The sequence below is a fragment of the Syngnathus scovelli genome, chromosome 17, assembly GCF_024217435.2.
Source record: "Syngnathus scovelli strain Florida chromosome 17, RoL_Ssco_1.2, whole genome shotgun sequence".
Classification (NCBI taxonomy): Eukaryota; Metazoa; Chordata; class Actinopteri; order Syngnathiformes; family Syngnathidae; genus Syngnathus; species Syngnathus scovelli.
This window is the reverse complement of record NC_090863.1, coordinates 11,765,314-12,230,896: the sequence shown is the minus strand read 5'-3', so window position 1 is coordinate 12,230,896 and position 465,583 is coordinate 11,765,314. Positions and strand designations below refer to the sequence as shown.

At 42.6% G+C, this 465,583-nt stretch overlaps 39 protein-coding genes and 5 long non-coding RNA genes across 131 annotated transcripts; 19 read left to right on the top strand and 25 right to left on the bottom strand.

The window, feature by feature from the left end:
* Nucleotides 1-2,113: 2,113 nt before the first annotated feature.
* Nucleotides 2,114-4,443, bottom strand: si:ch211-106k21.5 (leucine-rich repeat-containing protein 38). 2 transcript variants are annotated; one of them, XM_049747454.2, is made up of 3 exons: nucleotides 4,256-4,443; nucleotides 3,857-3,934; nucleotides 2,114-3,456 (listed from the first exon to the last, which is right to left on the bottom strand). In XM_049747454.2, exon 3 carries the CDS (start codon nucleotides 3,334-3,336, stop codon nucleotides 2,263-2,265), a length of 1,074 nt encoding a protein of 357 aa, XP_049603411.1. In that variant the 5' UTR covers nucleotides 3,337-3,456; nucleotides 3,857-3,934; nucleotides 4,256-4,443; the 3' UTR covers nucleotides 2,114-2,262. The 2 variants fall into 2 exon arrangements, with proteins under 2 accessions (XP_049603411.1, XP_049603413.1); XM_049747456.2 differs by having other exon boundaries at nucleotides 3,862-3,934.
* A 290-nt stretch (nucleotides 4,444-4,733) lies between these two features.
* Nucleotides 4,734-9,804, top strand: rab31 (RAB31, member RAS oncogene family). The gene is made up of 7 exons (XM_049747488.1): nucleotides 4,734-4,951; nucleotides 5,632-5,711; nucleotides 5,901-5,982; nucleotides 6,468-6,539; nucleotides 6,677-6,783; nucleotides 6,957-7,066; nucleotides 7,253-9,804. The coding sequence occupies exons 1-7, from the start codon at nucleotides 4,916-4,918 to the stop codon at nucleotides 7,348-7,350; spliced, it is 585 nt and encodes a 194-aa protein (XP_049603445.1). The 5' UTR covers nucleotides 4,734-4,915; the 3' UTR covers nucleotides 7,351-9,804.
* Nucleotides 9,805-10,706: 902 nt separating this feature from the next.
* Nucleotides 10,707-35,978, top strand: LOC125985027 (vesicle-associated membrane protein-associated protein A). Of its 17 annotated transcripts, none has more exons than XR_007487190.2 (11): nucleotides 10,707-10,899; nucleotides 15,280-15,432; nucleotides 15,828-15,931; nucleotides 16,072-16,152; nucleotides 16,420-16,635; nucleotides 17,105-17,694; nucleotides 18,152-18,226; nucleotides 28,266-28,487; nucleotides 28,746-28,802; nucleotides 29,302-29,544; nucleotides 35,720-35,978. XR_007487190.2 is itself a non-coding variant. In XM_049747469.2 (6 exons), exons 1-6 carry the CDS (start codon nucleotides 10,842-10,844, stop codon nucleotides 17,237-17,239), a joined length of 747 nt encoding a protein of 248 aa, XP_049603426.1. In that variant the 5' UTR covers nucleotides 10,707-10,841; the 3' UTR covers nucleotides 17,240-17,905. The 17 variants fall into 17 exon arrangements, 1 of the variants encoding a protein (XP_049603426.1); XR_011085637.1 differs by lacking the exon at nucleotides 35,720-35,978 and adding an exon at nucleotides 26,346-28,186 and having other exon boundaries at nucleotides 29,302-30,251; XR_007487191.2 differs by lacking the exon at nucleotides 35,720-35,978 and adding an exon at nucleotides 18,306-18,385 and having other exon boundaries at nucleotides 29,302-30,251.
* On the bottom strand, nucleotides 18,845-25,616 carry LOC125985006 (protein APCDD1). The gene is made up of 5 exons (XM_049747431.2): nucleotides 25,280-25,616; nucleotides 22,679-22,856; nucleotides 22,090-22,615; nucleotides 20,676-20,997; nucleotides 18,845-20,408 (listed from the first exon to the last, which is right to left on the bottom strand). The coding sequence occupies exons 1-5, from the start codon at nucleotides 25,317-25,319 to the stop codon at nucleotides 19,966-19,968; spliced, it is 1,509 nt and encodes a 502-aa protein (XP_049603388.1). The 5' UTR covers nucleotides 25,320-25,616; the 3' UTR covers nucleotides 18,845-19,965.
* Nucleotides 35,979-43,958: 7,980 nt separating the features above from the next.
* Nucleotides 43,959-49,174, bottom strand: LOC125985014 (zinc finger and BTB domain-containing protein 14). Its single transcript, XM_049747445.1, has 2 exons — nucleotides 49,027-49,174; nucleotides 43,959-47,714 (listed from the first exon to the last, which is right to left on the bottom strand). Exon 2 carries the CDS (start codon nucleotides 47,693-47,695, stop codon nucleotides 46,517-46,519), a length of 1,179 nt encoding a protein of 392 aa, XP_049603402.1. The 5' UTR covers nucleotides 47,696-47,714; nucleotides 49,027-49,174; the 3' UTR covers nucleotides 43,959-46,516.
* A 542-nt stretch (nucleotides 49,175-49,716) lies between these two features.
* epb41l3b (erythrocyte membrane protein band 4.1-like 3b) lies at nucleotides 49,717-70,619 on the bottom strand. Of its 17 annotated transcripts, none has more exons than XM_049747383.2 (26): nucleotides 70,472-70,619; nucleotides 66,295-66,479; nucleotides 64,778-64,936; nucleotides 63,764-63,868; nucleotides 63,645-63,687; nucleotides 63,424-63,499; nucleotides 63,126-63,344; nucleotides 62,503-62,590; nucleotides 60,944-60,988; nucleotides 60,476-60,628; nucleotides 60,303-60,400; nucleotides 59,980-60,155; nucleotides 59,683-59,870; nucleotides 58,766-59,359; nucleotides 57,472-57,525; nucleotides 56,898-56,933; nucleotides 55,847-56,038; nucleotides 55,497-55,553; nucleotides 54,683-55,174; nucleotides 53,689-53,730; nucleotides 53,321-53,389; nucleotides 53,109-53,186; nucleotides 52,918-53,016; nucleotides 52,738-52,818; nucleotides 52,373-52,488; nucleotides 49,717-50,463 (listed from the first exon to the last, which is right to left on the bottom strand). In XM_049747383.2, the coding sequence occupies exons 2-25, from the start codon at nucleotides 66,466-66,468 to the stop codon at nucleotides 52,378-52,380; spliced, it is 3,429 nt and encodes a 1,142-aa protein (XP_049603340.1). In that variant the 5' UTR covers nucleotides 66,469-66,479; nucleotides 70,472-70,619; the 3' UTR covers nucleotides 49,717-50,463; nucleotides 52,373-52,377. The 17 variants fall into 17 exon arrangements, with proteins under 17 accessions (XP_049603340.1, XP_049603344.1, XP_049603342.1 ...); XM_049747387.2 differs by having other exon boundaries at nucleotides 64,778-64,921; XM_049747385.2 differs by having other exon boundaries at nucleotides 70,370-70,609.
* Nucleotides 70,620-75,921: 5,302 nt separating this feature from the next.
* On the bottom strand, nucleotides 75,922-81,593 carry LOC125985010 (transmembrane protein 200C). The gene is made up of 2 exons (XM_049747440.2): nucleotides 81,451-81,593; nucleotides 75,922-78,573 (listed from the first exon to the last, which is right to left on the bottom strand). Exon 2 carries the CDS (start codon nucleotides 78,538-78,540, stop codon nucleotides 77,167-77,169), a length of 1,374 nt encoding a protein of 457 aa, XP_049603397.1. The 5' UTR covers nucleotides 78,541-78,573; nucleotides 81,451-81,593; the 3' UTR covers nucleotides 75,922-77,166.
* A 6,564-nt stretch (nucleotides 81,594-88,157) lies between these two features.
* LOC125984994 (receptor-type tyrosine-protein phosphatase mu) lies at nucleotides 88,158-178,998 on the bottom strand. Of its 9 annotated transcripts, none has more exons than XM_049747369.2 (35): nucleotides 178,669-178,998; nucleotides 157,982-158,104; nucleotides 149,838-150,112; nucleotides 146,828-146,906; nucleotides 144,924-145,039; nucleotides 143,676-143,850; nucleotides 139,274-139,567; nucleotides 130,439-130,747; nucleotides 129,757-129,866; nucleotides 127,299-127,500; nucleotides 126,861-126,963; nucleotides 121,199-121,472; nucleotides 120,027-120,063; nucleotides 119,398-119,472; nucleotides 118,111-118,246; nucleotides 116,709-116,738; nucleotides 111,635-111,885; nucleotides 110,405-110,485; nucleotides 110,290-110,316; nucleotides 108,433-108,444; nucleotides 107,042-107,232; nucleotides 105,019-105,106; nucleotides 104,283-104,359; nucleotides 100,922-100,958; nucleotides 97,358-97,455; nucleotides 95,592-95,708; nucleotides 95,228-95,382; nucleotides 95,021-95,156; nucleotides 93,006-93,155; nucleotides 92,720-92,893; nucleotides 92,241-92,372; nucleotides 90,913-91,038; nucleotides 89,431-89,594; nucleotides 89,017-89,152; nucleotides 88,158-88,787 (listed from the first exon to the last, which is right to left on the bottom strand). In XM_049747369.2, exons 1-35 carry the CDS (start codon nucleotides 178,739-178,741, stop codon nucleotides 88,734-88,736), a joined length of 4,617 nt encoding a protein of 1,538 aa, XP_049603326.1. In that variant the 5' UTR covers nucleotides 178,742-178,998; the 3' UTR covers nucleotides 88,158-88,733. The 9 variants fall into 9 exon arrangements, with proteins under 9 accessions (XP_049603326.1, XP_049603328.1, XP_049603327.1 ...); XM_049747371.2 differs by having other exon boundaries at nucleotides 93,006-93,149; XM_049747370.2 differs by having other exon boundaries at nucleotides 107,042-107,229.
* A 1,777-nt stretch (nucleotides 178,999-180,775) lies between these two features.
* Nucleotides 180,776-182,562, bottom strand: LOC125985021 (leucine-rich repeat-containing protein 30-like). Of its 2 annotated transcripts, XM_049747459.2 has the most exons (2): nucleotides 181,518-182,562; nucleotides 180,776-181,463 (listed from the first exon to the last, which is right to left on the bottom strand). In XM_049747459.2, the coding sequence occupies exons 1-2, from the start codon at nucleotides 182,407-182,409 to the stop codon at nucleotides 181,303-181,305; spliced, it is 1,053 nt and encodes a 350-aa protein (XP_049603416.1). In that variant the 5' UTR covers nucleotides 182,410-182,562; the 3' UTR covers nucleotides 180,776-181,302. The 2 variants fall into 2 exon arrangements, with proteins under 2 accessions (XP_049603416.1, XP_049603417.1); XM_049747460.2 differs by having other exon boundaries at nucleotides 181,321-182,561.
* A 6,035-nt stretch (nucleotides 182,563-188,597) lies between these two features.
* rheb (Ras homolog, mTORC1 binding) lies at nucleotides 188,598-194,769 on the top strand. Its single transcript, XM_049747487.2, has 9 exons — nucleotides 188,598-188,802; nucleotides 189,445-189,516; nucleotides 191,472-191,539; nucleotides 191,623-191,705; nucleotides 191,770-191,826; nucleotides 191,905-191,952; nucleotides 192,027-192,108; nucleotides 192,264-192,352; nucleotides 194,531-194,769. Exons 1-9 carry the CDS (start codon nucleotides 188,751-188,753, stop codon nucleotides 194,568-194,570), a joined length of 591 nt encoding a protein of 196 aa, XP_049603444.1. The 5' UTR covers nucleotides 188,598-188,750; the 3' UTR covers nucleotides 194,571-194,769.
* A 912-nt stretch (nucleotides 194,770-195,681) lies between these two features.
* Nucleotides 195,682-201,554, bottom strand: LOC125985041 (uncharacterized). 2 transcript variants are annotated; one of them, XR_007487203.2, is made up of 7 exons: nucleotides 201,394-201,554; nucleotides 201,241-201,314; nucleotides 201,121-201,156; nucleotides 200,886-200,993; nucleotides 200,013-200,602; nucleotides 199,319-199,406; nucleotides 198,188-198,202 (listed from the first exon to the last, which is right to left on the bottom strand). It is a non-coding gene; the product is annotated as an uncharacterized lncRNA (long non-coding RNA). The 2 variants fall into 2 exon arrangements; XR_007487204.2 differs by lacking the exons at nucleotides 198,188-198,202; nucleotides 199,319-199,406; nucleotides 200,013-200,602 and adding an exon at nucleotides 195,682-195,803 and having other exon boundaries at nucleotides 201,394-201,545.
* Nucleotides 196,452-197,296, bottom strand: LOC137839623 (uncharacterized). Its single transcript, XR_011085638.1, has 2 exons — nucleotides 196,606-197,296; nucleotides 196,452-196,526 (listed from the first exon to the last, which is right to left on the bottom strand). It is a non-coding gene; the product is annotated as an uncharacterized lncRNA (long non-coding RNA).
* Nucleotides 197,580-198,582, top strand: LOC125985042 (uncharacterized). The gene is made up of 5 exons (XR_007487205.2): nucleotides 197,580-197,642; nucleotides 197,722-197,795; nucleotides 197,880-197,915; nucleotides 198,047-198,181; nucleotides 198,461-198,582. It is a non-coding gene; the product is annotated as an uncharacterized lncRNA (long non-coding RNA).
* A 1,577-nt stretch (nucleotides 201,555-203,131) lies between the features above and the next one.
* LOC137839624 (uncharacterized) lies at nucleotides 203,132-204,127 on the bottom strand. Its single transcript, XR_011085639.1, has 4 exons — nucleotides 203,974-204,127; nucleotides 203,823-203,876; nucleotides 203,629-203,745; nucleotides 203,132-203,506 (listed from the first exon to the last, which is right to left on the bottom strand). It is a non-coding gene; the product is annotated as an uncharacterized lncRNA (long non-coding RNA).
* A 307-nt stretch (nucleotides 204,128-204,434) lies between these two features.
* Nucleotides 204,435-207,303, bottom strand: LOC137839622 (CD59 glycoprotein-like). 2 transcript variants are annotated; one of them, XM_068648676.1, is made up of 5 exons: nucleotides 207,161-207,303; nucleotides 205,195-205,488; nucleotides 204,962-205,028; nucleotides 204,646-204,768; nucleotides 204,435-204,562 (listed from the first exon to the last, which is right to left on the bottom strand). In XM_068648676.1, exons 3-5 carry the CDS (start codon nucleotides 205,008-205,010, stop codon nucleotides 204,450-204,452), a joined length of 285 nt encoding a protein of 94 aa, XP_068504777.1. In that variant the 5' UTR covers nucleotides 205,011-205,028; nucleotides 205,195-205,488; nucleotides 207,161-207,303; the 3' UTR covers nucleotides 204,435-204,449. The 2 variants fall into 2 exon arrangements, with proteins under 2 accessions (XP_068504777.1, XP_068504778.1); XM_068648677.1 differs by having other exon boundaries at nucleotides 205,195-205,434; nucleotides 207,161-207,294.
* pter (phosphotriesterase related) lies at nucleotides 207,173-210,367 on the top strand. Its single transcript, XM_049747461.2, has 5 exons — nucleotides 207,173-207,282; nucleotides 207,702-208,147; nucleotides 208,528-208,793; nucleotides 209,397-209,537; nucleotides 209,672-210,367. The coding sequence occupies exons 2-5, from the start codon at nucleotides 207,716-207,718 to the stop codon at nucleotides 209,880-209,882; spliced, it is 1,050 nt and encodes a 349-aa protein (XP_049603418.1). The 5' UTR covers nucleotides 207,173-207,282; nucleotides 207,702-207,715; the 3' UTR covers nucleotides 209,883-210,367.
* A 1,295-nt stretch (nucleotides 210,368-211,662) lies between these two features.
* Nucleotides 211,663-218,258, bottom strand: LOC125985023 (complement C1q-like protein 3). Its single transcript, XM_049747462.2, has 4 exons — nucleotides 216,450-218,258; nucleotides 216,220-216,353; nucleotides 213,295-215,310; nucleotides 211,663-212,435 (listed from the first exon to the last, which is right to left on the bottom strand). Exons 3-4 carry the CDS (start codon nucleotides 213,904-213,906, stop codon nucleotides 212,256-212,258), a joined length of 792 nt encoding a protein of 263 aa, XP_049603419.1. The 5' UTR covers nucleotides 213,907-215,310; nucleotides 216,220-216,353; nucleotides 216,450-218,258; the 3' UTR covers nucleotides 211,663-212,255.
* A 2,984-nt stretch (nucleotides 218,259-221,242) lies between these two features.
* On the bottom strand, nucleotides 221,243-231,012 carry LOC125985005 (alanine aminotransferase 2-like). The gene is made up of 11 exons (XM_049747430.1): nucleotides 230,402-231,012; nucleotides 228,177-228,266; nucleotides 227,711-227,819; nucleotides 227,215-227,348; nucleotides 226,692-226,935; nucleotides 226,229-226,308; nucleotides 225,958-226,094; nucleotides 225,619-225,793; nucleotides 225,389-225,544; nucleotides 224,107-224,219; nucleotides 221,243-222,248 (listed from the first exon to the last, which is right to left on the bottom strand). The coding sequence occupies exons 1-11, from the start codon at nucleotides 230,729-230,731 to the stop codon at nucleotides 222,158-222,160; spliced, it is 1,659 nt and encodes a 552-aa protein (XP_049603387.1). The 5' UTR covers nucleotides 230,732-231,012; the 3' UTR covers nucleotides 221,243-222,157.
* A 505-nt stretch (nucleotides 231,013-231,517) lies between these two features.
* fuz (fuzzy planar cell polarity protein) lies at nucleotides 231,518-233,850 on the bottom strand. Its single transcript, XM_049747441.1, has one exon. It carries the CDS (start codon nucleotides 233,359-233,361, stop codon nucleotides 232,045-232,047), a length of 1,317 nt encoding a protein of 438 aa, XP_049603398.1. The 5' UTR covers nucleotides 233,362-233,850; the 3' UTR covers nucleotides 231,518-232,044.
* Nucleotides 233,851-234,725: 875 nt separating this feature from the next.
* On the bottom strand, nucleotides 234,726-235,832 carry LOC125985040 (guanine nucleotide-binding protein G(I)/G(S)/G(O) subunit gamma-5). Its single transcript, XM_049747497.2, has 3 exons — nucleotides 235,656-235,832; nucleotides 235,107-235,250; nucleotides 234,726-235,029 (listed from the first exon to the last, which is right to left on the bottom strand). Exons 1-2 carry the CDS (start codon nucleotides 235,734-235,736, stop codon nucleotides 235,125-235,127), a joined length of 207 nt encoding a protein of 68 aa, XP_049603454.1. The 5' UTR covers nucleotides 235,737-235,832; the 3' UTR covers nucleotides 234,726-235,029; nucleotides 235,107-235,124.
* A 444-nt stretch (nucleotides 235,833-236,276) lies between these two features.
* Nucleotides 236,277-241,181, bottom strand: ssx2ipa (synovial sarcoma, X breakpoint 2 interacting protein a). Of its 7 annotated transcripts, XM_049747423.2 has the most exons (15): nucleotides 240,978-241,177; nucleotides 240,630-240,702; nucleotides 239,855-239,995; nucleotides 239,549-239,763; nucleotides 239,244-239,450; nucleotides 239,047-239,157; nucleotides 238,848-238,983; nucleotides 238,456-238,531; nucleotides 238,214-238,394; nucleotides 237,746-237,893; nucleotides 237,517-237,644; nucleotides 237,250-237,423; nucleotides 237,067-237,184; nucleotides 236,814-236,973; nucleotides 236,277-236,694 (listed from the first exon to the last, which is right to left on the bottom strand). In XM_049747423.2, exons 3-15 carry the CDS (start codon nucleotides 239,895-239,897, stop codon nucleotides 236,550-236,552), a joined length of 1,842 nt encoding a protein of 613 aa, XP_049603380.1. In that variant the 5' UTR covers nucleotides 239,898-239,995; nucleotides 240,630-240,702; nucleotides 240,978-241,177; the 3' UTR covers nucleotides 236,277-236,549. The 7 variants fall into 7 exon arrangements, 6 of the variants coding, with proteins under 6 accessions (XP_049603380.1, XP_049603378.1, XP_049603383.1 ...); XM_049747421.2 differs by lacking the exon at nucleotides 240,630-240,702 and having other exon boundaries at nucleotides 239,855-240,041; XM_049747426.2 differs by lacking the exon at nucleotides 240,630-240,702 and having other exon boundaries at nucleotides 239,855-240,014.
* A 419-nt stretch (nucleotides 241,182-241,600) lies between these two features.
* LOC125985018 (chemokine XC receptor 1-like) lies at nucleotides 241,601-243,793 on the bottom strand. 2 transcript variants are annotated; one of them, XM_049747452.2, is made up of 2 exons: nucleotides 243,661-243,793; nucleotides 241,601-243,341 (listed from the first exon to the last, which is right to left on the bottom strand). In XM_049747452.2, exon 2 carries the CDS (start codon nucleotides 243,337-243,339, stop codon nucleotides 242,236-242,238), a length of 1,104 nt encoding a protein of 367 aa, XP_049603409.1. In that variant the 5' UTR covers nucleotides 243,340-243,341; nucleotides 243,661-243,793; the 3' UTR covers nucleotides 241,601-242,235. The 2 variants fall into 2 exon arrangements, with proteins under 2 accessions (XP_049603409.1, XP_049603410.1); XM_049747453.2 differs by having other exon boundaries at nucleotides 241,601-243,423; nucleotides 243,661-243,715.
* Nucleotides 243,794-244,170: 377 nt separating this feature from the next.
* On the top strand, nucleotides 244,171-257,580 carry LOC125984995 (FYVE and coiled-coil domain-containing protein 1). Of its 5 annotated transcripts, XR_011085636.1 has the most exons (19): nucleotides 244,171-244,263; nucleotides 244,689-244,764; nucleotides 245,120-245,226; nucleotides 245,300-245,425; nucleotides 245,816-245,922; nucleotides 246,118-246,261; nucleotides 246,354-248,868; nucleotides 248,950-249,042; nucleotides 249,160-249,278; nucleotides 249,456-249,623; nucleotides 249,726-249,866; nucleotides 250,007-250,215; nucleotides 250,314-250,449; nucleotides 250,651-250,758; nucleotides 250,983-251,193; nucleotides 251,273-251,382; nucleotides 251,486-251,551; nucleotides 256,643-256,767; nucleotides 256,870-257,580. XR_011085636.1 is itself a non-coding variant. In XM_049747382.2 (18 exons), exons 2-18 carry the CDS (start codon nucleotides 244,701-244,703, stop codon nucleotides 251,541-251,543), a joined length of 4,347 nt encoding a protein of 1,448 aa, XP_049603339.1. In that variant the 5' UTR covers nucleotides 244,171-244,263; nucleotides 244,689-244,700; the 3' UTR covers nucleotides 251,544-253,397. The 5 variants fall into 5 exon arrangements, 4 of the variants coding, with proteins under 4 accessions (XP_049603339.1, XP_049603336.1, XP_049603337.1 ...); XM_049747382.2 differs by lacking the exons at nucleotides 256,643-256,767; nucleotides 256,870-257,580 and having other exon boundaries at nucleotides 246,354-246,432; nucleotides 246,502-248,868; nucleotides 251,486-253,397; XM_049747379.2 differs by lacking the exons at nucleotides 256,643-256,767; nucleotides 256,870-257,580 and having other exon boundaries at nucleotides 251,486-253,397.
* A 1,086-nt stretch (nucleotides 257,581-258,666) lies between these two features.
* Nucleotides 258,667-274,231, top strand: LOC125985007 (pituitary adenylate cyclase-activating polypeptide type I receptor). 3 transcript variants are annotated; one of them, XM_049747434.2, is made up of 16 exons: nucleotides 258,667-260,331; nucleotides 260,859-260,958; nucleotides 261,835-261,991; nucleotides 264,037-264,186; nucleotides 266,271-266,367; nucleotides 267,314-267,424; nucleotides 267,500-267,600; nucleotides 267,680-267,777; nucleotides 268,138-268,270; nucleotides 268,976-269,129; nucleotides 269,697-269,757; nucleotides 269,878-269,947; nucleotides 270,054-270,145; nucleotides 271,572-271,701; nucleotides 271,797-271,838; nucleotides 272,194-274,231. In XM_049747434.2, exons 4-16 carry the CDS (start codon nucleotides 264,136-264,138, stop codon nucleotides 272,395-272,397), a joined length of 1,344 nt encoding a protein of 447 aa, XP_049603391.1. In that variant the 5' UTR covers nucleotides 258,667-260,331; nucleotides 260,859-260,958; nucleotides 261,835-261,991; nucleotides 264,037-264,135; the 3' UTR covers nucleotides 272,398-274,231. The 3 variants fall into 3 exon arrangements, with proteins under 3 accessions (XP_049603391.1, XP_049603389.1, XP_049603390.1); XM_049747432.2 differs by lacking the exons at nucleotides 258,667-260,331; nucleotides 260,859-260,958; nucleotides 261,835-261,991 and adding exons at nucleotides 262,218-263,093; nucleotides 270,498-270,581 and having other exon boundaries at nucleotides 272,181-274,231; XM_049747433.2 differs by lacking the exons at nucleotides 258,667-260,331; nucleotides 260,859-260,958; nucleotides 261,835-261,991 and adding exons at nucleotides 263,136-263,240; nucleotides 270,498-270,581 and having other exon boundaries at nucleotides 272,181-274,231.
* A 598-nt stretch (nucleotides 274,232-274,829) lies between these two features.
* On the bottom strand, nucleotides 274,830-285,305 carry LOC125985009 (vasoactive intestinal polypeptide receptor 1-like). The gene is made up of 13 exons (XM_068648674.1): nucleotides 284,893-285,305; nucleotides 283,758-283,866; nucleotides 281,039-281,146; nucleotides 280,867-280,967; nucleotides 280,700-280,797; nucleotides 280,484-280,616; nucleotides 280,257-280,410; nucleotides 279,688-279,748; nucleotides 279,535-279,604; nucleotides 279,382-279,476; nucleotides 277,129-277,258; nucleotides 276,934-276,975; nucleotides 274,830-276,777 (listed from the first exon to the last, which is right to left on the bottom strand). The coding sequence occupies exons 1-13, from the start codon at nucleotides 284,965-284,967 to the stop codon at nucleotides 276,625-276,627; spliced, it is 1,329 nt and encodes a 442-aa protein (XP_068504775.1). The 5' UTR covers nucleotides 284,968-285,305; the 3' UTR covers nucleotides 274,830-276,624.
* cfap300 (cilia and flagella associated protein 300) lies at nucleotides 278,270-289,253 on the top strand. 3 transcript variants are annotated; one of them, XM_049747467.2, is made up of 9 exons: nucleotides 278,270-278,488; nucleotides 279,703-279,757; nucleotides 287,396-287,507; nucleotides 287,621-287,702; nucleotides 288,126-288,189; nucleotides 288,247-288,404; nucleotides 288,473-288,645; nucleotides 288,775-288,841; nucleotides 288,923-289,253. In XM_049747467.2, exons 2-9 carry the CDS (start codon nucleotides 279,727-279,729, stop codon nucleotides 289,052-289,054), a joined length of 819 nt encoding a protein of 272 aa, XP_049603424.1. In that variant the 5' UTR covers nucleotides 278,270-278,488; nucleotides 279,703-279,726; the 3' UTR covers nucleotides 289,055-289,253. The 3 variants fall into 3 exon arrangements, with proteins under 3 accessions (XP_049603424.1, XP_049603423.1, XP_068504776.1); XM_049747466.2 differs by having other exon boundaries at nucleotides 278,270-278,556; XM_068648675.1 differs by lacking the exons at nucleotides 278,270-278,488; nucleotides 279,703-279,757 and adding an exon at nucleotides 285,276-285,658 and having other exon boundaries at nucleotides 287,233-287,507.
* Nucleotides 289,254-289,713: 460 nt separating this feature from the next.
* On the top strand, nucleotides 289,714-294,568 carry LOC125985013 (elongation factor 1-delta). 2 transcript variants are annotated; one of them, XM_049747443.1, is made up of 9 exons: nucleotides 289,714-289,821; nucleotides 291,353-291,790; nucleotides 292,452-292,572; nucleotides 293,135-293,191; nucleotides 293,582-293,660; nucleotides 293,724-293,818; nucleotides 293,879-294,067; nucleotides 294,215-294,409; nucleotides 294,493-294,568. In XM_049747443.1, exons 2-9 carry the CDS (start codon nucleotides 291,357-291,359, stop codon nucleotides 294,529-294,531), a joined length of 1,209 nt encoding a protein of 402 aa, XP_049603400.1. In that variant the 5' UTR covers nucleotides 289,714-289,821; nucleotides 291,353-291,356; the 3' UTR covers nucleotides 294,532-294,568. The 2 variants fall into 2 exon arrangements, with proteins under 2 accessions (XP_049603400.1, XP_049603401.1); XM_049747444.1 differs by lacking the exon at nucleotides 293,135-293,191.
* A 494-nt stretch (nucleotides 294,569-295,062) lies between these two features.
* LOC125985017 (E3 ubiquitin-protein ligase TRIM65) lies at nucleotides 295,063-296,948 on the bottom strand. The gene is made up of 6 exons (XM_049747451.2): nucleotides 296,552-296,948; nucleotides 296,086-296,241; nucleotides 295,868-295,954; nucleotides 295,552-295,785; nucleotides 295,322-295,481; nucleotides 295,063-295,246 (listed from the first exon to the last, which is right to left on the bottom strand). Exons 1-6 carry the CDS (start codon nucleotides 296,900-296,902, stop codon nucleotides 295,116-295,118), a joined length of 1,119 nt encoding a protein of 372 aa, XP_049603408.1. The 5' UTR covers nucleotides 296,903-296,948; the 3' UTR covers nucleotides 295,063-295,115.
* A 248-nt stretch (nucleotides 296,949-297,196) lies between these two features.
* Nucleotides 297,197-300,235, bottom strand: LOC125985008 (E3 ubiquitin-protein ligase TRIM47). Of its 2 annotated transcripts, XM_049747435.2 has the most exons (7): nucleotides 299,493-300,235; nucleotides 299,247-299,342; nucleotides 298,799-299,032; nucleotides 298,503-298,665; nucleotides 298,304-298,426; nucleotides 298,026-298,124; nucleotides 297,197-297,726 (listed from the first exon to the last, which is right to left on the bottom strand). In XM_049747435.2, exons 1-7 carry the CDS (start codon nucleotides 300,099-300,101, stop codon nucleotides 297,659-297,661), a joined length of 1,392 nt encoding a protein of 463 aa, XP_049603392.1. In that variant the 5' UTR covers nucleotides 300,102-300,235; the 3' UTR covers nucleotides 297,197-297,658. The 2 variants fall into 2 exon arrangements, with proteins under 2 accessions (XP_049603392.1, XP_049603393.1); XM_049747436.2 differs by lacking the exon at nucleotides 299,247-299,342.
* A 295-nt stretch (nucleotides 300,236-300,530) lies between these two features.
* bcl10 (BCL10 immune signaling adaptor) lies at nucleotides 300,531-302,580 on the bottom strand. Its single transcript, XM_049747468.2, has 3 exons — nucleotides 302,284-302,580; nucleotides 301,592-301,880; nucleotides 300,531-301,192 (listed from the first exon to the last, which is right to left on the bottom strand). Exons 1-3 carry the CDS (start codon nucleotides 302,332-302,334, stop codon nucleotides 300,774-300,776), a joined length of 759 nt encoding a protein of 252 aa, XP_049603425.1. The 5' UTR covers nucleotides 302,335-302,580; the 3' UTR covers nucleotides 300,531-300,773.
* ift22 (intraflagellar transport 22 homolog (Chlamydomonas)) lies at nucleotides 301,708-337,522 on the top strand. Of its 6 annotated transcripts, none has more exons than XM_049747483.1 (7): nucleotides 302,155-302,314; nucleotides 302,984-303,071; nucleotides 308,650-308,732; nucleotides 308,856-308,942; nucleotides 309,014-309,216; nucleotides 309,291-309,465; nucleotides 337,382-337,522. In XM_049747483.1, exons 2-6 carry the CDS (start codon nucleotides 302,985-302,987, stop codon nucleotides 309,437-309,439), a joined length of 609 nt encoding a protein of 202 aa, XP_049603440.1. In that variant the 5' UTR covers nucleotides 302,155-302,314; nucleotide 302,984; the 3' UTR covers nucleotides 309,440-309,465; nucleotides 337,382-337,522. The 6 variants fall into 6 exon arrangements, with proteins under 6 accessions (XP_049603438.1, XP_049603440.1, XP_049603441.1 ...); XM_049747484.2 differs by lacking the exon at nucleotides 337,382-337,522 and adding an exon at nucleotides 333,483-333,598; XM_049747480.2 differs by lacking the exon at nucleotides 337,382-337,522 and adding an exon at nucleotides 330,748-332,011.
* LOC125984999 (outer dense fiber protein 2) lies at nucleotides 302,945-319,764 on the bottom strand. Of its 6 annotated transcripts, none has more exons than XM_049747407.2 (17): nucleotides 319,351-319,758; nucleotides 307,574-307,742; nucleotides 307,334-307,454; nucleotides 307,123-307,254; nucleotides 306,977-307,051; nucleotides 306,716-306,787; nucleotides 306,506-306,622; nucleotides 306,246-306,431; nucleotides 306,069-306,178; nucleotides 305,419-305,953; nucleotides 305,160-305,255; nucleotides 304,934-305,038; nucleotides 304,637-304,774; nucleotides 304,383-304,471; nucleotides 304,109-304,322; nucleotides 303,765-303,857; nucleotides 302,945-303,683 (listed from the first exon to the last, which is right to left on the bottom strand). In XM_049747407.2, exons 1-17 carry the CDS (start codon nucleotides 319,439-319,441, stop codon nucleotides 303,516-303,518), a joined length of 2,511 nt encoding a protein of 836 aa, XP_049603364.1. In that variant the 5' UTR covers nucleotides 319,442-319,758; the 3' UTR covers nucleotides 302,945-303,515. The 6 variants fall into 6 exon arrangements, with proteins under 6 accessions (XP_049603364.1, XP_049603365.1, XP_049603366.1 ...); XM_049747408.1 differs by lacking the exon at nucleotides 319,351-319,758 and adding an exon at nucleotides 307,999-308,129; XM_049747409.1 differs by lacking the exon at nucleotides 319,351-319,758 and adding an exon at nucleotides 307,915-308,006.
* On the bottom strand, nucleotides 332,010-339,841 carry kiss1ra (KISS1 receptor a). 2 transcript variants are annotated; one of them, XM_049747448.2, is made up of 6 exons: nucleotides 339,253-339,841; nucleotides 337,373-337,497; nucleotides 333,928-334,063; nucleotides 333,597-333,835; nucleotides 333,450-333,491; nucleotides 332,010-333,371 (listed from the first exon to the last, which is right to left on the bottom strand). In XM_049747448.2, the coding sequence occupies exons 1-6, from the start codon at nucleotides 339,542-339,544 to the stop codon at nucleotides 333,108-333,110; spliced, it is 1,098 nt and encodes a 365-aa protein (XP_049603405.1). In that variant the 5' UTR covers nucleotides 339,545-339,841; the 3' UTR covers nucleotides 332,010-333,107. The 2 variants fall into 2 exon arrangements, with proteins under 2 accessions (XP_049603405.1, XP_049603404.1); XM_049747447.2 differs by having other exon boundaries at nucleotides 332,010-333,491; nucleotides 339,253-339,839.
* Nucleotides 339,842-339,855: 14 nt separating this feature from the next.
* On the top strand, nucleotides 339,856-343,918 carry LOC137839638 (uncharacterized). The gene is made up of 2 exons (XR_011085668.1): nucleotides 339,856-340,667; nucleotides 342,860-343,918. It is a non-coding gene; the product is annotated as an uncharacterized lncRNA (long non-coding RNA).
* Nucleotides 343,919-344,382: 464 nt separating this feature from the next.
* atp6v0b (ATPase H+ transporting V0 subunit b) lies at nucleotides 344,383-347,668 on the top strand. The gene is made up of 8 exons (XM_049747477.2): nucleotides 344,383-344,652; nucleotides 345,263-345,311; nucleotides 345,444-345,527; nucleotides 345,716-345,793; nucleotides 346,015-346,084; nucleotides 346,167-346,218; nucleotides 346,376-346,566; nucleotides 346,752-347,668. The coding sequence occupies exons 1-8, from the start codon at nucleotides 344,568-344,570 to the stop codon at nucleotides 346,776-346,778; spliced, it is 636 nt and encodes a 211-aa protein (XP_049603434.1). The 5' UTR covers nucleotides 344,383-344,567; the 3' UTR covers nucleotides 346,779-347,668.
* A 1,118-nt stretch (nucleotides 347,669-348,786) lies between these two features.
* Nucleotides 348,787-389,143, top strand: b4galt2 (UDP-Gal:betaGlcNAc beta 1,4- galactosyltransferase, polypeptide 2). Of its 2 annotated transcripts, none has more exons than XM_049747449.2 (8): nucleotides 348,787-349,188; nucleotides 355,961-356,737; nucleotides 371,838-371,956; nucleotides 372,163-372,279; nucleotides 381,177-381,364; nucleotides 381,451-381,573; nucleotides 383,221-383,325; nucleotides 386,241-389,143. In XM_049747449.2, exons 2-8 carry the CDS (start codon nucleotides 356,404-356,406, stop codon nucleotides 386,389-386,391), a joined length of 1,137 nt encoding a protein of 378 aa, XP_049603406.1. In that variant the 5' UTR covers nucleotides 348,787-349,188; nucleotides 355,961-356,403; the 3' UTR covers nucleotides 386,392-389,143. The 2 variants fall into 2 exon arrangements, with proteins under 2 accessions (XP_049603406.1, XP_049603407.1); XM_049747450.2 differs by lacking the exon at nucleotides 348,787-349,188 and adding an exon at nucleotides 349,365-349,641.
* Nucleotides 389,144-389,771: 628 nt separating this feature from the next.
* On the bottom strand, nucleotides 389,772-392,097 carry zgc:113531 (uncharacterized protein LOC541359 homolog). The gene is made up of 3 exons (XM_049747471.2): nucleotides 391,699-392,097; nucleotides 390,845-390,974; nucleotides 389,772-390,538 (listed from the first exon to the last, which is right to left on the bottom strand). Exons 1-3 carry the CDS (start codon nucleotides 392,095-392,097, stop codon nucleotides 390,351-390,353), a joined length of 717 nt encoding a protein of 238 aa, XP_049603428.1. The 3' UTR covers nucleotides 389,772-390,350.
* Nucleotides 392,098-392,435: 338 nt separating this feature from the next.
* ccdc24 (coiled-coil domain containing 24) lies at nucleotides 392,436-402,572 on the top strand. Of its 2 annotated transcripts, none has more exons than XM_049747458.2 (9): nucleotides 392,436-392,573; nucleotides 392,963-393,130; nucleotides 396,120-396,283; nucleotides 398,883-398,975; nucleotides 399,053-399,151; nucleotides 400,638-400,692; nucleotides 401,159-401,222; nucleotides 401,348-401,444; nucleotides 401,786-402,572. In XM_049747458.2, the coding sequence occupies exons 2-9, from the start codon at nucleotides 392,981-392,983 to the stop codon at nucleotides 402,057-402,059; spliced, it is 996 nt and encodes a 331-aa protein (XP_049603415.1). In that variant the 5' UTR covers nucleotides 392,436-392,573; nucleotides 392,963-392,980; the 3' UTR covers nucleotides 402,060-402,572. The 2 variants fall into 2 exon arrangements, with proteins under 2 accessions (XP_049603415.1, XP_049603414.1); XM_049747457.2 differs by having other exon boundaries at nucleotides 401,714-402,572.
* A 219-nt stretch (nucleotides 402,573-402,791) lies between these two features.
* On the top strand, nucleotides 402,792-404,445 carry LOC125985034 (protein THEM6). The gene is made up of 3 exons (XM_049747486.1): nucleotides 402,792-402,941; nucleotides 403,502-404,004; nucleotides 404,070-404,445. Exons 2-3 carry the CDS (start codon nucleotides 403,504-403,506, stop codon nucleotides 404,175-404,177), a joined length of 609 nt encoding a protein of 202 aa, XP_049603443.1. The 5' UTR covers nucleotides 402,792-402,941; nucleotides 403,502-403,503; the 3' UTR covers nucleotides 404,178-404,445.
* Nucleotides 404,446-404,703: 258 nt separating this feature from the next.
* Nucleotides 404,704-409,170, top strand: LOC125985029 (protein THEM6). 2 transcript variants are annotated; one of them, XM_049747472.2, is made up of 3 exons: nucleotides 404,704-404,859; nucleotides 406,873-407,377; nucleotides 407,523-409,170. In XM_049747472.2, exons 1-3 carry the CDS (start codon nucleotides 404,813-404,815, stop codon nucleotides 407,631-407,633), a joined length of 663 nt encoding a protein of 220 aa, XP_049603429.1. In that variant the 5' UTR covers nucleotides 404,704-404,812; the 3' UTR covers nucleotides 407,634-409,170. The 2 variants fall into 2 exon arrangements, with proteins under 2 accessions (XP_049603429.1, XP_049603431.1); XM_049747474.2 differs by lacking the exon at nucleotides 404,704-404,859 and adding an exon at nucleotides 405,156-405,384.
* Nucleotides 409,171-409,966: 796 nt separating this feature from the next.
* On the top strand, nucleotides 409,967-413,441 carry mcoln3a (mucolipin TRP cation channel 3a). The gene is made up of 12 exons (XM_049747428.2): nucleotides 409,967-410,194; nucleotides 410,263-410,430; nucleotides 410,496-410,649; nucleotides 411,122-411,203; nucleotides 411,274-411,370; nucleotides 411,439-411,538; nucleotides 411,616-411,728; nucleotides 411,976-412,125; nucleotides 412,372-412,473; nucleotides 412,589-412,711; nucleotides 412,777-412,983; nucleotides 413,127-413,441. The coding sequence occupies exons 1-12, from the start codon at nucleotides 409,967-409,969 to the stop codon at nucleotides 413,280-413,282; spliced, it is 1,680 nt and encodes a 559-aa protein (XP_049603385.1). The 3' UTR covers nucleotides 413,283-413,441.
* A 739-nt stretch (nucleotides 413,442-414,180) lies between these two features.
* On the top strand, nucleotides 414,181-434,056 carry LOC125985038 (guanine nucleotide-binding protein G(I)/G(S)/G(O) subunit gamma-12). 6 transcript variants are annotated; one of them, XM_049747491.2, is made up of 4 exons: nucleotides 414,181-414,338; nucleotides 414,436-414,534; nucleotides 432,137-432,244; nucleotides 432,368-434,056. In XM_049747491.2, exons 3-4 carry the CDS (start codon nucleotides 432,152-432,154, stop codon nucleotides 432,491-432,493), a joined length of 219 nt encoding a protein of 72 aa, XP_049603448.1. In that variant the 5' UTR covers nucleotides 414,181-414,338; nucleotides 414,436-414,534; nucleotides 432,137-432,151; the 3' UTR covers nucleotides 432,494-434,056. The 6 variants fall into 6 exon arrangements, with proteins under 6 accessions (XP_049603448.1, XP_049603447.1, XP_049603450.1 ...); XM_049747490.2 differs by having other exon boundaries at nucleotides 414,187-414,338; nucleotides 414,417-414,534; XM_049747493.1 differs by having other exon boundaries at nucleotides 414,201-414,347; nucleotides 414,417-414,534.
* Nucleotides 434,057-443,930: 9,874 nt separating this feature from the next.
* Nucleotides 443,931-451,050, bottom strand: LOC125984470 (growth arrest and DNA damage-inducible protein GADD45 alpha). 5 transcript variants are annotated; one of them, XM_049746342.1, is made up of 7 exons: nucleotides 450,914-451,050; nucleotides 448,577-448,740; nucleotides 448,400-448,499; nucleotides 447,480-447,571; nucleotides 446,163-446,264; nucleotides 445,821-446,049; nucleotides 443,931-444,716 (listed from the first exon to the last, which is right to left on the bottom strand). In XM_049746342.1, exons 5-7 carry the CDS (start codon nucleotides 446,261-446,263, stop codon nucleotides 444,603-444,605), a joined length of 444 nt encoding a protein of 147 aa, XP_049602299.1. In that variant the 5' UTR covers nucleotide 446,264; nucleotides 447,480-447,571; nucleotides 448,400-448,499; nucleotides 448,577-448,740; nucleotides 450,914-451,050; the 3' UTR covers nucleotides 443,931-444,602. The 5 variants fall into 5 exon arrangements, with proteins under 5 accessions (XP_049602299.1, XP_049602300.1, XP_049602298.1 ...); XM_049746343.1 differs by lacking the exon at nucleotides 448,400-448,499; XM_049746341.2 differs by lacking the exons at nucleotides 448,400-448,499; nucleotides 448,577-448,740; nucleotides 450,914-451,050 and adding an exon at nucleotides 447,882-448,100.
* On the top strand, nucleotides 449,673-454,073 carry LOC125984468 (sodium- and chloride-dependent GABA transporter 2-like). 4 transcript variants are annotated; one of them, XM_068648615.1, is made up of 14 exons: nucleotides 449,673-449,890; nucleotides 450,699-450,894; nucleotides 450,958-451,287; nucleotides 451,401-451,482; nucleotides 451,556-451,688; nucleotides 451,766-451,900; nucleotides 452,114-452,217; nucleotides 452,293-452,417; nucleotides 452,544-452,656; nucleotides 452,796-452,933; nucleotides 453,040-453,142; nucleotides 453,226-453,326; nucleotides 453,601-453,771; nucleotides 453,864-454,073. In XM_068648615.1, the coding sequence occupies exons 2-14, from the start codon at nucleotides 450,711-450,713 to the stop codon at nucleotides 453,945-453,947; spliced, it is 1,803 nt and encodes a 600-aa protein (XP_068504716.1). In that variant the 5' UTR covers nucleotides 449,673-449,890; nucleotides 450,699-450,710; the 3' UTR covers nucleotides 453,948-454,073. The 4 variants fall into 4 exon arrangements, with proteins under 4 accessions (XP_068504716.1, XP_068504715.1, XP_049602293.1 ...); XM_068648614.1 differs by having other exon boundaries at nucleotides 450,694-450,894; XM_049746336.1 differs by lacking the exon at nucleotides 449,673-449,890 and having other exon boundaries at nucleotides 450,246-450,894; nucleotides 450,958-451,092; nucleotides 451,147-451,287.
* Nucleotides 454,074-465,583: the final 11,510 nt, after the last annotated feature.

Sequence of the window (465,583 nt, the reverse complement as noted above, 5' to 3'; positions counted from 1 at the left end):
GGAGGCTTGAGAAGGAGGCTCGAGGATGCGGCCGAATGGCAAGTGCAACAATCTTATTTCTGAACTTTTGTGCGCTCTTATCTGACTGACTGACAACATTGCTTAGTTCCTGGCCAACATTCCTCGGCAAAGGTGAAAGGCAGCGGACATGTCACAACCGCCTTCTCGCTCTTTCTTTCCCATGACGAAGCGAGATTGAACGCTGAGATGGGAGCCACAAGTTGAATTCCATTGTGCTCCAACATAGAGTAAAAAAAAAATGTTTTCTACGTTTGTCCTTCTCCGGCCCGGTCATATGTGAAATTCTTCCGTATCACAATCACCATGAAAGGAATTGGAGCGTTGTCGAGTGAAGCGTGCAAGTGATCTTCTTCTGGAGATTGTTATCTCCTTGTTTACACTTGTGAAGCACATTGCAGAGGATTCCAATTCTCCTTTCAAGGCGAATTGAAAGGTGAAAATATTTGAGCCTTCGTTCACGTCGCTCTCTCTCTCTCTCTGACAGCGGGCGGCACATTTCATTCCAGAATGCCTTCATGGTCTTACGATTTCATTGAACCCACATTCCGATTCATCTTGGGTGGAATGAAGCAAAGCAGGCCCAGAACAAAAGCAAGACCAAACTTTGTGACACTAGAGGTACCACTCTTTACCCCTGAATGGCCTCATTGTCTTAAGATGTCATTGTTCTCGTACAGGTTCGAGAGAGACTGCCGGGAATGCCATCGCTTCGATGACAGCCTCAAACACAGGAGTTGTTTTGGACACAACAGCACATGGTTGGCCAAAGGTGGGTTGGGGCACTTCTGAATAACACTGCTGCCTTCTGTATGTTGCCATGGATTTGAAACTACACAGATGAGCCTCCAGTCCATTGCTACAATCGTCTTTAATACCACAAAAAGAAGGCTTTCATGAATCTCATCTGATTTGGGTGAGGTTAGTGACGAAAATAAATCGTTAACCCCAGCTAAAGCTGGTAAACGTCTCCCCCTGCTGTTGTCTTACTGTAACTGCATGTATGTTGGTAGCAAGCCATTATGGGAATAGTGGGATTTGTTGTAATGTCGGACTCCGTGGGCAAAATGTTCTAAATTAGGTGGCCAACCACTGGACAATCCTAAAAGGAGAAGAAAATGTTGCAAACTCAGTAATGAAACAATTTAAAGTGCAGTGAGGAGTGTTCAGAAGATTGGCTGCTTTTTAAATTAGTCAAATGCATGTTTTATTTTTTACATATTTTTAAATGTCATCGTGTTGTTAACACCAATGCAATCTATAAGGAATGCTGTTTGCGCTGATTGAAGCTCATCCCCATTTTGCTGTCAATACAGGTAAGTTGGAGTTAATTGAATTGCTCGATCAGCTTCTTGAAGCTGCACAAGAAGTCATGTTCATAAAAGACTGAGTAAGTCCGCTATTGATGGCTTGCATTAAAACACCCCACCGTAAAATCAATGTGGGTAGACCCATAAAAGGTCTCAGGAACCCGTTGTGGTTTCGACAAACTTTGATGACAAAGTTTGCTGACTCGCCACACTAGCCCTCATCGTGAGTTTCACTTTGCAAGATGAAATTTGATCGCAATATCTATCAGGACTTGAGTCACAAAAAAGTCTCAACAAATCCGCCCCCCCCCAAAAAAAACCAGGACATTTGCGCCTCCTACTGGTATAGATAAATAAATGCAATACATGTATATGTATGTATTCGAAGATATTTGCGCCGATGACTCCGCCACCGTTTGAGAAGCACACAAACGTTCCAGTTTTGCTTGTTTCGGAACGGTTTTCATCTAAGAAGTGTCAGCCATCCTTCAAGCTGCACAACCAGAAATGTGAGGGCAAGTTCACAAAGCACGAACCGCCACGGCGAGTTCTGGCATGACTTGGATCAACAAGGAATTCAACTCAATTATATGAGCAGGATTGTTCATAGGTATGATACCATACCGTCGCTATTCGAGTGCAGTGGCAAGATGTAATCGGTGAGTTGCGTTAGTTATGGGACAATAAATTAATAAAATAAAATAAAAGGACTGGGGGCAGTCCTAGGTAAGCGGCGCATTTGCAGAAGCAGAACCCAAAGTGCAGGGGAAAAATGACAGATCCAGTAAGGCCAATAAAAACATTTTTAATTGTCGATGCGCTGGAAATTAAAGCCCTCTACATGTGAATGACATAAAAAAAAAAAAAAAAACATTGTTTGCCATGTGCAACGAAAACATCCTAACACATCAAGCAAACGAAGCATCCTAAAAGCTTAACCCTCGTGGTCTGAGTTGTCCAGATGGATTTCAGGAACCAGGCTGTAGTATTCCGTGGACTGAGTCATGTATGCTTTCTCACGATCGTTTGAGTCTTTCAAAACTTCAGTCACACTAACGGCATCCAGCTCGGACTTGCTAGGCCTTCTTTCCTCGGACCCTGAAGGGAGCGACTCCACGGACCCCAGTGCGACTTCGTTGTCTTTGTTGGTGCTTCCCTGCACCTTCAAATTCGGGACTCCTTCTTCGACGCTATTCGCCGACTTCTGCTGTGGCTCGCGGTCCACATTAGACCCAGTGCCTCTTTTGCTGGGGGTCCGTTTCTTAGTGAGACCGAACGCAGGAACCTCCTTTCTGCTCCTCCCGCAGCACCAGCACACCAGTAGGAGGGCGAGGATGAAAAGCGGGAGTGCGAGGAAGAGCACGGTGTGGCTGGCCGGCCGGCACGCGTCACTCAGCTTGGCCGAGTCCGCCGCCCGGCCCGCTAGGGTCCGGGGCGCAGCGCATGTCAGATTCCTCGCTAGCTCCTCGGCCACCAGGATTTCCAGGAAGGAGCAGGAACACTCCCAGGGATTCCCGTCTAGCTCCAGGGTCCTGAGGATGGGCCTCTGGAGCACGGATGCCGGCAGGGAGCGTAGACGGTTCTCCTGCAGGTCTAACCGTAACAGGTTATCCGAGTCCTGCAGGAATCCCTCGGGGAGCTCCTCCAGAGCGTTCTGGCTCAGGTCCAGCACCTCCAGGTGGGGCTGTCCCGCTAGGAAGTAACTGGGTAAAGCTGCAATTCCATTCTGCGCTAAGTAGACCTTCTGCAGTAGGGACACCCCCATGGTTGGTACCTCCAGGGAGGTGATGTTACATCTGGAGAGATCCAGAATACGAAGGCCAGAGTGGTTGGTCAGATGAGACCAGGGAACAAGGCCCAACGTGGAACCCGAGTAGTTGAGGCAGCAGACCCCGACAGGCACCTGGGAGGGGAACGCTGGCAAAATGGTGGCCGGTGGGCACAAGCAGCCGCTGGAGAGTGCCGCCATCAGCAAGGGCAAGACGAAGGTGCTCCACCCACCAAGCATCTCTCACAAGGCGGAGGTGGGCTCGTGATGTGCCAGACTTCTCAGAGGATGGCAGGTTGCTATGGAAGCGTCAGGCGTTGGCATGGCCTCATCGCTAAGGCTCGAGAACGTCACATTGGGCTACGGAGGAGAAGCAGATGTGGAGGTTTATTCAGAATTACCTGTAGTCTCCGCTGGGATACACTTTACCCAAATCTTATTCAAATTGGAACAATTTGTCTTGTAAACTAGAACTCTTTGCAGACAAACAAATTTTACCCATTACATTTTTCTCTATCTCTTTAATATCTTTGTCATTTAAACATACTTTGTATCTATTTTTTAAAACACGTTACGGTCTTTTTTTTTTCTGGATTCGGTTCTCACAGTCTCATTGTTTTAAGAGAATTAAAAGACCACAGTTTGAGGAAATACGGTATTCCTTTGTAGGGAGTAAGGGACTTCCTGCCACATGCGGAATGAACGTTCTTCTATTCCGCGGATGATTTTGAATGATTTGAATCTGGAAAAGCAAGATGACCTCACTCCCAAACAATGGCACATCCTCTCCCTTTTCCTGAAAACAACGGCACTGTACTCCTCCCGAACTGGAACACATCTAAAAAAAAAAAAGTGTTTTATGACATTATTAAGCATGTATGCGAGTCAGGATGAAGAATCCAAGCGTTTAAAACACGTTATTTTCCCTGATTAGCGTTGCTTAGTCAGTAAAAATTTTGTTTTTATGACATGATTAAACATGCATGTTATTATATATATTATGAGCATTTCTGGGCTTATTTTATTTTAACGGGCCACATCAAATGCTTTCTGTGGTCCTCGTGCTTTACGTTGCACACCCTAATTTTTAAAGACACAGTAAGGCAGATTTGAATGCGCTGTACACATGTGCCAGATCAGACATTAGAGTGAAACTTACCTGAGGCGGCCATGCAGGGAGAAGACAACAGCCGATTCTTGGGATTTAGATTTCCATATAGTGGGAATTACCAAAGAAATTCCGAGAAGAACCAAGCTCCCCTTTTGACTGAGAGTGGAACCTCACCTCCTTCTACTTTTTCCTCCTTTTTCTCCTCCTCTTTGTACGGAAGGGGATTAGGGCCACAATTAAAAAAAAAAATAATCAGCATCCTGTCACCGCCCCTTTTTCTTCACTGGTCCTAATACACTTCCGTAAGAATCCTATTCAAGAAGTTAGCAAAATTAAAGCTTTCTGATTCCAAATATATACACATTTTGCGAGACAACAAACACTAGAATAGTTTTGTATATATTTTTGCAATTAAAAACATGTTCTTCTCACTTTAAACATTCTTCATTGTGCACATTTCTTTGTCAATTTGCTTCTTATTTTGGAATCCGTCATAGGATGTGCATCTCATTTTGGTGCGGGATGTTCTTGCTGATGGTCAGCAAGTCAGACAGACAGACAGACAGACAGTCCGGGGCTTGGCATTTTTCTCTTCACATTCTGTTGGGGGCTGCGGTTGAAAAAAAAGAAAAAGTTGCAACCATGACGAGACAAAGACAGTGAGTGAATATTGACGTAGAATGAATTAAGTCACTTAGGCGACCCATCATGGCGATAAGGGAGCTCAAAGTTTGTCTTTTAGGGGTAAGTGGCACGTTCTTTTTTCTCCCCTCCATTTTGGGGAAACTCCTTTGATGCACAATACCGTACTTTTTTTGTTTTTGTTTTAAGGTAGACATGACCGCGTCCTAACCAGCGATCTGCAAAATCGACTTTTCTGTACGAAACATCTGAAACAGTAACCTGTTGATGGCTATTTGAAGTTGACCCAAAAACAAAACCTCATCAGCTGACAATTTGGAAACATTTTTGGAGCGTCCTGACGTTTTGTGACGTCATTGCCGCCGACTTGACATTTGACTTTTTTGGGTCATTTTATGAGATTAACGTCCGGACAAAAATATAATTTTATACATTCAATTATCTTATCTAAGTTCATAGATGATCATTTATGCGCACAAAACGTATGTGTAATTTTTGGAACATTTTTCTTAGGAATATTTACAGTGTTGTAGAATTTTTGCATTTTGTATAAAACGTTATCATGCATTTTTCAATTTAATAGAAAATCTCAAATAGAAAATATGTTATGATTTTTTGAATAGTAGAGTCATTTTTAGAAATACATTATCTCAAATAAAAAGGATACATAATGGTGCTCTTTGGTTATGCAGTTCTCGTTATCGTACATGATTGTGGTCTCAGAGATTTTTCTGAATGACTCATTGTCTTGGCTGACTTTGTGTGTGCTTATGTGTGTGTAGGACACCGGTGTGGGAAAATCCAGCATTGTGTGTCGCTTCGTCCAGGATCACTTTGACCACAACATTAGCCCCACGATAGGGTGAGCATAGACCACAGCCAGTGTAATACCATTGAAATTCATTTTTCTTGTTGGAAATAGTAGAAGTAATCCATTCCAAAGTCAAGGTGTTACCATCATTAATCCTTTTTTAAACTGTACAGGTTTAACATATTCAGCCATCATACATGTGATAAGACATTATGGTGTCGCATGCATGTCACTCCCTAGAGCCTCGTTCCTGACCAAGACAGTGCCATCCGGAAGCGAGCTGCATAAATTTCTGATTTGGGACACGGCGGGACAGGAGCGGGTGACATACTCTTTTTTTTTTTTTTTCCCCCCCCTTTCCTTTTCTGGTTGTTATATACATACTTTGATTTCTCCCGCATGCCCCATCATGTATCGTGTTCTCTTGTGACCGTCTTGCTGTCGGCCGTGAAACGTCATCATCTGCCTTAGCGTTTAAGATCACGAGGACATTGCTAGCCCGGCGTCACATTCATTTGACCACAGGGAAAATAATGAACACATTGAACATTTGCTCATGGTGGAGGTTAGCGACCAAGCCCAGTCAGCTAATACGTAACTGATGCCCCTTCAGGTTCCGCCACGCAGATGGTAGAGCTTGTAGTAACCCTCTAAATCGCGATTAACTATTTGTGCTGACAGTAATGAATAACATCAAAATGGTATTGAATGATGACTCCTTGTAAAAACGTCATAATTATGCTGACTGTGAAAAGTTATGGAGCATTTAAGTCAAGTTAATTTCAGGCTTTTTTTCCCCCTTTGTAGTTCCACTCATTAGCACCGATGTACTACAGAGGATCGGCCGCTGCTGTCATCGTCTATGATATCACTAAACTGGTAAGATCCTGGTTGCGGCTTACCTTTTGGCATCAGTATTAGGCTTGTGCGTGAGCCCATCACTGCTCTATGTAACTGCAACACAGAGTGGAAGGAAGGAAGTTGACCTGGTTATTTTCTGCCAACTCTGCTTGCAGGACTCTTTCCAGACATTAAAGAAGTGGGTGAAGGAGCTGAAGGAACATGGGCCCGAGGACATTGTTGTCGCTATTGCAGGGAACAAGAACGATTTAGGAGATATCAGGTCGGCTACTCGTGGTTGTTGTACTAATTGTAGTACCTCGACGGAGTGATGTGAGATGAGTGTTTTGAGTTATGAGTGAATGATCTTAACTCATAAATCAAGGCACCACTGTTTGTCCAAAAAAAAAAAAAAAAAAAAAAAGATCCTCACCTATTTTATATCTGACATTGTAGGGAAGTCCCAATGAAGGAGGCCAAAGAGTTTGCTGAATCCATCGCCGCCATCTTCATCGAGACCAGCGCCAGGAATGCCGTAAACGTGGAGGAACTCTTCCAGAAGATCAGTAGGTTCCATGCCACTTCATCCCCTAAACCGATTTGAATGGGAAAACACGTTTAAACACACACCCTTATTGTGTACCCAGCAATATGTGTCGTGTCACTGATTTATTATAAACCATTATTTCATTAAAACGATGAAGGATTTGCTGCGCTTCCAAATACAGCATTTTGACACCTTTTTATTTCAGGCAAACAGATCCCGCCGCTAGAAAACCTCGACGTGGAAAGCACAGAGTCGTTCAAACTGACCCGACAGCCTGCTCCGTCCACCAGGAGGTGCTGCTAGAACATCTACAGACTGTCAAGGTCACAGCCGCCATGCAAAACATCTCATGCTTAGTTTCACATGTATTACAAGGTATTGGGGCCACTATGAAAAGAAAAAAAAAAAAAAAAGAAGCACTTTCATATTCTGGATTTTTTCTCAAAAATAGTGATAATGTAAAAAAGAAAAAGTTGAATAAAAAAGGTGTCGTTTTACAAGAATACGTCTTACAAGAATAAGGCAACTTCATAATTTTACGATTTTTGTTTTACAGGACGGAAGTTGTAATATTACATGGAATGTATTATTGTACAAGACTAAAGTTGTAAAATGAGGGACTTTACAATATATTCTGAAATAAGATTTGTGATATTTTGCAAAAAATCATAAGAATTACATTCCAATACTATAATATGAGAAAATTCTATATTTACGAGAACAAAGAATTCTATGAGAAATAGGTTGTGACTTTTCCAGAGTGAATGGTGTTATCAGAAGACACTAAAGTTGTAACATTACAATTTAAAACGTTGCAATATACGAACGACATTAGAATGTAGTGAACTGAACATTAGTTGCATTTCCTCTATCCACTTTAACAATCATCAAAAAACTGGACAATGTTGCAACTTTTTTCATACCATTAGACCTGTACTATAATTATTTTTGCAATTCATCTTCCTTTTTAGTTTGGCCTTAATACTCAAATGTGGCATAACCTCAGCTATCTAACAAAAGAATAACTTCACTTTTTTTTGCCCTCTTGTGCTGCATTGCAAAGCATTTCCATCCCATTAGCTCTCATTAGCCTCAATGCACTGTGGCTCTTCAGTGGCGCATCAACATACAATTTTCATGCACATGCACTTGTGTAGCACACGCACACATACACACGCACACACAAATACTTATGCACTTGTATAAGAGAAAACCGTAATAGTTGCATGATTAGTACGGCGCTCCCTGCTGGAATATTATGACCGTCCCCTTTGCTACAGTTGTTAACATGCTGAATGAACTACAGATGAACACATCGTGTCAAGTGCATTTAGTCTTTGTATGAAGAGACTTGCCTCAGAAGCAGTGATCGGTTTTATCAACATTTTTACCTTTTGTACAAGTGTAAAAACAAGTTAAAAACTGTTTAATAAAACGGAAATGAAGTCAAAGCAAACGCTCATTAACTGAGTTCATCTTTTAGATGCTCACTGAGCTGAAGTGTTGTGGAATATCCGCTGTTTACTGTTCTGTCCTTTCATTACAGGGAATACAACACATGTTTTCCATGTATTATTTTTTGTATTTCTACCCCAGAAGGGGCATTTTTTAATATTACCTTTTTAAAAAAAGACTAATGAGCATGTAAGAAAGTCTTTAAATACAATGAACTAACAAATAAACAATATAATTTTAAAGAGGAAATTAGTTTTTTTTTATCACAATATGTTCTATGCATCCTCATTCGTCTAAACCCGGGATTCAGATTAATTTTGCATTAATTAATCATAAAAATCCACCCATTTTTAGCCATCTCAGAGGGCTGCCATTCTGCCTTGAACCGCCACCTGCTGTTGACTGACAATAACATCACAGTGCCTGAGGGCTCAGGAAGGACTTTTTCTGGGTTTGCCAAGATGATCCCTTAGACCAGTGGTCACCAACCTTTTTTGTGCCACGGACCGGTTACGTGTCAGAAATATTTTCGCGGACCGGCCTTACATTTATAATAAATATATAAACTCACCATTACACTGAATTAGTGGGAGCACCCGAAGTGGTTAAGGTTTGTCCTTTAAGACAGGACGCTTGGTCTCCATGTGCCGAAGCAGTTTTGAAGGCTTCATTGCCTCGTTAGCTAGCCTGTCGCCACATATTATGCAGAGTGGGCTTGGCGCGTCAGAGTCACCTGTAGCGATAAATCCATATTTTAAGTCGGACTCCAGAAATTTTCTTTTAAATGCAGCTTTCCTTTTCTTGGAGGTCGTAGCCTCTTCTTCTTCCGTCTCCTCATTGGGCTTTTTTCCCTTTCCGAAGAAGCTATCCAAACATCTGTTTCCTGCTCATATTTGCTTGCTGAACCGTCGGATGTAATTGGGAGAGAATCGCCAATTTTTTTTATATTTTGTGGATTTTTCTGCTTAATGCAAATGCAATATCAAATCCAAATTCAGTGTTTATGCTCGTAGGGGCACATAGAACATACTGTAAAGATTTTTGACTTGAGTTTCTCTTTGAAGTGTGTTTTTAAATACGTTTGTATCATCACTTTATCTCATCCATGCTGGACTTATTGTTAGTATGCAATGAGCGATCTTGCGAAACATACTGCATGTCAAATTAGTTGATATTCCCAAAAGTGCCTCTATGCATGAAAGCTGATTTATCAAATGACGTAGAGCTTCCTTGAAGGTGCTCTAACTTGTTTTTATGCATCTAATCAGTGTACTGTAATAAAATTGTAATTATTTACTGTTATTGTCTCTTACCCTTTTATTTGATCATGGTTTGTTCATTTGCTAACAGGATTACATTCAGTTTACTTACTCATTTCCATGGAGTTGGGGCCAAGGGAGGACACTTTGGTGCAGAGCCATCTTGAAAATTTGTAGTATTTTAGTCATTTTTGAATGCAAACAGATAAAGTTGTCATTTTGTAAGAAAAGTTTTGATTTTATGAGAATGTCTTAGTTTGTTGAGAATAAATGTTCAGTTATATGAAAAAAAGTGGCAATTCTTTTTTTTTTTTTTATTTCTCAGTAATCATGTTAGTAGTCTTACATCATTTATTGCATTGTCCTTGTATTATTTGTCTTAAATGAGACAATTGGCCAGAATCATGACTGTATGATTTTTTTCTTATTTCAATTGTTTAAGGTTGAAAGCTGCGAATTGGTAACTCCGTGGGAGGTGTTTGCTGCAGAGTTAGTGAAAAGTTTTAAAGTGGATATTTTGTTTGAAATTCTAGTCTATGTGATTACGTAGTCTAAATTTAAGACAACAATTTGGTCAAATTTAAACAAATTCTAAATATGCATGAGTTTCAAATGATTTTGCCTCATGAACATTTTAAACAGGAGTTATAAAAGTTGGTAAAAGGAGGAATTATAGTTTCAAGTTTCATGATATTTTTAATTCAGTTTAACAGTGCAGGCGGGCCTTAAATAATTCATTGTGAGACCGAAGGTGCGGGCTGTGCGAAATCTGACCAGGGGCCGGATTTGTCCCGCGGGCTGGAATTCAAAATTGTGGGGGCGGGAACATCAGTAAGAGTCGCATACAATACGTAAACACGCACATACGTCAGCACCGTGTGCTGTGCGTGCGCGCTCGTGAATTAGTGGCCACATGCTCGCGCACTTCAGTGGTGAGAGAGCTCGAGAGAGAGAGAGAGAGAGAGAGAGAGAGAGAGAGAGAGAGAGAGAGAGAGAGAGAGAGAGAGTGAGTAGCGTAGCAGAGACTCATTAGTCAGTAGTGACCAGTTCCCCTACACAGGTACCCTTCCTCTAGCTAAAATGTCCAAGTTGGACCAGGTCCTCGTTCTCGAGCCCCCTTCCGACCTCAGATTTAAAGGTAAGGTACCCCGCAGTGTGCCTGTTGCGCGACAAACGTTCCAGTTTCTCGTGACGGTGTGTTGCCGGGGCTCCAAATGTATTTTTACACTCACTTCAGCGGCTTGTCGTAGGCTGCGAGCTAGCCAACGTTCAGCGCCATTTTAAGTTAGCCGCGGATCGGACGGGCCGCCGCTATCTCCTCGCGCTCCGGTGACGCGGGCGAGCCGGGCCTGGAGGCCACGCTGGCGGCCGAAGGTGGGGGAAATATGCAGGGGCAGGCTTACGTCGCTGGAAGTGAACGTGTACGCAATGTTAGCATCGCCAAACACATTTAATTGAAGTCTGAATGATCCTGTCAATGAAATGACTGCGATAGGAATTCTACACGTTTATGGCAAGCTAGTTCAATGACTGTCAGTTGGAAAAAGAAACTTGGCTAATGATCTAGATGCAGCTCACTTTGGTGAAATAGTGCAAAGCTTTAGGGTTGTGTGAGGAAACATTGGCTGCAAGGCAATGCTGTGTTAGCTTCACCTGGCTAGCCTTCTGTGATGTGTCATTTAATCGTTGGCTATAGGCAGTCTAGCTCAAGTGTTAGCATGTCTCAAACGACCGACCCCCTTTTAAACTTTACCAACGAACTACCTCCCCTAAACTCATTTTGAAATATTTGTTGATTTCAAACTGCTGCTTTTTATATAGATGGATGTGTACTAGTGATGAGCTTTTCAGGGAATAAATTCATTGCATAGAATTCTATGCAATTAATTTATTCAAGAGTTCTAAATAACTGGAGTTTTTTGTGTAAAAAAATGTAGGCTTTTGGGGAAACTTTTTTATTTATCGCTTAGAGAAAATAAAATATCCCCTGCCTAAAAAAAACTCTTAAACAGTAGTTAAATATTGCAATATGCAATAATGGAATATTTATAACAAGAGGAGTGTGGGCAATAGAATTGATTGCCTAATACTTCATACTTGCGTACCTATAATACTTTAATACTATAATACTCATATGAATGGTAATTGCAGCAGTATATAAATAACATTGTATGTTTATCCTTCCATTCATCCATCCATCATTTTCTGAACTGCCAATCCTCACTTTATGCCTAAAATACAATATATGCAAAATCAGACAAAGCCTGACAAATGCACAAGAAGAATGTCTCATCTTTATACTGGCCAAAACAATATAATGTAAAGGGTTTTTTTTGGTGTGTGTCTTCTTGTGCATTGCCATTGTTTTGGAAAGGCACTTAAAAGTGACTCAAGCTACCCCCCTCCCAATGTTTGGTGCCCTTGAATTGAACCATAAATTAATACTTAATGCCATCAGGCATCCATTTTCTCCAGTCAGACTTAAGAAACAAACCAAATAGACGTAATGAATCCAATTATCAGATGTTGCCGTTGAACCCATTGGATTTATTGAGGCGAAAACAGGGTACTTACTTTTGAACATCTCAACGTAGCATTGAAAAGCGGACTTTTTTATAATGTTAAAGGAACATGTCTGCCCTCATCTGGGATTCCTCTAGTTGGATAGAAAGGGGCAGACCTCTTTCGTGTTCTTTTTTTTTCTCAGCTATTTTTAGACCACAACCAGGCCCGTGGGACCCAAACTTGGCTGGCATGCAACAAGATGAGCCAAGGTGTCAGCCCGGGCTTAGGTAATAGATGGAGCCAGTGTGGGTGGACCGCGTGTGTATTTCTGTTGGAGTCATTTCCATGTTGCCTTGAGTTATGCTCATCGTGCATCTTTTAGTTTTTTTAATGGACTGCTTTGTATTATTCCTTTTCCACTGTACGCTACCTGCTGCTGACCCATGACTCACGGTATGGCTGTCACTAACAGTTTTGTTTTATTTTTTTAAATATTCGATCAGGCCCAGACAATAACAACCTTTTAATCCATAAAGGATGGAGTGTCAGTCAAGGAAGATGCAGGTTGCTACAGAGTGAGAAAATAGGCCAGAATAAAGACAAAAAATAGGGATACGGTATATTGGAAGGCAGGGCTCAGTCCCATTCTTTTAAATGTAACTGAATGGCCCATATGTAAACTGGTAGGATATGTTTTTACCACAAGCGTCGTCATTATTGGATCCACAGGTAGATATGAAATTATTATTTTGGTTAAGTATCGTTGTAAAACAGAATAAAGGTGTACTGTATGTACTGTATTTCTGGTGCTTGGCAGCACTTGGAGGAAAGATGGGAAATGGTGTTATTTACAGGCAGCATAGCAGGGGACATTGAAAAACAGTCAAGCACAAGACATCTGAAAACATCATGCTCTAAAAATTTTAAATGGATGTAATGTGTGGAAATGAGTCAACCATTAAAAAACCCCTTAGCCTTTTTTGTGCTAATTGGTTTAGATGTTTTTTTTTTGTTTTGTTAAACTGTTGGTCGCCAGCTTTCGTGTGTGCGTAATCGGGAGCGGGTGATTCGTATCACGGGCAATGATCACCACGCATCCACAAATTTCTCGGATTATTTTGGCGCACACATTGTCCTCAACAGACTGTCATTGACAAAGTCGAACAGGTTTGCAAAAATTTCCTGGTGACGTACCTGAGTGCACGCGTGTGGAACAACACTGCCGTGCTTGTGTTCTGCAAGCGGGTCATGCCTGCCGTCTTATCTTTCTCAGCAGCGGGTGTGAATGTAGCCTTTTGTCAACACTGGCCAAGCTTAATGCACAGCCTTTAATACCTCACGACCTGCCATGCACAAACACAAATTTCACATTTTCCTAGCCTGAGCTTCACCTATGCTGCAAGACATTAGCATCAGCTATGCTACAAGACAATAGCATCCGCTATGGTACATGACATTAGCAGCAGCTATGCTACAAGACATTACCTTGAGTATTAGCAACTCTAGCACACGTTAAAAATCAGCTGTGCTACTTATTGGATGTTAGACTTTTCATTCTTTAGGAGCAAAGCACGTAAATTAAGATTCTCTATGAAAGTGTGCCTGTATGGCTCCATATCCATGCAAGGATCAATACTTGGTCTTGGTCATCTTGTGACTGAGCTCGCTTCCCATTAGAGTTCTAACTCTGTCAACTGCATTTAGCGTTAATGAGTTATGAAAAACAGCTAGACAAAAATAGTTATGGCTCGGGCTCAATCAACTAAACTCAATCAGCACAGTTCTCTTTGGAGTGGGCAAAGAGAGCCGTCTCATGACGCTTCTGCTTTCCAACTTGAAATGTTATTTCATCAAAAATGCTTTGTAGGATTATGATATTGGCTAATGAAATGAAAGAAAAACACTTGGGGGCTGGCTGGGTTGGGCATCACAAGTTGTTTATTAAGCGCACTTGCTTTGAATTTATTCCAGGGATCTCGTAGTATGGTGGTTCCCAAACTGATTTTTTGTCTTATGTACATATGTAGATTCCTGTTGTCATACCGCAGGCACCACCTCACTCATCTGTGGAAGTTTCTCAAAAAGAACAACAGATTATCAAATGAAATGCATTTTTGTCTTCCGAATTGGAGTATTTAATTCTCAGACATTGTCTTCATTTGAACTCAAATTTAACAATGATAAATAGTTGCCTTGAAAATAAATACCCTTCTTTTTTGGCACCATATTGCCTTTAAGTACCGTATTTTTCGGACTAAAAGTCGCTCCGGAATATAGATCGCATTAGCCATAAAATGCACAGTAACGTGAAAAAAAAAAAAACATAAGTTGCTCCGAAGTACAAGTCGCATTTTGGGGGAAATGTATTCGACAAAATCGAACACCAAGAACAGACATGAACGAGCAACAACAGGCTAAACATATAAGTCGCTCTGGAGTATAAGTCGCAAGTCAAATGGATGAGCCTGCCACATCATTTTTTCACTTTGATTTTTGGGGTGTCTATATACTGAAAACCTTTATTTCCATCAAAAGATGTGGCATCCTTTTGTTCCTGAGACATTAAACTGTCCATATCAGTATAGATATCCAACTTTTTTTTTTTTTCCACCATTAAAATCTGATGTGTTTTCAAAGTGTTCCTTTAATTTTTTTAACCAGTGTACTTGATTACATTTACCTTCTAGAAGTATCTGCGGGCGAGTGGTTGTGTACATGCAGCGCTCAAATTCCTAAGTGAATGTTTTTGCTCTAAGCTGCCTTAACTCCACTTTGCTGCTGTTACGTAAAACATACAACTTTATTTTTGTCCTTTTTTTCCGTTTAACTGACCCCACACCTGGAGCATCTATTTTCTTTTTCTGTATACCTCCATGGAGACCATATCCTGTTAACTGAGTGCCGCAACAAATGTCTACGCAATAAACATAGACAGGCACCAAAAATGGTTCCATTCAGTGTAAATATTAGTAGTAACACTAACTCCACCGTTTGTCTATTTGTCTTCCACTAGGTCCATTCACAGATGTCGTCACGACCAACCTCAAGCTGAAGAACCCCTCAGACAAAAGAGTGTGTTTCAAAGTCAAGACGACGGCGCCGCGCCGGTATTGTGTACGGCCCAACAGCGGCGTCATCGAAGCGGGAGCCGCCGTCAACATCTCTGGTCAGTGAAGTTTGCGTCTTTCCACCAACTGCGACAGTTTTTTAATGAAACTTTTAAGGATGGCACAAAACTAAATCTTAAATTAAAAACTAAATCATAATATGCCCCCTTTAATATAATCTTCCCCAATAGACAAGTTCACCCTAATTCAGGGATGAGAATTTTCCGCAGATCCGTGGATTTCTGTGTTTTTTTCCGGCGAAAGTATTTTCGTGAATCGTGTAAATCCGTTGAGAAAATATTTTTTTATATATGGGGGGGGCCTCGGCGACTCTCGCGGGCATTCCCCCGCACAGCGTATACCACCCCCCCCCCCCCCCCCCCCGCCACTTTTCCGTGCTTTTTCACATTTGCCATTCTCATCCCTGCTAATTGTGTTATCGTTTCCTTTTCAGTTATGCTACAGCCCTTTGACTATGACCCCAATGAGAAGAGCAAACATAAATTCATGGTGCAGACAATCTTCGCCCCACCCAATGTCTCTGACATGGACTCTTTGGTGAGGAGCAAGCATGGGTTCTGGCATAATCGTGTGCTCTCGAGTAAATGTGCCGAAATGTTTTGTGATATTTGCTAGAGCTGCAGGGTGACAATAACTAACATCTCCCACTTTGCGCTCTTTCTCTCGGCCGCTGCCAGTGGAAAGACGCAAAACCCGATGACCTCATGGATTCCAAGTTAAGATGCGTCTTTGAGCTGCCTTCTGAAAACGATAAGATGGTAAGAAACCGGCGCTGACGCTAATTAATTATGCCCCAAGTCTCATTTTACCAGGGGACCATATGCACATCAACGCAAGGTTAACTCCCAAATCCAAAAATCAATATAGCAAACAAAATGATTTTTTTCTGAAAGGTTTCTTTTGAAAGAATGAACTCTTCTATGGTATTTGAATTGATTGAATGTGGCTGTCTTTGATATAAACATAACCTCAACCTCGTAGTAGTTGGACAAGTATCCACTCAGGGTTTCCTTCCCTACTTTCAGAATGACGTGGACGTGAGCAAATCTGCCCCGGTGATGAACTCTGCCAAGGCTGAGCCGCCCTCAGCCGCGACAGCAACACCAGCACCCGCCGCCACCAACACGGCCACTGCCTCTGCTTCCTCATTGGATGACAGCGAGATGAAGAAGTTGCTGGAGAAGTGTAAGCGGTTGCAGGCGGAGATGAGCAAAATAGCTGAGGAGAACCGACACTTAAAGGTGAGACACACTGTTAAATAAGTGGAAGGCAATTGTCATTTGTGCAAAACATGGCCAAAGATATCGTTCTGATTTATGTACAATGTATTGCTAAGGCCGTCACGGATCTACTGTATATACCAAACTGTGATCCAAAATTCTTTATCCTTTCAAACTCATCTTAAGTTACGCTTCAAAATAAGCAACTGATTTGATTAGGAAAAAATTGCACGATGAAAACTGAAATCAGATTTTTTTGTGCCAAAAGAAACCGGCAACATTGTGCTAAGACTTTATAGTCGGAGCACGAGTTGACACTTTATCCTTTCAAACTCATCTTAAGTTACGCTTAAAAATAAACCACCGATTTGATTAAGAAAAATTGCATGATGAAAGCTGAAATCGGATTTGTCTTGTGCCAAAAGAAAGCGGCGACATTGCGTTAAGACTTTACAGTCGGAGCACGAGTTGACATCAGTGCGTTTTGCAGGACGACGGCGCGCGCATGAGGAAGGTGGCACGCTCGGATCATACAACCTCCAACTCGGCCGCTTCTCTGCCCTCTCTCCTGGTGGTTATCGCGGCCATCTTCATCGGCTTCTTCCTAGGGAAGTTCATCTTGTAGACTCGTGGGTCGGCGGTGGCGTCTCCGCCCCTCTTTCCCTCAAATCAAGTGTTTGTCTTGACATCCGCCATATCACTGCTAGCGTGAGCTTCCAGGCCAACACGCGTGTATGACAAAGGCGCTGCCTTTTCTTTCTTGTTTCTTTTTTAACTTTCACACACGGTTAAATGCGCACACGCATTCGGAAAGCAAAGGCAAAGACAAAGGGATTGTGTTCTTTTTTTCTCCCCCTTAGAAGGTTTCAGGTCATGTGACGGAAAGGTAACTGTCAGTCCACAAGGAAGTGAATCATAACCACCTCTCTCTCTCTCTCTCTCTCTTGCTTGTAATCGGTGTGGACTCAATTGTTTTAATGAAATTCTTTTTAAACAAAGATGAAGAACTTCCATCACCATCACTGGATCACTACTTTCTCTTCTACTTCTTGGAATGTTCGCGTCCAGTTGGGGATCAAGGTGCCTCCTCCTCCTCCTCCTCCTTGTACATTTGTCTATTCTTTACCCACCAATGCAGACTTTATATTGTTATTATTAATTATTATACAAATCTTCTATTCCCATCTGAGGTAAGCATTGACTGAAATGGGTCTCCATTCTTAAATTCTGTCCCATTATAATAAACATTGAAAATAAAATGGAGGACAAAAAACCCCCCCGATGCTTTCCATATGGAGTCTATTCCTTTTTGTTTTTAACCATAATTATTAAAAATACGTAATAACATGATACAATAGTTAATGCGGTAACTCGTTAAAAGTCAAAACTGACCAATTCTGGCGTTAAGGTGGAATTTATAGGAAAACACCTCACTACATCATGAGCGATACAATTACTGACCTCAGTGATAGGTTTTAATCCGGTAGATTAGAGGTTGCTAACCACTTTTTTTTTTATTGACAATCAATTAATTTAGGTCAAGAAGCTCATCCCGGTCACGTAACATGTTTCCCCAGTCGAGCCCAAAAAGCTACGGAGCAGATATTTAATGGTGAGTTTTATTTTTATGTGGTTTTTATTATAAATGTATTATTTATTTATAGTGTGCTCTGCTATTGGCTGGCAAACAGTTCAGGGTGGCCCCTGCCTACTGGCCGATGACAATTGGGACAGGCTTCCGCATGCCCGCGACCCCCGTGGGGACAAATCGGTACAGAAAATGGATGGGTATTTACGTATTTATATAAAGACCGGTCCGTGAAAATATTGTCTGACATGTAACCGGTCCGTGGCGCAAAAAAGGTTGGGAACCGCTGCGGTAGATGGCGATACTAACACTTATTTTGGATTACGTGCACATTTTAATTCCAGCAGTATCTATAAAACGCCACTAGATGACAGTATTGTCTCAGATGTCTGCAGAGGGTGTGTGGTTTTACTTTTTAGTTTATATCTAGTGGTTCATTTAACTCTACACTTGAATTAGTTTGTTTGTTTTCAACCGAGGAAAAGAGGGATCACATTTATGCGGAAAATGAAACATTTTGAGGTCTTACACCTTAAAGATGCCACCAATGTTGATCTAATGCCGCCTAGTGGACATTTACTATAAGTGCATTATTAATACAAACGTACTTTTAGTACACATTAGCAAATAATTTTGTATGCATAATTATTGTGCTGCTTTATTATACAGAGCAGTTAGACACTTTCCCACGTTCTAACAACCAAATAACCTTTTTTGGTTACCAACACTCGTTCCTCCTTGAGGTCACATGCACCTGGTGACATCACAAAAAAGCCTAAGAAAAAGCAATACAAACTTAATGCATCACCTTCAACATTCACAAAATATCCTCAGGGTTTGGACTCGAGTTTTGTGTGACTTCTGGCGTGTCAAGCTGCGATGTTTGCCGCCATCTGTTGGACAAAATATTCCTAACACGCAGGACATTCAGTTAAAATTCGGAGAACAACATAATGTAGAGTGCGCAACGCCCCCCCCCCCCCTTTCTCCTTAATTGTAAAGCCAAGTACACACATGAAATCAAGCTGTTTGTTGAAATTTTCAGCTTGCGAACGTCACATGACTAAACCCAAAAACAGGTCAGCTGTGATTGATCGTTACCTGAAAATGAAATGAAAATCCCATTTAATGGATAATGGTTGAATGACTCCATTAATCAAAAACACACCATCTCATTACATTATTTCCATGACCCTGCTGTCTTGATAAGATACATATTACAGTAAGTGCAATTGTAGTCATGTTTTTATGACTCCACATTGAAACGTGACTTTAGTCTTTCTTTACAATACCAAAAAAGCATCTTTATGGAGAGTGAAACCAAGGGTGGGCAACGTCGCACGTGAGCGCTGATTGGCCCACTCAAGCTAAACCACTGGCGGTCTGTGGACTGTGTGGTATTTTGCCACAATGATTGGGAAATTTATATTCCCGTTCAGGCATGTATATATGCACACTCTTAAGTAGAGTATATGACCGCTCCCTCATAGAAAAATGGCTTCCTGCCCCTTATCTAAACAACTATGGGGGATGTACATATCACATCATGTATACATCAGAGTCCATCTTTGGCTCTTTCCGCCTAAAGTGCAGTTTTTTGTAGGGACAAGTCTATGGTTCCTGGCTCTTCTCTTCCTTCAGCCAACAATGCACGCTCCCTTGGAAGCCATTTTGGCCCATTCGGCACAATCTACTTGATTGTACCACTTTGAGGTTCAATAATGACCTCCTTAGGCGACTTATTGCTTTTCTCTATTGTGGACCTAAAGCGACAATGCTTTGACAATGATCGCAACAAACGCTGTCACCACACTGGCCCGTTTATGGCCCTCGCCGCCATTTCTGAGCCGCAGGGGTGTGTCGTTTCCGTCAAGGTCGCGTCTGGGCGCCTGGCTGCTGGCGGCGCAGCGCACAAGGGGAAGCTGGTAGGATGTCGCCCGCTTGCCCGGGTGGTCCGGGCTGGAGCCGTCGCTGGGCCGCTGGCCGTTGAAGAGCAGGTAGCGTCCGTTGGCGTCACGCTCCATGCGGAACAACTCGTACTCTGTGTGGGGAAGGCGGATGCCCAGGGCCACGCAGCCGTTGGTGGCGGTCACGTCCTGCTCCACGCCCAGCTGCCACGACCGCTCGGCACCGCACTCGTTGCCGCTGAACACGTTGAGAAGCGATGTGGTGGCGAAGTCCATGGGCGTCACTCTCATGTGATTCACTGCAGGGAGGATATGGCAAGATAACGTTATGGCTACCATTTTCCAAGACTAGACATACATGTCTACCACGTTCGGGGAGAACTATATCTGGATAAGACTCCAAGAAGGTTAATTTGAGTGGTTTGTGGCAAATTGATTTTGAGGCTTTTGAAAAAGCCAAAGAATCTATATGGGATTGTGATTGTGAGTTTGATATGTTTCGGAGTTCTTGTATTCTTCCATTATTGTTCTTGTGTTTTTCGAGCGCATGAGGCAAAATGCGTCACCTTTGAAGACAAAGTCGGTGCCACCCATGACGCGCGTGGAGTGCAGGCCACGGGAGTAGCGTCCCCGGGCGTAGATGGTGAAGGTGGGGTGCTTGCACACGGGATCGGAGAAGTGGTAGTAGTAGCCTTCCCACGTGTGGTTGTTGTCGTGGAACAGGAAGTGGCGGGTGAGGAAGAGCACCTCCGGGCGCACTTCACACCGCTGGCTCACCCACTGGCCGTACAAACCCACCGCCAGGTCAGCACGAGGCGGCAGGATGGGCGGATGAAACTCGTCCGAGCGGTAGATGATGCGGCAGGCGATGCAACCGTGTGCGTGGTTCTGAAATGACAACGAGCAAACTTGCAGCCACCACTTTCTGTTGGCCTAAAAAGCACGATTGAAGAGGGTGTAACAATCACTTTTGTACTCTTCTTTTAACCTTACTCAGTGTAAAATTGTCTGCGTGTAAATTTTTTTTGCATTGTCATTTTTTTCATCAAGTAAAATAATATTAATTCCCATTTTACGAAAACATTCCAAATTGTATTGTTTCTTTTTGGGGAGGTTGTTACGGATGAATGGCTTTGCATTCTTTTCAACAAATGGAGATGATTTGCCTGATTTATTAGGTGTATTTTTCCAGGCAACATATTTGTATCACTTGGAGGGTGTGTGTTTTGTCAGATGTTGAATAACAAAGTATTGAGGGTAAAAAAAAAAAAAAAAGAAAAGATAGCTCCCTAAGGAGGACGAAATCAAGATTTGTTGTTCTTGAAAACAAGTAACAATGTTGTTGCAATTTAAACAACCACAAAGTATTTCACATTTGTCCAAGAGAACAAAGCAACCATTCCAGCATCGTTTTGTGGTTGAGCTCCAAACGAGCAAATAAAGTGGCAGCGAGGCCACAGTGGATCACACTTTGGCAGCACTCTGTCTCTGGGGGGGATTCCTGCCATATTTGAGGGGGAGAAATCACTGTCAAGTGAACTTCTCGTATGGCGAACGACAAATTCCAGCCTTCGCAAAGCCTGAAGAACATGCTTTGAAGACTGTTTACAAGCAGACAAGCTTCGAGCAGACAAGCTTCAAGCAGCGCACAAATATGTGTAGAAAACTTGAAGTTCACCCAAACATTAAGAAAAAATTATGCATAAAAGCACAAAAATGTATTACGATAAAAACATAGACAGCGAAATCACCGAAAAACGGATAAAACATACAAAAATGAAGTCCAACCAATTTTTGGGTGAAAAAAAATATAGTAATATAATATGATATAATAAAGGAAACTAAAAGCTCTTAAAGGAAGTCACTGAAAATAGTTGATCAAACATGAAAAAAAAAAAAAATCCACAACAGTCTTTAAGAAAAGAAGAAGCCGACATCAAAACAAAAACTAAATCACTGTGCGACGTGAACGGAACTGACCTTGACGTTCTGCAGGGGCGTCTGGTAGCTGGAGGGCTTGTAATACAGCCTCTGCATGGGGTCTGTGTGGACGTCCCCTAAGAAGAGCTCCTCCACCAAGTGGTCCGGGTTGTGGTGCGTGTACTGTTTCTCCACCCGCAGCAGCTGCAGCTCATGCATGGCAAAGTTGAGCTCCCTGGAGCAGTTATAACCGCCCTCCTCGCTCCACAGCTCGTAGGGCACGTTGGGTTCCCAGGCTCCCCTCACGGCTCCCTTGCAGCTCTGGTTCAGCCTCTGGCTCAGCTCCTCGGCCACTCCGGCCCCATGGCAAGTGATCTGGACCCGGTGGAGGTAGTACTCTGCCTCGGTGCCGCCCCGTATGATCCAAGAGGCCTGGCGCAGGCGCAGGCGTCCCCGCACCAGCAGGGTGTAGGTGGGCTTGGTGCAGTGATTGTCTTCATAGTAGAACTGGTGCGCCTCGAAGGTGTTGTTGTCGTAGAAGCGGTAGAAGCGTGTCAGGAACTCCGGACCTGGTCGCACCTCACAGCTGAAAGGGACCAAGCGTTAGCCCAATAACCGGGAGACCGTGGAAGAGCTGAGGGGGACTGACCTGGTGGACACCCAGTGACCCTCCACGTTTGGGGGCATCTGCACGGTGATGCGGGCCCCGTCGTGAAGGTGCTTCAACATGTGGTGGCACATGTGGGAGTCCTTGACCAAGCGGCCATAGGTTTTCTCCAAGGAGAGGTGACGTGACTGCTCCTCCACGGAGAAACATGCTGACAAACCTGCAAAACGTATAAATAGCTCAATTAGAGATTTAAGGTTGGAGATTAGTCTTTGGATCAGGTTATGGCATCTCCAATTTCCAACTTCCAAGTCATAGAGGTCTTTACGGATTAAGCTTGAGCTTTGGGAGTGATGCGCTAGTTGTAGGTTTTGGGGTCGTTTCGGTATTCAAGGTTTCAAAAGGGATAAGATAAGAATCAAAGTAGACAGTATCAGCAGAATCAACAACATTTTGAGACATTACTGAGAAATCTTAAAAGAGGTTTATATTCTCTCCAAGCATCTATGAATCAAGTCTCAAATGGACAAATGGAAAGAAATAAAGATGATGGATGACTTCTGTTCCACTCAAGTGAACTGGAATCAAAGCTTCTGTAGGCTTTTTTTCTTTTTATCGAGTATAACCTAAACTAAAAGCCGTTTAAGAGTATAACCGAAATTAAAAGCCATTTAAGGTTTGCCAGGCAACTGTTTAGGGCACAAATTGGATCACGATTTACAGTAGTTAGCTTTGTTAGCCGTAACAACGACTCTTAGATGGCGTTAGATGTTCGTTCACGTGCTCGAAAAAAACCTCATTCAATAGGCGTAAATGATTAAAAGTAGGTGGCTTGAATATTTCTGAGGTCAGAGCAGTCACCAACATCCCAGCATAGACGACAAAAGGTCGAGTCGGCTCTGAGCTCTCCAAATGTAAAAATCAAAGCGCCCACAAGACTCCCACAGCTCAGAAAGCACACACAACATTGCCAGCTGGCTCGAAACCGCCGACTGGTGAGGTAACGTCAGCGCGGACCCCGACAAGCACAGACGCTGCAAACCAGACAAAGACAATTCCCTCTTGTACACCTCCAAATATGTGATTGGTTTCATATGAAAAAATACTACAATAGAATCTAGAATATCTGCATGACAGTGCTAGCAAGGATAATGCTAACCAGTGTAGACTAGCTTTGGAAAAAAATAGAAGTATGATTATTTTTCCTTGAAACAAATGCGTTTTTCAGGAAAAAATATTTTTTATTGCAAAATTTTATTATTTTTTTAATCAATTTTTTTAATTGTGTTCTCATAAAATAACACTTTTTCTCAAGGATATGAATTTACGTTTGTAAGATTGTGACTTTATTTTTGAAAAGATACAACTTTAACCCGTTGTTTTTAGAAAAAAAAAACATTTTTCTAAAAAAAAAAACCATTCCAAAGAACATTTATGACTGTTTTCTGTTTCAAATGTACCCCATATACTGTCCAAAGACTTCTGGAATATCCTCTCTTGTAAAATCCTGCCTTTTCCCCTTATCCCATCAAATTAGCACATCAAAAAGATGAGTGGGACTATTAAAAATATATTTTTTTAATGCTCTAAGCCAATACAAATCCTATTTTCAGAGCAGATCAGAGTTTGTTTAGTACCCAATTTTCATCACAAGATGTCCTTAAAGGCATCTGCAGTGCTGAGCATCATAGCATCAGATTTGGCCACTTTATCCCGTAAAACTCTGAAAGCGAACAGCTACTATTTCCTCACATTATCGACTCATCTCATTGGCCGCTCGTCCGTCATCGAGTCAAGTACAAGCAGAAGACGCTCACTTCTTCAAGTCTCTCCCCCACAACAAAGTCTTCATTTATCTTGAAGTGGAAAAGTCCCACAATGCATGGCAGCTCACGTTCAGATGGCCCCCGGGCACATTTTTTTTTTATTGACTTCAAACGTCCCACATCACTCACCCCCCACCTACCCACCAGCTCTCAATGAAATGAACTTGTGTGAGGTCGGCATACCAACAGGTGCTTGCTTCTTTCAAAACAAACTCCGAAGGGCCTGCCGTACAAGACACTGATCATATTTTTGATTTAAAATCATCAATGATTTAACAGAAAGTACAATGAGCACAACCAACAGTACTAATCTTCTCATTTCTCAAAAGTGATTACAATTTGAAATGATCCCTTCAACATTCTCTGCACAGGCCCGCCGGCTGCTCATGTGCCCCTCAGCGTGACCTTGTGCTTGTGAGCACCTGGTTGCTGACCCCTCATCAAATATGACACGTTTATTTTGTTGGGATTACAAAAAAAAAAGACAAAAATAATAACTTCTATTACTTTAATAGACATTTTCTATGCCCTCAAAATAGCCCACACCTCCTTGAAAAAAATCCAACTTTATCCTCTTAAACTCATGCCTTTTTTAATTGAAACAAATATTTTCGCAATACTGATTCATTTAAATCTTGGAATTTATATCCTTTAAAAAGATCAACTGAAAACACATCCATTTGTAGTTAATTTTGCATGTAAAACAAAGTACGTCATTATAGAGCTGAGTTGTAATTTCAAGTTGTGGCTTAAAATTCCTTAGGAATGCGCGTACACACCACTCTTCTATATACAAATATGCTTGAAGTTGCTTTACCTAAACAGGAGGAAATTATCAGAAGTAAAGCCAGGTCCATTGCAGTTGCAGAAACTTCAACTTGTCACACACTAGACTGCTTTCTGCTTTTTCACAAGCTCCGCCTGCCTGCTTGCTTGCTGCTTTATCAGGTGAAAAATAGAAAAAATTCAAATCACATGATGGTTCCAAGTATGAGCAAGATGGTGGTGCTGGATTTCTTCATGGATGTTAATTTTTTGACAGAAAAAAAAAAAAAATTCTCAAGTGCAGCTTGGCTGGCTGCGTTGAGCGGCTTGCTGAGCTGCGCAAACTCTTCGCTGTTGGCTTGTGAGAGTAAGAGAGAGAGCTGAGCTGAGCTCAGCTGCAGCCTGGCTGCATTTCTCATGGGCGTGGAAAGCCTTGTGGGCGTTTCCTCCACGTGAAAAATGTCATCTTGGATGCTAGCAACAACTCATGAGGGTGAACCCTACTTTGCAATTCACCTGCCGTCACCCATTGTGAGATGAGCTCTTGGGGCTCCCATTTTCAAATATTTGTGTCCGCACGTTATGTTCTTGAAAAATATTCAAATTGGTTCTTAGAATTACCTATCATAATTATAGTAATAATATTTTATTATCGCAACAGTTGCCATGATTTCAAAATAACTATATATATTTTTTTCTGTTGTCGTAGTGCTCCTCAGCTGTAAAAATCTGTCTTAAATTCAGTCACATAAAATTATTTCTAAAAAAAAACGTTCATAGCTTTTTCCTAGCAAAATGACTTTTTAATTGATTCTGGTATGATATGTGTGTGTGTATATATCCAAGTTAAAATGGCAACTATTTTCTTTTTTGTGGGAATTTCCGGCTCCCTTTTGTCTTCTCATCTTCTCACCTAAATCTCCTTAGTAGCAGACACCAAGCTGTTTTCCATCATTGCTTCCGTGTTCCCAATAAGGATTTCAAGAAAATACACCCCCCCCCCCCCCCCCCCAAGATAATCTGCTAATCTTTCCTAATAAGAACTCAGCATTATCTCAGTGCTTAAAGCTCTACACAGCGACCCCATCCTCCTCCCCTCCTTCTTCCTCCTCTTTCAGGTCCCCGGAAAAACTGGGATGCAGGCAAACACCCTGATGGGATTTGCAAGGAGGCCGGAAGGGGCATTCATGACGCCACCAGAGTGGGAGTCTTGTTCTTGTGTGTTGACCCTTGCAAAGTCTCAGCATCACTGCACCCTCTTTGTGCGGCAGCACAAAAAAAAAGCTTCATCTTGCTATCAAGTCACCTCGAAAGCACAGGAAATGTGTTTTTCGTCTCCAAAAGTGTCATGATACTCACTTCTCCCATCAAATAGTTGATGTTTTTGTAAAACATACACACATGACCAAAATATTTAGTACACTTGTGCACCAAAGACAAAGTTTCCTTCTCGGACTATTGAGAAACATCTTCATTGAGTGTAATGAGTTAAAAAAAAAAAAAAAACATCAAAGAGATTTCTTTAATGAACACAAATATCTGTTTAAAACAAAAAATCTGAAAACAAACAAACATCCTTTGGAATGTTCAGTGCAAGCAACATAGTTTTGCCAATTTTGTGTGTGTTTCTGATTAATGCTATGTTGCTTTGCTGTGCGCAAGTTGTCTGTTTTGTGTTTGCTTCTGGTGACGGCTCCCCGAGGACTTTTGTGTCATCAACGAAAGACTGGCCCAATAAGGAGGGAGTGGCCCGGCGGCAAGCTCAGCAAAAAATTCCCACACGGTCAGGAAGAATAAACGAGTTCTTTCAAGTGGTTATTGCGAAAGGCCCATCAGACCCAAAATGCCAGCATGGATCTTGAAAACAAAACATTTCCTTCAAATTCCAGCGCATTAGAAACAATGCAAATAGAAATGCTCTGCCCTGACCCTCGTGAGGACAAAGTGGTTCCAATGATGGATGGATGGATGAAACTGGTTTGAACAGTCGTCATTGTACAAGCGACACAAACTGCTGGCAATGCTTCAAATAGCCATGCAAGTGTAAGAAGAAGTTCATCTGTAAAACAAAAACAAAAAAAGAAGTCGAGCTCAATTTTGATAGCCAATGGTGATAGTTAACGAGGGAAGCGCATTATTTCCCATTTTGTTGAAAAAACCCCCAAATATTTTATTCATGCGAAATAATTTTTTGAGAAACATTACCCAAGTGTTTTTCATGGCAAGAAAAAAACAAATCACTCACTAGACTAATGATGTCGATTTGGTACACCACTTGACCCTCATTTTGTCCGACACGACATCCAGATTAATTCCTTCTTCCTGCGAAAGAAAAGCAACTCAGTAAGCCAAAGCGTGAGAGTCAAAAGGCACGGCCATCTTTCCAAGTTCAGCATGGCCGCCATCTGCTGAGGCTAAATGAGATCCAGATAGGACGAGAGAGAGAGAGAGAGAGACGGATGGCGTAGCTGAGGCCAAAACGTTTCATGGGGTAAACATATGTCCCATGTGCAATGTGGGCTCCTCTTATTTGCCAAATGAAACAGCCAGCGTGCTGTCACATGATGAATTGGCCCTGATTTAAGTGCACGAGTGGGCGGGAATGAAAATGCATGAAGATGACACTCAAGACACTTTTTTGGAGGAGCTCAGAGCAAGACCATTTCAAGATTTGAAAACAAATAGTGTGAACTCTAAAATCTAAAATCTGTGAAATTAGCATACTTTTTTCCATAGACATCTAAACATATTTAGTCTTCAATAAAGCTAATAAACATCAAAGGCAAATTTGTTTTCAAGTCTTCAATGATGCTAAGATGCCACCCCCCGCCCGTCCACACATACACAGACACACACAAACATCAAATACAGTTTCGCCTTTGATGGTTACAAAATGCACATTTAGCTTCTCAAAGACAATTTCGATCCTACCATAAAGCTAACTTGGAGTCATTTTGCGGTAAGTGTGCGTGAAATAAGCTGCAGACGACAATACGATCAAAGTCACGAGCAGCCGCTTTCTATCGTTTTTTTTTTAGCTGCAGCTCAAACGTTCAAAGTGGTCAAGGACATGCAGTCGAAGATGTCAAGTCCTTCACATTCATAGAAATCCATGACGCAGCGCAACTCTGAGGCATCTAAAAGAGGCCTGGACCGGACTGCGGCGACTGTCGGGATTCTTGTGGCTTGCGCCGCCTCGGCTTCTTCCGTGCCGGGCCGCTGCAGCTTGGCGAACATGCAAGCTGATGCCTATACTAAAGGTTAATATAGAATAAAATGTAGTCTTCATTGGAGCTAGCAAATGTTTTTGGAAACATCAAAGACAGCTTTGAGTCATCAACCATCTTGTTTCATCAGAAAACAGGGTGTGTTTGAAAAAAAAAAAAAAAAACAGCATGTCTTGCAAAACGTTGATTCTATCATTAGGAGAAACGTTTCTTGGCAGCTAGCTTTTTGGACGAAACATCCCACATAGGATTCATCTGTTTCTAATATCTGTTGGGCGTTTTTTTCTTTAGGTTTTTGTGGCTCCCAACGTGTCCAGGCACAACACAAAGATCAGTGCTGAGCAGCAGGTACACTCACGCTTCTTCTTATTCTCTCTTCTTTTTTTTTTTTTTTTTTTTTAACTTGATGGACAGCTAAATTACTCAAGGTCACATTTCAAAACATACCAGCACGCCCCTAAAAACATTTGATCTTCTCTCTGCCTCTCTTGATGTTTGTGTGCGTCTTTTTCTTGACTCCCACAACGCATTCATTACGAAGGCTTTCATTTCATTGTCACTACAGTAGTGTGTATAAAAATGGACGGCTTTGAAATAAATATGCATGGAACCATTTCGTTTCCCAAAATATAACAATTTAAAGTCTCAAATGATTATTTTCAAAGACTACTTATTCTTAAATGAAGCGAGCTTGCTTTTTCATAAATACCAAAAGCAAATTGGTATTTTAATTATGTTCAAATTGTCACCCTAAGCCACTCTATGCCATGGGCAAACATGAGCCATCCTTTCTTCCAGAGTTTCCACCAATGCAGACACATTACTGGTGTGCATGTGTGTGTGTGAGGGGGGGCACCAGAATTTGTCCCAGATTTTTCCCTCCTCTTCTATTTCTCCATCGTCGTCGTCTTCTGCAGCCTCTCTGACAGCCAGCTTTGATGTGGCCTTTTCACTGTTGCGACCGCAGACGCAAGAGGAACCAGATGAGCTCCAGGCTGCTTTGTGCCTTGTGGAAAAGAAAGAACAAGTCCATAAAAAGAGAAAGAAAAAGAGGGCAAGGAATTAGGCGACAAACGTGTTTTCGAAGCAGGTAAACAAATCATCAAGGAGCACGGAAGGGTCACTGGAGGGAAATCCGTCTTAAGAAAATGCAAAACAGATGCGTTGTTGATGTTCTTCTTACCATCAACACTCCCAAACAGAAAAATGCATTTCATCACACAATTCTCACCATTTCGACGTTGGAAACTTTGTGTGTCTTTGATATTCACAAAAATGCATATAGTGCATTTATTAAAGACTAAATTGACCTTCATGTTTATGAAAGTTTCTGTTCTCAAAGAGCATTGAAGACTAAATTGTCTTTTATGTAAACACATACATGCTAGTCATGCTAGTAATGTGCGCACGTGGTCTTTAACTACGTTTCCCAGCAAGTTTTGCGACAACAGCACTTGTCTGGACTCATTCCTTTCATTCCCCGCCCTGCTTAACCACAGCAGGCTGTAAAAATGTTTTTTATGAATTTATATATATATATATATATATATATATATATATATATATATATATATATATATATAAATATGAAAAAAGCTTTTGTGCTATTTTGGTTGCGCTCGCAGCGACAGCATGTTTTATTGCCCTGCTGCTAATTACACCCATTGTACACAATGGAAGCAACAATAGAAAAGTCATTACGGTAAACAACTATTTAAAACTTGTTCTTTTCATGTCTTTTTTGTTGTTGTCTACATTTGGACCCTTTTAACATCTAAAAATAAAAATATGACTACAGTACTAGAATTTTTTTCCCCCACATCCTGGTTGACCACTGGCACACTAACGCAACACACATTTGCTGAGAGAGCAGGTTGGCACAATGCTTCTCTGTCTGACCACTAACATTTCCAACCTCACATGTGCATCAAGAAGTGAAAATCAACCAATTTGAAATTCAGGTTCTCCTGGACTCATTCCAATTAAAAAAAAAAAAAAAAGACGCATATTGCTTGCTCCGCGGAAACCCCGAAATAAGAACCTAATATTGTGTTATGGTTTTCTTTACCAAAAGTATATCGTAAATAGCGTTACAAATCACTGTAACTCACTCGCAATAGCAAGTTAGCTGTCACAACAAGAATAACAATAGAATAATAATTTGGATTTGAGTGCAAAAAAAATGTTTTACTTCACATCTCGGGGGAAAAAAACGTAGCAACCTGAACATAAGACTGCACACACAGGAAGATGGTGTATTTAGAATTAAATGCCCCACACAACACAAACATGATGGTGGGAGTGGTGTTGGGGGGGGCGGGCTTCTTCTCAGAGGGTCCCTGGCTGTAGAGTGGTGTCATTGTTGATGACAAGGATCCGTGAAGCTTCCTGTCTGTGATCTAGGTTGTCGTGGCGACAGCGGGCCTCAGTCAAATAGATTTTCTTTGATCCTAAGGACGGAAAGGCAAAAGAGGAATCCTTCAATTGGCAGCAATGGTCCACATCAAATGGACCGCTGGCATGACGCTGTGGACGAGTCTGGAAAAGTCTTAAAGCAGCACTTTGGATCCACTTACACCACCATACTTTTTACTGGACTACATCAGCGCACATAAAAAAAGGGAGGAAAGCTTAAATGTTTCCTCCAGACTAGGTGGGGGGCCAGAAAACAATACAATGTTAGTCGATCATATCAATGGAAACGATATTTTTACAACACGGGAAATTTTTCTCTAGAGCACACACGCAATGGATGACTGACTTCCCAATTTAGTGTCTTTGTTGTCTTCATACGTAGATCCTTCAGTGGCACATGTTGGAATGTGAATGATCTCTGCAGCACATCCGCCTCTGGAAGCTATTTGAACAAGTTTGGGACCACAAGACAAAGAACAAAAGGATTAGCTGGAAGCCAATCAAATTCATGGACGTTCAAGTGTTAATGTGCTGCAGCTTTCGTTCGTGATGGGAGCAAGAAAAGATGACCAAAGTGTGGGACACACATGCACGCAAAATGTTCATGTCACGCATGCATGTGTGCATATAGATACCGTCTCAATATCAATTATCACGCAATGACTGTATCTTGATAGGGGAAGTGATAGCATCGATATTAGGGAAATACTGTGAAGATAAAAATAATTAAAAAAACTATATACAGTTGGAAATTAGCATGCTAATGTTAACATTCGTGCTGATTTTCTCCCATTGTGTTTGTTTGGAACATTAAAAGAAAAAAAAGTAAAAAAATACAGAAAATGATAACTCAATAGAACATAAATAAAAGAAAAAATGATATTGCATTATAATTTTCCCTTTATAGTAAATTCATATTTGTTCAAAAGGGAGTAGAAGGAAGCCTAAGCTTATCTGACTCTACCCCTTGTAACTACATATGTTTCTCTTATGTTATTGTGTATCGTGATACTGGCAAGTGTATTGGAAAAATATCTTTATTAATATTCACACTATTGAAGTCAGATCAACATTGAAGGATCAACATTTTCACTTTGTGTCCAACCAGATGATGTTTTTCTTGTGACACATTGATATGCAGAAGGTCAGTCAGGGGTCAAATGTGACTGCTTCCCCAACACTTCATCAACTTTCCAAACATGTCTGCGCCTCCCTGTCCTGGCGTGGCCCTTCTCGCCCATCTGGCGGAAGGAGCGTGTCCAAGTCGTCATCAGACACTTGTCTCATCCTCTCATAGCTCTTGCGCTCCCGAGCTCATTTATAAGGCGCTGACACGCACGCACACGCGCGCGCGCGCGCGCGCACACGCGTTGGGGTCTTTTGTCTTTTGTTTACTCGTCCGACCGTCTTTCTCTCTAAGTGTGTGTGTGTGTGTGTGTGTACTATCTTAGTTTGGAATCGGAGCAACAAATGCACATACGAAGCACATTAATTTGTGGCGAGGAATGACGACAAGTTACAAAACTTTCCCATAGGAAAAAAATGGAAAAGCTGTTCATCTCTTCCAGAATGAAAATCTTTCTAAATCTCGTTTACAGTGTACAAATGTAAAAAATATACAAGTTAATCACCGTGAAGCAAATTAGGCGTGTACTCACCCTTTGATTGCTGGTGGTTAGGGTGCTTTTTTTTTCTGTTTTGTTTGTGGTTACAAATACACAGATATTCAAAAGTATTATAATTAGGGACTATCGTAACTATTAGGGAAAAGTATTTATTTAAAATATCTAACTAGACAAAACATTAAATGGAAAATACACAGATTTTTAAACAATATTGAAAACAAATACAAAGATAAACCAAAATGTTTGAAAACTGTATGTAGTATATGTATACACTTTGTGTTATGTTAATAAAGGAAAAATAGACAAAAACAAAGTATGAAATAAAAAGCTAGAAAAGATGTCAGCTCGTTGGCCTCTGTGGTGACTTTATTTTTTTTCTCTGACCTCCATCCGCCTGCTCGCATGACGGATGGCGAACGCTTAAAGATGTTTGCGTTCAGCCGTCGTGCAACACTTAGGCACATGTTTAAATAACGTGTGTGTGTGAGTTTGTGTGTGGAGAAGGCCACTCAGGGTCAGGGACTTTTTAGGCCCGTTTTCTTTGAGGTCCATCACAATGTTTTCAGATGGTGAATTATTGGCCAAGTCTTCATTTGTTGACTCAGCTCTGCGCCTGCAAGACAATCAACAGGGCATTTGTACAAAACGTTTATACTACACGAGACCTGACAAATAATTTTTTTATTATATATATATATATATATATATATATATATATATATATATATATATATATATATATATATATATATAACATTTTTTTATTATATATATATAATATGTATGATTATTATATTATATAATATACATAAAAGAACGAATCTTTTCAGTGAACGAGAGTGAACGAATCACTTCCTAAAGTGATTCGTTCCTTTTTCAGTTCATATGACTTCAACCAGTAGATGTCGGTAATACCCATTAAAGCTGATGCCACCTTGCCATAAAACAAAACGAAGAAGAAAATGACGTCACTTCCCGTTCACGAACGAGCCGTGTATTGCATTTCCCGTTCGCCAACTGAACGGAGCTGTAAGTGAACGAGTCAGTGAGTGGGTAAGTGATTTGCATTTCCAGTTGATCGCGTAGTAAACGGATCAGTGAGGGAACGAATCGTGACTTTCCCGTTCGCGAACGAGTTCATGGGTGAACTGCCTTCCTTCCCGTGCATCAACGGATCAGTCAGTGAATGTGTTGCGTCTCCTGGCGTGAACTATGTAAGCCACAATGTAGAGTTACGATTTGCTTTGCCAAGGAAAGAAAGAACCACTCACTGAAACACCACTTTTATGCGCGTTTTCTCCAAGCTAACGGCTAACGGCTTTATTGCATGAAGCGATGCGCCGTTATGCAACAATGGGGAGATAGATGATGCTTCTCTTTGGGTAATCTTGATTTTATAACACTTATAGTTTTTAGATAACGTGTATGCATATATACGCCTAAATATATTTATCCAATATATCTATATGTGCTCGTGTTCACTGAGACTTGGTTGACTGTCCACATTGTCACATGACTGCACTGCAACTTAGAGCAGCAACCGCGTGCTGAAATATGCCGACGACACGACTCTGGTGGGTCTCATCACCGAGGGCGACGAGACTCAATACAGGTCGGAGGTCGACCTTCTGGCCACGTGGTGCAGAACGTCAACAAGACCAAGGAGATTGTTGTTGACTTCCGGAAGGGTCGCACCCAACACCTGCCACTGACCATCGACGGTGCTGTGGTGGAGAGAGTGAGCAGCACCAGATTCCTGGGGGTGCATATCAGTGAGGACCTCTCCTGGACCACCAACACTGCATCACTGGCGAAGAAAGCTCAGCGCCGCCTGTACTTCCTGCGGATACTCAGGCGAGCAAGTGCTCCTCCGGCCATCATGACCTCATTCTACCGTGGCGCCATTGAGAGCGTCCTCTCTAGTTGTATCGCTGTGTGGGGTGGTAGCTGCACTGAATACAACATGAAGGCCCTGCAGCGCATAGTGACCACAGCTGGTAAGATTATTGGTGCTTCACTCCCCTCCCTGAAGAACATTTACACCTCCAATCTCACCCGCAAGGCGACCACGATTGGGTGTGATGTGAGTCACCCCGCTCACTCTTTGTTTGGTCTTCTGCCCTCTGGGAAGAGGTACAGGGGCCTGTGCTCCCGCACCACCAGACTCACCAACAGCTTCATACTCCAGGCTGTTAGGATCCTGAACTCTCTCCCCCCTCCTGCGTAACGTCCTGTACTTTTGCGCTATATTCTGACTGTCTCCTGTATGCACACTCGCTCCATTTTTGGTCCTCTTATTTATTATGTTGTTTGTTTATTTATTATTTATTCATCGCTCTTATTTATTCATTGTTTGTGCCTTCTTGTTTTTACTTTTTGTGTTGTTTACTTGTATGTATATTGTGTACTATGTCTTATCACCGTGGGATAGCGGGAAACGTAATTTCGATCTCTGTATGTCTTGGCATGTGAAGAAATTGACAATAAAGCAGACTTTGACTTTGACTACTGTAATTTCACATTAGATTGCTGGTTTGAAATTTACTTTTACCATTAAAACCTCGAGGGGCCGCGTTCCAACATGTTTTCCAAGTGACCCTCGTTAAGCGCACCTGCGTGAAAAGTTTTTGGCCACTTTCACGTTCAAAAGGAGCTAAAACTTTTCACGCACCTGCACTTAACGAGGGAATCACACGGACACTCCATTAGGTACACCACCATTTTCAAGTGTACCTAATAACAGGCCGCTTTATTAGGGAAATGTCATGGTCAAAGGTCAGGTATCAAGCTCTAGTCCTCGGGGCCGCGTTCCAACATGTTTTCCAAGTGACCTTCGTTAAGCGCAACTGCGTGAAAAGTTTTAGCCACTTTCACGTTCAAAAGAAGCTAAAACTTTTCACGCACCTGCACTTAACGAGGGAGTCACACGGACACTCCATTGGGTACACCGCCATTTTCAAGTGTACCTAATAACAGGCCACTTTATTAGGGAAATATCGTGGTCAAAGGTCAGGTATCAAGCTCTTGTCCTCAGGGCCGCATTCCAACATGTTTTCCAAGATGTATATTATATATTATATATATATATATATATATATATATATATATATACATATATACACATACATGTATACATACATGTGCGTATGTATATGTGTGTGTGTATGTGTGAGAGAGAGGGGGATGAATGTAATTAAAGTTGTGTGTGTGTTTTTTTTTAATTAGATGCTGTTCTTTTCTGGGAAGTCTGTGGCAGAGCTGGGTGGAGCCTCAGTGGAGACAGGAGGCTTGCGGTTGGGCCAAGGGAACCACGCCGGCCCCCGTAATGGAAACCGTGTGTGCGCATGCCTGACACACGCACACACACGCACACACACACGCACACATACACGCACTCAGGTTATACCACACTAAGCAGAAAGATGAGAACACGTCCGAAACTCAACGAGGGACATAAGTTCACATAAACGAGTTATGTCCATCATCATTCTCCTGCATTTTTCCTCCACAGCCACAAAACCTGCGCATTTATGGTAAGTGGCTTTTGAGAAAGTATACTGCTGCCATCTAGAGGCAAAGGTCGGAAGCGCATTTGATTTTGCTCGTACAAGAGAAAAACAATCTGAAACTATCCATCCACCCTGAACTGGTTGCCAGCCAATCGCAGGGCACACAGAGACGAACAACTATTCGCACTCACACTTAGGGACAATTTGGAGTGCTCAATCGGCCTACCAAGCAGAAAGGAGAAAACCCACGCAAAACCCGGGGAGAGCATGCAATCTCCACACAGGAAGGGACGGAGGTGGAATCGAACCCACAGCCTTCTAACTGTGAGGCGGTTGTGCTAACCAGTTCCTCACCGACCTCAGAACACATCAATATGAAAATATAAAACATGCAACTAAAAAAATAAAAGTAATGGAGGTGAACTGTAAATAAATAGTTTATCCAAAATAACTACTACAAAGCAAGTAAAACTATCCCCATAATGCACCCCCCACACACACGATCCACACAGTCCGCCTCCCTAACCGGCAACAAAGCGCACATTCGCATGCGCGTCCACACACACGTCTCATTAAACGCAGGGGTGTCCAAGTCCAGTCCTCGAGGGCCGCATTCCTCCATGTTTTCCAAGTTTCCCTCGTTAAACACACCTGATTCAATGATCAGGCTCCTGCAGAACGTGAGGATGAACTGATCATTTGAATCAGGTGTGTTTAACGAGGGAAACTCGGAAAACATGGAGGAATGCGGCCCTCGAGGACTGGACTTGGACACCCCTGCCTTACACCGAGTGCCAAAAGTCCCAATGATCGTGAGCAGCAGGGGGGGCCCCATTTCAACCCCTTACACTGAGTGCCAAGCAGGGAAGAAATGGGTACCATTGTTATAGTCACTGGTATGACTCGGCAGGGGTTTGAACCCACAACCTCCCAATCTCAGGGCGGACACTCTCCTCTCAGGCCACTGAGCTGGTAAACACTTGTATCGTAAGTGTCATTTTAAATTGTACTTTGCTAGGTGTTCGTGTACACGTGATGACATCTGGAGCTGCTCCATAAAACCATACATCTTCCATGCACTGAGAGCAAGGCTTCCATAGGGTAGTGGTTAGCGCTCTGGGCTGTCACCCCAGCGACCCAGGTTCGAATCTCAGTGGGACCCAAAACATTTTACCATAGAAAATTTGCAACACAGTTTCCCGTGTCACCATAAAACCATACATGTCGCATGCACTGAGAGCAAGGCTTCCATAGGGTAGTGGTTAGCGCTCTGGGCTGTCACCCCAGCGACCCAGGTTCGAATCTCAGTGGGACCCAAAACATTTTACCATAGAAAATTTGCAACACAGTTTCCCGTGTAACCATAAAACCATACATGTCGCATGCACTGAGAGCAAGGCTTCCATAGGGTAGTGGTTAGCGCTCTGGGCTGTCACCCCAGCGACCCAGGTTCGAATCTCAGTGGGACCCAAAACATTTTACCATAGAAAATTTGCAACACAGTTTCCCGTGTAACCATAAAACCATACATGTCGCATGCACTGAGAGCAAGGCTTCCATAGGGTAGTGGTTAGCGCTCTGGGCTCTGACCCCAGTGACCCAGGTTCGAATCTCAGTGGGACCCCAAAAATTTTATCATAGAAAATTTGCAACACAGTTGCTCGTCTAACCATAAAACCATACATGTCGCATGCACTGAGAGCAAGGCTTCCATAGGATAGTGGTTAGCGCTCTGGGCTGTCACCCCAGCTACCCAGGTTCGAATCTCAGTGGGACCCAAAAAATTTTACCACAGAAAATTTGCAACACAGTTGCTCGTGTAACCATAAAACCATACATGTCGCATGCACTGAGAGCAAGGCTTCCATAGGGTAGTGGTTAGCGCTCTGGGCTGTCACCCCAGCGACCCAGGTTCGAATCTCAGTGGGACCCAAAACATTTTATCATAGAAAATTTGCAACACAGTTTCTCGTGTAACCATAAAACCATACATGTCAAATACACTGAGAGCAAGGCTTCCATAGGGTAGTGGTTAGCGCTCTGGGCTGTCACCCCAGCGACCCAGGTTCGAATCTCAGTGGGACCCAAAAAATTTTATCATAGAAAATTTGCAACACAGTTGCTCTTGTAACCATAAAACCATACATGTCGCATGCACTGAGAGCAAGGCTTCCATAGGGTAGTGGTTAGTGCTCTGGGCTTTCACCTCAGCGACCCAGGTTCGAATCTCAGTGGGACCCAAAAAATTAGGGTTAGGGGTAGGGTGAGAGGTAGGGGTAGGGTTAGAGATAGGGGTAGGGTTAGAGGTTGGGGTTAGAGGTGGGGTTAGGGTTAGAGGTGGGGGTAGAGGTGGGGTTGGGGTTAGGGGTAGGGTTAGAGGTAGGGTTAGGGTTAGAGATAGGGTTAGGGTTAGAGGTAGGGTTAGGGTTAGGGCTAGAGGTAGGGTTACAGCTAGGGTTACAGGTAGGTTAGGGTTAGGGTTAGAGGTGGGGTTAGGGTTAGGGTTAGAGGTGGGGTAAGGGTTAGAGGTGGGGTTAGAGGTGGGGTTAGGGTTAGAGGTGGGGTTAGGGCTAGAGGTGGGGTTAGGGTTAGGGTTAGAGGTGGGGTTAGAGGTGGGGTTAGGGTTAGGGTTAGAGGTGGGGTTAGGGTTAGAGGTGGGGTTAGGGTTAGAGGTGGGGTTAGGGTTAGGGCTAGAGGTAGGGTTACAGGTAGGGTTACAGGTAGGTTAGGGTTAGAGGTGGGGTTAGGGTTAGAGGTGGGGTTAGGGTTGGGGTTAGGGTTAGAGGTGGGGTTAGGGTTAGGGTTAGAGGTGGGGTTAGGGTTAGGGTTAGGGTTAGAGGTGGGGTTAGGGTTAGGGTTAGAGGTGGGGTTAGGGTTAGGGGTAGGGTTAGAGGTGGGGTTAGGGGTAGGGTTAGGGGTGGGGTTAGGGTTAGAGGTGGGGTTAGGGGTAGGGTTAGGGTTAGAGGTGGGGTTAGGGGTAGGGTTAGGGTTAGGGTTAGAGGTGGGGTTAGGGTTAGGGTTAGGGTTAGAGGTGGGGTTAGGGTTAGGGTTAGAGGTGGGGTTAGGGTTAGGGTTAGGGTTGGAGGTGGGGTTGGAGGTGGGGTTAGGGGTAGGGTTAGGGTTAGAGGTGGGGTTAGAGGTGGGGTTAGAGGTAGAGGTGGGGTTAGAGGTAGAGGTGGGGTTAGAGGTGGGGTTAGAGGTAGGGTTAGAGGTGGGGTTAGAGTTGGGGTTAGAGGTGGGGTTAGGGGTAGGGTTAGAGGTGGGGTTAGAGGTGGGGTTAGAGGTCGGGTTAGAGGTGGGGTTAGATGTGGAGGTGGGGTTAGAGGTAGGGTTAGAGGTAGGGTTAGAGGTAGGGTTAGGGTTAGGGTTTTTACCATGTATGGTAGTTTTTTAAAAAAAAAAAAAAAAAAAAAAAAAAAAAAAAAACGGTAGTTTAACTACCGTGTATGGTAGTTTAACTACCGTGTATGGTAGTTTTTTTTTTTTTTTTTTTTTTTTTTTTTTAAAAAACGGTAGTTTAACTACCGTGTATGGTAGTTTAACTACCGTGTATGGTAGTTTTTTTTTTTTTTTTTAAAAACGGTAGTTTAACTACCATGTATGGTAGTTTAACTACCGTGTATGGTAGTTTTTTTTTTTTTTTTTTGTTTTTTTTTTAAAAAAACGGTAGTTTAACTACCATGTACGGTAGTTTAACTACCGTTTAAAAAAAAAACAAAAAACGGTAGTTTAACTACCATACACGGTAGTTTAACTACCATGTACGGTAGTTTAACTACCGTTTTTAAAAAAAACAAAAAAACAAAAAAAAAAAAAAAAAACGGTAGTTTAACTACCATACACGGTAGTTTAACTACCATGTACGGTAGTTTAACTACCGTTTTTAAAAAAAAAAAAAAAAAAAAAAAACGGTAGTTTAACTACCATACACGGTAGTTTAACTACCATGTACGGTAGTTTAACTACCATGTACGGTAGTTTAACTACCGTTTTTAAAAAAAAAAAAAAAAAAAAAAAAAAAAACGGTAGTTTAACTACCATACACGGTAGTTTAACTACCATGTACGGTAGTTTAACTACCGTTTTAAAAAAAAAAAAAAAAAAACGGTAGTTTAACTACCATACACGGTAGTTTAACTACCATGTACGGTAGTTTAACTACCGTTTTTAAAAAAAAAAAAACAAAAAAAAAAAAAAACGGTAGTTTAACTACCATACACGGTAGTTTAACTACCATACATGGTAGTTTAACTACCGTTTTAAAAAAAAAAAAAAAAAAAAAAAAAAAAAAAAACGGTAGTTTAACTACCATACACGGTAGTTTAACTACCATGTATGGTAGTTAAACTACCGTGTATGGTAGTTAAACTACCGTTTTTTTTTTTTTAAAAAAAACAAAAAAACAAACTACCATACACGGTAGTTAAACTACCATACATGGTAGTTAAACTACCGTTTTTTTTTTTTTTTTTTTTTTTTTGTTTTGTTTTTTTTTTTTTTTTCCAAAAAAAACCACAAACTACCATACACGGTAGTTAAACTACCGTTTTTTTTTTTTTTATAAAAAAAAAACTACCATACACGGTAGTTAAACTACCATACACGGTAGTTAAACTACCGTTTAAAAAAAAAAAAAAAAAAAAAAAAAAAAAAAAAACTACCATACACGGTAGTTAAACTACCGTTTTTTTTTTTTTTTTAAAAACTACCATACATGGTAAAAACCCTAACCCTAACCCTACCTCTAACCCCCACCTCCACATCTAACCCCACCTCTAACCCCACCTCTAACCCCACCTCTAACCCTACCTCTAACCCCACCTCTACCTCTAACCCCACCTCTACCTCTAACCCCACCTCTAACCCCACCTCTAACCCTAACCCTACCCCTAACCCCACCTCCAACCCCACCTCCAACCCCACCTCCAACCCTACCCCTAACCCTACCCCTAACCCTACCCCTAACCCCACCTCTACCTCTAACCCCACCTCTAACCCCACCTCTAACCCTAACCCTAACCCTACCCCTAACCCCACCTCTAACCCTAACCCTAACCCTAACCCCACCTCTAACCCTAACCCTAACCCTACCCCTAACCCCACCTCTAACCCTAACCCTACCCCTAACCCCACCTCTAACCCTAACCCCACCCCTAACCCTACCCCTAACCCCACCTCTAACCCTACCCCTAACCCTAACCCCACCTCTAACCCTAACCCTAACCCTAACCCCACCTCTAACCCTAACCCTAACCCCACCTCTAACCCTAACCCTAACCCCACCTCTAACCCTAACCCCACCTCTAACCCCAACCCTAACCCCACCTCTAACCCTAACCCTAACCTACCTGTAACCCTACCTCTAGCCCTAACCCTAACCCCACCTCTAACCCTAACCCTAACCCCACCTCTAACCCCAACCCCAACCCCACCTCTAACCCCAACCCTAACCCTAACCCTAACAACACCTCTAACCCTAACCCTAACCCCACCTCTAACCTACCTGTAACCCTACCTGTAACCCTACCTCTAACCCTAACCCTAACCCCACCTCTAACCCTAACCCTAACCCCACCTCTAACCCTAACCCCACCTCTAACCCCAACCCTAACCCCAACCCCACCTCTACCTCTAACCTTACCCCTACCTCTAACCCCACCTCTAACCCTAACCCCACCTCTAACCCTAACCCCAACCTCTAACCCTACCCCTAACCCTAATTTTTTGGGTCCCACTGAGATTCGAACCTGGGTCGCTGAGCTGAAAGCCCAGAGCACTAACCACTACCCTATGGAAGCCTTGCTCTCAGTGCATGCGACATGTATGGTTTTATGGTTACACGAGCAACTGTGTTGCAAATTTTCTATGATAAAAATTTTTGGGTCCCACTGAGATTCGAACCTGGGTCGCTGGGGTGACAGCCCAGAGCGCTAACCACTACCCTATGGAAGCCTTGCTCTCAGTGCATGCGACATGTATGGTTTTATGGTGACACGGGAAACTGTGTTGCAAATTTTCTATGGTAAAATGTTTTGGGTCCCACTGAGATTCGAACCTGAGTCGCTGGGGTGACAGCCCAGAGCGCTAACCACTACCCTATGGAAGCCTTGCTCTCAGTGCATGCGACATGTATGGTTTTATGGTTAGACGAGCAACTGTGTTGCAAATTTTCTATGATAAAATTTTTTGGGTCCCACTGAGATTCGAACCTGGGTCGCTGGGGTGAGAGCCCAGAGCGCTAACCACTACCCTATGGAAGCCTTGCTCTCAGTGCATGCGACATGTATGGTTTTATGGTGACACGGGAAACTGTGTTGCAAATTTTCTATGGTAAAATGTTTTGGGTCCCACTGAGATTCGAACCTGGGTCGCTGGGGTGACAGCTCAGAGCACTAACCACTACCCTATGGAAGCCTTGCTCTCAGTGCATGCGACATGTATGGTTTTATGGTGACACGGGAAACTGTGTTGCAAATTTTCTATGGTAAAATGTTTTGGGTCCCACTGAGATTCGAACCTGGGTCGCTGGGGTGACAGCTCAGAGCACTAACCACTACCCTATGGAAGCCTTGCTCTCAGTGCATGCGACATGTATGGTTTTATGGTGACACGGGAAACTGTGTTGCAAATTTTCTATGGTAAAATGTTTTGGGTCCCACTGAGATTCGAACCTGGGTCGCTGGGGTGACAGCCCAGAGCGCTAACCACTACCCTATGGAAGCCTTGCTCTCAGTGCATGCGACATGTATGGTTTTATGGTGACACGGGAAACTGTGTTGCAAATTTTCTATGGTAAAATGTTTTGGGTCCCACTGAGATTCGAACCTGGGTCGCTGGGGTGACAGCCCAGAGCGCTAACCACTACCCTATGGAAGCCTTGCTCTCAGTGCATGCGACATGTATGGTTTTATGGTTAGACGAGCAACTGTGTTGCAAATTTTCTATGATAAAATTTTTTGGGTCCCACTGAGATTCGAACCTGGGTCGCTGGGGTGAGAGCCCAGAGCGCTAACCACTACCCTATGGAAGCCTTGCTCTCAGTGCATGCGACATGTATGGTTTTATGGTGACACGGGAAACTGTGTTGCAAATTTTCTATGGTAAAATGTTTTGGGTCCCACTGAGATTCGAACCTGGGTCGCTGGGGTGACAGCCCAGAGCGCTAACCACTACCCTATGGAAGCCTTGCTCTCAGTGCATGGAAGATGTATGGTTTTATGGAGCAGCTCCAGATGTCATCACGTGTACACGAACACCTAGCAAAGTACAATTTAAAATGACACTTACGATACAAGTGTTTACCAGCTCAGTGGCCTGAGAGGAGAGTGTCCGCCCTGAGATTGGGAGGTTGTGGGTTCAAACCCCTGCCGAGTCATACCAGTGACTATAACAATGGTACCCATTTCTTCCCTGCTTGGCACTCAGTGTAAGGGGTTGAAATGGGGCCCCCCCCTGCTGCTCACGATCATTGGGACTTTTGAGCACAGCGGCGCGTGCGTATGCTTTAATGATTAAAGCATCGTCAACAGTCACACAGTTCAGGCACGTAACCTCGCTCTCATTACGCATGCATGCGCACGTCCGCATACATGCGCGCGCATACATCCGTGCATCACGCGAAGCTTGTTCAGTAGTCTTTGAGAACACGCACCCAGTTGTGACGTCATTTCCGCCTACGACTGACAGGACGACGATGGTAGCAATAAGGCAACGTTGGAAAGGCTCAAAACCAAGCCGTAAATGTACACTGCTGTCCTCCCCAAACCTCCCGTGAGTCAAAGAGACGATGGGCTCCATCTAGCGTCGCCACGAAACAACAGGGCTTCCGTGTTTGACTCCCAAAGTGCGTGACCGGTTCCCACGCCACGCCACGGAGCACGAGCTCGTCCTCGTGATACGTCAAGTTTCTTCCACAAACGGCAGCAGAGCCAGAAAGTGGACCAAAATAAGTCTCATTTCTGAAAACAAAAACAAGCTACAGCTTTTATTTTTAAATGACAAATATATCACATTCAGGAGACAGTGACAGTTGATATGTTTTACTTCCAAATAAAAACAAATGACAAGTAATATTTAGATGAGTGTTGCAGTAGGTCATTAAATATACAAAAATATACTTGCATCCTGTGGGTGGAGTTTCACCTGTCAGTTATATAAAACCATATTAGACTATAGTAAAGCTTTGGTGAAGTGTGATTCTTTTCACTCCCTGATTATCTTTATTTTACTGGAAAACATTAAACCAAATAAAAAAGTTGAGTGCATTATTAAATATGAAGGCGTATAAGAGCCACACTGAAAATGATGAGAAACAGAAAGCCATGTGACGAGCACTAAATAGCATTTTGAGAAAGACACAATTACAAGCAGTTCGGATAATGAATGGATTGATAGGCAAGTTTTTTTCCCCAAGAAAAAGTCTGATGTGAATACTAGAAAAAAAGTAATTGCAATGCTACAAGAGTAAAGTGAAATTTTTATTCCAAGAAAAAAAATATTTTACAAGAATATAGTCTTACTTTTTTTTTTTTAAGGGAAGTATTACTACAAGAATTAAGTCGTCGTCTTTTTGCAGCCAGTTGTAATGTTTGGATTTCTGATCATTCATATTCAAGAATAAAGTGGTATTTTTTTAACAATAATATAAACGCAGTTCTGTATGGTTAGTAGAACAGAACAATTATTGGAGAAAAAAGTAAAATCACATTACCATTGCGACTTTATTCTGGTAGTAGTATCGCTTGCTTTGCCATTAGATGACATTCAGTTTGCCTTTTGTGTGTGGCCTTAAACGTTTAAATTAAAAGGTGAGCTCCGAGCAGCAACAAAAACAAACCAGTAAACACATACAAAATGGTGTTTTATTGTCAAAGCGTCGGAGTGGGACAATGTCATTAATATTTATATTTGTATATATGTATGTGCATAATTCCTTGTTGTGAACTCTAAATTGTGCCACAAGCTAATTAGGGTAAGTAAGCTACAGTATATACAGACGTTCATCACCAACCATTGACGCGTGTGTTACTGTATGACAGTAAATTCGTCAACGGCGACCCAACACTTTGGTATAATCGCCAAGTGACAAACGCAGGAAGAGGTCGCCTTGCTCTATCGTACAGTGCGACCAATCAATACTAACTAAACACATCCGTTTAAAAACAAACACCCACATGAATATACGCAACTCAAGTTAAAGGGGACATATCATTTCAGTTTCAAACATTGTCTATTTTCACCCAAGAATGTCAAGAGACCTGGGAACAGTTTGAACCACCCCGGTTATGTTGTGGGTCAACCTGACCTGGTAGATGATCTGGAGGGGGGAGAAAAAAAAATGGCAAAAATTAAAATACATCAACAAATAAAAGAGGAATAAATTCACTCGCCTGATCTTGATTTTGCCCTTATTTACATTGCGTTATATTCTCTGAGCGTAGAAATCTAGATTCGTTTTAGAACGACAAAGCTGCTATTTTTTCTCTCCAAATCATCCCCCCAAAAAAGTAATTTGCATTGTGTCATCAGACCCATTCGACAATCTCAAAAAGAAATATTAAAACATAAAAAGACAAGCTCATTCGGCTGGCAAATATTCTTAAAAAAAAAAGGGGGGGGGGGGGGAAATTCATTAAAAAAAAAAAAAAATCACCTGTTGCTTTTTTCTCTATAGAAAAAAATGAATAAAAAGTAACAAATTCATCACTGTTATTTTATGAGAACTAAACAGATAGGTCCTGGTTACTTTCTAGAAAAAACAAGGATTTATTCTGCTTGTTTGTTTTCATTAAAAAACAAAAATTTAACTGTTATATTTCTTGATAGTTCAGTTACAGATGATTGGAGGGAATAGAAAATGACAAAAAGTTATCGTTTCAGAATTTATACATACATATACTGTGGGTATAAAGAGTATAGCCCCCTATTCAAGTGTCAGGTTTTTGTGATTACAGGTATTAAAGAATGAGAAAGCATTTGAAAAGTTCCACAATTAATGTGACTTCAGTGCTATCCACAGCCAAAGTCCAGCTGTTCAAGAAGACTTTTCCCGACATTTTGTGTGTCATATCTGACTGACTGCATGTTGAAGAAATTGTAGGTTAAGTTTTGTCATGTATTGTACCATGGTCTCAAGTAAACCTGACAATTGAACAGGGGTATGTGCGTGATATTCTTCTTTTTGATGATGAAACGCAGAGCAGCTCGTGTTGCTTATACTTCTGTGGATTATCACAAGAAATGAGGGTTAAATTCTTAGGGGCGAAAAAAAGGCATAATACGTCTCCTTTAAGCTCATCTTGGTCATGGATGTGCATCATACGTAAAACAAAGAAAGGTAATGATGAGACCATAATTCTAACGATGCTTTGTGAAGAAAACTAAACATTGATTTTTACACGTGGAAACCCCAAAACATTGTTGAAGAACAAGTAGTAGTAGTAGTAGTCTTTTGAGAATGCCACTCGTGGCCTTTTTTTTTTTTGTTGCTGTTTTTTTTCCCCACACAGCCATCTCAACAATCAGAGTTGTGCGAGTGCGCCGCGGCAGCGGCCGCTGCCTCCAGCTTCCAGTCCCGCTGATCGTCGGCGGCGTGCTGCGAGGCGCCGGGCGACAGCGCCATCTGGCGTCGGGGGTTGCCGCTGTGCATGGTGTTCCAGTGGCGCTTGAGGTCCGACGCCTTGATGAAGGCCTTGTCGCACGAGCCGCAGTTGAACGGCCGCTCGCCACGGTGTTGCCGCTCGTGGTCCTTCAGGTGCGACTTGTGCTTGAAGGCCTTCTCGCACAGCTGGCAGGCGAACGGCCGCTCGTTGCTGTGCACGCGCTCGTGCCGCTTGAGGTCGGGCCCGCGGATGAAGGCCTTGCCGCACACCACGCAGCGGTGCGGCTTGAAGCCCGAGTGGATCTTCAGGTGCTCCTTGAGGTGGGCGGCTGTGGTGAAGGCCTTGGGGCAGTGCTCGCAGCCGTATGGCCGGTTTGCAGTGAGAAGCCGCTCCTTCTTGGCGCTGTGCTCCAGCGGCTTGGCCCCGGCGCCGGGCAGCGAGCCGTGGTCACGGTGGCCGTACAGCAGGTACTCCAGCTTCATGTCGCCGGAGGACGACGAGCCCCAGCCATGCGTGTGCGGGTCCTTGCTCAAGGCTGTGTTGTAGCCGTGCGGCTGGGGTACGTGCGAGGCTCCCGCGCCGCCCATGCCATCCATGCCCGTGTCGTAGAAGCTGTTTTTGCGCACCTCTTCCATGGCCAGCTCCTTGAGGATGGCGTCCTGCGCACGCAAGCCGTGGTCGCCGGGCGGCGCCTGGTTCTCGCGCGTCTTCATGTTGGTCAGCTCACGCTTCTGTGAGCACAAGTTGTCCAAAAAATTGATGCCCAGGATCTGACCTGACGACATCATCATGTTGATATCCTTCTTGCGTACGGCCAGTCGCGCCGTGTACATGTAGTTGAGCACCTCCTCGAAGATGTCCGAGCGGATGAAGTCCAGCTCTACGATGGAGTTGTCCTCGTCTGTCTGCTTCTTGAACAGCTTCTTGAAGTAGTTGCTGCAGGCCGCCAAGACGCAGCGGTGAGCCCGGAACTCGATATTCTCCACCACCACCACCACGTCGCAGTGCTCACCTTCCATGCGCTGCTGGTTGAGCATCTTCAGGAAAGTCGCCTTGTGGTCGTAGTCGATGTAGCGCAACAATTCAGACATGGTGTCGAATGGGAGCAACCTGGAAAGGAGTAGGGGCTTGCTGAGCCAACTCACGTAGAGCAAAAATCACACACAGTTCTGCTGCTAAACGTCGCTAATTCACTTTTCTTTAACACCGTACTATTCACTTACTCACTCCTATGCACTTTTGAACCATTTATGGAACACTCAGAGAACAGTAAAACACAAACACAACAAGCACATTCACGCAGAAGCTGCTACCAGCCACAGCTCTCACCAAGACACTCACACAGGCCACGCCTCTTCCAGGCATATCCATTTACAGCCACTACAGTTTCAATCAATACAGTAAGACTCAACACTAACAAGTATTTTGTTTTTGTAATATACTTTTCACGATTGCTGTGATTAACCTACTTCAATGAAGTATCAGCACCTGACCTGCCGCAATTTAACTCAAGAGTAGCTCTTCCCCTGGGAGCACCACACTATCAAATCCTACCTGAAATCACAATCTATCAATTCTGGCATCTCAAATGACTGATTCAATTAAGGTGAATTTTTACTTTAGGGTGCAGCATAAACGCTTAAAATGAACAGCTTTATGCTTGTGGTGTTTTAATAGAGTCGCCTACCTGGTGACTCCATTTCCTGCTTCCTATCCACCGTCCCTTCGCTGCACACGTCCAAACAATCTCAATATCCTCAACTTTGCGTTGAAACCTTCCAGACTGATTATACTCAAGTTTAGCATTTGAAACTCTGCCACCTCCAGCTTTGTCTCCTGGTCACCATATCTCGAAAGCACTCTTGAAACATTTCTCTTCACTTGAAACGGAGCTACCTGACATTTTACCCTACCGCGCCCGTACTCGTTTTCGCCTCCCGTCCACCCTCCCCATTGCTCTGAACAGTTGAACCCAAGTAGTTCACCTCCTGCATATACTCCCCGTATAATGATAAACACCGGCCTCCTCTACAATCGCATACACGCTCAAACAAAACTAAACTAGCTAAATCCACCAAGCAGGGAAACAAACAAAACCCGAAAAAAACTAAGTAAACGGCGATGGGCACGAGCCACGAACGAAAACGCACTTGAATTGAAATTTCGTAGTGCGTTTAAAGCTTCGACGGTGTGTTCAAGGCTCGCGTGACAAGCCTGCGAGAGAGGGGATATTTCACATTTCACTGCGCCCAGCCATTTTGACCAAGCACAAGCTCCGCTGGCATGTTGTTCACAGAGGAAGGGGGGGGGGGGGGTGGAGGGGCGCGAAACGAGCGCGGAAACACCGAGGAGGTCGTACTCGACACACAAACATTCTTTCTATTCCACAAGCACTTGAGAATGAAACGAAAAAGGTTCCTACCCGAAGCCCGTTTGCGATTGCCCGTGTTGTCACGCAAGGCGAGTCGACGACGAATCCACACTGACTGCTGCTGTCGTTTTTCCTCTTCCTTCTCTTTCTTGTTGTGACTGCCGCGCCGCGCAGGAAATGGCGCAGTACTCCTGCGCCACCAAGCGCACTGGAGACGCTACTGCAGCCAAAGATCGTCTCGGCCATGCCCGAAAACTCACTACGGCTTTATGACAGATAGACGGACGGATCGATAGGGTTTCATTTGATTTATATGGAAATAACAATTAGACATATTTCATGTCATTTACAGATTTAAACAATGTTTTTACTAAGACCTTTCCCAATTTGTGACTCTCAAATCATCTAAAACAGTCCCAGGTCAAATTTTATTGCCAGTCCTAAAAATAAAACAAAATAACAGGAACATTCTGATCATTATAAATTGATTTCAGTCACAAAAATACACTTATGTGTTAGCAAATTGCGAAAGCCTTCACGATATAGTCCAAAGTGCCCCCCACACCCCCATAGCACTTTCTTTGTTGGACTATTCTTTTACGTAAAAGATCATTTGAAACGCTTGGACTATATTAAAGGCTCTCCATGGTTGTCCTAAGGCGGTAGGCTAAATTTCAGAGTCTACGTATCATAGGTTGCTGACCCCAGTATGATTCCCAAAAATGATGCACATTGCAGTCGTTTTTATTGTGATGTGTCAACGTTTTATTAACCAGAGAAGCAAACTGCAATTCAAAACAGACCCACATCTGTCACTTTTCCCAAACATCGGGAGTTAAACGTACTTGGCGATGGAGACGGGTGGTGCTATGAGGGGCTGGCGTACAGCGGACACATTCAAAGCCTGAACAGGCACATTCAAATGATTTCCTTGGCGTCTTGCTGATGAAAAGCCTCGTCATAGCGTCGATGCAAACGCACACAAAAAACACTGAAATGATTGTTAAAAAAATGTAGTTCAAGTAAAAACAAAACAAAAAAATCAACAATGAGAGATGAACGAACATGGCCAAGTGTTTGTATTAAGTGGCATACTTGACGTGAAATCCATCTATAGGAAGGTTAAAGAGTGCACGCGCTAAACGTCTACGCAACTTGTTTGGAGTGATGGCTTTTCATAAATAAAAACAAAAAGCTGGCTACAACACTTACTTTCATAAAAACGCTTTTAGGTCATAAGGCAGTGAAAGCAACTTGCTTTAACTATTATTACTTTTTTTAACATCGTACAGTTTTTTCCGGGATAATCTCGCTTGGATGTGTGATGACGATAACAATAATGCCATATTGCATCCTTTGCTGCATGCGTTCCTTTCTTCTGCAGGTTGGATGGTTGCGACTAGCGGCCAAGCTGGAGTATGAGGAAGGGAGAGGAAGAGTTTCAGGTCCCGCCGTCGACAGTGGAATTCTGGGGTGTCGTGGTTATTCCTGGAATAGTGGGGGGGGGGGGGGGGGGAAAGAACACAGGTCAGTGCATGAATGTCAGCACTGAGACTCAAATTGAGGTCCCGAATGGTGCCAATAATGTTGAGAATCTTTCCCTTTTGCACAAAGTGTCCGCAAAATGGCCGCAGCAGAGACGAAGTGACATGACATCCAGCAACAGTATCGTTAGATGACGCCACATGCCAGAACGTCCTTACAGCTCTTGATGCCGCAATTTTGCAGGGTCTCCGCATGAAAGCGGCTACAGATATTTCGTTCCATCCACACCAGGTTGGAACCAGCACAAAATGGACACAATACAGCAGAACCTCCAAAGTCAAACGCCATTAAGGTCGTAGCATTAGGAACTTTTAATCCGTTATACAATCTGTTATTGTGTTTAGGTTTGGACAGTGCTTTCTGCTAATTTTGTGCTAAGTTAGGAAATGAAATGTGTGCGGCACATTTAAGCTGGTTTTTGATCTAGCCTTAACATCCAATCCATCCAATTTTCCCATTGAGTGGATTTGTTTCAGTGTCTTTAATCGACCTTAAGACGTTCCACTGTACGAGGTTCTAGCGGTGTTAGCATCGCAGGTATGTCAAGTATGGATTAAAAAAAATAAATAAAAGCAGATCTATTTGGCATAGATAGCACAGGTGTCTGGGGCGAGGCCGGCCGGCAATGCTGGCATCAAACAAATTTTACATTTAAGAGAGCACAAGCCAAGGCAAGTGTTCGCATTTGTTAAAAACAAGGTGAAAAGAAAAATCTCTCAATGTGAGGTTTGAATTTCACGCTGACAACAACTTTGGTCATTGTGTGGTCGCCCCAGCACCGCGTGTGCATCAATACTCTGCAAGGGAAACATTCAATATTTGGTTAGTAGTTCTACTTAGAAATAAACTTGGACTAATACACCAAGCAGCCAAGACAAAAGGCAAACATTCCCAAGTGTTGAGTCACACAAGCACAAGCACAAGCACCCACACGCACGCACGCACGTACGCACACAGGCTCATCCCAAACCTGCAACAATTTGGGGATTGTTGCTGTGATCATGGAGAAGGGGTCAAAAAGAACCCGAATTGGGTCAAACAGGGATTGACCCAACATTTTAGGTTAGTCTTTTAAAAGTCACATGAATGCGCCAATCACCCCCACAAACAATGTCTTATTTGTTTTTCTTTGACAAATGAAACCAAGTTGTCAAGCCATCTTATGTCAACTGCATTCACATGCACATTCACACTCAAGAGTGTTTGTAAATGAAGACAATTGAGGGGCAGGGGGGGGGGGGGGGGTCCCTAAAAGCAAACAATTAAAGGCTAAGCTAAATTTGATGTTTGACTGACTTTTGTTGCACATGAGTTACTGAGCCAGCTTTCCGCCAACTGAGGCACACCCGTGTACGCTTCAGATCAGATTTCGCTGAATGTTGGCATGTTTGCACGAGCCGGTCGAGCAGGTATTTTATCTCTCAAGAGACTGCTGGTGCTGAAGCCAAACAGTCTATGTCAATAGATCCGTATTTGATCAACTTCCTACAGGTCATACATAGTATGTACAAAAAAGTCATTTGGACTAGTTGCCTAAATTGTTGCTAAAGTGGGTTTGTGGTGTGGTGTGTAGGGTTTGAATAATGTCCAACAGGGGGAGCATTTCCACCACGAGATTGCATGAGCATGACAGCGATATTAGCGGAAAGGGATTGGAGGGCTTGTCGTTACAAGTTGAGAGCGTGATATCCCCTGTGTACGTGCGCTCAGGCTGACCTTATTCTATCCCAGCACGACAACAAAACGCATTTGCATAGAAGTATATTCAAAAAAAGAGAGAAGAGGGCCACTGTTGGATGATTGGAAGCGGGCATGCCAGAAGCGGGGAGCAGGACTGGACTGGCTGGCTTACCTGGGTCAGTCCTCCCCCTCCTCTGGCGTGATCTCTGTTTCTTTATGTACCACTACTTTGGTCACTGACATGTCAGGATGCTGCTCTTTGGCCTCCTTTATGGCCTGAGCCAGAGCCTACATGTGCACAGGTGCAGCGCCAGAAGGGGGTCACCAAGACGGGAGGCAGAGAATGGGAGGGGGAGGGGGGAGGGATAGGGAGTCACTGTTATCCAGATTTTCAAATCAAAAGCAAACAATTCCATTCATTTTGAGGCTGTATGCTTTGCCCCTTTGATTGTAAGTGGCTCAGTTGGGCACCTGAGAAGGATCGAAGACGTTTTAATTCAAAATCCAAAGAAAAATGAGCGCTTCAAAGGAAAATACCTCATCGTGGTCAATTTCGGAGTCTCCCGTGATGACAATCCTTTTCTCGATTCTCGTCTCTGAAATGCCTCCTTTCACAGTCTGACAGATTAGATAGAAGAAAAAATGGTTTCACAAAAAGCCCATTTCACAGAAGTGAGTCAGTTTGTTCCATGCCGAGTGTCAACGATGAACTCTGACCTTGGTGATGTGTGTGGTGGTGGTGGTGCTGGTGGTTTCCGAGGTGATGGTTTGGGCGCTCAGCAACACGCCGTGGTCTGTGTCGCCGTTCATGTCGTTCTGTTGACAAAGTGCGGGACAGATTTAGAGACTCGACCCGGGCCAAGTTTGAAGGCGGCATTTGATGACACAAGTTTGCTATTGGCACGCACCTCAGCAGACTCGTATGTGATAGTCTTGGTCTCTGTATGAACCACGGGCATCTCTTTGGCGCAGACCGCGTCCGCACGCTGCCGGACAATACAATAAAGAAAAACATCACCATCTGAAATGGCGCCGACTTTCTACTACTGCATTCATCTTAGTCTGGATTTATTCGGATTTAGCTAAATCGTATTTAGCTGCCTTTGGTGTGGATACTCACTGTATGGTCTTCCGGCGCTGCCTCCATCTCCGTGGCAAGAAGTTTCTTCTGCTCCACGTCAGCTGATGCCTGTGAATGAAAATGATTGCGTCACAAAGGAAATGAGTGACACATTAGGAACACATTGAAATATGGATGAATAAATATGACATAACGTGAAAAAAAAAATTGGTTTTAAGTCAAGTTGTATTTAATAGAAAGACATTTTTTAGAAAGAAAAAAAATAAGAAAAAATATGAATTGTATCATCATTTCTATTTCCATCACACATCACCTGTGGGAGATGAGGCATTTGCACTACAACACCTTGGGCAAAACAAACACATCAACAAAAGTCAGCTTGTGACCGACCAGCAAAGTGTGGTCACCTTTTCAGGAGTCACAGAAGGAGAAATCCATCCGAGAGTCGACTGGCAAGGACAAGACGGAGGATTCGAGGAAAGGAAGAGACAGACAGGACAGTGAGACGGGTAATCAGAGCAAAAGGGGAGCGAGAGAGAGAGAGAGAGAGAGAAAGAAAGGAGGGGAAATATCTGGTGGATTGTATGGAATACCGGAACTAAGCTTTGGTTGCTCTGTTGTTGCTTAGCAGGTAGAGCCATACAATGTTTTCAGTGGGAGGGGGACTTGGATGAGGTGGGGAGAAAAGACGCAGCGGTGGCTGCGGGCCAGGTGGCGCCATCGAGTAAAATGTTGCAGCACAGCGAAAGCTCGTCTTACTTGAGTGCCCAGCTGTTTCTTTTCCTTTATCCGTTGTGAGAGTAGCTGCTAAGTAATGCAAATCAAGGTGGTTTAACTTTCAAGCTAAAAAAAAAAAGGTATAATTATGATGAAAAAAATCCTGATTTATGTGGTAAAAGTTGCAATATACCAAAGGTATTTTTAGGATTTTGGAACACATCCTTGCCACATCCGTGTCAATAGTTTTGACACGAGTGTTTCAAATAAAAAGGTGCAAATTTGTAAAGTATGTGACAAAAAGTCTTTTATGAACAAGATTTTAATTTCACCACAGGAAAATAAACTCTATTTCCTAGAAGAAAAATGATTTCTTACTGAAATTATGACAATGAAATGCAGCGTGGTAAAAGTGTTCCCCATCCACTTGCTTTCCTCATCAGCTATGGGAGCAGCTGGTAAGCAAGGCAAGTGCAGGCGTTTTTAGCCATTAGCCCAAAATAAACACGAGCGGTCCAAAAACAAGCAAAAAAAAAAAAAAAAGCGGCGGCGTGAAGGTAAACTGGCTGTTAAGGGACAGCATAGCGAGTTAGCCATGCACAGCACCGGATGACACTCTTATTGTTAGGCTGCTGTCAGGGAGGGGGGGGGGGGTTAATGAGGGAATACTTTTTATACAGTTACCACTGCTAAGGGCGCGGCCTCCGAGAGCGTAATCTGAGCCACGTCGGGCTTTGACTGCTCAAAGGTCTTGGGCATCTCCTCCGTCAGCACTCTGAAGACCTCAGACTCCTCGGCTCTTGCCACCTCCGACACCCACGAGGCCATGGCCTTCTTGGGCGAGCCTTTGACTGGAGACGCTTCCTCCACCAGCGCCTCCATCTTACTCAAGAGGAGCTTTCCCACATCGTCTTTCCCTTCCGCTTCCACCTCGGCCTCCTTCAAGATGATGAGCATGCCTCTTTTGTCGGTGATAGCTTGGGACACTTCCTCTCTGACGGAACCCGGGCTCAGCCTATCCACAGACTTTTCGGACAACTGGTCGTGGGAGTCGGGGGTTTTCTCCTCGGCTGCAAAAACGTCATCGTCCATAGTGGCCGACGGGCTAATCCCCTGCGGGGGTGCTCCGTCTGCTAGGGAACTATCCGCAGTGCATTTCAGCAGATATTCTGCCGCCTGGGGAGACACTTGTCTTATTGGAAATGGTATTCGCAAGATAAACAAGACTTTTAAAGACCCACTTGGATCATATTGCATCAAGGAACAAGGATCAGAGTACATTTACTTTTGTCTGATTTAAAGCCTCTCTCTCCTAGCATGTTGAGTTTTCATTACCCAGCATGCGGTGACGCTATTAAGTTCACAAGAAAATGAAGCAACGAACAAAGCCAAAGAGAAGGAAGGACAGTGGCAGCTATGCAGAAACACAATGCAAAAATACACACATGTGCAAACGGAACCATGAAAAGAAAAAAAAAAGACCAGGGGAAAACCTCACCTCGGTCACTTTAGGTTCTGCCTTTGTCTCATCTCCGGCGGGCTTTTCATCTTCTTCCTGCAGAGGGAAGAAAAAAAGTGAGACACAAATAAACACAGCTTAAAAATTCATCTGGTATCAGTGATCAGGAAGTAGCCCAGAAATAGTGTCGCAGTGACCGCAAGAAGAAATCAATGCCAACCATGGAGAAATGATGTGATCAAGCTGCTAACGGCAAAAGACTCGTTGGATATAATGTGCAGCACTCAAATTCTTTCCCATCATCATATTCTCATGTGCACCCACATAAAATGTAATGCTCCAGTCTTATTGCTACTTTAAACACACGTCATCAATCAACCCGTGCTTACATCCTGCTGTTCCTCTTCCAGAGGTTCTATCATTGGCGGCTCGTCAGATCTGGGCGAGCGCGCCGGGGACGAGGAGAGCCTCCGCTCCCATTCAGTGAGGCCTGGGACGCTGGCGTCCGTCTCCAGGAAGGACCGCTTCAGCTCGCTGATGTTGGTCTGGTGCTTGACCATCTCAGCGGGGGGCTCTGTGTCCTATAGCGAGTGGCCAGGTGACCATAATAAGAGGGTTGAAGGCTGGGACGCTTTGCCATGCTTCAAGTATGCAAAGTCATCTTGCAAATGTAAAACATGAACAAAAATAGGGATGGAAATATACCCCTCCCCAAAAATAAAAGGGAACTTATTGTTTACATGCTTCGTAGGCGTCTCATGAGATGCAGTCAAGCCTCTGAGGTCGAATATAATTAGTAGCAACTGTCATACAAGTCTTAGAGACAAAAGTCAACCATCTAATCAATTTCGGGCATTTCAACCTCTGACCTTTAATGAGGGGGAGAAAAAAAATCACAACTCATTTCAAAATCGCACGTCTTCATCTTAGAGCTTTCGATGTTGCGTGAGTTCAAAAAACGACCTGATGCAATAATTAAGACATGCGGTGAGTTACAAAGCACCGGCACAAAACTCCCAAATCCTGTTAGTCCTTTTTAAGACAGATGAAGTTTCATCTCTGAATACTCAGAGAAGCAACTCGAGCTGCTCCAAGAAACCCGACACACTGGACACACCAATGCTCTATCAGTACTGTTAGGATTATTTCGATTTTCTTACCAACCTCCAGCATCAGATTACTGTGCTTGACAAAAACGTTTTCCCCTTTTACTCGTCTTATGACGCTACGCTGCAGGGGAGAAACAAACAGGGGCGGGTTCAGATGCTGGGAGCTTCAACAAAGCAATCGAGGACGGAAAAGCCCGGCTTCCATTTTCCCAACAAGAAGCGTCAACTAGGCTGACTTGGACGGAAGAAGACAAAATGGTGGTAGGGGAAAAAAAATAACTAAATCAGGCTTGGACACTGGCAGCAGGCAGTGAAGCGTGACGCGACGTACCTGAGTGGGCATTTCAGAGTCGTCGTCCGCATCCGACTGACAGCGAGTGAAGAAATAGTGACACGAGTAAAAAAGAGGTGAAGTGGTGGTGACAAGAAGGGGGGGGGGGGGGGGTGAAAGGCCAGCGGAGAAATGTGGCATGTGGAAATAGGTAGCAAGAAGGGTGGTAGATAAAGGGAAGATCAGTCACGCTTTATGTAGAAGAAAAAAACGAAACAAAAAAGTGCCAATTGCCAAGGTACCTTGTGTAGTGAAGTCATCAGGCCACACCGGAGAAGAAATTAGTTTCTGATTCTGGCTAGTTCTCATCAAGTTTTTTTTCTAGTAAGATGGATACCACGTTTTTTTTCACATAGTGGCACAACTGATAAGTAAAATGTACTGCATTTTTATCTTTTTCTCCTTTCAGTGTGGCCCTTTGCACTTGTGTGTTCCGACTCATACTTAGTACAACAAAGGTTTCACGTGCACAAATTGACATCAATGTAAAGTAAATAAAACGCGACATTACATCTCAGCACATGGCAGATTCATGCTTCAAAACGGCACCGTGCCTCCCCCACGACGTACAAACCTCCGTGGCAGTAATATCCCCGTCGAAGGCAAAGTCAGTTTGTTCGCTGTCGGTCTGCTTTGCCAAAGCCGCGGAAAGCATTCCGAGCGGCAAAAAAAAGGAATACAAACAGAACAACACCCCAACATTGTAAAAATGCAGTGAAACAACACACGGCTTCAGGATTTCAGCCTTGAGATAACGACAGATGGAAACAAAATGGAAATGCACGGGTTGATTTTTCGAGTCGAGACGAACGCTCCAGAGAAGGTTCGCAAAACAACAGAGAAAGAAAATGAAAAGAAGAGCAAATTACAACTGCACAAATAGCAAGCAAAACAGACTCAGAGGAAGCTCAAACCTTCAGTCAGTCCACTTTGCTGGCTGAATTTCGAAGGCTCTCATCCATCCCCATGCACATTTGACACATCTCTGCATTACATCACGCAGATCATGTGAGATCCAAGACCTTTGCTCATATCTTGGCACTGCCTACTTACACTGGAAGGGGATTAGCATTTCAATGCGGAGCAATGCAGAGAGTTGAGAATCATGGAAGCGTTCTCATGCGGTCTGGACTGAAAGGAGTCATGGATAAAAGAATAATGACACCGAGACGGGTTAGGCACAAAGCTGTGTGTTTAAATGGGATTCAGCCAGGGATTAGTAAGTAAACACTCAAAGGGGACATATTATGGGGGAAAAGTGACTTGTGGCATACAAATCGTTGAGTCTCTGGAGTGCCTGCTCATCCGAGTATGAAATTATATAATCCAATATTTTAGACACGAGGGCTCAAGACAAAAGGCGAGCTGATTGAAGTTTTAGCGCAGATTAGCATGCTAGCGGATTCCATTGTAAATGGAGGAGTTTTGCTGGATTTTTTTTTTTCTTTTGAGCTGCCATCTTTCCGCAAATAGTGGCCACTTGCTTCAGTGTCACTATGGTCGTCATGGTAACAAATGACTCACTGATTTGTCAAGACTACATTGAGCTAAACAAAAACAGTGTGCGACAATTCTTGATTATTTTGACAATCAGATATTAATTACAACTCTTGAAATACTTTTTTTTTTCCAAATGTGAAAACGCATAATATGTCTCCTTTAGCGAGAGTGTCTACTATCTTTCTTATCAAGCCAATCAAATGTGAAATGGTGACTTCTCTGGGTGATGATGATGATGATGAGTGAGTGTGAGGTTCTGAAAGTAGGACAGACACTGGGACAAGACGAGTCTCCAGGTCGGCTCTGGACTGGCGAAACAGCAGAGCGCCTTACGGGACGGGCGTTAAAGGGGTTCAACTCTTACACACCTCCTCTTCCTCTGAACTGTCATAGTCATGGTAGCCCTGGGCTATGCAGGCGGTCAGCGAGGCTGCCTTGGGCTCCAGGTAGCAGAGGCACAGCGCCAGGGGGAAGGAGAGGGTGAGGGCGTAGGGCACGGAGAAGGAGGTGGACAGCAGAAAGAAGAAGATGAAGAGGAAGCAGGGGATGAGCGACGGCGACTTGATGGGCACAAAGTTCTGAGCGCACTCAGGCAGGAAGCGCATCTCCGACAGGTCGGGGAAGCTGAGGTAGCCGTCCTCGTCCAGGACGGCCGACAGGTCGGGCAGGTGCAGGGAGAAGGAGAAGAGCGTGCCGCCGCCGCCGCGCGCACCGCCGCTTTGCTCCAGCCGCCGCTTGCGGGCCGACAGCAGCAGCGCCCGCTCCGCCAGCAGGGCCGCTTGGCGATCCGAGCGGGCCTGCTGGCGGCGGCGGCCGGCACCGTCCTTGACCGGGCTCACAGAGGAGGCCCGTTTGCGCGCGTTTTCCCTGCGCCGCCGCCGCACTTTTGTCGATGACACGGGGGATGAAGGGAGTGAGAGCTCAGAGCCGAGGGCGCTGGCGGTGAAGGCACAGGGGGAGCGCTAATGGAGGGACGGACGGACGGACGGACGGACGGGATGCGTGCATGTGCAAAGTGTATGAATGCCGATGGGGAAAGGAGGCCAATACGCATGGGCACACATGAGAAAAAGTGTGGGGTTAAAAGGAAGGACAGGAGGAAAAAGCAAATTAGTCAAGCACAAAGAAGATGAAAAGCAAAGTCTAAACTAGAAGCAAGTGATTCTTTTTCATCAGCCATAAGGAAATTCAAAAACTAAAACCGATTTCAAAGTTGTAGAATATAAAACGAGCGCAGTCTCCAAAAAGGTATTTGTCTTCGGGCACCTGCTTAACGGTCGTTTACCTTTGCTTCTTGTCTGACCGCCGTCGGGGTGCCGGCGTCGGCGGTCGTGTCGGCGCGGGCATCCTCCCGCTCTGCCTTCTCTTCCTCCGCCTTCTTTTCGGTGGTCACCGTGGTGATAATGTCCCCCCTGGCGTTGGCGGCGCTGTCGCTGTCCCTCATCAGAGTCTCGTGGTTCTCTGTGATGGGCGCTGGAAAACGCAGAAAGGCCGATGAGATCTGCGCGGGAGCCGGCGCTCGTTTCTGGACATTGAACAATGCGGGGGGGGGGGGGGGGGGGGGGGGGGGGGGGGACCTTACCTCCGTCCAAGCTCTGTGACATGTTGTAACGTTTGCTGGCGGAGCGCTCGAAGAAGGGGGCCGGTCGAATGATCTGCGAGCTGGCCCTGCGAGTTTGCGCCTGTGTCCTGCCACTATAGCGGAACTTGGAGCCCAGGGTGAGGAACTTCTTTGGGGGGGCCTCGGGGGACACAAGCCTGTCAAATGTGACACGTGTGCATGTTACATGTTAATTGTTTTGTTTTACCTCCTATACATGGATACAATCATTTTGGACACCTGTCCATTAAACGTACATGAACCAAAAATGGAAATCAATCCATGACTTCTCTTGCAAGTCTCACCTGAAGAAGGTGTGATGTTCAACGCAGACCTTCCACAGCCGCTTGGCAGCACGGTGGTTGGGAAGCTTGAAGCCGATGGTGCTTTCAAACTGCTCAAACTTGAGACCCAAAACGAATGATCAGATCGGCTAAAACAAGCGCAAAGTTTCTTCTTAACAAAATTAGACGTTCACCTCGCCGGGCCGGATTTTGATGTAGAAGTTGTTCCTCTTGTAGGAGATCTTGAGGATTTTGGGCCAGGCAAAGCGGTTGATGCGCAGCCTGTCCCTGTAGATGAGGAGACCACTGGCACACACTCCTAACATGATCTCCACACCCTCCGAGTCCTGGGAACAAACACACCGGGGGATGATCAAGTGACCCCGATACAGCACCGTTTATAGGACAGCACTGACTGTTATCGGGATGAAGCAGGCAGGTGGCGAGTGGAATCAAGCAAATGGTCCTGCTACCTCAAAATAGGACTGGAGGGGTGCCTTAAGCAAGAATGGCGGGTGACATTATGCTCTCAGGTGGAAGCCATTTTGCTAGGGGGAGAGCCCATCCAAAGCGGGAAGTCTTACTGGGATATTGAAAAGTGTGTTCAACCACATGCACATGTGGAACGCGCACGCACACACACACAATAAGCAGCCGCTTACCTCACCCGGCGCACGAGCCAAGCCTTGATAGAGACGCCCTACCAACTTTGCGTTCGGTGAGAGAAGAGACAAAACAGGGAGGCCGGTCTGATATGCTGGATAACGTTTTAGCATTTATCAACAGGAGAATGAATACTGGACTGGACTTTGAGCAATGACGCTCGCTCAGTCTTATCGAGCCAACGTTATCTCCTACCATCATCTGATAACACTACGCGAATGCAATAACTTTTTCCAATGTTTGTTCTTGACGGGTGATAACAGATTCATGGCTGATTGACATCTTAAAGATGCCAACTCGGCCTCTGGCAAGCCAAAGGAGATGTGGTGAAATGATGAGTCAGCAGTGCAGCGATGGCGGTGGTGGTGGTGGTGGTGCAAGTGAGGCATCGCAGTGGCAGCCATGACTGCTAATAGTGTGCGTCAAATGGATTTGTTTCAAGTTGCTTTTAATTAATCATTCACTCAAGACAGATAAAGACTTTCCTCAAATCAACGACTCATCAGAACAATGAAGGATCAAACTCTAACGTAAGTTAGGGAGTGAGCGTTGTCACAATTAGCCAGTAGCTGTAATTGACCCCACCCGCCAAAAAAAGGTTTCCAATTTCCCGTAGATGCGACAAGCTGGGACTAAAGGAGCATTTTTAGCTCTAACCCTAGCCCTAACCCTAGCTTTGAAAGCCTAGTTACAAACCCTAATCTTAGAAACCCTAAAAGGAGTCTTGCTATGGCTAATTAAGGTTTCAAACCAAGGTTAGGGTTTCGAACTAGGTTTTAAAGCTAGGGTTAGAGTTTCCAACAAGGGTTTCTAAGATTAGGGTTTGTAACTAGGCTTTCAAAGCTAGGGTTAGGGCTTGGGTTAGAGCTAGGGTTAGAGCTAGGGTTAGGGTTAGAGCTAGGGTTAGGGTTAGAGATAGAACTAGGGTTAGGGTTTCCAAGGAATCTTGCTATCGCTAATTAAGGTTTCAAACTAGGGTTAGGGTTTCCGACTAGGGTTTTAAACCAAGGTTAGGGTTTCGAACTAGGTTTTAAAGCTAGGGTTAGGGTTTCCAACGAGGGTTTCCAACTACTTTTAGGGTTTCTAAGATTAAGGTTTGTAACTAGGCTTTCAAAGCTAGGGTTAGGGTTAGTGTTAGAGCTAGGGTTAGGGTTAGAGCTAGAGCTAGGGTTAGGGTTTCCAAGGAGTCTTGCTATCGCTAATTAAGGTTTCAAACTAGGGTTAGGGTGTCCGACTAGGGTTTTAAACCAAGGTTAGGGTTTTGAACTAGGTTTTAAAGCTAGGGTTAGGGTTTCCAACGAGGGTTTCCAACTACTTTTAGGGTTTCTAAGATTAAGGTTTGTAAGTAGGCTTTCAAAGCTAGGGTTAGGGTTAGGTTTATAAGGTTATCTCGCTACACATTCCCCAAAGGGTTAGGGTTTTGTTGTGTCACTTCAACATAGTTCCTTGGCCCCAATATGCCACAAGCCTTAGGCAAAGCTCACGCTTTCTATCAGACTAGGCCTATGTGCACAATGACAAAGCAAGCAGAAGAATAGAATTGAAGCCTTCTTCTCACCTTGGCATGGTGGAGATCCACACCGTACATGGACAGCTTCTTTGCATTTTCCAGGAAATGCATTTCCGCTTCAGCCGGAGTCATCCCCCTGATTGAACGACACCAACAAACAAACAGGTACATTGAAGAAAAGGACTGCGGAAAGCAGAGAACACTGGAGAATTCAATCAATTTCAACAGAAAGCAAACGAGAATTCAGTTGCATGGCATAAAATCCAAAGCGAATCAATTTCCTCTTGTTGCGTTTGTGGATGTTTTCAGCTGAATGTCCACCAAGCAGCTGTGAGCGCATTCCATTTTTAGCAACAACGGCCTTTAGCCTCGTACCGACTGCTACTGTGCTGCGTCCCTGCGCCCTCAACCGCATCAAATCACTCCCAAATCGTTGCGATGCAGAGAGAACATGACGCTCAGACGCACAACAGATGGCCCCCACCCTCCATTTGTGGAAAGTCACAAATCCAATTTCTGGGAACATGTGTTGCCTTCCAGAGCAGCATCACAAAAGATGCTAACAAATACAACATCACTTAAAATGTTCCTTTACTGGGTTAAAAAAACGGTGGAGTCTCTGAAGATGTGCGATTAGTCATTTAAGTGGGCACTACTTGAGTGTCACCTACTTATAAGTCTTGTGGAGCTCCATGACTTTCTCCTCCAGCTCTTTGGTCTGGTTGGGTGCGAAGCGTAGCTCGCTGATGTAGTCGCTGCCCAGCTCCTCGGGATCGTAGTCGCCCAGCTCCGACTGTACAGTGTACGAGCCCAGAACGGTGTGGGTGGCGAAGGAACAGGGGAGGCGACCAGAAACCACGTCATCTCTGAGCTGCAGGCACAGGTAGTACCTAAAAGAGTGGGGAGAAAACCATTAGAAAAACTTAAGCTGTCAAAGAAAACACCAAAAAAAAAAACAAGCCAACAGACCTTGTGATATCCTCGGTCAGTTGGGAGGGGTCTGGAGGGTAGAACTTCACATTAAAAGCAAAGTTCCAGGGACCAGCTGAGAAGAAGAAAGAAGTTTGGATAGATTTTATCAAGCAGTTTTTAGTTTTGCTCTGCTTGCCCCCAGGATAGGAACATGAGCAGTCTTCTTATTATTTGCAGTGTAGCCATTAGAAAAACATCTTAAGTCAAAAGACACATACTCCTGATCTGCTTTTTCAGGTCCTTAGTAGGATCCAGCCAATTCTGTCAAGACAAGAGAAAAAAAATCGTCATCTTTTTGTAAGCAAACCAACACATGGTCTTGACATTGTCACAATACCTTCTGTTGCTCCACATCTCTGTAAGTAATCCCAAAGTAGTCCTTCTCTAACAGATTGAGGTGATCGCAGACTTTGTCAAAGAGAACTTGACCTTTGACCCGCTTCTGTGAGGAGTCAACAAACATGTAGCTGACTGATCAGTATACAGTGTTTAATATTCCAATGCCATCAACCAGGACAATTTATGCGAGTTAAATGAGTGGAAAAAAAAAGGGGGGGGGGGGGTCACACGCCTATTATAGTTGTCAGTTGAGCTATTAGCTTAGCAGGACTCGCACTTGTAACCACATTGAGTGCATAGCTCTCCTGAGAACTGTGCAGCGTTCCTGTGTGATTATGCAAGAGCCACAAGGACAATTGGTAGGAGACTTAATCCCGCCAGGATGTCTCTGAGGGTATTAGCGGAGTCTTGTCAGACTAATGCAGCGTGCTGTTGGTGCTGTGACAGCAGCTCAACACTTTTAACCCTAATTGCACCGGCATGGCCTTCACACACACACAAACAAGAGGGCTTTTCAAGCTCTAGTTCGATTCATATTTTCCTGGCCACTACAAGATTTTAAGTAATTCTGGAATAATCTTACCGTCATGTTAATACGGCCATATCATGGAAAAATATCTTGTGTGAAATGAAACAAATCTTGTGACAATGCATCTAGGAGCATGCCGTTTTGCACTTCATCCCACCTGTTACGTAACCAGACAAAGTGAATTATAATGCTTAATCATTTGTGGTTTTAAAGTAATGATGTCACCAACATATTGCAACAAAAACATATTATTTAGAAGAATACATAACAATGTCATGAGATGGCAGTAAGTAACTGTGCAGCAGGTTTACAATTTTCATCTGTACAACGTAATAAAATGATCAAGGTTACAAGATGGTGGATCATGTCTGTGAATATGTCCTGGTGATGGCAAGCAAGTTTGGAAAGCATTTAACCATGTTTAGGGTAGGTAAGATAAGCTACTCCTATTCACTTTGCATTGGAGACAAAGCTCTCACTCACCTCCACAGTCAGGGTGTAGTCAGAACCATCCAATAGTGTCACTTTGCATTGCATGATCTTCACCTTCTTCATTCCTTTTAAAGGAGACCTGGACAGACGACTGGTGGATGACTGGCGGGACTCTTGGTCTTCCTCTGGCGTATCCTGATGACAGAGTATCTGATGAACATTAATTACATTACCTTTACAGTACACACACCAAAATCTAATGTCTACCAAATTAACAAACTGTGGATAATACTTGTTTTTTTTTAACGTGCACAGAGGGAAAAAAAATGTGTGCGTGAACATAATATCCAAATGCGTGTTATTCAAGAAATTACGGTATGCATTTGGCTGGATGAATGATCTATAAAAAAAATATTTGGAGACCACAGAGACCATGCAGCTTCCCCTTCCCTAACACTTCATGGAGACATGTTAAACAAAAGCACCAGTTCTGTCACATGTCTGCAAGACAAAAATAGAACCACCGCTTCTCCAAATGAGTTCCTGTCCCTACTGGATAATCAAACATTATTCACAGACGGTTTCAATTACAGGCAGGGGTCGCAACGTCTGGCTCCATTACAGAAAACGACCAAGGCCCAAACAGTAAGTATAACTAAAAAGATAAAAAACTTGTTGAAGTTTATGTAACCATTATGAGCTTACTATGATTCATATTCAAAGCATGAAAAGAACCCTTCCGTAATTTTGTCCTGGCAGCAAAAGCCACATTCTAGCTTGGGTCAGTGATTTTGCACGCAAACACATAGCAGTTCCACTTTTTTTGCATCCAGCTCTTAAAATTGGGACACTGGCCAAAAGATCTCAAGCGGTCATCACTCTTGCATTTTGGCTCAAACTTCAGCCAAGTTATGACGCACGCAAAAAAATGGACAGCTGCATCCTCATACCAAACGCCGTTACCAAGAGTGTGCATTTCAGTTTGGCAGAAGATTTGTTTTGGGATTGCCGATAAAATGAAAGCTTCAAACCAGCTGCGTTGTGTGAACGAAAAAATAAATAAATGCAGATGATGACCACACATTTGCAGCTCGTAAAGACTGAATAAATGCAGTCTGCCGTAAGAAAGCGTGCCAAGAGGTGGAAATTCTACAGAAGCTTTAATATACATTTTATTTTTATTTTTGATGAGTTGTGCAATGTCATGTCTGTTGCAGGATTTGAGTTCTCCTTATAGAAAAACAAATTGAATTGTTCTGTACTCGAATATTTGGGTTGCTAGGTAGAATTACTTTATGGAGGCACGTGGGTGTGTTGGGAATCCGAACGACCATGGAATGTATAGCAGGTGGTTTGACGATAAGGAGGCGCCACTAGAGAAGTCCAAACTCTGTTAAAAAGTGAATGCTATGACTAAAAAGTCCAAGTCATCATTTTACCAGTGGAATGTGAACTCGTCCCCTCTTTGTCATGTGTTCCTTTGCTGCAGGCTCAGAATGATCACTTTTCCACACAAAGGCACAATTGTCTCAGGCTGAGCTCGATATGATACAAGTGGACAAGCTGACCTGTTCTTTCCTGGCCGGCGTGCTGTGCCCCACGGCGGCGGGAAGCTGCTCCAGCTGGTTCTGAGGTGAGGCGGGTTCAGCAGCTTTTGGGTTCTCCTTGGGAGCCGCTACGCTCTCCTCCTGCTGCTGCTGCTGCTGCTTGGCCTCAGAGTCTGCGCCTGATTCGGTTGTCATGGTAAATTACGCTGGAGCGGAAGAAGGGGAGGGATGAGTCAGCTTAAGGAGTGCCGTACACAGCTCGGTAAACCTAACAGACATTCACCAGAGTGAGATAAGCAAACATTTTAAAGTAAGGCTGAATCGTTGATATAAACAACCCAACAGTTATGGGTTTGATTTTAATGTATTATTTCTGCTCGTGTTGCCTGTATTGACTAAAAACATTTTGTGGATTTCACAAAGCTAATTGCATTGAAGGGGAACAAAGTGAAAGAAAACCAAGGCCACGCTACATCCTGCAGATTCTAATCTCAGCTAATGAGAGAAAACGTACGACGGTGTGTTTTGCAGCTCGACAGATAGTATTTGGTGCTCAGGGGGGTGGGCCCCACTGGTCTGAACTACCCGGAGGCTGTACTTGAGAGATCAGAGGGCATGTGTGCAAGATTTGTGAGTGTCTGCTACTGTGGGGTTGCTAGCGGTGAACGATTGCCATTCTGCAGCCGCCCTTCTCCTCCTCCCTTCGCCTCTATTTATAGGGCTCTGTTTACCCGGCCGGGGTAGCGAGGATGTCGGGGACACCGCGGTGATCAACAAAGGCAGCACTGTGGTCTGAGGTGTTCCCCCAAAAGATGCTTTGCACCAAAGATTAAACTGAAAGGATAAAGATACTACAAACAAAGTAGAACTAAAAGCAGCCCATTACTACTTTTGTATGCTAACGACACCACCGTATGTTTTAATGCTACAGGCATGAGACCTTCACATTTCAGGCTTCTATCACATGTAACACGATTACAATAAGAATGGGATACCACACTCTTATGAATATATGCTACATCAAAAAAATCATTGTTCAAAGAATAATGAAGAGGCCAAACACATGTCAACAGTAGCTAGCGACACTGGCCAGGCAGACTCTAATCTTCCAAAACTTCCAGAATATAAACGACAGTCAACACAAGGTTAAAAAAAAAAATCGACCTGAGGTGTTGAAATGAATGGCGCTGATTTAAAAGCGGCTGTAAATTCCACCTCAGGCATTGGTAGCAATTCTGAAATTGCTTTTTGGCTGAGTGGAGATAACTTTGGTCACTCCGAACGTGCTGATCAGGTTGCTTTTAAACACCCGCATGATGTAACTTTGCAAAAAGTCAGTAACGGAATATGATTGACAAGCTTTTGCAGCAGGAAGTGATCAAGTCGCACGATCCAAAAGGAGGCGCAGTTAACCTTTGCCTCCTATGGGCATCTCGGCATGATGAGGAAGAATACATTCAGTCACGCAACAACAAAGCACACAAGTGGTCTTGTGCGTGGACTGCCACGGGCATTATGCATGAAAGAAAGATGCATTCACTACCCACGACTCATTTCATGATGGTATAAAAAGAGCGAGGCGATCCAAGTCAATAACGACAAAAGTCACTGGAGTCTAAGCTTGGACAAGGCACTTACAGAAATTGCTTGATTCAACAGCCAAAAGTGCGTTGAACTCAAGGCTCAGCCTTTATCGCATTTAGAATTCCAGCATGTTCAGACTCCGTCATCAATGTTATCAACAAATACTGGAAGTAACACTTGTACGGCAAATGTTCCTCTTAAGAGTATGTTTTGTGCCATAAAATAAGCGATGGTTGATTTCCTTTGATCGCCAACCCTAATTAAAATGACAGTGAATGGGGTATATTACATCGATGTCACTGAGCGCCTGCCTCAGTGCTGACTGGATGGCTGGTAATCTCATTCTGAAAGGTTCATTTGAGATCATCACGCATATATGCAGAGGATGAGCAGCGGCCATCTGCGCCGGGTGCCATTAGCCGGACTGCAACACAGCTGGGCTGCTCGCACCCCACTCCCCGACCCGCTTACGCTAGCAAGCACCCCTGGAGGCGTGCTGAATTTACATCGCCGGCGTTTTTCTGACACGTCACGCCGGCGATGGGAAGCCGGCCCCTCCCGACACGGGCTGCTGACAGCTGCCGCACACAATCCCAGCCGCTGTAACGGAAAACCATGTTGCTGGGTCTGGACGTTTGGATTAAGAGCTTCCAGATCCCTAAAGTGCTTTTAAGTGGCCTGAATTGCAGACAGAAGGAGGGCTGCACTATTGATTTGTTTGGTCCAAAACAACCTGTTTTCTCATCTGTAATCATGTGATTAGCTTCATTTATATGCATTTGTTGTCTTTTTACACTGAATTTAAGGTATTCAACTATTCTTGATCTTGAATTGTGACTCAAATGAATGATAATCATTCTCTCAGGAAATAATGGGATTAAAAAAAAAAAAAATGTTGCCATGCTTGACCTTGATTGACTGCAGAAGTACAAAATGACCACAAGGATAACAATTAGGATTAGACATGCGTACTGGCAGGCAAATTCAAAAGTTTGGAGGCATTTTGTTTTTAATTGTACAACCTTGGGGGCATAAACTGATTGCGCTACTTTTCCAAGTGGACATGTGGAAAACATTCCCTGGCTACGCTTTCACATTTCACTGCTGAGTGCGATGTGTCGTACCGGCCTTAACCATTCCAGATATCCAAACAACCAGGGATCTGTTTTCATCTTCAGGGTCTTCTGCCAGGAGACTCAGTCTGGCTGCTCTCAATCCAAGCGAGAGCCATATTTCACGTATGGAAAGTACAAGGTCATCCAACAGGCCGTAACCCCCTCCCCCCCCCCCCTTTTTTTTGCAAGCACACTCAACAAAATTCCATAAAAAATTCAGCCAAGTCAGCAAAAGGATTCTTGCGGCTGTTTCGCCAACCTTCCGTTGGTCTTATTTTTGTGACACCTAAACTATAAAATGGAAACTACAAGGTGACCCACTATGAACATACACACAATGCAAGCTAACTTTGGTCACAGCATCACAGCACGTCTCCACCTGCTGATCTGATCTGGATTGTTTCTCCACCAAGGCGGTTTTGTTAGGTCAGCTATGCAACATTATTACTATTGTATGCTTGAAAATCCCTCGTAACGCCGCTGTGACAATCATCTCTTTACCAGTCCACAGCAGAAAGTATCAACAAAAGTAACTCAACACTTAAATCAAAGAGCATTGAAAAGTGGGACCGACCAGTCTTTACAATGAAAACAAAAACTAAAGCATTCAGTGCTAAATTCAACTGCTTGGTGAAAAAGCTTGTTTACTGTGCCTTGCGATGAATCTGTTTCTTAAAAATGTAAGAAGAGCCAAAGTGTTTCCTGGGGGGGGGGGGGGGGGGATGAAACATGAGTTACACACAATAAAAACCCAGAGTGATGGCTCATTTTTCTAAAAACTCTGACATCCACTCCAAAATCTGAGGATGTGAGGAGTTAATATCAGGCCAAATTTGAGCACACCATTGCTATTCCTGGAAAGTTGACACAAAATGGGAATAGCTACACAGACATGCAGTTATTAAGCAGATGAATGGACAACAAGGCCCATAATGTTGAACAACAGCATAGTGTGCGTCTCAACAGGCAGGCAGGCAGCCGATGGAGATCAGCAACTGGAGGGATGCGAAGATGCTTCCCAAGCAGCCACACCGAGTGAGTGTCACCCTGACCACGCCTACCCGCAGTGCAGATCATAAACTGCTCCACAATGTGTGCCTTCCTGGCCGACGATAACCTAACAAATTCCAACCTCCCTCGCGACAGCTCTGCGCCGAGCCACAACCGGAGGCGTCATTTTGAATCAAAGTTTGCACTCGAGAGTTGTTTTCGTTTCACTTTTTTCCCCCCTTTTGCCTCGAGGCTGATACATCAAACAAGCTAGCTCACCTTTTAAATTGTAGCCTAGTAGCTTTAGCCTCACGTCAACTTTAGCCTCTCGGGCTAACGTTTAGGTAGCACAGATGAGTTATTTGAACGTAGCTATCCCAATAGAAACATCACTATGTGTCACCTACGCACGTTCCCAATCCTGAAAGAGGCGCCTCTGACGTGATGATGATCTCCCCTCCTATTTACCGTGACGTTACATACAAAGGTGACAAAACTGTTTTCATTACCAGAACCAAAGACGTTGCTCGCTGGGCTGTTTACGCGGGTTGCATGCGTCGTGCGTGGGCTCGTGTTGCCTGACAGCACCGTCGCTCTACCGCCGTTCGTTCTCCCTCCCTCCGTCCGCCCTCTGCCCTCCCTCCCTCCGCGCCGTCCGTGCCGACGAGTGAGGAATTGTGGGAAACCGAGGCGCGTGTACGCAGACACTGGTGTTGCGTGCGCGTGCACGCATGTACGGGGCAATTAATATTTTTTTTATACGAAATGATGCAGCACGGTGACGTCATCAAGTCCCCTTCTACCAACTGTGCGTTGAGTGGGTGCACCAAAATAGGAATATGAATTAATCATGTTGTCATTTTCATACTTAAGAATATTTGATATCACGTTCCATTATTTAATCCAGACTGTCCTCCAATAATCTACATTAGTCCCTGTAGTATTTGTTGCGTTCATTTTTTCTTCAACTTGGTTAATTAAACGTATTTCATCAATTCTTTTATTCATTCATTTCACCAAATAATTTGTAACGGGATCAGCTGTAAGAAAAAGCCTAAGATAATGGATGGATTAATGGATAAACTAATTATATTTATATCATAAATAAAAAGGATGTTAAATATGATAATACTATTTAGCCACAAGATTATGACCAATGCAGGCGAAATATGGCGAGCAGGCTACAAATGACCAACTCTGCTCTTTTAATTTGGTCTTCAGAGGAGTTACCAAGCGTCCCTGTCATATTTATCACAATTATTTAATACAATTTGGGATAAGATCTGCACACAATGATAACATACTGCAGTTTTGCTTCCATCTGTGTGGTGTGTCAGGTGTCATGAAAGGGTTTCACTTCATTTTAACTCCTTTGTAAATGTTACACTGGAGGACGTCAAAGCAGCGCGACAAATAATGCAGTGTACACAAACAGCCTACTGCTGGCCGTTACACATGCTCTTTGGCAATTTTTTTAATGAGGTTATTCCCTCTGGGTGTTTTTGTGCCTTTTTACCTCCTGCCTCACAGAGGAAACCTGACCCAAATAGGTCAAACGTTTGACTTTTATTTCATTTAAGTGCTGACATGCTGCATGCCAGCGTATACCCATGTCAGACACATTATTGCTCAAGTTTAGCTAACAAATCCCATGAACGGTGACAAAATGTTGGCCGGTGTGCTCTAAATAGGTGATTCCTAAAGTAGCCACCGAGCTAATTGTAGCACGCATCATAAAGCAAACTCGTTAAAATCCGCAGAGAGTGAGGCCTGCCTCTGGCTTGACAATGGAGGTAACAAAATATTCCTATACTCCCACAAAGCAATAACAAAGGATCGTTTTTCACGCTGACATTGTGCACAAGTACTACAATGTCACTGTCCTCACTATAACGCAATGCCGCCATTAACCATAAACATTCTTAACTGCTTTGACTTGGCAGGCAACATCATGCACTGCTCGGCTGACTGGTTCAAGGAAGAACTCCACATGGAAGTTGTACAGGCGCCGAGTGGAACTCATTTTCAGCCCAAATGAAAACATACAATTTTACCTTTGCTAGTGAATCTAAAATAGCTTTCCATTCTCTCTAATAATGATCATATTGTCAGCAAGCTCTTATTTACAAGACACCATTTCATCGTGCCTTGTTGAAGTTACAACTGCACTGGCCCCCACTGAAATATGTTTGGACCCTCCAGGGGCTAGGCCAGATAATTGCCTTTTGAGTATTTTCTGATTTTCCTGAAAATTGTTTTCCACATGTCAACCCATCCTCCGTAGCAAATGGATAATGAATCCAAAATGCCATTAAAATGGTCCCTTCACTCAAAAATACACATCATCAAACGTCAGCCGCACGTAATGACGAAATTCTTGGAAATGCAAATGATAAGCCAACACTTGCAATAAAGTATCCGTTGTGTGTATGTGCTCTGTGACTTCTTACGTGGGAAAGTGTGTACGTGTGCAGATCAATGCCTCTTCACATGTGCTGGCTCAGCACAATGACATGGGACATGTGATGCGTGGACTCTCCTTGCTTATGTGGCTGCTTAAGTCTTCACTTTTTTATGCTGCATACACACACTACTTCCCTATTCCTCTTCCTGCGTTGCTTTTCAGCAGCCAACCTTGACCTCGTTTAACCCTGAACCAGTCTCCTGAACATCATCATGCCGAACAACCAATGACAAAAACCTTTGTCATTTTGCACAATTGTACACCCCCTTGTCAGCATCTCCATACGACTAATCACCCGGCCTGGTACGTAACATGTTGTTCGGTACCACTTATTTTTCAGATCGATACTATAAGTACTCAACTGAGTATTCACTGATACCACTTGAACAGAACAACTCTGTGCCAAACAACATCCACAACTGCAGTGTACTTATTTGTAACATCCAAGGTCAGCCTTCTCCTTGTTGTACACTGTAGCATTTATTCATTGAGTGTCATTGAGCTTGGCGTCTACAGCTTGAACTGGATGAACTCCAAACAAGTTGGCTCTCAGCCTTCCTGTTTGTATTCCGCCTCCAATTAGTCAAAGCTACCGCCCCCTGCTGTCCAGCTCTATTTAGTAGCTGGGTCAGCGAGCACACAAATGGCAACATTAAAACGCAATTTGGATGTGACAAAGTGGGCCAAAGGTTTTGCAGCATCCCCTTTTTTTTTGGGAACAGCATGTGAACACACAGTCAGCAGAAGGAAAGTGTGTCTTATCATGAGTTGTAAAAAAAAGTGTTGGCAACCTTTAGAGTGTGACGCATTAATGATTGTGACTGTCAAGGAAGCAGTTTTGCAGGAAATTGTGATGCTGAAAAACTGCTGCAGTACATGGAATGACTTGAGCTTCAATCGGGGTTGCAAAGACTTTTTAGAGCACTTCAATTTTGTCAACATCAAAGACAATTTTGTGATCATCAAAAAACGTTTTTGAGTCTTACCCAACAAATATTTAGTAAAGGACATACTAAAAATAAACTCGCACTGTCAAGGTCCGTGAGTGGCCGGCTCTTCTGTGTCGGCGGCGTCAAGTGATCAGATGGTGAGGTAACACCTTTCGCAAATGACTTATCTCACCACTTAACAGGATTGAGTCATAAGCGTTACTCCCGCAGGCCCTGAAAGCACCGCGCACACTTGTTTGACTTTGGTTTTCTTCCTATTCACATTTCCAATATGGCAAGCTAGTGACAAGGTCATACTTTCTCTTCTAAAACCATATTTTCATATCATCGCTTCATTCGTTTCGAAACATCCATTCGATATCCTCCATTTTGTGTGCTGTGCGACATCGCCTCCTTTTCTTTCCCCTTCTTCTCCACCACAATGGCAGACGTATTGATGTCGACCTGACATGACAGCGGTATTGATCGGCGTTCCCGAGATGAACGGCGAGAGATGGGCCGATAGCCTCCAATGCCGACAACGTCGCAGGAGAGTAAAAGTTTGTAAATGCACGGCAGTTGAAAATGTTTCAGAATGCCGCACTGCAGGCCCGAAAAGGAACCTGGGATTTCCACCGTAATTACTAGCTTCTCCCTGTGTCCCCAGTAGACTCCTTGGAAAAAAAAAAAAAGGGAGGGGTGGGGGGTGGGGGGGCTTAACTCCACTTTTGCTTGCATCGCCTTTATTTTTAATACTCAGACATTTCTTTTAAGAGACTTAAAGAGGAACAAGCTTGACAGACCACAGGCACGACTACTATAACTCTCACGGACTTTAGCCCGCTTTTATCTCTCTGGCCCTGTACATTCACCTTCATCATTTACTTCACTCATAAACCAGCAGAAGGTCCAAATGTCCATGGACACATGACCCGGCAATAAAAAGAATATGTAGTCAGTCAGTAACTTTTGATTCATTCACAGTTTCTATGGTAGTAAGCGGAAAGGCATATGCTGAGCAAACATCCCATTTCCACGGGAAACATCTGATTACGTGTGTCAGTGTGTGTGTTTGTGAGGAAAAAAAAAAGACCACTCAGTCAACGTAATAAAAAAACACATTAGCCACTAAGAACGCCAATGGAACCAGTGTTTGTTTTACAATAAATGTTCCTAAGTCAATGTGACCTGCCACATGTTTTAATGTCAGTAATGAAAAGTTTTATCTTTCATCTTACATTGTAAAAAAATTTTTTCAAACCATTAGAATGGGTCCAACGTGACTCCATGCATGTTTTATCTTAATTTTTTTTTATTTGTTTGTTGTTGTTTTTTTAAAATAAAAAAATTAAAAAAAAATAAAAGTTAAAAGAAAAATTATAATACAAAGGACATTTTCTTAAAAAAAAAATAAAAACAACCCTACTTTTTTTCTTTTACATCTACATATGGCGCATAGGCTGCAGGTCATTCACCCTTGTGCTGCAACCCAACGATTGGCATTTGTGACATTTTCTGTTTCTATATATTTTTATCCACTTGTTGACATGGGGTGACACATGCCTATACACTTGATTCTATTTTGCTCTTGTGAAAGTGAGGACTCACCATTTCACATTCCAGGAGGGCAGAAAGGGTGGGCCGGTGAGAGGGGGGTCGTCGGTCACATTTTGCAGGAGAAGGCCCGGCAACAGAAGCACACATAAAAATAAAATCTAAGTCAGATTGTGTATTCATGCCCCCAGTAGGGGTAGGTATAAAAACAGCCTGATACATAATGGTACATGATTTCTCATACAATTGAAGATATATTTTGTACCTGACTCTTCCAAAATCACTCCCAGGCTGAGTTGGAGTCTCCTGGCAGAAGAAAGGAGCAGGCACCTGTAAAGTCAGCTGTATTCACTTTACGGCCAGGAGGAACCAACCCGGCCTTAACCCCTCCCCTCTCCAAAGCCCGCCCCCTGCAGTGCTCCAAAACGGACACTCTCGCCCCCACTTTCTCGCCCTCTCACAACAACCGCTCGACTACGGGCTTCTTGAAGAAGTGCTGCAACCTTTGGCCACTAGAGGGCAATCAGGCCGCAAATGAAATATTCATCCATCCATTTTCTGAACCGCTTATAGTCTCACTATGCGCCATTGAACAGGAACATAGATCTACTGCACTGCGATATATCCATTTCCTCTTCTATAGTTATTACACCCATGAGACAACCCTTATCATAATTAATGTTGAAATATCAGTGTCATACACATTAATTGTCCTTAAAAGATTAGATTTTATTATTAAAAAGTATTAATATCATTGTAACTGACTGTAAAGTTATGCAACACGCTAACGAGTACACACTTGTCGTGGCAATTGGCATTGCTGTGCATTCTTTGTGTAACTATTGTGAAATGCCCAGAAAACGTCATCATAGTGTGTCACCACTTGGCAAGAAGCAGACTAATCATCTCGCTTGCTAAAACAAGCTTAATTTCACCGTTAATGTCACCGTTAGCTCCTGGTCTATAAAAAAAAATAGATTAAATATACAAAAACAACTCAAGACTCTCAAACTTGTTTTGTTATCTTTTAATGGTTTTCCATGATGCAAGTGAAACTATTTGGCGCAAACAATCTACTTTGCATTCGCTTGTGCACAACAGGACGCCTACAGTGTTCGGGAAAGCAGGGCTGAAGGTGGTGGGTCAGCGGGGATTGTAGTAGAAGTTCAAAAGTTTATCCACCATGTAGTAAGTATAGTGTGCAGAGAAAACGTCATCCCCTCATGGAGGTCCACGTCGGCTCCTAAATCAAACGTCTACCTGAGTTTCTTCATGACAAGTGTAGACTTTTAAAGTTTGATGCTACAGGTGCTTCAGTTTCCTTCCGGTCAGATCTACACTTCTAACAAGCTACCGTTTTTACCCACCTCAACCACTATACCAAAATAGAAGCTAAATTCCAATCCTGCTTTTCTTTTACAAATCCGTTCAACAATCATTAGTATTGCTCTTGCTACATTGAAAAAATAGAAAACTCACATCTGAACGGTTGAGCTGTGTTGTGTGCGGAAAAGGAGGCTCCTTGCCCTTTGAGTCTTCATGGCCATGTCGTATCTCGCTTCCGGAACATATGAAGCAAAGACAGACTGTAGCCCCTTTCACATTAGCCATCCATGCAGGCATTTTATCACTGTCCTGCGTGTAAGGTACAGATGTGGGATGTCCACCAGTGAATTTGCTATTTTAGGACCTGGTCTCAGGGATGAGTGCAAAGCTGGGACCGTGACTTTGTGTCAAAAACTGCCCATCTACGGCTTTTGATGTAGTATCCCACGGTTGGGGCGGTGTGAAAGTGGCTTATGAGTTTTAAGGGCTGAGAACACAAGTGGTTCTCAAGGACCACTATCCTACATGTTTTAGATGTTCCGCTTCTCTATTGCATCTGTGTCAAACGATCGATCAGGAGCCTGATATCAATCCTGATCATTTGACTCAGGTGTGGTGTTGTAGGAGAAACATCTAAATCATGAAGGATAGTGGCCCTCGAGGACCAGAGTTCAACTCTGGCTTAGAATTAGCTCGCATCAGAGGTATAAAGCCACTTGTGTATAAGGATCAATACCCGAGACCCACTGGCAACGCTCCTTTTGCGTTGAAAGCAGTTCTACCCGTCTGATGCTGACCGTAATCTGGATGTGTGAACCTACGGTGGCTATGTGGATATGATAATATCCCACCGTCTGAAAGCCAGAGTCATAAATGCCGAGTGGTGGTTAACAGTGTGAAAGGGGCTTGTAAGAGTTTCCCAAGATTCCCTCTAGGATTCTGCAGAAGTGCTTTGTGTCGCCTGTCCCTTGTCTCCCTGAGCGTCCTCCTCCACGGTTGTCGCCGTATCCGTGGCTGCTACTTCCTGCTTGCCGTCGCCCCCTAAAGAAGTGTCCGGCGCGTCGAAGGATTCGCTCCCGAGGTCGCTGAGTTTAATGTAGCCCTTACTGTTGGAGCGCTCCAGACGAGGGCAGCTGAAGCGCCTGCCCCGCTCGCTCTGGTGGCACACGCTCACCGACAGGCTGCAACGGCGCGCTGACCTCGGCGGGTCCGTTAGCGAGTTGAGGGACAGGCGTGACCCCATCGCCTTGACAACCGGGGAGGGCGGGAACAACTGGGGCGGCTCAGCGGCAGGTACGTCCTCGGGCAAAGGACTCGTCTTTTCTTCATCGCCCTGTGCCTCCTCGTGGTCATTCCCCATCTCAATGACCACGTCTTCCTCCGCCTCGTAGTTGTTGAGCTTGATGACCGGGAGGGTGAAGGCATTTACCGAGGAGGCCACAATGGAGGTGGGGTCCCACTGGCGGGGTTGGGGGGCCTCTTCGCTGCCGTTGCTGTAGTCCTTGTAGATGCTGTACACCGTGTCCGTGAAAGTCTGGACGTCCCTGGACCAGCTACGCGACGGACGCCGGAATACCTCGTCGCTGCCCAATGCGGCGGAGGAAGGCCAGGAACTGCGGCCTGCATGGTGGCCCCCCGATGGACCCTCTGCGCTCTTGGACTGGGTGTAGTTTACCAAACCATTGAGAGGTGAGTACTCCTTGGAACGGACACTATGCAGGTCTATAACCGTGGAGTATATGTCTCTCAGGTTGATGATTTTGGTTTTCTTGTCGCGGTTCTCGTGAAGGACGGCATTGGCGCAGATGAAGAGGAAAATTCCGATGCCCATCACCAACGGTCCGAAGACTTTGAGGTTGTCGGAGTACAGGTAGTTGTCGAGGAAGTCACACAGGAAGCCGCAGTGGTTGGGAGATGGAGCCAAGTCGCTGCCGTTGGAATGGCTCTGGTTCAGCGGGTTGAGGTTGGGGGGAGCTGGGCTCTCGTTGGAGGACGCGTTGGGGCTTTGTGAGTAACTCATTGTGCCGTAGTGTACCCCCGTCCGTCCGTGCTCGTGGTATTGCTGCTGATTCTGGCTGGGCCAGTACCCTAGTACGGCCATGGAGATGCCCACCGTGAGGACCATCAGCCCGACAGCCGCAACCAGGCCAGCGGGTGAGCAGAGGTTGAGCTTGCCCTTCACTACCACCACGTCATTTTTCTTCTTCTTCTTTGATTTCCGCTTCTTCTTGTTTTCAGCGCGATTCTTGGAGCGCAGGGAGTCCTGGCGCCGGTTCATGCGCAGCAGTCCGCCCGTGGCGATCATGGCAGCGCTCGGGGAGCGGGCTTGTCACTCAACCTAGAGGGGAAAGCACAAGAGGGAGAACATGAGGGTCCACGCTGAGCAGATGGCAGACGCTGTCTGGATGGATTAGATGTGTAATCCCGAGTTTTAGCACAGCGGATGGATGGATGGATGGATGGATGGATGGATGGATGGATGGATGGATGGATGGATGGATGGATGGATGGATGGATGGATGGATGGATGGATGGATGGATGGATGGATGGATGGATGGATGGATGGATGGATGGATGGATGGATGGATGGATGGATGGATGGATGGATGGATGGATGGATGGATGGATGGATGGATGGATGGATGGATGGATGGATGGATGGATGGATGGATGGATGGATGGATGGATGGATGGATGGATGGATGGATGGATGGATGGATGGATGGATGGATGGATGGATGGATGGATGGATGGATTTGCAACCGAGGTTCCACCACCAGATCACTGCTACAGTAACAAAATGATTTCCAAACTCTTTTTTAAAGAGTTATTTCCAACATTTTACTGCTAAAACTATTTTTTGTTCACTACAAATAATGATAGTTAAAAGCTGTTCCAGTAGAAGGCAGAAGGTACAATTGATTCAATCTCGTTTCAACCAACAGTATTGACCGTAAGAGCTAATTCTCCAACAACCATTGACAAAAAGTCAACAAGTACAGCCTTAGGGAATATTTTAAAAGCGTACATCTCGTAAAAATAGAAACGCAACCGATTATTTTTACTTTCAGTGGGCGAGTCAATCCAGTCGAATTTGACCCACAGGCGGAAAAATGGACAACTTCAGCTGTATTAGTCATCAATGTGATGCCACTGGATCTATAGAGCAAAAAGTGGGAACAAGGAGTGCTGGCTGCCTGACTGCTGTTAGACGTTGCTTTGTATGTTTATCTAAGTCTCCGAGCAGGGCCTCAGCAGCAGCAGCAGCAGCGAGAGGATGTGATGTGTCCAGACAGGAGGCCAGCGGGCGTGTTGAGCCCACCTACGTCCTCTCTCCCACCCACACTCCTTCCTGCTCTCTGAGCGAATCCATCTCAGCACCAGCGTGTCTTGAGATGACACACACACGCACATATATGCACGCTAGTAGGACACTTCATTAGGTACACGCCACAAGGATGACAATGCTAATATGTGAGGCCCATTTCGTATTCCAGGTACACATCACAACCTGATGCAATGTAAATCGATATGATTTTAAAATTGTCATAATGCTCATTTTTGTCATATAAGTGTTTATTCGAGGCTTACTGAGCGTGCTCACGAAAGGTTTCATTGTGACATCCTGGAAAGTAGGCACTCATGCACAATCTAATATTCATATATAACCCTGGAATAGAATTTTGAGAAGAATATGGAATATGGCCACGGCTGTGAAAGTGATTGTAAATTCTTTTTGCTTGCACAGTAGAGTATATAAAGCCATAAATATTCTTTTTATTGGAAACTGTAATGGCCTTGTGGTGCACCACGCAAACATAATTCAATTCAATTCTGTTCGATTGTATTCACATCTCAAGGCACTTTACATATGAAACGGGTCGAGAAGTACGCTCGTCAGATAGACTGCACCTCGGGAGCAAGAATTATGGAGGCAACGATAAACAATCCCTCTCAAGGAAAGGAAAGTTAGTGTATGCCAGCCATTTCGAAAAAACAATCAAAACACTCAAAAATGACTTCTAATGTGGGGCTGTGCTGAAAACAGCTGGCACTGGAGTTATGCAATGCATATATGAATACAAAGTGTGCTGCAACACATGTCGACAGACATTTGACAATATCATAAGGTTCCACTGCCTAATTGCATTAAAAATAAAAACGTTATGTAACATTGGAAAAAATTTTGTGGTTTTTGGTTGAGGGAGGCTGGAACTGATTAATGGCATCCCATTCATCTAAATGCGGAAAGATAATTTGGATTTCTATGGTGCCAGAATTTTTCAAAATATGGTTGTTGTTTTTTTTTTTACCAATCCCTGCTTCCATACTGTGCCCGCTTGCAATTTCCCCACTCTCTCGATTGCATCATTCCCAGCGAACACACATGGGCACACGCATACATAAAACAGAAGCTCCGTGACACGTGTCGATCAAAATCTAATTTGCAAAGGCAAATTATTCACATTCGACCTCATTAACTTGAGCAGGCGTACCTAATGAAGTGTCTCATGCACACATGTAGGAGTGCAATTACTAGATATCAGCCTTATCGGGTAATTACACCAGAATAATTAATCTGAAGGTGAGCAGGCTACTATCTAGGACCTAGATTCTAGGTACCTGAAATATGCATTGGTGCATCTTATTCTCGATTTTTTTTTTTTTTATTCTCATCAAAGCGTGTGGGTGGAGATTTTTGCGATGGGGGGAGTTAACCGAAGGGGGTTCTTGGGTGGGTGTGGACTGTTTGGTTCGGTTCGGGTCGACATGTTGGAGATGATGACGAAAGGGAGGATGAAAAGGAGGCGTTTGGAGGGCTTTATTTACGCGCAATGTTGCACGACTAATGTTCTGTTGACGTGACAGCACATCTGTTTCCCCTCTGTATGTGCACGCGTGAGAGTGCGCGCGTGCGTGTGGCAGAAAATGTCCAGAACCGACATAAGAAGCTTCAAACACGGCCGAATTCGGGCGCACAAGACGCCCCCCAAAAAATACACGTGCACGAATTTGCTTCACGAACACACATACACACGCGAAATATCCAAGCGCGTAAGAACCATAAAACGAAAAGTTCTGCTGCATTTCTCGGAACCGTGGTGCGTTCACGGTCTTCCATAAACGCGGCACAAACAATTCAATCCAACAGGATGTTCTTTTAAAACGTAGCTTATTTGGGGGATATTAGAGATGGCTGTAAATCAGGCTTACCTGCTTAGAAATTAGGAGCATCCTCAAAGGGAGGCATCGTCGTCGATGTGCGCCACTTTGGTGGCAGAGCTGCAAGGGAGGGAGAGAACGAGAGAGAGACAGAGAGAGAGAGAGAGAGAGAGAGAGAGAGAGAGAGAGAGAGAGAGAGAGAGAGAGAGAGAGAGAGAGAGAGAGAGAGAGAGAGAGAGAGAGAGAGAGAGAGAGAGAGAGAGAGAGAGAGAGAGAGAGAGAGAGAGAGAGAGAGAGAGAGCTCCGTGCTCGCCTCAATGGATGCGCCTCAAGCTCAAAGGCAAAAGCTTGGAAGCAAGGAAAGGCAGGCGAGGGGCGGGCCAAGCTGAAGAGGAGAAGAGGAGCTGCTCTACATGATGCCCATTTGTCATCTTTGACTTTTATGTATGTTGGCAATAATCCATTGCTACACACTTAAATCTAATGCAGAACAGCATCACGGTGTTTATGGTTGTAGTCTTTTAGGTTGCTGTGTGTTACACGACTGCAATGCATCACACTGGGAGTCAAATGAGTTGCATTTAATTTGACTTCTCAAGGGAATTCATTTGGTTATTTTTTTTTATCTAAAGTTATGGTATATGGATTATTTAAAATCGTTTTAATTATTTATTATTAGTTTTGATTGATCAAATTGTACTGTTGTATTATACTATAACATTGATAGTGTTTTAAAATGTGATTATCATTATTTACGTACTCACGTAGCATTTAATTTGTATGTTCATTATTATCATTCAGTTATTAGTTCCTATATAGTACAGTATATATATGTATATATACATACATATATAGACATACACATTTCTTTATTTTAGAATTAAAAATGTAGTGGCCAGAATGCTCTGAACAGTTTAAAGTGGTCCTAAGCTTTGCCAGCCACTATGGAGCATTAAAAGGATATAAATGATACTGACAGTCAGCAGTATTCAACACTAGGGAAGAATTATGGGGAGATGACTGACAGTTTCTAGCATCTACGTCACTACAGGGCAAAAAAAATCCATTCTCCGCACAATGCAACCAAGCAGCCAATCAAGTATCCACAGGGCATCACTGATGTCAAACGTACCATTTAACAGTTCAGAGGAGAGGGTAGTTCCGTGACTGACTGGTTGTGATTCGTCACGGTTATTGATTTTCTTGTCCACTTTTATAGTGAGAGCAGGCCGGGTTAAAGGTGATAAGCCAGCTTCTAAGATCTGGCGTGGAGTCTGGAAGGGGAGGCATCCGCTTGTTAGAACTCGCCTCAACTGTTGAAACAAGTTGCGTTCTGGTCTTTGCATGTCTAGGTACAAAAGTCTGCAGCAAGGGTCCTTACAAAAACAAGAACATTTGAGAGCATGACCTAAACTCCTTACATTGGTTCGGTTGGGACAGATCAGTGGCATTTCCATTCATTTGGATGGGATAAGACGATTTGACCTACCGAATGTAGAACTATCATATCAAGTATCATAACGAGACGTGTCTTCTCGCTGCTTTTTCCTTCTTTCTACCGCTAACCCAATTACCGCCCCGCTCCATTTCCAGCCGTGCCCGCCTGCTGTCAGAGATGCATGGCTGCCCCCGACCAAACCACCCATATGTCCATCTGTCTCCATGGCCCGCATTGCTCCACCGGTCCCACCGCGCCGCACATCTCATTAAGCCGGACGGAGCCCGCAAGAACTTCAGGTGTTTGATTTACGAGCGGGTAACACAGTGAGCGCCGATTGCGCATTGCGATGAAGGTCAACTCTATTGAAGTGCTTTGTTGAAGGTACTTGTAGACATTTACGGTCCCCTTATGGGATTTGTTGACACATTCAGGAATGCGTCACACTGGGAAATAATCACTGGCAGGCTGGCATTGACTTATTGGACTGCTGCTGGAGCGGATGAAACAAACCCGCAATGTGAGACTTGTGTGACACAATTAAAAATTCAAAGGCTTTACTTTACTTAAAACTCCGGAGAAGCAGCATCATTGATTTTTAATAGGGCATTCCAGAAGTCGGCAGACTGAGTTTATAATTTGAAGTTGGGGATGGCGATTGAGCCAGAGAGCACATTCAACTTTTGCGAGAATTTTCTATAACAGCTGCGTTCGCTTGCACTAATTAGAATCTTCATCAGCTCATGAGTTTAGCGGCCATGTTTTGTTTTGTTTTCTTTGAGTGCAGCGAGGCCGCAGTTATGTAATCAGGGGATTATTCTCGCTTTGCCGCCAAGATGGTGGTGGAAAAAAATAAAGTCTTCTTTCATCTCACCATATAGGTCATCACTTCGGGGACAAACAACAAACATCAAAAAAGGACTGTTTTACATGTGGGCAGCATGGTAGAGTTATTTTTTCTCAGGATAAATTTGCTTTCTTTTGAGAATATTTGTAACAAAATCAGATTTTAGTAAGTCGAATGAATCATTTTAATTAAGAAGTTTTTCAAGAAAAAAAAAGTTCAATTGATCAAATTCTATGAGGGAATTTCTTTGTTCATATTCTTGGTAAATTGAAAAAAAATACACACGCATATTCGGTTCAATGTTGTTCACATTGCTTTTTTACCCTGTGTGTACACTGTGAATGACCGGTGACCAATCCAGGGTGTGTTCCTCAAATATTGCGTGCTTTCCTTCCCCTTTCCTTTGCCTTGGAAGAGGAGATGGCTGCTGGGTTACCACGGCAACCATTTCACGACACACAGCAAAACACCTCAAAACACCAATCCTTTTCCTTCAAGCCTTGGGGCAAAAGTGACAACTAATGGGTGTGATATTTATATTCCTCCTCAACATGCACATTGTAAGCAGAGGGTAGGCCGTGTGGAGGGGTTCGTTGCCGTGGCGACAGCAACGGCAATGTCACCTGTGCAGATTAACCTGCTGCTCACTATGACCTTTGGCAACCTTGCACCTGTGTTGCTTTTGAATTGAAGCAGATGGTATTAAACCGTATTTAATGTAACTGTTTCATATCACATTGAGCCATATCAGATGTCAAACAGTCGCTAAATCAAAGTTGTGTATATAGACTCAATGGGCTAAAATTTAAATCAAACTGCGATGCATGGTATAACATTTTAGCCAACATCATTCTTTTGAGACGACTGATCTTTTCACGTGCTAATGACTTCATCAACATGAAAGCACACCGCCGTTATTAACCTTCACGACCGGAAGGACAGTCTAAAATTACGAAAAGATGTAGCTGGAGATAGCCTTTATCAGTGTTTGAAGAGCTGTACGCATGGTAATACTGTCCAGAGACTCCAGCAGCACACGGCAGCAGAAGGCAGTGATGTAATGCCGCACTTGAGCACATCCGCCACAATGGCAGCACGTAATGCCTATTGACTATCTGTCATCTACGCACCTTCACAGGGTCACGGAAGGGATGACACTTTTGCTGGCACACAAGACAAGACAAGACACACGCAGACATCGGACCGCATAATAACAAACAGGACTATGGAAGCCACTTGATATTCTCCCTTTTCCACATGGCAGGAGAAAGAAAAACAGTACGGTGGGAGGGGCAAAACAACATCGACCAAGGAAGGTGAACGATGGTTGGCTGAGGTCCAAATGCCGATTCATCACCTTTCCTTTCAAGCGGGCGGTGCGTGGCTAGCGAGAAACTGAGCTATGGACTGCGTCGCCTCGGGTGCACCAGAGACAACAGCATTGTTTCTCTCAACTTTAATGAGAGCAATGCATCCTAAATGTTCTGGGAGCATTAAGTGGCCTCAAAAACACTCTGTTTGCAACATGGTCTTTTTGGTCGTTCCAGCTTGTTTGCCCACAAAGGGTGTGTTGTAAATGACCATTGCCCACAGCGTGACACATGGGCTACATTGTGGTCATCTACAAGTGCAAAGAACATTGATCAGCACTTTCAGAAACCATTTGTGCAAAAAAAAAAAATAGGCCGTCATAAGAAAAAAAATATAAATGTGTTCAATTTCCATAGAACTGAATGTAGTGGTAATATAAAAAAATACATACACAATTACATAGAACTGAATCGAATGGTAATATTCTAGGTCAGTGATCGTCAACTCGCGGCCTGCGGGCTGAATATGGCCAACCAAACTGTCCAATCTGGCCTGCAACAGAATTCCATAATCATGAGGATTAAAGAGGAAAATATCAATTTAACGAAAAGCCTGACTCATAAAGGCTAGAAAATGCCTTCAGTCTTGGAATTGATTCGAAAAAACATAGAAAGACTGCAAGGATAAGCTCCAGCATGCACTCGCGACCTCACTCCCGTTCAGCTTCCTCCCCTTTGAACGCTCGTCGGCTCGATACGAGGCCGTATGCCCGATAAAGAAAAAGAGTCCTCATTGCCTGCCGCGCCAGATCTATCGGTAAAAATGCTCGCATGTTACCATGGCAACAGATGAAAACGTACGGTACTCGGCGAATGAGTGGGGCACCGCCAGTTCACTCATCAGGAAAAGCTCGGTGGGGCTGCCATGGCAACAGACTGATCACATGGAAGGGAGGAAGAGGAGGCTGGCGACCACGGTAATGTGGAGGGCGGGGCAGGAAGTGACATGCTTGAAAAGGACTTGACCCCTGTTGTACTACCGCCACGGACAAAGTGATGGGCAGAAATGCGCAAATAGGATTTCTGTAAGTGGTGACATCTTTTGTTGCTAGGCAGAATTTTCAGTTTAAAAAGAAAATAGAATATAAAAAAAATAGAAAAAATAGAATATAACTAGTCGCACTCACAAAAAAAAACATAACTAAAACCAAAAACAATCAACAATTACATATATATATATATATATATATGCAAATGTTATAAAACAAATGAAATAATAAATATAAAACAATAAATACATAAAGTATATCTAATAATATAAATAACATCAAATAAACACCAGGTTAAAAGCATAATAAATATGAAAATGCCATCCGGAAATTGCATTGGCTGACCTTTCATAAAAATCTGACAAAAATAATAAAATAATAAAACATTATTATTGTCATTATTTGTTTTAAATGTCTTTGTAGAAAGACCCCCTTCCAAATAAACACTTCACCTCAAACAAACACCAAGTGCTCTCCACATGTCAGTAAATCAACACACATCACGTTCAATCTTGCCTTCCCTGTCCATGGGGCAAAAGAATTGATTTTCCAGAGATGTGAGCACTTGATGTGCTTATTGTACATCTGCACTGCATGATTGATCCCGCTCCTGGCTGGCAAGCGCTCGATGACGAGACTGCCGAGCAAAACTGATGCCACGGAATTATTGGAAGGCGGCGATGAGCACCTGCGCCCGCTTTCTGCCAAAAAGAGTGGCCGGGTCTTTGGGGAATCAGGTAACGCTATTTGTAGGTTAGACTAGACCATGTGACCAGTCCAAATGGGGCAAATTGCATCAACTGTGACCATGCGCACTAAAAAGAAATAGAATGACTGGAAATAATCCACCATCAAAAACACGTTACATACAATTACTGGAATGTGATCATTTCCTTACAGCTCACTCATGCTTGCAAGCTGTCAACATGCAAAAAAAAAAACAACAAAAAAACAAAATAGTAGTATATATATCATGCCAACTTGCATACTTAAAATAATTAGAAGTAAAAAAAAAAAAGCTTACAAAGTACACAATGCAGATGTCATACATATCATTGTGATAAATGCAATGGCTGTCTTACACAATAAAAACAGAATGAGACATACTCCAGAGAACAATACTAAAAAAAATCTTCAGCAAGGTTATTACATGTGTGGCTCCTTTCATGATAACTGCCAACTTGCACAGTAAAAATAAACATAGCTAGAAATTAACTTTCCTCTTTTATGGTTATCATCACAGATTCTATCTTATCAATTAATCAAATGATCTGATAAAAATGGATTTGCATTCGTAAAAAACAGTACCACTTGTGTGATGTAGGCATTCGCCAAGCTCATGATCTGGTGACTTTGAGTGTGTATGGCTTTAACTGTATGTGTTCGTCGTGTAAACATTGAAAAGTAGGCCGCCAATGAAAAATGAAAAGACATTCACACTGCAGCAGCACCGCGCAGCCTTAAATATACTGAGGTGACAATTGCGAGAAGTTTCAAGTTGGTGCAACAAAGTCAAACAAGTCGTAAAGAAACAATATAAAATGGTCGCTCATCATCATCAGCAGCAGCAGGCAGGCAGGCAGAGAAACCGCAACCTATTTGCTAACTTGATTAAGCATTCTTTCAATAAACCCGGAGTAACAATGTAATTTAGCGTTGTACTGCCCTCTTGTGGTGGAAAGTCTCACAACAGTGAGACATACTCCAGGTTCTGTAGGCCAAGACCGTCACGATCTCATCCACACCATTAGGTACACACTTGCATAATCTAAAACCAATGCAAGAGATGTTGAAAGGCAAACAACTGCAAAAACGTACTGTTTTTCTATTGTTTTTTGCATGAAAAGGATACATTTAAATCACAGAAACTAGATCATGGGCGGCTCAGTGGAGCGCTGGTTAGCACGTCCACCTCACAGTTAGGAGGGTGCGGGTTCGAGTCCGCCCCACCCTCCCTGTGTGGAGTTTGGACGTCCTCCCTGCGCCTGTGTGGGTTTTCTCCCACAAACTAGATCAAATTTGTGTGTCTGCAGTTCCACAACAATCCAACAGATGTCCTCATAACGCCTTTTTTCACACGCACGCACGCAGAAAGACACACATGACACGCTTCGTACTGTATTACATTTATAGAACAGTTTTTCTCTTTACAAGCCGTCATACAGGAGGACCAAAGGAACACACACACAATACGGTCCATAAACCCAAAACTATATTAACATATGATTGTCACTCACTTACTGCCAGTCACAAATAAAGTCGAGAAATAATAAATAATCTACAGAAATCTGTACAATATGCACACAGAGATGAGAGTAGCTTTGGGTCCCCCGTACAAGGAAAAGAAGTGAACGTACACGAGTCGCGACTTCACAGCAACATTCAGCCACTTTTTTGTTTCTTATTTTGACATTTTTATGAATTCATCACCAGCGCAGCTTAAAAAAGAAAGAAAGAAAAAAAAAACAATGACAAAAGAAGTAGAAGAAGAAAAGGAGGCCATTTCATTATGTACACACAGAACAACACGTTCCCATTCCATAAATGTTTGATGCTCGTTGTCCAGTCAGGATCAAAACAACAAGCGCGAGTCATTGAGTAAAATAGTGTGTTTGTGTCGGCTCACTGCCGAACAATACACTTGGCACGTCGGACACGTCGTCAAAGTCTTTGGAGTCATACTCTCCGAGTTAGCCGGAATTCAAATATTCCAGAGCCACTTCGTAGCAGAACTTGTACTGCTCCTGTAACGGGGTGGGTTTGGGGTGTCAGATGAGGGGGCGGGGCTGGGTTATGTTGAACTTCAGAGTGCAAGTATTTAAAATCAATCATTGTATAAAATGAAATATGAGAATGGCTTTAAAGTTACATTAAGCACTGCAGCTGATGAAATAATGTTGGTCACTCAAAATCAAGAAGGTTCTTGCTGCTATTGCTCTTAATTTGTAGGTGTAGCGTTGAAGACAGGCTTACCAGCAGGTCCACCATGTTGGGCTTGTTGTTCCTTAGCGTCTTGACGGCGTGAAAGACATCGACTGCATGCTGGTGCTGCAGCATCTCACACACTATGCTGATGGCGCAGAAGGTCCCGCTTCGCCCGCCGCCATTCCTGAAATACAATTGATCAGTTCCGAGTTTCTTAAAAAGATGGAATGTTGCATTATTTTATTATTCATAAGTACAATTATTACATTTTAACGTTATATAAAACATTCATAGATGTGTGTATTTAGATTTTATTTTATTAGAAAATCTCCTGGACATTTTAAAATAGTAAAAAAAATGGGATATTTTGCTTGCAGTTCTATTTCTTGGGTCGAGAAAATGACTGGTGCAGTAAACACATAAGGCCACTAGATGATAGTGTTTGTTAGTTGGTGAACTTACAAACAGTGGACCACAGTGCGTCCCTCGCCGCCGTCGTATTCATCCTGCCACTTGTCCACCTGCCGGATGAGCTTAAGGAAGGAGCGCTTGGACATGGGCGTGTCTCGATACATGGGCCAGCCCAGGAACTGGAACTGCTGCACCATGCGGTAGCCGTCCTGAGGCTGACCAAACCAAACATCACAAATGTTAACGACCACATGGCAGGTGTGAGTGTGAGACTCGTATCGCTCTCAGTGCATTCTTAATATGGATTCCTGATATGGATTCCAATAGCTCTGGTCTCTCGGTCCCCTCTCTCGCTAGGGGCCCGAGGTGATTAACGAGGTAGCCTGTCTGCACGTGTGTGAGATGCAAAAGCTAAGCGCGTCGTCCCTCCTGGGAAACCAACGTTGATGGATGAGCATGGTTACCGTGGGAGACGCAGAGTTAAGCAATCAGCAAAGATCAAGATGCTCTAAATCGCACCCAGACACATCGATCGATATCTGCTGTCAGCGATCATGCGTGATTATATGGGCTTGGATACAGCACGCACGCACGCATAAAATCTTTGGTGTCATCAAAACCTCTAAACGGCACGCTGATCTTGTTTGAAATCACACTTTTGGGTAGTGAATAAACATGGAAAAAAGACTATGAAAGTATATGGGGTATTTTGTTATTCACTATATATAAACAAAAATTGATTGATAAACAATCAACTAGAATAGCGATTAAACTCAGATAACAAAATGAAGCATATGAAAAGAAAGGAAGTTATGCTTTTCAAGAAAAAATTATGGATTCAAGACATTTGTTAAAGGAAAAAAAAAACAAGAAACAAAATGTATTGCGTTGAAAATTGAAAAAAAAAGTAAATTTATTTAATAGAAAAAAATATTTTTTAAAGAATTTCCTTTCAGATTTAGATGTAATTTTTTAGGATGAAAAAGACATTCACTAAAGTGTAAAAAGAAGTTAGCAAATATTTTGGTAATTTAATTGGTCATTTTGAAAATTTAGTTATATTAACGACTTAAAGTTCCCATCAATTCATTATGTACACTTGCACAATCGACCCAAATAAGGACTGAACACTGAAAAGAAAAAAAAAAAACACCAAAATGAAAACGTAAAAAAACATTTGTATTTAACATATCCATTTTAATTGTTTTATAATTATTCATGTTTCAAATGAGTATTTTTCCACGCTGGCAAAACGCCAAGTTTTAAAAACAACTTTCCTCAACAATGTTGATTGCACTCCTTTGGGGTTAAAGAAAATAAAAGTACGTGAGAGCTAGCGTAGCGGCATTCTCGCTAAAGAACAGAAGGCCTCGGCCTCAGCACAGCTTGAACGGACAAATGGCGGCGACTGAGTGGGACGTGTGAGGTGCGCAGGCAGAATAACTTGGCGCAAGAAGAAAACAAGTTAGAGAGAAAGTCACTAAAAACAGAAAAGGAGAGAAGACAAGCAAAGCATTTTATGGGTGCGCTCACCCGTGCTGCATTGTAGATGCGGAATATTCTGCTGATGATGTCCTCCTCCAGGTCGGCGGACACAAATTCCACCTGGATGGGGCCGTGGCGGTGGACGCCGTTTTCGGGCCAATACTGCGGGCACAACTATAAAAAAAAAAATACCACACAATTGAGTACTTTTAGGCTTTTTTTAAAAAAAAATTATAGACAACATATGTCTTTCCAAAGGAAATTATAATTCAAGAAAAAGTTGTACTACATTGGTATTTAAATTGCTAAATAATGCATATACTCATTCTACTTCACGGATTTTCATTTTTCGCGGGTGGTTCTGGAATGCATCTCCTACGAAAAACGAGGGATCACTGTGCGTTAAAAAAGGTCACACACTTGAGAGGTAAAGTTATAAAAGTCGACATTTTCAAGATGGTGGGGAAAAAAAATAGATTCAAAGAAAAAGCACATTTTTCAAATGGGGACAGCATATTTTTGCAAAGAACATTTTGGACTTCACTTCTGCTTTAAAAAAAAAAAACTCAAATGAAGGCATCAGCCATATTTGCAAGTTTAAAAAAAAGCTTGCCTCTGTTGCCTTTCCCTCTTCTCATTTCCCTAGAGAGGAATGAGTGTGTATGTTGTGTGTGTGTGTGTGTATCCCACTTGTGGGTCACGCCACACTGAGAAATGCTTGGTCACACGACGGCAAACAAGCGAAAACAAGCCCACTTGAGAAGAGTTGAGAATGCACACTCACAAGCATGACTACAGTACAACGTGTGTGTGTGTGTGTGTGCGCTGATGTGTGACAAGCACAAATATAGATGCTGATGCCGAACACGGTACGTTCCCTTGCCGCCATCGACAGTTGCACTTCCTGCCTTCCCACGTTGGTGTGCTACAGTGAGAATATTGAATGAAAGACGCTCGCTCTCCTTCCTTCACCCGGGGAGGGAGGAAGAGTGGGAGGAACGAGGGCTTTGATGGGCGGGTGTTATGACAGAGCCTCGGGCTGAGAAAGGTGGAGAGCGACCGAAGCTGCTCACTCAGCTCATTGACAACACGCGCACACGCCCAAACGGATTTTTTTACCCACACTGCATTGCTACACAACACACCGCGGCCTCCGCTGGGATTTTGAAACTTTTCTATGGATTTTGGCCTTTTCCAGTTTTAAGTTCAATTTTATTTCTTACATTGTTTTAACAACATTCCATCCATCCATCCATCCATCCATCCATCCATCCATCCATCCATCCATCCATCCATCCATCCATCCATCCATCCATCCATCCATCCATCCATCCATCCATCCATCCATCCATCCATCCATCCATCCATCCGCATACCTGGGCAGGGTCGACATCGTTGAGCATGACGATAGAGGTGCAGTGGTAGTCCAGCACCAGCCTCCAGAAATCCTTGACCGTGTTGGGAAGAGGATGCTGTGTCACGATGAAAGCCGACGGCTGCTTGTAGCTCTGTCGGGACGGACAGCAACAGGCATGTTTGGACAAAGTCGGGAGTGCACAAGCATTAGCACGTCGTGTAGAAACGCCATAACATGGAGGAGATTTGTTGTTTCTCCAAAGGCTGACAGGACGACCATCTGGCAGTCATAACTGACACGCCAGATGGTTGCTTTGACTGAAGACACAGGAAAGCGACACAAACCTCTTTCAAGGCCATGACTGTTTACAAACTCTTCTTTGCCATTGGTTGCTAGCTCATACGAAACAATTTGGGGGCCAACCCGGTTTACAAAAACTTTACACTCCTTTAGAATTGTAACACACACAGGTCAGTTCCAATAAAAGTCGTCTCTTACATCCATGAGAGCAGCGTTGATGTAGTTGGAACTCTCGCCGTCGATGGTGATGAGGAAGGGCAGGCAGCGGTCGGGCGGGAGCACATCCATGCAGCGGTTCTTTTCATGGTTCCTAGGCAGCAACGCAATGCTGCAGTCCTCCACCCTCAGCGTGGGTGTCACCATGTTCAGAGTCTGAACCAATGAAAAAAGCCCAGCAAGCCTGTTTTATCCTGACAAGCCAACAGTGTCCATGATGTACTATTTTTATTTTTATTTTTTTACTGCCGTCATTGGGAAGGCCTACCCGAAACTCCTCCTTGATGGGGCTGGAGTTGGTCTGCGGGTCGAGGCGGTTCATGTCGTAGTACACGGAGCGGAACTGTCCGGCGGGGATGGTGGTGTCGCCGCACAGGCACGCTTCCAAGATGGCGTCGTGGATGAAGACATACTGCTCCTGCGAGACAGGGCATCCTCATTGCGAATCCGTCAGGGAATAACGTACAGGACAGTCGACCCCAAATCTCACCAGCGCCATAATTAACGGGAAAAATGGCGCAACGATGTCCCTATCGAAACCTTTCCGTGAACCGCCGTCCCCTCTGCGCCTCCCCAGGCTGTTTACTCTGACTAATGTTTGTCTTTGATTTCGTTTTTAAAGGTCACATGACATATTTTGCGGCGTTTGGTTATCACTGCAGGAACTGTACTACCTCCAATACTTTGACCTTTTAAGAACCCTCTCTGACCCAAATTCACACTGACAACCCCTGGCCCTTGCCAGTTTACATTTTGAGCGCTTTTATTATTGTTTTGTTCAAAGCAACGCACCGCTTTTGATAACTCCTCATCCGTTGAAGAACAAAAAAATGTGGAAAAAACCAAAGCCTGCTTGAAAATAGTAAAGCAGATTTTTGATACCGTGCAAATTTATAGGTGTACCTAATGAAGTGGCCAGTCACCATAAGGCGCAAAATATGCAAAAGGAAGCAGGAATTCCTCCGCCTCGTGCATCAATCAGTCAAGCCACTGTCACAGTGACAGCGCTTGAGGCTTGATGGAAATCTTTTCTGAAGTGACATTTTCAGCCGACACCAGCTTGTAGTCTGCCCCGTAAACTCCACACGCACGCACGCACAAGGTCGTCGATGGGAGGCCTGCACAAGCGAACACGTGTCGACCTTTTGATCACAACGTCGGTGTGACGCTCAAGCCGCAATCCGCCGAGCGGCACGTAGCAATAAACTAGCGCCAGCCAATCGCGGTGGAGCAGGCAGGTGAGCGAGAAACACCTGCAAGGCCAAGAAAAGAAAAGAAAAAAAAAAGCTCTTTGGGTATACTTTGAAGGTCACTGAACTTAAGATGTGAGTCACCAATAATAATTGGAAACATACTGTGCTATACACAAAATCAAGTAAATCCCAAAAAGTCAATTATTTTGTTTTCAGTGTATTATGGTTTTAAATGTATTAATCAGAAAATAATAAATACCGTACTTTTTGGACTATAAGTCGCGTTTTTTTCATAGTTTGGGTGGGGGGGCGATTTATACTGAGGAGCAACTTATATGTGAATTTTTTCACAAATTTTCAAAATTCCCCCCCCCAAAAAAAGAAAAGAAAAGTGAAACTGCGATAACCGAACCGCGATGTAGCAAGGGATTACTGTAATTTGAATTTGAAGTGACGTCAGCAGCGCGGCGCGGCGGTTGTTTACATAAAGGACAAAGATTCGAACATCATTAGCGGCTTTGTTTGTAAGTGACACGGCGGACGAAGAGTTTGAAGGATTTAATGATTTGGGGTGACACAGAAGGTTTGAAAAACTATTATGGCTTTTACGCACGGAGTTCGTAAACAAAAAAAAAAAGCCCACCTGCGTGGTGGGGGCACTCTGAAGGTCATTGAAGTTGAAGAAAGAGTGAGTCAGGGTGAGCAGCGCTCGGGCAGCAGCGGCACTGAAACGTTTTGCCATTAAGCCCAACGACGCTTGCCGATTTAAAAGGGAATTACGAGCAAACGATGCGTTCAAGTGGCACCAGATGGCTGCCGTTCAGGAAGGTTCTTTGCCCGCTTATAAGCCTCGAAAGCTCTTTTATGACGGGGGGACATGCCAAGCCAGCGAGCGAGCGGCGCAATAAAGCGTTTTTGTGAGGTGCGCTCAGGTGAAAGTGGGAAGGAAGTGTCACCTACATTTGCATGAATAAAAAAAAAACTGATGATGTCAGGAATCCATCAAGCCTGATACGAGACACTGCTATTTGTCTTTTGAGGAAAATGGAGATGATGGAAAAAGCTTTCTATAGTCCCGGAGGCGGCCTACCTCAGTCTGGACCATATTGACCCGGCGAGATCGCAGCTCTCGAACACAGTTGTAGATGTCCACCACACCTTCGCGTTCAGCCATGTCCAGCATGATGTCGATGACGATGAAGCAGCCCGTCCGACCGGCGCCGGCGCTGAGCAGAAGCAAAGATCATGTTTTTAAAATATAGACTTAAATGTTACGCTGTGAGCTTGCTGGGCGTACCTGCAGTGCACCACCATGGGCCCTGCATTGCTCAAGGTCTTGGACTTGACGCGGCGGATGAAGCCCAGCAGCCCCGTGGAATGGTAGGGCACGCCGTGATCCGGCCAGCCCGTGAAGTGGAACTGACGGATCTCCCGTATCTCGTGAGCGCCTCGCTGAGGGGATGGTGACGCGCAGACGGGTCAAATAAAGAAACCCAGACAAACGCGGTGAAGCAGCATCACTATTTCCAATGACACAATCATTGTTGAAATGCACGAGCTGACTTTTTTTATTTCGACTGTGGATTATTTTTTGCTGTTCTGTCCATTTCTATCGAGTAAGGCGGCGGCACTCGTGAATCGTCGTCAGGATGCGAGCGTACCTTCTCCACGGCAAAAGTGCGGATGACGTACTCGGAGAGAAGTTCGGTCTCGATGAGCGTCACCTTGATATCTCTGTAGATCTCTGTGTCGTCCGGCCAGTATTTACAACACTTCACCTAAAAAAAAGACAAAGGCGCCATAAATCGTATCTGATGAGTGCAGTAAAGTTGGACTTGTAAAAAGGGTAATTGGCACGACACGCCGCCCGCCGCCTGACGTCTCGGTTCTTTGGGCACGTCGGAATGAGCCGGGCGGCCTCTTGTAAAAGCCCCATCAGCAAAGGGGCGAGGCCGGGCTCCATTGGCACGTTATTGCTTTCCATCCGGCAGTGCGTCGGCCGTGTGAAAATGAGTTAAATGGTAGAGAACTTGAGCGGCCGGGGAGAAAGAACATGAAAAAATGCATGAGGGGAGGGAGGTGGCGGCGGCGGCGGCGGCCCAATAATGATGTGAAATAATAAACCCTGGGCTGTTAAGAACAGATTTCCCTACAGGAATCTAAAACACTCCAGTGGAAATATTACTGGTATTAGCCATAATAAGAGTGCAGAATTACCCACCCTCCTCCTACTCTTCTTCAATTAAACTGTTGCTAGTCAGGGAGATGGAGTGATGACGAAGAACCACGTTCACCGGTCCTCTGAGGAGCTCATGAACTGGTTAGCAGTGAAATGAGAATTTCAGAACACGCACGCACGCGGGGGCTGACTCACCCCAGGACGACGACCACTTCCAGCCATTGGGATGTCGGAATGACCCGCTCCACTCGGGCACAATTGGCCTCATTAAGGGCTTCGTCTTTTACCCAGACTGGATTATTTCCACTCATTATGTTCGTTTGGATCGTGCAAGGTGGCGGTTGTTAATGAGGAACAAGAGGAAAGAAGGCATACTCATGCCATTTACAATGATGTGATTGGCATGTTTTGGATTTTATTTGATGCATTTATTTTTTCCGCTGTGTATCATTTACAAGTGAGAATAACGGAGCACATTTTGCTTGCTAACTTGACAAGGAATGATAATAGTAATCCTGCATGTGTGCCAATGCAAGTAGATTTTCTTTTTCTCGTAAATGTCTTCAAGGCGGACAGATTATTTCCTATGGGTAAAAACTGCGGGAAGCCAAGTGAATTTGCTCAAATGAAAATCTGACTATCTCATACATCAAGGTGCACTACGACCCGCCTCCTTTTGGCCGTGGAGTGTGTGCGTCAGGGTTTCCCAAAATTCATCAGCGAGCAGATGGCCCGCCGCGCTACGCTTGAGCGACTTTACGAGCGAGCTCGACTGTGCGGCGGCCATTGGCCGGGGATCATATAGCAGACGCTCACGGGACCCCCACGGGGGCGCAGAGGACGCCGCCTGCCGCTGCTAAGCAGGTGTGCAGAAGGTGAGGGGTGGGGCTCGGCGGGCGTGGAAGCGGCCTAATGAGGTACCAGGAGAGCGGCGGGTGAGCGCCGTGAATCATTGAGCAGCTCTGCTACGCTGCAAAATCAGCAGAATGTGAAAAAGGTGCGCTTGTTTCTCAGCACCTTTCAGCCACCGGGGTGCTTAAATTAACTGCTTGGTGCCGCTCTTGAACGCTGCTCAGCGAGCCAAGTGCAACACATTAAGGCTGCGGGAGATAATAACAGGTCGTGCAATATTTAAAGAATATCAACGGTTCTAGTGACTCAATGAGAACCCTCCTCGCTGCCTTCATTTCGTCCAACCTCACAAGAAGCCCAGGAGGGGGTCGGAATGGTAGCATGCATGCCACTCACCCGGCCTACTTCCACAAGGTTGGTCACCATGACGATGGCCGCCGTGTTTTCTTGCCACACCATCCGCCAGAAGTCCAAAACCGTCTCCTGCATGGGGCCTGCAGATGCAGAAGAAATTGAATTGTTTTTAAACTTTAGCTGCAATATGCATAGTTGACCAGTAGAGGGCACTAGCAGCCATTCAACGCATGAAGCGAAGCAAAGTTTCATTCATTCATTCATTCTGCAGATAGCTAATTTTCTCCTTTTCTAATGATTGATTATGGCAGTCCTAGTAAAGATTTTCAGATGGCTGTCATCATCTATAAAAGCTGACTTATTATTTTTGTGGTTTTTTTTTTCAAAATGAGACATTTGCGAACATTTGCTTTCATTTTGTAAAATGATTCACTTTTTTGGGCAATTTTTTTACACACCAAACCAGGAAATGGATTATAGTTAATCTATCAATTCACATCATCAATTGCTGAGTGGGGAGTTCACTAGAATTATTTAGGTTAATTAGAATGATGAATATTATTTAATCATGCATGCGAGTTTGAAATTATTACAAATTAATTAGGATATGCAAATCAAGTCAGCACCCAAGCCCCCAATCAACAGCAATTACCTGGAGAAATTTGTAATATTATGCAGACGAGCAAAGTTGACTATTGAAATGAACTCCTTGTTTTACTTGTAGACAGCGCGCACATAATTACATGTGATGAGAACCAGGTCAAAAACAAACATGGGAAAATTGTGAAACACTATTTAAATGCACATCCAACATCAATGATGACGGTGAGTATTTGAGGGTTTTTTTTTACGCTCCACATTCAAAGCATGCAGCAAAAATTTTAAGTCTTGTTTCGACGTAAGATTGCTCAGAAGACGTTTCAGGTCTTCATCTCCTTTGATCTGTTTTACGTGTTGTTTTTCTTGTACTTGATTGTAACACTGCAATCTGTCACATTTATGTTTTTTTTTTTTTTTTTTTTTACTGCTGCCAGCTTGTGCGTTGGAAAACAAAATCTAACAGTTTTATTTTAAAAAGACAAGCAAGAAGTGACCTTGTGTTCCCTCTGTATATATAATTTTTTAATCGACAAATGTAAAATAACCACCTGTGCTAGTCATTTTTCAAAATAACAAAAGAAGAATTTCGGACTATCCGTAGCGTCGAGCCCGACCACCTCCCACGCTTGTCGTCCCCGTGGGAGCCAGCGAGGAGGAAAGAGGAGTTTGGGTGACGAAGAAGCGGGACAGCTGGTGTGTAGGTAGCTCATGAGCACACGGCATTATTATTATCATTGAGGGAAAAAAAGAATTAAAACGTTGTTCGGTGGGAGTCTGATGCCAAGTTGCATCCTGGAGGATTATTTATTTATTGTTCCATATGTGTGCGGGGATTGGTAGAGGAAGATTGTAACAGCAACAACTCGACTGGGAATTTATTTGAGCATTAAGAGATGAATGAAGTTACTCTTTTGAACTCTGTTGCTAACCAAAACAGCACGACGTAAACAGACCCTCAGGTGAAATGCATGTTATAAAAAGGCCACTGGTACTCAAGATCAGCTTTTTAGTAGAAAACAATATCAACGTGTGGCCAACATTTGATGACTGTTTTTTATTTCTGGTGAATTCTTTAGCACGAGCTTACACGAGCACATTAACGCGGCTAATGAGACTCATGTGCCTATTTCGCTCTTTCTAAGTGGAGAACCTTGCCGAGGGGCCGCTCGCTCACATTCTGAGATTGAGGAAGAAGCGGAAGCGTTTGAACATTCACCCGCTTGGGGAATGCCAAGGTGAGAGCGGCACTTTTTTTCTTTGTCTGCAAAGTTTGAAGCATGATTTTGGCGGCGCAGCATTTCGAAAGGAGGTTTGAGGTGGATGGGAATCCGAGTTGCCAAGATTCAAAATAAATTGACGGTTGCGGGAAATTTTATAATATTTTTGCGATGAACAACAGAAAGAAAAGGAAAAAAAAACAGGTGTTGGTGTGCTGCTTGAAATGATCTGCGCCTCATAAAAACGGAGCAAGGTGAGACGTTTACTGCGGCGAGTAAATGAGCCGCAGTGCGAATACATCAAAATGGGTAATGAGGGCTTTTGAATGGAGTGACAGCTGTTGCACCTTTCGTTGCCGTCGTCACCTCGGCGGAGCCGAGGGACTCGTGGGGAGCTCCGAAAACTAACGAGTGACGCCATATTCGGCTTTGAGCTTCGTCACCGCGTGTCACCGGATCGGCCGAGTGGCCAGCTGCGAATCTGGGAGGGTCGACGTTTTGCTTCAGGCTTCTTATCATTAACAAAATAATTCCTAAAAAATATATTGTTCTCTTTGTCTTGGAGAACACAGATGTTTACATTTGGATTCATTTGACCAGCTAAATAGTCAGGCCTGAATGGAAAAAAGCTTGACATTGAAAGGAACATGTTCCTTTCAGTCTTTTAGGTCCAAAATAAAACTTCTCGCACATTTAATTTTTACAGAGGCAAACTCACGGGAATGCAATTAAAAATGTCCTCTGCCATGTTATTTTAATTCTTTTGCACCAATCTGTTTACTTTGGGTTTGAATTTGTCAAGCAGGCAAATTTGTCTGCGCTTGAATCAAAAGTGCCTTCTGCCATGTTGTTTTTACTCGAGTCATGATGCTTTCACTTTGGGTATAAAATTCTTTGATGAGACGCCCCTAAATTTTCTGCGACAAAATATCACCTTCCCTTTACTTTCTGTTTGAATTTTTAACAGGCATTTTAGGCAGGTTTTGTGCCATGTTACTTTTTCAGCTCAACATTGGATTTCCACAACAGACAGTTTAGCCACAGCAACACAACATTTCATCCAAACCTCTCGACGATCAAAAATCAAAATATTGATCCTGAGGAGACGGATTAGTCACGTGTGTGTGTGTTTGGCTGGACGATCGGCGTGATGCGAGCATGTTTGGTGAGCAAACAGAGGCTCGGCTTTAATTGAGACGCTGAGGAGTAGCTGCGCCGCGCTAATGAACAGCTAATTATGCAACTCCCACCACCCCCCGAGCAGCTTGTGAATGCATTAAGGACTTCTCTTCACTAAACAACAAATAGTAAAAAAAAAAAAAAAAAAAGAAAGTCTTGGACTTTTCTTTCCTTTAGTTATCATTTTTAAGTATTAAAGAAGTGAGGCAATAAATACACGAGGCAATAAATTGCTAACGATTGAGCATCGGTCAATCGTTAACCTCCAGGGTGGCGATAAGTGTTCGTCGCCTTGCAAATCCACCAGCCAGAGGAACACAGTGACAAAATGTGCCCACAAATGTCAGATAATCCTTTTATTTTTTTTTTATTCATCCGGCAGTCTGATTAATTGCTCCCGCTACACAGATGGAAGAGAGAGAGCATGACGGCGCCTGCCGCGACATCCCTGAGCGCACGCGCACGCACGCACTCACATGTATAGGCGACTTCGGTTTTAGTTTGTTTGAATTTGCAAGGATGCAGCACCAAAATTCACTCTCATTCCATTTACATTATGTTTAATTTTTTTTTCAGCAACATACTAGTCAGGCATGAATCATCTTCTTACCTTGAGTGGCGATGTAATGATTTGGCCTGTGGTAACCCTGAAAAAACAAGAAAGGACAACATATGAGAAATAAACCTAGAATTTTCTTTTTTTTTTAAATCGTGTATTTGTATAGATCTGGACATCTACACACCGATCATATCTGTGTGACGTGCGCACACACACACAAACAAACACCTTTGGAGCGAGGTGCCAAAGTGTTGATAATCCCTGCGATACGACTAACAGCATCCGTCTTCACAACGGGCTTCCAGTCTGCGGGATTACGCTAATCCCTTCAGGTTGCGCTTGCCCAATTCCTTGTCTTCTCCCCGGAGACGCCAGGCGGGAAACAAAACATCAGGAGGACTTAAAGGCTTCCTTCCACCATGATCATCATCATCATCCTCATCATCACCGTCCTCCTTCATATTCAATTGAGCTTGGACTCTGATGAACGCGTGCGGATGCAAAAAAGATGCCTTCCCCGCTCTCCTTCATTTTGAATGACTCCTTTATCTTGTTTGTGCTTTCATGTGACGTCCTGTCAGGCGGCGTTGCCGCATTAGAGGCTTGTCAGGTGAGGAAATGGACGTCGTAGAAGAAAAAGGTCACAACTGGAATAAATCACGTGTCGAAAAAGGGAATAAAACATGCTTCATGGTTGTTTGTGTTTTTTTGGGTAGCTGTGATCATTTACATGTTGTTTTTAGTATTGTCGCACGTTCTTGCCAGTTATTAGCGCGGCCTGTCTGAAACGTTCAGCAAGCAGGAGTGTCCACCCGCAGGCCTTTATTTGTATTTTCTGACTGAATTAGCACACGGCTGCTAATGGGAGCTTCAAAGCAACAACTGTACTAACTGTAACATGCACCCCGCTTTTTTGACAAATAAACGCTGGAGGGAATGGAATAAATAAGGAGTGAAGCTGCAGAGGTTACAAACAACTACATAATGTAAATTCCATAAGGATTGGACGCGTTAACATATTCCTGCCTTTGAATTCAATAATAGCTACTAAAATAAGAATACCAATAATCTCTACAAATTGTACAAATTCAATACAACTACATTTTTTTTTATCTTTACAGAACCAAGGAATTCTTCAGAAAATCCTGATTAATATTCATTACATGTTCCATATGGGATGTGGTGGGAATTATCACAAAAAAACAAAACAAAAAAACATTGGCAAACATCAACTGGGGGAGGGGGGCAAGCATATTCAGGGGGACAGGGCACTCACATGGCCCCCCCACTAGCTCCGCCAGTGCACAAATCCCCTGCAGACTTCCATAAATGCCGTACATGTTTCAAAGGTAACAGTGAACCTACAAAAGTTGCACATGTTAAAATAACGCTCATGTAAAAGTTGCCATGTTAAAACAACTATAAATCCTCCAAAAGCTAAAGAGATTACAATACAACAACCATAAATCCCATAAAAGGTTGCACTACTTAAAACAAGACTGTTGTGAAGGCCCACTAAAGTTGTTTTAGGTAAAATAGGAGTAACTTAAATACCTAAAAATACTTCAGTCAATCCCCCAAAGCTGCATATCCTAAAATAAGGCATGAAATTCACCCCAAAGTTCCACTGGCTAAAATAAGATCATCTTCTATCTTTGCTAATGCTAATAAATAGAGCATTTATTTAAAAATGTGTTTTTACATGACGACATAATATAATAATTACCAATGCTTGATTTATGGTGAGTACTTTTGCATTTGCCACTATGCATGCTAATATGCAATCAGGACGAGGATGCTCTTTCTTAGCCTAACGATTTGACGTGTTTGGGGTTACATTGACTTGCTTATGACCGAGCCTCCGAGAAGACCATCATCATTATCATCTGGCGGATTCCACGCAATAATGAAAGCAGCAGGGATGTTGCCCGCACAGGCTTTTTATTGGCGCGTTCTGATGAGTTAAAGAGTGAAAAAACAAATAAAAAAACAACAAAAAACATCATTAGCCGTCTGTCTGCACACTCTTAAATATGCACGTGTTCTCAACATTTAGTATGTGGCTTTGTATGGTGCAAAATAATGGACCATAAAACCAATAGCAGCCAAAGGTAAATAATTGAAGGTGCACCTTGCATTATGAATTATGCGGGGAGAGCGCAACAAGAGATTACAAATGAGTGCATCGGGCAGGTACATCACCAGGCTATTAGCGGCTCATCTTTCTAAGGGCGGCGTTCGCGTTAAATCAGACTATGTAAGCCAGTTAGGCTGCTTCGCAACACGCTTCGTGTGTCTTTTTAACGACTTTAAAAAGGCGTGCCGGAACACTCGAGTCCATGTAAGCGCTGAAATACGCATGTTGCTTCGCACGCAGGGGATGGAACGGACAGACCGGAAGATGGGGAGGAAAACAAATGGAAATATCTTGAAAAAAAGAAAAAAAAAAGTAACAAAAATACAGTCAAACAAGGGTTTTCGAAAAAAATCTCGAATTTTTTGTTCAAATTCCGATTTGTTCGAGAACCGGGACGTTCGAAAACCGAGGTTTGACTGTATTGAAAATCCAAATAGCAATATAAACCCAAATTCAATTCAAAACATTAATAAATAATTAAAGCACATAAAACCCTCTTGGCAATATGAAAGCAATTATGAATAAATAGAAATATTCAAAAGCTAAAAACCAAGGCAGAAAATCTAAAAAAAGATATATAAATAATATTATATATAAAATAACAATTAAGTATAGTAAAAGTATAGTTTGAAAAAGTATTTTGTGACAGCTTTTTATGCTCTATTGGCCCTCAAGGCAGGGGTAACTCTCATATTGGACTGGATAAGAAAAGAATTATACAACAAAATACATCTTCAAAAATGTATTAAAAAACACCCCAAAAATAAAAAAAATAATACCTCCGCTAACATCACAAGGAGGATTGGTCGCCACGGCAACCACACCATAACCATCAAGTGTGTGATGATAACCATACATTGGCAATAGGAAGTGGTCCCTCTCCTGGCTGTTTTAGTCAATATTTTGGATCATTTGCACCACAATGATCCCTGTGTTGCTGTCAAAGCCTTGGTGGAGGTCTTTTCACCTATTTAGTATCAAGCTCTTTTGCTATTATGTGTTTGCTTTTCTTCCTCTCCTTATAAGTGCTGTCATCCTCTGATCGTTATTGCTCTTAATTTAAGCACACACTGATACAGTAGCTCGCTCCCGTGCGTGTGCGTGTGCGTGCGCGTGGGTGCAAGAGCAATCATGCTCCCTCAGGGCCCCCTGCGACGACGGCACCGACACCCTCTCTGCCACCCCCCAGAGAGAAAGCGCAGTGACCTTTTTGCGTGAGCGGTGCTGGCTGGTGTGTGTGTGTGCGTGTGTGTGTGTGCGCGTGTGTGTACTTACATCAACGTAATTTGCATTAATGTAATCAGAGCTCTGTTCGCCCTCCAGGGCCTGCAACCTGACACGCGAGTGATCATCTGGAAAAAGAGGCAGAGAGGAAGAAGAAAGCAGCATGGAATTAATGACATTAACCAGGCCACAACATGGTGAGGGGGAGGAGGAGGAGGAAGAAGCAACTGTCACTCTTGAAGGCTTCAAAAGCATGGTGGCCACCAGACGCTTTATCCTCACAGGGTAGGTAGGCGGAGGACACCCTGAACTGGTCGCCAGCCAATCGCCAGGCACGCATAGATGAGCAACCATTCACCCCTATGGACAATTTGTGGCAGCCAATGTTTTTGAACCCACAACTCCCCTTTTGATATTATTTATATATTTATCTTATTATTTTTAATATTTCTTCTCACATTCTAAGAATAACTATATTTAAATTTATATGTAACAGTCTGTGTTTGTCGATATGTTGTCTGCTTCCAAAGCTGTAGCAATGGAAGGAGAGCACATGTTACATCTTGATTAATAACGCCCATCCCTTTTTGTTGTAGGAATATCTTCAAAATTCAACAAGGATTGTAGGCGAAGCAACGGCGGAAAGATAAATATGTAACCACGGAGCAGAAAGGTCAACGCTGCTTCGGCTGCGCTGATAATAAAACTCTCTTGTTTCCTATCTCGTATTGCAAAGCCAGTTGCAATAAATCAGCAGCCGGGGGGGGGGGAATTGTGGGGTACGCACATGCAATGATGTTCCCGTATCGGTTCTTCATGCGGTTCTCGTCTTTCTTCGCCGAGTCCCAGGGAGCAGACTGTCCCTCGAAGAAGCGCTGTGAACAAAAGACACACCAGCGGGAGGTGAAACATGGCGGCATTGGGAAGCCCTTGAATGCAAAAGACAAAGAGGTAAAGTGCTTAACATCATCATGGGCGAGACCATCATTCAGTGGAAGCTGTTAGCCATACACTCTTAAAACTGCTGCGTCAAAAACAACCCAATTTGGATTAAAAATCCGACCCACCCTGAACCCATTTTTTTGTAGGAAAAACACAAAAACCAAAATTGGGTCAAATTGAGTACTTGCGTCCGTCATGTTTTTAACCCAGCAATTTTGAACAAGATGCCATGGCAGCCATTTTGAACAAATCTAAATCGGAAGACAAGTGCAAGATGACACATTGTGAAGCTTTTTTTTTTTTTTTTGCGAGGGCGGAGCAAAGGGTTAAAGTTCCTTTCAAAAGCTTGACACAGGTGCGGTTTACACGACAGGTGTGACACATTCCATCCATCAAAGTGCGTGCGAGGGGGTGACGGTGAGGTGGGTCACTTGGTTCGGTAAATGCCCTTTTAGTTGTGGATGTGCAAACATTTGTCATTTACTGTACATGATTTGAAAACAACAACAACGGTAGTCTTACCTCGTTTATCTGATCCAAAGTTAAGGTACAAGAAAGAGCATGGGTCGGAGAGAGATATAGTACAACGGTAAGTCAACAGCACCACACGCTCCACTTCACTCATCAGTAAAGGAGAAGAAAAAGGGCATTAACCTGAGGACACGGTGATGTCATGGCAGGAACACAACATGCAAGCATGGGTGGGAAAGTGCTTGGGTGGGGGGCAAGTCATTTTGGTGGCACCATGAAACTAAAACACAGCCAGATTGCACCCGGATGAACATGAGGGATCCAGTTTTTAATGCAAAGGCAAAACAAATATCAAAATATTTTCAAAATACCATTTATTGAAATCAGTTGCATTGGAGATGGTTTTATTTTCTTGCTTAAAGTTTTGGGGGGTGTTTAATTTATTGGTATCGTATTTAAATTACGATTGTTTTTGTCAGCACAATAGTATCAATAATAGATAATAAAATACTATTTTTTTGTTTATCTTTTACTGCCTAAATGTCCAAGAGTCTACGAAGTACGACAAATTAAAATAGAGCAATTTTTTGTTTGCTGGCGAAGGTGGCGGCTTTAAAGTTTTACATGGGCCTTGCAAGGTGCGGTGGTTTAAAGGAGAGATTGATGTTGTTTTCGGGAGAGATTTGACACAAGGCAGGTAAGGCGAGAGTTCCAGGGGAAATGGGAAGAAGGCAGCATTTGACACAAAAGTGCATAACCAGCGCTAACAGTGAGAAAACACAAACAACAAAAGACAGTGTAAACACACTGAGACAGGAGAAACATTAACAATTTATCTTGGAAAAAAGTAGGCTGAACACACAACACAGAGAGGCATAGCAAAGCATCACCACATGTCCAGACCCACACAAGTCTTTTCAAATAACATCTTTTTGACCCACATTGTATTTTAAATCCTTGTAAAAAAAATAATAATAATAATAATTAAATGCTCTTTTTTTAAATCTGAAAAAATATCCTTGATTTTTCTCTCAGAATTTTTTTAAAATATTTTTTGTCTTGGTTGCTAAAGAATTTTCTTAAACTATTTTATTTAATATTATTATGTATTGACTTTTCTGAGGATTGCCTTCACCCTCCCCCTTTTTATTTTATTTGAATTTTTTACCTTACTTTTTTCGTGATTCTAATTGGTCCATTATTGTTCAGTGTCTTCTTTCCAAATTTGATTGGTTTGGCTCTGTTGGGCTGTATAGTGAGTGAGTTTCTACCTTTAGTACTCAAAGCACTTCACACTGAGCGACTGGGGGTTCAGTGTTGTGTTTAAAACTGCTTTTAAAAATCTCAGTGCACATGTGGACATGCGGGCCGGCTTTGGGGACACCCCGTCCACCTACCTCGTACTCCTCCTTGAAGCCGTAACCCTCGGCGCACTTCATCTGCGTGATGTGCTGCAGCAAGTCGGCAACGCGGATGGCCGGGTGCAGCTGGCCACTCTGGTACGGCACGTCCACGGCTTCTCGCTTCCTCAGCGAGTGCGACTGCACCAGGCTGCTGGTGTCGCTGCCCATGTTCTGGCTCTCGTCTGCTTCGCAAAGCACAGGGACAAGGCCCGCAAGTCAGCGCCGGTGCGGTAAAAAAGCAAAGTAGCGCGAGTCGGTGACACCATGCTTAAAAGCGGTAAATGCTACGTTGTGGCGTTCTGGGATGCCGCAGATGGCCGCTTATCTCATTTACTGCTCAGCATTATGTCACCAGCCTCCAGATTGACAAACAACTCTCCCCAAACTATTAATCTGCTTGTAATGGATGGTAACAACAACACGACGCCTTTGAGTAAGAGGATGAGTCATGTGGTGGGAAGGTTCATATCCATCTGTCCCAGAACACACTTTACTAAACCTACAGTCGAGCAATCTGAGGTCGCACTCGCAATTTTGGCTTGAGGTAGAATCATATTTGGAGTGTGTGTTTGTTTAGCTGACCATCAAAACCATTACAAATCAAACCCATGCATGTATTTGGGATTTTTTCGAATCAAATTGATGCACGTGACATTTCATATGATTTCCGACTAAATTGCCCTGAGATTATTTCCTGACACTGTGGATGTGAGAAAAAAAAAATCCTCTATACCGGCTAACTCGGTTTTACACTTGTAGAATTGGTTCCTCCAATTTAAAGGGGGAGGTTTTGGATTTGTGAGGCCTGATGTCATGTACATTTAGGAGGAATTCATATCAAAATGTCATCATTTTTCTATGAATTCCTATGAAATGTATCTGACGGACACTACTGTAGTTTTGTGTAGAAAAAGAAATTTGTCTCGGCTCATCTTTTTAACCACAAAGAACCAGTCAGTGGCAGATGTGAGGCACAGATGTAGTTGGCGGGAAGGAAGGAGGAGGTGGTGGTGCACCCAGAAACAAGGAAGAAGGGGATGTGGCGAAGTGGTAGTGGGGCGGAGGATTTTTTGTGGAAAAGCATCACACAAACACAGCGGCGATTCCATCCTAGCTGACCTGAACTTTAGATCAATTAAAAAAAGAAAAAAGAAAGTGGCCCAGAGGGAGGTGGAGACGAAGATGATGCTCAGCTCATGCTATGCTAATGTTGCTAATGGAGGCATTGGGATGGAGCGGGACTTTGGGGCGGGGGGTGAAATGCTAACACTGGTTCATGCAAGTGATGTCACAAAACGTCGGAAGCGCTCGCTCGCTGTCCGATAGAACAACGGCCCCGTTCCCTCGACCCCGGCCCACCCGTGAGCCCACCTGGGAGAACTTACCATTAATGGGCACTTTTTAGATAGCAGATACATAAGAGGTGATGGATGTGGAAAAGAAAGAGAGGAGGAGAGAGGACGGAGAAGAAAGAGAGTGAAAGACAGAGAGAAAGAAGGGGTAAGCAACAATACAGCATGAGAATCTGGTACAGTGTTTGAGTGCTACGTTATACGCGGGCCAGCTTCGGCCCAGTCAGGGTGGGAGGGGCGGTGACAAGGGGGGGTGGGGTGGGGGGGGTGGATGACGCATGGTGGGGCAATTAGCATGACAAAAGTAAAAAGAATCAAACAAGGAAGTCTTGGATTCAAAGGAGGAAAAAGATCATGGCAGAATTTGGATCGTTAGCATTGTGAAATGGTGTCACGGAAATTTAGTAGGAATTCATACAAGAATGGATGGTATTTTGGAGTTTGATAAAAAAAAAAAAAAAATACACACATAGATTATCTGTTACCCTTACCCGCTTTGAAAATTGTTTGGGGTGGCAATTTTTTTTTTTTTCTTAGCTAAGCATATCAGCCATATTTGGGGCATAATGGCATAATTTGGATTGTTGGAATTGTGAATAGTGGCATCATAAACATTTCCTATGAATTCACGAAAATACCTGTATCAATTTTGAAATGATGGCGAAATATTTTTGACATATAGGCCATATTTGTCAATGACGTTTAGCTTGCGCTAAAGGGAAAGGATAACGTGGCTGGCCATGAATTAAAAAATGAAGGGTGTGATGTGGATTGTTGGAATTGTACATTGCGGCATTACATGAATTCATATTAAAAGTGTGACATTTTAGGTTTAAATGAAAATAAATTGTCAGTAGAGTAAATAAACCTTTTATAATGACAGTTTGAAGGCAGAAACAGGATATTTCTATTTCCTGCTGACATGACTTTTCTTCATTATTTTGACGAGTGCCACTGCTGCAACCCGTGCCAATCGCCCACGTCCCGCTTCATTAAAAACTAACAGCGGCATATGGCGGTGATGAAAGCCGCCCCTTTAAATTACGCGCACTGTTAAACTCCGCTTCTCTTTCTTCTGTAGAACTCAAAGTGCTGCGCGACGCCCCCAATTTGTCGTCGTGTGATGCGTTACGGGGGCCGCGTCCTTTTATCATTCCATTTCATCGGCAAGCGAGAAGCAAAACACAAACAAGTAGGCCGCCGACGGCGAGGGGACGACGACATTAAAAAGAATAATAGAAGAGCTCGTTGTGTTGCGGGGGGCGAGGGGAGGGAGCTAAATGAAGAAGAGGGAGGGGAAGACATGGATGTTTTTGGAAAGGTGGTAGGACTTGTTTCCACCTCCCAAGCTGCATTTACGTGCGTGTAAAAATGCTAAAATGTAGTGCCCGCCCGCCCGCCCGCCCTCCTCCAACCCCGTCTCACACACCCACTCCACGCACACGCAGTCTGTCCATGCAAACACGTATGTGACATCACACGTGGATGGGATGGAGCAAAGCCAGCACCCCACCACCACCGGAGAGATCTTCATTTGAGCGGGAAGGTGGGCATGAGGATGAACAGGTGGAGGAGGGGGCAGGGGGGGCGAGCAGGCAGGTATGAAAAAGGGGAGGAAGTCAAAGAAATAAAGAAAAAGCCAAACAAAGCTGAAACCATGGTGGGAAGGGGTTGGGCGAAGAGGAGAATCTGTGCTTTTCAGTCCTAAAATGTGTAATTGCAGGTGTGACAAGAAAGAAACAAGACTCACAGCTAATAGGCTAACTGCTTATGTCAAGGTGTTGCGCAACATCTCGCCCCAACAATGGCGAGATGTTGTCTCGCTTCTTGGTTGTGACACCTTAAAGTGGTCCTCAATAAAAAGAATGAAAGAAAGAAAGAAATTCTCACCTAAGATGGCGGTTGGCACAAAGGGATCTGAGGGCAAAAGTTGGAGGAGGAAACAAAAAGTGAATACAAATACAGAAGAAATACAGCAGCTTTAGCTTAAGCGACCTTAAATTACCTGGGTAGAAGGCGCTGGTCGGGATGGAGGCGCTGAGCGTGTTGGCTTTGGGTAGCGTGAAAGAGGAAGGCGACGACCCACCTACAAAAAAAAAACACGCTGAGATTGAGTAGGAATCATGTCTTTTATGATCATGTTTATTTCTATGATTTTGATATTGCTGACTGCCATCATGCTTCATCACTGTGTATGTTTGTAGCACACCACTGTCGTTCTGTCACATTGTCACCTTGTGCTTCTTATTCAGACTTTTGTGCGCGCATCCCACTTGAAAACATCCAAGAAGCTAGTTAACCTCCGCAGTCAAGGTTTACTTGCTAAATTCAAGACGCGAGCTCAGAGGCTACAGTAACCGTCAAATGAACATGTGGATTTAAAAGGGTCAGTATGGTGGAGATTAAGTACAAAATAAAGTGGACGGCGGATAAAACTACATTCTAGAGTCAATACGCTCAATGTCAAGACTCGCAAACTCTGTTATTACGAGTCCAATGTCTAATCTATCACGTCTTAATCCCGAGCGGCACTGTCACTTAAGGTCGCCGGCAGCTACGCCAATCATAAATCAGCCGTTTAAATCTTAAAAGCTCGCAGACAACAGATCTGGAGTCCACGCCGACAGACAGTTAATCAAGGTCAGCGCATCATTGGGGCTTCAGCACGGCAGGGGTGTGTGTGTATGCGGCTGATTGTGTGTCCACGTGGTGGGCGCTGTATGTTTAATCTGACGCTCGGGAGGCGGGATTACAGCGAGTCGAGGCCCCGGGCGCAGATTTAGCTCAGCTGCCCATCAACGGAGGATTAAATGGACCCTGCGAGGGGTCAAAATGAAGAGGTCATCATACCATACCGCATTGTGTCGTGTGCGTCTGTGCCGCTAAATCATATTGTAATCATATCTGAGAGGAGCATTTTGACAACCTGTTGACTAGATTTGCACAGTATATGCAGTGAATGTTAAACATCTAGCTAACCTTTAGTGAATGGACTCGATCGACCATATGCGATAACGCTTGTTGATCATGTCTCGGTGCCAAAATGGCTTCACAAGCACCAACGGCCATCGGAATAATAGATGCTATGCTAATTCACGCCACACTAGCTAGCTTGGCGCGGCTAAACAGTGCCCTCTTGGCAGTAGAGTGCTAAATTTTAATGTTGAGATTTTGCAGAATTCGACAATGAAAAATCACAGAAGACCACAGAAGACCTTTTTTCCTAGTATCTTACCTCGGCCATTGAGGGTGAGCGCGCACTCACTGCGAGCGTTGAGGGTGAGCGCGCACTCGCTGCGCGCGTTGACGGTGGTAAGTGCGCACTCGCTACGCGTATTGAGCGTATGGCTGTGCGTGTCCATGAAGGAGAGCGCCTCGTCGCAGTTGGTGCCCTGCTCTGTGTAGCTCTTGTCCATGGAGTTGACCATCACCGTCATCTCCTGGCGCGTGCTGTTCATGGTCTCTTTGCGTTTCTTGGCCAGTTTCCTTCAGAGGAAGAGGAGAGAACAAATGAGAGTCAAACGATACTCACAATTTTTGTAATTTGGTATAAACGTATTTTTAATTTTCAAGCAATCAGGCGAAACTTCCAAATCTTTAAAGGAGCCCTGGATATGTTTCACGTGACCCTAAAATGTCCACTTCCGACCAAAATGGCAGCTAAATCAAAGTAAATGACTGCTCAGGTTGTGCATAAGTCATTATTCATTAGCAGGCGTGCCACATAGTGAGCTCTGGTTTGTTGTCACATCAATTTTTATTAGGCGTCAAATGACTTTAAAATAAAATGTGAAAATATGGAAGAGGTGGGACTTCCTGACCCAAATCCATCAGAGGCTCTCATGATTAAAAGTCCACCACCTTGGACACAGTAGTGTGAACTCGCAACGTTTTTGTGTTGACCCACTTTGAACTTACAAAAGCACTTTGTGCTCGATTACAACTGCCAAGCATTCATTTTGAAAAATAACCAAGTCTAAATTGTGTAAAATAAAGACAAGTAACTAATTAAAAGGATAAGGAAAAAATGTTTTTAAGACTATAAGGTGCATGGAATGCAGGAGAAAGTGAGCCATTTTCTGTCTGGAAAAACATTTCTTTTCTTGAATACAATTTCTGTTTCTGAACTTAATCAAAGAGTCGATACTCTGACATTTTTGTTGTATTGTGTAAAAAGGGTTGAACACAAGGCAAAGCCGAGTGCACAATGCAAGCAATCTTTTGTCAACAACTCAAGGCAACAACAACTAACTGTAGGCTGTCAAAAGTCAGGCCTTCAAAACTTTACTTGTTGAGTGCAACAACAAAATAAGCCAACCTGTGGTCAAAGAAAGTCAAATTGTCTGATTTGTTTTTATTTTTTATTTGACCAGGATGTTACACCCATGTCATAGAGGGTCCTTCCATATTTATATTTCCATAAATGTATTTTTAATGCAAAAAGGCTACGTTTTAAGTGTTGAAAAAGCAACAAAGGAAAATGTGGATTAAATTGTGCATGTGTCAACCTGTCACTGATAGTTGGATAAAAGCCACAAAAAAAAAACAAAACACAGATTAATAGCTAGAAGATAATCCACAGAGAGAAAGTAGAGTGGAGGGATTCCTTTTTAATCAAAGTGATTTCTTTTGTAGTATTTCTTCTTTTTGATTAGGAATGCTGATTGTTTTTCTCTTTAATTAAGGCCTCATGTTGTTTCATTTGGATTTTTTTGGTATAACTTATCGCAGCACTGGTGAGTGTAAAATCTTAAAAAGTGGAAAGTCATTCGAACGTCAAAATATGGACTTTCTTTCCTCTTTTTGACAGAATAAAAGGGAGATTTCCCAAAGGAGAGGCTCTCTGAAGCAGAGTCTGACCTCAACGACGGAGGAAGAAGAGAATAGAAGAGCGTCCCTGCGGCGATTAATAAAACATTGAGTCAATGCTCCGTTATTCGGCGAAAAGTAGCTGGAATGCCGTCAGAATGATCGCCTCGCCTTGGTGACCCCTCCGCTGTGTTCTCCCGCTGCTTTGTTGCCGCAAATCTCCTCTGTTTGTTCAATTTCCCGGCATATGGCGGCGTACGAGGAAGACCCCCTGCCGTCCGATTGCTCCGAGGGTCTCGGCGTGATGCTAATGGCGCAGCCGTTTTCCTCGGCGAGCAAAAATTGACAAAGATGTGACATTATCACGCCGCCGGTCGCATTTGCTCTTTTTAATCGGCAATTAAGAGAGCAAAGAAAAAGACGAGCTTGTGTGTAAGTGCAACACAGGAGGTGGTGGCGAGAGGCCTCCCTCCTTGCTTTCAAATGTCAATATTCCGTTTATGCCTCCGCCAAAACAAAAAATACAGTAGTGAGCTTGACACGATCAGGATTCTGGTGTAAAAAAAAAAAAAAAATCATAACCGCTAAAGTTTAGTTTCAGCATCTGCTACCAGTTGAAGAGTCACGGGGCGACGCGGCACAGATGAAGGGAAGCTGCTTGCTCGGCAACGCGCTTGATGAAGATGAACGACGGCGCTAATGCTGCGCTAATTTATATGAGGGGGGAATTTAATGATGGATGACTGGATTAACGACTCTTACGCGCCACCAGCGCTAAGTCGGAGAAAAGTGCGCCGTAAAATGTTTGCACGACTTGATAAATGGGACCATTCGTCATGTCACCATAACAACAACAAGAGAGCTCAGCAAAACTTTGTCAATGTGAGTGAATATTACTGCCGTACAGAGAATCCATGAGGTGTTGACCCCCAGTGCAGTATATTCGTGTGTCATATTATTATGTTTTATGTTTATTATTATAGTGCCGTTTTTGTCCATTAAAACAAAAAATGAGGCTGTTGTTTTGAAGCGGCTTGAACAGAATAAGAGTGTTTCTATTCATTTCAATTGGAAAAGATCATTGGAGTTGCAAGTGTTTTTTAGTTAAGTAACCGATTCCGTGTCTCAAAGCAACACTGTAGTAAACAAAAAGATGTCGTACAGTAGGTGACCGAGTTGACTAAACGGATACACACAGTTGGATAAAAGAATACATTAGAGATGTATGAACAAATAATAAGAACCAGTGGAAAGCATAACAACCAAAAAATCCATGCTGAGTCACAGGGTTTTGAAGCTCCGCCTTTAAAGTGTCATTTCCTGCCGTCACCGTTTCTCCGTTGGGTTGTGGGCTGAACTCCTGCAGCTCAGAGCCGCAGACGCTAGCGCTAATGAGGCGCGACTGATGTCGTCGCCCGCGGCGTTTTTTTGCTTTGCCTTCGCAAACACCTCCGTGCACTCTTGTTCTCGTCTATTGTCATCTGTACTTTTTTTTTTACTTCCGCCAAATAAGTTGTGTTTTTGCTCATTTTTTCTTTTGTGCTACTTTCTGTTGTTCAGTTTATTTATTTAGCAGGTGGAATTCATCAATTATATGCTACCTAAATATTTTGGGATTTTTTTTTCAGCCCCTGTGACAAAACCAAAGAACAGCCAACATCGTAAAGTGTTCAAGTGTGGACTCATTTTCTTTCAGTATGCTCTCACAATGCATCACCATTTTGAACATGAAACAACCAAGTTCAGAGAAAATCTATCTTTTTATATACAAATTTAAGCTGACCTGCTTCTCAGAGAAGTCAAAAAGGAACAACAGGAATTAAAAAGAGCTAGAAACATCCCACGCTCAAAATAAAGTAGTCATACAACGCACAGTAGGCGTATTATATTATTGCGCAAAGAAAGAAACAGATAAAGATAAAATCCGCATTCCGTCAGGTGTGTCACACAATTACTGTAATGCCATCGTTGCACAATAGAAAGCAACAGAACGACGGAGCCGGGGGAATTTAATGATAAAAATATCCTTGGGCATCCGTATTTGCAGTCAACAGTTTGATATCATAACATTGTTCATACCAAGAACTAAAGGCTTGGCCTCTAATAAACGGCTCCCCCCCCAACACCCCGCCGGCTGGGCCCCGTCCTCTCACTTCCTCGTCCTGCCCGCTCATCATCATGTAGCGCCGCTAAACCACTGGATCTGCCAAGGCTGCTTGTACCAATTAGCGTGAATCTTGCTGCACGTCTACCGCGCGGTACCTTTAATGACGGAGTTTGTTCACCCGCCTGGAGCGCGCTCGGGTTTCCCACACGCCACGTTTATCGCACCTCCGGTCTCCTGACCCTGTATCATCCGTTCCTGATGACATGATTATGTATGAATGCCATAAAAAGTAAACAAGCGCTAGCTGCTCATGTTAGCATCCCAAAAAGGCGGCTTCACTTCAGCGCAGTTTTAATTTGCTTTTGAAATAATTCATTTTTTTCCCTTAAAAGTCTAAAGGAATCCATACATTCAAATGAGCTTCAGCACGCTTTTCTTGGAAAGCAGTTAGCAAAGCTACTGCTTACTCAAGGGACTTCAGGAGCCCTTGAAGGTCCTCCTGCCACGCCGACATCATGCCAATACCACCGTGCGCTCAGGCCGACCACCTGATTAAAGCTTTTTGACATCGCATTTGATGGCACATGTGAGCGCATGCATAAAAAGCATGCCGAGCGATATTAGTCGGGTGGCTGAAATGCATATTTTGGAGGCGGGCCTTTGATGCGTGCGCAAAAGTATTCGGAGGCTTCATCAATCATACAAGTGACACTCCACAGGGGCCCCTATTGCTAGATTTTATTTATTAGGTATTAAAAGATGGAAAAGATGGCATCCGCAGGAACAGTATGTCCACTCTAAACTTGGTATGATGTTCCAAAAGTGTATAACTCATTTTAAGGAATTAGCCGTTAAAGCGAGACAACTAGCGTTCATGCAGCGCGTTTGGCGTTACATCGTTTCAACTGATTCGCTTCATCAAGGCGGCGGACGTGAGCGACATGCTGAGCGTTACGCGCGGCGGTATTATCTGCAGGTGCATTGTGGGATGTCCTTTGAAGCGAGGCAGGCAGCCTCCGTGCCATTCCTGTGATCAACGCAGATTAGCTACAAAAACGCTACGCTGCACAATGTAAGCCTCTTCGCCATTCACGACCATATTGGATTGTTTTGTGCGCCTTTTCGATATTTAAATAGGGAACTGGAAGAAAAGGGGTACACGTGCAGAAAGCCAAAAGCATGCCGGAGTGGGGGGAAATCAGGTAAGCCAAACAAAAAGCATGAGAAGCGAGATGTGGGAGGATGACATGGGGAATGAGAACAACCGCATGCTAAGTGTGTGAGATGCGCTTAAGCGGCAATCAAAAGTGGCATGGACTGAAATAAGGAGTCTGTGGTGCCTTGGCATGCGTGTGGCTCAGAGAGAATATGGACGCCGGGTTTGGTTACTTACAGGTAGTAAGTGTAGGAGTGATAGGTTCTTCTGCCGAGTGGGGTGGTGGTGGTGGAGGTGGTGGTGGTGACGGTGGTGGTGGTGACGGTGTTGGTGGTGGTAGGTTTTAAGCAGTGGAGGACGAGGAGAGAAAGGGGGAGGACGGGGATGGAATGGAAAGAAAAAGTAAAAATATATTAATGTTTTTGGAAAAAAAAAAAAAGAACAAAATCAGACATGGTGGCAACACGTGGATGCTCGACTTAGGGAGGTGAGCGTGATGGTAGTCACCTTCGTATTTTTATTTCATATCTGACCTTAGAGGCAAGCCAAAATTTTTCTTCACAGTAAAATGTTCTATACGCCTCCACTACCTAGCCTAAACACGGCATTCTGATTAATATCGCACTTGTGGAAGATGATTTAAACAGTATTTTTATTCTTCTCGGGAGCGGCCGTTTTGCTACTCGTTGTGACATCGCAGTGCCCGACAACCAATTACAGCTCATTTGTTTTCATTTAATCAGTCGCAAGCTGAGCCCTTAGACAGCAAAGGAATAGACATTACTTTATTGTGTGCGTGCAAACTCTCGGACGGAAATGTGATGCACGCATTATTAACTATCATAAAAAAAGTTCCACATTTGACCTTTGAGGTCAAATCTTAACGAGGCGCTTGCATGTGACGGCACGCGACTTCCATTGGCCTTCCCGCCACCCCGGATGGCCCGAGTCATTTGCGGGAACTTCTCCCGCCTCGGCTTTGATTGAGCCTAAGTGAAAACAATTACCGCTCGGATGGGGACCCGCACGGAAAAATGAAAACTCTTCATTAGTGGGCGACAAAACACAAATGAATGAGCGGCTTCCATTTTTACCTGTCTTCCGCTGTATTGCAACAGATTTACCTTCAATGATAAGAGGAAAAGAACGTCTAGAAGTGAATTTTCAAAATTAGCCAAGTTGAGGCCATCAGAAAGTTGAATAAAAGTCGATAAACCGATGACCGCTTTTGGATGTATTTTGCCATATTTATCGGACAGAAATAATTTCATCAAGAACACGAAAGAAGCTTCTGCCCTCTGTTATCAACGTGACGGCTCACACTGCAGCAGTATAAACAGTCAGTGTAGAGGGAAGGATGCTCGCTCGATATTTGCAGAGCTTTGCTTCTTATTATCGCAGCCATATGAGCAAGGGGCCTTATGTAAATATACCCTTTAGCAACGCATACGTACACTTTCGCAATATTAGAATTTTTTTCACGGTTTATCTCCCTCGCAGGGCTTCACAAGCTCCCCGTTGAGGGCATTTGTTGGAGTGTGCGGTGGAAAGGGATTAATATTTCCTCAATAGGGCGTGACTGGCTGATTGAATTCATTATTTACGACAAAACTAAGTCACACGAGAAATGACCGCTTACCTTTTTTTCATGAGGAGCACCACACCGAGGAAGATGATGACGAAGAGCAGAATGCCGGCAATGACCCCGGCGATCTTCACCGTGTGATCCGTCTGCTTCTCCGGCTCCACGGCGTCGGGTTTGTGGGTGGCGGCGCCTGTCAAAACAATCATGTTTTTTTTATCACAAAAAAAAAAAATTCCATTAAGAATATAATCCAAGCACTTTTCACATTTTGAGCTGTTCAAACCAAAATGGCAGCTTCAAAACAAACTAGAAGACTTCTTGTGTCATTTCGGACATGAGTACTTGAGACATTTTTTTGTAGGTCTCCTCATGGTAGACATTAAAGCTACGAGAAGAGACCCCCTCCTTGGCGGAGGTAATAAATAAAAAGCAGATCTTGTTAAAATTCCGCCGGCTTCCCACTTGCTGTGCAAGTCGCTCGGGGAATCTCAATCCCGCCGGGGGGTCGAGACGGGAATACAGACGAGCCTCTTCCTCTTTCCTGACGAGCTCAAAGTGCGGATTTGTCACACGTTTGCGGTAAAGGGAAAAGAAAAAAAAAAAAAAACTGATGTGTGGCATCAACTCCATCAGTTCGCAGCTGATTGCCAACATGTCAGTGCAGCCAATGGAATAAAAAAAAAAAAAAAAAGGAAAAAAAATCTTGTTGATAGCAGTCCACCGAAGCGAGAACAATGTGTCAGTGGGATGGATATGCACCTTTTTCCTTGATAGGGAGACAACACAGCGTCACAATTGGCTGACGTGGCAATTCATCATTCTAAATTTATTGACGCTGATGTTCAAGTGGAGGACATTTTGTGTCTTATCGCCTTACAACTTTATTCCTCACTATTGCGTTCGGGCAATATCTCTACCACACCCAGCTGATATGTAGTGCTTTGGTTACTTCAGCCATTTAAAAAAAAAAAAAATCTTTTCTGGTTTTATCTCCCAGTGCTGCCTCCAACATGTTTTGTTTAGTGCGCCTTGGCCGCAAACGTGATTATGCGAGAGTGAACTTATCTTGCTTTGAGCTTGGCGCAGGATGCAGCCAAAGGTTGGGAGGACAATACGGAGTTGCCGACATTTATCTAAAGACGCTAAAGCTTTAATGACGTTTGCGGTTCTTAACATAGCTGCGCTCAGCACGTTGGCGCACACAAATCTCAGGAACGTTCACGTTGACATACGTACGTTTTCTAACGTTTGACATAAACAATACGTTGAGACAGGGGAAATGTTTCATTTTCTCTAAACCGGACAAATATTTTGTAAACTTGAGTTGGCAGCCTTTCTGACCTGTGTGCTGGTGGTCACCGGCCGCTGGGGCGATGCGGAGGTACGGCGTGGTGAGCTGAGTCACCAGAATGGCGGCTGAGCGTGGCAAAGGGTGAGTAGATCCACCACACCATGCAGCAGGTTGAGAAGGCGAGAGACACACATGCACACAAAAAAGACAAACCGCCCTGATTCACAACATTGATGACCAATATGAGGGACCCTGTATGGACAAACGTATCGGGACACCTTTAAAGGTTTCTGGCCTTCTTCCACATCAAAATCATCCAAGCATGCTTAGAACCATTTAAGTCAGATGTGTGTCCCAATATTTTTGTTTATGTAATGTAAGCTTACTGAACCAAGAATGTTACATTTATTTATTTAGTTCAAAATTGATCCTACTGATTTTGCATTATAGCTGACAAAGGTCGATTTTGGATAGCCGGATCGCAAATACATTTGAGATTATTTTAAGCAGTAAAAATAATTAAAATCATTCTCTTCATATTGTAAGTACACATTATGCTACAACCGACTAGCTGAGCGGTTGACTTGACTTGTTCAACAATTCAAGCATCTCTGATAAAATGCGTTCATTTGTTAAAAGACCGACACTCAACCTCAAGCCATCTTGGAATGAGTCCTACCTTTGGTGGCGACTCGGACGCAGTCGATTTTGGTCTCCTGTACAATAAAACAGATGGAGAAAAGAGGATGATTACGATGACAAGTTGTGTATGTGCGTACGTCGGTAGCAATAAAACAGTCTAGAGCCCTGTGACTGCCACAAAGGAACGTTCTTGAAAAAGAAAACCCATGGTGCAGCTGTGCGGCGGGCGGCGATCTCGCCAACAGCGACATGCATCGACAGACCTTGTGTTTAAATTGATAACAAAGAGCGAGTTTCAGCCTCTCTAAAGTTTACAGCGCAGAGAAAGACTTTTCCAAACACTCGAGTGCTGAAAAGAAGAAAAGGACACAGGCAGGGACAAGGAGGCTGTGAGTGACACAAAGGTCATGGATGTTGTGTCCCTGAGCTGGGTCTGCCTGCGAAGGTCGCCCAATGATAAGCCAGACACTCAGCGGCCACTTTAATAGCCAAGAGCAAAACATTCTGCCTTTACAAGCACAATTCAAGCACTTAATTGAGTGGTGCTTCATGGCACGTAGTAGGTGTTTTAAAAATGCATGGGATCTTGTAAAAATAAATGCATATTCATCTCAATAATATAATAATATAATATTTTTGTATAGACACAAAAATCTGTCTTTGTGGGCCAAATATAATAACGCTACGGGCCAAATTTGGCCCACGGGCCAGAGGTTGACTCCCCTGTACTAGAGGTCACTAGGTTTATGATTTTAAGTCCAAATTTCCACTCTCACTTACTAGAGCAAGAAAAGTTTGAGTAGGTGTTCTATTCTGGAGTGCCAACTGGCTAATTGAATTCAGGCCAGGCCTCACACATTATTAGCGCTGCCCCCCTGGAACGGACGTGCCGCCGATGCTCAAGGAGGCCGGCCGGCGCTGGGACATTCTCATTCAGCTCCATCGACTGACGCGCTCTGCAAATTGCTATCGAGCGGCGAGCCAGGAGGGACGGGAGCGCGAGTCACGTAGCATCCACTTGAAGACTAGGGGTCCGCGACCTGTACGATCGGGCAGCGGTCCCGGCACTGAGGTCGCGATGCTTGCCACAATTAATTGCTACCGCAACCGATACGTTAAATGCAAGTCTGGCGTTTGGCAATCAATCACAATCAGTGAGGCTGCAAGCATTTCATATCGTCTGCTTTGTCTCAATCCTTTGCGTCTCACCCCGTTTGCGGTGCTGACGGCCTGGTAGTAGACGCTGTAGCTCTTCTGCGGCAGCAGCGGCGCGTTCCAGTAGCCGCTGTAGGTCTTGTTGTCGCCCACGGTGAAGGGCTGCGGCCCGTGGATGCCGCCGGCGGGAAACTGGGCGGCAAAGTAGTAATGCGAGTTGAGCTGCGTGGCGTTCTGGAAGTGGATGGGCACCGGGTAGCAGCGCAGGATCTCGGCCGTGCCCCGTGCCCGTCTGGGGCGCTCCTCTTCCACCACCACCTGGTACGCGCTGCAAAAAACAATGTGAGCGTCACCTTCTTTCCTGACAGGATTAAATATTTCATCACCTCTCTAGCCACGGCTTGACGGCCTGAGCAAGGGCGCCCGTGATAAAGTGTTGGGTTAAAGAGTGCATGCTGTATGCGCTAAGGCGCACTTCATCATCCCCGCACCAACCGCAGGGAACAATTGATCTTCTGCGGTGCGTCGTGCGCGCGCGACCAACTGAGTGTATCTTAGCTAGCACGTTCTGTTGATTACATTCAAATCGCTCGTAGGAGCCATTTAGCTGTAGAGGTTGAGAGAATTGCATCAGTGGTTCATCGGGATCCGATGACATCCTGTAGAACTTCCAATAGAACTTCAATAGCAGACTCATATTTCCAAATCAATAAATGTTGGACGCTGGCTTTATTTTTTTATTACGAGCATTTTTTTGTTGTTGTTGTTGTTACCATTAAAATATTCCAATGAACTATTTTTGCAATGTTTTGCCTGAACAATAAAAAATAGTGTAGTGGCACATTTGTTCATAAGACTTTCTTTTCTTCACACCACAATGATGTTTTCAATGTGCATGTAACATTTCCACATTCAACATCTCAGTAGCAATGAGTTGGTAGCGCGACTACGCTGCAAACCTCGGCAGCAGCTGTGAGTGCACTCTTTGTCAGTCAGCAGCTCGCTGACCTCCGTCGGGACACGGCACGCATGATAAATCGGCAAGTCGACGAGACCGGCAATTCGACGAGACCGGCAAGTCTCTGCTCCGAGCCCAGTTAGCCGACTCGGTGGACAAAGTGGGCTCTGTCAAACGTACAGAGGGGTCGCAGTGGCGATACACCAGAGCATAAGGGAGGGAGGGAGGGAGGGAGGGAATGCAAAGAGCGCTTCGCATTTCCTCTTCTTCAGTCTTGAGAACATGCAAATAACACCAAGGTGTGAACGCCATTCTTTTAACTTACCAGTTGAATCGTTATGCAATAATAAATATTTGTTAATGAGAAAATTACTGCCTACGTATATAAAAAATATTTTCAAAATATATGTGAATAAAAAACAAATACTTTGGGGGAAATATATATAGAATGCATTAAAATATGTGTAAAACAAGTTTAAATAAAATTACCATATTTATTCTAATGATAGCCCATATTCTAATAATCGCCCAATGTGTGTTAGCGATGACATATATAAAAGACATTGATACCTCTAATTATCGCCCACCGCCCTGTTGGACATAAACCTTCTCTAATTATCGCCCTGGGTGATAATTAGAATACCGTAATTTCTGGACTATAAGCCGCACCGGACTATAAGCCGCACCAGCTAAAATTCAGGGATATTTTAGTTTTTTTCTTACATAAGCCGCACCGGACTATAAGCCGCACGTGCACATGAGTTTTTTACAAAGAAAGACAGTACACAGAAAGCCGTAAAAATCCATAAATACGCCGCGCCGCCATTTAAGCCTCAGGGTTCAAAGTAACCTTCTGAATGAAATGCATTAAAAGTTCACATTCATTACAACTTGTTTTTGGCGAGCAAAATTTCAGAAGAATTGAATTTAAATGCTGATTGATTGGGTTTTAATACAATGCAGATGGTCCAAACAGCGCCACTCTGAGTCACATGGCAGAGTAAGAGAAAGGGTTTAGAGCCCTTTGACGCAGGTAACCTAGTGTGCATTCCTACTAAAGCTCATAATAGTCACAAACAACACAGCCAGAATAAGCAGCAGCCATAGTAGTGTTTTAAAATAGTATTTTTGTTTTTTTTTTCTTCAAGATACCGCACAACAGTGGTCCACAGCCTCTATAAAAGTGATCAAGTCATCACAAAAATCACGAAAAAAATCTTATATAAGCCGCACCTGACTATAAGCCGCAGGGTTCAAAATTTTGGAAAAAAGCCGCGGCTTATAGTCCGGAAATTACGGTAAATACGGTATGTACGGTAAAAACAATTGAAGTATTTTCATATAAGATAAACAAATCAACTAGGAGGAAATATCTACAATGAAACTATATTTAAAAAAATGTTTGGGGTAAATATTGTATGTACAACAAATTTAAAAAATAGCTCAGGTGAAAATGTTAGAATAGCAATAAATCAGTATGTCAGTGGTATATCCAACCCAAACTACGAAAACTACACAAAGTGTTCACAAATCCAAACTTGTACTTTTGCTTGAATGTAAAATCAATACAACATACTAACCGAAGATCTGAATCTTTACTTTCTGTTCCACATATCTTTAGCTTGTGTGTGTGGGGGGGCAACCTCAAAAAATAAAAATGAGGCTCCCGCAAGTGTCTCTCTCTATGTGATATGATGATGCGGCTGCTCCATGCGTTATTTAATGATACAGCACAGGGACGGCTGCTTTTCCTTTCCCGCGGCAAAGTTACGAGCGCCAAAGGCGAGGAGGCTCCCGGGGTTAAGAACTCGTGTCATGTGCAAATCTCGACCTGCTGCTTCGCGTCAGCAGCGGCTGCAGACGCAAACGCTCAATTCAGAAGGCTCACAGATTCCAAGCAATTTTCAGCACTTTGTTTACACGGAGAAGCAAGAAATTCACGAGATGATTTGATGCAAATATTCTGTTCTTGTTTTTCAAAAATAATCACTGCTGTCATATTCATGTGATGGCTTGTCACCGGCTCACAAGGATGACTCACTTGGACGGGCCCAAGGCTGAGGACACAAACACACAGATGTCGAAATACATGAAAACAAACAACATCAAAGCTGCAAGCAGCGACAAACGGCGCTCGCAGCTCTGTTTTTCATGGCGACTTCTCAAAAAGATCAGATTTCAACTCCCACATTTGCTGGTGCATGCCAGAAAACTTTTTTGCAAATGGCTGATTTGCGGTTCAATTTCAAGAATGGGTCCTTGAAACTGTTAATGTGTCATTTGCTGGCGGTGCTTTTTGAAATATGCTTGGACCCCATAGGTACCAGGCCAGATAATTGGCTTTGAGGTTTTTTTTTTTTTTTTTCCCTTATTTTGACCTGGCTCATATAGGGAACATATTTTTCTTCCTCTCATTCTTTTGGTTTTAAAAAAACCAAATGGTGCGGCTACTTTTTTTGGTTTTAACATTCAACTGTTAAAAGTGGCCCAAGTGGTCCCATCACAACCTGTGCCGACACCAATTAGCCCCCTAGCTTCACTGCCCAGCTCGTCTCATAGATTTCTCCTCCGCAGACCAATTATGCCTGATTGACTCGCCATTGAGCGGACAGAGGCCACGGGAGTCAGATTTATTTTTCATGTGGGCTGATAACAGGGGCGCCGGCCTCTCTATCACCATCTTGACACACACTAATGCTAACAGGGGCTGATTTAAAGTGGCCGTAAACCAAACAACTCCAGAACCGTCATCGGTGTAGCTCATGTCGTATTACAAAATGATGAGTTTTGTGCCATGTTTAGTCGCAGCTATTAGCGCACTTCGACAAAGAAAGTTACGTATTTTAAGGGTGGGCCAAGGCCGTGTGCTTCAGTGTTGACAATATTAATCTAAGGAAAAAAAATTCACACCTAAAAACAGTGTTTTTTTTGTTTTGTTTTTATACTGTGCCAAAGCACTTGCCATGCTCCGGTACAGATTATCTGACGCTACAGGGAACAAGAAAGCATCTTATTTGCACAAGCACACTTGGTATTTTAAACGCCTCCGCTGGCTGGAGGCAAAGGTGATGGCGGCAGAAGAGGTCTGATTTAGTGGCAGTAAAGATAAGCGGAGGCATTTCAAATCATTTCTTGCCGCACGAGCTTGTAAACATTTATTTTGATGCGAGGTGGGTGGATTCTGGCCGCTGACGACGAGGGGCAAATGTTACAGCGACATTATTGATAGACAGTCGTTTTAATCCTCTTAAAGGAACACTGTCCCCTCTGGTGAAAAATGTTCTCGGAGATTAGCGGCCCAATCCCAGCGGTCTATGTTTTACATACGATAGCAATTAGCATCTCTTCGGATAATCTCCAGTTTGACTTTAATTCGTATGGATTGGTGGATGCTTGACGGACAGTCGTCGTGCCGTTATCATGTCATCGTCCAGCGGACTTCCTGCGAAGCATTTGAAAATGCCCGCGGCCGCTATTAGTTCCCAAACCAAATCAGCGTGTCACATGATCAAATCAAATATGCTTCTGCTGCTGCTGTACAGTAAACCTCGCAAAAAAAAGTGACCAAATCCCTCTTGCTCATCTTCTCTCATCTGGGCTTTAAAAGTGATTTCCTAAAGTGTTCCATTTCAAAATTGAAGTAAACATCATCTGAATTACAGACATGCAAGGTCGTTTGTATCAATGAGGTCATTTCCCCATTCAAAAATATACCCACACTGAGAAGGGAGGCTAAAAATTCAAAACCTCCTCCTTTAAATCTGGGCATCTAATAAATAATATTTAGGTCAAAGAATATGCTGAGGTCAGCATCACATGAGAAAGAAAGAAAGAAAGAAAGAAAGAAAGAAAGAAAGAAAGAAAGAAAGAAAGAAAGAAAGAAAGAAAGAAAGAAAGAAAGAAAGAAAGAAAGGGAGCAATAAAGTAGGGCTAAAGTAAGTAAAAGTTGGCATCTCCAAAGAATTTGGGGAGGTTGGCGGTAAACAAAAGCAGCAGCCCCGCTGTGCTAATTAATGGCGGCTATGATTCACAACACGCTTCGTCATCGTTTGAGCTTTGTAATTGGCCCGTTGACGAGCGCATCGCCTGGACGGCACCTGCGAGGCGATTAAAAAAACATTTTTCTTGCTGTGAAGACACGTTGGGTTAAACTCGGAAATTGTTACGACTAGGTGGAGACAATGGCAACTTTGAGGCCCTCAAATTTTGTTGCCTGCCCAAGAGGGGATCACGTATGGTCGCCCAAACAAGCTTGCTCAGATTGTTGCCAGTCGAGAAAGGGCAGCCGGGAGCCCCCCCCCCCAAAAAAATCTGGAGATTTTTTTTTTCCTAATGGAAGCTCCAGAGCCGACATTCAAAGTCTTTTCGAATCTTTCAAAATCGTATTATCGCTGCATTAACATAGTATAGTAAACATATAGTGGCTATTAAAAAGAGGATGAAACAGTAACTTGTGCCTTCAGCAAACCAAAACGATGACTTTGCGTAACGCCCAACATAAAGGTGCTAACAATGCCCAGTAAACGCTCGGGGAAAAAACTGGTTCAAACGAGTTGAGGTGCAGGGTGAGACGCCACGCTAACAAAAAAGACAGAGGCGGGACAACCAGGAGCCGACTCGCGCCGACCGCTCCAAAGTATTTTTTTCTCATTTTCAAAGCCAAAATGCTGGAAGCCGTGAGTTCTTTGATCATTTTCCCAGCGTTGCCATACATGCTTGCTACTGTTGGGGTTGCTGTTAGTTAGTGTCTGGGCCTACCTGACTGGTGCGCCCCTGCTCTGAGCGGGCTTCAGCAGGACAGTCACCGTGCTGTCCGTCTGGTTCAACGACGTCTCTTGGTCGTACGCAGGCATGGACGGAGCTGGGGGAGGAAATCAAGATCTTACCATTTGTTTTTGTAAAAAGGTAATTATGCTTTAACAATGTACAGAAAACCCATACCGTGTGCTGAATCAGCATTTATTTATTTATTTTTTTAGCTCTGATGGCCATTCAACATACTCAAAATTGTCTTTATTCAAATGTGCTAACTTCTCCAGAACTGGCTCAGACATTACTGGCAACACGGTTCACAGTATATTAGCACATTAGCATGAGGCAGTAGGGAAATGAAAATTAAAACATCCGTTGACATGACTTGAACAGGGGCTACGAACTCGCTCCATGACTTATTCAACAAGGCCCACAGACACTGACCTGAAATCTTGGTGGTGAACTGGGTTGCCACGGCAGGGCCGTAGCCTTTGGCTGTGCTGGCGCGCAGGGTGAAGGAATACGTGGAGCCCGGGTGGAGCCCCGCGAAGGCGTGGGCGGTCTCATTGCCCGCCTTGGACACTTTGCCGCTCTGGTTGGAGAGGTCCAATTCGGGGTCGAAAGAGCTCACCGCCTTGTAGGAGATCTGTGGAGATGATGAATATTCATTGGGGAGAGTATTGAGTGAGAGCTGCTGCTGCTGCTGCTGCTGCTGCTGCTGCTGCAGGGTATGCGCTTGAATACATTTCCAACCATTTAGCCTGTTTTTGTGAGATTCTTGTCGCTTTTCTAACCAAAAAATACACTCCTTGCTTTTCTAATGCTCAACTGTTCATTTCAGTCTTATTTTGAATTCTGTTTTTGACGGTCAATCAAAAGCTGAAAGGCTTCTAATATGGCACCAAAGTGAAGTGGCATCATGAAGTTTTAGGTTGATGGTTTCTTGCGCCTTTCCCTCGGCCATAACTCACCGCTTTACCCGACTCGTTTATTAAGAGCTTAAGTGGCGAGGTTACAGCCCATTTGTTCACCGCCCCCCCCCCCCACCTCGCACACACCTAAGGACTTGATGATGGCGTACGTATTTATATTTTATGCCTTAGAGATGCTTCATAAATCCCGACAAGCAGCGTGAAGGAGAAAAATGTAAACCAATATTACGCAGAATGGGATTTGGCGACATGTTTTCCATTATTTCTGCTGTCACATTCATTAAAGACGTCGAGAGAGGCGGTGACGGGTAATTTCAAACTGAAACGTTGCGATATGCGCTTGGGCGGCGCAGACAAAAGGACTAAATGAGAGAAGGCTTCCGAGCATTTCCAAACTTGATGGACACAAATTATGTAGTGCTCCAAACTCCCTTTTGTGTCCCTTAATTGGAATGATAATGGAGCTTTTCCTTTTTATGAGCGGCGCGTGTGGTCTTTTCTGGGGACTTGAGTTATTCTGAATGGATATTAGCAAAAGTACTTGCCTTAATGCCTCCCCGCAGAACCAACACAAAGAAAGGCACTGCCACTTCTAGGATGTGACGACACCTACCCGACAATCGGAGCTTTGTCGCCACTCATTTTGGAGGAGCAAATGTACCTTTGACATTAAGTTGCAATTTTACACCGTTTGAACTTAAAAAAAATATATATAGTATGTATGTATATCAACATTTTATGAACAAAATATGCGGATGTGAATTTGAAAACAAAGAAACAAAAACAATCAGCTGGACTGTATTCAATCCAAACTAAAAAAAAATGGATTATCAGATTTTCTGGGGTTATTGAGATGGAATAAATGAAACAAAAAGCTTATTGTTTGTGGGTAGTAGCTGTAAGTGGTGGTTTCTGAGAGCCTGGAGGCGGTTCTGTTCCATAAAGTGGATCTCACATACACACACGCGCACACACACTTCCTTTTTACATGTCGTATGAAATTTTAAAGAAGATAAACAGCCGAGACGTGTCTCTCTTTAAGCCATTAAGCCAACCTGCTGTGTGTGGTGTATTTTCCCTCTCATTTTTTTTATGGACATTGTTTCTGCATTTGCTTGACTAAACAAAGCCCCCCCGCTGCCGCTCAATCCTCGCTCTCGACCAATGAAAGGAGACCCCCGCTAACCCAATCAAAATAACGTAGCGCGCTGAGCAAACAGCGACCAGAGAGGGGAATCAATCTGTGGGAAAGGCGGCGGGATTACTTCCCAAACTGAAGGCAACGTTAAGATCAATGTGTGTGTGTGTGTGTCTGTATTTGCCCTGTGGAGGCGTGTACAAGAGTGGCGAGTGGCCATGAGTCAACATTGACTCGCCGTCACAGCCAAGTCGAGAGAGATTGTTCTTTCAATATAGTTCAAAGGTCAAAAGACAACCTTATACAGTATATATTTCTGACTGTCTTACACTTGTGTGAATTTCTTATTTTCATTACTGGTTCTGTACATGAAAGTCTTATGTTTATCTCATGTTTGTGTTTATGTGTCACGCTTTTTCGTACTTGTCATTGTTTTTATGCGTTAGCTTACAGTGGTGCAACTTTTATGATTTTTTTTTGTTTTGTTTTCACATTTTGCAATCAAGCATGTTTGTTCACATGACCGTGTATTGAGAGTGGTTAGGTTCTATTTGCACTTTTCTGTGATACTGGTAAGAGTGTTGTTCTTATATACTATCTATTTAAATAGGTTAGTTTATTTCCAAGTATTTATTTATTTATTTATTTGGAATTTTCATCTTGTATTTTATTTGTATTCTACAATGATTGACCCATTTGAAAATGAATGAATAAAATAATTTATTCATAGCAATTATTTTGTTTTCCAAAACATGTGTATAATGTATTTGTATAGTATTACATTATTTTATTTGCATGTGTGGGAAAGTGAATCGACATGATTTTTGCATACCTCATACTGCGTGATGACACCATATGTCTGCGCCGGCTCTCGCCACGTGACCACAATCTTCTCCTCGTAGGCGCTGCCCTGGATGGACTCCAGCGGGATGGCGCCGGGCACTGCGGGACACCCCACACGCGGCACAGATTAGCGACACCGATGAATAAAAATCACGCACGTCGCCTTCACTGTGATTTATCCTGCTCCCGACAATCATCCAAAGAGCTTTTCAAGGACGTCCATTACACAAATGGCAGACAGCCAAAGTCAAAGATATTTTAATGTGAATATTTCAAGTCGTTGACAATAACGACACGAATGCCGCATGTCGTACGGTGGAGATGAGTGGCAGGCGGGTGCACATAAATAAAAGACGGGATTTTATCAGGGGTGCGTGACATTGTTGGAGCCACAAATTTTTATCCAATTTTGATTTTCAACTCTTTTGATAGGAAGCGCTGTTTTTATATATTAATGCTAAAGTAGTTGTGCTACTTTTTCTGACCAAAGTTTGGGTTTTAAAAAAAATAATAAAGTAAAACACATAAGCAATTCATTGTAAAATTAGACACAGCAGCGACAAAACAAGCTACCAAGACTTTTTGAGGGAGTTGGATGGTGCATGAAGAACCAGACTTTGGAGGATCTGGTTTCGTCATCAGCACCCAATTCAAAGAGTTGTGGAGCTCACCATCCTCGTCCGTCTGCACTTCCAGCTCGGCGCTCTCCTTGACGCCTTCGGGGTTGCGCAGCACCAGCTTGACGCTGAGATTGGTGAAGGGCGTCAGGTTGTGGATGGTGTGCTGCGGATCACGACCCTGTGCCTCGTAGCACACCTCCTCCCGGGTCTGCTCCTTGCCGCCCACGCGTGAGCGGTACTGCGCCGTCAGGTTGTAACTGTGGCAGCGCGTCACGTTGTAGCCCAGCGGCTCCCAGCGTACCGTCACCTGCTTGGATTGGACGTCCAGCACCTCCAGACGGCGAGGACCGTGCATGGGCTCTGCGGGGACGGGAGGAAAGGAAGAGTGTGAGGCCCCATGCAGACAATCAATTAAGCCTTGTGAAACGCCAGGTGCTACGCATTAGTCGAGGCCAAACAAGGGAAATGGATGCAATGTATGCAGCCGCACGGCCTCCTCTGCTGTTCTTTTCTCTTTTCTCAACATTTGACACCCGGTCAAATTTCATCTGTTTGAAATTGATGCGTTTCCTGTTTCAAAGGCGCAGCGTGATGGGAGGCAAAGGAGCAAAGGCACATCCCAGCGCTGCGTGCATGCTCCAGCAATGGCACCGCCGTACCGGTGCAAAGCCTCTGCAGGGGGCGCGTCATCCCTTCACAGAACGCCATCTTTTCAAATGGCAGGTGGCTATTAACGGTAGAAAAAGAATAGGTCACGCTAACTTGGTGATACATTAACACTAAGGGTGTGCATGGCTTCAGTTTTAAAATAACGATTCAATGCATATCTCAATACATGGGGTGTGAAATGCTTCAAGGACAGTTTGCTAAATTCTGTGGGATTGGGTTAGTTTGACCCAACTTTGGGTTGTTTTCACACAAAAAAACCAAACCCAATTTGTTGGCATACGTAAACACTAGATTGGTATACAAGTAGATCACATTACATTTAAACAGCTGATCGGAGATCTTCAATCCGAATGATATCTATCGGAATGACAAAAAAGTCTAAAGTCGATAATTATTGATGTCATGATACTGAGATTGATATTTTGGCTCTACCCTAGAAGAAAGCAGCAGTCGCCTTCCTCCCTGCTCCATCTGTTGCTATCAATTCCTGTTGATAAGGAATTGGCCTCCGGGGTGAGACATGACTCCCCCCAAGCCATCCTATCACCTGGAACCATTCTTGCTTTTTTTGCCACTGCCTTTTCCGAGGTTTTCCCCCCAATTCCTAATCCCTATTTTGCGGCCATCCTTGCCTTTCCGCCAAGGCGGGCAGCATCGAGGTAATGGGATCAATTTCCATTCCAGGTTAAATTTGCAGCCCATTTCTCTGGAACTTAACACTTTAGCAGCTATTAGGGAGGAGACAGGGGCTTCATTTCGGCTCCCATCCGCCCCCCGGGATACGCAGCCCTCGCGGCAGATCGGGCGGGCGGCCATGTTTAACATTCATGGGAAGCACCGAGGCGGTTGATTGCGTCCCGGAGTCTACACCGAAACATTGTGGGATGCCTAGGGAAGAAACACGGCAACATCTGGAAAGAAAAGTTACGAGGCAGGAGGAAAATCGAGGGTAACGTTCGGCAAACGAGGTCATAACGTTAGCTCGGGAGGCGCTAAAGCTAGAAGAAAGCGAGGCCTCCTGACGGCTGAGCGACAGAAGGAGCAGCTGCGAAGCGGCGGATGTGTTCCCTCCCGAAAGGGAAGATGAAACACCGACGCAAACCACCACCCCGCGGTCGTGGTAGCGGCACAGCGATGGTGGTTCACATTGAGATAGCGTGCTACAAACGTGCCAGTCGGCAAAGTGGAAAACATCTGTCGGGGTGGGGGGTGTTTGAATCGATGATTTTATGCATCGACCTAAAAAATTCTTTGAAACACAAGCAAAAGGCAGTATGGCGAATAGTGTTTTATTTTTATTTTCTATGGAACCAAAACCTAAGCACAACTTTTATGCCATAGTCAGTCAACGGCGTTTTTAACGGTGTTAATTGTACATGGAAAAAGATAAACTTGTGAAATGTATTATGGACAGAAACGTTTTTGTTGGAAATTAAATATGTTGAGTATCCCTATAAATAACATGGTGGAATGGAAGTACGACTTTTTTTTTTTTTTTTATAACTCTGATACTTGCGTACTTGTAAACGTCAAATGTCGCACAAGTTGTACAGACCACGGCTAATAACTCTCTTGACGCCCAAAAGCAAACGTTGGACTCTTGTGATATTTTCTACATCTCTGCCGTTTGTTGACACACGGGCCCATTTGTTGACACACGGGCCCATTTATCAGAGACGTTCCACCTAGATGCAAGTGTGACACCCCGCACAAATCACAGCGCTCGGGCTTGTCGGCTCGAGAGACACACTTTGCCGCTTTTGTCCTTTCATTTTTTTTTTTTTCCTCCTCAAAGCGTTAATTTGATTTGTGTGGCCGGCCACCCTGCAATTCTGCTGGCGTTAAGCACGTCCCTTTTGGACCGCCTGAGTGCAGCCTCCTGATAGTTCCGCAAATAAAGGGGCTTAAAAGTTGCATTTTCTGCTTGGTTCACCCCGATGAGACGCTTGTGAATTGAATCTTTTTCTTTGTTGCGTTTCATCTTTTGCCACTTTTTCACCGCATGGTACACCGATAGTCATTTTTAGAGTAGCCCAGGGGACGATATGATGACACTTTTCCCATTGGTTTTGTCCAATATTTTTGAATTTCTTTCAAATATTTGCTTCCTAATTTTGTTTCATTTTTCATACCATAAAAAAAATATCCAATATTTGATATCATCAAATATTTTTTGCTTCTTTGTTCTAAATGATGTTCTAAGTACAAAGCATGACAAGGCTTATAAATTTGATGACTGTTAAAAAGAAAAAATACAAAATAACGCACACACGCACACATGACAAGATATGCGTGATACAATTTTCCTCCTCTGATGTTTGGCGCTTGTCTACTTAAAGCACTGTCTGCGTAGCATCTGCTTTGGCCTGACTGTTGTACGGAAGAGCAATTAGCTTATCAGATCATCCTCGGGCGCCACAAGCACACAGAGTCTTTATCGGATCCGCATCGATTAAGTGCAGAGACGTTGCCGACTCCCAAACAAGGATGAGAACACTTTGCCGGTGATTAGACATCAACATGGAGTCGAGGCGACGGCTCCGAGGCTGGTCGCTATCTCGTTGCTACAGCAACCTATGTGCGGTTGCGTATACTGTAATATGATACAATACATTGGAGTCTTGATATGTACTACTAGTACTATTAGGTTTAAAATTATATGTATATTTGACATGTATGATATAATCTTTACATCTTAGATGAACAAAATATAGCTATAGTTTATCCCGCTTGTTGCCAAAACTAAATAGTGAGGATCAATACTGATACAATTTGTTAACCAGGAAGGGGAGTGTGCATGTAGCTGGTTCTTAGAGTAGAGAAATTATATTTAATTTGCATCTTGGTCTGTCAGTAGCAGAAAAACATGTCCATGGCCAACATTAAATCTTTGTCTAAGAGGTTTTATTTTTCAGCCCCTCAGGTGAAAAAAAAAGGCTTTGAATATTTGTTTGCTGCCTTCTATTACACTGTGGCGGAGGCAGCTATTGAGGTAATGACACGACTTGAACACTCAGGAAATCATTTTCATATCTCGCAGAAGCGAGACATGATGATAGCTGGCGATAACCGGCAATCAGAGTACCCATCACCTGTCTCGAGTGCTAAAGAAGAGGCTACGCTAGGAAGGCGACGGGGGTGGGGGGGCTTAAAAAGGGAATAAAATGGAAGTGTACATATGACAAAATATTAAGATATTGACCATCTACGATGCAGTATCAACACCAAATTGGCAAATTTTAGACACAAACTTGGACACAGGATCAAAATGCAACAAACGGCCATCATTTTCATGTTGGATTTAGGGCTGGACGATGAATAAAAATTGAATCGGAAATTAATCGGAATTTTTTTGTTATGATGCGGTTCAATGAAAATATTTTGGGTGAATAGTTTTGATGTGGTTGACTGTATTGATACACAACTGCCATTTTGGCACTGTGGGACCAATAAAGACCTTGTATGGCATTGAATTATGTATGACTGCCCCCCCCCCTTCCCCCCAAGGACAAGGTTTGTGTTGGCATCAACGGCAACAAGTGGAAACCTTCAGCCTGACAGACGTGCACGTCTTCTAACAGATGGCCTTTAGGAAGGCAGCACATGTGTTCTTGGTCTGCCTTTACACCCATTAACAAGTCAAAGATAAATACTTGGGAATTCCGTGGGGGGGGGGGGGGCACACCCCACACGCGTATATACAATATCCATATACACACACAGGCGGGGCGGTACACCTTGGGGGCGTGGATAATCACCAGGATTTATTGAATGGTGCTGGCCGCTCCTCACTCTATCAAGTCCTTCTTTATAGCCCTGCTGATAAATGACACTGCCACCCTGACTGAGGTTGGAGGAGGTGGTTGGAGTTTGCTGGTGCGGGGTGGAATTGAAAGTACAAAATGAGGCGCTGGAGCGGCATGAGCTGTCTGATGAGCTTCCCCTCCATCTCCACCCACCACAAAGCTGTGAAGGTGGCGATGGATGGTTGATTGTCTGCCTTCCGAGCAAAAGAAATGGACCTCAATACGAGTCTTGTTTTGTGACCAGTCTTTCGCTTGTCATTATATGTCATCGGCAAAGATAGCTGAGCAAAGCTACAAAGTACATTGTTTGGAGAAGATCATTTTTGGATCGTTTCCCGCAGTCAAGACGAGAACATCTCAGTGGTTGGGAATCAGCACTTTCGAGAATGCTTCAACGACATTTTACAAATTAACCAGCAAAATTCCCAGGCTGTACTCCCTGCGTGGTCATTTTTAAGAGGCTGCAACACTATTTTGGTGTCCGCGCAAAATGAGATTTCGTTTCCTTCTCGCAGGCGCTGAAGGTCACGAGATTATTCATGTTTAGTCGGGACAGATCGGAATGAATGGCCCCAACCTGCGCCGCTCCACTGCCGGGCCGCCAGTCAAACGGCGCAAGATGGATGACGCCGGCTGCAGAGGAAGCGGCTCTTGATCTCGTCCGGCTTCTCTCCGTGACAGGCCCGAGCGGCAGCCTCGGCTCCTAATTGAGTGGTTAGGACTGGCAGGCCCGGCCGGGTGCGATACATCACGGCGCCCCCAGACAGGACGGGACACTTCCTCGCTCTCCCTCTCGCTTGTCTGGGACGCGCTAATGAAAATCTGCGGGGCCGCATCTGTCGCTTTGCAAACTGAGCAATGTTTGCCACGACAAAAAAAAAAAAGAAAAGAGGACGTTCTAATGCCGGGGCGAGGACATTCAGCATTCACTAAGAGACAAAAGCAGAGGCTTGAGAGGTTTCAAATCTAAAGCACCGTAGTTGCCGGCCGCTCACTTTTTCTTCGTTTTCAAGGATTTGCTCGAGCATTTTATTCTTGTTATCCAGCTCGCTTAAGTGCAAAGATTTCACAGCTTGCTAAATGTCTTCATTTTTCAGCATTTGGCAATAGCACTCTCGCTTCCATTTTCCTGCGAAGTTTAACAAGCTCTCTTTCCAAATGATCAGGTGGCGGCCCCGGCAGAGCGCCACCCGGGGTGGTAACTCACACTTTAGGGTAACACTGTCGAGGGGCCGTTGTCGCGCGGAGATAACCACTTCCAGCCCCCCAGCGAACGAAGAGGTGTATTAAACTTTTAACAACACCGTAGTGTTTTGTTGACTCCAAGCAATGGCGAAAGTAAAACCTCATAAATAGTTGTATAATACACAGTGGCGCCTTAAAATACAATAGGTTGTAATATGTAGAGTATAAATAAATAACGCCATAGACGAGCTAACAAATAGCATCTGTTCTGCAGTGTTATAACTCTTTAAGCTAATGCCCATAATTTCCATTGAATTGCATTATTATTAAATAATAATAATAATAAGGAAAATGAGTACGATATAAGGAAGAATAAGGTAAATGAGTTACGCTTAAACTGCACCAACCAAAATGGTTGACAAACACACCCCATGTCTACAATCTGCATGTTCCCGTGTAAAAGTTGAAGATGGACTCCCTCCATCTTCTTGTTGTTGTTTGCCCGGTGAGACAGATCTAATTAACACCGAGAATGAAAAGCCTCCTCGACGCATGGTGTCTGAAAGCATGGGCAGCTACGTATAATGGCGAGTGGTCACGTGACCCAAGCATTGGTGAGATGAGTGAAAAGAGCCTCATAATTAGTTGGCCCTGGCAAGAAAAGAAAAAAAAAAGCAGATCGAGTTCTGCGGGAGGGAGTGGGAGGACTACAATGAAAGATACTTTTTTTCCCCCTATTATCACAGCCAGTTGAAAGTAAAAAGAACTGTGGTCTTATAATGTCAGTTCTTCGAAAAGGCGATTTGCGCGTCACTCAAGGACGCGTCCCCAAACGAGAGTTGGCAGAGCAGACAGTATAGAGTCGGCGTTTTTGTTATTTTCCTCATCTTCAGACACCGACTCGTCTATTGACTTGAATCTGAGCAAGCCAGGCATGCGCATGTGCTACACTTTGTTGGAAATAAAATGTTATCAATTGAGAGGTCAGAAACATTTAGAAGCAGGTCTGAAAGTTTTTTTTTTTTTTTTTTTTAATTGGGAAGTGTAACAACAGTTAAGTTTGGAAAAGCCCTATGGAGCATATGAGAATGCTCACTTCTGACTTCAGTCACTTTCACCAACGACTAGCCTGGCATGCATATTAGAGTTTGTTCACATTAGCTTTTTTTTTTTTTAAAGCATCTTGCTGATAGCCGCATGCTAAAACTCATCACGACGGCTGTTTGTCACCTCCACTCGGGAGCCACCGGAGAAGTCAAGTTGCATTAATTTAGTGGCGCTGCTTGGCGCTCTCTGCTCGTGTTTATAAATTCAAACAGAAGTGCTTCTCAAGGTCTTTAAATGTTTTCCATTCACCGCCTTTAATTATTCATACGCTATCTGCTGTAATTTTTCTCACAGATTTTTTTTTTTGAGCGCCCCTCCCATTCCCTCCATCCTTTTTGCTAAATTATGGATGTCGCGCTCCCCTTGCTCGCTCGGAAGCGCTCATTCAGTCGGCTCGTGTCGCTCATAACATCTCCCCAAACACGCCAGCCGAGACGCGATTTATTCGCCGTTTCCAGCCCCTCCTATAAAAGCTTTATCTCAGATTTAACGCATCTCCTGAGTGGGGCGGCGTTGAGCGCTTCGCAAAGTGCTTCGCTTTGATTTACGCTCTTGACAGGGTTTATTCTTTTTGGTAAATGACAGCACATGAAGAATTACACTGAAAGTGTCATTTGTGATGGGAAAGGAGGACTTGTTGCCATACCAAATTTGTGACTAGAGCCGACAACTAAGTTAGCTTCGGTTATTAGCCACTAACTTTAGCCACGTTAGCATTCAAACTTAAATAATTTCAAGTGAAAAAGAAAAAGTCTAAGTTAAGATGTTGGCAGCTAGGTCAGCATTTGAACTTCAATGATTTCATACGAAAAGTGAAAAAAAAATTGACTGAGTAAAGATGTTGACAGCTACAATACGCTGCTGCATAAGCGTTTGAAAAAAGAATGTTGCGCAAAAACTCTGCACACACGTTTTTGAAGCAAAAATGTCCGGTCAAGTTCATAAATATTGGTACATTGAAACAATTCTCATCTTTTTGGCTCCAAATACCAACGCATACCCGTAGACATACATAAATAACGCTTGTTCTTGGGGAATTTTCACTTCGGTTTTGTTGACGCTCTATTGAGTCCTGAAGCATTTGGCTGAATATGAGGAGATAACATTGCCCAAAACACTTGTGAATTCATCCCGCTGCTTTTGTCAGCAGTCACATCATTAATAAATGCATGGGAAACAGCTCCATTGGCAAACATACATCATGGCACTACCACTAACATCCTTCAGTGATGAGACTCTGCAGTTGCTTCCTGCGCTAGTCACGACCTAGCTAGCCATTTCACTCACAGTCCCCTTCAAGCTGCCTTCCTTCCCGTCCTGCCTATTTAATACCAATTAAACCTCCCTCACATTTGTAAAGGTACTCTTTATTGATTTCGTATGTACCCAACTGTTATTTTTGCCATACAGTTAGCGTCTCTTTGTACTAAGCCTTGTGACCTCATTTGCGGCAGTACACCACATCTACACTGACTCCAAACACCTGCTCAGACTCCACATCTATCATGCCAGCAACTTTGCTCCCATCTGGCTGGGCCGCGCCACGTGGGAGTCGGCCTCATCTGTTTGGTTTTTGGTTTGGCGTGAAAGGCGGGATGGGAGGGAATCTGCTATTTAACTGAGGATCAGTCCTCGCTCAGAGGGAGTGGAGGGTTCACTTTGTGGTCAGTCACATCAAGCTGGTTACTTAGCATGGAACCTTTAACACGGGTTTGCTAGCGCGTTAATCTTGTCTTGTCAGTAGTCGTCTCCAGTTTTGCTTGTACTGTAATCACTATTGTGATTTTAGCTTCTCAAATTAGCTGTTAACTTAATAGCCACCAATAGCTAACTGGCGGTTTTACTAAAATTGTACAAACTCATAAACACAGACCACCAAGTTTGTTTACCTGTATTACGCTAGCTACAAACTAGCTTGCCGATTCCTTGTACAACCTAGCAAGAGACGTCAAAATGAATCACAAATCTTTGACTGAAAGTCGACAAATATGACCAAGTTAGATTCTCATGCTAACCTCTCATAGCTAGCCAGTTCATGTACAACTTAACATGTAACATCAATACAAATCAGGCAGACTAGTGTTATCCCAAATCGACAGTAATTTGAGTGTAAACTCACCGGCGCATCTGGTTCGGGCCCTCAGCGGTGGTCCGGGTGCACCAGTGCCACCTTCCAAAGGCCTGGTGAGAAGAACGCTGATTTCGTATTCAGTGTCGGGGTCCAGGTGTCCAATCTTGTGCGTAGTCTTGTCCACGGGCTGCAGGTCATACATGGTGCCCGACACGGTGCGGTACTCCACCTCTCGGTCCACGATGGGGCCGTCGCCATTGATGGAATTGGCATTGAGCTGTATCCACAGGTATGTGGCACCCACAGCAGTCAGTTGGGGTGGCGCAATGGGCACCGGAGGCTCTGGAGGGGCAAACGTGTTTTAGTTGCAAGCTTGATGACCATCTTCACTTCTGTCACCCTTTTGTGTCAAAAGCATTTCTTACTGTAACACAACTATTTCATACTTGACACTGTAAACATTTTACCATCGGCTCTGATACTACCTTCAAAAGTGAAAATAACATAGGCTGAATAGCTCAGACACAAATTTTAACAAGACTGACTTCTTCTACCTCATTGTGTTGAAAGCAATTGTCACTGAGCAATTTGGTACCTTGGGAGGTCATATCAGAACAAGGGGAGCGGTAGGAGAGTGGAAAACTGGAACAGCCATGGAAAGTTCAACTCCACACATTCACTTCTCAAGCCCTGTTGTGTTGAACACAATTGTCCAATTTAATACTTACCAGACCGTTTTTACGTCTTTGGAGGTAGTATCAAAACAACACAGGCATGACGTAGTTGGCGAATTAGCACTAGCTAGCACTGAGGTATTGTCACGAAATGACGCAACGCACATGGAGGTACCCCACTTTATTGAGCTTTGAGTGAAAGACGTCCCGATAAATGCGACGACTTTGACAGTGACCTTTTCCTTTGTGGCGTTCCCAATAGTTGTCTAATCTGTCTTAAACCTTATGACATCTTTGTCTTAATGAGCCTCCACCAAATGTCAGCACAGGTTCTTTCATCTATTTCTGGCATTTCTATTATATGACCGTGTTCACTAAATTGGCCACAACTTTGAGTTTATTTAACGTTCCCTGTAACTCTAAATCATATTTCATTTTCTATACAACTCTGATTTGCATACTTAAAAATCATCCTTGAGGATAGCCGGTTGTCCCTCATAGGAAGCAGATGGTTAGCTCCCATTGACCTCAAGTCATGGGTTCCTAAACTGGATCTAATCCAAGCTGTCCAACATCACCTCGAGCCAACCAGCTAATCCATCAGGATCTGCGTTTGTTTTGGTGGCTTTTCGGGTCAGATGTCTTTACATGTCTGAGTCTTTTTAAGCCACGCTACCCCTTTCAGCGTCCCAGACAGAGATGACACAGGGCTTCAAATGCATTCCAAAAACAAATGGCAAATCATGAGGTGTCATGTATTGCTTCTTGGGCAGCCTTCCCAGATCTTTAACAGACCCTCCAAAAAAAATAGTCGAAACTAAGGCTGAGCGATTTGGCCTAAACTTGATTGAATTCCAAGATGGTCAAAACACTGGGTATCTTCAGCCTTTGGAAAATATTTTCGGCCATCCTAATAGAGGCGTGCTCGCGCAATGACGAAAGCATGGCGGTGCGTTAAGCCTGGCGTGTTGAAAATGACGGATTAACGGTGTGAAACACTCGAGCGCTGGCACACGTCAGGGGTATTAACGACTTGCTTTTTTTGACCAAGCTTGGAAGCTCGGAGATGGGCGACGGTAGGCGTGCGACTCAAGTGGCCAAACGCGGGGGTCGGCGAGCAGCTGTCGTTGCGATGTTTGACCACACGGCCAAGCGGAATGGCGACAGCTGCGACATCCTCGATAGCAGCATCTGCAGACTAACGGAAGGCTTAGTCTACTATAGATGTGTTGGATGTGTGAAAATAGGAACATATTGTGCTCAAGCTGGACATTTATTGCAACACTCGGAAAATGGTGGAAATATAACATTTTGCATAACACATGAATCCTTGCTTAACATCTTCCTGGAGAAAAATGTTTGTTTTTATATATAAGTGGTGAGCGATCAAATTCACACAATCATTTTCCACAATGATTTCACAAAGTAAGCATGATTTGTGTAACTCTTAAATTCTCGATTAAGAAATATTTTTGTATGAAATCGTGCTGAATCTTACTTTACACAACCCTTTTGTAGAAAATAATGTACTAATTTTCAGTCGGTCCAAGTATAATTTGTGCAACATTTTGGTAAAAAACAACAACCTCCCCCCCAAAAAAAAACCCAACTACAACAGAATAGTCAGAGCAGAACTGCATTCTCATCACTTGTGCACACAATCATACTAAATTCATGAATGTCACCCTGTAACACAAAAATAAAATCTATTTTCGGTGGAACTCTGGTCGCAGTAGTTCCAGTTCATGCAAGTGTCCAAACCCTAACCCCCCCAAAACACACACACACACAAAGCCCTTCAGCCGTCCAAGCGTTGCCACTGTCTTGTTGATTCATGCTAATAATAATAAATCCTGCTTTCATTTGCCGACAGCCTAGTACTCCTCTCTCGTAAAGATGGGGGAGGTCCTCGTTACTCTCCTAACTGGCCTGGAAAGACAATCGATCGCCTCTGGGAAGATGACCAGCGAGCCTGGTTTCGATTTCGATCCCCCCTCCCTCCCCTCTTCTCGGTGGCTATTCTCATTAGTGCCGACACTGGCCAGAATGCTCAGCTGGACCTCGGTGAACCCAAGGAAAAGGCGCCCGGGTCTAGACGGGGGGGAATAATTATTGTCCCTTTCAGAACCGCTACGGGAGAGGTCTATCACCAGAATGAAAAAGGGAGGGGCAGGGGGGTTCGATCCATATGGCGGGGCGCACTTCCACATAAATCTGGCATGAAAATCAGGAGTGATTATCAGGGATAATCAAGCATTCATTCTCCTCCTGTTGACCAAGGCGCTTGGCGCTGTATTGTAATGAGACGGGATGAAAAAAATCCGAGGTCACTCCCATATACATTTAATGGGGGGGGGGGATTTTCAAGTCATGGCTCCGAGGAGTGTGGTGGTGGTGGGGGGCGGAGGTTAAGCGTTTGTTTTATGGCAACGGATGTGGAGATAAGAGGAGATGACACTTTGAAGTGTGAAAACGAGGCTTTTCTTCCTCGCTGAGATTTTAAAGGGAGGATTATTACGGCCAAATATTTACGATGAAGGCATCTCACGCTTAGTGCTGCTTAGAAAAGGCCTGAGTGCAAAAGCTGAATTTCCATTGAGGTAGGTTTAACAATTACCCCAAGGGGCTTCCGTAATATTCAAATCTACACAGTGAACAATGTTTTGTAGCAAATTGCGCTAAAAAGCTCACAAGAGGTTAACATTTTCAAAGTCACTTCTTAACAGGGAAGGCTGATCTGGGTTATTAGACATTATCGCCCACACCCACTCTCTGTTGTGTCCATTCCGGTGTGATTGACACAGCTCGATCTGCAGCAGCAGGATTAAACCTATCAATCACCAAAGGCTCGGAGACAAAAAAAAAAAAAAAAAAAGAAAGAAAGAGACAGGAGGGAGAGAGGAGAAAAAAAAATCAAGGCAGTAAATTCAATTGAGAGCACACGGAGAAGATTGAGGTGAAGAAATATAGGAGGCCATTACTGGACGACTATAGGGGCTGTAAGGAAAGTGAGGCCTTGCAGCGAGAGACGACTCCATAAATTCATATCAAATGACTGCAGGAGTCAAACATCAGTGAGGCTACTGTAAACCCGCCTGCCGCTTGCCTTTGTGATCCTTTAAAGCGCCATTGTGTTCACTCAAGGACAGTCCTCATTTTACAGTGGAAAAGTTCTCTAGATATCAAACCACCTGACCATTACAAAAAAGGGTCAGAGGGGTTCAAAGTTCCCTAAAGAATGTTTACGCAGTTTTCGCTTGCTGTTCATCTCCCAATGACTTTGCATGAAGGTCAGTCCACAATATGCAAAATGATTTTGAAAAAGGAACTTGATTTGGATAGCAATCTCTCTCTTTGGTGTAACGTCAGAGCTCCAATTTAGTGCCAGCATCCCTGGTCCCATAGCAATGACAACCTGCTATTTTTTAAAATTCCACTGAATCCTGAAAAGTGTAACTATTGTAAACGGTCACCCAAATAATTTGCCATAAAAGCATAACATTGATTTGTAATCATACACCGTTAAAAGGTTTGGGGAGAATTCCATATTTTCAAATATCTTTTTTTATCATTATTTGTAACAAATTTATGATTCTCTGACTTTTAGTTTGTTTTATTCTGTGTACACGCTCATAAATCAGAATACTCGTATCCGAATACTAACCAAGTGCTTTACATATGACATAATGGTTCAACCACAACGGGAAATGGTCAAAAATCCGATAATCGCTTTTGTGTAAAATGCACCACCTGAACGATTCGAAACCAACACTCACGCTTAATGGTCAGCTCGCCGTAGTTGGACACGCCGACCCCTTTGTCCGAGTGGACGATGCATCGGTAGCGACCCGAGTCGCCCTTGGTGGTGTTCTCCACATCGAAGGTGCCGATGAACCGGCGGTTGTTCCAAGGTTTAGTGGCCTTCATCGGGGCCTCTCGTCCGCCCATTCCCTGTTTGAACACAAGTGCAAGTTCTTTCACCTTGTACTGTCGAGTTTTTACTTTTATTTGTTTGCCTCACTCCCAATCGTGAGTGATGCATTAATCACAGCAAGAGGTAGCAGCTTGTCCCCAGCTGTCTCCCTGTACAGCAGGCAGATGGAGGGAGGGGGGGGGGGGAGCATTTGTTCATTACAAACATTTCTTCACTGCTGTCATCGGGCCGGGATTTGGCCTCATGTTTGTTTTGCGGCTAATGAGGACGCATTTGTGAAAATGATGGAGTACCTGGCACGGGACCTTTAAGCCCGCTGATCACACAAGTGACGGCGTGCGTTAGCGTCAAAAGGCCGAAAAGGCTCCGGCTGCCAGATGCACTACCTTTGTCGCTTGGATCAAGGTCGACCGCAGACTGCTGCGTGCCGGATATAGAAGGCACTCTCCACAGTGCCGGCCGGCCGGCCGTCCAGCCGGTCTATATGGGTTAAGAGCATACGGCAGTGAGCTGACACCTGTAATCCCCTGTCTGCCAGCCAGCAGGTTACATCCAGGATGCAATGAAGCAATGTGTGAATGTCACGCCTTGAACTTTAGACTTGTCGCTCAGATTTCAAGACTGAAAAAAAAAATGATAAAAAGGAAGGTGGTGTTACAGTGGAAAATTACAGGAACAGAGATAGAGTCAAGCCCAAAATGGAGGAAATGTTAGAATGAATTAAGACCAAGGCAAGAGATCGAATCGAGACCGAAACAGGTTGCGTGACAATGTGAGATTAGGTAAGACCAATGCAACCAAGAAGCACTGAGACAAAGACCGGCATAATATAAGACTAGAAGTAAAGACTAAAAATAGTAAAGTGTCAAATTAAATCAAGACCAAAACATAGCGTGAGATCCAAGTCAAAACCAAGGCCAGAAAAAGACCAAGTAAATGTGAGACCAAGTCAAGACCAAGACCGAGGCAACGTAAGACAAAGTCAAGATGAAGACTGATGCATCATACAGACTCGAGACCAAGAGTCCAAGTTTGAGACTGAGTACAAACCTAGACCGAGACTCTCTTAGAAAATGGAGAAAAGCCTCACCTGAAGCCAGAGGCGGAAATTGTCCCGTTTGCGTCCGTTGACGGTGCAGTGAAAAGATGCCGTCTGTCCCGCGTTGACCTCCACTCCCTTTATCGTCAGAAAGTGTGGCGTGTTCACTACGAACAACAAAAAAGATGTTCAACAGCGTTGAATTTAAAGCGAGATTAAACCATGAAGCTGAATATCTGACGTGTGTGTGTGTGGAGCTTGCGAGGGAAGTTACAACCCCCGTGGCAGAACTCGCTTGTAAACATAAGTGGAGCGAGCGAGGTAGACTTAAATGGATGCCGCGTTTATACTTTACTATGTGCTACCTCATGAAGTCTTTGGGAGGGAGAAGTCGGCTACCTACCTAAATCTCCAGAATGACACGCAAGAGGCTGTTCTGCTGCTAATTGCGCTGTGGCTTGACTTCCCTCGCACACAGATTAACGACCCCAAGTATTTCCACATAGATTGTTAAGGATTAGAGCTACGGGGTTCATGAAGCGGGGTCAAAGTGTTTGCTTTTGTGGTTGGGTTCAGGGGCCAGAGTTGGTGTTTTACGTAAGGGTTTTGGGGTAGAACTAGTTTTTGAGAGTAAGGTTTAGAGATTGTATTTGAAATTTGGAGTTCCTAGTGAAAGACTTCTGGTACTCGGGTTAAGGTTAGGGAATAATCATTATCATTAGAACATAGACGGATATTATGCGGGGAAACAACTTAACAAGTAACTTATGTGGAACATTTTTGATGAGTGCAGGGAAAAATAGGGCAATCTTGCTGGGACGACCTTGATTCGAAACGTAACGGAATCTCTAAAGACCGCGGGAAAAGAAATCTAATTCTACCACTTTCATCGTTAAGAGTTCCACTTGTGCTTTAGAGGTTTTTTTTTTTTCCTTTTTACAACCTCATCCTTCGGCTCTGAAAAGGACAAGTTCTTTTTTTTTCTCAATACGTTTGAACGGCGGGGGAGGTTCATGGCAATAACCTTGTTATTTGAATAATAATTTGAAAATAAATGCTTTGGTGGCGCTACCTATCAGTCAAAGAGAGCTGATTGCCACTGAGAGGAACATTGATTCCAACTCGCGCTTTCTCCCTCACATTCGAGCATTCATCACGTCGCAAAAGGCATCATCGATCGCCCGGGATGCATTCAGATGCAACGCATATCGCTGTGCCGATCGATCGTATTGACACAACAGTTGTAAGAATTGGGCCACTTTCAGATGGTTAGAAGGTCATTAGCATTTAACAATCAGCGTCTTAAATGCAGCAACTGTATGAAGGCCAGAGTGGAGTCCAAATCAATAGATGAAAACTCATACAAACTATTGATTTAAAGATCAGAGTCTGAGAACCTCTTTGTGTATTTGTTAAAGAGGTTAGCGGCTAAGATAGGGAGGTGGGGATGAAAATCTGCGCGCTAACGACGTATTTGTTGAGTGGCTAAAAAGTTTCAGACAGAAGTTTTATTTTCACTTTCCCATCTGGACTCAAAAGCACACCGATAGTACATAGCACAATGCTAACAAGGACTCGCAGTCCCAAAAGCAGCAGCAGCCCAAAATGCGAAGTCCTAAATATGCCGCTACTTGTAGCATACATCCCGCTAAGACTAACAGGAATTTGAACGCCTGAGAGATGAGCGGCTTCGCTGAAGATCCTTAAGGGATGAAAGAATGAAGATGGTATTTGTTTTTCATTCAACTTCTTCATTTTCTCCTCTACAATCTCCCGGGCGAACCGTACGCTCGTAAATCTTAAGGGAGCTACAAGAAGAACGTTTTCCCGCTGTCCTTTGTTTGACGAGTGGGCCTTGAAGAGAACAACAGTGTATATTGGGAAGGGTGTCATGCAAGGGACAATGGCTTCTTGATGATGTTTTATGATGGAGAAGAAGAAAAGGCGGGACTTACTGCACTGATGGCCTTGGACCAGGACGTCTTTGATGGCCAGCATGCCGCGCTGCCCAGAGGTTACGGCTTCGAACACGATCTGGGGGAGCAGACAGACGACTCATAAGGCAGGCCATAAAAAATGAGAAGCCACCCGAGTGCTTCGGAGAGCGAGTGAATTGCATTATTTTTGTAATATGTCCAAGCTGATGTGCAGTGTGACGTGCACGGCTATCAGTTCTATTTCTTTTTGGTATGTAATCCAGTTTCCGTTGGGTTTACTTGTGCAAGGTCGTTCAAGGTGCATTTCCAAAGTTGTGCATATATACAAAATACGTGTTCTGAAAAAATAGGCAAGGCTGTGGATGTTCACTAACTTGATTGACACATGAATGCTTAAATTACACTTTTTTAAAACCAGTGTATTGCTTTAAATTATTTTTATTGGGTTTTATAATGTCTTTATTGAGATTAAAAATATTTTGCAATTTTTCTTTTGAAAATAAACAAAATATGTTGTTGTAACGCGGTCATTTTAGTCGGGAAATCGAATTGAGTTGCAACTGTGATCTCGGAATTAATTCAACTCGTAAATCAGGGACGAGTGGTTTGGGGTTTGGGGAAATTTGTTATGAGGTAGGGTCAAAAGATTTGCTAGCGGTAGTATTATGGCATCTGTCTGATGACTAATTTGCACAGCTGCTATGTCAAGTGTTGATCTTACTGACCAAAATTCCAAATAAAGCATGCAGCAGTCATGTGGAAATCCATGTCATCCCGTTCTATGGAATGAGCTGCTGGGTTAAAATAAAAAAAAATAAAAAGGCCTGTTTGAGGGTGTGTCCCTGCAGAATGTCAGTTATTCACTTGCTGGTCTAAAAAAGGAAACAGAATGTCCGCGCCTTGCCAATCTCGGGGTGGGGCGCACTGACTCCTTTACACATGTCCTGCATTCCATTCGTCTATACAGTCGCAAGAACTGGGCATGTTCCTGCTTTAGGACGCCGCACTGAAATGCTGTCCCAAGGCTTTCACTGAGCATCTCGGATTCCTTTTGCAGCCTCGGCACGCGCTAGCTCATTGTCATTGGGGAGGCCGGATGCCTTCAGATAAGGCTGTCTAATTATTAATTCCGCACCAAATATGAAAGTAAATATCTGGGGCTGCCAATGACGGCCTCATTACAGATTAATTTAAGGAAATTAAAAGGCCGAGCACTTTGCGCGTTGCCATCAGACAAATGAACTGGACCCGGCCGCCTAATTGAAATCCTTTTGTTTGCGCAACAGACATCAGTCAACCCGTCTTAATAGCTGCGATATAATTGATTCCGGCGTCAACGATAGCGCCCGGCATAATTGGGCCTGACCTCGTATTCGCGAGGGGGAATCACCAGCCGCAAACGACGTCGCCGCAAAAAGTTCAACTCCCTCATTTGTCAGAGGGACGGGCAGCACGCCAATGCCGCCGTCACCCCGCACCCCAAGGGATGTTACTAAGTAGTACATTACAGTGGGATTGATTAGCTCAGCCATTGGCCCCGCTGTATTGAAATCAAGAAGGATGAGCACGTGGGTTTTTTTCACAACGCGCGACCAAATTTTTTTGTAATTGCACGAGAATTCAACGTTTTCTGGATGACCTAGCGAATCTCCTTGGCGTGACAGCCTAAGAAGCCTTGCTGGTAATTAAAAAATAATTAAGAATCAGGTGGCTTCCCTTTGACAATTGTGTAGGTTAGCAGGCAATTAAAGATAGCCGTAATTAGCGGCGTGTTGGTAATTATCGACCGTTTCAAACGCTTTCGTGGCTGCGGGTTGGATGGGGATCATTACCCTTGCCGTTCCATCATGCAGCGAGTGCTACGGTACGCACGCTTCGTTTTCCAGTCATAGTTTGTTCTACAAATAGTGGAAAATTGGGTCATATAATTATTGTAATGTGATTGTTCCTTGCCAGTTAATCAAGATAATTGCCACCTTTCACTTTAGAAATATTCACCTAGTGACATTTGTTCCAGAGGAACCTGCTCTCGGTTGTCTTCCCAATAGGTGGTCATCAAAAGCTCTGAGACATTTGTCTATTGTATAGGACTAAGTTTAGCCTTGATTAGCAGTGGCCAAAATGAAGAAGATCCTTGGCCATATGTGTATGTTTTTGCTCTCCTTAGCGACCTTAAAAACGCTCAAAAGCTCTTCATTTTCAAGAGAAATGTAAAATGAATTTGAAATCATTAAAAAAAAAACAATTCTCTAGTAGATGCACAACCCCACAGGTACAGTAACAAAGCATCCGCAGGAACAGGTACACAGTCTTTTGTCGGTAGCGGACGTGGGCCTTCAATAGAGACTTAAATCGAGCTATTAATAAAACCAGCAAGTTACTAAATAATGTAGAAAAGTTTCAATCTGATTGTAATTGCATTAAATTGTCTCATAAGGCTACTGCAGAAGCTCTCAACTGTTGCCTCTCGCTCTCTGGTGTCCGCGCACCTCTCATTAAGTGCCCTCTCCTATCTTGTCTTGGACAGCGAGAAACTCAGCAGTGTCCCTTGTTAACCGAACTATCAGGCTGCCTTTGGTTTCCTCTCTTCACTACCGCCCACCTAGCACATAATGAAATAATTCACCGACGGAGCAGCCGGCCCCACCGTCTGGAGGTTACGGGGTCTCTCTGCATCAATTAACATTTGGTGGGCTCGGGGAACAAGCCTGGCGAAACACTAATAGGAAGGCGAGTGTGAAATCACCCTGCCCCGGCCGTCGCTGATGCGCACCGGTAAGTGAAAATGAGTTTCAGAAATAGGCCTGAGATGGAGGAGCCGGCCAACGGATTACCATGGATACAGAGGTAGCCTCTGAATCAATACGAGGTATTTTCAATGGGACGCTATTGTTTGGGGCTCCTCAAAAGAAGCGCTGTCTGCTGCCTTGGTCTTGTTAAGAGGCTTCAATGACTTTGGAGTCACCACAAAAGCCCTGTCTTTTTACTTATCATATAAGGAAAATAGAGAAGATGGGGATTTCCTTACCTGGTAGAAGTTGGGCCAGTAGGTGCTGACGGCCAGCTCCACCTGACCCCAAGCGCGAGACGCCGGGGCGGACACGTTCCACACGGGCGTGCCCAGAGGGCTGTTGTTCTCTTTGATGTAGACGTTGAGGTGGCCCGGGTGGCTGTTGTCCCGCCCGCCGATGTAGTAGTGGAAGATGACGCAGTGGGTGTCGTTCTCTCGTAACTGGGGGGTCAGCATTGAAGCCTTCTGCCCAGAGAAACGTCCAGAAGTGTTGACCATCATAAAGGCTGCACCTATAATGTAGATAACAAGAGACCCCAATAAATGGAGTTCAAATTTGGTAAAAGATCATATCAACTCATTCACAAATTGGCTTGGTGGGAGTGTGTTCATGGTGAGTCTTTTTTTTTTTGTCATTATTCTGCCCACACACAATCAAAACCTCAAATTCTCTTAATCTGTCTAATGCAAGTACATCAAATTTGGTTGCAATTGGACCAAACCTTTGGGCAGCATTCTTCTGAAGGACCACTGGAAACGTCCGAATGGAAAATGGCTTCTTCAAGCCGAAATGTCAGATTTTGTCTCTTTACGGGCACGGCATCTTGAGACTTTTTATGACTTGCTGCTCAGGGAACCCGGCTTGGAGGGTGGGGGGGGGGAGAAGAACGAAGTTGAGGATTCTGTCAAGTGTGACTCCCTTCTACGCCTCCCCTCAACTCCGGCTTGGTCGTGTAAACATGACAGAATCCCTTCACCCCACCCGCTCGTTATCTCGAGTCAGAGACAGATGGAATCGTCGAGCGTCACAAGCGCGGCACAACAAGACAAGCGGCGCGCGCTCGACTCATTGACTGAACAAATAGGCTATTGTGAGAGAGCGGCGGGCCGAGGGCGCCTGATGCACTCGGCGTTATTCGCCCCCTTTTTAGCGCCGGCGCGTCCAAGCCTGTCGCAAGATGTTGACTTTAACAACCGAGATTCGAAGCGTTCAGCATCGCTTCGGACGACGACGAAAACAAACGTGTCGTCTTGTCAGTTTGCCAGCATAATATTTCTTACTTGTGTTTTATTGGCAACCACACGGGGGGCATTAGTTTAACTTTTAATATCCAACCCAAGCAATAAAAGGGGGGGGGGGGGGGGGGGCACTTATTGATTTCCCATCACTTGCTCCTGCTCTCTCGCTAAAGGGAAACAGTCGCCACGAATATCTTTCATCTTTAGGCTGGCCTGTTCTGTATTCTTATTAATGGTAATAGTCGGAGAGGTCAATATAGCAAGAGATAAGAGCATTTTCTCATTAAGGCACTCACTCAGTTCTTGGAACATATCTGCAGACTTATGTAGCGGCTTTCTGTATTCCGCAATAATTAGGGTTTTAATTTAAAACGATAAGATAATTCTTGATTCGGTAGAAGCACTGCATGTTCGATTTATGTTACAGATGAGCATCAGTTTAAAAATAACACCATCATCTTCAGATCTTAGGTTGAGTCGTGAGCCACTAGTAGGATTTGAAAATCCAGCCCTGGAAGTTGCTTGCTTGGAGTTTAAGAGCCATTCAGGACTGCAGTTTGAGGAATTTGAGGTGGCCGGCCCCTTTTTGTTGAGGGCCATCACATCTCGTGTCGCTATACCGCCCTAGGGTTCTAAGAATAAAATTTAATTACCTTAAAAACTATTCAAGGCAGGTTATTCTCTTCAGCGGATGCTCCATTTTAATGGGAATAAATGAATTGTGCTACTCAAGAACGTACGTTCTGCACCGCTGGGCCATTTCCATGGCAACCGAACAAATGCAGGATGCAGCAGCTCCAGAGATGACCCAGAGCGAGCTAAAAAAATGTTTCCCTTTTATTTTTTTGGGTGTTTGATGAATAAGTTATGCAACAGGTGCAGCACAGCTCAGGAGACACGGAGAAGGTTGGGAACGGCCATCTGGTCGGATCCCGAGGCTAGCTAAGTATTTGGATCCAAATACGGTGACAGCGCTAAGTGCCCCTAATGAGTGAGGCCACCATAATTACGGTTGCCGGTGTGTGGCTCATTGTTGTCATCCGCGTTTTGATTAAAGCCGTATCATTATTTCTGATACAGGAAGGAGAGCCCCAACAAGGGGGCGACTTTGACGCCTTTCAGGTGTCGGCTGACGGCCGATATTGGGTTATTAATACTTAGCCATCTGGCTTGTGGCGAGGTGAGGCATCAACACCTCCAGATGACTTGATGAATTGTGGAGTTGCGGCTCGCGTTGCAATGTCAACGCTGACACTCGATCACAGCAGCAAAGCACTTTTTGGTTGGTAAATAGAGAGGAAAATATCACAGGTGTACACCCCTAGTTTTTAAAAAGGTCCTCTTAATGAATAAATAATATTGGCAGAGAACCAGTTTTTTCTTTATTTTATTTTTTTAGTGAAATATGATTCTTTTATCATAGTTAAAATTATATATTGACCTTCATGTAGCAAAGCGTGCTAATGTCAATATTCAGTTGCATTATAGTTAGAGGATACATTATTTTGATGTTTGTGTAGTCATTTTATATGAAACTAATCAACGAGCATTAAAACGTATCAATCGATTATTGGGCTGAGATTAATCCACAATGAACGCCACGTGAATTTCATAGAACTAAACATTGACTGATGAACTAAATCAAAGACCCCCCCACCCACCATCAAACTTCAAAGCTCCACATTTCTTTTCAGTTTCTCACATTCACATGTGAAGAGTAGCAACATTAACGTCAGGGACACTTCATTTTCTAATCTAATTCATTTTTCATAGCCTCGCTGTGTGTTCTGCACCTCGTGATTGTAATGGAAGGTGAAGGTGGCCTACATTTGTAATAATAAGAAATCTGATGGCCCGAGTACCCGAGTGAGGCAGCCTTGAGAGCGCGCTCCATTTTTAATTGATCTTCAACACGCCACCATTAAAGGCAAAAAAAAAAAAAGAAAAAGTAAAGGAAAAATACACCTGCGGTGCATTAGCACGACATTGAGATCAGTGTCATTATCTTTTGCTCGTGTGCTTTTGCTGGCTAATTAGCCGGTGGTGGTTGTGGCGGGTCCACACAGTATGCATGGTCACAGGGGCGGAAGACGAAAGGGCGAAGGTGCTTGGATGGTAATTAATGGACAGGAAAACGTGTTTGTTTTTTTGGGTTGAATTTTCTTCTGTACGGTTTACTCACCCATTACTTGTTTGCTAATTTACTGCCGCAAATTATTTAATCCAGCACAGTGAAGTCCACATCTCTCCCAAGGCTGAACAAGTCAAATTTGGCACCATCTTGGTGCTAAGGAACTATGTTGAAGTAAGAGGAGGAGCTTCATTTCGTCAGGCCATAGCCCGCTGAATAGAAAAGTAGTGCATAGACACCATCTTGCTAATCCTAAAATTGTACAATTTGGAATGAAAAGAAAATTTGAGGGGCTACACAAGACTACAACCAGCCTTAGAATTCTGTTTTGATTGCACAACTTTTGATGATTCTGACCTTTTTAGAGACCTTCACTATATAGGACTGAACTGTGTTGAATCGCATCACCTAACTATGGCAAGCAGGGGCGAGACAAAAAGATTGTGCATCTTTTTGGCTGTATTGATACCCTTTCCAAAGGCAAACGTTAAAAATGTATAAGGTTTAATCACAATTGACATGTTGGTCAAACAGATGGGACAAATCATTTATTTATGATACAGTATCAATGAGTGTCATTTTATGCCTCATTTTTATTTGATACAGTATTTCCACAAGTACAAACGCTCCTATGCCACAATAAAGATTTTAAAAATGTATTTGCAATGATCAAAGTCTACAGTTAGAAGGTATTTAGTTGAATTTGAAAGCAAATGACGCTCAGAGCAGAAGATATCATTTGCAATAAAGACGTGCACTCATTATTTTTCCGGTGCTCAGGTCCTGAACTCGGAGAAAATCATTATGTGTGCGGCGGCGGGGGATGAGGAGGGCTTGAATGAAAATGAAGGGGCGCTTTTGAAACCCCGAAAGCCTTGCAGCTCTCATTTGCTCATAAAATTCGGAGAGGTCGAGGCGGCAGAAAAGCGCAGTTGCCACTCGGGAAATGTCAATGAAGACGAGGCCGTCTGTCCGTCCTGCGTGCCTGCCATCAAAATGGCCCCGGCTGCTAATATGGCCCAACATGAAAGGTGGCCCCATGAAAAGACGGCGTACGTGCTCACCTCCAAGCGTCAATCAGGACCACCGATCCCGTATGCTTCCTTCATCTATGACATTCCATGCCAGACTTTCACAAACTTGTGCATACAATGAAGTTGGAATATGCAGATAAGTCCTCCACGGTAACATTACAGTGTGCCGTCTTAATCCTGTTTGTCCAAATCCAGTTTGCCGCTGGTCCTTATGCATCCTCAAATATCACCGTGTGCGTCCCCACACGGGAATTAATCCACAAATGTATCAAGATGACATAATTTGACGTTGCGTTTGGTCTTCTAATCGTATAATGGGCTTTCTCCTTAACCTTGCCAACTCTGCGGCGGGACCTCACACAAACTTGTGAATGGCTCTAAAAGCAATTAGTTTATTTTGTGAAACAGAGCGCACCCCCAAGGCCGCGACTTCCCTCCCTCCCTCCCTCCCTCCTCCTCCTCTTCGTCCCACGGCGGCAAATCCCATCTTTAGCTGATGTGATTTGAATTCTGATTCAATTCAGGATGCCCTTCCCGTCGTCCCTCCTTTTGCTCATTCACTTCAAAGTACATCCAAAACAACAACGCACACAACCTGTTGTAAGGGACAGCCTGTTCTATTGAGATTGGTACAAATGGTCAAGTACAAAACGCAAGGATAAGCAGTTCAGCAAATGAATGAATGAATGAATGAATGTGTTTTTGGAATCTATTTTTGGGGTTAAAATACTTTTAAATATTAGAATTGAATATTTTTCTACATTATTTGTTGTTACAAACTATTGATATTCAACTTGGTAGAATTTTTGTAAGTCAATCCAGTTTGACCTACTTATGGTGATGATGTTTTGTTACCATATTTTTAACGTAGTTTTAAAGAAGGCAATTTAGCTAAATACAATAAAAAAGCTTTGACAAATAACCAAATAATAGTGTTTATTTTTCTATTTTCAAATTCATTTACTCTGCTAGTAAACATATTTGCAAAGGGTGTCACCCATGTGGTGTAAATCAAAGTTGCGTCATCCAACCCCTGGCACCAAGGAAATGTGACAAGTGATTCTGTCCCTTTGGTTGTTTGCTTCGACGCGTTCTCCTCCTAATTGCTACATGTGACTGGCAAATGGCCTTGTTTATGCCTCCCTGCAGCTCTGATTACATGCTTGGGCATCTATAGGGTGACTCGGACCAATTCGAAGGCCGTTAATACCACCCCTGTCTTTTATTTTTATTTATTTGGGGAGGACGGACGGGGCTTTTGAAAAGAGACTCCCAGCTGACTCTCCAAAAACTGCAGCCCGCCCAACCCTCCCTTGGGGCTCATTGCAAGGAATCACAGCAAAAAAGGATGGCGGAAGAGTCTCAAACTGAGATTAATTAGGGTTTGTGTATTATGCCGGGCACAACGGAAAGTGCAGCTCCGGCTTAATGACTTCTTGTCTCGCTCTAAATATGTTGCGCGCCGGCCAATTGAACATCCTGGTCAAGTCCTTTGTTGCCTTGTTGGACAGTGACGCCTAAAACAATAGCGCACGACTGGCAGAATGGAGGTTCTTTTTACAGACAACAGTGGAACCTCTCCAAAAGTCCCACAACAAAAACATATATTGTGTGTTTGTGTGTACATATCAAATTTTTTTACATACAAATCAAGAAAATAAAAAACACACAGTACAGTACAGACTAAAATGACGACAAATAATCATGCTCACCAGTTACATATTTGGACCACAACTGAGCACAATACAAAAAAATCGTGAACACTGGAAATAATTTATACACTCACCTTGCATAATAGAACAAAATAGAATCATTGGAAATCATCTACAATCCAAAGTCCACAGCAAAGTGCACGTATGTAAATGAGCTGTTCGGCATGAGGTTAAACTATACTTCAGGTCCATACAACCTCCTCTTTCCTTGTACCAGCCACGTGGGCTCCCTATAGTGATATTTAAAATTATAATAAGTCGATCAATTTTAATTATGTGAGCCTTTCCATCAGTGAGGCGCATGCTGGAATTAATTAGAATGCATTGTAGTCACTCCAAGGCCACGTTTCTGCTTAAAATGCACAGACACCGCCAGACACCTGAGGAATGGCACTAATGGAACGACAAAGTTTTCATGTTCTAACAAAGCCGGTGATGGATGTTGTTTTCCTCGCCAGAGGATGGATTGCGGTGGGCCTCAATTGTGTCGGGCCTACCCTTGGTGACACGGTCAATTAGCAGAGTCCTCGCTAATTTTAACCAGTTTGCCATGTGTGGCCAAATGTTAAGAAGAAATTGCTTTCCACTTTTGATTAATGTCAGGGCACAGGGAGGCTGGGCAAAAGGTCACGGCAGAATTCCGAAGAGGGTGACCTACAGATAAACACCACGCAAGTGTTCTAAATTTAACGATAATTAAAACGCGTCGTGATTAATGCCACTACGCCACTTGCCAGTTAAATACCAACCGTTTGGCAAAATAGGTATAACAGAACTAAAATCATTAAAGGTTGCCAGGTAGACAGGGGGCAGTATCTCAGACTTTATTTTCTGAATCCTCGTTGAGGAAGGATATGCGGTTCATGATCGCGAAGAGTCGCCACTAGAAGAGGCATTACCCCCAGTATGATATCACATTTAAAAAAGCGTCACTCATCGCTCTTCAACAAATTCAAGGTGATGTTAATATTCTGTAATATTACGACGCTGAACATTTCCAATCAGCAGCGAGAGTTATCGTGCCTACAAACAGTGAAATAACTACTGAAGACTCGCTACTGAGGCAGATGCTAGCTAACCATGTTAGCTAACCGGCTAACTAGCTTTGCTGACATCAGTTTGTTTCCGCTCTGACATGACTTCACAAGAGGTAATGAGCACCAAAACAAAAATTTGTGTTCACAATAGTTCTTAATTCCTGAGATAACGACTCAGCAATTGCTCATCAAAATCCCCACATTGCACAATGTACGAGCAATTTGAAATAATCCGCAGTCACATGAACACCTCATGCTTGGTCTAAATTGAAATTCACCACGGCCGATTAAAAAGCCATTCCGTGCAGACTTGCAGCACCGCCCCACCGATTGAGCTTGTCCTTTTTGTTCATTTCCACCACAGCGTAATTAGCATCTTCCTCAGCACTCAACCTGTCATGTCAAATTGTCACCTCCACCTCCTCCATTTTGACCACTCCGAAAGGGATTGGAAAGCCTGAATGCTGGAATTGTTTTACGCTCCGAAGGCGTTGGGGTGGCGTAAAAAGCTATCTCACCTCCGATTACCGCTCCACTCTTCACCCATACTTAGGAATTGCAGCGAAAATGACCTCTCGCAAGAGATTGTTATCCCGACCCATGGCTGTGCATCGACAGGGGGTAATTGAAGGCATCGCCACTTGAAACGTTTTTCAAAGAAGAAAAAAATGCTCATAAATGTGGTGATCTGTCCATCACTGTGCCTTGAGCACTTGCCACATTTGACACAAAACATTTTTAGCAGGAGATTGATATTGAAAATCCATTGTGGACTAGCAATGCAACAACCGAGACTGGAAAAGGTGGATAGCAAACAAAGATATTTTCACTCATGGAAACAACTTCAGTGGGCAATCAAATGCCGGTTCTGAGAATACCATTTTTATTTCCTGTAATATAATAATATAATTTATTTGAACTCGTTGGAGTTTGGAGTTTTTCCTTGCCCTCCTGGGAGTTTAAGATCAGGGATGTTTGAGAATATTTGTCATTTTTCACACGACCTGAGTGTTGTTAGTCACCTAAATGTTGAACAGAGGCTGTGATGTACCCAAGACAAATTCCTTGTTCGGCACGCTCAAACATGGCGAATAAAATTTCTTCAATCTTGAAAATCCATTATACACACCCAATAATAAGTGGCCGGTTCACTTTTTTCGCACAATAAACAGAAATATGAAAACCAAAACAAAACTTCAACTAAAAATATTAGCATTTCTATCCTTACCTGAGGGCATCCATGGGTCAGAGGAAGTCTTCTCTCTAGCATTCACTTGCTCCCAGTCCAGGTCATCGTCTTTGCCTTGGCTGTAGCCACAAGCTGCCAGAGGTTTCACAAAGTTACAGTCACCTGTGACAAAGATAAAGAATTTAAAGTCAAGACAGAAAATAAGTATTTTGGGTCTTTAGTAGGTATTTAGTAGATATTAAAACAATTGACCCTGTCGCCAATTATCCCCAATAACCACGACCCGACTTTTAAAAAATGGGAAAATTAAACTACAGTTAAAAAAAAATAGTCCACAACGAGCTTGCACAATCTTTGCATCAAATGATTCATGCTCTCGATCCTCTCTGTAGTTATTCTTCGTAATCACCATTGGTCAAAAGAGAATAAAAAGTAACAAGGATTCAAAAAATAGTCCACGACATGATGGGTCAATGATTGAAATCATCCACAAAGAGGAAAGTTGCCGTAATTTGGTTCAGGCTTCCTGTATCAACACTATGCCCCTTTTTTAAACTTTTTTTCCCCCTAGCATTATTGCTGTGACGCTATTGTACTTGCATGATCGATTCCTACACACAGTCTTTTATTCCGGGGACCTTGAAGGCCACGTGGAGTACTTGAGCTGTTTTTCCTTTCAGAAATGGGCTTTCAATAGAGGTACAAATCGACCCCCCCTCCAAAAAAAAAAAAAAAAAAAAAAAACATAAGACCACATTAATCCATCCAACTTTCCATGTTCCTGTTCCACTGTTGCTGTGAGACGGCAAGCCAAAACAATATGTCATCTCTTCTGACATTCTGCAGCATAAAGGCTACAAGCTGATGTGCTTTTTTTTTTTCCTTCTCCATGTTTTCCAATTCATCTCAGCGGTGACATTTTCAGTACAACGTGCAAATGAGCGGCGATCACAAGATAATTAATATCCAGCTGTATAGGGCAGCCGCTAATGATTTATTTGCCAACTTGTCTGCTTTGGGCTGGTGCTGGTGGTGGTGGGGTGGGCAGACATACAAAATGCCAAAGTATCAGAGGTAACATGCTGAGGAATGGTCCATGGGATATTTTTTGTGGTCATTAAAGCAAAGGACGTGACTTTATGCAAGCTAACTTTACATGGATATTGTTGGCAACAAAAGCACTCGCTCTCAAATGCAAAATATGTATGAACAAAAAAAAAAAAAAAACATTTTTTTTCTTTCTTTTGGCCGGCAATTATATTTGGATTGGAATTCATCAAATAACTTCATTGTTGCTATGGAAAGATTAGAAGAAATATTAAGTTTTTAAAATGGTGAACAGCAATGACAACAATTCACAATGGACATTATTAATATCTCCACTGCCACTGCAATGGCTTTGAAATGACATTCAAAATGAATAATTTGTACAGAAAAATTCAAAGAATACATGAAAAATTCTGTATCATTAATACCACCATTTGCCATGGAAACATTTTGAGATTCAAGAGAATTTTTACAATTGGCAGATGAGCCACAGAGATCCATAATTATAATGTAATGGGAAACATTCACACATGGACATGATGAATACCTCCTCCATCACCTTCGCAAAATTCCACCAAGAATAAAAGAGCATGTACTTTATACTCAGAGTTTGAAAGAAATACAAATATATGCGTTGCCAAGATGCAAGTCGGCGGGCATTTACATGATTCCTTGGCTGCGGCTTCGCTGCCACTGGCTGGCTTCCATCAATATTTGCACTCAATAGTTCCAAGATCCTTCGCCTCGCCTCCCCGCGTCTCCCGAGGCCGCCTACCGTCCTTTCACAGCACGACCGCGTACAAAAGAGGTGGCTTTTATCGGTTAGGGTTGATATTCAAAATCGATGGCGTCTGCCAGTGGCGAAATGTATTCTGACTCGGCGGGGAAAGGGGAGGAGAAGATGGGGGGGGGCAGGTGGAGAAAAAGTCATCAAAAAGAATAACATTTTTTGCCGGGGTTCATTTGAAATGAACTCTTCGCATTTAATAATGAATCGGTGTCGCTCGCTGTCTTCAGAGTAGACAAAAGAATACACGAATCCAGTTTTCTGGGCTCAAGACAAATTGTTCATTCACAGTATTGGTCGGATAAGATGCTATCTGTTTGTGCCACCGCCATGGCGCTTCCAATTACGCGTGTTAGCATTAAGCTAACAGCCTTTCAAGCAAAGTGTCTGCGGCTGTTAACCACCACTTGTGTTTTACTCACCGCCCACAAAGTAATTTGATCGATTGGGATTTCTTGCATTCAGACATTTGCTCTTAGTTCTCTTAACTAGCTAACAGTTTTGCTAGAGCCTTCATTACAGCTGCTAGAGCTTCCTAAGTGTCTTTTACGTGATCACGCGTGATCTCACGTGATCTCACAAAACCGAAGAGCAGCAGAAGGCTCGACGTTTACATAATCGTTGTGAAATGGTGAAACAGGGAGGTGGCTAAAATTAGTTTCTTCTATCAGAAGAAGCCACATGTACACAAAAACAAAAATCTGGTCAAATATAAAAGCAAATTAGCTGAGCAGCCATTTATGGGAGCGTTTAACACAATTATAAATCATTGGCAATGGCTTCGATTGATACTATTACGGGTCAGTCGCTGGAAAATGACCAGCGCTGCGTCTTTGTGATCCGTTTTTCTGGATCTCGTCACCTAGAAATGACACAAGCTTTCCGGTGGCCCCAATCCATCAGTGGAAAGAGGTGAAGACGCCCCGCATGCAAATGAAGGCATCAATCAATGGCATCAGAATGCCACCTCCCTCGGCGGGTGGTTGATATCATCCGCCCCGTCGCCATCCAGCAAAAGAAAAAAAAACAGCAGGCCCGCTGGATGTGCCACCAAACAATTTATACCCGAGTGCCAACGCACAACAGTCTTTATATTCTCACACCGAGTACATTTCAAAGAAATCTATCCATCTTTTTCCCCGGACGAAGCCAGAGGCCACAATCAATACGTCAACCCCTCCGTGCCGCCGCCAATTTCTTCTAAAGATTTTCACCCGCAAGTCAGACTTAAAAGGCCTTTTGTTCCAGCACCTGTAACAAAAAGTCTACTTTTGGTCTTGAAAGTTTAGCGCTGTACTGCGGCATGCGGCATACCTCGCACACGCCGTCTTGTGACTGAGGGAGGACAAATATAAAAGACATGGAGTACTCAAAAAGACAGTGTAGCTTTGTAGCTCAAAACAAGTCATCTTCAAAAATCAAAATCACCATCTCAAACTTCCAAGCGACAAAAAATTATGACCAAAACATACATTTAATTTTTTTTTTAAACCATTGAGAGGTCACTCCACAGGGTGGAATTCTAGGAAGCGCTAATTAGCATCATATTTGCAATTACTTCAGCAGGATCCTAAGATGAATCAGATAGTAGTCGAGCAAAAAAAAAAAAAAAAAAATCATCCGTCAAAATGTCTGCATATCCGAGTAGAAGGCTGTCTGTCATTGTCAGTGGCTGGGAAGGCTGCGTGTGATGTTTTGCGCGACTGGGAAGTGCATTCATCAAGTTGATCGCAGCCATTTTGACAACGCGGGGCTGGAAGGGCTTTCTTCCCAGTAATGAATTTCTCCGGCGTCTTTTTGAAAGAGACCTCAAAACATCACTTTGTTTCGTAAAACGCCAAGCGACGAGCGTGCCGGGCCGGGCCGCTTAGCTCGGCAGATTACCCGGTGGAAACGTTCAGTGCCGACTTCTTTATTTCCCGGCGAATCGATGCGGCGAACAGCGAGACGTGATTGATAATGATATTGAGATTGATTGTCTAAATCCTCTCCTGCAGTTCAAACTCCCCAAACAGATAATATATATACATGCAATTCAGCGCAGAGATGGCTCTTGGCAGGAGCTGCCAATAGATAAGTGAAATAGGGCCGGAGTGAAAAGGCCTATCAGTGCCTAAGGGGCTTAAGCCGCAGGATTCCACAGCTCTACGCCGGCCGCAATAGAGGGAGATAGTCGACATTGGTTTTAAATTACCTGAGATTGCCTCTCGCTCTTGGTGTTCGGGGGGCCACCAACAGCAGACGAGATGTTTGTTAAAACAAGTGTCGACTCGGAGGTGGATTGAGCCGACGGGCGGATTTCTGCCTTGGCGAGCTGGACGGGGAGGAAGGTCGCTAATGGGGAGAATTGGCGGCAGTCTCGCCGGCAATGATATTTAACACGAAAGACGGAAGCGGTGCTGATCGCGATATTTTTGCTCCCGTGATGCAAGGGCAGGTTTTTGTTTGATAGCTAAAAGCCTCTTCAAAGTATGGCTAAAAAAAATAAAAAATAAATAAAAACCTCTGTCAATAAATCTGGCTTGTTTTGCTTAAAAAAATAAAATCTACATTTGGAAGTAACTCTTAATGTATCATGTCCCACTGTCCACTGAATGCAGGCAAGGAGATGGTTTACACCAAAATTAGCCTCCGGCATGGATTCCCAGCAGCGCTAAGCTCAATACTCGGAGGCCGCAAGTAACCGAAACTTCCTTTCCTTTCACATTTGATGCAGGTGCAGCCAGGCGTCAATCAATGCTGGGAAGAAGAAAAAGAAGGAGGAGAAGAAGAAGATGTAAGACAGGAAGAAAACTGGTTTCTGGTGAATAATAGCTCCCGGACTGGGACGGAAGAAGAAAGAGTTCTGTGCTAAATCCCCCCGCCCGCCCCCCAATAGACAACAACATCCAGACCCGAAAGTCAATGACCCTTCAGTAAGGCGCTTCAATCCTCCCAAGCTCCATTAAATCAACACTTCTTTGAATTCTGCCTGAGCCGGCCTACAAACGGCGGGTGAAATGCTAATGTTGCTATCAGTGGCTTTTCCCTTTTTCTTTTCTTCCCTCTATGTCGTTCTCAGTGCCTAATTTGTCAGACAAGATGGTAACAATAGCGTAAATGAGTCCAGAGGGAGGAGTTCACGCAAAAAGGGAAGAATTATCGCCTTTGATCACGGAATAAATAAGAAGATTCTTTTGTTTTGTGGAACAATCACTTATGTAGCAAAATCGGGAGGGGTTCAAGGTTGAAAGTCAAAGAAGTAGAAACAGTGAGGCTAATTAGAAAACGACAAGAATGGTTGAAACTATTCCTCTGGAGGGGAGAATCTGGGTTATCGTACGATCATGTGAAAATAGCAGAAATACCAACAATCTGCATTTATGCCCTCAGCTATTGCCTTAATTTGACTTGACAACCAACACTGCCCTCGCTAGCTTGTAAATAACTATGCAATCATTATTTATTCACTTTTCATTCCCACACTAACTTAGCTAATTAATTTTACTGTGTATTTCCATTACATATAGATCACAATAGTCCACAATTTCAAATGTCATTAGCAATGCAATAGGATTCTGCTCAGAGGTGCAACAATGAATCGATTAATCGACTACTAAGCGATCGTCAAACTAATCGGTAATTTTTCAGACGAGAGACTTGAATTGAAAATTGTAACCTTGCCTACTGCAAAAAAATCTTAAGTCGTTAGTTTTTGCATCACTTCAATGGTATTAGCATTACTGCTGTTTATTCCATTTTTGACCTATTTATATAGAAACTATTTATTGATACATGTATATTTTTGATGCCGACGTGTCTTGCTGTTCACTTCTATAGATATATTTATTTTTCCTGCTGCTAAAATATATGGGGATTTTTTACTCTTTGATGTCTTTTTGTAAAATCAGAATCCCCCTATTGCAAATAAAGTTTTTTTTCAATTGTATTTGATTGTAATTGGTCCGCAGAGCCAGCACATGCACAGACAGGTGCGAGCTGGAGTCAAAAGGTTGCAAATGACGTAGCCTTGACAGATGCAGCTGAAGAGATTTCAATCCCGGCCGGCAAGAGCACGCTTTCAAAAAGTGCTGTCTTAGGTTTTCACGCCCACTTCAAACATGTCGGGCGCTCTTTGTTTCTTGCTCTAAAGTGCCATAAATCATCTGGAGGCTTCATCTTCCCGGGTTCAACGTTGAAAGCGTGAGGTCTCCTTTCAGATGGACTTGCTCTGCTCACCTCTTGACAACAGCTTCAATCTGGTCCATACGCTTTATCTCTACCTGTTCCCTAACAAAATAGCATAGCGCAATTAAGACCTCTCAGACAGTCGAGTGGCATGAATAAATCACGCCAAAGAATAGAATTGCCAGAATGGCATTAATAGTATTAATTTTTAAATCCAATTATTGTTGAACGGATGCTGACCTATTTTCTAATTCAAATGTCCTTTCAAATTCTTACACATCAAAGAGTAGCTGGATTCACAATGCGCTTTAAAAGTGCCAACAGTATCAGCAAATGACTGGTATTATCACTCTTCACATTTTAGGAACACTTGAAATCATCTGCACATGTCCAAAATGCATTTAGGCAGTGTCTATTAGTGCATCATCTGCACATTTGTTTATTTATAACAGAGTTTAAAAATGGACCCACGCAACATGAAATCGACTGTTGCCCTTGTCAGAATTAGGGTTCAAATTTTACACAAAGACACACAATATTGTGGAGTAACCATGTCGGAGATAAGATAAGCTTATCTTTAATACTTGTCCTGGGGAATCTTGTTAACGACTTGCATAAGGGCCACCACCTGCTACACTGCATGTTTTGCTAAGTGCTGCTGTTTTGGTTAGCAACAGGTACGTACACAACATTGCAGAGAGTCTTCTTTGGTCCAAATCTCTGGATAGCATACAATAGGAGTGATTATTTGTCGAAAATGGCCGGCGACAAACTGGTGGTACTCTCAGGTATATAATGCATTCAAGATGGAACAATTACACCGCGTGAATCCATTGATTGATCACGCTCCCGATCAAAAGTGTCTTCTTGAATTCCTGCTACCAATCTCTACAACGCTCCAAAACTTTTAAATCCAAATTGATCTGTAGTGCTTGTGGGCAGCATTGCGTCTGTCAAATCTAATCCTTCATGTTTGCCGAGAAAATGTGGCTGCAAAGGTCATGCCACTCATAATAATAATCATACATTTGAGGGAATGCAACTCATCCGGTCAGGCGTCACTCCGAGAGCTCCTGCTTGACCGTCTTGGAAGCCAGTAGGGCTTCTATCGGTTTGGCCAGAGGCGGCCAATCAATCATGGAATAAGGGAAAGCTGCCAAAGTGCTCTTTCACACACCCAACAACGTGAGGTGCTGTCATATATCCCAACATCAAGGACATGAATGACGTCGACATGAAACAGTGTTAATACACCAAATTATTCACTCAAAGCACTCTGAATGATTTATGTCTTATTGGACCAAATTTTCAAATTTATCAGTAAGAAAATAATTGTTAAAATGTATTTGTGGCAGCAGTACTGACCCTCATATTCACTTGATACCAGATCACAAAAAAACGCTGACAGGTCATAAAAAAATCCATTCTGATTTTGCATTAACCTTAATCAAATGAAAAAAAATATTCTTAAAAAATCATTATCAATGTAAGCACTAGTATCGGTATTGGTACAATATATCCATTGGACTCTGACACTGTCGTTTTTATTGCCTTTAAATATGAAAGAGTAGCATGGTTATCGATACTGTAGTTTTCACGAATATGAAAATTCTCTCACTCAAGCGAACTCACAGTACATAACATGAACCTCGAGTTCCTTTACTGCCGACATGCACAAACACATTATTTGGGGCGGTCGGACCCGTGGCTAATTACTGTCTGGGAACACGACAGAACCGCTTTGACGGAACAAACTGTGACGACTCGTGACAGCAGCGGAGCCGAAAGAGACGACATGATATCGGCGTGATTCAACACTCCTGACGCAATCATGTCTCTTCTGTAACATGGAAGGAGACACGAAACAAGAACAAGTCTGCAATTTTAATAGTCGTTCTATTATAAGTCGCCCCCCCCACCCAAACGATGAAAAAAAAACGCGACTTATAGTCTGAAAATTACGGTAGATCAAATAATGACAAATACTAGTGATGCTTTCATAAGATCATGATCCAGACTGTTCAAACCAATATTGTCGCACAAAATCAACTCTTTTTGTAAAAAAATAAAAGCTTGCGATTTCTTTATAAATGTCATTCCAGAGTATATTAATTTGTTACCTTTCTTGTGCACTCTTTCTTTTCAGTGAATGACCTTAGAAAAAAAGCTGGGCTGATTTTGTGGAGCTAATAGACAAACAATAGAGCTGAAACAATGACTTTTGTGAATTTAGAACGTTTCACTCTATAATTCATTCCCCTTTCTTTTCCACACTCTGAACGAGACCTTAATGATGTGACCTGAAGTGAGAAGAGGACAATGGCCGTCTGCCGGCTCGCCTTATCTCTTCCTCTGCACAACTGCGGCCGTGCGTGCAATTCGGCCTTTTTGGATGAGAGACATCCTCGGCATTGCCTTCCAAATCAAAGCTTCACAAAAGAAAAGAAGAATAGAAGACAGCACAGTTATCTTGGCCAATCTCTGCTGGGTATTTTTCTCCTCTTTATCCACCTGTCAACCGATTGTGGGGATTTTCCACAGGCTTCCTTGCCTGTCTTTAATTGAATTAGCTTGGGATCTCTTCTTTGACCTTGACAACCTAAAGTTTCTCTGTCTTCTTCTTCGTACGCAAGGTAAAACATCAGACCCAAAGTGTTGCTGTTTATTTTCTTTATCTGCAGTCACATGCTATTTCGGCGCCCATTTTTCTCGGTGGGGGGGGTTTCGCTTTCAACGACATGCGCCGCGAATCGGAGCGACGTGTCGTGTCGTTCCGCTGACAAGTGACGACCGGCGATGCATCCGGGCCGGCTGCCAGCGCGCCGGGGTAGGAAGAGCCGGGGGCAAAGTGGGGGAGGAAGATAGGACGAGGGGGGGGGTCTTCAAGGAGACAGAGGTTTAGCAGTGACTGACTGCCTCCGTCAACAAAGTCTCCTACGTGTCATGTGGAAAGATGTGACAGTCAAGCGACGATTTGTGGCCTAATGCATGTGACGGGCCGCGGTCATGTGAATCATCCGACAACGGCGCTATATCATACCGTCCGTGATATGATTCGAAATATTCCTTGTTGCAAAAATGGAAGACGGCAAAGCTAATCAAAGCTTGTACAAGTAAATTCATTATGCTAAAACAACCATTGGTGCTGTCGAGTCTCACTGACGGTAGCGCTGTATCGTACCGTCAATGATGACATAAAAACACATACCAATAATAAATCCAACATTGATAGTGATCAATTCCAGTGTAAAATATTGCTCAAGTGTCTCCTCTGTACCTTTTATAAGAAGAATATCATTTGGTGGCACAATACAAAGATGACAAAACAACAGCACAGTTAGTCTAAGGGAAAATGTGTGGAAAGTGATGCTATTAATCAATATATTGACCAAAATAAATCAGATTTCTCTCATCATTTGAATAATCCAACAGTATTATGTCTATGATCATAAAAACACAAAGATGCCATATCAAAGGACTAAGGGACGTTGGTCAAAGACACATATTCAAACTTACTAAAACAGACTTGTTAAATAAATTGTAAAGGCATTTGGGCCCACAATTATGTGTGCAAGCATAAAATAACTGCAGAAAAGGATTGTCCCCACTCCCCCGCCCGCTCATTTGATTGGAGTCCCACTCTCGCCTCAAGGTCAACCAGGTAAGCGAAACGTCCCTTTCCCTCGCAAAACACACAGCGGCCATAAATAAACACTAATTGGTAGCTAATTTTCTTAGCTCTTGCCTTGCTTGATTCACCGCCTTCGGGCTCACTAATGAATTATTCATGGCCGTGGCAAAACAGCTTCATGTAGACCCCTACGAGGCAGCGCACATTCATTACGGTATCACGTTGCGCGATTCCAGGCACCGACGGCTGGTATTAGAATAATATGCATATTGGGTCCTCTTCCATTCTTTTTCCCGGAGCGTTTGGCAGGCTGCAATATCGCTTCCGCTGGCAGCCTCAGAGAGGGATGTGGCGGCCCTTGCGGCTGGGCTGACAAAACCCCCTTGTTTGGAGGGAGGGTTGAGAAAGAGGGGAGAGGGGATTAAGTTGATGGTGGTCACGCCGGCGGGGGGGGTGCACGGGGGGTAGTGTGTTCCTAATTTCTGGAGATCCCTGAAGGCACCGCACGGATGTCTGCGGCTGGGTATTGCTGCAGAACCAGCAAGTGAATGGTGTGTGGCCCTAAATGTCACTTGCGAGTAATCTAACGCTGCTAAATGGCAGGTGGCTCGGTGCGAGGTATCGGTCGTCCCGCCGGAGACATCTCGTCCCCGGAGACTACCAATGTCGTATCCTCGGGCGGCGTCGACGTAAGCGTGATGACAACATGGCTGCCGTGAAGTCCCATGAAAAGATATAATGGAAAAAAAAACTGCGAGGGGGGTGTACTCACTTCGCTGAGAGCGTTCATCCTATTCCTCGTTTTCCACAAGAACAGTGAAAGAAAGAATTTGATTCTTGTCAATTTGGAGAACTTTCAGCACGTCGGTTCTTCGTCAGGCAAGAATTTCAGTAATGAGTAGTCCTTCACAAGGCTCTAAACGCTCTTTTGTTCTGTCAATTGCACGCAGTTGACTCCACTGGTTCTGCCCATCACTTGAAACAATCAGATGGCGTCAGTCTGATTGCGAGCGAGGTGCCGAGTGGAATTATTCTCAGTGCAAATTGGACTTCCCAAAGTGCGGCTGGCAATATTAGGCGGCGTTAGCGTCAATGCGGGGGCCGACGGAGCGGAAGCCGGCCCGACGTCGGGCCCCGAAAAGACAGTGAGGTCGACTGATTAGCGGAGGAATTTGTCGCTTGGCTGCCTAGCATGTGCTTGCTGATTTAAGGAGTTTGTGTGTTCAAGGCTGCTGCTCTTAAGTCTTTTGATTGCATTGCACGGAGAAAATTGCCGCCAAGAAACAAGAGTTACTTACATCGGAGATGGCACAAAGCCAATCTCAACATATTACAGAGAATCTTCAAAGATGAAGTCCATTTTTTTTGTCCTGTGTTCTTTCTCCTGATCTAGAAAATGTTTAAAATCCAAATCATGGATTAATCGAAATAAACAATCAACAGGTTAATTGGTGAATTGAACAAATCGTTGACAGATTAAATATGAATTTAAAGTTTAATTTAAAACCTTTTTTAGGAAGCCTAACATAAAACATCTGTACATGAAACGCTAATTTTCATCCTTAATTTGACACTTTTTTCACACCCTGAAACAAAAACCTCATTTGAAATGCAAATCCTGATTTAAATGCATACTTATTTTCAACCTGAAGCCATACTTGAACACCAAGTCCTTTCTTGAGACAGTAAACGGGGTGAAGCATTAATTAAGCGTGTCGCTCGCTCGCTCGCTCGCAGCAGCTGGGCACGCGGCCACGCAGGCTAACGTCCGCAATGTCAACGCATGTCTGTCTCCTGGCTCATTTTTAAGAGACGTTCAGTCCAGCACGCACGAATGACCCACCGAGCTCCTCAGAGTACGAACGTTACAAGGCATGACGGACTCAACCGGAATGCCGAACCTTTATCCTTCATTTGAAACCCAATTTCCAACCCTTCCTTGAAATTCTACTTCAAACTCAAACCAGATCAAATTCTAAAGAGTCTTGAATCCCAAATCCAATTGTGCCACTTGATGCACGTATTATCAAATCCAGCCTGAGAGTTGAGTCCCATTCACATTGAACTTCTGACAACGATTACAAAGCGATCACAGATCCTTTCTGAGATGGGAAAATTACCTATAATGTTGATGACGCCTAAAAAGCATTTGACACATCTTCAGGGAAATTGCCGACGTGCCGTAAATACGGTTAGCGCTTTCCCCGAGAATAGGCAAACACCTCGTTATTTCACTGGCACTCTACGTGCACGAATGCATGCGCCAAATCAAAAAGTCATAATTAATAAGTCTAATCCTAATCCATCTTTTTCTAGACTCAGGTGCCTCGGGACTAGCCGGGCCACCTTTGGGGATTGCATCCAATTAAAAATGTGCCGCTCAACCTCGACCGACCGGGCCCGCCTCCCCGTTTCATCTCGCGGACGAGAAAATCACATATTTTCTTGTTGTCGCCGCTGACTGAGTCTCTAATTACGCACTCGCGCTTAATCTCGTATGGAAATGTCTTGTCTTCTTTCATGTGCGCATGTAGAGCAGGGGAGGATCACACACACGCACGCACACACACTAGGCAACTTGAATCAACTTCACTAACAGGATATTAAGGCCAAATTTTTCGTTAAAGAGGCGCAATGGACAGGAATTAAACACCTTGTAGTCTCAGGATGCGAAAATGTAACGGTCGGCTAGCTGGCGGAATGTTCCAGTGGTTCCAATGCTAAGGTTCAAGGCTGCCTTGGCATTTCCCAAACATCAAAACGCATCAAGATTCTTCGTGTTTTTCTTTCTGTGGCCTTTCCTGTAATTATTGGTCCATAAGATACTGGCATACTGACACATTGTTTGCACCTCAGCGTGTTCGGGCCGCGGCGGTTAGTGACTACATGTCGACTTATTATCCAGGATGTGACAGGAGGCGATGGCGGCGGAGGCCCAGTTGAAACCGAGGGCCCGGCTAATTGGTGCCACCACCACGGCGGTGGAGATTGAGCTCGGCACGAATAAGACTGGCAGTCTGGACTTTGCGCCAGTAAATTAAAGCCCGTCAAGTTCATTTGTGGAAGGCATGGAGGAGGATCATAATCCCGCAAAGGCATCATTTCCACCCTGGTCATGCAAAAGAATGATTTGCAACAAAATTTGCCTTCTCATAATGCTGTAACTTGTGAACTAACTTTCCAATTGTTAGCCAGAGTATTCCCCAGTATTCCTACACCTTCATTTCAAGATGCCCAAGTTTGATTCCTGCTTCGTAGCTTCGACATTTATAAACGTGGGGAAAAAAAATAAGGTTTTGGGGGTACAAATTCAGTCAGAGTCCCCGGCATCTTTGCCTGAATAAACTGGGCTGCCTACCTCCAGCTAGAATCCTATTATGACTAATTCCACATTAAGATCGACTAGGAATGGCAATAGGGAAATCCGTGGTTAGCCCGGGGAATCGCTCAAAGACTTAGAGGAGGAAAGGAAAAGATATATTTACATTTGAGTCAAGCCGAAGCTCCGGCTGCGGGTTAAATAGAGGGAAAAAAAAATATTCATAAGGGACTTCAAAATACTTTAGCTTTCAGAGAGCACACCAAGCAAAATATGATGGTGCTCTCAAAAGACCGCTTTAACGGCCTTTCTTTCAGTTATGATATGTGACGCTGGAGTGTAGCCAAAGTAAACTAATCCTGGAGGCTATGTGTATTAACGTAATACATGTCAAGTAGGAAAAAAAAAATAGTGAGTCAAAACATAAACCATAATCAAAGCATGAAATAAAGAAAAAAATAAAATGTGTACTGTCGTGAGGTAGTAAAAACACAATGATCAAATGGAAAGTAAATATATAAAAGAGAAGTAAACATACTAAATACAAACAATTAAATAGAAAAACTTGGATAAAAGTTTCAATTGAATATGTGAGAAAATTAAATTCAAAAATTCAAAACAGATGAAGTGATGAGAAGGGCATTTAATATGAATGTAGCAAATTTCTAAAAAGTGGTAAGTTTCAATTAAATATGTGAGAAAATTAAATCCAATAATTAAAAGCAGATGAAGTGAAAACAAGGACATTTAATATGAATGTAGTAAATTTCTAAAAAGTGGTAAAAAAATGTTTTTAGATAAAACAAGTGTTTTTAGTAAGCGAAAACAAGGACGTTTAATATGAATGTAGTAAATTTCTAAAAAGTGGTAAAAAAATGTTTTTAGATAAAACAAGTGTTTTTAGTAAGCTTAACAAATATTACACTAAAATGTAAAATATCAAATAGTGAAACAATAAAACTGTTAAACACAATCAGAAAAAAAAGAAAGGAATTAAGATTGCAACGCACGTTGAGTAAAAAAATAAAACAAGTGCAGACTGAAGACAACGCAAATTAACCGTTAAATGGCAACGTACCCAGTGATGTCACCTTTTTGCACCCTCTTTTGTTTTGTTTACGCAGATGCACGTTCAAATGTGTTTCAACTTTTTTTTTTGACCCTCCCCGCTCACGCCGCACGTCACATGACTCCGGCGGCCCTGTAATTTTTCTGCGTGATTACAGGGTGGGAGCACAGCATCGGGCCAAGCCTCATCCTTCCCTCGTTATTGTTTGGCCATGCAGCTGTTGGTCGCCGACGAAGTGAGTGAGACTTGGCGTGCTTGGCGGTGCCTTCCTTGCGTGCTCAGCCAGGCTGACAAAAATTAACTTGACACCGACCAACGAAATACAGATTCAGGGATTAAAATAACTATTCTCAAATGAATGGGACAGCGGGCTAACTTGTAATCGAGAACGCTGTCATTTATTGAGAGTTTCCTGTCCACTTTAGTAGAACAGCTACAGCCCAAGAATAGAGCCTTGAGGCACTCCTAACTGAAATACAACACTTAACAAATTAGTTGTAGACTATGATTGGGAAATGATTGGGTCGCATACACCGTGCTAGCTGCATGACATGCCTGAAGCAATAACAAGGAGTCGGTCCCGCTTTGGCAGATAAAACAGCTTCAACTCTGGTGACATGCTTCAAGATTTGGGGCTCCATCTGTTTTGCCCTTCAGGCTCAACAGCAGCTGCTTTGTGCCAGAGGAGGTTTGGAACCGTGCGGCTATTGAGCCGTTCAAGGCTCGGAGTCTCAAACGGAACACTCGGTGGGTGACACACAACACAAGTTGGTGTACTTGGCAGAAGCAGAAATAGAAATCTCTATTTTGTTGATCTTCTATTGAAGGTTTTGTTATTGTTTGACGATGAATAGAAAATAGTCAGATGACACGTCGGTCGACACAAAGGCGATGATGTTAGGAAAGTGGGGTCGTTGAATTGAAAATCGGCATAATTGTAAAGTTATTCACTCGCATTTTCCAAGGTTGTCTGCGCCTTTTAGTCAAGCAAAGAAACTACAGCAGCAAAGCAGACAAATATCAACGAGTGACCGTCATAAAATGGGTTCTCATTTATCAATTGGACATGACAAGACAAAGAGAAAGAACATTTGGGATGTCAGGCGGCAAAAGTAGCAACATTAATATTTCCGTACCATGATGCTGAAAGGATCAAGCAAAAAGCAGAATCAGCATTTATTTCCTGGTCCAGCTCAGAACTTGCCAGAGAAGGAAACTGCCGCGCCCAAAGTGCCCATTTCGGCTTCGTATTGTGTCTGACATTTGTTTGTGCGTTTTTTTTTTGCTTCTACTGGCCTATTATTTCCTATGTCCTTCTTAAAGGGAGGCAGAACAGTGGCGGAACACAACCACTACTAAAAGCAGAGAGGTTGAGTGGCTCTTTACAGAAAAACTGTCCACAGAAACAGGAAGCAGATTCCCAGCCACGGGAGTAAAATCAGAATTATCGGTCAATTATGCATCATGTGTGCCCTCTCATAGGAATATAGGCTTTTTTTTTTTTTCATTATTCCTCTCCTTTATTCAGAGGCCCCACCGAGGGTCTATTCATCCTGGGAGATGGCTTCATTATTGAGCAGTTAGATGGTCAATAGGTGGAGCGCCGGGCGGCCTTTTTAGCGCAAGGGCAAACGGCCCGGTGCAAATGGCTGACGAGCCAGCGAGACCCTAATGCATTAATGAGCGAGCGTGACGTTCGCTAATGTGACGGCAACAGATTCACGCTGACAGTAATGGAGAATTTTGCCCCTGGTTACACTCATAAGCGCACACACACACACAAAACTAGCCCAGCACCCCCTCTTCCAGCGGATGAAGGGGGCGGAGTTCACCTTGCCTGCCGCCGGAGCCTTGACACATGCTTAATAAATAACAGGAGACAAGGTGGAACAAGCAGTCGCGGCGCACCCCTGCCCGCCCTACATCCATCCCCCTAGTGCCACTACTTGCACTGCGACTAGTTAACAGCAACACTGGCAGATTTTTGCCAAGTCTCCTTCTTCCTTTGAAGCCTTTTCAACATCCTGGAAAAGTCAGTTTCCTCCTTCTCCTGGTCATCATCATTCATAGCATTAATTAGTGTACTTTTACTCAACACCATGTCACCTACGATGCGCACGGGCGCGCTTGGCTGCATCCCAACTTGTTTTTCGCACAACTTCTTTTTTTTTTTTTTCTCCTTACAAGTGTTGACGCAATCGCATAATTGTTCAAGCGTGCCTAGCAGACACACAAACAGTCCCCGCGCCGCTCGCTTCATTAGACGGCCCCTGCGTCGGCCCGCGTACAATTCATTAGTTTCCACCCCCCCCTCCCTCCCTTCCGCACTCCGTAATTAGAGCGCCTCTGTTTGTCCGGCATCCTTCACTCAGTCGCATCATCTCAAGGCCAATTATCATTCCGCGGCAACAGCTCCCTCATAACGCCGCCACCGCCAACGCCGCCTCGAGAGTCGACTTCAAAACTATTATGGCCTCTCAAGAATGTAAATAAAATGGCTGGCAAATCAGCGGCTAATGATCGAATGTGGAGTGGCACCCTCGGGATGCGTGAGATAAGGACTGATGAGTTTGCTTGGAAGAGCTCATGACAGGGCGGCTCTTTTTTTACACCACCACGGCTATTTTTGGATGTTTTTTTGTTTTTTTATGGCGCCCAACTTCACAATCTTAGTGGCTTGTCTTTTCTTTTTAGTGCAATACAGTAGAATCTTTAATGTGATAGTAAAATATGGAATTGAACCCCAAAGACCAAACCTAAAAGGCCTGCTGTGTTGGTTGTCACAGGAAATAAACATGATGTGTACGGTGTGGGACGGGCTTGGGTGGGCCTCGGTTCTCTTAATTGCAAGGTTCTTCACTCCTCAGTGATTCAACGGCGAATGTTCTTACAGCAACAAAATAAAGTGTTTTACTGCTTGGTAGCATCAAAATGATTTTTTCGGCCTAAACGGGCCGCTGTCATGATTGAAACAGAAAAACGTGAAGTGAGCAAAGTTTGGTGTGGGATTATTTTCCACAATGCTGTATTATTTTATTACTTGGTAGAAAAGAAAAAAAAACAGTACCTATAAAGTACAGGTGCAACCAGTTTGCATGCCTAAAGGGGGCGGATGGAAACAGGAAGTAGACAAAAAGAACCAAATTTCAAGGAAGGGATATTTTTGAAGTAATGGATTGGACTTCTTGGTAGCAAAAAGCATTGTTTCCAAATCATCCCACATCAAACTATTTCCAATTTAGTTCCACGCTTGGTTTTCCCTGTTCAGGTGGAAAACTATTTGCGGCAATAATAATTGCATGTTGTGCTTTTTGCTGCTGCTGCTGCTGTGTCACAAAGTACTTTTTCTCAGAAACAGCCTCGCAGAAAAAAAAAAAAAATAATTCCTGTTTTGATCGGTAATTTGAGGCGCCAACGTGCTTGGTCCTTGTATTGTTTCCAAATAAACCAGCATTAAATGTTCCTTTCTTCCTGCTTGGATCACTACAGCAGCCCGATTAGGCGACAAACTGAGTGTGCCCGTACTAATTTCGTGTCACTTTTCTTTTTTCAAGGAATAGCACACCAAAACACAAGTCGAGTTTTAATCCTCTGTTTGGATGATCTCACATTGCACGTAACTCACAGCAGGTTTCTCAACCTGCATTCCCCAAAACTCCAAACTAATTTGCCTCAAATCTGGTTTTTGTATCCCGACCTTCGAGCCAGAACACACTTAGGAATGGTGAATGCGATAACCACCGCCACACGATTACAATCCTGTTTGTCATTCTAGATTGAGGCACCAGACATGAAATAATATGCAAATTCAACTTATTTACATCCTGAGTGTGTTTGTTGGGCTTCTCCACGTGGTTTAAAAAAATAAATAAACATTAGGCTCTCCCGCCAGTCGTCACATCAAAAGACACGTTTAAATAGCAGCACTTAGCATTTGAGAAATGTTTCAAATTTCTCCTCAGGAAAGGAAATCAAACAGTTACAATCAATGTCATTTTTTTCGAGGGTGGTGAGGTGGAGGGAAGGCACACCACGAGCAAAAAAAAAAATAACTGCTTTCCATCGCCTTCATTACCATCAGAATAAAAGCGTCTGAGAAGCAAAGTTAGCAAAGAATGTAGACACCTCGCTGGCTGCTTTGTACAATCATCAATCCTCCAACATGGTTGGGAGGGAGAAAAAAAAAAATCATGCATATTTAAATTAATTCTGTGATGGTGCCTACAAAAGGAAGCTGCCATCCGTCAGGACACCTTGCAGAAAAACTCTATTAAATCCGAGTCAGCTGGGAACCGGGGAGAAAAAAAATGAGTGAAGAACTAAATGATTGCTTCCAATTAAGTTGTTTATCTCACCGAGGAACGTCTGTGCCTGCTTCTCTTTGGTCCGAGCGCGCACGCCAATCAGGCCCGACCGACTGAGTCACTCAAGAATGACGAGCCGTGATCGGCACATGGCTCGTCTCTGGAATAAGGACGGGCAACGCAACAAAACACAAGTCTCTCTGGAATTGAATGTGATGGGTCGCAGGAGATATCATACACGTTATGGAGAGCCAACAACAAAAATGAATTGCTGAAGGAAGTTTTGTGCATGAAAGTTACCCTCCTTAGCAACAGGAAGCAGATCAAACAATTTGAGACGAAAACGAATTGCTGTGGATCTGTTTGAAAAGCAAAGAAGCAAGATTCGGTGTAGGATTATTTGGGACAAATTTAGATATTTACGTAAAAAATGGATTGCACTACTTGGCAACGGAAAGAGAGGACACAGTACAAGCCCAATGAGTTAGCTGTCCAAACAAGCTGCTGTGGACATAAAAACAGGAAGTTAACAGACGATCTAAGTTTGGTGCTGAATTCATTTGGCCCAAAAAATAAATATGCACTCCTCGTCCACTGCAGAGGACACAAAATAAGCTCAACCAGCCTGTCATTTAAACATGCTGCTGTAGAACAGCAAGGAAACCGGAAGTTGGTTTCACAACTTGGCAGCACAGTGGCCACAAGCAGCGGGGTCATTTCCTACCCAATTCACCTTTCAATTAATATTTAATGAATATGCCATAAATATTGAACAAATATTCGACTTTTGCCTCTCACGCCATGACAACAATTTATGAAGGGCATTTGGACACTGGAGTTAGGTTAGCGCTAGCTAGCTGGCACTACAGGATACAAATCAAAATCAATCAATCAATCAATCAAATGAATTAACAGGACCAAAGCAAAACAAAAAAACCTCCTGCACAATATTGCATATACTCGGTGTTGGAATAAGATTACTAGCGGTCTGCCTAAACGGGCAGCAGGAGAGATGTAAACAGGTAGTAACTACAATGAGAACAAAATTAAGTGTGGAATTATTTAGCAAAATGGATTTCACTACTTTGTTTCAGAACGCGGAGTCCACGGTTAGTGCAAGACCAAACAGTCTCCCGCCTAAACAGGCTGCAGTGGCGACTATAGAAGCTTTTTTTTTTTTTTTCTCACAAAAGCCCATCCTAGTAGAGACATCAGAGCAAAAAAAAAAAAAAAAAAAAAAACTTTCAGGAAGGAAAATGCTAGCTGTCTATGGCTGAGGAGGCGATGTGCGGGGCAAAAAAAAAAAAAAAAGAGCAACAAAAGGTTAAATTTGAAGATGATTTCCAGGGGCTGAAACTGCGGAGGGGGGGGGTCCAAGTGGACCAACACTGTGCGTGATCTGATTAGCACATGAGCTGTTAGCACGTCCCCTCCATAGCAAACACTCGAGCCCGCCGTGCGGCTAATCCGTCACCTCACAAGGGAAAGAGTGAAACATTGATTTCTTCCTGGTTTACATATTTACACACACACACACTCCCTCCCTCCCTCACACACGCGTGTGCAATTAGGAGAGCGTTTATCGACAGTTGCAGCACCGTTGGGAGCCCCCGCCAATAAATCTCTGCACCCTCACTAAAGTAGGACAAGATGAGGCACATTTAACTTGTGTGACTGAATAAGCACTACTTTTTAATAATAATAAAAAATATTTGATAATTTAACAAGACTTTGTTCAAAGTTTCCTTCAGATCTGCATTCTCTCCATCTATTGACGCTGTAGGCGTGTGCAATATCGCCCTCAACAGCACCACTGCGGTAGTGCTTCTTTAGTCGGTCAGCCAACTTTTAAATAAGAGCTTTAGAAAAATATATTTGGGAGATGAATCGATTGGATGGGTCATCCATTAGGGTTCATTAGAGGCAAAATGGATGAATGTGCTCATCGGATGTCAATATGAGCCCTTTCAGGACCTTCGGGCATTATTATACTGCGCATTCCCACAACTTTCTCCTCTCCAAATCAATTTTACATGGAAATGATTAGACTGGCATGGTATACAGCATCCAAACATCGTGAGAAACACATTCGTTGCCGTGAAAGCTGACTGTTGCATGAAATCAATCCAAATGTTTTAGCTCGACTTCGGCTTTTACCTTCTTATTTTCGCAGGTGACACGGGGAATCCGTTTGAGGTTAATCACATTAGACAGGGCAACTTATAAAGATAAAGTTAGACGCACACAAACACTGAACTCCCTCAACTTGACCGTCGCCCGGTCACAGGGTCGCACCTGTTCGCAATCATCCACGTATCAAATCAAATTATCCTAATAATTGGGAGGGAAAAAAAAAAAAAAAAAAATCGGTGACAGTGTATGTATCAGGCGCGCTGACTTACCTTTAAAAACTTCTCCCCGGGCGGATAGCAGCAGCGTGAAGGTGGCAAACCACCAACCGACAACTTTATCCATGTCGACCGCTCCGAGGCGACCGCGGGGTTGGCAAAACAAAACAAAACTCTTCGGCGCTTGTCTCGCAACTTGGACGGCTCGAATCCTTAAAAATAAATAATAAGGACAAAAAAAACTCCTTGGTCGTCCCTTTTTATGCTTTGTTTATAGGCGAGCTGTCGAAGCTCCGTTGCTGCTGCTGCTGATCCTTCTCCTTCTCCTCCTCCTTGCTCCTCGTCCACACTCGTAGGAGGACCGTGAGTGAGTCGATTGCACACTTGCGCTTGGATGGAGTGAGTGGCGCCTTAGCGGCTGTTTATGGGCCCCGTGGCCGGGAGAGGGCGTATGTGAGCAGGGTAGACGGAGAAGTCAATCATCCCAAGCAATAATTTAGTTTTGTGGCTAATGAATACAGTTGTCTACTAATATAAGAGTAGATTAATTATCGTTTAAAATGGAAAGTGATGAGTAAAAAAAAATAAATACGTCACGGGGTATGACGTCATAGAAAAGAGCAACAAAAACATGGTCCACCCTGTGACTGCAGATTAATAGAGAACAGCCTGTATTATTTGAGGTTTAAAGTAATAACAGTGAAGAAAACATGAACTTTAAAAGCATAAATGCGCTTATTGACACAGAGGATACTATGTGTCACTAAGCAGGCATGATTTGTAATTGTTATGGCCACCGCCTCTTTGTGCATTGTCATGCCTACAGCCCTCAAAATGACAAGGAATGTACAAAAATACCAACTGGAGCACAAATGTCTGCTTTATGCGCCACACTGGCCAACATCCTGCGCAGCCGAACCGCTGATATTGACATCATACAAATTCATACTCCTTTATCATATTTCTCTCCACCAACAGCGATGCAAAATCCATTAAACAGACATAATGAGATAAATGAGATGGAGTCGTTAAGTGTCAACCTTGTGATGTTTGTCAATAGGTGCTATTGTGAGCTTTCTTCAGTGTCTTGCGGAGCAATGGCACAGTTTCATACTGAGAACAGGAAAGAGACTTGCTTTTTAATTAACCTCCTTGATTGTCAAAGGCTCGGTGAGGCACTGATGAGCTGTCATAACACATCTAATGATATTACAGTTTTTCTTACTCCACCTTTAAATTTGGGCTTGTTGAAGATGATGATAACCATAGAACAGGAAATGAAACCGACCATGACACAAAAATGATTCTTGACTGTTACAACAGCAATATTCATAATTACTCCTCAAAATTGGAGGAAATAACAAACTAAATAATGAGGTAGACAAAATCAGCAATGAGAAGGAGCCAAAGAAAACTAACATTAAATTTAAGCAGGAAGAAAAGGAGACTGATGTGTTGTTGTTGGACTGTAGCAAGTGAAACAATCACGTATTAATATAGTCCGAATTGCCACAGCAGTAGCAATATGAGTAATTTAATTATTTACTTCCAAAATGGTCACTCTTACATATTTTATGGCTTAATAATGATCTAAGTGCTGTTTATATCTCCACTAAAGATGGTGTAGTAATGATGTTTGACTCATCCTTATTTTGGTGGTGATCGTTTTCAGTAGAAGCTGACTATTGGATATGATCTTATGATGATGATGTTTCTTTGCTTTTGTTTTTCTCCATTTATGGGCAAGGAACCATCTACAGTCACTTTGGTGAACATGTTTTCCTACATGGGAAAAAAAAAAAGCGGTTTAGTTTTGCAAAGGCAAAATGGTCATGTTATGTGCTCCAATAAGACTTTGGATTTTTATTAGTATTTATTATTATTTTATTTTTGTTATGGAAATTCAAAATGAATCAGCCCCAGGATGGAGAAATGTGAGACATTGATTAATGTGACCTTTAGCCAAAAGACACATTTGTGGTCATGTGACCAGGACGTGATCTGGCAGCTGCGCTGTACGTGTTTTAAAATCTTGTTCAGCATTGTCTGTGTCAAAGAGGGAAGAGTCTCCTTCTTTGACACATGAAATAACCAGTAGACTCCAGCAGAGGTCACTTTTTTTCTTGGTGTTGAACTGACAATAAAGACCAGAGAATCTTGGAAAGTTTACAGTTGATCGTGTTCTCCAAACTATTACAATGGTGATAAGATATTTACATAAATAAATAAAGCAATAATATTACAAGCAAACATTCAAGTGAATAAAATCAGAACCTCAATGCACACATTTGTTGCAAATAAATAAATAAATAACCAGATGAGTAATTTTTTTTTTATTTTGCTTTAATCCTTCAAACAAAATGGTAAAAAAAACTTAATTCAAATCTCGCAATGTGATGATTAGCCTCCTGTTTTATTTGAGCATTTTACTACTTATTGATAATTAAATTCCCAGCACAAATGTGTCACTGACAATTCCATTAGGAAATCCTTCTCACACTGGAGGTATTTCTTGTCAGCTCCTTGTTGCATAAGTTTTCCCCTTCTGCTCTACTGTTCTTTCCACTGCCTGATCCCCGTGACCTGAATGCAACAAACCATGTGTGCTATCCACCTCTCCACCAACCACTCGCCACTAATCAGCCTCCAAATGCGGACTTGTGAAATTTTGTCGCCTCCTTTTAACCCTTAACTGCGGATTACGCTCACACGCGCGTTCGGCATAGCGCGCGTGTTGGCGGTTTGTAGTTGTTTATTTGCAGCCAACGACACTTTCAATCTATTTGTGTGCCTAAAAAATGCCCTGCGGTGTAATAGTGATTGTGGAATCCATGGTGGGCCGGGTATTTGTTTGAGGCGTCCGCCGTCGGCCAAGTGCCGGTCATCGACGGCGCCTCACGTAGGTTTGAGGTAGTTATACAGGGAGCTGAGTCCTCCTTGCAAAACCTCCTGAATGGGCTTGAGCAGGGGGTTATGTATGATATGGAGCCCCTTGTCCAGAGGATGGCAGGCCAGCCTCCTGAGCCCGATCAGCAGGTACATCTCCACTGGCACGCTCTGCAGTTCGTTGAAGTCTACATTGAGGAGTTCTAAGGACTCCAGGAAGCAGAGTGTCTTGGGCAGGGTGTGGATACTGTTCCCCTCCACGATGAGGATCTTGAGGTTTACCAGGTCCTGGATCTGGTCGGCGATGGTCTCCAGGCGGTTGCAGGCCAGGTGGAGGAAGACCAGGCCCTTCATGCTGTAGACGCAGGTAGGGATGTGGGCGATGCGGTTGTGGCTCAGGTTAAGCTTGGTCAGGTTGCGCATGGTGGCCAAACTGCCGGGCAGGCTGCTAATCTGATTGTTGGCCAGGCTAAGCACTTCCAGGCAGGTGCAGGAGCCCAGCTCCTCGGGCACCTCGCTGAGGCGGTTGCGGCAGGCGAAGAGCACACGCAGCTTCTTCAGCAGGCCGATCTCGGGTGGCAGGCTGCTCAGGTTGTTGCCCCACAGGTTGAGCACCACCAGGTTATCCATCGCACTCAAGGCTGGTGGCAGCGAGCACAGGCAGTTCATGGACAGGTTGAGCTTCTGCAGCTCACGCAGCTCCCACAACTCGGCCGGGGTGTCGTCGAGCCCGCGCATGGCCAGGCTCAGGGTGCTGTAGCCGAAATGCACCGTAGCGTGTCTGCGGATTCTCTCGGCGGCCGAGGAAAGGCTGGTCTGGTCGCTACTGGTGCTCCTCCGGCCTCCTTGGCTCACACTCACCTCGCTTAGCTCCTTGTTGGAGAAGCCGTGAGACTGTTTCCCGCCCATAGCCACAAGACGTCTGCATGAGTCGTTGCTTGGGCCACACCGGTGGTGCTATCGCCGAATCCTTCCTGAGTTAACTGGGCACTGCGGGGGGCTTGCGCGTGGTCTGGTCGTCACAGACACGGTGCTGGTCTTACAGGATTTCATTCCCCAGCTGGCCCTGTCATTTGTCAGGTCCACAGATAGAACCGTGCTCCCCACCCACAGTCGGGGTGGGGGGGGTTCTGTGTCAATGCCATGACCTCATGCTCAGACACAGGGGGCACACACGCCACATGACAATTTACATACTCGTGTTGAACTTGTCACCCCGTCCCTTGAAAACAGAGCTTTTGATTTAAGTCACAACCTGCGACCGGACGTAATGTCTTTTGTCCGCCCTCTCGGATGTTCTCTTAAACCTGACACCAAGGAGGCAGCGGCAAAAGTCACACTTCTCAGAGGCATTAGTGGAGCATGCTGTTTTTAAGCTCAAGCGCAAAAGGACACGGAACATTCCGCTAAGCTTCCTAGAAACGTTGACCGCAGGGCGTTGAGGGCAAGTCTCATGCTCGCAATTTTCACACATTATTGGGGAAAAATTGATTCGCTAAACGCGTCTTCTCCCATTTGTCATTTTTGGCATGCATAGGTGTTACGATATGATTTGCCCCAAAACTTTCAAACCATTATTCATAATTATATTCTTTGGCAAGACTTGACAAAGATGATTCTTCCATCAGGATAAGTCACCCATCACATTCTAGAACTTTTCAATTTGCTCGACATGTCTTGATCCCATTTTCTGGCCAACGTCACAGAACGGGGGCCGCACTTGACATCGGCCTTAGTCATCGTTTCTGCTAGCGTGCGCTAATCAAAAGAACTTGGATGACAGTTAGCAGCCATTTCCAACTCCCGGGTACTTGCCGCATCGACCCGCGGCTACATCAGCACTTATGAGTGACAGCTGGAATATTGACTTTGCTGAATTGTACATTAGAGACGGTTGGAGTTACAGTTGGGCATTTTAAAATAATCGATCGGTCTTTTTTATAATGCCGTGTCGGCGACTACAAACTGACCTTATGCCTTAAAATGTTTGTTGCTATCTATACTATATGTAATGCTTTGACATCCTCGTGTATCAAAATATTAGGTGTGAACACACTCATAGATATTCTGTAAATACCTCTCCGACATTGCCGATCAAAACCGAGGTATCGATGTAGAGACAGAATTTTAGTATCGGATCTCTTTTGTATTGGATTGATTGTCTAGTCTAGTGAGTCTCCAATGGGTGAGGCCATGCGGAGTCATTATAGTGCCACATAACCAGATAAGCCTTCACAGAAGATCATTTTTGTCACCCTTGAGGCTACACAACTGTGCTGGTTCTCATTTAGCCGCTAATGACACGTCATAATAAAAAGGTGTCTCGCAAATGCGCGAGAAATGGTAGATCCCATTTTCCTGTCATTTAAATGTCAAGCTGTTTCCGCACATCTGTTCCTCCGGGGTGTGAGGAAAAAAACATGTCTGGGATAAAAGATGTGTTTTTAATGAAGAGTAATGAAGCCCGTGCTCGCGTTATGGCAACGAGTCGACTTGTGTCATTGCGACATCTTTTCCGGCGTTGATTGAGTGCGCCTGCTAGTCCGACTTCCCGTGCCACCCCCTTTGGGCTAGCAAAGGCTTTTCTGCATATTTGATTGCACGTGATGCGAGCCTCATGTTGCCACCGCAGGGGTGCGTCGGCACACAGCTGAGGTGTCATCTTTCATATAAATAGATGAGCGCATCCTACCATCATGACACATTTGATGCTGAAGAATAAGTCGATTGAATCACAATGGAGTAGTAGCACAAAGGAGGAACTCAAAATCAGGACTCACCAAGTTACTTCTTAGGTGCTGATGTTCATGGATTGAACGTCAGTTCCAAGTCCACATGTGCCTTCCGTTGAAGCCTCGCTGCCACAAAATCTGCCTTGAGGCCTGTTGAAGTGTGAGAGGCTCCTGCCAACACTTCAGCTTTTAGTGTCTTTACATGACTCCCTGAGGGCCACACTGACGAGCGAGCAAGCCCTGTAGGTTGGAACACGAGACAGGTTAGGGGTGGAAAGATGATGCATTTGCATGCCGCAAGCCTCTGTGAGTATCAGGGCAATTAAACAGAGATAGTAGGTAGAAGTGCCCGAGCTGATCATCATCAATTATTCAGCTGGCGCATGTGTGACTATTGACACCGGCGGAGACATCTCCTGCGCTAATGGAGCGTCGCGGAAGCCAAGAACCTGGATGTTGGCAAATTTGAGGACAAAACCTGCAGGTGATGTAAAGCAGCCCGTCATGCTAACTAACCGAGATTGATGCACTGTTGCCTTGATGGAAAAAGGTTCAGGTTCGACTTACTTGACTGGGTTTCCAAATAGGCAAGTTTTTCCGACCGTCCAAAATCAGTATGGTACGGGATTTCCACCGTCTTAAAATGTATAGTGAAATTGGTTGATTAAAGTCTACATTAATTGTTAAAATTTTAATTTGAGATGTTTATTAAAAACCAGTATGGTTTGTTAAATCTTCAAATATAAACAGTGTTTGGTCTTGAAAAAATAAAAAACGGAGGCAATATTACGCTGTGCTTGACTAACTTTGAAGCCAGTTAGGGACAAGAGAGCCGAAACAAATGAGATAAGCATCCTCCATGTTCTTGGAATATTGTTCTGCCACCTTATCAGATAAGTGAAACTCCTGCAGCCTATTTTGTTATCCACTAATCTCGCTTCGGTCTGGCTAGCTATCTGTAGTTAGATATGTGGCCAGATACAAATGGCTAAACAAAGTGGGCCGACGTGATGAATGGACAATAACGACGCCCAGGGGAGCACGGGATCCAGGTTAACTCCAGCGTATCGAGATAACATCTGTAACATGCGCAGGGAAGCTAACTGGGCTCCAAAGTGGTTGAATCAAAGTTTGCTGAGGCAGCAGAAGAAGTGGAAGACAGTGTGGCTTGGATGGCAACAGGCGGGTGATGAAGCACCGTTGAGGAACCTAAATGAGTCCCACAGCCCTCCTGTACTGTTAGCACTACTGTACTGTTAGCATAGCAGTTTATTTTGCATTTGATTTCGCTAATGCTAATTTAATTGGTTGTAAATTGTCTTTGTTTACAAATGTTAGCAAGTTCACTTCAGTCCATTTGATTTTGCCAGTGCTAATTTCATTTGTCATAAATTGTCTTTGTTTATAAAAGTTAGCAAGTTCAGTTCAGTGAAGACTCTCATTAAAACTGTCAGAAAATAAATGCTGAAGATTTCGTGAACAACTTCGTTTCTCCACTAAGCCCTCCTACCATTGCCTGGTTCGAAAACTTTGAGTACATTCCAGTAAATTATCACAAATTTAGTGACTCTGCTACATAGCCGGGCAGCGGGGGTTAGCTGGCCGAGATTTACTAATGAGCTCTGAAGCAGCGGGATGGTACTGGGAGGATTCCTGCTTTGAAAACGGCAGCTGAGGCTCCGCATTAGATGTGCTGAGCCTGTACGTTGACAGTGGTTGGAACGAGGCCTTCAGTTTACGTCAGATGTGCTGGACCAAGCTATATTTCAACGGTCTCATTTCCATCCGTTCCGGTTTCACGGCGGATTATTGTTCTGGCGCGGCCGCTTCGTACAATGAGATGTGACAATGCTCCGTTCTGGAAAATGATGGCACTTGCCAGAGCGTTTCACTGCCATAAATGTTTCTCAACACGTTGATATGGTAATAACTGGACCTCCTACAGTCGCACCTTGTGAGAGAGCCTTTGCAGGCCTGCGTGAGTCCGGACACTAGCCAACTGTTCAAATCCAAACAACCTAAAAAAAATAAAAAATAGAGCTTTATTTAAAAAATAATAATTGTGTGTGTTCAAGGAAAACAGCAGTAGAGATCCTTTTACCAGCAGAGCACCGTGCACATGCTGAGACGTGAGCGCCTTCCTCTGAGTTAAATATGCAATTCTGTTTTCACAAGCGTGGGTCCAGGTGCCCGTCGGTGGCCCCGGTCCAGCTGGAGGATGTGGCCCATTTGCTTCGGCTGGCATGCTGGCTGGCATACTAACGGAGTGTGACAAGGCTCCAACTCCTGTCCACCAGAAAAGCATGACTACAGGATTACGCAAGACTGTCTTCCACTTTTGAGGGGGGATACATTTTAGGGGGGTTATTGGCGTTCTCAAAAATGATTCCAATTGGAACTACTAAAATGTGGAATCACACTACTACAGCGCAATAGTTATTTTGCTGATCTCTGAAAATGGAATGGAAAATGAAGATAGCAAATCATCAAGCGGAATTGCGAACCTCCAAAGAATTTAGTTTTGTCCACATGGAAATTTGCTTATGTTACCTAACAAAATGGAGAACAGCAAAAGGATTAGTTAAGCAAGTGGAGAGTCCGATTGCTTTTGGAGCAAGGTCCGATCTCATTTTTACCACAACAGGACCATGCTGACTTTTGTTTGGTGGTCTTAGATCAGTTTGTTTGGCCTTTAATTGTCTTAATCAGCCCATTCCGATTTAAACTTGTTAAAGGTTTTCAATGCAAAATCATCCTCATTTTCCGGCCATCTGTGTTGCAAAGAGCTTAATGTATTATTTCACCAAGACTAATTTTAAGCCTTTTTATGACAGTGAAACAATCTTGTCATACACCTGTTGCTAGTTCTGGGTAGGGGTATTAATTGTCGGGCCTGTGTCAGCACACGCTAATCCTTGGCCATTATTACCAGCGTGACCTATTTCTGCTCATCATTTTGTGGATGTGTGTGTGTGGGGAATGCGCTGTCGGTGCCCTCCAGCTTTCTCCACACACTCTCCCCTTTTTTTGATAGCCAATGTCATAGAGAACAAATGGCCTGCTGCTGACATGCTGATTTCTTCCCTCGTGTGCTGAGAAGCGTGTGTGCAGGTAAAACACTATGGCTTTAGGCGTTTTGGTAATTGAGTGCTATAGGGGGTCAGGAAAATGACTTTTGTAATTATTGAAAATTAGTATGAAGAACATTGGGTCTGTCTTGCAAGTAAATGTCAAAAGAGCAATGCCATCCTCTCACCACCTTTGCCTGGTATTCCACCATCTGCCCGTCGGGCTTAACCCACTAATTGTGGCCTCACTTCCTCCACCGTTGTCGCATGCCTGCGGCTTGCTTTTCCAAGCCACGGTTATATTAAGAAGCGCGTGTTTTAGTTGAACGGACGTCATGCTATCAGCTGAAATGATCAGTTTGTGTGTAACGGCCGCCTGATTGATGGTGCCTGAGGTTCCTGTGGTCCTGTGTGGAAGAGGCTTTGGCTGAGTTTGACTTCTTATTAGATAGTAACAAGGATGGAAGTAAACAGTAGTTAGGATGTGGGGTTGTCATGGAAATGTAAGAGGGATACAGTTTTTGGAAGAATGACTGGCGCTGAGTGGGTTGTATTTGAGATGTGTGATGCAAAGAGGACATCTACTGGCTATCTTCTGTCATGACAACAAGTGAACTATTTTAAGGGAGGGATGGATGCTCTTTGTAAAGTTGGTGCAAAAAAGCAAATCTATTTAACGAGTATTATAAGTACTACTTTTTAGATAGTACACTACCATGACAAGTGATAATAAAAGTAATCACACAAAATAATCACAAAATCCCTTTACGGATAATATTTCTTTAAAAAAAATCAACTTTACGACTATTCTTATATTAGCGTAAATAATTTAAAAGTATATAAATTTTACTAACCGTAAATGTATTTACTTATTAAGAGTTTGTAATTCAAATAAATATTTCGAATTATTTATATTGACTTTGAATTTGAAAGCTCTAATTGCTGTTGTTAAAAATACGATGATCATAATTGCGTTTTATTGCCAAAAAGAAAATTTCCACCGCCGCTCTACCTCTATTGATGACAGCAAGGGGTATTATAATGTCTACAATACAATACGCATGAATCGTGAATGAAAAAGTAAAACTATGTTAAGACAACGTCGTGACCGCAGAAGCATCCCTGCTTCCTGATCCCTCAAAATGTCACCGCGTCACGATGTCGGCGTCGACCAATTACAACCCCGACCCCAATTCTTATTGTATGACGAACAGCCACGTTGTCCAATCGTACACTTACAATCGCCCTTGGAGCACGCCTTCTTTCTGGATTTGGCCAATTGGGACGGCGCAGTAATTACTAATTCATTACAATACGAAGGGGAGTGACGCAGTTGCTGAAAACCAAAAGCTTCCCGCGTAAGACTTGAAAAAACCTCGAGATTCGGGTGCCATTCCGGTTGGAGGTTGCGGTCGTCCACGAGGACTCGATGCGATAACCAGAGCGAGACATGCCGCAGCCTAAGTCACGAAAGCTCGCCATCCTCGGATACCGATCCGTAGGTGAGAAGCGGTTACACGACGAGACTTGTCGCGGGGTTGTTCCTCCCCGCGAAAAGGATGCATGCTCCGGCCGGTGCTAGGATGTAGCGGGCCCTGGGTACTCACAGCATCCCTCCCTACACCAGGTGAAGGCGTCCCCGGCACCAGGCCTCCGCCTTAAAAGCAAAACGGTCAAGATTTTTGGCATACTTTCGCCGTCAAACGACAAAAGCACACACCCCTCCGGCTTACGCTAATGCGCGACGAGCGGATGGATTCGACGCATGACTGACTGGTCATGTCACTGCGAGCTGGCGCAGTTGAAAAATTAAGGGGAGCGTGATGGATGCTTGACGCTTCCGTTAATAGTGTCTTTTTTTACTTCCATAATCCTGCCATAGACAATGCTACATGAACTCATCAGCAGTGAGAACCAAATGTTCTAAGGGTTAAGCGTTAATGTGTTTATATAACCATAAATTGTGATGCCAATAAACGGGACAGGCGAAAAGTAGGTAAACGCTTGAAAGAATATGTTCTTGGTTACATTTACACTTATTGTTGTTGTATAACACAAGGTAATACATTCCACTCACCGAGGGTGTGAATAATTCTATGACGATGCAAAACCATATCAACCATATGCGTTTTCTTCTTTTACAGGAAAGTCTTCTTTGACCATTCAGTTTGTCGAGGGCCAGTTTGTCGACTCCTATGACCCCACAATAGAAAACAGTAAGTATGTGATAAAGATAATGACAATGTCAATTTTGTGGTCCTAATTACCATCAGAAATGTATTCGTTGTCAATTTGCATAGGGGAACACAAATGCAATTGTTTCTCACAATTTAAAGTAGTTCCCGGACGTCGTAGTACTCTGTGACACGCCTTCATGAAAATACTCCAACGATCCTGAAATACTAAATGCTTTATACCAGGGGTCACCAACCTTTGTTAAACCGAGAGCTACTTCCTGGGTACTCATTAAGGCAAAGAGCTACCAGTCTGACACACACTTCTGAAATAGCCAATTTGCTCAATTTGGCTTTCACTATGTGTTGTTATTGTCATTTCCAGTTCACATGTAAGTGTGATTTTAACAAGAATAGTTAAAATACAGTCAAACCTTGGTTTTTGACCAAATCCGTTCCAGAAGGCGGTTCGAGAAGCGAATCGGTCGAATTCCGAAGTCCTGATGTACTTTCCAAATTTTAAGCGGACCTAAAGTGCGCAGGGAGCTTAATTTGGTCCGATCGCGGAACCGCAGCGCGGCGGGCGCTCACTGTTGCATTGCTTTAAGAGCATCTTTGTGTTTTAGGATGGCTTTACTGCTCCCACTTGCTTTCTTTGGAGGCATGATTAGGGGTTAAGACAATCCTCAAAGTAACGAAAATACAATAACAACGGAGTCAGTCGGCATCCGGGCCGCGCGATCGGGTTTTCTCGGGTCCTCCCGGCTCATCTCGCAAGGTTCGACCTCCGAATTTTTTGTTTGAATTCTGATTTGTTCGAGAACCAGGACGTTCGAAAACCGAGGTTTGACTGTAAAATAAATAGATGCAGCTCACTGACAAGTGCCGCTATTTGAGCTAATTTTAGAACAGTCCTGCGGGCGACTCATGCAGTCCTCACGGGCGACCTGGTGCCCGGGGGCACCGTGTTGGTGACTCCTGCTTTATACACTGATTTGACTCTGGCTGAACTTAGTCCATTTTGGGGAAGTGGTGCGGTCTCACCACGAACCCACTCCAATAGCGTCGCCAAGTAAGACTGTTGTTATCCACATCGACGGAAAAAAAATGCAAAGTGCATGCAAGTTCCCACAAAGCTAGGCATTTTCTTTGTCAAATCAACAGTTCATCACAAGCCGCTGAGTTACAGTTTGAATATTCTCCCTTTCATTTCTGGGTTCTCCACCTTTTAGTCCTAAAAAGTATATTCAATATTATTAATAAAGTATATTTAATGTTACATACTATTTTAGGTCACTATTAGATGATGCACATTCTTTGTTATACCACTAGAGGGAGCGTGCGTACGACTATTCCGCCACACAGAATCACTGCTCTGTATTGTCCATATGGATGAATGCCTTTTTGTCCTGCGATAGGCTGGCAACCAGACCAGGGTGTACCGTCGTGCCTCTTGAATAATGTCAGCTGGGATAAGCCCTAGGATGGAATTGATCAATTTAAAAGGATCAGTGGATGTGGTGAAATCAGCAGACACATCACTGAACACAAATTCGCCTAATACTGCAGTCACTTGAAAATGGTGGCCCTTCACCTAGCTAAAGATTGACGTGGTTATTTGCACTTGATGAATGAACAAGTAGTCTATTTGCATTCCGGCCATTCAGAGTGCAGTTTCCATAATAGGACGATATCGTCAGCAATGTCTGTCAAATCTCCAACAGTCCAGCATATGCTTCAAAGACTCCATTGATTCCACAGCCCAAAGTTTTCCTGAAGGCCTCATCATTTTTTACCAATCCTGGCAAGCACGTGGTATGCCTCTATAAATAACTAGGAAGCAGTTACTGTAAAAGCCAAGTGTCAGCGTTCTCCACAGGCACAATATCGACCCGTCCATGCACCCGGTGAACCCACTCGTGATGGATCCAGTCCAAAGCGGAAGTAAAAATGTTCCACCGTCTCATACGTTTTTCTTTTTCTTCTCCTGCTTGCAGCGTTTACTAAGATGATCACGATAAATGGACAAGAATATCATCTCCAGCTGGTGGACACGGCAGGACAGGTAGTACTCTTTCCATACATGCATCAGAATGCTGAGAAAAATAAATATACACATCTCTTCTATCTATCTATCTATCTATTCAGGATGAATATTCCATCTTCCCTCAGACGTACTCCATAGATATAAATGGCTACATCCTAGTCTATTCTGTGACATCCAATAAAAGGTGTGCTTTTACTTTCGTTAACAGTGGAGAACATGGCGGCAAAATGACCTATTTTTTCTTGCAGCTTTGAAGTGGTCCAAGTGATTCATGAAAAACTGCTGGACATGGTGGGGAAAGTTCAGTGAGTAGCACGTCATCGGCTTGTTCCGGAGCCCAAAACGGTATCAAAACGTGTCACTTTACTTCCCCCGCGCCACAGAGTTCCCATCATGCTCGTTGGAAACAAAAACGATCTGCACATGGAGAGGTACGTCATCAAATGATTTGCCGTGAATGGAAACAGGCGTACCTAATATTGTGGCCCTGATTTTGATGTTCTAGAGTAATCAGCTGCGAAGAGGGGAAAGCATTAGCAGACTCTTGGAACGCTGCCTTCATGGAATCCTCGGCCAAAGATAACCAGGTACCCGGTGGTGACGTGGCTCATTTTTGGAGACCTCGCCAGTTGTTGTAGGAGCTTGGGGATGATGAACAAAAAATATTCCCAAAGATGTTTTATCTCACGGTTGGAAGTATTGTAGTACGGGAGAGACATGGAGTGTGCGGCTGTGTGTGCAGACGGCCGTGGAGGTTTTCCGCCGGATGATCTTGGAGGCAGAGAAAATGGACGGCGGCGCACAGCCTGGCAAGACGTCCTGCTCCATCATGTAGGGTGTCAGCCACAACCGATGTGACTACACATGTATCAGGGATGAGAATTTTCCGTGTTTTTTTTTCCGTCGAAAGTATCATTTTCGTGAATCGTGTAAATCCGTTGAGATTTACATATATGTATCCATATACATATATATGTGTATATATATATATATATATATATATATATATATATATATATATACATACATACATACATACATACATACATACATATATATATACATATAGTATATATATATACATACATACATATATATATACATATAGTATATACTATATATGGGGGCGTTAAGCGGCGGGCCAGCTGGCCGGGCAACGTTAGCCTCGGCGACTCGCGAGCACTCGCCCGGCATCTTTTGGCACATCTCAAGGCAAAATGAGTAAAGCTGTGAGTTCGGAAATTGTCTTGCCTTTGTAAGCGACAACATCCGCCTTATTTTCGGCAGCATTTTGGCGCTACTTTCGTCCCATCATTTCCACTTGTTAACTTAACTTACGTGGAGAACTACTGTTTTTACACCGCCACAATATGAATTTGTGATTGGGTTTTCGTTAATTGTAAACGAGTTATTTAGTAAGATAGGGCCTGCTCAGCAAAAGTTTTCGCCAGCATGAGCATCGTGCCAGGGAAATAGACAAGCCGAACGGGCTTAAGAACTGCTCACAAAGGTACGTTTTTACTTTTACAAGCATGTGGGTTTAGAAAGTAACATGATGTTACATGTAAGCTAATGTTACGCTATTGTCATGATATTGTTAAAGAATAAATCTTCAATAATATATATACACGTGTGTGTGTGTGTGTGTGTGTGTGTATATATATACAGATACACACACACACACCAGTCGGCCCCCAGTTGGTCCCCCAGAGCTCCGGCTACTTTTCAGTGTTTTTTCACATTTGCCATTCTCATCCCTGATATATAGACGCGCACATGCACAGATAAACAAGAATACAGGTGAGGCAACTGCACTGCACTAGGATATCCCGTTTTACTTGAAGGCTAGTTAACGCCACTTCTCCACCGCGCCGGGTCCTGAATATTCTCCATGGCTCCGGAACCCGTTGTTTATCAGTATTGTTATCCATGTTTTTCGCAAGGCAAGGTAAGGCAAGGCAGATTTATTTATATAGCGCATTTCACACACAAGGCAACGCAATGTGCTTTACATAAGAAGGATTAAAAAACAAAGAACATAGAGCATAAAAAAGGGGAAAAAATACAGAATGCTTACAATATCAAGAAAAAGAAAAATATATGTATATACATATATATATATATATATACACATATATACATACATATATATATACTATATACCGTAATTTTCGGACTAAAAGTCGCCCCGGAATATAGGTCGCATTAGCCATAAAATGCACAATGACGTGAAAAAAAAACATATATAAGTCGCTCCGGAGCATAAGTCGCATTTTGGGGGGAAATTTATTCGACGAAATCCAACACCAAGAACAGACATGAACGAGCAACAACAGGCTAAACGATAGGTATGCTAACGTGACAAACACAAACGAAGAGCTGAGAACGGGCCTGATGTAACATTCAGAGTTATCCGTAGAGTGGGACCGGGCGTGCATAAAAGCCATAATCGTTTTTCAAACGTTCTGTGTCACTCCAAATCCTTAAATCCTTCAAACTCTTCGTCCTCCGTGTCCCTTAGAAACAAAGCCGCTAATGATGCCGGTAGTACGTGGGGCCCTTCGTCATCTTCGTCATCCCGTGATCAATCTGTCCTTTTTGTAAACAACCGCCACGTCGCGCTGTTGACGTCACTTGAAATTAAAATTACAGTAATCCCTTGCTACATCGCGGTTCGTTTATCGTGGTTTCACTTTTTTTTTTTTTTTTTGGAAAAGTTTTGAAAAAAAAACACATCTAAGTCGCTCCTTATTATAAGTCGCCCCCTCACCCAAACTATGAAAAGAACTGCGACTTATAGTCTGAAAATTACGGTATATATGTACATATATACATAAATAAATAAAATTAAAAGGGGAGGATTTTAATTTAAGAATACGCTGCAGTAAACAGTAACGTTTTTAGCCCTGATTTAAAGGAGCTAACAGTTTGAGCAGACCTCAGCTCTATGGGAAATTTGTTCCACAGGTGAGGAGCATAATAACTGAATGCTGCTTCTCCTTGCTTAAGGTGTGCTTGTTGTGGAAGCGGGACGAGTGGCGCTCTTTAATTTCATCACAAATCATGGATCAAAACAAGCCTTTTCCCCAACATATGTTCATTTTGTTCGTTTCCATATAGCAGTTAGTGTCAGACAAATAGTAGTAGACAAACATACAGAAAATGTCATCCGTTTTTTAAAGTTGAAAATGTTGTACAAATGTTTTGGATTGTACTCATTAAAACCAAAAGTGGTTATGTTAAAAGCACTTGTCTGCTGTTTCTTTTCCTTTTTTTTTATAGGCTTGAAATCGTTACCTTTTCATTTCCAAAATGGCAGTCAAAGGTTATTTTTTGGGGGTGTTTACAAAAGGGAAATTAGTAATATTTAAATAAATTGAAGTAAAAGGAGCAGAACAGTACGATATGATAATTCTAAAAGAAAATAAGTGTATTTGGTGATGATCAAAATTATAACATAATATCCAAGTAGGCAATAAACACACCAATTTATCTACAAAAAAACAAAACTTAATTAAAAATATTAGAACATAATAAATTGTTCTCTTAAATTATTTTGCTTGTACAAATCATCAGTTAAAATATATCAAAGCAAACATAAATCGTCCACATACACACACAATGACCTAATCTAAAGGCCCAATCAATGTTACCAATAGCCGGCAATCACTCAACAGCAATATACACAAATGTTGCTGACTAGATCGATGCTTGCGTACGTAGAAGCCTAAAACAAATGGCTCATTCACCCAAGGACAAATATAAACAAATGTACCTTACTTTCAATGAGGCGCTTTTACGTCGGTCGTCCAGACAGCAAGGACGGACGGGTGAGTTGTTTTAACATCAGGTATTGATCAGGTGATATCGAGCTGATGCCTGCCATATTTCAAGGTATTGGGTACTCATGAAGGTAGTTGATACCAGCTGCTGATACTTTAGGCAAAAAAATCCTTCTTGTCAGTGGTTTACACTGCGACAGTTTAACATGTCAGCACATCTATAAAAACAGATCCCGCTTTCAAAAATCTCAATCTTAAAACCCAAAGTGACGCCGCTATTGCAGTTCAAAATTGAAATCCCTCGTTGTGATATTTAGTGGATGACAGGTCTTCACACATTCATTCTTGTGTCACACCACCACCGCCAACAAAAATGACTTGCTTGATAACATTTCTTTATTTTTTGTCTTTTTAATGCTTTGCAAACTAACTAAAATACATGGAGGCTCGAGGAATCTTGAAGCATTCAGACTTGATGCACTCCCGCCGCTTTGGCGCACCTGTCGGAGGAAGTAAAATAATTTCAGATTCAAGACTAAACTTCTGATTCTTCTTTCTGGAGATTCGGTTGGAATTCTCTTGAGATTTTGGACTTTTAATTTGAAAGTCATTGTTTTATTGCACGGAAATCCTTCATAATTGTAACATGCGTGGCAAGTGTGAGTTTTTAGCGTAGAATTTGCAAAAACATTGAATGACATTACAGTGAATTTTTGCAAAAACTATTCATTGTATTGTATTTACATTTATTCCGAGTACCAGGCATAAAAGAAGAATACTGACTGAGGTATGGCTGCTTCTTGGGGCTAATCATTTAGCTGTCTGCCCAGGTGTTGGCTGGGGTTCACAAACCAGTTATAAGGTGGCTCAATGATGGGATGTCTTGAATCAGGTGAGCCTGAAAAACGATGAATTAAAAATAAAATCATCATCAAATGAACGCCAGCAACATTGACAAACAATACTGTTGATTTTTTAAAATATATACGTATATACTGTGACAGATAACAGCAAGAACAAATTAATTACCAGGAAGGCCAAACGGCGCCATCTCAATGGCTGCGCCTGAAAACGAATGAATTAATCTCATCATCAAATGAACAGCAGCCACATTGATAAACAATACTGTTGATTTTGAGAGATACTCACTGATTGTGAAGAGCAGGAAAATGCTCAAAACCAAAATCACCAACTTCATTGTGCTGCCGTTCAACACGAGTTGCCTGTGACGGACAACACTTGCTTCACAACAGCACAAATACTTGCAAATATAGCCAAAAAGGAGCCGGCGCGTCGACCTACCTGCTTTACTTGGAGGTTTCGCTTTGCGTGATTCAAAGACATCAATGTGTTGTCGGTCATTTTATTTATAGCAGCTTCTATTGACTTATCATGTTTAAACATTATCGTCAACTTTGTCACATGAGAGATTTTAATTAAAAAAAAGACTTGTGCACATTATCTTTTCAAATATTTTTTCATCTTTTTAGGAAGTATGTAGTGCTACGGCCCACGCCCCAGCAGCACTAATGACAAACTGTGGGAACCTCAAACATTTCTTGCCCATCCCTGACTAAAAAGTTCTTTGAAGTTGTCGTTTTCACGAATAATGAATTTATATTTTTGGAAAATAAAAACACATATTTGATAAGACGCTTGAGGACAAAGGGTGTGTGCCTCTTTCAAGTGGCATTTTAGAAAATTGGAAAGCGGACAATGAATATTTAAACATGATAAGTCAATAAGAGCTGCTATTAAAAAAAATAAGTCTCTTATAACACATCCATATTGGCACAAACTGAGACCAGTCATGTAGACGTACTTTCCTCCGTTTTATTTTTCATAAGTGTGGCTTGAATCTGATGCATGTGTAATCCAAATGTTCTTTATAACGGGTGACATATTCATATATAAGGCGCTCTGCATTATAAGGCGCACTGTGTTTTTTGGAGTACATTGTAATTTTTTTATGTGCGCCTTATAGTGCGGAAAACACTGTCGGTTTGTGGGGTCGCTAGAGAATGTCCATGGCTACCACATTGGGATGCTTGAGGCAGTTGGCAGACTAGAATAAAGATCTGGCAAGAACACACAATGCGGTAACATTTAAAATTTGCTTTTGAATTAAGAATTCTAATTATGTAGAAATAATTATCTGGATGGATGACAAATACATATTTGACCAGACTGTGTGAGGACAAGGGGTGGGGCGCATCGCTCATGTGACAAAATAGACGATAATGTTTAAACATAAGTCAATAAAAGCTGCTATAAATAAAAAAAACGACAACACATTGATGTCTTTGAATTACACAAAGTGAAACCTCCAAGTAAACAAGGTAGGTAGATGCGCCAGCTCATTTTTGGCTATTTTTACAAGTATTTGTGCTGTTGTAAAGCAAGTGTTCTCCATCACAGGTAACTCATGTTGAACGGCGGCACAATGAAGTTTGTGATTTTGGCTTTAAGCATTTTCCTGCTCTTCACAATCAGTGAGTATCTCTCAAAATCAACAGTATTGTTTAACAATGTGGCTGCTGTTCATTTGATGATGATATTAATTCATTCGTTTTCAGGCGCAGCCATTGAGATGGCGGCGGTTGGCCTTCCTGGTAATTAATTTGTTCTTGCTGTTATCTGTCACAGTATATACGTATATATTTTAAAAAATCAACAGTATTGTTTGTCAATGTTGCTGGCGTTCATTTGATGATGAATTTGTTTTTAATTCATTGTTTTTCAGGCTCACCTGACGTAAGGAGCCAACATTTGATCGTTGAGACGGCTTATAGCGGGTTTGTGCGGCCCGACCATCCCGGCATGGGCGCACCCCTCACGCTCAACTAAATGATTAGCTCCAAGAAGCAGCCATACTGCAGTCAGTATTCTTCTTTTATATCTGGTTCTCATAATAAATGTAAATACAACACAATGAATTTTTGGTAAAAATTCACTGTAATGTCATTTAATATTTTTGCAAATTCTTCACTAAAAACTAACACTTGCCACGCATGTTACTCAGATGAAGCATTTTAGTGCAACAAAACAATGACTTTCAAATTAAAAGTCCAAAATCTCAAATGAATTCCAACCAAAACTCCAGAAAGAAGAATCAAAAGTTTAGTCTTGAATCTGAAACTCTTACTTTCTCCGACAGGTGCGCCAAAGCGGCGGGAGTGCATCAAGTCTGAATGCTTCAAGACTCCTCAAGCCTCCATGTATTTTAGTTAGTTTGCAAAGCATCAAAAAGACAAAAAATAAAGAAATGTTATCAAGCAAGTCATTTTTGAAGAGTAAGAGTAAATATATACAACATCCGTCAGGAAATGAGTGGAGCAGGTCTACCAAATTCAGCTTGGACCAGGGTTTATTGGGGGAAAAGGTAGGGGGACCAACCAACAGAACCGGCAAACTAACATAACTTCCTAACAAAACCGACAACTGGACTCACCGACAGATCGGGGAACAGAAACGGAACTGACCGACAAAGACGTGAGACAAAAAGACATCAAACGTGAAGACGTCAACGATCCGACAGGGGAGTGAGGGGCAGACGGGACTTAAATACAGGACAGGTAACAAGAGGCAGGTGACTGTGGTTACATCGATTGAGGTAACATAGGAGGGGAGGGGCAACGATGGTAACAGACATAATAAAGCAACCGGGGCCGAGTCGTGACAACATCCACGCAAGACGTTTATGAACCTTTATTGTAGTTTTATACACTTATTGTTTTTTAAATAATTTTTGTATTTTTAAACACTTTGTAAAATAAAGAATGTTAATGAAAATCAGTTTGACTTTAAAATGTTTACTAAAGTGTTTAAGAATACAAAAAACATTTAAAAGTACAATATATTGTTTAAAAATACAATAAAATGCAATGAAGTTCATAAAAGTCTTTTATGGATATTATAACGAAATATTTTCGCTTCGTCGCGGATTTTCACCTATCGCGGGTGGTCCTGGAACCAATTATCCGCGACAAACGAGGGATTAATGTATATGTATAACCGTGAGTGGTTGCCTGCTGTGGGCGAACAGCGTCGGAGATCCGTCGATCGTCTTCCTCGTGGACCACGCCATTCCATAGAGGTGCAAGCTAGCAAGAAAGCGTAGCATGAGGCGAAGAACATGAACGTTAGCTTGAGCCACCCGACAGCCGCCGCTCGTCTCACGAGCGCAATCGCGTAAATCAGGGCGCCGTCGTAAACTTTGTAGAATACGGTGTCGCAACAATCACAGCAACAAAAAACTGCAATGTTAAAAAAAAAAAAACATACTGGAGTAGAATTTCTTTTTAGCAGTGGATTTAAATATTTATTTGTGTTGTTTATTTATTATTTATTCATCGCTCTTATTTCTTCATTGTTTGTGCCTTCGTTTTATTTTCTTGTGTCGTTTACTTGTATGTACATTGTGAACTATGGAATAGTGGGAACGTAATTTCGATCTCTTTGTGTGTCTTGGCATGTGAGGAAATTGACAATAAAGCGGACTTTGACTTTTGAAATGCTTCCTTACATTTACGCATATGCTATTCAATACCATCTCTCAATAGTCAACTTTGTAACATTATCGCTATTTAATATGGTTTAACTTTTAAAACGTTTGAAATATTTTCTCTTTAAGAAAATATATGATGAATGATAGGGATGGGTGAGTTGTTTAAACATCGGTTATCGAGCAGGTGATAGCGAGCTGATACCTGCCTTATTTCTGTCACGGATCCAAATGGAGCAGGGCGACCAAATGCAGCTTGGACCAGGGTTTATTGGAGAACTCAAAGACGGACTCGGCAAACTGACATGACTTCACCAAATAAGTTGCCTGACTGACCGGGACGTGAGACAAGAAAACAACAGGAAACGGAGACATCAAGACATAATGACGACGACGACGACAAGACAATGAATGTAGTTGATACCAGCTGCTGATACTTTAGGCAAAAAAATCCTTCTTGTCCGTGGTTTACACTGCGACAGTTTAACATGTCAGCACATGTACCTATGAGTCATAAAAAAGGTCCCGCTTTCAAAAATCTCAATCTTGAAACCCAAACTCACGCAAACGTTATCGCAGTTCAAAATTGAAATCTCTCGTCGTGATATTTTGTGGATGACAGGTCTTCACACATTCGTTCTTGTGTCACACCAACACCGCCAACAAAAATGACTTGCTTTATAACATTTCTTTATTTTTTGTCTTTTTGATGCTTTGCAAACTAACTAAAGAACATGGAGGCACCAGTAGTCTTGAAGCATTCAGACTTGATGCACTCCCGCCGCTTTGGCGCACCTGTCGGAGAAAGTAAAAGAGTTTCAGATTCAAGACTAAACTTCCGATTTTTCTTTCTGGAGATTTGGTTGGAATTCACTTGAGATTTTGGACTTTTAATTTGAAAGTTATTGTTTTATTGCATGGAAATGCTTTCTAATTGTAAAATGCGTGGCAAGTGTTAGTTTTTAGCGTAGAATCTTCAAAAATATTAAATGGCATTACAGTGAATTTTTACAAAAAGTATTAATTGGGTTGTATTTACATTTGTTATGAGAACCAGACATAAAAGTAGAATACTGACTGCAGTATGGCTGCTTCTTGGGGCTAATCATTTAGTTGATTATGAGGGCGCCCAAGCGTTCGCTGGTCTGCACAAAAAAAGGGTCCGAGCTCCTCGCGTCAGGTGAGCCTGAAAAACAATGAATTAAAAATAAAATTATCATCAAATGAACGCCAGCAACATTGACAAACAATACCGTTGATTTTTTAAAATATATACGTATATACTGTGACAGATAACAGCAAGAACAAATTACCAGGAGGGCCAACCGCCGCCATCTCAACGGCTGCGCCTGAAAACGAATGAATTAATATCATCATCAAATGAACAGCAGCCACATTGATAAACAATACTGTTGATTTTGAGAGATACTCACTGATTGTGAAGAGCAGGAAAATGCTCAAAGCCAAAATCAAAAACTTCATTGTGCCGCCGTTCAACACGAGTTGCCTGTGACGGACAACACTTGCTTCACAACAGCACAAATACTTGCAAATATAGCCAAAAACGAGCCGGCGCGTCGACCTACCTGCTTTACTTGGAGGTTTCGCTTTGTGTGATTCAAAGACATCAATGTGTTGTCGGTCATTTTATTTATACCAGCTTTTATTGACTTATGTTTAAACATTATAATCTATTTTGTCACATGAGAGATGCACCCCACCTCTTGTCCTCTCACAGTCTGGTCAAATATGTATTTGTCATCCATCCAGATAATTATTACCAAGTAATTAGAATTCTAAATTCAAAAGCAGATTTTAAATGTTACCGCATCGTGTGTTCTTGCCAGATCTTTATTCTAGTCTGCCAACTGCCTCACGCATGCCAACGTGGTAGCCCGGCCAAGGTGGTCATGGACACTCGCTATGTCATGGATCGGAATGGAGAAGGGCGACAAAATGCAGCTTGGATCAGGGTTTATTGGTGAACTCAAAGAAAGACTATCAGAGACTCGACTAGGGACAACACGAACTGAACAAAAAGACAAGATAAAGACAGGAACGACGACGAGAGACGAGACGCGAGACGAGACCAATCCGACGGGTGTGACACGCAGACAGGACTTATATACACGACAGGTAACGAGAGGCAAGTGACTGTGATTAGGACATAGATTGGGAGTAGACACAGGAAGGGAGGGGCGAGCACACAGACACAGACACTCGAGCGACCCCGCAAACCGGGGGTGGCTACAGAGTCAAAAGTACCGTGTTTTCCGCACTATAAGGCGCACGTAAAAAAATTACAATTTACTCAAAAACACACAGTCCGCTTTCCAATTTTCTAAAATGCCACTTGAAAGAGGCACACACCCTTTGTCCTCAAGGAAAAAGACAACTTCAAAGAACTTTTTAGTCAGGGATGGGCAAGAAATGTTTGAGGTTCCCACAGTTTGTCATTAGTGCTGCTGGGGCATGGGCCGTAGCACTACATACTTCCTAAAAAGATAAAAAAATATTTGAAAAGATAATGTGCACAAGTCTTTTTTTTATTAAAATAAGCACATCATTTTTGAAGAGTAAGAGTAAATATATACAACATCTGTCAGAAAATGAGTGGAGCAGGTCTACCAAATTCAGCTTGGACCAGGGTTTATTGGGGGAAAAGGTAGGGGGACAAACCAACAGAACCGGCAAACTAACATAACTTCCTAACAAAACCGACAACAGGACTCACCGACAGATCGGGGAACAGAAACGGAACTGATTGACAAAGACGTGAGACAAAAAGACATCAAACGTGAAGACGTCAACGATCCGACAGGGGAGTGAGGGGCAGACGGGACTTAAATACAGGACAGGTAACAAGAGGCAGGTGACTGTGGTTACATTGATTGAGGTAACACAGGAGGGGAGGGGCGACGCCAACACAAACCATGGTAACATAAAGACACAATACAGCAACCGGGGACAGGTCGTGACATTTGATTTCTCCAATTCGGCATCCTTGAGTTGTTTGGACTGCATAAGTCTCTCCGAATAATAAAGATGGCGGATTGGCGAAACCGTTTGGCCGCACCCATGACCTTATTGGCAGTGCAGACTGTGGTTTAATAGTTAAAAATACGTCATAGAAAATGGATCAAATATAGTAAGAAAGTACAAAATATCCCCCAAACTGATTAGAAAAGTAACTCTGCAGCACTTGGGGGTATTAGAATAAAGTATTTCATAATCCTTGGAGACTCCAGGTGCACAATAAAATGTATATGAACGCTAAAAAAGTTGATTTTGCATAATATGGCATAAGAAATGTTCTCTCTCAAGTATTAGCATGAATTTTATTGTTTGCAGCATTATATATTAACCTCTCACACAGATCAATTCAATAAGTCAGAAAGGCAGTTTTTTATTCATTTGATTTTCAAGGAGTCATTCAGATGATTTTTGAGGATGGGAGTTCAAGCAAAACATGGTTATGCGGATTCTTTCTTTGGTGGTTCCCGTGACCTGATAAAACTAAACTGAGCAAAATATGTAACATTTCAAGAATGAATAGCCTCTGTTGATATGTGGAAAGTGATTCCGCTCGCTACGGGACGGTGTTGCAAAAGTCTGTTGAGCAGCACTCTGTGACAAAGTCAGGATTCCTTCGAAACCACGAGCATCGAATGTTTTCCATGCAATCCTGCAGTGTGGCAACTGACAAAGAAATGAAAACAACAACGAATTAATACCAACTCTGGCACACTCGGAAATTAAAAACAATATATTTGTTATTTTTTGGGCCACAGCTTGGACTGCGTGATATTAATGACACTTACGATCCTTGTATGTGGCGAATCCACAATATCCTTCATCGTCATCACAAAGCTTCTCAGTGACAGAACACGGTTCCCCCGCTGGTCCAGGCTCACAATAATGGCATCTCAGAGCTTCCCCTGACGAAAGAAAGCGCAAATCAACCCTTGGGCATTTTCGAGCTTTTTCTCCAAAAGATGGAGACACACTCACCAACCGTAAAGAGCAAGGCAACGCTTAAAGCCAGGAGTAGAAGCTTCATTGTGTTCTTCTGTGAGAAAGAAAACATCAGATTTGACACAAGTTTCAATACAATCGAATTGAAATAGTTGCCTAACACAATCTTGCAAAAGTAAATTCAAAGGTACCTTTGCCGTCTGTCTCTTTGACTTCTGCCGCAGTCAGTGATACCAGGTGGTTGGCATTTGTTCTTTTAGGCTTGCTCAGCACTCATATTTACATAGATCTTTTTCCAAATATTAGTTTAGATTAATTAGATCATGATGACTTCAAAGGTTAGGTGGGGAAACAAACACATTTTTAAAAAAAACAAGGGCAAAAAATGACATATCCCCTGGAGGAGAGTCCTTTGGGTTAATTGAAAATACAAATAATTATTTTTCTCAGAATTAATTCAAACTCAAGTTCAGCATAATGGAACATTTTGCCAAAAACAACACCCCTTTGATCCATTGAGGAAATCGTCATTGTGGGTCCCGATGATAAAACAAATAATCTATTCCCCCGGAGGAGTTCCTTTGCTGGGAAAGTTCTGGTTCTTCACAGAACTAACCACAGAATCATAATAACAGAACACGTTGCAAAAAAATGACAAATTGCTTGTTTATTCGTCAAATGTGTTGCACAGGTCGCTTTCGCAGCACTTTATCTTGATGAAACTGTTCCTCTGGAGCATCTGGCAGTCAGACAAGGCCATGCACTTCTGGTATTGGCCAACTGGACGAATGAAAAATGGGAGACATTTTTCAAATTTGAATGGAAAACAGGAACTAAGTGCCTAGTGAAAGAATAAATCTCACATGGCGATGTTTGGAACTTGGCGGCGGCGCAGCTATCTTTCTCAGGTTTGCATGCCTCCACTGTGAGCTCGCAGTTCTCGCCGGCTTGTCTTGGCACGCAACGATGGCAGATGAGCGCTTCGCCTGGCAAAAAAAACAAAAAACAAAAAACACAATAATTACTGAAGCATAATGCAACTTTGAAATGAGGGCTAGGGAGGCTAACTTAAAGTGGACATATTGGGCCTAACATGGTACACCAGACGTTCCTCGCAGACCTTCACAATAATAAATAACAATTGACGTTTGTTCAGTGGAGAATGAGTAGCAGTCTCACCTGCGGCTAACAGCAGCATGATGCTTAAAGCTAACGCTAGCGACTTCATGTTAACGTTCAGCGTAGCCTGTAAGACAACAAGATGATGCAAGTTACATATTGACAGCAGGAGACCTTTTCAAATCTCTTCTAGAAAAGGGTTGCTATTTGTAGCGCCCATTTATATATATTAAAAACAAGTCAAATCAAAGTATTTGATGTCAAAAAACAACACGCCTCTAAAGTTTACATACCTCGCAGACTTGTTGGTCTCTGGCGGAAAAAGCAATGCCCTCGCTGACGTGAGGTCTCTTTTTATAGCCGCATGTATTTGCTCGGCCAATCTGTCCGTCCACAGTTGTGTGCACTCCACCAGGGTTCAGGGGTCATTACTGGCGAATTGCCTTTAAGCAAGATGCGTCCGCCCATGTGTACCGGCATACTTGAGCAAATATGCATTTGTCAGACACTCATGACGATATAGTTTGCTCATTCTGTCCAGACACAAAGGACACGCTGATGTTGGTCAAAGTCTCGGCAAGGTTGACCTACAGACAGTTACAAAAGCATTTTTGGTCACATTTGTCACGATAGTGAACACTTCCTGTAGTGTCGAGCAAACATTTGTGCACAATAGAGGCCATTCTAAAGTATTCAGAAAATAAAACCTAAATAGAGCTCAAACAAACGCATCATCATAACCCTTAAAAATAAACAGTTTACAGATTATTTGATTTTGAAAAAGTGCACTTGGACTGCAATGTGCCACTTTGCTGCTATATATAACTGTCCCATTCTCACTGAACTTGGCGGGTAAGCGGTACTTTGGCGCCCTCTACTGGCAATCTACCAATAAGCGCAATAATGAAAAACAAATACAAAATATATGCTTTACATCAGAAGGTGGCGCCAGAGTACTAATAAAACGACAAACCTTACGTAATACACTGAAAAAAGTTTTCGATATTTTGTCAAGTGATTGCATGAAATAAATCCACTTTTAGTAGACTATGCATCTACTTAAAAATGTATTTGGATCCGGACAATTTAGTTTTGTGCAAAATTGTTTTATAAATTCAACACACCATTTTCTAATTGTATGTATCACTGCAACGCCCCAAAATATAGTAAGTTTATGTATATATAAAAATAGGGATGAGTTGAAGAGCAATAATTAGAATTTAATTTTATTCTTAATTTTTGATTAGATACTTTATGTTATACATAAAGATTATTTGCTGGAAGCATTGTTGTTCTAGTGGCTTTTTTCCCCAGATTTTGGTATTAGAAACTGCGAAGCTCCTTTTAACTCATTTGTGATAAAGGGTGATTAAAATACAACTAAATTAAATTCTAAGGTCCAGACAACCAATGCGCAATATGCAATGATGTACTACATGTAAGGTAAACTGTTCTAATATAACCACGAACTGCAGACAATGGTTTCTCCGAGGTAGTTCATTGTGGATATTGTTAGTGGGGGGTTATTCATCCCTCTCGAAGAGACTGTCCCGGCCGGCGGTGATATGTGCCTGATATATGGCGGCCGTGCAGACAGACAAATGAGTGTCACTCTGCTTTTTGTCACTAATGAGGAACCCTGCGGCGACACCATAGTCACAGTGTATGAGTATCATGCTGCTCATCTAACACATGAACTTTGCCTATTCTATTTTTCATTAGTTTAGTGTGTGTGTGTGTGTGGGGCAGCATAAATCTAAAATCATTACCAATCCCACTTTTTATAGTATTATCTATCTACACATGGTGACTAGTTGGAGCTGTGTACGAGGCAGATGGTCTCCAACAGGAGCATTGATCACAGGGCCGACCTATGATCAGTCAGCATTGCACATGCTTGATAGCCAAGCAGATGACCAGACTAAGGGATAACGTGACGTGCCTAATACTGTTTGGTTGCAACAAGAAGGCCAAGAAAATGTCTCTCCATCCAGTCATTTCCAATAAAGCTTAGACTGATTACGGCAGCAGCTCAAAGACAGCATTTAAAGTTAACACATTTCTAATGTTCAAATCCAGCATCAGCATCATTGTCATCATCATTTCCATCATCATCATATACTATCGATAGTCATCACGATCATCATTTTCATCATCGTTATAAAGTGTCATAAGATTTTTTTGCGTAATTCTTCTCGCAAAAATTATGATAGAATACAATAGAATAGAATTCATACTGTACTTATATTGAGCGCTTACTTGTTGACCGTCGTAAAATCTCGCGATGACTCCGCCTCCTTCCGTTCCTCACTCAAGCTGCCGTCGGACCCATTGCAATCTTGCAGGTTGTCTATCCAAGTCGACAGAATTGCAGATTAAAGGTCAGCATTTTTTTCCTCACACCTTAAACACATTTTTATGGAACTTAACGATGCGTTGCAACGCCAGCGCCCCTTTAGTGGTTTTGGCCGATATTATACAACTTGTTAGGGCGCAGCCTCCCTGAAATAGACAAGCAGCAGCCCCGATTTAGATCGTTAAGTCCCCACATCCGGGCAATTGTCATTTCAAAATAATAGCGCCTTACTAATTTTCTAGCTTCCGTTATCAGCTTGTTATTTATTAGTTGTAACAAAGGTGCCTAAGTGAAGTTCGGAGGCAAGTTTAAGTAATTTCATATTCTGGAGTCCAAAGGTTTTCGGTCTGTTGAGCATGTCTGCTCCCCTGTCATTCATCACTTGCATTGTCTGGCACCCTGTCAAACATTAACACAATCTTGTTTTGCATGCACTCCATTCAGTTTGACGAGCTGTCATGGCCGAGCTGAGCGGAAAGGTCCAGACCGTCTTGGGTCTGCTGGACCCAGACCAGTTGGGCCGCACCATGACCCACGAGCACCTGACCATGACCTTTGAGTGCTGCTACGTACCCCCGCCACCAGAGTACCGCCAAACAGCCGAGAACCCCTTCCAGATGCGCCACGGGCACTGGCTGAGGCAGAACCCGTACAGCTGCCACGAGAACCTGCTCCTGTGCCAGGAGACGGAGGCTGTGCGTGATGAGCTGCTGGCCTACAAGAAGGCGGGCGGCGGGAGCGTGGTGGAGAACACCACCACGGGCATTGACCGGGATCTGCCCACCCTCAGGAGGCTGGCCAAGGAAACCGGGGTCAACATCGTGGCGGGGGCCGGCTACTATGTGGACTGCACGCACTCGGACGATACGAGGAAAATGAGTGTGGAGAAGGTGCGCACAAAAAATAGTGGGAAAAAAATGGGTGTAAAAATCCCAAATTTTCATATGTTGTATAGGAACAAAGAGTAAACATCACAAAAACAATACAGAAACATAAAGCAAAATATACAATAATATATGAAAAATAACACAAATAGAGGGAAAAAAATTCTCAAATAATAGGAAAAAATTGACTGAAACAAAGTAAGAAAGTACAAAAAAAGATGCACAAATATTTGACCAAAATACACTTTTCAAACATCCTCATCTTTATCACATTCCTTTTTTCCTCAATCTGTTTATTGTGTCATATGTATTCATTTATAATAACGCTCAATATTTTCCAGAATTGTTTCGTTTGTTTCTGAGGCTAATTGCGCTTTCCTTACCAGCTGACGGACATCATCATAGGCGAGGTCCTCCACGGTGCCGACGGGACGGACATCCGCTGCGGCGTGATCGGTGAGATCGGCACCGGCTGGCCCATCACGGACAGCGAGAGGAAGGTGCTGCGGGCGGCGGCCCATGCCCAAGCCCAGCTCGGCTGCCCGGTCATCATCCATCCCGGCCGCAACGCCGCCGCTCCGACCGAGGTCGTCCGCATTCTTCAGGAAGCAGGGGGCGACATCGGCAAGACGGTCATGTCGCATCTGGACAGGTGAGGAGCATGCTGTAGCTAATAATGTCATACAAGTGATTAAATAATTATTTGGTGAAGCATCATGAGATTATTTTTCACAAGATTATGCCCATTTTCTTTTTTTTAAACTTTTTTTCTCAAAGAGTACATATTGTGGAATTGCATGCAAAATAAATGAGGCGGAACAAAATAGGCTTTTTAACTGTGCAAAAAAAAATTGCAAAATTGTGGAACTTATTATTATTATTAAAGTTTATTTTTAGAAAATATTCAGTTTTATCTGAGTAATTAACATCATCAAAAAAATCTGAAAAAATATACACAATTGTTTCATCTTTTGTCAGAAATATACAATTTAGATTTTGAAAAGACTTTCTCTTTAAATTTGACATTTTTCCCCTCCAAATATATCTTATTCTTTGAAGCAATTTTCAATTGAGAATTGTATTAACACTGCTGGCAATGCATGTAACCCCTCAAGCTAATTCCTCCGCTGCAATTGAGTTTTACAACTTGTACTTTGAACCGACTGTGAAGTTAATCATTCCACAATTCACCTTTGCTACAATGGCTCCAGATTTATTTATGTATTTATTTAATCTCATGTTTATGTCGTTGCAGGACCATCTTCAGCTACTCTGAACTTCTGGATTTCGCCGAGAACGGGAGTTACCTGGAATACGACCTCTTTGGATTGGAGACTCTTAACTACGTCTTCAACCGGGACGTGGACATGCCCAGTGACAGCCAGAGAATCAACGCGTCAGTACACTAGTGAACCTTCGCTTGTTAAAAAAATAACGACAGTATATATTTTACATGATCTGAGACACTCGAGAACTTTAGTGTGTCATTGTTTTTTTCCCCTCCTTTTCTTCTTCTTCCTGCATGTTCAGCTTGGCCTTCCTGGTGAAAGAAGGCTACGAGGACAAGATCGTGATCGCGCACGACATCCACACCAAGGACCGCCTGTGCAAGTACGGCGGCCACGGCTACTCACACATCCTGCTCAACATTGTGCCCAAGATGCTGACGCGGGGCATCTCGCAGACGCAGGTAAACAAGATTCTGGTAGATAACCCCAAACGCTGGCTCACCTTCAAATGAAGAATGGCAAGAAGCAGGCCGGCAGTTTTTTTTTTTTTTTCATTTGTTTAATGAAGCCATAATGATTTTCTTTTTCATCGTGGGATGACGAGCCAACAGTGAGATGTAATGTGACAGTAATGAAATAATTTGGGCCTTCGATCAATCACGGGATGCAATTTTGTCTCTTGTAATGAAGATGATCATGATGAAATTAAGCACTGTAAGTAGCCCACAGTGATTTATTTGCTGGACACATTTGGATTCCAAGAGCATTTTGAGTTGTTGAATAGATTAATCGCACATTATTAACATTTTTAAATCGGAAAAAATAGGCAATTTTCCTGATGTATTTCTTTTTTTAAATACATTGTATCAGTAAAAACATCACAATCATGACATGAAACTTTTTAAATTCTTTTAATTTGTATTCATCCATTATACATATTCTATTTTGATCAAAATAAAATAAAAACATTGACATAGCAATACAAGTATTTAGCAAGTAGTAGTCAGTTCTTGTTTTTTTCGCATTTAGTCTATATTGCTGGGATCCCCGTATCGCCGGAACGATCACTTTTAAGGAAAGCAATAAAAAATAAAATAAAATTGTTTCGCCATTCCCAGAGCATCGTCAAAGAGAGTTAGCCATTTTCAACATGCTGTAAAACAAGTTGTAAAAACAATATACTCACTTGGGACTGTCCAATAGTATTATTTTGCTTAAAAAAAAAAAAAATCTAACCAATTTTGGACATATGGACTTCAGTCTGACACCAGACATTTCTTATATCTTCATTAAACTTCAAGTGGGTATGACAAGTGAACACCTTGAGGCAGACAAGCATGTTTTGCTTATTTGAAGGATTGCTGGCGATACCATACAACCCTTTTCTTAAGTTATTTCCACGCAAGTTTCATTCATATACACTATCACAAAATATGTACAAATTTAGTCCACAGAGACTCACATAAATTTATTTCTTATTGGGATTACATACATCGACTATAATTGGCCGTCAGCTTTCATTCACTAGCAGCCATGTGTAAACTCCAAACAAACCCGTTCCAGTCCATGTCACAAAAGCACACGCGTGTTAGCATAGCTGCCGCTTCCTAACGAGCACGCCGCTCATCAGTATGCCGCGGCCGCCGTCATGTCACGGCAGCGGCAAACGAGTCGGCCCCCTCGACGGCGCGTCTAACGGGAGGGCCCAGATGAAGGACGCGCTCTCCTCTCTCGTCTGGGAACAGGTGGCTTCACAGGGGGACTTCATGCCATGATCAATGGCCGCCGCGGTCGGGGCCAAACTTTTGATGAATCTTGCGGGAGGATTAAAACTGTAAATTATATATAATATTCATATTTGGGAGGGAGGGAGTGGTGTCGGGGAGGGGGTTGACAGCGGGTGGATCGATGGCGTGTCACCGGGGGGGTCAAGGACATGCTGCTGTCATGTGCGCTGACGAACCGTTTGGCCAGCGAGCCGCCTGACCAACTGTCATTTTGGACGAGAAGGACGGCATTTTTATTTCAAGATGGCAGCTTTTCGGAATCATGCGTCACTCCAGATTGCTTCAAAATGCAATCGATTTTCTCCAAATAAAAACACAGATTGAAGATGCAGCTTTGGGGACGTCTCTAAGTCTCTTGTTATTTTTCTGCACTTTGAGATGCCCTAAGATGGTGTCAAAGCCATGTTCAATGAAAATGTTGTGCTTTGGCGCCATCTTGTGGCATCATGCTGTCAAGAAATGTGACATTGAAGGGTGAGGAGGAGCAGACACTCGTAGAAAAATAGTGATTTGGCGCATTTTTAATCAGTTATAGACCTGTTGGCTGGGCTGTCAATTACTTGTTTATGACATTATGCGACTATGAGGGTACAAATGGTGCGCAATGTCGACCCTGAGCATCTTTAAAGCAGTGGAGGAAAAGCACACACTCTATCAGGATAATCGTTCAGATACGTTTGACAACTGAATGAGTTGATCGGAAAACATTGCTCAAAACACTACCAATCCGTTCCATTCACTCGGCTTGCCGAACGAATGAACTATAGTGGGCCTAAAACAGATCCAAGGGGCGCTACTGAGAAAGCATTGTGAAGCGTTGTGTACAATTTTGGTTCAAGACACACATGTATATAGCATGTTATATTTTACGGCAGCAGCTACATTACAACATGGCAGCGCTTCACAGTTCATCCAGCTGGACATCAATCAGGCTACATGTCAACAATTACGTTACAATCTCCCCGGCAGGCTCGTTTGGTGAACAAGGACGATGTGAATCTCTGTCTCTACTAATCCAACAAGTAATGGAGCGTGCGAGGGAGGAAGCAAGCGAGAGAGAGAGAGAGAGAGCGAGTGGACGAGCCCGTGGGTTTGTTTTTAGTCGGCGTACAACATGAAGCCCGAAAAGGTGCTGTACTTGTTGTTGTTGCCGCCGTGCGCCTTGCCACCGTCCAGCTTGATGTAGATCTCGTCGCCGGGCTCCAGGTGCAGCACCACGCTGTTGCTGGCGTAGTCGTAGTTCTGGTCGGCGTCCTGCGCAATGGCACTGGCGCGCACCTGAGACGGGACCAAGTGGATGGATGGATACACGTGGGAGGGACACTTAATTAGGTTCACCTGCATCATCCAGTGATTGCTGAGACAGATGATGATGCTCTATTTAAATAATAATAATAATCACATTTGCATAGTATGTCTCTCAGATGTGTACACATAAAATAAATGCACAATAATATTAACATCATACTTTATAAAATAAAATAAAAATCAACAGTATGTAGTTCATAGTTGTACATAGATCTATTTACTAATAAAAACTACATTTAGATAACTTGGACGAAGTATCTATATATAACATGTGATAAATACATAATGTTACATGCTACTATCAAAACTTGTCCCATATATAGAAAATATGTTTATTAGAGATACATTTTTTTTACTTTTGTTACAGCCGTAAGTGAAATAAATTTAAAAAAAATCATGTTTACTTTGTCCATTACTGATATGAAATTATCACCCATAACTGCTGCGATAAATACTCTTGTGAGATTGTGTAGATACACTTAAGTATCCACTGAGTTGAGGGTATATTTAATACTTTGGTGTCAAATTTATCACTCATCTGAACATAAGAAAGAAAATATTCCAAAAACATTTAACAGTGTGCACATTGGCAACAATTCCATAGGATTCCTATATATTTGCCTATATGTGGTTTTAAGAGTGGTTTATGATTCGATACGGTTGGTGGGCTTGGGGTCAGCCAGTTTGCGGTGTATTTAATCGCTTTAATTACGCAAACGAAGTTAGAGGAGTGTGCGTAATGCGCGTCCGTAAAAACCTTCGCGTAAAAGTGTCCCAACGAGCTCCAAATGCACGTGTCATTTGCAAGCTTGTTGTGATGTGGGCCCACCTGATTATTCTTGCAGAGGTCTGCCCACATGCTGGTTCCGTCGCCACCACGCATCAGCACGTGGTACGTGAAGTAGTAAATCCCCGGTATGGAGCACGTGAACTTGCCGGTAGCCGGATCGTAGTGGTTGCCCAGGTTGGTGACCACGTCGTCGAACTTGAGCACCTCATAGCCCTCGTGTTGCTTCTTGAGTCCTGCATAGAAGGCGATCTTTGGCACCGTGCTGTACGTGGCCGCGCTAATGGCCCCCGTGGGTCCGCTCGCTCCCGATGGACCCGGAGGACCGGGCGCCCCTCGTTCCCCAGGCGGGCCGGCGGGTCCGGGCGGTCCGGGCTCCCCCACGGGGCCCCTCGGACCCATCCTCCCCGCGCGTCCCGGCTCGCCTTGCGGACCCTGAATGAAGGTGGGCAGCGATTGCACCAGGCGGTTGTCTTTGACCGGTTCACTGGCCGCCTTCGCTGGCGCCGTGGTGGTCCCGTGGGGGTCGCACACCATTTGGCAGGCGCCGAGCATCTCGTAGCGGGCTGGGGTTCCGGCGGAGTTGACCATGGCCGGGATGAGCACCACCAGAACCAAAACCAGCGCCACGCCGCACACACCGGTCGCGATCATGTGCGCCCTGCGGAGCGGCTGAGTCCTGCGAGCCTGGTGGTCTTCCAGCCTGCTTGCGGGTGGTACCGGAGCCGGAGGGAGAAGAAGCGCAGACAAGGCGTACTTCGGAAACTTTTACGATTGTCCCTTGGACGCGCGCTGGGGAAGCATCCGCAGCTTTTTACGCGCTTCTGCGGCATCCGTCCGAATGGCGCATCTCCTCCCCTACCTCAGTAAAAACAATAATAATAATAGGTGGGAGGGGGTAAAAAAAAAAAAAAACACAAGAAGAACGTTCTATGAAAGGATTCAATCTACTCAACATATGTTACGGTGCTGGTTTCTACCCACTGTGCACAGAGAGAGAATTCAAATGCTATAGCCTGCTTGCTCTGGTGGGCAAAGGAAGGGGGGCGGGAGGAGGTGATGGATGGGAGCAGAGAATACATGCTTTTCTTCAATCACACCGCGGGAAGTCAACAACAACAACAAAAACATCACCGAGGCGTGATTAGAATGTCCCACAGCGCGCACACGCGCGGACTGTGTAAACACAATTTCCATGAATAAAACACAAAAAGCATCAGAGCAATGGAACTCCTCAGAACATTTGACTCAAATGCGTCTCAAAACAGATTACATTGAAAAAAAGTTCAAGGCAACACAAAATTTGAAGTTGGGTGATTAAAAATAAAGAAAATAATTCAGAAGCACTGGCTTAAAGTAGTAACCCAAAATGATTGAAATAGCTGACCTTAAAGGGACCAACAAAGGAAGTCAATGACATGATGTGATGAAATGTTTTTTTTTTTTTTCTCAGCATGTGAACTATTTACAAGATTGGTCACTAGCAAACTGTTAGCCCAATTAGGAACATTAAAACACACACACACACATAAAAAAAAAAATCTGTGCTGGTCGTTTGGCATCGGGTCACACCTCAGTGACTCCCTGAGTCCAATTTATCATGTGAGGAAAATCTATAGAGTAAGTGAAAAGAAGGAGGGAGTGACTGGGAAGAGGCAGTGAAGGATGACTCTGCACAGACATGCGCATCAAATGAAAGTCAAATCAAAAGTGGGCCGTCACTTGATCAATTATGCCACTCAAATCAGACATTACCGGCTTCCTCCAAGCCAAACTCCAACGTGCGGAAGCAGGACGCTAATCTCATCGACTTTATTCGACGATGTCACATCGATTGCCGAGATTAAAAACAAACGTCTCAATAAAAATTCATCTGAGATTTTTTTTTTTTTTTTTTCTTTTGAGTGATGAAGGGCCAATTCTTGTTGAGGAGGGAAAATAATGATGTGCTGGCGGATGTGCGGGCTGTCACTCACCTCGCTGCCAGGTGAGGAGATAGATGGCCCGCGAACTTTGGAACACTCGTCACCAAATAATCAAGTCTCGAAAATGAAAACCCTGTGAAGTCATACAAAATAGCAACAAGAGGTCAGTTCAGTGAGCATTAAATGGTTAATTTAGATTTTTGTATTAGCCCAGTTGTATATCTAAAAAAGTGCCTGGCAAAACCAAAAAAATAACCCAAAAAACTGTCACTGCTAATAAGGGCCATCTTCAGGGATGGTCAAGTGAAGGCGTTAGATACTTCATGAATAATGTAGCGTAGCTTTTCAAGCAGCACTAATCATTGTTGCATATGATAATGGCAGTGTTTTTTTTTCTTAGCCCTCAGTGGGTTCCTTTCTTTAAATTCTTTTCACTTTTTCGATCCATTTTGTTGGAAGGAAGGGATCAAAAAGTTTATGACCAGCAGAAATCGTTGGCATTTTTCAAGCAAACTCACGTTATTCGTTTTATTTATAGTAGTAGCCGTATCGTTATATATACGTTTTATGTTGTACTTCAAAGCCACTTGTTGTTAGGCAGGATTCATGGGGCTCAACCAAAACTGCCCCTGGCTACATACTATGAAAACTTATATGTCATTATTACGAGTTGTGTTAGGAGTATTGGTTGCAGTAATAATACTAGTAAAAAAAACGTATGATTGGGCTTTTAATTAATTAAATATTCATTGACATGATTTGATTAACAAACAAATTAATTCACCAATAAATGAAAACTTCAATGCAGCGTTGCTAGGCAGAATTTGTGGAATTTATGACCTGCTCAATAAGTCTATATTGATGAGGCGCTGTATACTCACGTGAAGCTACTTTCATAACAATGTTTGTCGATTAGGGTTTGTTGTTGTTATCATCTGAAAATGGCAGTGTTAATCACCTTGGAGAAAAGAACACATTTTCAGTGGGTGAGGGTGGTGAGCGAGAGGGAGAATATAGTACATAAAGGCACAGTGTGACATACTGCCGTGGCTGTGAGTCAGTCCACGGGCACTTGTTAGCCTCTATTCTTTCTCTTTTTATCCCTCCACACAGTTCCAGTGAGTCAGGCAAGCCTCATTGACCACGGCTGTGTCGAAAGCGCACCAGCCACCATTCCTGCACACACACACACACACAAAACATCATTTCAAACAGCAGCTGAGTTAAGGGGGTGTCCATTGTTGACTTTCATGTGCGGCAAAGTGTACTCACCTCGGGCCCAAAAGTCATGAAAGATTCCTCCGGCGGGCCTGACAGCCGCTTTTGACGTTCATTTACAGCCAGTCAAGGCAGCAGTCCCTGGAGGGAGGGGGTGGGGGGGTTGTCTGATGATTCCTGACATCTGGACAAGCAGATGTTCAGAGGACATGAATAAAACATGGAGCACGGATTGTCTAATAGAATGTGTGAGGGTGCGAGAAGTCCACAAGACGGAGATGAGAGAGAGAGATACTGCATGAAATATGGATGCCGTGTATGAAGGCTGGGGGTGGGGGAAATCTCGTTTAGGCAAGGGTCAGAGTATGGTGGATCCTCGAGTGGCTCTTTCATTACTCAGGAGATGTGGACATTTCATAAGGTACACCTGCAAGATTAAATCATATTCCTTTACTAAAGTAGTTATCATATAAAATAAGTGTACCACTGATGTTAGCAGTATGAGTGGTTCAAAATATTAGGAACAGATCTTTTTTTGTGTGATCTACCACATAACATGATCATAGCGAATTGACTTGCACAGATATCAGACACAAACAATTTTTTTTTTTTTTTACAGATAATGTGATCGTTAATGTTTCCTTGAAGGGAAAAAGTTTGCCATTACCGTTCGAAAGTTTGGAGTCAAGTATAATTTAATACTATTTTTTAACAAATAGCACGATAAGGTAACAATAAATCCATCAGAAATACAGCATCAACATTTTCTATAATAAGGACATTTCTAAGAAACCTCAAACTTAAGACTTAAGAGTATACAGCAGCGGATGTAAGAAGTCTACACACCCCTGTTTAAGGGGGCAGGAGATGAATGTAGCCGAGAAACCAAGATTCAAACCCATAACCTTCGAGCCACCAAAAAAACATCCTATCATACACCGTGCAAAATATTTTTTGTATATGTTTTCTTAGATGGATAGCCCAATTTAAGACACACAGTAGCAGAAGGTAACTTTTTCAGGTGTACCTAATGAAGTGGCCTGGAGGGAGTCAAGGTGGGACGTGTTTATTATGTGATACACCTGTGGACATGATGACAGAAGGTGTTGGAGGAGGTGGGAGACAGCAGAAGGTGACACTGTTGCTCTCTAATAAAGATATTATGTAGAAAGAAATTAGTGTGGATAGAAAGCTTTTTATTTCAGACAACTTGTTTACTGTGTAAACTCTGTAAAAGCTGTGAAATAGTCAGTATGGATGTGCAGGGAACGCAGCAGCGGAGGCGTGTTTCATGACGGCATAAGACTCAACAATACCCGTCCGTTCCTATAACTTCTCAAAGAATTTTTCTACATTGAAGCCATTGCTCGGCTAATTTAATTTAGTTTCAAAAATAACATTAGAAATTTAATAAGAGGCAAATCAAACTGTTTGAAAACCAAACACACCAAAAAATGTTGTACTGTTCTTTGGTCACACGCTGGTCTTTCATAATTGTTTGTCCTTTCTTTCTTCACTTTTCTTTCCCTCCCTTGTTCTTTTTGCGTGCGGAAAGGCCAAAGCAAAAGGCTGCACTCGACACCGCCGCTCCGCAGGAGGGAGAACAGATTGCGATATCACGTCGCCCACCCAAAGCTGCTTCTGTGTCCAAGCAATCATGGCAGAGGCGGAGCATATTTAATTATCACTGTTTTTATATATAAAATAATATCAAATATAAAAATATCTATCTATCTATCTATCTATCTATCTATCTATCTATCTATCTATCTATCTATCTATCTATCTATCTATCTATCTATCTATCTATCTATCTATCTATCTATCTATCTATCTATCTATCTATCTATCCTATTCTATTCTTGTCTATTCTAAAATATATAAATAAATAAATAATATCTATCTATCGCTCTCTCGCTCTACCATCTATCCATCTATCTATATATCTATATCTCTCTTTCTATATATATATATCTATATATATATCTATATTAAGATTTTTCCCCGAATAATGCTGATACTATAATACAGTAAACATTGTATGGCTCACGAAGGACAAAGGATTTCTTTCCTTGCTCGACAATGGCACCGATTGCCAGCAACTGGATGCGCTTTCTTTTTTTAGCTTCCAGTTACAAATTGAATTATAAGATCAGGTTTTTTGCTTCTTACAAACCACACACGTCATCTGCCTGGAAGACAGGCTGAATCATGCGATGCGCTCATTCCGACTACGTGAACCTGGCGGCACCGCTCTTATCAATGAGCCTTTGGAGTTACACTCACATATCTTAGGAGATTCCTGCTCATACTGCTCAAGAGCCTGCTGAAATCAAAATGGTCTGCATTCAAGTCCCTCAGCATCAAATCCTTTGGGTCAATGTTGACTGAGTAAATGACATCATGTCCACAAGGCCTATGAGGGATCGCTTGGTGACCATAATCAAAAAAAGTTTGTCACAACCCGTGCCGCACGACATGACCACAAAGGATTATGATAAAACCGAAAACAAGACAGAAGAAAACACAATAAGTCGATTGATTTTCATGGAGATGTCAATCGATGGGTTGTTTGGTTTGACGGCGTCCGAGACCGCGGTGTCACAATCAGGCGCCGTCGAGATTGAGCAGCGTCGAGGGGCTTAGTGGCAAACACAATCGAGGAGTGTAAACATACTGAGAGGGCTTGCGGGGGGGGGGGTTGTAGGGAGCGATCAATGGCCGCAGTCTGGGATTGATTAATTACCCCTGGAAAGAGAGTGAGGGGTGAGGGCACCAGAGAAACCTGATCAGAACAAGATTTATCACCCAATCTGCCGAGCATCCCTCCCTTTTTGCTCCACGATTTGGCTTCTTTCGTTCGTGCCCTTCTCGCCTTAAATTGTCCACGGACCCCCGCCCCTTCTAAATAAAAGTCACGCACGAGCATCTCATTGGACCGCCCTTTCAATCGCTTTTGCCATTCATCCCAAATCAATGGCAAATATTCTCACTCGTTGCCACAAATCTCTTTTGCCACTGGAATGTTGTTTTATTATTATCATTTTTATCAATCAGAATCAGCTTTATTGGCCGAGTTTGTGCATGCCAAACAAGGAATTTGACTCCGGTTGATCTCAGTCTCTGTACAACATTTAAGTGACTAAGATTAAGTTACTAACAACATTTAAGTGGCAAGAACACGTTGTTATTATTACCCAGTGATGAAGAAGCTGTGTCATCGCTTAAATGCTCTTTAATCCTGCTTTTTACGCCTACAGAAACCAACGACTGTAGATACATGTTTGGGATTGCTGAAAATTGTGAGATAAATTTATTAGTTTGGAAAAATAGTTTGTTTACTATCGACACACAGACGGACGCTGATATACTGTTAGCACAGTTTTTCTGTCATTCATTACACCTGCTCTTCCTCAATATATGCATTGAAACGTGTTTGTATTATTTTAAAGTGCGGTTAAATCCTTTCAAAAAATGTAGGAGTGATCGCTGTGGATGAAGAGTTGATGGGAGCGTTTTACCCAAAGTCTCTAGGGAGTAAGGTGAACATTATATAAGTATGAATGACTTGGAGGGGGGGCTTTCCTCCTGGCTCTCTGGGAATCGTTGGCATAGAGACAAGTCCTGCTATAAAGTCCAACTCCACACACACACACACACAATGAAGCAGAAAAAGGAGTGCAGAGAGAATAGAAGAGCAGTCGTTGTCATAGCTGAGACAGCCACATGACAGCGCTGTCCCTCCCCGTGTGTCCCCTTACATCGGCAGGCCCGCTAATGATGACCTTTGGTAACGGCGGGCGAGCCACCCCATTTAATTTGCTATTCTGTTGCGTGTGTGTGTGTGGGGGGGGTGCCGCTGGACCAAATGCTCTGAGGGCCTCCAGGTCAAGAAAAAGGACGGCTGGCCGCAATTAGGATTTCGGGAGCCCTTTGTCAACTTTAATTGAAGTTGACAGACACTATGGATGAGGAAGAACAAGACAGTCCAAAACCCCTTCAAACTGCATGATTCACTCTCTCACTGTCTCCCCGTACGGTCGGTCCATCATGCCATGCACACGGACTGCAGCGCCATCCGTCTTGGGAAAGTGCATTCCGGGCAATAAAATAGATGACGGATTAATTAATAACACGGTAATCGCGCTATATTAATCAAACATACCGGAACATAATTTATCGGCACTTCAGTCTTAAGACTCCTGACAGCCTGACAAAATAGTTGGTCTTGATAAAGTAACACATTCAATTCAAATTTTTCAAGAAATAAATCTAAAGACATTCAACTCAAATTTTTCAAAAAATAAATCTAAAAAAAAACAGGGTACGTAATCCATTAGTTTTCTGCAATCTAAATAATAATAAAAAAAAAATATTTTTACGCTTCTTTTTTATCTAGCCATTAATATTTAGCATTTACAACATATCTTAATAGCAACCGACCAAATTGAGTCTTCTCTTTCCAATTGCTTGAATTGAACTCACATTTGGATCTCCATCCATCCATCCATCGATTTTCAGAACTGCTTATCCTCTCAATGATATTCAAGATAAAAAGTGAGTTATTTTTTAACTTCATAACGACAAAAAGCTCTCCAAATCAGATTCCTGTAGTGCTGATGAATGCCTGCATTAATGACAACTTGTTGCCTTGACTTCATTTCAATTAGCTCCATTCACTCAGCCATCAGTGGGCTGGACGCCGCACTGGACGCTGGACCGCGGTCAATATGAACAATGGATGAAATGACGCCAGACAGTGATTAAGTGTCACCTGGTCTTTGTTCGTCACTTCTGAACAAAACACTAAACACCAACAACAACCAAGGACAACTTACTCAAAGCCATTGGTGACATAATCACTTTTGATTTTATTTATAACGCATGCAGTTAATAATTAGTCAAATAATGATACAAGTACATTTAAAAAAAAAATGTTTTAGTAATTCTCAAAATTCTTTGCAACATAGGCTTCCTCTAGTCTAGTGCATGGGTAGGCAACTCTCGAGCACATTCCCTTTTTTCAAAATAACACAGACAGTTGAGACAGTTAGGGTCTCTGCCTTTTTTTTTTTTTTTTTTTGCACTATTTGGCTTAGCATTGTTAAAGAACACAAAATGGAAACTTTTTTTCCTTTCAGTGGGACTTACTATGGAAACTGAAAGTAAGTCTACCTACCCTCTTTTGGAGCAGCTTTGCATACAATGTAGGGTTGATTAATGCCTTAATAGCTTTTTCCATTTTGTCAGCGCTCAGCATGCTTTCATTATTGTCCACAGCTAGAGGAAAATAAACGTTGTTATATGATTTCTGCATAATATATGTTTAAAAAAAAAAAAAAAGTAAAAGTGTCGCCCCGAGAGCGACATTTATTTTGAGCATGCAGATGCAGCAATGAATACTTCATGGTTTGTTTGTTTTTAAGCAGCGATAATTCATATTTTTTAAAATTTAATTAAAAAAATTAATTTAAAAAAATCCTTGGCACATAGTATTCCTTCCTACTTACCAACCACGTACAATTTTGACGCAAAGTTAGTTTTAAGTGCCCTTATTAGGACGTCTGCATTCTGCAAACTTCCATGAGGAGGAGAGAAGTGCAATACGGGAAGAAAAGAAAAAAAAAAAAAGTCAATGTGAAGGCACTTCAAAAAAAAAAAAAAAAAAGTGGAGGATCGGGATTTTGGCAGTTCTTCAACGTGTGTGTGTGTGTGTGTGTGTGCGCGTGCGTGTGTGAGAGAGAGAGAGAAAGATAGGGGATTTAGGAGTACTGCTTGGTGAACCTTTGGTGGAACTCCTTCACTTTGCTCAAGAGAACCTTCAGCTTGTCGGTGGGAGGCAGGATGGTCATCCTGTATAAGGAGAAAGATTTAAAAGATTTACCACATTTGACATTTTTTTTTCCAAGGAGTTCCATTACAAAAGGCTGGCAGCAACTAAAATAATAAATAAATATTTTCCAATTTTTTTTGGTCGTCACAAATGACTGACCTTGGCAGCGGACTCATTTCACAAATAGCATCCATGTTAAAACTGCTCACTTTTTTTTTTTTGTGATTCTTGTCATATTCTCCTTAAGATAATTAAAATATCAAGCCCACTCCACTCCGAATTGGAGTCCTGAAATTTGTAGTCCAAGACTTACCACATTTGACATTTTTTTTCCAAGGAGTTCCATTACAAAAGGCTGGCAGCAACTAAAATAATAAATAAATATTTTCCAATTTTTTTTTGTCGTCACAAATGACTGACCTTGGCAGCGGACTCATTTCACAAATAGCATCCATGTTAAAACTGCTCACTTTTTTTTTTTTGTGATTCTTGTCATATTCTCCTTAAGATAATTAAAATATCAAGCCCACTCCACTCCGAATTGGAGTCCTGAAATTTGTAGTCCCCCCCCCTTTTAACATCCGTAGGAAGGCTGTCAGAGAACAAGAGGACCAAGTTGTTAAGGCGAGCCATGCATCTTCAGCAGCGGAGCGTGTAAAGATTTCCCCGGACTTTGAAGGATCACCGTTAAGAGAAGTGGTTCGATAGCGACGATAAAGCATAAAGCTTCTCCTCCTAATTTTGCAGCGGCGAATACAAAAACAATTGATCCATCTACTGCAGAGTCAATTAGAAACTCTGGGCTCAAATACATAGAGGAATTAATTAAGCTCCAAAAAGTTCATTCCTGAGGACAGCATAGCGATTTTTAACATCTTAAGTATTTTTTAAAATGTGAGCGACTCCACAAAAAATGGATGTTCGTGCTTCTCTTATTGTGTCCATATCTCATGTTGTTCCAAACAAAAGTAAATATCAAATCATCAAACTAATATCAATAAAGTTAATGCAATGTTGTGAAAAAAATGCTTAATATTTCTTAATTGTAAAATAAAAAAATATAAAAAAAATAGATACCTAACAAAAATGGGGGGGACGTCTTACTCCAACATTTTACAAAATGTATTTGACATTGTCAGGGGAAAAATCATTAAAAGTATAAGTGTGGGGCTGAAATTACAAAATAATCTTAAATTAATACAATAAAAAATGTAGACATCGTGAAAAAATTTCAATTGCTTGAAAATACAAAAAAGTGAAACTGTTAAATTGTTAACAAATGTCAAAAAAAAGCACTGACTACAAACAATGTAATTATAAATGCCTCCTTAAATTAATTTGTAAAACATTCTTTAGAAATAAAAAATACCATGTAAAAATAAAAAATACATATAAAATAATCTCCAAAAATGTTAGTGAAAATGCAAAGAAGAACTACTCGGGGGTAGAATCAGAATCAGAAGATGAAAAAGCAGTTGCTAGGCTATTTGTTAGCGGCATTACGGGAGCAAGCTCCTCTTGCCATTGTTGCGGTGAACGACTCCGGAAACTCGTTATAGAAACAAATTTAACCCAATTAGTTGCTCCTCACTTTGTCGTTTGGTAAAATTGCAAGCCTCGGGTCGTTCTGTCTCAGGTCAAAATGACAGAGGTTATGGCTTAGCCGATCTTTGTGTTGACAACACGCTGAAGGATTGTTTTAGCAAACATTTAGGATTTGTTTAACATTTACCGTTTTTTTGCCTAGACTGGGGAAATTCAAATAAAAACACTCCGCACTACAGGATAATTGCCATCGGACAATCTGGCCTCTGCTGACTTGACGAAAGAATGACAATTACTCCAATTTGGCGTGATTATATGCGTGTGTTTTCTTACCTGAAGTGGTAGGTCCCGTCCTTCTGCCCGAAGCCGCTCCCAGGAACAAGGCAGATGCCCGTCTCCTCCAGCAGCCTCATGCAGTAGAACATGTCGGGTTCTTGGCCTTTTGACTGTGTGATACAAATGGCAAAGAGTTGTCCGTCTGTGTAATTTCAATTTGCAGCCCTTTATTCAAACACGTGACATTATTTCAAATTGACGGTGTATTCATGATGATTGGTTCATAACATGTCAGAAAATTGGGGATCATTTTTTCTAAATTAAAGGAATATGATTGATTTTTAATAACTAGTCTCATCAACACAACAAAAAATTGTGCATTTTTGTGGCGTGGACAGGGGCTTCAGTTTGGGATTGTTTGGCCTTTAGCAGAAATTTGAGTTCTACTGAGAACCACTCTAGCTGCTGTGTTGTGGTACACGTGGTCTTCTTACAATTCCTCCATGTCTTGAATGCACCTTGGTCTGAGAAAAGCGTACAACAATGCTGACTAAACATTTTGTAGTGAAGTGAGCCCAAATGAAAGCAAATGGAATTTTTTTTTTAACCGTCCTGCGAATTAATGAATTAAAACTGGAAAGCTCTTGAGTCTTGTTCGCAATTGTTGCCCAGCCTACATTGGTAGAAGAGCGTACTTTCAAGGGTCACTCGACCGCAGGAGCAACCTTCAGAGACTTCAGACGGCGACTCAATTTGAACAAAAGCAATAGATTCCGCTCGGAGGCGACGCGCAATATACGAGGGGGCTAATGGATTGCGCAAGCCGCTCGCTTTAACTACGTCCCATGGCGTGGCCGCTAGAAAATCCGTTGCTTGCTCCGAGTGCCGACGCCAAGCGATCGCGCCGCTCGGACAGCCGATGACGCCGAGGAAAGTTAACGAGGATCAATCGGCGGGTCAGCTGACCTTTTCAAGCGGGAAGCTAATCAGATTCTCTCTCTTTGCAGACAACCGCGTCGCCTTAAAGAGCTTATTTAACAGAGAGGCATGTTGTGAAAGAGTGCAAGTGTATTAACAGAAACATTAGCTCGCTAATGCTAACATTAGCAGGACGCATTAGGGCTACAAATATCATTTTCGAGGATGGCGGCAGGGTAGTCGTGCGGTCAGCATGTCTCCCACCCAGTTCTCAGGTCCCGCATACATATTTTTGACAGATATCTGACGACCAGCCCGGGAGGGAGTCCGCCTCTCACCAAAATTCAGCTGTAATAGGCTTCAGCTCACCCGAATGACGTCACCATTCTTATGCCCAAATACTTTTAGTTGGGATACATACTGCGGCCTCTTTGACAGCTTTCTCTGGAATGCTGATACGAGGGAAGGAGTACATGGCGCCCTGCACAGGATTGCAGCTGATGCCAGGCACAGTGTTGAGCACCTCCTCTGTCAATCTGGCCTTGTCTGCTAAGGCACTCAAGGTGGCTGTACGTTCCTGAACGATAAGAAAAACAACAAAAGCATTCACTAAAACATGCGTAAAAAAATGTCATGGAGATTTTAATGCACCTTCATGAATTTATCATACGACGGCTCTCCGGGCTGCGGCGGGTTGACCACCAGGTCCATCAGTGCCTGTCCGGGAACGGGCGGGCACAGGCGCACAGACACCAGCTTGGTCAGTTGGGCCTTCACTTCGTCGTCCATGTTGATGATCTCCATGTAGCCGCCACGGAAGCCGCACCTCGGAGGAAAACAGAGGAAATGCAAAATGAGTAGCATTAAGACTGGACGAATCACTCGTCTAGAATCATGACGAAATCTTATTTCAGATTTGCAGTAGGTCTCTGCAGATTTTAAGATGTACGTACATATGCCTGGAATAGGGGCTTAAGAGTTTTCACTTACTCTCCCATGTAACATTTGGAGGTGGAGTGAAAGGAGGCCAGCTCCACCGTGTTGGAGTACTCGGGCCCCATCTCAAAGAGCACCTTCTTGAACGAGTGGAACTGGCACCCGTCGGCATACACGTTATCCTGGTACACCTGGCGAGAAGATAGTGGTATGACGAGAGCATTTAGCCGTGTTTGTTTTGAGGCAGAGAGAGAGAGAGAGAGAGACAGAGAGAGAGAGAGACAGAGAGAGAGACAGAGACAGACGAAGGTTGCAGAGCGGTCACCTCGTCAGCCATGAGGAACAGACGCTCCTTGGCGGCAAATCGGATGACGTCTTCGATGCACTTTCTGTTCTGAACCTGGCCTGTGGGCAGAGAGGGTCGCTGAGCCTGAGCCACAGGGTTGTGTTGCTTTGCAATCCATCTAGGGCCCCTTTCTGGCTGCATCCACGTATGAAAATAGACTTCACTTTGCGCTCGCTAGACTTAAACTGGGCACATAAATAGGGCCCCCAGTATTTTATTGTATTTGGTGTAGCCTCTTTGGTGTACTCCATTTGAAGAGGCCACCATAGAATTCGTAGCAGGATCTGACAAATGCAAAAAAAGTGTTTACTCAGTTGCCATGGCGACAGCTGGTGAGTTCTCAGTAAGGAAAATAAGTACGATTCAGCTGATTGTTTTAGGGTTACCCCACCTCTTCAAAAAGAATGTTTGATGCAAAACATAATACTCAAGGGGTCTTTACCAGTGGGGTTCCCAGGGTTGATGACACACAAGGCTCGGGGGTTGCAGTGGCTCCGTGCCTCGTCCAGAGCCCGCTGCAGCTCGCTGATGTCCATGCTCCAGCACGCCTCCTCGTTGAGGTAGTAGTTGATCTGCACGGCGCCCAGCTCGGCCAGCGCCGCTGAGTAGAGAGGGTACTGCGGGATGGAAATCATGACGCCGGTGCGGGCCGTGCCTTCGCCGCATACCAGTAGTTTGAGCATCGTCTAAAGAAGACAGAAAATAACTAGAGGGGTAAAACAGATACAAATTATGCCGTTAACAAGCAACAACATGGCATCGTTGCAGTTTTTAGTCTTTTAATTGCAAGTCAAAACTTCATTGACTTAGAGAGCAAACCAACAAACTGCAAGCATGATTCATTACTGACATCTGGTGGTCTAAGCATGCTACTACAACAAGGATGAAGGCAAACCAATTAAGTGTGTTACTTCTATAATTGATTGAATTAAGAAAAAATAAAACAAATGAAAAGAAATCTTTACCACGATGCCATCGCTGGCCCCTGTGGTGAGGTAAATGTCGTCCGGGTCGCAGTGCACGCCGCCGTCCCTTTGCTGCACGTACCGGGCCACGTCATGTCGCACAGAGTCGATGCCTTGACTGGCACTGTATGAACCTGAAGAACAAAAAAATAAACGACAAATGAAATTGCAAATTAAATTATTAAAATTAATCACTATAATCTGGTTCTGATCCAAATCAAGATTGTTCAACCTTGGCAGAAGTCTGCCTTCCACTACTGTGCCCATTTAGTTATTCTAACTTGATATATATTTATAGTGAGCTGCGTCAAAAGTTCATCAAATAACCACCATGCCTTAGGTTGCCCACCCCCGCCCCAAAAGTTCCACTACAAGTTTCCATGACAACACAGCACCACAAAGCGACCCCCTGCTCGGATGAGGAACACAGGAGGCGTAAACCGCTGTCATGTGTACAAAGGCTGTTTGAAGAAATACAACATGTGCAGCAACACACCCATACTGTTGCCACCGCAGGACTGAAGGATGCGGCGCGCTCGACTCTTTGCGTCTTCTGGGAACGTGCTGTCGTTGAGCAGTTCGGGGTAGGAGCACAGTGCCAGTACCTTTTCAAAGCACACAGGAACAGGAGCTATTATTTATAATTGATTGCAAACCAATTAAACACACTCATTTAACATTGCACTGCCAACTATGAAGTGCTGCCTCTGACATTAAAAATGATTTTATTGTCTTTATCAAGGTTTGCTTGTTTTTGCAAAAAAGTTGCAAAACATATATGAGAAGAATGAGACTGATTTCAGCAAGACAAGTCATAAGGTGTGTTAAGCTTACTATGTTTCTTGACCTTAGCATGTCACGAGTTTGCTATTAAGACAGCTGTGGACTGTTTTAAAATATGTTAAAAAAAAAAGCATGATACACTCCTTGAAAGTATTTGGGTTAAAAGGGGAGGAGCTAACCTGTCGAAAAAAGGTGATTGGCTGCTGGCCCATGGCGTGTGCATCACCAATGTTAGCTTTGATGACCTCCTGGAAGGGCTTCTTCCTCCCCTGCATGACACAAACACAAAAATCGAGCTTTTATTTTGTGCCTGACTTTTTTTTTTTGGGTTTGGCTGACACTTTGTTGTTAAATTCCAGCGCTTGGACAAAATTAAATGTTAACAGATTTGGACTCATAAAACAATGGCGGCAGGCTGAAAAACACATGCTTGGATTCACTGGCTGTTAGTTTGTCGCTTTGGCTCACATATTGACCTCTTCCTTACGTCTATCGAAAATATCCATAGCGTATTCTCACTGATGTCTCGTGACCCAGAAACACACATTACACAGACATACTTTAACCACCTAAGTGATGGCAGTTTACGACATCCATAAACGTAAAGAGGTCTGTTTTCCGGGGCGTTAATGTGAAGTTTGCGTGGTTGGCTCGAGCAGCCGCGAGCCAGGAGGGAGTTAAAAGCAAATATTAACTGACACGTGTACAAATAAACAAGGAGGACGCACATGAGGAGAAGCAGGGAGGGCAATTTCGCAATCAACATTCCCTTGAAATCAAAACAACCTGTTTGTCCACTTAAACGGAGGAAATAAGAGTCTGTTCAACATGTTATCCTTTATCGCTTTTCAAAGACTTGAGTAGTAATTGAGTGGTTAATTGTTTGAAATGCTCACTTTAAGAGAGTGAGGGAGGAGGAGAGGGTGCGGTTTGGTGATGCAATTTGAATTGGTAATGCAAACATGACTATACGCACTGTATGCGGTTGTTTTGTTTACTTTGCAGCCAAAAGAAGAACAGAAATAAACGGGTTGTACATTGAATGAACTTTTGTTCACAGTACTTTCTATTTGTCAGAAAACCTGTTTAGGCAGGTCACCATGATGTGAGCCTTTGGTTGCTTAAAGCCACTCAACATAAAATCAGCCGAGACTGAGAAGACAATTAAATTGCATGTTTTGTCAGTTTTTTCTTTAAGGAACAAGCAGCCTAAAAACACTCATTTTGATTAAGTCCTTTTTTTAGGCAGCAAACGTGGACTTACAGGTGCAGTTCAATGCAGTCTGCCCACAGTAGGTGGATGCTACATGAGTGAAATAATGTTAGTAAATGTTAAGAAAGGCTTTTTTTTTTTTGGTCTGCATGCCACCATTGTGTCAGAACGCGTGGGAAGACGAACAAGAAAAGCCTTGTGTGTCTGTTGTGCCCCAGTTGATTATCAGCTTGCATGCCCATGAGGACAAAACAGGACAAAAGCAGCAATGTACAAAGTGCATGTACACAGAACCTTTAGTGGGATATATATTCAATTTTGTCTCAATTGCAGGATGGTTGAAATCCGAACAACTAGACCAGGGCTATTTTACTTGTGGTTGATAGTTTGACAGTTTTGCCACTCAGCAAGGACATCTGAGATAAGGTCAGGCAACAGGTGCAATTGTCTACATCGGGGAAAACTGAAACAAAATGTCCGAAGCAGTAGTTAAACAGATTAGATCACTAAAGACTCCTGTTGGGATAAAACCTCAATGATTAACCAACGGATGGACTTTGCCAAGAGGATATGGGCACAAGTGTCCAAGTGATAACCCGGCGAGTCATCATCGGGGGTATTTCTGAAGTGGCAATGACATACGCGAGAAGCTTTTAGCGGGAGAAAGTAAATATACCTTGTCCATTTTCACCCCAGTGATAACGCAAGACTGTCATTGAAATCACTGTTCAAGTGGCAAATGGGTGCTATTCTTCACATGGATGCCAAATTGTTGGAAAAGTTATGTAAGCATCTTTACGCTCCTGAGATACTTTATTAGGTATGTCAGAATAACTAAATAAGAGTCAATGCAAAAATAATTTGGGATGATAATATAGTATATTTTGGGGAAAGCTCGACATGCCCCAAAACTACATTCAAGCTCCCATCAGAGTGTCCTATTTTTGTTGTTTAATAAAACCTTTGTTCCTGGGATTAACCTGCAAAAAAATCTATATTGAAGCCATTTACAAGCAAAACTGCTCCTCAAAGAAAAAGTTATTTCAAGCCATGTAGAATGATGCAAACCACAATAACAGCATGTTTGTGTGTCTCATCATGTGACTGATGAGTGAACATTTGCAAGCAATTAAGGATGCAACGAGTCACAAATGGCTAAAAGTTTATTTTAAGGATGGAAAAGTGACGCACCTCGGAGAGCTCTTTCTCCAGTTCCAGCGCCCGCTGCACGATGGGCCCCCGCACGGCGTACTCCACCATCTTCACGGTGGGGTTCATGGTGTCGATGGTCAGGACCTTGCCCCGCGGCGAGGTACCGTTCTCGGTCACGCTCTCCTTGGGCAGACCGCAACGCGTGGCGCTCAGGCCGGCCATGGCTCTGGCGGACATAAGGGGAGAGGTCAGTGAACGCACCGCGGGTACAAAGCCACAGCTAACGGCTAACGGTTCACCCCGGCTTCGAGGCAAACTGAGTCGGGCAACTTTTCCGGGTGACAGCCTCCCTATCCTCGCCGCTGCCATGTTCCCCTGATAATTTCGAGACGAGTTAAATCGAAAAAAGTTCAACGATAAGCTGAGCAAGTGCAGCCGCCACCTTGAACGAGAGTCCCTATGAACTTTGATCAGGGTGCGAGATCGAACTTCCTCAAAAATAAAATGGTGCTGCAAAAAATATTCCCGAGATCTTCCCAGTCATCCACTAAGTGTGGATTTTTTTTTCTTTTTGGAAAAAGAAAAGGGGGTTGGAAAGAACTCTGCACACATGGCAATGCTTTCAAGACGAGGGTAACCCTCCCCCTTTTTGGGTGTTATCCCTCCCCTCCCCTTCCAACGCACCAAGCTCGGTTCTGCTCAGGGTTTTTTGGACCCTGACGTGGCGACAAGGCTGGATGCAATTCACAGAGATACAGATTGACGGTGAACGCACCACGGAGAAGACAGTTGAGGAGTTTTCCCCCAAATGCATAAATAAGCATCTAGGGATGCTCCTCCTATTTCAGCCTCACCCCCTTTTATTCAAATAAGAGCTGCTTTGGCGTCGGTAATGCATGTTTTGACGTTGTTTTGGCAATAAGTTGTTGATTTTACAACATTTGGGTGAACTCCTTTCTAAAATGGGCCTTGAACTGAATAACCCGTAAGGAAAGTAATCATGTTAATGTGAATGATATTACGTCCATTATAAACTGAATATTTTTTATATTTTCAAGGGAACGAATGATTTTTGATCATACTGTTATTTTATATTATGGTATATAATTCATGTAGACGTATTAATCTAATAAAAAAATAACAGAAAAAACAAAGTTGGGGTAAAATAAATATAATTAAAAAATAAATATTACCAATAACATATATGAATCACTCTTCCGTGGAAATGCTTGTACGCAGCCATATTAATTTTCATTTGGGTATATGTCTGGGCTCTGGCCTTTTTTTTTGTGTCACCAAAAAGAACAAACCATGAGAGTAACTACACATGATTCAATTTCTTATATTAAAAATGCAGAAAAATCCCATAATGAAAAAGAATCAAAGGCTATATTTTAGCTGTGTTTTTATCATAATAGTCTTCACATAGTTTCACATAGCATATAATAGTCATTCATATACAGTAGATCTTTCTACCATACTAAACATACTGTTACGCATGATCATCTTTGCAGGCAGAATAAGTCTTCCCTGTAAATTGATTTAACTGTAGAGGTGACAATCATTCATTGGCCTGTGCCTTTCGGACAAAACTTGCGTCCAAAGGGCGTGCTCGCAAAGCTGATACAGGTTGTTGATTCACAGAATTAATCAGGCTTTGGTGGACGTCAGAAATGAGTTCATTAGAAACTAGTAGCAGCAGTGATACTTGAGAGAGTTTGTGCGGCAATGGTGTTCAGGGCAAATGTCGGCGCCGTTAGCGGTGTTAGAAGAAAGAGTTGGTGCTGCGGTGTCTGCAGCGCAAAACATTTACACTCATCTGTGACCAAATAACACTTCAGTGGCTGGTGAGAGAATCCACGTACAAAGTCCTCTGTGTTCTCCGGGTGGGCGCCCCCCTCCACCTCCTCGGCAGCCTCGGCTTCCTCCTGCTTGAAGTAGCGCGTCGTGCAGAAAATGTAGAAGAGCTTTAGGAGCTCCCAGCAGCGAGCCTCGGAGGGCGAGGGCGGGTCACTTTGGGGGCGGGCGCACGAGGGGCTGGGCGCGCAGGAGATGGAGCGATGGCTCTCGCGGTGGATGAGGAGGAAGGCCAGGACGTCGGGGCGCAAGGTGACAGATGCGGGAAGGCAGTGTTCGCCAACGGCGAGGCAGTTCCTCAGGGTGTCCGTCAGGGGTGACCAGAAGCGGCACACGAGGGTGCTTTCGGCACCCTGCAAGGACGGTGTGGGGCCACACAGCACGCACACGTCGGCCCCTGGGAGCAGCTGAAAGCGAAGGAGACGGTGGGCAACGGTGGGGCTGCCCTGAGGGAGAAACACCGGGTAGTCGCAGGAAGCAGCGCCAGAGTCAGACAGGGACCGCATTAAAGCCAAGAGCAGGACTATTTCCTGAGGGGCCAGGCGCCACCACATCTCTGTGGCGGCGGCGACCCGCCCGTGGATCAGGAGGCAGCCAAACTCGCTGTCGGCGGCTTTGGTGAAGCCCTGCACGGCCTCCTGGAGGAGGGACGGCTGCGGGGGCAGCAGACAGTCGGCACAATGCGTCAGCTGGCCCAGGATGCCAGGGCGCCGCTCCTCCAACAGCTCGTCAATTAGGCTGAAGCAAGAGCGCAGGTCCTTCTTCAGACGCTCCAAGTTCCTGGCGTTGACCAGCTCGTCCTGGCCCAGCACCATTACCATGCAGCTCCATACGTTCTCCAGAAGGCGCTGGAGACGCAGGTGCTCCCCTTTGCTGCTGTCCGCACCCTGACCTGCCTGGTGACTCGCGCTCACAGCTATGAGCATCACGCTGTCCTGAAAGACTCGCCACACGACTCTCCCGCCGCCCTCAGTCTCACAGCTGGACAACACGACCCCTTGTCCACTTCCAAACATATGAACGCCATTGAGGGAACCAATGACTGAGAAGGGGAGCTGCCTGGAGGCCCCCCTTGTGAATAGGGGAACCCCACTGCTGGCTGTGAGGCACACAAGCTGTACGGACCCCTCCTGGAACATCATGCTAGGGCTGGGCGATACTTTTCAATTTATATTAAAAACAGTTATTTATTATAAAATCACACGGGGATGGGTTAAATGCAGAGGACAAATTTCACCACATCTGTGCGTGACGATCATTGGGACTTTAAGTTGAACAAAATGTAAGTGGCAAGAACAGGATATAATTGACTAGTGATGGATATTAAAATAAAAAACAATATTTGTTCTTTATAAACGCAAAATGACCTAAATCAGAATTTTGTGATTTATTATTTTCACTGATAATAACATTTTATTTCAAGGACTTATCGCCCAGCCATTCATCCTGCTTTAGGATAGTCATGTAGCTAGCATGCTAGTTCGCTATTCATCGGCGTATGAGCCGTTAGCATTAAACTAGTTACAGACATCAAACTACGACTATCATGCAGCAAAGGTGAAGGTTTTCTTTTTGCTCTCCACCAGAAGCTTTAAGCCAAGGGGGATGAACATGCTGGGTTAAGGGAAACGGGTTACCGTCGTTTCCACAGCAACGCGGTCCCATGATTCATTTCTTCGACCGGCGTCTGCAAGGAGCGTTTCATTGTGGCCGATTCAAAAGCAGCTTTTAGCGGTACACTCCTTGTCGCGCTGCCGCCTTTAGGTGCACGACAGTCGATAGACAGCACCTCGGTCTCTCGCGTAAACGATCCAGTGTGTATGTTCTTTTTTGTTAGCTTGTTCCTCTTTTTTTTGCGGAGAAATGACACCAGTCTCCTCAGTCTAATTCTTCTTCTACTACTAAATTTGGTTATTAAGGCGGTTAGTGGATGTGTTTGCGCCATCATCTGGCAATAGTGGGAATCAAGTTTAACAGATTTACTGAAACGGAGAATTTAGAAATTGATCACATTCTGTTATGAATATTAATTGAACGATTATTTGGTATACGTCTATAAGGCAATACAGGAACTGAAGGTAAAAGAAGTAGACGTTTCAAGTCATGTGATCCCACCATCATTTAGTTTACTAAATTTATTGCGTTGAAAGGAAATTGTTCCAAAAATTGATTGTAATTTGTGGGGTCCGACCGTGCTTCATATAGATGGAGATGATTATGTACCAACGCACTATAATAAATACACTAATCTAACATGCTACTTTATGAACTAGGAATATTGACAAAATCATTTACCGTTTTTTCTTCATCTACATTCTATTCACTTTGCTGGTACTCTTTACGTGGAAAAGATTTCCAATACGTCCACCATCAATGTTTTTAAAAACACATTTTGGATGACACTGTTGTAAGAGGTAGCAATTATTTTTGTTATACTTCACTTTCTGAGGGCCCAAAATATTAAACCTATATTTTGCTGACTTAATTCCCGCAAGGTCAACACACATTTGGAGTAACAAAGAATGTTTTTATTCATTAAATACAAAAAAGTCCATTGGAGTGAAGACTAAAATAGAATAGAAAAGGCACGATTAAAAATCAACTGTGCCATGAAAAATAAAACTGCTTCCTTTCTTCATCTTCTACTGAGGCTGAAAATAGATGGTTGTCTTCTCTGACATGGTTCTGATGTATAATACACTCAAAAGATCCTCAATCCTTGTCCCCTCCCTTCCCCGTGGCAGTTTTAATGGCTTGGCATGAGGAGCAGTGTTGAGGTCAACATTTCCCTGTAGCATCAAAATGAAGGCCTGCAAGAGAATCCAAAGCAGAGATTAGCGTCAGGATCCAAAAGGAGACTGTGATGCGAGTCAAGGTGCACACTCACCAAATGAGCACGGCAGGTTCACAAGAAAGAGCAGACCTTCTGCGGCCTGAACGGGTTGGTGCTGGACGACACTCCAGTAAGCAAGGGGTCTTGCAAGGCATTCTGCATGCAGAACTGCTGGAGGTCTGCAGCTGCTTGGGACACCTGGGGAGCAAAAAGACAAATACAATAATTCAGTCACTGCTTTGGTTTGTAACATGATAGAAAAGAGTGTTGAATAAATGTAAGTGTACTTTTACAACGAATTAGCTTGAGAATCGCATCTTTTTCAAATCAATTCTCCCAAGTTGCATTCAAAATAAAAATAATGACTACAGACTCAATCAACCGCAAGTGTTGTTGGTTTTTTTTTGTATAGTTAACCAGATATTCTTAAGTGAACATTACAGGAGTCGATGGCAATACTTCCCGTTCTTTGTCAAAGTAACGCCCCAGTCTTGTGTGCCGGTTGACTAATGGCTAACTTATGTCGGGCTAACGCCAAAGCTAGCTGGGCGAATGTAACGGTCGAAACACACGGCCCGCAAAATAATCCCATTTGCTGGTTACCTTCACTCTGGGTATGCTCGCTTCGAAGCGCAGCTGTTGTACGACCTTTTTCATGGTTACGATGTTGTTAGAACTCGACATTGTCGCTATGCTTTTCGGCTAGTTAGAAGGGGGCTGCGAGGTTCCGCTTCTGTTCGGATGGAAGAGACCAACGGAACGATGCTATGACAATTTCCGGTTTCAATTGCTGCTGCAGTGCGCCTTACGGACACTCGGAGGTGCTAGAAACACAAAAGAATGTTAAAGACTTTAAAGCGGGTTCAAAACTTTTACTTGAATAGATAAGATCATTAACCAACGTTTAACATAGTTTACCATTTCAACCACTTTATCACTTGTATCCCTGTGATGAAAAGCGTTACTCTCCACTCTGGATCTTGTAGTTGTCAGTTAAGCAAAGACATTTGATAGTTTTGTTTAAAACGGTTTTACTTTTTTCTTCTCTTGAGCACTCCACTGAAAACTCGTATTTTCTTCAAACCTTCCACAGCTTTGTTTTCGTGGATGAGGTTTGCACACGTGTAGTAAGAAGATGCAATACGTAGTCCATTGGATGCCATCAAATCGATTATAAATTTGGGCATTTCTTGCATGAATTAGGAATAAAAGAATGATAAGTGCTTTAAATCAAATAACTCTTTATTAATCATCTTATATAGATATTACACAAAAATGTACTGAAGAAATCAACTGACTGTCCATCATATTATCTTTGAAAACATTTAAGAGCAATAGGGCTTCGATATAATAAGAAAACCAATCGTGTCAGTACGTGGTAAAATTCTCATCCCCTTTCAGAGCAGACTTTTTTAAAGTGCGTTCTTGTTCATTTGGTCACTGATCGGTATGCATGTATGAAAAAAATATTCAAGAGTTCATCAGCCACATTGGCTCTTAAGTGAGGCTGCTCTGATCAGTCTCGAGAGAGAAGATACTCAAGTCTCCATTGTAGACTCCGTTTTTGGCCATGACACCTTTGTCATCTTCCAACGTGCTGCTGGCCTCTTGCCGGCGTACTCGATTTAAACACCCAGAGGAACTGAAACAATGTCCCAAGAATTAGTACGCGCGGAAATAGTTTTGCATTCCCGTGGGGATCTTCTGGATGTTTCTCTTGGCATAACGCATAATGAGGGCAGATGATAAATGATAGTATACCTAGAGTCTGGGATGAGGTAGAATGCCCGGTTAAGTTCAGCCGTGGATGGCACCATGGTGCTCTGTGCAGGAGCAGGTTTAGCAGTAGAGAACGATGTGTAGTTTAGAGATTTGGAAAGCTGGCTTTTCGCCGAAGATGCCCTCGTCTCTGGCTCGCTTCCTAAAATGCAATAAAATAGAGAGCCAAAAAAAACCCAACTACTTCCTTAGATGTATTATTAGGCATGTCCACAAAATGGAGGAAAATACTTACTGATCGATAAGGCACTATAACCATCAGTTGAGGAGCATCTACTCCGGTTGGCAAAGGGGGTCATGTTTAGAAACTGACTTTTCAGCCATGAGGCACGGTCCTCCTCAAAAGCCTTTTTCTGCAACAACAATTCCAATCTTGAAGTCTTTACTAAAAACTGTGCAAGTGAAGCAATTGGCAAACCTCTCGTCCGAGGCGGATAGCGGCCTCAGTGAAATAGTTTCTCTCCCTCTCAAAATTCCTTTTCTGCTCCTCAAATAGCCTCCATTCTTCTTTGAGCCGCTCCTTCTCTTCCAGAGTGTAGCAGTCACTAAGGAGCTCGGCCGTCTCGTCGTCAAATGACCCGTTCAGTTGTTGCTGCAAAGCGCCCAAGGAGGGAGACACGCCTACATTTTATTACAACCGACAATATCTGTATTTGTGCTACTTCCAATGGGTTATAATGGTGACCTGGAGGAGTTGCTGCTGTGTGTGAATGAACTCTTTGCACTGCTGCACTTCGCGCCTCATCCTCTCCATCTCGTCCTCGTGGGTTTCCCTCGGGATCACCTCCTTATTGGACTCCACCTGATTTTTAACTTTGGATGGGGGTAAAATAGAAATGGAATAAAAATCAAATATTTTGAATTTAGAACAACTTGGATATCAACCAAGTTGAGTTACTTTCAATGTTGCATACCTTGGTGGTCCAATTTCTCCATATGGCTCCTCACTTTCCTCCATTGTTGGCGAATGCTGTTGGTGAGCTCCTCCCTCGCTGGGTCACATGACCGGTCCAGTATTTCCTTACTGGAGTCACCTGTCTTCTCCTCCCCATCAGAATCCAACTGAGACACAGAGGATCAAATAGTTGTGTTGAGTGTTTATTTCTAACAAGTTAATCTTCACAATAAAAATGACAAGGTGAAGCACTAACTGTGTTTTTACAGCTAACAGTTAGCATAGCATCTTCCATTTCTTTATAGTTTGTCGTTCAGGTTGGCCTATGAAACTACGACTTTTATAGGTCAATCTTGGTACTGCAACAGATTTTTTGTTTTAGGGAGGAGACATTTGACAGTGTTGAGTCTAACACTATAAAATTCAGCTAAGAATTTGAAAATTTTACAAGTAGCCTATTTCAGTGACTTTTTTGTGGCACACCTACCGCCTCTTTGCTGTCATCAGTGCCTGCTCCTCTACATGGCGCCTGGCGTGGACTCACTATGTGTACCATTTCTTTTTTCATCTGCTGTAGGACCTTCTTTAGCTCTCCATTCTCCAGCATCAGCGACCGCTGGCTGGCTTCGTAGTCACGCAGCATGGACTTAAACATCTGCCCTTCGTGACTGCACAAGGATACATATTTGTATGTAACAACTTTGTCAAAAAGATGGTTTCTCCCCATACCTGGCTGTGACTTTGGCGGTCTTCCAGTGGCTCCTTTTGCCGTCTGCTCGTCCAATGCAATTCAGCACGTCAATAGCTAATTGTGACAAAAAACATATTTTCCCGTTACAGTTTGAAGCGCTTTTACAACAGCTGTAACAAGCTCCACACAAATTTTCAGGTCGAGCACACAGTTTCCAATTTAGCATCGGCTTATGTGGGACAGCTCAGTGGCCTAGTGGTAGCGTGTCCGCACTGAGACTGGAAGGTTGTGGGTTCAAACCCCGGCCGGGTTATACCAAAGACTATAAAAATGGGACCCATTGCCTCCCTGCTTGTCACTCAGCATTAAGGTTTGGAATTGGGGGGGTTTTCAAACACACAACATATGTGGAATAAAGTAATGTAGTCACCCAATTTTCTATCTCTTCTGTCCACAAGTAGCTGACTGAGACGTTCCTTGAGCTTCGCCGACTCTCTCTCTTTCCTCTTGGCATCGTGGTTGTACTGCGAGGCGCGGCTGGCAACTATACTGTGAAGCTTTTGGACCTGCAGTCACACCATTTGTCAGTATTACAATCTGACCAATAGGAGTGCAGCGGGGTCATCGACCTCATCTTTCTCCGTCTTCAGGCAACTTTGTAGAGTCTTGATTTTGAGTTGAAGCTGCCTTTCGGTTTCATGTAAACCCGATTTCTCCCGAATGGACAGTTCAAGCTGATCCTGGTGGGAAACATGACAATTATAGCGTGACTGACTCAAAGAAGTGAATACGTTTTAAAAAGGCACAAAGGACCAGACACACTTGCCCTAAGTCTTGAATTGCTCATCTGCATGTGATCCAAGGTGCTGGACCTCTTGTAATGCTCTTTCTCAAGCTCCTCCAAAGTGGCCATGGTGCGCCTGTGGATCTGCAGCAGCTCGAAAGCAGCGTTCAAAGCGGGCACTGCGCTGAGGCCTGCGGCTCCTGCTGATCTTAGCTCCATGAATGAGGAGAGACCCAGGGAGGAGAGCTCCTATGTGTTTGTGTGGGAGGGGGGGGGATAGCTCAATTTCTACAGCACACCACTTCCAACTTGAACCAAAACAATTCATACAGCTCTTGTACTCATACCTGATTGATGTAGGAGATACACTGCGGGATGTTGTCATCCGTGCAAAAGACCGTGAGCAGATTGTAGGAGTTCTTAAACGAAAGCTGCAGTGACTCAAGGTTGTTCTGCCTTGACGGGGACATCGTCACATGTGAAATGCTAGAGATCTCATAGGCTCCTGATGAAACAAATCCCAAAATGGCATTAAATCTGGAGTATGACGTGGACTGCTGATCTAAATGGAGAGCATGAATATGGGTCACCCTCCAATTAAAAAAAAAGAAAGAATCAAAGACAATTCAAAGTGCTCAGAAGAGGAAAATTACCCATAGACGCGTCTCCTGTCGCAGTTGTCCACCACTCTCCCATATCACCAACGCATGAGGACACAAGGATGCTAGGTCACAAGTTATCAGCCACAGAGGATTAGCAGTCAGCTGGTGGATCACAAGCTCCCCCTGGATGCTCTGTGTTGGGAGCATGAAGCTGTGAGATGGAGTGGCAAAGGATAATCTGGACAGAACGGTTAGGGTATAGCTCATGCCAGATTAAATGGCAGATGTGCACCAGACAGGGATGATTGGGGTTTTAAAGTAACAAAAAAAGGTACAATTCAGCCCCAAATGGTCATCAGCAATCACCGGGCACATGTAGCATTCCCAATAATGAATCCAACATGAAATATGGAAGGAATCCATCACACCTGGAAAAAAAAACTCATCCAGATCTGCTAACCACTAGCCCACTGTTCTACCAGAGAAAGAAAATATTCAAGCAATACTGTGTTTTTAATACTCTGTCTTCAGTGTCGTAACATTAAAATGTTTTACGTTGAACCAGCCATACACTCCTGTTATACTGCTAAACCTGTGTTCACATGTCCAGCGCGATATGTTGAGGAACAATGGGAAAATTTAATACTACGAATCAAGCGGTTCCCTTCAAAGAAGAAACAAGTGCAAGCAGACCTGTTTTCTCGGCGCAGTGTTGGTTGTGAAAGTTACATATTTAAAGCATTCGAGTGCGAAGAAAAAAAAAACTCTTTAGTTATCTCTGGCAAACAGTCGGGGAACACCCAAACGCAACTCACAGGAGCCTCACCTGGCGAAAACGCTGACGACAGCTAGGCTTCGATTTGAAGAAGATGATCAAAGTTACAGGACACCAAACAACACTGAACGGCATATAAAGAGTGCAAATAATCTGAAATATTTGAATTATGTAACGCAAAGCCAAGGTCTTAAAATCCTGGCATATCTCCATGAGATCATGGGTTCGGTGTGCCAAGCCCAAGGCGAACTACTGAATCGTGAGAAAACGCCCGTCAACGTGAAACCAACCTAAAAAATATGCACAGACCATAACAACATAATTGAAATAAATGAAATAATAAAGACGCAATTATAGTTTTCGTCAATTAGGGGCAAAATGACACACAGACGGACTTACCACTGCAGACATGAAATGGGTCAACAATTGAGACAAAGTACCGGTAAACTCCAAACGAAACAACGACAAAGTCTGAGTCTGTTCTTTAAATTGTCAAAAGACCACCACGAATGTTCTTGATAAATGAGCGAAGTGTGCAAAGGTAAACCGCAGCACATTACATGTTTTTAAGTCTCAAGACCGATTGCCCCGAGCCAAACACTATAATGTTATTGGAGGAGCAGTTGCCAGGCGACCAGTGCGCTATCCGCTCATTGGTTAGGACGATTATGCAAATCAGAAAAGGTATCAGGTGCGATGACACGACGTCATGGAGAAAGTAGCGACACTACGCGTATCGTCCTCAGGTTGGCGTCCTAATTTTTTAGCAAAGATTTATTTTTTTTGTTTAACTTTAATGTGAGAAGACAGGAATACATTGTTCAGTGTGCAAAGATAAAAAGGTTCTAAAGATTATATGTAGAAACAATTAAATTTTAGAATAAGAATATTAAAATAGTAATTCGCTTAATTAATTTTAATAACGTGCGAGTACAGAAATTCATTGTTTATTGTGCAAGGATCCTAAAGGTTCTAAAGATTATATTTAAAAAAACAACAACAAGATATTAGAATGAGTATGTTAAAATAATAATTTGTTTAATTTGAGGGAACCAAACAGTTTTATGCAACCTTAAAATTGCCAGTGTTTAATTGATTCTATTTTATTATTGATTTTATTGATTAGAAATAATTTTTAAAAGCTTCTCCTAACCAAATAGAATGACTTAATTCATGGATAATATGTAACCTGCCTTTTAAGATATACAATCAGTAATCTTTATGGCAGATACATCATTTCCAGTAAACGTAGGCGTTTGTTTCAAGGGCTACACGGTTAAAATTGATACAACAGCGCTCTCTGTTGGCTAATAATAGGTAGTATATTTTTCATGTCTGAAGTTGCTGGTCTCGCCCTCTAGAGAAGGCGTCAGACTTTTTTCTCCACCGGGGTTGAAGGGTTCTTGACCAATACAGATATGCATATTCCATAATTACATCAAGCCATTAAAATACGTTTTGGGAAAAGAAAATACAATTAAAACATTTATATTTTTCTAACAGAATTAAATTAGAAAATTGCCAAAGTGACTTTTCCCCCCTTCAATTTACAATACTGACTTTTTTTGTTGTTGATAAAATCGAACAATTTACAAGCAGTTGGGTTTAAAAGAGGTTTCAGCTAGCTATTTTACATCATACAGAAGAGGTTGCTGAGCTACACACAGAGTTCATCCCCGCTTGACAGAGATGTGATCACCAGACGGCTACGACGCCCGCTTGCGTTGCCTGCGCCGCCACCGTCGCCCTGACGCCAACACCCCATCATCTTCTTCAAGTGGCGTTTAAACTTGGAACCCACTAGCACGTAGAAGATGGGGTTAAGGCAGCAGTGCGAGAAGGCCAACAGTCTGCTGACGTAAAAGCTGAAGTCCAGAAGGTTGTGGCTAGTGCAGCGCCTCGCCAGAGTTTCAGAATCCACAGGCCTCTGGGCCCAAAAATGGAAAGATTTAAGAAAGATTGTGACATTATAGGGAGCCCAGCCCACAAAGAAAAGAAGCATGAGAGTGAAAATCAACTTTAAGGTTTTGTTTTTGCGTCTTCTCGCTGGAGTACGAAGTAGTCTGCATATGATCTGACAGTAGCAGCAGAGAAACACGGCTGAGATGAGGCAAAAAAGAAAGTTCTGCTGGTAGATTCCCCACAAGCTGCTGGTGGATTCTGTATATTCGCAGTAACTCTCACCACTATGCTCCACGATGGTGGTGAGGACAAAGGCCGGGACAGCCACCAGGATGCTGGTGGCCCAGATGAGCATGCACGGCAGCAGGCTCCAGATACCTGCTGCTGACACGAGGCCGGACAGGGGGTTGATAACAGCAGCGTGGCGCTGGGCCGTCATGGCGATGAGGAGCAGGCCGCTGCTGGAAAATCCCACGTTGAACACGTAGCTCACCAACTTGCATGCGGTTTCTCCCAGAGCCCAGCCCCAGGCGTGGTAGTAGGCCCAAAATGGCAGCGCTGTGGCAAATAGGAAGTCAGACACAGCCAGGTTGACGATGAGGGCGTTGGTGAGGGTTTTGACATTCTCGTACTTGAGTACAATTGCCACCACCAGGCCATTACCCAGCAGACCAAAGACTGCCACTAAGGAGAAGAAAAGAGGACTGGAGACCTTGCTAAAATGTGCCAGGGTGCTTGCGTTACACATTTCATCTGGATAGTCCTCATCATAATTATTGTCTTCATCATCATTATATGCCCAGTCAGAGGTTATTGGTGGTCTTGCTGTGATAGTGGTGACTTCTTCAACTGCAGCCATTTCTACCGTGGTGAGAAGATGACATTAAGTTAGGTCCAAAGGTATTTGGACACCGTCTGCATACAACGGATTCTATGGGTACATCTGACAAGAAAGTCATAATGTTAGAAGACAAGTATAATATCAATATACATTAATTCACACAAAATAGTATTAATCTAAATGAGAGAAAGTAGAAAGTCCCATTTAAATAGTCTTCATGTGTTACAAAAAAACCCAAGTATTATCCATTTATCAACAGTATTACCACATTTAAAAAGTGTAAAAACCTTCATGAAACATCCCTCATTAAATGATAAAATAATGTCAATAATATCGTACCTGCACAAATGTACTGCACGCACCGGAGTCTTGGTTATGCTTCCCTAATTTGACCGACAAAACTGTGAATATCAATTTCACATGCTCGACACCCACCTTGGAGTTTCCTCGCTATAGTTAAAAAAAAAAAAAAATCTCTACAATTTTTTAACATAAAATTTGACGCTCCCATAAACAGTATTGTTGTTTCTTGTGCGGGTTAGAAATAAATGTAGAAAAATAAACTGATTTTTTTTCCCGTAATTTTTCTTTATTCCGAGATCGATGAATAATACAATTATAGTTTAATTATTTTGGATCACATTTTTCTGTTCTATTTACCTTAACTCTAAATTTTTACATTTGGGAAAACATGAGTTTTAAGTTTTTATAAAGCCACTTTTAAGTTGTTTTTTTTAATTTCCTAAACATTCCTTTTAGTTGTTTATTTGTCTCTCAACCAAACTTGAGTGTTTTTTTTTTTTTTTTTTTTTAAGAGACCCTCGTTCATCCCGGTTGGTCAGTGTTTCCTGTCAATCATGCAATCATACCCGCCCCCTGTCAGGGGCAGGATTCCGTCTGAAAACAATATTGTGTAGTGGTCACTAGACTATTTCACCTCAAGTAAGTCTGATTTTATCAACGTTTCCGAGCTACGGTATTTTTTCCGCTCTCTTTTACCACCATCTTGACCGCCAGGTTGACTGCTTAAAAAAATTTCAGCACCCGGAAGTGGAGAGTCAATAGCAGGTGGCTGTGCTAAAAATAGCATCGGTACGTCTCCTCCATTGACGCATTGATGTCACGTTTAAAGAGGCTCATAAATGACATAAAAACATCGACGGAACAGCTAAGCTATTGCAAAAGCTGCTGGTTATATGACCTGCGTTGTCTTAATTGCCGCTGCTGACAAGTAAACTACTTAACCCACAGTAGCTGCTCAGTCTGACCAACTTACTTAGTGTCTTTCAGGTTACAAAAAGACAGAGCGTCATGGTGTGTTGTATTGTTTGGAGTAACAACGTTTCTTTGTGAAATGTCTCTTGCAGAACTGGTCCACAATGACCTCCTCAGGCTCATCAGTTGGCCAAAATCAGCTGCATAGGATCATCAGAGATCTCCATGGTAAAAAAGATACACACAATCTGCGCCAGGTTTCTGTTATATTTATTTTTGTGGTTGTAGTCTGCATTCTGCAAAACATTCCTGTGTGGTTAGCACATCTGCCCTGCAGTTGGGCTGGGTTTTGAATCACTGCATGGGAGACCCAAAAGTGCAGAAATGAGATCCTACATTAAAGGGTACCTTTGGTCAACCTGTATAACGCAGGCACTGATTTAGTATAAAGTAAATTTACCTAATCAAAAAAGAAATAACACAACATCTCTTAGGGACAAGAGACAACTGTATTTTTTTTTCTTTTCAGCATTCTTTGTAAGAAACAGAAAACATACATATATCATGCCTTTTTTTTTTTTAGATGCTGTTTTTCAGCTGAGCCAAGAGTACAAAGACCTCGCCGAGCCCGTGACCGACGACAGCACCAACCTGCGCAAGTTTTTCTACAAACTCGAATACCTGCTACAGGTACGATACCAGATCATCTTAATGAATAGTATTGAGAATCGACAGTAGTACAATACAACACTATGATTTTCAGTTTGACCTGAAGGAGAAGACAACCTTTCTTGGCCAGAGAAAAGACTACTGGGATTACTTCTGCGACTGCCTGATTAAGATCAAGGGCGCTAATGATGGCATCCGTTTTGTAAAGTCTATCTCCGAGGTAATCCCGCTCTGCAACACACACATGCGCACACCTGAGACGCTGTATGCCGTGTGCGACGAGCACCAACGCAAATACGCAGAGCGTATTATCATGTAACTAATCCCTCGGTCAGTCACTCTGGACCGCTTCATTTACCTTCTTTCACCCACGACTCATCTTCATTCCTTCCTTTCTTCGCTTGTTCCTTGGAATTCACAGCGGTGAGCAACTCGGTATCTTAAAAATACGGTATTAAAATGATGAAGTGCACTCGGCTAACTTTGTTATATTTATTATTTAGTTTCTTCATTGTGTTTTATTGAAAAAAAATATTTTTGGGGGTCATTTTATTGTCATGTCTAAAGGGAAATAAAAATTTCACACTGCTTTTTATTTTTATGTTCTTAGTTGAAAACCTCATTGGGCAAAGGAAGAGCCTTCATTCGCTACGCGCTGGTTCATCAACGACTTGCCGACACACTCCAGCAGTGTCTCATCAATGAGAAAGTCACAAGGTGAGTAGTGTTTATATTTTTCAAGGAAGCGTGACTTCCTCTTTTTGATTTATGACTTGGTTCTCCTTTCAAGCGAACATACTCGCCCTTACCACCATTACTCACTTCTCACTCTGGAATTAGTGCATTTAATGGGATATTTATTCTAAGCCTGATGAATGTGACTCAAGTTCCCCAACATGTTGTCTTCCTTAGTGACTGGTATTACGCCCGGAGTCCCTTCCTCGACCCAAACCTGACCTCAGACATCATAAACCACCTGTACGAGCTCAACCAGATCCAATTTGACGTTGCAGCTCGGGGTTACGATCTGGACATTGATTGGCCGGCCTTTGCTAGGTAACCGTTGCGCACTTGTACCCCCCCAATTCAACCTTGATAGACAGCCATTTTTAACAGATGATAACTTTCCCCCTTTGGTCTCACGAAAGACGGACGTTAGAGGCCGGCTCATCATCACTCCTGTGGAAACCCCCCAGTCGTTGCTCCAGCGTCAACAGTCTGATCCAGGTAGAAAACGCGATGTATGAAATGCATTATTTATTTGAATATGATATGGAGGACTTCTTCCATCAACAGGAGGTCCCCGTTCCAGATTTGAATCTCCGTGGGGATCTCGCACAAGCAGAAGCATCCCTTCGCAGTGTTGCAGAGAATCTGCGCCTTGAGCTCGACCAATCTGAGGTCAGGCAGCAAGAGCTTCTGAGACAGGTGGAGGAATTAGGCAAAGAGGCGGCCCATCTGAAAGATGTGGTTAAGAACCTTAAGGAGCAGTTGGTAGCAGCTCAGAAAACTACCAGTTTGCTGGATCCTTCCGCTAGCATGGACGTCCGTAACCACTATCAAACATGTTGGGATGAAAAAAACTGTGAACTTCAAGACAGACTTGCAGCCACTGAGAACAAAAATATGGAGCTTCTCTCTAAGTTGGATGAGACTATAAAAGAAAAGGGCAAACAAACATCCAGTTTTTGCGAATCAGCCTGGAAGATCCAAGAACTCCTAGAGAAACTGAAGTCAACAGAGGAGAAGAGGCTGGAGGCCAAGAGGGAGGCTGAGGATCGGGCCAGGTATTGTGATCGTGTGTCTCAGGAGCTGAAATTGAGGGAGGAGGAGTTGAGGACCTGCGCGGAAAAACTGGCTGACGCGAAATCCCGTGGCCAGGACGAGCGAGCCGAGACCCTCAAGCGCTTGGAGGAGCTCCAGGGTGCCGTCGGTCGCATTCAGGGTGCGTTGACGCTGAAAGAGAAGGAGAGCGGCAATTTACGAGCGCAGCTTCAGGGTTTGCAAGCCTCGCTGGAGTGTCGAGAACGCCAAGCGGAGGAATTGAGACGGAGGCTGCAGGAGGAGCGTGACGAGATCGAGCGCAGATGTACCGATAGAGATAGCCAGAATGAAACGCTGGAAGTTCAACTGCTGGACTTACGAAAAACCCTAAAAAGCAGAGAGAGGGAACTTTCTGTTAGCTCCGAGAGAATCAAGTATTTGGAAGAACATCTGGAGAAGGTAAACAAGGAGAAAGAGAGTTTGAGTTTTAGACTCGGGGACATCGATCTGAATGCCAGCGTAGAAACCGGAAAGCTTGATAACTGCAAATCTCAGTTGACTGCGCTACTGCAAGCGGTCAAAAAGAGTGAGGACAGCGTCGTAGAGCTGACTCAGGGAAGGGAAGCTTTGTTAGACCAGCTCGCCGTTCTGAGGGCTTCTGAGAAGCACCTAAAGGGAAGGCTGGAAGCTGCCCATTTATGCACGGAAGACCGCGAGAAGAAGTTTCTGGATGAAAACTGCCATTTGGAGGAGCTTGTCCAGAAGGCTCTTCTTGAGAAACAGCGATTGGAAGCTCAACAGAAGAGTGTGGAACAGGAAAATTTGGACCTCCTTGAAGTTCAGTCCTCATTGAAAAAACAACTCACTGAGGCCCAAGAGGAGGTGGACCTGCTTAACGCTAAAGTGTCCAACCTGGATGAGAACCTCACGGGATCACAAAAGAGCCATGCGGAGCTGCTGATGAAATTCCAGCAAATGGAAGTCAAGCTCAAAGACCAGACAGCTAAATGTGGTCTCCTACAGGAACGTGTTGAGGAACTGGAAAGCAGGGCCTCAGAGCAACATGATGAAAAAGGAGCGGCGGAGAGCAACGAAAAAACACCAAAGCTCCACGAGGAACATTTAACCCCTGATAGCAAAGAGGCTCCGTTCAGGCTGGTGATTGCTGAGGCTCAACTGGAGCTCAACCTTCGGGAGGTGCATCGACTTAGGGAGGAGGTGGTGGAGCTCAGGGCTCAACTCCTGGCTGGGACGGAGGAGAAGATGAAAGCTCAGGCCTTTCAGGAGGTGACCGAAGCGTCCAGAGAGGACCTGCGAGTTTTGGTGGAACAGCTCAAGGGTCAAGTGGAGGAGCTGAACCGGCGACACGTCGATGAGATCCTGCGTTCTCGTGAGCGTGAGGAAGCGCTGATCCGGGAACGAGACTGCGAGGCCCTAGCTCGGGCAGGCCTGGCCGCCGAGGTGACGGCTAACAAGGAGGAGCTGCACACTCTCAAGCAACGCTACGATGCCTTGTGCCTGGAGAACAGTGAGTCCGGGGAGGCCCTGCACCGAGCCAACACCGAAACCGCCGAGCTCGGAGTTCGAGTGTGCACGCTGACGGCCGAGAACGAAGAAGCTCGTCTGCGATTGGAGACCCTCTCCGAGAGGCAGCAAGCGCTGGAGGAGGAGGCCACCAGGATGGATGCTTGCACGGAGCAGCTCCGCCGGGAGAATCAGCAACTCGTCGGCAAGCTCCGTCACCAGGATGACCTTTGGGCCATGACGCAGAAGCTGCAAGAGGAGCTGACCAAAGTCCAAGAGGAGGCAGAGGCGCTGCAGGAGAAGAGCCGCCAAGAGATGGAAGCGCTCCGGCTGGAGCTCAGCAGCCAGGCCATCAGTCACAGCAGTCAACTGCAGGTCAGACTCGCAACGTATATATTTTAAGCTAGTAGCGAGGCTGTTAGCATAACAATAGCAACATGATGTGTTGTCATTCAGAGTGTCAACGAAGAGTTGATGGATGAGAGGTTGCAGATGATGAGCGAGCAGGAGAAAGCAGTCGAAGTAGAAAAGCAACTCAAGCGCTGGAAGGTGAGAGAATATATTGGTCGTGAGAGATATTCAAATAAAAATAGGAGCTGTTCTTCACTGTATTGATACCGTGAATAACATTTTGAAAAAGCGTCAACTTGGTGTGACTATTGCTAGACTGAGGTCCAACGATACCGGCAACACCTCGCCGAGAAAACCATTCAGATGGCCCAGTCGGAAAATCTCCTTCAGCAGAAAGAGGACGAGCTTATCCAACTAAGAAAGAATTTATCAAGGTGACATATTTATTTTTATATATTGAATGCTGTTTGTTTGCAATTAGCGGAGTGTTGTTATTCCGCAACAATTTTCTTTTTTTTAACAATTTAGACATAAAAATAAGAAGAGCAGAGAAGTCGTCCTCTTTTTGTTTTTTGTCTTTGTCACTAATTGCCCCGGTATTTTGCCCAAAGATGCCAGGAGGAGCTTGACATGACTCAGAAGGCCTGTCAGGAGCTGAGGGACACTCTGAGGAAGGTCACGCTGGACAAGCAGAACTTAGATCTGAGGACGGCGGCCGAACTGGACGACCTCTACCGCACCAAGGTCAACCTGGAGGAAAGGCTGGTGGAGCTCATCAGGTACACGGATTTATGTAAATGGAAACTGGATTTTGAAGCCCAAGATTTTTTTTTCTTTAGCTGTTTTAGTTTGTAAATGCTTTTTCCACAATATCTGTACAGGGACAAAGATGCGCTGTGGCAGAAGACGGACGCGCTGGAGTTTGAGCAGAAACTGCGCGACGAGGAAACGGAGCGTGACGTCAACTACTGCTTGGGCTGCCGCACGCCGTTCGGCTGGTTGCTCCGCAAGCACAGCTGCAGGTCGGAGGGACACAACATTACCGGCAGACTCTGCAAACTGTGCATTTGCTGTTTAACTTGCTATTTTCCAGGTTTAACAAAATATCGGAAGAAAATATAAACTGTCGGAGATGCATGTTAAGAAGAACATTCCTCCCTAGATCTTGTGGCCGTCCCTTCTGCCATTATTGCCTGGCCAATGCAGCTAGTTACCAGATGGGCGGTACCAGAGAGCTCTGCTGCCGGGATTGCCGTAACCAGGTCAGTGGAGAGGAAGAGCGCCCCCCACAGGAGGACACCGTTACCAGCACGCCAGGCTCTGCGTTCGGCCGACTGCTGCAGCCTCTGAGAGCCGTGACGAGCCTCTTGGGTATAGGAGGAGTCTGTTTGTCGTCATACATGATGTGGTGTTCAAGTAAGTTGAATGCTGAGTAGGGTGATTTTTTTTTTTTTTTTTTTCCTCCCCAGGAGTGGATGAAGGCGACAATCAGGAGGATGGAATATTTGACATCATCACAGAGGATGAAGTGAGCGGCATCTCCGACGGTGACTCGTTTGTCACCGCCTGCTCTTCTGGACATGGACAGCAGGAGGCAGCACAATTGTACGTACTGTATCGCATTTGGCTTGGCTGTTTACGCCTTCACTTTATGACAAAGAAAAATTCCTTAAGCATGAATACCGCCGTGTAGGTTGCAGTTTAAATGCATTGCAATAGAAATCGCTGTCAAGGAAAAATGGTCATATGCGTAGCCCCAATTATTACAGTTTGTATTCTGCTTTTGTGTTTTCTTGTCTTGTGCAGAAGCTGCAGCAGTGCCAGCACAGGAGACTTGTCGTCGGAGGTCCTCGAGGATCAGCGTGGCGCCATGCAGGATGCAGAGATCTGCCTGCTCAAGTCAGGAGAACTGACGTAAATTGACATCTTTTTCCACAGAGTCCTGTTTACTCGCTGTCATGTGTTTTCTTATGTTTTGGGTCACGATCAATGTCAAAACGGGAAGTGAGAAATGAAGTGAAACGACTCTTGTGCACTGAATACATCGCCTGACATGACAAAAGCGTACAGAGAAGTTTCACTTCACTGTTAAGTAATCCGTTCAGAAAAACAGAAATATAGTTTTCTTCTTGCCTCAGGTTGACGTCTTGCTTCGGATTGGACGACATATCGAGTTTTGGCGACAGCTCGAGGGAGCTCTTCATCAAGTCCAACTGTTACAGCACTGTGCCCATCAGCGCCGGCTGGTCGGGCGCCACCGTCTGCTGGACGTTTACCTCAGAACCCAAAGGCATTTCCTTCAGTGTTGTTTTCCAGGAGAGTGCACACACGACATTGGAGCAGGCCAAGGTGGCACATATACTATATACACACACACACACACACACATGTAATATGTCTCAAAGCTTTAAGTCTTCTCCTTTGTCAGGTCTTGATCCCACTGACTCGCTGCAACTCCCATAAGGAGACAATAAGGGGAGAAATGAAAGTTCGAAAAGCAGGAGAATACATACTCATCTTTGATAACTCCTTTTCGAGGTTAGTCCTCATGCTGGTATCAGCACTTTTTTTTTTTTTTTTTGAAGCTTATAACAAGAAGCATCACATCACGAACCCGGCATGACGTGCTCTTATCTTCCAGGTTCATCTCCAAGCGGGTGATGTATCATCTGGCTGTGGATGCGGGTGGCCTCCCTTGAGAGGGAAAGTAAGTCAATCAAGTGTTGATGCGTCCGTCGGTGACGTCGGGAGTGGAAGGTAACACGAAGCAGTCTGCTTTGACGCACTTTAGAAATGATATGGACGAAGCAAAATCTGCTGATGCAATCAACCGGACACAATAGCCGCAACTGATGACACTGTACAGCTGTATGTTTTTATGGTTAACACGAGCTAATATGATTTGTTGTGATATTAACCAGAGTATGACTTTTTAAGATACCACACGTTTCTCATCTGCTCTTTGTAATGAAATAATAAGCCTTTTTGGGGGAAGTTGCATATCGTCACCATTCTAAATTAATGGCCCAACTGGTTTTTAGTTTTTCAGAAGAAACAGAAAACTGAACCAAATAAAGATTCGATTTTATTTAATAAGAAGTTTATGGGAGTGGTCAAATTGAATTATCTGCTTAATGTAGCCAATTGTAGGTGGTCAGCATCCTTAGGAAATGTTTTTATCAAAAAATAATCATTTTGTCAAAATAGGATGACAATATTGTTTATAGTGGTCGGTTTGAAAAAGACTACTGCTCTCACTTACAACGTTTTCACTCGAGAATCTTCACATTTCAGTGAATGCGACTTATAATTGATTTCTGTTATTGTTCCTTGAAAATAATAAGATGATCCTTCCAGCAAATATATATATATATGTTGTCGAATCAACTTATTCATCACATTGATGAAAAGAAACGTTTCATTCAAATGACCAACAAACGCTATGGTTTTGATGTCACACAATTGTACTTTAAGCCTTTATTTCACTCACGCTGTCCAAATCGTGTTCTTAATATACATTTCTCTTTGGTTGCCTTTTACTACTGTCAAAAGTGATTGGAAGCGGGCGGGACAGCATGATGCAATTATGAGGACATGTGCAAAAGATGATGCAATACCATATATTTGTAACAATGACCAACTATTGGTCTAGTATGCAACTATTACTAGATGATGCCCCGCACTGAAACGCTTCTCAATAGATATTAAAACCCAGTGTAGTTCTGAAGTCTCTGAACTCAGGTGGATCAACAATTAGTTGGCAGGGCAGCAGCACATGCGTCAGCATCCCGGAAAAGGCTTTGGCTGATCCGATCAAGGATGAATCTCACAGGTAGAAGCTGTTCTTAAGAAGATTCCTTCTTATTGTTGATGGCATTGAAGAATGAGACTTAAGACTCCTTTCTTGTCTGACATTCGAGTTGGAGTCACCATTGACAAAATTGCTAAACTTAGGCACTGACACTGAATTTAGCCACTTTTTAACCCAATTTGGGCTTAGTTGCTTTGGTTGGTTGTTCTACTGTGAAGATCCTAGAAACATAGTTTGTATTTGGACTACAATAGCCTCCAAAAAGGTACCCCAGAAAAGTGGTTGGAGGAGGATCCTAAAAACCTACTGCATAATGTGCTTTCAGTAATTGAACAAAAACCTGAATTTACTTTTTATACTGGTTTATATTGCAGGTTTTTTTTTTTACTGACTAAAATAACACAAAGCAAATTAAGAATCTAAATGTCTCATTGTTAAACTTACTGTACTTTGAAATAAAAGTATTTTTTGTACTCTATTCAATACACTATGCTGTATATTGCCAAATATATTGGAGAAATGTGAATTGTAACATTGGAAATATTCTATTGAAATGAATAATGCATTTTTAAAGACGTGGCAGATGACGTGGGCAAATTTTCTTTCTCTTCCTTGTTACCACTTCTTGTTGTGCTACTTTGCAGAGGTCACACGGGACATTTTAATCATTGTTGACTGGATTAAAATGTTTACATACTGAATATTTATTTTAGGATGTATAAATAAAAAACATTTAAGCGTGCTATTCAGGCGTGATTTATGTATCGCGTACATTCCCCACCTTTTATTTCATGAATAATTCACACTTGATACTCAAGTTCAAGCAGTGGAGCGACTGGTTTGCGTATAGTTTGGCTTTTGCTTGCTTTCCCATCCCCTTGTGTGTTTGTATACACTATTTGCGAGGTGTGTTATTCTAGCTAGGTGCCCGTCGGACAGAGGCCGCCGCTGTTCCTCAAGGTTGATGATCTCATTGTAAATCATGTCACAATCGCCCATCCATTTCCAAGCGCGCTCTGTTCTCGCCTTCCCTTTCGTTTCCTGCGACTGCGCACGCGCATGTACATGTGTGTGCGCGCGCTGCATGTTAATTCCGTCTCTCCATCCGCAGATGGGCACATTGGAACGCACACACACATGCTGATAAATGCCTTCGCACACCCACGTTTACATAAAGTACATTTATTTTTATATACTTGAACAGTAAGCCGTGCTGATATTCACACACGCCTGCTCACCAGTTAATGGGAGTCACTTCACCAAAACAGATGGATGAATGCAGGGATGGGTGGATGATGGAGGAATATGTGAATGGGTGAACAAGAGATGGAGGCTGATGGATGGACGGACAGACAACAGAAAAAAAACGTCTCCTATTCAAAATAAACTTGAGTGCCTCATTGCAATAATTATAGCCCTAGCAGAGAAATACAATAATTATAGATAATTATCTTTGATTCATTATGAGTGAAATAAGGAAAAAAATGCATTAAGACAATACTGTAGAAAGCAGAGGACACATCAACATGTGCCTGCTTGTGTGTTAGGTGTGTGTCAGCCCTCCCAAGGCCAAGCGGCCCCCTGTAGTGTTAATGTCAGGTCGTGTCTGTTTGCTGTCAAACAGAATAGCTTCAATCCTATGTACTGCATCCCAACTGGAGACACTCAAGAAGTTCTTTTGTCTTACTTTGTACTCTGTTTCAAATTTTATTATTCCCCCCCCAATTAATGAGTATGTAAAATAAAAAATCCAATCATACCCACCTTTTACTGTCTCAAAGATACAAAGCATTATTACTTATCTTTGAATGTTGAGACCTAAAGAGTATTGTAAAAATACTATGCAACTTATTATTCCTCCTCATTCCCGACAATAGTGCCTGAGGAAGTGTCGTTCCCATAGAGACAAGCAGCCGCGTTTATCCCAATTTGAAACGTACACCTATCCACAAGTGTCACATGACAATGCCATTGCGATGGACCATTATAGTCTTTTATAAGCCCAATTGCGCCAAATGTCTTTATTTAAAATCTCACAATTTAAAGCTGAGAATAGAGCTAGCGAGTGGTGGGGGTCACAGTTCACGACAGCCTGTCTTCTAGCTTGAGGTAAATAGCCAAATGGTGGTTTAATGGCTGCTGTTTCCATGGCGACGTGGCCAGAGCATCGTCGGCCCGCAGCGTCTCCAAAGATCAGGAGTGTTATTTTTAAAGTAACATAAGCCAGACGATGGAGGTTCTCCGCGGGATGTCTGCACTTAGGAGGGCTCAGGGCGAGGCTGATGTGCAGACGCCGAAACATGACTACGAAATGAGATTACCCCAGCGGTTGTATGCGTGTACAGGGCAAGATTCCAGAAATCTACAGTAAACATCTTTACCGATATTGTCTTATTTTGAAAGATAGTCTATTGGTTTTCTGGCTTTATGATCTTGTTCATGTCCGCTGTTAAGATAAAATTCCCAATTTTGAATATAGTTAAACAAATGCGGTACAAAGCTAAGAAGCACATTTTTTTTAAAAACATTTTCAATACTTATGTTATAACTGACATGCAACCTCAATTGATTGACTTGATTGACTGCTTTTAAAGCTAACCCTCTTGACCCGCTTCCCTCGTGAAGGCTTTCTCTCATCTACATTTTTCCAGCATGAGTTTCCATGGCAACTTACTTGCCACTCCGGCATCTCCTTGACTTCAATTAGTGCAGAAAGTCTCTCCCCCCAACATATTCCTTCCTTATGCCCTGTGTTTTTTGTAAAAGGTAGAACTGAGTCATTTCAGGAACTTCCATTTATGGCTCTAATACAGCTTATAACTTTACAACTGTCTAACATAGGGATGCCGTGTTACACGGTTGTGTCAGTATCCTTTTGCTGGGTTCTGTGTAAAAGGTAGAGGTCATTTATTTCAATAGCTTTAAGACTCTTGTATGACAATAAATTCAACACGTTTTATTGGCATTATCAATGATGTGTTTCATGCCTACATTTGCAGCAATATTCCGCCTTACTGGGTTCTGCGTGAAAGGCTGGAGTGAATCTTTCAGATATTTTGCAGGATCTCTCTATGAAAGGAGTGCGATCCTCTGAATATGTGGCATATAAAACATGAATTGTCTGATTTAGCGATCCCGTTTTGCCGTCTGAAAGCACATATGCTCGCGTCGCTAATCTTTGCTAGGTTTTGTGTAAAAACCTACTGCAGTCCCAACTGACTTCCACTTTTGAGGCCTCCCAGCTGGCACAAACTGTCAACTGCATCACTGATTCGTTGCAGGAAAAAATGAGCCAGTCACCCCAGTCCTTGCTCCGTGTCACCAATCAGAAGCATTAGCAGCAAAGTGGCGGGATGTGCCTTTAAAGCGATTTAACCTTGACTATGGCAGCTTATTACGGCTAATTACGGCGAACAGGTGCATCGCTCAGCCAGCATAGTCACGCAGTCACAGATTTCATTTAGAGATGCTGCCCGGGATATTAACCTCGCTAATTGCGACGGGAAACGCTCCCAGCCCGAACCGCCGGGATGGAGCGGCGCCGACCTCAAGGGGGGGAACGCAAACACATACAATTACTTTTCATTGTATTCTAAGGGGAGTTGCAGATTCTGACATTTTCAATGCGGAAGCTTTCGGAAATAGCGTCCACATCTTTCTGTGTGGAGGTTTTCTGCAGGGAATTGTGGCTGTGTGCTTGACAAGCCCACCTCAAAGTTCTGATGTGAAGCTTTGAAATTTTTATTTTTGGGTGGATTTAGTTACCAGTTAACTGTTAAAAATGACATGACCTAATCCAAGTCCCTTCATAGTAATGTAATATGATTATTTTCAATTAATTTTGGATTACAAATTTGCTAATATTTATTTAATATTTAATATAGCTGTACATTCCATTCCAAAAGTATTAGAACGACAAGAATAATTGCATTGTTTTTCAACAAAAATTCAGAATTCCTCCACAATAACCTCCATCATGCTTTACAGATAAGATTGTGTGTTCTGGACGATAAACGGATACATACTTTGTCCAAGCATTGACCTTGCCGGTCCACTTCTTTTGAGGAGCACTGTACAAACAACTCGTTTGTCAAAATCTGGCACACTGACAGGTCTGTAACTTCCTGTTCTTACTCTTTTTCACTTTATATTCATGTTAGTATTCGACTATACTGCAAAATGAGCTGGTGACTAAGTGTTGATCTTTTATTCAGGATCTTTTGTCCTCCTTGCTCCCGCCTCCGCAGCAAGGAACTCTGCGTTTGACAGGGCTACATGTAAACCGCCAGCTGGACTGACAAGCAAGGCAAAGAGACCGAGGTGTGTGTGTGTGTGTTTGTGTGTGTGTGTGTGTGTGTGTGTGTGTGTGCGCGCGACTGACAGCAGCTTCCTCAGCAAATGGTTAAGACAAGACAGGATGGAGCTTTAGTGAGGGAAAGTGCACAAGTCATTGGTGACAAATTCCAGACTCAAAATAACAAGTAAAATGTGCTGAACTTGCGTTTATTTACCCTTGCAAATAAGATAACTGCCGGACCGAAGCCGCGTGCCAAGATTCCACGGCTTGTCCCTTAATCCTTGTCGGAAACATCAACGGTAACGTCGCCTCTTTCACGTAGATGTCTTGCCTTTTGCTGCTCTGACTCCATGTTGCCATGGCGACCTGGTGATGTGGAGTTATGATTGAGTGTGGCTTGAGTGAGCCACATAGCTATGACGTTTGATTGTCACGCTGCGGCGGCGGCGGCGGGCGCATTTACAGGCTCTATTGTTTGCCCCGGCCGGGGATGACAGAATTGCGGCTACGAGGTTAGGTAGACTGCACAGTTCAAAAACAACATCTGGAACTCTTTTGGTACTATTATAACTTTTATAATTAAAAAGTTCAACCTTTGACTCGTCACGCCCGCCCGCCCGCCCGCCTCTATCAAAAGCATGGCTGGTGGGCACAGAAAGCTGATTGCGAACCAAAACCAACATGAAATGAAAATAAAAACAGAATGAGATTTCTCATTCTAAATAAAACAAACTCAAATTAAATAAATAAAAATATTAAAAGCACTTGCATTTGAATAAAATGAAGAAATGTAAAATTTCAAAAAAATGTTTATATTATTAAATATTTTTCTATAATTACTCCTTTCACCAGTGGTATTTTGATTATCACATTAACACATCAACATCTTTGTTTTCCATTGGGACCCTTCTTGCATCTTTTGAGTGCTTTTCAAACATTCAGTGGAATCGTTCAATATTTCATCTGGCCCTGGTTTTCACCCCCCCATTTTATTTTCAGTAAGTCTGTTGGCACCTCGAAGTCACACTTCCTCGTGACTGCATTAGACTTTGCATGACATCATCTGGGCAGTTAGGGCCTCTGAATCGTTACAATGTCTTAAATTCCAAATCTAGAGAATACACTTGTCGATTCCACTTCCCATTGCCCAAAATGCCCGAAGATGGTCGCCGGCTGTTCGTCAGTCCCCCCCCCCCACACACCCCTCCCACCCCGTCCACGGGGCGTGATGATGACGTGTGTCATCCATTACAGAACATTTCTGTTTCTCTGACAACCTGCAATTACATCACAAAGTGGCGGCGGTGGCCTCGCTCTCCGAAGCCAATCATCAGCCTCTTAAAGGCTGACTGAGTCACTGTCTGCTTCACTGGGGAGCTTCATTAAAGATACTTGTCATGACATATGCTACTCGCACATACTCAGAATTACTATACATGTTTTCATCTTAAATAGACTCATTTTGTGGGTGACGTGCTATTTAGTTTATGTTATGGGTGTTAATTGTTTCATATTATTCCAAATACTTTTTTTAGGTTGACTTCCTTTTAAAACATCACCTCGATGAATTTAAAATAAAATTAACATTTGCTTCCAGCTTTAATTATATTATTTACATTTAATGAGGCAGTTTAACAATCATGACAGTTTGTATACTATTTATATTTTCTTCTGTTATATATATATACGTATATTTCATATTTTTGGGTATCTAGGATGTACTCTATTTTGCATAATCCACTTTTAGATACGGCCTGAATAGCATGCATGGTCAATTTGGTATTTTGCGCGTGTACGGTGTCGGGTTCGTTTTGTCTCTAACGCTTTAAACAGCTTGACATGAAATGCGTCAATGTTCGTCATCATGTCACATTTTTTAGGAGCAAGACAGAAGGCGCCATATTGTAAAAATATCTACATTTCTTCCTCCTTTGGTTGATTTCACCATCTGTCTGTGTTAGAAAACATGCCCTCCTGCCTTCTGTGTCGCAGGAAGTGCCGCCGGTGTCTTACTATGCTCCGATTACTGTGCAGCGAGCGGCATGATGGCGGATATTTCTCGTTTAAATTACCTCCCTAATGTTCAGTAAAATGTTTGATGACATCAGCAGGACTCGTTCCAGTCTGTGCAAGGGATCGGCATCCTCCGAGGATTTTTAGAAGGAATTCTGTGCTTTTTTCCTCTGACATCTCTACCACTAAAAAAATGATAGTCATTTCCTATTTTGTGGTCTTTTAACCCTTACTGTATTTCTTGTCAGATTACAACTTTTATCTTAAGGTCTTCCTCTCAACATGAGGTTCTCATTGGAAGACAAGTGGATGTTGAAGAGGGAACTGGTCCCTCACAGGAGTCCCCCATACCCCCTGCTACCCATTCCGCTTCGAGGCCTTGCGGATGAGCAGGTTGTTAGCACAAGACCGCGGGGTGCCTTTCTCTGGCGTTGTCCGGCTGCTGGAAATGGGGAGGGCTGAGTGGACTCGTGGAGAGCCTCATTGAGTTGAGATGCTCTGAAGCACACATCATATTTTATCAATACCGAAGCTACGTGAAGCAAACAACTCCCGACTGCTGACAAAATCAGCGCTGTTCCGCTTATTTACATGAGCAGAAGCTGGAAAATTAGAAGAAGAGTAGAACGCAGACATCGCTAAGAACAGGGATGGTGCCAAAGCAGGATTAGGATCAGCGCCAAATTGTACTTTCATCGATACCCACCAATTAAATTTGTTACAGTGTATAGTATATATAGTACATACAGAAAAAATATATAAATTCTAATAGAAAGAAGTGATCCTTATATCACATGGACAGCAACAGTAAAATGAAAAAGACACAAACACATAAATAAATTAATAAAAAAATTAACAAGTGAGTCACACTTTTGTGCAATTTGCACCCAGCAGGGATTCGCAGTGCTTCCCCTTCTGGAATGTCGTTCATGGACACTGTCTGTCTTGCAGTCTGAGTTTTTGTGGATGTCTGTCCAGTTTTCTGTCTAGATGTCACTGTGCCTGTGTCTCAAGTCGAATGGCTGTCTGCTTGTCTTTCAGTCAAACTCAATTTCTTGCGAGTCTGTCTCTCATCATTTTCTGCTGGCTTGCTCATCTCTCGGTCAACTTGTCTTTCTAGCCCTCTTTGTTTGCATGTCTCGCTGCTCGACCCCCTATCTGCTTCTTCCCCATCTCCCTGCCTGTCTGTCCATTTGTCCGTCCGGCACCCGGCATTAATGCCATCAAGCAGAGAAACGCAGCGCAACATGATGTCAAAGTAGTATTGGAAGACTCCACAGGCGAACGCTGCTGCTGGCACTTTCTCCATGGCAACAAGGCTGATGCTGCTATTACCAGCCTAAACAGACCTACCATTAGCCACTGGGTGAGTGAGTGACTGGCCTCCCCTTCTATTTGCATCCATGTCCTTGAGGCAAGTCGAGTAAAGCCTTCCTGTAAATGAAAGGCTCTTTGCGTCATCCCATCACGCCAATCCTTTTTCATAGCTCCTTGTTTTTAGTTGACTCATTTTTTTCCCCCGGATTGGTACAATTTGAAAAGCCTGTTGTCCCAGAGGTACTTTCTGTGACTTTCCATACTGTCACGATTTCAGGTAAACGTTATGGACCTTGCTTTGTGCGATGGGAACATAAAAGGGAATTTTTGTATGTTCACAGTTAAAGAGTATTGAAATGGATGATTAGCGATGCAGATTAACCCAATTCATGCCACCGCTCAGTTTTTCCATTTGACGTTTTATTTGAGATGGAACCTTGTGTGATGCATAGTTTCTGGCCTGGGTCGCTGTCCGTGGTGCTGAAAGTAGTAGAGCAACAAGGCTGCAGATCACACCATTTATCATTATTATTTTTTGTTGTTGTATGTGTTCTGTGTGTGCGCGTGCACCTGAAGATGAACAGGCGGTTGAAAGCCAGCGCGAAGTGAGTCACGCACCCACTCGGCAGCCTCGTGAATTACGCCCAGCAGGGAGGCCAAGCTGCATCTGGAAAAGGTTAGCTTGGCGCACAACACACACACACTTTATGAATGGTTTCTCTTTTTAGCGCGTGTGCGTGTGTCTTGTACATTAATTGTGTTATTCTGTAACATACAAATTGAACAAATTATTATTATTATAGTAGTAATTATGTATAGTAGTTACAATCTGTCAAATATAGCATGGATTTATGTAAAAATAAGAATTATAAAAGTGTTTAATAACTGCATGATAATAATTATTAACCAGTTTGTAATAGCAGTTATTTTACATTTGTGGATTGTAACAATGGTATGTAAGGAGTTAAAATCAATTTGTAAAGTAATGAGGAATACATTTAAGGGTGCTTTTATTATTTACTTACTTCTACTACAACTACTAATAATATTAACAATAACATATTTATTGTTGTTTATTATTGTGCTGTTATTGTTTCAAGTGTATTTATTATTTGTTATAGCAGTGGTATTGTAAATATAGTACCTTATGTTGCAAAATAGTTTACAATTGTATAATAAATATTATTCTAAAAATGTTTATTAACTAAAGATGTTATTATTATAAATGTCATAAACGTGTGTATTCATTATTTTACATTTGTGGAATGTAAAATGCATAGCACTTAGGTTGTTAAAAGTAATTTCTAAGCTATTGGTAAAGTTGCTTTTTTGAGTAAAAAGCCATGATCATTATTCTTGCTATTGTTAGTCTGCCATTATTGTTTTGTTTTCTTTTTACTTTTTTTTTATAGTCAGCTATTTACTCCCCCACTCATTTCACTGTGCCGCCCGCCTCTCATTTTTGTGACGAGGTGCAAATCCCAAAGGAACTGACACCCCCCCTTCTCCACCCCCTTCTTCCTCCTCTTCATCCTCCTCTTCTTCCTCACAGCGGCAGCAGCAGCAGACACGTCGTGAGGCAGCAGCATTCGAAGAAAGGACGGACTGACAGACGAACAGGACCCTCACTTGTGCATATTTCTGGGAGGCAAAGGAAGAGGACACCCCCCCACCCCCCTGAGAAAGCAAGCATGGCTTCCTATGCGTCGGTAAGTTCCTCTTACACTCCCTGCCCACCCCAACCATTAACGCGCCTTTACGTGCCTTGTCTGCAGAGGGTGTGTGTGTGTGTGTGTGTGTTTTTTTTTGTTGGTTTTTTTTTTGTGTGTGGGGGGGGGGGGGCAACACTGAAGGACTTCCATGAGCTTTTTAAATGGTATTCAATGTGCATCTAAGGATGGATGCACTGTGTGTGTGCGGGTGGGGGTAACAAGGGGGTCGCATTGATGACACATGCATATTGAGTGGATGCACTTGACTACTCGCTGCAGGATTAACACATTCATAAGGAAATGAAATTTGCTCCATGAATTCATTTGAGACAGCAGCCAACAGAATGGGGCTTTTTTTTGACAATTGAGCAATGCGCTCCCTCAGATGCTCTGTATTATACTCTGACTTTGTGTCAATCAATACATACACAAACACACACACACACACACACACACACCTCTTGTCTTCCCCCGCAATTTGGATTTAAAATGTATGAGTCACATGCCCACCCTTATTTGTGATGTCACGTGACACGTTCTCCTCTTCCGACATGCTTCAATCTGCCATGTTGGCTTCCTCATTTCTTTGCAGCATGTCCTCTTCCTCCTCCTCCTCCTCTTCTTTATCATCCTCATCTTTTTTTTCTCCTTCTTCTTTGGTGCCTTTGTGTTTGTGCCACCCTCTCCTTGATCCTTGTGAGTTACGACTCGGTAAAACATGCGAGAGAGATGCTCGGCGGCTAATTGGATTGGCCACGAGAGGCGAAGGAACATGAGGTGGAATTTGCCTGTGCGTGGATGAGTGCGGGGGGGCGGGGGAGAGGAGGTGTGTGCGTGAGCGCACGTGTGTGTGTGTTTGTTTGTGAGCCGACGTGTGTGATTGTTATTGTGTTTTTTAAAATGTGGCACAATGTCTAATTAGTTCCTCTGGGGACATTTTGACTGGTACAAGAACAATGTCCAGATAAACCCATTTGCCCCCATTATTGTGTGCTGGTACATGCTGTATGACTAAATTGGTACTGGGAAGTGTGTGTGTTTTTGTGTGTGTGTGTGTGCTTGCAGGGATTCATTGCTGTTTCGGAAGCTGTGTGAATGAGTAAGTCAAGCGGGGTGGGGGTGGTGCTTCATTTTATGTCGATGTTGTAATTGTTTCCATTGCAAGTCTTCCAAATTTTAGGATTTTTCAAATGATTGTGCATTTATTCTGAGCTGGTGTTTTTTTTTCATCGAAGATGTCTTTTGGGTAAAGATGGTTTTTACATTTTTTAAAGATTGTGATTTTAAAATAAACACAATTCATATCTGCTCAAATTGTTTGTATAAAATGTTGTGTTCAAGGGCAAAAGCTATGTGAGATCTTGTGGAATCTTGTTTTCTTGAAAAATGCAAGACAGCGATGATGCGAAGTACAGTTTCCATGGCAACTGCCATCTGATGAAATAATAAATGTTATAGAACAATTACAAATGGTTGCTGCTTTTGAGCGCCTTTTTCTTTATTCATACAAATTTACCGTACATACCATTTCATAATTTGTTTAATGTAATAAACACCATTTTTCAGAGGAACAGATTTTTAACACGCAATCCTATAAAAAAAGTGACTACTTCTTAATTGATGCGATCCGTTACCTACGGAATGTAACTATTGAGTTACAAAACCTTCAATTAAGTCAAAATGTTAAAAAAAATTAGGGTGTTTCACTGTTACAGAATCCAACAATTTAGTATTTCATTTAATATTTAAACCATATTGTCACAGTCAAGGGATGTTGCAGATCTCATGAAAAACAGCTCTGGTGTCCTAATAATGAAAGTAATACACCATATTAATTGGCAATTCATGTTTGTAGCATTGTCGCTTATAACAACACACTGCATGGTAATAACAACCACACATTTTATTCATCGATGAGTTACAATTAAACTCATATTCTCAATACTATCTCAAGTGTTATTGTCTAATTCGGGGATGCATGCAATCATTTCAAACAAGTGACTATTATTTCTCACGTCCTCTGTGATGTGCTATTATTGCAGGGCCCTTGATGCTGAACTGTGCTACGAGAGGGGGTGGTACATCGTAGCTAACACACACACACGCACACACACGCACACACAGTCAGAAGAAGCCCTTCAATGGAGAAAATGAGAGACTTGGTCCTGACTGTGATCATCCTTCTGCCTTTGGTGAGTATTGTCACTCTGAAACGTTTACAGTGTGTGTGTGTGTGTGTGTGTGCGTGTGTGTACATCATTGTTGCCTTAAAACAGAGGTCATCCCAGATAGTGAGAACCATTTTGGTAACTTAAGTGAGACTTAAAGACTGAGCATGCATGTTCATATTATTTTATTAAATGGTGGTAATAATAATAATATATTCAATTTGTATAGCACTTTTCAAAGACCCAAAGACGCTTACAAGGAAACAAAGATGAAGACTTACAGGGGGGGATAAGGAAGTCGGATAGGTAAGGGGGAGCCAGGTGGTGAAGGGCTTTGAAGGTGAGAAGGTCAATCTTGAAGATGATGCGCTGTTTGATGGGGAGCCAGTGGAGAATGGGAGTGATGTGTTCACAGAACTGGATGTGGGTAAGGAGGGGGGCAGCAGAGTTGTGGACTAGTTGAAGTCTATGGAGTGAGTGAGAAGTGATGCCAGTGAGAAGGGAGTTGCAATAGTCAAGCCGGGATGAGATGAAGGCATGGATGAGGGAGAGAGAGGCCGTGTCGGATTCTGTGCTGGAAGTAGGAGGTCTTGACAACAGAGCTGACATGAGGGTGGAAGGACAGGACAGGGGAGGGTCAAAAATAATGCAGAGGTTGCATGCCAGAGAGGAGGGAGGGAGTCAATGGTAAGTGAGATGGGTCCAGTTTTTTTGAGAGGATAGTGTGATGCCAGTGTGGGTGGAATTTTTGTCTCCAGTGAATTCTCTTTTTTTTTTTTTATCTGTGTTTTCCTAAGTGTATGTAATTAATTCACAGTGGCACCCCGCCACCACAAACCCCACAAGCAACAAAGGTGAAGTGTCCCTCCAGCTGACATCTTTACACACAGCATCCACCGCGCTCTCCGGCTAACCTTGACCTCCCGTTGTCATGTACTTAGTGTGTGTCAAACGGCGCCGCTGTCGCTACTGGGTCAGCGGTGGCCGAGGTGAGGGGCCAGTGGACTGCCGCATCAAATGCCGCTTTTATTACCCGTGCTGCGTCTGGGGCTGCTCGAGTGCCGGCTCGATGTTAACTGGCCTTTGAAAACACAACTATAAGACTGGATATCTGTTTTGGGAGATGACTAACTTAAGAAAAAATATAGTACTTATGTTGCCCTGCAGCACACCTGTGTGTAATATGAATTTGTTTTCATATATATATATATATATATATATATATATTAAAAAAAAATACTGGAAGGCTGCTGTGCTGCTGCCTAGCAACAATCGTTCTACTCCCTCGAAGGCAAAGCCTGTGTCGGTCTGATTATGAAAACAGCGCATCGATAAGCAAAATCATTAAACACAAAACGAGAGAGGCACAACTGTGCTCAGACTAAGTCATTTACATTCTCTCCAAGACAGGGAGGTGCCTGAGGTCAAGTCATATCAAATAGTGATGAGTCAGCCAAAAAGACGTACGTGTGTGTGTGCGTGCGCGTGTGTGTGTGACAGAGCCTGTTGGAGAAGTAAAAGAGACATCATGAGTCTCTTTGCTTTGTGTTGTTTTTGGCAGGTTGGAGTGGAAAGCAAACTGATTGCGCAATTTTTTTTCTGTGTGATGTTCCGTTGAAATGAGCCGTAAAATCTTGGTTTTCTCCTAATGACGGTGCATCACTGCTATGGAATCTGGTGCAATCATTAGGTCCTTTTCTGGATGTCTATTTTCATACGCTCACTTTGTATTATAGCCAGCTAAAGTCCAGTTTTATATTTTAATGTAACCTTGTAGTTTGTTTTGTACACCGTCGTTTAAAGTGTTCCTCTGGGATATTGTCATTCATCGTTTGTGCTTGAGCTACACTTTTTAAGCAATAATTTGGTATTTTTTATTAGTCTGAAAATAATAAAACAAATGTGAGCATAATATATATGTGATGTCATATTTGTGAAAGAAGCAGAACAAGAGAACATCACTTCATTATACTGTACGTTAGCGTTGTTATTGGCGACCAAAAACATAGCAGTATCGCCAAGGTGACTCTTTTTATGCCAGCAGCAAACAACTGAATGGTTTGCCTTCAGCGCATACCGACAATACAACATGATCTCATTTTGTTCAGGTGGCGTCAGAATCGGAGCACTGCATCATTCAGCGAGAGCATGACAAATGCATGGAGAGGATGGAAATGCACGACCCCAACGATGACCTGGACATGGGTGAGATAAGTCACAAATACCTGCACGCTATTGCCATATGATATTACAACAAATAACACAATATGTGATGTTATTTCCATGTATTATATTTATTCTTTGGTTTCCTCCCACATTCCAAAAACATCCAGATTAATTGAACAGTGAAATCATAGACTAGTAAAAAAAAATTCAAATTTTTCAAAAGATAAATGGTAGTTAAAAAAAAAAAAAAAAGTCTCTTTTTTTTTTTAAAGTGAAGACAATTTGCAATTGTAGTATTGACACAAAGTTTGTCTTCACGGGCCAATTATAATTTGGCCCGCATGCCAGAGTTTGACACCCCAGCTCTAAATGAATAGGTGTGAATGGTTGTTTATCTAGCTTGTCTAAAAGACATTGATTTATCATAGTTGCGTTGCAGTAAGTGCGCCACGGCCGTCGCACCTTCACCGGCCGGCCACGATCCAGCTCTTCGTCGGCAACTCCGTGAGCCTCATTTGACTCAGATTTGCCCTTTCAAAGTAATTGGCTTTCTGTCCGGCTCACCACACACAAGCAAAACACATTAAGGGGGAAGAGAAAGGTCTGCAAACACACACTTACACACGTCCACGCGATATACTCAGTGTAGTATGAGAGTGTCATGTGAGAAATGCATGCAAGTCAACGCACATGCATGCATGCACTCTGCATTACTATGAAACTGTTGGAGCGTGAATGATGGAGAACATCTGGGGAGAGGAAATGCTGGAAGGTGCTGAAGAAGAAAGACAATGAAAACAGATGATATCTTGTCGGCGAACTTTTCCAGTCCATCATTTGCTCCCCATTCATTGGTATTGTAAGCCTATAAAATGATGGAGTTATTTAATAATTAATGGAGATAAATAGACTTTTCCATCACAAGGGAGCTGTTCCTCATTGTGTGTGTCACGTTGCCGAGCCTCACACGTATTGGCTCCCGCAGCGTGCCCTTGGATGTGGGACAACCTGACCTGCTGGCAGGCTGCCGACGTGGGCGAGGTGGTGGTGGTCAACTGCCCAGAGTTTTTCCATGACCTGATGGGACCGGAGGACGGTGAGCCAAAACACGCTCCCCGAGATGTCAGATCCCAAGAGGGCTTTTATTCTCACCTGGATGTTTTCCATGTAGAGATGGGGCGGGTCAGTCGCAACTGCACGGAGGACGGCTGGTCGGAACCGTACCCTCACTACCTGGACGTGTGCCTCTTCTACGACAACGCTACTAAACCGGTAAGGTTCTCACATACATGCACTCGAGGTAATGTCAAAGTCTTGATGTCTATTTTTTTCTTTTTTTTTTTTTCCATAGGACATGTACTATGCATCAGTCAAGGCCCTGTACACGGTTGGCTACAGTACGTCCCTGGTGTCTCTCACCACTGCCATGGTCATCCTCTGTAGATTCAGGTGAGCATGAGAATGATAAGAAATATGAATGCCCGACGTATTTGGATTGTTTTTTTTAGGCTGGGGGAAAAAAAATTGTCTGGCCAATTAATCATTTGTCTTTAAAGGTGGTGAAGCAGCATGTGGTTCATTCTCCAGGATTTATTTATTTATTTGTTTATTTATAAATAGATAGATAAATAAATGGGGGCCTGTCTAGTTGAAGATAATGCTATAATTGTCTTGTACTGTATATATGGCAACAGATGGAGGCAGCTTCTGCCATCTTGTGGAAGAGGCTCCCTCCTCTAATTGTTTGACCCGTCACTACGTGTCGCTGCTATAGATAGATGAACATGAGCTATTTCTCTGCCCATTCAGGAAGCTCCACTGCACCAGGAACTTCATCCATATGAACCTTTTTGTGTCGTTCATGCTGAGAGCCATCTCGGTCTTTATCAAAGATGGCGTGCTGTATGCGCAGGAGGACAGCGACCACTGCTTTGTGCACACGGTTAGTCACACATACTGCAGATTGGACGCTTCAAGTGGTACTTTTTGGAGTTGGTTTTTTTTTTTTCTTTAAAGAATTTTTCTGAGATTATTTTTAAATTGAATAAAATAGATGTTTGTTATCATTCGGTTTGTAGTCATTTATTCTTTTGTCACCTCCTGTTCTCAAACTGAATTTTTAAATATTCAATGCCTCTCACTTATTCTTTATCTTGATTAATTAAAAAAAATCAAATTATCATTCTGATTACAAATGCAAAACAAATGCAAAGAATATGCCCGCTCTATGCAGCCATGATGAATGCAGTGTTAATGGCCATGTTGCTGTGAGCCTCAAATTAACATAGCCAGCCGAAATGGCTACTGCGGCAACGGGAGGTGAGCATCCGCTTACCAGAATCGCCTCTGTGGTGCAATGGCTTGACCCTGCTCGGGTCATCCAAGGCGGGAATGAAGATGAATTGCATTGTCAAGCATCATTGAGCCATACAGGACACTCATTGAAATCGAAAAATCACATTATGTTGTTGAATGTGTTTTTGTAATTAGCAATACATTTGAAAATTAAACATCATTATGAACCACACTGATCTGCTGTACATTTTACTGATAGCAGCATTTGAGAATATTCTTTGGTCTTTTTTTTTTTTTTAAAGGAAAGCAGATTGATTGACATCATTCCTGTTGCCTTTGTGTGTTCATGCAGGTGGCGTGCAAAGCGGTGATGGTTTTCTTCCATTACTGCGTCATGTCCAACTACTTCTGGCTTTTCATCGAAGGTCTCTACCTCTTCACTCTGCTGGTGGAGACATTCTTTCCCGAGAGACGATATTTCTACTGGTACACCATCGTCGGATGGGGTAAGTCTTTTCATATCTTTCTTTGAATTGAAATTAAATTAATTTTTATTGGACTGTATTTTACTCATTTTAAACAGTTGCTTTTTTTTTTATTTGAGTACTCCTTATTTTCTAAATTGCTTTTTTTATGCATACTTTAATTACTTATATTGATTAATATTTTGAATATTTTTATCAAAAAACAGTAATTGTTATATAAAACTATTTTATGATTTGTGATTTATATATTTATACATAACACGCTACATTTATTTCAAGATATCCTTTGTAATCAGGGAAAATAGGCTTTATTTAGATGAGAAGTCTTTATAACTCTACTTGAAATCTCAACATTTCGCCCTTCAATTTGGACAAAACGGATCATTTTTTTCCTCTTCTGTTCTAACTGTAATTCACCAACTCTGGCACTAGTTGGCGCCACAACACTGCCTATGAATTATATGAAACGTATGAGGAGAAAAAAAAATACTCATAATAAACTTATAACATGATGGGTGTTGCCACACAGTCATTAATATATAATTTTTTGGGTTCAATTTTTATTATCTTTCACCATATATTGAATAGGAACCCCCACCATTTGTGTGACCGTCTGGGCCGTGCTGAGGCTCCATTTTCACGACACTGGGTAAGTCCAAGCTCTTTGTCCATCATTTTGTCATCCGTACTGCATAAATTGGGCTCATTGTGTAGGCTTTTGTAATATGCAAGTAAAATCAAAGAATTTTTCCTCCTCCTCTTCCTCCAGTTGCTGGGATACAAATGAGCACACTGCTCTCTGGTGGGTGATCAAAGGACCTGTAGTGGCCTCCATCATGGTATGAAATAAGCTATTCATGTTATTGTCTCAAAAAATGTCAGGCCGGCCTGAAGACGTCATGTATAACGAGGCCTTTGCTGTATTTTTCGGTCTTTTTCCCCCAGATCAATTTTGTTCTCTTTGTGGGAATCATCATCATCCTGGTGCAGAAGCTCCAGTCCCCTGACATCGGGGGCAATGAATCCAGCATTTACCTGTAAGTAACCACATTTCATCCATCAAAGGGGGATGCAATTTAGCCTAATAGCATATAGTTGCCTAAATCAGATTTGAGCAATTTTGGAAAATAGGAAATTTCACAACAAACAGCGTACGGTAACCTCGTTCACAATTTCGAGTCTTCAGTGACTTTTGAGGATGCGAGGGGAAGATTTAAAAATTTGAAATGCAAACCATTAGACAAATACATAAATGCATAGCGTGCGTGTGCGTTTGCGTCTGCGTACGTGCGCATGTGTGTGCGCGTGTGTGTGCACGAGTGAGACGATGAGCGTGCCCTTAAAGATGTTGCCTTTGTTGTGCTGTTGTGTTGTCTTTGTGCTGTGTAGCAGCTGTGCTCAGAAATGCTTCAGTGAGCCCTCACAGGCTGTTCAGCATTCGTGCAGGATGTCAGAGTTGTCCACCATCACACTGTAAGTGTGTGTTTGTCAGTGCGTGTGTGTGTGTGTGTGTGACTGTGTGTTTGCATGAAGTACTTCACATAAGCCAAGGGGCTCGTACACGCTCAGGTGCTCGTCTTGGCCTTGACGTTGTGCGCCTTTTACCTTCTTGGGATGTCTTGGCATTTAAATGACGCTTCAACTACAACGTTTTGGACTCACCCAACGTTAAAAAAAAAAAGCGAATCCTGACCTCACAGTTAAAGCGCAAACCACAACAAACACGCTGATGTGCTCTCACGAGATTTGTGTATTTAAAAAAAAAAAAAAAAAAACGAGTGCAGAGGTTTACGAAGACGAATGAATACTCCACTAGTGTAACATCTTTATTTGTCATGGGTAACGTTTAAGAGTCACTTTTGAATATTCTTTACAGTCATGCAGGTGGTAAAAATTGTTGGGCAATTAAAAACAATATGTTTGTTTATTTATTTATTTATTTATTTATTTATTTTCATAACATGCATTTTTTTGCTACATCTAATTTGACCTTTAAATTGTATGTATTTATTTACTTATTTATTTGTTACAGTTCATGAAATTTTAATGGGATTTTTAAAATTGTATATTCTTTTTTTCCATAACAGATTTTTTTATAATCGTCTTCTTAAACGCATTGATTTTTTTTTTTTAAATTCAGAGATTTTTTTCATGACAGTTCGTTTAGAAATTCTTGATATTTTTTTTTGTGCGCTATCTTGCGTTCTAAATTTCCTCAGAACTGCTTTCAATGTGGGTGTGCGTCATTCTATATCGTCCTTTGTGTGTTTGCCATCATACATGTTCTGTGTTATTTGTTGCGTTACGCTGTGCAACAGTTTCAACGTGACCACACCGCAGGCGTTGCAATGCCGATAATGAACTCGGTTCATTATCGTGATTGTAGAAGTGCACGACACGGCACTGAGACGTTTCTAACGTTTTGATCCTTTGCGTGTGTGTGTGCATGTGTGTGTCACGCAGGCGTCTTGCGCGTTCCACTCTCCTGCTCATCCCGCTGTTTGGAATTCACTACACCGTCTTTGCCTTCTCCCCCGAGGACGTCAGTAAGAGGGAGCGTCTGGTCTTCGAGCTAGGCCTCGGATCCTTCCAGGTAAACGTCATGACATCAGTCAAACCAAGTTAGGCATATTTTGTCATTGATGTTGAAACAAAAGAGTTATCCTAAACTTTCTCTCGCTCATTCAGGGCTTTGTGGTCGCCGTCCTCTACTGCTTCCTCAACGGGGAGGTAAGATGTGCTCCCTCCCTTAAATCCTTTCTTTCAAGGATGCAGATCAGATTTCACTTAATCACAGAACTGCTAACTTACCAAGCAGATGTAGAGTCAGTCTTGTAATTGTATTTATTTATTTATTCTATTATTATATTCGAACATCTGTACTTTGCAATTGATTTTTCTGGCAAACCACTAAAATTGGAGAATGAAATGCATTATTTTTCCTCCAATACCCTTCACCTAGCTGTCTTGGTTGGTGCACCCTTTACAGGATAATCAACAGACGGACGGACATTTGACATTGCTAAAAGATGAGTCCATGCCTAAAGTACATGTAAAAATGACGTTGTGAAGTTTCTCCCTGAAGGTGCAGTCAGAGATCAAGAGGAAATGGCGCAGCTGGACGGTGAACCGATACTTTGCTGTGGACCTGAAGCAGCAGAGGCACCCGTCGCTGGCCAGCAGCGGTGTGAACGGCGGGACTCAGCTGTCCATCCTGAGCAAGAGCAGCTCTCAGATCCGCATGTCCAGCCCGCTGGCGGAGAGTGCCAACATCAGCCTGCCTACCTGAACGTTTGACCGCGCCACCTCGCCGTCAGCCGCCGCCATCAGCCGTCTTGAATGAATCCACACCGGGCGGAAGAGACCAAAGTGGCCCATGAGTACTTTTCATTTTTCACTTCCTCTCAATGATGCCCTTGGAATTGAATTCAAAACAATCAAAGGCGACATACGAAATGTTTACTTTCCCCTCCCCCCATTTGTAAAACTATTTTTAAAGTCATTTTAATTGAATTGATCAAATTTGGCTTTCTGTACGGTGATTATCAATGTGCTTCAAAGTGCCAAAAGAAACAAGCTTTGTCTCGCTTGTGACGCTTACCCCAACCCTAAAGCCAAACTTCAACCCTGAGCCAAACCCCAAACATGAACCCTAAACCTTATTCCTAAAATACTTGTTGTTTAAATGTTCAATTCAACTTTTCTACAATCAGCCGCAAGTACTGAGTATGTCAAAAGATTCAAAAATAGACTTCAAAAAATAATTGTGGACTTTGTAAATATTTTTGAGTGTAGACGAGTAGATTTGTCTTATTATTATTGCGTTTGCATAACAAGTATTGTAATGTAATGTAAAAAAAAAAAGAGAAAAAAGGATCTGGAGCCCAAATCTGTAGATCTCATCCCATATTCAAAACAATACTATTGAAGTAGACTTAGTGCCAAAATGACTTTTCTATGAATTATTCGATAGCTACAGTGCAATAGAGCAGTGCCATGATTTTGTATTGACTTAATCTGCAGCTTTACACACGTCGTACAAGGATCTCAAGCTCCTCTTCCATCCCTCGCCCACTGTCGTGTGCGTCTACAAAAAGTGCCTCGTGCCTCACTCATTTTTTATTTATTTAAGAAGGACATTGAAAAAAAGCCATTTTCCTCCATTGAATGTACAGTGTTGTGCTTTTACTCTGCATGTTAGTATGATTTGATTTTTATTATTATTATCATAATTATAAGCAGCGGTTATCTTTTGAAGGTCCACTTTTAACAGTTAACAAATATTAATAACACAATATTTTCATTTAGCCCAATTACAACTCCTACGCACACACGTTTAAACAAATATACATGTTTAATTTTATACTTACTCCTTTTATTACAACACTAATTTCAAAACATAGCCCCGAAAGAAAATAAAGTCAAAAGAATGAATCCGTGCCCAAGCCTGTACAGTTTAAAATAATCTTCTTCTCACCTGTTATAAACAACAACAACAATTTAACCATTGTATAATACAATTTAAAGTAAAATTGCTGTTTATAGACGCCTGACAAACATGTAATGGCATGGTGTTTTTATTACGTAGAGTTATTAATGTAATTAATACATGGATATTTCGATGAGCTAAAGTCTCATGGGATTTGTTGAGATCTCTCATGAGGTGACACGTAATGTTTTCAGTGGTTAGGGTCAAATGTCCGAATTGTACATTGCACATTTTTCATCTTTTCATTTTCATAACAGTATTTCATTTTGAGTGGAAAAAAAAAATACTGCTGCTTACGTGCACTATCACCAGCTGTCACTCTGAGCCTGAATGCAGCTCAGATGGAAACGACCATGTCTCAAAGCTGTTACCTATATGTGTATGCTGTAACAATTCCCATCACCAAGGCGGGGCAGTCATGTTTTTTTTTTATTTTTATTAAACATTTGTATTTGGTAAAAAAAAAAAAAAAACATCAACAAAGAAGTGTACATAGCTAATGCAGGACACGAGTTAGCTATCATCAGCTCAGCTCAACTTTATTTAGCTTGCGAGCAATCGGATTCATCTTCATTTTCACAAACGAGGTTTCAGAATTGTTAGCTAGACGCTAGCTAAGTCCTTGCGAGTTTATTTTTTATAAATAAAAATAGACCTAAATACAAAAGTATTATTCAATTTAAATATTTAAATAATAGTTAATTATATTCAATTTAAATATTTATTAATTAGAAGGTAAAATATTGTAAGACATTGTCTCATCCACCATCATGTAATATTCATGAACATCAACATGAAAATGTAAAAATGGAATTTGAAAATTACCCTCTGAATTGCAGGTATTTCAATTTTCAAATAATAAAATGTGTCACTGTAGTTGACGAAGCAAGGCTAAAGGCTAATTTCATAATATTTTTCTCGAATAAAAATGAGCCAAAGGAGGGCATATCCACTGCTTTTACTCATTTTCGCTATTTACAATGTTTTTGTTATGAACCGTGCAACATTTGTGTAAAAATGGACAAGGGTAGCGCCTACACTTTTCGCATTACCAATTTGTCCTGGTTTTTATTGTATTGCACTGTAAAGACAATGGTGGAACTCCAGGAAGAATAGCGATGGCATCTGCCAAAGCTAATGGAGATCCTAAATGAAATTTCAAGCTATGGGCCTTATGTACAAGGATTTTCAACACAAGAAAACAAAACAACAAAAAAAAATCATGTTAATAGTGTGATTTTGTTACTGTGCCTTCTGTGAGGTCCCAATATTTTTGTTTTTTCTTTTCCAAAAACATACTGTGAACTGCGTGAGGAGTCGAAGCACTTTTTTTTCTTTAGCGTTTAGCTTCACATCACGTGACATTTAACTTCAATACTCCAGCTTCGGCTGACCGCATACGGGCTATTTTCGCTTATATGTATGTGTCAAAGAAAAGAGAGCAAAATGCTACAGTTGGATATTTCAGGGAATTTTCAACTGCTTGAGCGCCAGGTGACAAGCTAGTACTCTGGCTTGTTAGCTTTCCCCTGAAAACAGCTGTCACTAAAACTTTTTACAAGCACCTCCAAAACTACTGAGCTAATTATAGGGTGAATTAGCATAAATAAAACTAGGCTAATCTCAGCCAAGCTAAGATAAAGTAAGAGTTGTCTTGGGTCTTGGCTAGAAAGCAATTGAGAACATTTTTCAATGAATATTAAAAATGTGTAAATTTTTTTCGCGTGTTTGACTAACTTGAGTTTAACTAACTTGTTTATTGCCAATGCATTTTTGAATGTACAGTTGTCGCTCAGCTGCTCTTCTATGATGCCTGCTATGAATCTACATGGTGTTCAATCATATATACAGTATTGTCGATTTTATTTTCAGGTTTTTTTACCTCTCGACTGAGTCCTACAGTGTTGAGACTCCATTTTGATCGCTCGAGTTAGCGAGCGCGTGATAGTAAAATGTGTATGCACGTCTGTGGTAACACACATAAGAAAAGTAAATGTATACTATATATTTAAAAAAAAGGATATTTGGTCATCCAGATTCCTGTAACAATGTGTCGTAAAAAAAAAAAAAAAAGGTGACGTCCGACATCCACATCGTTGTTGTGTACATTTGAATGCTCAATAAAAATGTGCAAAATTGTTGTAGCTCATTGGTAGTTGTTGCTTAAGCAATTTGTTTTTATTCATCTTATATACGTTTTACTTTATATTTCATTTACCGTATTTTTCGGACTATAAATCACGTTTTTTTTTCATAGTTTGGGTGGGGTGGCGATTTATACTGAGGAGCGACTTATATGTGAATTTTTTCACAAATTTTCAAAATTCAAAAAAAAAATGCATTTTTTTCATTTATTACTGTGCTCCCCCCCTTCACATACATGTCCTTCTCTATATCCTCAGCAACAATGGAAATACAATATATTTTGTATAAAATTTCATGTAAAATACAGTGACAATATATCGGTGTGAACTGATTCAAAGTGCCTAGTGATACTGTAAAGTTAAAAGAAACAACAAAATAATTTCCTAACTTGGTTTAAAATGGACTACAAACCCCAATTTTGATGAAGTGAATGTTGACAATATGAAAACAAAGTCAGTTGGGACAAAATATCTTGTATTTATAGTGTATTCAATTGAATAGTTGTAAATGATTGGCAAATCATATTGTATTTTGGTTTTATTTACAATATACACAACTTCATTGCAATTGGGGTTTGTATAATAAGACACTAGAGTATTTATTGTCATCCTAAATGCTCAGTCTAATCACAATCACTTAGTGCAAATTAAATAACATGTTGACAAATAGGTACAACATAGAATGTATACAGTACAAAAAAACATCAAGCCAATTAAATAAAATACAAAAAATTCCGATGAGTTAATCCATTAGGTTAAATTATAGGTCCAACATGAACATAGAAGTTGGTCAAGGCTCAGTGCAGTACAGTCTAGAATCCACATTCCTGTTATGACAACCCAAAATCTGGATTTAAATGTCCCTTCAGGGGTTTGCTTACGGTCATACGGTAGAGATGTTACCAGTGGAAGGGGGCCGCCGAAGCCCGCCGCCGCCCCGCGCTCCGACGCTAACCTGACTGATACTTCGCTTGGCTGATGTTGGCTGACTTTGGTTGTGACATTTCCACAGCCACCTCTGCAGCTCTGCCTGCACCTGGGAAGCAAGGAAGGTTCATGCTGTACTGTATTATGAACCCCAAAAACATGGCATGATTGCCAGGTCAAAGCCTGATGTCCACAAAGAAGCCATTCTGTATTTAAGATGCTCTTTGCAAGGATAATTGACTGCCTTGAAAATGGACTCACTTACCTCTCCATTCATGAAACAGTAAAGCAGAGCCACCACAAAGCCCTGGGGGAAAAAAGATCTGGATCTTTAAAAGGGCATTCGGGTGCACTGGTTTCATGGATAATGAAAATATCGATCCTATAGAGGATATGCACATGACGTCACAGACCGGCTGACGGTTTGTTTGGGTGGCAACAAAACAGGAGCAGGTGGTACCTGGAAGGATCCCAAGCCCAGTTCGATATAGAGCCGGGCCGCCACGCCCGTGTTCTCCGGAAGGAAGGCGAACAGAGTGTAGTGCATCCCGAACAGAGGGATGAGGAAAAGCGTGGATTTAGCCAGCCTTCTGCGGAAGATAAACATCCACATGGGAGATGACAAGACAACACCACAGCATCACCGTCATTAAAGGCGTCCTTTTGTTTGAAATGTCAGGTGAGACCCAAATGCAAATTTCCAATCAGTGGATTAAATGTCACGCTATAAAGCAGCAACTCACTTTTAGTTACTGTAGTTTCCTCAGCAGGACCAGAGAACAGAGGGATTTATTATTATTTTTCTTTATATGTTAGCATATCAACTTCTAGTTTGTTTGCAGTTCTCAGAGAAAGTCGTAACTGATGACAAAGCAAAATTGAAAACCCTTATAAATAGTGCTTTTGCTACCAAGGTTGCTTTCTTGCCATTTGTTGCCATACCACCCGGCTAGCATGTTAGCATTTGATACATTTTGATTATGAATATGACATTCTCTTTACGGATTGATGCCCAAACATGGGAAAGATGTAAAGCTCCTATCAATCGGCCTAAAATGGAGACTCCTATGATTTTCAGTTAGAGTCGCTACTCCTCCACGTTGAGAGGAGCCAGATGAGGTGGCTCGGGCATCTTATCAGGATGCCTCCTGGACGCCTCCCTGGGGAGGTGTTCCGGGCATGTCCCACCGGTAGGAGACCCCGGGACGACCCAGGACGCGCTGGAGAGACTATGTCACTCAGCTGGCCTGGGAACGCCTTGGGATCCCCCGGGATGAGCTGGATGAAGTGGCTGGGGAGAGGGAAGTCTGGGAGTCCCTCCTAAAGCTGCTGCCCCCGCGACCCAACCCCGGGTAAGCGGAAGAGGATGGATGGATGGATGGATGGATGGATGGATGGATGGATGGATGGATGGATGGATGGATGGATGGATGGATGGATGGATGGATGGATGGATGGATGGATGGATGGATGGATGGATGGATGGATGGATGGATTTCTGAGCACTTTGAAATAACAAATGTTTTTGGATATATTGCCTGAATAGCTTAATGACCCTTAAGGAACTGTTTAATGCATGCCTGATGATTTTCTAAATCACTGTTGAGTTGAGCTGCAGGCCACACCCCTCTCTGGGTGAGCTGCCTCAGGTTAGGGTGTGTCTTCCTGCCTGGAGGCAGCTGATTAAGTGCACCAGGTGGAGATGTTGGAAAAATCAGTGTGGTTTGGAGGCACTCACATACAGAACACTTGGAGATAAAACCGGTAGAGGTGCCAGAGGAAGAGCGGCAGGAGGAAAACAACCAAGAACCCGGCCAAAGGTGATCGCCAAGATGGAAAACACACCAAATCGCCCATAATCGATTGTGATTGAACTCAACCAACCTGTGTAAGTCTAGATTTTGTTTTGGTGTCTTAGCCTTTTCCTAAAACTGAAGAAATAAAATGAGTAAATTGGATAACAGGTGATTGGCTATGGCTTTTGCCGTGAGTGGCGGATAGCGCGCTTCCCAGATTGTGAAGCAAATCCAACAATATGTAGATTTATATCCATATAAACTGCATTTTTCAAAACGCCTTTTTAACAAACGTCTCCCATCCTAGTAAGATGGATCTCTCGCAAGCCTAGATATATCCCACCTAATATTTGTATTACAAAGATTTTTCTGGCACCTTCTTTGAACAATCCTGGTGGGGGATCAATCTATTTCTGGCACCGTCTGCTATTTTTAACATCTTAGCATCTGAATTGTTTCAGTTGAGTATTATTCATATAAAAATGTTAGTGTAAAATATACACATCCTGTACTTAACAGTTTGGTTAATTTATTAAAAATAATATAATATGTTGAATGTCTCAGGGGTATGAATATTATAGATACTGCATTAGGGTCAAAAGGCATGTAGCATAACAGTCCCCAAATTTCTCAGCTAAGTCATCTTAATTAGTTCTACTAAATGGTATAAAGGTAAAAATGCATTTGAGCATCATTTTTGAGGTTACAATGTTGGCGGAGGTTTTGCCTGAAGTCAGATATCAAAGACTTGATTTTCAAGTCAAATTCAATCAGTGTAAAGTTGAAAGAGACTTCTGTAGATGCTCGCTCGCTCGCTCGCTCCTCCAGGTTATGACTCCTGCCAGTTTAGAGCCTCCAAGTCAAAAGCAATTTTTTCCACATCAAAGACTTTCAATTTGTCATCGTCTGTGACTCACATAAAATGTCCGGTGTCATTGTTTCCGGACATGGCGGAAGATTTGAGCTTCTGGACCAGGATGCGGATCACGTTGATAAAGATGACAATGTTGACCTGTTGGATATGACGGTTATAAGGCACCTATTTTGGAATATTTAGACGTGCAACTCACCAGCAACGTAGCTGTTATCGGTCCTTTGATAATCCACCAAATGCCAACGTTGTCCGTGTCGTCCCAGCACCTAGCCACATGTGGAATAAATCATGATTTGGTTTCTTTTATTTGTTGTGACGTGACTAAATGTAACAATTTTGTTTATCGTACCCTCTGTCATCATAGAAGAATCTGCTCAGCACCCAAAGGATGAGAATAATGGATGGGAGGCCTGGGACAGGTAGGAAAAAGAATATTGTGATTACCATTGAGCCAAATGACATCATGAATAAAATACATTTTCTTAAAGTATAAATGTAAATAAAATTCAAATTAAATGAAAAATATAAAAGTTAAAAAACATATCCACTGTAAAAACAGTCCACTTTTGAATTTAAAATGTAAAATAAAATAACATGAAAATATACACAAATTTAAATAAAATTCACATCAATTCTTTCCTATTTTTAATGGTAATACCACCACTGAACACTAGATGGCTTTTTCTCACAATGTATAATACAACTGGCACTGTTGAAAAATGGTGGCCCCCCTCCACCATAAGTCTCTAACTTGTTCTGAAAACAATGCTGATACATAGTGATCTGGGTCAATCATTCCCAACTGCGACTTTAATGAAAAAATAGAAGTAGTCCTCCGCTGGTTGCTTCTTCGTCCTTCAGCCCACAAGATAAGGATGGCACCTGACACCTCAATTAACACCAAACAGGCAGACTTACCCCATCCAATCAGGATGTACCACCAGAAGTACTTCCTCTGGGAGACGAAGGTGAGCGCTAGCAGGGTCTGCAGATACATGCCCTCCACCAGCAGCCAGAAGTAATTGGCCAGGATGCTGAACTGGAAGAACGCCACGGCCGATTTGCACCCCGTCTGACGGGAGCAACGGGTTGGTCCCTTTCGTTAAAGTCAACTTCTTCACACGCTTAAGTGGGCGAAGGCTCACCGTGGACATGGAACAGTGGTCCAGCGTCTCGTCAGCGAACAGCACCGTGTCTTTGATGAAGACGGCGCTGGCCCTCAGGACGAACGAGGAGAACAAGTTGACGTGGATGTAGTTCCTGGTACATCGAAACTTCCTGAGAGTTCAATGTGAAGTCATTTTAGGAATGAAGAAAAGTAAAACATGAACCTAAGCTAAATCTTCTATATTTATTTTGACCTGAAAGCAGTGAACACCACTATGGCTGTTATGAGAGAGACGAGCGAGGTGGCGTAGCCCACAGTGTACACCTGTCGAAAGGTGGACAGGTAACTCGTCTGCAACCGGGAAACAAAGAAGCCTCGTTAGTATCTTGTTCCATAATAATGCGCGTGACGACGACCAACCTCTGATTCCGGCCCGTTGTCGTCGCTAAAAGCACAAACTTCCTGGTAGGGCGGATAAATGTCTGACCAGCCTTCTGCTGTACAGTTCCTGTAAACCGACCCTTACCATGGGAGCAAAGACGACAATGAACTCGTAAGGATCCAGTGTGACCTCTGATCATATCCAACTAACCTTGACCCCTGGAGAAATGCTGAAAGATGTCAGAGCACGACACGTTGACCACCTGACCTACATCGGCTCTCAACCAGCAGCCAATCTGGTCCCACTCGGTCTGGCATCCTGGAAACAGTCAAGAAAAGGACATAAATCCATCCAAAACTTTTCCTTCATTTTTCTAACAACTTACTATTTTCTCCTGATATTGCACGAATACTGTACTTCCTCTCTACCAGTCACAAACCTCCAAATATTTTTGTCATTAGTCTTGAGTTCACCAAACAACCTGACACTTTCCATCCGACAATTCTGCTAAAAAGTCTTTCCTTCAGTCTCCTTTTCTACGAGTCATGCTAGTCTCTTGCTTCCTGTCACAAAAGGGGAGGAGGGGGGGGCAACCATTTTTCCACAGACTCTCTTACATAACAGTCATCACCCAGGACGAGGACCGAGGAGACAAGGTGAAGGTAAAAAAGTCGGAGGAACTTAGCTCTTCAACTCCCTCCCAGTCCTGGTGATATGATGACAAAGTGACTAATATAGAACAATTATGGGGGGAGGGGTGGGTCAATCATAATGCTCCTGGCTGAAGCGACAGCAGAATAAATGTCAACTGCAGGAGGAAGTAAATGCTGTAACCAGTCATGCAATAACCTGTCGTGCTCCTTCCTAAAATTGTCCTATATGATTATTTGTGTCCATTGGCATGTAAAGGTGACGTCACCTCAATGAGTGACCTGAAGCGGACGATAGTGCGCACGGAAGCCAGTCGCCTCCGAGCCTTCCTGTCACAAAGAACACATCAGGGATGTGGAAATATTTGAGGTAACATTTGCTGGCTATGTGTGTATGTAAATATGTCATCTCAGTGAGGCCAAATGAATTGAACTGAACACACTAGTCACTTTTTATGATGCACTCTTTTATTGCCCCATCAAGCAGGCAATATATTCAACAGCGTTACAGTTTATTTATTCATAATAATGCTTGGCTTGACTTGAGCTGTGTGCGCTAACATGATGTGGATATTGCTGCAATTTAAGTAGCATATTTATTATAGTTTGTCATTCATTTGTTTTGATATGTATTATATGATGAAATATAATTCAATTAATTTACCAGTTGTATATAATTGCATGTATGTGCTGTATGTATTGTGCGTGGCCAATGGATGATTTTAAAAATATATTTAAGATATTATTACTTTCTATTCGGTTTCTTGTCCATTCTGTGTCTTCCCAATAATTATAAACAAAAAGTTGAGTTGTATTTTCTTACCGCAGCTTAGTGAGTCAGCTGTAAAACTCTTCTTTAGGTGTGTCTCTAACTATATTACACTGCCTCCTAGAGGCCGCAAGGAGCAGCACAGTGTCAGAAATCATGACATACGGTTTAGTTTTTTACATTTACCGTATTTTCCGGACTATAAGGCGCAGAAAATTAATGCGTTTATATTCCAGTGCGCCTTATACATGGTCAAAGTTTTCAAATGGGCCATTTATTGAAGGTGCTCCTTATAGTCCAGTGCGCCTTATAGTCCAGAAAATATGGTAATTGTTATTGATGTATGTTTTTATGAAGTTCAATTTTATCGATTAATATGTATTATTAAAGAAAACACATTCCAAGTGGATTCACTTTACATTATTTCCCATGGGATTGGTTTTAATTAGTGCCACTTAACAGTTTGTTTGACTTTGGATGTTCCAGTGTACTGTTAATGAATTGACCTTTTAAAATCAATAAGGTTGTCGCCTTGACAATTGTTCTGAGCTGCGGTTAACAAAGAAGCTAAAGCAGGTTTTATTAGTGGCTTTCCAATCAAATTGCAGCGCAGTTCATTCGCAAATTGAAGCGCTTTCAGATAGATAGTAGAACAATTCCCATGTGGGATTGACTTTGTGCTGGCTTTGGAAACTCAAAGTCAGACAGATTTTCATTTTTAACCGATAGTAGAAAGAAAGAAAGAAAGAAAGAAAGAAGAAGCGTATGATGTAACATTTGCCCTCATTTATCAATACCCTACATGAATTACGGAAAGATGCACGTGGTTTTACCACGGTCAACATCTTTGTGTTGAGGCGTAATCACATGAGGTGATGGGTAGGAGGATGCACATGTCGCATCACCCCCCCACCCCCCCCCCCCCCCCCCTCCATTTTGAGGCCAACAAATCACAAAAAGAAAAATGAGGAACAAGCCTTTCCTGCCCTTTTGTGTCCGCTTTCAAAGAAATGTTATGACACTTGAATGTCACCTTATTTAGGATTAGCCGCACTCATTTGGAATTGCTTTGGACGCCCAGGGGAGAGCGTGCTGATGACGATGATGACTGTGGATGGCGCCATGGCAGCAGGAAGGCTAAGAGTCAAGCATTTACTTGAAAAAAAAAAAAGAAAACACATGCCTATCTTAAACTTGACAGTGATTCAGCGAAGACTTGAGACAAAATGCTGTGGTCAGATTTTTTTGGGTGACCTGGCTGCCGTGTTTGAAAGATGAAAAAATGATGACCCAAATAACACACGACAGATTTTAGCTGCACTTTTTGAGAACACAAAGGCCAGCGGGATGTCGAATGCCGCATTTAGATCACTTTAGCGTCAAATCGCTCAAGTGCGTTCATTCTGTGAAGAAGTGGAGCTAAAAAGCTTGTTGTGACATCCTGACTGGGAGGGGAAAGTTTTTTTTTTTTTTTTTTTGCATGCAAAGCATCATCAGCAAAGTCACCCACCGCCGCGCGTCGTCTGGTTCTCAACTTCTCTCCTCCTCTCCAGGCTGCAGGTCTCGCCGGCCCTCAGGTGCTGAGCAATGATGGCGCAGTCCGGGTGAATGGCGTCCACCTGAAAACATGACAAAATAGTGCTGCATACTCACACGCATCGCAAATGGCTTCTCTTATGCTCATGGGGGAAAGAATGTGTAAACTGACATCACTCTTCTTTCTTGTTGTGTCGAAAGCAATTGTTACAGTGGCAATATCCCACCTTTGTATACAATGGCGGCGCTAGAGGGTGGGCCGCAAGGGGCACTGGACCCCTTCAGATATGCTTGGACCCCAGGTCTTGACTTTGGGGCTATTTTCCAATTTTTCCAGAATTATTTTCAATATTTCCACCTGTTTCCAATAGAAAACATGTATTGATTCTCTAACAGTGTTTACTAAAGAATTTTGGTTTAAAAAAATAAAAATAAATTGCGGACACCCTGAGATAGCTTCACCCCCCCCATTGTCCTTCCAAGGAAAAACATCCTAGCTCTGACAGTGTCTGTACAAAAGGCACCTTGACTTAAATTGTCCATAATAGGTAATAATAAAATAGTTCCCGTCTGTCCTGACCTTGGCAAACTACAATACATCTCTACTGTGACATCATCTAATTATTTGATTGAAGGATGTCGTGTACCCAGTCACGGCAATGTCCTGCATTTACAGTACTTGAGTCCGTATAAAAGGCACGATCAAAATTCCGGACCTTTTGTTGACAATGACAATTGAGCGTGATCTCGTTCTTTCATTTTGTAGTATTTTACATGATTGTTGTGTGTCCATTCTCAAGTGTATGCAAGGAATGTACATTCTTCTGATGCCACAATTCTGCAGAATCTCTGGAAGGCTCAATAGTTGTCAAGAACCACTACAGTCAACTTCATGACCAAAATTGTCTAGCACTTTAAATATGAATTTAAGTTGTTAAATATGAACACGATTGCAGTCATTATAAAAACTATCCAACGGTTCCCCAGCTGATTTTTGTACATGACTGGATGGAGCACTAATTCAGGCTAATGAGAAAATATCCCGTGCATCTAAGAAATAATAATGAATCAATATTAAATCTACAAATGAGAGATTCAATGGCACTCACCGTGGAGACACAAAGACTAAAGAAAAGCAAGAATCTCTCCTGATGTTTAGAAAATATTTCCTTATTGGGCCTCATTGTGGTGGTGGTGCTGATGATGGCGACAATTCCAGAAGATTTGAGTTCCGTGTGTGTGCAGCCCCGCTATGAAATATGAACTGTGTCAACCTAAAATAGATGACTGCCAGATGCAAACTTGAGTCTCTCCTCTTCACTCTCTCTTTTGCACTAGCAGCCCTCAATCTCTCTCTCTCTCTCTCTCTCTCTCTCTGAGAATCAGGTGGAGGCACATCTCAGGAGAGGCATGCATATAAGACTGCACGGTCCATTTAAAGACACGACGCGCCTTCTCGCCGCTAATGGGAGGCAATCGGTCACGCGTTAATGAATGTCAGCGAGCGGCGGCGGAGGCGTGCACGTCCCGGACAAATGCGTGCGTGCGCATGAGCAAATCGGCTTGATTTGATTGGGCAGACGGCTAACTGAATTACGTTCATTTAAAAAGTCTGTCTCTCTCTATGGAATCCTGCAAATGTTCCGTGATCATTAGGCCATGGCTGTGCGTCACTTGGCTTTATTAGCGTCATTAATTTGTTGATTAGAAAGTTTGTAGTTGAGAGAGGCATGTTAAGTGGATGACCCAGCGAGTTATGTCGACACCCGTCAGTGTGGTCTTACTTCCATCAAATTGAAAAAGTTTCTTGTTCAGGTTGAGGAGGCGTTTAGTTGATTAGGCCACCCACCGAAACATCTATTTGTGTGATGTAATGTAAGTATTGTAAGCCTAAACTACAACTTAAATCCAATAAATATCTTTTTATTTTTTCATTCTAGGGAGGCATTTAGTTGTCTTAAGTGGATGACACACCCAGTGAAAAGCTTCTCAATATCATCACACTGTAAAATCAAGTCTGGCCTTTTCTTTTTTATGCTTTGAACTTGGCCTGTGCTTTGAGAGTCCATAAAATGTCCAATTTCAAATTGTTTTAAATGAGGGAGACGTTGTCTTATGTGGATGAATCACTTAACAGCGTGAGGCGGCAGCGTACAGCAGGTTGCATGCGTGATGATGACGCTAGGTTACAAGAACATGACATTAATTAGCCCTTAGCCGACTCGCCGTAATGACTTACTGACAAACCGAGGTCACCTTGTGATTAGAGAGAGAGTCGCTCAAAACTCCTGACGGTTATTATGTCAATTATTTTCTGCATGGAAGATGAAGTGTGTTGTCAAACCAACACATTTAAAGCAATACGCAGGAGTAAAGCCAGGACTAGCGCGCAACATAATGTGACAGCTAATGATGCATGATTGAAGGCCTCAAGATTTGCAAGAGAGGCACGTAAATGCATCGCTGCTATTGTCGTCGCCCCTCCCAGGCCGATGTAAATAACTTGAAGGGTTTTAAATGTAGAAGAAGCCAAGGCAGTCTGTCATGGCATACGCAATAATAAAAGTGTAGCTCAAATTGTCAAAAAAAAGTTTGGCTTGCACATTAGATACTTTCAATAATGCTGGCTCAGTGACTTGGAAAATGTGCTTCAATTCACGCCAGCCAAGCACAACGTTGTTTAGTGTTTATTACTTCGACCAAGGACGTAGTGGAATGCATCGGTGTAGGTTATTTATTTGGAAGTTTTTTTTTTTTTTAATGTATTCATTTTATTCATCTGTTTCCCTTAAAAATGAGATATAATCAATTATAATCTGAAAGGGTTATGAGTTTACATTTATGATAAATAATTAAATATAATATAAATAAATTCACACAAAAATAAATATTCACAATATTAAATGTACAAAATTGTATCAATATAAACCTATGCAAAATTAAGACAATTTTGATGCCATACTTTTATATTAATTTTTTTTCAATTTCAGGGTTTTGTCCATTTTCTGTAAATCAAGGGAGTCAAACTCATTTTTTTACAAATAACTCGTTTTCAAATCAGACGAGTAAAAACTGGTCAAATATTTAAAAAAAAATTGCAATTCTAGTAATGACACACGAATTTGATGCACAATTTGTCTTCACAGGCCACATAAAATGATGTGGCGGGCCGTATCTGGCCCCCGGGCCTTGAGTTTGAGACTGTGTTTTAAATAGTAAGATGAATTTTTAAAATCTACATAAATATATATTGATGAAGAACAACAAATAACAGAAGCATTTATTAAAAAAAAAAAAAAAATTCTAAACAAAACCCATTGATGTAGTTTCCAGTCCAAATCTGGTCGGAATCTACCTAAAGATGACAACATAAAAATGTTTTTTCATTTCATTTATAAAATAAAAGCATTTGTTATGTCAACTTTACAATGTTGTTTTTGTTTTTTTAGCTACGGTCGATTCTTCTAGAAAAAAAAACAAAAAACTGTGACAATAGACGTCTGCGCGTCCGTTGTCAAGGCAACACCAAGGCTCGTATGAGCACACTTGTCTCTGAAGCCTTCGTTCCTCTCACGTGTTTTTTTTTCTTCACAGCTTCGGTAGCACAACAAGCTATGTCCGGAGATAATAATGACCTTGAACGAACTTTTTCCTTCCGTTCAGTGCCATCCAGGAAGTTTGCGTTCCTGGAGGAAAAGGAGACCGTAGCTCTGTTGATGAAATGGTAAACTCCGAGATAAGCTGTCCAGTGAAAACATTTGTGAATATACTATGTTCTGTCGCCATCTGGCGGTGTCCTAATGTAATTATATATATATATTTTTAAATTATTTTCAGGTCGATGCTCGGGAGACTCTCCGCACAGACGTTCAGCTTTGACCAGAAGTTTCACCTATACGATAGCGACAGGTTTGCTCTGGTATGACGTGACGTCACTCCGGCAAGTCACCTGAGAAAAAAATTATAATTTGGGCCACTTTATTTATCATTATCTTTATAGTTTTATCATAGTTATTGTAGTTTTACGAAATCGTGGAAAGGGGTTTTAATTGTTTATATTGGTATAGGGGTGTGTAGACTTTTTATATCCACAGTAGCCAACTTGTTCATGAGACAGGGCCTCACCAGTACCGTATTGGCCCGAATATAAGACGGTGTTTTTTTGCATTGAAATAAGACTGAGAAAGTGGGGGTCGTCTTATAATCAGGGTTGTCTTATATTCGGGCCAATACGGTAATAGTGCATGCTGTAAGTGTTGATCCATGGGGTGTTTTGAGGAAAATGTTAACGTCTTTATTTGTTGTTGATTATTTATACGTGTCGCCATCACTCTTCATACAGTGCTTCTTCAAAGACGCTAGCGTGCTCTCCAGTGTGAAAATGATGGACGGCTGGCAGCCTTTCGGTATGTCCTGTCACGCCATAGTAGGTCATTCGGGTCTAACTTTCCTTTTCTTCACAGACAGACCAGTAGCATCAGTGGACGTGGAGGTGGTACCATCCACCAAGGTCTCCATGGACCTTTTTGACCCCATCTACACTTGCGGCATCGTGGCATCTTCCGGGCACATCGCTAGATGCTTCCACGAAGTCTACCCGGACTATGACAAACTCCGAGAAGTGAGACTTTCTTTTTGTTTCACCACTTGGTTGGTTTCCCCTCCAAACAAATGTTTGCGTGTGTGCAGATGCTGCAGGATGAAGAGTCAGACAACTACCATATATTGGGGAGCGCCGAGCGAGCGGAATTTCTATTTCGCCTCTTCAAGCACCTTTGTCTCGGTGGAGAGCTGAACCAGTATGAAGACACGATTGAGCCTTACATCAATGTTACCAAAAAAATCTACAAAGAGCTCATCAGGTACAAAAGGTTCAATATGAGTTTTTTTTTTCTCTGTTTCTGGCTCTAAATTTTAGAAAAAAAATACAATTTACTGATAGTTTACCGTGGCAAAGAGATACGAACTATTTTTTATCGTTTTTCTTGCAGTGTTCAAAAGGATCCAGAAACTAAAAGGATTGCCGTAGTCTCCATGGTGCTCAAAGTACATGTCTATGTACGTCTAGCATTTACTTGTTTGGATGTTGATGGAAATGGCCACAAAGTTCGAGTCATCTGCTCTGTCTCCCCACTGTAGGATGAATCGGGCCGGTGTTACCCCGGCAGCCGTGACGAGGAACAGACCTTTGCCTACCTCATTGTTGACCCCTTCAAACGCCACGTGACACTACTCTGCCATTCTTACGGTGTTGGAACCATGTCACTTTAATGCTGTAAATTGAAATACTACATTAATCAATTCAAATGCTGAGTACGCAGCAGCTCTCTCTCTCTCTCTCTCTCTCTCTCTCTCTCTCTCTCTCTCTCTCTCTCTCTCTCTTTATATGCAACAATAGAAAAACCCAACTCTTTCACGTTGTCATCAATAAAGTGTTAAGTAGATAAATAAAGTGCAGTGGTGCATTGTGCATTGTGTGTGATCATCTTGACATAAACATCTAATCAACATAAATCTAATCAACATAAAGCAACATAAATCTAAGAAGGAAAAAAAATCTGCTTTAGATGCGTCCCAGAAATATTACTGTAGTTTTAAAATGCGACAAAAGAGCTAAACAAAGATCGAGTACAGTATGTACTACTTTTTTTCTGGCATGAATCTGATCGCATATAGTTACGTCAAAAGAGGGCGCATACATTGTAAATACCTTTTCGCAAAGCATTATGGGGAAGGTAGTCTTTAGCGAAAGGGATCATACCATAGTTAAGTTTGATCGTAAATAGTAATAAAAATGACATGCGCCTTATATATTCAACAGATGAATATTAATCCGTTTTTAATCATGTAATGAATACATTATGAACATTTAAAGGAGTTATTAATGGATATTTTAGGGAAAACTCCAAAGTGGCCAACCCCCTCCGCGTTGACGAATAAAGACGTCCGCTCCACCGTAACTCTCTTCCGGTCGGATTACCGAAGCAGCACGCGAAGAAACGGCACCGAAGACTTGAAACGTCAAATAAAACAATCAAGTAAGTGGGGATACTTGCCTACACCCTCAAACTTTAACAAACGCATCCGGTTTCAAAAGCGAGCGACTGTGTGGCATTTCCCTTCATGGACACGCCACGTGTTCAGTCGCCGTTCGAGTTTGCAGCTGTCAAAAACTTCAACGGAGTTGTGCCATCTCGAATAACGTCGATAGATATTAACTATCGATATCGGTTACTTCTGGGATATCATCCGCAATTCATGTCTGAAAATGTTAAGGAGAGCATTGAGACCGATTCATCTACTGTTTTTAATACTCCGGGTTTAACTAATAAGTGTCCAATATGAAATGGCGCAAATGTATACATTTAATTATTTGTATTTCACATGTCTGCTGATCTTTCATTTCATCAAAGGTGAGTGCTGTGCCTGTTTTATTTTTTATTTTTTTTTAATTCATTCTCTTATTACATGTTCTGCCTGTTGAAATAATTCAAATGTCAATTGACTTGCATGGAAAGTATCAATTGGTAAAACTGCTTGTAGATGAATCAGCATGTTAAATGTTTTTGCAAGTGCTATAAAAATATGCATTATTTCTGGATGTGAATTTGCACACAATCAAAAATGTTTTATTGGGTTTGTGATGTGTTTTAATCAGCGGGAACACTGAATTCATCACAATGGAATCATGTCTGTTCTGCTTTTTTTAATTTTCTTTTTTTTTTAATTGTGCTTTTCATTGTACCTCTTAATTGAACTGTTGTGGTTAATTATTGTATAATAGTGCTTGTCAAGTTACTCATTGAATCAATCAAAACGAATTATAGTGTAACTTCCAAAGCCCAACACTGTCTGTCGGGAATTAAGTATAGACATTTGTTTTATACAACTCAAGACGTGTTTGAGTTTGGAGGTTTCACTCCAAATACCAATTGTGTGGAGATGAAGAAACACCAAACACACATTAAAAGTGTCATGTGAGATTGATCCATTAGCTTTATTTGGCGTCCTTTAAACTAGTACTATAGCAGCCATTCTGAATTTCGAGCCTGGTTTTGCTGTTCTTCCTAGAATGACAGTAAACACCTTTTGCTCAAAATGAAGCTATTTGATCAATCATCACCCTTCGAGAGCATGTTAAAAACGGTTTTGACATGTACTCGCATGAGGCCATTCAAACCATGCTTGAGCCCATTTATCACCAAAATACTAGGTTGGCTCGTATGAGCGCTATGATTTACATTGCTATGCTCGCAGTTTGCCGCATATTGATTTGCCTCCAATTTTTCATTTGTTTTACGCCTCTTGGCAGTTTCTCATAAAAGCCCCCTTGCATAACAGAGAAACAAAATATCATGAGTCATGCAATGGCTCCTTGTTGCCAGTCGTTCATGATAACAAAATTAAAAATCAACACGAGCATGGTGGTGGACAGAAGGGAGAAGAAGCGGGAGGAGGAATACTCGCCCTGTCCGCCACAGTTTGAATGGCCTGGTATCCAAAAGTTGTTGTGTGAAGTTAGCTGGCACTTGTTGCTTGAAGCACCTTTTTTCCCCCCTCCTCCTTAAGCGGAATGGATCAGTTGAGCTCCGAGCAGGGAGCGGCCCCTAAGCCCGCCGCCACGCCAGAGAGGAGCATCATCAGTGGAGACAACCTCCAGTTCGGCAAGATGCGTCGCCACGCTCGTTTGTCTCAGTCCGAGAACCAGAGCTCGGGCCCCGAGGAAGAGTACTTGGGCTCCTCTGTGGAGGCCGGCGGATCCTACGGACGAAGCCCCGCCGCCCACAAGCTGCAATCGTCCTCTCCGAGGAGCCCCAACACCAGGGGGCACTGGGCCAAGCGCCACCAGCAGGACGGCGCTCAAATCCCAACGGTGAAGTCATCCGGCACCCCCCACCGGCGCTACAGCCGGGGCCGCTACCGCTCGTCGTCCGAGACGGAAAAAGGAGGCCGAGGGAGCAGGGAGCCCAAGTTTCGGAAGAAGGGCTTCTCTGAGAGCGACAACAGGTCGGGACGGGACAAGTGTGACACGGGAGGAATGGTGGAAATGCGATGTGTACTACTCTTTGTCTGCCTTGCTCTGTCTTTTGGCCTCCTTGTTGTCATTCAAAAAAACAACAACGTGTTCAGTGTATCAAAGCAGAAGAGAGGGAGGCGACTTGTTAAATGTGGCTGCCTGTTGATTGTAACTTTCTGGCCTCTTGTGCGGTGATCCTGCTGAGTTGACTGGTCTGCCTCGCTGCCTGAGGAATGTGTTGATTTGACACAAGTGGGCCATTTGTTGCACTGTTGCATGTCATTTGTACAATATGAAACACTTACTCGTATGATATTTAAACGTACCAGTCAAATATGATGGTTCATCCACCAAAATGAATACATAGAATTTCATTCATAAATATCCACCAGGAAGTAGAGCAACTGTCAGTGGCCAGTGAAGCCCCCTTAGACAGAGATTCTGTAAACTGACTGCATGCAAGCTATTTAGGGGGGCATTTATGCTTAGTTTTTTTTTTTCGTGTAATCTAAAGACATTTCTATTTATTGAGTATTATTTTATTCTCCAGGTAATTCTGTGTCATACGAAGCATCTTGCTTTGTCAGTTTTATGGGTGCCAATTATAACAAATGGAAGTTTGAATTTTTTATTTTTCCCCCCCATCTTTAGCGCCAACATGAGTGGACTTCAGTGCCTCACTGCCGAGAAGATCTGGTTCGACAAGCACCGCTACGATGAGGCCGAGAGGATGTTCTACGAGGGTGCCAACGGAGCCGCCCCCAAGCAACAGGTGACTCCCTTTTTAGGGCGGCATGGGGGCATGTTTACCTATTGCAAAAGTGCAGCAGATTATTTTCCTGACACTCTCCTGCTTTGGTGAGTTGTTAGATAACATACCCGATAATCAGCAGGTTCCTGATTACAGTTCTCATGCAGCCATTGTATATAACCTGGAGTCTCCAAAACTCAGCAGTGTAAAAAAAAAAAAAAAAATCTCCTTAAAATGAGCTTGATTTTTAGATTCCTATCAAACGTGAGCGGCATCTTTTAATCCACAGTGAGAGTTTTTGGATCCCTAGCATAAAACCTTTGACCCCGAAAAGTCCAGCTGCACTATCAGTGTCGCTGGCCTCTGTTGGTTTAAGCCTCGGTTACATCATCGCGCCAAGCAGCTGTGTGCGTGTGCACACGTGTGTGCGTGCGCTCAATTTAGAAGCCTTAGCGAACATGCCAGTGAGGTCACGTGGTTTGGCAGCCTTTTGTGGCTCGTGTGATGGCTTCATGTTTTTTTTTTCTGTTTTAATGCAATCTTTTTTGCGTCCTCCCGTTACCCGCGCTTTACAATGCCACAGGTGAAAAGCGCCGTGCAGCAGCACAAAGGGCGACCGCAAAAGCGCCAGCACCGAAACGTAAGTCGCGAGTGTGTGGCAACGCTGCATGGCCTCCATGGATCATTTGATGCTTATGTGCAATCACCAACAGAATATCATCGCACGGCTTCATTTATTTTATTTTTTTTTTTTTTGCATCATGTTCACAATCATATCATGCTAATGTGGCGTGAAATTCATAATTGGTCAATTAATTGCATTGATATGGGTTCTTGTGTGTGTAGAAGAAAGGCTGTCTTCTTTATAACTAGAGAATCGAAAAATATCATCTTTTTGTATCCAATTCTAAATTCACCCAACTATACTAATTGTGTTTTCACCCATTCATAAGAAATTTCTATGAGAACTATCTGAAATATAAAATATAAATATAAAATTTTCATTCTTAAACCCCCCCCCCCCCCACAGTCGTCTTCGCATTCAGGCGAACAGGAGCTGGTTGCCCGCATGAAGAGCCTGGAGGTGGAGAACCACACTTTACACAAAGGTGGGCATGTTGAAGCATTATTTTGCCTGACTGGTGTTTTAACTGGGCTGTCGTTGCTGTTAGTGGTGGGTGATATGAGGGCCGCCCTGCAGAAGCTTGAGGCCAGAGTGGCTCAGCTGGAGAAGATCCCAGCAACCGCCGCCGGCCCCACAGTCAAGGTAGGAGAGCACAATGTCGTCATACCTTCTCCTGTCTCTTAATCCCATTTGCTTTGCCAGGCTGCTCCCGTCAAGCAAGTGGAAGAAAATGGGGACGACGACGACGACGTGGACTTGTTTGGCAGCGACGACGAAGCTGATGAGGAGGCGGCTCGTCTCAAGCAAGAGCGCGTGGCAGCTTACACAGCCAAGAAGGCCAAAAAGCCAACCCTGATCGCAAAGTCGTCCATCTTATTGGATGTCAAGCCTGTAAGTCCCGACTCGATAACGAAAACACTAGGGCCTTGATGTACGGTTGTGCCGCTGTGCTTTGCAAGTTCAGACGTGAGATGAACTCTGTGATCCTCAATTTACATGAAGCAGCGGTTTGGCAGATGAGTTTTTGCGTCTTCCCAGTGGGACGATGAGACTGACATGTCCAAGCTGGAGGAGTGCGTACGCTCGGTTCAGATGGACGGGCTCCTGTGGGGCGCGTCCAAACTGGTGCCAGTGGGCTACGGCATCAAGAAGCTGCAGATCAACTGCGTGGTGGAGGACGACAAAGTAGGCACAGACATCTTGGAAGAGGAGATCACCAAGTTTGAGGACTTTGTGAGTAAACAAAATGGATACTTTTATTTTGTATTTCAAAGCTTTGAGGTAAACTTTGGGTTTTTGTCGCCTCGCTCATGCAGGTGCAAAGCATCGATGTTGCCGCCTTCAATAAGATCTGAGAAAAGTGCTGCTGTTCATTAAAATTTAAAAATACAATTTGTTCTCCAGCTCCTTCATATTAAGGTTCACTGGCAGTGACATTGCTTACACCCACACAGATTCAATATAAAAAAATATTCTTTACAAAGATGCCATCTGTACTATACATGGTCTTTTTTTTTTCTTTTACTTTTCCATAATACTTAAAAATTCAATTTGTGCTGCAGCTTTCAGATTAGGGTTCACTGACAGTGACATTGGTCACACCCGCAGAATGATTCAATATAAAAAATATTCTTTACAATGGCACCAATCTGTACTAAACATGTTTTATTTTTTTTAACCAAAGGCCTTACAAGGCCATGGTGTCGCCATCTCCTGGTCAGTTAATGAAATGCTTAGCCGTTTTTTTTTTTCTATTTATCTCATGCTCCTTATATATATTCTCTTTTTAGAGTAGAAATAAATGGAGGCTATTTCAGCTAACTTTAGGCAAACCAATAGGACAAAAACCTTCATATCTACAGTACAAACAATTTTCTAAAAAGTACTAGTTTTGCACTTTTATTTACATATAATATATTTCAGAGCATAACTGCAATTGTCAGGAATCATTAAAAAAATCAACAGGATTCTTGCTTGCTGCATCCCAAGCCATGTTGTCGGCACGTGGCAACCTTAATTGTACACCTTTAGTCTTTTCATTTGGAATGCTGGTTTCCTTGAGTGAAATCACTGCAAATGGAAAGAGACAAACATCATTGATCATCGATTGCCATAAATTTAGCGTTAACATGTTGCGGCGTTTGCCTTTATCTGAGATTCTGTTGAATTCCCTCTGGAGGTTTTCGTCCAGACCGTCCTTCAGCTCCGCCAGGCCTCCTCGCATGGTTTTGTACATCAAGTATGGCAATGCGTCGGTGTCGGGCATCAGCACCCGTTTGGATTGGAAATGAAGGGATCTGCATTTCTGGAATTAGAAAAAAAATAATAACAAGAGGGCTGGAACCGATGGATTTTACCTGTGTGTTCTGGCGTACATGAAGGAAATGGAGGTGGTCATCGCTGCGGCAGAGCTTCTCCAGCTCAGCCTCGTTCCTCCGGATATCAGCCGTCTCACGCTCCAGCTTCTCCAGCAGCTGCTCTGTCTGCGCCAGGGCCGCCCGTTCGCGCACTCTGATCGCCTCCCTCACGTCACACCGTTGCTTCTCGATAGTGCGGAGCAGTTTGGAGAAGACCCTGTCGTTCTCCTCCTCTGCCGCCTCTGTGGCGTGCTGAGGGTAAAATTACGAATTTGATAAGAAATTACAATTTAAAAAAAAAAGTACATGAATGTATTCATGTACACACACTCACTTTGATGTATCTGACCACATAGCGCAGCTCCTTCTCCACATCCTTGATGTTCTGCGTGCACTTCAAAGATGCTTCTTGGAGTTTTTTCTACAAAAACAGGCAGTTTTGAGTCCTGTGAGTGGTATTGAAAAACTGAACTTCTTGCGCGAGCCACCGCTGACCGGTTGGCTACAATGTGTCATGTATGCACCCCCCTCGGGTGGTGGCCCCAGACATACCTGCTGGGCCAGCCGCTCGTCCACCAGCCGCACGGTGTCATGGTTCTTGTGTTGGCCTTTGAGGCAGCGCGAGCACAATCCCTGATGGTCAGCACGGCAATAGCTTTTCAGCGGCTTTTGATGATGCTGGCACAGCTTCTCTTTGGCAACACTGGACTGTGATGAGAACAGAGAACATAAGATCCTAAATGAATTTCTTTTGTAACTCTAATGTTTTACTGAAAAACACTGTGCTGTGCTGATTCAAAGGCAGCATGCCTAATGTCCTTTACTTAAGACACTTTTAGAGTTTGCGTTCAGAACTGTGTCTTTTGATGAAGTAATAATTAAATAAGACTGAACTAAAACTCAAATAAAATTCAAAATTTAAAGTAAGTAAGTACACCAAGACCCGGAAGAAGTCGGTGGTCAATTGCGCATGCGCATATTAATTCAACGACTCGTTTAGAAGTTCAACGTTATTAACCTTGGGCGTAACCGCAACGCCTTGCCCCCGCCCGCGGAGGCGTTCGTCGGCCGGCTGCTCTTGGGCTCCGCTCTGGAGGAACTTCTCCACCAGCTCTCCCAGGACAGTGTTGCGATTGAGCAGCGGTTTCGGCTTGAACTCCAAGCGACACTGTGGGCAGCTGTACTGGGCCTTCTGCGGCTTGCCTCTGCTCCAGTAGTCCTCGATGCAGCTCAGGCAATAACTGTGGCCGCACGGGATGGTCACTGGATCCCGAAGAACCTCCAGACACACCGAACAACTGAACTGGTCCAGTTCCACGGAGATAGTGGAGGTTGTCGACGCCGTTGTTGCCGATGCACCTGCCGCCATCTTACTCCCGTGAGAGACCTTCGTGGGCGTGGCTTACAGGTATGTTGCTAAATGCACCTGCTGGAGACGGGAGGACGTGACGTCACGAAGCACAATATTTATATTAGGCTTCGGGCTTGCTTTTAACGTGTCTGTGAAAAAAATCAAAGTAAATATTTGTAGAAATGTCTTCTCTTGCATGCTATTTTCAAATGTCCTACTGCTGTTGAAGCAATAGCCACTTAAATAGGTAAGCTGCAAAATTCAATGAGATACTGCACTAGTATTGCGCACAATAGTGATTTTACTATGCAATTGATTTACCGTCATGTGTCCATTTATTTCAACATTGCAAAGTATCCATATTTGATATCATTGTATAAACACAATAAATATATGCGAAAAAGCCCAATACACTGCATCTTTATGTTTGTTGACACTCTGTAAACAGCATTCACAATTCAGTTTTTTTTTTGTAAGCATGACACAAACCAAAATAATATGTCTGTATGAATAATTACAAAAAAAGAAGTCACATTGTCATAAAATGTAAAACCAAATGTAACTAATGATGTGTAAAAACTAACTAAAATCTTACTACGACACTCTGTTCAGTCCTGTAATGAATTTGGCGTTTGAGTTCTGTACTCAACTGAACTGTAGTTCCCAGTTTTTTTTTTTTACCAAAAAATATGGTGAAGCGGTATGTCAAAAGAGGAAAACACTGCAGCTTGATGATCAAGGTTTAAGGTTTTGCGTGATGTCTAAATTCAGGTCTCATTTCTTTCTGGCGTGAGTGCGGCGCTGATGTTGCCTCTGCCTGGAGCCCGTAGACAATTTGGAGCCTGCAAAAAATAACATTTATGAGATGGATGACAAAATATATTCACACATAATGTTCGTTTAACAGAAATTCCTTATATCTATTCCTCCATCTTAAAAAGCTACCTTTGGCGGTTTGTAAAATTGACAAGCTTATTTCAAGCTGGTTGATAGATAAAATAGATGTTAAAATAAATTTAGGAGTGAAACATACAATTTGTAATGGCATCGGTTTTTTGATACATTTTTATTTTTTGCTTTTACGTTTCACCTAAACATGACATATTATGGAGAAAATGCCTTCTATGCAGCAGTTACCAACCAAAAGGCGAGAAGACAAACTTGGGCACAACCAGTCCTGGGCTTAGGAATGGGTTGAGGGGGCTCATATGGCTTTGCTCCAAACCAGGTGACAGGAACCCTACACGCACAAACGCACGTACTTCATGTCCATGTTTTCCATTAGGTTGAAAGAGAATTCCAGAATATAGCTCACGTAACATGATCTTTTTATGTTATGGCTACAAAGCCAGAAAGCTGCCACGTGTCTCAGTATTGTTTTGAAAGGTTTCGCACGAGTGATTATTATAGCCGTCTCACCTGTCTCCTCCATTTGTACAGGGGGGTGAATTTCATCCAAGGTTGCTGTCACATTAGCCGAGGGCCCGGTCAAGTCGATGTGGACGGGCAAATTGGGGGGAGCCGTGATCACCACTTCTCTCACTGATGGAGCACGCATGAAAATTGTTGGTGCGTTCCATGTAATGTCTTTTACTAACGGGGTCAAGCAAAAGCGCACCTTTCTCATAGATGCTGACGAAGCCATCCTGGCAAACCTCTTGCAACAGCGATTTAAAGTCGCACACGGCTTTTGTGGCAGAGTCAAACGTCAAGCCAGGTTCCATGGCGACGGCAGGGATCGGCGACGTCGCGGGCGGCAGTGCTTCCAGCGCCTGACAGCTCTGTCGCAACAAAAGAATCAAGTGGGAAATAAAGTTTGGAGGGAAACCACCTAATTCCTGGACTAAAAGCTCTGACATCATGAAAACTAAAATTGTTTGACCAGCGGTTTGGGGATGTATCATTTTTGCTTACCTGAAGGAAATGCAGGTGGTCGTCGGCGAGGGTCAGTCGGTCCAGATCGGCCTCTCGTTTTTTCTGCTCGGCGATCTGCTTTTGGATCTTCTCCAGAAGCCGCTCGGCCTGACTCACGACCTGCTTCTGCTGGGCCTTGATCAACTCACGCACTTCGAAGCGCTTCAGCTCCATGCTGCGGACAAGGTCGGTGAAGACGACGTCGCTCGTCTCCGTCGCCAGCCGAGCTGAACGCTACGGGGAGGAGGCAGCGAGGTGCCATTTGTGATAGTTGTACTAAGTTCATCTTGTTTTTCCTTTTTAATCACTTCACTAGTTCTTATTATTTTAGGTGCATTACCTGTTTTGGGTAATGCACCTAAAATAATTTGTTTGATATAAAAGAAACCAGTGAAGTGGCCATTTGTGATATTCAATATAAAAATGACGAGTGTGCGTGACTTAGTACATTAAGAGTAAAGATGGCTTGTCTTAGCTCTTGAACTTCCTTCTCTCTTTGCTGAATGCTCTGCTGGGAGCTGAGCTTCATCTCACCCAGCTGTCTCTGTGCATCAGGAGAATTGTACAAAAAGTGTCAAACTTGTTTACTTCATGATATATTAGGAAGACATGTTTTGATCATCATAGGGTTATTTGCATGACCCCCCCGAGCATGCTAAGTTCTACTCTACCCTTTGTCAAAAGGACTAGTTACCTGCTGGACTTGTATTTCCACCTCCACCAGCACGGTGTCGTGTCCCTTGTGTTCATCCGCCAGGCACATGGAGCAGATGCACTGCTTGTCCGTGCGGCAGTAGACCTCCAGCAGCTTATCGTGACGCTGGCACACGCTCTCCTGGAGCCTCTTGGAGGCTGACACCAGCTTGTGCTTCTTAAATACGGCCGAGTCGTGGTGGGGCCGGACGTGCAGCTCGCAGTACGACGCCAGGCACACCAAGCAGGAGTTGACCGCCTTGTTCTTCCTCCCGGGGCACACGTCGCACTCCACGTCGCCGGCCTCCGCCAGGCTTTGTTGTTGTTGCTCCTCTCCGCCTGCCGGGACCTCCTGGAGTCCGCTACGCTGGAATCGGTCCACCACGTCGGCTAGCAAGGTGCTGCGGGCGAGGGCTGGCCTTGGGCTGAAGCTTTGTCGGCACTGGGGGCACATGAACACGCCGAGGTATTCATCCTGGTCCCAGTAGTTGCGGATGCAGTTGGAGCAGTAGCTATGGCCGCACGGGATGGTCACCGGATCTCGCAGGACATCCAGACACACAGAGCAGGTGAACTGATCCTTGTCCAGGACCACCCCTGCCTGGGCCATCGTCCCCCAAAGTGAAGAAGTTGGAAGGGACGAGGACGAAGGACCACAAGACGAAAGACAGCTGCTTTGTTTACAAGAAGTGACGCCAAGGGGCGGGGCTAATTGCCGGAAGTAAACGAGTTTTATTATCAACGCTCGTGAACTTGTAAATTTTGATTAAAAAAAAAAAAAAACCTTCTAATACGCCGTATAATACAAACGAAATGGTTCAATTACGCTGATCATCATCCTTTCCAAAAAGGGGCGGGTCCAACAAGCGGAAGTAGACGGTATATGATTTTTTTTTAAATATACCGTAGATAGCTTGTCATCTTTATATAGCGCTTTCACGATAGCTGTCGTAGCAACAAAACGTATTTTCTTTTAAAATCGGAAGTCGATGTCGTTTATGAATTTCAGCTGAAATTATACCAGAAAAATACATGCAAATTGTAAATTACACCATTTTTATTTTTCTTCAGTGTCAATTCTACACATAAGCATGTTAAAAGAATACAGATCAAAACTGAGCTGTATCTTTGTAATGATAGTTTTTTACATGAGTCATTTTAAAATCAAATTGTACAGGTGCACCTAAATGTTCACATCTAAAATGTTAAAGACTCAAGTGCTTTAGAGCATTTTTAAAAAGCAGCAGGACATGTTCTCTATTACAAACACACTAAACCTATTTTAGTATAAGTTGCTCCGAACTGACGCGGGGGTGAGACAACGCGAGCGGAGAGGTTGGAAGTTGGGGTCCGCTCCGCTGACAGTGGACCCCGGTGACACTGCATCTATGTTAGAGGGTAACCCCGCCGGCTGCTCTTCGTCTTCGTCCTCCTCCTCCTCGGGCAGAGTGGGCGCTCCGGGGTCTCCTGGCCTAGGGAGGCTGGAAGAGGTTGTGGTGGAGGACGAGGCCACGAACGTCAGATCGCCATCATTCGATAGCGACGGCGCACTGGGGCAGACGCCGACTTTTAAAATTGTGGAGCTTTCTTGTCCGTCTGGGAAGCAGAGCAAGGTGGAGTCGTTTGAGAATGTTACGGAGAGCTCCTGGGTGGTACATGGAGGGGTGAGGCCGTTCTTGGATGAGGAACTAGAAGCTGCGGCTGTAGAAGAACAAGAGATAAATACACATGCATCTCAAAAAATGTCCATATTGTAGTCATTTATTTCAAGAATTCAAGGGAGTTTGCGCTCCCTTGTGGACTTGCCATTATAGAAGAGATGCAGGACAAAAGCAAACTTTTGTCATTAGTGTAAAGTAGAGGTGTTTTGTGACGAGGAGCCAGCCGCCAGGTACTATATGATGGGTAAGTAGGATTTTTTTAAATCTCATTTGATAATGTAATATATCCTATCATTGCCAGTTAGAACACACTATTATTGTATTCGCTTTTCAAATGATGCTTGTGGGAGAGTGTTTAATGCTTCTTATTAATTGTACCTCACAATTTGGTAGAGTGGTGTGAAAACCCTACACTGAATGTAAGATGCTGCCTCCAAACCTTTGAGAGACTCCAGCTTCTCATTTTTGGTCTTCTGCACCTCATCTGTGATCTTGTGAATGACAAAGTTTTGTGAGCGCAGCTCCCGGATGGAGTCGACCAGGACGTCGAGGCCACGGGGGTTCTCGCTAAGGATGTCCAGCAGCCAGCCTGTCCTGCTGGTTTGCGTGCTCTTGCTGTTGATTTCCTCTGCGTCGTCACGAGTCAGGATGCGGCGGGAGCGCAAGTAGTCAAGATGGCAACGCGCCCGGATCTTCTCACAGAGGTAGTGCCGCATGCGGATCAGGACCTGGGGGATGGTGTTGGGAGAGCTCATTTGTTAAATATTTGCCTTTGCAAAAATAATAATTGAAAATATATGCTTCATGACGTGAATTATTGGTCTGTATGAGCCTCAAAAGTGTATTCACAAGCCTATTACCTACACCTATAGAATAATAGTGCTGTAAAAATATTTACTTCTTTAACGATAGACTTTAGTACATTCCAACACAGTCAATGTATGTTTAAGACATTAGCATGTTAGCATGTGCCTGGTTTTGGCTGCACAGGTGTCCCTAATGTCAAGACGTTTACGTAATCTAGTTTTATAGGGGTGTTGTGATTTGGTACATTCCGGCTAGTTTCGATAACTTTTGATTTATGATCAACTACGGCGTCCATTCGGAGGGAGAGTGAGGCGGTGAACTCACGTCTTTTTTAATCTCAGCCATCTCATCTTCGGTGAGTTGAGGAACATCCATCCTCGCGACGATTAAAACACTAAATATAATTTTTAAAAATCCAGATGTTGCGGTAAAATGCGAGCGGCCACTACACTAAGTTCGGCTTTGAGTTCTTAACCAAAAGAGTTTACTTTGGAGTTTTTATATCGTGGTTAATCTGGAGAAATCGCTGATATTTTTGTGTTTTAGTACACGAAGATGGGGAGAAACCCGTACTTCCTGATTGGTAAAGTTTACGTCGACTCGGGCCCAGGGCGAACGTCACACGTCACTCAAAAATTTAGATGTTATGTAATGGCCTCTTTTGGCCACAGAATGTCGCTGTTGAGCAAACTGTTCTAAATCCGTTCAGTCCTGGAAATGTTTGCCTTTTTAAAGTTCTGTATAGAATTTATAATTGAAAATCTTAACGTTGGTTGACACATTATCTAATCACCATTAACCAGAACTGGCGTCATACTCAAGATACTTTTGAAATCCAAACTACATGGTTCGTCCTGAATCCTCAGCAGCTGGCTCTGTCATCACCAGTCCATTGCTCAATATTCATTGAAATCAAAAACACAACAAACAAAATTTGTAGTAATAGTACAGAGCACATACAGACAAATCACCATTCACAGGAGTCTTTCATCACCATGCTTGTTTTTTTTTTTTAATGTGATAGGATGTCGGACAACCTCAAGAAACCTTCACTAACCAAACATGTGGAAAACATCCAAAAAGAGAGGACCCCAACACCGAGCTTCAAAATGGTGAGACAGAACTGTGTTACGGTGTATTAAGTTTTTGAGTCAAGTCAAATCAAGTTTATTTATATAGCCCTAAATCACAGGCAAGTCTCAAAGGGCTTCACATGTACAAAATTATTCTCGAACATCCCCTGATCTTAAACTCCCACTTAAATTTACACTTTGCCCGAGATGGGACCAAGTCACACATATGCAAGTTTCAAGTAAGTCCCAAGTCATTTTTTTCTTGGGCAAGTCAAGTCAAGTCACAGATTATGTCAAGTCAATTCCAAGTCAAGTCACCTTATTATTGCAATTTTACCCGCAGAATCTGATCTTAGTAACGTGAAAAGACAAGATATAAGTAACTCAAGTCGACTCGAGTCCAAGTCACAGTGACTCGAGTCCCCATCTCTGCACTTTGCTTCCTCGAAAAGTAATAACAATAAATAGCAGTTGCTGAAAAGGTCATTTCATAAAAGTTGAAGACCAAAAAGTGGATATTTGATCTTCAAATATCATCAAGTAAGAATTTTTGAGAAAGTCCACGTAGTTCTGCATGTTCTTCTTATGGCTCTCGCACTTGTCCAGGCTGAACTGCAGCTCTTTGACACGAGCCTCAAATTTCTTCTCCACCTAAATGGGCACAGACATCTCAGGGTTGAATGTAATTAAGCACATAGGTGGTGTGAGGACGAGACAAAGTCAGGTTCTCACCGTCAACTTGCTCTGACGGAGAAGCCTCAGCTCATTAACGGTGATCTGAAGGGCCTCGTCTTTGGACAAAACTTGCTCTTTGAAATTTTTTACCTAGAAATGTAACGATTATTATTATTCATTGTGACGGTAGGGTAGTGGTGGCCAGTATAATCGCAACTATATTTGTAATAAGTTTCTGGACTGTACCATTTTGGGATAAGGGTTAGGGTTAGAAAAAGACAACAACAAAAATGGATTGGTGTTAGTTAGATAGGTGTTGTTTTTTTTTAGCTGGCTACTTCCTGGTTCAGAGGATGAGGTAACATTCTGGGGTTGTTGGTAGTCTGCTTGCATCCAAGTACCTGTTCTTTGAAATTCAACAAGTCTCCTGAGCATTGTGCCAACTGCTGGTTGATCGCTTGGTATTCGGACATCCGTTGCTCCAGCTGGCGTTCCAGGTCTGTGCACCGGGTGGAGCTTTGCTCAAGCAGCTGGTTGCTGTGGCAAAGAGCCTGCTCTTGAGTCTCCAGCTTCTGCTCCAGCTTCAGCTTTTCTTGGCGCAGCTCCTCCAGCGTCCTAAACGAATATTTAGGAGTCAGGCTTCATGTGCAATTTGGTTTAGTTGAGTTGCCTTACTTTTGTAGGGTGTCCACTTGTTCTTGCAGTTTGGAACTGGACTCTCTCAGCTCCGTCGTGGGTTTCACCAAATTCACTTGAGTCTGCAGCTGTTATTTCAAAAGGTAGATGTTATCAGTTACAAATATGAACTGCATGTTTTCATTTATTAACCGATTTTCTACATTAGACTGATTTTGTCCCTAAAATTGTTTCACGTTCTCTTGCCCCATGGTGATGGGCCCAAGGTGTCCAATTTGTCCCTTCCTTACTACCTCATTCTGCAGATTCTTAATATCCTCTGCCTGTTCTGAGCACTTCCTCTCGGAGGTTTGCAGCTTCATCTCGGTCTCTTTCATCATTTTCGGTAAATGCTGCAGCTCTTCCACGCGAACCTGCAGCTGCTGTCTCACCTGACAGAGGGTCAGACTAAAGTCTCATCAAACCTGATTGATGGGCTCCGCTCTCCATGTCGCTTAAAAATACCATTAATACATTTAAGACATCCAAAAATGGTCGCCAGCCAATCACAGGACATATTTGGTAAACAACAGAAAGCAAAAAAAAAAGACCTCATCAGCTTTTGAGTCTTCTCCATCTTCCATTCTCTGACAATCCTGTGATATGTTTTGAAACTGAAGCCTCGCATTGCTCAACTCTGCTTCAAGTGCTGCAACCTGAAGAAGCACTGAGTTCAAATTATTAAGCCATTTCTTTTCAATCATTATCCTATCTGACGTCAAGCCAGAATTTGATGCGGACCGATCACAGGTCACACACTTTCATTGTCGTACTAACCTGGTTTTGAAACTGTTCAACAATGCGGTCCTTTTCACCCGACATTCTCTTCTCTTGGACCAGGGCTGCCTCACATTCAGCAAGTTGCTCCTCCAACTGGGCAGCCGTGACACACACACACACACAGATTACTTCGATTTTGTGACACTTTTAAAGGTGACACATTGTGGAAAATTGACTTCTAGGAATAGATATAAATCAACGGTGAGCACAAAAGTTTGTCGGTTTGATTTTAGAGGCGTGTCCAACCGAGTTGTACCTTGAGCGTAGCGTAACTGCCGCTGTCGTTCTCCTTTTCCACTTCGCAGCTTTGGAACTGCTGTGCCACACCGTCATGTCTCGCGGGGATATCCACCATCTCCTCCACTCTCTCCCCTTGCGGCTCCTCCCTTTCGGAGCTGCACCCCCTAGCTTTCTCCATTGCCCTCTCCTCTCGTTTTCTTGTCTTTTCCTGCCTCTCCTCACGTTCCTTCTCCCACTCTCTCCTCTTCTTCTCACCCTTCGCCCTTTCCTTCACCCATTCCTTCTCCTGGTCTTCCCACTCCCACCTTTCCTTCTCCGCCCTTTCCCTCACCCCTTCCTTCTCCCGGGTTTCCCACTCCCCCCTCACCTTCTCCCGGTCTTCAAACTCTCTTCTCTCCTTCTCCACCTTTGCCTTCCCCCAGTCCTCCTCCCTATCCTCCTGCTCGTTCCTTTCTTTCATCCTCTCCATAAATTCCTTTTCCCATTCCTTCACCATTGCTGTCTGCCTCTGCATGTCCTTTTGAAGTCTTATTGGGATGCCGGTGACTTGCCTTCAAGGAACAAAGTTAAAGGAGACATATTATCAGTGTTTCTGTCAGCAGAAGTCTAATGTAATGCTTTTTTTATGCAACTTCAAACAAACTGAATAACCAAGTCCAAACTTACTTTTGCAGTAACTCCACGTGAGCAGTTAGTTTGTGCTTGTCCTCGGTCAGCTGCTCTTTCTCCAGCTTCCACGTCTCACTCTTTTCTTGGAGAGTTGACAGCTGGGCGTCCTGCTCCAGGATAAAAAATGTTTACAGTCTGCAACAAGAGAGTCAAGTGTATGGACAGCAGTCTCACCTTCTCCTGCAGCTGACTCAAGCATTTGTCGAGGGTGGCCTCGACGCGCTCGGCTTTCTGCTTGTGCACGCGCGAGGCCTTTTTGAGGGCTTCCTTCTCCTGCGAGGTCTGCTCGGTCAGAGCCGTCAGGGACGCTTTCAGGTCGTCTATCTCTGCCTTGTGTTGAGTCAGGGTTCGCTCAAGTGTCTAGAAAAGGAGCATGTGGTACAACGTGATGACTTTAGGGGCGGGGAGGGGGGAACAGATTGAGGGCTTCTTACCCGCACTTGCACGGTCAGTCGATTGTTTTCCGCCTCCTTGTTGCGAAGCTGCCCCTGTATACGGGCACGAGTGCCTTCTGCATATTTAGCTATGTTAAGAGCACTTTTGATGTTCTCCTGTGGTCATCGGAAATGAGAAGGGATTTAAATAGGGGTATTTTTCCATCAACCTTTGAGCCGAGTAAAAGACACATAGAGTATTACGCTCACCTTTTCCTTTTGCTGAAGAAACATCAGCTCCTCCGCCCTTTTTTCTGTTACACCAAGGTCACCTTTTAGAAGCTGCAGAGGATAAATACAACAGATATGACACACTACCTGGACAAAAGTATTGGGACACAAGGCTATTTCATCTAAATGTAAAGTATATGTGTTCCCTTGGAAGATTTTGGAATGTAAAACTATTTTGAACATCTGCCTCACAGTTTTGAGATTCTGGCTTTACTTGTGTGCTTTCTTCAAATAACACACCTGATTTTCACGTTCAATCTGGAGGATTTTAGTCAGCAAAGCATCAATCTCGGTGCTCGCATCAATGCGATCAGCCTGGTTATACAGAAAAAAAGCATTTGTAAGCTTTCCATGAACAGCTGATCATCAAATGCATAACCACCAACCTCCTCATCCAGAAGCTGGTTCAGTCTTTTTCGCACAACCTGGTTGATTTGACGAAAGTCCTCCAGCTTCTGGAGCAAAAGTCCACTCTGCTTCACCATGCGCTGTTTGTTGACTGCAGTTGGTTGTGAATCCTTTGATAAACCAGAAGCGAAAACATGAGGGATCTGCAGTACTTTGTTTGCTCTGGACACAACGCAAGTCAAAACATACTTTCAGGATGTCTTTGAACGACTCAATCTGCATGGCTGCAGAGATGATGGCAGCTTCGGCATCCATCAGTCTCTTCACGAATGATCCAAATCCTTTGTCATTGTCACCAGTATTACGTGGACTAAATGGAATATGTAGCAAAAGAATAGCCGAGGGTCATTTTTGAGGTCACTTGTGGTTGTCACTCCACAATGACAGACTTCTGAGTACGCATGCTATGTATGTATGCATGTTCCTCACCAGTGGATCTCAACCTGTGGAGTTCTGTTGCCACCAGTGCTCGTCCAGATGGTCTTGGGGGCTTCATGAGAGCTTTCGGGGTCTCCACAAGTCAGTGTCACACTATACCTGGCTGAGGAACTGCAGCCAGGAGGCTGACTCTGCCGTTCATCCTCGGGACACATAATACCTGTCATGGACGCAAGAATAATAAAAAAGACACCGAACATTGTAAACATGCACTGAGTTGAATGAAAGTATTATCGTTTGTGTCGTCAAGGGAGATCAGCGAAGCGTGGTGTAACCCCCTCCCAGCCGCCCCTTTATGACGTTTAAACTTTAAATCAAATTGTGAACCTTACCGTACACAAGTAACCGCGTAAGCGACAGCTTCGCTATAATCAATTGCTAATAAGCAGTATGTTGTTAATAAATACATTACTCACGGATTTGGTTTCGTTTTGTAGGGCGAACAATCCAAAACAACCGCCCACTTCATCAATCTCGGTGATTTGAAGGTGATTGGCTAGTCGAGGGACCGTACCGTTACGTCACGACTTTCCCTCGTCTTCGATTCGTTTCACAGGAGGTAACGTAGGCGGTGCTTCGCCGTCTTTAATTCCCTGCCAACCAATGAGCAGACAGCGACGCAGCCATTGGCTGAAACCATAGAAACTTAACGGAAGTTTACAGTCGCGGGATCGGCTAACAAACAAGCAAAGCTGCAAAAATTAACGAGTATTATTTTTTAATTTTGTTATTTTCTACTAGCTGAACGTTTCAAAATTAACATTGAATCAACCTACAGGCGTATATCACTGACGCAACTGACACTTGCTCAAGAAAACGCGCAGTTGTGGCTTAAATCGCAGTTAGCTTGACGGCTAATGCATCTCGAGCCTTGTCACCGCGATGTTCAAAGCTAAAATACTGCTAATTGGGCCAAATGAGGTAAGTAAATATACACAACGTAGGTGTTAGTTCACATGTGTTCGGTTATAACTGCAGTAAATGACAAATCAATCAACACTACCCACATTTTCTGTAAACATGTAATGGACCTCTCAAAATTTGTAATGCAGCGATTTCCATTTCAGAGTGGCAAAACCGTCCTTGCAAATTTCCTCTCGGACGCAACAGAAAACGTGGGAGGCGAATACAGACCCACTCAAGCAGTAAGGTACGAGCTACATGACAATCCACAAATGTCAACTACTTTCTTGTTTGAGGTACAACTAATTGCATTAATCTATCAATAGTGGTAGTTTTCTGATGTTTTGTATTTATATATGTTTGTCTGCAGGATACTAGAATTTGAATCACAACTGGATGGTTATGGTGACATAAAATCATGCGAGGTTGAGCTCTGGGATTGTTCCGGCGACTTCAAGTATGTTCAATAAACCTTTATATCACTTAATTCCCATCATGAAGATACATTTGATGTTACAACCTTTTCAGATTTGAATCATGCTGGCCTGCGCTTACCAAGGACTGCAGCGGTGTGGTGATCGTTTTTAACCCCGACGTTCCCAGCCACTTGAAAGAAATTGAGACCTGGCACTCCATGTTCATCTCCTCGCAGGGCTTGCAGGACAGCCAGTGTCTGCTCATTGCACATCACAAGCCCGGCAGTGCAATAGAAGAAGGTCGACTGCCTTTAGGTAATCTCTTTCCAAAGCCTTCTATATTTTAAATGAAGTAGGCCTCACAAATGTTTTTGTTTTTCTTAATGCAGCTTCACAGCTGAGCAGACTTCCACTCATTCACTCTGAAATGGAGGAAGAGCCTGAGGACCTGAGGCGAGCTTTCTGCAGATACTTGGGGAAAGTTGTAAATACACTTTCAGAAAGTCGGGAACGGGAGGAGATGTCCATCATCACATAACAACAAAATCTCTTGAAAAATATCAGGTAGTTTACATTTTTATTCCCTTGAACATATCTTGACAAAGTATATACTTTTTTATGTTGTTTAGAACTGGGGTCACCAGCCTTTTTGAAATTAAATTAATATATATAATATCCATTTGCAACACTACAACTCAAGCAAAGTCAAAGGGAAGACAGAATAGTAAGGACAAAAAAAAACTGGAATAGTTCACCTCTATAAATCTATAAAATTGTTTACACTTTCAGTCACTCCTACAACATTCCTCAGAAATCACAATTTCCCTTTACTGGTGAGCTAACTGTTGCCTCTTGGTGACCCTTGGTGCAGAACATTATATCATAAACGTGATTGTAAATAAATATACTATGTAAACTATGCGACATATTTTTGTTATGATTTACGAGTAATCATCCACCATTTACATAATCCGAAGTACATATCCTCATAAGACATCTTCTGAAGCTTTAGCCAAAAATTGATTACTTCGGGCCAAAGCACATTTTCTCACTTGCTGGGGTGATTTTGTGACGGTTCGATGAAACTGCTAGATAGGGCTTTTGAGCATCCTTTAATGTGTTGAATAAATTGGTTTCTCACTTCATAAAGAGAATGCGCTGTGTATATCTAGAGTGCCTTTTACATGTGACATAGATGAGGTGAATGAGTCATTGTTTCAAAAGAGCAGAGTGTGACTAAGATGGCAAATATTAATTTTGTTATGATCTGAATCTATGAGAGTCAGATAACCTCTATTAGATTTTCCCAATGGCACACATACACACTTGATATGATAAAATGGGCCAGCAATCGTTTGGCTTAGTCAAGGAAGCTTAAAGGTCGTCGTCTCTTAACCTCTCCTTGCAATTTCCGAATTGGCTCCAGGCAACTCTTCTATCACTATCATCATCAAAGTAAGACTGTCGGAAACAGACTCGGCGAGCAATATCGCAAATGGATTCAAGCATTGGTGTTTTTTTTTTTTTTTATCCGTATGCATACTGCAAGAGATAATACTAAAGAGGATTGTTGTTTGCATAGCCTCGTATCTCTGAAAATGTGATTAACCAGTGTCTTATCTTTTAATTGTCACTGCATGAATGGATTCTTCATATTGGAGGTCCGACATCAACTGCTTTCCAATACTGCTTTTGTCTACTTAAGTATATTTGGAAGCGCTTGTCCATTTATCATTTGTTTCTTTGCTAACTCCTGCGGTAAGTCTTATATGACTATTTTTCACATTAGCATTGTTTTTTTATTTTCAAACTTTTGTCATTTTTTTTTTTTTAATGGATTTTTTTACCCGCCAAACATAGCAGGTCACCTTCTTGGTCCACTTGAATATTTCACTCCTTTTTTGGCACAGCATGAATCCCAACCGTTTTCGGGCAATTAATATCCAAATTGCCTTCAGATGATTGCTAAGGTCTTGCCATGTACTTTGAGGCTGCTTCCTTACCTCTTTTTCCAGTGATGATCCTCACTCCATGAGGTAGGATTTTGCATTGAGCGCCATTGCGAGAGCAATCAATGGTTATTTTGTGTGTCTTCCACTCTGAAATAATGGCGCTATTAGATGCCAGCTTCTCACCAGGCCTTTTGATGACGGTATTGCACATTCCAGTCTTGCGCCTGTCTATAGTCCGCTGACAACTGTTTGGCAGCTCTTTAGTCTTTCAGATGGTGCTATCAAAACCGGAAGTTATGTTTTAGATATTCCTTGAACAGGTACGATGTGATGAGATTAGCAGTGCTAATAGGCTGATTGTCCACAGCTATGAGTAGGACAAAGGTACCACTCTATTATACGAGTTGTAATTAGACAATTCAGAGATTTCGCTTTTTTCCAAATCATTTTATTGACATGTAAGAAGCAAAAGTTACATTTTTCATGGGATGGCGACGGGCGGCGTATCCGTTGCCATTTCGAGGGGGCCTAACTCCGGTTCCTGCTGAACTGAGCCAGTGCTTGGTGAACATCCAACTGTTATCAGCTCAGTAGGCACAGGAGGTTGAGCCCAGACAACCGCGCACCGCCGCCTGTTCGCCACTAGGGTAGAGCATACGCAAGCAAAACTTGCCACCGTGGCCAGGTTTCCCTGGAAATTGTAACTGGTGGTCATTCCCAAACTGTGCCGTGTCATCGGGTGTGCTGTGGGAAATTTCACTTCACTTGTCCCAAAATAATTTCCCACCTTTGTTCATCTGGCATGCTATAAATGAGTAGTGACAGGCAGCACAACTATTTGCTCTTCCACTCTATGGCAGTTCGAGTAAATTGAAATTTTTTGTTTCTTTTGGCAAATATATTTTTTTTTATTGGTTTTATTGATGGTATTTATTCCTCACGATAGTTCTAATGTGATGAACATGTCATAGCTTTCCATCTATAGAAAAGAACATAAAATGGATTATTTCCTCACGTTTGGCTTGGATTTCCCTCGGTCGTTGGCTGCGAGCTTTTTCCCTGCTCCTTTTATGACAAATACCTTACATTAGAGTATCAGCAGCGTTGCGGTCGAAGTCGTAAAGCCTTACATTCACAGTAAACAAACACACACACACGCACGTCACCTTGGATGCAGCTTCCGTTGTTGACCACCCAGATAGCAATTGCGCTCAAAGTTCACAATTACACTGCTACTTGTTTCCCTCGCCCCCGATGAGACATTTCCTGTATTTCCTTCCGGTGTGTGACTCAGCCATCCCTCCTTCTATGCTCTACCATACTGCGGCTTCTTAAGCCAACATGTCCCAAAGAAGTCCAAACAAAGCCCAAAGGACACTTTTAAAGCAGCCTTAACAGAACTTTTTAAGCCTCACGTCATCTCAACATTTCCACCCAGTTTGACCTGGATAAAACAAGGCCCATCACACACTTTTAAAGCGGTCTTTACGAAACTCGTATGCACTTCAATATACTGAGTTGGCAGTAACAGTCATAGTAAAGAACCAATTGGTACTTTTAGATCATTTTTTTTTTATTAATAAAACTTTTAAAGCCACAGATCCCTTTCAGCATCTTGACAGTTAGCACCAGTTAGCTTTTTAATCTACACCTTTCATTGCTATGACAGAGTTGCCCCCCCCCAGTCGACTGGGCAACGGGTAGCGCCTAACTTCATAATAGTTGATCCCACGTTGACTCTTTGCAGCTGTTACAACAGCGGCGGCGGCGCTTCAAAACGCTGGAAAGGCTCGCGAGAAGCGGAACTTAGCCACTGTGAACACAGGATTTTCTACTGAACTGTTCACGGAGCAAGCTAAGTCCTGCGCCTCGTCCAAACTCTTGAGGCATCCAGATGGTTTGTGCTACAGTGTGGCATATTATTCCTATTCCCAAAAGCCTTCAAATGGAAGATTTTCAACAACAACAACTTTGTCATGGGTTGCCTAAATTATAGGCAGCAGTTTGGGAATGTCACTGTAATGTTGATAAGCGAGCCTCGCGCACGAACGTGATTACAAAAACTCCAAAAGCTGCTAATTCTAATTAAATTATCCCTGACAATTACAATTTAAATTTACAAGGTATTATTACTACACCATTAAATAAACTAATTTTCATCATCTTTCCAAAGTTTGTCCACCCCATGTTAGAGCCAACATTGTCTCTTGTCCATTTTACGAGAATAAACATTTTAAGTACCTAACATTTAATATGTTGTATACCAAAATTCCCCACCTAAATTTTCTGTGTTAAAAAAAAAAAAAAAAGGGAATATGTTTGATACAGTGGAGGTGTACCTAATGTAGTGGCAGCTGAGAGCATTCTGTTCCGGTTGAGATTGCCGCGTGCGTTTTAGTTGTAACCGGTTGGAAATCCCTGGCAATGTGATTTTCATTACATCAAAAAACCAAATCACTCTGCCAGGAATCCCTCCGGCTAAACCGGCCTCCTCCCACAATCCTGCTCGGCAGACAGCAACCTCCAGCCAACATCCGTCCACACCTAAAAGGATAAAAAAAAAAAAAAACAGACCAAAAAAAGATGAGGAGAAAGGACAAAATGAGCACTGGAGTGGCAGATGATCCATCTCCTCACTTGTTCATTACAGCACACACACAGAGCTTTTGAAATGTTGACACTTGGACACACACAAAGCACACCTCTCCACCTGAATAAGCACAACTCTGTCAACATGAACTGTACTGTATGTGAATGGTGGATCCGGTTTGCATACCCCTAGTTTATTCAAATGCGAAACAAAGTTTTTCTTAGCAGCTCCTGCAAAATTAGGTTGGCACTACTCCCCCTCCACTACACATGCCTTAAAAAACCCTCAATGGACTTCTTTTATAGCAGTTTTTTATCGAACTTCATAAGCCACACCCTTTATGACCATTAAAGCGCATCCTCACTTCTGCACACACCCTAAAAACTCCAAACTAAGCCCTATAGATAGCAGTCCATAAAACTTCAAAAGCCACGCACCTGATTCAAGAATAAGACGAAATATCCTACTAATCCTACTAAAGTATGATGAGAGCAGATCCCCGATTGTATCTATTCCCCCCCCCCCTCACATCTGTCCAAGTCATCAGCAGCAACACAGATCACCAAGGGAACATAAAAAAAAAAGTATCTTCATCATATTTTCAGCTAATGATGATAAAATAAAGACGTAAGTATCAAAGTGGCCTTTTTCCCCTCCATCCTGCTTCCAGTTGTCTGCCATTTCCCCACAGTTCTATTGAAGGCTTGAGGCTTAGCTCATTGCTTAATATTTATTGCCCCCCCACCCCCCCCCCCACCCCCCTGCCCCACTTCTCTTTTACAGCCCTCATATGAGCAATTCTCCAAAGCGCTCGGCAGCTGTTTTCTATGAAAACTCCGTGCTGCTGCTGGCGGCAGATAAAGCGATGTAAAGGTAGCAGCGAGCCTCGTTCGACGAGAGCAAAAAAAAATAAAAGCGAGTAATGTTTGCGATGAAAACATAACCTCAAATGAACACTCGTGCAAACAAGATACGGCTTGCAATATTGCGCTCGCTACAAAGCGGGTTTGCTTTCCTGGCCCGTACAGGTCGCGAAACGGAAAAAAAAAAAACAAGTCAAAGAAGTGACTGAAATGAAACTTGTTGTAAACTGCTGCAAGCACATCATAATTGGCTGACATTGTGTTTCTGTATTAATTGCAGAGACTAAAATAGCAAAAGACACAAAAGGCACAGCTGTCAAATTTTAATGATAGTGACAAAAAAACAAAACAAAAAAGACGTGACATTAAACTTTCATCTGGGCTCTAATACTCCTTCATACCGTTTTGGGAAAACCTGCAAAAACGTCACTATAATATCAAATAATGCGTTGGCGGCGTTTTGCGTACACTTTGTTCTCACTAACGTCTCAGTCCTCTGTCGAGTTTATCAGGATCCGCAAGTGGTTGACAACAACAGCCTCAGGCGGGCTTGTCGTTTCGGGGCTCGGCTCCGTCACGGGAACTCAATGATCCTCTGATGACTGCGTTTGCATGTCTCTCACGCTCTCTCTGTCTCTGTGTGGTATTTTTGGACAGTGATGTGCTCTGACGCCGTCCCACTGTACTACATTCACGGGCACGCAGCCATACAGATTGGCCGCACCTAAAGTCAAACGCTGCCTAACAAAATGAAACGAGCATTGATTCTAAACCCGCACCCCTGAGGCTCAATTAATTGTCTTTCAGACATAATCACACGGCAATGGTGGAATAAAGTTGTCACATTTCAAGCAGCATTCAGCATTGCTAACTGCTAGCTTGCGGCTGCCCCCGGGCAACAGCTTTGTAACATTGACACCAGACGCCACTGACCTGGAGGCGCTCCATGCTCCCTGAGCTGCATTTCATTTTCCAATATGAAGACCTTAATTATTTAAGTATTTGCCTTAAGTATCTGTGACCGGTACCGTCAGCCTCTACGAGTACCCTGTATCCTAAAATAAGGCCAGTATAGGCCCGATATGTGGTATCGGTATTTACCCCAAGAATAATCAGGAACCAAACAAGAGGGCTTTGACCTTGGGCCGAAATTATAATAAAGACCGATGACCAGTCCCCTTTTGTATGGCGTTCTGCTTAAACAACACTGAAAACAAAAAAGAAAATACAAGCCCGTAGAACACAAGGGAACTCGATAGCAGCCATTTTTCATTCCAACACCTCCCCATCCTGAGAAGGCCTGGTGCTCACGTTCACGCCCACACCCCCTTCCCCTGACTTGAATAACTGTCACAAGTGCTGGCTTGCTCTTTAAAACAGCAGCAAAAGAAAGAAAATGCTCTTGGGTCACACCCGTCGTGCTACATTGCCCAGCCCTAAACACTTGCGCCAAGTTGGGACTTTTAACAAGCCACCCTCATGACTTCCAAGCAATCCATGCTGCTCATCAGCTCCTCTCCTCCCTCCTTGAAGGGCGACCAGCCAGGGCCTTTCTCTTGTGATTATCCCGTGATTTGAACGGTCGACTCAACACTTTTCTGGCGGCAGGCCAAGAGCCCACAAGATCGGTCTGGGCTTTGCACAGTTCTTATCCTAGGGTGACCTTAGGCTATTTGTAACCTGTCTTGAAAAAAAAGTGGTATTTGATACCGATGCTGTTGTGCTTTTTTTTTTTTTTTTTTTTTTTGCTCCTTACGTTCAAAGATTTGGATGAGCATGCAAGGCTTTCATTCTATCTCGACATATTTTTGCTTCAGGCAAAGACAAAAATGGCAGCAAAGGCACCAATGATGTCATTTGTAATGCTTGTCTGTCTCCATATTTGCTACCTATTTGTGACCTACGCACACACACACAGAAAAAGAAAATACCCTTCACTTATTATATAATTTTTTGGGATGAGTTGTGTTTTTCCTGTGGTTGTTAGAAATGCTTGAACTCCAAAGTTACCAGGCTAGTTTTTGTCAACAAATCTTCCATGACTCCAAATGAAACATAATGATATCATAATTGAATTCAGGTTCCACGGCTTCAGGCCCCGTGTACCCAAACAAGTCTAATCACTACCCCCCCTTTTTTTGGTACACGATGTCAACAACGGTGACAAAGCCTTCATGCAAATGTAATTACAGATCACGTCGTATTTGCCTGTGAAATAGACAAAAATAATTTGCTTGAGGTTTGGCTCCTACTGCCGAATGACTTCAGCAGGAACTCGTCGCTCGCAAAATTTCTAACCGCCACTTCCCGGCAGACTTAAAGCTGAAACGGTTTGCGCAGGCCATTAACTTTATTTAACTCTTAACACGCAACCATGTGCCGTTTTAAAAGCCCTCTGAGGACCGAGAGTCTTGTATGAGGTCTGAATTAGAAAGGAAAATTACAGCTTTGTGCACTCGGAAACCTTTACAGAAAGGACATCTATAAATAAGAACATAATGCATCTGCCTCGATATACTCAATGCGACCAATGTGTGCTTTTTAATTGCTTGCCTATAAATGGCTCTGTGGATGACCTTCAAGTATCAAATTACACAAGCATTTCTTGTGACCTGCCCATTCCCCCAAATTTGTAAGCAAGCTGTTCTGATTTAAGCTAGCCTTTGATTACAGGGCTATTTGTATTCGTCTTTATCTACTTAATTCATAGCCCACAAAGAAACTAAATCAATCAGAATACTGTGTTTAGGGTAGTAGAGGTACAATCAACATATTACTGCGAACCCTAACCCTAACCTCTTAAGAAAGTGATGAGTGTGGGCGATCTGCTTTAATGCAACCTTTGACAAAAAAGGCAAAAGACCCAAAGCCCAACCACGGTAATCAAACTTTCCCCAACATAAATGTTGCCATAGGAGCTTTACTGGGCTCTAAAAATGCAATAAAAAAAAAGACCCTCTCGATGAATAAGGACACATGAGAAACAATTCTGTAAACAAGAGCCAAGGGAACACATTTCAGACGAGCTCTTTTTTTTCAATGATCGCCTTCAGATTCAACATGTGTATCCTTGAATTGTCGATGGATACTGCTTTTTAATGAAGGGCTTTTATAAAAACTCCAAATGTCTTTAAGCGTGGTTGCTGTACATCAACAACCTTGCCTTTCAAATTCCATCGTGACCGCTTTTGTGTGTTCTTCCCTAGCCGACAGCTCCTGGCCATTGTCTCGCTACGCCTCCGTTTTATTCACTACAACCCATTTTTTTTAACACAGCGGGACGCAGTATTGCTTTTCTTTTTCCAGACACGCACACACATGACGCATTAGGAATCAGCATGTGTTTTTGATTGAGTGAAACAGTAGTGAAAGGCGGATGATTTGCGAACGTTCCGTTTATGACATGATGTAATCGCAATAAGCATTCTTTGTGTTATTTCGCTAGTGATATGAGCTAAAGACAAAACAACCTGATGAATCCTTACTGTGTGACAACCTGACGATACTTGCTTCTCATTGGTCAGCTTCTGTCAATTTTATTTCAGAGCATGCTTTTAAATACAATTACACTCCAACCCAATAGGGGGAGCTAATGAGCGGTGACCCAATGAATCCTTATTGCTACTGCATCATGTTGTACACATATAATACGGTTGCGTATTTGTATTCACAACAGTGACTTAAACAATAATTACGCTTAACACCAGTCGTTAAAGTGACCCGATGAATCGTCATAAACTGAATCATATTAGGAGAATCTGGCTAAAGACGCTTTTTACTGCACAGCAGCTGTCCATTTTCATTCGCGACAATGCCTTAAAAGATAATTACACCTCCAACCAGTAGGAGGAGCTCAGGAGCAAAGTAACACAGTGAATAGTGACTAGTGTTGCGTTACGCCTTAAATGTGTTAATCATGTCATGATGGATAGACAATGATGGATTTAAAATTAATTATATGATGTGAACGCTGTATCTAATGTTAGCGCAGATGCGAATGCTGAGACACCATGCTAATGCTAAGTCACCACAGCAATAAAATAGATTTGAATGTCACCGCTATACGCAAGTGTAACGTTAACATGACTAAATTGCGCCATAATCTGCCTTTCAACACCCAAAACCACAAAGCGTCACAACCGCATTTATATTTCGTACATTTTCTCACGCCTTATTTTGTCATTCACATGTATTTGTTCGCGAAATAAAACCAACTCAGCTGTGTCTCATCTCAACTTTTACACACCGCGTCAATTGAGACAGGTTAGGTCTGTTTTTTCTGTCAGGGGTCTGGACTATATCTTTTTTTTTTCCCAACCGAAAAAGCCCCGATGACCAATTGTGTATGCACGGCCATGTGACACTTCATGCAGCGAGTTTATTCTGTGACTTTTAAACACACAAATCCATACAAGTAGTGCAAACTGTACTCAATTCAATCTCAACAAGGTACTCAAAAAAGACAGGACCAAAATTCAATTTTCACCAAGATATACACAAAAACGAGGGGCAGACTTAATTGATAATATTTTGTCATCCGTCCAGCTACAACTGAAATTTTGGCCCTAAGCAGTCTCATTCATAGAAACAGACTAATTTTGAGGAATTCTGGAAACTGAGAACTTTTTGACGTTTGTCAAGAAGACGTTCAAAACAAACAGAATACATCTTTCTGTGTTCTAAACTTGAAGACGATTCACAGCTGACTTTGAGACGGGTTGCCAGTCAAAACAACTAGTCATTCACATTTGCTACTGTGGACATTTAAAAGTATTCAATGGACCTAAAAATCATGTTTTCGGTCACATCCAGAGAACCTGTAGCGTCTACACAAGAAAAGGGAAAACTCGCAAATCATCATATTAGTGTGTGGAAAATCAATACCAGGTCTGTAAGGCCATCGGGCTGCAGCGCCCAATGGAATCATTTGCAGAAAATCATATTAAAATAGATTTTTCAGTTTCGAATTGCACTTTCCAAGTTGAAATGTCACTTCTGGTTTTGCACCTCTTCCCCCCCAAAAGTATATGCAAACTCCACTCACCTCTACAACCCTGGGATAGTTTACCAAACGAACCAGAGGCATGAAGACGGTGGTACGAGGAGAGGTCCCAAAAAAGGCAACACGCACTCATGCTTGAGCAACAGAAGCCCTTCCACAATGTTCCCGGGGCGCAGACGGCTCCAAGCTTTTTTGTTGTTGTTGTTATCGCTCCACCTCCTCCCACTGCTCTTTAAGTTGAAGGGTGTGGACTCCTCGGTCAGCTCCACATCACTTGCACAACTTTGTCTGGTGGAGGGAAGAAAAAAAAAGCCACACTAAAAGCCACACCCATCTAGAGAGAGCAAGAGTCTAGAAGGCAGGAAGCTGAAGTTCTCTTTAAATAACAGCAGAGGAGCGAGTAAGGAAACTTTTCAAGGCCTTGCTCGTGTTTACTTTTCAAGATGGCCGGCTAAACATGAGATCGTGGCGATAAAAGAGATTACTGTGACCGTATTTGAATGTGTTTCTGCTTAGACACACACACACACACGCATATAAACACACTCCGCAAGCGCACATCCGGCCGCATGCGTGTGTGTTTGAGTAGTTGCCTCCAAGTTGATGGCTCGCAGCTGCTGCCACTGCCGCAACCGCTTTTCCTGTCTGGGTGCGTACGCGCTTTATGCTACGACGCGCTAATCATACAGTACGGCGACATCTGTTTGCCGTTAACCACACACGAGCAATCCCCGAGCTAATGTGCCGTTTATTTGATCTCGCTGAAGTTGGAACATAACTTAAGGCTACTTCGGTGGTCGCTTTCATCTTTGGGGTTTTGAACAATGCTCCTATTTTGGGCTCCACCGCTAACAGGTTAGCCCATTATTCATCGCAGGTCCTTTTCACGTGCTATAAGGTTTCCAGTTCTCCATTAGTGTGTATCAGTTAGGAATCCGCTCCGTTTCGGATAGGTCGTCTACGTTTTACAGAATCAATGCTAGCTCCTGAGCAGCTAGCCGCTGATAGCTAGCAGCACAGCACCAGTGAAAGCCAAACACCAAACAACCAAATTCCCAGCGGACCTTTTCGCGAGACCACTGTTCAAAGGCGTTCCTCATTAAAATCTGCCTCGTATGTAAGCACTCGACAGAACAAATACCTCAGAAAAAATAACTATAAATTGGCAAAAAGGTCAACTATATTTTATCCAAGGTTTTCCAGAGTTTCTTATCGATCATTAACAATCACACAATCATAGTCCCACTGAAACCAATTGGTTCCACCTGTTTTATCGGTTGTTTTTACCGGTCTTTGACTGCTAGCTTGGATCACCTCCAGCTACTTGCGGCTCACTGCTCGGGAGCTTGTGACGTTTGTCTATTAGCATCTGTTTGCGAACAAACGTTACGTTGCTCAGTAACAACTCGGAGCAATTAAAATCCAAGTTATCGACACAAAAATGTCTTAAATGAAAATATTGGCGAGAATCATTTCCACCGAATCTCATTGAGGTTTATTTGCCGGGAAGGACCCGAGTGTCGTCCAAGCCCCCTGGAAAAAGACATGCTTTCAATACCTTCCAGCGTCATTTACTGTGCCCAAACAGATGGTGACGTATTGACCAAGCATTCGACAGAAGTCATATAGTGTCAAGTGTTATCACGCAAAAGAAACAAGCTGTAAAATAAAAGTGTTATGGGCTTTGGCACATTTCCCGTTGTGCTTTATGGTCCCTAATGGCGTTTGTCTGTTCAAACATACTGCGTTTGTACCATTGACACATGATTCATGTTTGGGAACACCTCGACATTGAAAAGAGACAAACATCTACCTCATCCTTATCGTTCGTGTACATACCTAAGTGCTAAAACCAAGCATTACCGTGAATACCATACATCTGGACCGTCCGGCCAAAAGATGTGAAGATACTGTATGTGCTTATCACATATAAAACACATACCTTGAATATTATTTGCACTTTGTACTGTAAGCCTATGTTCCATCCATCCATCCATCCATCCATCCATCCATCCATCCATCCATCCATCCATCCATCCATCCATCCATCCATCCATCCATCCATCCATCCATCCATCCATCCATCCATCCATCCATCCATCCATCCATCCATCCATCCATCCATCCATCCATCCATCCATCCATCCATCCATCCATCCATCCATCCATCCATCCATCCATCCATCCATCCATCCATCCATCCATCCATCCATCCATCCATCCATCCATCCATCCATCCATCTTCTATTGTACTGTGCTGAGCGAGAGTGCGTCTGGTCTGGGTGTATGTACTGTATGCGTGAGCGTGGGTATGTGTGTGAGTTCCAGTGTCCCAGCCTGCATTTGAATGAGTCATCCCACATTGACCCCACCCTACGTGGGCGGTGTATTTGGCCCAGCTAGACCAGTATTTGGCCTGTCCCAGAAAAAAGGCCTCAAATAACTGGCCCCTTTGTTCCAAAATGTCACTCCTCTACAAAAAGATGTGGAGGCATCACATCGTGCTCTCTCGTGCTCTCTTTCTTTATCGGTCTTGATTTGTATAAAACTGGAATGTCTAGGTGAAAGTACCTAAATTAGATTGTTTGCTCTTCATAATGACACAAAACACATTTTTAGTAGTTCTAAGAAACGCATCACAGCCTAGCTAGCTTGTCTTTGGTTTTACTTGCATGCCAATGTCATTTTATCGTCATGATGTATGGAACATGCACAAATGATTCTCTAAACACTGCCATAAGTATGGCAATAAGTCAATAAATCACCCACAAGTCACAGTGAAATCTATGCGCCCATTTCTTGCAAAGAATGGAACCATTTTATTCTGCGTGTGTCCGAGTGCCAGGGAACATTAAGCCTTCAAAGTAGTTAATGGTGCACGAGTTGTCCGAATTTTGGTCAATGTGGAAACACTTAAGTACGAAGAAGAGGGTGTGCTCCGTTTGCGGGACGTACGCTTGAAGGGGGTCGTTGATCATGATTTGGGGGAGACAAATTAGCATCGATGCCCCAAATTGTTAAACGTAAACAGTCCATAGGAAATAGTTCAGAATCAGGTATATTCGACAAATGGATGAGATTTTCTGGGGTTATCTAATACGGGTGAAATGTAACGATCAGGTTTCGTCGCTGCTAGCAGCTTTAATTCGTAAACCTCCAAGCACATATATACCATATTTATCGAAAGTTGCTGATTCTTTTATATAAAGTGACAGACAAAGATCATTGAACAAAGAAAACGTTAGGACATGTTGACACAAGGTGCCAACGACTCTCCCGTGCTGTGAATTTGCGCTAATTGTCTTAGGGCACTCCCAACGCCTACAACCGATTGATCCCTTTCAGCATCGCAGACAAGAATGTAGCAAGAACAAAAAAACAGTGAGTCACGTCGCCTGGCTGAAAAACATAGACGACGGCGGCGGAGACGTTGTTTTGGGTCATGGACTCACAAATTGCTGCCGTTTACGCTGTTTATAATAGCCCCATTGTAACCCTTGTTATGTCACTGAGAGATGAGGCTCGGGTTACTGATGTCCAGGTGGCTAATTTTCTAAAACGCTACAAGTTTTCAAATGTGAGCAGGCAGGAGGTTTGAATTAGGTAGGGCTCGGTTTATTGCCTCCGTCGCTTCGTGTTAGGGAAACGCTGTCAGCCACCGTGATCTGGATACCATCACGTTTATGAAGATAGACTTACGGTGTTTTGTTTGTCGGTGGACTCCGACGAAGCACACTGAGGCCTTTAATCGTGACGCCACATGCATCGTAATTGCTTCCTCTACCGACGCGCATGCTGGGGCAAGATAGATGTGCGTCTTTGAGTGTTTGCTTTTGATTACATCCGCGCTCGGAAAACATTGCCAAAAAGAGAGGCTCAGCTCTTCGAACATTTGATGTGCAATACATTTTTGGTAAACGATGCTCGTTATTTACGTATATTAGGGTTAGGTTATGTTTCGGGGACAATTTTAGGCATGAACATAGGGTTAGGGATTTTGTTCAGTTTAAGATCATTGGTTTGGCTAAGTTTTATGCTAAATTAGGCTAATGCTATGCTAATGTTATGGAAGGGGTTAGGCATTAGGCTAGCGTATTTTATTTTACAAAAATCCTAAAGCTAAGTCCCAAACAGAAGTGTCGCCAAAAGTGTATACGCTAACCTAATGATTATCTTTTGATTTACTCCAGGTGAAATCTGGGTAAGAACAGTCCTACACAAAGATGATAGACTTTTTTTATTTTCGCGGCTCAGAGTTTGACTTTCAGGGTCAGGAATTTGAAATGTCGGTTCAGTTTCGGGTTGGAGTCAGAATTAGTACCTTGATTAGAGTAAGGATTATCGTTAATGTTGGGTAAACTCGGGCCAGGGATTTGGGTTGCAGTTGGGCTCGACAATGTGAACAAATGGAACTGATCTAGACAATCACAAATAAATGCTATTCACATTTGGCAGTTGACCCATGAGGTTAGGTTAGGGACATCTTTGGATTCTCCTAGTATATGTATCTAATTTTGTGGCAGTGTCAATGTAATGCGGAAAATAAGCAAGGAAAAGCCAAGAGGGCTCACTGTGTGTTAGACAGGGCCAGTTTTGTTATCCTGTTTTGACACATCTGTGAGAATGGTTAACACATTAAGGAGACTTTGACGCAAAGTCGGCACTGCGAAATCACTCATGTCCCACCTGAATCCTGAAAAGAACTTGCGCACACACGCAAACACACACACACACAGAGCAGGTTGTGTTGCATGAGCCATGTGCTTGTGGATATCTGTTGGCATCTGGCTCTTATTTCCTTTCTCCATGTCACAAGCGCAAACGTTTGAAGCATGACTCACAGGCCTCGGGGGCATCCAAGACACAATACACCATCATTGGAAATGTCACAAACCATTTTGCCCAACACGGACCCCTGGTCAAAAGAAAATTAAAACCAACGTTCGAACTGCCGCACCGTTTTGTATGTTTTTCATACACATCACAAAAGATAGTGGAACTAGTAAAGTGGCTTGAAAACATGAAAAAGACGCGGGGGCCGTGTTTTTAATACAATCCTGTTCCTCTCGTGTAAAGATGTGCTTTTGTCCAGTCTGCCAGCTGGTCCTAACTGTCTGCTCGGCACGCTCATGGCGACCAGATGGTGAGTCGCGCATCCTCCAGCTAAGATCTACCTTGGTCGACCCCACGACACGCGGCTTGCATTTCAAAGGCGGAGCTATGGCTTCGAGCGAGAAACATAAACTGGGCTGTGAAGATATGTGATACGTGTCCCACCGGGAAAATTCTGTAAGGCGCACGTGAGCCCCCCCAAAAAAGTTGATGTGAATTGTTGATTTCTAGCAAATGTTGTTCCCAAAAATATTACAATCACTCTTTTGAAAAACAATCAGCCCTTGTTCCGTCCCAGTGAATTTGTTCCAGACCCGCCTTCAAAAGATGACAAATCTGCAATCTAGTGAAAAAAAATTACCACGGATCCTGGGAACTCAGAATTTATAAATGTTTTCTCAGGAATCTGAGTCAAACTTCAAACAAAAATGCAAACTTCAATGAGAACGGATCTCATGCTTTCTAATTCTCCCTTAAGTGACTTTTTTGTGCCAGTAAAGCCTTCTCAAAGTGCATCAGTGTTGCTAAGCAGAAAATCCTAATGATAAGGTTAGAATGAAAAGTTCATGCACTGATGCTGTCGCAAATAATGGAGCGTGAGAAAAAAAATCTCTATCTTTTCTAATACAGCAAGAAAAAGCCATCTGATCATTATTTTAGGCAATATTAAATCAAATGTATTTATTGAACATAACCGGGAAGAAAAAGACTGTAAAAGCGAAGGTTTGTATTTAGAACATGCTTGAGCCTCAACCAAATATTTTCTATAGTTGCTCAGACCTTTCTCTCGTAAGCTTTTACGAGTAACCTTTTTTTACCCTTTTTTCCGACAGACTGTCTGGTGTTGTTCCTAATGATATTTCATGCCCAATTCGTGGATAAATCCAAGTAACGGCAAAAGCTCTTTCTTTTTGTCTGCCTTCAACAGACAGTGCTTGGCCTGTCTCCTACTCTTTGTTAATGCGCCATCGGGCTAACTTGCTGATATTGTATGATTCGCACTAATAACCTCAAAGGAAAGATAAATCTGCGCTGCCGTGAGCCACGGCTACCGTTATTGCCTCGTATTCCGTCCGTCATTACTCATGTTAATGAAACCTTATGAAAGAGCTCCTTTCACCGTGCTGTTTGTTCAGCTGCGTTATACAAAAACATGAGGGATGACACTGACATCTTTTGTGGCGATTGTCGGAAAAGAAGCTGCGCCGATTGATGAGAAACGCGAGAAACCGCTGGGCTGCTTTCGTTGATGGTAGTCAGTCAAGCGAGTTCCAAGCCGCTTTGAGAGAGCTTCAAATAAAGTTGAAGAAAACTTTTCAAGGGCTCAACTTTTTTAGTGTTAGGTTGGATTGTTGGGAGGAAGCAAAGGGCCTGGTATGTTCAGCCTAAGTAAAAGTAATCTGTTAATTGTACTTGATGACTTCTCAAACACTTTAACGCACCCCTCCCCCCCAGTAGTAGTACTCAAATAAAGGTCCACAGTGGGACCACCCTCCCGCTTTTTAAGCCCATTAACTTGAGAGTCACGATGGGATATCAAGCCAGGGCACATTTTCAAAAACATTTTTAAAAAGCAGTGACCGTGAACATGAAAAAAAAAAAAAAACATTGGAGGCTGAATCCATTAGCTGCATTTTGATGCATGCACCCAAATTTGCATTTGGGATGTGATGAGATTTATCTTTGTTTCCAAACTGGCTCTTTGAAAGTTTAACACGGAAAAAAATGTTTTCTAGTTTTGCACTGTGTTGCTAAAAGCAGAAAATTATATTTTGTTTTTTTTTTCCCACCCAAATAGTGGTTAGGATGTGAGAAGACAACGAACATGTTTGCAAAGGGCATATACACAGCCTTTATTTTTATTTGTATTACTATTATTATTATTTGTCACCTCTTGATGGGGGAAAAAAAAAGTTATACAGCCTCAAAAAAAGCCCGAGAAGCTAAAATGATGCATTCTGCACTGCAGGAAGTTTGTTTTCTTGTCATGAGTGCCAGCAGTTAATGGAAATTCTGCATCAGGCTGGCATTTCCTCCATGCTGTGTGTTTGTTTGTGTGTGGCACCTTCATGCGGTTTGCACTTTATGGGAAATCTTCTCCCTTATTAGTCTACTTGCTATTTTTTGGGTGGAATCTACAGTCGACAGATCCCAAACAAGGATGCTAGTTGGTTTGTTTTTAACTGAGAGCATGATATTAATTCATGTTGTGTAGCTTCTGGTGTGTGTGTGTGAGATGGACAACCGGTTGAGTGATGTCAAGGTGCTCGTCAGGGTGTGACTGGAGTGACTCAGCTACAAGCTATGCTCTCCTTCTTCTGCTTAAGTGAATGACTCACAGCTTCCACGGTGTGTGTATCTTTTGCCATCCAGATAACTCCGGGGGACAAACACTTCATTTGCCATTTATTTCCCAAAATAGTGAAAATAACACATAACTAGGAAGTCATTTTCATGTCTCAGAAGAATTTCTCACTCCTCACAACTGCATTTGCATAATTCTTTTTCTCTCTTGAATGCTTCCTAAACAAACAAACAGTGCAGTGGTGTCTTGAGACACAATGTTGCATTTGGTCCTTGACTGTGCATAACTCAAAAATGCAAATTGTCGTAGCCCAGTGAAATGAATAGTCAGGGCAGGGAGTAGCCCACCTCTCGTGTTGGTGAGTCAAACTTCATGGTGAGCCATGATGTGTGCAGCAGACTACATTTGGCGGGCGGCCTATTTAGCTGGAGGGCACACTCACAGTCGGCTATTTGAAATGTGTTTGGCTAGTGCGAGCGCTCTGATACGCACTTATGATCGGTACACTTCTCCTCCTCCAGCACACTTTGCCACCTTCAGCAACAGAATGGAACAGAATAGCCATAGAGGGGGGGGAAAAAGGTTTACTTGACGCTCGGCTACGAACGGGCACATTCATGTGATATTTATTTATTCTCTCACCAGTTATTATGATGAATTCTACATATCTTGCATAATAGTAATAAATCCAATGGCCAGAAATCACCTTAACATCCAGACAGCACTGAAAGTTATTTTCTGTATTTGGAAAAAAAAAAAAACTTGTATAGATGATACTATGTTTACTAATGTTACAATACTTTGTCTTTTGACATTCCATTTTACAATCTGATGGCTGATTCCTGGGAGTGATTTTAGAAGCGCTAATGTTGCACACACGTTTGCATGCAATTAGGACAGGATGCACGTTTCAACATGTTTGCCTCACACTAAATGAGACACTCGTTGAAAGGCGTGCAATGCGGCATGAACAGGAAGAGGAGAGCGGCGCCGACATCCCGACTCGGGAGGGTAGTTTCTTGTGGTACAGCTTGGCCTTCAACGAGGCGTGGCAGGTTGACAGGGTGGAGGTTTGAAGCGAGAGTTCAAACAAGGATTTGGGTGTTTGTCGTTTTGCGTGTGTGTTGAACTATTAGAGGCCCTTAAAGTGGTGGGGAGCCAGCCTCTTCAATCAGGCCTTCCTTCCTTCCTTCCTTCCTTCCTTCCTTCCTTCCTTCCTTCCTTCCTTCCTTCCTTCCTTCCTTCCTTCCTTCCTTCCTACAACAGGGGTGTCAAACTCAGTTTTTTCGCAGGCCGCATTGTCGTCATGGCTTCTTTCGGAGGGCCATTGTCAATCCAAATAAATGTATGAGCACCTCATTATATACAGTAAAAGCTACAAAACAAACCGACAAATAACTCGTTTTCAAATCAGACGAGTAAAAACTGGTCAAATATTTAAAAAAATATATATATTAAAAGTGAAGACAATGAAGACTAGTAATGACCCGAATTTGATGCACAATTTGTCTTCGCGGGCCACATAGAATGATGTGGCGGGCCGTACCTGGAAAAAATGCTCCTGTTGTTTTAAAGAAAGAAAGCTGACCACACCTTACATGCAAGCGCTAGTTTGCTTTTCTGCCGTAATTACATAATTACAATCAATTCATTGCTTTGATTGTGGAACACAAAGTTCACACGTTTGATACAACTTCACGTGTGACGAAATGCATTCCTGCACTCATTATTGCCTCCACCCAATGCCTTTTTCATGGGAAGCCTGAAAAGGACATCTTGGTAACCCTGTCGGTGTGTGTGTTGTGTCAAACATTTGATTTGTGCCTCAACTTGCTCATGACACGGTTGCTGCATTTTAAGTGCATCCTGGCACTCGCAGCGATAATCATTGCACTGAGCCAGGTGGATTGGTATGCTGTGTTTATTTTTTGCACACACACACACAGAAATGAAGACTATGAACACACATTCACACAAACTTTTGAAAAAAGGCAGAGGGTAATATGCAGGCTACGTTGTGGATGTGATTTTTTTTTTCACCATTTTAATTGCTTGAACTCAGTCTAGCAATAAATTACGAGTCGGCGGGCCATGCAGGTTGTGTGATCAAGCCTCTCCCCCTATCCCGTCGCCTCCAACAATGAGCCAAACGTCTGAAACGCCGCACCCATATCGTATTTATTTGCTCCTTTATTTTTAGATCAGTAGCAATGAAATCACGTTCTTGAAAGAAGTCCCTCGATGCCTTTATGCTAGCGATAGCGCCATTCCTGGTGCGGTTTCCTGCACGTGTTGTGACGTCAGCGGTGGAGAAAAGCTTCTTTGTATCCCGCCGCCATCCATCCATCCGCTTCTCCATTACTGCCGTCGACAATGATTTTCCCTTCCAGCCCCAATCGGGCAAAAGCAGAAAGGGCGCCACTCGCAGTCGAACATAATGTTAAGCAGTAACATCTTGGTTAAAATGTGCCTATGTATTTTCAATTTGAATTGTAAAATAGTCCAAAATCAAAGAATACATATTTTTCGATTTGCTATCATCTCACCGTTTTTCTTCACACTTGGGGGCGCCAAGTTGCTCGCCTAGCCACAACCTCCTATTTCCGCCCCTGTTGAGACAGGACCACCCCCTTAATACAGTAAGCAACGCATGTATGGACAGTTTGTTCCCATTACCGCTGCAATATAACAATTAAGCGACGTATCCAACAATAGTTAACGCGACATTAACTAGGTCAGCGTGCGTCAGTTTGTGCCAGTAGGATTTACGCATTGATTTCTGGCAAGCTTGCGAGCTTCATGAGACAACGTTTTAAATGTTCTTTTCAAACCACAGAATCTTCCGTGATCCCTTTTTCCGTCGGCTCACTTTGCAATTGCGATTTGGCGTGCAACTTGTGGCGGAATTCTCGGCAGGAAAGTGACTTTTGTTGTTGTTGTTGCCATGTGGAATAAATTGACCTTGAAATAATACCACATGTGGTCGAACATGTCTAACATTTGGGAAATTAGGTTCGGTTAAAATTGCTGGAAACAATAATGGACAAATATTGGCGCTGGAGCAGGAAAGACAATTTTTTTTTACAAGTAAAATAAGAATAAATTTAAACTGTTTGCTCGAGCTGATTCATTTTAAGTTGCGATAATAGTGTTGACCAGTAGATGGCAGACATTGCTGTAGAGTGCAGCTAAACCCAAGAGTTGATAGAGGAGTTGATAGTTGATTGTCTTAAAGCCATGAACCTGTGCTTTGATTAATTTGGGGCATATTGTTATTTATTGGTATTGGAACAGCAAGGTCAATTCATGAATACCATAAAATAAAATCTGGATACGTGTTTCATATCGCTTGATCTGAAACCCATCTGTTTTGAGTATACGACAAACACAATAGAATTGAACTTTCCGTTTGAATACTTTTTTTGTCTGTCTTCTCAGGGTGCTGTTCAAGATTTATACTTACCCTGATAACAGACATACGAGATTAGCATTGATTTAATAGCAGTTTGATAGCTCGAAATAGAAGCTTACTGGGAAAATGTATTGTCAAACAACAACCGCGTTAGATGGTGGCATTTTAGCTGTATGGCGCCCTCTTTAGGAGCCTCAACTGCCCTGTGGTAGAAATAAAGCCATTTGCACATGTTCCTTTTGCTATAAGCTTCCTCTATAAGAGTAGAGATGTATTTTGAACTAGCCTGCACACTTGGGAAATGGATCGAGGAAATGTGTGATTTAATGGCATAATTAACAGTCGCTTAAGTGAACTCTTCAAATGAGCCTTGACAGTCTTGGCACTCATTAGAGTGGCTGATGGGAACATAATAACTCATGCAGACTGGGAGTATCATTCATGTAAAGCACTTTCACTCTCTGTCAAATGGAGAAGCTTCAAGCTGTATGAGTGTGTGTGTGTGTGTTTTTTTTTTTTTTTTTTGAGGGGGGGGGGTACTTTTTGGTTTTATTTATTTATTTATTTATTTTTTCATTTATTTCACGGCGACTGTTGCGCTTCCCCACAGAGGGCCCCGAGTAAAAATATCAATCACGCTGAAACAAGCAGATGGATTGAAGTCAAGGAAACATTGAGTCATTTTCCCACTGACAAATGGAGCGCAAAAGACAACGCGGAGCCTTTCAAGACACCTCAAGTAAAATCCTTTTCATGTTGCTGGTAAAATTGACTTGTAAGAAAATAAAAAGTATTAAAAAAAAGCTAGATTTATATTATTAATATCATAATCGTGACAAAATTACACTTGACCTATATCCACAATTTTTCACTTTTCCAATCAAAAGCATCAATATCATGTACATATATTATTTTTATTTTAACTGTCTACACATGTTTTATATTATAATTTATTTATTACTCATGTTGCGAGTCGTTGGCGGTTTTGAACAATATGACTTTTGAGTATATTTTTCACTGACTTGTATAGACATTGTTGGCATACAAAAGAAATATCATAAGAGATGAGTCACTTAGGAGCAGTGTAGCACACAATTTAAAACCTTCTGGCTTTTCTCCCGACGGCTTTGCAATGAATCCAACCTCCTACATGAGGAATCCTTGTTGTTTGTTTGTTCAATTATTTATTTGTGTCCTTCCCTGTAGCTATTTATCTAGCACAACCTTGAAACCCAAAAGGCACATACAAGCATTTAATTGTTGTTGGAACTTGTTTTTTGTTCGTTGATACTGATGAACATGATGTGAGATTGCTTCACTCTTCATTGTTGTCTTGTTATGACTCGGCAACCGTAAAAAACAAGAATGCTGAAGTGTTGAACCTGCATTTGTGTTTTCTTTTTGTAACCAATCTAATGGTGGTCACGGACAAAAAAAATCAGGTGTATCATATATTCAAAAAAAATATATATATAGCATTTTCCTTCCAATAGCACACACGGTGCATTTGTCGTTTGGATTTATTAATTTAGTAAAATTGTACTACTTAGGCACTATTTTGCTGACCCGCAAGCGTCCTAGTTTTAACAGTAAAAGCTCCAAAAGCAGTTTACCCACAAATGCACCCTAATCGCACCCTAAAGTTTGAAAAAGGATTAGCATATTTCTCAGGGACTTTGTAAAATCCAAAAAGGTAAAAGGTATCAAATCTTTAAAACAAAAAAAAAAAAATCACAGAACACAACCACATCTTTATTGTATGTACAATGGTAAATATATTTGAACCTCTGGACATGTGCCAGAAAATTGACAAAGCGTCAATAACATTGAGCATAACTGTACAACAACAGTAAAAGAAAAAAACACAATATTTCCCATAACTAAGCTTTGTTATTATTATTGTGAAGGTAAGATTTTACGGAGCAGATGTACACGATAATATGGCATATGTAGTCGTCACCTTGAATAGCAAACGGTGCTACTCTTTGAATGGCTTTGATTAACTTTGAATGGCTTTTAATGTTGCATGAGTTTTCAACGCTCTGGGCACTTTGTCAGTCATCATATTTCTCTACAATTTTCTGCCTTGTGTGATGAAAAAAGATCTGATCTGATCTATGTGCTATGGCTCAGTTTATTTGAGAAACATCGCTGTAAACAACAAGAGCATCTTCCCTTTTCTCGTGTAAATAAGAGCACTCACTCCCGTTCTGGTACCGACTTACAAATGTAGGTCGCTTTGATTATCAAGTTCTAACGTTTTGGCTTTCACATTAAAAGTACTTCCGCGCAGCTCACCAGCTCGTTAGTCGCTTGCAAGAAAAAGAAAATGGCAGCTCTTTACCCGGGTAGCTGCCAAGGAATGGTTGAAGAAAACATGAGTGCTTAAATTAGCTCTACTGTGACATCACGATTTAAAAATACATTTTCAGTATTAGGCAGCTCACATAAAATGTATTTGTTTGTGTAATTTTACACCGAGTTGGCGCTCAAGTCCCATCCCTGTCTCTTTTAAAAAAAATGACAAAACTTAGCTTTTGGCCGACTTGGGTGTTGACACATTTGAAGGATTTACAAGCATAAACATTGAATCCGTTTAACATTCACAGTTGTCATATCTGACTGTTTTCTGAATAAGGCGTGAAAAAAGACCTCAACACATTGCACAATACAGTCACTCACTTGACCGGAAAAGGGTAAATGCTTGAATTTGGTCGAAGTATCCAAATGGCTGGCTGTCAGCTTTTCAGTATCTCCTTCATGACAAAACGTCAACTGTGAAACACCGCTAAGTTGCTAACTGGAGTTTGAGTTGTGCCGGCAATGCCAAACTTGGCAGGAAAACAAAATGTGCAAATGATTCCAGTGTCCTTTGATTTAATAACATGGTTTCATTTGGCTTTCAAAGCTGTTCTCTGATTTGGAAAGACGCCCGTTGTTCCATTACCTCTCTCCCCTTCTCCCATTCCCTCAATTAGCATCGTTATTGTTGTTGTTGCCTTCCTCCGCCGCGACAAACTTGATCTCGGCGTTGGCCGTCCTTGATGCCGTGCTGCTGTCCCTGACCTTGTGCCTGTACAGGAAGGGAAAGGTCTTCCGGAAGGACTTCTGAAAGCTGGCGCCCATGAAGCCGTAAACAATAGGGTTGACTGAGGAGTTGGCGTAAGACATGCAGTTTGCCCACGTCTTGATCTTGTATGTGGCGTATGTAGCACGGAAGTTGGGGTAGAAGGACTGAAAGAGGACAAAGATCTGGATGGGACCCCAGCACAGAGCAAAAAGCAGGACAATAACTACCACCATCTTGGAGACCTTGCTTCTGATTCTGATGGTTCTCTCCGACAGGAGGTTGACCTGAAGATAAACACCCAAGAAGAATCCTTGGTTCAACCTTTGCTGATTCTATAACCTGGATGATTGAGAATCAAGATTGAAATATCCCAGTGACCGCATCCATACCTGGTAGTTGTTGTCTACCGGCTCCACGGTAGGTTGGCCGACCCGCTTCACCATCATACCATAGCAAAAGGAAATGGTAAGAACGGGCAACAGGTAGGCGGCGATGAACTGGTATAGGATGAAGGTCCTCTCGTGAGTCTTGGAGGGGAACCTCTCCATGCAGTACTGCCTAGGACCATACCAGTACCCCTCCTCAATGCGCTGGTACATGAGGATCGGCGTGGACAGGATGAGAGAGCCTGAGCAACCCACAAATATGACAACGGTCTTGAGTTTTTAATATGACGCACACAAGCTAATGCAGTAGGGTATTACGTATGTCGGGACGGACCGATCCAAATGCAGAGGCTGACGATCATGGCCACCCTGGGTGTGCGGTGGCGGAGGGATTTCAAAGGGTAGACCGTGATGTAGCAACGGTCGCCGCTCATTGCAGTCAGAGTGATGCAGGTCGCTTGGACGGTCACCTAAAACACAGCAGGCATACTCTCAGAGAAAATTGGCTGGTTTGCTGATCTAATGGTTTATAAGACCTTCGACTCTTGACTTTTCATTGTAAGCCCTGTGGAACACCAAGTGGTAGCACCAATCGGTTCTTGTGCCTTTCAAGCAGTCCAGGATCCCGAGAATACACAAACTTGCCTCCTATTCCTGGCATTTCAGTTTTCAAACTGGTAGTGCAGCTGGAAAATGATCTTACCTTAGAAATCTTTGGCGATGGTTTGATTCCAGTTGACTCTGATGTGATCGCTCTGCATGCATAGCAGGCTGCTTCTTTTGAAAGTGCCGGCACAATTTTCCCTGAAGTTTCTACTTTTACGTGCTCATTCCCAAACCGACCAAGAAAAAATGGTGGCTGATCATTTTCTCCTTCAACTGATTCATGGGGGGGGGGCCCATGATTGTAACTTGTCTCTGAGAGACAAATAACAGACATTGGCAACATGTCATCGAATTGCCAAGGGCTTTAAAATGGCGCTCTGCCATCATCGTTTTTTTTGAAAAGTTTGGGTCGATAATGTTGGAATTCTGTTGGAGTTTTGTCAAGACCAAATTTATTGTGTTACCTGCCACCCCTTATTATTCCTGCCAACAAATGAAAGCCTCTGGAACGAACAAATTGGATCCCAACTGACGTATTCCCACAGTTGCAGGATGTTGTCATACGTGACGTCAGCAAGTCTCAAGTGAACTCCAAGAATGTCTTTTGTTCGGCTTTTTTTTCTTTTTTTTTTTTGCTTCATGGCTTGCTCCTTTCCTTTTAAGATCTAATGTCAGCCCTTTAATATCCCACTCCTCTTATCTGCGAGACCACCGAGTGTGCCGCCATTACCCTCTAGGAGGCATGTGCAAAAATGAGTCATAGAAAGGGGTCATGAAGAGTTCACGGATGAAACACCTATGACAAAACACCTTGTGGAATTTTCATCTAGCCTTACTTGACTTTGTTATTCATATTTCTGGCAGCCAAAAATGTTCTTCACTTTACGTTACGTACAATATTAACATGATGTTCAGGCTAACAAGTGCTCGCTAACATCGCTAATTAGCCCAAACCACTGAGGTAAACTGAACAAATAGAACCATCAATAAAATACAAGTACATTTAATGTCTGATATTCGAAGATTTTTACATAAGTAATCCCCAAGGTGACTTTAACTTCTACCTTATTTATTTTCTGTTAAGATACATATACTTTTACTCAAGTATCGCTACCAGGTATACTTTATACGTGTGTGGTTGTATCACCCCTTGCGTTTTGAAAGAGAATACATATGTTTTGATCAGCTGCCTTTTCTGCGAGCCTTCATCGTCAATACCACCAAAATACATAAAAAGGTTTTGTTGAATTATTGGACTTGATCACAAGCCTTTTGAAGTTTGACGCTCATCATGTTATGGATTTCCCACAGTAATTACCCCAAATGATAATACGCAACACATTATTTGTACGAATCTCTGCAAGGCATTTTCAAATGATCACTTGCACAGCAGTCCTAGGAAATCACAACGTTCAATCACAATTTTAGATCGGGGATGTCGGCCACTCGTGTGGTCCTTGGGGATACCTGAGGCACCGTGTTAGTAATAAACCTTTTTTTGATGGCCAATTTCCCCTTTGTTCATTAAAAAAAAAAAACATTGTCGCAAAGAACGAACAATTACAGCAGGTGGGCAAAGCAAATATTCTTTTTTCCCTTCAGAAAAAGTATCTGAGTTTCTATGAGGACAATACATATGCCCACACACAAAGAGAGTGCAATTAATTTTATGCACAATAAGCTTTTTAATGCTTTGAGAGAGAGAAGAATACCTTTAGAAAGTGTCTAGTCAGATGATGATAATCCAGCACTGCCTTTTGCTAAAAAAAACTGAAAAATAAATGACTGTGCTGGCTACTTAAGGTCAAATTGCTCACAAAGCTCCTCTGTTCTTTTGGGTCAAAGCCTTAGAGCTCTAAATGGATTATTAAAGCCAGAATCCATTTGGGAAAGAAAAATTGTCTTCTCTCAATGCTTTTTTTCAGAAATTACCCACTCAAGCCACTTAACCGTCTCTTTGAGCCTACCTGTTGATTCCGATTGGGACAGGGTTTAATAACTAGTTTAAATGACACAGGTTGTTATTAAAACATACCGTGTCCAAACAAAGAGCGATGCGAAACAGAATTTGTACAAATGGCCATGGACAATTTTGTTTTATTAAGGCACCAATACTATTTCTTATAGCAGCTTATATTTGCCGGTATAGCAGCACATTTAGGGTCTTGAAGGAAAACCTTGACGTGGACTATTGCAAAATCATTATTAGCTGGAAACCCACCCCACATTTTTACCATCTATTTTTCCAAGTTAGGCAGCAAACAACCTTACTTAACTGGAAAGGTCATCGAGTGCTATCTTTTAATTGGATGTCCATTTAAAAAAAGTTTCCCCTGGGGGAGGCAGGTCAAGACCTACGCAACACGGCCTCTCACTAATGGTGCACTTTCTCAAGGCTTGAAGGAATGCTTGGTGGATCTGTGTAATTGTAACAATACGATCTTGTAAACTGCACTTTGTAATCACTCAGATTCATCTAATTAGAAATGACGAAAATAGTCACCATCAGACTCCGCAGTTAATTGTGACATCATCGTTCCAAGCTGAAACAAAGGTTTCATATCCCTGAGGCCCCGCCCACAAACTTGAAGTTGATTTGCAACCTTGCCTTTTGTTTGATTCCATGAAAAGAAACTAATTAATTGAAAATCTACACCGACAATGAAACTGTCAAACTGAGGCTGTCAAAACGTGATGAATTTAATAGTTTCCACCCCAATTTTTTTTTCCACAAATCTATTCTTTTTATTTATGTTCTATTGTTTTGTTTTTTTCCCAAAAAATCCCAAAATGACTCGATTTCACTTTTATTGTAACCTTTACTCCTGTTCAACTTTTTATACCAACAGTAATTTTTAGGACACATTGATTTTTTTTTTCCAAGCACACAAAGCTAGACCTGCTTGTGTAAGTAAATGTCATGAACATCAGTGAAGTACTTTTTGAGCTAATGCTTAAAATGGTGGACCTTTAGAACGATTCCGGGAAAGCCGAGTGCGCTCTGCCTGTCTGTTATGTGAGCGCAAGTTAAAAGGATGCTTTTAGTCTTTACTGGACATGCTCTGATAATGAGAAGAGCGCAAACATAAAAGGCAGAGTAACACATTCATTATATTTGACCAGAAGCGCAAACTTTTATTGTGTTTGTATTCATTAATGTCTGAGTCTTTTACCTGCTGCAGGAAGGCCACAAATTTGCACATGAAGTTTCCAAAAATCCAACTGGGCAGAGGGTAGAGGGTGGCCGTGAAGGGAACGCAGCACACCAGGAAGATGATGTCAGTCGCCGCCAGGTTTGCTGCATGGGGGAGAAAGCAATATCTTAAAGTTATTACATATCGCAATTTGAAGTTTGGGGCAGATTTTGCAAGAATTGTGGAGGTTGGCTGGCGAGCATGTTTTGCTTCAGTGGGCCACAAAAAAAAATCATGTAGCGGGCCAGTTATTTTATGAACATATATATTGCCATGGATATAATTTGACAGATTCCTTTTATTTTGATTGATAGGAGTACAAAAACAATTATTGATAATAACTAGTATGAAACAATATAAATAATCAGTGATTTTTTTTTGTCATTTTTAAATTATGCTTATTAATAGGAATGAATGACAATCATCAATGAATTTCATTTTGGTTTCCTTTCATTCTTTTTTTTTTTTATGAATAATAGAACAAAATTTTGATTATGCTAAATAATAAAAATGAATGAAAATAACCGGTTATTTATTTTATACAAATTAACACCAACCTGACTAAGTTTGGTGCAAACGTATTTACAATACTTTATTCTGTGAATAAATTTGACGACGGCTGTTATTGTTTGGCTTGAGCACCTGCCTCCAAAAATATCGGCCCATATGTCTGGTCCTTAAATGATCGTGGCCCGATAATAAATCACCTAAAATTTCCACTTATCGTTACGGCTATCAATGTTCTTCGAGGTGCAATTTGACCTTATCACCACGCAATAATAAAACATTTGCATTGACAGCTGCATCTTATCATTCCGTGAGCAATTTTATCAGGTCGTTGTGGCTGTCAGTATAATGGGATATCCAAAATAGAATTCCTAATCACTGTCATCCAATCTTCTGATTTAATCACAATAGTAGCATTCAGGTTGTGCAGATGCTGCCGATCCCACTAATCTAATGTTTACTGAATATTAAAGGATTTTGTTTCTCCACCAGGCCTGTGGGGTACTACATCAAATTCTTGTCACATATTCTCAGCACACACACAGCTTCTGCAGGAAAGAAAGGAAGAGGGGGGGGGGGGGGGGGGGCTTCATGGGGGAGAGTCTTTTTCAACACCTGACACCATGAAACAGTTTCATGCATCTCTGGTGAGATCGTGAACAGAAAAGCCATAATGGCAATTTAACACAGTGTATTGAGTTCACATTTGCATGATTTATGGGGACCGAAATTATAAACACTGATGTCTTACAAAGAAAGCGTTTTTCTGTCTCGGAAATGTATGATTTCATATTTATTCAAGAGTGGTGATACAAATGTGAAATAAAAGATGTAAATGTCACAGATGACTTCTAGATGTATTAAGTGTAAGCAATAAAAGTATTATATTAAGCTACATAAAATAGTTTTGTAAATAAATATATTGCTTAGATGCCATCTGTCTTAGTCAGGAGCTTCATTTAGAGAAAATTAGGGCATCTTGGTGCTATGGAACTATGTTCAATGGAGTTAAGGAGCATCATTAAGACCAAAGTAGTTTCCTTTTTTTCCACTATTATTTTCAATCAAGTATCGTTACACATTTAGTTGAGGGGAGAAAAACATTAAACGCCTTATGCCTAATAAATGTCTGATCACTGTGCATTTTCAGAAATCAAACACTGCTGTTTATGAGGAAATACGTCTTTTTCATGTAACCTTGAGGTTTTTTTTTTTATACCCTACGAGTAATGAACATCAGCCTCTGACTCAAATATATCTACATTTGGAGTGTCCTTGCATCCTTGATCCCCCTCTGTGTGTTTACGTGTGTATGAGGGGGTGCATGCACGTGTGTGTTTTTCTTTGCTCACCTATGTAAAAGTTGGTGGCCGTCCTCATCTGCCTGTGCTTGGAGATGACATAGATAACCAGAGAGTTGCCCACCAAGCCCACTAGCATGATGAGGGAGAAGAAGAGGGGCACCAGCCAGGCATCAGTAAGAAAGGGGTGCTGCTCGCCATCCTCCTCCTTGGCTACCTCCCACCCTTGCCGCTGCTCCCCCCCGTCGTGGTCGCATCCCCCCCGCGAGAAGTTTGCCTCAGAGCTGTTCATCCACAAGCTCGGCTCCGTGGAGTTCTTCTCCGAAGAAGAGGAGGGATGCATTATTGGGAATAAGGAAAAAAAGAAGTGTGTGGGGGGAGGTGGATGTCAATCAAAAATATATGAGGAGGGGGATGCCGAGACAGGCACGGGACAGAAATTCCGAGAGCTCATTTTAATAGCCGGAGTGCAACTTTCCATTGGAGTCATTGCTTCTTCCATCACCTCCTCTCGCTTGGTCCATTTGTGTAAACGTGTACCTCTCCACCTTAAAAGTTTCGATTTGCTCAAAAGGCGGGTTGGAATCCGACGTCATCCGTTGGACAGACGAAGGGGGAGCATCCTCCGGCTGTTCTGAGGCGAAGGCAATTCTGCTGGTGGCTTTATAGCAGGAGCACAGGAGGCAGACACGCACGCACGTGCTGCAGAATTGTGGGATAACTCGCTGATGGGAGGGGGGGAGGGTCTCCTAGCAACGTTATCCCTCATTCCATCCGTGTGCTATAATTCATACATTGTTAATATTATTGGTGTTGTTGTTACATTGCCTAATGAGTCATTTGCTCTGGGTGTAACATTTGATTTTGATTTTCAAGTTTGTACCCTGCAAAAAATGTGCAGGGATTCTTAAATAGGAAAGTGAGAGTAGAGACTTCCTGTAATGTTTCCTAGCTCGAAAACAAAAACATCAGGTGCCATTAAATGAGATAATAATGTGTTGGGATTGAACTGCTGAATGGATCAAACTATTTTTCAGTCAAACGTATTACTCTATTTTAGTTTTTAAAATATAGTTATTCTATTTTAGTTTTAAAAATATTTTCCATTCAAGTCAGTCAGTGTACTTTTGCTCACCTGAATTAGTTCAATATTTGTTACATAAGATGAGCTTTTTGTTCCATTATTTCGGCGTTTGTGTGTGCGCAAAGTGGCTATGTCAAATGAACTATCAAAAGATACGGTACTTTCTGTCCACATGCTTGACTTGTCATAAAAAGGTTGTTATCATCGGGAACATTGGAGTGGCAACGAGCTATTGTAGAGCAGATAATTGAGGGTGAAGTGAAGCCTCTTGTTCAATCAGGTGGGAGTTTCCACATGTAGCTAGCTACCAATAAGTACTTGTGCATTTTTTTTTTTTTTTCCACGGGTGGCTACAGAAAATACCTTGCTGCTTTAAATGATGGTGAGTTGTTCACGTTGATAAAGTGTTATTAAAGTGTATTGGAGTGTTCAGTCTGCATATTACGTCACACACTTGGGCCTTTTACAAAGATGGTCAAATTTATTTTTGTAACCGCAAGGACATTTCTGGGGAAGAATTGATTTTGATTCGTTCTTAAAGGAGAAATCACAATATTGCTTTGTACGATTTGACGTTTTTCCATTTCCTTCTCATAACATAATTTGTTTCTCGGGTCTTGTTTTTTTGAGCCTTGGTTTAGAAAAAAAATATTAGCATTCTGAGAATGGAGGAAGTGAACTTCAGGCTCCATCTGCGTGAAATAGAGGAAGTGACAGAGGGGGAATTAGTAGTTGAATGCGGTGATAGTGTTTAAAAAAAAAAGATTCGAAGTGGCTGACTTTTCGAGGTAACTGTTTAGCCTTTGCGCACGAGGGGATGACAGCTGAATACAGATACAAGTCGAGCTTCAGATCAAAGCATATTTTCCAGAGGTTGCTTCGTACCAAGCTTGAAGAAATTAAATATTTATACCATCCGCCACTGACTACAACTTCCTTTCAACAAGCCATCTTTGTTTTGGTTAAGACTACAGCTGTTTATTCTAAACGGCCATTACAAGGATTGATTGGCACAAAATGGTTACAATTAACCATTTCTGTTTCGGCAAACATTGTAAATGTAAAAGGATGTAGATTTAGAAACATTGTGTACTATAGTCAAGTAGTGTTTCATCGACATAAATGTAATATATTCTGGAGAGTATTTTAGATGAAGCTGCTTCAGTGTGGCCAATTTTGATTAGAAAGTTGAATCATTTTCCTTTTCCATTATTTAATAAGCAGTCACGCACGGAATGAAATGATGTCGTGAGAGAAATGAAAATAAGGCTTCTTGAGTCTCTATCTCATGCATTTTCAAATTGTAATATGCGGTGTATTAGTTAACGCTAAGCAAAAGAAAAGACAGAAAGTAAGCTAGCTAGCAAGCGCGCTGCCAACCATAGTCATTTGTTCATTCGAAAGGAGGATATGAAAGATTTTGTGACTTTTTGAACCAGCTTGTTTATGTCAGTAGCTGACTGTCTTTGTTAATATATTTATTTATACCACCATATTTATTTACATTGTATAGATGCTCTTTTGATACCCCATCTTTACAATCATAAGTTAGCATTAAGCTAACCGACTTCAAAGCAAAACTATGCGATTGTTTTAAATACAAAATGTGTCATTATTTTTGTTTCATGTTTATTTTGACAGTAAACTTCAACAGGGATGGTGATTAAATAATTTAAAGCCTCTTTTTGGAATACCATCCCAATTTAATAACTTTTAATATAGACGTCATCACAGCAGGTTTAAATCACTTAGTTGAGGTTTGCACATCATCAGAAAGGGAGACAAAAAAAAACAGATGATGGATTGGTATCACGTCTATTTTCCCTTGTGAAAAGCCCTCATTGATTAATGAACAAGCTACATTTTTGAGGCATAATTAATGATGAGGGGAATCGCGGACAGACGGATTTTCAAAGCCTCACTCATTTGGGGCAAACAATAGCGGGAAGCTCTGCAACCAGCTTCTGCATTGATCCACTGTGCTCAAAAAGATCACTACACCCTCGCTTGCCCCCTCATCCAATTCACCAGCGCTCAGGTAGTGCATTCGATAGGCAATGGTGTGCAAACTGAGTTAAAACACATGGTTGGGATGGATCTGTAAATAGCACACAGAACACAATTGATTAAACAATTTGTTCTTGCACTGTATGAGCTGCATCCTTTGTGATATGAGCGCAATCAATAAGTCAAGGCGACTATCACCCAAATAAACAGTTACCAACACAAGACATTTTTCATAGAGGAGAAATAATATATGCCTGTGAGGATTGTTACTATATTATCAGTCTGCATGTGTAGCTGCTTGTGTTGCTATCTATGCCATTTTGTATCTGTGCCTTGCATTAAGCGAGTTTTTATAAGGCACAGTTACAAATTAAATGGACAATGTGTCAATTTTTTTGTATTGAAATTAAAAAAACAGCATGAAATGAATGACAGCTTTGTTATTCTTTTTTTGTTTGATTGTCCATGGTGGACTGAAATGCTATGTAAATGTATTTTATATTGTGACTCAATGTATATTTTCAAAGCGTTGGCTAACATTGACAAGAAATGTTTGTTTCATAACAGGTTTTATTACATCCTCAAAAACCTCATGGGCTGATCTACCTGAAATATTATGCAATATCCTGGTAGGTACAGCAGAAAATAACATGATGCTATGCGTGGAAACGGTTGTTTAATGGGGCTTGATGAAGTTAAATAGAAACACCGTGTTGCCCTCCCTCGCATGTGTTGTTAGCCTTAAGCAGGTTACAGCACACAAGAGAGGACATTTGTATTTATGCTGTGTTCCTTTGTCAATGGATATTTTTGAATGCTTCGTATTTGTGCGCACAAGTATGCGTCATTCGTTTTTTATAACTGGATTTTTTTTGGTACTTTTTTAACAGGTACAATTTGTGTTAGGCTTTACAACAGTTTAGGGTTAGAAATCGGATTTAGGTTTGGGGTAGTTATTGGGGGTTTATAGTCAGAGTCACATTGTATTTTGTTTGCATTATACAAACTTCCTTTTCTCTTGCATAGAAAAAAGCTCTTGGTGTTTACCACTGTTTATTACGGTAAATACGAGTACATATACCTTACTTGGTGTTGAAAACAGGTTGGCACGAGGTCAAGACTCCTCGAATGTTTTATGGGTATCAATATAACACGATGCTTTGGAGTAGCCTGTAATTAGCAAACAATACAATGACCTATGCAGTTTTAAATGGCGAGGTCAACATGCTTTGTTTCCATGGAAATGTTTCCCACCATCGCCCGGGGCACGACTATGCATACAAAGTGAACTCAAATACCGCAAGGCTTAATTTACAATACTTATTTTGAAACACATGGCATTGAGCAGGCTGTCATTGTCAAATGTGGCTTAAATCAGTCAATCACCAGTGATGCTAATTAGCAAAGGGAAGATGGACAATTATTGAATTTAATCAGTGTTTGTGAGACATGTTAATCAGCTGAGAGAGACAGCAGATATATATATATATATATATATATATATATATATATATATATATATATATATATATATATATATATATATATATATATATATACACACACACACACACACACACACACACACACACACACACACACACACACACACACACACACACACAATCGAAGAGACACCTGGTAGGAATAACTAAAAGGGAACAGAAGAACTGCGAACAGACTTTAATATAATTGTACATGATATTACATTGCTTGGTTTAATTTATATAAATAATAATAATATGGATTTATTATTTTTTTTAAATAGAGTATACGTGTAAAAGATTTGGGAACGCCTGTGCGCGGTGTCGGCGGGTCTCTTGAATTCTAAACAACGACAATAGCGTCATCTAGTGTTCTTTTCTAATACGGCAAGCACAGGTCGTACTCTGGGATACGGAACGCAGCCTTCGCGGACCCAGTCGTTTTGAGTGCTTGTAAAAATTGAAGTTGCAATGTATCTTCAGATATTCATATTTAGGGAAAATTAATATTTTATAATAATCCCGATTTAAAGAACGAGAAAGCGGAACGTATATGGTAAAACGCGTTGGAGGACGACGAGGAGAAGTTGAAATGGAACCCAGCCGTATGGTCACATGCTAGTCAAGCTGGATCAGCTGACACTGAACACTTCTGCTTTTCACGCTCCAACTGAGCGCCCCCGTAGCCATCTTATTTTATAAAAATCATTATCATTATTTTTTTTTAGTGGTGTTTACTGGTGCCGAGCTCACGGTTCGTTCGTTTATCTACTGAGCACACCGCCGAATCAATGCTGCTGGAGTGGATGATGGACGGACACGCCATTCTTTACACGGGGGTCACTTTGGCCTTCTGGACCACAATACTCGTCGTCGGTAAGCTCGTCTCCACGTTCAAATGAGTTAGTTATGAATTAAAGTGCGTACTGCTTTAACTTATCAAATAATATCAAGTACTAAAACCTTTTATTAGGTTTGTTTGTCGCTTTATCTGCTATGTTTGACAGCTGTGTTTCGGATCAGGCTAATTCCTGGTAACAAGTACTGCGACTCTTTCGCGGTGGATAGCTATCGTTAAAATATCTTATTCGTCGTAGTTTGCAATAAACTGCACTTAGTTTAATTGAAGGTCATTATTTGGAAAAATATAGCGGTGTTTTGTGAAATATCTCCGCGTTACTGCAGTCAGGTTGTAACCAGATGACGAATTGAAGCTCGTAGTAAAATCCTGCAAACATAGCCAATGGAAAACTACTCTTTCTGTGCTTTTGGCAGCATTGGCCGTATGTGATTAAAGTGGTATTATTCCTATTTAGAAATAAGCATGCAAAGTATTCTAACTAGTGTGGATTTTTAGCATTTCTCACGACAGAGTGAGTTCTCACACCAAAGCAAGACGTAGCTGCACTTAAATGTGACTTTTTGGCTGGAGAAGATGCAGTTATTATATTACAAATACTAATTGCCACTGTCTTCTTCTTTCTAGGTATATGCTATACAATATTTGATTTAGGGTTTCGCTTTGATGTAGCATGGTGAGTATCCCGACCCCCCTCTGGTTTTCATGTTTACACCCAGAAAAACTGAGCCATGTTTGGGGAAGAATGGAATACTGAGCCTTCAATTCAGAACATGCCATTTTCAATTGCTTCTTAATCTTTCTGCAGGTTCCTCACAGAGACGTCACCATTCATGTGGGCCAATCTAGGCATCGGTTTGGCCATCTCGCTGTCTGTCGTCGGAGCAGCTTGGTGAGTCGTGACTGCATGAGGAGTGACACATCCTGGAAGTTTTGTAGTTTTGTTTTTGCTTCCTCTTTTGGAGAAACTCATCTAACATTATGGAAGTGGCGCGTCTTGGACTGTCTTATAAAGTAGGATATTTTTGTGTTTAAGTGGTGGGAGGATAGTTTCTTATTGCTTGTGTATATATTTTCCAGGGGAATCTACATCACTGGCTCAAGCATCATTGGCGGTGGAGTCAAGGCTCCACGCATTAAAACCAAAAATTTAGTCAGGTAGGCTCATGACAAAACATTTATTTTTGGTGTAAAATTATTTGATGTTAATCTAGTTTTTCAATCAAATTAGACTTCAAATGTATTTCTTTTCAATAAAATTAGACTTCAGATTTATTTTAATCAATTTATTTTCACATAAGTGTTTTTAATAAAGTTAGGCATTTCTTTTAATATTTGAAGCTACATTTAATTCAGCATTTTCTGATGATCTTTTCTAGCATCATTTTCTGTGAAGCTGTTGCAATCTATGGGATCATCATGGCCATTGTTATCAGTAACATGGCTGAGGTAAACTACATTCCATATAACCTCTGTCTCGTCTTGTCTTATCCTGCTATAAAAAAGAATAATGATTTTTATAATCTTGCAGAACTTCAGCGGAACAACTCCGGAGACCATCGGGGCAAGGAACTACCAGGCCGGTAAGACTGTACTAGGGAAGCGCTGACAAATTGATTGGCATGAAATTAAAATGATTCACCGAACGTCCTGATTTCATCAGTGCTTTGTTTACAAAAAGTTGGATGTGGCTGAAAGTCATATGAATTCAACAGGCCAATTGTTTTTGTGTGTGAGCAGGCTACTCCATGTTCGGCGCAGGCCTGACGGTGGGCTTCTCCAACCTCTTCTGCGGTATCTGCGTGGGTATCGTCGGCAGTGGGGCGGCGCTGGCCGACGCCCAGAACGCCAGCCTCTTCGTCAAGATCCTTATTGTGGAGATCTTTGGCAGCGCCATCGGCCTCTTCGGTGTCATTGTGGCCATCCTGCAGGTGAGCGACACGACCGCAGCGTTGAATTGAAATTGTGATGCATTTGAACTTTCGGCCCGCGTCCGCAGAACTAAAACGGATTTTAGATTTGTCAGAAGGGTATTTTTCATTCAGTTCAAAATTGAAGAGAGAATGAACAGTAAGTACGTGTTACTGAAAGTTTGACTGTTTCTCCTCCCCTGAAGACGTCAAAAGTAAAGATGGGCGACTAAGGAGAGGACAAGAAGAAGACGACAACACCGCTGGAAAAAGAAGTTGTGTAAATACACCGTAAATTATTTAAATGTTGCTATTTGCCGTGTATTGTCTTCAATTGTTATTTCAAGAACAAGTGTTTATCCACACTCTTACTGAAAGATGGTTGAGTATTTGAACATGTCTTTTGGATGTGTGTGTGAGTGTTTACCCCTTTCCTGTGAAGCATGAGCTTGTTTAGAATTGTTCATTGCGCTTGCCTGGTCCGCGAGAGACCTGCTTACTCAGTAGCGCCCCCTAGAAAGGTAAATAATTCAGCCCCTGACACCAGCGTCGTCACGTATCAGTGAGAAATTTGGTGGACTTTTTTTTATCATGAGGTCCCATGTCTGAAATTAAAGAGGGTGAGGCCCTACTTGGGAATTCACCGAAATGAGTGCAAATCCAAAACGGGTGAATCTCAGCTACATTACAGTGAGCATGTAGAAAAAATAATGTAAACTTCAAATGTAAAATTTTTAATTTTGTGTTTCTTTTCCATATGAATGTGTGTCATTCTTTTTCTTTTTTTACGCACTGTTTTCATTTATTGTAGTTGTAACATTCCCTAACCAGGTCATTGCTTCATTGTGAAAGCTTGTGGTGATATCCTGTATGATATATCAATTTTACATGATGCAACGCCATCTATTAATCATTATGATGAAGTTGTGAAAGACTATTCAAATGACGTTAGTTGTCAATGTTGCAGAAGTAATATCACCTTTACATGATTAAGCCTGAAAGGAAGGTGTGTACCAAAACTCCATATTTTTGTCGGTGATCTGCGTGAGTGTGTGTAATTATGTTGACGTGATGGTGACAAGAAAGTAAATGTCCAATAAAAATAAATTGTGTCCTCATAAAATGCCTCTGATCAAAACTGTTCAACTCGGCTCCATTTGACTCAGCCAGATTTTGCAGTGTTCCTTTGCATCCTCAAGACGGCGCTACTAGCACATACTCGTGCTGAGTGGACTTAATTGAACGTCATTGCGATTCCAGGCTGTTCTATGTACTTTGTGTAAGAATAGGAACGAAAAGTCCCTCTCGCCTCTGTCCCCGGGAGGGATAAACAAATCCCGGAGCCGTTCCTGGCTCCCATTTAAAACGAGTTTGAATGTGGAACACATCCAACTCCATCTCTGTGATATAGAGGGTATGCACACTTTTGCAACCACGTGATCTCAATTCTTTTATTTCCCTTCTCTAAAAGATTTTTTTTTTTCAATTGAGTTGGACATGATGTACTATATTGCATTAAAGAAAAGAAAATTTAACAAGGGGTGTGCAGACTTTTTACACTTACTGCATCAATTTTCTGCGCTTTCTACGTCCAGTGGGGCAAACAAGTATTTCGTCAGCCACCAATTGTGCAAGTTCTCCCACTTACAAGATGAGAGATGCCTGTAATTTTCATCATAGGTACACTTCAACCATGAGAGACAAAAGCGGGGAAAAAAATCCGGAAAATCACATTGTCTGATTTTTAAGGAAATTATTTGCAAATGATGGTGTCTTTTGTCTCTCATAGTTGAAGTGTATGATGAAAATTACAGGCATCTCTCATCTTGTAAGTGGGAGAACCTGCACAATTGCTGATTGACTAAATACTTTTTTGCCCCAGTGTATCTAATAAAATCACTTTATATTTTAATATGTCGTTGAAAAATATATTTTACATTGATGGATTTTGTTTAGATTTCATATTTTATTTTTGTTGAGTTGAATGCAACCAACTTGTAATATTTTATATTCCAAAATATGTGACGCAATATAACTGTTAAAACATCAATTATTTGCTCAATGATTAACTGTACCTTTTCCCATTTTAAAATAAAGACAAATAGTATAGTTTTTGATACCCACTGTCTGAGAGTTAAAAAAGAATATAAGACGGATGGAAAAACATAACAAGGCAGAAAAAGCAAAAACAAAAAGCCCCCCCCCCCCCCCCCCTCGCTTTCTCCTTAGGCTTCCGTAGTGAGTGAAAGCGGAGCAAAGCAGAGGGACCTGCTGGAGGGAGGAAGAGGAGCAGCCCTCCATCCTTCATTCTTTCCTTCCGTTTTCTTTTTTTCTTATTGCCTTGTAAAAAAGAAATAATCAAATGACATCAAAACCATGAGGACGTCGCTTCTCTACTCGCCTCCTTTTCGCTTGGACGACGTCGACGCGGCGGATACGCTTGACGCTAGCTAAACAACACTGCTTTTTCTTGTCTTTATTTTCCCCACATTTTTTAGGTCTCATTCTTCCATCATCTGAGAGTCCATATCCGTCTGTATATGGTGAATAATTTACTTCTTGTAAATAAGTATTTTTTTTTTATTTTCTCATACGATGTGCTGCAAAGAACAACGATGCAATTACTCGCCTGACAAAATCAAGGTAAGCATACGTGCTTTCCCTTTGCGTCCCGTGCGCCAATTTTCATCTTTTTTGGGGTGCTATTTCTTTGTTTCTAGCACATCCACTGTCTGATTTCCACCCGCCATGCTAGCCCTCCCTCCCATGCACAACACAGCTGCCTCCCAGCTCTTCAAAAGTCCACTCTGCAGCCATCCCATTATTTTGCATAATTCGATATTTGCTTTAATAGACACATGCGTGTGTATTGTATATGACGTGCAGGGGTGTGTTTTGTGCATGTTTGTCTTTGAGATGATGCTGGTAGTGGGAGGGTTAGGGTAACATGAATGTGGAGGTCGGTCCTCACGATGAAGCTTAACCCAAGCAGGCAGTTCCACGCAGGCAGGCTGGGGAGAGCGGGATGTTAATCCAATCCGACGCGTCTCTCATTTCTGACACAGGATCTCTTCAGAGAGGGACCGGAGCAATGCTGTAAGTCACTGAACTATTAGATGCGCTTATAATAATATCCAGTTGAAATATTACACTGTTGACTTTCAAGCTAGTATCGTTTCTATGGTAGGGACAATTAGGCACCATAGAAAGGAATGTAGTGTTTGGAAAGCCCAGGTGAAACACTTTCGAGATCAACTCCTTGGATTAGTTGTCATGTTTATTTCTATTTTTGCAGTGTTATTATGGTGAACTGGTCAAATCAGGTTTACATGCATCTGCATCTGCGCATGAGAGTTTTGTTGTATGTGGCTTGTTTCTAGTCGTTCTGTTTTATTTTCATTCTGCAAAGTAGCAGTCATTACAAGGAACTGATGACAGGGGTGATTGATTAATTGTTAAAGTAGTGTTTGCACTAGAGACTCATGTTTGCTGTGGGATTTTATTTGACTGTGGATTATTTGTCTTATATTTTCTGTTGGCCAGTGTGACAGTTGTCATGAATAGTAATTGGCATTTGCATTAATTAACTGTTACCTAGTGTGGGGGGGGGGGGACTTTTTTTTTTTCCTTCCAGAGAAACAGACTAAAGGAGTTTGGGTTAGTTATACACATTTGCACGTGGGCAAGCTTGCCCAAGACCTTTTGGGCTTTGTGGATTATTTCAAGTCGCCGTTTTATTTGATGGTGGTTAATGTGATAAAATGGTGAGAAGAATGGTTACATTCAGACGTCACTGAGCAGGCCATGGTCCTTTTGACTAAGATGTACCTTGTGTAATTGTGTGTACCCTAGACTTTTTTTGACACTCTAGATTATTTCTACTATATGTTAGTTGGTGTTTATCATGACTATTTGTTATCATATGACAATTACTATACTTTTTGCCCACGCATAATAGATGTGCGCAACCTAGCGTACACGTTTTATTTTTTTTACTACATGGATTATTTGTCGTAGAGCTGCAGGGGTTTGGCCTATGAACCTCGACGCTCTCGTGCGTGGCGAGGCGAGACGAGCCAATATCAGCGCTCATTCGCCAGGCAGCAACGGCTGCGCTATCGCTCATCAGATAGCGGAGAGGCGCCCGTGTCGTCGGGGGCGTTTAATTACAGACGGAAGGTCACAGCTTCGGCGCTCTGAAACACTGATGCCTGATAGATGAAGTTGATCGCGTGCCTCTCGGGGTGCTGATAGAAAGAATAACACACAATTAGCTAAATGTGTGTGATGCATTAGAAATGATTCAATAGACTTTTTTTATCTGCAAAAACCTGGACCACACGGTACTCTTTAGGCCTTCACTTATAATATTCAGCACTTTTTTGCAATTTTGTCTCTTTGTGGATTCATTTTGTTCTCCATCAGCTTATTTCTATTGCGCAAGATGTTGGTTGTCGAGAGCTAGGCGGTGAGCTAAGGGCGCTTGCTAGCTAGCTGGCATGAAAAAGGGGGTAGCGGTCCTAGCGACAAGTGAAAGCCTGGCCATGTTCTACCTTTGGCTATTAATCCTGATGAATGTCAACCATAAAATAAAAAAAGAAATAAGAAATAAAATTTTCAGATGGAGAAGCGGCAACCAAAATGCGCCAGCGTGCTCGTTCAACCTTAAGGCCTTCCAGCTATACATTTCCATTTTTTACCCTTCCTTGCATTTACGGTATTCTTCAGCATAACACCACTGGAGTTGTTTTTACACACGAGTGGCCAAACAGCCTTCAAACACGGCCGATTCAGACCAGAGCATGAAGGACAAAGGCTGATCAAACGGACAGCCACGGAGTGCATAATTGGACGGCGGTGGCCTTAAGCCTGAAAGGCCAGAAAAGACGCTGGAAGTTTAAATGGAGCCGGAGCCAATCTACTCCTCCGAGCCACCATCCTCCTCTTCTTCCGCCAAAGCTCTTCATTTACTCCTTTGCTCTGCTGCCAAATGAGCAGCTGGATCAGAGGAGAAGATTTCGAAGCAGAGGGGGGTCTTGGGCTCCAGACGATACTTTTGCGTGACAGTTGTACTGTATCAATATCACATGACATTTTGATGCTGTCGTATGGAAGTTGAACTCTAACTGGCACAACTCCTGTGGAGTAGAAGATTTCTGCAAATCAGTGAATGCAAATCAATGACGTTGCTGAGTCCTGACTTAGTCGGTCGGCATCTTTTTCAACAGAAGTGATTGAGCTCAAATCATTGTGGTCTTTTGAGAGGTGGTCGTCTTATAATCAGGGTCGTCTTATATTCAGGCCAATACGGCATTTTGTACGAGGTCAGGGACATTGAGGACATTCGCAAATCTTATGAGATTCTTAGAAAATCTTTATTTGGCTCTTAAGGGATCCATGCAACTTTAGTGTTGTATTTTCTTCCTGAATTTTCAGCCAGTCTTGTGAAACCTCAGTTAATCTCAAAATAGAGTCAATGTGGTTCTTTGCAACTTTAGAGGCATATATTTCCCGAAGTTTATGTTTGAACAACTTGCGGCTCTTGTCGTGCGATGACGAGCAACAACGTGCAGGCTGAAGAGCAGCCGTCGGATGTTTTCATTTTCGAGAGCCCCGACCTCCTTCAGACCGTTGGACGTCTGAGAAGCAGTGTGTTGTGTAGTCCAAGAGCCTTGTTGTGTTTTGTTCCCTCTTGAGTACAGTTTCTCCCTCTTTGGTCTTTTCATCTTTGCGCTGCTGCTTATTTTGTATTTTTATTTTTTTATTTTTTTACTCTGCTGCTTTTATCTTTTTGTTGTTGCCTTTGTGTAGTTACAGTAACACACACAGCACAGTCTTTGGGCCAGTTAAATGTACCACTGGCAGTAAGTCTGGCATTTGCTTAAAAATCATTTATTCATCATGACTGATTATTTATAGAATCGAATATATTGATCATAAAGTCTGATAAGATATAATCTGCAAAGTTGTTTTGAGTAACTGTATCGGCTTGATAGTATTTGACTTTAGTTTGATCCCACTTGAAACATGAAGTGCATAAAGTGGACATTTATGGTGATAGTAGTAATTCAGCCGCACAGACTGTTCATTTATAATGCACGGCAGAGATGTGTTGTCATCTTTAGTAGACGTCTCTGGAGATCGAAATGCCTCACCTCATTTCCCCCAAATATTTATACCGCCTCTCGCATCGGTCCTTTGTATTTTATGAGGCGATAAAAAGATGAGCCAATACACAATGTTGTCTCTTCTTCTGCACATGCGGGACACATTTGGTTCTCAAGCCAGACAGACGAAGGTAGCTTTGATATGTAAAGAGAAGCACGCAAAAATGATTTTACGTAAAAGTCTACATTGAGCGTTAAAATCTGAAGTGTGACCTTCGCCTTACCACTGTTAATATATTTTTTTTCCACAGTCAACCAAGAAAATGTAGTCAATGTCCATCTCGTAATGATTCCAGTTTGTGTTGTTGTTCTGGTGTTACTGACATTTTGTCAAGGACCACACAAGGGATTCAGGGATATGAACGGTAAACCGGGGAGGCCCGGCCTCTCCTTGCTTTAATGAACAGCTAAAGGTCAGCACGCGGCCAAGCGTCCGATTCATCTCAACTGGGCGACAGCGCGCCTCAAGCCCGCCCGCCCGGCCGCTCGCTCGAAAAGTAAAAAGAATGACGGCGTTTTGGCTACGTCAAGATTTTGAAGTCACACGCTGGTGTTGGTGTTTACATAACAGACGGCGGTTTGTTTGGCTTGATGGAATCAGCACAGAAAGATGCTAACCTAATCAAACTGGATTGCTAGTGGCTTCAAACTGTCGCTAAAGTCAAACCTGTAAAAAGAAATGAGATCCCCACTGAGCATGTTGATCATTAGTGCTGTAATGCTTCCAAAATGATCTGGAGTTGAGTAAATAAACGCCCCAAGCGAGCCACTCACTTACTATTACGCGTTGGCTAATATTTCGCTGTGGTTCTGTAAACGCATTGACGTGCCTGAATGAAGCATACTCACTGCCATTTATGTTTTATGACCAACAAATGACCTAAATTCTCAAGCACTTGCTTCGATATTACACGCCACCCCCCTCCCCACACAAAAATCGTCATGCTGTCGCCTTCCATGACAGCCATGTAATCCATTCAAAGAAATGACATCAGCAACTGTTACGTAAATTAAATATGATGGTGTTGTCAAAATGTGTATTTTAGGGGCTCCATATGGAACTCCCATAAATCCTAGATATTTATTTTGTAGCCCTGGAGAGTTAGAAAAATTAGTCTCCAATACCAGTTTGACGCACTCAAAGATGGTCGGACATCTAGAGGCACAAAATACGAAGGAGCCATGCTTAACCAGGAAGTTGTGGTTTCTCACCTGGCATTTTAGCTACCGTACTTCTGAGCTAGCAACCTTGAATTGCTTCTGTCTGTCAAGTTGTGTTGTGCTGTGGGCTTGGGGGAAGTAAACTTGCCTCCAGCAAGATGTGCTCCAGATGATCAGGTGTAGCCTTGCTGATGCATTTTTGATAAGCAGCAACTTGACGTAGGTTAAAGGTGAAAGCAGGAGCGATCTGCAGGTGGTTAAATGTTTGCTTTTTGCAATTTTTGCACGTCTCCTCAAGCTCCAGTCATGAGCCATAAACCTGTTTTTGGTTTTTACATCCACATTGTTCCCGCTCGAATGAGACAAAATGTCATCTTCCACATGAGTTGAGGATATACAATAAGCCCGAGGGCTCGACTCAAAACATCTGCGACGCACGCACACACAGAGGGAAAGACACTCACTCACCAGCCGCAACATTAGGTACACTGGCACGATGAAATGACTCCAAATCCATTCTCACATTTACTTACAATTTATATTTGAGGTTCCATGGTTTTTTAGAATCATGTTTGTGTGTGTGCGCAGATGTGCATGTGCGTCAACTTGGGATAAAACATTGCAGCTGCGCGTGAGGCATCCATTACATTTATGTGACGAGAGCAGAAATGATGAGAGAACGGCATGAAACATTTCCCTTCCGATGCTCCTTCATCTTGAATTAAAGTCTCCAATTTAAAGCCGTGACCCAAGCGACTGCACTCGACTGATTTGATTCACACACACACACACACACACACACGCACAAGCACATACATACTCGTAGCTTAATCCTCGTCGCCTTTCGAGATCTGCTGCGCCGTGCCTCTTCCCAGACATAAAGTTGCACTTAAGTTTTAGAGAACACACTCCGTCGAGAGAGTTGCCGTCGTAATTGTGTCAGCGCCAACGTCACGACGGAGCCCTGCCGAGCTATTAAATGTAAATACTCCAACTGCATAAAAAAATAGATAAAGTTAACCACTCAGGAGGCCATCTTGTATCCCCACATTTCTTCGGGACTGTGCATAGTAAAAAATAAGTCACTTGGGCTTCTTATTGACTCATTCTTGAACTGAAATGTATTTATTGGCAATCAAATTCAACATTTTATGAACATGGCTAAACACACGCTAATGTGGCTAATATGTATGGCTAATAGATGATGCTAATGCTCATGGGCTACTAATTTTGGTACAGACTTGAATAATGGGAGCTAATACAAGAGCTGTATGTTCGTGATTGATAGAAACTGGTTCGGCCCATGAATAGCGAAAATCTTTCAACTAAAGGTCTGACGAAATTTGACAGAACGCAAAAAATAAAAAGATAAAAAAATTAAATGCCAATAAAGACAAAGTGTTGGGGGGGAAAGAAAACCTTAAATAGTCCATTTTAAGATTTGCAGTAAACTTTCAGTCAAATTTGGGGTGGGGGTTGTATCGCTAACAACACTACTTGGTGATAAAATATGACACAAACATGTGTTTTTTCATCATGAGGACCTCTGGAGAAGTTGTTTTCTCAGTAGCACATTTAATGGCCTCATTCCTCTGTTCCTCCACCAAGTTTTTAATGAAGAAGTTTCTCCCGCTGCGAGACAAACAAGCCAGCCGTGTGGAGTGTGGAATAAAAAACAAGCTCTTTTTTTTTTTTTTTACCTTACGTGTCTTTCAATGCTCAAACAACAACTGCAGGGATACAATTGTTCTCATCCTTGTTTTGTTGAAGAATCATTTCCACTGACCTTTTTTGGCTTGCTGAAAGAGTAATGAATTGGCGGTGTCAGTAAAGATACTTTGTAAAGATGGGCTTTGTGTGTGGAAAATTTGGAGATTTTTGAGGTGGAGAAGGACATTTAGGAAAGTTGGGTGTTTTTAATTACTTTTACTAAAAACTCTTAGAATGAAACAGGTCAGATCTTAACAGGATGGAATAATCACTGAAATAATATATTGTAAAAAAAATATATATATATTGGATAAGGACAGCCCTAGTTGAGATTCTACTCCAGTTTGATTTGACTTCATTTCATTTTGTCCCCTTAGGTGCCTGAGACCACTATCCAGGAGGTCTACATTGCCAACATCCCAGATCCTGTTGCCCGGAAATCCGTGACCATGTTTTTATTCATTTGAATGGCCGCCAACCGTCGTTGGAGCATGAGCACATATCGCATTGCCTTATACCTGAGATAACGCTCATTATCCTTGCTCGAGCGTGCTCCGTCCACCCAGGATCCGTTCTGATCAAATAGTTTTGGATCCGACGGTCATGCAGGGAAACTTTGGGACCAAAGTGGCAGCTTGGGATTTGATTGGAGCCCCCGTGTGTCTCCCAGAGACCCAATGCAAAGAAAGGTGAAGTGCATGTAGTATTCTTCTCCATCGGGATATCGACCACAAGGCCGTGGCGATGAGCGCATGATTGCAACGGCGCCGCGCCATCTTCGTCGTGGCCGGCGGTCGTCCGCCGCTCGTCGTCCTCGGCCATGACCCGGCTGATGTTGGGCCGAACTCTGGAGCGCATCTGCAAGGGCGTCCTGTTCCTTTGCCTGCTCCACTTCCTCATCATGATGATCCTCTACTTTGATGTCTACTCGCAGCGCTTCGACCTCTTCAGCCGCTTCAACAACGTGCGCAACGGCTCTCGTAACAACGCCAGCGGACATCATTTCTACTTTTACAACATTTCCAGGCTCAACGCTACCGCGGCTAGCTACCTGGCCACGGGCGAGCAGGCGGGGCCCACCGCGCGACCGCACGCAAATCGGCCGCCTTCGCCCAAGCCCCTGCCGCCATGTCCTGAAAACCCCCCTGGTCTGGGTGAGTCAACCTCTCGATTAATTCCCTACGCTCTGTCCGCCAGCAAAAGCCATGCCATTTGTTAATTCAGGCATTGTCAACACCAAAAGAGAATTTCACTTCTTCAGAAACCCATCTTTTTTATGATTTTACTCCTTGATGTAATAATCAAACATGCTGTGCCTGCACGAGTAGGACCAGACCAAAAATAATTCAGTTTCCTCTTACAGTTGGTGTTTATTTGGGCAAAGTCTTTGGTTGGGGTTCATCCAAATATATTTGCCCGAAAGGGCTGCTTCAAACCACTTTTTGTTTTGTTTCGGGCATGACTCATCTATTTAATCCATCCTATTATGACAAAAATAAAATTTGTAGCAATAGATGAAGCTACTGTTGGTAACGTTGCAAGCCTCGGAGTGATCTAGGCAGGGATCTATTATTTATATTTAATACGCTTATGAAGAGTTAGAGTTTTGAACAGGCAAGAAATTGATTTTCTTTTTTGTTGAAGTTGCCAGGCCTTTATTGTTCCCCTTTTTTAAGATTTTGGAAAGCTATAAGCACCTCCAGTCTTTTACCAATTAGCAGCAGCGCTAGTGTAGTTTTTCTGGCCGATCCGCAACAGAAAATGGATTTAATATCAAGCGTAGTGCTGTTTCATTCTCACAGCGAGACCTCACGGCAGTTGTCGGTTGCCAAAAACAACCCAAGCTTCATGTGGAATCAAAAATGTTTGATTATGTTTACTGCAGATTTAGCTGGTTTTCTTTCATATTCAACTGTGGCATCAAAAGATCCAGCGGTGTGTTTTCCGCAAGGAGCCCGGGTGAAATTCTTTTTTTTGTAAGCTGCGTGCATCAGATACCCAGCGGGTGGCGGTGAATTCGTCACTTACCTCGCCAGACATCACCTGCTGCTCTTTTCTTTCTCTCCCAACATGCCCGGTTCCTGCAAGCGTGTTCAGATGCCCCGCCGTGTTGATGTAGACGCTTGCGGTAGATATATTTCTGCAAACATGCCACTTTCTCACGCACGTACATATTTTCATACGTAGATTCAGAGCTGTAACATTTAATTGTTTGAGTGGATGAATAAGAAAAATTGTAATTGGATATAGTAATTAAAACCCGATTGTATCCAACTAACAAAAACATGACCTGTAGAGCATTAGTTCCAAATCTCTTTTAGAAGCAAAGGAATATATTTATTTATCATTACACACACTGAAAATAAACGCTGCGCTTTTCTTTCTCGCCTGTAAAACACACGTTGATGAGCTTTGGCTTTCTAACCTAATTGCTATTCTCATTTGCAACTCGCACTGAGAAGGATGGAGCCATCAGCTGAAGAGGTCTCAGCAAACTCTTTGGGGACTGGAAAATGTTTTTGTATTCACGGCAGGCCCAGGTGTGCCCTCATCTCGCTCTCGTACTATATGAGATGGCGAGAGAAGAGTTTTTTTTTTTTTTAGAAGGATGGTGGGAAAGTTGGTGGGAAAGAAAAGGAAGGAAGTGCAGGTGGAGAGGTGACGGGGTGGGCTGGTTGGAGTCCGAGGGACGTACTCATGTACGTGCACGCGGACACACACACATAGAGTACATAATGAGTGGATGCGAGCCACTCATAGAAGCAGCACCTGTCAGCTGGTGTTCTCCTGAAGCCAAGTGTGTGTGTTTGCCAACCCGATGCATGTGAGCCAGAGCCTGAATGAACTCGTAGAAAAATAACGGCCAACTGAATAATAATTACCGCATTTCGGAGATTTTGTTTGCTGCAGTGCAGATGGGGATTTTGGAAGAAGAATACCCAATATTGGCAGTGTTAAAAAAAATATTGTTCACGGATGGAAATACACGGAGACTGTTTTTATACTTTGGAAGCTGTTTTGATTAGCAACAAGTTCGGAATAGGCTCAGCTATTACCTCTTTAACGGAGATATTTTGGTACAATTAGTGAAAAACAGGTGTTGTAATAAATCTGTTCAATGTCTGTGTGTAAACGTTGTTTATGAGCTGAGATAATTGCAGTTTATCTTTTTATTTTTATTTTAAGCAGAGGACGTCAATTGATGGACGTAAAAACTGAACTAGATCCAACAAGCTTTTTAGTCTAAATTCAGAATAGCTTGCTCGCAGACATTTTGGTAAATTGGCTGATACAGTAAGAAAAGATAAGACAGTTATTTTTCTTGATATGTCTCCTTTCATGTACGATACAATGCATCTATTAGATGTTTTTGTATCATCTAAATTATCCACACAGAGACACAAACGTCAACCCTAATAAACTGAGCCGTCTACTGGCTTCTACATACTGTGAGCTTTTTTATCAAAATGACACATCAAATTTGATGTTGTCATTAACAGAACACAACTTTTTATTGTAATCGTATAAACGTTTTTATGAGCTCTTATCAAAACATGACAGAATAAAGATGAAATTCTGGCTAAGCCTCTCAATATTTTCTTCCTGTACCTTCCGTAGCTTTTTTTCTCTCCCGGCATAACTCCGTGCTTTAAAAGCTGCCAAACGAGGCTTTTGCCATCGCCCACCCCCCTGTCGTGCTGCCTTATATCCTCCTGTCATCTAGCCAATTTACTTTTTAAATTAGTGCCCCCAAAAAGTAGCCCATAGCCACCTTTTCATCGTCAAGAATTGCCAACCTTTTGTCGTGTCTGCTTGCGGCGGCGCTTCCCGCCGAGCTTTTACTTTTATACAAACACCCACACGCTGTCTGTTCTGGTTGCTTATTAAATTAAAACTTCTTTGTGGGTTAAAGCACAGCTCGCAACATTGTTAAAGTCTACCACTGTGCTTTAGAAACGGAACATACTCAATTAGCTTGGCAATGAACGCAGAGTAAGGATAGAGCAAGATACAGAAGTCCAGGGAGCCACCCTCCAAATGTTAGCTGCTAGCTAGCCAGCTAGCTCACTGACTCTTGTCATCAAGAGTATATTTGAAAACTCGGAAGAGCTCCCAAAGCCATAACAATATGTTCAGGTTATTTTGCCTTTTATGTCACTCAGACATTCAAGGGTTAAGTCCACTGACTGCTATAGCTATTAACGCCAACTGCTAGTTAGCCATCCGCTAGCTCGCTAGCACAGTGAATGACTTCTTTCTTTCTTTCTTTCTTTCTTTCTTTCTTTCTTTCTTTCTTTCTTTCTTTCTTTCTTTCTTTCTTTCTTTCTTTCTTTCTTTCTTTCTTTCTTTAGTTTTGGGATGAACAAGAACAGAGATTCACTTCACAATCTGGTAGAAATTCTTCCCAGATCAGTGGACGTTAGTAACTTTCCACATTCCACTGTATATGTTTGTGTTCATTAAGAAATAGCATTAGCTTCTTTCAACCTCTCGATCAAGCCATTTAAGTCCCACATTGGGGAAGAACCCATCAGTTTCGGAGGGAAAAAGGGCTCCTCTTGACGCCCTAATGGCCGCCATAAATTTGCTTTTAAACGACCTTCTCCTTCTTGGTGCAGCGCTCTAATTTTCAACCCAAAGGAGAGTTTGCATGAATTATTTCTTTTCTTTCTATTTCTGTTGCCAACGTCCTTGCTTTGCCCAACGCTAATAAAACCGACAGTGTTGTCTCCTTTAGCCTGTCGTGTGCTACCAGTTTCCTACAGTATGTTATAATAACGGGGTAGCAAGGTCTTGGTTCAAAACTGAAAATGAATTAATTTTGCTGGGAGTACGAAATTGATGCGACTGATTTTTCCTTCTTTCTGCTTCACAATTGGTTGTTTTTCACTTGCATGGTTTTCCTTCTCCAAGCCATGGCTGTGGTTTTTTGATATCGGAAAAAATCCTTTGAAAACATGACAGTCCTTATAGGGTTAGGCGCATGCATTGGTTCTAAATGTTAGGCAGGACTCCGTCTAAATTGGCAACACAGTGTCACGTTAGTAAGATTATCTGCGATTATGATTTTGTTTATTGGCTAACGCTGGTCATGTACAACAATAAAATTAACGCATTAGCCTGCCAGCATGTGAAAGCCTTAAGTTGTTGCCAACAAATGAACCAAAACAATGTCATTATTCACGCCGGGTCTCCATTCGCAACGTTTATATGGGCCATCACGCCTGGCGGATTAACATTGTGAGAGATTCGATGAGGATTAGTTAAAAGGATTATCAGTGGCGATAAAAATAAAAACACAGTTTGTGTTTATTTGATGTTTTGAAGACAACCACGAGATGATATCTGCTGTGTCGTCATCTGCCGCGGATGAAATTAGCATCCATCTCAGGAACCAGCAAAGGCCTTGCGTCGTTTCGGGCGCAATGAAGAGAAGCGAGGCGCGGCGTCAAATATCATCTTTGTAATGTGCTCTAAATATTCACTCCGGGGAAATTAGTGTGAGAGCGATTAGTGGATCGCTCTCTCTTATGTGGAGGATTTAATCTTTTAGAATTCATTTTCTCCAAAACGATAAACATTTGTGATGTTTCCGCTTGATTTCCCTGCACGTTTCTGTCATTGTGAGCTGAAATAGTCATGGTGGCTTTTCGTGCTTATCAATCCGCCGACGGAAAACTGCAGCGACACCTTAAAGACATATTATGCTTTCGATTCAGAGTTTAAGTGATAACATTTCTGCAGCACGCTTTTGTCAAAATACCACAGGGATTAAAAAAAAAAAAAAAGATGACTTTTATTATTTTGTCTTGCTAGATTTCGCCTGTTTTGAGAGGGCGATCCTGTCTCTTGCAAATGAGCTACAGTTCACCTCGCCCCACGTATACCGCTGGGCCAATGATGAGTCTGGCTTCTGTTACCATGGTGACTAGGGGAAGAACTCGGCCGCATGTTGAGCAACATCAATAAATGACAGCCCATTTTCACCCCGTGTTTCCAAATGACAATCGTTAATTGAGCGAAAACAATAATACAACTCTGGATAATCGGCTGATAATCGGTCTACCGCGAACTCAGACACTTTCAAAACTCTTCCAACAATCCACGAAACACAACTAAAGTACTCATTCCAGAAGTTATAGTCATTTTTCTTTTTTTAATCAAAATGGAATCACATGTACAGTGGATTGCGTAATTGTGCGTGGGTGCACCATGATGGCCGAGTTTGATCACTGTCAAACACGAAATTAAAATAATGATACGATGTGAATTTTGGTCACTTTGACCCCCTTTTTTCTTTTTTAAACACCAATTGGCTTTCAAATTTTGTTGTGTTGCTTTTGTTAAACATGACATTGCAAGACACGGATCCAAATGATTTCAGACTGACGCTGCTGACCTAAATTAAGATTGTTTGTTTGGCTTGGTGGAGTTCGACTCTCTACTTAAGTGCAATCTAGTTAATGAGGCATTTGGCCTGTAAATGCACAATGCATTATACAAGAGTAGGACTCAATAGTAGCAGTCGTGGACTCCTCTATCTCTTTCTCTCTCTCTTTCACACACGCACGCAAACACATGCGGGCAGGTTTCGGACATGAGATCTCATAAGATCCAATTACAGCTTCTCAATTTCTCATCAATTACCTGTGGGAACTTCATGCCGGCCCTATCGTACGAATTTACAAAACACAGCCTGGTGTCGTTCCACACAACAGATACAGTGAGCCATGAAAAAAAAATCAATATATAGAGAACCAAGCTACTGAGCTACTGCACGTTGTTCGTTTGTCTCTACAAGCTATGTCCCGCTCATCATAAGGTTTTCATCATAAAGTCAATTTTAGTAATAATAATGTCTCAAGTAAGTTAAAGAATACAGTTGAGTATTTTTATAAAATGTTTTTGCCATCCAGATTTTGATGTAGTTTGATGAACGGAACCACAGCTTGACACATCGAAAGTGGACTGACGAAATTGTAATGTTTTGAGTTTCATGTCGATTGCTGAAACTACGACCGCCAATGTTGTTTAATGTGAAAATGACGTCGTTGACAGTGTTCAGAGGTCAGATCAGGCTTGATTGACGAAGCTCAAACCGAAAAGAGCTTCTTCAAGCCCTTGATTGAAGGCAAATTTAAGCTTTTGTTGGGTTTTATGTTAAGTGTGTGGTTTTTCAGTAAACCAGATTATTTTTAGTGTTTCAAGCTTACTGAAAAGTACAACAAATCCTCTTTATTAATCTCCCATCCATCTTCTGAATATAAATATCTTCCACGTGGCCTTTAGCACAAGGACGGACTGTCTTGAATCAGAGTGACAAATTTTGTCCTTGCACTCTTCTGTCCTTTTGTCACTTCCTCTCTTGTCCCATGTACTGATTCGCTAGCTAGCGGCTAACCAGAGTAACAATTGTAACAGTGTCACTCACTGCTTTGTCCCCTTCTATGTTCAAAGTAATTGTCGCAGACTTTAGCCCCTTTTGCACTCCGTTTCCAGTAAGATGGTCTTTCTTCACCTGTGCCTTTCAGACAGATCAGTGTCCAAAGTCCAAGTTCGCACTTGTGCATGACAGCGACAATTGCTTTCAACACCGAGAAGCTCATGCGGTGAGTTGACCTGCTAATTTGCCGACATATGGCGTCGTAACAGAAGTGGGTAGTCGCACCATAGTACAGTGTGAAGTTTAACACTCTGGAGTCAGGACTCACTGCCCACGCTTCCACCTTGAATACCCACCAAAAAAAAACTACAAATGCCGGTACCAAAGGCGAACCACAACGTTGACGAAAACCATACGCAATGTGCGAAGTTTAAAATCGCCATTACACGTCAAATTGTCTGAACGTAAAGTTGCAACAGCTTTGTGAATATGCACTTTGGTGAGTTCACTCTATAAGAGTAAATAAATGCTGTTGCGCCTCTGATGTGAGTTGGTGTGAAAGGGGCTAATAATAGTCCCTGGTGTGTTGTTTATTCAGGTCCTGCTCTCAAGTTATTCCCATATGCTGCTTTTTTTTATTCAACATTGTTCTACGGCGTGGGAGGGAAGCTTAAGTGGTTTGTCAGCTCGTCCCACGTCTCCCATTATGACAGATGAGTTAGCTTCACGCTGGCGCTCCATCGCTCAATCGTACTTAAAAAAAAAAAAAAAAACGAAAGAAGAGGGAATCATGTTTAAAGAGAAAGATGCAACTTTCTATTCATCTCACTGCCTGCTGCCTCTGATCCACTTTGGTGAATTACCTGTATTTAGGTCAGGCCGTAATCTTTCCCTCTCTTTTGCTTTTCCCCCCCACCCAACAATGTGAAGCATCTGTACGCTTTCGGCACGGATTGGATCCATGTCGCCAGGGAGACAACTCCCTAGAAACCCGTCTCGCTAATTGGTCCCGGCAAGAGGCAAGTTTGCGACAGGAGCCAATCAATTACTGTTTGGTTCCAGTCCGGCTTGTTTTTGGCTCTCTTTGAGAACCAGGAAGGTGGCTTGTATTGTAAAATGGCTTGCACGCATGTCGAACATCTTGCCAAATTCCTGAAAGATTATCCTGAGCAATTATCCCATGGTGTCGGATGTCTTACGAATGACTTTTGCTCCCTGATCTGCTCAGAAACACTCTGGGCAATTTTCGCAAATGTTAAGCTAACGTTCGTTATTTACAATGGCAAATCTTTATGAGGAAACAAAGCAGCAGCTAATTGTATAAATGGTATAAATTAAAAAAGTCATGCACCTAAAAAAAAAATACATAAAGACATGCCACCCTAATGTGGTTAATGGAGCAATATATCAAGCTAACAGTTAGCCTAGCTTGTTTTATTTCTTGTACATACCAGACAGGCTAACAGTTAGCTCGTTATCAGACAATCTTGTATATGTGTAACCCGGATGGAAGTTCTCGACCTCTTGTTTTGGTGCTAGTTCATTTTTAGTGGTTGAAAACCATCTGCTTTGGAATGGACTCGTTGAGCGTTGATGCAGGATCTGCCTCACGGCGTTTTGGACCAAGATGTGACCATCTGCCTGTTGTTCTCGCGCCACCACTCTTCTGTTTCTCTGTTGTCTTATTCAATAAGCTCAAAAATGGTATCGTTTGAAACTTTTATGCCTTTTAACTTTTATCTATGCGCTTTTCCCTATTTGTAGATATTAATTTGTACGGAGAGGAAACAACGTGAAATCACTGGAGCGTATTTCAGCTTTTATTTTCGGTGTGTGTGTTAGCAGTTCAATTTAAAATCCTCAAGGCGCAAAGTGAGCCATTAATCACAGCCAGCCTGTTTGTTTTAAATAATCACAAGCCCAGATTTCCACGATGGTAGCCTGCGCGAGCCATCCTCCCCACTACGTTTGATATCGTAATTAAATGTGAGCACCAGAGAAAGAAGACGAATGGAGGCGCCCAGGTTGTTTTATGTTGCTGCTGCGAAGAACAAAAGAACAACATGAACATTAAAGAGTTACAGTCAGTTCTCGTTATTGTCCCACACTGAACTAATGCTGCTCGTGTTCGCAAATTCTCGCACTTTATTATTGTATTCTTTTTGTGGCACTTAATCGATCCATCCATCATCATCCACACAGGTTCTTGCCAGTCTTTTCATCTGGGCCTCATCCGGCGAACTCATTCACTCACATAGCCATACACCATCCATACATCATACTTATGTCAAACCCGTCCATCTGTCCGTCCGTTCACCCATTCAACCCAAACGTGTGTACACGCATGTATCTTGGATATCAATCTTCCATCTTTTCATTCTGTCTACCTGCTTTCATCCATCCATCCATCCATCCATCCATCCATCCATCCATCCATCCATCCATCCATCCATCCATCCATCCATCCATCCATCCATCCATCCATCCATCCATCCATCCATCCAGCGTCCCTTCTATCCTTCCATTCATCCCCAACCATCCATCCATCACATTAGCTTTTGTTCTTTGTTTCAGTAGTTAAGCATTGTTGTCACAAGATGCTGAATTGACCTTCATCTCGCTTCTGCCATCCTATTTTTAAGACTTTATCGTCCCCCCCCACAATACACGACAACCGCCTCCTTTCCAGACAGGCTGATCATGAAGAGTCTCCATGACAAACCACAAAGGTGCCACTGTGAGGTTTTACGGGACATAGAGTGATTTATTTCTGGCATTTGAAATATCAGCCTTGTCAGCAAATGTGATGCATCACATTCAGATTTTCCTGCTTCTGCGCAACCACGAGACATGTTTTATTCAGTAGACTTAGTTTTGTTTTACTGAAAATCCAAGATGAATGACCAAGTATATATAGACGGCATGAAAGAAATCAGCATATTGAGATTGTGTTCTTCATCTGAGACCAAGCAAGCACTCGAAGCTTTGTAGAAGACACATTGCGAGGAAGAATCACTGTCATGTGACTGATTCTTGCAAAAATAAGTCAAGCCATTAAAAAGAAGCATTATGACTGTTTTGGTCTTATAGGTCAGGTACAGCGTACTTTTTGGAGTCACATGTCAGAAATGTCTGATTTTCCAGTTTTCTGCAACACTGTTTACAGCAGACTTTTGGATCAATACCGATGATCTCCTCTCTCCCGATGCCTCTCTCACCGGTCTCAACTCTGCCTCGTCTCTCGCTCGATGTCCTCCCTGAGCGATCTATTTTTCAACCTTTCAAACCGTCCTCCCCTCCCTGCCTCCTTCCGGGACCTTAAGAGCAGCGGCGAAGTAGAAATAAATGGCCGCGGTGTCGTCGGAGTCAGATAGACTCGCTTGTCGGGAGCTTTCAAGCCAGCGGGGAGGCAAAAGTGCAGTTTGTTACATCAGTTTAATCAGCTCCCAGTTGAGCTTTCGTGCGTGTATGTGTGTGCGTCGCTTGTATGCCTGCTTTCAGAAACCTTCGGCCGACTTCCAGATTTGCTCAGCGCCGGTCTCTGATGGCATAAACGCAATAAAAAGTGCAAGTGTCGAGTTGTGACACTCAACCGCCAGCTTTCGCTTGCTAATTAGCTTGTTAGCCGGACAGCTACCGACTGTCACCATTCGAGCGACAGACACACTGCATGGTACTTGCTGCATGGTACTGTAAAGTTACATAAGAGAACTAATCAACGCTTGCATGTCAATTACTACCTCAATTCAACTCATTTTTTTTATTTATGCAGCGCTTCCACAAATGCAAATCAAACAAATCAGCGTTACAAACTCATTCAAATCCATCGAGTGAAATGAAAATCCATTTCCAGGCCTCATATTAATGATCAAATAGCACTTGAAGTGTGTGTTGTGGAAATGATCTTTTTCTCCAAAACTTATGTTAGCAAACTTGTCTTTAAAGGCTACAAAAAGAAATAATGGCGACAGTCCATCAGCGTTTTTAATTGTTACTAGACAGCAACAGTGTCAAATGATGGTCGCCCACAGCCGACGTGCAATTACTCTTTGTCCATTGTCATCATCAGCACTATTATAATTAATCCACATTAATTATTCCCCCAAAGACTTGCGCCATCTTCATTATGGAGGAGACACTTTATTTCCAGCAGAGTTCTCATCACGTTGTGATTATCTGTGTATCTGCAAGTAGATTAGTTCTTTATTTTATTTCGTACATCACACACGCTCCTGTATTCATTATGGGATTGCAGGATTTTTGAGCAATTATATTTTATGAATGAGTGCTCGTGTAATTGAACTTTGGAAAGGTGTTGTGATAGCTCCCAGGGTCTGTTTTTCATTCCCCTGATTGTTTGTCCAACCTTTGTTTAGCTTTTGTTGACAGTTTTTAATTGAAAGGCACAACGGATGTGGCAGACTCAAGTTTCTTTGCCTGAAGGCCTTTGAATGGCCATTTAATTAATTTTCACCGACTCCAATTGGGTTTTCTTTCAAAAGAATGAAATGTTTTATCCCAAATACATAATCAAAGCACCTTTTTTTCTTCTTCAAAATTTGCAGTCTTTGTGATTTGATTGTTGTATTTGACTACATTGTGGATTTGAATTTGATTAATTTTTCAGCCCTAGGCAAGCTAAGGCAAGGCAAGACACATTTATTTATATAGCATAGTTCATACACAAGATGTATGCTTTGCATAGTTAAAATCACAATGTAAAATGACTTTGAAATGATATCGAACTATTTTGGGACTCTAATTTGTGATACAGTAGCCGTTGATTAATCTTGCTTATTTTTTTTTTCACTATTCACGTTAGGACTCTGCCCCAACACAGTGTAAAATTCCAATGGAAAGTTTTGTCCATTTAGTGTCCAGTTATTTCCAACTTCTTGTACGTCACCCTGCACCCAAATGGTATATTTCGGCGCTGCCGTTAGGAAGGAAGTGAGCCCTGCCGTCTCATATTTAAACCCATTAGCCTTTGTGCTTCGTACCCCCACCAGGAAGGTCACTTAGCACTCACTGTATCATTTATGCAGCACAAGCTCTAATTACTTTCTCACTGGGAGGCCTGTTCAAGAACGATACAGCTTTTTTATTTTTCCTTGGTGAATATATATCCCTTTCTTCAGTATGTGAGAAAAATAACAATACTCCCCCTCCCATCCTGTTTAGCAAATCACATTGGATTTTTGACCATGGCGATTTCATGCAAATTGGTTCCGAATGATGCCATTCCAAATCAATGGCGAGCTGATTTGGAAGCTGTAATTGTTTCGGTGTAACTAATGTTGTGGCCTGGTTGTGCAAAAGTAAGCTTTTCCTCAAGTGGATGTATACCAGCCTCTTTTGATAGTGACAGGGCAGACGACACCTGAGGGCGGGAATGAAGGAGGAAAAGGAGATTAAAGAAAAGTCAGATGAAGACGGGCGACGTTGACCGTGGTCCTTGATGTGTACGCCGGTGCAAAAAGAACCCCTTCTTGGACAGCCTCTCTCCCGAGAGTTCAGATGTCAGCCGCACTAGAGCGAGGCGGACGTGCTTGAAGTGCGGAGTGATTTTGCTGTTTTTCAAACAAGCATGCTGCAAGGTTGGCTGCTTTTTGTGTGTGTGTGTGAGGAAATTTTTGCTGCTTTGTGTGTTGAAGAACATCTTGTGTGCATTTAGCCATTCAGTACATGGCTGTGATGAGGCCGTGCTTTACTGTGCCTGCTGTTCCTCGATGACTTGGAATCATTTCAGTCCAAGCTAATAAAGCAATGATAAAAAAAAAAAAAAAAAAGAAAGTGCAGGGATGCCCCAAGGTCTTAAAATCGAAAGTCACAACAACAACTTTTTGTCCCTTTATGTGAATCTTTTCTGAGACTTATTTTTGATTTTTTTTGATTTTGTAAATTTTAGTGTCAAGTCATCTCACACAACAGCTGCTGTTTGGGAAAGACAACACACATTATCCGTGTTGCGACAAGGGGCAAGTTTTGGCTTTCAAGGGTGTTTTTATTCTTCTCTCACATACAGAGCCGTCTCCTCCACATTCCCGTTCGCTCTTTCCTCTTTCCAAACGCAATAACTGATCGCTGCGGTGCCTTTTTGGGCAGTCGGAAAAATCAACGCTAACAAAAAATGCATCCAACCTAGTTAAGAAATGACCAGAAAAATCACCATGACAATTGTGAACACACAGAAAGATAATAAATAAATGGAACAGTCTCACACCCACCTTATTTGATGTGTGGCAAGAAAGCAAATCAACAATTACCATCAACTTTTTTTTTTTTTTTTCTTCTTGAGAGCGTCGCTATGGCTGCGTCGGTCATGCCTTTTCATTAGCGGGTGTATCTCAAAGTAGCACTCCTCTTTCTTCCTTTCCTTCACACCCTCCCCCGCTTCCTCCCGCCACCTTACACGCCTTCTCCATTCGTTTTCGCGCCCGCCGCCGCTGTTGCCGTACATCATCTAACATACTCTTCACATGGATTCACGCCATTAAGAGCTTTTAGACTCTCTTGTTTGTTAAACCAAGCACAGAGGAAATGGGCCCAAGTATTCGGACATTTTTGGATGTTCTTTTTGGGGGGGGGGGGAGCTGCTTTGATGAAAAAATTTTTGGGCTAATGGCTTTGCTGCGTTAATATTTTTTGTTGGCTGTGTTAGTAATATCGCCACAGAAAAAAAAGTACTCCAAAAGTGTCATGATAGCAAAGAATGAGAAACAGCTGCTGGCTGCGCAGTACAAAAAGTGACAAGAAGACATCAAAATGCATCCAAATAAGACAATAACGGCCGTTGCGCCTTTGCACATTCAGATAAGACGTACACGACTACACAACACAAAAGGAGGCAAGGCTCTTATCAGCCGTTATTGAATGCGGTCCCCTTTTGTCCTTTGCTGTTTGTGGGCAGCAAAAGCATTGCCACACTTAACCCTTTATCTCTTATTGCAGCTCCTGTACACACAAATACATACGCACACACACTTATGGGTGTCGTGATGGCACGAGCACAGAAGATTCTTGGATGCCGCTAATCCTTACATCTAGTTCGTGCGGGCACCCGCTAATGATTCAAAGAAGGCCGTGAGAGCCGGATTGGAAAATCAAAGATGAGCGTGGAAGACTGCAAAAAACGGCAAAGAAAGGAACTATTGTACTGTATCATAAGGATTGCATACTTGCCAGTTAAATAACATCTGCAACATCAATCGGGGATTTAATGGGCTCAGTTCAGATTGAACCAAATCAATAAATAATTCATCTTTCCCATTTGCGTTGGATTTTAGCGTGGAAGGTAACGTTTTAAGTAGGGATGTTCAATATTATCCTATTTTCATCTTTTGATCTAAAGTCCAAATGTCTTTAGAACTCGGCAAAAACAATTGATACTTTTGAAAGGGACTGCACCCTGTTATATTTTAAACTTATTTTATTTATAAATATAGCTTTTTTTTCTCACGTATGATATAGCCAGGTTTATTTTTATTTACAAGGGAGTGAGCATGAAGGCTGCTGATTTTGAAGGCTATCCGAATAACTGCTGTCTTACGTAAGCCTGTCCTCCTCGTGTCAATCAAGTGCCTCTCTAACATTCGCCTTGAAATCCTTTGCCAGTTTAACGCACTCCATCATGTGTGAGATTTTCACTTGAACCAAAGCGTGTTGATCCTCCCCGAAGAGGCCTGACACCGTGTCCTCGCCGCATCCTCCTCTCGCTCGCCCGCACGCCATCTGACCGCAGAGATGTCACGACAGGCGGCTCGTTAATCGGCGATCCCATCTATTGGAAGTGACGAGCCAAACGCTTCCGAGCCTTCTGTGGGATTTTAAAGAGAATTGTCAATGCAATTGAGTTTGGGACCCTTGGCCTCCGTCCGGATGAGAGTCAGAGAAAATGTGTGTGCATTGTGCTCCTTAGTTTCCACATAGCTGCAGTGCCTCCTTTTCCTGCTGCCCCGAGTCTCCTCTTGAGTCTAATTTTCTTGACCACGCCACCTCGGATAGTGGCTACCTTGCGTTATTTTCAACTAAGCTCAATTGTCACGCCATGTAGGGCTAATGGATGGCTTGATAATTGCCACCACTAGTCCGGGTGCTTTTCTTTTAAAGATTTTCAAGGATATCATTAAAACTAATGACAGGAAGAAAGTGGCCAGTGAAGAGGGCAGTTGGGAGTCTTTACATTGAGTGCATGTAACCCGGTCAGGGTCGATGACTCTTCGGGTCGTTCCGGTGTGTTGATTGGCCAAGGTCTTGCAAGGCAAACTTGTCAATAAGTGGATTATATTAACATGCGTGTACTTAACTGCTTTAATGCACAAGCCCATCAACGCAGCATGCAAGAAAGAGCCCCAAAGGAAAATGGCTGTTACTGCCTTTATTGTATCGTCTTTCCACTCGCCTGACTTTTAAATACGTCATGAAATGCTCCGTTTCATTTTCCCATATGTGCGACTGTGTGATTTCGATTTCCGCCACCACCATTGAATGGATTTGCCACCTCCTTTACTTGACTGTAAGCCACTAGGGGGCGTATTTGGCATTTTCTACGATAGGCTGTAATGTATTATCTGGCTCCAGGCTGTTCTTTTCAATGAATTATTTGTATCTTGAAGCCTCAAATACATGTAGGCAAAATAACATATGGTTTGACTTCATCGTCACGTAATTAACTAACTTAAGACGCGCTGACATCAAAGATTTTCTCGAAATGTGTGTTCTAAAGCCAGCCATTATTCGTGCTGAGATGTTTTGATACGCGAAGAATGTTACTTTGAAGATTTCAAATCTGGCCGCCGCTCATTAAGCCATCCTCCTATTTGTTATTCTCGTTATTGAGCCTCACTCCCTCCCCCTGTCTTCGTCCTCAGTGGGCCGCCTGTTGATCGAGTTCAGCTCCCAGATGACGATGGAGCGCGTGCAGCGAGAGAACCCCAACGTGACGGAGGGAGGCCGCTACACGCCCCCTGACTGTCGGCCTCGATGGAAGGTTCGTGTTTTCAACATCCTCGAAGGAAAATTACCAACAAAATGGCATTCTCGCTCAAGACGTCATCTGTGCAGAACGGAAGCTTGGTAGATGCTGCTGTTTGGGTTAGCAACAGAGTTTAAACCTGGGATATAGACGATAGAAGATACAGTTGCCTTTAAAATCCGTATCCTATAAAGTCCTTAAATGTGTGTCCCGTGCTCAAGGTGGCCATCATCATCCCGTTCCGTCATCGGGAAAACCACCTGAAGTATTGGCTTCACTACCTCCACCCCATTCTGAGACGTCAGAGGATTGACTACGGCATCTACATCATCAATCAGGTAGGAAGCACCACACTCCTCAAGACTGACCTCTATCGGGACATTTTTACACTGTTAGTAATGATGAGTGTGCGTGTTTTAGTCTTAAATTATACTTTCTCCATCTGAGCTATTAAAGCTCCCTGTTCCTCTTCATCCCTGCCCCACCCTCGGGAAACAAACCTTTTGGTTCCGCCTCCCCTGTTGACATGTGTGTTTTTTTTCCCTTGCTAGCTATAGTCTATGGGATTTTTTTTTCAATTTATGTGATAACATTTAAAAAGTTGAAAGATACAAAAAATGGTGAATTTTAGTGCTGGGGGGAAAAAGATGAAACTGATATAAATATGCTTGTGAGCCAAGATGTGCGGGTGATGATTGCTACTGTGTCCGTGCTCTCCTGGCCAAGCCGTTGCGCTCCGCCTTTAATCACTTCCCTGCAGAACGGACCTTTTTGGTTCCGCTTGCCCCGCTGTGTCTGCTCTCGATACGCTGCTGTTCTCTTTCCCCCCGAACGCTGTCGATGTGCCAAATGGTCTCTTCGATGCCAGCAGGGTTTATTGTCTCCTCAAAGGTTGTTACTCTTCTAGTTGTTTGTTCAATGGGAAACATGTGAACTGGGAGATAAAGTGTTCTATTGTATTTGTGTGGAAATTTTGGCAAAGTAACATGACTAGCTAGGTATTGCAGAGGGGCTGACTGCACCTGAGTTTGTTTGTTTATTTGGCCGTCATGTGAATTGGAAAAGAGCCCAGAAGCAGAGGGCAACGGGTGAGAAAGATCCAACCACCGTTAGATGATAGCTTTACTTTGATCTGGACTTCATATATTTATATTTATCATAATGACTCTGTGGCTGAATGACACTTTCACATGTGAAATTCACTTGTACTCTTTGATTAGTAAACAATTCAGGGCTGTCACAAACATTTTTTAAATCGATCATTGCATCGATTTATCGGGGAATCAGTGCAGCGTACGTCTCGTAAACTTGGCAAATACAATTTTCCTATGAACAAACTTGAGTATGTGCATCCTAAAAATGCTAGTTTATTTGTAAATGGAACAGCTATGTACTGAAAAACACAACATACACTTGGAAAAAATTAATAAATGGCAGATAGCTGGTCAATTGTGGCATCAGTGATAATTGTTAATGGTAATAAAGTCGCTTAAGGTTGAGAGAATTGTACAAATGACACAAAACTAACAGAATATCAGTTTCAAATCATGCTCCCCATCTGCTCTTATCATGTTTTTCATGCAATTACTAATGAAAGCAAAGGCTTTTTATTATGACAGTCATTATTTTTCTTCTCTATTTGCTACTCACAACCACACTCAGTGCTAATTACATGTTGAATATATGTTTGGGAAGAAAATTGGTGCATTTGTGCAGTTCAGCATAGAAGAGGGTATTGATCTTCCGCTTTCTGTTTATCTCCAAAGATCGTGGTGGAATTTTTGTTCTTTATATTCTGTAGCATACATTGTATCATTACTTATGTTGTGGCTCTTGGTTTCCTTCTCTCTGCATTTAATTTTTCAACAGAGGACTGTAATATGAAAAAAAAAAGGATGCGTTATGAGATTGTCAGCAGTGTTTAAGATTACCAACGGGGATCATTTTCTAAAACACACTGTGACGAGCGGAAGAAAAAATAATGTTCGACGTAATTGCCTCAGAATAAAAGGTCGCCCGCTTATTGCCATTCCCTCCTGAAGCCTTTGAAATGTGATTGCAAAGCAAACTGGGGATAAGTGGAGACATCATGTGCCCTTCATTTTCTCTGCTTAATGGAAGAGTCATCTTCTCAGACACAATCTTTTGAGCAATATGTGAACGTCCTTGTTGAGCAGTTAGCAGTTATTTAGCTGATAGACAGTGGTTCGCTGACTAGCTTGTCAACTAGCTTGAGCGTCCTTGTTGAGCAGTTAGCAGTTATTTAGCTGATAGACAGTGGCTCGCTGACTAGCTTGTCATTTGTGGGAGCTGAGCGATAGATCTACCAACCCATCATTAGCTGCGAGATGGTTATATGGGTTAGCTGTGAGATGAGTTATTCCTGTGCGACTGCTAATGTTAGCAGCTAACCCTAGCGTCCCTTCGATTGGCTAATATGTTAATTATTGTTAACTGACAATGCTAGCAGCAGGTAGACTAGTTATCTTGTTACCTGTCAAACAAAATTCAACAGTGCTAACATTAATGTCAGCTGTTAGCGCTAACTACAAGTTGATGGGTTGGATTGTTGTTAGCTGTGAAATGTTGTATTTATGAGACAAACAAATATTTCAGTTCCATCACTAATGCTAGCTGTTAGCACTACCCAGAGGTACACTGGCGAGAACGTTAATAACTGTGAGAGAGTATTTCAGTGACAAGCTTTCAAAATGTAATATACGTACACCGATTCATAACAAAGTCACAGGCATTGCTTTTTCAAACGAGCGCAGATGATGGATTTGGATGCGTTGAATGATGCAGCAAGGTCATTTGATAAGATCATCCTTGACCTTGATCTTATTTTATCTAGCCTAGTCATTTTGCAATAACTTTAGAGCACAAAGATATCACAAAGAGATAACAGCGATACAAAACAACCCATCTGTTTAAATATCGTCTTTGGGAATGATTCATATCAATTTAGAAGGTGTGCTTTGAATCTCTTGATGTATTATAAAGAAAATAGAAAGTGAACAATTGCGTGGAAGTCGCTGGAGAGTCTTACAAAATCTCTCAAGCGGGAGTTTTATAAATCTAAATATAAGCTTGTTTGTAAGCACTTTAATTGTGGGGGGAAAATGTTTGGTTGAATGGTCGGTCGTCTTACTGAAAACAAGCAATTAGTTCTTACAAAACATGATTTATGTTGTGCAGTAAAGTTTAACAAATGTTCCGCTTTGGCCACGGGCAAACATTCAGCGACGACAGCTATAAAGCTCTCCAAGCGCCTAAATTAATCATGTCCATACACTGCAAAGCTTTTATTGAATTAATAACAATGTGTGGTTGAGAGAGCGAAAAATGAGCATTTAAGTGTAGTTTTGTGTGCTGAATGCTTTCTGTGGTAATCAACCTGTGACCTTGCTGTGCTGACCAGAGTGTTATTTTTTTTTTCACTTGAAAAGCCATTCAAGCAAGAAATATGCCCTGACGACAGAAATTCTCTTCAAGGCCTTATTCGTGTGCTGTTATATTCCAACATGAAGTAGCGTCATTTCAGTTTTATATTGTACTAAGCAGCAGGAAAATGAGGGAGCAGTGGAAAGATAAAGCTGTGTAAGATGGATGGATGGATGGTGGAAGTAAATCGGGATGCAAAATGATGTGCGTCCCTCGCACTGTTACCTGGCAAGATCCAGCTCTGATTTTGTTTACCAACACCTGCAGCTCAGCTCTTTGGTCTTTTCCCTGCATTGGCATTGCTCCAGTGTTGCTTCTAACAGCTGGAGTTCAAGCCCAGACATTGCTCAGTTGACTGAACTTCACCCCTGCAGGATAATTCCCATCATCTCCATTAGAGTCATGGTTGTGAAATGCCAAAACCCACAGCGGTTTTTGCGTTAGGTCATCTTGGAGCTGTTCCTTAAGGCCGGTCAGATAAGACTGATAGAGGTCCACTGCTGTGCTTCAGTTTTTGACATTAATCACTCCCAGGAGCTTGATTAGCTTAGTTACTCAAAGCCGTAAGGCCGGATGATTGTTTTATGGCTCAAGGACCACGTCTGTAGTTGAGCAGGAGGTCGGCCATGTTGGTTGGAAGCTGCGATTCTAGGCCAATTCCAGAACTCCTATGTGGAAATTCTCCAAAGAAGCAAGTTTCCTCGAAAGAAGGGAAATGTTAAATTGCTAAGCATTTTTAACTGCACCCTTTAATGTGGCCATATGGCATTGTGATCATTTCAAAATGGTGTTGATGGGAATAAAAATAACTCCCCCTACTGGTGTGAAGTGTAACTAAATGATATCACACAGGTAAAAAACTGTGTTGAAATGAATTAGCGACTTAGCTTTTAGGCTAATGCTGACCCAAAACAAGGCCTGCTGTGTTATGTTGCAAAATTACGAGCATCATCCTCATTATATAAAACTGTTATTTTAAGGTGAACATAATGAGTATCGTCGGTTTAATTATTTTTTTGACATTACAATATTACATTAGTTCATGCCAGTGTTAATCATCACTCGTATTGTCAGTTAATTTTGTCTCTACAAAGGAAGAATGGGCTCTTTTTATGCCGTTTTTAATCTACCATCACAGCAGCTCATCCTTCATAATTATATGTAGCCTCTATAAAATGTGAGATTGTCATAACAACAATTACTGTCGCCGCTGTGTGCGCTTTTCTGTCTGAACATTATGTTCCGCATCTGCTGTGTTTCCAGCAGGAGGCTAATTACACAGCTCGCTTGCATTGTTAAGCGTTACGACGCTACGTCATGTCGATGTCAGCAAAAAGACGAGATCCCGAAGATACCTTCCGTCACAAAGACAGCAAATTTATCGACTTCACTGACAATTAAAACACCTTTTAGTGTTTTGATCATTTATTAATCCTAAAAGTTGTTTTTGTTATGTAAAATGTCATCTTCCCACGCATGCTTCATATCGCCTGCCATATTCTCGCTAAACGGCGTCCTTCAGCTTGCCTCCGTTTACGAGCCTTGTGGCCTTCCCTCGTCGGCGTAACGGCACATAATTTACCAAGGAGGGGATTCATCTCAAGGCAGTAAAAGTGCACGTGGAATAATGTTGGACGATTCAACCCCTCGTTCTCGGTGGGCATGTGTTGTTGACCTCCGCTGAACAACACAAAGACTCGGCGTTGACATCCCGATTGATCGCCGTCGCTTGCCATTTGTCGGTCCACTCTGGGATGGAGGATAAAATTTTAATTAGGCCGTCTGATTTGGATTCACGGCATGTTTTGCTACGAGCATGTTTGCCAAAACTTTGACAACTCCCTGGCTGTCCGCGCAACATGCTAATTACCAAATCCTCCTCGGAGGTTGACCATGATTATGTCCTCGTACTCTTCTTCTGTAAATCCCCACGATGGGACAATTAAATGGGCACCGCTTGCTCCCACTTCAAGAATGGAATCAGGCAGAAATGCCCGATTACATTCTCCAAGGATCAAGAATTATAGCAAAGATGTAATCCCAGATTTAAGCGATCTATAGATTCTCTCTCTCTCTCTCTCTCGCTCTCTCTCTCTCTCACACACAAATATGTGCTGCTTATCAGAAGACATTAAAATAATATGTGTAATGTTTATGTGATGCTGAGCCAGCCAGGCACAAAATGACACCAGCGGGTTCTTCTGGCAATCAACACAGACACATATACATCTTTGAAAAGGAAGTTTTGCAACTTTACCCAGTCTCCCCCTGCACATATTTTAGACACATACACAATCGGCATGCACACACACACACAGAGGCAATATCTCAAAGTGACGGCGAGATTGGAAAAGGCTCCAACATTAAGGCGTGAGGCAGATGGTGTCCCATATTGGTCGTGATGGGAAATGAGGAGGGATGAGTCACCTCGCTGTATCGAGCTGCAGCAGGTCTGAGAGGCCTGCGGTGTGAAACCCAGACTGCTCTTGTGTTCGTGAGTCTGCATGTGTGTTTCCTCACATAATAAGGAGAAGGGAGCAAAAAAAGACAATTCTGTCCAAGAAAAAGGAAAAAACATTGAGCTATAATTCTAAAGTATGAGGGGGTCATTATTTGCCAGAGTGATGATGTGCTTACTGTACATGCATGTGCAACGTTTAGCAAAAGTAGGTAACAACCAATCACGGCTCACCTGTTTGCTGGTGACGCTCGCACGCTTTCATTTTCAGTCGACAAGTTGTAGTAGGAGGTAAAATGGCCGCCCCCAGAGATCGATTAACACGGGTGGATTTTTTTTTCCCTCAGTCATATTCCACAAACAGGATATTCTAGAATAGTGCAGGAATGTAAAGCAAAATGATTGGAAAACATTTTTTTACTTGACCTTCTCTTAAGAAATGCTTGAATAATTTTGATTTTTTTTTATCAGATTTGATTTTCCCACTACATTTTTATAGTTTGTTTTTGTGTGTGTGCATGTGGGAATTTTTCGCCCAGTCGCTGCATGGCTGGTCAAAAGCACCGCAGCCATGGCAACCATCTGTTTGTCTCCTCCTTTCATGACTCTTGAGTGTCTGATGTCAGGTGGCAGCTTTGAGTATACAGGGGACTAGTAGACTGTACATCTACTGTTTGTCCCTTTCTACATGAGTCGGCTGTTTCTCTTTGAGTGACACGCGGAATCCCCCCCCTCCCTCTCCCCAGCTTCATCCCCAAGACCGGAGGGCAACGCCAACCTTCCTTGTCATGTCTTTTTGCGGCAACGTTAGTCAACATTCGTCAGCTTTCTGTCCTCCCCCTTCGGTCTTCTCCGTCACGCTTACGTTTACTTGCTTTCTGACACACTTCCCGTTTGATTTAAGCTGTCATTCCTGCTCGCTGGAATAAAACGTTTTTTCCTCATTTATTTATTTATTTATTCATTCGTGGCATATTTTGAAGTCTACCATCAGAATTGAAATAACTACAGTTTGGACACCCAGCAAGTATATTGACAATAAAATAGATTATTATGGATGTATCAACATCCAAAAATACTGCTATAATACTTATTTCTAATGGAAAAAAGTCAAACCTAATATCATTGTCCACTTATGAATAAGCTAGAAATTTAATGTTATAAATTAACATCAAATAATGCAATAATTTATATGAATTGATGTTATCATCATCTATTTTTTAAAATTATTTACAAGCTGTTTTGTATCGGACAACTGGCGTACGATCCATATTTACTTATGACAAATTAGGCTATGGTCTTTGTACACAAAAGCGGCAGGCGCCTTTATTGAATTGGCCACTGGCCCTCCTCGCTTGCGCTTTGCGATTGTGTGCGTCGCATTATGTACAGCAATTAGTTATGTTGGCCCTGCGCCAGCGCTGCCACGTTCCTCCGTGCAAAGCATGGCACGGTGAGAGGGATTGAAGGCTGCTAGCTTTTAAATTAGATGTGTGTGCGTGTGTGGGTGGGGGTTGATGCTTGGCTACAATATCTAATCAAGCTTTGATGAGCCTCCTGTGTCCCAAGCGATGTTGGGATGAACAAGTTTATATGAAGAGCACACAAGCCAGGTTTTTTTTTTTTGTCATGTATTATTTTATGTATATGCAAACATGCCCAACGTTATAGTCAGTCAGTCACGCATGAATAAGTGGAATGCCATTCCACTAGCATTAAGTATTTATGTGACAGTTTGAAATTCTAGTATAGTGCTATAACGGCTTGCCAATGTTTTGTTTATGACAAAGTTTTGTGTTGTGTTGCCTTAAAGCTTGTTTTTATTTCTATCAACTTTATAGCTGTAAGTCCTTAAACAAATAAAATACTAGATGCATGCAAAATTGCAAAATTAATAAGGTGGGAGGCGTAAACGGTAAAGATGCCATTGTGGTTTGTAAAGAGGAAGATTAGAGATGACTAAAATAGCTGCCATATAACCTCGAGATTAGGCTGTCATCGAGGTTAGGAGAATTATAAAGGCTGATTTTATTAATGATAAAATATTATATGTTGCATACATTGTACACTATGCACATCCACTTTGTGCTGACTGTGCACAAGATGATCAGGCGCAGCATCGAAGCCGAGGTCAATACACAGATCCACTAGGTGATCATAAATACAGAGCAGCAGCACGACATAATATACGGTCGCGCAGTCATGCTCAACCTGTACCTTTCACCTTAATTGCTTGGCACAACCCGATGACGGCACGGCGTCGTAATTTTACCGAGATCTGTTATTTACTAGACACATAACCATGTCAGAGCAGTTGCACACCCAGGCGTAAATAACGCCGGCGTCACGGTAAATCCCCTCGGCTGTGATAATTATATACTGATTAACCGGGTTGCTAATTAAACTGATCATACAGAGTAATCATACAGATAAATCAACATCATCTGTCTCAATAGCTGCGCAGTTGGCCGTAAAGTCGAGATGAAGTATAGCTTGGTGAGATGTTGCTATATTGTAACTACCGTAATTTCCGGACTATAAGTCGCGGTTTTTTTCATAGTTTGGGTGGGGGGGCGACTTATACTCAGGAGCGACTTATATATGTTTTTTTTCACAAATTTTTACTTGATCATTAAGACATCACTTATAAGTATAGTTGACCACTTCCCATGTTATTTTTAGTATAGTTGATCACTTCACATGCTTTTATATCTTTATCTTGAACATATTCAAAACATAAAAAATAGAAAAAACATTAAATAAACCAATTAACACTTTAAAGCACCATATCCAAGTCCACTGTCTGCTGTATGTACACTTGCTCCATTTTTGGTCCTCTTATATTTATTACTATTATTTATTATTATTTGTTTATTTATCATTTATTCAACACTCTTATTTATTCATTGTTTGTTGTCCTTCATGTAATAGTTGTCCTTAATCACTCTATATGTTACGTCAGGCCCGTTCTCAGCTCTTTGTTTGTGTTTGTCACGTTAGCATACCTATCGTTTAGCCTGTTGTTGCTATCGTTTAGCCTGTTGTTGCTCGTTCATGACTGTTTTTGGTGTGGGATTTTGTCGAATAAATTGCCCCCAAAATGCGACTTATACTCCGGAGCGACTTATATATGTTTTTTTTCACTTTTTGGGGCATTTTATGGCTGGTGCGACTTATACTCCGGAGCGACTTATAGTCCGGAAAATACGGTAGGTTGAAAAAGATGACGAGTGGCACTATGCAGTTACCCAATTAACGGGTAAAACATTCAAATAAAAACATTTGAAATATTACTGAACTTAATGGTGGATGGACATTTGCGTCCTTTGACAGTTGGGTGAGGACACGTTCAACCGCGCCAAGCTGCTGAACGTTGGCTATGCGGAGGCGCTGAAGGACGGCGACTACAACTGCTTCATTTTCAGCGACGTGGACCTGATCCCCATGGACGACCGAAACCTGTACCACTGCTATGAGCAGCCTCGCCACTTTGCCATCGCCATGGACAAGTTTGGCTTCAGGTGAAAACACCGTTCCTTTCGATCCTGATGTAGAACTGTATGAAATCCGATGTTTCTTGCTCACCACATTGTGTGGTCTGCTCCAGGTTGCCCTACGCGGGTTACTTCGGGGGGGTGTCAGGCCTCAGTAAAAAACAGTTCTTGAAGATCAACGGCTTCCCCAACGAGTACTGGGGCTGGGGAGGGGAGGATGACGATATCTACAACAGGTGAGCTTCATGTAGCAGTTGGACAAGCTATACTATTCGGGTCATGCCACAAAGGTCTGAACCATGAATTTAGAAAAGATGAAATGCGTCCTGGCTGGTCCACTAATATTATTTAACACTCAAGTAGGTTTTGATTTAAAGCCACTGTGGTAATAATAATCTACAATGTGTTCAGAGGCTGATATTCACTTCACAATGCTCTAACACAAATGAATGCTAAATGCTAAATGAATGCTAACCAAAGTGACCAACAACATTGTGGGACACTAAACAATCAGAATGATGTACTTCCAATATGAATATATTTGTTTTGTCTAGAAAATGTTACATTATAGGAAACCTCAATCGTGGGTCCATTTAATGTTGTTTGAGTGTCCGCCGGATGCGGAAAAAGCTCAATTTGTTGAATAAAGTCGGCCAGACGGCGCATCATCAGCGGAACTCTCCCCTTTATCACTGTTTAACCCCCACAGCGACAGAGCAGGGAGAAAAAAAAAAAAACACGACATGCTTGTCACTATCCTTGTCCTATTTTTCTCCCCGTAGTAAAGCTTTTAGATTCTGGCTAAATTTGTCATTTGCATTTGAAGCGACATTAAAAAGGCAATAAATCTAACTTGCTTTAAGCTGCCGTGTGTGAAGGTTATGTGTGTCCTCGCATTAAGAGCACGCACACACGCACCTTCCCTTCCCGTGCCTTGCCTTGCCTTGTCATGGCTGGCTGCCTTAAAGGCCTTTCTAAGTGCAGTCGTAAGGAATATGTCCTTCAAAGCTCATTTTGCACAAGCTGCCGAATTCCGACACTTCATATAAAATCCGGTTTGTTTTTGTTCACATTGATCCGGTTCACCCCTTTAGTGCCGACCGATATCTTCTGCATTGGTTGCCTAAAAATGTCACTCCTGTCACCATTTGCGGCTTTTTCGATTAACTCCTTTAACGTGAAATGCCGTCAAAGGGAATCCTAACAAACAATGCCGCTGACGTCATTTGCCGTCAACTGCGTTTTGAAATTGGTGCAGAAAAGTATTTTAAATGCTGTATAATCAACTGTTTGTTTTATGTGGGTATGCAAATAGACATGTTTATATGTGAAATGTGTTTATGCAAACAAACCAATGTATTTACACGATGCTATTGTGAATGGACAGACGTGTTTACAGTATGTGAGTGGATGGACCCGTTATTGCAATATTGCAAATTAATCAGTCAATTTTTTTGAGAGTCTCATACACAATTATACAAACTTTTATTCAAATTGGTTCAAAAGGCAATTTTATTCAGGTCACGCCACATTTTGGCTCCAGAATGTTTCTTGCGAGGCCTTTTTCTTGCGCAATTAAGAGAAATTTGTCCATTTGATAATTTTTAATTGTCTGATTCAGATAGGACCATCCAGCATGTATACACACACACACACACACACACGCACGAACCATTTTCCAGACTGCTCCAATAATCACCCCAAATTCAATCTGCACGGACATATTTGATTGGATTCACGGGGAGTTTCTCCAGCTCCCCTTTCGGAGTTCCAGTTAATTGCATGAAAGCAATAGAGTGGAGGAGAAATGGTGAAGGCACAATCCAATAACTTGTGCTTCTGGTCAGATCTTATTCCCACCTCATGCCGCATGTGTGTTGCAGGATCACTCTGAACGGGATGAAGGTGTCCAGACCTGATGTGCGCATCGGCCGCTACAGAATGATTAAACACGAGAGAGACAAACACAACGAGCCCAACCCGCAAAGGTACCGTGTTGCTGCTATTCATGTCAAAATCTATTGTTGTTGTTTTTTTTTTTGACAAGAGTGAGATATTTTTCTGTATTCTGGCTGAATAAATCAAAATTCCATTTAAATCAAAATCCCACTTAAAGATCTTCCAAGAGCAAAATATTTCTGAGTGATGGGGAAAAAAAGGTTTCAATTAAGTTTGTCCTTCTCTCCCTCACTCCACCATGAATAATGCACGGTCCTCCAAATAAATAGCAACCCTGTTGGTGGCGCCGCCTTTGTGCAAGCGGCGTGACTCACGGAGCCAGGGCGGGAACCGAGCGCAGAGCACAATGAAGCCGAGCCCGTCTGGCGGCTCTTTTATTGATTAGGTTGAAGGCGAGCAGACAAGACGCTCCCATTTGGAGCCGTGTGGTTTTCGGCAGGCCAATTTCAGACGAGGCTAAAATTGTGATGGATGATGATGACATGCGATATGCCACCTGATTATTTTCAACGTCATCCTATTCGCTCCTCAAATTGTTTTCAAGATGTCGCCACTGGATGGGGGGGTGGATTATTCTTTCGAGAGAATAAACCGTGATAATCCCCGTTTAAACAGCTTAATGTGAAGCGCTATATTCCTTCTGATTAATGTTGCTCCGAAGGCTCGTCCCACCATATTGGGCCTCATTCATCACGTCAGTAAATAAGTCATTTATACAGGAGGAGGTTTAATGCTTGTCTATAAAGCACTTTAAATGGCACGTGCCAAAAGTACAACCTCAACGCTGGCCCTCCGGAACAACCATCTGTGTTTTATTTTATTAAAAAAAATCTTTTTTTTTTTGCGCTTGCTTTTCACACTTAATATTATGACAGTGAGCATCGAGGCTGTAAAGAATGTTTTTTTTATTACGACTCCATGTCAGCTATGAAATGTTAAGTCCACATTATGGATGACATGATTCTGCTCCATATGACAATCTTCTATGGTGCTTGTGCTTATTCGAATTTTAGTAGAAATATGGAATTCACAAAGCTATTAGTTTAGGTTTCATTGTATACTGTGATGACATAATGGACACATAAGTTCATCTACCTTGAGCTTGATTTATTTACTACGATGTCCTAAATGCACGTCGACGTCTCGCCGCGTGAATTATTCAACATCCCGACCGCCACGACTGAAACACGCTGCCATTTACAGAAAAGACGGTCCGAACGTACTCAAGCGTTAAAGCTCAAGCGCTTCGCTCTGACGCTACCGCTGCTGTTTTTTTTATGGCCGTGGCCGTATTTCTGGAAGTCTCTGGCTTTGGAGCTGGCCGTACCCACGCTGACCTTTAGATGATATAGAGGAAAAATATGCATGAATAATATAACGTGTTATGAGACTGAATATGGGACAAACTAAATGATGCATATTTTTATATTTTTACGGAGTGGCTCTTGATGTGATTTTTCTGCATACAAAATATAGAAAATATTAATATTGCCAGTGTGTTGTATCTTGCACACACAATCATGTGTTCACTCAAACAAGAGTCTATTCACCGAGTCTGTCGGCCATGGTGAAGCATAACGATGAGATGTCGGGCTAGTGCTCGGGAGAAAAAGGCGTATTCATCACATGCACACAAACACGCACACACAATTATCCAGATCAATTACTTATGTCCAATATGACTTCATACCCTGTCAGCCTCTGCGTGTTTGCACATGGATTTTATTGTCTTTTTTATTTTTTTGCCCTCGGTGAAGTCGATTAGGGCGATTTAGTTGCAGTGAGGCAACAGAGTTTTTAGCTCAGTTAGGATGCATCAGGCTACTGAGTGTACTTCTAAACCAGATCTTTATACGGAGCTGAGGAGATTGCATTGTACCTAATGATATGTCTCGGATGTACGTTAAATTAAAATAAACCTTTATCGGAGTCGGCTCACGGCTTACAAATTGAGGGCATCTAATATTCTCTATATGTAACGTTGGGGGATTAGTCAATGACTTTAATCTACGTGCTCAATGACGGATTTATCTGAAGATTTCATGATTTTTTAATATCAGCATATCTTGCTCCATCCATCTGTCAGTTTTTCCCCGCTCAAATATAATTTTATCTGCAAGTTCATCCAGCCTTCATTTTTCTTCTCTGTCACGCGGGCCTCATTTTGTTCTACGGAATTTGCCCCCCCCCCCACCACCACCACCAATCCTCACATCCCTGCCACCCCAACCCCGTTGAGATGGAAGTGTCAATCCTCTCACATAATTCTATTTTTAACTCGCTGTGTCTTGCTTTTCAAGAAAAATACTGCAGATTCCCGCGGCTGGTAGTTTGTGTATAATCTTGGTAACCAACACACACAAAACAGCTGAAAACAAGTGGAAATAAAATAAATAATATAAAATATAAAACTGAAATATGAAATACAAAATAAAATCCAGATAACAAGCCAATGAAAAAAACAATGTTAAAAAATCCATGCAGCAATATTTCTGAGCTCCTGACCAAAACAATAAAAAATAAAACATGTCCTATTGCAGATATCCCTCAAAAAGAACACATTGTTCCTTGCTGATTAGCCATCCGCCCAAAAAACAAAAAAAATTCAACCAGCACGACAGCCTTTTTTCTGTTGGTTGAGGTTGCATCAGCAGCTGCTCGGCATTATGCCGCTCAATTCCCGTCTTGTGCGCTTCCATCCCAGCCAATTTCCCACGTAAGGACCACTTGTGATGCAACCGTTGAACCCCGGCCAGTGCAACGACACACTCGCTTCTCAAAGCTGTCTTGGATTGTGCCATCGGCGGCGTCTGTGTCACAAAACAATCGCCATTTCTGGTTCCCGGCAACTTTGTTGAGACCGACTCAGCAATTCATTATTCGGATCTCAAGGCACCACTCTACGATTGTCTTCTAATTGGATCTTCTTCTTCTCTTCATCCAGATTCAATAAAATCCAAAACACCAAGAACACCATGAAAAAGGACGGCATCAGCTCGCTCACCTACCGACTGGTGCAGATCAAAAGGTACGCGCTGTACACTAACATTTCAGTAGAGATCGGAAAACCGCCGCCCCGGCCTTTCAAGGGATAGAGACTCAAGGTAGGTTGGGATTGGGATGGACGCACCAAGGAAGTTACAAGCACATCAAGGAGTGGAATCTTTTTTTTTTTTTACACATTGGCTTGTTCTTCTAAGCTTCTGGACAACATTGGAATGGAAGGACCAAAGTTTGATGAATGCCACAAAGCAGGAGTTTGATGGACTGATATAGACCTCAAGGCTAAAATGTCCCAAAATGGCAAAACCCATTAAAATGAACGATGGGAGGACCACAATGTGGCCAGACAAGTTTTGAGACCCCAACAGCAAAAGCCTAGACGGTAAAGATTTATGAGGCGACCTGCAAGACGGGGAGCGAGCGATATATCGAAATCACAGACGGTGTTCACGAAAGAATTAGCGTACGACAGGCGTGCGTTAAACGCCACTTTTTATCCGACTCCCATATGTACATTATCCCATGCGAGTCGAAAATACTCCCAAATCAAAGCCTCTGGCATTTACGAATGAATGTATCGTGCCCGCATCCCTCTCCGGGACTCTGCTGGGACATTATTCTTTTTTTCTTTGTTATTTTGGGGAAATGTAGAGACTGAAACTTCTTGGAGCAAGGTGGGCATCATGATTATATGTTGTAGCTGTGGTGGTGGTGGGGAGTTGAAAATGGAATCACTGACGATGGACCCTGATGACTGATCGATACAGCAAATGACTCAGCTTGTATTGTTCTAATTATGATCTGATTTGATTTGATGTGATGTGAGGAATGCTTACCCATGTTCCTCTGAAATTTAGATGGCTGAAAATTTAAACACAGGATCACCACATCATTTAATATTTTGGTTTATTTTGGCATATTCTTATTTTGACTGATTGGCTTCATGCGTTTGAATTTTATTTATTTTATTTTAGCTTTCTTTCCTATATACAAATACGTGTATACCTTGAAACTGGTAACCAGGCCATGCCTAGTCAATACTAAGCTCGCATTTGTTATCATGAGGCGGCCATTTTGAATACTCATCATATCGTAGGGTAGCAGAAACAACGAGCCTTATCAGTTTTTCAACATTTTTGTTTTGTTTTGGTACTGCGAGCACATGGTCGTGTTCACATTTGGTATATCCAAGTGTTTTTAATGCTGTAATCTTCCTTTTGTTGCAGTTTTGACACATCATACTGTTACATATATTTCCACCGAGCTGATGCCTTCAGTAGTTATTTTCTATTAATTAAATGACATTTAAATCATGAACTGTAAACCAAAACATTTCTTTTTCCTTTAGTTTCTACTTTGACGAGTCTAGGGGTGGGGGGAATCAGTTCCGTACGCTTATCTTTGCCTCAAGGTTGTTTTTTTTTGTTTTTTTGAAAGGTGAGATGATGATTCGCCTATTTAGCGCACGCACGCACGCACATTCACACTGTCTTCCCTTTTTTTGTACAGGTTTTTGTTTTGTTGTGTTTTTTTTTAGTTTTATCACCTTTGAATGCCTTTGCACCGTGTCATTGACCTTTTCTGTCCTCCTTACAAATCTCACTTGCAGGCTTTAGTGGCACCAAGAGCAGCCAAATACAATCACCCGCCTCTGGACTTGATTTGGGTTATGAGGCGATATCAAATGTTAGAAAGTCATTAAATGGTTCAATTTATAAATGTGACAAAAACCTATAATAATAATACATTTTATTTAGAAGCACCTTTCAGGTCACTCAAGGTCACTTTACAGAGAGTTAAAAACAAATGTCAATCAGATATAGTAAATGCAGTAAAAACAGCCGGTGAGTAGCGGCAGCAAGACGCGCCAGCGTACACTCAGACCGAAAGATCCAAACAATATTTTACTTAGCATTAGTGGAAATTTATTGGACTGTCTCTTATTGCCAGGCCTTGTCCGCCGCCATGTTGTCCTGCAGACGCTGGTGGCCGACGTTGATGCGGCGCAGATTGGTGGGGCTCTGGCGCTTCACTTATTGTGTTCAGTTGCAGCTGCCATGAGTTATATGCGACTATATAATAAACAATAACGTTTTTAAAATAGATTGTTCCATCTTCTGATCTTTTTTTTTTTTTTTTTTTTTTTAAACTCGCTGATTGGCTTCAAAAACCGGATGGTGTAAAAACGTATAAAATTAGTCAACATTTTCGCTTGTGGATTTAATTGGATTTAGTCAGAAAAGAAATAAAGTACTACAATTCATTAAGTCATCACGATGTGCTTATAAGTAGAAAGCGTGAAAAATTAGAATTTAGGTAAAGTACAGGCACTTAAAAAATAAATATGCCAAAAATAATCCAATGTTTACTAATTGCTGCATATTTTTTGTACTAAGTTGTCATGAAAGATGCACTCAGCATGCTTACTGCATCATATCAGTCAAACCTAATTGGATTTGATGGGAGTAAAGGGCAGACGCGAGCGGCCCCCAGTGTGCTTTTACACCAAGGTGGATTTTTGCAATTCTATTCATTTCCTTTCCTTTCAGCGACGTGACGAGAAGTGCTCCATGTTTGCTAATGGACTCTGAGTGCTCTGATGTTTGAATTGAAGCTGTACTCGTGGTCAAGCACACCTCAGGTGCTTGCGTGGTTTGGTTACTCGGTACGGGGAGGACTTCCTGTGTCGACGCTTTTAAAATAAAAAAATAGCTACTCTAAATCCAGACGCTGGTTGTTGTTTTTTTGTACATTGAATGTTAAAATGTTATCTTATATAGTATGCATTATGTCATATCAAAACTAATTTTTCTATACAATCAATAAAATGTCTGGTTAAAGATTGATGATGATTCTGTCATTTGTTGATGTCATTTCTGCCTTAGGAAATATTCTTGCACTTCCAGACCTGTTTTAATTTCCACGCAAGAGCACTTACTGTCACTAAAAAGGTTTTAACACCCTTCTTGATTGTTTTACAATTGGCGTTCTTCCACAATTTTATTTATATTGTAATAATTTAAAAAATTGCATGTTTTGCTAATAAGTATATTTTCTTTGAAGCTATTGGTGATATTTCTGCACCTTTTGTTTTGTAATTATTTTACTACCAGTACCTTCCAGTATTGTATTAGTAAAATGATTTGCCTTGGAGGAGGTTCATGCTTGTTCAGAGATTTGTAACGGTAAACGCTACTCCAGCGAAGACAATTTTGTAGCCTGTTCAGCCCGGCGGTATCGCATTGCACCAGCATTTCAGTCAATCTAATCAATGAACCTTCATGTCAAGGCTTGATTGAATAGGAGCTATCCACTCAAGCTTTCTTGTTACAGCATTAATGATGTGAGCAAAAGTGTATTTTTATTTCCATATGGAGCAATTACACAGGCAGTCATTTCCTCAAGACTGCATTCAACAAGGCCATTTAGAAATTCATGTTGTGACATAAAACAAAGCATAATGCGGCTAGGATGCCTTAAAAATTGCATTTATTGCTTTGCTAAACAATTTACATGTGGTCTCAATAGCGTAACGAAGTAAATCAGTAAATTAGCCAGCCAGACAAATGATGCATGTAAATTTTAATCTGGTTCTCAAAGGAGCAGAGGTTCTTGCTTGCCGCTCGTAGCCATGGGCACTGATTAAAACCGGGATGGGCATTTTTTAAGTTGTTATATTACTGATCACCACTAGATGGCAGGAATGTCTTAGATGGGAAATCCTTGGTACGCATGCGTTGAATAACGCTTGAACTTGGTGTGCTTATATTATTTTCAGTGACTCCTGAGTGACTTTCTAGTTTAGTTTGGCTTTAATTGTCAGGATAGGAAATACGTCAAAAAGATACACACTGAGGTTACATATTTACAAATTGGGGTTTCAGATAAAATTTCAGATTTAAAATGCACTGAAACCTTTCCTGATGACTTCATTTGAGCTTATGAGAGTGTATTTTAGGCTCATCCTAAATTTTTACCATAAAGCCTGTATTTATTTAGTTTTTTTATAATATCAAAGTCTTTGGTGCATTGGTCAAGATGACATGTCATTTCAGTTTTGTGTCTCAGACTGCTCGGGCGTGCAGTTATTGAGGCGAGAGCAGGTCGCCAGACGGTTGCCTTGCCAGTAGCCGGCATCCTGGCCGTCATGGCAACGGCACTTGGTGCATGAGTCCACCCAGACAGGCTCACCGGCGGGAATCACTTGGCTGCGGGATGAGTCCAGGTAGCAGTTTGGACCTGGTGGGAGTAAAATGGCCAATTAATTATGCATACCATCATTGGTCTTGACACATATGATAATTGTGTTAAACCTGAGTATTTCCCAAACTTCTGATTACCAAAGGCCAACATGATTTTTTTAACCCATTGTGTTATTTTGGCACCGTAAATTATCGTGTTAAGTTTAGTGATATTTTTTTCCCCCTGTGGCAACATGCTGCCTCTCACAGGTCAGACTTGGTACTGCACCAGACATCACTCCGAGTCTTGTTTTTGCTGGTCATCTTTCATGCCACATTTAAAAAAATGGCTGTGGACTCTCACCCTCCTTGCACTCGGGGCAGCACTTGCCGGCCTGGTACACGGGGTTGACGCACGGTGGGGGCGCGCAGTCGGCCACTAAACAGCGGGCGATGCCATCGCTGTCGCACGTGCACTGCTCACATTCGGTTGGCTAGGAAACACACAAGTCAAGAGGATTTACACACAGCACCAAAACTGATGTTGAAATGAATACCTGAGCATTGTTGTTTTCATAAATGCGTCCATCACTTTGCCTCTCAGACTTAACAATTTCTCCCCATAAAAAAGCTATATTTTTCATTTATCTTCATGTTAATAGTATTAAATAGATGATATGCTGTTAGAAATCCACAGTGATGAAGCTTTCACACTTTTTCCAGTTTGTGAACCACTGGATGATACTGCATCATAATGCAAGTAAAGTGACCGGTTACTCCCACTTTCAACAGGGGGCGCCATTTGCTGGTAGGTGCCAAGTAGGTCCAGTTTGCATGGTCATTTTTTGTTTCCACTTTTCTTTTTTTTTCTTGCTTTGGAAACACAATATTTGTTTTTTATTCACTTTTCTAACTTCTTTTGCGTATTTAGATTTATTGTTTTATTTTGGAGTATTTTTGAATGGCGTATTGTAAAAAAAATATTTTCACTTTTGTTATAATTGATACTGAATGATCTTATACCTCACACCTATTTAACATTATTTTAAAACTATTCAATCGACAGCTTTATGCATGGTGTTTTTTTTTAAATGTTAATTTATTGAATTAGACATTAATTGAGTCTCAATCTTGACATTTAAAATGTAAAAGAAACCTTATTTGAAGAGGGAGAAAAGAAAGATTATACTTCATGGTCTAGGATGCTCTGAGGCTTACCTGGAAGTTTTGCCCCAGTTCGTAGACCACCCCCCGGTACTCGCACCCGATTCTCTCGCAACGAGGGCAGCAGTCGCTGGGGTAGTGGCTCACATGGATGCACGCCGCCGGCAGGCTGGTGCACTCAGTGCGGGAACACACCGAGCCATCTGCCGTGCACTCGCACTGAGTGCACTGGTCCGAGTCCAGGAAGTACCACTCTCCTACGTAGTACACGCTACCGTTGGCCTCGCAGGTGCTCTCCTGCGGCGGTGGCTGCTGCTGCTGCTGCTGCTGCTGCTGCTGCTGCTGCTGCTGCTGCTGCTGCTGCTGCTGCTGCTGCTGCTGGCTGACCACCGAGAAGCCCAAGACGGCCTGGCCGCACAGGAGCACCGCCAAGAGGAGCTGGCTCGACAACATGGTTCTCAATCAGAGTTGTGAGAGTAGTCCAGGAAGGTTGAGTGGTGGCTGGATTGTTTTTTGTTTGTTTGTTTTTTTACCCTGCTTGGAATATTTGTCACATTGTTGCAAAAACTTGTTGACTTTGTTCCAACTCTTTGCTCCACCAAGAGACTGTCTGATGTCTGGAGCGTCGGTGGAAAAGTGGGTGGAGGCAATCGGGGAGTAATACGGTATCCTCCCCATTTGTGGGCGAGACATTGGTGAACATTTTCAACACGTTTTAAACCCACTTCTATAACACTACTACCTTACAATGACGCAATCAAAGTGATGGCAGCGTCTGACGTAATATGACAGTATTAGAGGTCTAAGAATTTTTCGCCATGAAATCACCTGAGAGGCCAAAATCACGAGATCTCGCGAGGATTCCACCCCATAGCAACCGACATGTTAGCCTTGGATACCACCAGAGTCGTGCTCAGGGCAGATAGACGGTGGGTGTCTTTTAATACTTTTTCATACCCTATGGAATAAGCGCATTATACATTCCAATGCATTTAAATCATTTTATTTTGGTTGTGTCAAGTTATGAACTGTGCCTGCAGACACGTCACCAACGTCAAGTTTGTTGTTAGCATTGGCTAGCTACTCTGAATGCTACCTGACAGTCAACACGACTCAAACAATTTCATTTATAGAGCACTTTTATAACAAACGCAATTGCATACAAAATGCTGTACATAAAGTGAAAATCAAACATAGAAATAAAGACAACAAATACTGTAAAACACAGAAAAAATGCAGAGGCTCAAGAATGATTAAAAACCTCCATCAATGCATGTAACTTTACTCATATAACATGAAGTTTTTCTTTCTTCTTCAGCCACAGACTGCCACCCACATGCAGTCTACCAGCGGGAACCAACCTTGGTCCCCGGGTCCGTCTCTGTGGAGCCTGATTATTGAGCATGTCCCAAGATCTGAGATGCCCAAGATTCATGCCACGCTGGGCTCCTCGCTGGTTGACACGTACACAGAGCTACACGCAGAGGTAATAAGAATTTTTTAAAAATTGTGCAGCAACAAAACAGGGCTCACAGTCACATGTTCATTATCCTCTGTGATAAACAGCTAATATTAGTGCCGTACGGATAAGCTAAGAGAAATTAAGACATCTGAATTAAACTCGTATCTGAAGGTACCGATGAATTGTTCCAAGCTCATATTGTGACCAAATCTTGCTTTATTAAATACCACATTAACATTCCCAACAAACATGTGTTGACTATGATAGAATGTCACATCTGAATTCTTTTGTATTCTATTTTCTTTCCTTCTGCACCATACAATTGCAACAAATGCATTCCATTCTGTCCTAATGAAACTAAAATAAAATTAAACTACTCAGAGGAAACATTTCCATGTTCGGTTATGCTCCAGCTCACCTGTGACACTAATGATGATACGCCGTAAAGAAAATGAAAATTGTTTCTAATGTAGTGAACAGCCAGAGCGCTTTTTTTGTCACCATAAATTCTGTTAGAACACTATAGTTAAAAAAAAAAAAAAAGGCAAATTATTTATCGTCCTTTGAGAATATGTGTCTGTTTTTTAATAAGATTCCTTCTCCAAGTGAATCAACTTTTACACACCTCAGCAGTCCTGGCATTTAAAGTAAAAGGAAAAAAACCCACACTTTTGCAAGAAGCTTCGTTGAGCCGCTTATTCTCAGCAATTACAAGTCCCAGACTGCCTAATAAAAGCCAAACTGGGTTAAAAGTGGCAGCGCCATCCAAATGTAAGCCGGCCAGACATCAATATTTACACAAGGGCCCGCTGAACTCTCCCTCAGCTTTGGCTTGTCGACCCCACTCAAGACAGATTTGCTGTACTGATGACAGGTCTTGATATAAGTGGGTTGGGGTCACTTCGGATGATGGATCAAAGGAAAAGACACCGAAAATTGGAAACTGCCAGAGCTGGGGTGGTGAACCTACGATAACATTTGATCTAGCCAACCATGAAACTCTAAAAACAAATCATGCCTCAGAACTGCTGTTATCAAACCCGCAAAAGCATTTAACCCACAAGTGCTTAGAGAACTCTCTTTTGCAAAAGTATTGGAACAGCAAGGCCAATTGCTTAATGCTGCTAGACTGAAGTCAAAATATAAATATGAGAGAAGTGCTCAGGGATCTGATGCACCAATTACAAAGTCATCTTTAGTGAGCAAAAAAAGCATGCTGGCCGTTGGAAAGTTTAGGAGAACTCCCATTCCAGTCTCAAGGTTTTGCTCCCACCCCCTGCCCACAAACATGTAAAGTGGTGTGATCAACACAAAAACCAGAGAGCTCTCTTTAGGTGAAAAACAAGCAACTCTTAAATGTTCTGAAAAAAACAAAAGTCATCGCCCTCACACAACTTAATATGTGGCCCCTGTGTGATGTTGAGGATTGTGATAGATTTCCCCTTCAAAAAAAATCTCTCCCTATGAGGCATAAAAAAAAAAAAAAAAAAGTCTCATTTCAAACACCAGACACGTCTCGTGTGTCTCTGGGTATCTTTTTTTTTTTTTTTTTTTTACTTTTGTGCTTTCTGCCATCCGCTCGCCTCCATCTGTTGATTAATGTTATCGTCTCTCGGCAGTCAGCGCACCAACTGGCTTGAAAAACAACCCGGACGAATAAACAACCAATACATGATTAGATGTTTAATTATTTACCTTTTTTTATCAAGCACTCGACAAATAATCCATATAAACTAATACAAACTCGGCAAAAAAGCATTTTAGAAAAACCTCTTCAAATGAACTGAATTTAAAAACCAACAGTCAAAAAAATATATATATATAATGAAAAATGCCAAACTAAATAGCCCTGGCGCTCGCACACACACAATCAGGGGCATATTAGATCCTCAATTATATAATCAAATTTAATGGCCTTTCACATTCAAAAGACGATAATTGGCGACGATTAAAGGCCTGGAGAACGGAAATCAAATTAGAACGATGCAGGGGAATCAGTTCATATGCAAATCATACACGCTTACACACACACGCACATACATAGACACGCATGAATACAGAGAGTGGCATGACGGCATAAAAGAGGCTCATCCTCCTCTTGATAAGAATGGAAAACTCAAATGTTGTTGTCGAGAAAATTATGTATATATAATAATGTGAGGTGATGGTCGACTCAGGAAATCTTGTTTCCTACTTAGGGCCAAACACTGTCCTCGAGAATGCTGTTGAAAATATTCAGAAAAAAAAAAAAATTCAAGCATGAGAAAATTAGTTTCTCAATCTAATTGTTACACATTTAATTGGCAGACAACATGATAAAAAATGGATTCATGGATGCTCTGCCTGTGACTGCAGCCTTGTTTCCGTGCACAGGCGTGAAAGGTATTGAGCGGCTCCTCCCCTCCGTCGAAGTTCCACAATGTCTGTTGCGCTTTGATTTGCTTGGGCGAGACTACTTTCTTGCTCCCTTCTAATCATCCCACTGCGGACAAAAATAATATTCACAAACCTATTACAGGGCTCCCCTTAAAATAGCTCCTGCGTTAGTTACTGTTTTACTGCAGAAGGAAGGAAGCAAGGAAGGAAGGAGGTAGAGGGCGAAGCAAAATCCACTCGTCAGCCTTTGAGCCATGAAGCCTTTAACATAAACACTCAGCTTTCCAGCCAAGGGCTCACAAAGGAAGCCGCAATCACGGGCCATGTGTTGATGTGTTCGCTGTCAAAGCTGAACACACAAACGTGTGTTTCTCTCTTTACTGAAAGGGGTCGGTCGGGCATGATTGACAAAAGAGTTATTTCCAAAGCACAAGTCGTTGCATGGGAACTGTTTTTGTTGACTGATTCGGGCTCCATTTGATCTCACACGAGTGACTAATTAGCCTACGATTGCTTTACAAATGTAATTATTGTCTTTTTATATCTATCTATCAGTTAATTACAATACTGAAGCCATTGGATTTGTGCTGATTGATGGATGCCAACGTCGCTCGTCACTGTGTGCTCGCTCTCGCAGGCAGTCATGTGGAACAAAATATGGCAGGACAGCCAACAGGGTGGGGCCCAGTTCTCCCGTTCAAAGGGCCCCCTGGCCGACCCGCCGGTGATCAAGGAGCTGGTGAGGGCCGAGGTCAGGATGCTGCTGGAGAATCTCCAAGAGAAATTCCTCAGGCAGGGAAGGTTGGTGTACATTGTCACTCACAAGCTGCCTCTTTTCACCCCCCAAAAAAAATTGAAAAATTATTTCCTGTGATTTTCTTTATATGTAGGAATAATGACTATTATTCATATATTTTTTTCCACTTTTCATTTTAGTTTCTGTTTTATTTAACTTTACTAAATTGATCATTATTTTTCATACACAGCCCACGTTGTAATTTGTTGTTCTTATGTAGAATCTGCTCACATTTTTTTCCACTTTAATCCAAACAATAATTAACTACATTATTCCGTTTTACAGACCCATGAATGAGAAACATTTCGCCACGAGACTGCCTTGATAGTCTTGAGACGTTATCGTATGGTGCACATGTCCAAAGCTCCTTGTGCCAAATGTAGCAAATCATCTCTAGAACATAACAGAGTCCCTCAATATTCACAGTAGACATAGTTCCATACAGTTGAGAATTCAAGTGCCTTGTGGAAAAAAAAAAAAAAAAAAACTAAGTCCCAAAAAAAGTCTCCATTTGTAGACTGTCAATATTTTTATGGGCAGACTTTATTCTCGCCAGCAGTTATTTCTGTGACCACTGTGTATTTTTCAACAAGATAGACGCTACACTTTGCTTTTTTTCTTAGGTACAAAGGAGACACAAAGTGTAGGAGCAAAGTTGTCGCGATACAATAAATCACTTACTATAGCGCTGGATTTTAGAGGCGTCATGTTAATTTATTGGATTGAATATACGGGTATGCGCTAAGTGGCCGGCTAAAAACACATCTTCAAAATGGTGTTTGGCTGTGATAAGTGAAGAAACCTTTGGTGCCGCTTTTTAAGTGCTCACACTGACATCCTTGATACTATGGGTCTTTTATTTTATTTATTTTATTTTTTATGAAGGCATTGTTTTCAGTGTTGTAAAAATCTAAGGAGCGGTTATAAAACATCCTAATTGCTGTTTACTTTTTAATTTCTCGCACTAATGTCAGGGCATTCGACGGGCAACTGGTTCTTGGCAAGCAAATGGCTTTTATTGGAAAACATAGAAGAGCGTTGTAAACCCGCTCGGTGTGTGTGTGTGTGTGTGTGTGTGTGTGTGTGTGTGTGTGTGTGTGTGTGTGTGTGTGTGTGTGTGTGTGTGTGTGTGTGTGTGTTTGCTAGTGCGTGTTAGTAATTCTCCTGGCAACTAAATTGTCGCTGGCAGGAATGTTGCCCTATGTAGCCCTTCTCGAATAGCCCAACATATTGTTCTCTCGTTTTCCTTTTACTCATTGTGCGACTATTTATTGCCTGTCAATTGCCTGACTTCCTTCCTATTGCTTTTTTTTTTTTTTTTTTTTTTAACTGTGTCCATTCAGCTTTTCAATTGAGGACACAACTTTTTTGAATTGATCTGTCTATCATTCATCCATCCATGCATTTTTTTTAATAGTGTTTTTCCTCATTATGGTCATGGCTGAGATGGAGGAAACCTCAGCAATACGATTCTTAGGTGCATTATAGGCTCTAAATTTTCTATAAATGTGAATCCTTGTTCGTCTCTATAATGTACTTTTGCTTGACATTTTTTAATCTATTTTCAGTTACAAAAAATGTTTTGCCCTGAAGCAGTTACCAATTCAAGGTTCAGCAGATCTGATTGGATTTTCAGAAGTTACTTTCAAAATTGTTTCAGTGTCGGGTTTTTTTTCCACTATAAAATGAAAACTTACTCCTCCACATGGTTCTAGACAGCTTTGTGCACTTCCAAGGCTGAAATTATATAAAGTCCCCATTGACTGGGGGAAAATCTAGTTCATTGTTATTTACTGTGGGAATCGTTGCCAGAATATAGTGATGCCCCATAGGCTGTGCCAGCACAGATCTTGTTTCCCATTTGATTTTTTTTTTTACTAGTATCACTGTACATCTATAAGTACACACTCAGATTCATAAATTGAGGAATGTTGGTAAAACTGACCCATATAAGATGTTTTTTTTTTCCATTAAGGTCAGTTCAATATTCTGTCATAGTAAAAGTATCAAGCAATGCAAGCGAATCTTCAAACGTTAATAATCTTTTTCCTGGCGGGGCCTATATGTTGTATAGAGGCGCAATATAATTACCCGGACTGCTTCCCAGTAGCAGTTGGGGCAAAGGCCAACACCACTGAGTTGCTTGACGTCATGCCCGCGGGAGCCGTGGGCGGCAAATGTCACATTTTTTTATTGTGATTGGAGCCATTTCTATGAGAGTGTATGCGGGGGGTGCCTTATAAAAGTCAACTGATTTATCTTATTGGACTCCTCCTGTGTGGTCCTGATGCCCGAGCCAGCCATCCTTTCTCTCGCTCTCTCTCGCACACACACCAGTCAGCATCTGCGTGATTTGTCTACGGGTAGAAAACACTCATTTTCTCTAATGCAGGGACAATAAAACCTAGCAGGCTGTTGGCTCGCCTGTGGCTGCCTGCTTTAGTTACTTTGTTTTCCTCCCTCAAGGAGTTTCTTGAATATACGATGCCACTGTTCAACTTTTCCATTCTAAGGTTCATGTTAATGTTTACAAGGTTCGTAATCATGGCCGGGATTCTCTATTATTGTTTTGAGAGCCTTGCAGATGTTGTCTTGTCGTTGCAGACACGATGAGGAGTTCTTAAGTCGTTACAACGCCAAGACTGTAAACTTTGCCCTGGGTCGCCTTGACATCAACAAGCCCAAAGATGAACTCAGGTGTGGGCGAGCGACACTGCCGTACAATACCGCTCACTATATAACTCTCACCTTACCTTTGCGTTTGTGTCCGGAAGCTCACTATCTTCCAACCAGTTGAGCATCGAAGGAGAGATTGAAGCGATGAAGGACAAGCTGAATATCATCGACATCAACAGCGTGGTTCAACATCTAAAGTAAGTCGCAAAGTAGTTCGCCCTTAAGAAAGCAATAAAGTGGATGAAAATTTACTTTGGACTACTCATTATTTTTGAGTTATAAACAGTCCTGACATGACCACAGAAGGGCAGTGCAGTGTGTTTTTTCTCATGCTGCCTAAACATCATTAGCTTCATGCTGGACCGGCACCTGAATAATGAAAATGTGCATATAATTTACGCCAATTGAAATGCATTGAGAGAAAAAAATACTAAGCCCAAATATTTTCAACACTTTGATTTTCTCATGCCGCACATATGGGAAATTGTAGTTTTACGTTGTGTAGATTGTAAATGTAAGACTGATGTTTGGTAGAGTCAGAAAAACATTAAGTCAAAGCATCTTGTGTTTTTATTTTTATTGGACTTAATTGCTTGTTAAAAACCGAGCATAGTGTCAACCCGTTTTCTTGCCTCAATTCTCCCCACAGCTGTCCCAGACAGCATTTCCCCTTTTCTCGCCTCCTTCACTCTCCATCCTTCCTTTTCTTCCTCCATCCCGCGTGTAGCAGCGCGGTCAATGAGGCTAGCTTGGAAGTGAGCCTGTTCCCCCCTCTCTTTTCTCCCTCCCTCTCTTTCTCTCCTCCATTTCCTGACTTGAGCAGAACAAAAGAGTCCATTGTGAGAAAAGTGCATCCAGAGCTGGACCCTAGACAGCAAGCGTGCTTATGTAACTAGAGAAGGACGACCGCTTCCTCGGGAAAACGACTTACTGTATTTGTCCTTGCTTTGTTAGGCTGTCTTCTCCTGCCTGTGTGCAACTTTTTAATAGAGACTCATTTATAGTGTAACTGGGGACCTGCAGTTTCCTTCTTGACCTAGATTGTAGCTTTTGTCTCCATGGATTTCTGATGAAAAACAACCGCAGAATGTCTTTAGTCTTTGAAAAGATTTTCCTGTCATCTACATGACGTAGCTACCTCAATGCCTTACTGCAAAAATACCTTCCTACCTCCCCTGATTATCTACTTAGACACCTTCCTACGCATTTCTATAATTTTGTGGTTGAATCTACTAAAGCAGGCACACACACACACACACCACAGTGATGCATAATTATCGGTGCTAATCATTTGCATCAAGAAAGGTTTCATTTTAAAAGTATCACCAGCACTGATGCTAAAGTCAATGTAAAATCCCATAGACATGCTAACAGGACATTAGCATCAATCTCCAGGGGTGATATCCCTTCAAATAACAATTCACACAAATTGTAACATAACATTACTTAAAGGTATACATATTCTTCCTAAGCTGTAAAAAATGTGTTATAGTAATCGACCTCAATTGCAAATTTCTTCTCTATAGTAATCGAGCTCAATTGCAAATTTCTTCTCCAATATCATTGTGTATACTTAGCGTATGCATCGCACCACACTGCCCCTAGGTGGCCAACACATGTATTACCTGTACCTGCTACCTACCCATTTTTTCCAAGCTAAACTACCATTGTAAACATTTGCAGGTCTATCCTAAGTGAAGAATGTACCGCACTGAAAGCAAAAGTACAGCACATACAGGTAAGAAAGGATGAAGTTGATCTTTAATCCTCTTTTCTTTTAATCCCAAAAGCCTTCAACTATGTGTGGTCAGGAGTCATATTTAGCGTATTGCTGTGAGCCATATGAAACCGGCATCAATGCATAATGTAAAAAGTATGTATTTTTTGAAATGTTTGCTTGTGTGCATGTAATATAGTTCAATCAGCACACACATACACACGGTGGTTTCCATTTGCGCTGACCGTGACTTTTTGAGCGAAAATTATGATGGAATACGTCTGTTTAAGCGTTTAGTGGTCACATGCATAAATTCCTCTCCTGTCTCCCTGTTTGTTATTTTTAGCCCATTAGCTTCCTCTTGCTCTTTCCAAAGACCTCGGATCATTTTAGTATATTTACCATGTACTACTTACTGTCTTCTGTAGTCACAGATCATACTGCTGTGTGTGCAATTAACAAAACATTTATACTGTGTGATTTTCAGGAAATGATCAAAAAGCAATGCAGGAGTGAGGCTGGGGGGGTCAATAGTGAACCAACCCTTGCAGGTTCGTGCTAGAGGAACATTTGGGCAAATGCTACCATCTAGGGGAGCATTGACGCTATTGGCTGGGATTGAGTCTCATGCACGGTGAAAAAAAATGATTTTAATGCTCTGAACTTCTTTTTTTAGAATTGAAAGAACTAAGAGGGGCTATTCAAAAAGACTTTGAGCTTTACCCCTCGCCTCCCTCGCATGTGGCAGAGAAGCCTGTGAGGCCAACCTATAGGTAAGTATGGGCGATTGTGGATATAGGAAGTAGTCATTTTTGCTTAAATCGTAATACATCCCATCTCTCCCATTCCTAGTGAAGGAGAGACATTAAATTTAACGGAAGAGGTCTTTAAAAGTCCTAAATTCAAGCCTGTTATCATGATCATCTTAATGACATCAGACTTATGTGATCACTTCCTATACCCACAACTACTTTTTTACCTAAATCGATAATTCACTGATGTCTATTCGTGTTTTTTTTCTTCCCATCGCTGTGGTGTTCAGGTGCAGACTGTCAACAGGACAAAAGAACTCTGATAAAACCTTGTACACATTAACTTCTACCTCTTTCCGAAGGCCACATCCTCCCTCCGCTCCACCTCACGTGAACTTTTGTGGCTCTCTAAAGCCGATTGACAGTTTGGAGAACACCTCAAGGACTTCCCATCAGCATAAAAGTGCCACGACAGCGTCTCGACACAGAAAAGTCCGCCTTAAGACCACCGCCAGCGACCCGGTGGTGATGGAGCCTTCGCGCTTGGAGGAAGATGACTCAGATTTCCTCTGGCGTCTTCTCACCACCGCAGATAGCTCACCCTTCTTCCCCACACAGTATCTCCAGCCTGGGTGATTGATGAATTTAAGAAAGTTATCTGAAACACTTTGTGCAGTGAAAGATTGCAGTTACAGTAGAACAAGGCTCAGTGTGGACAAGATGTGAGCCAATAGAAAAGAAGCCATTGTGTGTGTCCGTCAGTGGTAGTCCATGTGTGATCTCAAAGCAAACATGGACTTTTTGAACAAGTGTTTACCACCCAGTCACTTCCGCAAGGATGACAACTCAGCCATCCAGCTCATATCATCCAAGACTTTTCTTCTGGAAGTTCACTCTGGGGTGAGGAGCGCTACAGACCCATTTCATTGTACATTGTACATTGTATGGCGAGTTTAAAATATCAACGTGTTCGCTAGCCCTGGTGCATGTGCATAATCTGGGAAGTTTTTGTTCACGTTTGGTTCCCTAAAAATGTGTGTTTACGAAGAAGAAAAATTGTCCTCGCGGCATTCGGTGCTGGGCTCTACTAACCAAATTACAACATTTTACACAAATCACTCAAATCAAAATGAATAAAAAGCAAAAGAATTTACTGGATTTTTTTGGGGGGGAAGGGGGACCAATTGCACTAATTAACCAATCGCCGCCGCTCTTGTTCGTTGCGTCACACCCGGGCTGTTAAATCCGGAAGTGAAAAAAAAGTAATAGTAATAACAACACTCAATCACAACATCAAACGCTCAATATGTCATAGCCTTAATCGAGAATATTTTCAACCACCATCGGTGAATTTTTCCTACTTTGTTGTCGTTTCTCGGCGCTTTCTCTCAACGTCAGTTTGTTGATAGCTTTTGTTCTGAAAGGTACCATCGGAAGTTGCCCGAGTATCTTAACACGGATTGTTTACTCCCCCAAAAGTATGACTTTCTAAGGTTGCGCTCCACCAAAGACACCCAGGTGAGTTTCTTCTTCAAGTTTGTCTTCGTGCTGCTCCCTCCAGAGTTAACGAGTTCGTAGGTAGTTGAAGCTGTTGTATTGAAAACATATGTAGGTCTCGTGTGGCGTATTTGGCACATTGAGATATGCTTTGCTTGAAATTCGAACTGTGCATAAAGTACACTTGTTCGTCTTGCAAGACCCGTTTTCCCTTCCAGCATGTCATGTTATTCTACGCATAAGCTAATAGCTGAATTCTTCATGAGACAACTTGAGTTTATTTATTTAGCTCTTAATCATCAGTATTACTGAGACCTCATACGCATAAGTAAAAATACACGAATCTGTTCCTCTGATTTTTTTAAATTAAATATTTAATCACGCGCGCGTGTTTCTGATCAATTTTCTTAATATGGCCGCAAAATATTTAGAAATGACCTCAAAGGGCACTAGTTTCTCTCAAGTCCCCCTTCCGGTCACTCCAATTGCTTTTAGGTCTAGACTCTGGTTGGGCTATCTCAAAACTCAATGTTCTTTTCTTTATTGCTCATCATCACATGGACCCGCTTTGACCTCCAAAGAGATGTGGTTGCTCCTGCTGCTTGCCGCCTTGCTGGCTCTCTTCTGCACCCTAGACGTGTGGTACTTCGTGCGGGCGGCTGCCGTGGTCATCCGCGCCTGGCTGCAGCCTCCTGTGCGCGATGTGACGGGCGAGCAGGTCATGACGGGCCGGGTGGCCCCCCGCGACATCGACATGTGTCACATGAACAACGCCCGCTACCTGCGTGAGTGCGACTTCGCCCGCTTCTCGCTGTACATTCGCAACGGCGTCTTCAAGGCACTTCGGGCCCTCAAGGCCTCCATGGTGGTGGGGGCGACCACTATCCGCTACCGCCGTCCACTTTATATCGGTGAGCCGTACGAGCTGCGGAGTCGGGTGGTGACATGGGACGACAAAGCCTTCTTCCTGGAGCAGAGGTTCGTGTCGAGCAAAGATGAGCTTGTGTGCGCCGTCATGTACTGCAAGCAGACTGTCCTACGTAGTAGCCCGGACAGCATCATGCAGTATCTTTGCAAGCGGAAGGTAAGACGTCAACAGGATCATTTGTCCGATTCAGAAGGATTTAACTTGGGCGTTGGTCCCTTCAGGTGGAGCGTCCCGAATTCCCAGAGGACCTCCAGCACTGGATCAACTTCATCTCAACCAGCAGTCAGCACCTCAGAGCAGAGAGCGGACTCATGGAGAAAGACAAATAAGCAGAGACATTAGAAGTTATTAGGGAACCCCTGCGATTCACGAAGGACAGGGACCAGGGTCTGCTATGAATAGTGAAAATCTGTGAATAATTGACGTCCCTCTAGAAAGGGTTGCACAAAAAGTTATGGATAGATGCTACAAGATGACAGCAAGGCAGATATCATGCATCTAGCATGTACACAATCATGCTACATGAAGGCTATACTATTTGTTATTTTTGTCATGAGAATAATTTATCAATCTGTGAATTAAAGTTGCCTTTTTGCATCTGAGTGCAATTATTCAAACCTCAAATCAAGACAGTTGATGGTTAAAATGGGAGAGAGAAAAGAAATTAAGAAGTGTGTCATTTTTAGAAGTACTGTAGTATGTGCAAGCCGCAACACGGATGACATCATCGTTTAACCTTATAAGGTGAATGATTACGGCCTGAGCCATTACGTACTATGAAATGACAATTTACTTTTATCTTTAAGGGGTATTAGTTCACCAGCATGAAATCAAAGTTATCACATCTACGTGTTATCTTACAAAGTCGCCAACTCCTCAGTAAGGAATGCCGATAGGTAGTCCTCGAAGACGCTAGTTTAAGGACATCACGTAATTTGAGAAACATTCACGTGTTGTCATCGTAATGGGCGCCTTCGGAGAAAGGCTTTACATCATGGAAGAGGCTAAAAAGTGAGTAATAATAAAAAAAAGAAATTAAACCGTGCTCAATGTTTCTGGTCTGGGCCAGGCAAAGGGGGCTAAAGGGTTGGATTTGTGTTTGTGGCAGATTTAAATATTAACTTATGGGACAAAAGGTTATGTCTGAAATTGAACATTGTAACCAGTCAGCTCAAAAAGATACGTTGTCGTATCTAAATTCCGAAAGGCCCATGAAGGAGTACCACGCAAGAGTGGTGTGTGATTGGTGGAAAATGAGGAAGCGATTTTTTTTGTTTTTAATGACGCAGACACAATTTCATGTACAAGCGCTAGAACATAACAAGTAGCAGGCGTATTTGATGAATTAAAAAACAAATAAAAATAAAAACTAGGGGCAGCAATTGAGTAATGCAAGTGCGGAATCAGTTTAGTTCCTGCCTTGTCTCGTGACGTCACAAACCCGGAACTCATGCGGATACGCTGGCTGTACCCTCGAGCAGTACCGGTTTCTTGGTCTCATCGCAGCAGGTGGTAGTGCTCCCTTAGCAACTCACGGTGAGTCGTTTGATGCCTTGAAATTATCAAAGGAGAAGCCGGTGAAGACTAAAATCGGAACATTTCCGCAGCACATGCTTTATTACGGATTAGCAGGGGGGAGTCGCGATCGCCTATGCAGTTCAGCTCAGCCAAGCTAGGCAGCTAGCTAACTATCCAAAGCCAGAGCATCGGACTGGTCCTATATGTCCTCTCAAGGTTGAACTGAATGGCTTTAAATTTTTGAGCGAGCAGTGACACGTTCGTCTACGTTAATAAAACATCACTGTTGCAGGAGTTAGATCCAAAAGATAACAAATGGAGTACAAGTTGGGTATTCGTTGATGCCATTCTTGGACATTTAAAATTTCTAATATTTGTCAATTTGCAGGAATATAGATGTGCAACGGTTGTACACTTTATGGACTTTTGTGAAAATCAAATTTTTTTATGTTGATCATTTCTCATTAATTTTATTATAGGGATGGGGAACTTAAACGACTGATTGTGACACATTTCCGTCAGTGTTCCAGGAGGCCACTAGGAACGCCCATTTTTTAAACATGTATGACAAAAAATGCCATTTTATTAAGGATAAGATATGTGCATCTTTTTTACTGAACCAGATTGCAGAAGGGCATGTAAATGCATATGCAAAAGAGATAGCTCAAATAAAAAAACGGGCTCTTTTGCATTTGAATATTTTTTACCATAATGAAACGAATAAATTCAATTCAATATTTGTCACCTGTGTGAACACTGCAGTTTAGACCAGTCGTTGGTCCTCTCCATAAAGCACGGACTTAGATATGAATATGAAAATGGACTACAAAGGCTACATGATAGTCATATGGAAGTCTGTGCTGTTAAGGTGAGTCCAGCACAGCGGCCATTGTCGAATTAAGTTGCCACTCGCCATGCATGTTTGTTTACAATATTAAAAAACGTTGAATACGTCCACGCTTTTAGAGGACACAAATTTGTGAACCCCTCATGCACCTCAAACGAAATGTCAACGCTGCGTTAAAAAATAATCGTTATTTGTTCACATTAAATAATACAACCTCAGAGTTGGAGGCGCTGGTGCTCGAATTGTGCCATCTTGTGGGTAACATTGTTATTACTTCCCGGCTCAGCAACGGTAAACATTTAATAATAATAATAATGATAATGATCAAAGGCTACTCCGCGTGGGCGGACAACGGCGATAATATCTGTAATTTATTTTTAAATTAAAAAAGTATGTAGATTTTAATCACTACATATATTTGATGTCTGTTTTGTAACGTGATTATATTTTTTCAAATCTTTTTTGCCAAGAATATTTTTGCCTTTTTGAAATATTTACCTTTTTAATTTTTTATTTCATGTTTTTACGTTTTCTTCCAACATTTTACCCAGTATTGTTTTTAATTATTGTTTTTAAAAAAATTTTACTGTTAAGGTTGCCAATGTTTCTATTATCCCATCCATCATTCAGTCCTTTTTCTGTTTTGTTTGTCCATTCAGAGACATGCTGCTGTTGCTGCTGCTAGGCCTCCTGGTGCTCTTCTGCACTGTCGACGTGTGGTATTTCCTGCGGGCAGTGCAAGTGATGATCCAATCCTTGTTCCAGCCACGCATACATGACGTGCTGGCAGAGCAACGGGTTGACGGCATGGTCCTCCCCCATGACGTGGACTACAAGGGCCACATGAACAACTCGCGCTACCTGCGCGAGTGTGACTTTGCCCGTTTCCACCACTACATGCGCAATGGGCTCTTCATGGCCTTGTGCAGGATGGGGGCTAAGATGGTGATCGGGGCCTCCACCATCCGCTACCGGCGTTCCTTGGGCTTTGCCGAGAAGTTTGAGATCCGCACCAGAGTGCTGGGCTGGGACGACAAGGCCTTCTACCTGGAGCAGCGCTTCGTGTCCAAGAAGGACGGCTTTGTGTCTGCTGTGTTGCTCTGCAGGCAGAATGTGGTGCACAGCAGCCCTGAGGAGATTGTTGAGTTTGTCTGCAAAAAGAAGGTGAGTGACACGTTGTGGGCCACACTGAAACTGTTGGAACAGTATGGGCATATATAATGAGCTCAATACATTTAGATAGAAGGAAAATGAGCAAGAGTGCGTGTCATGGTTGTTTGCTCAAGTCTCGTTTTTTGTGTGTCACCAGATCCAATGTCCTCTGCTGGGCGAGGATGTGAAGCACTGGATCAACTTCATTTCAGCCAACAGCCAAGCCCTGAGGGCCGAGAGTGGACTGGTGCAGAAGAAGGACGAATGAAGGCATGCATATCGTTAGCAATACAAACACGGTAGAGGGCCATCCCAGGCCTCATTATATTCCCCTTTCCCAGTTTGTGACGAGTATTATTTTTTCTGCCGTATATGATGTATGAGATATGATCATGAAAGTGAGCGATACGTTCACACAGGCATGCGGAAGCAACTTGATCTCCTGCCAAGACAGGAGAATGTGCGCGCACTTCTGAGGAGTTGGTAGTCCAGTACTTGATACAAAAAAATTGCACAAAAAAAGCTTCCCATAGAGAAACGACAATATTTTATCATAAAGGGATCATTTGCTGTTTTGATGGGTGATATTTAAAATTGTTAATGTAATGTTGCAGGCAACTTTGAATGACAATGCAGTACGCAGATAGTATAATTTATTTATAAACCTTGCACTTCATCTTCTGACCAAAATATGATTATTAACATTGAGATATTTGAATGTTATTTATGTTATGAATGGACTGATTGATGACAGTCACTCGTTGACTTGTTAGGTTTATCTTAAATTATTTATGGAATGAAGCCATGTACAGTCAAACCTCGGCTTTCGAACGTCCCGGTTCTCGAACAAATCGAGACTTTTTTTTTTTGCTTCGGTTGTCGAACAAAATTCGGAGGTCGAACCTCGCGAGATGAGCCGGGAGGACCCGAGAAAACCCGAGCGCGCGGCCCGGATGCCGACTGACTCCGTTCGTTATCGTATTTTCGTTACTTTGAGGATTCTATTCACCCCTAATCATGCCTCCAAAGAAAGCAAGTGGGAGCAGTAAAGCCATCTTAAAACACAAAGACGCTCTTAAAGCAATGCGACAGTGAGCGCCCGGCGCGCTGCGGTTGCGCAATCGGACCAAATTAAGCTCCCTGTGCACTGAGGTCCACTTAAAATTTGGAAAAGTCCTCAGGGCATTAAAAATATTTTCTAAATTTCAGCAACGGCTCTCTCACAATAATGCGACAAGCGTGGTGCAGTTGCGCGTTCGGCGGTGCGCTGCAGTTGCGCGATCGGACAAAAATGCACAAATGAAAAAATCCTTAAAGGCGTTTTTTTTTTTTTTTTTTTCTGGGAACGGATTAAGAATTTTTTCCATTATTTGTAATGGGAAAAATAGATTGGGAATTCGACCGATTCACATCTCGAACCGCCTTCTGGAACGGATTGTGGTCGAAAACCGAGGTTTGACTGTACAGTAAAAGTATGTTGGTTGAACACAATCGAAATTAGGGCTGAATGAAATCTAACTGCGACAGAAATGTTACGATTGCGATATAATGTACGATTCTCCTCTTAGCATGTATTTATTTTATTTTATTTTTTACAAGAGAGGCAGAGTACACTGTAAATCGGTCGCCAGCCAATCACACTCTTATTCACACCTATGGACAAGTAGTCATGCTTGTTTTTACAATGTGTGCCTCAGATTAACAACATAGAGGAGGCGTTTATTAAATCTTGTGGCCATATCAGGCTGAGGTATTCCTTATATGTCTACTCAAAAATATTAGACAATAAAACAAGACAAACAAAAGCTCTTGGACTCATAATTTATTTTGCTAATGCTCAAATGTCACACAATGTGGTTTGTTGTCTCTTTAAAATATATGATTAAGCCTAAAGATTGGCAGGCATTCTATGGTTGGGCGGCTGCTTCTTTTTTTTTTTTTTCAAAATGGTGTTTGGAAGTTCCATAACTGGAAAAGCTGAACATGACACAGAAGTATGAAAGTCGCCGTCGTGGAGCATACTGTCGTGTAAGCAGCACCACCAATGCACAGCCACATGTGATAGGTAAGTCCAATATTATTATTTATACTAGTGTTATCATTATTATTGTGTATTTACCCTCCATTTTTTTAATATCATAGTATGATCATAGTATCTAGATGTGTCAGCATAAGTGATTTTTAAATTATTTTTTCTTGTTCTGTTGTGCAGCATGTTGTACATTGTATTTATTTACACTATTATTATATTACTACTATTTAAATTATATTTATTTAGTATTAATAGGGAAAGTGTTGAATATGTAATCTAGATGACTACTGTCGTATTTAGTATTTGCGATGCACTTTAAAAAAAAAAAATCAATTTATCGCCATATTGCGCACCACAAATCTATTACGCTGAATGAAAATATTCTTTTAAAATTTAAAAACGTACTTAATTGAATTTTGTTGTCTCATAAAACTGGTGAAAGGTCATGTAGGAAAACCAGTTTGATAAACATCAGAATGACTGGAATGATGGAGCCATTCACTAACTTGAAGTTGCGTTGTGTCTGAAGCGCATTGAAGCGTTCGCAGTGTCTCATTGTGTTCGGTGCCATGGAGGAATCGGAGCCCCTTTTGCCTGGCCGCTCGGAGAACAGGAGAGCCAACGGCCACTGCAGATGGAGTCTTCGCACCCCCAACATGGACCCCAGGGTGGTGGAGGACCTGAGGCGCAGGCTCAAGTACTTCTTCATGAACCCTTGCCAGAAGTACAAAGCTCGAGGCCGCAAGCCGTGGAAGTTGATGCTCCAAATATTAAAAATTGCCCTCATCACCGCCCAGGTGGATCATCTAGACTTCTTCTGATGAATCACAGAACATTTCCTTAACTTTATCGCATTCTCTTTCAGCTGGTCTCATTCGGACTGAGCAATGAGATGATGGTCACTTTCAAAGATGACAACCTGATGGCATTCCGACATCTCTTCCTGAAAGGATACAAGGACCGCCATCTTGGAGGTCACGTTTTGCACACCAAAACAGACGTGTTTGAGCACATCGACTACATCGTCAACAGGGTAAACTGAGCGAAACCTTGTGCGTTGACAAAGTTTCAGTTTTGATTGACATTCTCCTCTCGCAGTACATCAATCTCCAAAACCTGACGGTAGGTAATCTGGCTTATGAGAAGATCGATGGAGAGTACACCCCACTGCTGGTCTGCCAAGAGTTTTACCGGAACAGCAACATCGACCCCGGAAACGAGACCTTCTACATTGATCCGCACGTTGAAACTGGTAACAATTTATGACACTGTTTCAAAATATAATATAATGTTGTTGGCAAATAGGGGATTTGGAATTTTTGAATTCTTTTAGAGGCGGATATTCCGTCATAGTTTCAGCAAACAGGACTCCCACCAATATGAATTTTTTAAAGGCCAATTTTGATTGGATTTTTGATTGAATTACGATAACTGCAGATAAATCCCCAAGTTTCTGAAAGAATAAGCATTTCAGCTGAGAAAATGTTGTCATTGAGTTTGTATCAGTAGAGAGATCGTGTTTTTACTAATTACCTGAATGCTATGAGTCTTGTTTCACTTTAAAGAAGAGCAAAATTGAGTCATGCTTTTATATTTTTACCGTCTGAATCATAGCGCCAGTGGAAAATAATCACAAAGAGGATTAAAGTGCATCTTCCGCAAAACATCTAGAAGCCGATGTTTATCAGAGGAACAAATTTAGCTGATCATGTTTTCATACTCAGAATGCATTTCCATCTACCCTGTGCGGTCATTGGACAATGGCAGTCTGGCCGCGCCCCTCAACTTCTCTTTGGACTTTAGAAGGTGATTAAGAGTCAAACTGTAAGTGTGTTAAGTTGCTGGCCTCCTCATGTTGTACGTTCCTTGCGTCCAGGCTGCTGTCAGTCAACGTTTACTTCACCCTGAAAACCATCAACCTGCAGACCGTGAGGCACCATGAGCTTCCCGATTGTTACGTCTTCCACGTGGTGGTCAGCTTCCACCGACGCCATTGCGCAACAAAATGGCGGCGACTCACCCGTTTTACATTTTGGTGCAGATCACGTTCGATAATCGCGCCCACAGCGGAAATATCAAAGTGGCCGTTGGAAACGACGTCACCATCAATGAATGCAGAGACTGGAATGTGGAGGGCACTTGTAAAATGACAATTCATCTTTGTTGTGAAATTCAACGCAGCCAACACTAACCCCAAATCTGCGTTTCGCTATTATAGCTGGAAAAAACGACTACCTCCTGCTCTTCTTCGATTCCGTGGTCATCCTCGCTTGCTTCACCTCGCTGATCCTCTGCGTACGTTCCGTCGTCAACGGCATCCAGCTCCAGTTTGTGAGTAATGTTGATCCTATTGAAACTCTGCTGTTGCTAACCAAAAAAGGAGCACCAAAAAAAGTCATAAAATTGCAAATGTCTGTCATGTGCATTGGTTTAAACAACACATTAATTGTAATATACCAATCTTTACGTGTTCCAAAATCCAATGGGCCATTTTGTTGTTTTGACAAACATTTTTCTGCAGGTCTTTACCATTATCATCGTCTTTCTCTCGTGATTGTATGTGCATATCCCCCTGCAGGAGTTCAACACATTCTTCCACGCATACTACAATAAAATTGTGACTATGTCCGACCGCTTGGAGTTTGTGAATGGCTGGTACATCCTCATCATTGTCAGCGACACTCTGACCATCGTGGGTTCGACTTTGAAGATCGGAATACAGACAAAGGTGTGTTTTTGTTCATGGTATATTTTTATGTGTTAGTGAGCAGGAAAAATCAATCAATATGTGTTTAGAACCACTTAATTGATGGCTGCAAAGGTCTGACCCATTAATCGGACGACCGATTAAATTGTACGATTATGGCCGAAAATGACTCACGTGATGGTTTGTATTTAATTTCCAACGTATTCATGGCACTATGGTGTCGATCCAGAAATTTTTTGACGCAGGTTTTTTCTTTTTTCTTTTCAGTTTATGACCAGTTATGACGAGTGCAGCATCTTGCTGGGAACAGCAACCATGATGGTGTGGGTGGGCGTGATCCGGTACCTCGGTTTCTTCAAGAAATACAATGTAAGTGCGATAATCTTGTGTGAAGGGAATGGTTTATCATTATTACTTATTTATTTATTTATTTATTTATTTATTTATTTATTTATTTATTTATTTATTTATTTATTTATAATAGATCCTAATCTTGACTTTGAGAGCGGCTTTCCCAAACGTGATCCGATTCTGCTGTTGCGCAGCCATGATCTACCTCGGTTACTGTTTCTGCGGCTGGATCGTCCTTGGGCCGTACCACGACAAAGTATGCCCTCGAGTCATGTCCCTTCACTTACTTCAATTAAAAATGTCCAACAATTTTGGCATCAGTTCCGGACCTTCGACAAGGTGACCGAATGTCTCTTCTCGCTGATTAACGGCGACGACATGTACGCGACCTTCCTGAAGATGCCCGCTAATGGCTACATGGTGTGGCTCTTCAGTCGCCTCTACCTCTACTCTTTCATCTCTCTCTTCATCTACATGGTGCTCAGCCTCTTCATCGCTCTCATCACCGACACCTACGAGACTATCAAGGTCAGACCGCCGCCATGGAAATAACAATGGAACCTCTAAATTTAGATGGCTTCCGAGTTGGTGGAATTTTTACTTTCGCTTTGGAGGTTCCAACCTGCATGCTGCGTTCAAATGAGCCCAACTTGATTTTCAAACTGTTGCAGCATCATCAGCAAGAAAAAGTGCCCGTGTCCCAGCTCCAGGCCTTCATAGCCGAGTGCAGAGACGAGCCCGAGTCTGGACGCTACCAAACGGACGAGGAGCCGCTTTCTTCCTGCCTCTTGTCTTGTTTTTGCTGTGGCTGCAGGAAGAAGATTTGACTTCTGTTGCTAATTTTCTTATAATCATTCTGTTTTGGAACTAAATTGAAGAACGTCATTTTTTATTGTGTGAAACTACAATGTTTAAATTAAATTCCTCCAGTAATTCGTTAACCTATGGCACTGTCGGTTTGAATAAAATGGTTTAAAAAATGACAAGTCAGTGCACTTTTAGTCAATTGTTGAATGGAGATCGCCATCTAGAGGAGTCGAAAATTATAACAACCGGTTCATGGAGCAAAAAAACCTGCCAGTCAAACGGGTGTGGAGACTTTTGTTCCCTTCACCTGAAATGACGTTTTAGTTCGCACTACTGCAAATTAAAGCTTACTTTAAATGAGTTAACAATTTTTTCCAACTATTGAAATTTGAAATATATAAAACATGACAACTTGGTATGCTTTTTTTCAGTGCAACGAAGAGGTCTCATTCTGGGGGAGACGATGGCGATAACGAGCTGCCACAAAATCTTGGATGTCCGGTAACGGAGGGCCCCATAAAAGAGGCAGGAACCAGATTATCAGAGCATGTTATTGAATGTACTTCAAGCTCTTTATTATCACTTATCTCCAGATCATCCTAGCAATCATTGCTAAGAAATCTTTTGACATTACTAAGTAATGTGTATATGATTACGTTTCATGATAACAAGAAGTTAACAGGTTATTATGTCCATACAGTTAATCCGATTGAAGTTACTTCTCCACTTAACTGTGTGTTATTGTTTTTTGTTGTTTTTTTTACATATTTTGTCCCCTAAACTTTAAAACTAACGCATGTTTTATTTTGAAAAATTCATAAGGAAACAGTGCATCCGCCAACCGCTGACTTACTAGCGAACATCCGCCGGAGTCTCACTTGGACCGCCTCTCTCCTCCCGTCGAAATTCGGGTGTTGTCGTTTCGAATCGCCCTGTCAGAGGAGGAAAAGGAACGGAGACGGGAACATAGGCTTGCGTTACAAAAAAAAAAAAAAATAGGGGGGAAGTCCAAAGTTGTTGCATTTGAACGCAAACGTCAGCAGAAAGTGGAAGCGGCGCGACTCTACAGCTTTCAAGTGGGCACTGTGTGTTTCATGTTTTACAGCTGGCACACTACTGTGTGTTGTAAACACGTCTAGTGTACACTTCAGTAGTTGTGACATTGTGCTACAGAGCCGAGGGAAAGGTCTCCTCCCATCGTGTGTTGACGGATACAGCTCGACCCAGTGCAAGCAGACACGGAAAGACTTGTGCACGAAGCACCTCGGACAGGTAAGAACATTCTTCACCTTCTTCCAGTAATTGCTTGAGGCAAGCTCTCATTGACCATTTATGCTAAAATAGAGTAGAGCTAAAATTGACAAGCCGAGCTTGCAAATGCGACTTATTGATACATTCAACAGGTGAGTGATGGAAGCTATAGACTGTTCTTGGCCTTGTGAGTACTGAACTGTATTCCTTGCAGGCTTCCCCCTGGAAATTAAGTCCATGTATTCTGTTACTGATTCGGTGACATTTTGGCTAAATTTTAACTCCCTTTGAGATGAATCGAATTTCCACTCATCTGTTTCAGACCCCCAGAAAACAATTGTGTTAATCTACAGCGAAACAGCACTTAAGTAGACTTTTTAAAAGTACATTAGAAAATGTAAATAAGTCAATTGTTTTTCCAAAATGTGACTTTGAGGGGCTTGACTGAGTGAATGGCATCGGGAGCTGGCGTCGGTATTCTGTTTGTGAGCGTCGAGGCGGGAGTTGTGGCAGTTCCTTGTGAGTGTGCTCCATTTCTATGTGTGTGTACAAAATTGACCTGTGGATCAACCTATTGTGACATTTTTTTTGTTGCTGGTATGCTGTGGAATACACTCTCAAAAATATATGAATATTGGGCTTTCGGTTAAAATTTGAGGATGATAAACCTCTGTATCTCTTCTGCAACCTGCTGATGACACTCTGAGCTCAGTGGCCACCTCTCTCTGAGTTTGAGGTATGGTTGGTCAAATGCTAGGTGTCACGTTGGTTCCTTCCATGATGTCAAAAAAAATTGAAAAGCATGATTAAGAGGACAGCTAAAATAACAATTCTCATTTAACCAGTAGAAAGTGTATTGGTCCATTTATGAATGAAATGAATCGGTGTTTCCGTTCCTTGTCCCGTTGGATATCTGCATCAAAAATTAAGAGGTCAAATTAAGTTACAGTGCGTATAATTTACCCTACTTTTTAGATTCACCTAGAAGTTTCACCCGAAAGCCCAACCGCCCTTTGTGTGTGTGTGTGTGTGTGCCTTGGCTTGATCCCTGTTTGAAAACACAATATTATGAGCACAAAAAACAGCCGGAGAGTGGATAAGGCCCACTCATTAGCACTCCATTCACCGCCGTCAAAAGCCTTTTCTCACATCACACAAGGGCCAACATCAGGAGTGGAGTGGACGTTGAGGAGTTCGCTCGCTCACTCACACACTGACTTCCGGTCTTCATGCTGAGATGTACACATTGTTGTTATAAATTACAGTATTATGACTCATACGCATGAAAAGAGGAAGGATTGGAAAGGAGTACAGTGAAGGGAGTAACATGCAATAAAAAATGTGAAACACCATTGACAGGAAGTTAGTTAGCGTAGTTGCAAACTGTCAAACTACTACTTTAAAACAAAGTAACATAAACAGAACATCCAACTATACAAGCAGCCTTGTATTCTCTGCTTTTACTTTAGTTGAGGTTGATACCTTCACTACCTCTTGTTTATGCTACTGCTGCCCTTCCAGTAGTTTCTAACTAAGTCCAAAATGTGTTCTTGCGAATGTTTTGTCCAGTGCCTGCATACTGTAAAAAGCCATAATGAACAGCCCTCTTGTTTGATGCTATCAGGTTCTGGTCATGAGGCCGCCTGGTGTGACGCCATTCGAACAAACGCTTGTCTTTATTCACTCACCAAAAAAAAAAAAAAAAGTCAACATTCATGAGTTTGTTATTTTCGTCCGCTTGTTTTGAACAGCAACATTTTGTCGCTCCCGGTAAAAACGTGGCCTTTGACCCTGAAGGACCAGTTTCCGCCCTCCTTAGCTCTCTTGTATGCTTTGGTGGGATGGCTTGCATTTGAATTGGCTGGCAGCGTTTTCGCTAACGTGGGATGCATGTCAATTGATTAGTAAGACAGAGGGTCCTATTTTCGTTCCGAGCACAAGTCTAGCGCAGTCTAATATTTTGCTAGCCGTTGAACCGCTAGAAATTTGATCGTAGAAAAAAAAAAAAAAAAAAATCTGCGAGAAATTAAAATTCACACTTGGATGGCATGAGAGGCTTCCTTAATGATGGGAAATTCCCTGTTCAGCTTTTTTGAAAAAGGCATCAATTTGTTTTCGGTCCTTTTGTCTCCGTTTGAGTTTAGCTCGCCGAACAATGGCTAAACTGTTTGGGATCACGTGGGAAGTGGCACATGCGGCCGTAACCAATGCTTTACTGGCTCTTCTGGAAGTAGGGTGCATTGCACCTACTCTCACGCAGAATGCTGCCTGACTCGATTGGCAGCTCTGTCTGCGAGCCTCTTACAGTCAGGCCTAAAAGAGCAACACTCGGAGTTGGGATCCCAACTATAGTGGAACGTGCACCGTTCCATAATGCCGATTTAGTGAGTGCAAAGTGAGTTCTTGGATGTCAATATCTAATATTGCAGTTAGTGAGTGACTATATTACTGTAGCGTTTTGACATTGTATTTACTGTTATTTTGCTAGCTGTGGTTTTTGCCGTTTTGACTGGAAGTCAGAAATACATTTTCTGGTAAATCCCAGATGTTGCAAAGTGCAACTTCACGTTCTGATGATAAAAGGGTGGGATTCACTGTAAATGAGTTGAATTTCTTCCTACTTGTTTTCATTATTTCTATATGGGATATTTTACTATACAATTTTTCATTCATTATTTTGGATTGCATGTTTGAAATAAGAAATTATTTAAGAATTAAAACAAATACATAGGACTGATCTATAGGATTTAATTTGGGCATGTACCTTTTGCCACATTATCAGTGATGAAGCTGTGCACATTTGTGCAGTTGTTTCATTTTCATTCTGTTTTTTTTTTTTTTTTTTTCCTAACCCGCTCGTGTTCACGTGCATGGTGAGAAAAAGTTTTGAAATAATCACAAAACCTGGCATTGAACAAGGGTGTGTAGACTTGTTATATCAACAGTACCTGCTGTGATTTCTGGGTTGTTTTCTTTGGGTAGCCTTAGACAAAGTCAATCTAATATCTATTTCATATTTATATGAATTTTATAATATCTGTGTGATAGTCATTGATGAACGTGGAGTGTTATGAACATGGCCTCTGAATACTCTTGTGATTTGACATATTCCAAGTGAGTGCTATTTTGCTCCTCAGAATGTCGATTGTGTAGCTAGTCACAAGCTTTTGCCTCCAGTGGTTGGCTTTTCTTTTGCTGGAATTCCTCCCTAGCTAGGAGCACATGTACTCAGAGGAGTGGTGGTGACTGGTGATACAGTCACACCCTACTGTTGGTTTGGCAACGGAACGCATGCGTTCGTGGAATACCAAGCTTTACTGGAAGTCCTAATTTGCCCAGAATAGGCCAACTCACTGACATTGTCACTCGAGAACGACAAGCGAAACCAAATAATAATCATGTCATGCGGCTCATATCTGATATTTATGTTTGAAGTATAAACTGCACTGAATGATTGTTGAGGAAACTTTTACACAGGAAGTCACGTATTTGTCACACCCGCTCCCCTAATCAGGTTGACATCAACCTCAGATTTATAGTCAGCAAGCCAGTCAGGAAGTGTTGCCATAGCAACCCTCTCAAATGGGGAAGAAAAGAAAGAACAAAACCATAGTCGCGTTCTCTTTTGACTGTTATTCCTAATTACAGTACGAGTCGGAGAGCCTCTCATCCACCGAGAACGAAACGGTATATTCGCAATATCAATCAATAAATGATGCATTGCATCTTTGTGGTTGAGAAGCACGACAGTTCATTTTAAACTTGGTGTGGGTAAACTTTGTGCACCAAGGCCAAATGACACTTTTTTTTAAAACAAAAATTAACACTACAGTATTGTACTTTTAGTAAAAACATACAATGGTTGTGCTGCTCCCGCTAAAGTGCATGTCTTGGCCACAAGGGGTCAGTATAGTGCAGTTATACAAAAATACAGTACCTACATGGAGGCGACAGACGGTCACAACTGCTCAGTAAACGTCAGTAATCGTTAGTATTAGTCTGCTGGAGGGTATTGTTATATTAACGATCCACTTATTTCACCTTTCAGAAGGTGTTTTGCATTGTTTATTAGTATCAAACGAGGTCATGTCGATGTTGAGCCACAGATAAATGCTACCATCAACCCTGAGCTGACAAAGTGCACAGTTATTTACTTTTACGTAAATAACAACTGGTAACATTTAAGTGATAAAATCCTTTAATTGCTTGATTTTTTTTTTTATTTTTATAAACCTGCTTATATTTTATAATCACTGGAACCTTATTTACTGCACACCCAGTGCTTAGTATTACAATATTCGTTCAACTTTACTGATGTTCTTTTTGCCTCTGGTGCTTAAATAGGTTTGTGGTGTTGTCTCATGATGTGGCCGCTGTTCCCAAGTTGGATTTGCACAATATCTTACTTTGTCTTCCAATATGAAAAGTCCATATTGTCAAATTTGCGCTACTTTTGTTGATGATGGATAATATACACATAGAGCGGTCATGGGACACTTCTCCTTGGTGACCAAGCAGGATTGTAATGAACTAAGAACACTGTACAGTTTCAAAATATAAAAATAGCAGCACTAGCAATTCTAAGATAGCGCTTGTACCGCAAACAACCCAATTGCACGGCCATTGATTGACTTCTCGTTGTGTTCGGACCCTGATTGGTTGTTCTTCCTTGGGCGTGGTGGTTTGAAAACAAAAACTCCCCCTGAATTAGATTTTTTTTTTTCATATCTACTTTCAAACTGTCAGATAAACATTTTTCTTTCTATATTTATGTGTATGAAAGATTCCATTCATTTTTTAAATTGATTGATGCCAACAATCAAACATGGTGCAGTCTATCCGTGTATACCCATGCGTGCGCATGCATGTGGTTTTCCGGAAAGATAGGACACTAATGGCTAAATGATTTAGATAGAAGACAGCAAAACAGTTTAAAGGTTATTTATAGCGGAAGGATGCGTGGCCTAGTGGTTAGCCTGGCTTCATCACAATTCTGATGTTTGGGATTTTAATCCAGACTCTGGTTTTCCTATGTGAAGTTTGCATGGGTACTCCGGCTTTCTTCCACATTCCAAAAACGTGCATGTTAGTAACTTCATTAAAGGCAAATTGGTCGTAGATGTGAATGGTTGTTTGTCTTTATGTGCTTTGTGATTGGGTGACAACTAGTCAAGAGAAGTCACCTCGTGGCCAAAGTCAGCTGAGATAGCTCAATTGTGACACTAATGAGGACAAGCGGTGTGGATGGATGGATGGATGGATGGATGGATGGATGGATGGATGGATGGATGGATGGATGGATGGATGGATGGATGGATGGATGGATGGATGGATGGATGGATGGATGGATGGATGGATGGATGGATGGATGGATGGATGGATGGATGGATGGATGGATGGTAACTTATAGTAACAACCGAAGATCTATTTGTGGCTTTGTTGTCATGGTCAGGCGGCCTTGTGCAGCCCCTCCTATCCGCTAATCACATGACTGTTTTCCATCAAGGAGACTCTAGATGACATTAACAAGCTCAGTGTCTCCTAAGATTTATCAAGCCATGGCAAATATTTTATATGAGAAAACGTTACTGCACACCATCAAACGAAAATGAGATATTATGTTTTCTGCTTCTACTGCATGATTGCATTTTTAAGTTTATTGCTAACTGTTCTTGTAAAATATTTTACTCAATATTATTTTCAAACCTTCAAATTGTTTGCAAAGTGTTCCAAATTTTTTTTCATATTTCCAGTACTGTACTGCCTTTTATTCCTTATCATGCTAATTGCATGCTATGACCTTCCACAGCCACAAAAGGGCGCTCCCACCACTTATAAGTTTGCGGGCAAGGCTTTATCTGCAGTTACATCTTCTCGGCACATGGTGGTGCTCTCTGTTAATTTTTTTTCCTCCCGAATCTTCAACGTTCCAAATACACCAACTGTCTGTCTCCTTTCTCAGACACTCACAATTACACCATCTGTCTTTGGCATCGCCAGGTGGGCCCACCTTATTGTAAGTTTCTACCCTGAGTGCTCATTATACTTTTATTCTATTGTCTACAGCAAGTGTGGGAGAGGAAAAAACAGGACTTTCTTGCATACTTTGTTGGGCACCTGATACATGAGTCACTTGACAGTTATTCATCCTGCTCGGCGGCTTTGATTGTGTGTGCATTATCGTTTTCTTGTCTGGATTATTTATTGGATCGATGCAGTATAGTGCCGACAATACAAGGTGAAGCCAGCATGTTGATTGCTGCAAGATAATAAGTTAATTCAAAGCCAAAAAATGATCAAGCAATGGCTCATAACTTGGGAAAACTGAAGTTGGGGCTCTTGGATATGAAGGTACCTAACGCCAGCCCACTACAAATCCCTGTCACATGTTAGAAGAAATGCAACTTGCAAGAACGGCACCACCACCCTTGCCCTATATTGACTTCCTGGTTCATACACATTCCAGCCTAGTGCTTAAATATGTAACAGCACTCATTCTTTACAGATGATGTGCATGTTTGAAGCACTCCCACTCACAGGAAGACGCACCTCCTGGAACTTTACAATATGTTGTTAACTCTGATTAGCCGTACATACACACACACACACACACACTCTACAGCACTTGCCCAAATTTGGTCATATCCTGCCCATCGTGGAAAGTCCGGCTAGTGTAACCCAGTTTCCTGTCAGACAGGTTGGGAAAAAATGAGAAAACAATCGGATGTGACTTTCACAAAATCCTGCTTACACGCAGCAGTTCCTTCAGTGTATGCCCGAAAGGGGAAATTGTCATTTTGATGGATTGCACATTTTGTTTGGAACTTTTATGAGTCTATGAGGAAGTAAGTTTGGGTCCCAGACATGCATTTAGACTGCAGCCCTGTGTTGACCCTAAAGGGCACCTGTAGTAGATGAGTGTCTGATGATGCATCTGTGAGGCCCCCCCCTCCCCGAATGTTTTGTCCCGTGCCACACGACGTCTTTGTCTGAGCAGGTGTCCAAGCCGTGCACAGTCGCAGCTTGTTTTCTTGTGTCGTGGCAATCAGGTGTCTCTTTTTAAAACATCCTCGTTCCATTTGCATTTGTTAAAGTCATTTATTCTTGCGTGGGGCGCTGTGGAACAAGGTCCTTGCTATATGTTAAACACAGCAAAGTTTCTACTACACTGGCTTCCTTGTGTAGGTTACCTCTTGAACTTGAAGAAAAAAAGTTCCCTCTCTTTGGGTCTCACACTAATCTGATTGTGCACATTTTTTTTTCTGCAAAAGGGCAATCAGCTGTTGGCTTTGCGACACAGTTTTCCAGCTGTCTAGATGCAAAGAAACATATTTCTTTGTGTACACAGTCACACAGATAGCTTATACTTTGTAACGTGACCTTCAGTCGTGACATATAAAGCCGCTATTGTAAATAGGAATTGTGTACGCAACTTTAAGGATCTCATGTAAGGTAACGTCCTTATCGCGGTTGCCGCATCGCATGACACGGCCGCTTTTGACGACGGCATGTGCCGCAATGATAACGCGTGCGCAATGTGTATGTAGCATAAAAATAAACAGCGTATGCATGAGTGCCGCAAGTGGACCTGCTGACCCCCGGCAGTACGTCGCTGACCCGTTTATGAGAAGCGGTGAGTGCACGAGGAGAGAGGAAGTGAAGGGAGGAGGCGACGATGTAACTTTTCCAAGGCATGAAGGGGTTGCCTGCACAGGAAGTGGCCTCAGCGTGACCCACAGAATGTCTTTCCTGCGCCCGGCATGTCTTTGAAAGTGTTAAATGAGGAGGGAGGCGAGGCCTTTAATGCAACCGCTCCTGATTGATAGGATTTTTTTTTTTTTTGGTCTGCCCCCGCTCTCTATTGATGTCGCTGTGGAAAAAGGTTGACTTGCGTTACGTTCGCCTCCCACTTCCTCGAACCACATTCCGATCAATTTAGTATGTCACAAGTTTGTGGATCATTCAATACTTATGAATCAGCCTGTTCCTGATATTCATCCTTCTTCTTTTCCGAATAATGACTTAAAAGGCATTGCGGTGAAGCCCCGCCCATTCATGTTTCTCAATTGACAAATTCATGCCTTTTTAATTTCTCTGGAGCCTTTTTGTGTTTTTGTGCCCTACCTCAAATGCTCTAGATTGCAGATAACTGCACTAAACTCTGACTATTAGGAAAGTCATAATTGTATTAAGAAAGGGCTACATCTCAAATTGCATGCCCAAGGTGTTTGGATGTCGAGGAGGAGCTGTGTAGTGCATGGCTTTTTTCAAACTCAGTTAATTTATAAGCCTTTTTTTCTTTTCTTTTTTAAAGAGGAAGTCAACCCCCCAAAAAATGATTTACAGTAATATGTTGTTTGTGCTCCCACGAGTCTGAACACTGCATTCTGATTCATCTCGTATTTGTGAAATTTGAGTTGAGCAGTAAAATTCCCCCGTTTAGCCGCTTGCTGTCGACTGACAACCAACCACGGCTCCGCTTGAGAAAACCGGTGAGCTGTGATTGGTTGTGACTTAACCTGGCAATTGTTATGGCATTTTCAGTTGACAACAAGTACCAAAATGGCCAGATGAATAAAAACAGGTGGATTTTGCCTGTCTAAATTATATTCCACAAATGAAACATTAATAAGAACACCTATTGCATTTCATACATACAATAAATGATCACTTTAATTTGTGACTGAGATTTGCCATCTCATTAGTTTTGCCTTAGTTTGGCCTTCATTTTGACTGAGAATTTACATTGCTCTTGAATTGTCAACATCAAAACATCTATTACCTGGATCTTAAAACTTTAGTGTGAGGGAAAGACACATCCAGATGGTATGAATCAGTGTTAGATATGTGGACTGTGTCCTTGTCTGTCTGACTCCACCGGTATGCATGTATCAAGATATCTTGTGAGATAGCTAGGCAGTGGTCACGCGCGGCGTACTGTCTTCAAAGCATGTGCATGTCATTCTTGTACAGCTTCCGAAATGTTCCTTCCTTCCTCACGATAATTTCGACTTAACTGCACTAAGATAAAACTCAGTGACAGTTCTGGTTATCTTTTTTTTTGGGGGGGGGGGGGGGGGGCAAAGTGTTTTTTTTTTTTAGTGTGCGTACTCTCCAGCATTGTGAGTGAGAAGTGCTTGTAAAGCAAGACAGACTGTGCTTTGAAAGTCACCCAACACACTGAAAGTGTGCACTATTGTCCAAGATGGGTCCACTCTGTCTTGGAGATGGTTTATGACTCTGAAAAGTAGCTTAATGAGTTTAAGGTTTCAAGTATCTGATGTCATCTGCAATGTGATCCCTTTACGTTTGCAACCTTTTTTTCGCGCCCCTCTATCTAAGTGCGCAAATATTAGAAAGTGCTCCGATTCACGGCAGAAAAGGAAATCCACACTTGGTGACCCGGGCGACCCGTTGAACTCTGATCTGCAAGGGCAAAGGCTGGCACTTTGTAGGCAAATAAATTTCTCATTGACAGGCTGAGCACTTTTTTAAATGTCCTGCGGTTTAATGAGGCAGACCACTAATCAATGTCCTGTGCAACTTGAGATATAAGTTAAATATAACAACTCAAATAATACATAAATAAATAGTCTGACACCAACAATACAAAACGTAAAACTAGGGATGTTTCGATGTTTTGCAAAACTTTTTTTTTTTTCGGACCGATAGTGATACAAGTGTTCGATTCTTGAGTATAATCAGAAATACCGATACCAAGCACCGAGACCACGCTTACAGTTGATACATAATATCACCCTCATAAAGCAATGACAATTTTTTTGCAAGATGCATTTTTAGGTGGTTGTAGACATCGCTAGCTAATTAACTGTACACTTCGAAATGGGCCAACCAATTATGCAATTTGGAATTCGTATTGCAAATCTGCAGATTGTGTTGCCTGTTTGGCCGGACAATTGTTTGCACAAAGCACTGGAGTCTTGTGTAAATTGGCCAATTAGAAGATGAGATGCCAAAAAAGAAAAACCCTCAACTCAACAGCCATTTTTTCACCAAGATGCAATTTCAAATCTCGAAACACAGGCCGTCTTTTATAACCCTTACGTCGTTCTCTAATGAGGTGTGTGACGTCTAAAGCTGTTATCAAATTTTCCATCCGTGCGTGCCGTTGTTGTTTCACCTTCCCCGCCTCATATCCAGCTGGGAGCCGAGACAGTTTGATGGCCTACCAGCAACGCGGTCAACCTTTGCCCTCGTCTGCTCCACCTTGGCTGGCACCGAGCGTTTGTTACGTACATGCGATCGTCCGGGTGGGCGGAGACTGGAAAGACTGAATTCGTTTGTTTATTGTTCCGCATAGGCAGGGCAGAATTGAGATCCATTGTGTAGTGTCCCTCTGTCCTTGTCATGAATAGTAGCTTTCAGAGGCAAGGGGGAGTGCGGGCATTGGGGACACAATAGCTTTAGGTTTTATGGCGCTCCTGTTGCCGGCCGCCGATTCTTGGCTCGGGCCCAAATGCAACATACACGCAGCTGCGCAACTTGCAGAACACACATCTACTCCGCACACGCGTGCACACATTGACATGAACTCTTATCTATCCCGAGTCGCAGGCCTTTTACTGCACCTCTCTCCTCATTCAGTCCTTTGCAGCAAACGCCGCTAATTTTTTAGACAATGCAACGGTGAACCCCCGTTTATCTCTGGCATCCAGACCCAGAAAGCATTTCTATCGTTTTTTTTTACTCTTCTCTCAGGTTGCAGCAAAACACGGTGCACTAAAGGTGTGCCACTTGAAATTTGAACTTGACTGTATACTATCAAAACAAATCATAAATTATGATGTACCGTGACAGAGCTGACCTATGCCGTGTTTGTTTTCTGCAGAGAATTCTTTCCGGCACCTTCTCCGCCTTTGTTGCCTTTTGTCTTCTGCATGTCACCGTGCGTCTGCAGTGACGTCCGAGCGGCATTATCTGCCGCATGCCTGTGTTTGTTTTGGGCTGCTCTAGGCTTGATAATGGCCTATTACTGGGGAACCAGAGGCTCTTAGGCACCTCAATGGAAACTGCAGGGACGGGACCTTGATCATTTGGATGATACCCAGCTGGCACCCACACGGGCGACTAAGTTGCTAACGTTTTAGGCTGAAAGCGCCTGCTTGGTAGCCAGAAACAACATAGACGACGTGTGAGCGAGCGCCTGCACCAAAAATAGCCAAGTGCTAATGATATCATTGAGCCTGCCGCCCGTGGCAGACGCCTGGCATCCTGTGCATAAAAAGAGGGGCCTAAATACTTACTGAGCATCAACAAAGACATGGCTGACTACATTGGGGCCCCTCCCGTGCAAGGAATGCAGGGACGGGGGGGAAAAAAAAAACGATCCCAACCGCTATCCCCTGCAAACTGCTTACGATTACTGTACCACACACTGTGTTCCCCAAACACGTGAAAAGCATTTCAAACTCGTTTAATAAATAAATTAATAAATAAATAGCCACTCAGCAGAACATGCACATGCAAAGTCTTCCGCTAACATCCCAGGCTAAACTTAGCTCCTCCTTACATGACAACTACTACTTGCCTATTAGTCAGGGCTTTTGCTCTATCTTGTATAATTTTAAGGCATTATTTAAAGAGCACAAAAAAATTAGCATAGGTCCATATACTTCTAAAAAGTCCAAATCCTATCTACGCAGCTGCTGCATGTGTTGCATGCATCCATTTTGGCTTCACTCTCCTCTACCACATTCACACTTTGACAATTGATCATTTGCAAATTCAACAATAGCCAAACAGCATTGCCAGCTTGTAACGTCCCACTCAGCATTTCAGGAGCTGTATTTTGATCCTCAGATTATTTATTTTTTTTGCACTATAACATAAAACTAATTGAGAATAACTGTTGTGCATAGCTAGTGAGCAGAGCTCCACCAAGGCCAAATAATTTTGTCTGTTTAACTTGTGTAATTGTTGTGCAGGACAATACTGTTCCACCATTGTCCTGTAGGTGGGGCCAGTATGCATGACTGCGCTGCCCTTGAATTCAAACCAAACAATCAAACAAATTGCATGAAAAAAAAAATCTTTTTATGGAAATGGCCTGACAAACATGCATTTCTCAGCAAATGTGATCTGTGCAAAATGTAGCCATTACGGGTTTGCAGGATTACTTTGTGTATTGTAGTGACTGGACTGTCATTGTAACATGTCCACATTTGACCATATGCGAATTGCGGCCCTCGTTCACCCTTCGCAAGCCAGGAAGTTTCCCGTGCCCCCGGTTTATCGCACTTATCTGTCATGATGTCAGGCAGTCCCTGACACCCATGCTGCTCCTTGTCAGGCTTGTTCCACCGCATGTTCAGTCAGTCTTGTTCCAAACAGCAGCATGTTTGAGGACACTGATTAGCTCTCTTGGTTAGCTATCTGACTGATGTGCTTACTTTATCTAAGTTAACACAAGGATTTGTTTTTGGGAGCTGCAAAATTATTCTTGATTTGATTTTTTTTTTACTTTTTGAGTTTTTGCATCAAGGATGTCCAGAGTGATGCATTTGATAGAAGTGGGTGGCTAATTTTAGCCAGGGTTGTCAGTGGAAGGTCAGGAGAGTATCGTGGATTTTTACCTAATGCGGGTGGGTCTGGAACATGTCCCCATGTGATAAACTGGCTTCACTGTACAAGGTTTTTTGTTTTTTGAGGATCAAATTTGCAAATCAATTTAGTAATTTTGCATCTTAATCCCAGCGATAAGGATTTTATTAAACAAAAATACCAAAATAAAAAAGCCTTTTATGCAACTTGACTTGAATGGCTAGCATTTGATTGACTTTGTTTAAATATTTAGTTTGACAATAAAGTTCAACCGGGAGTGGCAATAAAGGTCTTGAAGCCCTTCCCGCAAGTAGCCGGCCGGGGATTAATGTACTAGACTGCAGTCACGGTACAGTTGGAGTGAGCCACAAGAAATTGCGCATGAATCTCAAGTTTGGAAATAAGTCTCGACTAGTCTTCTGTCTAGACAGTTTGCACATGAGTGTCACATTCAACTGCACTTTTTCCTTTGGAGCCATAAGCAAAGTGCACAAGACATTTCTGTTGAACTGAAATTCTTCACAGCAATGCAGGAATAACAACATTGTGTTTTCCTGCACTGCCGCATGTTTAACCTTTGCACACCCGGCCGGCCTTTTCCAAGAAATTGTCTTTCTAAGGAAGAATGAGGACCTCTCAGTTGATCACTCAGTGACATTCTTGCAGGCTGGCTGGCATAAGAGAACACCGCTTTCCCAGAATTTCCTTTTGTTGTAAATGTACAGTGTGAGTGGGTGGGTGTGGTTGTTTCGGCTCCACTTATCTTTGCAAACAAACCTGCTCTTGCGGGGTGGTGCTGCGGCTCTGGCTCTCATCAGAGTCCTCGCACCCAGCGGCGCGTCACGAGCTATTTTTCGGCTTCCTTCAGCTGACCTCTCGCTTTGTGTGCGGCTGATAAAACTTTGCTTGGACAGTGGAACCTCTGAGGTTCAACCTAAGCTGTCCCCGGTCGGCATTTGTTTAGTTTCCAAAGTGTGTTTTTCCACCGGAAATATTATAATATTCCTTCATGCATGTATAGTTTCCTGTTTTTTACATTTTTTTGTTTTATTTTTGTTTTTTTTAAACAAGTTACTTGGTCACTTTATTGGACAAATAATACTTTGGAAGCGCCAAAGTCCTTAACCAATGTCACCAAATTATGGAGTAGCTATGAAAACGTCTAGTCAGTGCCAGTCCCGGGTCAAGACAATTGCACGTTTAATGTCAGGAAAAGCAGCCACAAACAGAAACTGCTTTCTTTTCTTTTTTTTGCTCGGTGGGAAAGTAATGATGTCACCGGTGGTTCTCACAGCGTGAGCGAGTGCTTGGCCACACAATTTAGTCCCTCTCGCAGCAAGTCTCACCGACCCCTCTGGCTCGTAAACAACAGGACTGATGACTGAGTATTACTACGTTTTATAAACAGGCGACCCAAGTAAGAACAAGTTGCTGTTTATACAACGGTGGGGGCTTGATGTGAAGTGAGGGGTCATGAGGAAGGTGTAACTGGCGACGGTTTCTCACTCAGCTGGAAAAGTGCTGACTGGCGACAGGGAGCATGAGAAGGCTAGTGTTAGCTCGGCCCTCGGACTGGGAAACTCCTGCTTGCGCAGTTCGTAATGGGAGGGGTGCACATGAGAAGGAGGATGTGTGTGTGTGTACGTGTGTGTGTGTGTGTGTGTGCGGCAACTCGTCAACTATTTTGTGGCTTGAATCTAGGCCTTTGAACTCTCCTTTGTTCGGAATAGCAGGCGTCAGTCCAGACTCCATCTTGGCCTTTATTATGCATAATGTTCACTTGATTGATGGGAACAAAAAAATGGGTGCTGCAATTAGGGCGCTGTCACGCCCTTGCATGTGGCCAAGGACACGGCCCAGGTAGTCATAAGCAGATGACACATATCTACTACATGAAGACATCAGACATTTTGTAGTTCTAAGAAACATCGAAACATTCAGCACACACTTTGACGTGCTCGCAATAAAAAGAGTTTGGGGACAAGAGCTGTAACTGTCTTGTAAAGCCTGAATTACAGTGCTTCAATTGACACGCATGTTAACTGCTGTCAGATGTGCAGAGGACTGTCATCAAGTGTAAATGGGGGGGTGAGGAACAGCACTTGACAGGTTCTGTTTTTCCCCAAGACCTGGAGAGGGAATCACGCTTGTCAGTCCAATTTCAGCGGTTAACAAATAGCTAAATAAACACATAATGAGAGGATGACTACTTAATACAGTACAATGGGTGGACCCCTAATTAATACAGAACACCCAAGCAATCATCTCCATTGCGGGGTGTGTAGACAACAAACGTGGTTGCGGCTTTGTCACTTCAAAAAATTGTTTGATGTCGCATAATTGCTGTGAGACAGAAGGTGGTGCGCAATAATTAATAACTCAAGACCAGTGGTTGCTACAACGTCACAGTGCTTCTTGGCCAGGAATTGCTCAGGGCATTGTGAGAAGGTGCGTTGCTATGGTGAAACAATATTAGCTGTCCTGCTGCAGCTCTCACCTAACTTGATTGATGTCTGGCACAGTAAAAAGAACTTTCAGCTTGGAGTTGGTTTGCAACTTGTGTTTTGGGACGACAATCCTGGAACTTTTCTGACATATGTTCTTTGCACTTTTTCCTCCAGGACTCTATCTGCAGCTTTCTAATTTTGTAAATCCTTGAAAGTACCCTGCAGGACCACACAGAGTGTACACTAGACTGGGCTGCATTTTCTTTTCCACTTTAGCGGTTGCTGTTTGTATTCGTCAGCAGCAAAATTTAAGAGTTTTCTTTGGAGTGTTGCTCTTAACGCTACTGAGTCATAAGGCTTCTCTGTTCTTGGATCTTTGAACGCAGACTTAATGAAACGCATGTGTGTAGAGTGTGTGTGTGTGTGTGTTTGTGTGTGTGTAAGGTACAACACTGCAGTGTGGCAGCACTGCTCTGGTGGTCCAGGATGTCTTGCATGTGTGCAAGTGCGCATGTGCATGTTACAAGAGGTGGTCTATTTCTGATTCTCAGTGTTATTTTTTTTTTTTTTATGTTGCATCAAACATGATAGCTTCCAATTGCAGTTTGAAACTGGACCAGTGGCTCAAGTCGCTGCTGGGAGCGCAGACTTTGACTGAGTTGACATGCCAGCTAAATGGTTGCCTGGTGACGTTAAAGTCTTCCCGTACTTTAAGCGCCAACGAGAAGAAAATGACTACTTGTTTCTATTTGTTCTCAAGTTACAGTACAGTTTTCCAGTTTTTCTAAAACTGGCCTCTCGTGATCCCATTGTTTCCCCGCATCTTTCCCAAGGCCGTTTCCCACAAAGGACTCCCAGTCCTCCCAGTCAGCAGTGTGATTAAGAATACAGTTTCCCTTTTCTTTACTAAACAAGCATTTTGGGCGGAATGAATTGACTGTTTGCCGGGAAAGCGAGGTATGATGAGGAACGACTCACCAGAGACATTTTTTTTTTCTCTTCGTATTTGTTTGCAGCCTCTTTCCTCATATCATTTCACTGTCACCTTAATCGAGAGCAGTAAATGACCCGCTCAGCACAATTGTAACTATGACTTTTTTTTTGCATTCAGACTGATTGAAAACTGCTAACTTTGCACAAAAACCAGACTGAGTTTTTCTTAATAAACTTGCACGACAAGACTTCCTGCTTCACTCATCCTGTTTGGATGAAAGGATTTTGGTGCCCTCTTCACCTTCACCGCCTCGCCTTCGTGACTAAGCTCCCAGTAATGACTGATCCCTTTGCTATGCGCACTTTGAGTCGACCCATCCGTGTCTCACGCTTGTTATTGCAGACAACCTAATGTCTACAAATAAAAGGTGTTTACTCTGGTGCTTCCAAGTCAGCAAATAGAGATTTTTTTTTCCTCTCCTGTTTTGTACTTTTATTTTCACCTCACTCTTGTTTTTGGCCAAACAGAAACATCGACGTCATCATTTGATGTGTCAGGATCCCATCCTGCAGTACAAATAAAATAATCCAAAGTTTGATTTTTTTTCTGCTTTTAAATTTGAGTCTAATTGCCAAATCGCTGCAATTAACCAATTTCCTCTAGTTCACCTTATCAGACAATATTTGGACTTGTGCTCTATGTTCAGGCAAATTCCAGGAAAGCGGTGAATGTCTTGTCTTCAGAGGTTTCCTGTTGCCCGTTCAGAACGATGTGGCTGTAAGCGGAATGTGTCTCAAGAAGAACAAATATCTTGCAGAAAGGAAGTCATGCGTGTCATTTATTGCAGTTAGTGGAAATCAGCTTGCAGTGGAGGCAGGAACGGCTCAACTGGAGCACACGCGGCTCGCACATGTCGTGTCGGACATGTTGGAGCTTGTTCCCGTCATGTCTGTAAATGATTTACACGGAGATTCACAGGAAGCAAAATCCCGCTCAACCTGCTGCAGCATTCAGTTGCTTGTTAGAGTGCTGGAATCTTGAGCTCGCTTTCGGTTTGGTTTCTGAGTGGGGTAAAAAAAAGAAATCCCTGCTCATTTTCAGTCATCGTGTCAGTTGGGCATAGTGAACATTATTATTATTATTATTATTATTATTATTATTATTATTATTATTATTATTATTATTATTATTATTGCAATTCCGATGTCATTTTAGTGCATGTGCATGTGTCCATAATGAAGTTGGCTGTGAGTTAATGTGGCGCCGTGCCAGATAAGCAATGTCACTTCTGGGAACAATGAAGCAAGAGGAAGTGTGTAAGGATAAATGACGTTCATTAACCCGAATGTTGTTTCTTTCCACAGTCAGTTTGGTGATTTACAGCCTTCAGCTGCTGTATGCAACAACATTGCTGGATATTGTTTTTTTTAATCGTCTGGTCATTCATTCAGTTTATTCCGTTAGAAAGCATAAAGAGTTTTTGTGAGTGGCAAATTAGATCAATGTTACGCACACGTGATTATAGTAACGTGGGCCAGCACAGACGTGCAGTTTGATGTGTCATGCTATAAAATAGATTTTATTAGCGTCACGTTTATGTTGAAGCAAAAGTGGAAGCATTTACTTCCACGTTATCTATTGTGCCATATTCAAAGTGTGTCCCTGCTTTTGTGTCTTCCAGTGTTGATAGGCCAAGATGTCTTCAAAGGCTCATAGTTCTAATAACATCGCCCATGCCAGGCGGACTGTACAGCAGCTGAGGATAGAAGCTAGCCTCGACAGGATAAAGGTACATTATCATCTTCTTTAAAAACTTTCGGGGTGAGAGAAAAGTGATTGATGGATTTATTAAAAAAAAAATGATGATCATTAGTTGAGTCGTGTTTGAATTTGCTTCCTTCTATGCCCGCAGGTATCGAAGGCCTGCGCCGACCTTATGGCTTACTGCAATGATCACTCCAAAACCGATCCTCTCCTCATGGGCATCCCCGCCTCAGACAATCCCTTTAAGGACAAAAAACCCTGCACTATATTGTAGGGGGATACCACTCTGCCTTTACCGGAGTCATCTTTAGCTTATTAATGTTGCTGTGTTCTGTTTGTCGGGAGGAGTGAGGGGTGGATCGTGATCGTATTATTACCACGGGCTCGTCTTTTTTGTGTTAACAAATTACCGGCGCAACCATGTTTTTGTTTTGGTTTTTTTCCCCCTGACACTCAAGTCTTTAATCGCCATGCCGCCCGCTCTTCAGTCTGCTACTATAACCCCGAGCAAGCCTTTGGCTGCATGACCTAACAGGCACCCTGCTGGTGGTCCTCAGCTTAGTGATGTCTCCTAATGGGAAGCGACTGTTATCATCTCTCTGCAGGTTCATGCAGCCCTTTTTTGATCAATTGTACTTTTGCAATTTTGACCCGTAACTTTCAATGTCCAGTTCGAATGGCTAAAGATTCAGGGTTATTCAGTTGAGCTTGTTATTGTGGCGTCCGTGACAATCCACATTGAAGTTAAGTGGAAAAGCAGAACTTGTCTAGTTAAGCATCATCAACAAGAACAGAGAAGGACAATACATTAGTCTTGTTTTGTGCTTGTGCTTGCGGGTTATGTGGAGAACAAAAGTTATTTCTTTTTTTTATACAGTTAATATTGCAAATTAAAAAAAAATTCTTGTGGAGAAGAAAAACAAGGGTTGAACAAATTGAACTCAAATCTCATGGCACCACTGTCATATTTAATTAGTTATAATTAAAGAGTATGTCAAGCCCCAAATTTTCTTTGCCCGACTAGTAGAAACACCTTGTTTTGATTCATATTTGGTTGGAATACAGGCACAATTTACCTGTTTTTATCCATCTTAGGGAGCGGCCATTTTGCCACTCGTGTCGACTGAAAATGACATCACAGTTGCCAGGTCACAACCGATGTCATTCTCAGTCGCCAGCAAGTGTCAAAATGGCGCCCCTGAGATTTCAAAATGTATTACTAAAATAAGATATTTTACATGTTTTTCATACACATTTTTACTTTTTTTTTTTTTTTTTTTAGACTTAGTAATCTACAAATGACCCTTGAGCACAAACTCTCCAAATCATAGATCTGCTGACCTGTTCTAATGGTAGAAACATGCACATCAATCCAAATTCTGGGAGTCCATTGACGTAAAAAAGATGGACTGAATTCCTAGCCTTACTTACGCTTGCCTTGTATTCTGAAGAACACTTACTGGGAAAACTGTGTACTTGTAGGATGAAAGTCATTTTTGATAATACTCTAACCGTACCGTGCCATCTTTGTTTCTGCGCGTGGTGCAAATATCCTGTTGCACTTGCCTGGTGCTTCTCTTGTTCGCAGTTGTTGTTATGTAACTGTTCTTTTTTTTTTGTGGCTGTAACAGTTAATTTTTCTCCCATAAACCTCTTAAGAAATGTTTAGCTTGCCACTGCCATGTCATCTTTTCTGTCCATTAAGCAACTTTACTGTACAACTGTCAAAATCTGCATTTTGAGGAACGTCTTTATTATTAATATAGTGGCCTTTGTATGAAGATGGACGAAGTGAAGCGTTCCAATATCTCAATAAAGATGTGTTGTGTCAAGAGAATTGGTGCTTGAAAAAGTCTACACACCCCTGTTCAAATTTCAACTTTTTGTGATGCAAAGAAAAATGTCAAAGGTCAAACATTTTTGGCCCTAATTTTAAAGTGAAGCATTTTTCACCTGTAATTTTCCTCTGATCCTTGTTAGAAAACACACAAAAAGCCCAATTTTGCCAATTTTTTGCAAGTGTGTCTATGTACTGTATATAAAACTGTACCTGACCGAAGGCTGGAAAAACCTTGGGCCTCCCTCACCAAGGCTGTTAAAAACCACACTGCAGACATTTAAATGGAGGGAACCTGCTTTTAGCTTTCGGAGAGTCGTGTTACTATTTTGGGAAAAGGGCTGCTTTGTTTTCATTCTCTGTTGGTGGGCTCTTGGGTGTTTCTGACTTTGTTGCTGTCCGGACCTGATTTTCTTGTATTGAGTTACATTCTGACCGTGCAAGCGTTCCTAATCAAGTGTCCGCCGAATGCCCTGCAGACCTGCAACATGCAGAGCATGCATACGCAATAATGTGCCACTGTGAGAATCCAGCATGGCAGTTACACTGTCACTGTGTAGGAATGTGCTGATGAGGGGGGTGGGGGCGGGGGGGTGCGAGTGAACTGAGTTCTGAGTGAACTGCAGTGGCACCTTGCTTCCTGTCATCCACTGGTGGTCTCAGCCACTTATAGAAAGATACAAAAGCAGCTTCAGCCTGGTTCAACCAAAATGAAAGTTAAGTCATGTTAAACAGTCTTTGGGCGGTACATGGGGTACACCCTGAACTGGTCACCAGCCAATCGCAGGTAATCATATCATCATCGCAATGTTGGTATTTTCCACCCTGAGCTTCCTCGTACAGCGATGCTAAATAGTCTTGCTAATGATATGTAATGATGACTTCCATGACTGACGATTTAATCACTTTTCACAATCCATGTAAGGATTGGAGATGCAACGGACGAGAAATATCATCTTGATACTTGAGTCAGATTTTCATCTGTAGTTTTAGCAACCTTAAATGGCAAACTAAAAGTGAAAATCCACCCTTAAATGGAATTTGCCTTCCAGTTTCAATTGTGTTGATTAGGTTTGGCATTGCAATGTGGGGTAGATTAACCTCACTATGAAAGATGTTTTGGGTGGAGCACACCAAATCATTATGTGTTAAGCTTTCCAGTCTTGTGACACTTTTGTGCTATCCTTTGCAAAAAGCGACGTTATCCGACATTATCTGTTTACCTTTGACATTCAGACTTAAAGAATGTGCTGATATTGACATGTTCTTAGTTGCACACTTATCCCACTGCTCTATTTTAGAATCTTCCAGATAAAAAAGCTGCATGTGAACTCTGACCTAATTGCAGCAAGCTTTCTAGGACTCACTTTCACCGGAAGCCTCAAGTGGGGCCCACTTTACGCTACCCCACCCCGATTTGAAATGAGTTTTTTCCCAAGGTATCCCGCCGTTGAGTCACACGTCACGCAACCTTTCACACAGTGCTGGCTGGAGGTCGGGGGCCCTCAAGCCTCGAGGGTGGCGTAATACTTGGAATCCGCTACTGACTATTTGCTCTTTTGGGCTATTTTTAAATCACCACTCAGGAGTTTGTTTAAACTTTAGCCCCCTCACTTCCCCTATTATACGGCACCGTGTTGAATATGTTACTCTTCTGCAAATGTTCTCACGTGATGTAAAAGTCCACACAACGCCATTCAAATTATTTGGTGAAGTGAGTAAAAATATGAGATTGGTTCATTCTCAACACAGCCATATATGTACACCGTAGTACAGTTATAAGCGGGTGTGCACACTTCTGCAACCAAATCACCTCAGTTGTTTATCACTTCCTCTGATATTTTTTAACTTACCGTAATTTTCGGACTATAAATCGCACCGGAGTATAAGTGAGCAGCAGGGGGGGGCCCCATTTCAACCCCTTACACTGAGTGCCAAGCAGGGAAGAAATGGGTACCATTGTTATAGTCACTGGTATGACTCGGCAGGGGTTTGAACCCACAACCTCCCAATCTCAGGGCGGACACTCTCCTCTTAGGCCACTGAGCTGGTAAACACTTGTATCGTAGTACAACACTTATAGTCGTTTTTAAATAGCGTGTATACGCCTAAATATTGTTATCCAATATATCTACTGCAATCTACTGCAAGCCTTCCATAGGATAGTGGTTAGCGCTCTGGGCTTTCACCCCAGCGACCCAGGTTCGAATCTCAGTGGGTCCCAAAACATTTTACCATAGAAAATTTGCAACACAGTTGCTCGTGTAACCATAAAACCATACATGTTGCATGCACTGAGAGCAAAGCTTCCATAGGGTAGTGGTTAGCGCTCTGGGCTTTCACCCCAGCGACCCAGGTTCGAATCTCAGTGGGTCCCAAAACATTTTACCATAGAAAATTTGCAACACAGTTGCTCGTGTAACCATAAAACCATACCTGTTGCATGCACTGAGAGCAAAGCTTCCATAGGGTAGTGGTTAGCGCTCTGGGCTTTCACCCCAGCGACCCAGGTTCGAATCTCAGTCGGACCCAAAAAATTTTACTATAGAAAATTTGCAACACAGTTGCTCGTGTAACCATAAAACCATACATGTCGCATGCACTGAGAGCAAGTCTTCCATAGGGTAGTGGTTATCGCTCTGGGCTTTCACCCCAGCGACCCAGGTTCGAATCTCAGTGGGACCCAAAAAATTTTAGCATAGAAAATTCGCAACACAGTTGCTCGTGTAACCATAAAACCATACATGTCGCATGCACAGAGAGCAAGGCTTCCATAGGGTAGTGGTTAGCGCTCTGAGCTTTCACCCCAGCGACCCAGGTTCCAATCTCAGTGGGTCCCAAAACATTTTACAACACAGTTGCTCGTGTAACCATAAAACCATACATGTCGCATGCACAGAGAGCAAGGCTTCCATAGGGTAGTGGTTAGCGCTCTGGGCTTTCACCCCAGCGACCCAGGTTCGAATCTCAGTGGGACCCAAAACATTTTATCATAGAAAATTTGCAACACAGTTGCTCGTGTGACCATAAAACCATACCTGTTGCATGCACTGAGAGCAAAGCTTCCATAGGGTAGTGGTTAGCGCTCTGGGCTTTCACCCCAGCGACCCAGGTTCGAATCTCAGTCGGACCCAAAAAATTTTACTATAGAAAATTTGCAACACAGTTGCTCGTGTAACCATAAAACCATACATGTCGCATGCACTGAGAGCAAGTCTTCCATAGGGTAGTGGTTATCGCTCTGGGCTTTCACCCCAGCGACCCAGGTTCGAATCTCAGTGGGACCCAAAAAATTTTAGCATAGAAAATTCGCAACACAGTTGCTCGTGTAACCATAAAACCATACATGTCGCATGCACAGAGAGCAAGGCTTCCATAGGGTAGTGGTTAGCGCTCTGAGCTTTCACCCCAGCGACCCAGGTTCCAATCTCAGTGGGTCCCAAAACATTTTACAACACAGTTGCTCGTGTAACCATAAAACCATACATGTCGCATGCACAGAGAGCAAGGCTTCCATAGGGTAGTGGTTAGCGCTCTGGGCTTTCACCCCAGCGACCCAGGTTCGAATCTCAGTGGGACCCAAAACATTTTATCATAGAAAATTTGCAACACAGTTGCTCGTGTGACCATAAAACCATACATGTCGCATGCACTGACAGCAAGGCTTCCATAGGGTAGTGGTTAGCGCTCTGGGCTTTCACCCCAGAGACCCAGGTTCGAATCTCTGTGGGACCCAAAAAATTTTATCATAGAAAATTTGCAACACAGTTGCTCGTGTGACCATAAAACCATACATGTCGCATGCACTGACAGCAAGGCTTCCATAGGGTAGTGGTTAGCGCTCTGGGCTTTCACCCCAGAGACCCAGGTTCGAATCTCTGTGGGACCCAAAAAATTTTATCATAGAAAATTTGCAACACAGTTGCTCGTGTAACCATAAAAGCATACATGTCGCATGCACAGAGAGCAAGGCTTCCATAGGGTAGTGGTTAGTGCTCTGGGCTTTCACCCCAGCGACCCAGGTTCGAATCTCAGTGGGACCCAAAAAATTAGTTAGAGGTGGGGTCAGAGGTGGGGTTAGGGTTAGAGGTAGGGTTAGGGTTAGGGTTAGAGGTAGGGTTAGGGTTAGAGGTGGGGTTAGGGTTAGGGTTAGAGGTAGGGTTAAAGGTGGGGTTACAGGTTAGGGTTAGAGGTTAGGGTTAGGGTTAGAGGTGGGGTTAGAGTTAGAGGTGGGGTTAGAGGTGGGGTTAGGGTTAGGGTTAGAGGTAGGGTTAGGGTTAGGGTTAGAGGTGGGGTTAGGGTTAGGGTTAGAGGTGGGGTTAGAGGTAGGGTTAGGGTTAGGGCTAAAGGTAGGGTTAGAGGTTAGGGTTAGAGGTTAGGGTTAGAGGTTAGGGTTAGAGGTTGGGGTTAGAGGTGGGGTTAGAGGTAGGCTTAGAGGTAGGCTTAGAGGTGGGGTTAGAGGTAGGCTTAGAGGTGGGGTTAGAGGTGGGGTTAGAGGTAGGTTTAGAGGTGGGGTTAGGGTTAGGGTTAGAGGTAGGGTTAGGGTTAGGGTTAGAGGTGGGGTTAGGGTTAGAGGTGGGGTTAGGGTTAGAGGTGGGGTTAGAGGTGGGGTTAGAGGTAGGGTTAGGGTTAGGGTTAGAGGTGGGGTTAGGGTTAGGGTTAGAGGTGGGGTTAGAGGTGGGGTTAGAGGTGGGGTTAGGGTTAGGGTTAGAGGTGGGGTTAGAGGTGGGGTTAGAGGTGGGGTTAGAGGTAGGGTTAGAGGTAGGGTTAGAGGTGGGGTTAGGGTTAGAGGTGGGGTTAGAGGTAGGGTTAGGGTTAGAGGTAGGGTTAGAGGTGGGGTTAGAGGTGGGGTTAGGGTTAGGGTTAGGGTTAGGGTTAGAGGTAGGGTTAGGGTTAGAGGTGGGGTTAGAGGTGGGGTTAGAGGTAGGGTTAGAGGTGGGGTTAGGGTTAGAGGTAGGGTTAGGGTTAGGGGTGGGGTTAGAGGTGGGGTTAGGGTTAGAGGTAGGGTTAGGGTTAGGGTTAGGGTTAGGGTTAGAGGTGGGGTTAGAGGTAGGGTTAGAGGTGGGGTTAGGGTTAGGGTTAGAGGTAGGGTTAGGGTTAGGGTTAGAGGTGGGGTTAGAGGTGGGGTTAGAGTTTTTTTTTTTTTTTTTTCCCCAAAAAAAAAAAAAACGGTAGTTTAACTACCGTGTATGGTAGTTTAACTACCGTGTATGGTAGTTTTTTTTTTTTTTTTTTCCAAAAAAAAAAAAAAAAAAAAAAAAAACGGTAGTTTAACTACCGTGTATGGTAGTTTAACTACCGTGTATGGTAGTTTTTTTTTTTTTTTTTTTTTTTTTATTTCCAAAAAAAAAAAAAAAAAAAAAAAACGACGGTAGTTAAACTACCATACACGGTAGTTAAACTACCGTTTTTTTTTTTTTTTTTTGGGAAAAAAAAAAAAAAAAAAAAAAAAAAAAAAAAAAAAAAAAAAAAAAAAACTACCATACACGGTAGTTAAACTACCATACACGGTAGTTAAACTACCGTTTTTTTTTTTTTTTTTGGAAAAAAAAAAAAAAAAAAAAAAAAACTACCATACACGGTAGTTAAACTACCATACACGGTAGTTAAACTACCGTTTTTTTTTTTTTTTTTGGAAAAAAAAAAAAAAAAAAACTACCATACACGGTAGTTAAACTACCATACACGGTAGTTAAACTACCGTTTTTTTTTTTTTTTTTTTTTTTTTTTTTTTTTTTTTTTTTGGAAATAAAAAAAAAAAAAAAAAAAACTACCATACACGGTAGTTAAACTACCATACACGGTAGTTAAACTACCGTTTTTTTTTTTTTTTTGGAAAAAAAAAAAAAAAAAAAAAAAAAAAAAAAACTACCATACACGGTAGTTAAACTACCATACACGGTAGTTAAACTACCGTTTTCTTTTTTTTTTTTGGGAAAAAAAAAAAAAAAAAAAAAAACTACCATACACGGTAGTTAAACTACCATACACGGTAGTTAAACTACCGTTTTTTTTTTTTTTTTTTTTTTTTTTTTTTGGGAAAAAAAAAAAAAAAAAAAAAAAAAAAAAAAAAAAACTACCATACACGGTAGTTAAACTACCATACACGGTAGTTAAACTACCGTTTTTTTTTTTTTTTGGAAAAAAAAAAAAAAAAAAAAAAAAAAAAAAAACTACCATACACGGTAGTTAAACTACCATACACGGTAGTTAAACTACCGTTTTCTTTTTTTTTTTTGGGAAAAAAAAAAAAAAAAAAAAAAACTACCATACACGGTAGTTAAACTACCATACACGGTAGTTAAACTACCGTTTTTTTTTTTTTTTTTTTTTTTTTTTTTTGGGAAAAAAAAAAAAAAAAAAAAAAAAAAAAAAAAAAAACTACCATACACGGTAGTTAAACTACCATACACGGTAGTTAAACTACCGTTTTTTTTTTTTTTTTTTTTTTTGGGAAAAAAAAAAAAAAAAAAAAAAAAAAAAAAAACCTAACCCTACCTCTAACCCCACCTCTAACCCCAACCCTAACCCTAACCCTAACCCTACCTCTAACCCTACCTCTAACCCTAACCCCACCTCTAACCCTAACCCCACCTCTAACCCTAACCCTAACCCCACCTCTAACCCCACCTCTAACCCCAACCCTAACCCTACCTCTAACCCTAACCCCACCTCTAACCCTACCTCTAACCCCAACTCTAACCCCACCTCTAACCCTAACCCTAACCCTAACTCTAACCCTACCTCTAACCCCAACTCTAACCCCACCTCTAACCCTAACCCTAACCCTAACCCCAACTCTAACCCCACCTCTAACCCTACCTCTAACCCTAACCCTAACTCTAACCCCACCTCTAACCCTACCTCTAACCCTAACCCCATCTCTAACCCTAACCCTAACCCCACCTCTAACCCTAACCCTAACCCTAACCCTAACCCCACCTCTAACCCTAACCCCACCTCTAACCCTAACCCTAACTCTAACCCCACCTCTAACCCCACCTCTAACCCCACCTCTATTCCCACCTCTAACCCTAACCCCACCTCTAACCCCACCTTTAACCCCACCTCTAACCCCACCTCTATTCCCACCTCTAACCCTAACCCCACCTCTAACCCCACCTTTAACCCCACCCCTAACCCTACCTCTAACCCTACCTCTAACCCTAACCCCTAACCCTAATTTTTTGGGTCCCACTGAGATTCGAACCTGGGTCGCTGGGGTGAAAGCCCAGAGCACTAACCACTACCCTATGGAAGCCTTGCTCTCAGTGCATGCGACATGTATGGTTTTATGGTTACACGAGCAACTGTGTTGCAAATTTTCTATGGTAAAATGTTTTGGGTCCCACTGAGATTCGAAACTGGGTCGCTGGGGTGAAAGCCCAGAGCGCTAACCACTACCCTATGGAAGCCTTGCTCTCTGTGCATGCGACATGTATGGTTTTATGGTTACACGAGCAACTGTGTTGCAAATTTTCTATGATAAAATGTTTTGGGTCCCACTGAGATTCGAACCTGGGTCGCTGGGGTGAAAGCCCAGAGCGCTAACCACTAGCCTATGGAAGCCTTGCTCTCTGTGCATGCGACATGTATGGTTTTATGGTTACACGAGCAACTGTGTTGCAAATTTTCTATGATAAAAGTTTTTGGGTCCCACTGAGATTCGAACCTGGGTCGCTGGGGTGAAAGCCCAGAGCGCTAACCACTACCCTATGGAAGCCTTGCTCACAGTCAATGCGACATGTATGGTTTTATGGTTACACGAGCAACTGTGTTGCAAATTTTCTATAGTAAAATTTTTTGGGTCCCACTGAGATTCGAACCTGGGTTGCTGGGGTGAAAGCCCAGAGCGCTAACCACTACCCTATGGAAGCTTTGCTCTCAGTGCATGCAACATGTATGGTTTTATGGTTACATGAGCAACTGTGTTGCAAATTTTCTATGATAAAATGTTTTGGGTCCCACTAAGATTCGAACCTGGGTCACCGTGGTGAAAGCCCAGAGCACTAACCACTACCCTATGGAAGGCTTGCAGTAGATATATTGGATAACAATATTTAGGCGTATACACGCTATTTAAAAACGACTAAGTGTTGTACTACGATACAAGTGTTTACCAGCTCAGTGGCCTAAGAGGAGAGTGTCCGCCCTGAGATTGGGAGGTTGTGGGTTCAAACCCCTGCCGAGTCATACCAGTGACTATAACAATGGTACCCATTTCTTCCCTGCTTGGCACTCAGTGTAAGGGGTTGAAATGGGGCCCCCCCCTGCTGCTCACTTATACTCCGGTGCGATTTATAGTCCGAAAATTACGGTAAGTTAAAAAATATCAGAGGAAGTGATAAACAACTGAGGTGATTTGGTTGCAGAAGTGTGCACACCCGCTTATAACTGTACTGCGGTGTACATATATGGCTGTGTTGAGAATGAACCAATCACATTCAAACTCGAGTCAGCACACACCTGCGTCTCATTAAGCCCAAATTATGCTCAGTTTTTCTAATTATAGATTTTCAAATTGTGCATTAGAAAATTTGAATGCCAAGCCTTTAGTTGAAGGTTTAGACTTTATATACTTTTAAAGGGTTTTAAATGTTGGTTAGGAAAATTAGAATTTCAAGCCAGAATTTTAAATTAGGGTTGCTGTATTATTTCTGTTATGTCTGCTCAGGAGAATATTATGTGGCAGAAATGACAAGTCCACATTGACAATAAATAAAATGGAAGGAGTGGACACTGCAGAGTTAGAGGTTAAATGTTAACTGGGGACACCTCCCAGACTCGAGTCTTCAACTCACCTTCATCATTAGTCACCATCTGTCATCTTACTTATGGGTGGATTCATCATTATTATTACTTTATTTGTTGACAGGATAATGACAACTGCTTGCACTTCCATTTTTTTATGTTGCTTGTTCTCATTGGTAAAATGGAGCCAATCCCAGCTGACTGAGTGATTATTTTGTGTAACGGAGGTGATGTTTTGCAACTTTTCAAATGTCACGTGACACCCCAGGGCCACATTGCGCAAGTGCAAGACGACGTACGTATGTTCTCGTGACGGTGACTCAGCATTTTGTATGGGGGGGATTGCCCGCCTGACTTCATTCAGTTTGATGACGTCACTTGCTTGTGGCGCAGCTGGAAAAGCACCAAAGGACACCGGGGTCAAGGGCGAGAGTTGTTTGGAACATCACGTTGCTCTTTACACAACTCCACCAAAGGTTACTTACCTCTGGGTACTGTCGTTAGGTGTTGTCCTTCATGACTTGAACCAGGAAGAGTTGATGTGGTTAATTATAGATGTGATCTTGACATTTCTTGTGAGCAGTAAAATAAACAATTGAAGTGATTCTTTAAAGTCAAGTCCAAAATTGAAATTGTAATTTAATGTTGCATTTGTGGAATATGAATTACAAAATTCACCTGTTTGTATCCATGTCCAGTGGTGGCCATTTTACCTTTTTCTGCCACTTGTTGAAAATGACATCACAGTGCCTGAGGAGACAGTATTGCAAACTACTGCAACGTCATAGGCGTTACCAAGATCCCTGGCTGGATTCATGTTGGATCATGTGCAAATGTCAACGTAGCACGTGCTTCTGCGAAGAAGGCAGTTGGCAAGAATGCAAAGCAAACGCTGGAGAGAATTGTCAAAAGAGGGGGAGAGGGCTTGGATGAATGAGCAAGCACGCTGGTGCTGAGCCACGCAGAAGCTGAGCGCCGAGGATTATTGTGCTCTTTAGCTCAGAGATGGCTGCGAGGCAACAGAGGCCAACGTGACCCCCGTGATCCGCACGTGACTCTCCCTTTACAACTTCGCGATAAAGGTCACAGCGCTCATTTTCTGCAAAAGAACGGAGAAAGACAGTTGTGGCTCAGAACAAATATCTTTTTTATTGACATCAGAACACGTGTCCAGTCAGATTCTGCAAAAGTAAAAAAACAACAACATAAATATACTTAAATATATTGGAAAATAACTTAAAATTGTAACACGACAATTGTACTTGGCATAGGAATTATTAAATACACTTCACTGGATGTCTAATAATAGCCCTTCCCTTTTTAAATTACAACAACATCAATATTAACAGTTGAATGAAATATGAAATCAAATAGTAAAAGGTCCAGTGCTTTAAGTGCTTTGTTTGAACAGAGATGCCCAGGCCTCGGCTCAGAGTTCCGGCCGACTCTCCGCCTTTCCTGAAACGTGTCACACAGGCCGTGAAGCAACAGCGGCGGCAGCGTATGATGTAATCCTCCTGCCTGCGCCACGTCCGGCTTTGACGCCAACAAAAGCAACCCGGCCGGCTCCATTTTCGTCATCCGTGACGACATGCCACGACGGACAGACACAACTCCAAAACAAGTGGAAATTCCCATCCCACTTTTTTTTCATCCCAACTACACAACAGGGTCTGTTTTTTTTTTTTTTTTTGGGGAGGGGGGGGTTTGTTTTGTTATCCAACCCGAACGCTGCTTCGGAACTTGATCTGCAGCTGGTAAAACATCCACTGCGGTGCAGATTTAGAATTTGTTTTCATCGCTCGGGCAGGTTGATGATGGGCACCCATTGGTCCATGCAGCGACTCTCCCTGCAGAAGAGGTTGACTTTGCTCAAGGCCGGGTCCTTCCACAGGGAAGACTCGGGGCTCTGGAAAAGAAAGGAGAAGTTGAGTCACCTAAACGCCGGACAAGTGGCCTCTGTGTGTGGGAGTGTGTCTGACTGAGTGTGCGTGCGCGCATGAGGTATTCCCTTCTACCGACATTCCTCGCAAGTCACAGGCGGGAGGAGTCATGTGTATGTTTACCGAAATGCACACGGGACTTAGTTTCAGTCACGTGAAGCAGCCTTCATGTATGCACAGTCAAAGGTTTGCATGCAAAACTCTTATACTACCATGCATATTTATACTGCAGAGGTGGTAAATGTACTCACACTCTGTACTTAAGTAAATGTACAAATTGTCCTACTCACATTTTTTTGCACCCAATAATAAGTCCAGCAGCTTGACTTTTTAATTTGGAACCCTCTTCGCGCAAAATAATGCTTTGTTTTCTTAACTTACAAAGCATTAGTACTGAGATGAAAAAAAGAGAACTGGACGTGATGTCAAATTTTTTTCTTATAGCTTTGTTAACGTAACATCCATGTATAAAATGCAAAACGAGCTAATGACGGGAAAAAGCATCTTACCGGTAACATAGGAGCACAAAAGCTCATTTTGAAACTATTGTCACAATGCAAATACAAAATTAGCAAATTAAATTATTATTAAATTATCAACCACGGATCACTTTACCTCTCCTGATTTACTTTTATGGAGATGTTCAAAAAAGGAGCAAGCCTTATTTTGACAAAGTACGGAAGTTTCCGTTCAAACTAACCCTTTAGGCCTTGAAGAGGCTCCACAACCTTTTTTCTGCAACTGAATGGAATCTTAGCAAACAGCTATTTATGAATCCTAGGAGCGTGATACAATTGTTTTTTGGGGCGTGCCTCGGTTTCCACACCAACACTTATGCTGGGAGCTGTCCTATCTTGTCTACGTGCATGAACCGATGAAGCCGACACTAATGTCATGTGAAACCAGTTGCCATCGATTTGATGCCCCGATATAACCCGAACGAAAGGAAGCGACCAGACCGCCGACGTTGGCTTAGAAAAGTAGGGCGTCATTGTAGGAATTCACACCCGTGTCAGAGAGAAAAAAAACGTCGATGCAATGAGAGCATACCACGGAGCGAGTGTACTTACAGTGACAAGCACGCAGTGCAGGTCCATGGGCTCGCCCCCGCTCTGCTTCCCTCCTCCTCCTCCCGCCGCCAGAATTTGAGCCAGGCGCCGGGTGTTGTTCACTCTCAGGATGTTGATGTCATTCTCGCAGCAGAAAGCCTGGATGAGGGTGAAGTGGATCTGCAGGGCCACGTCTTTCACATCTTCGTCATCAGCCGCCAAGATGCACAAGACCACATTGTCGGGGTCCCTGAGGAAGAAAAGATGACAATGGGTCATTGTTTATGACAAAAGGTCCTGTGCATACAACAGTGTGATGAAGAAAAAATAAAGCCGGTATGCATGGAACAAAGGCGTACTTACACATTAAGGGACTTTGCTGCCTCGTAGACGCCCACAGTTATGCAGCCCTGTGGTAAGGCTCTGGTCAGGACCTCTTCTAACGCTTTCGCCACCGAATCCATTCTGCAAAGCCGTTCCATAAAAAAAGTTGACACATTACCAAAAAGGCACATGGAAGTTGCGCCTTTCGGCCGATGTTAAGCGGACTCTTTTAAAAATCATCTTTGCGTGTCTTTGAACGTCTTTTTGCCAACGATGGCAAACGCAAGAGGTAGATGTTAGCACTTTTTGAACGTGGACATGCACAGTGCGCTTGCCTCACTTTCAAGCCGTTTGCAGCGTCGTTTGAGGTAATAAAGTACACCCGGTCTTACAGAACACTTTGATTTTTTTTCCCCTCTCTGCTTAATTTACATATTCGTATTACATACGCACGCGCCGGCCTGCAACGATCCATGCACGCACCACAGCAAAGAAAAAAAAATAACAAGGAAAAGAGTGTTGCAGCTCCATACCTTTCTTGAGAGTTATCTCCAGTTATTTCCTCAAATGTCATGTTGTACATAAAATCCCAAATCCAATTTTAAGCGAACTTCTGGTTGCTTCTCTTCTTTTCTAAACATGCGCGTATCGATTGCTCTTTGCTTCTACTGCAAGTGAGGTGTGCAATCTAGCAGCTTCACATAAGAGCGTCCCAGCACAATGGTGGTCATGGAGGATATTTGCATAGGTAGTCATGATTGGCCCTATGCTAATTTGTCAGACGGCGCTCCAGTGAGATTGCACGGAAGGCGGTCCGCTCTCCAGCTGGACTTTCTGGTGGCGCAACTGCAGGCATCGAGATTCTCACAACGAGGTGTCCATTGTATACTCCTTATGTTTGGCACCATCTATAGGCCGCTGGGGGAACAGCAGGCGTTCGCCAAAGAGTCAATTTGACATTCGAAACTTCCTCATTTTACCCCCAAAAGTTGCCATTTTTCATTGAACTTGATCGCCACTACATTAGATCTCATGGATATTATTCAGGCTCAAACACGTGTTTCTTTCCATTTTTAAGAAATTAACTGCAAGCAGACAATGTGTGAGCTTGCTGACAGAGAGAGCATTTTTGGCTAATAGTTGGATTTAATGACCAGATCATGGATCTTTACCTAGCAACAGCATGTCTCACATTTGTGAGGTTCACAGGGTTTCAATGCGTGTTCCAGCCTGTTTCAATGTTTAACATGTTTCCCCCCACAGTCCATAAACATGCATGTTGGGTTCAAGGAAAATTTAAAAATGTTCTTAAATGTGAATGTGAGTGTAACAGTTGTGTGTTCATACTGTACTTGCCCTATAGCGGCCAGTCCAGGTTGTGCGATTCTTGATTCTTGTTGAAGCCTTAAAACCTCCAGCTTTGGAACTTCAAAAATTCACCATTTAATCTGAAAAAGAAGGTACAATAAAGGTATGTATATTTTCCAGTTATGACTAGCATTTTTGTTCATCTATTCACAACGGACGTTATTTAACTTAAGACAGTGAAAGTATTTTTGGCACATGTGCAGAACAAAAGAAAGTAATCTTGTCCAAATAAATCCCAACGTATTCACGACTTGTATGGCGAGTCTTGCTTTTACCCCCTTTTTTTTTCGACCCTTCTTCCTAAACAACACGCAATACTTTCCCCAGACGTTACAACATCCACGCATACAAGTTTACGTATCAATTAAAAAATCTATTTTACTCTCTTACTTGAGTTAAACACACCGAGGGAAATGAGTTGGTGATGCAAAGGCTACCGAGCTGGGACGTTATTACATTTGAGGGGGATACTCCAACTTTCAGCCAGTAGCAACGGCATAGCAACGGGACGCGTGTCGAGGAAAAGAAGCTGTCTGATTGGTCAGCCCTGGTTGTCATGAGCTCCACCGGAAGCGCGCACATGCTCAAAAAGAGTGCCGCGAGAATGAAACGCACGTGACCCAACAACGTCCTTAGCATTTAGCAGCCAAACGTCGTCAGTTTGTTGCTTTTAAAAAACAGAAATGTAACTGTTTCCCAAAAATATTGTTATATGCTGATTACCTCATGGATTCATATTGTACTAATAGATTTTCAAGATTCAATCATTTTTATCCGCCATGTTTGAGCATGCCAAACAAGGAATTTGACTTGGGTACATCACAGCCTCTGTTTAGGCTGTTTAGACATTTAGGTGACTAACGACACTCAGGACATGTGCGAAAATTGACAAATATTCTCAAACATGCCCTGATCTTAAACTTCCAGGAAAGTACAGCCTCTGCTGGGCCTTCTTCCGGACAGAGTCTATGTGACTGGTCCATTTCAGGTCCCGAGAGATTGTGGTTCCTAGGAACATGAAGGTGTCCGTTGAGAAAATAGTATTACTGCAGATAGTGAGGGGTGAAAGTGGTGAAGGGTCTCACCTGAAGTCCACTGTCATCTCCAGGGTCTTGAGCGGGTTCAGCTCCAGGTGGTTTTGGCTGCACCAGTAGACCAGCCGCTCCACCTCCTGTCTGTACGCAGTCTCGTCACCGTCCCGAATCAGTCCGATGAGAGTGGTGTCGTCTGCATACTTCAGGAGAGTCACCTGAAGAGCAATCATGAGTGTAGAGAGATTTCCAAAAGACATTCCGTTTCGTTTTCTCCCCAAACTATGCCGCGTCCAGGTGCCGTGGCAGAACTTTGAACGGCGCATGCTTCTCTACGTTTACTATTAGAACCACGGTCACGACCACGACTTGCTGCTGCCATACTTTGGATTCTCTGTTCTCTACAGGTTTGTATTTGCGCCTGCAGTCACGTGACCAATCTACGGCAAGCCAAGGAGGTTACAATACAGTGCAAAAAGGCGAAGTGAACCCAGTGCGCATTGTGTTCGCAATGCACAGATTAGGTGAACCGTACCGTTGACTTTTTAGCGAACCGTACTGAGAACCGTACTGAGACCACCTCCTGTTGACTTTTTAAAGATGAAAGACAATGTATTTTACTCAGTACCTCAGTGTAATACAACCAAGGCAGTGACTCTTCTGTCTACCACTAGAGGGAGCAAATATATCAGGCACACTAGATCACAGTGCTGCTTGCCGCTCAATAAATTTATACAAAACCCAACAAATTGCACACAGAGTATAAAATATAGTTGAGCAAAACGTTTTGACAAGAGAAAACTACACGAATTATAATTTAACTACTCATGTGCTAATTGCAACTTGACACCATTCCCAGTATTCCAGTCAAATGTCGAAATATGTAATGAATTCACTGGTGAAACAATAACCAAGTCTATTGCTCAAGATGTACCGCAAAGCTTATCTGAAGGAGGCAAACAAGTGCCCATTTTTGTTTGCACAGAGACGTTTATGGAATTAGCTAATTCATTGATGCAAAGGCTTTTGCCCCAACTGTGGGATTGTGGCAAATATTCATGTTGAAGAATTTTATTGAACTACAGAGTAACATGAGTTAAATTTATTTATTTATTTATTTATTTATTTATTTATTTATTTCCCAGAGTGAAGTATTTTGGTGTCTCAAACTACGCTTTACGGGCATGACTGAAAATGGGAGGGAACGAAGAAGAAAGGTGGACAGGAACAGGGGTCATATCACTCTTTTCCTATTGGTCCAATTTATCTTGAGCGTGTCACGTCAAAGCATCACTGACACTTAAAATCTGCAATAAGACTACAACTTCTTCAGAAAGAACAACTGGATCCAAGCAAACGCAGCTCAAGGTACATTTACATATTAGTCATAATTAATGCGGATGTCACATAGCCAATTGCATCATTGCATGTGCGATGTTGGATTCTACTGATAAACTGTGTCTGATCATTTCTGCATGAATTGATTCTCTTCCATTAAATAGTGTTCAAAACTATAAATTACTCTGACTGCTGCAATAACTTGTCGTAATTGATTTGAATAGTTTGTGCAGTGTTTTTGATTAGGTGTGTAACTTTAAACCTAGTGTCATGCATCATGTTTATAATTACTCTGGGGAATTTTTTTTTTCAAAAAAACACTTTACTTTGGCACTGCAAAGCATACAGTCAATGGATAAGCCATCCAGTTAAAATGGTTAGTTAATAATGAATATCTTGCACTGATAAACAGACACAGACAGATGGCATGAAGCTCACGGCGAGAATCTGGAAATTGGTGAAGCGCTATAAAATGACTGTGATGACGCATCTGTGTAGGTCGTGAAGAAACTAATTTGAACCTTTGAACAGTGTGGCCACTTTGACTTTGTCGTGCCTGGGAAATGTTACTAAGTTTTTTTTCAAGCCATGTTGAGCGTACTCCTCTTAAGTTCTAGAGCCCAATAGCAAGTTTGAAGGACCTTTGGAACGGACTGCAGATATGGTGAACGGAATGAAAAATGAGAAATGTGCATGACATATACGACCCTCCAGAAGGTCACTGTTGCATGATTAGATGGAGCTTGTAACATATTGACAGTGAAGCTTTCCAGTAGAATGCCTAATGTGTTGGTTGTGCATAAGGTCTATGACATGCTATTTACATTCTCAAGAGCAGGTCAAAGTCCAAATGGAGCCAACAAATAGTCCAGAAATAAATCCACTGAGAAGTGATCACGATCCAAATGATCCTCTGCTGATCAAGAGAGGCCAGTGGGCCAACAAGAGAGAGTTTATTCTAGCAGTGGTTGGAGAAATCATCGGTCTGGGGAACGTGTGGAGATTTCCATATCTCTGCTTCAAAAATGGAGGCGGTAAGAGCATGCAACACACCTGGTTGTTGTAATAAGTCTTGTCAGGCAGTTGTCTCGTCTCAGGTGTCTTCTTGGTGCCATACTTGGTGTTCCTGGTGACCCTCGGAATACCAATCTTCTTCATAGAGGTGTCTTTGGGACAGTTAACGGGTCAAGGCGGAATCACATGTTGGAGGAAGATTTGTCCTTTACTTGAAGGTACGTACATTCAACACAGAAGCAGATATATTTGGATTGATAAATTGTTTGTAGGTATCGGCTATGGCAGTCTAATGGTCATGCTGTTCACGGTAATGTATTACATCGTCATCCTGGCATGGGGTTTCCTCTACTTTTTTTCGTCCTTCAACTCGGAACTCCCCTGGGCTAGCTGCAACAATAGCTGGAACACAGGTACAATATATTTAGGGAATATGCATGTGAAATAAATAAAAATACAAAACACACTTTAACACTGTAAAAGACAAATTCTACAAAAAAGACTCATTTCAAAAATGTCTTTTCAGGGCACTGTGTTGATTTTCGGAACGCTCATTCAAAAAACAACAGCTCCGCAAATGCAACTTCTTCTGTTGAAGAATTCTGGCAGTATGTATTCTATAGTCGGTCAAGCTGGCTCATGACTTGCAGACTCAGAGAGAAATAAAATGTTTTGATTTAGGAGGAGGGTCCTGAATTTATCTGGAGGGATTGAGGAGATGGGAAGTATTCGCTGGGACCTGGCTGGATGTCTTGTGCTCAGTTGGATTCTGTGTTACTTCTGTGTCTGGAAAGGTGTTAAGTCTTCAGGAAAGGTGAGCTGCTAAACAATACGGACACACTCAAAAGCTGGCACGCGAGAAAAAGTCTAACTGATGTGATCTCCTTATAGGTCGTCTACTTCACGGCCACATTTCCCTACGTGATGATGATTGCTTTGCTGGTCCGTGGTCTGACCTTGCCTGGGGCCATGGATGGAATTCGATTTTATGTCTCTCCCAATCCCGCACGTCTGTCTGAGCCGCAAGTGAGGCAAATATCTTTTCGACTATATTTTTTTCCCAAACTGCATGAATAGTTTTAATGGAGAAGCTTCACTTTAACTCCTTCACTGCCAACCCAGTTCATATCTTTGACGTCTATATGGATCGCGGGGCAACTTGCAATTTAATGGAGTTACTTTTAGAATCAAGTCATCAGTCAAGTTATGTTAACCCTGGCAACACTGTATACAACCCAGGTATGGATGGATGCAGCGAGCCAGATATTATTCTCCTACGCTGTCTGCGTAGGTTGTTTGCCATCTTTGGGAAGTTATAACAAATACAATAACAACTGTTACAAGTAAGAAACACCGATACTCACAACACCTCCTTATTTCGCTCTTCCACGTTACACGTGTGACTTTCTTTATTCCAGAGACACGTTTGCACTGTGCCTCCTGAACAGTTCAACCAGCCTTGTCGCTGGCTTTGCAATATTCTCTGTGCTCGGGTTCATGTCATACGAGCTGGGGATTGACATCTCGGAAGTAGCTGAATCAGGTACGATCGTTCAGGACACCCCGAGACGAGTCTACGTCACTGCACACAAAATCATGCTTTCCGATCGTTGCCTGTACAAAATGATCTCAATGACATATATTGACCTCGGCTACGGGTCGCTTGCAGGTCCGGGCTTGGCATTCATTGCTTACCCTCGGGCAGTAGCCATGATGCCTTTACCACAACTCTGGGCTGCCTTCTTTTTTATCATGATTATTTTTTTGGGACTGGACAGTCAGGTGAAACTATTAATATTATTTTACATTTTAACTTGCCATATGGCACATTAGTCAAGATATCCATCCACAGGCATGGATTCAAAACAATGACTGCTATTTCACAACAACACTAATAATATTAAATGTATTCCCTCCGCAGTTTGTGTATCTTGAAGGATTGGTCACATCTATATCAGATTTGTACCCATCCGTGTTTTTCACTGGACACCGACGTAAAATACTGCTGCTGGTAGTCTGTGGTATTTCCTTATGCGTTGGCCTCTGTATGGTTACTGAGGTGAGTTTGTTCAAATATGTCCTGCTCTTTTTGATGTTTTCTATTCATTGGGACATGCACAAGGTACATTTTTAATGCTCCAGATTGTTTATTTTATGGCTTGCAGGGAGGGCTGTATATTTTTCAGCTTTTTGACTATTATGCCTGCAGTGGCATCCCGCTGTTCACCTTTGCCCTTTTGGAATCACTTTGCATAGGATGGATATATGGTGAGCTTTGAAGACACACACAATAAAGTCAAAATATATCATCTAGTATAACATCATCTGATAATCTTATATCCGTCTTCAAGGTGCTGATAATTATTACGATAGAATTCAGGATATGATTGGCTATCGACCTTCCCTTTATATGAAATACTCTTGGAAGTATGTTACGCCTTTTTTGTCTACTGTAAGTAAACCTCATTTTTCAGTCCACTGATCCTCCAATGATAATTCCAGGAATGCTTGTAATATTTTAACCCTACTATATAAGGCAAAATATGCATACAGCACAATGTCCATCGAATTGATGCAAAAAAGTGCAAAGTTTCATGTCTTTAAAAATAATGTCATTACTGTAAGTTACAAGCATGTTCACGCAACAAATTACGATTACCTCTCTCTTGTAAGTGTTATGACATATTGTAGCGAAGTTGTTAACTACATTTTCTTCTTCATCTTAGGGTGTCTTACTTTTCTTCCTTGTCCAATTCACCCCTCTGAAGTATAATAACAACTACCAGTACCCCTGGTGGGGATACGCTCTGGGACTATTACTTGCATTCTCTTCAGTTATAATGGTTCCTCTGTGGATTCTCTACAGTGTGGCGAAAACGCCAGGATCAATCATTCAAGTGTCATACACATCACCGGATTCACGTTTGTTTTACTTCCATTTTTCTGGACTAGTGGGAATAATGGCACCTCTCTCCCTTTTACTTTACAGAGAATAACAGTGTTGACAACACCAACAGACAAGTCACTCCGTGTGTCAGTGGAGTCGAAAAAGTTTAGCTTTGTCAAGTCTTGAAAAGAAGTAAAAAGCAGCTGGACAACACAAAGACACATGTAACATGATTATTTACTGTATTGTAAGGTGCCGTAGAATTTTATTTAATAAAACTAGACAATAGAAATAAATTTATTTCCTCATTAATATTATCCATATATTTATTCTTGTACGGTACAGATAATGGATGGATGGATTATTTATCGAAATAGTATTAGATATTGTACGGTAGTAAAACTTTAGCAATTCCCCATTCTGGCCGCTAGAGAGCGCTAGACTCCTGTGGTTTTGCGATAGCGTGTGTTTGAGTCATAAGATGCGTCCCGTACAAAATTTAAAAAGTTAACCAATAGCTGAAAAAGTGAAGTAGGCATGTTGAAGTCTGTGGAATCACGCGTGTTTTAGATGTTTCCCTCCTCCAAGTTCTGAAGAAGTTGAAGTTAAAGAGGGAAACTATTTTGTGTAGAGAGAAATATTGATTTTTCTTATTTTGTCAAGTTATAAAATAGGTATTGTAAAGAATTGTACTCAGTACTCTACAGCGAGAGTACAATTTTGCCACCTCTGAATGAAGGTTTGACTAAAAATGAAACTTAAGGTAAAGAAAGAGGAGGTAAGGAACACATATTGAGTCTACAAATCATAGTAGTCTTGCCAAACAATACATGATTTGAAAAATAGCATAGAGTGTGCGAGATGAGGGCCTTAAGAAACCACCGACAGCCGTGATGAAGTAGGAAAGAAGACAAAAGCTACTCCTGTCTCGTCACAGTAAAGCTCATCTGTTCGAAGAGGAGAAACGGGAGCTGGAGATCAAATTTGTGTTGTGGGGTAGTGATGAATGGCGCGACAGCAGAAAAAGGATGATGTTTCTCTTTAATAGCCTGATTGCTCAATTAATTCTGCCCGCTCGCCGCTTGGACTCTTTTAATGTAGAAATGGCTCTATTTGCTGGCAGATTAGCAAAGACACCGGCTGACAGTTTGCACTGCTCAAGGTATTTGGGAGGTCTAATTCATTCATAATGCCACAATGTGCCCCATCTATCATCTCAGCTTTTTCATCCGATAACTTGCCGCTTGCTCCCTCTTCTCATTCCAGCCTGCTGGCTCCTCTGGGGCAGGTGGAGGGAGGTGTGTGTGTGTGTGTGTGTGGGGGGGGGGGGGGCTCAAACGGGACTCTCGCTTTATGTGTGTGCGTTTGTATCCATGCACATGCATATATGCGAGTGAGTAATGCGTGCGAGAAGATAGGAAGTGCGTGTTTGCAAGGTTGTGAGGTCATCAGCGTCTCTTCCACTGATGAATTATATGCAAGCAGGCAAAGAGAGTCAATTATCCAAAAGAAAAAAAAAAAAAACACGGCCGCCGCGCCTTCTGGCCCCAGGGTCCCTTTTCCAATTCAGATAGTGATTTTCCCCAAAATGTAGGGAAAAGAGCATGAAGGAGAGAGTTGGATGATGATGATGAGTTAAAAAAACAGAAAGAAAACGAATGAAACCCCCATCTGCACCTTTGTGTCCCCTCCCCACCCCGATGGAATCCAGAAGGCACAAAATGCAAAAGGCTATTATGAGGCCTTCAGAGCGCGCCAACGCCACTTATGATGGATGAGTGTGGGATTTAGAAAGGCCTCCTGTCAACCAGCAGCCTCCTCCCTGCTTACCTCTCATGTGTGTCTTCGATCCAGTTCAACCGGCCGCTGGTTAGAAGACATTTCTCATATATTGTGGTACCTCACACTCCTCACACAACATGACATAGGGGAAAAAAAGAATGGAATTGAAATAAGTCAACATAAAAACAAAATGGTGATTTGTTTGTAAAATATCAACCATGCAAAATTGTCATCTAATAATAGTGCCGTGAAATACTGTAGGTACAATGAGCGCAAGAAATATTCATTTGCTTCCACAAATATGTTTTCACAAAATTAAAATACGCAGCGATGAAACAGGTGTACATTCTATTACATTACAAATTAAAATTTTGTTGCCACTTATTAAGTACAAATTGTGCACGAAATGTTACAAAATAATTTGTGAAAATGAATGAAATGCAAATTTGCCCGACAGAAGAGGCCTACTTAATGAGACAAAAGCAAAGTAGATTTCACATTTTCTACAGCAACTCATGAAATCTGGAAGTGACTGTGTTCCAAATCACGAGACCATCCTGGTCAAAGTGTTTATCTTTATCTTCACTTGCTTTTTATGGATCAATTTAATCTCTTGGAGAGAAAAGGGGATAATGTCTAAGCTCATAATTGGTGCACACAGCCAACAGTCTTGAACAGTTTTAAATCGGAAAGTCTATGGATGCCAAATGAAATACAATTAAGAAACGGTTCTTAAGTGAATTCCATGAAGGCAGAAGCAGTGGCTTGAATTAAATACTAAAAGGTTCTCAGAGTGGCGATGGCAAAGAGGGTTGATCATGTGGTGCGGATAGTTAGTTAGTTAGTTAGTTAGTTAGTTAGTTAGTTAGTTAGTTAGTTAGTTAGTTAGTTAGTTAGTTAGTTAGTTAGTTAGTTAGTTAGGTCTTACTTCCACTACTGATAACTGAAATCTGTATTTGCCCATCCCTAGACAGAAGTATAAATTACACTGCATTGTGTTGTTTGTAACTTGACCACTGGGGGCAGTAGAAGACAGTCGACACAAACAAAGAAGAGTTTCACAAATATGTGACTAAGTAATATGCGGTATTTTATAAGTCAGTTGGTGGTTAAGTAAATGGAGCCGAGTTCACTGAAAAAAAAAAAAATCTGACTAGAAAATTAGATCCAAATCCCAAAATATATTAGGTCAAAGGAATGTGAAGAAAAAGTGTTTGACTGTGAAAGTTCAGACTCGTGACCTCCAAATTCCTCTACTGCTGTCTGAAATGAAAACTCACCTCAAAATTTTAGTCAATTGTCTTCTCATCTCCACACACTGATGTCATCGTGGCTTTGTGGTGCGACTCTGCTGTCACGGTTTTCTCGCGGGACTCTCTACCCCTCTGCTTTTTCTCTATTACCCCCCCCCCCCCCCCCTACACACACACACACACACACGCACACACACTTACGTCCTCCCACACTCTCACACACATCACCTCTCTTATGCCCCGCGGCGACGTCCGCTCCACAATGGAGAACGACGGAGTGGTTGGGGAAATGATGGCCATTTATAACTGTATCCTGCCACCTCTGCCACACACACACAGACACACACACACACACACACACACACAGACACGCACACACGTGCACACACACACACAATTTGGTGCTACTCTGATGGTAGACAAAGGAGGAGAGAGCTAAAAGTCACTCGACTTAACTGTACAGATGAGCTATTCATCGCAGTGTTGGAATTATTATGTCCGAAAATACTCTATCCGTCCGTCCGTCCGTCCATCCATCCAATGTAAAGCAGACATGGAGACTATAGGTGACAGATATCCAGTTTCCATGGTAATTACCTGATTTGCAAATACTTTTGAAACAGTCAAGAATATATGAATGTCCGACGTGTGTGTGTGTGCGAGTATATGTGTGTGCGTGCCTGTCACGACACTGGATGGGCTGTCACTTTCTTAATTGCCTGAACGTGACCCCACCCCACCCCGCCCCGCTCCGCTCACCTGGCTAATTACTGTGTCTTTCTAGCCAAGACATTGAAATGAATTTGACTCCATTCATGTGAGGTAGTATATGGCTATGTGTGTGTGTACGTGGGTGTGCGTCATTGTCGCAACACGGCATGTCAGCTTTGTCCTTCAAGTGATTGTTACACCTAAAGAGGTTCTAAGTCACACTAAACTGATCCAGTGCAGGGCTAATATAAAGATCCATCAAATACGTGAAGGCTAAAACAAAATATGTGTTAACAAAAGACAAAGATCAAACATTACAATAAAATTGTTTTTTTTTTTTTTTTTAGGCATAAGTACTTCCATATTATTATTATTGACCTTGTGTTAAAAGTTCTTCTGTACCAAGAGAAGAAATGAGTCCACAGATCATTGGAACAAAGTTGAGCGGAATCACACTGAAGCCATACTAATGAAATGCTAATAGGATGCTAACGAGCATCGGGAGGGGAGCGTGCGGGCAGGTAGGAGGTAAAGTTGCCGAGCCAGCGTGCAAATGGGTCGCGCTCCGGTGAGCAGTGATCCAAGCACCCACGATGCCTGGATGAGAGCGAGAACATTAAGCCACGAGGAGATGAGAGCAACAGCGGGAAGAACGACCCCTGTGGGCTAATGAATGCTGATTAATTCTTAAATTACATTTCACAACTTTATTGTTTGGATTTTTTCTCATGGTCGACATTAGCCTGGTCTGTTAAAAAAACTTACTTGAATAGATGAGTTCATTTGTGAGGCTAAATTTTATTCAGAGATAGCTTTATGTGTCCCTAAATATATTTGTGAATAAAAAAAAATTGCTTTTTATTTTAAGTGCCCTATTTTCATCCCAGGTTTGTAATTTAAAACTCATCTAAGTTTTCGTACTTTTTACAGACCCGTTCAAACTGGTCCATTTTCCAAAAGGGTAGTTTCCGCCGTTGTGAGAGTGGAGTGAAGCCAATAAATTGTTAGAGAACTTTGGCTTGAATCCTGCGGCACGTTGAAGAGTGCAAAGTGCATTTACAGACGTCCACGTGCGGCTGATTTAAAATTGGCTCGGAAGATCACAGATGTGTCAAATGGGGCCGTTGGACATCAACTTGGAGTGACACTGTCATGACATTGCTTATTGTTGTCATTGGGGTTCACTCTGGCATTTTTATTACCTGTCTGCCAACGTCCATCAAGAATGATGCTCATTAGATGTGCAGGTGTACCTAAAGTTGTGGCTTCTGAGGTGTATGGCCTTTGGGCTTCCCCCAACTCGTACACATCAGTGTTAAGAGAGACCCAAATGTGACTACGCGCTCACGTACGCCAGCGTCTGAAGAGCCGACGAGCGCATGCGAGGGGAAAGGAATGATCATATTTAAAATAGGAGACAGGACTCCATTTCTTTCGGAAGCAGCTATTAATGATCTTTCATTTGGATCTCATCACAGATGCGGCCCGGGGAAAATTGCTTTCTTTGCGGCCGAGGTGTGCAAAGACGTGAGACAGGATAATAGTCAATACGTGTTTTGGAGTGGAGAGAACAACACCGGGTACACGGAATTGACAAATTCCCGTGATGGCGATGCCACGAGAGAAGGGGATGAAGCGAGGGAGAGGAGGACGGGGAAAACATTGGAAGATTGAAATTTATGACATTGAAAATGACTAGGTCCCTCTCTGCTCTGGCTTCTTCGGTTGCACTCAACCTTGCAATGAGGGCAGATCAAACAAAAATAGGCTATTGGGAGGTCGGGCGGGCGGGCGGGCGGGCGGGATGAGAGAAAGGCAATGAAGGTGGTGAAGGGTGGGGGGGAGCATGTAGAGCAGAGGAAAGAGGGATGCAAGGCAGAAGTGAAGGTGGACATTAAGGCAGCAAATGATGATGTTGTCAGTGAACAATGTAAATGGCGGCGACACAGTCAACAGACACAGTCGGCCGGGCTGGGCCGGGCCGGGCCGGGCCGGGCTCTCTTTCAGCCAGCCGCGTGGCACTGACAAATGGAATATTTTGTCAGGACTTAATCAGAGCAAAATGGGCTTTCGCCTACTCGCCCGTACCGCAGAGAAATGATTGCCTGTCGCTTCGCTCGTCCCAGTCGCTTCCTTTTGGATGAGCGTAAACGTGGCCGGCGAACCCTGCGGGGGGTCACATTGAGGTAATTGATCACTCCGTTTTTACATCATATCACTGTCTCCATCAAATATTTTGATTGGATGATGAATGGAAAAGGGGCAAAGTAATGACTAAGAAGTGATGGATTTTGGAATAGGATTGATTATGTGTACAGTGTCAGATTTTATTTTGATACCTGATCCCATACTCACTTACACATCACTTAATAGCACATCACGATTGTAGAAACCATCAAAACTATACAAAATGCAAGATGACAGCGAGAGCTCGAGCTATCAATCGGACACGCCGATATTAATCCTCCTTCAAAATTCATCCAATCTGCTAATTGTTACTACATCGAAGATAATGTTATTGTGGCACTCATGTCCATACTGCGTAGCACTCCACACAAACAGCCTTCAGACTCTCAGCCTCTAAAACCTATTAGTTGTCATGAAGGCCTCATTTCCTACAGTTGCATTTGATAAAGCACCCCCACGTTGGCCCACAGCAGCACGTATAGGCCAACAGACAACGCTGACATGATCTATTTCTCTCGTGATGAATGCACCAATCTGCTGCCCTGTTGCCCTGTCCACCTAATTTGTTACCATGTGACACCATTCACGCGGTTTTCGATGCAGAGGAAGCTGCCTACGGGGTACGCCGACACTGAAGGTGGATGAAATTCTGCCTGCTTTTTTTTGACCTTCATCAATGGTAAAAATCTTTGATCAGTTATTGGAATAGCAGTACAACATGAAGACAATGACAAGTTTTGGAGGGATGGACAGGGATCTGTTAAAACTGAGTTGCAGTTGCACTCGTCAATATTTATTCATTTATTTATTTATTTTTAATTTATTTGAATGAATTAATGTATTTATTTATTCACAAGTTTTGGAGGGATGGACAGGGATGTGTTAAAACTGAGTAGCAGTTGCACTCGTCAATATTTATTTATTTATTTATTTTTTAAAATTTATTTGAATGAATTAATGTATTTATTTATTCACAAATGACAAGTGTACGTCAGCAACAGCGGTAAAATGAGCCGGTGAAGCAACTGCAGATTAATAATCTCAGGACCAAATTGACAGGAGTACAGTTATAACTTTTCAGGATCACTAACAAGAGAGAGACATGAAAAAGGAAGGGATGAAGAGCTCTGGGTCACACTTAGCTGAGAGTGGATCAATAGAGTGTGAGATATGGCTGTGACCAGCCTCCAGGCCCGACTAGTCTTATGGCAGCTCAACAAGCCATTAGTGCTTTCCTTCACAGAAAAAACTCAAATAGATCGTATAGCTGACATGTTTCAATTTCAGTCTTGCCACAGGTATCTTGAAAATGTTATTTTACTGATTACTTGATCATTACTTTTTTTAAAAAGCAACAAAGCTACTTTAGTTAAATTCAACAGATGCCAACAACCTCACTTAACATAAAATTGACAACCAGTTCTGCCAATACTTAATGTGAAGTAAAAAAAAAGTATAGCGATGTTTAATAATAAAGTTTTGTTTGATGCAGAATCAAATCACGGGAACAATTTTTGAAGTCTAGTGTAAAAAAAAAAAAAAGCTTTTTAATCTTTGATGACTTTCCATCCTAAACCCTCACTTTAACTACTGATGATTTTCAATAGCCTGATTAGCCACCCACACACATACACACACACACACACACACACACTAATCTATATCAGACAAATGAGGCCGGGCTAACTGAGCGGAGCAAGAGAGAGAAACAATTGACGTGGCGAGAGAAGGCTAATTAGCGGAGGCTCATTAGTAGTCTAAGAGAAACTGTGATTAGGGATGTTTGCTCACACAGCATGCTGCTTCTCGGCTTAATGGGCCGGCCCGATCACTACATAACTTTAGCCTGCAGCGTCCTACTGAGCTACCGAGAGGAGGGTGGGACGCATTAAGAAAGTGGACTGTATAGGCCCAAATTATCACTAAACTGACTGATGCATAGGATTTATAGTGTCATACAAGATTGTAAAAAAAAAGAACTGGGAATGGCAAAAAAAAAATATATTGTGGCTTCCTTTTATAGAATTAATTTGATAATTAAGAATGTTTATAAATCATGTCCGCCTGCTAAGAAATATTCCATCCCTTCACTGCAACCTTCACCAATGACAATATGACGTCTCAACACCCCCTCCCTCCCCACAATCTAAAAGTTTACCCCTGAGCCCGAGCGCTCGTCTTTTTAAAGCCTTTCACTTAAATCTGATAGGAGTCCAAGCACTATTGTGATACGATTTTCCCCCACCAAAGTCCGTCCGTGATCCCGCATTTCCATGAGTCCCTCTCGTTCCACTTCCTGAACTGGGGTGGATTGTCTGGAATAAACTCCAATCCTCCTTAAAAGAGGAGAGAGAGCAGGGGAAGGGGGAAGAACGCTGAGAGGATCAAGGATGCGAGGGCCAAAGCAGGGGATCCGACGGAGCACAAAGTCGAGTTAGCGTCTCTGTCGCTTCCTTGATTTCCTCTGGCTGCTGTCTGATTATCTTCCCAATCATCCTCTCGCTCACATTTTCGATCCAGCCATGGATCCATCCAAGCACGCGTCCATGGCTGGGTGCATTTCCACTAGTGGCCACTGTGCAGCGCTGCGAGCGTGCGCGTTTGTGCAAGTGACAGTGCTGATCCGTGTGTTTGTTTTGTGAATCCAGGATTTGCTGGGCTAGATTAGACAACAAAAGCATATGGAAAAGATAAAGAACACTTAGGTAATGGATTTTGGCAGACTCTCCAGCACAGGCGAGAACTCATCCTCTTTCCCATCTCCCATCTCTCCTCCTTGCCGCCTGCTCTAAATATGTTTATTGTTCTTTACCCCGCTATCAAACTCTGAGTAGAGAACGGCTCCATCTGTTTATGAGGATACTTGGAGGCAAGACAACAACTATATATAGTTTTTTTTAGTTTAGCTGTTTTTTCCCACCAACTGGTGAACTGAATGATAATTAATAAGCACATCATAACGAATACAATTCCAAATAGTCACATTTATGTTATGTTTAATAATAATATATTGTTTGTTTACATGATCATGTTAAATCTAGATTCTAGATAATTATTACTTCATATGAACATCTTCAAACTATGAAAAATCAAGCCAATGTCTCCGCTCCCAAATGCTATGCTCATATTGAATTTGTTGGATGCTACTTCAACTTGGAACTTCCTTGCATGTTTTAGTTGTGGCAGTACATCCACCGAAAACCTCCCTCCAATAGTCGGCCACATAGACTCTGTTCGGAAGAAGGCCCAGCAGAGGCTGTGCTTTCTGAGACAGCTCAGGAAGTTCAACCTGCCACAGGAGCTACTGAAAACCTTCTACACTGCCATCATCCAGTCCATCCTCTGCACCTCCATCACTGTCTGGTTTGGATCGGCCACCAAACAAGACAAGCACAGACTGCAACGGACACTTAGGACTGTGGAAAAGATCATCGGGACCAACCTCCCATCTATTCAAGACTTGTACCTGTCCAGGACCAGGAAACGTGCAAGTAACATCTCTACAGACCCTTCTCACCCAGGTCACAGTTTGTTCGAACGACTCCCCTCCAGACGGCGTTACAGAGCGCTGTACGCCAAAACCAACAGACACAGACAGCTCTGATGAACCCACACCACTCATAGTCTCAGAGACATCACCAACTAGCTTGCAAGCTAACAAACAAATCCCCGAATACACTTCACATGGTCTTTTAAATTTAGTCAATCCTTAGAAATAATTATTTGCAGATATGCAAAAAGCATCATTAGACACATGTAGTGCATCCAGTGAATGTGCACATACAACAGAGGGCTCTTAAATAACACGGAGCAACCAACGTGAGTTAAGCAAGTCATGTGAATGATCACCTCCTTGTGGCTGTTATGAATACAAATTGAATTTGCGCCGCAGCCTGGTCGCCGTCATGCCTCATTTGATTTATTCCTTAATGAACATTTTACAACGGTGGAGATGGGGAAAATATTTCCACAGCAAATGAGACATACTTGTATCGCTGTTCATCACACTCATATATACGCTTTAGATTGAACAAACATCGTTCCATTTTGTAATGGAGACAAAGAAAATTTACATTGTAATAAAAAACCTCCTGTAGATAACTCCTTGCCTCTTTAGTACCGGCACTCTCACAATTTGCTGTAAAATATTTGTGCGAGTAAACAACATTTCCTGCGTCTGACAGCTGGAATTACAAACATGTCATACAAAGAAAAGACATAAGGAGATCTCCATATTGGATTTGGGCTCTAAAGCCTCCTCATTGACCGTCCGCTGTGACAAAGGTGCTACAGGCCACATTGTTCAATCGCTACTTTTAGACAGATTCCACACAGAAAGCCATTTTCCTGTTAATGTTGTGTAGATAATACGCAATTGACTGTAGGCCTGCTAAATAATGCAACGGCTTGTTTGGGGCCATAAGGAGAATTTAAAGAGTATTGATAGGCTAAGCTGCCAAGGCGCAGAATGTATGCAGTCAGAGAGCTCCACTCTGTATTGATCACGGAACACGCTGAACTTCTTACAAGAAGGAGAGGAAAAACATTAGTGATAAGTCAGTGAGTGTTGAAGTGGAGGAAGAAGAAGGAACCTGACAACAACATGTGCTGTGAAAGTTAGTGTTAGAGTGCACCACTCTTTGTATTAAATTTTAAGGAGAACAAGCTCGGTGCTGGCAGGGAGTCCATGCGGAAGGAGAGTGGTGGCCATTGCTTGTTATACTATGTTCTTATGTAAGCCTTTGTTTTTTTTTTATAAAGTATTTTGGCTGTCTCTTCGTTTGCTCAGACTTTTTAGGAGTTTTTATATATTTTTAATATATATATATGTGTCAAAAGCCCACACATGAAACTGTATGTTGTTACCTTGTGTGAACATATTGCAAAGCTAGTAAATTCTCCTAAAATTGAGGTATTATTTCACTTCCAACTTACTTTGTTACTAATCTGAGGAAAATCTATTTTTTGAAAAAAGAAGTAGCATCTCTCACGTGACAAACATCCCTTCAGATGGTGTCAGATGAAATCTGTTAAAGCCGTCTGCAGGAGCAAAACAACACTTAGAAAAGATTGGTGTCACCTATCCTTCACTTAATATGAAGAAAGTTTGCATTTAATCTGTTATGATCGGTGTCAATAAAGAAGAAAACATGTTTTAGTGTGGCGGGCCCATTAGTGTGTGCGGGGCCCGGGTGATGTTGCCTCAGGCTGTGTGCTTAGTGGGGATTGTAACGCTACAGCTTTAACAGCGGATTAATGCAGTATGGCCAAATGAGAAAAACAGCCTGTAAAGAAACAAACACGTCCTAATTGATAGAGGGCAGACCTCGGAAAGAAAACAATTGCTTACGCTCTTTAAGGGAGTTCTCGTTTAGGGAAAAGCTTCAGTTTGTCATCAATTTTCCTCCTGCGGCCGCAATTTCTAAATAATATGTGCAACTGTAGCCACAGAATGCATGACGATGGTCCTTTAATGGGCTTGGTAATATTAATTTGATTTTATTTTTTTCATTGGTTCATGTCCTTTCAATTGATATTAATTCTCACTTTCAGTGCATTCCAACCTTAGATCGCAAAGTATTTGCGCCAAGATCAACAGTGCCCCTGCTGGTTGCAGCCAAATAGCACACTCCATTTTGCCTCAATTGCTTCCGGACACGATTAATCAACAATCATCTATTTTGATTTCTTCTGCAAGTATGTCAAAGGATCATAAGTTCACTCAAAATGTCGACCTTATTTGAGTGTAATAGCTCAACCTCTTTAGGCCACCTCTCCTCTTCTAGCCTCTGATGTCTCCACTTTGCATGATAAACAGCTTTTCTGTGGGGCCCCATATTTATTTATATGTGCAGCATGCGAAGGAGAAAGTATTTCAATAAGAAAGTA

Bases quoted from the DNA above. Each gene is read 5' to 3' on its own strand.
- pter (XM_049747461.2), top strand. From the start codon at position 207,716: ATGGCCGAGCTGAGCGGAAAGGTCCAGACCGTCTTGGGTCTGCTGGAC. The intron at 208,148-208,527 runs GTGCGCACAAAA...TTTCCTTACCAG, and splicing joins GGAAAATGAGTGTGGAGAAG to CTGACGGACATCATCATAGG. The intron at 209,538-209,671 runs GTCAGTACACTA...CTGCATGTTCAG, and splicing joins GACAGCCAGAGAATCAACGC to CTTGGCCTTCCTGGTGAAAG.
- LOC125985017 (XM_049747451.2), bottom strand. From the start codon at position 296,902: ATGGCGGCAGGTGCATCGGCAACAACGGCGTCGACAACCTCCACTATC. The intron at 295,955-296,085 runs GTATGTCTGGGG...CTGTTTTTGTAG, and splicing joins ACGAGCGGCTGGCCCAGCAG to AAAAAACTCCAAGAAGCATC. The intron at 295,482-295,551 runs GTACGCCAGAAC...TTCTAATTCCAG, and splicing joins ACCACCTCCATTTCCTTCAT to AAATGCAGATCCCTTCATTT.
- LOC125985014 (XM_049747445.1), bottom strand. From the start codon at position 47,695: ATGTCTGAATTGTTGCGCTACATCGACTACGACCACAAGGCGACTTTC.
- LOC125985040 (XM_049747497.2), bottom strand. From the start codon at position 235,736: ATGTCGAGTTCTAACAACATCGTAACCATGAAAAAGGTCGTACAACAG. The intron at 235,251-235,655 runs GTAACCAGCAAA...TTTGCTCCCCAG, and splicing joins CGAGCATACCCAGAGTGAAG to GTGTCCCAAGCAGCTGCAGA.
- si:ch211-106k21.5 (XM_049747454.2), bottom strand. From the start codon at position 3,336: ATGCTTGGTGGGTGGAGCACCTTCGTCTTGCCCTTGCTGATGGCGGCA.
- ccdc24 (XM_049747457.2), top strand. From the start codon at position 392,981: ATGCAGTCTACCAGCGGGAACCAACCTTGGTCCCCGGGTCCGTCTCTG. The intron at 400,693-401,158 runs GTAAGAAAGGAT...TGTGATTTTCAG, and splicing joins CAAAAGTACAGCACATACAG to GAAATGATCAAAAAGCAATG. The intron at 401,223-401,347 runs GTTCGTGCTAGA...TTCTTTTTTTAG, and splicing joins TAGTGAACCAACCCTTGCAG to AATTGAAAGAACTAAGAGGG.
- fuz (XM_049747441.1), bottom strand. From the start codon at position 233,361: ATGATGTTCCAGGAGGGGTCCGTACAGCTTGTGTGCCTCACAGCCAGC.
- LOC125985013 (XM_049747443.1), top strand. From the start codon at position 291,357: ATGGATCAGTTGAGCTCCGAGCAGGGAGCGGCCCCTAAGCCCGCCGCC. The intron at 291,791-292,451 runs GTCGGGACGGGA...CCCCATCTTTAG, and splicing joins TTCTCTGAGAGCGACAACAG to CGCCAACATGAGTGGACTTC. The intron at 293,819-293,878 runs GTAGGAGAGCAC...TTGCTTTGCCAG, and splicing joins CCGCCGGCCCCACAGTCAAG to GCTGCTCCCGTCAAGCAAGT.
- LOC125985008 (XM_049747435.2), bottom strand. From the start codon at position 300,101: ATGGCCCAGGCAGGGGTGGTCCTGGACAAGGATCAGTTCACCTGCTCT. The intron at 299,343-299,492 runs GTAACTAGTCCT...CCTGATGCACAG, and splicing joins TGGAAATACAAGTCCAGCAG to AGACAGCTGGGTGAGATGAA. The intron at 298,125-298,303 runs GTGAGACGGCTA...TTGTGCGTGTAG, and splicing joins TGTACAAATGGAGGAGACAG to GGTTCCTGTCACCTGGTTTG.
- kiss1ra (XM_049747447.2), bottom strand. From the start codon at position 339,544: ATGCATCCCTCCTCTTCTTCGGAGAAGAACTCCACGGAGCCGAGCTTG. The intron at 337,498-339,252 runs GTGAGCAAAGAA...TCCCCCATGCAG, and splicing joins GGCCACCAACTTTTACATAG to CAAACCTGGCGGCGACTGAC. The intron at 333,492-333,596 runs GTATGGATGCGG...GTTTATCTTCAG, and splicing joins CGGTAGACAACAACTACCAG to GTCAACCTCCTGTCGGAGAG.
- LOC125985006 (XM_049747431.2), bottom strand. From the start codon at position 25,319: ATGGACCTGGCTTTACTTCTGATAATTTCCTCCTGTTTAG. The intron at 22,616-22,678 runs GTCAGTCCCCCT...GGTCCCTTTCAG, and splicing joins GGTCACTGGGTGTCCACCAG to CTGTGAGGTGCGACCAGGTC. The intron at 20,998-22,089 runs GTCAGTTCCGTT...TTGTCATTTCAG, and splicing joins CGCCCCTGCAGAACGTCAAG to AACCACGCACACGGTTGCAT.
- LOC125985034 (XM_049747486.1), top strand. From the start codon at position 403,504: ATGTGGTTGCTCCTGCTGCTTGCCGCCTTGCTGGCTCTCTTCTGCACC. The intron at 404,005-404,069 runs GTAAGACGTCAA...TGGTCCCTTCAG, and splicing joins AGTATCTTTGCAAGCGGAAG to GTGGAGCGTCCCGAATTCCC.
- LOC125985038 (XM_049747491.2), top strand. From the start codon at position 432,152: ATGTCTTCAAAGGCTCATAGTTCTAATAACATCGCCCATGCCAGGCGG. The intron at 432,245-432,367 runs GTACATTATCAT...CTATGCCCGCAG, and splicing joins CTAGCCTCGACAGGATAAAG to GTATCGAAGGCCTGCGCCGA.
- LOC125984468 (XM_068648613.1), top strand. From the start codon at position 450,645: ATGTGTTGGTTGTGCATAAGGTCTATGACATGCTATTTACATTCTCAA. The intron at 451,901-452,113 runs GTGAGGCAAATA...TATACAACCCAG, and splicing joins CACGTCTGTCTGAGCCGCAA to GTATGGATGGATGCAGCGAG. The intron at 452,418-452,543 runs GTACGATCGTTC...GGTCGCTTGCAG, and splicing joins CTCGGAAGTAGCTGAATCAG to GTCCGGGCTTGGCATTCATT.
- LOC125985029 (XM_049747472.2), top strand. From the start codon at position 404,813: ATGGGCGCCTTCGGAGAAAGGCTTTACATCATGGAAGAGGCTAAAAA. The intron at 404,860-406,872 runs GTGAGTAATAAT...TTGTCCATTCAG, and splicing joins ATCATGGAAGAGGCTAAAAA to AGACATGCTGCTGTTGCTGC. The intron at 407,378-407,522 runs GTGAGTGACACG...GTGTGTCACCAG, and splicing joins AGTTTGTCTGCAAAAAGAAG to ATCCAATGTCCTCTGCTGGG.
- epb41l3b (XM_049747383.2), bottom strand. From the start codon at position 66,468: ATGACAACCGAATCAGGCGCAGACTCTGAGGCCAAGCAGCAGCAGCAG. The intron at 63,688-63,763 runs GTATTGTGACAA...TTGTCTTGACAG, and splicing joins GAGATGTGGAGCAACAGAAG to AATTGGCTGGATCCTACTAA. The intron at 53,390-53,688 runs GTGACCACACTT...TTTCATTCACAG, and splicing joins CTTCTGTGACTCCTGAAAAG to GCATCAGCTGACGTGGAGCA.
- rab31 (XM_049747488.1), top strand. From the start codon at position 4,916: ATGGCGATAAGGGAGCTCAAAGTTTGTCTTTTAGGG. The intron at 5,712-5,900 runs GTGAGCATAGAC...GTCACTCCCTAG, and splicing joins AACATTAGCCCCACGATAGG to AGCCTCGTTCCTGACCAAGA. The intron at 6,784-6,956 runs GTCGGCTACTCG...CTGACATTGTAG, and splicing joins AACGATTTAGGAGATATCAG to GGAAGTCCCAATGAAGGAGG.
- mcoln3a (XM_049747428.2), top strand. From the start codon at position 409,967: ATGGAGGAATCGGAGCCCCTTTTGCCTGGCCGCTCGGAGAACAGGAGA. The intron at 411,204-411,273 runs GTGATTAAGAGT...CCTTGCGTCCAG, and splicing joins TTCTCTTTGGACTTTAGAAG to GCTGCTGTCAGTCAACGTTT. The intron at 412,984-413,126 runs GTCAGACCGCCG...AAACTGTTGCAG, and splicing joins ACACCTACGAGACTATCAAG to CATCATCAGCAAGAAAAAGT.
- LOC125985027 (XM_049747469.2), top strand. From the start codon at position 10,842: ATGTCCAAGTTGGACCAGGTCCTCGTTCTCGAGCCCCCTTCCGACCTC. The intron at 10,900-15,279 runs GTAAGGTACCCC...GTCTTCCACTAG, and splicing joins TTCCGACCTCAGATTTAAAG to GTCCATTCACAGATGTCGTC. The intron at 16,636-17,104 runs GTGAGACACACT...TGCGTTTTGCAG, and splicing joins AGGAGAACCGACACTTAAAG to GACGACGGCGCGCGCATGAG.
- LOC137839622 (XM_068648676.1), bottom strand. From the start codon at position 205,010: ATGAAGTCGCTAGCGTTAGCTTTAAGCATCATGCTGCTGTTAGCCGCA. The intron at 204,769-204,961 runs GTGAGACTGCTA...TTTTTTTGCCAG, and splicing joins CATGCTGCTGTTAGCCGCAG to GCGAAGCGCTCATCTGCCAT. The intron at 204,563-204,645 runs GTGAGATTTATT...TCATTCGTCCAG, and splicing joins CAAGTTCCAAACATCGCCAT to TTGGCCAATACCAGAAGTGC.
- ssx2ipa (XM_049747423.2), bottom strand. From the start codon at position 239,897: ATGGGAGAGTGGTGGACAACTGCGACAGGAGACGCGTCTATGG. The intron at 237,424-237,516 runs GTCACCATTATA...GGCGCTTTGCAG, and splicing joins CACAGCAGCAACTCCTCCAG to CAACAACTGAACGGGTCATT. The intron at 236,695-236,813 runs GTATACTATCAT...ACATTGTTTCAG, and splicing joins TACCTCATCCCAGACTCTAG to TTCCTCTGGGTGTTTAAATC.
- LOC125985007 (XM_049747432.2), top strand. From the start codon at position 264,136: ATGGAGAAAATGAGAGACTTGGTCCTGACTGTGATCATCCTTCTGCCT. The intron at 267,425-267,499 runs GTGAGCCAAAAC...TTTTCCATGTAG, and splicing joins CCTGATGGGACCGGAGGACG to AGATGGGGCGGGTCAGTCGC. The intron at 269,130-269,696 runs GTAAGTCTTTTC...TATATTGAATAG, and splicing joins GTACACCATCGTCGGATGGG to GAACCCCCACCATTTGTGTG.
- bcl10 (XM_049747468.2), bottom strand. From the start codon at position 302,334: ATGGATGTTCCTCAACTCACCGAAGATGAGATGGCTGAGATTAAAAAA. The intron at 301,881-302,283 runs GTGAGTTCACCG...ACCATCCCCCAG, and splicing joins TGGCTGAGATTAAAAAAGAC to GTCCTGATCCGCATGCGGCA. The intron at 301,193-301,591 runs GTTTGGAGGCAG...GTTCTTCTACAG, and splicing joins GAAGCTGGAGTCTCTCAAAG to CCGCAGCTTCTAGTTCCTCA.
- rheb (XM_049747487.2), top strand. From the start codon at position 188,751: ATGCCGCAGCCTAAGTCACGAAAGCTCGCCATCCTCGGATACCGATCC. The intron at 191,706-191,769 runs GTGTGCTTTTAC...TTTTTCTTGCAG, and splicing joins TCTGTGACATCCAATAAAAG to CTTTGAAGTGGTCCAAGTGA. The intron at 192,109-192,263 runs GTACCCGGTGGT...CTGTGTGTGCAG, and splicing joins CCTCGGCCAAAGATAACCAG to ACGGCCGTGGAGGTTTTCCG.
- LOC125984999 (XM_049747407.2), bottom strand. From the start codon at position 319,441: ATGAGTGCGTGTTGCCTTTTTTGGGACCTCTCCTCGTACCACCGTCTT. The intron at 306,432-306,505 runs GTAAGAAGCCCT...CTCCTTTTCTAG, and splicing joins GACTGACCGTGCAAGTGCGG to ACACTTGAGCGAACCCTGAC. The intron at 305,039-305,159 runs GTTAGTACGACA...GTGCTTCTTCAG, and splicing joins TTGAACAGTTTCAAAACCAG to GTTGCAGCACTTGAAGCAGA.
- atp6v0b (XM_049747477.2), top strand. From the start codon at position 344,568: ATGCTGCTGGAGTGGATGATGGACGGACACGCCATTCTTTACACGGGG. The intron at 346,219-346,375 runs GTAAGACTGTAC...GTGTGTGAGCAG, and splicing joins GGCAAGGAACTACCAGGCCG to GCTACTCCATGTTCGGCGCA. The intron at 346,567-346,751 runs GTGAGCGACACG...CCTCCCCTGAAG, and splicing joins TCATTGTGGCCATCCTGCAG to ACGTCAAAAGTAAAGATGGG.
- LOC125985023 (XM_049747462.2), bottom strand. From the start codon at position 213,906: ATGATCGCGACCGGTGTGTGCGGCGTGGCGCTGGTTTTGGTTCTGGTG. The intron at 212,436-213,294 runs GTGGGCCCACAT...GTCCCGTCTCAG, and splicing joins ACCTCTGCAAGAATAATCAG to GTGCGCGCCAGTGCCATTGC.
- ift22 (XM_049747483.1), top strand. From the start codon at position 302,985: ATGTCGGACAACCTCAAGAAACCTTCACTAACCAAACATGTGGAAAAC. The intron at 303,072-308,649 runs GTGAGACAGAAC...TTTCCATTTCAG, and splicing joins CAACACCGAGCTTCAAAATG to AGTGGCAAAACCGTCCTTGC. The intron at 308,733-308,855 runs GTACGAGCTACA...GTTTGTCTGCAG, and splicing joins AGACCCACTCAAGCAGTAAG to GATACTAGAATTTGAATCAC.
- LOC125985010 (XM_049747440.2), bottom strand. From the start codon at position 78,540: ATGATCGCCACGGGCGGACTGCTGCGCATGAACCGGCGCCAGGACTCC.
- LOC125985005 (XM_049747430.1), bottom strand. From the start codon at position 230,731: ATGGCAGCGGCGAGGATAGGGAGGCTGTCACCCGGAAAAGTTGCCCGA. The intron at 228,267-230,401 runs GTGCGTCACTTT...TGTGTCATGCAG, and splicing joins TGGAGAAAGAGCTCTCCGAG to GGGAGGAAGAAGCCCTTCCA. The intron at 225,794-225,957 runs GTAAGTGAAAAC...TTTTCCTCCGAG, and splicing joins TCCAAATGTTACATGGGAGA to GTGCGGCTTCCGTGGCGGCT.
- LOC125984470 (XM_049746340.2), bottom strand. From the start codon at position 446,706: ATGTACAACATGACATTTGAGGAAATAACTGGAGATAACTCTCAAGAA. The intron at 446,265-446,656 runs GTATGGAGCTGC...ACGGCTTTGCAG, and splicing joins GGAGATAACTCTCAAGAAAG to AATGGATTCGGTGGCGAAAG. The intron at 446,050-446,162 runs GTAAGTACGCCT...TTTCTTCCTCAG, and splicing joins GCAGCAAAGTCCCTTAATGT to GGACCCCGACAATGTGGTCT.
- LOC125984995 (XM_049747379.2), top strand. From the start codon at position 244,701: ATGACCTCCTCAGGCTCATCAGTTGGCCAAAATCAGCTGCATAGGATC. The intron at 245,227-245,299 runs GTACGATACCAG...TATGATTTTCAG, and splicing joins AACTCGAATACCTGCTACAG to TTTGACCTGAAGGAGAAGAC. The intron at 249,043-249,159 runs GTGAGAGAATAT...GACTATTGCTAG, and splicing joins AGCAACTCAAGCGCTGGAAG to ACTGAGGTCCAACGATACCG.
- LOC125985021 (XM_049747459.2), bottom strand. From the start codon at position 182,409: ATGGGCGGGAAACAGTCTCACGGCTTCTCCAACAAGGAGCTAAGCGAG. The intron at 181,464-181,517 runs CTACGTGAGGCG...GACGCCTCAAAC, and splicing joins CCTGTATAACTACCTCAAAC to AAATACCCGGCCCACCATGG.
- cfap300 (XM_068648675.1), top strand. From the start codon at position 287,320: ATGAGCACACTTGTCTCTGAAGCCTTCGTTCCTCTCACGTGTTTTTTT. The intron at 288,405-288,472 runs GTGAGACTTTCT...GCGTGTGTGCAG, and splicing joins ACTATGACAAACTCCGAGAA to ATGCTGCAGGATGAAGAGTC. The intron at 288,646-288,774 runs GTACAAAAGGTT...TTTTTCTTGCAG, and splicing joins ATCTACAAAGAGCTCATCAG to TGTTCAAAAGGATCCAGAAA.
- LOC125985018 (XM_049747452.2), bottom strand. From the start codon at position 243,339: ATGGCTGCAGTTGAAGAAGTCACCACTATCACAGCAAGACCACCAATA.
- LOC125985009 (XM_068648674.1), bottom strand. From the start codon at position 284,967: ATGAGGCCCAATAAGGAAATATTTTCTAAACATCAGGAGAGATTCTTG. The intron at 280,411-280,483 runs GTGAGCCTTCGC...TGCTCCCGTCAG, and splicing joins ACCACTGTTCCATGTCCACG to ACGGGGTGCAAATCGGCCGT. The intron at 279,477-279,534 runs GTGAGTTGCACG...CATATCCAACAG, and splicing joins CGATAACAGCTACGTTGCTG to GTCAACATTGTCATCTTTAT.
- zgc:113531 (XM_049747471.2), bottom strand. From the start codon at position 392,097: ATGTTGTCGAGCCAGCTCCTCTTGGCGGTGCTCCTGTGCGGCCAGGCC. The intron at 390,975-391,698 runs GTAAGCCTCAGA...TGTGTTTCCTAG, and splicing joins AACTGGGGCAAAACTTCCAG to CCAACCGAATGTGAGCAGTG. The intron at 390,539-390,844 runs GTGAGAGTCCAC...TACTCCCACCAG, and splicing joins CTGCCCCGAGTGCAAGGAGG to GTCCAAACTGCTACCTGGAC.
- LOC125984994 (XM_049747369.2), bottom strand. From the start codon at position 178,741: ATGGATAAAGTTGTCGGTTGGTGGTTTGCCACCTTCACGCTGCTGCTA. The intron at 97,456-100,921 runs GTAAGAAGATGA...CTGCATCTGCAG, and splicing joins TCATTACATCGCCACTCAAG to GCCCCATGCAGGAGACGGTT. The intron at 93,156-95,020 runs GTAGGCCGCCTC...CCTGTCTCGCAG, and splicing joins TCAATATGGTCCAGACTGAG to GAGCAGTATGTCTTCATCCA.
- b4galt2 (XM_049747449.2), top strand. From the start codon at position 356,404: ATGACCCGGCTGATGTTGGGCCGAACTCTGGAGCGCATCTGCAAGGGC. The intron at 356,738-371,837 runs GTGAGTCAACCT...CTTCGTCCTCAG, and splicing joins TGAAAACCCCCCTGGTCTGG to TGGGCCGCCTGTTGATCGAG. The intron at 372,280-381,176 runs GTAGGAAGCACC...GTCCTTTGACAG, and splicing joins GCATCTACATCATCAATCAG to TTGGGTGAGGACACGTTCAA.